General features: G+C 45.7%; 2 protein-coding genes across 4 annotated transcripts in view; one reads left to right on the top strand and one right to left on the bottom strand.

Annotated features, from left to right (window-relative positions):
* The window catches only part of LOC146812475 (chloride channel CLIC-like protein 1), a 1,578,371-nt gene extending 1,537,733 nt beyond the window's left edge, over positions 1–40,638 (top strand). For 2 of the 3 annotated variants that reach the window (XM_085619463.1, XM_085619466.1), the window contains one exon: positions 38,867–40,638. In XM_085619463.1, the coding sequence (XP_085475589.1) occupies positions 38,867–39,112 (246 nt within the window). In that variant the 3' untranslated portion in view covers positions 39,113–40,638. The remainder of the gene's footprint in view (positions 1–38,866) is intronic. The other variant, XM_085619464.1, reaches the window with a different exon arrangement.
* Positions 40,639–111,682: 71,044 nt separating this feature from the next.
* EDN3 (endothelin 3) lies at positions 111,683–541,491 on the bottom strand. Its single transcript, XM_085619462.1, has 5 exons — positions 541,228–541,491; positions 531,664–531,934; positions 179,595–179,765; positions 142,009–142,123; positions 111,683–112,405 (listed from the first exon to the last, which is right to left on the bottom strand). The coding sequence occupies exons 1-4, from the start codon at positions 541,277–541,279 to the stop codon at positions 142,027–142,029; spliced, it is 591 nt and encodes a 196-aa protein (XP_085475588.1). The 5' UTR covers positions 541,280–541,491; the 3' UTR covers positions 111,683–112,405; positions 142,009–142,026.
* Between the last annotated feature and the right edge of the window lie 35,225 nt (positions 541,492–576,716).

Genomic DNA, 576,716 nt, shown 5'->3' with positions numbered 1-576,716 from the left:
CTTCGAGTTAACGAAACAAAATCATTCGTATTCGTGGCAAGGGCGACACCGAAGAAACTACCTAAACTGTTCATAGATGGGAATAGGGTGGAGGTGGTGGACACCTTTTCCTATCTAGGGGTTTTATTTCACAGCAAGAACACCTGGACAAATATGGTAGCGAACAGAGTGCTTCAATTGGAAAAAAGTATCATGGCTATTTTTAGATTTATAAAAAAGCTAGGGTCCAAAACATTGGACACAATAAAAAGATGTATGTGGCTAAATCCATCTCTGTTACATATGGGGCAGATGTATGGGGAATGGTAGACATAACTCCCTTCCAACTCGCAGAGGACGGCTTCCTCAAAACGTTAGTAGCTGTTCCTTGAAGTTGTTCTAATTATAGCTGCCACACTGAACTGGACTTACCATATATCACTGACCATGTCGGCGTAGCGCCGATCCTGCTGTGGCACTCAGTATGAAAAAGGGAGAAGTCACCTTTACCCAGAATATTCTGAGAGATTGCCTAAAACTTGACCAAGTACACAAGATTACCTTGATATAATATATTAAGTGTACCCTGAAGTCTATTGGTCTACAGTAGGTAAATGAGAATCCTCCTAGTTGTGTGACTGTTTCCAGGACAAAACTAAAGGGGATCCTTTTAGCCAAGATGGGATGGGAAAGATTGGAGACTAACCGTAATAAACCCATGGTGAGTCTATATCGGATGGCCCCTAGTATAACCGATGTATTTTCCCATCTAAATCCTGTGACAAATCTACAACACCGATTCAGTCTAGTGAGGTTCCGATTCAATTATAGCCTGCTGATGTTAGGTTACCCCACTGACACCTACACGATAGAAGCCCTCCCCGCCTGCCCATCCGATGGTCAATCCCACCAAACTGACCTGTACTTTATATTTTTTTGTAAATTTTATAATGAGGAAAGGAGAAGATATATTCTTCCAATCATACACCGGCATAAATTCAGACCGTGTCGCCCAGCCTTGTATTTTTTACAAATGCTGACTGACCATATTAATGTTTAGCCTCATTTTTATGGTCCGCTTTAAAAAGCAGGAGACTCCAACCATAAGGCTGGAAAGTAGGAAAGTTAAAGGGATAAAGGGGATGAATCTCATTAACTTAATATAGAACTGATTTTGCAACTTTATATTACCCGTTTTCTCGCCCTAATTTTAGGTGCAAGTTTTATTAATGTTTTTTTACATACTGTGCCTTTTAATATACTGTATTTAAACTGTATTTAAAACACTTTTTATGCTATTTAAGTATAGCGAAATAAAGAACTATTGACTGACTGACAAAAATCCTCTAAGTGGAACAGGAGATATTCATTTTTAAGTAGAACTAGTGCTAAAAAGCGCAAAGCTTCAACAATAATCACTGTTCGGGGTGGACCAGGACCAAGCTCAATTTGAGGCTGACCACGATGGGGCACGGGTCTGATACAGTAACCAGGTTTGTCCTGGTGAAAGATTTTACTTTTAAGAATTAGTCCTTTAAGTCCCAAACCACCACAGGAGTAAACTTATAATGCCCATCTGGACCTTGAGAGAGACACTTAAAGACTCAAGGGCTGTCAGGCGGAGCCAACAGTTGCCACTAGTCAGCTGGGTACTTCCAGGAAAGGCTGCTTGTAGATTGTTGTACGTCTATAGCTTGAACATCAGGTCAGCGTTATGACCCTTGGAGTCCACTTCTTTTTCCTGGGCGCAGATGGGAGCAGGTCCAGTTCTTCAGCACTCCTTTACGGTCACATGCAGCAGGTCCAGTCCTCTTCTGATTGTCCGCAGGACCAAAATGTTTTCTGAAGTGGTTGCCTGTAGGTGCCACATTTTTGCCTGACACCAGGTAGTGAGTGGGAATGACTCTAAGGCACACCTTAACCAATGAAGTAAAAGTCTCAATGGCCAACCATACCTAATTTGGGCATTTTCAAGATGGCTAAAATGTTCAGCCACTGAAAACTTGGGCTCTGAGAGCTGGGGAGAGAGGGAGTTTGGAGAATACCATGGTCTTCCACATCTAACACTAAAATCCAGTTTGAGGTAACTCCTGTAGCCACGAAACACCCAGAGACAAAAGCAGAGTCCTTTAGCAACCATACAATGGATCCACAAGAATTGTCTTAGCATCCTGTTCACTCCCCTTTCAAGTTTGCCCCAAGTGTTATATGCACACCCAGCAGATCTGCCAAACAGGATTTGACACTGAAAGAGGATTTGACCCTTGACACAGTAGTATCAAAAAGGATGCCTACAGTCCTCATCCTGAATATTCTATGGAGTTTAGAGTAGTCATCTCTTCCCATTTTGCCTAGCCTATAGTTTGGTCCTGGGCAGCATTTCACACCTATTCTCACCTATTCAATGATAATTCCTTGCTGGGAGACACTGGAGAGACACTGCTAAATAGCTTCCAGGGACTTCAGGCAGGGAAAAGATAACTTTCTAAAGTTACTTTTTCGTTTATATTTATTAAACATTCAGACAGACTTCGTCATTGAATTGGATTTTGAATAGTTAAAAATAGTTGGTTCATTATTTTTCTAGCTGGTCTCAATTCTGAGATGCAGTATTAGTATTTTAATCTGTACTCTGGTTTTCTATATAGAACAGCTACGCCTGCCACAGTGAAAGTAGCTTTTTTGGTGCTGGTCACTGTAAGGGCATGTTAACATTACATTTCTAGAAGTTCGCCTTTTAAATACCATGTACCTACCCTTGTGGGCTGCAAGGCCTTCATAAGGGTGACTTATTAATATTTAAAAGGGACGTGTTTACACGTCAAAAGGTTTTTGTTTTTGTTTTGATAGCATGAATTGAAGTTTTTATACTGCTACAGTCAGGCTACAATGGTAGGCTTGAAGCCATCTTTTCACTTCCATTGTAGTGGGTTGCACAATAGTTGCTGCGCTTTTTTTTAAACCAGAAACAAACCACTCCACTTTTTTTAAACCAGGAAGAATTCCTTTTCGTGAGGATAAAGTTCCCAACGACCCAGTTATGCTCTTTTTAGCTCCATGGATATGTACTAAAAATTGGTAAACATTCACCAAATTCGCATCAATAACCGACTGACTGCCTTCTTAAAATACAAAGTAATTCATATTTATTAATGTACAAACATTATTAAAAATAATCAAGTGTACATGCCATATATCACATATTATGCACAAGTTAAAAACATATGTCAATGCACAGTGATCAAACAACATCTTTGCAGTTTCTTTTCCTCTAATACATCTCAAATTCATTCCAGGTCAATAACCCAGCAAAAAAATGTTTTGATCTCCCAAATCACATTGAAGAAACGGTTTCATATTTTGTTGCACACAAAAATTGAAATACATTACATTAAAACGTAATTTTAAAAAGATTTGTTTGTGATGTTACTTGAAATGGTTCACCCCACCTCCTTCAGGACAACTTAATATTAAAATTCATGCACTTATTCTGGGAGACCGATATGTAATCAGTCTAAGTAGAATAAAGCAATAATAATCATCAAACGTTGGTGCAAACCGTTAGTCAAACCGGGTAAAAATCACCCTTATTTTAGTGAGTTTTGTCATGCAAATTATTTATGAAATGGATTATTACTATAAATCTTTTGACCTTCTGATATCCCACTGGGTTGATCCCATATATGCATTAGGCCCACTCCCTATTTACCAATTACCTCATTTCTTCTGCTCAAAGATTCAGGATATTCAATAGTTTACTTAATGGAACCTCTTGTCGTTTAGTTCCTGTAATCATTCCAAGGTGTTAATGCTACAATCCCACACCCATTTCAAGTGTCTAGTCTAATTTTGAAATGTGTCCAACATTCATTGGGACTTATTCTTGAAATATGGCGGACATATTAATAATCATCCATTCTGGTCACTCAAAATGGTATATTGTTGCCTCCTCCCTGTAGGAATATATGTAGATGAAATCAATCTAATACTTGCTGTTAGAAATGGGGGTCTCTGGTTGGCAAGGGCTTGCACCTTTGTCCAAATAGGGACCCTTCTTCCTAGTCAGGATAAGGGAGTTACACTCCTAAAATAACCCCTGCTCACCCCCTTGGTAGCTTGGCACGAGCAGTCAGGCTTATCTTAGAGGCAGTGTGTAAAGCATTTGCACATAACCCACAGTAATACAGTGCAAGCACTACAAAAGGACACCACACCAGTTTAGAAAAATAGCCAATATTTTTATATACTTTAAGACAAGACCAAAAACAATAGAAATCCACAATACAGTACCTAAAAATCAACAGTTTTCAAAATAAGCTTTAAAAACAGTTCCTTGATGTCGATAGCTCCGTTCGGGGCTATCACGGTGCCGTGAGCAAACAAATCCAAACAGTTCTGGATGATCGCGCCATCGTGGGCCAGCTACGGTGTCTGGAAGACCCACAAACAGTACCTTTTAGAAATGCAGGACGCCGGTGACCTCTTCGTTGAGTTTCTGAAAACACGTCGTCCACAGGTGTCGGTTCAGGAGTCGTCGGAGCCCTTGAAGTCACACTGTTGCAGGTCTATCTCCTCTCTGTTGGGGTTAGGAGCGCTGGCGTCGGCAGGCGTCGGGTACTGCGGTGCAAAGTGCAGCAGTGCGGTGTTCAGTGCCCTCAGTTCACCGTGCGAGCAGCGGCTCGGTGGTGGCGTCAGATGGCATCGTCAGTGAGACCAGGGTCGCGGTGCGAGATGAAAGCGGTGCTCGTCACGGTGGTAGCAGGTCACGGTGCAAGCAGCATCGTCGTCGTTGCTAAAGCGCTGCCGTCGGCTGATGAACTAGAGTCGATGGCGCCGGTGTCGGTAGGCCAAGGCTGCGGTGCGGGATGAGAGCGGTGCGTCGTGTAACTTTACGAGCGGTGCCCTCGAACCACGGTGCAAGCTGCGCTGTCGATTTTGGCGTGGAGCGTCGTTGTCTGGGATACCAAGGCGTCGTCGTGAAGCTAGGCGGTGCGAGCAACGGCTCGGTGGTGGCGTCAGATGGCGTCGTCGGTGAGACCAGGGTCGCGGTGCGGCGGTACCCTCTGCAGTGCCAAGGCATAGGCGCGAAGCGAGGCTTTGTGGAGTGCGGTGCCCACAGTTCGCGTTGCGAGCAGCGGCTCGGTGGCACCAAGGTTGCGGTGTGGTGTTGCGGCAGTGCCCTCTGTGGTGCCGCCAGGACACGGAGTCGGCAGCGGCGTCGTAGACGTCGTTGAGTTGCTTTTCCTCTGTTGCAGCACAAAATACACAGTCCCCAGTGCTGCAGGCAGAAGAGCTTGAAGTCTTTGTTGTTCCTGAGACTCCTTGAACAGAGGGCAAGCTCTACCTCAAGCCCTTGGAGAAACTCAAAAAGCAGATTGCAGAAAGTTCAGTCCAGTCCTTTCACTGCCCAAGACAGAAGCAGCCACGGCAGGCCAACACAGCAAAGCACATCCAAAGTGGTAGGTCCTCCTCACAGCTTCTCCAGCTCTTCTTCTTGGCAGTCTTCTTGATCCAAATAAGTTCTAAAGTTCAGGGGTCTGGGCCCCAATATTTATATCCCAAAATCCTTTGATCTCTTAGGCAGAGAGTGTTGGTGCCCAGCCAGAACCAGTTCTGCCTTCTCTGTTGTGACGTCCTCACAGGAGGTGGAGACGGCATTGTCAGAGGCAGACCAGGCCCTTTGAGGTGTGAGGAAATCTCCTCCCCCTTCCCCAATTGCAGCCCAGGTCTATTCAGCCCTTTCCTGACCCACCTAGACTATCTGGAGCCACTCCTGCTCCTCAGCCTTCTGTCATCCAAAACCCAGACAGGCAATCCAGATTCCAGCAGAGGCACATGGGATGACTGAGCAAGAAAATTCCTACTTTCTAAAAGTGGTATTTTCAAACACAGAATGTAAAAATCACCTGATGCAACTAAAAGTTGCATCTTTAGATTCTGAGTTCAGGCATACTAAACTTTATTTTCCTACCTAGTTCCCAGGGCCAGCTATGTTTATAAGATGTTATAAACAAACTTCCCATTCTGTCCTATGGGGAACAGATAGCCTTGCATTAGTGAAAAACAAAATTGGCAGTAATTCACTATCAGGACATGCTACACACACCAGGGCATGTCCTACCTTTCACATACACTGCACCCTGCCCACAGGTGTACCTTGGGCCTACCTTAGGGGTAGCTGACATGTAAGAAAAGGGAAGGTTAGGGCCTGGCAAGTGGGTGCACTTGCCAAGTCGACATGGCAGTACCAGACTGCGCACAGGCTCTGCAATGGCAGGCCAGAGTCACATTTATGGGCTGTTTGGGTGGGTGGCACAATCCAGGGCTACAGCCCACCAACAGAATTTGATCTACAAGCCCTGGCACACGCAGTGCACTTTACTAGGGACTGACACATAAATCAAATAGGCCAATCATGGAAACACCAATTCATAACACAATTTACCACAGGAGCACTTGCACTTTACCACTGATCAGCAGTGAGAAAAGAGTGCAGAAACACTACGCCAGCATAACCGGGAGGGCAGATAGCAAAAATTCAGTGGATACACGGCAAAAGATGCCAAGTCTAACACTTTTCTGTCATTATTGTCAGAATTTTATATCCAGTTCTTGAATATATGATGCACTTACCTCGCTTCTTTCGTGGAGGGCACACCTTTGTTATATTATTTTCTCCTGTCCAACTTCCCGCCTCCTTATGTTTCATGATAAGGGGATAGCTTTTCCTTATAAACACCTGGTCCGTTAGTAGTCCAGTGTTTAACTACAGGCACAAAATTGTTAAGATTAGGTTTTATGACCATGCTAATAATGTTGGGTTTATCAGTTAATTTCCCTCTCTTTACTTTTGAATTGCAGGTTCGTATACAATATCCCAGGACACCAACCAATTCCATCTAGAGCTCTTGCCCCTCATGTCGAATAATGATCAATTATAATACTGACGCGTTGCCCGTCGCTTCCTTAATGGAATATTGTGTACAAATCAATAATTCAAAAGTAAAGAGAGGGAAATTAACTGATAAACCGCACGTTACTTACATGGTCATAAAACCTAATATTAAACTTTATATGCTGCCACAGAAACAAGTGTAGGCTGATGTCATTTTTGACTGCAGGAAGTTTGCTGTATGTATCACAAGAAATGAGTGGCCTAGTGGTCCTTATGAGATGACCATTATAAATCACAGCTACATCTAACACATTGGGATGGTTGGGGTGCAGTTTAGCGCTGTGAGGTGAAGAGACCAAGTTTTCATTTGTGGAGATCTAAGGGGTGGGGAGAAAATAATCTATTTGTTTTCATTGAGTTCAGTTTTAGCTGGTTGTGTGCCAGCCAGTCCTGCATCTTCCTCAGGGTGTCATCCAGTCTCCTGACTTCTTGAGTTGAAAGTTTGATGTAGAGCACAGTATCATCAGCATACATGTGGTATTGGATTTTTGATTAAAGATTTCAGTGAGTGGTTCCATGTATAGATTAAAGATTGTTGGTAAAATTGTGGATCCTAATGGAGAGTCTTTAAGAGCCTGGCCAACTATTGTTACTTTTGCTGTGCTGGCCAGAATCACTACTACCAAAGTCTTGTTCATTAAAAGTGTGTGCGGTATCGGAGGTATGTTTTTTGATAAACCGGCTACTTTTCTTTTCCTAAAATGAGCTTTTGAGTCTGTACATTTCTCTTCTTCCATCACACTAATTTTAACATTGGATGCGAACTCCTCACTGCCAACAGCTGGTGTGTAGGCTTCCGGTACCGGATTCGAAACCTCGGTGTCTATGCTGGAGCTGAAATGTAATTCAGTCGTGAAAGGCACCTGCGGTTCCTCAAGGAAGGCTTGCGTCAAGATGTGAATATGCTGGGGACAGAGTCGTGCATGGGACCACAAAGGTTCCAGCCTGGAGTCTAAGTCCGCTGGCGTCTCCGTCCGAGGTGTCAGATGTCCAACTCGCATTCACCTCCGCAGAACAGGCATCAGAAGACAGGTACGATACAGTCCTCAAAGACTGGTCTGAAGGATAAGAACCAAGAAGCACTTTGTTCTCGTTGGCAAGGTACACTGAGATGCTGTACCATGTGCTCACGGTAATGTCTTTCTAGGAGAGCCTTCGCAATCTCGCTGGCGGATGGTCTGTCCATTGTGCAGCAGGTTAGACGATAATCAGGATTCCAGCTACAGCGAGCAGTATCAGAGGTAGACCCCCGAAAATACTTCCAAATACGGAGTGTAAGAAGTTGGGAATAACTCCGAGGATAGTCTGGGAAGTGCTAAGGAATCCGGACCCTATGGTCTTAAAGAGGTGTATAATGCCACTTGTATCTGACATTAAAGATACGTCCCACCATTTCTACGAAATGTAGGGGGCAGTTTGTTCCTGTATCTCGGTTGAGGTCCTTGCAACTTGAAGTTCAAAGGTTTCTCGAGCGGAGGTCAGTGGCACCGTTTTCTGTAAAAGCATGGCTTTCATTCTGCTCAAAGCATAAAACTGTATCAACGAAACATTCAGTGAAGGCTATACTAGCGCCTCCCTGACTGTATTTGTCGGAGGAAACAATACTTGCATACAGGGCTGTACTCACTCCTTTCACTATATATATATATATATATATATATATATATATATATATATATATATATATATATATCTTTTTTTTATAATTTTATTAACCAAAGAACAAACATAAGTGAGCCATACATCATCAATAGTAATGCAAATAGTACTTGACAGCATCCATTGCCAGCTATCCTGTCACATTTCAGATTATGCATATAGATGCATGTAAATTCAGATGTCCCACAGTTCCATCTGCCCATCGCCACCCATTGTCCCCCGGCACAGCACAACTCTCCCGAACAATACCAAGTCAGTCTTTAGTCACTAAGATCTGATTCCGAGTCTTCCGGTGGTGGGGCACATATGTTTCCCCGAAAGGCGTTCCAGTTACCCCATACCCGTTTCCATTTACGTGGGCATCCCCTATTGATGCAGACTGCCTTTTCCGCCACCATGGTACTATCAAGGTCTAGGCACCATTGCTGACGGGTGGGGGCCTCCCGCGCCCCCCAGCGCTGTGCGATGTTCCGCTTGGCTAACGCGAATGTTAATGTCACCCATTCTTTCGCCGCGCAACCTAGATCTGTCGGCTATATCTACCATCTTGCTAAAAGGTCGAGTCCCTAATTTTGAAGAAAATTTTAAAATCCCTTGGATTGCCCTGCTCATTTTAGCTCTAGTGTTTAAAATATGTTGGGACCAGGAGTCGTTATCCGAAAATAAAATGCCAAGATAACAAAAGGAATTAACAGTATTAATTGGGGTACAGTCAATAAAAAAAGTTTTGCGGGGTTTTGGTTTGGGCACACAGATCATGGTAAATGTTTTTGATTTATAAATTAACATTTTCCTTTGTGTCATATATGCTGAAAACGCATCCATATATCTCTTAAGGCCTACCGGAGTTCTTGCTAAAAGTACAGGGTCGTCCGCAAGACTGGTATCGGACGACCTGCCACCCTGGGGGCATCTGCCTGTATTGTCTGTAGATAGTTATCTACCCCATTAATAAAAAGGGAGAATAAAATTGGTGCCAACACGCATCCTTGCCGTATCCCCCGCCCCACTTTACATTTAGGTGAACATTTTCCCTGAGGGCCAAAACAAACTTGGCTACTTAGGTTCTTGTACAGACGAGAGAGAAACCCAATAATCGCCCTTGGTGCTCCCATAGAGATCAGGGTTACCCATTGTAAATTATGATCGACCAGATCAAATGCACTACTTAAATCGGCAAAGCATAAATATAGGGTACCTGCCTTTTCCCTAGTATACTTCCCGATAAGTAGCTCTAGATTAGTGCATTGCTCAATGGTCCCGAGTCGTTTCCTGAACCCAAACTGCACCGGGGTTAGAACCGTGTACTCTAGTGCCCATTCTTCGAGTCTTAGCAACAAAATCCTGCTCATCACTTTCAAGGCAGTATCTAAGAGTGAGATGGGACGATAATTTCTAGGATCTGTTTCATCCCCTTTTTTAAATATGGGTATGATGATCGATTCTCCCCATGTCCGTGGGATTATACCAGTGGCAGCTGAATTAAACACTTGTGTTAGGATGGTTAGGATGGTTCCCCATAATACAGGGGCAGATTTGAACATGTTCACTGGGACACCATCCGGGCCTGGGGCCCGCCCCCCCGGCACTCGTCTGAATTGCCAGGAGGACTTTCTCATTAGTGATATTCAGATGGAGATGTCTTCCCTCTCCTAACTGCCACTCAGACCCTTCCATCGTCTCCCCATTGCTTTTAAAGATTGCTGAATAATGTGTCACCCAGTTATCTGAAGAAACAAAAGAACAGAATTCTGGGATATTATCACTCTTCAGAAAGGGAGCATTTACTGTGTCCCCAAAAAGTTTGTTATTCTTGGTTTTTGCCAAAATAGCCAAGTTTGTCCATGCCTCGGCCTTGAGTGTCTTTTTCCGGTCAGATATAGCTACTTTGTACTCGCACCATAGAGTTTTGATGGTTAATAAATCTCGTGGTGATTTAGACAAGGCATGCTTTAAGACTTGTAAGGCTATAGTACAAGTACCATCAAACCACCCCTTTTTTTGTTACATGAGGGCCCAGCAGGATTCTTTGTTAAAAGTGATTTGATGGATTTACGATGGAACAGAAATTCGCAGTCACTACTAGTGGGGTGATTTCATCCTGGAGATAGTATGTTATTTCCCTGAGATTAGAAACGACTATTTTTGTCATCATCGCGCATGGGTCAACACCCGTCCATTTAATTCTAACGCCATTTGTCCTAACCGGATTAATATGATTTACTAAGTCGAATAAATCATTCCTTTTGCCCCAGAAAAAGAAAGTTAGTTTAAGCAAGTTATGATTACTAAATAATGAGGCTACCACACTAAGGTTGCCGCACATGCAAATAGCAGGTGCAGAGACTAATACATGATCTATAATGGGGTATAGGTTTCTCCCTATATAAGTTGGAGCTAAATCCCCATTCGGACCACAGCCCCCCTAAGTAGTTGAAAATCATATTCAGTTATCATCTGATTTAGTGCTTGCCCATAGTCGTTGTTGCAAAAATGTTAATTTCCCTCTTCATCCTCATATATGTGACCACATGCCTTGTTGTTGAGTACTCCACATGCCCGTAAATTAAAATCTCCTGCCCACAGTAAAACATACTCCGTATTGATTGGAGATAAAAAAGACAGTTTCTAAGCCATGTCCAAGAGCTGATGCCACATTACCATGTGTAGAATCAAAAATTTACAATTATCAGGTCTCTTCCCCCCCCCCCCCCCTTTTTACCAAACCACAATATTTGTGCATGGGGGTCCACGGATGCAACCTTTTTAACATTAATGGAGATTTTATTGGAAATAAGTGTTTGGAACCCCCCCTTTTTGCTCGTCCAGCTTGTGATCTAATGGCTGCTAGGAAGTGTGAGGAATATCCTTCCACATGTACGGGACTTATGCACCAGGTTTCTTGTAGACATATGATGTCATAACTAGAGATAGTGTTAACCCAATCAATATTTGCAGGCTTGTTTGCTAATCCATTCACGTTCCAAGTTGCAAACTCAAACCCTTCTATATGGGACCGTTCTGCCGGTTAAGTAGTAGGTTACTAAGTTTATCATCGCTGATAGTCTTATCACACTTAGCTACTACCATCTCGCAGATAGAGGGTGCCTGCGTGGAAAGAGTACAAACTTTCAGGGATTGCTGCATTATCTGGTGAGCTATGGGATCTCTTATATAATACCCACTTTGGTGATCCTTAAAATCACCAGCATGGTTTGGATCAGAGCGAAGTCATTCGTTATCATCTAGTCTACTTATCGCTTCATATCTGTTGGGCATTGCAAATTCCGGCCCATGGGGCGGATACAAACTTTGGGTAGTCCTCACTATTTGAAAGTTCGGTACATCATTGGGGCATTGGTCTGAGCCCCCCAAATGACGGTAAAAAAGAAACAGAGGGAGTATGCTCACGTCTTGTGTATCCATCGGTAATGCCCCTGTCGTTTTGTGGATACCGCTGGCAGTTCTTGGGCACTTAAAATTAATTATAACGCCATCACCCCCAAGGTTTTTTTCCAGAGGCTCAATCCACCCCTCTCTCCTTGTGAGCAAGATTTCGTGTGCTCTACTATGGGAAAATGAATGTCTATTGCTAAGCCAATGAACCACCTTATTCTTCAGACATTCTGTGGTTTCCCTGACCGCTGGTTTTAAAGGGGGGACATTAACTAGGGCAGCCACATATGGGCAACTAGTAGGTGGCAAATTGATAGTAACTAGGTCTTGTGGGGCACACCAGTGTAAGTATTAGGGGGAGTGTTGATTAGAATCTCCTTTATGATGTACCCTGTCAGTCCTAGGAAATTTACAATTAGGATCTTGTGCATACTTGCTCGACATCACATCTAGTCTGGGGCAGGTTGAACCCTCGGTGTGTGGGGCCCAGCCACCTATGGCATTATTCAGATCATGGCCTATTGATGGGAGTCTCTCGGCCTGTTGTATTTGGCTCACCAAATTGGCTTTTTTCAATTCCTCCTCCACCCTACACAGCCTTTTTTAAGTGGGTTTAATAGGTTACTAATAACAGATGTTAATTTGTCCCAGAATGATGACCATATGTGGATGTCCATAGAATTATGTCCATAATACACCCCCCCCCCTTGTTAATAGTAGTTCATCTGGAGTTATCGGGTCAGCAAGAGTCTTTCTTTTCCGTTTGGCTGCTGGTTGGTTGGTCACATTCGGGGCTTTAACAGCTCTCTGTGGTGCTGATTCCGAGATGGTATGGGTTGATCCCTGCTCTAATTCAATAGGTGTTGGAGTCCGACAAATAGATTCACATGTATCTCCAGCATGCTGGACGTCTTGGTCGTTACCTAGGCCCAGATTTCCTTTCGCTGATGTTACACTTTGGGCACCCCCACTACCTCTAATCACCCCTGTTTGGCCAGATGCAGTAATGGACAAGCGCCCCTCCGCTATATCAATTTCTTTGGATAATGCCCTGACAGCACGGGTCAGGGAGCTGTCAATGGTGGTACGCTTAGAAATGCTGGGCAGCTCAATTGTTGGCTTTGTGCCCCCCACCTTTCTTCTGCCCATTTTACTAAATATGTATTCCACAAGTCAATATGCCCAAAAAAGTGTAAAGGCAGACTTACTCCGCTCCAGCCGTCGATATTACGCAGCTGGTGTCCTTTTGTCGACTATGATGTTCTACTTCGATCAGCAATGGCTTGAACCAAAAGGATGGGCCCAGCTCAGCCTCCTCCGGGCGCAGACTGTCCCGCCCTTGGCCCAAGCTTTGCCCAGACGCATCCAGGAGTATCCCGTGCTGCGGGAGCCCTCAGCTGATTTTGAAGCGCCTCTAGGTGTGAAATGCCATCAGACGCGGCAGCGAGCCGCTAAGGTTGCTGGGATTTGTAGTCCCGGTCCAGTCAGCAGTGGCACAAAAACACAAGTAAGACAGGCGACCACTTCCTCTCAAATGTTACTAAGCACTATTAAAGAAACTATTTTTAAATTACCCATTATTTTATGCGTAGGTCAACAGCTAGTGCTGTTCCATATTCATTTTTGTCAGACGTGGCCCTTTTTGGAGGGTCATCCCTGAACTTTTTGCCTTCCTCCTAGCCTTTTTTCTGACATGGTGTTGGTGGTTTGAGGACTCTGGCCACTATAACACTGCTGTCCAGTGTAAAGTGTGTGTGCTCTCTGTGTTACTTATGGTAAGATTGGTCTACACCTGTTTGGCATATTTAATTTACCTGTCAGTCGCTTGTTAAGTGGTATCTCATATACCCAGGGCTGGTAAATTAAATGCTACTGGTGGGCTTGCAGCGCTGATTGCACCACCCACCAAAGTAACCTTTCAAACCTATTTAAGGCCTCTGCCATTGCAGAGCCTGTGCGCGCAGTGTTACTGCAGCTGTGATGCGGCACCTAAAGTACATGCCATGTCTGTGACCCCTCTTTTACTGCATGTCAGTCACCCCTAAGGTAGGCCCTAGCTAGCCCTATGGGCAGGGTGCATTGTAGGTAAAAGGAAGTACATGTAAGTCTGTGACATGTCCTGGTAGTGACAAATCATTGGGGATTCCCTGATCAGTGTTTCAGTGGTAATTCCTGATATGAGAGGAGCTTCGTGGTCAAATTCGGTATATTTGGAATAGTGATAATAATGCTACGCAATGGTGTGCTCAGATTTATTATAACTATTTTAGAAATTCCACTTTTAGAAGTTGACATTTCTGTGTGCTAAGTGTCTGCCTGCCTGATGTGGACTGCATGTCTGGCTTTGGAGTGACAGGGGCTGGTGAGGTGTGTGTGGCTCCAAGAGGGGCAGGGTGAGTTAGCGCTAGTCTGAATGGGACATCTGCATTTGGAGTAGTGGGCGGAGTAGTCACCAGACCCTGAATAAGATTGTGCCTGCCCTAGTGAATGCTGGCTCTGCCCCCCTGTGGTGTGTCTGATGACGAGCCCCCACCTGACAAAGGGGAAGAGGAGCCTTGTCAACAAAGTGCTCCAAAAACCCCCAGAACCAGTTGGACTGGTTCCCCCAAGCCCTGTGCCAGCGCAGACAAAGAAGAAATGTAATATAAATATAGGGGCTGTCACCCCATGAAGGTTGTGCTGTTCTGGTAACTGGGGACTTGTTGCTGCTGCTGGGCTCCAGGAGGAACCGCCACGAGGGACTGCCTCCCTGCTGGAGGGCCCTGTGTGCTGGCCTGCCTGGGCCAAGCCTTTGCCCCCTGGACTTTGGACTCTAGCGCCTTGTGAGCGCTTTGCTTTTGTTCTGGAGAGCACTATCTTTTTGTGGCTGGGAGGAGCTGGTGTCGCAGCGCGATGCTGGGGTGCCTGCCGAGGGAGTCCCGAGTGTAGGGATTCCCCCCCCCCCCTTGTGCTGCTGGTCAGGCGGGAGCCTACCCCGCGTTTGCCTTTACTTTTGCGGGTATCCACCCCGCATTTATGCGTATTATTGAGCTGGAGCCCACACCGCGTTTTGCTGAGCAAAGCGGGTGCCCACCCCGCGTTTGTGCTTTTAGCGGAAGCCCACCCCGCAATTGTCTTTATTTTAAACAGGGGCCTACCCCGCATTGCCACCGAGATCTGAAAGAGATCACTGACGCTGCCTGAACCGGGAGCCAGGCTGGCTGGAAAAGAGGAAGTCCCGCCTGCCGCAGAAGGCCTAACGGAGCCTCTCAGACTCCACTCTGAAGTCCTGTGTCCCAGGAGAGGGACCGGGTGAAGGCAAGAGAAGTAGGAGGTGTCGGAGCCCCACGGGCCCTATTTGCTGCATGACCCGCTTTCCCCCACCTGGCAGAAGGGGAGGCAGGCCGCCGCGACCACAGCAGAGAGCGAAGCGGCATCATGAAAGAGCCCGGTGAGTGAGGCATGGTCGAGGCACATTGTTGGTGCCTGGAGCTGCGTTGAGGCTCCCTGGGGCACCAAGGTGCCAGTACTGATTTCCTTTTGGGGGTCAAGGGTTGATAGAGTCCCAGTGGGGCTCTCAGGGCACAGTAGTGCCAGTGCTTATTTCTCTTTTGGGCAAGTTGTATTTTGGAGTCCGAGTGGGGCCCACGAGGCACTAGTGGTGCCAGTGCCTGATCTTTCTTCACAGCTGCACCGCCAGTTAGCGGCAGCTGCAACGTTGGGAGCATTTTGTTTCCTTTGATGAGAAAGGAGTGAGATGCACTCCTGCCCTGCCCCAGCGCATAGCGCCCCTTTGCTGTTGCTGCTTTGGCAGCCCTAGGGTTAATAGAAGAGCCCTATCTACAAGCCCTGACATTTCTGGACAGAAGGCATTTGAGCCCCGGTGAAAGGCCAGTTGGCCTGGGGTCAGTTTCAGTGTGTAATGCCCCATGATCACTGCATCATGTGTTTTATTGCATACTGTTTTTGTGCTGCTGATTATGCCTGATCTAATGGGATTTATGCATCATGTGTTTATGTTGCTAAGGTGATATAATGCTGCGCACAGTATTTTACCAATAGTAACTGGTTGTGTTTTCTGAATTCATTATTATACCAGTAGTTACTGGTTGCGTTATTTACTACTTGTTACTAGGGCTTTCTAAAAGGTTCTGACAGTGGCCCGATTGGCCCTGCCAGGTGTAAATAATCCCCTGTAAATATTGCCTAGTGCCAGTTGTCACAGTGTACATTGTGTGATTAGGAGCTAATGTGTTTTGGATAATACAGAGGCTATTTTTTATATAATCTTGTGTGGAGTTTCTTTTGTGGTGTACCTAGTGTGCTGCTGCTGTGTGTGTGTGTGTGTTGCGCAAACGCTTTACACATTGCCTCTAGGATAAGCCTGGCTGCTCGTGCCAAGCTACCAAGGGGGTGAGCAGGGATTATCTTCAGCGTGTAACTCCCTTGCCCTGACTAGAGTGGTGGTTTCTGCCTGGCTTTGGTGCAAGCCCTAGCCAACCAGAAATCCCATTTCTAACAATTTTGTATTTGTTTTTAATAATTTGCCAATGAGGGTGTGACGTGTAGTAGTATCAATAGTCGCAAAGATCGTTCCCTATGGTATATACTCTTCTGCAAGTGGGAACATACCAAGTGGAACACAGTTAGTCTTCTGTGTTTATCCTGGGGCATTTAGTAAATGTAGACTGCTTCTAGTTGATTCATTATGCAAGTAATCCAAAATGTTTGCCTAGTACAGCATTAATATTCTGTGGAGTAATTGCCTGCACTGCAGTATGCACTTGTGCAAGGCCAGATACTATTGCCCTAGTCACTGTTGACTGTAAAACATACTGTTGAAGTTGCTTCTGAATGGCCGCCAGCGAATTAGTAAATGTCATGAATCTGGAGCAGGCATATTTGCTACCTCTCTATTTGGTGTATATCCAACTAATATCAGACTGTTAGCCGTTTCCTAACTTAAAGGATTCTTTTTAATATTCCTACCTACATGAGGCAATTGTCTATAAAATCATGCTTGGTGTTCAAAATAACCAAGGGAGATTTTTAAGTCATAATAAGGTTGATAATTATCAAGTATTGCAGCAGCTCTGTATGTATGAAAGCACCCAACGTTTGGATCTACAGGATAAAAGTCCACCCCGGAGTAAATTACTTTAGAGGAGTATGCAGCATGTGCGTTTACAACAAACATTACCACTCTCCTTGTGTTAGAGAAACTCCTAGTCAAGAGTTGTTGTATTAGTGGTGTCTTGAAGTGTACCACTATCAGAACAGGTTGTGCCGTTGTAAAACAGATTGAAAATGAGATTCATAACTGAAATTGAAATATGGAATATATTTGACTACTCAAACGACTGACAAACCCACAGCAGAGAAGCTAGATGAACTGAGGGAGGAAAGTAATATTACAAAAGGAAGTCTTCTCTATTAGTAATCATTGGTAAAATCTTATATATGTCATTCAAGATTAGTCAAAGATCAGCCCCCCGCAATAATCATCAACTGATAAATTTTCTGAAAGTTATCAGAAAACAGCCCGAGGTTTGGGATCCCTAGTCCCCCAGGCAGTGCACACTTAGTCAACATACTAACTAGTAAAGAGAACCTGGTGGACTGTAACCCATGAACTCCAAGAGCATTATCTGAAGATGGTACTCCCAGAAGCCATATAGCGATGAGACCTGTTTCAGTTTGGGGCCGGAGATGATTGTATCCAGTCAGACTGCCATTCCACTGTATTGCCTTTAGAGAGGTTCCCTAAGCACACATTTGGTAGGGGGGGGTCCACAGAGAGGTGGACTTTGGTGCAAGGATTTAGCTGTGAACCCTCCACCAATGTCTGTCTCTCAGCTCTCTATGCTGGGTGCTTCTGCAGTCCTAATATCCAGCCATTGATAACCATTAAGTGTGAGCCCCTATAATAAGAAGCTTATTGCGAACATGCCAAGGTCTCCACACTATTGAGATTGACAAAACCTCACCATTAATATCTATGATCACCGTTGCCTCATAAAGATGAGCAAAGCTTAACGTTGAGTTGTTTAGGAAAAAATGTGAGCAGTCTTAGGAAGCACTCTACCTTGGGGATGGCTGTTGTACCCAAGAGCGCGGATCCAGTATCTTAAGCCATCAGCCTCCCATTTGAACTCTGGGTCTTGGCGTATCTCCCCAGTGCAGTTCTCCACTGGGAAAATTTCAGTTTTTGCCCAGTTGACTTGTAGCCAAAAGGTTGCACCAAATTAATTGGAGAGCTGCATTGCTTTGAGGCCAGAAGACCAGGGAATCAACAGACAAATTAGAAGTTCCTCAGTATCTAGTGAGACCCTGTCCTTCACCTTCTCTGTCCAACGGAAACCCTGGAGATGTGCATCCACTCTCAATAGTATGGTCAGTGGCTCAATGGCTAGAACAAACAGAAAGAGCTGTGTTCCCCTATAAACCAAAAAAGGGAGTAGAGTGAGCACCATTCACCCTTAGTTTTACCATTGGTCTTGTATAAAATATACAGTTCTATGTTAAAACCTGCGTCTGAATCTCACCCCGCTCCAAACTCCAGAGGTAGTCCCAGCTAAAAAAAATCAAATTGTTTTTTAAAATCAGATGTTAGAAGGGCCCTGCAGACGAGATGAGGATGCAAAGGCAATATGTAGTCTATGGATATTATGGTGATTCAATCTGTCCGGCATCAAACTGTTCGCATCTTCATGCACTAGAAAATGTATACAATAGAGTCAGAGGTTATCCAACACCTTATCAAAGCGCTGGGCTTCTACAATGATCAACGAGATGTGGGTGGTAGGCGTATCACAACTCAGCTGATTTGCAGGCCTTCGATAGGACCATGATCACCGCCTCTCTAAGATCTAGTGGCAGAATCAAATTCTCTGCTGAAAACATGTCCAGAAGAGAGGGATCTAATTTGAAATACAGACGTTTGAACATCTCGGCCAGGTATCCATTTGGGTTTGGGGTCTTTCTCAATGCGATGGCCTTGTTTACCTTCTCTACAGAGATGGACAAGTCTGATCATTCACCATCTATACATGGCAGTGATATTGTGTAGATTATGCCTAGCATGGCTCCAATGCCCTGGGAAACCTTCTGACCATATAAAGTAGTGTAATAGACTGCCAATGCATTCACCCCTCAATTGTGGTATCTCTCAAAGGACTCATATACATTGTGTATTTCCCCCAAGGCTCAAGGGATCCTCTCACTGTATCAACCAAAAGAGCACCATCCCAGCTTTCTTGCCAGGTCCGTACACTGTGCTCTGTGAGGCAACCCAAAGAAGTCTTGGTATTGGTGGTGAAGTGATGCCGTAGAAAGATCTGTGCACCCTCCACTGCCAACATAAGACCAGGTGACTCGTGCTTGCATTTTTTAAGGTGCAATATATACTTCATGGGCACCAGAGTCCCTTCACCTGTTTCTTTATGCTACTTAAGCTGATGCTAGGATATTATGTGGCAGTTGGGCACCTGTATTGTATAAGCATTCAAAGAAGATCCCAAAAAGCGGGTCCACAGAGAAGTTTATTTCTTGGGTATTCATCTTTGAAGGGTTCAATGGCTCTTTATTAGATTACAGTGATTTATAGTTGATAGCAAAATAATTAATTAGTTTTTTATTTAATTGACCACAATCTTATAAATTTCACTGTGGATATAATTTCATATCTAAATTGGAGATTGTTATTAATTTAGCCATAGGCTATAAGATTAACCAAATTAATCCTTTTATAATTTATATATAGGTAGGAAAGCTGCTGAGACCTAAAGCATTCAGAACCATTTTAGTAGAGTACTGTTGTAGCCTTCAGCATTCTGTTGATGAGAAGTGCGATCCTAGCAAGATTGAAGATGTTCAGGCATTACAGCTCAAACATTTTTTCTACACTTTGGGGTCGGAGGAGTAAAATCTGTTCAAGCATGTGCCTTTGGGGAATAGCTCTGTGCGTGTGTGTCTGTCTGTCTGTCTATCAAAGGGGCATCGCTTACAGAACCATTTCATGGAATATATACGTTTTTTACACAGACCCATCAACATGTCTATATATTGTAACTCATTGTGCCTACTTGCTAAATTGCGTAATGGTAGTTAAATGTCCGGTGAATAATTTATTTTCTAGTGCTACATTCGTAGCTTCAGGTGCTCCTCATGTGATGCAAAAGCCCCAATTCGGATCAGACTGTCTCCATTGCTAAAGGCATTGACCGTTTGGTTGTTGGCATCAGCAAAGGTGATGAGCAACCCAGATCTGTGCAAATATACATTTAGACATAGGAGTGAATAATAAGGAAATACCTAACACGTACTTGTTTAATTTGTGGATCTTGGGAATACATGGCTAACGTTTGTCATTTCCTGCTTTGTCTACAAAAGTGCAGGGTCGGGGGAAAGAGAAGCAGAATTAATAGTAAGTTGTTGGTCGAAGTTGTGATTTTGATAGTTTAGTAGTACCATAGTCCATGTGTGAAAAAAGCGTTTGAAGCAGGTTGGGGTCACTGCACAATATCATTTCAAATAATATATATTTTTATGAACTGTAGATATTTCATGGCTCTAAGAGCATTCTTGATGGTTAATGTTTGCCAGCTGTATCATTGAAGGGGAGGCAAACAAGAGAAAGATGATGTTAGCAGTAGAAAAAGGCAACAATGTGATCGCAAAATAAGGGAGGATTTTGATTTTAAATTAGATTTCCAATTACTTACTACTACTTTTACTTGGGAGTCACTTCTGTTGTGCCTATCTACATTTTGAACCGACCTATTAATTGTCAACATTTATTAACTTTTTAAAATTTTGGTATCCCCATTTTAAGCAACAAAAATGTAGAATTCAAAAAAGAAAACGTGACTCAACACTTGCACTAAATCGTTATGTTAGTAGAGAAATATATTAAAAGGTGAAGTGTTCTTAAGAGGTTCCATGCCGTATTCTGGTCAGGATTTGAACGGAAAACCGTGAAGTAGCGCAGTTCCGTTCCTCACAAGGTGTTTACACTCCTCACTGAGATGGGAACTATCCGAAGGCACATTAAGTGTGTGTTCTGCGTTATTCAGTTTAGTCTCGTGACTCAGGAAAGCAGAGGTCACAAGTCTAGCCTTGTGCCTGCCGTCATAAATGCACTCAGGCCTACGGATTACGATCAAGTGGTTTCATTTGTGTGTGTATTATTTGAAGATCTTCCCCAATTTCACAGATAAAATGAAATAACTAAAGTCGGTTCTTATGAGAAAGGTGTGAAATGTGTATATGACCGTAGGAATCAAGAGCGTTAGAGGCTATGATGTTGAATAGCGTCTGTTTGCAGCAATTATAATCGCTCAATGCTGGTTGGCTAAGCATTGTCGTAATAGCACATAAGGGAAGTGAACCGATTTGTGCCAGGTGAAGTTCCCTAAAAGAATCCATTATGACATTCCATCTGACTGTGATTACTCTGTCATTGAATATTAGTTTCTGAAGCTTTCAAACACTTCAAGGGCTTCCTACGCTTTTCTCAGATCTGACCATACACCTTTGTTATCGTTAAGTGCACATTTATTCCAAATGTTTCCCACATTTATTCCACCTACATACAGCTAGCATGGTTAACCATTTAGGCCCTGACTAGGAGTAGGAGAATCAGGGCCGGCTTTAGCGCTCGTGGCGCCCGGTGCGAAAATCATTTTTTGCGCCCAAACACCCAATGACCGCCCCCTCGGTTCTATCAGTAAAACCAGGCATAAGTGCCCCTCATCTTTCCAATCAAGTGATTGCTAAACAAGCGCCCCTCTCCCATGAGGTCGGCGCCCCCTCCACAGGTCAGTGCCCAATGCGGCCACGCCAGTCGCACTGCCCTAAAGCCGGCCCTGAGGAGAATTTCACTGCGGGGGATGTCTGGGAGCAGTTCCACCACCCCTAGCAATAAGTGTCTCCATGGCTAGAATGATGGGAGCTGCAAACTCCGGACACCAGTTCAAGGTTCGGAGATACCAGAGCCTGTTCAAACCAGACGGGTTTGCAGACAGAATCACAGCTTAGCCCCGCTCAACCCCTATGGCAGCCCATGGAGCAGACAAGGCTTCCCCTCAGACCAGATGAATGCTGCCCAGAATCGCCTCCTCCATCACCCTCTTCCACCACCCTCTTCCACCTGCCCACCACCTGAACCTCCACCGGTCACCCACTGACACTACCTGCCTGCTCAGTGAAGGCAGAAAAATGACAGCGGTTTTCTCCCCAGATGGGTGTAATCCATATGGAAAAGGATTTGGTATCTCTTGGTCCATGTGGAGAAAATTAATAATCACTGTTCCTTGGAGCGTGGATACTGGCTGGAATCGTGGATTTCAGCCCCGCGGTATAACTGCACTAAAATCAGCACACTCATAATCAGGACCTTAATGTTTAATTTTCAAGCAGATGTATATTCACTGAGGTCTAGAAATTTTCAGGCGAATGTGCAGAAATGTCAGACAGTACGGAGTTCTAGTGCAAGGGTTGTAGCAGGCAGAAGGTTTTGGTCTTAGATGCTGTGCAAGGTGGTTTAGGTGTGCCCAGAAGATTTTGATAGATGGTTCTTACTTTCCAATTTGGATTGAACTGTGATAAGGTGTGAAAGGAGTGGCTAGGGCCCAGGTTATTTATTGATTGGTGAACTATAAAGGACCCTGTTTCTAGTGATGAGCCAGTCAATCTGGTGTCTGTGTGCTGAAATAGGGGTGTACCTAGATAGCGTGAATAAAGTCTGGTTAGCAAAGTTGAAAACCTTATCCAGAGCTGCTTAGGAGTCATTTGGGAGGCAGCTAAAAGACTGTTGAGTATAGCTGCTGAAGTCTAGTTATTTATCTAGTTATTTATTGATGATTGTTTAGTAGTGTTGAATGTATCGGTGAGCATATTATCTTGAGAATAATTAGCATCTCAAGGCCTAGTGCTGTGGTTGTGTTCGTGATGAAAGATTCGGCTGGAAAAGTATTGGGTGGGTTAGAGGTCAGAAGGTAAAAAAGAAAACTTCTGTTTTGAAGGGCTTAAGAATTAACACAAAGTGCTCCAATTAGTTTGTCTTGACACATCATTTGATTCTGCATTCCCACATGCTTCTAGTGGCACTTTATAAATGGTTCAACCCGTCATATAATGGCCGCTGCAAAATACTGTGTGAATAGTAATAAGGAATGCTTCTCTTCTGCTGTGTATTTTGACAGCAGAGTTGTCTACGATGCTGCCAAAATATGTACACGTGTGTTCAAATTAAATTAATCTTCTTGATGTGATGGCTACTGAGAGTTGCTTTTCCTTGGCATTAGGAAGGATGCCATCTCTACATGGGGCCATCACGCTACAAACTAGATTTTGCTTGCAAAGAGTAATGATCCAGTTAGAGATGGGTGGTAATGGAAATTCTTTAAATTGATGAAGCAGTTGCTAAATTCGGAGGACATGCAATCAGTGGAATTTCCTCCATCATGGAGCCCCTGTGGTGGAGGAGACTCTACCAGGAAATTCTCTTCCTGGCCTAGCATTTTCTCCAGAGAAGGGACGATTTTACATCACCACTCAACTCTAAATAGATATTAAAGGCAAGAGTTGCAGGAATAACTGAAATGCTTGTATCTGTTGATGACCAGAAGTGAAGACTTCCTTAGAAGTGCACTCACTTAATCAGAGCTCGCTCTAAGATGTTCCTTCTAGCTTCCCATCTAAGCCTCACCTGCTCAACCCTCGGGGCAATGTCCCTAATACAAAACCCCAAAAACATAGAACACGCCCTCCTACACACCTCTTCAGCCAGGTCTTCTTCAAGTAAAACTTGTATCCCATCCAGCGACGGTTATCTTGACCTTGGGTCCCAGGCACCTGCTCTGCCGAAAGTATCATCCTTAAATTCCGGTGTACTCCCATATTGGCTTCTCGTGCTATCTTAACTCCTAAAACAAAGGCCTAGTCTTTCTAACGAGCTAAGTGTCCTTGCACCTGCAACAAAAACATGAGAACGAGAAACCTTCCACTTCTCTAAGTTTTTCTAACATCCTGAAACTCAAAGCCTTACCAAAGGAAAATCATTTTGGCCTACATCATTTAGCTAACATAAGAAAATGAGCAAGCTTTCTCTTTAAACATATATGAGATCAGGCCTTTACACAGTTTAAACCTTACACTTCTAAAATCACATTACAAGCCTTAACTTAGTTACACTTTATATATGAATAAGCAAACTACATGTGCAGACTTTTTAATATGGTGCACGTTTAAACCTAATGCATCTCATTACATGAAACCCAATCATTATGCATTGACTAGAATACATTTGCAGTGAACTACGGCATTGTTCTTCATAAAAAACATGGTTACATGTCTGATCATACTATTATAAACAGATCTGAGTGATATATTACTAAGTCACACCTGAATACAATTTCGATTAATATGTGGGTGCGGACTAACAGTGAATATGATGCACCCCTATAATTTTCTGAATAACGTGGCGCTCTATCAGTTCCCCCCTTTGATGACAAATGTCATCACACCATTTCATAGCTCCCTTGGAGAAAGAACCAACCTAAACAGTACCTGTTGCCATCCTCCCCCGTTGGAGTCTCTCTCTATTCTTAAGGTTCTGATATTGACTGTCCTGCAGTCTGGCCATTCGCATTTCACTCGCTCTGAGAGCTCTCTCGACTCTGTTTCCTCTGTACCACCTATAAGCTCTGATGAATCCCAACAAGCAAACCACAACAATGATGAGGGGTTTTAGCACAAAACCAAGGAACCCTTTTCCCAAATTGGCGAACCAACTTCCCACGCGACCAAATCCTTTAGCGACCTTTTCCCACACTCCCTCGTTTGTCAGATCCTCTATCTCATGATGGATCGTGGTAATGTTGTCTATATATCTCTCCAGATCCTTGCTGTTGTCTGGAATATACGTACAACATTCCTGAACTTTCAATAATTTACAGACTCGGCCCTCTTTTGCTAATAACACATCTAAAGCAAGGCGGTTCTGCAAAACCATTGTCCTTATCGATAACATCTCTCCAGCTACAAGTATCAATGACTTTGCTGTATTCATTGACAACTCATCAAAAACAGTCGCCAATCTCCTGATCTTCACATGATTCAAGACCACACCCAAACTTGGTATCATTGCTCCAGAAATGTCTCAAACCACAATTCCTCCACTTGTAGCTCTCTTTGCTCTCGAATGCTGTCCAGTCTCCAAAAGCTCCAAATCTTCTGCTTGGTAAATTTTCGGAAAGATAATTCCCAAATAACATGTACCATACCAATTTGTAGGCAACCTGACATAGGCATTCTTTCCACACACATAATAAACAGTTGGAATCACTTGCACTGAGCCTTGCAGAAAGTTCTTAGCAGAATCTTCCATGGTGAAGACATGATCACACGTACTCTGGCCTACCGGAACCTTTTCATAATAGGTCTGATAACGTCTCACACACAACTTCCCTCTCTGTTCCTTGTCCAATGCTATGGGACTATAACTCCCTTTGGATCTGTGTAATCTTTCCTCATCAGTCCAATCTACTGGACTGTCTCCTGTATCTCGTGTTTGAGTTAGTTTTCTATATCTATCTTCTACTTGATCTATACATTTCTTCTCTACATCTGACAATGAACAGGTCAAATTATGCCGATGAGCATAAGCCGTATCCAGTTCCAAAGACGAAATAAAATACTTCCGGAGTCTGTCTTCTGACTTATAATAATCGTATTTATTTAAATGCTTGTAAGCTGGAACTTCAGGAAGCACTGCATCATAATTGGAAAATAAATACTCAAACTGACCTCTGTCATAGAAGATGCTAAGCAACAAGCTACAAGAAATTCCATACGTCAACGGAAGATGATGATATCTGATACCCTCATCCACTGAGGCAGGTAGCTGCATGCACACGTAACAATCTTTTGCATACATCGCATCCACATGTTCATATAGCAGCTTCGCATATGCATTGAGCTTAAAATCACTTCTAGACAAATCTATGTGAAATCTACGACTCTCTTCGATTGATATAGCTCTTTTAGCTCCTATAGTGACCTCCTTTTTGCTCGAAGTGGTAGGTGTAGGCATTCCCTGTACCCCCGCTTCTTGCTCATGTGAAACGATATAAGAGGCTACAACTATTACGATTATAGAGACTATCACTAACCCTATAAGTGTACCTACTACTAATTTAGATCTACGATGAGTATTTCCAGCTACCATGATCTCGCAAAGTTCTCAAAGTTCTTGGGTTCAGCAACAACAATTAAAGTCTCTCTTCTCCTCCGGATGTGGTTCGCTAACCAGTTCGAATGATACTTCAAGAGCTGGAAATCCCCTTGCAATTTTCAGTTCCTTATTTACACAGTCCACAAAAGACTTCCCTAGCCCAATTTCGTCGTTTTGACGGAAAGCCCCTAAGTTTATTCTTCTTCCACTCGGGCCTAAGTTATCTTCCTTTAGACTTTTATTTACAACAAAGTTCACTTTTAGTCCAAAATAAGATCAGCTCCCAGAATCTCTAAAACATGCTGCAAAAGTTCAAGACGAAGCCACACTAATTCCTGATGTGGAGGTACATAACCGAAGGTTGGAAAAACCAGCTTCTCCAGAATTAGTTAACGAATCTTGCTTAGACGTGGAGGATTCGGAATAGTGAGAATTAGAATTCCTTTGATCTCCACTCCCAGAACCAACAGCAACACATCCACTTTCACATTCGGGAATTCGCCCCGAGCTCACCACTCCTGGCATCAGTCACAGCGTATGTCCACTCTGGTGAGGCGTATCTTTGACACAGCACTCTTGTTCTTTGAGATCTTCTCAGACCACCTCGAGTGTGCTCTTCGTCACTCTGTTCAGATTCAGACGTTTCAGAAACTGGGGCAAGATCTCTTTCAGGTGCCAACCTCATGTTCAGCCGCTTCGGCTCTTGCTGCACTTCTGCTCTCCCTCTGGGTACCCTGTGCACTACTTCCTCCTTCGGCTGAATTTGACTCTACTCGACCCACAGCAATGCTTTCTCCATCCGAGTCAAATTCGGGGTTCTGATTGACACAACCCCGGTCAGCCAGATCCAATGCACAACCAACTGCGTCAGCAACCCTCACAGCTCGACTTGCCCTCTCAGATGGCCCTGCCACCTCAGCTGGACTTTCATTTACGAGAGGGGCTGTTTCTTCCAAGGGGACTGGAACTCTGCGGGTATGGGAGACATGCACCCAGTTCAGCAACCCTCCACACTTCACTGCCGTGTTCATGACCAGTATTACCTGGTACGGGCCACGCCAACGGACATCCAGGCAACTTTTTCTCACGTGTTTGCGAACAAGCACCCAATCTCCCGGGCACAGGCTGTGGCACAGGTCACTTGCGGCTGGAACAGTTGCTGCTTGTACCTGCTGAGACACAGAACGGACTAAGTCAGCCAGTCCCTTACAGTAGTTGAGAATTAAGTCATCAGTGATGCTAATTAGAGCAGTTGCTGGTAATCGCATTGCCCTCCCCATCAGGATCTCGTGAGGTGACAAACCCGTTCTCCTATCTGGAACACTACGAAGGCTCATGAGGACCAAAGGCAGTGCATCAGGCCATTTCAGAGATGTTGAAGAGCACACTTTTGCCATTCGTGCTTTCAAAGTTCCATTAACCTGTTCCACCATCCCAGAAGCCTCTGGTCGATAACTGCAATGTAACCTCTGAACCACATTCAGGGCAGCACAAAGTAATTTCACGATCTCACTGTGGAAGTGTGTCCCTCTATCTGATTCCAGAGAGGTCGGAAAACCGAACCTTGGGATGAGCTCCCTCAATAATAGCTTAGCTACGGTGAGTGTGTCACATCTACCTGTTGGGTAAGCCTCCACCCACCTTGAAAAGACACACACCACGACTAAGATGTACCTCAATCCATTACACTTTGGCATCTCAATGAAATCCAATTGCATTCTATTGAAAGGCCCTCCTGACCTCCCAATGTGACTCAAAGTTACGGCAGTCTTCTTTCCTGCATTCATCTTTTGACACGTAACACACCTCTGGCATACAGCTTCAGCAACTGCGCAAAACTTTGGATTGTACCATGTCTGTCTGAACACTCGCACCGTTGCATCTCTGCCAAGATGTACTGTACCGTGTATCAATCTTGCCATTGGACTCAGCAAACTTTCCGGCAACACAGCTCGACCATCACTCGAGACCCACACATCCACATCTCCTTTCTCACATCCTGATCTTATCCAGCCATCACATTCTTGGTCGGCAACCTCATCCTGCAGTCGTTTTAGTTCCTCCCAAGTGTCTGCCATGGCTAACATCATGCTGAGCTCGGTTCTTTCTTGGCTTTCTCCAGTATAACCTCCTCTAAATATGCATCCTTGTTCTGCACAAAAACGGGCAACCTCGTCTGCATAGTTATTACCCAATTAAACAAAATCAATCCCTCCACTGTGAGCAGAACATTTGACAACCGCAATTTCCTTGGGACACTGTAATGCTTCCAACAACTGTCTGACATATTCCCCATTTCTGATGGGCGAACCTGAAGATGTCATGAAACCTCTCTGTGACCACAGCTGTCCGAAGTCATGAACCACACCAAACCCGTACTGACTGTCAGTGTAAATCGTTATCCGAATCTGATCAGCAGCCAAACAGGCACGGGTCAAAGCAATGATTTCAGCTACTTGTGCAGAGTGTACTCCCTCTAAACAAGCAGCTTCAACAACTCCAGTGATGGTACATACAGCAAACGCTGCTCTTAATCGACCAACATTGTCCCTTAAGCATGAACCGTCCACAAATAAAGTTTCATCAGGGTCAGGGAGCGGTTCATCAACAATGTCTGGTCTCGGTTTGGTGCATAGTTCAGTCACATCGAGACAATCATGGTCCTCACAATCTTCACCATCTGCATTTGGAATTGGCATCAGGGTGGCGGGATTCAAAACAGAACACCTCTTCAACATCACATTTTCTGCGGCCAGTATAACTTGCTCATAACGTGTTAATCGGTTATTTGTGATGTGCTGCGTTTTGGTCCTTGTCATCAACAGTTCAACAGAATGTGGTTCATAGACTGTAAGTGGGTGTACCATGACAATACTCTCACATCTTTCAATACTGACACCTGTTGCAGCAACGGATTTGAGACATCCGGGCAACGCTGAAGCTACTGGATCTAATGTATCTGAAAAGTAGGCAACTGGTCTACGGACACCTCCATGATTCTGAGTCAAAACTGACAATGCACAACCTTCTCTCTCGCAACAGAACAACGAGAAAGCGTGTTGTAATCAGGCATTCCCAAAGCTGGAGCGCGACACATAGCCTCTCTCAGCCTTAAAAACGACATTTAACAGTCGTTGTCCCATGGTACCGGATCACTCACATCCTTGTGGGTCCGCCTCTGTAAAGGTTTTGCTTCAAAGGAGAAGTTGGGAATCCATTGGAGACAGTAGCCAACCATCCCCAAGAAAATTCTGACTTCTCTCTGTGTTGTAGGTACAGGCATGTTCATAATTGCCTCAATGCGATCTGGTGACACCTTCCTCTTGCCTTTCTTAATTCTGTGACCCAAATACTGCACTTCACTCAGACAATACTGCAATTTGTTTGGGGACACTTTGTGTCCATTCTCTGCCAAATGATTCAGTAAAGCAATGGTATCAATCCTGCAAGCATCCTCTGTTTCTGAGGCAACGAGCAAGTCATCGATGTATTGTACCAGAGCAGAGTGCTGTGGCTACACGAGACTCTCAAGATTATTCTTCAAGATCTGATTAAAGATCGAAGGACTGTGGGTGTACCCCTGGGGGATACGGCACCACGTTAACACACGATTTTCCACCCGGAAAGCAAAAAGAAATTGGCTTTCCTCATGGAGTGGAATCGAGAAGAATGCTTGACACAGATCAATCACTGTAAACCACTCAGCTTCGCCCAGAATCTGAAACAGTATCACAGATGGATTCGATACCACCGGACAGCATGGAACAACTATCGTGTTGACCTTTCGCAGGTCCTGCACAATCCTGAATTTCCCACTCGGTTTCTGTAGTCCCATGATAGGTGAATTACATGGGCTACCCATGATCTCTTTCAGAATTCCCTGCTTGATCATAGACTCGATCACAGGTTTGATCCCTGCAATAGTCTCGGTTGACAAATTGTACTGGGGCGTCATGGGGAATTCTATGTTCTGTTTGACCTGAATCTTCACTGGCTCCACACCTTTGATCAACTCAATCTCTTCTCCGGTGAAGTCCCACACCTCGGGTGACACAGAATCCCTCAAGTCAAGTGGAAGTTCCTCCACTGACAGTGCCGGGTAAATTTCGATGCACAAGTGTTGATTTGCAACTTTAAAGGTCGCATCATCATCCTTTGTCTGTACTTCAACTCCCTTCGGTGTGCAGTAGATGGTACAATTTAGTTTGCACAACAGATATTTTCCTAACAGGCAAACTGAACTTGAGTCACACACCACAAACCGGTGTCGAACTTGGAAAGTTCCTATTCGCACATCAATTGGCTCTGTCAATGGGCTAGTCATTTTCTTGTTTGCCAGTCCAACAACTTGGATTGATTGTCCCGAGAGGGGTAGGTTAGGGACTACTGCAGATCTCACAGTAGACCGGGTAGCACGAGTATCAACCAAAAAGGTGGTAGGATGACCTTCGTCTGCTTCTACAAATGGTCCCCTCTGGTCTACCTCCAAGGGTGCAGTCCTCCTCCCCTTGCAGGCACCGTCATGCCAACGGGTCTGGGCTGAACTCCTCATACCCTTCAAACAAGGGCATCTGTTGATAAGTCCGAGCTCCCTGCTGAACATATTGAACTCTAGGTGGCTGGGGAACTTGTACCAGTGGGCTGAAAGTCCCCCCTTTCATCGACCTTGGTCTAGTCACTGTAGGAACTGCTTCAGGTACAGGTACGTGAGCTATCTCTACTTCTTGCTGCACCTGATTAATTGGGTTCAAGGGACACTCGCGTTTCCAGTGCCCGATCCGGTGACAAAGATGACACGCAGTGGTCTTTTTCAATGTCGCCACATCCATTCCTGTCTTAGGGTCAACTGGCTTTGGTCTTCCCTGACCTTGGACATTCTGATTCCCTCCTTGGTTATTTCCTTGCCTCCTCCCTAACGTCCCTCCGCTAGGCTGAACTTGAGCCGTTTGCATCTGAACAAGCATCAGTTTGTCTTTCAATTTCCTGTGCTTCTAATCTAGCTCATCACTGCAGTATCTGGTATACCGCAGAATCTCATCCACCGGCTTGTTCTGCCAGCAAATCAGATGTTGCTGTATCATCAGACTAACTTCTGGTCTCAATCCCAGCACAAACTTCAAAACAAACTGTCCCATGTCTTTTGTATCTAAGGCATCTAATCCGCTGTACTGTTTGAAAGCCTGCAAGAGGCGTTCATAGTACTCGTGCACCGTCTCTTTTGGTTCCTGGACTGTCCGATCTATCTTGACCCAATCAATATCCTGAGGCGAAATTTTCGATTTTAGCCACGCAATCACTTGCTCAAACTTCTTCATGATTATGGGTGATGGACCATTCGAGATAGGATTTCTTTCGGGGTCTGAAGTCGGCCATTCAACAGCAATTTTACATGCAGACCATAAGTCCCCTGGAACCACAATGTTAAATAACGTGTTCAAATCAATCCACAACACTTTTGAGATCTTGACAAAGCGATCAACCTGCTTGCATCACTCTACAGGCTTCTCCCTCAACCGAGGGAAATCGTTAGTAAATGCGGCCAAATCACCCCTACTCCAAGGCACATGCATGTACCCTCCATTCTGTACCTCCCGTAAAGGGAAATTCCCTATGCCTATCGTCCCGCCACCTGGAGGCGGCGTCTCTTCTACCATCTTTTTGGAGCTCTTCTTCTTGGACCATCTTTCCTCCCATTTATCAAGCATGATCCATGCACGCATTGCTATAATCAAATCTTTGATATGGGTCCTTAACCCCATGACTCTTTTCACTTCCAGTTCTTGGTCACCATACTGCAACCTATGGTTTCCCTGCAATTACTTAGTTTTAGACAAGTCCACCTCATACTTCTTGGCCAACTCTGTCAGTTTCTCGTGTGCAGTTCTTGCCTTGCGAGTGATATCCTTTGCTACAAAGAGTAACTCATCTTGTTCATACATGTATATCCTTTCAAGAGGCAAATTTCCATTTATTATTTTGTCTACTTCTGTTTTCAATCTCACTACATCTAACATCCGCCCTTTCAGGGCGTCTTTCAATATTTCTCAACAGGCTGCACCATTCCGTTCGTCGTACTCGCAGCTCTTTTCTCGATGTCTATTCTCTTCTGTCATATTCCTAGAGACTGGTCGGTTTCCTGCATTACCTTGCTCCTCACTCTCTACGGTTCTCTCACACTGATTCCTTGCAGGCGGTACCCACATTCTCAAGTCTGATCTTGACTCGGCCAAAGACCTTGGTCTTATTGGTCTCGCATCCACCTGTCCCCTAGAGGAGTCTGCGGTGGCTGGCAATGGCGTACTCCATTCTATAGGTCTCGGAGTCTGCTCCATCTCGCTTGCTGTCCTGTTTCCCTCAACCACACTCCTTGATCCTGTAGCTGACTGTGCTAGACTACCAACTCTCTCTTGGTCTGGATCGTAGACTGAAACAATTGGTCCAATGGTAACCGGTACTTTTAAAGCATCCGGTAACCTCACACCTCTCCCAACCTCTGTGCTTGCTACGGACTGAATTTTCATGTTCTCCGTTCCTGTCGAGATCTTCCCTACAACTCTCACCTCTGACTGAGTCTGTAATCCACTAGTCCCTTCTGCTGGAGCCGATTTCCCTTCATAGGAATCTGGATTAAATGGAGGCGGTCTTTCGGACAACCACCTCTTTACCAAACTGTCATCCGTATCACTATCGTCCTCGTCTACACTCCTTGCCTTCGCACCATCTGTTTTTTCTAGTAGCGGGTACAATCTATCTCCCTCAATCGTTTCTACTCTCCACCTCTTTTCTAGCGCATCCCACCTCGCATCCTGGAATGCCCTGATTGACTTCTTCACTTTTCTTGACTTTTGTCTCTTTTCCTGTCAATACGCTGCTCTGATCCATGCATGTAACGCCTTGAACTGGGTTGGTCTCGGCAGAGGTCGCAACGAGGACATTACAGATTTCAACTGATACAACACCTCCAACCTGAAAGTACCATATCGTGGGAAAGTCAGTTCTCCCTCTCCATAAGTCATTTTATGCCAATTTTCAAGCCAAATTACAGTATGCAATCCCACATTCTTTGCCATATAATGCGCTGGAGTATCCTCGGGAGGGGCTTCTTCTCCCCCTCGAGTAACCACCTGTTCGTCACCTCTACATAATTCTCGGAAAACCTTAAAACATTTCATGATGAACAAGTTTTCGATCGCAAACAATGTTTTTGTTCACTTCCTGATGTCAATCCACCAATAGCAGCGCGACTCACACCAACCGACCTATCGCAGCGCGACACCTCCTAACATCACACTTCCTCCGCTCGCAGCAGTTCCCCTCCTTCACAATTCGCGTCTCACCCTTGCATTTCTCCATTCATACTCTGAAGTAATTGTCTGTCGACAAACGACCGGACAATCACTTCTCCGACTGCCTACGACAGTCTCTCGAAAATGTTGACCTCAACCCTGGCAACTGTCTGTCCGTGAAACGGTCAGACAATCACCTCAACTGATAGGCTTCAAATACTCAATATTCCACATACAACAACCCACGGCCAGCGTCGGTTACTCACACACTCACACATTCGCTCCCCCTATCCCGGTCTGGGTAATCGATGACGTCTCACGATTCCCTTACAATGGTCAACAAAATCTACCTTGGGTGTCTTCTACACCACATCTTCAGGCTGCGCGCTCTCACAGCCGAATCTCACAATCACTCAACTCTCATACTAACTCGGCAAGACATCACACAATCAAATCAACACCGCAATCTACAAAGTACATCACCCTGTTCATACTCATTCCTCCACGAACTGCTGCATTCCGCCGCACCGCTACTTTCCATCAATCTCCATCAACTGCCGTTGTCTGCCGCTCACCATCCGATGGGCCACCATCCCTCGAATTCTATGGACCTCTAGAATCTCTTATCTTGATCTAGATCTCCCCTCACTATCAGAGATAACCATCCTACTCTGCTACCAACTGATGACGCCGGTTTCTTATCTACCTTATCATCACAAAGAATCCTCTTAGGTCGCCAGGATCTTTTTATCTGCTAAATAGTGTAGAGGGAAGGAAATCAAATTTTAACATATAGCAATAATTTACTTTACTCTTTGAAAGGACCACTGACTCTGAATCTCAATTTTGGGAATTTATTATTACCAAGAATAACTGCACATACAACCACCTCAGTACAAGGTGAAGAAAATAAATGGGCACTAATACAAAAGAAATCCTATGCAGGAGCCTCATCCGACTCCGGATAAGAAGAATAATCAATTCCAATAACATCAGAAATACGAAAATTACGCCAGTCTCTACATTGGAAGTCATTAGCTTGAAGGAAAATCAGTTAGACTATCCCTACTCTATTTCTAAGGTGACATCCCTACTTAGTATTTTCCCTTTCAGGCAAGAGGATAAAAAGGTGTCAGAAGTGAAGACTTCCTTAGAAGTGCTCTCACTTAATCAAAGCTCGCTCTAAGATGCTCCTTCTAGCTTACCATCTAAGCCTCACCTGCTCAACCCTCGGGCAATGTCCCTAATACAAAACCCCCAAAACATAGAACACGCCCTCCGACACACCTCTTCAGCCAGGTCTTCTTCCAGTACTTTTCCAGTGAAACTTGTATCCCATCCAGCGACGGTTATCTTGACCTTGGGTCCCAGGCACCTGCTCTGCCGAAAGTATCATTCTTAAATTCCGGTGTACTCCCATATTGGCTTCTCGTGCTATCTTAACTCCTAAAACAGAGGCCTAGTCTCTCTAACAACCTAAGTGTCCTTGCACCTGCAAAAAAAACATGAGAACGAGAAACCTTCCACTTCTCTAAGATTTTCTAACATCCTGAAACTCAAAGCCTTACCAAGGGAAAATCATTTCGGCCTACAGCATTTAGCTAACATAAGAAAATGAACAGGCTTTCTCTTTAAACGTATATGCGTTCAGGCCTTTACACAGTTTAAACCTTACACTTCTAAAATCACATTACAAGCCTTAACTTAGTTACACTTTATATATGAATAAGCAAACTACATGTGCAGACTTTTTAATATGGTGCACGTTTAAACCTAATGCATCTCATTACATGAAACCCAATCATTATGCATTGACTAGAATACATTTGCAGTGAACTACGGCATTGTTCTTCATGAAAAGCATGGTTACATGTCTGATCTTACTATTATAAGCAGATCTGAGTGATATATTACTACGTCACACCTGAATAAAATTTCGATTAATATGTGGGTGCGGACTAACAGTGAATATGATGCACCCCTACAATTTTCTGAATAATGTGGCGCTCTATCACTGTCAAAAACTGAAGGCTGGCACAACTGTCGTTTACGGAAGTTCAAACTGAAAAAATATAAATGTGGAAGCGGAGGGCAGAAATTAGTGGCCACAAATACTTGGAAAGAATCTCACAACAGTTTCACACTTAGCACTGGGTTTATTCCTAGGACTTGTAACTGTTCCTTGTTTCTGCCAAGTCAGCTCTTTGAAGTGGTCATTGGGTGACAGTACTACAGTACACACAACGTAAGTATGAGAACTTTCAAAAATCACGAAATAAGTTAAGGCACCTGCTTGGATATAATATTTTCAAGATGCATCTCCAGGTAAGATTTATGAAGGACTTTAAGTAGTTCTCCAAGTTCACCAGTGACTAATGAAGACCAGTCTTCAGTGGGTGACATTCAGACGCTCTCATTGACTCTTCGGCCTTGATACAATAGGCTCAATCTACTATCTTCTAGAACTGAGGACATGTTAAATCAGCTTCCACTGGTTCATGATGAAGATACTTAACGTGTACGTTTAGCGTGTAGCTGGGACCCCTAAGTGTTTCCATGCATATGTTATAGAGAGATGAATTCCCAGCAGGTCAACTCGGCTTAATGTCATTCAGAGTATGACAAAATGAGGACCATTGTGTTGTGTAATAGTAATACATTTTCAACAGCACAGAGAAACCGTGCTGTGTGTGGTAAGAACTGTAGATCCATTTGTTGATGCTATAGTGTTAATTCAATATTTGTTTGGGTATTTGTTTTATACAAATAGCAGTGGCTATATTTAACATGGATGTCACTAGGCCTGGGCGGTAATTTCCGTTCCGCTCGTGGAATTTTGGTAATTTCGCGTTTCGCGGAGAACGCGGAATTGCCAAAAATTCCGCGGCTGCATGGGATTTTTGCTTGTTCGCGCTTTCAAAATGCGTGTTCGCAAGATATTTTCCCCCGAGCACGCAAACAGCATTCGCGAACAGGAAAAAAGCATCGCGAACGGACGGAACAAGCAATTCTGCGTGTTCGCAGAACTCTGTGTGCTCGCGGAGATTTTTTACCGTTTCAAAGAGCTTTGTGTAGCGCGACTACGAAAATTCCACCCACCCCTAGATGTCACCCTGTTAATTATTTTCTATGATCGCGGTCATCCCCAGGTTATTCCCAGTAGTTACAGATTTCTTTCAGTTTGGCCTACTCTGTCTGATTCCTTCAAACCAGTTATGATAGCATCAAACTATAGCGCTTAGCTTCATCATTGCCCTTTTTTAGTCCGTATCCTTTTCTCAAACGGTAAACCTAGACGTTGTAGTTGCAGTCAAGAGACTGTTAGCTGTACCTTGCAAGCATTGGTCTCACAAACCTCTTACTTGCAGACATTGAATGTGCTTCTGAAGACTACAAACTTATCCTGAAAATAAACATAACTTTGTGAACAGTGATCAGTAGAAAAAGGTAAAATATAACTATTCAGATCACCCTGCAGCATAAATGGCAAATTGGTCTTACATAGAGAAGTAGCTGCATTTTCGCCAAGGTACCCTGGGCACAGGGTAACTGGGAGTATAACGCTCATCGAACAAGAAATAAAATATATAAGACTTTAAAACCTTGTCTTTACCTTTGTAGCTACGAATTACAACATGAACAGATATGTATTTGCTTTAAATAATTTCTTCAAATCTGTAAGAAACAATAGTAGAGAGCATCCTAGCTGAGCAAAACAGGTGAAAACAGGATGCAGACTCCTCAGTCTATTAGGTCTCTCCTAAGACTGCACATGTGCTGTCTGTTGCGAGACATACCGTGCGGTTAGAGCTCGTCCATTACTTATTATTGGTTGGCTTTATTGGTGCTCTCATTTCCTTGCTTCTAATTTGTTACTGCGTGTGTGCTTCACTTGCTCTTCTTTGGTTTTTCCCCTCCTCTGACTTTCCATGGCTCGGTTTGAGGCTGCTACTTTCTTCTCATGTATGTCTCCCACTCCCCTGCGTTCACTTCCTATTTGCTTACCCCGTGTTACTTTATGCCCATTTGTTTTTCACCACACACCTCTCCGTTGATGAGACCTAATGACTTTGCCAATGCTTGTTTATTTTTGTCACTTTTTGCCAAATTCAGTAAAGTGAGTTTATGTTCAGTTATCTGGAAACCTACCTGAGAGTGTGAAAAGTTGTTAAAATGTATTGGGGTTTATGTTGCAACACTGATCATGGCATAAGCTGCAAAAGTCGATTTGATGATATTAAATGAAACATTAAAAAGTAGATTGGGGGTGCCAATGCTGTAGCAAGAGCTAAAAGGAATCCATGTTCTGAACTTACCAATTTGCACATCTAGACCGGTTGTCTGGCTGAAATGAGACACAGTTATACTCTGCTGGTAGTCTCTTATGTAGGTTCACATTTTGTCAATCCAATTATCTTATTCTAAAGCTCTAGATGTAGTGTAAGATGAACGTCAGCTATGTGGTGGTATAAGCAACTGCACAACCTTTTTTTCATAATATGAATCATGTTGTACATAATATGCAATTGTTAAGATGAGGTTTTATTGTTATTGAGCATCAAAGGTGCAGAAATACATTTTGAAATCGTCCCAAGGATTTATCTAGGATAAGTGACCTCAAAACCTCCATGGAAGTTACGCATTGCAAATATTTTAAAATGGAGCCATGTCCTGTGATGCTTCTTTGACCTTCAATATCTGGGGATAAATAGGAAGTAATTACATGCACTTTGAAGCCAATTCCGCACCCTTTATCCTGGCTCAGAGTGTGAGAACATAACGTGTATTAATTGCATCCCTAGAACAGAATGCCTACAATACATGTTGCTTCTTGTGTGATGTGCTGAAATGAACAAAAACTCAATTTGAATAAAATGTGTGCTCAGGTGGAAACTAAGTCAGAATTTGAGTTTTTCAGCTTTTGGTTGTCTATAGAATCAAATTTGGTTTACTCATCTTTGCTTTCATTAAATTGCGGACAAATATGAGCATCGTGTTGGAATATAAAAGATTGATGTAGTTAACTAATTTATGGAAGAGCAGAAAAGATGTATCATTGTTGAGGAGTATACTTCTGTGAATTGAAATGGGATAGACTGGATAACTTGAGTAAGAAATAGCAATGCCTTTCACCTCCTCACTGTAAACTATTACCTCTGGTCAAGTAACCCTAGTCTCCCCTACCGTATTGCCTTTTTGCTGTCCACTATAAAAACTGCTCTATGTATATAACATTCACTCTGTTGCTTTGTAGCTCAATTTGCACTATGTCCCATACATAAGAATGTCATCTGAAGGTGTTTCCTGTTAAACATTTTGATTACGCGACTGACCAAAGACAATCAATTCTTAATATGTTTTTTTTCTTCCTTACAGGCAGTTAGCTCTGCTGTTGGGCGGATAATCGTCCACCCACTGGAGCACATAAGCCAAACATTGGGAAGAAGCCTACGAAATATCATGAAGGAGGTGCCTGGACAGTGGCAGCCCATTGTTTTCCTCCTGATGCTGATCACCTGCATAACTTTCTTGACTACCATCTTCCACAGGGGCAGGCTCCCAGCAGCAGCTCCTACGAATGAAAAGAAAACTGTTGCCAAAACACCACGTAAACTAGGATAAACGGGAATCTTGATTCTACGTCCTCCAGACACTACTGCTACTCGGACTGTTCCGTTACGCAGTGATGCTATCATTGCACAGGACCTTTGGTGGGGGTGGAGGATGCTGTATTTTGCATGCTGCTTAACTATGAAATTGATTCAAACACAGTTTGCTAAGTACCACAGAAAGAAATGAGACTCTGGCCAGCCCATTGCAAGGTGAATACAGCATTGGAATGTTATCAGCGTTTACACAAGACATCTTCGGAACATCTGCTCAGTAGAATACATGGAGAGATTGTTACGTTGTTGGTAAGAGATACGAACGGAACCAAGAGTGACAAATAAACCTCCATCAGATTTTTAAAGACCATTTTTTTCCTTTGAGAAACGAGGCACCTTTCTAGGGTCTGGCGAAATTGTAGCAAATAGGAATCTGCATTAGTGAAACTTACCAAGATATGGTGTACCGGAATTCAGTTTTTGCATTTCGCTAATGGAATTTGTTCCAAAATCTTTTTAATGTTTGATGTTCCAGATATGTGAGGCTGTTCTTGACAGTGATTAGAAGAACTATTGCCTTAAAAATATGGTGGTGTCAAAACCACTCTCTGACCCTCCCCTCAACCATATATACAAATTTTAGTACAAAATAACTGAAGACTTTTTTAAAAAATCAGTCACTGGATTTTAATTAATATTTTATGGACAATATAAATTCAGTTTTCAAGATGCTTGACCATCTTAGATGAATTGTTATATTTGCACCTAATCCATCGACCCGTTTAAAAAGAATATTTTAGTGATGTGCTTGATCCGATTTACAACATTCATTAAAAAAATGTTTCACAATGAAGCTGTCATGGCAAATAACTTTGTCTGATAATCTAAATACAATAGCTGCCATATTTGATAAAACAAGCGTTAAAATGTGTTAAAATCTTATCGAGTTTGACCCTGCAATCCATTTTTAAAAGATGCAAACAAAAATCACACGTCTTCTCTTCAGTGTACCCCAGAGGCCACCATCATTTAAATATAAAATATTTGAACGAATCCATGGATTACTTACAGTCACAGAGAACTCGAAGAATAGTTCAAATACCAGGGTTTTGTTTTCATCACTGTGTGATGCAATTAAAAAGTGCAGTACATAGTTTCCAGCCTTTAAATAATATGTTGAACACGTTTGATGGAGGCACCCTATCTCCTACAATGAAAGAAGAATGTGCTGCTTAATCTCGTCGCTCCTACCACATGGTTGTCACTGAGCCTCAAGAGGCATGTCAAGCCTTAGTGCAACTGTTGAACCAAGCAGCCACTAAGAAAGGGAGAACGAGCTCCTACACAGGAAATAACACCCAACCAGTGTCTTTTCTCCATTGTTGCCATCCAACACATATCATTATATCACTATCTTATGCTACTTTATCAACCGAGCGCATTATTGGTGGTTGCCATATCCGTTTGTATAGGTATGAGAAGATATGTCATTAATTATGTTGAAAAGTGTACATACTTTTATTAAAATCAACCTAGATCGCCTGTTCCTTGCCTTCCTTGTGTTTACTGAGTCTGTTTGTATAGTGTTTTATGTGCATCCCAAGCCTTTAGTGCAGAAGTTCATTGAAAACCTACATCTTCATGGTAAGTGAAGTCTCGCAAATAAATATTGAGCGTTCCCCTTGCCTCGTCTATATCGAGGATCAAGGCAAATTTATGAGATACAAGTCATACATTTCACAAGTTGGTTACATTTATTTGATGGCTTCCAGACTTGCTTGAAAAAACGTTGGTACTTGTGTGTAGTGTTAAAGCTGTAGTGAAGTAACAGTTGAAGTACGAATGTTTACCGGGCGAGGGGGCAGGATATTGAGCTAGACATACTTTACATCAAGTGATATCGCACACGGTTTGCCACTTGTTGATCTCATGGAGCTTAACCCTTTTCCATTCTGAGCCCCTCTTCCACCTGATCCCCTCAAAAACCACATATTTGCCTGATAATGGCAGTGAAAATCACATTAAGTAAGAAATAGTTACTAATTTGTAGCCAATTGCAATACAGCATCCACAACATTGAATGATGTCTGTATGTTTGAATGATGAGGAAAAGAGCAGCCTGATGGGCTAACATAGTAAGAGTTAACAAACAAATAACCCTGCTCCTTTTAGGACTCAAGGGCATTAACTGCCCATGATGCCTTGTACTGGATGATGCCTCTCAGAGTCAGTTCTTTTTTGCGTGAATCGTGTGAACTACGAAACATTTTGGGTGGTTTTTATACTGTATGATTAAGAAATAAAGCCGGGGAGAATAAAGGGTTGTTCGTCACTTTTATGAAAATTCCCACGAAGCAGGACTACAATTAATCACTTCTTCTGCTTCCTACGATCATAATTGACAGTCGTAAATGCTAGAATAGACTAACAAGCTAAGCAATGCAACCCATGTGGCTGGTGGGCTTAAGGAATACGTTATAATCCACTAGAGAGAATGGCAGAACTGTGTATACTAAACAGTTTCTAACAATAGCTTGGCTTGTTCTAGAATCAGCTTTTGTATTGGAATAAACACAGTAGTGTTCCTTGGCCCAGTACAATATTAATAAATAAAAAGTGGGAAGATAAATAAAATTTGAGTGGCAGAAGATGCTAATTTATTATTCACTGCTCCTACCAAGGAGCACGCTATAATGCCGTAGGAGTTTTTTCAAGTGCATATTTTCTTGCCAGTGATGTCCCCTAGAAGAGGCAGGGGCACCACCAACCATTTTTTATGTAGTGGGAGCGGGAGGCAGTGCAGCAGGCCCCAGCAACATAAAAAAAGAAAAACACTAGCCTCCTGTGTCATTAAATTCATGACCTCGGGGCAGCTTGCCATATTTTTTAGAAGCTTTCCACACTGCAGCTGTATGTTCTTCAGTTGGAGTATGGAGACCCCTAGTGATTGGATATATGGTTGTAGTTTTTGCCTGAAAAATGTTAAAAGAAAGATTCATAGACATGTTAATATGTGTTTTTTGAAAAGGCTTTATTAAAATATTTTATACGTCACTTTTATTAATCATTGCAATGTGTGAATTTATGAAATATACGTTTGATTATAGTTATTGATGGCATTTTGACAAAGCTAATATATTTGACTTACTTAAAATAACACCCTTTGTATTGTTACACATAATCAGCTGTTTGCGCCAGCAAGTGGTTGGGTGCGCTGGCCGCAGGCCATGCCCTGATCCCAACTCCCACCTGTGTCATGCATGAGGTTGGCAGCCAAGCCCTGCACCCAACCCCCTGCAGTGCCCAGCCGAAAACCGTGTGCAGTGGAGGGTTGACTACAGGAGAAGGGGTGGGCGCAGGGCCCAGTCATAGGCCAGGTCCTGCGCCTAACTTCCCTTCTCACATGGCTGAAGGCCATGCAAAGCAGGCAGTTGGGCGACAGCAGGGGGTTGGATACAGAGCCTGGCCGCAGATTAGGCTCAGAGTCCAACCCCACAGTGTGCACAGTGATCAACATCTTAATTTATGTAAAAAGGGGGGCAATTCACAGAAAAAAGCAAAGGTTAAAATGATGCTATAGTTTACTTAGGAATGCTAATATTATTTTTGCATTAACAAAAGAAACCTTGGAAAGTTACTGAAAAAAGGTTAAAGTAATGTTATAATTAGCTAAAAAATGTCAGCTAAAACATACCTTTTTAAATGAACAAACCCACTGCAATTCACCAGTTCTAATTATCTCAAGTAACTATAACTTGTGCCCTAAAGCAGGGCTCTCCAAAGTCGTCCCTGAAGGGCCGGATCCATGCCAGATTTTTAAGATAACTACATTTATCTAAATGGGGATATGCTAAAAATCTGGCATGGAACTGACCTTCCAGGACCGACTTTGGAAAACCCTGCCATAAAGTAAGTAAAACTCCGACCCTCGCCATGCACTGCTAATTACCTTCAAAATGACACTACTTATTACATGTTCTAGAACAGCATTGATAACATTACTGTACGATCTGAAATAATATAATTAATGACAACACTGAGCATGGTGGGGGCATGAGTTATAATGACTTTAGGGCACAGTTATAGTTACTTGAGGTCACTATAACTTATGAGTGTGTGTGTGTATATATATATATATATATCTCCAAAACCACTTCTGGCGCTCCGAATCACTCTGCCAGAACACGACACTGCAGTCAAAGTTTCATATATCTTCCTTTATCTACTCATTACGGGCTATGACGCATTTCGGCAAAGTCCCCTACCTTGATCCCACACCGAGCCAAAATGCAAACTCCTTTTTTATCTCGAATGTTACCATCACGTGATAAAATAAACATAGACCAAATACTACATTTATAATTCTTTTTTTCACCAATTGTTAACTTTCAGTTACATAAGCAATGGCTTTTTTTTGCTTTTTTATATATTTTTCTATTATTGCCACTGAATTTTCCTCTTTTTTAAAATTGTTTTCTTTACTTTTACCATTGGCTTACTGATTCTTGTATGTGTGGAATAAACTTTACTGTACCACAGAATTCGATTTTTAGAATGCCGGGTTTTGCTGGCTTTTCCGCATGATGCATAAACTGGTGTCTATAACTGATTGCTTTTTTCCATACTACCGGCAAGGCGACAAGCCCAACAATTTTTGACACATTTAGGACGGAAAACAATCACTGTTTCATCTCATCAAGATCACTGATAAAAGTGCTAGTGCTAATGTGTTACGCTATCCATCTCGGAACAGCGAGAACCATTATTGTTCAATAAATAGTTAAGCAATAAAGTGCAAGTGCAAATATCGCGTATTTATCATTCTAAGGGTGCTAGTGCTAGGTCATATACTTCATGTCATATCTGTAACCTTTTTATTGAAATTGCCCTCTTCTTAATGTACGGTAGTCGGTATACATATTTTCTAAGTAAAATCCAGTGTCATGATTGCCGGTCCCGCTGCATGATATCGCGGGTACCGGCAGTGGAGTATAAAGCTCCTTCGATATCGCACTAGAATGCTTTGCGTTCTACTGCCGTTTCCCTCACTTCCGGGTTCTACATAGTGCTTCCGGTTCACCATCAGGAGTTCTGGAGTCCCCTACTCTCGCCGCATCAAGCCCGCGTCTCTCAGGCGTTTTCGATCACCGCAGAGGTTTCATGCCTCTTCTGCTCGCGGTGCGTTGGTTCTTCTGGTCCTTCAGGCAAGCACGAATCCCGCTGGAGGACATTTTGCATTCCTTGAAATACAACAAACAAAAAGAAGTAATTAAGAGGTCTGTGTGCTCTACTTCCTTTATTTTAAAAAGGTGATAAGAGAAAATACTTATCCAAGGGGAACCAGGTCCTTGGAGATCCGTTTTCTTTCTTGTTTTCCTAGCCCCTCTATGTTCCTGTAGGGAAAAGGAATGAAACAGTACCAGTAAAGTGGATATTCTGGTATACACATTTTGTACTTTAAGTATTGGGGCATTCAGAAGATTTTCAGTTCAAGAAGTCGGCATTAAGAGCAAATAGTCAGGTGGGTGTTAAATAGACATTCCATCACTAATCATTAATCCCTGATCATAAGGGTATCTTGTGTTAATCATTTATTTTTCTTCTGTTTAGACCACGACTGGTGCTCTCTGCTAATCAGTTATCTTCATTTAGCGGAAGAAGGGAACACTAGGTAGGGTTTCATTAAATGTATAAAGGTTGTAAACTGGATATAGCAGCACTATTGTACACCACAAGATATTGTCACTTACACAGTCTATTTCTTTTCGGGTAGGGCTGTTTCCTGGTTGCATGATCCGGTTCTTCAGTGCGATTCGTCGTGGGACGTATTTTTCTTTTCATCCCTACCTTCCTTTCTTCCCCCGGTTTTCTGTCGTACTTTGACCTGGTTGGGTATAGCAGTGACTTGGGGAAGTCAGGACCTCTCATCCTTGCATGACGTTCCTGCAGAAACATGAGTAACTTGACATCCAGACAGTACATTCCATCAATCCTGCTCAAGTTAAATCCTGGAAGAAAGTGCTAGTGCGTAGTGTAAATTACTGTTATAAAGTGTCAGTGCATTATCGCACAAAGTCCTCAATAATAGCAGCATCAAATACCATGTGTCAATAATTCATGGAAATTTGTGAAAAAATTAGCAGTCCAATTTCTGAATACAGTAAAGTGCATGTGCTCCTAGTGCAAGACTATTCCCTCACTAACTCTTTGCAAATGATAAAACATATACTGGCAAGTTTTCAATATTAAGAATCATGTAAAAAAGCTAAAAGTTATTTCCTTTATTCCCTTCCTTATCACCAGTTATCCCAAGGCGAATTATACCATTATGTCCTTTGTCAACTCCAAACTATATTTCCATTGTATTGGTACAAACCACTGTCTAATTAAAATATACAGATCTAAAAAAGCCATAAAAATGTGGACTACATCCTGAATCTATCCTTACAAATATTTGTGCTCTTTGGTTCTCTTGTGGGTTCTACTGTCGAAGAGGATGAGTTCTAATCATTGTTCATTTTTTTGTGTTTCTTAAACCAGATGGACATATAACTCTTCATCAGAGTTCAGACCGTTAGGTTTTGCAATCAAACATCAGAATGTAACAGGATTCCAGTTTTCTCAAGCTTGCCTCGCAGTTCCCACCCCGTCTCATTTTGGGAACTGAGTCCACTATAAAGTATCATAAGTCTTCAACTCTGCCTCCATGGGTATCATTAATGTGTCGGGTCACTGGATAGGATTGGTCCTTATTCTTAACTGCCCTTAGATGCTGGAGGAATTTAATGTGGGCCATATGGATAGTACTGCCCACATAGGTCAAGGGACACGTGCATTGTAGCACGTACGCCACATGGTCACTCTTGCAATTAAAAACACAGAGGGATCCTCCATGGTTTGTTCATTAATGGCAACTGAATTTCTTTCTTACTTACTCCATGTTTGCAGGCCTTGCACTTGAAACACTTATTAAATCCAGGGTTGGCCTTCAGCCAGTTTCCACTTTGTTACCACAGGGCTACTGTTTACCAGTTCCTGCCTCATTGATTTGGCTGTCATATAGGTGACTAAAGGATTGTGAGAAACCAGACTATTCAGAGTGGGATCCCCCCAACCAGGTACCTGTGCCTATTCATGCAGTCTCTCACTCTTGCATGATAGGCTTTGTACCTGGTTATCATTCTCGTGTCTTGTTTGGGGATATCATTGGTTTTCTTCTTTTTCTTCATTATCAAAAAGGATTTCTTGTCGTAATAATCTATCCACCTTCTCTACTGCTGGCCACCGCCGTGCACCATAGCGAAGGGCATGTCGGCTCAATAATGGAGTCAGCGTTCTGTGTTTCAATTCTACTTCCTTCTTCGCAGAATTTGCAAAGTCCGCAGATGACAAGGGAATGTTGCTCCGTGTCGCTTTATTTGAAAGTGCTCTCATACTCCCACTGGCGCGTTTTGGCTGCCGTGTAGCCTTGCTCAGAGAGGCACCATGTTTAGTCACATCATTTAAAGTGCACATTACTTCCTCTATCATAGAAAGAGACAACAGATTTAGTTGTGTGTTTGAGTACAAATTTGTACTTGTGTATCTAGAAACATCATCTCACATATTATGTACAAATACATTCCTATTAATGTTTGGATATCGCGTGCAGTATTTAGACTGGGATTATGATTAGCCAAACAGAGAGCGTGTTGTAGTGCACAGAGCGGTGCTAGATAGCAACATGTCAGCTTCTGAAGTTAAGTCTAAGATATTTAAGGAGCATGTATTCGGTGGAAGAAATGCCCAATAAAACACGAATGTTCCAGCCCAAAGTAAAGATATAATGACGAAATTAAGAAAGCTAGAAAAAAGTTAACTTTCTAAATGGTGGGAAAGTAAATAGCTGAAATGCTCTTTAGAAGTGAGGCGTGTGCCGAGAGGATTAAGGATCTTAATTGCCCCGACTTATGAGAACCCAGGGATGTTACGTGAATGGACGGATAATAACTGCAAATCGTCTCCGCACAAGTTGGGAATATTAATAAAATACGCTGATAACGACTGCTAGAAACTATTAGAGGAAATCAGTATTTTGATGGCAGAGATCATAAAGAACTCGGAGAACACAACTGTGGAAAACGTCATGACAGATATGAAAGATAGATTGAAAGAATCAGAAGAATCCATTGTATTGAGAAAAGCCCAAAAATCTAGAAGGGATAAGATTGATTACAAACGGGGTCAGATCTATACCTTCGCAAATAAATTTCAATGCAAAGCCAGGAGGTGGTGGAACCAGAACCCTACAGTGAAATGAGCTCCGAGGCGGACACCGATGTTGAAGAAGGTGCAGCAGGCTGATCACTGGCAGAAATCCCATCTGTAATCGATAAGTTGCCTTTTTTATGCCAGCACAGGCATCTCAATCTACACCCAAGAGAATGCCAACCATACCAAAAACATAAGAGGTTGAGGAAGAGGAGAAAAAGGCTGGATGAATTTGGAAAGGGAAAATCTGCAAACGGAGAAGCAACTGAAGGGGACGGGCAAATGAATATTGGCAGCAATACCATTGTAAATTTAGTTGACATACAGCTAAAACAAGAAGAGAGCCCTTTATTCCTAGGACTGTCTTTCTGCCCAGAGCTGAACATAAATTATGCACAATCGAGAGTAGATCTGTTCAAATGGATAAGATCTATGAAAAGTTATTTCTGATGCAAGCCAAACCAAAGGTTAATAAAATTAATATTGAGTACCAAGATAAATTAAAAGTAGCTGATGTAGAACTCATGAAAGAACTACAAGAGTTAGAGAATGAAAATATTGGCATCTATGCTCCAGTATCAGAGACTGACATTGTAGTACATCAAGAATTAGATGTGTTTGGTGATATACCAGCAGAGTTTAAACCACGCTCCAAATTTACACTGGCAATGCCAAAGGATGCCTTGGATATCTTAAATGAATTAGTGACCCAAGACTTGAAGAACGTGTACATTAACAGGGAGGAAAATGCAAAAATCAGTACTGATCTTCTGAAGAAATAATATGCATTAGTCAGCAAGTTTGGCATCGATATGGATTGCATCATTAGAAACTCTTGCAAGGGCGGTAATTTAATTATTTTGCCCAGGAATAAATATTTGAGTGAAGCATACAAATAATTGAACAATGTTTTGTGTTATTCTAGGATTACACATGACACCCTGAAAATTATTAGGATACAGTACAAGAGTGAACTGGCTAATTGGAGGGGTCAATGTTTATTAAGTCATGAAAAGTACTAGTTTCTTTTCATTGACAAACCTAGAACTCCTGTGTTCTATTTGATTCACAAAATTCACAAGGGCAGCACTAACCCTCCAGGGTGCCCCAAAATATCAGCATTAGGAAGTGCATTAGAAAATACCTCCAAATATGTTGATCATTTTTTTGAGAGATTTTGTGATGAATCTGCCCTCTTATTTGAAGATCACAAGTGCTTTAAAAAAAAAAAGATCTTTGACATCCCATGGGAAGAAGTCTATATTCTAAAGGCCATAGATATAGAAACACTATATGCTAGTATCCAACATGAGGACGGCTTAAAAGCAGTAGAGATTTTTAAGGGGTTTAGGCCATTAAACCTTTAGAAATACTAAAATGATTCTCACCATGATTAGATGTCTTGAAATTTTTCTGTTCAATAAACTGTTCCATCAGATCAGAGGGACTGCTATGAGCACTTGCTTCAACCCCAGCCATGCAAATTTGCTCATGGGCTGGTGGGAGTAGGAGGTGCTCCAAGCAGAATTCCGGCATGAATGGTTACCCAACATGAATGGTCACAATCTGTGGTTTTATGGTGTTGATTCATTGATTACATATTTGTGATTTGGAGGGGTGCAATAGAAAGTACTAGACGATTTGCAGAATAAATCAATGAAAATAACTTGAACTTACGTTTTACTAGTACAGTGAGTGATACTGAAGTTAATTTCCTGGACCTAACAGTAAATGTTGGGAGTGGGAGACTAGAGACTAAATTGTTCAGGAAGCCTCCTGCTGGTAACACTTTGTTGCACGCTACTAGTTTCCACCCATGGCACCTCGTGAAGAGTATTCCATATGGGTAAAGCTTACGAGTCAGGAGAAATGTTAGCGAAAAACAGGAAGATGACACGGTTCTAGCAGAAATGACGCAGCAATTTCAGGGAAGGGGGTATTCACAAATTAACATTGAAGAAGCCAAAAGGAAAGCCAAGGTAAAATGTAGAGAACAACTAATATTTGAGAGGAAAAGCAAGATACCCAAGAAATCTATGCAATTTAGATTGATTACTACTTTTAAAAAAGAAGAGGGAGCTAGAATTCCAAAAGTAATGGCAATTAATAAAAGGTGATCCTGTAATAGGTAAGGAAGCTCTGAGAAGGCCAGATGTAACCTTCAAAAGGGCAAAATCCATGAGAAACTCTTTAACCGAGAGTGCTCCCAAATGTAGTAGACAAAGGAATACCTGGCTCAGGAGTTTAAAAGGGTTTAAGAAGTGCAGTAAGTGCAAGGTCTGGCAGTTTGGGATCAACATGAGGCAATATGAATCGCCCCTATTAAAAAGTCAAAGAAAATAAGAGGTCTGTTTAATTGAAAAACCGATCATGTGAAATATGTACTACGTTGTCAATGCAAACTGCTGTATGCGCGAAGCACTGTACTTCCAGTACATAAGAGTTTTACAGCATGTTCGGGCAATCAATCACAGAGATAAGACCTACCCAGTTGCCTGCCATTTAGAAGAAAAACATGAGAGTAAAGCTAAAGGGTCAGAATATTTCAGTGAGCAATCCTGTACCAAAAAGTAATTTGGGGAGGGGGCAGGGAGAAACCTCTAAGACAATTAGAATGTAGACACATTATTGAATTGAATATAAAGACACCATGGGGGATTTTATTGTGAGGATCTCCACACACACATGTAAAATCCCCCCTCTAGTTCCTCCTATCTGGTTTAGCTGTAAAGAGGTATCTGAAAGTTCTGTGCATATTTTTATATGCACAGAGCACTTTGGTTTGCTCTGTTTATTTCAGGGGGATTGCGTAAAAAGAAAGTAGTCAACAACAGAATTATGCCCACTTGAGCTGAACGTAGTTTATATATTTTAATGCAGTAGCACTGTCAAGAGTCCTGTTTAAGGGTGTATTTGGTCACCAAATTGAAAATTTAACTCGTACATGTCTTTGAGGAGCGTAATATGGAACACCCGCTGCAGAGTCTAAGAAGGGATGTCCAACAATGGAAGGCTTTGCCCGTTTCAATGTTAGGGAAGGCAGCATTGTTTAAGATGATGGCGTTATTGCAATTCCTCTATATTTTGCAAAACGCCCCGTTTCCGGCTCCCCCTACTTATTTCCAAGCAGTTGAAGTACTCACTCGGATGCTCCTATGGGATGGGAGGCCCCCCAGGATATCATTAGGCAAGCTGTCTCAGAGCTGGTATGACAGGGGTATATCGCTTTCTGGTCTCCAACAATATCATTGTGCGGCACAGCCAGTGGTGGTGAACCGCCACTGCAAGACACTGCACAACTGGGCGTGCTGGCCAAACACCAAGGTTTCAGGAAATGGGATTTAATAGATATCTTCCAGGTCAAGAACTTGTGGGCAAATGGAGAGGTGAAATCCTTTGAAGACTTAAGCAGGGAACATCAATTGGCACCCACAGAGTCATACCTCTATCATCAACTTAGGCAGGCCCTAGGGGCAGTGATGCCGGAGGCTACACTGTTGGAAGATGGGTTGCTAGACAAATTCATGCATAAACACGCCATCTTCTTGACCGGTTGTAAAATTCTGAACAACTTCCCAGACTCCCTAGTTGCAGGAGGCGCAGGCGTCCCCTAGAGAAGTGGCCACACACTCTCGTTTTCAGTTGGTGCAGTTGAATATCCTACACCGAATTTACTATTCATGCTTGACCGTGGTCAAGATGGGGGAGGGCTGAGTTGATGGAGTGCCCCAGGGGGTATGGTCTGGTAGGTAAATGTTTCCATTTGTTGTGGGAGTGCCCAGTACTCCAGCCCTATTGGAGGGCATGGTAACATGTAGATGCATACTTGTAGAGGTGACATGGAGATTTCACCAAAATTGTGTTAATTAAATGTATGGGAGGCAACTGATATCTCAGCTGCTGATAAACTTTGGGTCACCCTTGGCTTCGCTGTAGCCAAGCGAAACATAGCAACATTGTGGAGAGCATCCTCAGCCCGACACTGCAGGGGTGGAAATCTGACATGGATTGGTGCAGGCAAGTGGAGAAGGTGGTCTATGAGGGAAGGGGGTGTCCACATAAATGGACAAGGGTATGGGGACGATGGAATGAGAAGATGGGGATGCTGTGCACACCTGTTGGGAGACTTGACCCGAGTGGTGTGGAGTAGCAGGGGCGATGCAGATGGCCTTGCTGAGTGGACTGGAAGGCGGTGGTTAATACCTGGGACAATAGACAATACTTGTAAACTCCCTTGATCATTGCTGTACCGTAATGCTTTGCATGCTGATGGTTGCTGTAATGTGCTTTTTCATTGCAATAAAAATAGTTAAAAAAAAGAAAATGTAACTCCCCCAGTAGGAAAACACTAATGATAGAAATTTATGATGTAACAACGCACACCATAAAATATGCCCACTAGGGCTTAATTGCAGTGCATATAAAATTGAAGAATGCCATGCACGTTGAATATAAAAACCGGGAAACAGACCATGTTTAATTTTAACTTAATTTTGTTTATTTATTTTATATATATATATATATATTTATAAACTATGAATTGGGTCTCAGCATTACTGTAAATGTATTCATACATCATATGTGTGACGATGTTTTTAGATGCATAACTAGATATTTGTATTCAAACCCACAACTAAATCTGTTGTCTCGTTCTAGGATAGTGGATGTAATGTGCACTTTAAATGAGGTGACTAAACTTGCTGCCTGTTCATGAACAAGGCTGCACAGCAGCCGAAACGCAGGAGCACAAGAGCACTTTAAAATAGAGCGACACCGAGCAACACTCCCTTGTCGTTGGCTGTCTTCCAGTATTGGAACTGTCTTAGATTCACATGCTTGAATCTTTCCTCGTTGTCGAAATGGAAGTCCCACAACACCTTATAATAGAAATACAATATTAAACATAGACTAGAAAGGCCCTATGACTTTCAGTTTAGTAACATCATAGTCATTTCTAAAAACCAAACTTAGGATTCAACCAATCAGATTGCCCTCTTGAAGACTCCTGTAAGAAGCTCCAGTCCCTCAGATTTTCTACTGCATGTCGTGCTAGGGAGTCTCCACTGAGCTCTGCACAGTTATACCTGTTCTTAACTATCCTAAACAATTCTAAAGCTTCTGATTTTCCTCCAAGGTATACAGATTATCCTTAAAACCAACTTGTCAGTATTTCTTGACTTTAATTCTGGCTTCATCATGTCAGATAAAGAAAAGAAGAGTCTTTTCAGGGCCTGTTCTAACTGTGAAAATAAAAGGCTTTAATCGGATGATCCTCATCAAGACTGTATATATTGCCTTTATCCAGCACATAAGACTAAAGAATATAAGGTGTGTCATCCATTTTCTACAAAGACTCTGAAGGACCGTGCAGGCGGCGGCTGATATGGCTCCAAAAAGTTAAGACCGGGAAGGATGATGACGACAGTGAGGACTCCTCAAGAAAATTGCAAAAGAGGGAGGGATCTCATTCTCACTCTTCTCAGGAGCAGCCTAAGAGCAGCCTTAAAAAGCCTCAGAAAGGACCACTGATGGGTCTTACAGAGGGTGCAGTCCTTCAAAGTCTCCTCAGGAGGGTGAAGTTTCTGCCAGGCGAAAGAAAGAAAAAACAACCTTCTGTCTCCTCAAAATTAACTGAAAAGACTAGGTATGAGCTGACTGTACCACCTCCTTAAGTCTCTCACTCCAAGAAACCGTCATCTGCACCATCGTCTGACAGAACATCGAGAATGGATGAAAATGTCGTTGTCAGTACCGTCGATGACGAAGATATACATGGCAGCGTCTATGACAGCGACCACAACACCAGCGCCCTGCTCGACAACCTCGCCAACCTGGGACTCAAGCAACTGGTGTCCACCCCCACCCACCTCGCCGGACACACACTCGACGCCGTCTTCTCATCCAGCACAGACATCGACTTCAGCCACGCCACAGAGCTTCATTGGACGGACCACAGCTGCGTCCACTTCACCTTCAAGAGAACGACGACCCACCAACACCAGCAACACACCGCCCGCAGAAGCTGGAACAAGATCACAGCAGACCAGCTCGCAACCTCCCTGAGCCAACACCCTCCGGCCAGCTCAGCGAACCCCAGCCAGGCCGCCGATAACATCACGAAGTGGATCAGCAACTGCGCGGACGAGCTCGCCCCGCTGAGGACCCCGCCCAACAGACCCGGCAGCAAGAAGGCCCCATGGTTCACCGACGAACTCAAGAGCTCCAAGAAGAACTGCCGAGCCCTCGAGAAAGTCTGGAAAAGGGACCCGACACCGGACAACAGGACCTCCTACAAACTGGCCACCCAGAAACACCACCAGCTGATCCGCGCCGCCAAAAGAACAGCATTCAAGGACCGGCTGGACAACAACGCACACAACAGCAAGGAACTCTTCAACATCGTGAAAGAGCTCTCCAACCCCAACGCAGGAAACAACGACATCACCCCATCACAAGACCTCTGCAACTCCCTCGCCTCATACTTCCACAACAAGATCACGGACATACACAGCAGTTTCAACAACCAACCAACGCACACCACGGCCGACCGGCCACCCCCCCCCACCACCACCCTCCACGCCTGGACCCCGATCAGCACAGAAGACACCATCCGCACGATGAACTCCATCCACTCCGGATCACCAACCGACCCCTGCCCTCACCACGTCTTCAACAAGGCCGACGCTGTCATCGCACCCCACCTGAGAGACATCATCAACACATCCTTCGACACCGCCATCTTCCCTGAAAGCTGGAAACACGCCGAACTCAGCGCTCTACTCAAGAAACCAACAGCGGACCCCACCGACCTCAAGAACTACCGCCCCATCTCGCTTCTCCCGTTTCCAGCCAAAGTCATCGAGAAGACCGTCAACAAGCAGATGGCCGCCTTCCTCGAGACGAACGGATCCCTCGACCCCTCACAGTCCGGCTTCCGAGCCAAACACAGCACCGAGACCGCCCTCATCGCCGCCACAGATGACATCCGAGCCCTGATGGACAACGGAGAAACAGCGGCCCTCATCCTCCTAGACCTCTCCGCGGCATTCGACACGGTCTGCCACCGCACCCTAATACGGCGCCTCAGCAACATCGGAATCCAGGACAAGGCGCTGGAATGGATCATCTCCTTCCTCAACGGAAGAACACAGCGAGTCCGCCTACCACCGTACAAGTCAGAGGCCTCCGAAGTCATCTGCGGCGTCCCCCAAGGATCATCCCTGAGCCCCACCCTCTTCAACGTCTACATGAGCCCCCTCGCGGCCATCGTACGCAAACACCACCTCAGCATCATCTCCTACGCCGACGACACACAGCTGATCCTCTCCCTGACCAACGACCCCGCCGCCGCCAGAGCCAACCTGCACGAAGGGATGAAAGAGGTAGCCGAGTGGATGACGACCAGCCGCCTGAAACTGAACTCGGACAAGACGGAAGTCCTCATCCTGGGCCCTTCACCCTCCGCCTGGGACGACTCCTGGTGGCCCCCCGCCCTGGGCACCGCACCCAAACCAACTGACCATGCACGAAACCTGGGCTTCATCCTGGACTCCTCCCTCTCCATGACCAGACAAGTCAACAGCGTCTCCTCGGCGTGCTTCAACATCCTACGCATGCTACGGAAGATCTTCTGGTGGATCCCCACAGAGACCAGGAAGACCGTCACCCAGGCCCTCGTCACCAGCCGACTGGACTACGGCAACGCCCTCTACGCCGGGACCACCGCCAAGCTCCAGAAGAGACTCCAGCGGATCCAAAACGCCTCAGCCAGACTCATCCTCGACATCCCACGATCCAGCCACATCTCCGGACATCTGAGAGGCCTTCACTGGCTCCCCGTCAACAAGAGAATCACATTCCGCCTCCTCACCCACGCACACAAAGCCCTACACGACCAAGGCCCGAGCTACCTCAACAGCCGAGTCAACTTCTACGCTCCCAAACGCCACCTCCGATCAGCTAACCACGCCCTCGCCGCTGTCCCCCGCATCCGAAGAGCGACTACAGGAGGAAGATCCTTCTCCTACCTGGCCGCCAAGACCTGGAACTCCCTCCCGTCCGACCTGCGCCTGACCCAAGACCACCTCTCCTTCAGGAAGAAGCTGAAGACCTGGCTGTTCGAGCAGTAGCGGCACCACCCCTCCCCAGCGCCTTGAGACCCTACGGGTATGTAGCGCGCTCTATAAGTGTCACTGATTGATTGATTGATTGATTGACAGCGACAACGACCACCGTCTCCACTCTAACTACGGCATCATCTTTCTTGATGACAGCATCCTTGTCAACGGCTCATGCGCCTAGACCATAGAGGCGGAAGATCACTCTGACCTCCTCGTCTACAACAGTGAAGACTGTTCATCCATCGACAACAGCCCCCGCCGACAACATCGTCGCTCCCGTTGATGGAACACGCTGCTCTCTCAATGTTGTTTCTGCAAACAATGCAAAAACAAGAACAAAATAAAACTGTACACCTGCACATACCTCTCGAAGTAAGATGTCACCATTGTTACCAGCCCAACTCTTGAGGAGAAAGAATATTATGCCCGTCAAGATCAATATCATCACCACTACCGAGAGGAAATGGTGTGTCTTCCTCATTAGTTACAGACCTGCAATTCATACTTTTAGAAAGCGTTTTCCACCAACTTCATCGACTACTGCACAAGCTTCTTCACCTGTAAAATCTCCATCTGGGCAACCATCTACTCCACAGCATAGATCATTGTTACTGCCTACTTCGGTAAGGCATACTCCTTGTAGGAGGCTGGCTTGGTATATTGTGCGCAGTTATTTTAGTGATGCACCTTGAATTAATACAGGCAACCCTTATGCTGATTTTAGTGGTCTTTGATAACCATAGAAAGCTCTAAAAGTGGTAGCTTTGGAGAGCAACCTTCAGGCTTATCTTAGTTAAGCAGCTTGTTTTACCAGTTTAATCATGCAGTGTAGGTTAAATATAAAAATGCTTCTATTTATTACCCACACTCATTAACACAATGGTATTTCTCAAAACTGGAGATATCAACACAATACACAAAAATACTTCAATTGTAATAAAGTTAGTAGCTCAAAATACAGTGGTCTCCAGGGGGAGAACAAACTATATATTAAGAAAGTGGAATACAAACTGCAAAGCAGGACTGGTCTTGGACCAGAAGACCCGGAGGAGCCAGGGACACAAGGAACCACCCAAGGTAAGTACCCAGGAACTCCACTATGTGCAGATTGGGAACACAGCTGTGTGCCCAATGGAAGTCAATGGAGAAGTTGTGGCTGCAGTCTTGCAGAAGAAGGATCCTTCCCAGAAGGCCCTGAAGAATTCTGTTGGAGGACAGAAGGTTGGAGAGCCAACCCAGCTGTGGATGGCCCGGAAACCAGGTTACCTACACTGGGAAAGCCAGGTGCATCGGGGTGAAGAGACGTCAGAAACCTGCGTAGACAATGGGAAACTTGGAAGAAAATGTCTCTGGAGAAGAAGGTGAAGAAGCCTGATGGAATCCAAGGGTGGATTCTGGAAGTGAAGAACCTGCAAGCAGAGGGGACAGAGTCTATGCCACTTAGGAGAGACCAGGAGGCACAGAAGAGCAATGCCCACCGATATCGGATGGTTCAGAAGAGTTGGCGTGACCTTGTCGTTGCAGCTGTAAGGACCATGTGACACTGAGGAAGACCAGGAGCCATGCACGAGCTGTCCCACATCAGATGTCAGTGACTAGGTAGTCGGTGTCCTCATCCTTTTTGTTCTCCACACCAGTTGCGGCTACCAAGGCTTGTTGGTTCTTCCGCCGGATACCAGCCACCTAGACACTGACATCTCATGCACGACTCCTGGTCTTCCTCAGCATTGTCTGGTCCTCACAGCTGCAGTGACAAGGTCACCGTCGTCTCATCGGAACCTCCTGACATCGGTGGGCATTGTCCTTCCATGCCTCCTGGTCACCTCCCAGTAGCATAGACTCCGTCCCCTCTGCTTGCTGGTTCTACACTTGAAGTCTCCCATTGTCGTCTACGGCAGGTTCCGACATCACTTTATCCCTATGCACCCGGATTCCCTGGTATAGGTAACCTGGTTCTTGGGGCATCCATGGGTAGGGTGGCTCTCCAACCTTCTGTCTTCCATGTGATTTCTTCAGGGTTCGCCGGGAATGGTCCTTCTTCTTTAAAACTGCAACGCAACTTCTCTATTGACTTCCATTGGGCATGCAGCTGTGTTTCCACTCTGCGTACAGCCTCCGTGGGGTTCCTAGGTACTTACCTTGGGTGGTTCCTTGTGTCCCCAGCTCCTTTGAGTCTTCTGGTCAACTCCTGTTCTCCTTTGCAGTTCGCATTCCACTTTCTTAATATTTGGTTTGGTCTTCCCCTGGAGACTAGTTTATATCTGTGCTACTTGCCTGATTATTGCAAAGTATTCTTGTGTATTGTGATGATATCTCCAGGTACAAGATATACCAATATGTTATTTTTATATAAACACTGTGTGGTTCTTTTTCATTTAACTTGCACCATTGATTAAAGTTGGTAAAAGAAGCTGCTTTACACTCCTTCAAGATGAGCCTAAAAGCTGCTCTCCACAGCTACCACTTTGAGTGATTTCTATGGTTACCAAAGACCACCATAAGGATTTTCTGAATTTTTGCAAGGTGCATCACTTGAGTTAGTGTGCACCATGTACTAAGTCAGCCTCCTACAAATATCCTCTCTCGAAGCAGAGCATTGCTAGGTGGATATTCAGCACAATTTACTTCTGCCATCAAGCAGCAGGCAAGCCGTTGCAGATATCAGTGCATGCCCACTCTACAAGATCGATATCTACTTTGACTGCGCTGTTTGCTGGTGTGTCACTGGAAGACATTTGCCGGACAGCTACCTCGAAAAATAGGCACACCTTTACAAAGTATTATCTTTGGGGTATATCTCCTACACTTGTTCTTTGGAAATCTGAAGGACTGGAGCTTCTCACAGGAGTGTTCTAGCGGGCAGGGCAATATGATTGGTTCCATCCGAAGTTTGGTCTCTTTTTAGAAAATGACTATAATATGGGCTTATCTAGTCTATGTTTAATATTGTATTGCTATTATAAAGTACCATGGCAGTCCCATCTGGATGATGGGGGTTGATTCAAGCATGTGAATCTATGAAAGATTCCAATACTGGAGGACTACAGTTACATGTAAGTAACTTGTTTTCTTACACTGACCAAAGATTAAAGTAACATTATAGTTAGCTAAATTTGTCGGTGACATTAACATTTTGAACTACAAAAACATAGAAAATCACCAGCTATAGCTAGCAGAGCTAACTATACCTTGTGCCTAGACATGAACTGCGTATGACCTCAAGTAAGACATCACTCATGACATGTTCTGTGACATAATTTATGACATAACTGATGACGTCTCAAACAACATTGACAACATCACTGAGGGTATCATCCACGTTTTTTTAGTGCACACTTTTCTTTAAAGGGGTATACCATTAGAGCTATGAAAGTATGTGTAAAATAGCTCAGAATAATTCTAAGCGTTTTTACTGCCATCATAAATACAACCCCCATATGTAAAGTAAGCTTGTGTTATTTGCAACATTGAACCTATACCATAGAGTTCATGGGTAGCCAAGTTAATGTTGATTATGAACCACAAATTAAAGTGTAACCTTTCCTGTACACAGTGTTCAGTCCTTATTCAACTGATCTGATAGACATATAGGTGCTGATTGCTTACCTCAGAATTTCCCAGCCTGGAGCCAGAAGACTTTTGCTCGAGCAATACCCTTGCATGCCGGTAGGTGGCATTGGTCATCTCCGCGTGATGGCATCATCCACGCTGGAAGTGATGTCCTATATAGGTGCCACCTCTGCGCGCTGATGTCCGTTCTTTTCTTTTCGCACCACCTAGCGCAGATCTGTGAAGAGAGCTACCCTCTGTCACTTTTTGACAGATTTATTTCAACGTTTGTCAAAATATTTTAGTGTGTAGCTTTTTTCTCAATGTCGGAGAAGACTTCTGGATTCAAACCGTGCGGAGCCTGTTAATCTGACATGTCAGTGACAGAGCCACACTTAATTTGTCGCTGGTGCCTGGAACGCGACCACGACTCTAAGTCGTACTCCGACTGCCGGGCCATGGCACAGAACGCTTGGAGGGAGCTGGTCCTAAAGCTGCTTGCGTCATGGCATTCGACTCCACACCGTTCACCCTGTAAATCTCGTTCCAGGTCAGGGGGAAGATCCAGGCACTGCTCCGGGAGTCCTAAGTGCTCGTCCTCCCCTCTGAGTAGACTGGTTGGTCAGGTAAAAGACATAAGAAACACAAGAAATCGAAGTATGCTCCAGCTCTCCCAATCCGTCGGCTGACTTGATGGAGGAGTCTCAACAATCTAGGCTTCGTTCTGCGGAACCTACACCTGGGTCAGCTTCCCTGCCTTTCCAGGAGCCAGAGCGACCCCCACCCAGCTTAAAGAATTCTATGATGCCATGTGCCTTAAATTTGGGTGACTTGACCCTCCCAGCGCCGGTCGTGCTCCTGCGACCTTTCCCAGCACGGCCCCTGATAGAACGCAAACTGCTCTGGCATTTGTAGGGCTGCATCATGATCAAGGGTAGTTCGTACCCTCATATAATCTTTTGTCGTGCTAACATTTGTGTCATTAGATCGTGTAATGTATTTACCTGTAAAGTGAAGTGATCGGTGTAGGAAAGTAGGATCTGCTTCTTATGGTTAGCCCCACTTTGCTGTTTTTGACTAGTCTGACTGGGACCCTGCTAATCAGGACCCCAGTCTATCTGCTTTCTCCCTAAATTGGTTTGTTCAGTACTGAGGTACACTCTAGATTGGATACTGGGGTACCCTTATCATTCCCTAGTATATGGTACCTAGGGCATAGGTACTCCAGAGGTCCCCTATGGACTGAAGCATGCATTATGCCACCCATGGGAGACCATGCAAAATGGAACTGCAGGCCTGCCATGGCAGCCTGTGTAAGTTGGTGCATGCACCACTTAGTAAAGATATAGGTTTACTATATCTAAGGGTCACTTCACTTAAAACCTATAAGTCACCCCGATAGCAGGGTGCTTGGTTCTAAGTGAGAGGGTGCCCCTGCATAACCAGGACACCCCTACAGACTACGGAGTCCATTCTCCCGGGTTGTCAGTGAAGCAGCCATATACTATATAGAGGGGCACCACGTAATTAAGCGATGACCATCTCGGAAACGGCTGCAACGAATCCTATCATGTTTGGTATCAAGAAAGTTGAAATCATACCTCCCACACTGTAAACGGTGTGGGAGGTATGATTCCAAGCACTGGAAGAGCCCTCCGTTAGGCTCTCAGTGGTCCCAATGCTAACCTTCTAGTCCCGGAAAGTACAAAATGGTTGCTGCTGACCAGAGACACATTTCTGCCCTCCTGCTGCTGAGCCAAGCTCGAGCAGAGGAAAGTGGAACAATAGGCATCCTGTCACAGGGAGGTGTGACCACCTCCCAGACAGGATTTAGTGTATTGGGACTGGATGGGTGCACTTGCTAGAGCCTGAAAGTCTGCATGAGGGCACATTTGGTGTCCCTGTGCATAGTCCAGTTCAAACCAGTTCTGGGAGCCGTTGGCTGCTGCTCTGGCACGAAACTGGACAAATGACATTGGAGTAACCTCCCCCCGTCCAGACCCTCCTCTTGGGAAGGTCTCCTGAATCTTCCCAACCCTTTCCTTAGGGTACTTAAGGGCTTACCTGGGTGTAGGTCCCTAGATTTGTTGTGGGATAAGATTCAGATCAGACGCCACTGCACTTCCAATGTCTGGGCACTCTGGACTTTGCTGGACTTCGTTTAGGCCTGACTTCGTCTTCCTTCCAGTCTGCTGCATCGTTTGTGCCTGTGCATCATACAGGAACCTCTAAGGCCTGTGAAGCATCAAAGACAACTGAAGTGATCTCCCTTGGAATGAACGAGTCACAGGCACCTTAACACTGCTGACCGGTCTGCTGATCCTAAGCTCCTGCGGACTCCAAAGGGTTCAACAACACAGGTGGGGAAAACCTACATCTCCCGAGGCCCGATCTGTCCTCTCACCGAGTTTGAGACCAGAATCCCTTGTGGGGGCTGCATTAACTGAACCCCTGTGCACCGCGTACTTTTGCAAGTGCAAATGCATATTGGCAACTTTGCAACAAGTACATTGGGCTCCAAGTAGCCCCAACCTCCGGCAACTTTTTCAACCAAGATCTTCAGCCACATCGGTCTTTTGGTGAGCTGCTCGAGGTCCTCTCGCAACTCCTGTGCCTCCGGCCTGTGGGTCCATTTGAGGATCACCTTTGTTTCTCTTGAGCTCCCCAAATTGCTTGGGGCCTGCCCTGATTTCCCTGCTTTTGGTGAGTCTCCTGGACATTGCTGGTCCCGACGTTGATCCTTCTTTGATTCCTGCATGGCTTGCCTTTGCCAAGACTTGTTGGTGCTCCCGCCGGACACCAACCCCTCAGCACTTGACATCCTTCGTGCGACAGCTCGTATCTGGGTCCTGGTCTTCCTCAGCGTCGCCTGCTCCACACAGCTGCAGAGTCAAGGTCTTCCTCATCCATCCTGAAGCACCTGACAACGGAGTGACATAGACTCTGTCCCCTCTACTTTCAGGTTATCTTATTCAGAAATTCACTTTTGGATTCCAAGGACACTTTCTCCTCTTCCAGCAGTGGCACTTTCCTGGAGTCCTCCATTGGGTTTCGACTGCGGTTTCCGACACCACTTCACACGTATGCACCCGGCTACCACGGTGTAGGTAACCTGGGTACTAGGGTATGCACGGGTGGGTTGGCTCTCCAACCTTTTAACTCCCAAGAGGTTTCTTCAGGGTCCGTTGAGAAGTGTAATCTTTAAAATCAAACAGCGACTTGCACATTGAATTGTACGGAGCACGCAGTTGTGTACTCACATTCCACAAGCTCTCCGTGGGGTCCCTATCTACCTACCTTGGGTGGTTCTGTGGGTCCCCAGCTATTCTACATCCTCTCGACATCGTCCTGACTCGAGTCGTGGTTCTTATACCTCTTACTTAGTATTTGGTTTGGTCACCCGCTGGGGCCACTGTGTATTTCGTTTTATTTACTTTGTTTCTTTGCTAAAGTATTGTGTGCATTGTGTTTATCTCCGTGTTGAAGATACTTGAACATTCTAGAGAGTATTATATAATGAAAACATATTTTTATAAATACTTGATGTGGTTCTTTTCACTTAGTCCAGGAGTGTAAAGCAGCTTGTTTTACCAGAATGCAATCTTATAGTATAGATTAAGCCTGAAGGCTGCTTTCCACATCTGCCACTTAGTGAGCTTTCTAATACCTCTTAAATCACAATAAGGGTTGTCTGGACTGGTGCAAGGTGCTCACTTACATTAGTGGACACCATATATCAGGCCACCCTCTCACAATCGGTATAAATGTGTACAACGTGGAGAAATCAACATTGCAACCAAGTACTATTTGATGAAAGCTTTAATGTGAAGAATTCTAGATGTGTCTAATGAGAGATAATTTGGTTGCTATGTAACGCATTAATTTAAATGTGCACAGTAACAATGATCACGTATATGTGTGCTTAATGAAATTACATGTTGTTTTTTATGTTGGCGAAATTCTGTAGGCCTGATGCGTATTCTCCCAGCTGCTCGCAACCTATATTTGCTAGTAGAATTCATGTGTATGGGGGAGGAGCCAAGATGGCGACCGGAGCAGACGCTTGAGCGCCCGGCTCCGTCGGTCCGTGGCCTCGGACTACTATCCTGATGCCCATCCTCGCCGATTCTCGAGGTGCACCGTGTGCGAAGACGCGCTGACCGCGCTGCTGTTTTCCCGGAGTCTCCACCCGCCCGGATGCCCGAGTTCTGGGTGCTTTTGTCCTCGGCATTGAAACCCTGCGCCCTTACGGCCCTTGCCGGCCTCCTGGAAGCTCCGCAGTTACCGGACCAGCTAGCGCTAACCTGAGCCCCGCGGCCCCGATCTCGCCTCGCACCATGGATCGTTTCCGGATGAGCCCGGGGAGAGACGGCCGGACACCTTCTGCACCCTGTGCCTGACGGGCTGGAGCTGTGGGGTGGGCCCCGGTGCGGTGGGTCTCCTGCCCCGCTCTGAGGACCGGGCTGCGGGGGGCTGCTGCCCCCTTTGCCCATTGCCTGGCCAGCGGCGAGGGGGACCGGCGAGAAGATAAGCGACTGTCGACCTTTCCTGTTGCGGCGTAGCCTTGAGGGGAATTGACCCCTTGCTACGACCCCCCCCCCCCTGGCCATTGCACCGTATAGCGGCAAAACATGGCGTTGAGTGCCTGCTCGCGGCTGGGGGGTGATACTTCGGTCTCACCCGCCGCCCACTTCGCCCTCCCTCTTCCGGACACCAGCTCTACAGTGCCGTCCCGGATTGCTGCCGATGTTGGGGCCCAGCTTCCGCTGACATGCGGCTCCGTTCTGGCTGTCCTGCGGGACTTTCAACTACAGATGTGCGCTGGCCTGCAGGCGCTGAGTGAGAGGTTTGACCCCATACTGTCGGCTGCGGGCCGTGAGCTCACTGTTTGTCATCCACAGGGCGTGGGTCTCCCGGTGCCCTTGTCCTCTTGCGGGGACGCAGCGGCGGGGTATGATTGTGCTACACTGGTGCCTTCGCCTAGCGCTCCCGGCACCCAGGGTCCACCGCTCTCCACCTCAACTGCGGATACTTTGTCCCCCTGGTCATGGCTTCCTGCTTCATTGTCCCCTGCATCACCGCGTCCGCGAGGCTATCCTGCTGAGCGCTACCTAACAGCTTCGAGGGACCGTCCGCGGTGGCCCACTGCTGCCTGTTTGTGGAACTCCTGTACCTTACTTGCCAGGTTTGGATTTTATGTGGTGCAACGAGGGACTTCAATCGGTGGTCGGCGGCCATTTCGTGATCCCACTTCACCATCCTTTCACAAGCGGCCATCTTGTCTTTGTCTGCTCGGGACACGGGGCCTTCACGCAGGAGCTGGTTTAATCCCAAGCCCGCGATCGGGCCAGGGCTAGACTGACTTCTATCGTTATGGTTTATGGACGGGCTGGCCTGGGTCTGGGACTGTATGTATGTTTTGCGCGCACTCATCGCGACTTGTATCCCTTGCTTAAACTGTGGTGCCATGGTATCTTTGCATGCCGTTTTTTGGCGTAGAGGGCTCTCAGTGTGTGGGGGCCATAACGGGCTGATGGTTCGGGGCGCTCTGGTGTCCAGTGGGCTCCTCCCCACCTTCTTTTCTGTTTTCTTCCCTTCTTTACTCTGTTCCTACTTTCTCTCTTCTCTATATTTCGGGTTCATTGGGCGACAGGCACTATGCTGGGGGGGGGGTAGGCCGTAGCCTCCGCATTGGTGTAGGGTGGGGGGGTAATACTCTGTTTTCAATTATTTCTATGGGCCTTTTTTCTTTTATGTCTCTGTGCTCTACTTTCTTCGATTCGGGGTCCGGGTGTGGGGTGGATCTAGTGGGGGCGGCTCTGGAGGGGCGCATACTTGCTCATGTGACTATCCTGATATATCCTTGCACCGCCTCACTGATTGAGATTTTACTTCCAGTGTGGTTCTTACTGATGTTGCTGCTCGCCCGTGTGGTGAAGCTATCTTGCGGACTCGAATCTACTTTGCTCTTATCCTTCATTGACTTTTTTCTCCGATAAAATTATCAAAAACTTAAAATTAACCTTCACCTCTCCTTCCCCGGGTTTCAAAGATATCTCCAGTATGTAACACATAACCTGTTGTAAATCCTGACCGTTGATGCACGGGGGCTGTAATGTGTGTATCAGTGCTCTACTGTATCGTGGCCGGCCTGACGGTTGTAGGCCCGTATTTGTTCTTTTAAGATGCACGAATAAAGGTTTTTAAAAAAAAAAAAAAAAAAAAAAAAAAGAATTCATGTGTATGCCGAACTTGTTAATACTCATTTTTCTGTTGCAGGTTGAGAAATGCAGCTTTGTTCCTTAGAATAATGTCTTTGTTTTGTTTTTGGAGCTAGGTTTAGGGAGGAGAACATACATTGAACAGCGATATTGATAATGTGGAATGGTGTTCTTTCTCACCAGAGAGAGCCTGGGAATCAAAGTCATCAAGCCAAGGCCTCGCAGCATTGCTGCTGGATGGAAAGTTCCCTACGAGGAGATGTCTTGTATGGATGGGGTGACATCGCAAGGCCTGATGGGACGGTCTGAATTGATTCTTCTATTGTGATTAGGGACAGAGTCAGAGTACTTCTGCCTTGCCTAGAGAGAGAGAGAGCACCTTAGAATGAGTTCTGCAGCTTCATGCTACCTGACACATTCAATGTGAATGGTCTTCTTAGGAACCCTTCACTTGCTGACACCTTTTTGGAACTTACCTAGGAAATGATAAGTAGAGATGCCACTTTAGTGATAGTGTAGGGACAGACTAATGCTTTTTACCTACGAACTTCCGATGAATGGACTCTGGATGTTGGTGCAGTTATATTTTGTGTCCTGATTCTAGTAATGGTTATTTTGTGTATGCTACATCGTCTTAACTTGACCAGTAGATTTGGCTTTGTATTAGTGACAATGTATTTCTCCACTCTCATTCTGAGGTGCTTGTATGTCCCGCTGTTCTTGGTTTTGTAATAAACTGACTAAACTTTGAATCGGGAGTTGTGATTCTTTGGAGTCATGGTTCATGGGAACTGTAATGTATAATTGGCTAATGAAGTTCTCCCCTCCACACTTACAAGCAGACAACAAAGTCTCATCGGCCAGGGGTTCCAGAGTAAGTCTAGAACATGGAACCCGGCCCCTTCAGTTGGTAGCAGTGTAGGATGGTTGCCTCTTGAAGTGAGGGTAGAATCTAGAAAGTCCTTTAAAAGGTTCAGACCCGTAGAGCCCCAGAAATTGCCCAATGATCGAGAACGATGGACTTTGGCGGAGACCGACTGAGATTGATGGTGCAGCCAGAACAGCATTGAATGAAGAAGTAAGTATTAATGGGGTGCGTCGTGTGCTAGATTGTGGTGATGATTTGATTGTGTGATGTCTTGTGGAGTTGGGATGATAGTCGAGTGAATGTGGTTTCAGGCCAGACGTGCTCAGTCCATGAGTTTTGTTTTGGTTTATCGGGCTCATGAGTAGCCTAAGACCCCAGGATATATTTGTAGTGTAGAAAATACAGATATGTTGTAATTGTCTGACCGTTGGTTTGTTGAGAAGTCGAGAAGCGCCATCAACAACTCGCCTGAGACAGGGAACTTTGTGAGAGTGGACTTGTTAGATTGCTTTGTAAAGATTTCAAAGGTGTTATGGATTGATTTGAATACGCTATTTGATATTGTGGTTCAGAGTGACTTGTGGTCCGCATGTAAAATTGCTGATGATTGGCCTTCTACCGAGCCAAATAGAGACCCCATAACTCATGGTCCTTCACCTTTGGTCATGAAGAAGTTTGAACAGGTAATAACATGACTACATTAAGATTGCCCTACAAGATATCGACTGCGTTAAGATAGTCCGAACCACCCAAGAGCCTAAGGAATCAGTGCATGATTACTATGAAAGGCTGTTACAAGCCTTCAAACAGTACAGTGAGTTGGATACTTTAGACCCGAAAGATATGGGACAGTTTGTGTCCAAGTTTGTGTTTGGATTGAGACCAGAGATTAGCGTCATGATTCAGCAACATCTAATCTGCTGGCGGAACAAGTCCGTGGACGACATTCTACGGTATGCCAGATATTATAGTGATGAGGTAGATTCTGAGCACAGGAAGATGAAGGACAAGCTAATGCTGGTCCAGATGAGGAACGCGAACAGAGTAGAACAGGAGCAGACGAAGGTAGGGACCTTAGGCCGGAATTGGGGAAATATTCAAGGAGGGACTCAGAATGCACCGAACAATGCAGGAAAGGGAAATGGGAAAGGAACAGATCCCAAGTCAGGGGTAGACATTGGTACACTGAAGAGAACCACTGCCTGTCATTACTGTCACAAAATCAGGCATTGGAAGCGCAAGTGTCGAGCAAATCAGTTTCAAGATGAGGAAAGTATACAGGTGCCTGATGTTATTAACACTGTGACAAGACCAAGCTCCGTAAATGGGGGAGGTCCGAATCAGCTAGTGCAGGTACCCCAACCTCCGGGAATTTCTCTGGGTAATTGATCGTATCATCAAATGCCCTTCATGGAGACTTTGGACATATCTGATCCACACCCGTTGCAATGACAGTGCCTGAGGTGGGAGGAAGACTGTACCCTTGGAGCAGTCTTAAAGGTAGACCAGCATGGACTTTATGTAGAGACAGATATAGATGGTCATCCCATTACGTTCTTGATTGATACTGGTGCTACCTTTTCCACTGTGAGATCTGCGTTAGTTCCAAACCTCTCGGGACAATCCATCCAAGTCATAGGAGTTGCTAATAGATACCTGTGAGTATAGGGACATTTCAGGATCAACACCAGTTTGTGGCGTGTGATTCGAGTACAGTCAGTTTGTTGGGACGTGATCTCTTGTGTAACCTGAACTGTACCATCTATGGCACACCCAACAAAGTGGAATTACAGACTAATGATGATGACATTGCATTCAAGTTGGCGAATCAGAATAATTGTGTAGATATGTATCCTGTGCTAACAGTGGATGACATGCCATACGATCTGAGATACACCATCCCCCCTGTGGTGTGGGATTTGACGGGAGAAGAGATAGGACTGATTCAAGGGGTTGAGGCAGTTCGTATACAGATCAAGCCAGATGCTAAATTCCCAGGAACGCCTCAGTACAACCTGACCCTGGAAACTGTGGCAAGAATTACACCAGTGATTGAGTCCATCATTGCGTAGGGCATCCTACAAGAGATCATGGGAAGTCCGGCAAATTCACCTATAATGGGGCTACAGAAAGCTAGTGGCAAATAGAGGATTGTTCAGGACTTGTGGAGGGTCAATGCGATTGTGATTCCATGTTGTCCTGTGGTACCAAATCCATTTGTGTTCCTATTTCAAATTCCTTGTGAGGCTGAATGGTTTACCGTGATTGATTTGTGTCAAGCTTTCTTCTCGATACCCTTACACGAGGAAAGCCACATTTTATTTACTTTCCGGTTGGAGAACCGTGTGTTAACGTGGTGTCATATTCCACAAGGGTATACTGAGAGTCCATCCATCTTTAATCAGATCTTGAAAAAGAATCTTGAGAGTTTGGTGCTGCCGAAAAGCTCAGTGCTTGTGCAGTACTTTGATGACCTCCTGATTGCTTCAGAGACCGAGGAAGCTTGCAGGGATAATACTATCGCTCTCTTAATTCATTTGGCAGAAAACGGACTCAGGGTGTCCCCAAGTAAACTTCAGTACTGTTTGCCGGAATTTCAGTATTTGGGTCATCTCATTGTGAAAGACAGAAGAAAGGTGTCACCAGATCTCATTGAGGCGATCCTGAAAATGAATCTGCCTACTACCCAGAAGGAAGTCATGATGTTTTTGGGAATGGTTGGGTACTGCCGACAGTGGATTCTCAACTTCTTGTTGAAAGCGAAGCCTTTGCAGAGATTGACACACAAGGATGTGAGTGTTCCGGTACAATGGGATAATGACTGCTTGGTGGCCTTCTTAGAGCTGAGATAGAGTCTGTGTCACGCCCCAGCTCTGGGAATGCCTGATTACAACAAAGCATTTTCGTTATTCTGCTGCAAGAGGGAGGGTTGCGCACTGTCTGTACTCACCCAGGTTCATGGGGGTGTCTGTAAACCAGTGGACTACTACTCAGCTACATTAGATCCTGTAGCTTCAACGTTGCCTGGATGTCTTAAATCCGTTGCTGCAACCAGTGTCAGCATTGAGAGGTGTGAAAGTATTGTGATGGATCACCCCGTACTGTTTATGTTCTGCACTCAGTTGAGCTCCTATTGACGAGAACCAAAACACAGCACTTGACTAATAACAGGCTCACCCGCTATGAGCAGATTTTGTTGGCCTCAGAGAACGTTACCCTGAAAAGATGCTCTTTATTAAATCCTGCTACTTTGATACCTCTTCCAAGTATTAAGGGAGACGATTGTGAGGACCATGACTGTCTGGATGTGACTGAACTGTACCAAACCGAGACCCGACATTGTCAATGAACAATTACCGGAATCTGACCAAGTCCTTTATGTTGATGGTTCATGCCTAAGAGACATTGAGGGTTACTTGAGAGCAGCTTTTGCTGTCTGTACAATTTCTGGAGTTGTAGAAGCTGCTTGTTTACAAGGAGTACACTCCGCACATGTAGCTGAAATCATTACCTTGACCCGTGCATGCCTTGTTTCTGATCAATTCCGAGTCACCATCTATACCGATAGCTAGTACGGTTTCGGTGTAGTTTATGACTTCGGACAGCTATGGTCACAGAGTGGGTTCTTAACATCATCAGGATCTCCTATCAGAAATGGGGATTATGTGAGACGACTGTTGGAAGCCTTACAGAGACCAAAGGAAGTGGCTGTGGAAAAATGCGCTGCACATTGGACGGGGGAAGATTTTGTCACTGTGGGTAACCAGTATGTGGACGGAGTCGCCCACTTTTGAGCTGTTCATGCTTGCATCTTTAATCGGGATTACTCAGGCGAGAGCACATAGAGAATCGAGCACAGGATGATGTTAGCCATAGCAGACACTTGGGATGAGGTCAAGCATCTGCAGGAAGAAGTGTCTGATGAAGAGGAAGCTGGTTGGATCAAAGCAGGTTGTGAAAAGAGAGAAGATGGCATTTGGGTTTCAACTGATGGGAGAGCAGTGTTGCCTGATTGTCTGTTGAGTCCTATGGCAAGACAGATACATGGAGCAGTTCACATTGGGAGATCTGCCATGATGCGAGTGTTCAGACATACATGGTTTAGCCTGAGATTTTGTGTGTTTGCAGAAGCAGTGTGTTAGGTACCAACAGATGAATCCTGGAAAGAAAACTGTAGCGGCATTGAGGCACATTGGAAGGTCGGGGAGTCCCTTTAATAGGATTCAGTTAAGTTTCATCAAGATGTCTAAGTGCAATGGGCTGAGATACATACAGGTTGTGGTGTGTGACTTTTCATGGTGGGTGGAAGCATACACGACTACGAGGTGCCTTACAGTAGCTAAGCTGTTACTTAAGGAGTTGATTCCACGGTTTGGGTTTCCAACTTCATTGGAATTGGACAGAGGAACTCACTTCCATAGTGAGATCATGAAGTTATTGTGTACTGCTTTGCAAGTTGATCAGAGACTACACTGTAGCTATAGGCCGTAGGCATCAGGCATCGTGAAGCAAGGCAATGGAACTTTAAATATGAGAATGGCAAAGGTGAGCTACTCTACTTCTCTGAGTTGGCCTGATGCATTGCCTTTGGTACTGATGAGTTTGCGCAGTATTCCACATAGGAGGACTGGATTATCCCCGCACGAAGTTTTGATTAGGAGGACGATGCACTTGTCTGCAGTGCCGTCTCCTGCATTGATAAACATCACAGATGATTTGATCCTTGATTATTGCAAAGGACTGGCTGACGTAGACCATTCTGTGTCTCACCACGTTAAAGCTGTGACTGCACCGACCCCGAAAGACCTCTGTCCTGACCTATTTCCAGCGGACTGGATCTTTGTCCCGAAACACTGTGTTGATTTCCTTGTTGGCGAGGTCTGTAGCAGGTGATCTTGGTAACGAACACAGCAGTGAAGTGCGGAGGATTGCCAAACTGGATTCATGCCTCCCAGATCCGCAGAGTTTTAGTACCCTCTGAAGAAACCGCTCCTCTCCCCATAGAAAATCCAGCTGTGGTTGCAAGACCACCATAGGGGGGACGCCAAGCTGTGGGGGTTCCTGACGAGGCTGGTCACCCATCAAGTCGAGCTGAGTGGGGTCACGCTACACAAAGCCCAAGTATTGACTCTGAGGGAGATGGTAACGTTGCAAGTGATATAGAGTCAGACTCAGCTGAAGAGACTGGGGTGGAAAGTGTTCGAGTGCTTTGAAAGAGAGCAGAAGTAGCAAGAGAATGGTGGCCTGTGAGTCAGAATTTGAGACTTGCACATGAAAGAGATCTTGCTCCTGTATCTGAAATGTCTGGATCAGAGCAAAGTGACGCAGAACAAGCCCAGGGGAGCTTGAGGAGATCAAGTGGAGTGAGAGTACCATGCCGAAGATAGGCTGTCCCGGAGTGGATTTACCTCATTACAGGTGCTGGGAACTGTGAGGTCCGGGAGACTAAGGTCCGGGCGAATGAGGCACGGAACATCAGTGTTGATAATAGAAATTGGACTATTGGTCCCTGGAGTAGGAGCTAATGGAGTTTTGACACTGACTGTGCCAGATCCACTGAGACTGAGAGGCTTGCGGAGCTTGATTCTGGAAAATCTTACGTCTCCATCTTTTGGATATCAGCCACCAGCTCACTCTTACAGCGTGTCATTGAAGAAATTGGCTCTGATCTTATAAGGGATGTAAATTAACTGTGATCTGTAAATAAGAAAGCTTTTCTTCAAAAGAAGATAACCTAGGCCTGAGTGGAAGAACAAAACATTTAGGGACCTTTCTGTGGAAGAAAAAAGAGGGCTTAGAAAGTCTTTGATATGTGTAAAAAGAATTGTGCAACAAACTGTGAAAACTGTTTACATGACTTCAAGGAACTGTGAATTAACTTTGTTGCCTAACAGGGAGAGGCAGAGAAAGAGTCTTTGCATTGATCCTCTTGCTGTCGCAACTCAAACTCAATTAAAAATGGAGTCTGGAACAAGAACCGTAGAAATATATGTGTGATAGGTACACTTATAGTAGGAGTGATCATAGTTATAGTGGTAGTCATTACGATGTCCATTAAAAGTTTACTCGAAACAGAAGTTGATGGGTTGGAAGTACATGAGACATCCACACCTACCACTTCTAGTACAAAAGAGGGTACATTAGAAGCTAACAGTGCTATGAATGATCAGGCTAGTCGCTTGTTGCATGTAGATTTGTCAAAAGGTGATTATACGTTCAATGCTTATGTGAAGCTGTTGAATGAGTACGTAAATGATAGATGTGAGTTTGCTATGTGTGTATGCAGTTACCTGCGTCAGTTGAGGAGGGTATTAGGTTCCATCATTTACCCTTGACGTATGGTATCACTTGTAGTTTATTGCTTAGCATGTTTTATGGTAAGGGTCATTATGAGTACTACTTCTCAAATTATGATGTGGTGCTTTCAGAGGTTCCAGTTTACAAGCACCTGAACAAGTATGATTATTACGAGCAAGAGGAGAGAATAGGGAAGTACTTAATACCTACTGTTACATTAGACATGGCTTCTGAACATAGATATAATTTGACATGTATGTTGACTGACATAGAAAATAAGTTTGTGGATCAGGTAGAAGATAGACATAGATCATTAGCAGTTAAACTTAACAGTAGGAAGGAATATTTTGAGTGGATCAAGGAGGAGTTAGCTCACAAGGCTAAAGGGAGTTATGGTCCAATAGCTTTAGGTTTACAACAATGAGGAAAGCTTTGTATCAGAAAAGTACAGACATACTATGACAAGATCTTTGGGGGACAGAGTGTGTGTGATCATAGTTTTACAATTTAAGCCACTGCAAAGAAGTTCTTGCAGGATGCAGTGCAAGTGATGCCAAATGTGTACTTTGTGTGCAGAAGGAATGCATATGTTTGACTGCCACTGAATTGGTATGGCACATGTTATGTAGCTTTTGTGTTTCCGAAGATATGCCATGTGGAGGATTTGAAGCCCTATGGCAGAGAAGTCACCACATAGTGAGAAACGTGGCACAAGTGCAGGAGAGATTGTAGATGTGTTTGGAGCAATGATACCGAGTTTGGGAGTGGTTTTGAATGATGTAAAGATTAGAAGGTTGTCAACTATAGTGGATAAGTTGTCTGCAAACACAGCTCAGTCACTGCTACTTGTGGATGGAGAGATGGTTTTGATAAGAGCTATGATGATGCAAAACCGTCTCACTTTAGATGTGTTATTAGCAAAAGAAGGCAGAGTCTGTAAAATGTTGTGGGTGCAACAGTGCTGTCCTTATATCCCAGATCATAGTAAGGATCTGAGGAAGTACATAAGTAACATTACTGAGATACACCATGAGATACATATATATATATATAGATATATTTGGCAACAGAGGGAATTATGGGATAACGTTGGTAAAGGATTTGGAAAGGTTGGATGTAGGTTTGCAAATCTTGGGAAAGGATTTCCTATTTACATCTTGAAGCCGATCATAATAGTTGTGGTTTGTGTCATCCTTTTGTTGGGGTCAATAAGAGCTTATAAGTGGCATAGATCGAGACAGGTTGAGAATTCTCTTAGACAGCGACAGAGGAGACTGCAGGACAGTCACTATGAGAATCTCAAGAACGTGGAAACGTTTTGACAGGGAAAACTGGCTACGACTTCTGTTTAGGTCGTTTTTTTCTCTAGGGAGTATGGGGAGTTTGATGACACTAGGCATCAGATGGGGGAATCTGATAGAGCGCAACATGCTCTGGCATTTGTTGGGGAGCATCATAATCCAGGGTAGTTCCTACCCGCGTATAATCTTTTATTGTGATAACATTTGTGTCATTAGGTAGTGTAATGTATTAACGTGTAAAGTGAAGTGATAGGTATAATTTCTTACAACGTGGAGAAATCAACATTGCAACCACGTACTATTTGATGAAAGCTTTAATGTGAAGAATTCTACATGTGACTGAGAGATAATTTGTTTGCTATGTAACGCATTGATTTCAATGTGCACAGTAATGATAATCATGTATATGTGTGCTTAATGAAATTACATGTTGTTTCTTATGTTGACTGAATTCTGTAGGCCTGATGTGTATTCCTCCCTGCTGCTCTCGAGCTATATTTGCTAGTAGAATTCCTGTGTATGCTGAACTTGTTCTTTCTCACGTTTTTGTTGCAGGTGGAGAAAAGCATCATTGATAGTTAGAATAATGTCTTTGTTTTAGGAGTTAGGCTTAGGGAGGAAAACATACATTGAACGGTGATGTTGATAATTTGGGATGGTGTTCTTTCTCACCGGAGAGAGCCTGGGAATCGAGGTCATTGAGCCAAGGCCTGGTAGCATTACTGCTGGATGGAAAGCTACTCACGAGGAGGTGTCTTATGTGGATGGGGTGATGTCACAAGGCCTGATGGTACAGTCGGAATAGATTCTTCTATTGGGGTTAGGGACAGAGTCCGAGGACTTCTGCCTTGCCTTGAGAGAGAAAGCATCTTAGAATGAGTTCTGTAGCTTCATGCTACCTGACCCATTTAATGTGAATGGTCTTCTTAGGAAGCCTTCCCTTGCTGACACCTTTTTGGAATTTACCTGGGAAATGCTAAGTAAGGATGCCACTTTAGTGATAGTGTAGGGACAGACCAATGCTTTTAATCTACGAACCTCCGATGAAGGGTACTCTGTATGTTGGCGCAGTTATATTTTGTATCCTGATTCTAGAATTGGTTATTTTGTGTATGCTGCAGCGTCTTAACTTCACCCATAGTTTTTGCTTTGTATTAGTTCCAATGTATTCCCACACCCTCATTTTGAGGTGCTTGTATGTCCAGCTGTTCTTGGCTTTGTGATAAACCAACTAAACTTTGAATCTGGAGTTGTGATTCATGGTTCATCAGAACTGTAATGTATAATTGGCTAGCTAACAAAGTTTTCTCCCCTCCACACTTACAAGCAGACAACAAAGTCCCATCGGTGAGGGGTTCGAGAGTAAGTCTAGAACAAGGAAACCAGCTCCTTCACCCCAATGCCGAGACTCCTGACTCCGCTTGGGCCAGCCCCATTCTTATCCCTGACGACCCAAAGCCAGATCGGCGCCAATCGACACCGATTACAGCACTGAAGGCACCCTTGGTTCCTAGGTTGGTGTCTCAGCCTTATTTTGAGGGGCTAGGAATGGAAGAAGATTAGAAGGGGTCGCTTGATCTTTACAAGAACAGCCTGAGCATGAAATATACTGGTATGAGGAAGTACGTGAGGCCAGTGGACCGGATACCTCTCCAGATTCTGGCCTGCTTTCTCCCCCTACCTTGGCTACGGAGGAGGGATCTCATATGCTATGGTGGTGAGACGGGCAGTTGAGGTCCTGGACCTTCAGCTCCCTTTGGTGGAAGTTAAGGCGAACATCTTAACAGAGATCCTGCAACTGGGTGTCTTCTCCTTGGAACTACTGAGCCTTTCAACAAAGCCTTGTCTGTTATCCTTCTGGGAACCTGGTCCAAGTCAGGCACAGGAGCTCCTGTGAGTATGACAGTCGCCCACCATTACCCTGCACTGGGCGACCCAAAATTTCTCACCAACCACCCTACCCCCGAGAGCTTGGTGGTCTAGGCCTCTACTCCACAAGGCGTGTTTCCTTCCGCTCTCCCGGACATGGAATCCAAGAGAGTGGATAATGGGGGCAAGAAGATTTTTTCTTTATCCATTCTTGCATTGTGGGCAGTGAACACTGCATGCCTATTGGGCCGTTAAGCCCACTCCGTATGGGAAACGGTTGTGTAAGTGCTGCCACAGGTCCCTGAGGAGACCCGGGCCATTCTCTCCCAAGCGTCATCAGATGGGAGAGATGCAGCAAAGTTCACCATTCATTGTGGGCTTGACACCACCGACTCGCTGGGCAGAGCAATGTCATCAACTTTGACTGTTCGACGCCATGCCTGGCTGAGAACTTGTTTTTTTCTGTGGATGTCTAGGCTTCCTTAATGGATATGCCCTTGAAGGCACCTGTCTCTTTGGAGATCTTGTCCCTAGAGTGCTTTAAGGACTCATGGGCTACGGCCAAGTCTTTCGGCCTTTCGGTGAACACCTGTCCCCCGTCTGCTTTTCACCCCTTTTGTGGCCATGAAAGGTGCTTTCTGCCGTGCCAGCCATATTCCAGCCTGAAGATCGCTCAGCAACCTCAGCGCTGCAGTGGGCACGGCCTCTTTCAATCCACTCCTCTCCCTGCAGCCTCTAAACCTTCCTAGTCCACATGCCAGATGGCACATACAAGCTCTGCAATGGGACCTGAAGTTCCAGTGGGTGCAGCATCATCGGAATCTCTCCGGCATGGTCCAGATCTCGGAGGAAACTGCACAGGATCTGCAGTGGTGGTTGACTAAGTGATAGCGGGTCAGAGGCAGGCCCCTCTCCCTACCCCAACCACATCACACAGTAGTGACAGGTGCCTCACTCCTGGATTGGGGCGGCCATCAGTAAGAGGTTGAGATCAGAGGACTCTGGTCTCTGGCGGAATCCGGACTCCAAATGAACTTGCTGGAGTTCCGAGCAATTCTCATTGAAAGCTTTTCTCCCTTCCATCAAGGGAAAGCTGGTTCAAGTGTTCACGGACAATGTCACCGCCATGTGGTACTGCAACAAACAGGTCGGGGTGGGCTCCTGGACCCTATGTCAAGAGTTCCTCTTCTCTGGACATTGCTAGAACAGCAGGCCATATCACTGGTGGTTCAACACTTGGCAGGTTCCCTGAACGCCAGGGCAGACAAACTCAGCCTTTGATGCCTAGCGGATCATGAATGGCATCTCCATCCGGAGCTCTGTTTGCCTCTGCCGAGAACGCACAATGTCAGCAGTTTTGCACGCTGGAGTTTCCAAGGAGGCACTTGCTCTGCGAAGCTCTGCGTCTCAACTGGAGCTCTTGCCTCCTGTACGCCAATACCATTCCAGTCCAGAGTAGTCACAAAGCTCAGGAGTGACCGGGCTCTAGTCATTCTTGTAGCTCCAGACTGGACACGGAGGGTCTGGTATCCCGAGCTTCTCCAACTGAGCGTCGATCCTCCCATCAGGCTGCCCCTTCACGAGGATCTTCTGTTGCAGCGCAGGGGAGGGTCCTCCACCCGAACCTGTCAACTCTAAACCTCCTTGAGTGGAGATAGAGTGGCGGCAGTTGACAGCAGTCAACCTTTCTCCAAAAGTCAGTGATGTAATTTTGGCAGCCAGACGTCACTCTACTAAGATCATGTATGTCTACCGGTGGCAGAAATGTATCAAAATATTGTACAGGAAAGGTCTATTGACCCTCTTTCTGCTTCCCTCTCTCAAGTCCTTCTCTTTATTTTGACCCTTGCCCAGCAGGGCTATCCTCTGGGCACTCTTAAAGGGTACCTTTCAGACTTGTCTGAATTCTTGAGGCTACCAAACCAACCCTCTTTATTTACATCCCCTATTGGACACAGATTTCTTAAGGGGCTTACACATATTTTCCAACCTGCCCCATTCATCATGACTCAGTGGGACATTAATTTGGTTCTCACCTTCCTGATGTGCACTCTGTACGAACCTCTGCACAACTTCGCCCTCCAGCTGCTTTTCAACAAAACCGCTTTTTAGTGGCAATTCCTTCTGCCAGGAGGGTGGGCGAACTGCAGGCTCTGTCATCCAAGCCTTGTTACCCGACAATCTTCCCTCATAAGTTGGTGCTTCACACTAGGGTCTTTTTCTTACCGAAAGTAGTAACACCATTCCACATGGGGCAGTCAGTCACTTTGCCCACTTTCTGTGCTCCTGCGTACCCCTCTAAAGAAAAGTAGCTACTCCACCATTCAGATCCAAAAAGAGCGTTGTCGTTCTACCTTGACTCCAATAAAGAGTTCCGGGTGGACGACCAACTCTGTGGGGTATCTTGGATCAAAGAAAGGTTGTGTGGTGCAGATGAGGACTATCTTGCGATGGGTCGTCCTCTGCATCAAAACTTGCTACGCTCCGATCAAGGAACATCCTTCTGAAGGCTTAAGAACTCGTTCCAGCAGAGCTAAGGCTCGGACCACAACTTTGCAACGTTGTTTTCCAGTCCTTGACATTTGTCAGGCAGCAACGTGGGCATCCCTGCACACATTTACCAAACCCTGCTGCCTGGACAGTCAAGTCTGAAGGGATGGCCTTTTTGGCTGCTCTGTCCTACAGGACTTCCTGGTCTAACCTTGTCTGCAGTCCCTCCTCCGGGGAGGGTATTTCTTGGGTATCTATTCTAAGGTAAGGAATCTGCGGCTAGATGTCTCTATTAGATGGACAAGTTGCTTACCTTCGGTAACGCCTTATCTGGTAGAGACATAAGTAAGTAACTCATCTTCAGGGAAAACAAAGTTTCCCCAGATACTCAAGCCCTGTTACATAACTAATGCCCTACTATGCATACTCTTTACCTGTATCAAACCCCTTACATTGACAAGTGGGTATGAGTAGAAAAGTGGGTACTGTTAACAATGTTAACTCTATTGAGAGAGTTACTCTGTACCACACTGTTTGCAGACCGTGAAAATCGCATGAGAAATACACCACATGGTATTACCAAGTATCTTCTAAGCACAATGTTCACTCTATGCAAAACTTGTCCAAAGAGCGACTATTCTCTTAAAATAACCAAGGTCGGAAGGTGCTAAAGATCATATTACCTGCCGCCTTCATACTGTGGTGAAATTTTACAGATCGTCCATCTTCTGAAGCAAAACAAGCACATGTACATAGTTTGGCACCTGGTGCACACAGTTTTCTATGTTATACAGAATTGCCTCATTATGTCAATTTCTACTTAATAACTCAAGGCTGCTTACAATACTTGGGTCCTGATTTAGAATCTTGGGGTACAGGTTACTCTGTCACAACGGTGATGGATTTTCCGTCCGGCAAAATAGAAATCCCATTATGTCCTATGGGATTTGTATTTCAGCGGACGGTATATCCACCACCACTGTGATGGAGTAACCAGCCCGTCAAGATCTAAAGCAGGCCCTAAGTATGTAATACGTAGAATCATTGCCCTGCTGGTAACTTTTTCTGCAGTACCAAAAAACTTTGTGTGCAACATAATTACAGAAGTCAACTGCCACCTGCACATAGAGTTACTCTTCATTACAAAGATTTATAATGTGTTCAATATCTTTACACACTTATGCTGCATTAAGATTAAACAATTACACCTATTTGCTGGACAACCGGCAAGGCAAAATTGAGTAGAAAAGTAATATGGTAGTTACCCTCCATCATGCAAACTATAAACAAAAAACTAGCATGCTCATTGGATGATGTCATCAGTGATGTAATAGAATATGCCATGCATATTAAGCAGTGCATGACGGGGCGTGGGTTATAGCTAGCTCTGCTAACTATAACTGGTGAATGTATGAGTTTTCTTTTGTCCAAAATGTTAATTTTGTCACTGACAAATTCCCCTAACTTAACATTACCTTAACCTTAGTATTTTTCAGTGAATTTCTAAGGTCTGTTAAAAAATAAAAGCAGATCTTTTTATCACACCCAACTACAGGGTTGTATTAACCTTTAGAACCCCGTGGCCCCAAACGGCTCCCTGCATACAACAGGAGCCGGCATTGCTCCCGCCCACAGGGAACCGCTCCTATTGCTGCTACCTCCGACCATGTCAAGAGTGATGTAATATGTGAGGTCATAAGCAGGGGGCGAGTTATACTTCGCTCACTAACTATAACGGATGAATATCACTGGTTTTGTACGAGTGAAACATGAGCCTAACTATAACGTTCCTGTAACCTTTGTTTTTTTGTGGATTTCTATTGTTTTTTAAATGTTAATTCCCAACTATAACGTCCCTGTAACCTTTGTTTTTTCCAGTGAATTTCTATGTTTTTTTTAAAGTAGTACTCGTGTTTGCAGAGTGGTGGAGAAAGGGGGAGGGCCTCTGACCAACTTTCAGGAATCCCGCTGTGTAGGATTTACAGGAGGCACCAGGAGGGCTTATTGGCCCCCAAGGTCCCTCAGGAGTAAAGTTGACCTAATCCCCCAACCAGTAGTGCCCCAGGATCTGCGTTTGCAGAGTGGTTGAGAACATGGGCTTGGACTCCGAAGACCTCTTAGCATCCCGCTGTGTGGGACTTACTGGAAGTAACAGAAGTCGTTCCTGGACTCCAAGGACCCTCAACATCCAAGAGGGCTTAACCCCCCAAACGACAGTGTGCCAGGAGGCGTGTTTGCAGAGTGGTGGTGAAGGGGTCGTGGCCTCCGCCGACTTGCCAAGCTTTTTTTCTCTTTTTTCCAATGTTGTTTAAGGGCGGGGGCCTGTATGACCCCCTTCCCTGGGCCATTCTTTTTTGTAAAAGCCACAGGGAGGTGGGGGTTCCCCAGGGTTGAGGTGGGGTACGCGTGGCCCCCCCATATTTTTTTTAAATTAAAGTCCCAGAGAGGTGGCATTCCTGGTGGTGCAGAGGGGTCCATGTGGCCCCCGCTTTCCTCAAGCCTGTGGGGGTCCAAGAGGCCTCTCCCATTTACAAAAATATAAGCCCCAGGAAGGTGGTGGTCAGCGGGGCATAATGAGCCCCAGAAGAGGGTCCCATGTCCCCCCTCCATTATTAAAACAATGATCCCGGGACCTGGCCCATCCTGGGGCTAATAATGTTAAATTTTTTTATTTTGAGCTGGATCCGGCTGAAAATTTTTCTTTTGGCCCTGGACCATCCCAGTGCGAACTACCCCCCCGCCCCCCCCACACAAAATGTCTAGTGGGTTAGGGTGCTTCTACCCTGCCCCCTTTTATTTTGTTCTTTTTTGTTCATTTTCTCTTTTCCTCTTTTAGCAGGGTGGGCGGCGCTCCTCTGCCGTTACGGAGGAACACCTTCTGAGTCTCGTTAATGAAAAGACTGAGAGGAGCTATTTGTATGGGAGTGAGTGTGGAAAGGAGGCAAAACTCTCATTTTCGTTTTGTTTTGTTCATTTTGTGTTTTTTTTTCTTGCAGGTGTCTACTTTGTAATATTCTTTCATCTAACTTGACGTTTATTGAGAACGTTGAATTGATATTCATGTTTAACTTACAAACACATGCCACCATTAATGGGTCACATGGCAAAGGTTGGATTTGCAATTCAGCCACATGGCTAGAATCTAATTTTAGTTGTTTTGTAGACGAATTGGATTGAATTACACCACTTATTTGGTAACAGAATGACAGTATATGCATGCAGAAAAGTGAGACATCGATATACAGCCACTTGGCATTGGAAATAATTTTTAGGTCGAGCTTTCGAGACCTCTTGTATATAGTCTAGTATATAATTATATGTGTATGTACTTTGTGGGCTCTGGAGATCAGCCCTAGGACTTGTCTACTTCCGCTTAGGGACTTTTTTTCTATTTAACTTCCTCTATTTAATTGTCTTGATAGAAAACTACCAGTAGAGGTCAGTAAAATACCAGAATTGCTTTCTGCTGAAGGACTTTCTTTTTTTATTTTTCTGGCAACTGCCTCTATTTAACTTTCTTGATAGAAAACGACCAGCAGAGGTCAGTTAAATACCAGAATCCCTTTAGCATTCCCTAGATTCCAGACCATAGAAATTGTCTTCCACAAGCACCCGTGGACAATAATCTTTTTCTCAAATCTTGTATTTTCAGTGATATGACCACCGACAGCCCTGATTTTATATTAAAAACAGAGCTTTGGACTCCATTTCATGCTGAAAGGCAATACTCTCTCCATGTGTTCCCATACCTGGAGTGTCACGCAGTTTGGTGCTTACTTTCCCTCCATGTTAAAGAACAGTAGATGTTGCAGCACCCAGGCTAATGTGCTGCATGGCTAAATAAATACATATAAGGTCCCAAAGGCGAGACCGATTGCATTGCAAATGTTTGTTTGACTATGGTGCAAGAAGAATTGTACTTTTTATGATTTGTAGTTATGTATTTGAAACTGTGAAAACAAAAGCGGTGAGAGCCATGAAAGCATGCATAATCCCCTTGCCATATGTTTTTAATGGATTGAGTATTTTTTTTATGTTTAACACTATGTATGTTTTTATGAGAGATTTAGCACAACCTTGTATACTGAGGCTGTGACAAAGACCCGTCTGGGTTGAGACGCGTTGCCATTAAACTTCATTGTAACTGACACACTATTTCGGACTGCTTTATCGTGTGCACATACAAGATTTACTTTTGTGTGTATATATATATATACATATATAAACCATTCCTCAGTCTCCTCCGTCCCCTGGCGGTGGCGTGTGCTCTGATGTGAGACCTGTACCATATGAACAAATGCTCCCATTAAGTTTAGACAGAAGGCACACACTTCCAGCAGATGATTATCAGCATAATATTCTTTTATTTGGCAAAAAACACTCAGCGTATTTCTGCAATTACATCGCCTTGATGAAGAGATAGTTGCATACAGAGAAAACTGAGATTATATGTGCTCAAACATAACCATACATCCACAAAGAACTGTGAAGAAAACAAGTTACTTACCTGTAACTTTGGTTCCCCAGTATTGGTAACTTTCATAGATTCTCATGCTTTGTATCATTCCCCGTCGTCGGAATGGGAGCCTCGGTAACAAAAATATATATATATATACACATATGTGTAACCATAGAAACAAAAGAGAAAAATAGGCCTAGGCCTCATCTCATTTTGTAGTATATCACCCTCTTTGTGTAAAAGAGCCCAAACTTTTGCCAGGGCCAATCAGCACAGCCTCACCCTCTGGAACCTTCCTGAGAGAGCTCAGAGCCTCAGATTTTCGTAGCCGTTGTGCCAACAGCCACTACCTTAGTAAACCTGCAGAGCTTTCCCAGGGGAGGTGGGTGGGCGCATGAGAATCTATGAAAGTTACCAATACTGGGGAACCAAAGTTACAGGTAAGTAACTTGTTTTCTTACCCCAGTATTGGAACTTTCATAGATTCTCATGCTTTGTATCAGAATAGCAAGCAGTAGATCACTACAAGCACATTTCGGTAATTACATGGCTTTACAAAATCATCTCAGTGTACATGATAAAACAACCATTACTGAAACCAAATGTGCTTACCAGGATGGAGGGATTGTAGGGAAAGCTCACCTCTCATTGAAAAAGATTCCGGAGGACTGCTTGACCAACAGCAGCGTCAGCTCGTCCCACCGATTCCAGGCAGTAGTGCTTCGTGAAGGTGTGTACACTGCTCCACGTTGCTGCCCTGCAGATGTCCTTAATCGCCACTCCAGCAAAGAGAGCCACTGAAGACGCCATCGCTCTCGTAGAATGCGCCCGGGCCCTTTTATCCAAAGGTTTGCCCGCAGCCTGATGACAGTACTGAATTGCACTGGAGATCCAGCGGGAAATGCCACTCTTGGCGAGCGGTAACCCCTTCCGTGGTGCACTGTAGGCGATAAATAGTTGAGTAGACTTTCTGAAAGAGCGTGTGCGCTCCAGATAGAATTTCAGGCATCTTTGGACATCCAAAGAATGTAATGTTCGTTCCGCTTGAGTGGAAGGACGCGGAAAAAAGGAGTTCAAAATTAAGGGTTCATTCAAATGAAACTCCGAAGGCACCTTCGGGATGAATTTTGGGTTGGTTCTCAAAATCATGACATCCCTCTTGAACTGTAGAAAAGGCTCCACTATAGAGAGAGCCTGGAGTTCACTAACTCTCCTAGCCGAAGTCAATGCTAGGAGAAGGGCTAGTTTCCAAGATAGGAACTTCAAGTCCGCTTTGTGAATCGGCTCAAAGGGCGCTTTCATCAGTTGAGCCAGTACCAGGTTAAGCTGCCAGATAGGCGGAGGTGGCCGGACCGGAGGATACATCCGAAATAACCCCTTAAGGAACTGCTTAACAATTCTTGCAGACCATAGAGATGGCCCCGATGTCTTCCGTCGAAAGCGGGATAAGGCAGCCAAATGCACCTTGATCGAAGAGTGCGCCAGACCTGATTTAGCCAGAGACAGGATGTAGGGCAGAATCTGATGTGGCAGGGATTTGTAAGGATGGAGTTTATTACTCTGGCACCAAAGGCAAAATCTCTTCCACTTTGCCCTGTAGGTCTTATTGGTGCTTGGTGCCCGTGCCTGAGATAGAACATCCCTGCATTCCTTAGACAGATTCAGATGGCGGAATTCTCTGTGTTCAGGAGCCACGCTGACAAGTGAAGTGACTCCGGATCCGGATGGAGGACTTGCCCCTGATTTCTCGATAACAGAGATGGAATCAGTGGCAAGCGAATCGGGCGATCTTGGGAGAGAAGTAGGAGTTCCGAGTACCAGAACTGCCGCGCCCATGCTGGAGCAATGAGGATCATTTTGCATGGTTCCGCCCTGACCTTCCTGAGAACTCGAGGAATGAGGGGAATCGGAGGAAAGGCGTAGCAAAATGCGCCGAACCAAGCAATCGAAAGGGCATTCCCCAGAGACCCTCGCTGGGGAACCTTGCTTGCGTAAAACCGGCACTTGGCGTTCTCCGGGGTCGCAAAGAGGTCTATGGTCGGAGTACCCCATTTCTTGAACACTGCCTCCAGTGTGGCCTGATCCAGCTCCCACTCGTGCGTCCCCTTCGTCTGCCGACTTAGAGCATCCGCTGTGATGTTGAGACACCCCGCCAGGTGCTCGGCTCGCAGAGTGATCCCGTGAGAGATGGCAAATTCCCAGATCACCTGAGCTTCTTTGGACAGCGTCCGCGATCTCGTTCCCCCTTGCTTGTTTATATAGTGCATGGCCGTAGTGTTGTCTGTCCGGACCAGCACTGCACGGTTCTGAAGTCTGGGAAGGAACGCCAGCAAGGCTAAGTGAATGGCCCTCAGCTCCAAAAGATTGATGTGGCGCAGTCTGTCTGCTGGACTCCAGTGACCGCTGACCTGAAGCTCCTGGAGGACAGCTCCCCACCCTTCTAGGGAAGCATCCGTGGTCACCACCATAGGAGAAGGAGGAATTTGGAACGTTAATCCTCCTGCGATGTTTTCCTTCACCAGCCACCATTCGCAGGCCGTGCGCATGGCAGGTGTTATCCATACTTTGTCGTTGAACGATCCTTCTGTCTGACGCCACTGTTTGTCCAGCTCCTCCTGTAGAGGGCGCATATGTAGCCTGCAATGCGGTATCAAAGGTATGCAGGATGAGATTGATCCGAGCAAGGACTTGTACTGTCGAACCGATACATGTCTCTTGTGCAGTATTAGACGAGCGGAAGTGGCCAGTTTGCCCTGATGCTCCTCTGACGGACGAGCCGTGCATCGTCTCGTGTCCAGAATTGCCCCAAGGAACTTCCTTGACCTGGAGGGTATCAGTTCCGACTTGGACACATTGAGCTGAAGACCCAAATGGGCGAACAATCTTATGCAAGTTGACACAGCCTGAGACGTTGCTCTGAACGACGGAGCCTTGATGAGCCAGTCGTCCAAGTACGGGAACACTTCCAAGGACTGCTTCCTCAGAAAAGCAGCGACTGGTGCCAGCATCTTCGTGAAAATGCGGGGTGCTGACCGAAGGCCAAATGGGAGCACCTTGAACTGGAAATGGCTCTTGCCTACTGTGAAGCGTAGATATTGCCTGTGAGCTGGGTGGATTGGAACATGAAAGTAAGCATCCTCTAAATCCAGGGACGCCAAAAAATCTCCCGGATTGAGTAGTCGTAGAATATCCTGGAGAGTGACCATCCTGAAAGAGAGCTTGATGAGATAGGTGTTGAGCTCCCTGAGGTCTAGTATAGGACGCCATGTATCCTCCGTCTTCCGAACCAGGAAGAACCTGGAATAAAACCCCTTGCCCCTTTGTGAAAGCGGCACGGGCTCTATCGCCCCCTTGATGAAAAGCTGGTGGGCTTCGAGATGTAATAGTCGGAGATGTTGCGCTGCACGGGCGTCTGGAGCTCTTGTTGGAGGAAGATCTTGGAACTCCAACGTATGGCCACTCTGAACTATATTCAAGACCCACCGGTCTGATGTTAAACGCACCCAGCTGTCCAGACAAAAAGATATCCTGCCCCCGACCGGTGTTTGTGGCAGGGGAGGAACAGTAGCCAGAGCCAGGAGGCCGCTATTGCCTCTTGGCGTTGTCTCGTCCCTGACGATTCTGACGTCCTCTCTGGGCCTGCCGAGAGAAAGACGCCGACTCTCCTTGGCGCTGGCTGGAATATTGACCTTTATAGGACTGTCCAGATTGAGTGGAATACTGTCGTTGGTTTCCTCTGTAGTTAGAAAACCCCCGACCACGTGCCCCTTTAAATGGCACTTTGCGGTAGGTCAAAGAGCCTAAGGACTTAGCTGTATCGGTGTCCTTTTTAATGCTTTGGAGGGCGTCATCCACATGCTTTCCAAAAAGCATCTCTCCGTCAAAGGGGAGGTCCAAGATCTTATTCTGGACCTCCTGGCGAAACCAGGTCGCTTTCAACCAGCCTTGACGGCGCAAGACGGCTGACCCTGCCAAAGCCCTGAAAGCAGTTGAGGCAATGTCCATCGCACAGTCGATGACTTCCGAAGAGCATCGTTCTCCCTCCATCAGCACCTGTCTGGCTTCGTCTTGACTAGTTTCTGGTAGCTGGTCCAGGAATGGTTCCATATCACACCACATCTGGCGGTCGTATCTACCCAGAATAGCCAGAGAATTAGCTGCACGCACCAACAAGCTGGCCATGGTGGAGAATCTTTTACCCACATTGTCCAGTCTTCTGCCTTCTTTATCTGGAGGCGTGGTTAATGGAGTGGACGGATTCTTTGACTTACTTTGAGCAGCCTGTGAAATAACGGAATCCGGCTTAGGTTGTCCTAGAAGACACGCAGGACTGCCCTCTGGTGCCTTGTATTTCTTCTCCAGCCGGGGAAGAACCGGAATGACGGTTGCTGGATTCTGCATTGTCTTCAGTCCCTCATCCCAGACATGTTCTATAATGGGAATTGATCTTACAGACTTCTTATATTGGGCTTTAAAGTCATATAGGAAGCAGTCGGACTGCTCCACCGTAAAGGGCAAACCAAACCTCTTGGATGCCCGTTCCATCAAATTATGGAAACCACTAATGTCCACCGGAGGCGATATATTTGTCTCTCGGCCTACAGCATCTGGATCCTGTGTATCATCAGGGTCCCCATCTGGATCCCCTGGATCTGTAAGAGGGATCACCTGTCCCTCGTCGTCTTCGTCCGTATCTCCATCGTCTGCGTCATCATCAGCAGGTTCCGTACCTGAAGGTTGGGGAACCACTAAAGGCAGCACTGGTGAAATGGACCGAGGTACCTCTCTTGGTAGAGGTGGCAAGTCCATTGGCATGTCACGTGGCACTTCCAATGGAGAAGGACGCACTGGAGTGCGATCCGGCAACGTCGGAAAACGAGATCTATAGTCTTGCAGCATCTGTTGCAAATCCGACACTAAAGCCACTGGCAAGGCAATTAGGTCCTGCCTTAGAGAGCGGGGGCGTAATCCCTGTTGGTGTCCCTCCTGCCCCTCTTGACCATAAAACTCCTCCGTATCTGTGTCCTGCTGTTTGACATTCAGGTCTGAAGGGCTGTATGCGTCCCCAAACTGCCCATCCTCCTCATCCTCCTCCGAGTCCTCGAGAAGCATGGATGGTGGCAAAGGCGTGACCCGCCTAGGGGAAGTCATGTCCGGTGTAATCACTAATCTTTGGGTTGAAAATTCCAAATTTTTCGTCGCCGACGGTCCCGTCGGCGATCTCGTCGACGGAGTCGGTGGCAACGGGATTACCAATGTCGACGAACTCGACGACGACATCGTCGACTGAAGGGCAACTGTCGTCGACGGAGCTGAAATCGTCGTCGACGATGAGGCCGTCGACAGTCCTGAAATCCTCGTCGACGGAGCAGACGTCGACGGGGCAGTCGTCGTCGGAGCAGTTGCCGCCGGAGCAGTCGTCGCCGGAGCAGTCGTCGACGGAGCAGTCGTCGACGGAGCTTTCTTCTTCGTCGACGGAGTATGTTTCATCGTCGGCGGAGCACCCGTCGACAGTCTCGTCGACGAACTTGTAGTCATCAACATCGACGAACTCGTCGTCGTCGTCGTCATCGTCGACGTGGTCTTCGTCGTCGACACCGCCGTCGAGGACGACGAAGTAGATATTGTCGACGGTCTCGTGGACGATCCCGTGGAAATAGGCTTAACTGAGGAGATCGTCGTCGACGTACCTGCTGCCGCCTGCGTCGACGGACGCGGTTTCTTCAGTGGCACTGACTGAGGAGTTTCTGCAGCCTGTTTCTTTGCAGGTTTCTCCTTCTGGGACGGAGGGGTAGCAACCCAGAAATGACCTCCCTGGTCTTTATCTTCTGCAGCCACGTCAGCAAGCGCCCCTCTCTGTCTCTCAAGGTCTTGGTCGAGAAGGTCCGACAGATTTTACAGTCTGTGGCCTTGTGTTCCGGGTACAGGCAGTATATGCAGTTCTCATGCCTGTCTTCCACAAACAGTCTCTTCTTCCCACAAGAGGCACAAGCTCTAAATAAAGCTTTCTTCTCCTTTTCTGACATTCTGTCTCAAAAGATGGCAATAAAGATATCCAAAAGTAACTCTGTGAAAAACTGAGCAGAGCTCAGTGGAGACTCCCTAGCACAACGTGCGGTAGAAAAATCTGAGGCTCTGAGCTCTCTCAGGAAGGTTCCAGAGGGTGAGGCTGTGCTGATTGGCCCTGGCAAAAGTTTGGGCTCTTTTACACAAAGAGGGTGATATACTACAAAATGAGATGAGGCCTAGGCCTATTTTTCTCTTTTGTTTCTATGGTTACACATATGTGTATATATATATATATATTTTTGTTACCGAGGCTCCCATTCCGACGACGGGGAATGATACAAAGCATGAGAATCTATGAAAGTTCCAATACTGGGGTAAATGTGCCATCCCAACAAAGCAGTGCCATCTTAAAGAATCTATGTTAAAGCAATATAAATATATCATAGCATTGTTTCCTGCACATGCATAATAAAATATAATGAAATAGACATTAATTTATCTTTTTGCTTAAGTGGGCAACTAAGTCAATTAAATGACTTGTTGAAGCTGACATGCTCATTGAGGCCGCGACGAAGACCTGTTTAGGTTGAAACGAGTAGCCGATTAAACCACTTGTTGAAGCTGGCAAGCCATGAAATAACTATAACTTGCGCCCTCACAATGCACTGCCATGTTCAATGACAGCATTGCTAAAATCACTGATGACATAATTTATAGAAACACTGCGCTTGGCGGGGGTGTTAATTATTGTAACTTCATGACGTGATTTATAATTACTTCATTTAACTATACCTGGTGAATTCCAGTGTTTTTCTTTGTTTAAAATGTTATAAGTCACAATTTGACATAACTATAACGTCCCATCAACATTTAGTGAGTATGATTGTGTGTGTGTATATGAAGATGTGTGTGTATATATATATATAACTACGATCCACCCTGGCAATCGAACTCTTGGCGGGTGCTTCCGTGGCGGGGGGTGCTACCGCCTTTGGTCCACAACTACTTCTTGACGCAGAGCACTCTCGGGGCAATCGCTTGATTTTCTCATGCAAATGCATTTCGGCATAGGCCTTCGTCAGTGCATAAAATCAAAATAAATGAGCACAGCTTTGCGTTATTTGAATCCTTCATCTGGCTTTTATTGGTGGAACTGTGAACCAATCACAAAACGGCAGCTTCGGCATCAAAAATATCTCTGAAAAAATGTCAAGGCATCAATATCCCACAATGCATTATGAATGTTCATTATTACTTATTTTGCCTTGCAATTTTTCTTTGTAATCTGCCGCTGTTCAAGTCACCACCTTTATACGTCCGTTGTGCCCATCTCCCTCGCCCGCTGCATGGTGTCGTTCACAGTCATCCCGTAGATGTCCCTCGTATGGCAGGGCACCATGGACTTGTATAGTCCAGAGCCTTTGTGGTTGCCGGGCTCCTGACAGCAGCGGTTCAGACTTGCCAATACACACAACTTCCTACGATCCACCCTGGCAGTCGAACTCTTGGCGGATGCTTCCGTGGCGGGGGATGCTACCGCCTTTGTTCCACAACAACTACTTCTTGACGCAGAGCACTCTCGGGGCAACCACTTGATTTTCTCATGCAAATGCATTTCGGCATCGGCCTTCGTCAGTGCATAAAATATATATATATATACTGAAAAAAACGAAGGTTAAAGAGACGTGATAGTTAGGTGACAATGTTAAACTGAAGAAAACACAGAAAATCAGCAATTAAAGTTAACTGTGCTAACCACCGCCATGCACTGCTTATAATCTCACATATTGCATCCCTCATGACATGGTCAGTAACATTATTGATGACATCACTGTTGAAATCTCAAAATACATAATTGATGACATCATCCAGTGACTGACAGTTGGCTAAACACTTCTGACAAGGAAAGGTATTTACTGAGGTTTTTCTACAATAAAAATATATAGGTTCTATTCTGCTAATTCCGGATAGTGTTACAACATATTTGGTGTCATAATTGAGCTTGCTTTTGTGGAGGGTGCGTCCTGTCTTTGAATACTTGTCCACAGAACAAATGCTGTACGTAGTAGGCGCTTTCCCATCTGACTGGGATTAACAGTATGTAGGTAGTGGTGTCTGTTTCACAAGTTGTCAAAAGCGCAAGACCTGTGTTGTAGGCTCATCTCAATATATGCGTCTAGCAGGTGTGGAGGGAGTAAACTCTCCATGGAGATCTGAGCACTGGGAAGAGACTGTGTGTAGTAGTGACTTGCTCACCTAATGGGCCTTAGGTGTGTCCTGGCAGTGAGCTGTGAATGAACAGATGGTACAGGTTTGAAGCCTGTAGATAATCGGAGTTTGGTCACATATTGTGGCTGGGGTGTCTTTAAAGAGTATACTCTGTAAAAAGAGTTGCTGAGAGTTAAGGCTGTGTACAATGGGAGTTTTGGTATATAAGAGGCTTGGGTGTCTGGAGATGGTGAAGTATGCATGATAAGTTGTGCACAAGGTGAAGAATGACAATACTAGGAGTTTGGCCATATAGTGAAACAACTGATTCTAAACATTTGTGATATAGTTAACCTCCTAATGGGAGTTGTGTGTATGGTGGGGTGTGCTCAGTTTGAAGATTTGTCCACAGAACAAACCCTTTGTTGAGTAGGAACTTCACCATCCAACTGAATATGACAGTATGGTAGTAGTGGGCGGTCACTCATATGTTGACCACAGAGTGACAGGTGTTCCTTATAGAGTCCTTGCCACATAATGGAGGTTTAATGTCTGAAGGAAGTAAGGTCTGTACAAAGCTGTGCACATGACAAAGAGCGGCCATACTAGGGCCTTGCTTACCTAGATTGTCTTCAGTGTATGGACAGAGTAGGGAGTTTAGGAAGAGATCTGTATAGATTTTTAAGCTAAACATATTAGGAGTTTAACCTCTAAATGGAGTGCTTAAAGGAGTTTTTCTTCATTAAGAGTTTCACACACAGTGAATGCTGTAAATAGTTGAAGTTTTCTCACCTAATGAATTTAGGCAGTCTAGGGGTTGAGTGCTGTACGTGAAAATGACTGGACATGTTGAAACATAAGAACGGTAGTAGTTTTGACAATTATTAGGATTCCTGGGAGTGGTTTACAGAATACAATTGAATATAAGCACTTTTGGTGGTTATAAGTTTGCTTTGCTGGATTGTAATTGTTCAGTTATTAAATTATTTAGAATACTGTAGAATTTTGTGGAGTAAATTGAACTGCACTGGGCTGGATGATGTCATTTGAGATGATATCAGCAATGTCATTGACCAAGTAATTGTCATGAGTGATGTGATATGTTAGGTCATAAGCAGTACATGGTAGTTGCACCAATTATAGTTAGCTTGGTTAGCTGTAACTGTCAAACATTTTTCCCAGTTTAAAATTGTCACCTAATTATAATGTCCCTTTAACTGTTTTTTTCAGTGGATATATATATATATATAAATATATATAATCTCATAGCATAATGTGTTTAACCAATTTATTAAAAGGCAGCCACATTCTGGGAAGATTTCTTGAAGAACTCAGTCTAGGACAAATTTAAGGTTTATCATTCCAGGTAAGTGAAGCTTCAAGGTTCATGTCCAGATCTTTAGAGGTATGTTACTGTTACTTTGCAAGCCGTACATTGGGAGTAATTACATCACATGAGAACAATCCCTAAAAAACTCCTTGCCACCCCTAAAACCTACTCAACACTAATTCCTAAGAACGTATACATATACATGTATATCCACACACACGTATATACACACTGAAACATGCATTTATGAACATATACATACATGCATAAAGTTACACATAGGTGATTTAAATCTTTGAAGAGAAACATACCTGCGCAGTAAATGTTAAATTTCCCATGATGTAATGACACACGTGTTGTATCTACGTGTGTCATTACATCATGGGAAATTTAACATTTACTGCGCAGGTATGTTTCTCTTCAAAGATTTAAATCACCTATGTGTAACTTTATGCATGTATGTATATGTTCATAAATGCATGTTTCAGTGTGTATATACGTGTGTGTGGATATACATGTATATGTATACGTTCTTAGGAATTAGTGTTGAGTAGGTTTTAGGGGTGGCAAGGAGTTTTTTAGGGTTATGGGGTGGGTAGTATTAGGGCTGTAAGGAGTTTTTATTGTTCAAGGATGGGTAGTTTTAGGGGTGGTAAGGAGTTTGTAGGGTTGTGTAGTCTTTAGGGATGGTAAGAGGTTTTTAGGGTTTAGGTAACTTTTAGAGGCAGTAAGGATTTTGTAGGGTTCCAGGATGGGTATTTTTGAGTATGGTAAGACACCTTAGAGTTCAAGTAAGTGGGTAGTTTTTAGGTGTGGAAAGGAGCCTTTAGGGTTCAGGGATGAGTACTTATAATGAATACATTATGTTGCATTAATTTAAAATTAAAATATTATTAAAATACTCATTTGTTTTTTTAGATCTAAAATTATTTAAAGATAAAATATTAATGACAATTTTTTTTTTAAAAGTTACATTAATTTACATATGCATGCTTATGTTCATACCCACACACACTGACCTTCAAAGGTATAAGGTGAAGACTACCTTGATGTAAATGTACTCTGGATGTACTTACTGATATATTTGACCATGAAGTAACGACTGATGTTCTCTTTTATGCATGTAGTGAATAAGGTCTTGCACTTCTGCCTCCTTGTTTGTTCAAGTAGTGCATTGTTGTCTGTCTGAATTAGAAGTCTGTACACTGTCAGACAGAGGGAGGCCATGCGGACCAAATGGACTGTTCTGTGTTCAAAGAAATTGATATTTGACCAATGATCCTTTCACAAAAAGAGCTCCTATATCAACTCCAACTTGGGGCATCTCTCACTACTGTTTGGTTGGAAGTTCATGCTAAAAAGATGCACTTTGCAACCGACTGGCACCCCTGCACCACCAGCAAAGCACCTTCTATTATGATTAGGAGATGGCCTTCGAAGTTTCTCTTTTCGAGACCACTGATCTTTTCGCCATTGCCGGAGGGGTCTCATGTGTAGGCTTGCATCATGAACAGTTGAAATGCAAGAGGCTATGGACCCACTAACGAGCAGATTTGGAGAAGTGAAGAAATGGCTGCCTTCAAAAGAAGATAACTTTTCTTCCAAACTATTTACACAATCTCCTCCAAAGTAAACCCTTCCAGTCCCCTTTTCTGAGAGACAGAAACATCTGATGCAGTGCTAGCGTACAGAATTTTGCTTTGTTATCCCACTTGTTGGCCTTCCGCATACCTAAGATTAGCTTGAATCCTCTCTTTGGGCTTTTTTCAGAAACAGAATAGATTTTCAGAAAATGCCTCTCTCCCTCGGTTAGGAAAGAACTGGTTCTGTCCCTGCCATGTGCTTTCCTCATTCATTATTTGCTACTTTTGTGCATTTATCATATTCTCTCTGCCACGTCTCTCATTCTTTGCTGCCTTTTGAGCCCTTCGCAACTCATTCTCTGTTGCTCTTCTGGACATCTTTCACTCTTTCTCATTCATTTGTTGAGCTCTTATATGCTTTTGTCTTTTATTCTTTAATGCTTCTCCCTTTTACACTCAATCCTTGCTGCTTTTTTGCCTCTTTTATAGTCTCTGCCCTTTTTATGAGTTTTTCCACTAACAAGTCGTCTCTTACATCCTCTTCTCCTTCCTTTTTCTAGCTCTTGTGCTCTCCTTCGCACACTTCTGTCTCTGTAGTGGCCATCTCACCTACTCTCCATTGCCGTGCTCCGTTTCTGCCACAAGTTTAGCCCTGCCCAAAGCTCCTCCCACTCTTAATGACAGCAGCAGTATGGACCAGCCATTAAGTGGACTTCACCTGACCGTGCCTTGTACCTGCACCCTTATCTATGTCCGATCCTCCAACCATGGTTAGTCCTTTCAGGCTCAGCGTGGGGCTCCTCACATCGACGTCTTCTCTCTTCTCGACCTTCCTCTGCTCTCTATCTTCTCCTGTTCTCTCTCCGTCTTCACCACTTACTCTGGCTCTGTACCCTATGACCTCCTTCGCCAGTTCGTGGGCTTTGTTTCTTTTCTTTCTCGTCTGTCGCTTTTTTGTTCATTACTTACCCTTCCCTTCCAGTATACTGTGCATCTTTCATTCCTTGATGCTTTTTTCTGCATTTCTCAGTCTTTCTATGCTGATTCTCAGTGCATTTCTAATGCTTTCTCGTTCATTCTTTGCATTTTTGGGGGCATTTCTCCTTCTTTCTCACTTTTCTGTGCTTTCCTCATTCTTTCTTACTCATTCTTTGCTGCTTTTTGAGCATTACTCACTCATTCGCTGCCACTTTTCTAGGCATCTATCACTCTTTCTCATTCAGTCTTTGCCGCTCCTTTTCTTTTGCCTTTCATTCTTAAATGCTTTTCTCTTTTTCACTCAATCCTTAATGCCTTTTAGCCTCTTTAAACTCCTTTTTTTAAAGTTTCTAACTTTCAAGTGCTATCTTCCCTACTCTTCTCCTTCCTTTTCCTGCTCTTTTGCTGTCCTCCGCACCCATCTCCCCGAGCTGACCTTTCCCATCTCATTTCACAGGCTTCCTTCCCACTGCTCACTTAACACCTCCCCCTCCTACTTAATGGTGGCCACATTGCCTACGCTCAGGCACCATACCACCGGCGTGCCAAAGGCAAGCCCCTCTGTGTCTCACCTGAACTTAGCACCCTTACCCTGGTCATCCTCCCACCCACTGTTGCTAATCCTACGCTTTCCTCCTAGCTCTGAACACACCTCCCAGTACTGCTGCAGAGCCTTGCCTGCTGATGCTAAAGTTTCCTGCTCCAACTGTCACTACCCTCATGGCACTCCAGACACTGCATACAACACCCACTCCCCCACCGTCACCTGACAGCCCATCTTACCCAACCCCTCCCTATCCTGCTCCTCCTGAACACTCGCTCCCTCACCAAATATGCAACCGAAATCTGGGACCTGTTACATGACCATACCATGAACCTTCTCTAATTCACCTTAACCTGGATATTACCATATGTTCTCCAAATATTTGCATGAAAACAGGCTGTGACGTGTAGACTGCACTAGATAGCAGCACAGTACCAGAGCCCAACAGTAAAACTTGAGACTATGACCATCAATGGTCCAGTGACCCATGTATTACAGCCACCACGGCACAACCAAATCCCCCAAAGATAGGTGACGCCAAACAAGCTAGGCCAGCAGGGATATGAAAAACACATGACCATATGTGTTTGGTTAGAGCTGACATTAATTGTGTCCTTATGTGTTAAAGCTCACTGATTCTTTATTTAATTTACACCAGCTCACTCAGTGTGACTTAGAATGGTCAACAGCATGGTAGTTGCAGTCATTTAATTCTACATCCCTTGCACTAGTCGCAATCCTCCGGATATAAAACTTAAGTCCTCCAGCAACATGTACAAAAAATGTACGGTCTGGAAAAACATGAACCGGCATAAAATAAACCAAGGAATATTGCAGAGACAGTACCCTTTTCTAATTTGGATCACTATCTGAAACAGTTGTATAATGCTGCATAGAGGTTGTGAGCTAGAATTGTTTGTTGAGAAAAAATGCCTTTTTCCACAAAGACCTGTTAGTCACACACACTTTTGTAATGGACACCAGACTCAGTCTTGTAGTATGTCTAGAGTAGAGTATAGCACACAGTAGTTTGGTGAATTATTGCTAAATGTATCCCACCATTTATTTTATGGTGTTTAATACAATGTTGTTAATTTGTTTTCCGTCATGTCAAACTACTAGCTTACTGTTAGACTGGTGGGTTTATGCCACTGTAAAGCCACGCTCTATGCATTTGCATGCCTAGTGAATGCAGAACAACGTGCTTCAGCGTCAGTCTATTTTTCCTGCTTATATATTAATACACATTAATGAAGTGCCACAGTAAAAACACACACACTGAGACCTGCTTAAAATTAATTGCTTGCTCCTCTGCCCTATCATTTCCAAGTGCCACAGGTTTTAGTTTACTTTTGCTAATTTTAAGTCTGTGACACACCTATTCTGAATTGCCTTCTTAAGCTTTAGATTTTATGTAAATTCTTAACCAAAATTAGTCAAGGAGAGGGCCACTTACAACTCCTGTTGGGCCCATCGGGCTTGGTGGCACTTTGAAAGCCTGAAACAACTTTTAAGCCCCATCACTTTAAAAAGTCAACAAAGACCACTGCTGAGGGCTCTAGCACTATGTAAGAAAATTAAAAATAAATCACATTGCACACATTTTGTAACAAAACATTTTAATAGATATACAGTGCCTTTTTCTGTTATTAAAAAAAATCACCAAAAGCAATATCTCAAGTGTTTTGTACAATAAATAATAATTCTAAATGTACAAAGATCATGCCTGCAGATAGGAAACAGATATAAGTACTGTGTATTGGAAGTGAAAGATATATATAACTATAATAATTTACTCATGAAATATATCTCTATATAATAAACATATTTTTGGTGGGAGTCTCCAGATTTCTCCATCAGTTTATTTGCTTTGAAATAAAAGTTAGTTAACTGTAAACTGTGGTTCTCCAGTATTGGTTTCTTTCATAGATTCCCTTAATGAATCAATCCTGTCAGGAGTCTCACAGTATTCTATTAAATAAGCAGTACAAAAAGCTAGTTAAGCTTTAATGGCTTAAAATGACCACTTTGTTAGCCTGTCCACATCATTAGAAAAGAACCAAACTTCAGCCAATCAATACACACAAAGGCCAACACCTCTTCCCTCAAGAGCACCTATACTTTAGATTTCTTAGCTCGGGAGTGCGTTTTAAGTCCTGGTTGAGGGGAGCCTGCATCGGGAAGGAGGCTGGGTCGCATGTGAATCTATGAAAGATACTAATACGGGGAATCATAGTATACGTGTAGGTAACTTGTTTTTTCTTCAGCATTGGATCTTTCATAGATTCACATGCTTGGATCAGTATGGTGAGCAGTAAATACGACCTGTGTATACACGTACGTATTGTGTAAAAGGAAAAAAAGATAAACACGTTTTGCATGAACAACAATATTGGCAGAGAATTGAGGGTAGTGGATGACAAAAGTATGTTTTTAATTAGCTCAATGTACAAGAAGAGAAGACCTAGAACCGCCTGTCCCACTGCAGCATCATATTAAATTGTTAAATCAAGGGAGTAGTGTCCAGTAAATGTGTGACTGTTGCTCTGTGTATCAAATCTGCGACAGACCGACACCCTTAAATAATGCAGTAGAAGTTGCTATGGTCCTTGTGGAATGAGACCATACAGTTTCTTGCAAGGGATGACCTGCTTTTAGGTAGCCGAAGACTATGGGCGCTGTAACCCATTGTGCTACTGTATATTCGGAGATGGCATACCCTTTTCTCAGAAGACTGTAAGCAATGATGCGGCATGGTTCTGGTTTTATTTTGCTTATTACTCTTGGTACCATTAGGATTGGTGGAAAACCATAGGTGAAAATTCTTATCCATGCTATGTGGGTAGGAATTTTCCTTTTGTGGGAACCTGCTTGCATGGAAACAGCACTTATGGTTCTTGTTGCACACAGATCCAAGTTTGGAGCTCCCCATTTCTGGAATATGGTCCTCAGTTGGTGACTGTCCAGTTCCCATTCATTACACTCCCTTGAAGTTCAGCACAGAGTGTTGGCCAATTGGTTGCCGGTATCTGAGATGTGTTCAACTTTCATTGTAATTCGGTGGTTGATTGTCCACGTACAAATCTTCTGTTCTTCTCTGGAAAGTAGGCCTTGTTCCTCCCTTTATGTAGTACAAGGTCTTTGTTGATATGCATCTGGGACTCTTGAAATGACCACTTTTTGTTGACTTCTAAGTCCTGGAGGTGAGCTCCCCAACCTTTGAGGGAGGCTTACCTGGTCATTATGAGCATGGGGTGGGGGTTGAATAAAGGGAAAGTTAATCATATTTCTTTTTTTTCACCAGTGTATTGTGACCTTTATTTTCTTTGTGAGCTTGAAAATGCCATCAAAAGAACCTTGGTCTTGAGACCTTTGTCTAACTCTTCCTGGAATTGTCTTATTCATACACTGCATTCAAAGGGATGCAGGATGACATCATCCTGAGGAAAGATTTAGAAATGCATACTGAAGTTTACTTAGTTCTTCATGGTTTGGGGGCAACAGCGGATATTCTTTTTCTCTCTCCTTTGTAGGAATATCATTTCCCTGTTCTGGGTTAAAAATTGCTCCCAGAAAGGCTATTCTTTGCAATTTTGAGAAGGATTTGATCTTGTTGAGGATTATTCCTGGGGTGCCGAAGAGTTGAAGACAAACCTTCGTAGAGTAGTTTGAATTTCAATAGGACTGTGCCTTTAAGAGTCAATCGTCCAGGTAAAGGAACATTTGGTGGCTCAGTCTTCTGATAAAAGCTGCTGCAGGGGCCATACATTTGGTGAAAATGTGGAGCAAATTTGAGGCCAACTGGGAATACTCTGAACTGGTAATGGTGACAGGCACTTAAGTACTTTATCTGGGCGGGGTGCATTAGGATGCAAAAGTGAGCATGTTGGCGGTCTCGGGATGTCATGTAATCTCTCGCAGCTGGAGGACCTTATGGAGAGGAAATGATTGCTTTATTAAGAATTTGTTTAGGTGTCATAAATCTTGTTTGTCTCGATTCAACTGATTTCTTTTCCTCATGAGGAAAAACTTTGAGTAGACACCTAAGTTTCGTTGGGAGTCGGGAATGATCTCTATTACTCCCTTCTGAAGTAATTCTTCTATCTCCTGTTGCACTTGTGGAAAGTGTTAAGTTTATCTCCTTTGAGGCAGGTTTGCAGTTGGCATGGTGACCAATTCAGTGGTGTGCCAATTGAGAACTAATTCGAGGACCAAATGCTCTGTTGTAACAGAGCTCCAATTTTTGTAAAAGTTGGAAATTCTTTCCCCTTTGAGAATGAAAGGAACTCGTGGATGGTGCCAAGATAATAACAGTGTCTAAAACAGGGCTGAGATCAGTGTTGGGTTGCCGTCTTTCTCCAAGGTGTCTGTCTGGAATAGACACATGGTGGTTGGTGGTTGTTTGTATTTTTGGTTATAGCCTTGAAAAACTGATAGTGTTGGGAGTGGTTAAGACTGGTACCCCTTTTATAAAGGACATTTACCTCTCCCTCTAGCTTTTTGAAAGCGCTGGGGTCTTCTTTACTGCAGGGCACCTAGGTATCTCGTCATGTCTGTATCTGCTTTGATGGACTATAAAGCCTCGTCATCAGGCTTCCCAAATAATGCCTACCATCATAGGCCAGGTCAATGCTCTTTCTCTGGATGGAAAGATGTTGCATTGAGCCGAACTTTCACTCCCAAGAATGCTACTGCTAGACTTCGGAATCCTGTGGAGACTATAACATCACTGCATCAATATTCTGGGAAGATGTTGTCCCTCTCTCCTGGAAATGGCCTTTGCCTCACTTCTCGTATCTTCAGGAAGGCATTCTAGGTTAGAGCTCAAGTCTGACCAGATCTGACTGTCATATCTTCCAAGGATGACTAGAGCACTGGAAGCTCCCACAGGAAGTACTGAAAGTAGAACTCATAGCTGAGCAACATTTCCCCAAGTTGTCCAATGTGCTTCCTACTTATCAGGAGGTGTAGAGTAAGGGATAGAAGGGTTCATTGGCCTTTTTGAGCTGCGAGCATAATTACAGAGTCTGGTTTTGGGTGACCTCTGAGGCAGGCTAGAGATCTTTCAGGGGCCTTGTTCTTTTTTATTAAGGTGGGGAATGAAAGCTGCAACTGTTGCTGGGTTTTTCATCATCTTCAAACCCTCAGCCCAGACATTACTGATGCTAGAGATAGATCGTAATTATTTCCTTGTTAGTTCCTTTAAGTCATATAGGAAAGGTTTAGCAGGTTTGATAGGCAAATCATTTTGATGCTCTCTCGAGTAGTGCGTGAAAAATGCCCATGCCATCTGCTAGTGGACTAGCTGTAGGAGGTCAGCAGAGCAGATGAGAGGGCGAAATAGTCCTATTCAGATCCAACATCGGCTGGTGGATCATCTGGAATTTCACCTTCCTCCTGGTCATCATCTGAGTACATTTCTTTGTGTGAGGGATTCAATAGGTCTTCTAGGTGTGGGCTCTACCACTGTAATAGATAATCTGAGACAGTTGTTCATGGGATGGTCCTTAGCGTACAAGGTTTTGATGGAAAAGTATGTGTCTGTATCACTGGCAATGTTGTTTGCTCTTTGAATCATTTGTAAATACTTCTAGCATTAACCACACATCTTTAACCAATGCTCTGTGCACCTGCATCTTAGATTCATCATGGTAATAACATTCTCTTTCTAAAGGGTAGAACTCAGTCTTCCTGGAAGGTTTCAATGTCACTCGTCTTCTGTGTGCCTGGTTGAGATGGAGGTTGTTCGGCAAAGGAATATTCGTCTTCCATGCATTATTTGTATATGCCATGTTCCAGATATTTGACATTAAGTTCTGTGGGGCTGTAAGCCGCTCCAGAGGAGCTGCAGTCATCTGCGAATTAAGAGTCTAGTAAGTGTGTAGGTAGAAAAGATGATAACTTACTTGGCGATGTGTGTTCCAGGAAAATCTGCATGGGTAGTCCCTTGTCTGAAATGAAAATGACCTTAGAAGGTCTCATCGATTAATCTGTCGTTGACTGTGTGTCATCTGGGTCATTGTTAAAACATGTTGGGCTGCTGGATTGCCTCTGATCTGTTGACGTTTTTTTCGTCAATAGTGCGTCTATCTACGGCACCTTGGTCTTTGGTTTGTCTCCAGAGAGTGCTGTCAGAAATGGAGTAGAAGGTACCAATTGTGCTCTCAGAAGGCATGAGGAGGTCTCTTTTTTCTTTTGACACTCTGAGGTGTAAGATGTAGAGGATTGAGATCTAGAAGGTGACACGTCAGCACTCTCGTACCTTTTTTTCTCCTGGTCACTAAAATGTTCTCCATGAGAGGGCCGTATAGGAGAATATTCTTCTAAATGCACTCTTTTATGGGCTTTCTTGGTCATCCTTATAGTTTCCTGCTCTTCTCCTGAAGATGGGATGTTGTTGCCTTGACCTTCTGAAGCCATAGAAGCAGCCTAGCTTCTCTGTCCTTAAATGTCTTTGCAGAAAACGTGTAACAAATCTTGCACTCCTTGGATTTAGATGCACAATGCACTTCTTGTGGGGATCTTCAGAGTGTAGGCTTAGCTTCCCACAGATGCCACAAGGCATGAAAAGACCTTTTTAGGAACATTTGCCATAATTCCTATCAGGAAAGTTAACCTAGCAGTGAAGGAGGGTGTTCTAGATTGACAAATGTTAAAATTGGAGGAAATGCTGAAAAAAGTCTTTCTGAACGGAAAAGTGAGCAGAGTTCAGGGGGATGCAATCTGAAGTAAGGTGGCCCGTGAGGGGGGGGAGAAGTGTTGGTTGTCCTAACGACAAGTACTTGGCGTGAGATACAAATGCAGGGGGACGTGTACCGAGTGTCCATGCAACAGATTTTGGGAGCATCTAATATATCTACATGGAATTAATAATTTTATTGGAAGTAGAATTGGCGGACAATTAATTGAGGAAGGATTTTGAAACTTATGAATCTGGAATATAGAGACTAATACATGAATGAGGATTCACATGCAGCATTGCCGGGACGGAAGTATAACCAGCATTAAGGTTTAAAACTTTCCTTCGATGAGAAGACAGCCCTAAAGAAGTTGTGGGGCACACCCAATACGACAAAACACGTGTTGGCTGGGCTCCAAGAAAGGAACAAAGGAAAAATAATTTCACATATGTTGATCAGAAATTTTGTGTTTGCTCAGGATTTGAACTGTTCACATGTAAACAGATCATTTTGGTCTCAATTAAGGAGGTTGGGTGATTCCTCTTTACTTTAGAGCACTACTGCATAGATATTGGTCGGTCCCGTGAGTAAAGCGCGCCAACGGAGGAACCCGGGAAATCATCACCCGTGTGTACATTCTCCTGGCTGACGTTTCGCTCTTTTCTCATAATGTGGGCAGGCTAACAAACTGATCACTTTAAGCCATTGGAGCGTAGCTAGATTTTTGTACTGCTTATTCAATATGATAAGTAGAGTCCTGCATAGATGGCTGGGATGATTCAAGCATGTGAATCTATGAAAGATCCAATACCGAAGAAACCTATTTCTTTGTCCATGAAACTTTGTTAAATCTGTCATTGCTTTACCCCAACATATGTTATCTGCTCGAATCGAACTTCAGTGTAACTAAAGCACAGTTTTAACTTATTTGTTCAAAGGGAAGGAAAACTATGTGGCAGATATAGTGCCAAACATCCATCCCATGCCATGCAGCTGCTCTGAGTGTCAGTCCCCTGGTCACAGCGAGGTACACTGTACAGTCCTACTTGACAGTGGCAGAAACAGACTTGTATTACTGAATCGGCTAGAAATTCACCAGACTTATGTGGTTGTCGCTGGAGTTCCTTCAGAGAAAAATGTGTTTTCTCATGTTGGGCAGAGGAGTATACCTAGTGCCTAAGCTGAGTCAGTGGTTGCTGGTGAGGCCCACCTGCACTCTTTTTTGGTGCCCAGGACTTATTTGAAATCAGTAGACTTTAACCCAGAACAAGCAAACAGATGAAAGGAGGAGGAAGATAATTATGGAAGAACAGTGAAAAAGAGAAAGCAGAGATGAAAAAGAACCTACAAGAGTGAGATAAAGGGGCAGGGAGAGTAGGTGAGTGCAAGAAAGGCATGAGTTTAAACAGTGACGCCTAGGGCTTCTGAAAACCAAAAATGGACCCCGGCACTTGTTCTTTTATAAATTAAGCACTGGAAATAGCTTCCTTGCCTATCAATGCTGAGGCAAAATAGGGAACACTCGCGGACCAGCATGTTAGTATTGATTTTTCTGTCAACGCAGACAGAGCATCTTCCTATTAAGGTCATTTTCAAGCACCTTGGCCCTTTAACCCCTTCAGCGCGGCGCGGATTTCCGCGCCACGCTGAAGGTTCTGAGCGCGGGCGGGGCCATGACGGAACGGTTCCATCATAAGCACAGCCCAACCGACGTGCATGACGGAACCGTTCCGTCATGCGCGTCGAAGGGGTTAACAAAGAACTCCTGACACTGGTGTGTCCACTTTGCTTATGGTAATACGCAGAATGAATGGCTTCTGAACAGGGTAGCAGAGGGTGTTTCGGGCCACAGCAATGCATTGTTGTGATCCCCAATTTAAATAGATAACTGCGAACAGGAGTTTAAGGTATGGATCTAAACTGACGTACTGAGAAGTCTGGAGCCACAACATCGGAAAGCTGTTGCTGGGTTTAGGGACAGGCCAAACAACACTGGAAAGTAGTTCCTTGAGTTTAGTGATTTGGGAGTTGAGCTATGGCTATCAACAATCAAATTCTATGTCAGGACCGGAGGCGAGGATTATGCTTTATCTTCCTTCGCTTTAATAACATATCTTCAAACAGCAGCCATTTTAAGATTGAACATCAGGAAAAACAAACACACTGTTCCTGAGTCCTTCCTTAATGGCCACAACATGGAACCACATATAGTCCTTCATCACTACCTGGACCCCCCCTTTCTCGGCTGCTCAGCAGCTAGCTCTCTTCCTGTTTTCTCTGGGGTTTTCCTCGGACACTTTTATGTGGTTTTTGTAAGGGTTAATGCTTTTGGTGTACTTTGCCATTGAGTAGAGGCGCCGTGTCTGGGCAGTATTGTATTTGTATCAGATCCCTGGTTGGGTCGTGGGACCGCTTTTGCGCTCCTCACACGACCGGACCCCTTATTATTATTGACTAGCACGGTGCTCTTATCGCCCGCTAGAGGGCACTGCTGTGGCATGTCTCACTGGCTATGCGCAGCGCGTCTCGCTTTCTCATTCACAGGAGACAAGAGCGCATTGCTGGAGTTTGCAAGCCGCCGAGCCTTGTCCTACTGTTCAGGGTTACGCCTGGTCAGTATTTTCCCCACATTTCCATTGTTTACACCCCTGCTGGGGGTCTATATTGCGAACCTCGCTCTCGCTGATGCCCTGCAGGGCCAGTCTAGCACAGGAAGCTTTCAGGTCTTCTGTGGCACAGCGAAGCACAGTAATTGCAAGGGCGTGCACTTGTTCCTGGGAGTGGTGCATCCCGATCATGAGCCTTTGGCCCACCCACATTTTCTGCACCTTCCCCAGCATCCAATATTGCACGCATAGAAGATGCAGAGGAAAAATAAAAGGTTACCTCTATTTACCTCAGTTAGTGACATCATTAGAGGGTTTTTAACCTGCAGAGGCATTAATAAATTAAAACATGGAGGGATCTGAGGCCACCTATGAGGAGGATGATTCCCTTGCCTACTTGCAGTGGGATGAAGATTTTTATGAGGCGGTTGACATCTTAATTTACAGGGTGATAAATGAGCTCATGAAGCCTATGGAGCAGCACCTCTCAGATAGCATCGCCCACGAGTGCGCCATAATGGCCAAGATCCAGGCCCCTGCCTCAGAGAAGCCCCCCTCCCCACCACAAGGATGCCCCAGGGGAAGGCACCCTAAAAGAAGAAATGTGAGGAAGATGTAGAGATGTGTTTGTGCACCTTTAGCAAGCCTTCTTGGCCAAGACCACCCCTCAAGAGGGCCCCCTAGCCCTAATACCCCTTACTAGCAGGACAGAGCTTTCCCGGGGACTTGGAGGATAAGGCTAGTTTCTTGAGGTCTTGGCCCCTGACCATATTTGCCCTCAAGGTGGTGATTCGGTTATGTTAGATCTGAATGACATCATCCCTCGAGATCAGCCACGTGGGCCCTAGGAGACAAAGTCGCTAAGTTTGTTGTGGGCGCCTCTTCAAACCACTGCAGAAGGAGGCCCGGAATTGCCTGAGGGCAGTGTCCACGGCCTATCCTACAGATAAAAGTGGCCCTCACCCCCGATATTAATTAAAAAATGGCCACCTTCTTAGCGAAGTACATGAAGAACCCTAAGAAATGGATAGATTGGTTGCGGCGCTCATGCCAGGAAAAGCTTTTAGACACCATAGGTCCTATGACCAAGAGCCTATACATGGCAGAAGAGGCCAAAGCGTCAGACTTCCTCATTTCCCTGGAGGTCATATCAAATTGGGCGCAGTCTGCAATAATTTTTATGGGCAATGCTAACTGCACCCTCTTGACAGAGCGGCGCCAATCTTTGCTTATCAAACTTGACCCCAAGCTGGGGTACCTTGCCTCCTCCGAGACATGGGCAGTGGGACAGGGGGGACTGTTTGGTGAACCCTTTGTTAAAGAATTTGGAAATTTTGTAGCAACTTTCACTGTGTTGGATAAAGTGCAGTCCAACAACAAGCGCATATTCACTCCACGGGATTTCCAGGGGGCAGTTAGAGGACGGGGCTGTCGACTGGGCATCCCACCGACCAAATCCCTCCCCAAGGACAATGATCCAGGCACGGCTAGTACCAGAATAACACGCAATTCAACAACTTCTACCCGACAAGAGGGCAACGCTTCCATGGTGAGGGTGGATACAGAAGACAGGCTGGTGGCACCAGCACAGTCTTTCCCTCCGCTCAGATCAAGGCGGGAGGGCGGTTGGTGGGGTTCCTCTTGACCTAGGCTTCTATCACCTCAGATGCTTAGGTGTTGCAGACTGTACAGGGTTTCCACATAGTTTTGCGGCCACCCTTCCCAGGTTAACCATCCAAGACCCATGTTTCTCGGCCCGAAACGCAGCACTTCTTGCCGAAGAAGTCTTGGCTCTCCACCACAAAGGCGCCGTCATTCAGGCCAGCATCTCAGTGGTTTTTTAAGCAACATCTTTCTAGTCAACAAGTCCAACGGACAGTAATCAACCTCCGAGACTTCAACGAGTGGCAGGTGTTCCACCACTTCAAGACAGAAGGTATCCATCTACTCAGGGACATCTTGCTTTTGTCAGACTGGATGGTGCGTCCGAACCTGAAGGACGCTTACCTGTCCATCCTGGTTTTTCCCACACACCACAGACTTCTCCAATTCCAGTGGCAGTCTCAGGTTTTTAAATTCATTACACTCCCATTTGGCCTCTCGTCCGCGCTTTGGTGTTTCACCAAGGTCCTCAAACCGGTGATAGTTCCTGAGAGCACATGGCATCCGGTTAATTGTTTACCTGGACGACATGTTGCTCATGCCTCATTGTCCTCAGAAACGCATTTCACAGCTCCAGATAGGGATAGACCTTTTGCAGGGCCTGGGCTTTGTGATCAATGAGAAGAAGTGGACTCCACGCTGGCATCCCTGAGCCTCCCCTCTCGAAAGATGGCAAAAATAAGGCACAACTCTGCCAGGCACTAACCAGGTCTTGCACGTTACTCCGACAGACTGCCCGCCTGGTAGGCCTCCACGCCTCAGGCAATCTTCCCGTGTCCGCTGCATTTATCGGCTCTACAGCTCCTGAAGGCGCATCATCTGAGGAGGGGGTGACATATGCCCAATTGGTGCCCCTGACAGATGAAGCCAGAGAGGAAATCGGATGGTGGCATGGAACCGAAAAGCGATCTTCAATTCCACTCCCTACCTGATCATCGAATCAGATACCAGCAGGTCTGGCTGGGGTGCCCGTTGTGGTGATTTCTCCACAGAAGGAAGCTGGTCGTTAGAAGAACATAGCTTACACATAAACTGTCTAGAGCTCTTGGCGGGATCATTTGCAGTCCAGTGTTGGACCAAAGATCAAAACCAGTCCTGCGTCTTGTTGAAGATGGACAGCATCTCCGCAGTCAGATATATCAATCACCTAGGGGGAAAGAGATCCCAGGTCCTGGCAAACAAGGTGAAGGATTTCTGGAGCATCACATCTTTGTCACGGCAGAGTTCCTTTTGGGCCAGACCATCCAAGTGATGTATTGGAACCAAAGACATCTTCAAAACTCAAAGCTGGATCTTCAGGTCTTCGGGTGGATTGCAGACTCCTGGGGCCCCCTCTCAGTCAATCTCTTCGCATCCAGTCTCGATCACCAGCTGCCCTGGTTCTTCAGTTGGAGGCCGGACCCTCAGGCTGTGACGATGGACGCGTTTCTCCAAGATTGGAGTCAGGAGTGGGGCTATGCTTTTCTCCCTACTCGATGATCACTCAGTCAACGGCACAGGTCTGCCGGTGAGTGGCAGAGGTAGTCCTCATAACCCTCGTTTGGAGGTCACAAGTATGGTTTCCGGTACTTCTGGAACTTTCTTGGGAATCTCCAATCCGAATCCCCCAGTTTCCACACATTCTGCTAAATCTAGAGCAGATGCCACATCGACTGGTATTAGAGGGTTCCCTCCAGTTGATGGCAAGACGGGTTACAGGCAACGCTGGACGCTCCCTGGCCTTTCACAACATGCTGAGTTCCTCCTGTCCAAGGCATGGGCAGACAGTACTACAAACGATACCATTCTTCCTGGAGGAGATGGGTTCGTTGGTGTTTGTGACGGAGTCTGGATTCCTTGGTCCCAGATATAGTGCAGGTCTTGAATTTTCTGTTCAGCCTGGTGGAGGATGAGCTAGCATACCATTTGATTAACGCAGTCAGGTTTTCCGTATCAGTGGGGCTTGCCCCTGGCGACAGGGCTCCAGTAGGAGAACATCCTGTTGTTTGCCGGATGCCTGGAGATATCCGCCTTTCCCTCCCTCCGGAACTGCATTACTTAGTACTGTGGGATGTGAAATTAGTCCTGAACCTTTTTCTGTCCTGCCAGCTGAACATATTTTTATCCAGAAAGGAACTTTCGGCTAACTTAGTGATGCTATGCCTCATTTCATGCAGACTGGTTTCAGATGCGTGAGCCTTGGATATTTCAGCCAGGGTATTTTCCTCGGAAGGGGTAGTCTTCACTGGAAGTAGACTACCAAGTCAAATGCTCGCACAATCTCCTACCCAGCATTCAATGACTACCCCAAATTGTGCGTTGTGCACTGCCTCATGGCATATGAGGAAATGACTCAACAGGCCCACCTTCTGGGCGAAAAGCAGCTTCTCACAGCATTGAGAAAACCATATAATGCAGAATACTCCCTTACATTAGCCAGATGGGTCCGTTGGTAGATGCAAGAAGCAGCTATAGATACCAAAGTGTTTGGAGCACACTCCACAAGGGGAGCAATAGCCTCCAAAGCATTCTGTCTGGGGGCGCGTCTGGAGGACTTAATTCTCAGACTCAAGCCTCAAGAGTTTTTCCTTTAAGCCAGTGGTGAAAGTGGCCCATTTGGTGGTGAGTAAGCTTTGAACTAGCATAATCCTCGCCTCAAGTCCTGACATAGAATGAAAATTTGCCTAACAAAGTGAAGGTAAGTTTCAATTCTATTAAGGTCATAGAGGAGAGGATTATCCCACCCGGTGATCATTAAGTTGCAGAACCTCGCCTTACTGTAGTTAGTACATTTGCTTGTCATTGGGGACATTTCAATTGAACATTCAGGTTGTTAATCTTTTGAAGTTACTCTGTCTTTTTACAAAACAAATGTTTGAGATGTGACCTGTTGAGACAAAATATGGTCAGAAATTATTACTGATGTAGCGTGTCTTTGCAGGAAACAGCAGATCGAAACAGGACTCGTGAAACTGAACTGATGGCGTGATTCACGTGAAGAGAGGTGGGGGGGCCCAGGCAGTGATGTAGGACTATATGGAGTTCCATGTTGTGGACATTAAAGAAGGACTCATGAACAGTTTATTTGTTTTCCCTGATGTTCATGGGAAAAGGAGTTTTTGAAAATCCTAAAATGGCTGCCGTTTTAAGATATATTATTAAAACGAAGGAAGGTAAAGCATAATCCTCGCCTCTGTGAAACTTACATTCTACTTGTATATTCCAAGAACACTTCAGTAGCCTATGATACACGACTTGCTGTTTGTGTGTATTCTTTGGGTTGCTGACCTTATCATGGCCAACTATGACAGTGAAATAAGAGTAAGACATTGTTTTCCACTTTAAATTTCACAAACATAGTGTAATGAGCACAGCTCATCTCGCCTTCTCTAACCCTTGTACTCAATTTCTCAAGTAGCGTTTTTGTGTTCCTTAAAATCTTAGTATTTGATATATGTAGCAGTCTTTAATTTCTAAAAGTACTTCGCTAGAATGCTGACTCGGGGTTGCAAAGTTTTAAATAATACAGGAAGGGAGATTTGGGCTGCAAAAAGAAGCTCTGCACATAGTTAAGAACACACGTAAATCCAAATCAATCTGAAAATTTGGCATATGTTTAAGCTGAATGATAAAACTGCTAATGCCCCCAAGTCATCGTTCCCACTTTTAATTTGTTTGGGAAAATTAGACAAGTAGGTTAATTTGATTTGCAGGAGTTTCTGAACTTTGAAATCGCCTTAACTTCACTAACAAGATCCACATTTTCAGACAAAAAAATATTCTCTGAATAGGTCAGTGTTTATGGGCAGAGGTCCAATTCACAAAGGAACAGGAAGACGGGGAAGCATTTGTGTTCTTTAATTTAACTGAATTGATGAAGAAGGTGTGCACAGATTATTTTTTGTTATCCTATTTAATTAGTTTGATTGCAGGAGTCCAGCTTTGACTCAGCATTCAATTACATTTTTCATTTTTAAAGGTTTATTACCAAACAAGTGATCCATGCTCATTCCTCTCTTACTGATACATATCCCATCACCTTTGAGCAAAAAAGGTTAACTGTGGTAGTCCTGGTTACTGAGAACAGCTTCTTGCCTCACAATAAGGCTTCAGAAGGCCGCCCGCCGACACCAGGAAAACACTCAAGCGCTAGTCACCAGCCGGTTGAACTACGGCAACGCACTCCACGCAGGGACCATCATTCAGCTCCTGAAGATACTCCAGACGATACAGAACTCCGTGGCCAGACTCATCCTAGACCTCCCCGGATGGACCCATATCCCCCCCCATCTCAGGAACCTCCACTTGCTCTCCATCCAGAAAATATGCTGATTCAAGATATTGACACATGCATACAAAGCCCTCTGTGACTAAGGACCAGCAGACATGAACCATCACCTGAACTTTCAGAAACCCTCCAGACACCTACACTCCACCTACCTCTCACACACTCCCCTCATCCTTGCTTCCGGAATTCAGAAAGGTACTCAAGACCAGGCTCTGTGACTGAGCCCAGCAAGAACCCAGCACCTAGATACTCTTGCAGGTGATTAGCTGCGCTCAACAAATCCGAACTGATTGACTGACGGAATAAGTACAGACACTTTAGCCAACCCATACTCACTATAAAGGGCATGAGGGCTCGCTGCTTGGGACCTAGCAACCCCACCAGCAAATTCCTGTCTATGAAAAAACGTGATGTTTTTAACCAACCCTCTAGAGCCTTTGTAATGCTAAGCCTGAGAACTCCCACCTACAGGGGGTTATTAATGAAAGAATTTTCCAGACTCAACACTTTTAACCATCTCCTGCGGTAACTTCCGAATATCCAATCTAAGCACGTTAGTATGTGATATTACTCCATCAAAAGAAGTACAGGAATAGAACAGGCAGTTAGGCTTGCCTCTGGTTGTCAACTGGGAGGTCTCCAGCGAGACTAAGCCACGACAATTGTGTCAGTAATTGCTAAGCAGGCCATCACCCTCCATGCACTTCACTTTATCATAAAGAAATTATTATATCTTGCACCATCTGTTAGCATGCTGTTCTATTTCCTGTGTATACTATCATAGAATTATTCCAATCTCTGGCAGAGGTGTAACACAAAGTGACCGGGGCTTCTTGCAGAATGTTTAAATGGGCAATTAAGAATCCCTTCACCATGACTGGCTACAGTTTGGCTAAGCGCCAACATACCAACTTCTATGTGTAGCCCAACCCACCCAAGCAGCTCTGGCTCCAGCACACTCTTTTATTTGCTTGCTCCACACTAAGCACTCGCTCCACCTTGCAGTCTTACCACAGGCCCATGCAACCCTTGCGGTACAAGTGGGCCCTCAGCCATCCAGAAGGACTCATTCAGCCTAAGACCAGTGAATATCTGTGAGATATGGGAGACTCGGGTGGGGTACCCTTGTCACATTCTGCAGGGAATCCACATCATTTTGGGTACGTTGCTGCCACAGGCATGCACTGCAGAGGTCCACGTTCTGTATCTCTGGCATGTCTGAGTGTTAGCGATAAGCCCTTGCCAGTCAAAGATTGTAATTTTTGAGCTAATGACCACCTTCGTACGTTTCCCAGTAACATTTTTTAAGACGTAGATTTATTGGGCCTTTTGACATCATTCCTTTTTAAGCTTCCACGAATACACCAAGTTCAATATGTTGGGCTTCTTGGAAAGCCTAGCTCTCTCATTGTTCTCAAGATGGCTCATTATGGAGGTATTCGATGTTCAGAGCCACCGCGGGCAAGCCTGATGGGACTCGGAGGTGCCTTGTAGAAAACGTGCAGTGCTCCTCTATTCTAATTGTTATTTAAGCATACTGAGATAAACAGGCTTTCAGAGGAGAGCTCTGGAGTGTATAGACTTATATCTTTGTTCAACTATATCAACCAACACTTGGAGGTCCAACAAACAAAATGGAGTCTAGTTGTTAGAAAAGCACAGATTCAGTTATTTGGCTTGCGACTATTTGGTGTTCGTCGCTGCAGAAAATTCTGGGCTCTTAATCATCCCATTGGTGCAGCAATGTTTCCCTTCTTTCCAAACCAACATGGAAAACGTCATTGTCCTGTTTGTATACAAATACTGCATGATATTTCAAGGTGAGGCCATCTTGATGGCATGCGACGTCCCTCCAACAGCTCCATCTGCCTTTCCGACAGGCTCTAGGCATGAGCAGGCTTAGCAGAGGCTGCATTGTTCATGGATACTACAGCTGGCTGATGCTTCGCTTTCTGTTTCTCTCTCTTGATGGTCTGTTTTACTCACTTCTTGGCTGCAACAACTTGAGTACCTCAAACCTAAAAGAAAAATAAAGTGTGTAAGTTTCCATCAACGAAAATGACAGTCACAAATGGGAAAATGCAAACGGGGGTTATGTTCTACGTAAAACATGAAAGTGGACCTTTGACATCTGGTTGCCTCTCTAGTGTGTGAAAAGTTACAGGAATCCTGGACAATCTTCCACTTAACGGAGGGACAATTCACAGAAGCTGGGCCTAGTTATTCTCACCCTGCTCCGCCTCACTCGACACGATCACCCACTACTGCGGATAAAACTCACTTGTTATCCTCTCTGCTGAGGCTAAACGGATCTTCCTTCTACTTCTCTGACTTCTCCTACCAGCCACCCCCACCCCCCGCCAGCCTCTCCAAAGCTTCATCCAGGATCCATTTTTCTTCACCCATATTACTATTGCCCCTTGTGTGCTAGTTTCCTCATTCAGCTTTCAATACTATTTTTTAAACTTTCAACATCCACATCTTTTTCTCTATTTTCCGTCCTTTCTTTTTTAGAGCAGCACACGTTCGCTGTTTGTTTATGTTATGAACCTCCGGTTTGGGCCGAGTCAGCCTAATTTCCGAGGGGAGGCCCGACGGTTTGTAACAGCAACTGACACGAGTGTAGTGGTGCTCTACAGTGCACAGTGCTCATTGGCTAGGAGTTATGACGTGCTGGTCAATATGCGGCAGACCTATGCAGAGGAGCGCCAACGACTAGTGCGCTAACCGGAGATTACCTTGAAACATGTTGGTATATCCAGGTGCAGCAATAATAATCGCTGGACGAAGCTACGTCTAATAGAGAATGCTCATACTGCAAACACCTCAGGATTATCCAACAGTTAAACCACGGTATACATTGCTGGTCTAAGGTGTACCATAATACAAGCAAACAACAACCTGCCTAGTTAAATGATCAGCGGAATATTTCACCACAATTTTAAAGCCCTAGAAAGTCGCAACAGAGCCGAGTGATTCAACACGTACAAAAACAAATCTCTGATCATTTTACATGAAAAGATAAACATCATTTTCATTCAAAATATTTGATATAGAACATTCAAAGTTAGCACAAAACGTAAATATAGCAATGTTTCTTAATAATTTGAGTATAAGAGACTCATGCTCAAACACAACAATTACAGAACTACTAAAGATACACACTCGCGAGTAAATAAATTAATTTAAAAAATGATGTTTATCTTTTTACGTAAAATTATGTGAGATTTGTTTTTTGTATGTGTTGAATCTCTCAGTTCTGTTGCGACTTTCTAGCGCTTTATTAATAATTCTGGCCATATATTCCGCTTATAATCATTTAACTAGGCAGTTTTTAGATCTCACCTAGCGTTGATGCGCACATGCGTAGCTCGCGTGGCGAGATTTATTGCAGATGAGTACTTTGTGAGAAGGGCTTGAAGCCCCGCCCCTTATTCCCATTTGCTTGCGTCACCGTTTATGTTAAACGGTGGCCTGCCATTGGAAATAAGGTTTCCAGGGTGCCTCCTTTTCGCTTTTTTGGGCAGCCCCTCTGGACTGGGTGGCCTGCATTATGGCTGTCGTGACGCAGTTTCTTATCAGTGGCTCCGTCACGCTGCCTTCATGCCTGGAGCACGCGCCAGTCCGGCTCTCTCGTTGGGTGTGTAGTGACGGATACCGCTGCCTTCACACCTGCAGTAAACCACAGGCAGTCGGCAGACAAATCACTCACAGAGTGGCAGCCCCATATCAGATGGTAGGTCGGCGTGGGGATTTGAAAGCAATGGCTTTGTTTGTACAATGGTTATTTACGTTTGTGTGGAGAAATGTGCTTCCTGCATCGTGCTCGGATGTTGTGACACTGTCTTCTTGTTCTTCTTGGATGCGTGAGTCACAATCCGTTTGGCTTGCAGCCTGTGCCACGGAAAAGCTCCGCATGCCATCTCATCGGCTCCCTCGTGCAGTCCCCTCCCATGCTCCCGCCTCTGCCTGTCCCTGGCATGGGATGGGCCGCAGCTGGGGCGCTTTGCAGAACAGACACAAACTTTTAACCCGGGACTTAGTTCGAGTTTTCTTCCCGTGCTTCTTGTATTGTGTTATGGGGTTTGGTACTGGCTGGGAGAATTGAGTATTGAAGTTTCACCGAGTGCAAATGCCACAACGGTTTGATTTTTAATGCTGCTTTTATAAAGCGATCTCAGTTTCTTGGCTGCGGGTGCACACACAAACCTTGTATTCCCACTGAGCCCTGGGCTGCATTGGGGTAGGGGCCGCCCCAGGAGTGCAGGGGCATGAAGCGAGGTCTGCAGAATAGACCCTATAAGACGCGCTTGAAGACGAGGGCTCCGTGCAAAGGGCAGTTCATCTGTAACCAATGTGTGATAAAAGGTCAGAGACTAGTGCTCACGTTTTCCTGTACATTTTTCATTGGATTTAAGAACGCTGTGCGACTGTCACCCAATCTTTCCTGTCGGAAATGGCGAATGCCGTTTTAACCTGAATGTCTCTGGGTCTGTTTAGAAGTTAATTGTATATTATTGCTTCATAGCGACCGTGAGTGGACAGCGCATGTGATAAACATTGGGCAACAACAACCCTTTTATGTCTTTCGGAGGAAACCAAAAGGCTTCGATTTATTGCGTCTTTTGTAGAGCTATTTAGTACCAGAAACGGCTTTGTAGTGCTTTCTTGTGCCTATGGTATGCTTGCACTTTGTGCTGAGGTCGCAGGGCTGTACACCTGAAGTAATGCACGTTTCTGTTATCTGGGCGGTTCTCAGCTGGAGTAGAAACTAGGAATATAGCACCTCTATGAACAGGGGAACCCCATCAAGTTGCTGGGAATTTGGGCAGAGCCCGGGTCTGTCAGACCTGGAATACCACGGGTGAATTCGGAGTTATCATTTGTCTATTGCATTCTGGGAGTTGTAGTGGTAGATGACAACCTTTGAAACGCATCGGTCGAGGGGAGACTATTACCTTGGTTTTGAAGGCAATGCCTGGGAGTGGACATTATGTCATCTGGTGTAACCCGCTGCCACCCTTGTGTGTTCTTGTTTTAGTTTTATGCCACCTTTAGGTTTGTTCTTGTGGGTGGTTTTTTAAAGTTGAATTTTTGCACCTGCCGCTTCGCTCCCACTTATGCGAAGTGTGTAGTCGTGACGGAGCTGCTGGCCATAGAAATTTGAGAATTGGCTGCTGTTGATGGCTTTCTCATTTAACCAAATGTGTGATTCTGATCAAATTATTTGACTGCCAGGTGTTTTGAATTGCCACTGAGGAGAAAAACGTGCAGGCGCTAGCTGGTACCCTCCCTTTGACTTTCGCCCCCTATCGGCACCCCTAAGGGCCTCAGAGCAGTGGTCTGATCCTCTACACCTCCTGTGTAAATGCTCCGGTTACAATAAAATGTTCGCCATAAAGCGCTCCACAGCTCTTAGCAGTTAGGTGTGCGCTACTCAAAGTTCTTAAAACCCCACAATTCAGTAGAATTATGCTCCCACCCCACAGACGCGCACACATACCTTGGTTCGCTACCGCCCTTATTTTGAGCCCCCAGTGCTTCAGACGCTGGCGGGGGTCACTGTACACTGGTTCCCTATGCCTCGGGTTAGAACACTATATGCTGGAATACAAAGGGGCAGCCTTGAACAGTGCAAACCCCCCACCTCCTTTTAAGGAACAGTCCCACCAGCCCGGGTGAGTGCAGGCGGAATGATCTGGGGCCGCAGAAGGTCGGGTCCGTTTATTTTCCATTAGAACGTCCACCTATTTGAGAGGTCGCTTCTGAGATTGTGTTCTAGTCTGGATGTGGTGGTGGTGTTTTGCACAATTAAAATTCAAATTCATCTGTAATAGTTAGACTTTTCCTTACACGGAGTACACTCTTTAAAAACATAGCAAGCCTCCATACTACTTGTTCATTATCCATCAGATGAAGTTTTAAAAAAACAGGGCGACATTGCCTTAACCCCTGGGTTTTTAAGAGTGGAATTAGCCACACTTACCTTGGCTCGGAATAAAATTTGCAGAAAAGGACAGAATGATTGGTAGACTGACATGATTGGTTGTCACAAGGACACAAGGGAAGCTGCCTCGACCAATCGTTCATTTTAGGCCAAGTCACCAGTCTATGAAACATATTAAGCCTAAATCTGGCCAATAACATTCTATCATAAGATAAAGGGACAAATGACAAGTATGGCTCCATGCCGAATGTACTTAATATAGATTGATGTTGGTTAACAGTGGGCTTCAAAAGTTCACTAGACAGTATGACCCCTTCCAGCATGTGAAGCCCCTCCTTTTTTAATTCCCTTGAAATCATCTGTAAGGAACTCTGGTTGGTAAAATATTCTGGATGCGATAAATCGTTCATAAAATCACAAACAAATCTAATCCATGATATCTTTAAGGCTCCGTCTAATTTAAGACAGTCATCTAAAATATCCCTGTTCCTTAGACCAGATACTATGCCACAACAGTATCGGTTCTATTTGAATTAAGTCAGAAATAAAAGAGAGACCCAATTCTTCATGTCAAACAAAGGATGAGGTACTAGGGGGGGGGACAGATAAGATAAATCTTAAAAAAGAATTCTCAACTTGTTGCAGCTGCATGGTATTTGCTAGGCCCCACACCCCGCCTCCGTACATTGCTGATGTAATGCACTTTGCGTTTGTAAATTTGTATCAACTCCCCAGGAGGTTTCCGACCCAATTTCTTAGAAAAGGTTACCAGGGCATTGGATGACCGGATAAACATCAATTTTTTTGCAGTTATTGTTTGAACCCATGATTCGTTTTGATTGAACAATACACCCAAATATGAAAATTTCTTAGTTGTAATTAGCTTCTGTCCATCTACAAAAATATCTTTCGCTCTCATTGTCCCTTGGCCACATCTCATTACGTATGTCTTAGAAATATTAATACTGAGGCCTAAATACTTCATAAAAACAGAAAATCCATTAAGGACCCTTTGGAGAGCAATTTGGGTTCTTGCCAACAAAACTGCATCATTCGCATAGAGGAATGCCGGGATCGGCCTGCAACTTGGGGGAGGTCATGTGTAGTTCTTACTAATGCTTCCCCTAACCCATTAGTAAATTAAAAAGAAAGGGGGCCAGCACACAACCCTTTCTCACCCCCCTTGTAATAGGAAAGGTAGCCGTACGTACCCCCTCATCCAAAGCGCACACTAGCTGACGCCCTGCTATAAAGGTTCCTTAGAAAAGCAATAATTTGGGGGTCTACTCTCAGATCCTCTAGGACCTCCCACAGTCTTGCGTGCTTCACAGAATCAAAGGCCGCGGTTAAGTCTACGAAAACCATATACAATCTGCCCTTTTTTGCCTTGGTATACTTTCCTATGAGCAAGGCCAGGTTTAGACACTGCTCCGTTGTTCCGAGCCCCTTGCGAAAGCCATATTGTAAGTCTGATAAAATATGGTTTTCTTCTGCCCAATCCTGCAGGCGCTCTAAAATCACATGGCCCACCACTTTCACCATGGAATATAAGGTGATTGGTCTATAGCAACCCGGGTTATGGCGGTGCCATTTTTTAATAATAGGAACTATTATTGACACGCCCCAAGTCTCGGGTAATTGAGTTTGGCAGCTGGCATTAATGACCTGTGTTATAATAGGCCCCCATAACGGAATATTCGATTTAAACCAGTCTACAGGGATGCCGTCAGGACCAGGTGCTTTTCCGATGTTACTCAAATGTAGAGCTCTATTCACTTTATCTAAAGTGAAATTTAAGTCGGCATTAGGATAATTACTCTCTAAATTATCGTCAGATACAGTACAGGAAATATCAATGCCATTATATACCTGTGAGAAATACCCAATTCATTCCTCCTCCGAGATAGCAATTGTTATTGACGGGCCATCCTGAGTGGTTAGGGATGGTGTCTTCACGGCCCTCCGGAAAGCTGCACTATCTTTCAATAAGGCTGCCGTATGTAGGGCTTCCCATGCTTCATCTCTCAAAGTATTCTTTCTTTCCTTTATTGCCTGTCTATATTCCATTCTTGCCAATCTAATATTACTCGTTATTCTAGGTTGCTTATGTAATTCAGATTTCAAATTAGAGTAGGCTTGGGTGCATCTTGAATTAAACCAGCCCGAGTCCTTATTTTTCTTAGGGTGTTGTGCTAATAATAATTTCCTAAGCGCGTTCGGTATTTCGATATAGGATGCTACAATACTTGCACTAGGGGCTATCTCAGACAGGCAGACCTCAATAGCTGATTTACAATTTATCACAAGAGATCTAGTTATTACTACGGGGTCCACTTTTGACCATTTTAGTGTAGAACCATTAGTTTTATCTAGTTTAATTTCGCCCGTGACCTCTCTATCCTTATTATTCCTGTTAGCCTTATTTGAGGGCAAAGTAACCGTCAGGAGTAGCGGAAAATGATCACTCAGGGGATTCTCCCCAACCTCAAAACAAAGTAGTCTAGAAGCATAATTGTATGAAACTAAAATGTAGTCAATTGTGGAAAAACCTCTTCACTTGTAGGTATAGGGCATTTTTACTGGGGGCTCCAGAAGCTCATTTCCAAAACCTAATTCATTAGTAGCTAAAAATTCATTGAACAACTCCCCCGCCGCCGAATGACAGAAATGGGTCGTATGGGTGTCTTCTTCATACACATGACCACATAATCTATAATCCTCAACGGGGCACATTGCACAGTTAAAATCGCCCATCATTATTATCATTACATCTGCTGATTTAACATTACAGATCGCATTTAAATCCCCAATCAAGCTTTTTAACACCTGGCAGAGTTCGACTGAAATAATATTATTATAAAAATTTACAAAAGCTCCACATAAATCAGTACTTAAAAACAATTTGATTATCTGATAAAAACTGTTCCCCAGAAATGACTGTATTTTACTGATTGCTAGTTTATTGGAAATATACATACACAGGCCACCCTTAAGCCTTCCCCCAAGGCCCTTCACGGCGGTGTATTAAAAGTTTTAAAACCATTAATATGGAATGAATCACAAGACCAGGTTTCCTGTAAGCCTCTTATGTCTCTATCTTGAATAAATTCATACCATGCTGGGTTATCTATTTTTGACGGCAACCCTGCAATATTCCATGAAATAATATCACAGGAGGGCACATCGCTACTCTGTAAATGTAAGGATGGTACAAGCCTACAATTATTAATGTCACCAGAGCAGGTCGGTTTTAGTATTACTGTCTCAATCACATTTCTCCTCAACCTTTTTAACTTTCTATCCTTTCTTTATCCTCCATCTTCTCCCTCGTTTCTACACCCTCCTTGCATCTTTCACTTCTTTCTTCGTTCTACCTTCTTCTTTCTGTTTCACTAGCTCTTTTCCTTACTTCTTTTCCTTCTCCTCTCTCCCTCTCACCCTTGTAAACCGTTTTGGATTTTCTCTCACCTCTCCCTAATATCCTCACTTATTTCCTCACTCTTTCCTGCTCGCTCGCTTAATGTAATCAAAAAATTCTCCCTTTCATCTCTAAATCAGCAAGAGGAGACATGGTCCAAGCTCTCATCATCTCACAGATGGTCTACTGTAATGCCTTTCGCGTAAGGGCACTGACACATCTTATTTACCATCTTTAGCTATTACAGAATGCTGCTGTAAGACTGGTTTGAGGTGAAGAAGACACACTCCCATATTTAACAAGCATTAAAAATGCAATAGGTCTTGCCTTTCATTAAATTAAAGCCATTTGCTTTGCTATACAATACCATTAGCAAAGTAAATGGCTTTAACTTAATCAAAGGCGAGACCTATTGCATTTTCAATGCTTGTTTTTGCTTGTATTAGGGTCTCTGTACCCCTGCCTTTGTATCCTTATGTCCAGGGGGCCTCTTTTTCTTTGAAGATGGTCTAAGGTATAAACTAGGAGTGTCATTGAGCAGAGCACATTTCATTCGGGATAGGAAGCATGTGTTTGCAGTGAGTACTAAGGACACAAGTGGTTATTACAAATAACGTGACAAAAGGGACATTGTTTAATGTGCATAGCTTAGATGTTTTCCATAAAATTTGCCATACTAAGCTGAATAATGAATATATTAAGTAGTCAAACGCTGCATTTAACATACCAGCTACCATCATGAGTTGACTGGAAACAGAAATGCATGTTTTAGCTTTTGTTGAAACATACAATGTTGAGATTTGTTATGTATACATATTGTTGAGTGATGTTTTATTTTCTTTGGATCACAGGAGTTTAAATATTAGCCCCCCGAAGGAGGGCTTGGGAGATATGAGCTTAAAATGCATTGGGGAGTTAGACCATTAGTAACGAGGACAAATCATTATTTTCTGGATTGTATCCCTGTAGCCATTGATTATTACTGCAAAGATCAAGAATATGATTTTAACCCCTTGTGTGCCCCGCCCTGTGCCGGGCGTTGAATTAGCGGGCGGGGTTCATGACGAGATAGTCTCGTCATGGGCACAGCGCAACCGCGGCCCATGACGAGACCATCTCGTCATGGGCACTCAAGGGGTTAAGAACCAACAAATAGTGGACAGTGTACAAATGCCATGATTGAGTAGTGCAACCAGAGAGTACACGTATCCTCGGTCGGAGAAAGTGCGCAGTGGACTCAGACACATATCTCAAACTGCCTAGCTGATGCTTGTTATCAGATGTCTCTCCATTCACTTATGCTAAACACATCATAAAGCACAATAATATTGTTTCCAGCCTACACAGTGCTAAACCCGCTGTTTTACCAAGTACTGACTGCTGGCCTTTTCTGACCCCACTCTGCCAGAAACCTCAGAGTACTACTCGACCCAGAATGTGTCTAGAAATCTCTTACGCAGCTAAAAACCTAATACATCCTATAGAAATTAGTAATATTGACAATTGTAAAAGTGAAATGGTCAGCTTAGCTCACAGTAAGACATGGTTATTACGTTTCTTTTGTGAACTCGTTTTAACTTACCCAAACAAAAACCCCTTCCCATTTAAGACATCAGAACAGACAGATGTGTACAACAAGCATTGGCAAAGCCAATAAGTCTCGCCTATGCAAAAGCTATTGGCGTTGCCAACATTTTTAATCCATGTTGTACATCAGCATTTCTGCTGTTCAGCATGGCTAAAAGTTAGTGGGGTAAAGGAAAGTGGAGTGTCATGAAGTGGAGTAGGGTGGAGTGTTATTGAGTGGCGTACAGATGAGTGGCATGGAGTGTCAGTGTGGAGTGGTGTAGAGAGTTGTGGAAGGAGTAGAGTGGAAGGGCGTAGAGTAGAGTTAAGTGGCATGGAGTAGAGTGTCAGAGTAGAGTACAGTGACGTGGAGTGGCACAAAAAGTCAAAGTGGTGTGGAGTGGCATTGAGTGTGTTGCGTAGAGTTGTAGAGTGACGTAAAGCAGAGAAGATTGTTGTAGAATTGAGTCGCATAGAGTGGAGTAGTGTAGGAGAGTGTTGTAGATTAGAGTGGAGTAGAGTATCGTAGAATAGAGTGGAGTAAAGTACGAAGGAGTGTCATAGAGGGAGATGCACAGAGCATCGTAGAGTGGATGAGTGTTGTAGAGTGGCATACAGTGGAGTAGAGTTTAATGAAGTGTTGTAGAGTGGAGTTGGGTAAAGTACAGTGGTGCAGAGTAGAATGGCATAGAGTGTATTGGTTGTGAGTAAAGTGGTTTAGAGTCCATAGGCGTAGATTGCAGTTGCTTAGGTTGCAATGCTGTAAAGTGCAGTGGCGTAGAGTGAAGTGTTGTAGTGTGGAGTGGTGCAGGGTAGAATGAAGAGATGTAGACTAGAGTGGCATAGAGTGGAGTGGTGTAGAGTGGTGTAGAGTGCAGTGGCATGGAGTGCAGAGTAGATTAGAATGGCATAAAGTAAAGTGAGGCAGAGTAGTATGGCACAGATTGTAATGGCGTAGAGTGAAGAGTTGAGTGGTGCAGAGTAGAGTGCAGTGGCGCAAAGTGAAATGGTTCAGGGTTGAATGGCATTTACTTCAGTTGCGGAGAGTGAAGTCTTGTAGAGTAGTGTCAGAGTGCAGTGGTGCATAGTAGAGTGCACTGGCATACAGTAGAGTGGTGCAGAGAGGCGTATAATGCAGTGGTGTAGAGTGCAGTGGTGCTTTGTAGATTACAGTGCGTAGAGTACATTAGAGTGGTGCAGAGTGGATTGCAGTGGCAGAGAATAGAGTGGCATAGACTTCAGTGGCACAGGGTGCAGTGTTGCTGAGTAGAGTTCAGAGTGCATTGGTGTAGAGTGGTGCAGAGTAAAATGACAGAGTGAAATGGTGTAGAGTGCAGTAGAGTGGCATGCAGTGTATTGGCTTTGAGTAAAGTGGTGTTGAGTGTAGTGGCGTATAGTGTAGCGGTGCAAATTAGAGGGCAGTGACGCTTGGTAGATTGCAGTGGCATAGTGTGGCGTAGAGTAAAGTGGTGTAGAGTCCATTGGCGTAGAGTGCTGTGATGTAGAGTGGTGCAGAGTAGATTGTTTCTGAGTAGAGTGAAGTGACGTGGAGTGTCGTAGAGTGCAGTGTAGATTAGTGTGGTTTAGAGGGGATTGGCGCAGAGGGCAGCTATCTATTGTAGAATAGTGTGGGGTAGAATGCATTGTCGTAGAGTGGTGTAGAGTAGAGGAGCAGCATGGAGTGGCATAGTGTGGAGTGGTGCAGAGTGCAGTGGCATGGAGTCGTGCCGAGAGAAGTGGGGTAAAGCATAGTATGCATAGTATGATAATGCACTGCCATTACAGACAACACATCTTCAATTGAAATTACCATTACTTACATTTGCACAGACATACAGTTTTTCTGATAAAAGTATACAGCGTACAAACAATAATGTGTGGAAATGTCATTATCTAGTGTATTGATTAGTATTGACAGTATTCATATATTTGTTTCCACCACACTTAGAATTACCAACAAATTTGCTTCATTTGTTCATTCCTTATTCTGATATAGTCTGAAATATCTGCACAGATTTACAGACATTTAAATTTTCTTTTGTGCTAGAAAAAAAATAACATTATACAACACACCCCGAGAAGCCAGCATGATTATCACATAAATCCTCTCTTTGAAGTCTGAGAAGGAAAAGTAAACCCCACACTCTCTGGGAGATGGAGCCTGACGTTTGACCTCTGTCTTTGAATGCACAGCAAATGTGACAAGAACAAGATTTAAAGGCCGGTTTACAGAAATTCAGTACTGGTGGAAGAATACAGTAAATATGGGTTGGGAAGGGAAGGGACAAACTGAAGCTGGACAGCCTAAAAGAAATAAAGGCAGCAAATAGAAAGCAAGTAAATGTGAGTCACAAACCACAAAGCCGATAGTAAGCAATGGGCAGAATGCATTCACAGGGAAGCTTTCAGAATGTCCCCAAGATGTGGTTAGTTAACCAGACTGCTGTGCTTTCTGGTAGGCTTCGACCTAAAACTCAGGGATTTAATTTAACTGCTGACATTAATCTTCAAGAATTTACATGGCACCAATTCAGCATGTCACCCAAACGCTGCACCTGCGCTCTTATGGCCCTAATCCACAAGCCACCCTCAGCGGACTGCATTTGTCTTCTCCGAAAAGGACCCCTTAGATTTTAAATTAAAAGGTGATTTTTGGGCAGCTGCACCACGCAGTCTTTCTTTCCTACAACGGATGTTTTCCCTCATTTCTTGTATTGACAGATGGTTTTGCAAAGCTACATCTTTCAGTGGCTTGTGCATAAACACATGTAGTCGACCGCATAGAATCTTAAACAATTTAGTGTTTTGGACGCTGTGTTTTCCAGTGAGTCCCATCTATGCTGCACACAAGAAGCCCCAAACAGAATCTTGTGTGAATAGAGTTTCCCGAACTAGCATAGTGCTCTAGCAGGTGTCCCCTCCAACAATGTCTCACTCCAGACAAAAGCTTTACATCTCACCATAAAGTTTACTGGAGAGTTCTCAGTTATGCACTCCTGCTCTAAACATGCATGTCTCCACCCCTTAAGCTGTAAACCCACCAAATGCCGCCCCGCCACCATCTATTCCGCATTCAATACTCCACATGTATGTTCTGTCATTCATCCACCCACTCATCATTTTGCCTCTTAACGTGTGAGTTTTCATTGTCAAGAGACTGACTCCTAAGAAGCAAAGTAGTTCCCTATTGCCCAAAATGCACCATATATTTTTAAAAAGCTCAACGTGTGAATGTTCATATTTTACATGGAATTAGCAATTCAGCCGATGCTTCTGGGAAGTACATATAGGAATCATCATTCCAAGAAACTGTTGTGCTTTTAATGCACATTTCAAGCAACCGTATAAAATCCAAAATGAAGACATATCTGCTCTTAGCTGGTGCACCTTATATCTTTGCATATATTTCCGGAGTCTGTGGCTTTTGTCATTTTTGCTGAAAAGGAGTGCTTTGCTTTATAAAGCCTGCATGCATTTTGGCAATCTCTCTGCATCCGCTGATGAAATTCTATAAGGAAACAGGCTTTTTGCAGGTCCCCCCCCAAACACTTTTTTCTCCACTGCTGATGTTTTGGACTCCAGTGCTTTCTCCCTAAATATGATGTATGTGAATTGGCAACCCGATTTGGTAAGGACTTTAACCCCCTTAGAAGTCCCTGGTAAGTGGTACCAGTGGTACCCAGGCATTGGAGTTAGAGGTCAGAAGAGCCTGAAGCACTGATTGTGGCACCCTGGGTGACTCAAGTAAAAAGACGACAGCGGCCCTGCCATTGCAGACTGCACAAACAGCGCAAACTGCTCAAATTCGAGTTGCTCTCATCATGAGTGTAGAAGTCACAGCACTATTTTTAATATATGCCAGTCACCCTTAGGATAGGCCTCCTGAGGCAGGGTGCATTATATTAAAGGTGCAGACTTATGAGTGCAAGCTTATATGTACCTATTGTAGCCTCCTTCCATTAAGGGCTACTATATTAAGGGGGCGGGTGGGTCATAGGATAACATGGGCTGGTACCTGGGCATTCCCAGGTTACCAGCTCCATTATGGTCCCACTTAAAAGTGGCATGTTTGGTATCAAACAACATCTCTTGTGTTGGAAAACAAGGCAGCATCTGTGAGGCCTGCACAAATAACATGACTACATTTGTCCTTCACTGGGAACCAAACACCCAATTGTAGCGCCTGACTCTCAGAGGGTAGCGTTGCAGAGCAGTCTGAGGCTTACTCAAGGGAGGTGGTGTGGGCTAATAATCACCATTTGCAGGTGCACAAAAATAAGACTCAATAATTGATTGTCCAGTCTGTACTTTGCTTTATAAAAGTAAGAGTACATTTATTAAACACACACACTACTCAATACTATGCACCAATTTACAAATATACATAAGCTGTTGGAATTACTTTGTGACATTGCATAACATCTCCACCCCTCCCGCAAAGGTGGGGGGGTCTAGTACCACCACTCCCATGTATGCACATCAACTTGCCCCCAATGCAGATAGTTGAACATAACCTGGAGCGAGGGCCCTGCACACTGGCACCATCCCAGTGGCGACCCACCCCATTACCTCAACAAGCATTAAAAAGGGGTAAACCTGCCTTGGTGACACATGACCCTGACTGAGCATCTCCTACTGACCATAAAGTATGCACCTCTATATCTTAAGGGCTAGCAGTCTGGGGACTTCACCTAAGCGCAGCAGCAAGAATCCATGTTTACGCACACTTTAGAATGACAGTACTCATCAACTTGGTTGATCATTTAAATGCATTGCAATTACAGCCCCTAAAGGCATCACAGATGAAATCACAGGATTGCGCATATACAGCCAGACACCCTAGCAGGACTGTCTGGCAACATAGCCCCACTTGGCTTATGACATCTCCTTACACATGTGACTTACAGTCCCTTCAAAAGAAGTACTCCTGGCAACTACACTTCTCCTGCAGTGCGCCTCTTCACTTTAAAATGATTCACAGGTAAAAGCATGGGATTACGTAAATACAGCCAGACCCCCTAGCAGGAAGGTCCAGCAACATAACTCCATTTAGCTTAACATCACCTTACACAGGTACTTCACTTAACACGTGTGACTTTCAGTCCACCTAAAAAGAAATAACCAATAGTAAATGCATTTCGGTGCAATTACACCACTTCACCTCCAGGGGATGCCCTTCTCCAGACATCCCCAACTCAGCCCTTCACTCCATGATGCACTTCATAGTACACCTCAGCTGTAGAACATAAGTTCCAGCCTAGAAGGTGTTAAAGGCTGGCTGAGCCCTTGAGGGGTTATTCTTTCAGATGCCCCGCGAAACTTATGGGTGGACTGTTCTTCTTTATGCCGGGGGAGGCTGCGGTGCTCCTGCAGCCCCCCTGCACCCCTTTTCACACATGAGGGTGACCCCCTCCTCTGGGGGCCACCAGGCACCAAAACGGCAGATTTCTTCGTGCTGGGGGGGGGAAAGACTGCTTCTCCAGCAGCTCTCCCCAGCACCGTTTCACAAGTGAGGGTGACCCCCCTCCTCTGGGGGCCACAAAGCACCAAAACTGCAGATTTCCAAATGCCTGGCGAGGCATTATGGGGCGCTTCATGCTCCTCTTTACCAGCCCCAGCCACTGGGAACACTCTTCTGGTGCTGTTAGGGTCCTGGGGGCAGTCAGGGGATCTCTCCTTCCAACTGCCCATTGCGCCAGGCTCCAGCACCTTCAGCCTCAGCAGACCACACCCCAGACAGAGCTTCTCTTCCTGTGCAAGCACTTTTTAAAAGTTGAGTAGGGGGCTGGCAGGAAGTCCCTGTTGGTCCTATCAAACAGCGACACATCACTTTCCTGCCCCTGCTCCCTCCTTCTTGTCCAGCCTCTGGGTTTGTTAAAAATGGCGGCGTCCAGTGTCTCTGGCCACATGGCCTCTGAAACCAAACTCCTTCCCTCCTTGGTGCAGCCTGGTGCCTGGCACCTAGTGATGGATGAGTCTGTAGCCCCACCCATCATCTCTTCATGGAGAGGAGGCCCTCGCTTGTGAAAGAAAGGTTATCAATCCATCCAGCTGAGGTCAGCCCTCAGCCTGGGTCTGGTCATGGCTGGCTCAGAGAAATATGACCGTTCTGGATGACCCAAAAGCAGTAAAAATATGACTTTGGACTCTGCAGAATACTTATTTTCACATTCGCTACATTGGACTTAAGTGCGTGTCTGGAATCTGTAGGCCTAACGGAAGTTAATCTAGCCATGGGCCCCACGTCCCCATAGGGGAATAATGAAGTGAAAACACAGTAAAACACACTGACTTTCCCTGGCATGTTTCTTTTCAGTGTATAAAGCCTATTCCATGTCACCACCCAATACTGCATAAGTCCTGCCACACCATTCACTTTGTAGCTGCTCCTGGACTGCGCACGCTAGAAATCTCCCCTGCGCAGCCCGTACACGTGTGCACACGCATGTACACATGTGTCTGCATGTAACCAGCCCGGTGTCCCTTACTACAGCTGCTGCGCAGTGGCCTGGTCAAGCCAGGGGAACACCAGTAAAATCCCCATGCAGTGTCTTACATCCCGAGATCACTGTGGGTGAGTCCCAACTTATGAGGCTCCCCCACAGTAAAAGCTCAACAATTAGGTGCTCAAAAGCCGAAAAATCCGGGCGGCCCATATGTCAGAACCACCTTATAACATCTTGTTTAACCTGTATTTTTCCCAAAGTCAGAATGAATGTGACCTGGACCCAAGTGGTTACCTTAGAGGTTGCCCACCTAGTGTGCCCTGGCTAACAGCCTGCAGCTGCTGCCACCATGACAGGAATCTGACCACCTGCCAGTAGTGGTGAACGTTCCCAAGAGTCAGAATCAAAGACCTGCTTGGGTGAGAGGTGTCACCTCCCAACCGGACAGGATGGCCAGTGCAGTGGCATATCAAACCTGTGAGTTTCAAAGCTCTAAGCGTCTCTCATCTGCAAATAGGAGTAGGCTTCCTCCAAGAGGAGGAAAAGCCAACCCCTTGCCCCAGGCACATTTGCAACCTGGGCAGACAGGGAAATTAGGTAGTGAGGAGGTGCACACACCCAGAAGGCTAGCCACACACCTAGAGTGGCCTACCAAATTTGTACAGCTAAAGAAGGGCTCTGCCGTTTTTGTAAGTGGCTGAATAAAGGCTTCTAGGTAGGAAAGGTGCCACGCTTCGCCAGAAGTGGTCACCTCAGGGGCGGATTAGCCGCTGGGGCTAGTCACACATTGACTACTAGCTCCCACACACCTAACATCCCTAAATCTAGGTTTTAAATGGCTACACCAGCGCCACAACCTCGTATGCGATCATCTTTCAACAAAGGACAAAGAAGAGACCAGAGTCTGTGATTTCAGGATCTGCACAAAGAAAAGGTTTTAAAGACTGCACCTGTGGCAACCACCCTGCCACTCCGTGACTGCGACTCACCCTGGACCAGAGACCCGTTCCAAAGGAAAGAGGAACCTCTCTGTAAGCCAAAAGCAACTCCAGAACCCCCTTGGACTAGAGGTACTAGTGGCCTGCAGGCAAGAAACTGCAATCCTGGATCCAAAGAATCACTGGTCACCGGGCCTGTGGAGTAAATACTGTAATGCATTGTGGGAAAAGTAGTCCTGACCTACAGCAAGTTCCAGGGGGCTACCTTCTTACCCCGGACTCCAGCACGTCAAAGCGACGAAAAGCTGAATTTGCTGTTGCCGACGCTTGTTCGTGGGTAGCCAGGCTATCACCACCTTTATCTGACTATGTGCATTGAACATTAAAGGAAACCTGTGACATTTTCATCCCGACACCCCATTGCCCGATGTTGAGAGGTTGCATGACCAGCACCGTCTAAGCGGCAAAGTCAGCACCAGGGCCCTATGAGCCAGGTAAAATGCAACGGACTGTCCGAGCTTGGTCATGGGACCCGCCTCACTCAGTTTCCACTGAACTCGAGCAGCAAGTCCCCATTGACCGCAAAGTTAATGTTTTGCTGGAGTGAAATGCATTAATTTATCTTTCCTATAAAATCCTATAACTCCGGTTTTACTCATCCAACCGAGTTTGTTTTGGTGTCTAAAATTATATAAAAATGTTCTTTATTTTTCATAAACTAGTGTTGGATTTCTTTTTAGTCATGTCAATTACTTATCCATGCTGGTACTCGAAAATGCTTAACACATGTTCCCCTAGTAAAGCCTGACTGCTCTGTGCCACACTACCAGGACTGAGGTATGGATTTATTAGTGTGAACCCAAAGACCTGCTTAGGTAACATGAGATTATTACATAGAGAAGCGAAGCGTAGCCAGCCTCACTGCATAATTACCCACTTTTCTACAAATGCCAATTACCATTCCACATTTTTCTGTAGCCAAAGTGTCTTATCTGTTGCTGGCAACATGTCACATGTTGTACATTGAATGATATTACGAGGCCTCCCTGTCTACAGTGTGGTTGTGAAGTGGATTCTGTTGGCAGAAGTTTAAATGTGATTGTCTCTGAGGGTATTAATTTGACACAGCAAAGATTGCTTAATGGGGAATATCTGCATATTAATCTTGATGTCGCCCACATTTTCCTTAAACACATCACAAAGCTATCTTTGGGGGAGTTTGCTTCTCCTCTTGGGAATCTTCCTATTCCTGGACAAAATAAAATGTTTTAGAACAGCCCATGACTGGCTACATTGGCCAATTTTCAGTTCTTTGTTCTTTTTAAAAAACACATTTTAGAAACGGAGTCAACTAGAAAAAAAACTAGAGACCTTAAAAAAACATTCATAAACCATTTTTAAAGTAAAGGGGAGATAAAATAGGGAGGATATTGCCCAATAGACGGTTCTCCTTCAAGGTACATGATGCCACAGTCAAGCATGGTGCCTCGTCCAGCATACTGGGATAACCAGGACAGTTACGAGGAACGTCAGTTTAATTTACCCAGATAAACTACCTTCCCCCGAGCTATTGGTCTCAGAAGATAGCCACAATGTTCTCTGGGGCGCCTGATACTTGCCCTAGGTGCTAACAGGCACAGACTGATTTCTACCTCATGGTGTCAGGATGTGCGTCATGTCAAGTGTTTTGGGCTTCCATTATGGAGCTTGTGCTGATATCTTGGGTAGGGAGGGCTACGTCAGTGGCGCTTGCCCCTTGATGTGCACGCTGTGTCAGATGCAGCAATCAAACCTGAAGCTAAATCGAATGATCTAACACCGTAGAGAGAGGGGGAAACAAATATGCTGCAAGCCGTGGGAAAATGTACGTACACAATGGGATTGGGACAGAATGTGGACTGTGAGTGGACACCTGGGTAGCTCCTGATGACTTTGCTATGCCTGCCCTCTTGCGTAATTAAGTGACAAATTGGAGGCAAGTACCTGTGAAATGATAGGGACATAAATGCAACGAGCTGAATATAGTGTTGACCGCTGCTGGACTTTAGGTTATGAATACTCAAGGCGGGTGGGGGACATACTAATAATATTGTTCAAATGCCCACTGTATTAAGTGATTATGAGTGATCCTAAGAGATGCTGGACGTGTTTCACAAGTAAATGAAATATGGCCTGAACTGCAAAAATGGTATATGAAGCAGTAAAATCAATAAAAAGCAATTAAAACAAGTTACACCATATCACTACTATCGCATCATGCCCTGTAGGTGGCAGTTGAGGCCGTTTTTAGGTCTCGCCTGACCCAGCGCCTGCAATGGTCTGCCGAGACTTATTGAGAGGGCTCCAAAAAGTGCTACCAGGCCAGCCTAGAGCTAGAGTGCCTGTGCGTGCGCGCCGCGCTTTACCGCGATTACTTTCACTTTTGTGGCCGCATGGCCGCTTTGATGTTTGATCGCGATCACTTTTACTTTCGCGGCCGCAGGGCCGCTTGGCCTAGCCAATAGGTCTTGCTTTTGGGACCTTATAAGTATTTAGTTATGCAACTGTTGCATGGCTAAACACTTATAAGGTCCCAAAGGCGAGACCTATTGGCTATGCCAATGCTTGTTTTTTTGGGCTCCTGCTGAGAGGTTCTTGGAGAATTGTGACCAACCTTTTAAAGTTTTTGTTTCTCTTTGGAAACATTTCTAAACCCTACAAAGACAACTTCGCTCAACTTCTATAGGGACTAACAGCACATTTCTTTGTTTTCTGACATTTCTGATATTTTTTACTTCCATCTATTTGTGTAGTGTGCTGAATGAGGGAAAAAAGGCCAGACGGTCCCTCATGGTGTCTGCATTGTCTACCTACCTTTTTCTCTCTCACCTTACGGACACCTGCGACTTCCGTAAGATGATGTCAGGCAGACCGCTGAGGGATAGAGAGTAGATGAGGGCTTAGATACCCTCACAGGTGACAGGCAACACACTATAGCCTTATAGCCCGCCATAGCGGGCTATACCGGCTATTAAAGGCCCGCTGCAGCATTAAAGGCCTGAGCCGAAGGCGAGGGACTTTAACAAGGCAACGTGACTTTAATAGCCGGTATAGCCCTGCTACGAAGGGCTATAAGACTATTAGAACATTCTGCCACTAGAGGGCAGAATGTTCTAACAAATTAAACAAAGGCTTCAGGGAGCGGAAGGGGATTTCAAGCCCCTCAGGCTCCCTGAAGCCTTTCTTCACAGCCAGAGCTGTGAACAAAGAAGCATTGGAATGTTGGAGCTCCGGGCTTATACCAGCCATTATAAGCCTAGAGCAACTCCATTGTTTTCAATGGAGCTTCCAACGTTACAATGTTATAATATAGTATAAACCCACTTTGCATTACACTACATTAGGCTGCAAGGGTTTCAGGAAGAACAGCATAGGTGTGAAATGTCATCCAGAAGATCTGAGGGACATGGAGGACTTCCCTCTATTTCCACACTTTCTACTATCCACATCAACACACTGCGAGGAAGATCCACAGAGAGCTTCGGCAAGAGGTAAAGAAAGAGATGGAACCGGTTGACTTCAAGGCCTATGACATCAAAGATAGGGTCAGTCACAACATGTTCGCCATTGAAGAGCAGTCCTAACATTATCCTTAGTCACGATAAAAAGAATTGGCTCAACTGCCACTTACTGGACATGACGGGATACTGGTGGTATGCTGTGCCTCAAAGGACAAGCACAGTGTGCCAAGCTTTTCCAGCTTAAGTCTATTAGGCCTATTTTTTCCCTTTTTTTCTTGCACTATTCCTTTATGATTTTTGAAAGTGTTTTTCAGATGACTTGGTTTGTTTCTAGTGACTTTGTGTCAATTGTGAAAATTGTTGCTTTTTTAAAGATAATTTGCCAATGTAGCCCATCATGGTTGTCAGACACTTTTGTTCAGGAAAAAATAGCTTTTTTCAAAATAAAAGCATATATTATTTTTATACACGCTTTGTAAAATGTGTTCCAGAATCCAGTACATGAGTGGGGAAATTCAGTGCTTATGACTATAATGAAGATTCCACTGGAGTAGAACTAGGAATGCTGGTAAGTAACAATTCCTTTCGCAGCACTGATTTAACCCAGTTTTAAAAGGTACCCTGGTCTTCTGTGTGAGCCATATGGCAGTTGCCATTGTTTTATGGCATGTACATGATGCTTTTGCTTAAACCTACTCTTAATTTTTCTGCATGCACCTGTTTTACTACTGCTCTTTCTTAGGAGTACACTTGCTGTTATTCTTCGTTCTACACTTCTACAGGCTCTTACTTACTGTGGTCTTATTCCTACTCTTAGACCTGCTAAAGCCTACCTCTACCCACCCATTCTCTTACTTGTACACATACTCTTGCCCTAAGCAACATACACCTACTCTTTTAACTACTATTACTCTTTTTCCTACTTGTGTCTACTCTACATCCTACCTAAGCCCACTCTTATTCTTTCCTTGAAATTGCATTTGTAATGCTCTTACTTCTGCGCGTACTTCTATTCCTCCCTCTACTTTCACCTAATTTTACACCTTAATACTCTTTTGCCTACTCCTCCTCTTATTCTTAATACTACACTTACTCCTCCTTAAGCCTCATCTTACTCCTTTGTATACCTACTCTAACTCCTTTTCTTCATAATATTCCTACTAATGCCCTTACGTATGCCTATATTTTCCTTTCTTAATCTTACTTAAGTGTACTCCCACTTAGATTCATCTAACCAGCTCCATGTATTCATCACCCACCTTCACTCAAGCACATAGCAACCTGCCTTCGTCAATTATTTCAGCCCTTAACCAAGTATTCACACACAATGGCATTCATCCAGCTATGGATTCGCCGACCCACCATCGTAGTCATTTACATCCATCTACCCCTACATTTAAGCTTGCTTACAACTACAAAGTCGTGAATTCACCTATGCTTCCTACCACCATTCACCTGTGTATGCAGGTGCCTGTATGAGCCCAATTACCACTGTACACACGCTTTTCTGTATTGTTTGTGGACTTGGATGTTATCTATTGGTACATTCAAACATATCACACAGTAACATGCGACCATCCCAACACAACAGTGAACCAGTGCATCTAAAACAAGCCAGACCTATTGGTTCTTCCAATTCTTGTTCACTGCAGGGTGCAGTTTTCTACTTTTCAGCGGTAGTGTTTTCCAGGCTGCCCTGACTATTGAAGCAAGCTGAGCCAACCACTAGTTATTAACTACACTTGGCAGTATACTTGGGGAAGCCTTCCACCAATGGCCTGGGGCTGTGTACTTATGTTCTGCTTCCAATTCCTCATGCTTTTTCCCCTCACTGTTCAAATCTCTCCCGCTACGATCATGCGTCAGTGAGAAAGAATTCTTTTGAAGAGCTTCTGGACTTCAAATGGATAAATTAAAATAACTTCAAATGCTAGCTTCAAACCCATATTTTGGCACATTCAGTTCGTTCGGCAAGTACATTTTGCCGCAGAAAGGTTGGGAAATCTATTGGCCCATTGACTCGGGTTGGATATTTAAGAACGGGGTAAAAAATAGAAAAGGTATGTGTTAATTGGAATGCAAGATGTGCACGCCGTTCGCAGAAAAAGCTGCCCTTTGAATGACCTAACATAACTGTGTGCAGATAGTTTGCACAAACTGAAAACTGGCCCGATTTAATATAGAAGATGTTCGAGAAAATGTTTTCTCAATAATCTTATCTAGAATACCAGGATTAGAGGGGCAGTAACGTGAGTATCAAAAACGAAGCATTAGTGGTCAGTGTCATAGAACAACATACACTCTTTCATTATTCATGACTCCGAACAACCAAATTGGAGTTGAGTAAATACGCAGACAGAGCAGTAAAATACAGTTGTTGATCAGAAGTGAGTCTGGAGCAGGGGTGGGTGATAAATTCCGCTCGGTTGGTTGAGTTTTGGCCACTCCCTGTTACACATGTAATTAGGCGTTCCGGCCTAATTGTGCCAACTGCTGCGTGGCTGAGTTTTTTTTCTTGCGTGCAGCTCGACAACGGTAAGATGGCGAGCAAGATTTAGCGTCCCATATCGTGATTTTTGGTTGCTAGGATGGCACTCGGCAAGATTTCCAATTTAGGTGGTCGCAACCGTTTGCGGTCAGAAGACTGCTGCATGAGTAGAAAATCGTCTCGAGCCGCAGCCAAATCGACTTTAGAAGCAGCGCTCTCTGGCGCACCACGTGGTGCTGTTCGCTCTGATTTTTCAGCGCAGAACAAGCTACTGGAGCTAAAAATCAGCACAACATGCGTAGTTCCAACAGTTAGTGGAACCCCGTGGAATCTCGTGGGGTTTTCATGTAACTCCGTGAGTTCCACCCACCCCTAGTCTGGAGTTGAACCCTTAATATAGTGCAAGAACTGGATTTACATGGGTTTTGGAGTGTTTTCTGAGGTGGGCAGTAAGGACAATTGTGAGTGCCATGGGGATATTTGCTCCAGAAATTGGTTCCATACACCAAGAAAGCATGTTCCTTTCTTTGGGGTACTTTCTGGATTTCAATTCTCCGCAGGACTTGGACATGAGTGTAGTGTGTCACAGAGATTGGCAGTTTCTGACAAGACTTTAGACTTTAATTTGACTGAATTATAGCTAAAACTCTGAGTTTTAAGTTGCATTAATGCTTGAAAAGGGAGCGAGTACAGCCCCCTCAGTGTTTGTGTACGATGATCAAACATACTTTGTCTTGCATGTAGTTACCCAGACGGTTCCATGGAACAAGACTTTGTGTGGGGACCAAAGTGGTGTCAAATAGTCTTCTCGAGCAGATGTGTATAGTAAACTATTATTTAGTGTCAAGATCCCCCTACGTGTGAGCATATGGTTTATAAATCCATGTTATTATGTATGATGGTTTAAATGGGGAGCCATAGGACAGCGTGAAACAAAAGGGTGTGTGTAACCAAACCTTCGCTGGGAGCCTTGACTGTACAAATCGCTACAGTTCCTACCGAAGAATATTTGGCGGTGCTTCTTTCAAGACAAAAAAATGTGGTTACATTATAAATGTTACATTGTCCTTTTTGGGTTCCGGAGTAGATTACTCCCAGCTGAAAAGCCCTTCAACACCTCATCAGGGGTAGTAAGCGCTATGTAAATGCAAACTCTTCCCTCTTCTATCCCTCCACTATCCTTTTTAATACAAATAAAAAACGTGCATGTTCATCGCTCAAATTAATTTCATATTCCCCAATACTAATTTCCCCACTAATCATGTTTGGGTTCCGAAGAAGCGTGCTACCTGCCGAAAAGCGCTTCAACATCTCATCAGGGGTAGCAAACGCTATATAAATGCAAACCCTTCCCTCTTCTATCCCTCCACTATCCTTTTCAATCTAAATAACAAACTACCATGTCCTCCGCTAAAATTGATTTCCTATTGCCCTGAACTAATTTATCACTAATCCTTTTTGGGTTCCGGAGTAGCGTGCTACTTGCTGAAAAAGCACTTTGACGCCTCGTTAGGGGTAGTAAGCGTGATATAAATGCAATTACAATTGGCAACTAAAAGAACATTAACAGTAAGGTTGCTTTTACTTTTTTTTTTAAATAAGGAAACAATTGTTTGAAGTTCTCTTTTAGGTGCAAAATCAATTGTAGTAATGCAGCATACCTCCAATAAGGAACCTGATCATTGTAGTTTCAGGGAGGTCTCAAAGTTCTAACCATGGATACATCATTAGCTAATATAAATTAAAAATTCAATATCTGTTACTATAAGAAATAGGTCTGCTTAGTGGCCCGATTTTTGGACATATGAGTTGAACTATGCAACAAGATCGGTTTCCTTTTGTCTTGATAGAAGTATGGCAGTTCTCCAGGATGCAGTGAAGATCTGATTTTCGACTGTACATTCATTGATGACATTTTTTTCATTTCATGAAACACAGAAGCAAAACTGGTAGCAAACATCACGGCTTGGAACAGGATTCAATTTACTCATACCACAAGTAATGCAAGTTTTGAGTTATGGGTTGAAAGTTGAAAAAGCCAATACAGGTTTAAAAACTAGAGCATACACAAAACCCACTGATCTGAACAATCTTTTACATTTCCGGAGTTTCTATCCACCCAAACTGCTTGAGAATCTCCCATATTCTCAAACGATGAGAGTCAAAAGGATTTTTTCAAACACAGAAACTTGAGTGTTGGCTATATCAGACATTCGACAAAGATACTTGAACCGTGGTTAACCAATGGCAACAGTGGCACAATCTGAAGAACAGATCAAACAGTGCGAACAAAAAGAACGATTGCGAATGAAAACTATACAAAAATCATGGTGTTTATATCCAAATTTTCCACTAAGTCTAGAATCATTAAAAAAATTATACTCTAACAGTAGGAATTATTACAGAATGAGCTAGACTTCCGAGGCCGATTTAAACACAGATCCTCATTTGCTTACACCAGAACAAGAAACATCAAAGAATTGTTATTATCGAAAACCAGGCCACAGACATGCGACTGTACCAAAAAATGCCACAATTGTATTCACCGCAATAATGTAATCACAGGCGAAAGCATCCCCCAGGACAGGGGAGTTAGTGGAGTTGAAACATTCAGCAAACTGCAAAACGGCCAAAGTCATATATTGCATATAAATGTACATGTGGAATGTCCAGCCGCTACCCTCATACAGCTAGCTAGTGGCAACTGGACTAGTGGGACTCCAGTAAACTATGCCAAGAAATCAGGCACCTGTGATCAGATCCCTGACTCCAATAGAGCAGTGTCCTCTATCAGGACGGGAGGGCACTTCTGTTGCTTTGGGTGGGGGTTATGGGGCTGAAAAAGAACCTTTGACTTCACATCATATGCTGAAACTATAGCCTAACAATCCAAAGATTGATATCATGGCTCTAGCGAATGAAAGCAACCCGGTACAACATGGTCAGTAATATGCAATACTAATCGTGTGTTTTCAGGTTAACTGTGTTTTTATAATGCTTGACATCTAGGCGATAGAATACTGTTCTGGGTCAGAAATATGGCCCAGAAGGTTGTAGAGACATCTGGTTTTCACTGTTTATCCTAGTTTTATGTGTAATATAATTCTCTTGTGTGTATTCTTTTATAAAAAGTAAAGCACTGACTGGACATTGATTTTATCAGCTGGTAATACTTTGTGCACTGTATTCTGAATGTCTAACCCCACCTCACCTCCTTGAGTAAGCCTTGGACTGCTCTGTCTCGCTACCCTGAGAGAGTCAAGTGCTGGAGAGGAGTACTTGGTTATCCAGTTTTGTGTCCACTAGAACTGAGGCCCCAGAACACCAGTGGGGAATACTCCAGTTGATGCGATTGGAGCGCAGTAACCCCTGCCTTTTGCCCAGGAGCCGGGTCTAACATTGGTGGCAAGCGGTGTTGGATCACTAGACTTCAGGCTCAGTGGACACTGAGGCCAGTTGTTAAGTCCATCAGATTCCCAAAAGCTATATGTAAAATAGCAGATAACATTGGAGAGGAATTGGAACTGCAGAACGTGACTGTGGAGCAATTAAAGCTGACAGTGGGTGGAAAATCTCAAGGTCTAAGGACAGGGAGCACTTGATTGGCCACATGACAAAATGCTTTGAGCAAGAGGTGGAGAACACTTATCACAAGCCTGCCAAGTCAGTCAGTGCAGGCCCTTGGCTTTCCCCTAGACATGCCTCTAGACTTTCACCTCCCCCTAGCTCAAGGACTAACTTTTCCCCTTTCCCAGGATTCGCCTCCTTAGGGTGGACTGAGCTAGCAGTGACCCTCAAACTTCAGCTGAAACTCGAGGAAGGTAAGGGTTTGTCAGAGGAGAAAGCAAGGTATTTTGAGAGGAAGAAACTAAGGATGGCGTGCCAGGCAGAAGAGGAGCAGCGAAGGGTCAGACATGAAGAGTGGGTTTGGAAGGAGAAGGAGAGGGTAAGGGAGAGGCATGAGAAGGAAATGGAAAGGAAGAGGCTGGAGAGGGAGAGGCAGGAGAAAGATAGGGAATTGGAGAAAGAGCGGATAGCCCTGGAGAAAGAGAAGCTCAAGTGAGCAAGCTCTGTGGATGGTGAGTCCACTTCAGAGTCCCAGGGAAAAGAAAACACCACCAAGGTACCAAAAGAATTGATACACATGTATGTCCCCGGCACTGATATTCTCAGTTGGATGCGTGCCTTTCATCTCGCATGTAAGGCTCAAGGTCTTAATGGTCAGTCTAAAGCAGCGACTTCACTTGAGTCGCCTCTCTCGGGAAGGGACTGAAGTCATTGAAAGGATGTCTCAGAATGACAGTCTGACATCTGAGTGCATGAAGGATGCTTTGATTAGGCGGTTTTGGTTGAAACCAGCCCAGTACTTGCTGAGATTCCATGAGAACAAGAAGGCCGAGGGGGTTCCTTTTGTGAATTGGGTCTGTGACATATTCCACTCTGACAGTATCTGTCTGACCTTCCTGAGCGGGATCCTGGGAAACTTGCAGTGATGGCAGATAAGTGGCTTGCCAACCAAGTGACCGGGGGGCAGGTGCAACCCAAGCCCAAGGGGGAGAAGAACTCCCAGCAGGCTGGCCCTAAACCAGAGGGGAAAGGCCAGAACAGTTCCCAAGGCTCTCAGTCAGGACAAGAGTCTAGGGGGAATGGGGCCTATCATCAGCACCAGGAGGGAAAAGGAAGGAAGGGTCCTTTCACTCCCAAATTGTTTAGATGCTTTTAGTGCCACAGAGAGGGGCACTTAAAGCCAGACTGCCTAGTAAAGGACGGGGTGCAAGTGGCACCTGTGATAGCAAGTGTGCTTTCAGTGGGGCCAGAAATGAGGGGAGGCTCAAGTGAGCTTAACTTAGTCACCAGGGACATCTGGGAACTTGACCCAGAAGCCCTTAAGCATATTCACCCTAACTCAACTGGGTATATGAGTGTGGCAAGTATCAATGGAAGGAAGGTTCCTGTATGAGGGATACTGGTGCCCACATGACTATGGTTGAACACAAATATCACAAACCTGAAGAGATCATCCCTGGTTCCAAGGATAATGGACTTGTAGCTAGTGGTGATGATATGGAGTACCTTCTTGCTAAGTGGAGGTAGAGGTGAATAGTAAGAATGCCATGGTCAACGTGGGGCTGCAAGAGAAGCAGGCTGCTGGGTGCTTTCTGAGGAATGATCTTGTTGAACTCGGGTTAGTACCAGGCCCTGTGTCCTATATGGCCTGGACTTTATCAGCTGTGCTCACAAAGGCACAGACTGTAAACCTGCTTCCTAGTGAAGTAGGGACCACTCTAGCAGAAGAGACACTAGAGGGGAACAGGCCAGAACAAGGACCAAAGGTAGATTCTTAGAAGACACCTGTCCTGGTGTCTGCCCCTCCTGCTCCAGTTGGAGAGGTGGGTGAACATCCAGAGTGTTGGAGTCTGGGTCCCTGCCAGAGCTGCAGGAGCTGCGAGTGGCAGGAGGACCGTCCCGTGAGGAGTGTTGTAAGGCCCAGGCTGATTGTCCTACACTTGTTGGTCTACGGAAAGCTGCTCAGGAACAGGACTCTACTGGAGTAGTCAGAAAGCACAAGTTGGCTTGGGAAGATGGACTCCTTTTCAGTGAGCCCACTGACCCAGAGCCAGGAGCCAGCAAAGGTTGGTGGTTCCTCAGGTGCACAGGAATTCCCTGCTGCATCTAGCCCATGAAGTACCCCAAGCTGGACACTTGGGCATTAAAAAGACAAAGGACAGGTTAGCACCTCTGTTTTACTGGCTAGGAGTTGGTCAGGATGTGTAGACATATTGCCAAACCTGTCTGGTCTGTCAGGCTAACGGAGTTGATCACCCAGGTGATAATAAGAATGGCATTGAGCATGACTGTTTTCAAAAGTTGTCCACAATGTAATGCACTAACAAAATAGGCCTTTGTGTGAACTGTGTTTGTGAGCTGCCTAGGCTCTCGTTGTGGTTGTTGTAGTTTGGTTGAGCAACGGGTTGATGCTCAATTCAATCCGACATACTGTAGAACCACATCGTGTAAGTGTATGTAAAGCATGAGCATTTATTACAGATTGGTGGAACTCCTTGTTATCATGGAGATAATCAGATGTAAGTTATTCATGTGATTTATGTACATGCACTACAGAAGGGATGTATTTAGACACTATAAGATGGCACGCATCAGTCGCTGGTATTCTTTATGGAAGACACCATGTCCATGTGGCTTTTAAGGTGTGAGCAAAGGGATGTACACTGCAAGCCGAATGGAGTGGTGGAGAAAGTACGATTACGGAAATACGCTGTGAAGAGTGGCGAGTGGCTGGTGTATCATGGATGGAAGTAGGAGAGCTGTGGGCCCGCAGTTTCGGGTGACTAACGGTATTACGGTATTATTTATGAAGGGAATATCTTTTTAAGAAGCACAGACTACCTGGGCTGTTTAAACCACTGAAACCATCAGCCAAGGTATGTTTTATCACCTCAAAAGTAATGAGGTGTTTAGATTATCAGTGTGACATCATTAATGGTGTTGTGTAATACTCAGGATTATATGACTGCTTCTATACTTAGAGGAGCGGATCGGTCTATCCACTTGTTGTAAGTATTAGAATGGAGCAAGGGACTGTGTGCACCGGGGGTGACGTGAACAGATGGTATGTACATGAGTACTAGTTGGAAACCTAGTGATATTGCTGGTGTTGGCTTATAAACGTGGGGTCATACGCACAACACGGTTCCATAACAGTGCTACACAACAGGGGTGTCACGGACATGGTTAGTGCATGCTGTTGCACATAAGTTTGAGCAGCATGATTCTCATAGAACAGAGTAAAGGCATGATTCTGGGACAGGGGGTGTCTATTGATGGTAGTATTTTGTTGATTCCCCTTAATATGAGTTTTGGTTTGAGATTTTAATTATTGCATTTTTATGTTTAGTGAACACAGAGACCCCTGCGGAAAGGGACGGTGTCCCGAAATGCATAGCGTGGCGAAAAAGTGGAACCCGCATAACAAGAATTGTTGAATTGTGAAATATGTGACAATATATTGACAATGTTCAAAAATATGTAAAGTGATTGACGAGTGTTGTGGTGATGTACATTTTTTGAACATTTGATGGTTGATTGAACAGAAATTTGAAAAAAACACAAGTGTATTGGTGGACATTGAGAAAATGGAATGTTAAATACTCTAGCTGTGCGCATGGGTTTCAGGTAAATGTTTACATGAAAATATTTGTTAATTCTTCAGTTCTGCCATACTTCAATATTGTATAAAAGTAGTGAGTGCCGCGTGAAATGTTTTTGCTTGCTTGTTTAAATGAATCAACCACTCTACCTTATTTTGCCATGGGGCCTATAAAATGCCCGACACTTGACCACTTCTGCTCGCTCGAGTCTGGGGTTGCTTGACTTGGCTGCTCATCTGTGTCCTTTCCTGTGAAACCTTTTTCCTGCAAAGAGAGAAGATCACTTTAGATTCTGTAAGGCAGAGGGTTGACTCTGATTGCATTCTCACAACTAGAACCACACTGGGCAGCCTCCTAACAGTAGCCAACCAATAGAATGTCCCTCCACTGGATGCTAGAAGTGGGAGATCCAACACATTCATGGAGCGATAAGAGCCATAAAAATATTTGGGATGAGCTGTAGGTTAACCAGTTTCTCCTGCAATTTCCCTACTGCAGGACGCAGGGAAATAGGTCTATCATTGATTAAGCAGAGTGGATCTGCGTTAGATTTTTTTTTTATATAGTGGGAGCACAAGAGCTTTTTTCCAAGCTGTAAGAACAACACCTTGATCCAGCGAGAGATTTAATAGTTTGTTAATCTGAACATTAACAGATGATCAGGCCTTGTCAATATATTAGGAGAACATGGGTCGGGGGAGTGGGGGGGAATCCTCACCTGGCCTTTGCAATGGTGGATTCTGAATCTGCTAGAGGGATCTTCTCGAAACCTTATAGCTAGATACCAATGCTCAGAGTCCAATCACCCAGGACTGACCTCCCTCGAGCACAACTCACCACAACACACAAACCACTACAATACATAAAATATGTATTGTGCCATATGACAAGAAAGTACAAATAATGCTGTGATGTAAGGAGCTTTAGTAAATTGATCTTCTCAAATTTACAAAATGTTTAATTCGAAGAGGCCTTTAAATGTATGGGTGATTGCAAGTAAAGGAATACAGCTTGGTTACAGAGGGTTTATTAGAGTATAAAATCTATACATCTCGAAATATACATTTAAAGGTTCAGAGACGCAGCTCTTAATAAAACGAAGAACTTATCGTGGGTGGGGGTCATTTAAGCTACAGACGATTGCTAAAGCTGTTATATTTTTTCCAGTTCTAATTGAACCAAGTTCATATATTTTACTAATTTTCTTATAAACAAGATCTTTGTGCTATTAAAACTGTAGAAAACTGCTTCATAGAAGGTTAGGTTTGTGTGCCCAATTGTTTTGGAGTGTCGAATGTTGGACAGCAACAAACTATGTGGGATATGCTTTCTTTATAATCGTTACAGAACCTGTTTGCTAGGTTGGTTCTCTTTTGTTTCCATACTTGCTTTATCTCTCCTTCATCACAGAGACCAAAGCATAATTGCAGATATTTGATCCTTAAAAGCTACGAAATAGAAGAAGTGAGGTGAATAGAAAAGTGGTTAGTTGCCTTTGACCAAGTAGGAATGGCCACGGGAAATGAATGCCCTAAGGTACCTAGCACAGGGCTTTAGGAGGATTTATTTCTTCAGGAATCATTTTAAACTAGAGCTTGAGATCTCTTGTTTCCATGGGTTGACCATTTCCAACTCTTTAAAAGAAAAATAGGTATTGTCATGTGCCATGGTGTTTTCGATCGGACTGCTAGATTGTCACATTCTTGACAGAGAATGCCTATGAAGGGTTTTGTATCTGCCCTTTTCATGTTGAACCAATACCTTAACACAGCACCATTTATCCGAGATGTTCAATTAGGTCAAATTCGATTAAAGTTTGTAGTGGGCTTGAAGAATGAAGGAGATTAAAGATTTATTTGAAAAGTTTGCTTTGTTCCAAATTTAACCATGTACTAGGCTTATCTAGAAAGTTTCTGTGTCATAGGTAAGAGACAGTATAGGTTTCACTTTTATTACATTTAGCAGGGGCATAATCAATGAACCATATAAGTTTTTATATAATTTCAATAGATGCAGGCTGACTCCAAGTGTATGAATCCACTGATTCCAGCGACTGCCCTCATACATTCTAGGTAGTAACCTTGCCTTTTTGTGAACCAAGGGATAGCATTTTAGTTTTTTCGTTGTTGATATCCAATTGATTTTGTTCCCAGTATTACAACAGACTTTTTAAAGTATGTTGTAAGTCAATTCATGTACAATCAAGGTATACCAAATCATCCACAAATTGTAAAATAATTGCTCAAAGGTCATTTAGCTTCTTTAAGTCTATGAGGTAAGCATGAAGTTAACTACTGGCCTGGTTGGCTTTATGAATTAGTAGACTTAGTGCTATAATATCATCTTGTGTGCTACAATTTGGTTGGAAGCCAGTCTGGAACCACAGGATTAGGTTTTTTTTTTCTGCCTACTTTTTCAGATCTTCTAGTAGGACTATTGCATAATATTTACTTTAAATATCCAATAAGGCAATTACTCTATAATTGGAGGGATCTTGTTTGCTGGCTTTATTTATGACTGGATAAAAATAGGCCCTTTGCCACATTGCAAGGAAGAGTCCATCGTTACAACAATTCTCTCCTAATTCAAGGTCACTAACAGGTCCAATATCAAGAAAATCTCACCTAATTGGATCCCACATTCTACGCAGCTTATGGGTGATTCTGAATCACTGCCTGCTCCAACCCCCATAGGGATACAAACTTCTACCACCAGGACACAGGGTCTGGGGCTGCTTTCTGAAGCCAAGTGCGTGAGATCATGAGCCTAGCAGATGTTATAGCAAAGAAGAAAGCCCTTCCCACATCATGCAAAATACAGGGGCGTGACCTGTAAGAATCTAACATTATCTCCAGAAGTTGATTAATAAAAGGAAGACTGTGTGCTAATATTGAGAGATTATGCCACAGGTTGCTAAAATATGCATTTGTAGGCCTTTGGGGCATTCCGCTGGAAGCAGTCCGACGTTGCCCTTAAACCACACAAACAATTTGTTTGGAGTGCAATCTAAATCGTACAGAATTTTAAAGGCATGGGTCTTAAGCCTAGATACATTCGGGTTCTCTGAGCAAGCTTACTGGTGTATTGAAGATCAACTATGGAAACATTACAATGCAAACTATGAGCCCACCTGACCGACAAGGCACCAAAGTTATTCATCACATTTTGCTGGCCCCAAAGAATGTGGTAGAAAATGTGAAGATATCCACCTCTGGATATGTTGACAATGATTTGTAGGACTGCATTATGACTCATGCTTATTTTGAGGGGGAGAGATGAGATGGAAATTCCCTTAGCTATAAATAGCAAAAAAAGCTTATTTTAGGATGTTGATTTTCACCCCTGATATCCGAAAAAGAGCACAAATTACCATCCCTGAAAAGTGGGCTAAGGGACCACAGATCTCCCCCACGCCAACACATAAAATAGGCATCTTGCAGTGGCCGTGGGAGGCAAAGATTATTTCCTTTGAGGTGAAGCAATGAAACCGTGGGTTTGGCATATTGACTGTATATCCTGCCACACACTATGATAAACTAAATGTTGAACCATGTGTGCTTAAAGTAGGCCGTGTCAATAAGCCTTTTGCGGGGGATTACCGGAAGATGTCAAATACTCTGGAAATAACCTGGCAAGTTTCCAGGTGCTTATCCTAATAACCTCAAAAAATCAAACATAAAAGCAGCTAAGAAATAGATCCCTAATGATGGAAGTGCAAACCCACCCTCATTACGTGGTGCACATCTGGGTTTCTTGTATTTGCCATATAAAATTTCTGCCAACTGCTCTCAACTCTTTTAAAAAAGCTATTCCAAAGGTACAGGAGAATAAACCTAAAAGGTAGAGGTATTGTGGCAAAATGATCATCTCGATTATGTTGCATCTACCAATTAAGCCTACATGCAATCTATCCCACTTTCTAAGCAAGGCGTAGGATTCCACAAACACTGCTTCATAACTTTCAGGGTCTCTATTCGCAATGATCTCGGTTTTGTCCAAAATCAATTTATACCCTGTAACGTGTCAAAGTACTAGCAGCATCCTCAGTTGCCCCCAATGCCCTTGCTGGGGAAGAGGCGAGGATTGCAATGTCATTGGCATATGCCAACCCCTGGGCTTCCCATGAATGCAGCAGCATACTTGGAATAGTAGGAGATAGTTTAAGAGCCTGGATATATGGATCAAAATACAAAGCAAACAAAGGAGACAGGGGGCAGCCTTGTCTAGTGCCCTGGTTGATGCAGATTAGTGCCGACAGCATCCCCATACATGTGATCCTTGCAGTTAAGAAGTAGAGTGTTTTGCTCCTGGAGAGAAAACCCGGGCCAACACTCATCGATCAGCTGTAACACCATTGCTGATTGAGAATGAAGTTATAGCTCAGACTTTGTTTACATATGTCCAACAATCTCTAGTATTCCTGGAAGTACAGGCCTTGTTCAAAACAATCCATTACTGTCCTCCCAAATGCATTCTTGTACTGCTGTCTGAGAACTCTTGAGTCTGTGCCCACAGCAGGGATGTTATTTGGTCGCTATATCTTTTTAGGCTTTATTTGTGAGCTTTTGCTTCTTATTCCATAGTTCCAGTGAATACCACTCATTTTTTGGTTTGGATACAGGCAGTAAATAATTATTGCCAAACTTTAGTAATTCAGTTATTAGCGGTATCATTAAATTGTCCCATAGTCTTGTTCTGTAAGGATCTTGGTTTCAAACCTTTATAGATATATAGGATGTAGGGTCTGGTACTTTCCTTGATTTCCACTTGATTAGGTCATAAACTGAATCAATATGTTGGCTTCTGTCTTGAAGTAGGTGTTAGGATATATCCCTGTTTTCTGAAGAAGTGAAATATACAGGCAACACTTGCTACCTGCATGTGATACGAGTCCATATTATTTTATATAATTTGCAGTTTACCCGCATGAATGTTCCCCTGCGATAAAACAACTAACTGCTGACAGCACTCATCCTTAATTCCGTGTTTAAATATGTTTCCTTTATGCTCGGCTCTTTACACTTCACCTATGTTACCACAGCCTTGGGATTTTGCAATCAAGAGTTGAAGCAAGTCATTGATGTAAATATCAGATTTCCTGTTGCATGACAGGAAAGACCGCTAATGTCTAAGCCCTACATAACTGCCATTACAATACAATTGTTTGGTTTTCAAGAATTGACAACACAGACTCCCAGGAATACTGGGAAGACACAGCATAGAGTTCATCTATAAACAGCAACATATTTAAACTTAATTACTTAATTGTTGAGATATATATATATACATACACTCACACACACATATACCATGTATCTCCAATCTTAAAGAAAACAAGCAGGCCACTCTGTAGTCGCAATCAGCTTGTTTATTTTCCCATGGTCAGTAAAGGAAAACCTAATTATTAAATATATATATATATATATATATCACGGTTCTCATAAAGTGCGGATAATAATCTGTTAGGGTTTCAAGGCGCTTGAAATCTCAAGACAATTCCCTTTCAAGCTAAGAGTACTGCATAAGTTAAGCAAAAAAGGAAGCCAGGAGCTCTGCGTAGTTCACAAGTTTAAATGGAAAGCATCTGCAACACCAAAGACAATCTGAATCTGCTCACCTCAAATGTCGGTTTCTCTAGCAAAGTTCTTAAGCATAGGATTAGCACAGTGCCATCGACACAGAGCTAGAAAATGGCAAAGCTGTTTGCCATTTTTACATCAAAGGCTTTAAACATAGGATTAGCAAATGCCATCCACACTGAGCTGAAATAGAACAAACGCCTTTTACTACTTCAGACACAGTATAACAGCTTTGAATTGGTAAAATACCATCCACGCCAACGTGGAATGAATAAAAGCAATCCCTGACAGGTGTTCCACTCTAGTTAGGGCTCATTAGAGAGGTATTGCTTTGACCACAGACAAAGGAGCACCCAGTATAATTCAAGACAATAGCCTTTCAGGCTTAGAGTGCTGCATAAATTATGCAAAAAAAGAGTAAGGAACTCTGAGTAGTACACAAGTTCAGGTGGAGAACACCTCCTTTATATGGAACAGCCTACAACACCACTGATACTCTGAATGTGCACACCTCAAATATCTGTTTCTCTAAATATATATTTATTTATTTATTTATTTTTTTTTTTTTCTTTTTTTTTTTCTAAATATATATTTATAGTGGAGTTAGAACACTGTTCCACAGAGTTCCAGGATATGGAATGACGCACTGACATATGCATGTATGTGCAGTATTGACATGCAAACTAGTTATAGAACAGTTTCTGGTTCCACCACTAGTGCAAAAGAACCTATGGGCTTAGAGGTCCAGACTCAACATGATGGTTACTTTGTCCTTACTACAGAAGCAAGAGAGTCATAAAACTCTCAAATATGTAGCAGGCTCAGGAGGAGAATAGTTGAGTGTCACAAACCTGGTAGGTGAACTCAAGTTACTCAACAAGCACTTTAACTCAGCATGCCGACAGAACCAGTACTCCTTCATTCCGCATTGACATGCCATGAGAATCATGAGGTTGCAGTTAAAAATGTCATCTTTACCAAACAGTTTCTACACAAATGGTCTGGGACTAATCTACCTCTACCTCTGGGGAACTACTTGGCCAATCTAACTTGCAAACTAAATGCAGATGAGCATGTGAGACGGGTTATAATTTGAAGCAGCAAGACCTACCTGTCAAGGCGTAAAGGTTCTATGAAGGTCAGTTTAAATAATGTGAATATAACTTAAAAGTTCACAACATGTAGTTGAAAGAATAAAGATTCCACAACCTTATTCAGCTAGAATACCAACTGAGCATCACAAGCGTTAATACGCAGTGGACTACTAGGACAAGACCCTTCCTAAAACTCTTTAAATTGTGTTCCACAAGTCCGTTCTCACCAGAGGCTTTAAAAAGCAGCCCTTAGTTTACCAAATAGTCTTGTTAAAATGACTTGGCTCTTACTTCCCGCCAACGGATCCATTCTCATGGGGACCCTCCAAATGTGGAAAAACATTTTAGAATATGCTTCCAGCACTGTCCCAGGCTTTTTCAAACAGCATTGTTTGGTTTTATTCATGCTGGCATAAAATGTATCTGACGAAAGAAACCAAAATACTGATGATTACACTAATAGAGGGTATGCTTAATAATAAAGTATTGCCCATTATTATTTTAATTAGTCATTCCCCACCTCACACCTCCACCCCCACCCCTCAAACAGGACAAACATGGATACATTGTTTATTGGGTACTTTTATGACAGACTTCTGTTGGACTTTATTTCACAGGAAATGGTCCATGTTTTAAATCATCAATTATATATTATTTACACCCAATGTTTCCCTAGGTCTATAACGCCAATTTCAAAGCCTATTCAAGAACCAATGGGCTACATCAGAAGTGACTATTGTTAGTGGAGACAGCTGTGTCTTGCCTACTTACAGTACTTACTAGAAACATTTGTAGATGCCAATTAAGAATCTTGTGGTTCTCTGTTACTGGATTTAAATGCTTGAACGCCCGGAGATTAGACTGGGAAATGTATTTTACCTTCCCTAGCCAACTTGGGTGTATGCTCTTAAATATCAATCGTTATTGGAGGGGCGAAAAGCCCTTAAGATGGCCATCACTCATCAAAGCTTATACTAAGTGCAGTTTTTCGGACTGGATTGGTAAGTCATGGCTGCTGGTGGGAGGCAGTTATGGATAGTAGGCATGAGAGGCGGAAGTTCTGCTACACATGAAGTCAGAAGGACATCCTTTTCTCCTACTCTCACCTCTGCCAAGTTCTGTGTGTGCACCCAGGCTAGTGGTGGTGATATCTCGCTGAGCCTAGCACAACATTCAGGTATTCAGGATCTTGGAAATCAGTAAGGGGGCGGGGGGCGGCAGTGGGAGAGCTGAACATGCGAAAGGTATCTACTGCATAGCGGAGCTAGATGCTGTAACTTGCCTGGGAGGAGTGGAATTGGAGTGGGCCTTTCAGCCATATACTATAAGTATCGTGGAACATATGGAAAGATGGCAACCATATGAGTGAAGCACTTACCCACCAATTGACGGCATGCTTTATCATGGGGACGACAACCCCTAGTGGGGAAACTCTTACACTGCTAATGTTGTGAAGTGGGTGATGCTGCTATATGGTGAAGTGATCCAAGCAGTTAAACATTTGAGAAAAGATGGGAAGAAGTGCAAGGGCGTGGGGGTAAAGGCTAATAGTAAAAGATACCTACTAGCTGACAACCACCATTGTTCATAATGGTTCATAAGATGAGAGCAGCACGGGGATTGGATGGGCATCTGTACCAGCGGCTGCTGGGACCAGAAAGAGGACAGAAGGTGCGATACATGAGGTGGCTGGGGGCTTCAGGTAAGTTCTTTTTTTAAATACAGTATTACTAACGCCACCCCCCCCCCACCACACTCACCTGCCCCGTGCTTTCCCCTCCTGCGTTCCCTCCACCCACCCCACCACTCTTTGTTTGTGGAGGCCGCCACTGCACAGAGTTTTGAGAGAAGTGTTCGGGAGCGCAGTAACCCCAGCAACAGGGATTATGAAGTAATCAAAACATCTACTAGACTAAAACCATACCTATACCTGGTTACGAATCGTTCGGAGCCTTCACTCCTTACCATGTTTAGAATGGGTTGCATTCCTCAGCAACAAAGCTTCCCTTTGAATCAATTTGTTTCAGCGTCCATTTGCATATGTCCTTGCGGCGAAGGTTTGCCACAGAGTTTGCTCCATTTTATCCTTTTTGGTAAGTTTTATAAGAGGTCTCTTATTGCCAATTATAAAGGATATGGGCAGTGCTTTAAGTGGGATAGAAAAGGTGGAGGGGCACAAAAGGGGTGTGGCCTGTGACAAAGGGGTTGTCCTAATAAACGGGAATTCAACCCTGCACAAATTCATAAACCATTTTTTCACAAAACCACAACTGAAAACCGTAAGCAACATTATATTTAAGTTTATACAGAAACATTATTCTGTGCCATTAGAAATATTAAGTCTGAAAAGGAAATTTTCTGAAACAATAATGGTATTTTTAGACAGCTGCCTCATTGTCTGGACTAGGTAATACAGAATTTCCATTTTCATGCTGCGTACAAACCCCTGATACTGTTTGGGTTAATTTTATTTATCAGCAAACAGAGCAGAAATGTTCACTTTCCATGAAAGTATTATGCAGAAGCAGGATTACCCACAGCTATCCTGCTGGTTTTGTTTTATCCTGAAAGTCTTGGCAGCTATGGACAAGTGAGAAAACAGTATTATTGGATGAGGTGCAAAAAACTCCACCACAAGGGACAAGCAGCAATGACAACAAGTACCCAGCGTGCAGGGCTCATTCAGAGAAAGAGCTGAGTGTGAGAGACTAGGAATGTCTATGCATGTATTTGGCATTAAGGGTAAATTTTTACACATGATCAAATCACTATATCAACATCCTACAGCTAGGTTAGCTTATGCAGGTTTACAGTCTGATATGTTTTCAATCTCACGGGGTACCCGTCAGGGCTGCCCTCTCTCACCTCTCTTATTTGCTTTATCAATAGAGCCATTTATATTAGCACTACAATCGCAAACTCGGATCATACCTTTTATACATAACTCAAATGAACTAAAAATTACGGCATATGCCGATGATATAGCTGTTTTTTCAACAGATGTTAAAACCGCACTAAATGAGGTGGTTAAAGAAGCGGAAAGGTATGGTTTGGTCTCTGGCTACAGACTTAATATCAACAAAACTCAAATAATAATGAATTACAAAGACGTAGGAATAACGACAGGGTTATGCAACACGGCTACCTACCTAGGGGTCAAGATAACCACTAGAATAGATAAAATAATAGAAATAAACTACGAGACTCTTCTTAAGGAGACTGCAACACTACTTAAAAAATGGCATAAGGTTCCTATAGGTATTGGGGGTCGTATAAACATAATCAAAATGAAAATACTACCTAAATTTATTTATTTATTCCGGTCTATTCCGCTAAGATTAAATGTGTCCTTTTTTAAACGATTAGATGGTATTTGCGGCAGTTTCATATGGGGTTATAAAAAAGCCCGCAGGGCTATTAGACTACTTAAACTCCCATATAATCAAGGAGGTCTGGAGTTTCCGGACTTCAAATTATACTTTTGGGCAGCTTTTATCAAACGACTGAGAAGTTTAATACACCCCGTAGGATGTAACGCACCCTTTTTCTTTAAGCTTATGCTCGGTAAGGAATACGAAATGTTTTTGTTCAGAATTAACGATCCAAACTATTTTAAGCGAGTCAGATTCAAGGTGGCACGCGATGTTGTCAATATATGGTTTGCAATTACTTCTAATTGTAACACATCATTTTATCACGATAAGCTGCCCATATGGGGCAACCCAGGTTTGCCAGAAATCTTTCAAGACATGGAGGGTAAACGATGGGCTAGCCTGGGCATAAAATACCTGGGCGATATATATGATCAAAATGGGTTTATGACTTTCGAAAAAATACAGATTATATATAAAATAACGTCAGGCATGCAATTTAAATACTTTCAAATTCGAGATTATCTTATCCGTAGAATGCAACTGACAAACATCTCAGGTTCGCTTATATGGGATTATATGCATAAAGATAACTTAAAATCAATAATTAGCACTGGCTACAAAATCTTATGTTCATTTAAGCCAGATGACTGTCACAGATTAGCTGAGCACTTGGGACGCAGTGTAGGGGCATCAGTGACAGCTAACACCATAACACGGGCTCTCTCTAGGCTTAATAACTCTGTATATTCTTCCAACCTTAGGATACAACAATTTAAAACAATCTGTCAATTATATTACACTCCAGAAAGAATATCAAAATGGTCCTCCCATGGCTCTCTTAGCGAACGCACAAAATGTCCAAAGTGCAATCTACAGTCTGCTGATCTAAAACATATGTTTTTTTTATGTCCTGCATTAGAGAGGTTTTGGTCAACGATAACCGATCTGATCTCTCAAAAACTAGGGAGTGTAATGACGATCTCAGCAACAGAGGTATTAACTGGAGCCCAGAACACTACAAGCAGATATGAAGATTTAATTTCAATACTACTGGCTAGCGCAAGGTTAACAATCGCCCGTGCATGGATCTTACCCACACCTCCATCGACCATTGAATGGTGGGGATTAGTTAAAGAAACATATGATATGGAACTAGCATTGGCAAAAACGAGAGGGATGAAGGCATTATGTAAAGTAAATAAGATATGGGGTGCACTATTCTGAAAATGTTTGCAAAAGGGGTCCCTCTTCTCTCCCCCCCCTTTTTTTTTTTTTTTTTTTTCTCTCTTCCCTCCCCCCCCTCTCCCCTGCAATGAGGGCTAATAGTTATATAGGTAGATATGAAGGATAATATATTTATAGAAATGATATAATTACCTGTTCCTATGCCTGTACTTATTTGCCTAAAACTTATTGAATTGTATAAAATGTATTAATCTTTCTTTTTCTTTCATGTTGGTAATAAAGAAATTTATTAAAAAAAAAAAAAAAAAGGAATGTCTATGCATGTGTGCTGACAAAGTCACTTAAGCAGGATGTTAGAGCAAAGAGTTTATCACAGTGAGCGTGCCATGGAGGAGAAATATAACATTCATCCTCTTAACAGAACTTTTCGTCAGTTGGAGTGAATCAGGGGCGCAACTAGACCCGGACTAACGGGGGGAGGTGACTAACACTCCCAGGCAGGGCTCGCCCTAGCACTGGTCGCACACGGTGCAACAGTCTTTTTGCAACCCCATTTCCTCCTTCTCCATAAATTCCCTCACTACCACTCACCAACAATGCACCTCATCTCCCTATAGCACCTTTCTGACAAAAATGTCATTTTTTTATAGCGCTAATCATAGTTTACTCACACTCAGCTCTGTGATCTGCATGGTACACATGCTTTGTAGCAGGCACTTTAACCCTCTGCACTGTGTGGGTGCCTGGAGTGCCCATGTGAGTGCACCGTGAGCGATGTGACAGTGTGAGAGTCGGGTAAGAGGAGAAACTGTAGGGTGAGTGAAGTAATCATATGAATTTGGGTGCGGTTGTAAGTGCAGAGTGGGACAAATGAATGCCTGCACAGTGATGGGCTTGTTTGAGTGAGATTTCAGATTGAGCAGTGAGGGGGAAAGGTGACTGAAGTGTCACAGTAGTGCAGGGTGAGTAATGTGCTTGTGTGACTGCAGGGTGAGGTACAGGGTGAACAGCACGAGTGCACTGTGAGTGCAGAGTGATCATTGTGAGTGCAGGGCAAGCAGGTGAAGGCCTGGTGTTAATGCATGGTGATCAGTGTGAGTGCATTGTGATCAGTGTGAGCGTGAAAGTGAAGGGCGAGAATGAGGAGTGAGTTGTCTGAATGCAGGGTGCATTCCCAGGCACTTGCAGTAACTTACTCTTCATCAAACAACTAATGGAAATTATCTCCTCCAATGACGACCACTCACTATCCCGAATCTATCTCTGTGACTTCAACCTTCATTGGTCTAAACCTAATGTCCAAGCGGTTATCTCTCTTAACGCTTTCCTGTCAGAGATGGACCTTATTCAATTCTGTGACTGGCCAACTCACAAAAAAGAGAAATTCTGGACCTCAGCCACCGATTGCAAAAATGCCTTGTCTCCCCAAGACGACTTGACTGATGTTCATGATCTCACGGACTTCTACAACTCTACTATCTCTGATATCATGGACTCAATAGCACCTCTACAACAAAAAAAATGCCGCTTCCAAATTCTCCAAACCATGGTTCAACGACAACCTAAACTCTGATCGCTGCAACTTAAGGGCAGCTGAACATCTATGGAGATCAAAACCATCCGCATATTATTTAAAAGCTCTTTGATCAGTTAGGAGCTCATACAATAAATAAAATCAAGATGACTAAGGCCGTCTACTTCAGAGCCTCTAATCGCCCCAAAAAACTTTTTGAAATGGTCAAACAGCAATCAGTGATAGCTCCCAATCACCTCGACTCAGTAGACAAGTCTCCTTCCTGCACTGATCTGGCTACTTTCTTTATGGAGAAAACTAAATCCATCAGTCTTGACCTTGAAGCGACATCACTTGAGAGTACGGTCCAGCCTGTCCTCTCTGCGAGTCAAATGTCTCTCAGTACTAGCACTAAGAAGAGGGCCACATAGAACTCCTTCTCACCCCTCAGTGAAGATGACATCTACAAAACCCTTCTTGCATTAACCCCTCTAATCACTTCAGCAACCCACTGCTACCAACTGTCTTCACAGAAATCAAAGTGTTGTGTATAGATTTAGATTCTGTATATAGGTTTCCCGATTTATGCCCTTATATAGGTACAATTCATATTGCCCTTCTATAGGCATAGAAAATCCAGCCCTTATTTAGGCATTGTCCATGCTAACCAAATACAGGCATGGTCTCCTACATCCTTCAATCCACGTCACAACGAGTTCTTGGAAAACCAGACTCTTAAGCCTTTAGGAATTTCCCTTGCTTGGATATTGATTTCTCCAAGAACTCATTTAGTATGCATGAACATCTATTCCTTAGGGGTTCATTCATGACGTTCCGATGCCCGACTTTTCCGTCAATACAGGTATTTCTAAACACGTTCAAGGTATAAATATACCTGCACTTGCCCTGGCAAACTACGGTTCCGGTACGGTCCAGTTCGACTGCCTACTTGTGGTTCGCCACAGCAAGTTCGGAAGGAGATATAGTTCCAGCATGATGCACTGACCAGATGCTGTCATCCTCCTCGCAAAGAATCCAGCTCCAGTGTTTCGGACTCCCTTTGCGGGGTGTTAAATATCGAGTCCCGGAAAGAGATTCCAACCTCACACATTCTAAGGTATGGAGCAGACTAGAACTTAGAGAAACTTTTGGCAACTCTTGGCAAAACTAAACTATAGCTAGCTATACTTTAGAAAACAGCACCTACTTCTTACCTCGTACTACACTTAGGTTAGGTACACTGGGGTAGAACAATTTGGAAGCATCAGACGAGTATTCACATTTGAGCCTGTGTTATTTATGTATGTATTTTATGAATATATGTCATAGCTACAAACCATGCTATTGCAGTATTATTTTATCTTACTGCTATCCCTGTACGTATTGTACTTCGCATCCTGTCTTACGATTGTAGCAGTTCATATCTCTTGCATGAGAAATAAGACTGTTCAATAAGAACAAGTTACTTACCTTCGGTAACGATGTATCTGTAAGAAACATTAGTTAGTTAGATTCCTCACCGTAGAATATCCCCAGTCGTCAGACTGGATCCGGAAGATTTTTCGTCAGCAATACCCCTTGCGCGTCGCTAGGCGTCGTCTGCCGCTCCGCGTCCGTCGTCGGCGTCGTGTGCCGGGATGACGTCGGAGTACTTAGACGCCGCCCTCGCGCGCTGACGTCAGTTCTTGTACATAGCCTTCCGCGCCAGGAACGCAGAGCCATGCAAAGACCGACACTGGTGCCAAAAATAAAATCTAGGGGCCTGAAAGGACAACCTTAACCCTAGATGTCAGTTCGCAGAACGGGGAGGATGGGTGGGTCGGTGAGGAATCTAACTAACTAATGTTTCTTACAGATACATCGTTACCGAAGGTAAGTAACTTGTTCATCTGAAAGAAACACGTTAGTTAGATTCCTCACCTTAGAATAGATACCCAAGCAATACCATCCCCGGTGGTGGGTCTGCGAACCAAGATCACACCAGAAAGTCCTGGAGGACAGAACGGCCAAAGAAGCCATCCCTCCGGACTTGGCTGTCAAGGCAATAATGCCTGGCAAACGTGTGTAGCGAAGCCCACGTCGCCGCCTGACAGATGTCCTGCAAAGGGACACCCCGTCCCAAAGCAGTAGTAGCCGCTGTGGCCTGAGTGGAGTGGGCGCGCAGCCCAACAGGAGGGTCCTTTTTAGCCAAAGAGTAACACATTTTGATGCACAAAACGACCCCCCGAGAGATGGTCCGTTTGTGCACAGCTTTCCCCTTCTTAGCACCCACGTATCCAACGAAAAGTTGGCCGTCCACCCGGAACTGCTTAGTGCGGTCCAAATAAAAGGAGAGCGCACGTTTTGGGTCCAGATGGTGGAGCCTCTCTTCCTCTTTGGAAGGATGCGGAGGCGGAAAGAAGGTGGGCAAGGTGACAGACTGCCCAAGATGAAATGGAGTCACCACTTTCGGAAGAAAGGAGGGACGAGGCCGAAGGACAACCTTGCCCGGATGAACAGACAGAAAGGGAGGCTTTGAAGATAAAGCCTGGAGCTCACTCACCCGTCTAGCTGAGGTGATGGCTACCAGAAAAGCAGTCTTAAGAGTCAGAAGACGAAGAGGACAATTGTGAAGAGGCTCGAAGGGAGCGCACATCAGGAATGTCAAGACAAGATTCAAGTCCCACTGAGGCATTACAAAAGGGACAGGAGGGAACGTGTGAGTAATGCCTTTTAGAAAGCGTGAAACTACAGGGGACTTGAAAAGAGAAGGCTGATCAGGAAGCCGTAAGAAGGCAGAGATGGCAGCAAGATAACCTTTCAGGGTGCCCAGGGCAGAGCCCTGCCGGGCCAAAGAAAGAAGAAAGAGGAGAACCTCAGAAAGAGGGGCGGAAAGGGGATCCACAGCCTTTGCTGTGCACCATGCCACATATTTGTTCCACCGGCAGGCGTATACCGTCTTTGTGGAGGGACGCCTGGCTGCCAGAATTATATCACAGACTTCAGGAGGCAAGTCAAATGGCATCAACTGCCGCCGCTCAATCTCCACGCATGGAGGTGGAGGCTGGACAGGTTCGGGTGGAGGACCGTCCCCTGCTGCTGCGACAGAAGATCCTCCCGAAGGGGCAGACGTATCGGAGGATCGGTCAACATACTGAGTAGCTCGGGATACCAGTACCTTCGTGCCCAATCCGGAGCCACCAAGATGACTTGGGCCCGGTCGTGCCTATCTTCTTCAGCACTCTGGGCAGAAGTGGTATAGGCGGAAAGGCGTACAACAGACCGCAACTCCACCCGTGACGAAAAGCGTCGCCGAGCGAGTGCCGCCTTGGAAATTCCAACGCGCAGAACTGCTGACATTGCGCGTTCTCTTCGGTGGCGAATAGATCTAACCAAGGCTCTCCCCACTGCTGAAAGAGACCTTGCGCCACTTCGGAGTGCAGTCGCCATTCGTGATCCATCATGCACCGGCGGCTGAGTTCGTCTGCTCTGGCGTTCAGAGAGCCCGCCAGATGTTGAACCACTAGGGTGACGCCCTGGTGTTCCAGCCACGTCCAGAGGCGCAGGGCCTCCTGACAAAGGGTCCACGACCCCACCCCGCCCTGTTTGTTGCAATACCACATGGCGGTGGTGTTGTCCGTGAACACCTGCACGACACTTCCCCTGACAGAGGGAAGGAAGGCTTTCAGTGCAAGCCGGATCGCTCTCAACTCCAACAGGTTGATGTGGAGGCGAGACTCCGCCGAAGACCAGAGGCCTCTGATCTCCGCCTCTCCCATATGGCCACCCCATCCCAGGAGGGACGCATCCGTCACTACGACATGCTCCGGTTGGGGAAGGGAGAGGCTTCTGCCCATGACCCAATCGCGGTCCGTGAGCCACCACTGCAACTGCTGTGCAGTGCCCTCCGAGATCAAGACATGGTCGGACAGGTTGCCGTGATGCTGGGCCCACTGAAACTTCAGGTCCCACTGCAGAGCCCGCATGCGCCGCCTGGCGTGATGCACTAGTAGGATGCAGGAGGCCATCAGCCCCAGAAGCCGCAACACTAGCCTGACCGAAACCCAGGATAGAGGCCGAAAGATGGGAATCAGGGCCTGTGTATCCCGGACCCGCTGTTCCGGTGGATAGACCCGGAACTGCGCCGAATCGAGAACCGCTCCGATGAAAAGGAGCTTCTGAGAGGGACTCAGGTGTGACTTCGGCACGTTGATGGAAAACCCCAGCAAATGCAGGAGATCCGCCGTAGTCTGGAGGTGGGAGACGACTGCGTGGGGCGAGCCCGCCTTCAACAACCAGTCGTCGAGATAGGGGAAGACTGGAACCCCTGATCTGCGCAGATGAGCTGCGACCACCGCCATCACTTTCGTGAACACCCGAGGGGCACTGGTGAGGCCGAAGGGGAGCACGGTAAACTGAAAGTGCTCTTGGCCCACCGTGAACCGCAGGTAATGCCGGTGGGCCGGCAGGACGGGGATGTGGAAGTATGCGTCCTGCAAGTCCAACGCTACCATCCAGTCTCCGGGGTCTAGGGCAGCTAGAACCTGAGCCAAAGTCAACATCTTGAACCTTTCCTTCCGGAGGAAGGCATTGACGTTCCGAAGGTCCAAGATAGGGCGTAGGCCCCCTTTGCCCTTCTTGGGAACCAGAAAGTAGTGGGAATAACAACCACGACCTACTTCTGGACTCGGAACGAGCTCGACGGCCCCCTTGGCCAAGAGGGCCGAAACTTCCTCGTGGAGAAGATTCAAATGATCCCCCGAGATACGGTGGTGCTGCGGTGGCATGGCTGGAGGGGTCGTCTCGAAGGGGAGGGAGTAGCCCCTTCGGACGATTTGCAGCACCCACCTGTCCGATGTGATGGACCGCCAGTGGAGCAGGTGATGGCGAACTCTGCCGCCCACTGGCGTGGAATGGGCCTGAAAGCTCGGACTAGGAAGGCTTTGAGGCGGATGCTGCCGGGGTGGATGTTGGCTGACCTCGTCGACCTCCAGAACCGCCTCGGCGGAAACCACGTCCGCGACCGCGCGCAGGTTGGTTCTGCGGCTGGTGGCTAGGCGCACGTGAGGAGGCACCCCTTCCTTGGCCACGAAAGGGGCGAAAAGCGGAAGATTGCGACCGCGGGGCCGAGAGGCCCAAGGACTTGGCCGTAGCCCGGGAGTCCTTAAAGCGGTTCAGCGCACTGTCTGCCTTCTCGCCAAACAGGCGAGTGCCATCAAACGGCATGTTCATGAGAGTGCTCTGGACATCGCCCGAAAATGACGTGGACCGCAGCCAGGCGTGACGTCTAAGCGCCACTGTGGTAGAAATGGCCCTACCCAGCGAGTCCGTGGTGTCAAGCCCACAACGTATAGCATGTCGCGCTGCATCCCTCCCATCGGCCAGAGCCTGGGTAAGTCGTGGCCGGACCTCCTCCGGACACAGGGGCAGCGCGTCCTCCACCGCATCCCACAGAGAGTGGGAATAACGGTCCAAGAGACAAGCGGTGTTCAAAGACCGCAGGCCCAAACTAAGGGAAGAGAACAGCTTCTTGCCAAACTGTTCTAGTCTCTTGGAATCCCGGTCCGGCGGGGCGGTCGGGAAAGAGGATTGGGAGGTGGAGGCCTGGATAACCAGGCTCTCAGGGGTAGGGTGTTGGGACAGGAAACTGGGGTCGCCCGGAGCAGGGCGGTGGCGCCTGGCGACGTTGCGATCCACAGGAGGAACTGTGGAGGGCTTGGACCAGGTGCCCTGCAGAACGTCAATGAGGGCCTCATTGAATTGCAGCAGAGGCTCAGTGGAGCTTGCTGCAGACTGAAGCACCTCAGTAAGGACGTTAGTCCTCACAGCCACGGCAGGCAGCTCGAGCCCAAGGGCTGCGGCCGCCTTGCGCAGCACCACAGAGAAAGCAGCGCCCTCCTCCGAAGCCACAGTCGGAGGAGAGACGAATCCAGTGTCTGGAGAGGTATCCAGGCCTCTGGCCTCCCCCAGTTCATCTGCCCAGTCCTGGGACAGTTGAGCCTGAACGGCCATAGGATCCTCAGATCCCTCCCAGTTGTCCCCATCATCCGACTCCTGGTATAGAGGAGAAAGTAACGGAGCCGGGCGGTAGACATAATGTGTCTCTAGCGGCGTCGATCTCGGCGTCCATCGATGCCGGACCGGCGCCGGGCCCGGAATGGGACTGAACCGGGGCTCGACGTCGAGCGGAGTCGACGTCGGCGTCGGGGGTGGTACCGGTGTCGACGCCGGTGGAGGAGGCGTGACGAGGTTGACCGGCGTCGACGGGGACTCGAGAACGGGTCCCTCGGGCGCTTGCGGCATCGAGGCCGGAGCCGTCAACGGCGCCGGGGCCGGAGCCACCGGCAGGCAAGGCAGCCCAGTCGGGTCCGCGGGCCCGAAGGCGCACCAGCGGGCGCCGACGGCAGAGCCAGGTTCCTCATGGCCGAGAGGAAGGCACTGACTTCCGCCGGCGTCGCGTTAGTCCCAGGGACCGGAGGGTATGGGGACGGGCGCGGCGCCTGCGGCTCCGCCGGAGCCGCGGGGGTGGAACCACCCTGACCCTCGGCCGAGTCGCGCGACCGGCGAGGGGAGTCCGAAGAGCGATGTCGCCTCTTGGACTTCTTGGAATGCTTCGACTTACCCGAAGACTTGGATCCCGACGACCGATTGTGATGTCGGCTGCGGCTCCGCGACCGATCCTTGGACCTCCTCCTGGACCGGGATCGAGAGGCGCGCGGAGCCGAGTGGCGAATCTCGAGAAGCTTACGGGACCGCTCCCGTCTAGCCTTCGAGGTCAGGGCCTTACAGTCCGAGCACGACTCCGCGTCGTGGTCGAGGCCCAAGCAGTACAGGCACCGGCGGTGATGGTCCGTAACCGACATCAATCGGCTACAGTCCGTATAGGCTTTAAACCCAGGCATCCTACCGGCACCGGTGTCGATTGACAGGATCAAAAAGGATCAAAAAGTTTGTCAAAAATTGACTAAAGGGGTAGCTCTCCCGGATCTGCGCTTACTGGCGCGGAAAAAAGAAGAACTGACGTCAGCGCGTGAGGGCGGCGTCTAAGTACTCCGACGACGTCATCCCGGCGCACGACGCCGACGACGGACGCGGAGCCGCAGACGACGCCTAGCGACGCGCAAGGGGTATTGCTGACGAAAAATCTTCCGGATCCAGTCTGACGACTGGGGATATTCTAAGGTGAGGAATCTAACTAACGTGTTTCTTTCAGATACCCCTTTTTATTGAAACGCCTGTCTCTCTATTTCTGTGCAACCCTGTAGAAACGAAGCATGCACGATTGACTGAGTGAAACTGTTATCTATTGTTTCCACGGTTCTGAGATTGTTCCAACTCTAAGGGAAACAAAGTTGTCATGTTTATGCGGTTGTCGGAAATTAATCCCTTCTTGTATATTCAAGAAGTTTCTAGTGATCTCTGAGTTAGCTGGCACACACAAGTAATTAAGTTTAATGTACTCGATAGAGACATACTGACCTCAGTCCTATGTCAAATCTATAGTGTATATTATTCCAATGCGCACAGCCTATCCGGGATATAGGAACTACACTACAAAGGTTGCCCTCATCCCCCTCTGGACTAAAATTGTCAACGCTTCTTTATCTCAAGGCAAGATCCCAGAATGTCTAAAAGCTGCTCAGGTATCACCCATTCAAAATAAAAAAAACTGATGCGGACAGATCTGATCTCAACAACTTCCGTCCCATCTCTAACTTCCCTACTGTGGCTAAGCTCTTAGAAAAATGCGTCCAATCGCAACCTTGCTCGCACATCAAGACTTTCAATTTCCTGGATCAATACCAATCTGGCTTTAGGGGTGGTCACAGTACTGATTCACATTATTGATTATATCTTAAACATGCTAGACCATAATGAATCCTGCCTCTTAATCCTCCTGGATCTTTCTTCTGTATTCGAAACGGTTAACTATGACAAGCTTTTAACTATTCTGGAACACAGGATGGGCCTCTACGGCTTGGTACTGCAATGGTTCTCTTCCTTCCTTCACAATAGATCCCAACGAGTTAAGGTGAACCATACCTTATCCTATCGTCTTCAGTTTCCATGGGGGTTCCGCAAGGTTCTGCCCTTTCTCCTATACTCTTTAATATTTTCATGGAACCACTAGCGTAAGTTCTATCATCCATGAACATTTTTTTTCATATGTATACGGATGACACGCAACTTTATCTGAAAATCAACTCTTCTGAAGATTTCATCTCACTCAACTCCTCCTTGACGATTATCCAAAACCCGCTAACTGAAATATATCTTGCTGAACACCACCAAAACAGAATTCCTTCTCATTTCCCCGCCTAAGCACATCCCCAAGATTGACCTCTGGATGAAACACCTCTCAACTTTCAACTGCTCCCTGGTTATCACAGACTCCGCTAAATCTCTTGGAATCACCCTAAACTCACACTTGAACATGAAGAAAAATATTAGTAAGATGTGCAAGGGTGCGAATCACCAAATAAGGATTCTTAGAAACCTAAAACCATCCCTCCCTCATGAGGACTTCAAGCAGGTGGTACAAGCACTTGTCCTACTGAGGCTAGACTATGGGAGTGCGACGTTCTGTGGCCACCCCATATATACCTTGGCCCCGCTCAGGGCTTCATTGAATGCCGCTGCCAGACTGATCAGTGACACAAAAAGAAATGAGCACATTTTCCCAGCCTTAAGATCTCTAAAGTGGTTACCCTACGAAGCAAAAATACATTTAAAGATTGCTTATTTGACGCACAAAGCCCTCCACTTCAAAACACCTGGATACTTGGCTCAAAAACTGGAATTATCAGGAGGTGGCAGACCTTCCAGAAGTGCAAATTCATTGCTATTGAAACCTCAGACCTTTTGCAAAAAGAAAACGAGACTCGGAGCCTTCTTGGGCGCGGCACCTAAGATCTGGAATTCTCTCACATCTGAAATTTGCAGAATCCCCTACACGGCGACGTTCAAACATGAAGTAAAAACAATCTGTAGTGAAGACAGGGTTCTGCTTGCACACATTGCTATGTTAGCATAAGCGTATTAGAAGTTTAAACGCCATTTTGCCACTTGGCCGCTTTTGCACACAACACTACATGTAACTGTTATTGTAAGTTAAACTGCTTGCTTTTCTTCGCATGAGAACAGTTTGTTTTTCACATCCCTAGACTTACTCCGCGTCCTCAGTCTGTACACTGTGTGCAGAAGTCTTCAAGGTCAAATAACAATGTATGCTGTTGATTCAGGTTGATCGGTCCAAGCTCTAGACACAACACGCACACAGCTTCAAATATCTGAAACTCGGGTGCCTTTAATATTGCATTGCATGCATGATGCTGGCACTTGGAGAAAACCTTTCCATCTACAGAGAGCGTTGCTGATCCTATGATGTGTTTCACCTCAGCTGATCTTGGAGGTATGGGGTTCCCCGTTCAAACCTAGAGACCTTCTATTATTATAAAACCTAGCTCCTAGCCAGGGGAGGGTGGTACAAACGGCGCTATAAGACCTGTTTCCACTATCATTATAACATGATTTCTCCCTTTGTGTTTTATGGAACTGTAGCAATGCTGATTGTTTTATCTCTAATCATTTGCCTGCTTATGTTAGCCACAATACTGCATCTTAGAGCACATAGTTAAAAATAAACATTTTAAAATTGTCCATGTCTGATTACTCACGTTGTGGACTGGTACGAGAATAAAAACAAAAGTGTTCTTGATTCCCACCATTCCTGAGAGTACCCTAAGTCGCTTTTTCTGGGTTGTCTAATCATTGGTAGCTTCGCTGTAGTACGGAGAACGAATGAAACACTGATGCTAGTCGGATAAGGGTTCTGGGTACTGAGGTGAATTTTTGGTACACCACAATTCACTGCGGTCCTGGTTTCCTGTGCGTAGTTTTGTGCATGAGCAGAATCCCCGCAACAAATCCTAATGAACAAGTTCCTGCCTTAATTGGATCATGGCTCGTCTGTTTGCGAAATGTCCTTTTTGTTTCCTTTCCTAACAATTGTAATGTTCTATGATTCTTTGTCTTACCTTATTACGTAACGTTCTGCCTTACCGTGTTAAGTTACTTTCTGCTAGCATCTGTGTACAATTTTATTAGCCCATCATGCTAGACTCTCTTACCCTTTCCTCAACGTTCCCCTACTTTGTTCCCTCCTCCATTACTGTGAAGCGCTCTGATACCCTTCGGGGTCTTGTTCGTGCTATACAAAACTTTAAAATACATAAATAAACTCAGCATGTTATTGACAGCGGCGTAGGGTTTCAGATATAAGTTGCACTATTGCTAATATAGCATCAATCAGAGATCGAGGGTGGGAGAAATAAATAATGTGCTGATTCTGCAACAAACTTCCAGTCTTATGATTAGGGTTGCCAGCTCATTATTTTGATGTCTCAGACGGTACAAAAATAAGCAGTCACCTAAAGCCATATTTCCAGCACTTATCTGTGCATACTTCAAACATAAATTGAAAGCACTTTTAATTGTGTTCTAGAGCTGCCTGAATGATCCATAACTGATAATTAAAGGGAACAAAGACAGGAAAGTCGCATTACAAATTAATACAACTTTTTTATTTATAACCCTATTTAGTGTCAAGAGGAAGTCTTTGCAGCCTCTTTAAGCATTCATGCCTGGCATTTTTCTTTTGGCAACTGTACTTTATATTCCTTTTCATGAAATGCATTCTCACACTGCCACAGTAAATGTAATACACAAATGTAAGGAATAGGTAGAGTGGGGGCCCAGGGGGGTACTGGAACCAGAAGAAAAAACACTAAGCCTTAGTAACCAGTTTACAAAGGTATGTAAATATGCAAATGATCTTTAAAGAACTGCGAAAAACCTGGGCACAATTTTATTAGCCCATCATGCTAGCTTCTCTTACCCTTTCCTCAACGTTCCCCTACTTTTTTCCCTCCTCCATTACTATGAAGCACTCTGATACCCTTCGGGGTCTTGTTCGCGTTATACAAAACTTTAAAATAAATAAATAAACTCAGCATGTTATTGACAGCGGCGGAGGGTTTCAGATATAAGTTGAACTATTGCTAATATAGCATCAATCAGAGATCGAGGGTGGAAGAAATAAATAATGTGCTGATTCTGCAACAAAGCCCTATGCGCCTGGAGTGAATGCTGTATCCCAGTACCGCAGAGAAGGAAGGGTTTTAAAAGAATGCTTTATTCTCCGTTTCAATACCTCTCCTTTAGTCTCATCAGCTGAAAATGTTCTATTCCGTGCATCTCCTCTTGCTGGACAGAGCTGTTGTGTATGATGATAATGCTCCATTAGGAATTCTAAATGAAATCCTTGGAAAATATGTACTTTTAATTCTTTTGGGCTTGGAAAATATCCAGAAGCTGCTAATGCTGGGCTGCAGAAGCCCGCGCTTCAGCTTTATCACCCAAGGTCAGCCCACCATGCCCAACCTTTTTGCCCCCTGTGGATTCCGTGGTGATCACTTACAGATCACTATCAGGTGATCATACCTTCCAGTCTTTTCGCATTTACATCAAACGCCGAAAATGGGGGATACCACTACGGGGGCCTGATTTTTTCGCACGGACGGGGAGGTCAAAAATAGAGGTTCTCATACAGACCCGTCTCAGCACCTGGTTTTTAGGTCTCGCCTTGCTATCGTGTAAGCGATCGCAAAGCGAGACTATTGTAAAGGGGCATTTCAAAGTGCTTCCCAAAAGCGGATTGCATGGCTAGCACGCGCACAATCACGCGCATCGTGCCGCCATGCAATCCGCTTTGGCATCGCACTTCAAAGGGTCCGCTCCCCCGCCTGGAATGCGCTCCCCCGCCAAGCGCGCGCGCCACGCTCCGCCGGGCTTGTCTTGTTTTCTGAGTCAAGTTGCCCCCCTAATAAAGATATGACGTGAAGGCTCTTTTAGTAATTCGGCCCTCTTGAAGCGGAGCAAACTCATGTTTGCTTATAATAGCACCGAGAGCTCGCACCGGTCATCGTTGGAATTTGAATACAGACAATGCACGTGCACGTCCCCTTATTTTGCTTCCCTCGGTGAAGGAAGGGAGGTCCCCCAAGAAGAGCTCCTTTCATTCATTACTGTCTGGTCAGGAAGCCGTCTGCTTTTGGCTCGCTATCTGTAAAACATGCCTGCCGCGCACTTTTTTTTCCTAAATCACTGGCGGTTACGGGAAGCTCCCTTGTTTATCCAGGGGTTCTCTAGGCGCCGACTAGCTCGTCTCATTTTACATTTTGTTGTGCGTGTTCATTTCTGTCACACGCCACGGTGCGCCTGGGAACAGCTCTGGACCTGCCAATTCAACAAATATTTTTCTTATCGTTTTTTTTCCAATGGCTTCGCGCCTTTGTAATTAATCTTGTAGGTTTTGGTGGGCAGGCTGTCTAGAGCTTGCCCGCGAGTGCACCGTCTTTCACATTTCTGTCGCACCGCTCCCTTGTAACAGAGCTGCGCCAGCGAGCTCGAGGCACTGACAACCTTCAGTGCAGCATCGGGGACTCACAACTTCCCCTTTCTCCTCAGAAATGCCTCTTCTATACCCTGTTTAAAAAAAAAACAACAACAAAAACTTACATTTTATCTGTTCATTGGTTTCAAAAACCCCTGCTGATGGCCTGCCATGTGTTTCTCTGTGCTTACCTTATTCCTCCGTAGCGCTGTTTTCCCTCCCCCCCGCCAATACGCTTTGTGTGACAGAGTAAGGCTGTCCTGCCCGAAGCTCTGATCCGACACTCTGCCTTCTGCCTCTAAACAGGCCGCTGTTGTTCTCGACACCAAACGTCCTCTTGATCATCGACTCACTTTACTTAATGCAAACCGCCTATTGTTTACGGTTGAGAATGTTTGTCATTCATTCAATGCCTATTTCACTGCTTAAAAATGATGTTCCAAATGTCTAGATCGCTCTATAGTTCTATTGGTTTAGTACAATTTATACTATTTTTGTTTTAAGACATAATGTCAAAACTTTATAAACGAGCATCTCAACACTTATTTTCTTTAAATGTCTACATTTTATACTAACCCATTTTACAACCCATGTTCATACCCCTACAAACTCTCTCTATCTGGTGTCGTCTTGTTAACTTGTATATGTTAAAGTGCTCTGCGTAGGGTCGGATGTACAGAATGTAAGCTAGTGACTATTGTCCTTGTGTTACTAACCACAATGTCAAGCATTGTGCCATCAGAGTTTCTAATATGTGTGAAAAGTTGTCTGCACATTTATAAGTCTGAGTTAGGGACTGTCTAGTCAAGGGTGACTCCATTAGTACAAAGGATGAGACATTTATTGTTTTACTAACACCTTTGGCCCAAATTTGTTGATTTTTTTTTAAGAAATGGTCCCTTTTTGATGACTGAATAAAGCTAGGTGAAACAAATGCCACCTCCAAGGTCCACAGCTGGAGTTTGGAAAGCTTTGTGGGGATACATATCCATCTCTAGCCCCCGCCACCACCACCACTAACCAGCAGCGGGCTCCGCCAGTGACAGCATCGCAGAAGGACTAGCAAACTCATTCCATGCAATACTCTGCTAAAGGCACATAGGAGCCCCCATCTGGCAGCTCCTGGGATAACATGTTGGCAAAGCCCGGGTGTGCAAAAACATCAAAGACACTACTCTGTGAGATGCGAGCTCTTTGGTATTGAAAGCATTTGCAATGCAATAGGTCTCGCATTTACACAACTTTAAGCTATTGGCAATGTAAATGACAATGCCTTTTATTTATGGTTTAAAAACGAAAACAAAAATAAAAGCCATTGTCATTTACAATGCCAATAGCTTAAACTCCCGTAAATGCGAGACCTATTGCATTGCAAATGCTTGTTTAAATTGCCAGAGCACCAACATGACCCGGCACACTTAAAGCCCCGAGTACGAGTTTTAGAAAGATCCAGCCTACCTTAATTTGTTTGTAACTGCTCTCATATTCGGTTGTGTGTAGCAGTTTGTCATTTTTAGGTCAAGCCTAGCAGTGCGCACACTGTATTCACTTCTATGGGCTTTGGCCACACCCTCGCTGCCAATTGGTTTAAGTGTGTGCCGTTCTGAAAAGCTTTCTGTATGGTTTATTGGCCTGATCTGTCCCTTTAGAATCACTGCAGTATGGGCTGCTAACCCCTGCTCATCCTCCACCTTAACTTATCCATGTGGTTCTACTCAAAGGGGGTTTTCTGCAGGCGACATTTTCTCAGCTTCAGTCGTACCATTGCAGCGTGACATCGAGTAACTGCTGCCACCCTCCTTGCTTCCCTCCAAAGACTATCCACGTCCGTTCCTCATAGTCCTTTACCACAGCAGCTTATCCATCATCCCTCAAGCGCCTTATTGGCTGCCTTACAAGGGGTTTGCCCCTGCCCCCCTCCGGAAACCAGCCTCACCCACCCCCAGCGCCACTGAAGCCAATCGCTCAGCCCCATTCGGGTTGGACCGAGCAGCAGGCCAGGCACTAGGCGGATGACTGTAGCCCCCCACCCTCCACAGTCATGAGCGCCCTGGCTCACCTCTGTAGCTGAATGAGTGGGAATTCGTTATTATTATTATTATTATTAGTGAGTTTTATAACGCGCCTGGTTACCCTTGGGCATCCCCGCGCTCATCCAGAAAGAAACGCCATGACATGAGGCACCGGTATTAAGCAGGAAACAGGTGAGTTTTTAACAACTTGCGGAAACGGAGGAAATTTGATTCCAAGCGTAAGTGCAGTGGAAGGGAATTCCACAGAATGGACACATTAATGGAAAACCTTCTACCCCCAGTTCTTGCTTTCTTAACTCTCATGACCTGCAGCAGATGTTGATGTTCTGAACGAAGGAACGAGAGGCCTTATAAGGTTGCACCATATCCCGAAGGATAGGAGGGCCTTTCCCCTGCAAGATTTTATGGGCCATGCAGAGTGCCTTAAATTTCACCCTCTCCCCAACGGGAAGCCAGTGCAGCGCCTTCAGCGCAGGACGAGCAGACTGACGCCTGGGGAGATCCATCAGGAGCCTGGTGGCCACGTTCTGCACTTGCTGTAATTTATTTAGGGTGGACTCTGGGGCCCCCAGAAACAGCGCATTACTGAAGTCCAGCCGGGAGATGATAAGTCCCTGAACAAGTAACCTCCTAGAAACCACTGGGAGGAGAGGTAAAATCTTACGGGCCGAACGGAGCAGACCAAAACACACGCCTGCGGTCTTTTTAGCGTGAGTCTTAAAGGTAAGGTCCTGCTCCAACCACACCCCCAGACTCTTGATCTCCTGTTTGGGGGTGGGAGCCGCTCCCAGGCAACTCGGCCAGCTACTCGGAGACAGGGTAGGAGGGGAATTCCCCAATATCATCAATTCCGTTTTGGAGCCGTTAAGCTTGAGTGCTGAGCTACACATCCACTTGAAGATCTTATCCAAGCAGGTATGCAGCTGATCGGGATGGTAAGATGACTGGGGGAGGCCTACCACCAGCTGAGTATCATCAGCATAGCTGATAATCTTGATACCCAGGGGCAGTATCTCATTCTCCAGGGGAGCCATATAAATGTTAAATAAGGTGGGGCTCAGCGATGAGCCCTGTGGCACACCACACTGGAGAGAAACCGATGAAGATTTCGTATGGCCTTCCCACACCTCAAACGTTCGGCCAGCCAAAAAGGAAGAGAACCACTTCAGGGCCAGCCCGGAGACCCCCACCCCCGACAGTCGTTGGAGAAGCACTTGATGATCCACAGTGTCAAATGCCGCACTGAGGTCAAGGAGGATCACTGCCACTGATCCCCCTGTGTCCAGAATGCTCCTGGCATTCTCCACGACTGCCAACAGGGCAGTATCGGTCCCCTGACCGGGACGAAAACCCGTTTGGGAGTCACCCAAAAGGGAGTTGGACTCCAGGAAGCCCGAGAGGCGCCGATTGACCAACTTCTCCGCTACCTTGCTAAAGCCGGGGAGCAGGGAGATAGGCCTGAAGCTGGCAAGGTCAGCGGGGTCCAAGTTAGGCTTCTTTAAGAGAGCCTTGACAACCGCTCCCTTCCAGCTCGGGGGCACTATTCCTTGGGCAAAGGATAAATTTATCAAATCCGTCACTGAACCACCGATGATAGAGGCCACCTGCTTAAGATATTTCATTGGTGCAGGATCTTTAGGCGAACCACTTTTCATGGTCGTCAAAACTGTGAGAACTTCTTCCTCAGTGACCGATCCAAAGGAGGCCAACTCCGCTGTCCGCGCCCTGGACGGAAGCTCCAACTTACCATCAGAGGAAGTCTCCTCGTCTAACCGAGGGAGTGATGAAAGGATGTTATCTATTTTAGTTTTAAAGAAGGAGGCAAGTTCGGAGCATTTCCCAAGAGGGTCAACATGGAGGACTGGAGGTTCGGGGGCTTTTAGAAGTTCCTTGATAACCCTAAATGATTCTTTTGAGGAGTTGGCCGCCGAGCCTATTCTCTCCTCAAAGAATACAGATTTAGCCACCCGAATGGCGGATTTATAAGTGCTTAGTGCCGCCCGGTATTCTCTCCGGATGGCTTCGCTCCAATCTTTCCTCCAAGATCGTTCCAATCTCTTGCAGCCCCTTCTCAAAGTTCTCAACTCTGATGTGTACCAGGGCGCCGATCCCACTCTCTTACCCATTGAGAGTTGTTTCTTCTTAGGGAGGAGAGCATCAAGCGAGTTGGTCAGCCATATATTTAGCCTCTCATCGGCGACTAACGGATTAGACCCAAGGGAAGGCCGGGACGCCTCCAAATGGGCCGCCCAGGTATCCACTGAGAGTCTCGACCAAGCTCTTTCCATCGTGTATACCCTGGGAGCCGATATGGCTGGAGCATCAAACTGCCACTGGGCAGGCACCATAAAATGATCCGTCCAAGGCAAAGCCAGCGCTGGAAAAGCCTTGAGGCAGACCGAGTTCGAAAATATGGGATCCAACAAGTGGCCCTCCCTATGTGTGGCACCGGAATTAGCCAAGTTAATCCCCAAGGCTTGAAGATCACTTTGTAGGTCAACTCCCAAGGAGTTGTAAGAATCATCAAAGTGGATGTTAAAATCACCCAGGGCGATAAAATTGCCAGTGGAAGAGGCAAGAAGCGCCGCTGATTCCAAAAAGGAATTAGAAAACTTTCCCATGGGCCCAGGGGGACGGTAAATCCGAAGGCCTGTCAGAGACGCCGTGGGTGACAGTCGAAGAGAGAACTGACAACTCTCGCAGTCACTAATCCCTCCGTCCTGCGCCTTACAGACTAACGAATCCCTATAAAGGATGGCAAGCCCTCCTCCCCTCCCCACAGGCCTATCCAGATGTGCCATTAGAAAGCCAGAAGGGAGAGCTCTGACTATATCCGGACCCGAACAGGAAGAGATCCAGGTCTCGGTTAGAAATAGCACATCCAACTTATGGTCCAATACAAGGGAATTAATTTCTGTGGCATGACTAGGTACAGACCGGCAATTCAGCAAAGCTATAGAAAGCACAGAATTATCAACGGACATACACCGACCCCCACTACATGTCCCACACGGCAGGAACGGTAGATCGCCCGCATTGACATACCTACAAGGTACGGGATTCGTGAGCCGCCAGGACATTAGTTCTTCACTCCTGTACCCAATACGAGTGTGGCCCGGTTCCCCATGAGCGGGGATAGCAGCCAGCCCTGAGCCCGTCTGGGCCCGGACGGGCACAGACGGGCTGAACTCTGGCGTAACTCCGGCGTCAGTCCGGCGTCCCCGCTGCGCGTGACCGCTGCGCGTAAGCATGGCTGCCTAAGTAGTCTCCAGCCGAGGTGGAGAGAGGACTTGCTGGCGCGCTGGGACCCACTCACCCAAGATGGCCGCCGCGAGTCAGGGGCGAAGGTTCCGCAAAACGCGGTGAGATACAACAATTAAGGTGCAGGTGTGATGGCAGAGGTGGGGGTATGCGTGGCCAGGCAAAGAGGACCAAAGAAAATTCTAAAGGTATTTCCTAATTAAAATCCCAAAACGAGTAATTAAAAACAGACGCTGCCGCAAAACAAGCGCTGCATGAATAACGTTCGCGCTGGATTAGTGCGCGCTGCCCAATCAGGCCTGCCTAAGTAGTCTCCAGCCGAGGTGGAGAGAGGACTTGCTGGCGCGCTGGGACCCACTCACCCAAGATGGCCGCCGCGAGTCAGGGGCGAAGGATCCGCAAAACGCGGTGAGATACAACAATTAAGGTGCAGGTGTGATGGCAGAGGTGGGGGTATGCGTGGCCAGGCAAAGAGGACCAAAGAAAATTCTAAAGGTATTTCCTAATTAAAATCCCAAAACGAGTAATTAAAAACAGACGCTGCCGCAAAACAAGCGCTGCATGAATAACGTTCGCGCTGGATTAGTGCGCGCTGCCCAATCAGGCCTGCCTAAGTAGTCTCCAGCCGAGGTGGAGAGAGGACTTGCTGGCGCGCTGGGACCCACTCACCCAAGATGGCCGCCGCGAGTCAGGGGCGAAGGATCCGCAAAACGCGGTGAGATACAACAATTAAGGTGCAGGTGTGATGGCAGAGGTGGGGGTATGCGTGAGATCAAAGAGGACCAAAGAAAATTCTAAAGGTATTTCCTAATTAAAATCCCAAAACGAGTAATTAAAAACAGACGCTGCCGCAAAACAAGCGCTGCATGAATAACGTTCGCGCTGGATTTCCCATTTCTTTGGTGGCTTTTGGCCAAGCAGCGCCGCACCTCTCCTGGGGCTGCCGCATCTCTTAGCAATCTTCACCAACATATGCTGGGGACTTAAGGCTGCACTCTCCAGGTCTCCTCAGTTCCTCCACCATGCAGCGCTGCTGCCACAGCCGGCCCAGATGAGGCCGCAGCAGCCAATGCCATCCTAGCCCCCACAGAGGCCTAAGGTGCTATGCAGTAGCCCAGGCTCAACTGCACCACATGGTGCTCGGTCGGGCCAGCAGCACCTCCTCAGGGACTCGTAGCCCCTACATTGATTGTCAGCCCTTGGTCATTGACATGGGACTGCAGGGGGAAGGACTCCAAAAGTCCGGCGTTTGGGCTTCAAGCTTGTGCAAACTATACTGTGTAATATCCCTCTAGACCTATATTTCTTTTACTTTTTGTGGGTTCACATAAAGAAAAAACACCGACTGTGTGTATTTATTTTATCTGTCATATTTATTTTTTTAAATTTATTTTTCGTTTTTTACTTACTTTTATACATTCTTCTCTTTTATACATAAAATTCTTCTCTTATTACAAAAAATCAAACTATACAGAATTAATCATTATTACTTTTTGTGTGCACAACGCTATTTCCAAAGTGCACACATATGTAAACAATTTTTACAAATCAACTAAGTCTCAACATTGATTTGAGAAATATCCCCACAACGATCACTCCTCTAACCATACTGCATACATGTCACTTTCATACAAAACATTCATACTCCACCCCAGAAAGGCACCAACGTATGTACAAAACTAGCCAGGCAGGGGCGAATAGCTCAGCCCTCTGTTGCGATGCACTGGGGTGTATCCCTCAAACTGGTCGACGCACATTTCGGTGGCTCAATCTTCTTTTGTTGCCACCTTCCTCAGGACCTGTTGTTACGTATTTTTTATCATGGGCAAGGATGGGGAGACTGTTTCTGTTCTATGTTGGTATTGGGGTAGCAATAGTCTTTTTCTGCGAGAATTTGTCGTATAGTTCCCTTCTTTAGTCTTGATTTGGCCAATGCTTAGTCGGTCTGGGTCTCCGTCTTAAAGTTCGGAGACGATGAGTCGTCACGTAGTTATTATTCGGAATCTTGTCTCGCGAGGCACAGTGGGGAAAACAACCCTCAAATGGTCTTTGTATGTCTAAATAGTCTTTACTTTTCCTGTTGGCTTTTCTTCAGAGTGTGTTCTTATTTCTTTTTTCTTTTCTTTGCAGGCTACAACATTTACCACTTTCTGCATGGGGGTTAATGGTTCCCTTCTCGTTAGGTGCTCTGCCGGTAGTGACGTGTATCCACTCGTCAAAGTTCCTGACGTGACCCAGCTTGTGCAACCAGCTCCATTTACAGCTGCTCGCGCATGTGATGTGGGGAGGTGGGCAAAATGTGAATCACTTCTTCAGTCCTGGGATAGGTTTGATCTTGTCTTCATGTTCTATGGAGCTGAAGTAGAACTGTAGGCACATATTTCTGACAATTCAGTCTTGAATTACAATAGTAGATTTGAGACAGGCTGATGAATTATTTTTAGGATGATGTAACTCTTTGGCAAATCAGCCATCATAGATGATGCAACGTTGTGAAAATAGACGAGTCTTACTGATTCTGAACATGTGATGAAACACGGCCTTCACTGAAAGCTCTTGACCTGGTTCACCATAATGTTACTGCAATGTACCAGCCAGGTGGCCTTCACACTGTTATTCCCTCAGTTAATGAGCTACGTTTCATCTGCATTACTTGTTTTCTGCACTACATTTGCCCCAAGGCAAAACCAATATTAGGAGCAACGGTGGATCACATGCCTCAAAATTAGAGAGGGCATGGAGAGGACTAAGTCAAGAAAGAAAGAAAACTTCACATAGATATAAGTCATTGCAACATTTTGTTCCTAAGAAGATCACCACCTTCTCAGGTCGTAAGAGTGGTCCTTGACTTTCCACCCGCCAACGCCTTTCAATTGTAGTAAATTATGTCAGGGGGGTGTTATGGCTCACACCTCAACAGTTATCAAGGTGAATAAAGATTTGATGTTCCCTTAATAAGGGGAAGAACAAAAGTCATTTGGACTTTCACCGCCAGTACTCTGGAAAACAGCAGTTCAAGCTATCATCCAGTAGACCATACAGGCCTACACGACATGTGCCACACACGGTGGTTATAGTGGTAGGGACGACATGGACTTCACAGGACTTTATGGATGTTAATTGCCATATTTTTATCTAAAACATACCTTTTCAGTTGGCTTGATTAATGTTTATTTTTATGTTAGTCGCACCTAGAATATTCACAATCATAAACTTCCAGGGAGCCCGCTTTGTAAAGCAGTAACGAGCTTGCGTGTGCCAGTCTATGATGTTGGCTTTAGATGAGCTGTCACCGCTAAAACTTTGCAGCCCATTGCAGCAGCCGCTGAAACTCTTGGGGTTTACCTAGTCCAGAGTAATGTTTTTACACCTCTGTCCTACTGCAGTAGCTCAGTGCCAGATTAATCCTTGTGGAGGAACCTAGGCAGTCGAAATTTCAGTTTTTAATTTTACCAACCAACAATTTTAATAAACAACTACATTACATTAATACAGTATTTTCTCTATAGAGTCTTTAATGTAAAATGTTCGTTTTTTTGAGGTGATTCATTTTTTTCTATCTTTTGGCAGTGGCACATGGCTCGTGGGTGGCAGGCAGAGGGGGTCGCGAATGCAGGAGGGAGTGCGCATAATAAAAAAATATATATACAACTTACCTTGGCGCCAGGTCCCGCATCTCTGCTTCTGCTCTCCTGGAACTCGAGGAACAGGAAGCAGGCCCCACTGACCAATCAGAACACTGCAATGCAGCGTTGTGATTGGTAAGCATCCAGGAGCTCTGACCAATTCCAATGCTGCAGTGCAGCGTTGTGATTGGCCTGAGTGTCCTAGTTGGACGCTCATCAAGGTAATGGGGCCTGGGCATGTTCTCCACGCAGGCTGTAATGCAGTCTGCATGAAGAACGGGGAAAGTGCGCATGACTGGTTTGGGCGGCCCGAGAGTGCGGACCAAAAAGTAATTGCGCACTTAGGAGTGAGCAAACCACTCCACCCCTTCCCTGCTCCGAGAGCAAAGCAGCCCTACTCATCCACCCGCAAAACTGAAAGTTATCATTTTAAGTTTCTGCTTCTCGCACTGCTTGAAAGCAGTCGGGCGATGCTCCTTCACCATAGCAGAGGAGCCGCCACTGTCTTTTGGAAACAATTTAAGAAAGCTTGATTGCACTTTTTTTCCAAGATCAAATCAATATCATTTTGATCTGTTGTCACAGGGCCCCTAAAAGGAGTGGGGCCCATAGGCCGGTGCCTACTTTGCCTATTTGGTATTCCGGAACTGCAGTAGCTGCAAAACCAGAACTCACTCGCAGAGCGCCTACGATTTTGGGTAGAAATGCATGGAAAATGATGGCAGTTCCGTTCAGTAAAGTATTCACCTTTATTAGAGACAGACTTTCTGTGGACTTCCAACACCCACAATCTGTGGCTGACTGGAAGAGGAAAAAAGAGCCTGTGCTGTTTCTCAGCTTCTGTTAATCCTGATGTGTTTTCACAAAGTTTGGTGAAAGCAAAGTCAATACAGAATCTTCCTCGCCACGGGTACATTTTGTGATGTTCTCCGACGATAAAAAGAAAAACAATATCTAAACACTGTAAAATATTCACTTTGCACAGAAAGAGATACTGGGAGTATAGGAGAAAACATAATGTGCGCCTTAACAGACCTGAGATTAGAGTCCTATAAAGCATCAACCCTTTGGGAATTCACTTAAAATATTGCATCTGCTTACTCCAGGAGCAGTTTACATGGCAAAGCCCTACTAATCACTTAGTTGACATAGTGTGTTTCACACACTTGTAGAACCCTGGTAGTAATTAAACAAAGCGCTGAAGGCCATTTAGGAACGGGCAGTATCTGTGCCTCTTGCTATAAGTGCATACACATGGTGGCCATTAACAAGTGCCCAGTGGCGCTTTCTTTCCCCTTATGTTTAATTTTCTATGGGAACCCTGTTTCTGCGCGAGTTGGCGAGGGGAGGCAGGATAAAAGTGAAAGTGACCTCATGAATAAGGAGTCCGAAATTCATGTTAGCTTTGACATAATATCCGACAGTGCCCGATGGGCTGGGTCTGCCACATTAGTGTTTGGGACTTTTTTTAACAGTTTGTGGGCCTGCTTTATGGCTAGGTGGGCTGATTTTTATTTTACTGTTGATTTCCCTAGTACCAGAGGCATTGCCTGCAACAAACACAAATCTATGCAATTTCTCCCATACGCTGCAAAATACCCTTAGAGCCTATCTTTACTAGGTAAAAACTGGGATAATTGGCAAATGTGGGCCACTTTTTTTTAGCTATCTGGTTCACTAATGTGGGCCACTTATTTTTGGTGCCCGGGCCTATTTTTTGCCCCTGACCAACCCGACCCAAGGTGATGCGAACGAGTTACCTTTATGTATCTGATGTGCCATGTAGGACTGTCCATGACCCCCTTTCACTGATCTATTTGAAGTAATACTGCCTTCTTGTGCATTCACTGTCCATTCCTCACTAGTTTCCACTCTCTGCTGCTCTCACTTTTGCCCCTATTCCCTTGTCTGGTGCTTCTAGTGACTCTTGCCTCCGAATGATTAGCGGAGTCTTTTGCGCAGTTCCTTGTCTGACTCTCACCCGTTCCTTTCCCGTCTGATCTGAGTATTAAAGCCCAGTGAGTTTGTGGTACACATTGAATTAACCTGGTTATCTTCCTGCCATTCATTGCCTTTTTGTAGCACATCTCTCTGTCTAAAGCTCTCCCTCTGTCTCTCCAACCACACAGCAAAGTCAAGTGAAACCAGGAATGACTGAATGGGGCTAACCTAAAAACCCTCTCTGGATACTGTGTATTACACTTGTCGTCATTATATAAGCTACGGCTGACAGCTAAACACTACCTTTACGTCAGACCTAAAAATAACTAGGCTTATTCAAAACAAGACCTGCATGGTCCATTCCCTTGAAATGCAGAATCTGAAAAACTCCAAGAGACATCTGTCCCCATGTTTTTATATCACCGGGGACCCCTCTTGAACCCCACATATAGTACTTATAAGCCACCAGTTAAGACGGACAGCAAGAAGGAGCAGGCATATGAGCAACCGTCTTGCGGGGCCTAGTCAGGTGTATGTGCAGGGCTAGTTCTATGGCAAAACAACATCAGATAATCAGCAAGCTGGCAAATATTACAGGAGTTTCAGTGGATCCAGTCGGTAGTGCATAAAAGCCCATTGATTTTCTTGTGAATCTTGCCAGCATGCTTGTTATTTGATGGCTTTATTTCCTCTTCTATGTTTCTCCCTCGTCTGGTACTCCTTCACCACCCTTTTGGTTGGATGACTGTACCCTTCCTCTTCCTGTATGTTTGTCCCTCCCCTCGTGCACTGCTTCACCACCCTTTTGATTGAATGACTTGTACCCTCCTTCCTCATCTACGTTTGTCTCTCGCTTGCTGCACAGCCTCTTCACCACCCTCTTGATTGGATGACTTGTACCCTCCTCTTCTACTTTTGTCCCTCACCTGGTGCACTGCTTCTTCCCCGCCCTTTTGATTAGATGACTTGTACCCTCCTCTTCTTCTATGTTTGTTCCTCCCCTCATGCACTGCTTCTTCACCGCCCTTTTTATTATTGGATGACTTGTACCCTCCTTCCTCATCTACGTTTGTCTCTCGCTTGCTGCACAGCCTCTTCACCACCCTCTTGATTGGATGACTTGTACCCTCCTCTTCTACGTTTGTCCTCTCCTCATGCACGGTTTCTCCCCCCCCCCCCCCCAACACCACTCACTACCAGCCCTACTCCATTGCTCTGCTGCTATTTAGTTTTTGGAGCGCCCAGCGCCTGTATTTTGCTACTCGGCTGCTTCGTTAACAAAATGCGCTTACAAGTATGTTTAAAGGAATTACTTTGTCTACCTCTCCAAGACTGGCGGGCATGCATCATCAGGCTGGGCGGCTGTAGCGTTATGACGGGTAAACCCACAAGGGTGATGACACACCATTGCCTTTCGGAGCAGTGCCCATAAAACAACATTTTATTTTATGAAACCCGGGGAAGGGAAACGTAAATGTAACGTTGTTAGAATAATTTTTCATGGAAAAGAAAGTCAGTCCATGAAATAACCTCCCAGCAAAGGTGAGGGAAAGGAAACAATAAATGAAATTCAAAAGCCTTGCATATAGAACAACAGAGAAACTGGCATACTGCATGGACGTGGCGAGCTGTTGTCAGGTTCTATGAAATATCGCATACCAATGCATCGATAGTGACTAAGAATGGAAGGACTTACCTTCTGCTGTCTCGGGCACTTGTGCAGAACCCTGTGCAGTGTTTGTCATCTCTGACTGAACAGGAGCACCTTGGTGGATGCCGGGACAGCGAGGGGCTCGGGTCCCTCTCAATGGATCGCTTGCCTCTGTAGCCGCCCCTGTAGCTGGACAGCCCGTAGGGCACTGTTCGCCTGTGGAAGAACAGACAAGGGTTCAGGACTGGAGACAGGTGGAAGGCCTTAGAATGCACTGCTGATGCTTATTACACAACTAGCAAACTCTGCTTTGGATTTAAGTTTTACAAGAAATCTTCATTTGCTACACTGTGATATTTTACAGGCCCTGTGAAATAAAAATACTATGGCCAGTCAAAATATCTTTACAGACACTGTATAGTCAGTGGCGGCTCCTCCACTAAGGCGGAGGAGCATCGCCCACTGAATAAAAATAAAATGATAATAACTATTGTTATTATCATTTTATTTTTCCTATATACTTTAGTGGCTCTCGGGGCAGGACGGGGCTGGCGGAGTAGGGGGAGGAGTGGTTTTCACTCCTGAAGTGCACACAACTGCTTGTTCTGCCCTCTCGGCCCATCCAAGTAGTCCTGCACCCTTTGCATGTCCCCCACCAGGCTGCATATTACACAGCCTGGTGAGGAACATGCCAACCCTCCCAGTTCCCGTCTGAGCGCCGATCCACGGCGGTCAGACCAATCACAACGCTACATTGCACCATTGTGATTGGCTATGGGAAGGCTGGGAGGGTGGGTGCTTCCTGCTGCTGGCCAGTAGTGCAGGAAGATGACAGAGGACAAAGGAGAGGCGGTGGCCATTTCAGGTAAGTATTTTTTATTTTTTTCCCCTACCCCACTACCCGGGCGCGGTAGCAGCCGCTACTGTGTATAGTCCGATTTTCTGCGCAGCTTGTGTGTACCTTAGAAGATAGGCACCAGTTCCTCTAGGCTGGGATGTGGTTTACGATGCAACTTAGGGGCAGTGATTCACTAACTGGATGTACACTTGAGTTAGCTCCAGAGCTGGAGAGCTTCCTGGGTAATTTGATAAACCATAATAGAGGAGCCTAACCCTCAGCTTATACATTTATTTGTTTAAAAAATGACCCCAAATAAATTTTCTTGACTTACTTGTCACAAACCTTCTGCATTTTAATATAGCTTATGGGCTTAAGGCACTTATGGAAGAGATGTTTGTGCACCCCACAATGTCCAAGGTATAATTGAGGTAAGATCACTTTGGGTGTTAATGCACTTGCTAAGGAGATCTGTGTGCAGTCTAGGCATTGGTTTAACTCATCATAAAACATCAGAGGGTTAATGTCCCTGCTGCAAAGTATAACGTAGCATGCAGTTCACAGATCTGAATATTATGTAGATAGTTTTGTTGGTTACTGCTTTTGTTACAGATATCCTTATGTTACCTGCAGATCATACTACAATTCTCATCACATAGTGCAATGAGTTATGAACCTGAATCAAGGAGCTGCATGTAAACTGCAACAACCTTATTGGTTTTCTTTCAATTAGCTAAGGTTGCTTCAAAAGGGTTCCTTAGGATAGTGATAAAGACGTATTAGTACAGACTACCCCAACCACTGCATTACTTAGAACCCACACGCGTCATAAAAATTAACTTCATTCTTCCACAACAAGCGCTCTTAACTTAATGCCCTACAGTATAGATGATAAAAGACTTGTATACCTTGTAAACCCAATTGCCTTATATAACATTTCCTGTATAACAACTACAGCCCCATCCCAACTTTGGCTAAAATATTTTTAAAAATTGAACACCTACAACTCTGCAATCACACTGATCAATTCCAACTCTTCGACCAGTATCAAACGGGATTCAGACTGGGTCACAGCACCGAAACCGCCTTGGTTCACATTGTAGATGATGCTTTCCGTTCTCTCGATCAGAACAAATCTTGTTTACTAATACTACTGAACCTGTCAGCGGGATTCAACACTGTCAATCGTGACACACTTCTGAACCTATCAGAGCTTAGGATAGGTCTCTCCAGCACGTGTTAAAATGGTTCTCCTCATTCCTTCACAACCTATCTCAGCAGGATCTAATTAACCACACTCTTTCCGATCAGTCACCAGTTCATCTAGGCGTCTCCCAAGGTTCCACTCTCTCCCCAACACTATTCAATCTATACATGGAACCCTTAACCAAAATCCTTAAACTCTCTCAAACCTCCTAAAATATGTATGCAGACGATACCCAACTGTACATGAGAGTCACCTCTCCCGATGACATCAGAAGCCATGACTAAAGCACAGCACTGGCTGACTCGCAACCACGTCAAACTTAACGCCCTTAAAACAGAATTCCTTCTGATCTCTCCACCCAGTATCAACCCTAGGATCAACGACTGGCTCCCGCAGCTTACTGCTATGAACTGCACCCGACACATCATCGACTCAGCTAAATCAGTAATCCTGGACAATGACCTCTCCATCCAAAAGGACATAAATGCCGCCACCAGAGGGGCTAACTATCAACTCCATGCTCTAAGAAAACTAAAACCATTTCTTTCCACTGAAAATCTCAACACGGCGGTTCAAGCTCTTGATCGGTGATTAACCTTTCCAACTATTGTGTATCAACTACAGAAATGTCGGTCCTGTCTAAAGGTTTGTATTATGTACCCACGGCCCCATTGAATAGCTTTATTACTAAAATAGAGCTGCATGGTTTCTTTAGGAAAATACGGCTACGGCACTTTTCATAAAACTCCCAATCCTACGAATGAAAGCAAAAGGCCAGCAACACCACTACGTACACCTTCCACATTTTCGCCACCCACGCATATGATGTCTAACAAAATCCTTGCATTTGAGCAAGTGGTGATGCGCAATGTATTGAAATTGTATAACAAAAAGAAGTATATAAAACATAACATCAGCAAAGAAGAAAGATTGAGCTTAGAAACACTAAACAGAATCAAGAAGTAGTGATCAAGCCAGCTGACAAAGGGGGTTCCATTGTCATTCAAAATAGAGAGAACTATGTTAGTGGAATACAGACACAGTTGCAAGTAGCTGAAAACTACAGAAGAATATCTGGTGACCCAACCAAGGAAGTCGTGAAACTTATACACCAACTAACCATGAGGGGGCTAGAGGAAGGATTTCTCGGTGAGCGAGTGTTTGGGTATCTCAATCAAAAAGATCCAGCATTCCAACTATCTATACACTCCCAAAGGTGCATAAAGATAGGGACAATCCTCCAGGAAGACCTATTGTGTCCGGTTGTGGCTCCGTCTCAGAGCCTCTTTTTCAATAGTTTGACATCTATTTACAACCATGGGCCCCCAAGACATAGAAGACTTCCCGTTTGATGATGAAAAACAACTATTGGTTACCCTTGACGTGGCCTCGTTATACACAAGTATTCCACAGACAGAAGCCTTGGAAATAGCCCATTAAGTTTTAGAATGCAGGGAAAGACCACACTGGGTACCGACAGAATTAATCATTGGTCTATTAGAAGTAGCTATGACCAAGAATTTCTTTACATTTCAAAAGAAGTTCTTTTACCAAACCAAGGGAGTAGCTATGGGGGCTGGGTTTGCCCCAGACATAGCGAATCTGTACATGGATCACTAGGAGGCCAAATACATCTACAATTCCGATAACTCTTTCATAGAGAATATCACTCTAGGGAAGAAGTATATCGATGATGTCCTCTTGATCTGGACAGGTAATTCTGATGTCCTAGAGGAATTTTGTGGGTGGCCTAATGGAGAATCAAGAGTTATACAGCTTACAATGGCATATAGTGAAGAACAGATACATTTTCTAGATCTCACAATAAAGAAATTGCGGCGTATCCAGAACTCCTCTGCCAGACTTATCCTGGACATCCCCTGCCGAAACCACATCTGCGGACACCAGGTGTTAGATAACTGCAGTCCACTACATACAAATCACTGGTCATTGCAGGTATCTCAGTAGGATAGTTATCCCCAGCTGGTGCATTGGGCAAGCACAGTTCGTCTCACTTAGATGGTTCCACCTGCTATCATAGGGAGTACTGTTGTTGCAGGGAGTCTGCTCAGGAACAGAACCATGTTTGGGATCATCGAACATTGGCATGTAGGGACTGAGTCACCATACCACCTCAGTACCTATGAGAACGAGTCCCATTAGCTATAGTGCCTCACTTGCTCTCCTAACCTTACCAGAGAAGCAAGTGAATTAGCGCCACAGAACACAATACTCCCGACCCTGTTGAGGATCACGGTAACAGGACACACCCTTTCGCTCTCTCACTGGCACTCGTCCACAATAAGATAACCATGAGACACGAAGTAAGTTTAGAATACTTTTTTATACTATTGTGCTCTGAAATGCAGTATACATGCCAGAATTAGAAAACAAATGCATATTAACAATACTGTTGGCACGGTTAAGAAACCGTATACCATGAAAAGCCCTGTAATCATATAGGAAAGAGGAACCTAAACACCCTCCCCTGCTACTGAAGCTAAATGATTATATATATAAAAGATCTCTGTGATTAGTGGTGGACCCCGTTCCTTAGCATATACAGCAGACGCGCTACTTCTCAGCACAAGCAGTGCTCTTGTCTCAGAACTCTCGTTCCATGTGTGTGTTTTTGGTTCCTGTGCTCATCTTTATGACAAGACGTGTGCAGATACACAACAGCTGCCTTTTTGTGTTATGTCTAGGTGCTAGTGTCTGGCCAAAAAGAATAACAAGGGATATTGTTGATTGACCTTGTCTATGATGTTCTGATCAAATCCCAGGAAAAGAACAAAACGCAAAAAGATATGCAGGTTCTGTGTGAAAGTACAATGTGGCACAAAAGCCAGCGTGTTTATATTGTAACCTGTGCAAAAGTAAATGAGGCCTATAACGTGCACAGTTAGACTAACATAGGAAGAACTACAATGGGCCATGGAGGAAACACACAACACTAACATTGTTTTGTATTACAGTGCAAGTGGTAAAAACTCACACTCCACCCAAAATTATACCACCATTTTACCAGTTTAATTTTGTGCGGTATGTGCCTGTGGCATTGGCAGATATCTCCAGGACCTGCCCCGTTATGGTTGATGAAAGGGGAGCACAAAGGATGTAGGAGATCACGTGTTCCACTTTTGCAGAGCAGAGCAATTTCCAGATACTACTTTGGGAAGGCCAGGCTGAGGGTATACTGCTATGAGCCTTTTCAAGAGAGACGTTTGTGTAATCCCTCCTTATGGCCTGTATGTCAACACCTCAGGCGTATCTGGCCAGGCAGTAAATACTATGCACTGAGGCTCCATATTTCAAGCACCAGAGCACACTCCAGTGATAGACTTTCCATTATTAGCTGCAGCCGCATCATTTCAGACGATTCACGAAATGAACGTCCATTCCCAAGAGATTTAATTTAATTTCCTAATTATTTAAACTATAAAACAAAGCTCAGAGTGATAGATGTTGATGGCTTCAAGCAAAAATTATTTCATCACTATCCTTGGTTCCTCTCACACTAAAAGCAACTGAACACAATGGAAAAAGTCAGTATGAACAGAAACCCCAGAATCTCACAAGGAATAGTAAAGTATTGCTTGTGGTATGGACCAGTTGAAAAGGAATGCTCAATAACTATTTTTGAATTGATCAACTAAATGTTATCTCTTAAAGCTAGTCCATTATCTTGTTTTTTTCACGCAGCTTCCAATCTGTTTTCTCTATTTCTTACTATGTTCTGAAACATGTACTAGCAATTTTCACTGGTTTGCAACTCTGCATTGAGTATTTATAATGGTGCTGTAATATTACTAAAACAGAACGCCTCTTAACCTCCGGCAAAGCTATGATTAATGTTGTATATAGTGCAGGCTCAAAATATATTATACCTGTGCAGAAGTGGCATTTCAACTACATTCACACATAGCAACACTCAAAGAGACCATGTACATATTTTCTCCTATTTAGGCAACCATTCCCTACATTTTGTGTTGCAGCGGTGGCTTTCAGACACTTTCAAGCCATTTGTCTGCTATTTGGTTCACATTCTAGACAGAAATGTATGTGTGTGAGGAATTTAAATTGTTTTTTAATGACTGAAAAATTACTACAAATCATCTTGCCTGGTGTTCGTGAGGAAAATCCAGCGTAAATGCATTCTTTTTATTGTGGGACAACACGGGCCTCCTCATCGAAACATTTTTTATTCAAGTTTGGAAACGTAAAAGATATATACTTTTAGGTAAATAGTGGTGTTTTGAACAGCAAGCAGATTACATCTGTAACCTTCCTACACAGTTAGGGCGCGGGCAAGGAGGGCTTTCACATGCAACACTAGTTCATACAATGGGTGCCTTATTACCATGTCACAGTGTTAAGCACCACATGGAATGGATGACAACTGTTTTCTTCAAGTCAACAATGGCACATTTGAAAAAGCTCCTACAACCCCCGAGTCTGTTTTCCATATGGATTAGGCGACTTTTTGCGTTAAATGGAGCAAATATTGCTTTCTACTGAGCTACACATAATAAGGCGCCATAAAGTGATTTCAAATCGAAGAGTGGTGTATACTAATGAGGATTTTATAAATACCAGTTAGAGACTACGCCGCCTTTATTATTATTTTTTTTTGTCCTTCCATCTATCTGGAGGAGAAGGATTTTCTGTTCCTTTTGGCAAAGACATCAGTAAAAAACAGACTATGGAGCCGACCTCCGTTGGCTACACCCATAGCAGTGTTACAGTCAAACCACGTTAATTGTTGATGCTTTCACAAACTAACTTAATAGAGTTACTGGGCTAAAACATAGTCATTTAAAAGTGTTTGGGGTCCTAACATGTTAAAATACATTTGTACACAAGGGTCCTTTACCTGTTACAAGGACCACTTGTTGCAACATAACCAACACATAACGTATAACTTTAATCCATTTATTACTAGATAGACAAGATGATGTTCCAGAACATATCATGAGTGATGTAATACGTGCGGTCATGTACAGTGCATGGCTGGGGCATAAATTATTGTTAGCTCTGCTAACTCTGACTGGTGAATTTCAGGTTTTTTTGGGGGGTTCTAAACGTTAATGTTGTCACTGACAAATTCACCTAACTATAATGTTACTTTCAACTTTGTTTTGTTCAGTGAATTTCTAAGATTTAAAAAAAAGAAGAAAAACAGATCTTTTTATCACACCTAACAATAACGTTACTTTAAACTTAGTTTTTTTAAGTAAATTTCATTTTTTTCCCCAATGTAAACTAATATTTTTTACCTTATATAAAGCCAAACCCCCATCGCGCTCGGCCTGGGTATTACATCCCACATGTCCTTTCTTTTATTTTTAAGGGGAGGGGAGGCCAAGTGCTGCCCTTCCAGACCAAATGCCACAAGGCCTTTTTTTTCTTAAACCGAAGGGGGGCACATGGACCCTTCCCAAGCCTTTTTTTTATTTATTTAAAGGGGACCGAGGGCCCCCCCAACTCCCCCCACCCAAGCCTTATTAGTCCCTGTGGACCCCATACCAGAATCAAGCGGAAGCAGTTGGAATACCCTAGTAAACACAGAAACAGAGAAAGCCTGTATTGATGAATTAAGAAGGCACGTTGTATTGCCACAAAATAAAATAAAAGCAGGTAATTTGGCAGAAGTATAGGTAGGGACTGAAAAATGATAATAGGTATAATCTGCACTCATGAGAAAGCCATAAGTGGAAGGGAGCTGGACTCAAAGCACTCAACGAAAAAAAAACATCTGTTGCAGCAATTCTCATTAAAGTGTAGATTTTAGGGAAGAATTGTTGACATAGTTCAGGTTTTCTGCGCAATACTACTTAGATATTGCTACCTTGTTTTCAGGCCTTCCTCTGCTAAACAGCTGAACTACAGACATACTTTATTTTCAAGCATTGCAATTAAGGGGTGGTAGCAATCTGAGGAAGTCTAACCCATCGTCCTTGTTTCTCCACCCTACCTTGCAGGTTTATAATTAGGGCTCCCGGTTTTATGGTATTTTTTTATTGTAACATTTCCGTCTGTATTTATCCATATTTATTTTTGGGCCATTTTATTTGTATTTATCCATACTTATTTTGTGTTTTGGGTATAAATGAAGTTGAAAAATTATACAGTTCCCTATTTATTTGACTGATAGACGCGTACTCATACTTTGATGTCTGTTGTGCTTTAGATATTTAAGCTGTCAAAATTTACATAACAATACATCCACTGGTAAATTCTAGCATTATAACAAATTTATGTTGACATATGCCGTTATTTAAATACATTTCATCCTGTTTTTAAATTTCTCATGCTGTCCATATGCTCAGCTGCTGACCTATAATTCATCAAATGCAAAAACAAAAATTGATGGACAGAATGCAGAACAATGTCATACATTCACCCCAGTACAGAGATCTGGGCCTAAATCCATCGTTTTTTTGCTCACCATGCCATTCCAGTTTGAACCCAGCCATATGCAAATCAGTCTTGACCCTGTGCCTCATGGGAACAGTCCAGCCCGAAATGCCAAGCCAGGTCCTCCCTGGACTGGAAACAAGCATCCTAGGACCGGTTTCGGGGTTTCACCCCTCTTCAGCCAGGATAGCAGCCAGGATACCTTGATTCCAGTGGCATGGAGAGCACGGGAACCACGTCTGGGCATACCCGTCCCACTCGGGGTGACAAATACAAAAACAACAATTGATGGACAGAATGCAGAACAATGTCATACATTCACCCCAGTACAGAGATCTAGGCCTAAATCCATAGTTTTTTTGCTCACGATGCCATTCCAGTTTGAACCAGCCAGTCTTGACCCTGCGCCTCATCGGAACAGTCCTGCCCGAACTGCCAAGCCATGTCTTCCCTGGACCGGAATCAAGCATCCTAGGACCGGTTTCGGGGTTTCACCCCTCTTCAGCCAGGATAGCTTGAGGTGAGTCCTGTGCTCTCCATGCCACTGGAATCAAGCTATCCGGGCTGAAGAGCGGTGAAACCCCGAAACCGGTCCTAGGATGCTTGATTCCGGTCCAGGAAAGACGTGGCTTGGCAGTTCGGGCTTGACTGTTCCCATGAGGCACAGGGTCAAGACTGATTTGCATATGGCCATGTCTGAACTGGGGTGGCGTGGTGAGCAAAATAACGATGGATTAAACCCAGATCTGTGACTGGGGGCTAATGTTTTGCCAATGTGCAACATTCTGTCCATCATCTTGTGTGTTTTCCTATAATTCATCAAAGACAGCATGGAGAGACACTTAAAAGGAGCAACATTTCTGTATTTATCCACTTTTAAAAATAAATGCAGGGAGGAGGAGCCTAGCGCGCAACCAAGATGGCCGCGTAGGTGCGAGGCTCCCGAGGACCTCCGCAACCTCCTACATTTATCCTGTATTCATCCTGCCTCGGTTGAGGGGACTGTGTTGGTGAGCCTGAGCTGAGGTGGTACCCGTTTCCCGTTCTCAAATCGGACTTCGGGTGCCGGAGTGAGCACCGATTGAAGTTTGCGGCCTTCTTCTCGCCGGACCCCGGATTTGCGCTGGGGGGTGACCCGGTGGCAAAGTGAACAACAACGGCGGGCTGGGCCTGGCGAGTCGCGTACCCCGCACTTTCGCTTTCACTTTCGCACCCCCTTGCCTTCTCTGCGAGTGAGATCGCGGAGCTCTTTGTGTTGGTGTGGCCTCGCTGGGGGACCCTGCCTGCCTGCCGGCTGTGACCCACCCCGCCGATCTGGGGTGGCCCCCCCGGAGCTCGTGGCCCTGATTGCCTGCCCTCTACGGCGTCGCTGGTGCGAGTGTGAGACCTGTGGCGATGGCCACGAAACAAGATGGAGATCGGTCAAAGACCAAGTCGACCCGGCGTGGCGCTGTACATCAGGCCAACATCATGGACCGCTATACCCTCCAGAAGGGATCTCCCGGCGGACCGCACAAGTCCTCTGAGGGCCCTTCTGATGCCCCGGACTTGCCCACGGATCTGACTCTGCAAGACGTCATGGGCGCCATTGCCGAGATGAAGGCCTCGGTGGGCCAGCGGTTCGACACCCTGGCACATAAGATCGACGCGGTCCTCGTGGATGTTGGCCTGGTGAGGGCTGATCTCTCCAAGACCAACGACCGGGTTGATTCTTTGGCCCAAACCGCATCGGGCCTCACGACTGAGGTGGCGGCCCTACAAACGGAGGTGCCCGACTTCGTCAGGCGAGTGCACTTATGGATCGGCGCCTTGAGGATTCCGAGAGTCGGGCCCGGAGGAACAACATCCGCATCATCGGGGTACCCGAGGGACGGGAGGAAGCGGCGGCGGATCTATTTGTAGAGGACCTGATCGCTACCCATCTCCAGCCTCGGGGACTGAGTAAATTGTTTGCCGTGGAGAGGGCCCACAGAGTTCCCGGGGGAAGGCCGAAGGTCGGAGCCCCTCCGCGACCTCTCATTGCCCGGATTTTTAACTTTCGGGACAGGGACGCGATCTTGCAAGCCTCCAGACTGCAAGGGCCGATTAAGCTGGAAAATATGGAGGTGAACTTTTACCCTGATTTTACCCAAGCGGTCCAAAAGCAGAGACTGAGCTTCCTGGGCGTCAAGCGCCGACTTCGGGACATGAACCTAAAATATGCCATGCTCTTCCCGGCCAAGCTGCGAGTGGAGGTGGAGGGTCGCACGCACTTTTTTGATCGTCCCGAAGCGGCCGGGGACTGGCTGGACACTCTGTCTGGGGATCGTGATCGGGATGGCGGGGGGGGAGGGCGGCGGGAGGAGACGGCCCACTGGATCGGGACTGAGGGGTTGATATTGGGCCTCACTCTGGACGACTATGATGCCACTTTCGACCAAGCTTCTGTCTTTGTTCTTTCCTCTCCCATGGAGGGTGTGTGGGGTCTAGAAGGGGTACTCTTTCCTCCTCCAGGGGGTCTAGCTAGTTTCATTATATAGGGGCGACAGGCACACTGCAAGTTGGGGGGGCTGTCCGGGCTCATGCAGGGGTGCAGGGAGGGGGGAGTTTTGTTGGGGCGGGTGGGTTGGGGTGGGGTGTTGTTCGTTTATACCACAAGGCAAATGTATCATTGTGTTATCTCTAAAGTGCTCTCTGGGGGACGAGTGATGGCTTCTGTTTATGATGGGGGGTAGGGGACTGAGTTTGTTGTCCTGGAATGTTAATGGACTGGGGGACAGGATAAAACGAGGTGTGGTCCTGCAGTTCTTGAAGCGAATTTCGCCCGATATAGTTTTTCTGCAGGAGACACACCTCATTGGCAACTCCTTTTGTGCTATGAATCGACGGGGCTACCGCCTTGTGGCCCATTCGGGCTTCACGTCTGGTTCAAGGGGTGTGGGCATTATGGTTAAGAACTCGCTCCCGTTGGAGATTGATGAGGTGCTCCATGACGACAGGGGACGTTACACGGTTTTGGTGGGCAGAATGGAGGGCAGAGTGGTCGTTTTTGTGTCAGTATATGTCCCGCCGGGGCTGCAGACGACCACCTTTGCGGACCTGGGGCGCCTCCTCCTTGGCCTTCCGGAGGGGATTCTAGTGGTGGGGGGGGATTTTAATGCTGTGGTTTCCGGAACTGTGGATCGTCACCCCCCTAGGGATCTCCCCCGGGCCCAGGCGTGGTTGTCTGGCCTCTTGGATACCTTGGAGCTGGTGGATTGTTGGCGTTTGAAACATCCCATGCAGCTACAGTACACCTTCCATTCCGGGGCTCATGGTAGTCTCTCACGGCTAGATTATGTCCTGGTTCCGGCGGCTCATGTGGGGAGGGTGGGGGAGGTGAGCCATTTGGCACGGGGTATCTCGGACCACTCCCCGCTCTTGTTGCGCTTTGATATTCTTCCTAGGGGAGAGGGTAGGGTGGTCCCGATTAATCCCTGGTACCTGCGTGACCCCACCATTCGCGCGGAGCTGGTTAAATCCCTTAAGCGCTACTTTGACGAGAATGTGGGGTCTGTGTCATCGGCGGTCTCACTGTGGGAGGCGTTCAAGACGGTACTCCGGGGAGAGGCCCTGTCCCTTATTTCCCACTCCCGGAAGCGCGAGCAGGAGGAGGTGACCCGTGTTGAAGCTGAGATAACCGAGTTGGAGGGTGATCTAGAATGTGGGGTGACGGATGATAAATTACATGTTCTCCGACTCAAGCAAGCGGCCTATAAGGCCCTCGTCACGGAGGCGGCCAGGGGCCTCAGTAGAGAGCAACAGGGGAGACTGTATGATGTGGGTGATAAGGCTGGTAAATTGATTGCGTGGCTGGACAAAAAGGAGAGAGCGAGTCGAGTTGTCCCTTTGATTGAGAATCAGAATGGTGTGTGTGTCACTGAACCGGAAGAAATTGTTTCCTGCTTTGCAGACTATTTCCGTGGGGTGTATTCCCCGGTGTCCTCCCGCTCTAAAGAGGATTCCCATGCCCTGCTCAGAGATATCGCGCTGCCTTCCCTTTCGGAGGAGGACAGAGTGTCGTTGGACGCCGCTCCAACTTCTGAAGAAATTGCCCTCGCCATACGCTCGGTCGCTTCCGCCAAGGCCATGGGTCCTAATGGTCTTCCCATCGAGTTGTATAAACTGCGACCGGATACGCTGGCGCCACATCTCCGTGCTATGTTCCTTGCGGCCCACTCGACGGGTTCCCTCCCGCTAGACCAGCGTCTGGCTACAATTGTGGTTATCCACAAGGAGGGGAGGCCGTGGGACCGGGTCACATCCTATCGGCCCATTTCGCTATTGAATGCGGAGCCCAAAATTCTTGCCAAAGTGTTGGCCAATCGGCTGGTCGGCGTAGTGTGTGACTTGATTCACCAGGATCAGTCCGGCTTCACCCCCCATCGCAACACAGCGCTTAACCTGCGGTGTTTGCATGGGGTGCTCGCACGTGTCCCGTTCATACGGGAGCCGGCCATCTTGGCGTCCTTGGACGCCACTATGGCGTTTGATACATTTGAATGGCCATATATTTGGGCGACGCTCGCGAAATTTGGGTTTGGCCCAGGGTTTATCAGTTGGGTTAAATTGTTGTACTCTGGCCCGCTGGCACAGGTGGTGGTGAACGGTAGAGTGTCGGCTCCGTTCGAGCTGGGCAGAGGCACGCGGCAGGGCTGCCCTTTTCGCGCTCGCCTTGGAGCCCCTGGCGGAGTGGCTGCGGTGGCATCCTTCTATCCGTGGTCTCCGCTGGACCCCCGAGTATGAGGACCGCGTATCCCTATACGCTGATGACATTCTCCTGTACCTGGCTTCCCCACGTAAATCACTGATAGTACTGGTTGATGTACTGCATTCATTTGGCCATAACTCCGGCCTTGTCATCAACTGGGCTAAATCGTGCGTGTATGTTCTCTCCGGGGAGGCTCCTATCCTTCCGCGGGGCTGCCCTATCCAGATCGCCCCGCGGGGATTTAGGTACCTGGGTGTCTTCCTTACCCTGGACGCGGAGGCCCGATATAGTCAGAACCTGCTTCCCCCCCTCCAGCGCCTGAAGGAGGATGTCGCGCGTTGGAGGCGCTTGCCGCTCTCGCCGCTCGGCCGGGCGGCATTGTTTAAGATGATGTCGCTGCCGCGTTTCCTGTACGCTCTGCAGAACACAATGGACATCGTCCCGGCGCGCTACTTCCGCGAGGTGGAGAGTTTGCAACGCCGCCTGTTCTGGGAAGGGAGACCGCGTATCGCCCTGGCGTAGCTGACGCTCCCGTGGTATGACGGGGGGATTGCCCTCCCGGATATCAAACGGTATTATTGGGCTTCCCAGCTGGCTGCGATTAATCACGGCCTGTACGGGCCCGCTCTAAACCCGGCCTTTGAAATGGATAAGATGTTACTGCCGGGTGGTGATTATAACCGAGCGCTTTACTCCAGCTCGCTCGACGCACGTCTGACGGGCCCCACGCGTGTCATGGTACGAGTGTGGCACGCGGCCAATGTAGCGATGGGGTGGAAAGATCGTTTGACCCGGGCGTCGCTACTATACGCATCTGAGCAGTTGGGCTCCCTGTGGACCTCGAAGGGCTTCGAGAAGTGGGACATGATAGGCATCAGCAGGGTGGGTGATCTCTGGACTAGGGGGGGGATTCAAAAGGTTCGAGATGCTGCAGACGGAATTCCAGTTGCAGGACAGGGAGTACTTTCGGTATATGCAGATCCGTCATGCGCTATGCTCCGTCTTCCCGGACGTTGCCTCCATCCCGGAGTATTCCCCTCTGGAGGATAGAGTGCTAGATGGACATGTACCGGAAAGCACGATTTCACTAATCTATAACAAACTTATCAATGACCGCGCAGGATTGCTAACTAGCCTTCGTGAGGCATGGGTTGCCGATGGATTGGAGCTGGACGACGAGGACTGGGTCTCTGCGGTGGCCTCCCCGAAAGAGGTGGCCATACCGGCCCGCCTTCGCTTCGTCCAGCTCAAGATACTCCATAGGGTCTACGTCACGGGGCCAAGGCTATTGCGTATGGGCTATGCTGTGGACGGGCTGTGTAAGCGTGGGTGTGGTTCTTTGGGGACCTTTCTTCATATTTTGTGGGAATGCACGGAGGTGGAGCGATTCTGGCGTGGTGTGCATGAGGTCCTGCGGGTGGTTACGCGTGTGTCGCTGCTGCCCGAAGCGAGGAGATGCCTTCTGAATGTGTGGGAACCACCCGACTACTCAGCGCCACAGACGTGGTGGGTGACTCAGGGATATATGGTGGCCAAACGCGACATTGCCCAACTGTGGGGTTCCCAGAGGTCGCCGACTGTCTCGGCCTGGAAGGACAACATGGACTGGTGCATGTTTCGGGAAAAGGTGGTGTATGTTGCGAGAGGTAAGCCTGGGACATGGGTGAAAGTATGGGGCCCCTGGAACGCCTACCGCGGGGGGATCTGTACCCCGCCGTTATTGCCCCCCGTCCCCTTAGCCGGTTTATCGCCCCGGTACCGGGCACTGAGTCCACCTAGTCCCTGTCCTGACCTTTTCCCCCCCCTTGATACTCCTATGGATTGGTAGGGTCCCCCTTCTAGGGGAGCACATGCTGCTGTTTCCGATTGTGGGTTGCCTTGTGGATTTGTTTTCTGTTGTTATTTATATTAAAAAGAAACCGTTATGTGGGGTCCGGATGGTGTGGCTATCAACGCTGCTAACTCCTGTGCATTTCCCTTTGCCGCAGCATGTGCGCTATTATTTGTATCATATGCTCCTTTGGTTTGCTAGCGGCCGGCCTGAAGGTTGTAGGCCCATCTTTGTATATTTTTTGAATTTTGTAATAAACGGTTTTAAAATTTTTTTTTTAAAAAATAAATAAATAAATAAATGCAGACAGAAAACAGATTATTTTCTGTCTGTATTTATCTGTGAAAACAGAAAGCCTTGTTTAGAACGTTTGACATCACAGTGTTAAGCAGCAGTGCCAAAAAGAATATACCATTAACCATCAAGAAACGTTATCACCTGTAGCATCACCCCTATGAACTCCCACCTCTTCAAACTGCAGAGTAGGCTGGGGTAAGAAGTCACCTCCCATAGCCCTGTTAACCTGCACTACCACCCCTCACCAGTAGGGCTGCCAGGAAGCATGTTCTTATTCAGCTGTTGATTTGAACTAGTTTCAGTTTGTAAGTCAAACTTTCTTCCAACTTTTTTCCACTTTCAAACTCTTCATAAACTGATTTTATGTTCCTTTTGACAAACACAGCAATTATTTTTTTCAATGCAAGAATTTGCCAAAAGAATCCTTACATGAATGTCCTACATGCGTAATATGTTTTTTTCCGCAATTCTGTAATTTCTGAAAAGGAGCGATGAGAGAGGAGCACTGGAATCCTTTGTTGCCCATTGGTACTTATTAAACAATAGTGGAAAGAGCATTTTAATGCATATTTAGTGGCAAGTCTTTATTATATATAGGTCTCCCGGTTTTATGGTATTTATTTTTTTGACATTTCCGCCTGTATTTATCCATATTTATTTTTTGTCATCTTTGTCTGTATTTATCCATATTTATTATGGGTTTTGTGAAAAAAAGAAAGCTGAAACTGGTATATTTCCACATTTATATAACCAATAAATATGCAGTAATGCTTCCATGTCTGCCAGGTTTCAGTGATATGAACACCCACAGAAGATAAATGAATGCACTTATATGAAAATATGCACATTTCAGTATCAGCCTTGTATGTAGGTATGTGCATAGCTATTGCTGTTTAAGCCTCCTTACTAAAATTCCTTACTTTTTTAACCCCCTTACCTATCAGTTATTGGCCTGGCAGTCATGGCAAAGTGTATTTAGAATCACTCAAAAAGCACCCAATTTCTGTTTTTCTCCACATTTAAAAATAAATACAGACAAGAGAATAAATGGTTTTCTGTCTGTATTTATTTCTAGAAATCAGTATAAAAAACAGAAAACAGGGAGCCTTAATTATATATGATAGGACGTAGGGAGATGGGTCCAAGGTTCTAAAACTGTTTTTTTATTAAGTTAAACAGTGAGATTTTAGTGATCCTGTCTTGTGATGAGACATGGTGCCGGTGATTATTCTAGAGGAAACATCTAAGATCTTTGTCAGCTCCAGAGTAGGTGCCATGACTCTATCTCAGTAATAGTGACAATATCATTGAGTCCAGCAGTGAAGTACTATAAGGAACTCAGTGACCAGGACAACCAACAACCATGCACCCTAGCAGAATAAAATGAACACAAAAGCCCTTTGGCATAGAAAGTCTTGCACATAATACTCCACGCAAATCTACAATAAGACCAATCTGCTCAAAGCGCAGTACAATCCATCATAAAAGAATACCCCAGTCTATTATGAACCTCCCCGACCCCTGCCCAACTTGACTCATCTCTAAACCATACAAAACACAACCAAATGCAATGTCAACAGACTCCAGCCAATCAGTGCACGAGAACTGTAAGAGGCACTCCGATTCCAAAAGAGCTCCAGGACTAGGAGAGAGGTAGTAAAAAAAAAAATCTACAAATGCAGGTAAAATAATGTATTAAACAGCATCAGGAATACTACATTTGTATCTCTAAGTACCTCACCATGGCCTGTGGTAACATGTGAGGTGGAAGTGGTGGTACTGCAGTGAGTAGCTGTAACGGCGGCATTGCCTTTTGTTAGTAATCAACTGCACAAAAACCACTTGCCTTCAGGCCCGCTACTCGGCCGGCCGCCGCCTCTCGGTCCTGGAAGCAGGAATAGGAAGCCCTCAGGCTCCTGACTCCCCTAGCCAGTCACAACGCTGCTATGCAGTGCTGTGATTGGTTGGAGTGCCGTGGATCGGCACTCAGGCAGAGAATGGGAGCCTGGGGCATGTTCTGCACCCAGGCTGTAATGCAGCCTAGGTGCAGAACATGCAAAGTGCGCATGATGGTTTGTCTGGCCCGAGAGGGCTGTTCAAAACTTCATTGCGCACCTTGAAGTGGGCAAACCACTCCTTCCCAGCCCTGCTCTGAAAGTCCAGCCCTGCCCCAAACCTGGAAAGGAAAACTAAAATAATAATAACTCTAGTTATCATTTTCGTTTTCCTTAACTACTGCTCACAGAGTAGTGGGGCGACGCTCCTCTGCCTTAGCGGAGGAGCTGCTGCTGGGTACTTTGTTAGCTACCTAGATTTGTGATTACTTAGGAGGGAATAACACACTTTTTTTTTTTACCAAACAAATGTTCCTTTAAAGTACGGAGAGTTGGCGGTTATGTCCTGAAAAGTAAGTGCACTGGGTTCCCTTTCCCTCTACACCAGGTACAGTGCAGGCTGCATTTCTGCGCCAGAAAAGTATTACATTGTGCAGAGTACTCTTATTTTCATAACTCGTCCTCTTTCCTATGTATTCCCTGTCTTACCTGCTTATCTCTGAATGATAAGGGCAAAAATGGAATGCGCTGAACGCCAGTGCGCAAGCCAGTCAATTAGCAAAAAATGTTTTTGTTTTAGGAACTTATTATTAAACTATATTTACGGGTCTACCTTTATACTCGACTACATTTTTACCCAAAGGTTTTCTTGTTTGTTGTTACTGCTAGCTGCTGGGCTGATGGAGCAGAAGAAAAAAAACAGACAGAGGCCTCACCACACTGCTCACTGTTCTTTTCTAAAAAGGACAGTGATTGAACTCTCAATATGTCAGAAGAATAAGTCCATTTTTTTCCCTTCGCACATAGTTTAGCACTTGCACTCATTACCAAAAAAGCCAAGAAAAAGTGAATACATTTGTGAGTGAAACAGCTACAAATGCCCATGCTCCGTAGGGATGGAAAGGAACCATTTCACACAAAAATCCGTTCTGCTACAGCACACTTAATCCTGCTGATTATCCGCCTGTATTTGTAAGGAGGGCGAGTAGCAGAGGAGAACTCCAGGAATCTACAACTGGCTTAGCTTTCCATGAATGCCTTTTCTCGGTTTTTGTGGACCTCGAAATAAAATCTCCTTGTAACATCCCAAACCGGCCATTAGGAGGAGGAGGAGGGGGGGGGGGGGGGGTTGTGTCTCCTTTCCAACACTTACTGTACCACTGGCATGGTTCCTTTACATGTCAGATTTCGAGTGCTGCTAAGTGTGTGAAAGTTATAATAGATGTTTGTAAATTAAATGGCCTAGTGCCAAGTAGTATCCATCCACGGCATCACAAATCAGGATTCTGTAAGAATTGTGATGCCGTGAATGGATACTATTACTCACTAGGCCATTTAATGAAAGATATTGTTAAAACTTTGGCCCTGAAGAAGCACCATGGTAGCCGTGATACACATGTTGGTCTTTCATGTGCTAAAAGAAATACATTTCCTCAAAACTGAATACAGCTTTGTGAGCATTCATTTTAGTTGCTTTGTACCAAAACACTAGTATGTGTATACCTAGCAGAGGTAGTATTGGTCATTGTGCATAGTGGGGTGGTGGTCGCTGTGCATGTCTGTCTATTTGTGTCTGTATATGGGTTTCTGCAAGAAGTGCTGCTACAGTGATCTATATTTGTGATCTGTGTCGCTGTACATGCACGCTGTATGCCTCTGCGCTGCCAGTACTTGTTTGAGCGAAGTAGCAATTTTGCAGAACTTTTGCTTTCAGTCCCAGCCTTCCTGCTATTTACTTTATTCTTAAATTGTAAATTGCATTTATATAGCACTTACTACCCCTGACAAGCGGTCGAAGTGCTTTTTCGGCGAGTAGCACGCAACTTCAGAACCCAAAAAGGATTACTGTTGAATTAGTATAGTGAAATATGAAATTAATTTGAGCAGTGGAGATGTTAGTCTGTTATTTGGATGGAAAAGGATAGTGGAGGGATAAAAGAGGGAAAGGTTTGCATTTATATAGCGCTTGCTACCCCTAATGAGGCGCTGAAGCGCTTTTCGGCAAGTAGCATGCTACTGCGGAACCCAAAATGGATTAGTGGTAAATTAAAACGAGAAATATGAAATTAATTTAAACGGTTGACATGTTAGTTTTTTATTTGGGTTGAAAAGGATAGTGGAGGGATAGAAGAGGGAAGGGTTTGCTTTATATAGCGCTTGCTACCCCTGATGAGGTGTTGAAGTGCTTTTTTTGTCGAGTAGCATGCTACTCCGGAACCCAAAAAGGATTAGTGGTGAATTAGTATAGTGAAATATGAGATTAATTTGAGTGCTGGGCATGTTAGTCTGTTATTAGGATTGAAAAAGATAGTGGAGGGATAGAAGAGGGAAGGGTTTGCATTTATATAGCGCTTACTAGCCCTGATGAGGTGTTGAAGCGCTTTTCAGCAAATAGCACGCTTCTACGGAACATACTGTGAATGGCAAGTCAAAAAGACTGAATCCAGCAAGCCTTCCATACTTATAAAGGAGGTAAGGAGAGTATCAATTAGCTAATAGTGATAACTGTTAATATATACACAACAGGCAGAAATGCAAAGCGAAACTCTAAATAGTAAAAGTTAATATTAAGAACTACTTTGCTTTCACAGTGATTCCAATTGAAGTGTTTGTCGAAAACTGTTGTGTCTTCTCTTTACTGCATCATATGCTTCCTCCTTAGCCGCTGAGAAATGTAGTTCTTGTGGAAAGCGCATTAAAAATTAATGTTACACTTGTCAATACCTTTAGGCAGAAGCAGGCTGGAGCTGTCAAAAGACTGGGTAAAGAAGTAAAACCGTCTTGACAAGTTGAGCAGCTTCCCAGTGAGTTATGTAACACACCTTGAAGCCTGCAATAATTTTTATGGATGCCAAATCCTGGAAAAGAGAGGTCAACACATGGCCTGCAGAAGGAACTGCAGTAGAGTGTCTGCATTAGAGATGAAAAGCCCTTAATGAAGGGCCTTGTTAAAAGAACAGCAATTTGTCAGCGGGAGGAATGCACGAAATGATTACTGGAGATCTGGATAATTTACTTCCCAACTGCAGAGGAGCGTCGCCCTAGTGCTATCTCCCAGTGCGAGAAGCAGAAACATAAAATGGTATTTTAAATATCATTTTATGTTTCTGCTTCTCACGCTGCGCTGCGAGAAGGCAGAAAGGTATGCCTGGTTGGGGGCGGGCTGGTTCGGGAGGGCCAATGTTGAGGGGCCTAACTGTTTGGTCGGCCCTACGGGGCCGACCAAACCAGTCATGCGCACTCTGCATTTTCTCTATACATACAGGCCCCGGGTTGGCGCGGTCCACACCAATCACAACGCTGCCATTGCAGCATTGTCATTGGCTTAGGGGAGGGGAGGGATGATGCCGCCTTCCTGTTCCAGGAAAGCAGCAGAAAACGTGGACGCAGGACCCGGTAAGGTAAGTTTTTGTTCCAAAATGTTTTAAATCCCCTCCTTCCCAAACCCCCGTGTGACCCAACCCCACCCATGAGTCACAACAGCAGCGACTGGCTTGTTGTAACTTCAGTGTGCGAAGTGAAAGCGCTGTCTTCCTCCTAAGTAGAAGATGAAATTTTCAATCAGACAGGGCAAATAACTGGGTCGATGCTCTTCAGTCCCAACATCTAATCTCTGACTGGATAGCGTGAATAACCTTGTTCTTCAGTCACAACCTCTAACCGGACGGAGTAAATCATTGCTTCTGATGATCCTCAGTCACAACCTCTAATCTCGGACCGGATAAAGTAAATGCCTGAATCCAGTGTTGTACAGTATCGACTTCCAATCTTTGACCGCATAGGGTGAATGACTGTATCTGATGGTCTTCATTTGCCACCACTAGTCGGATAGGGTAAATAACTGCATTCAATGTTCCTCAGCCACGACCTCTAATCTCCAGTTGGATAGTGTGAATAACTGTGTTTGATGTTCTTCAGTCACAATTCTAATCTCCAACCAGATTGGGTGAATAACTGTGTCTGATGTTCTTCAGTCGCAACCTCTAATCTCTGAACGGATAGGGTAAATAATGGTGTCTAATGTTCTTCAGTCACGACCTTTAATCTATCATTTGATAGAGAGAACATTCTTTGCCCAATGTTTGTCAGTTGCAACCTCTGAACTGGAGGAGATTGGGGGAGGGTTTATTTCAGTTAAAAGTAAGACCAAATAATTCAGTTCTCAGATTTTGATTGGGATTAGACGTCAAATTAGGATTAAGGGGATTCCACAGTCTGGGGCCTTGCATACCCAATGATCTGCCCGAGTGTTTCATCCTCTTTATCCTCATGTGGGTAGACACTAAATGAAGGTTTCTGGTTGGTGCTTAGAGTGGTGCCTGTTTCTGTGGATTCTTTGAGCCTTTGCCACAGTAGGCAGATGCATAGGTCCTTTAATTTGATATATACATCGCACTGAAGCCAGTGGAGTGTTTTTTTTTTCTCTCAATTCAAAAAGATTTTTATTGGCAGTTTCCAAATAAGGTGATACATACAATGCATACAAAATAGACCTACAGAATAAGCAGTGGGGGTAAAACAAAGGTTAAATGGTCAGCAGGATGGGTAACTAATCAAAACGACCTAGCGATGCAACTCAAGCTAAAACAAATAAAGCATGTGTAGAATCGAGCATGCGTAGTATCAGTGTAGTGCTCCTCAGATTGTGGAATCCGCAGGTGAATGTAGGGGAGGTAACCAGAAGGCCGATTTAGAGCGAGGTCGTGAGTATAGGTAATGAGTTCATGGTGGTTTGTGAGAGCTAAAGTATAGGTCGAGGGTGTCCCACATCCGTCGGTTAGGAGAGGGCCGCGGTGAGTTCTGGAGTGTGATATTGTCAGCCCCTCTTAGATTGGTAACCCAGTTTAGCCAGCAAGTGAAGGAGGCTTTGCGGGTGTCCTTCCAGTTGCTGAGAATAATCTTGACCGCTATCATTAGGAGTAGATCTAGGAGCGCCCTATCATTGTCGTTGAGAGAATCAGCTTTGAGGAAACCAAAAGCTAGAGTCGCTAGTTCCCGACTGGGTGAATATGAGAAGAGATTCGAAAGGAAGGTGAAGACCTTATCCCAAAAGGGCAGCACGCATACGCATTGGATCAATAAGTGTTCCAAGTCGCCAATTTTATCATTGCAATTCCAGCATACAGAATCCTCTCTTATTTTGTGTGAGTGAAGTCGTGCTGGTGTCCAGTATGCTCTGTGTAGCAACCAGAACTTCGTCTGCGAAAGTGCCGGACTAATCTTATATCTCATGGTTGATGCCCAGGTTTTGGACCATTCTAATTCCGAGATCGGGAAGGAAGCGTGTGATTCCCAGAAATGTGTGACCTTTTAATTGAGGGTGGAATGATGTGGGCGTATTAATTTATAGATCCAGGAAACCTGGTGGCCGAGCTTATTTAATTTTGAGAGGTAGTTCGGGAAGGAGGGGGGCGTGGGTGAGAGATTTGCTTTAGTAACGGCTGATTTTATTTTTTAAAAGTTATAGAATTCTAGTGGGTCAAGGTTGTGGCTGGCTTGAGTATCTTTGAAGGAGAGGGGGTATGCACCAGCAAACAGTTGTTGATGGAAGTAGATACCCTTTTCAATCTATAGGTCGTTATGTAATGGTTTCCCTTTATAGAGAATTTTGTGATTATGCCAGAGAGATTCTAGGTTAGACCGTCTAATACTAATGTCAAGGAGTTTATCAATCTTTAACAAAGCGGATTTTGTGTTCTTGAATCGGGGTTTTGAGCATGTGATCATGTTGAGGCTTGTGGTCAGGAGGGCCGCTGGTGTAAAATTCCTAAGGATCGATTTCTCAATGTCTAGCCAGACAGGAGTATATTCCTCGCGTGGAACCAACCAGTAGGAACCCTGCTTTGCTAGAAAGGCTGATATAGCTTGAAATCAGCTAGATTAACCTCTCCCAAGGACTTATCTAGTCGGAGTTTCTTCATGCTAATTCTTGCTTTTTTCATTTTCCATAAGAATTTGGAGAGTAAGATATCCAGTCTATGGTGGAAATCCTCAGATAGCAAGAGGGGTAGCATAGTAATTAGGTAGTTCACTAGTGGGGAGATCATCATCTTAATGGTCTCGATCCTGCCCCACCATGTTAAAAACCTTGGAGACCAACCGCCCAGGAGGGTTTTGATTTTCTAGAGAGTGGTGGTTTCATTGCGTTGGAGTGTCTCTAGTAGTGTACTGCTGAATTCGATCCAGAGATATTTAATGTAGCCTGGCTGCCAGGACAGGCCAGAGTCACCTAGCATGTCCTTAGTGCTATGAATATTTAGAGGTTTGACTTCGGACTTATCCCGGTTCAATTTATAACCGGAGTGGGTGGAGTATCTTTCTATGGTGGACATGAGAGCTTTGATGGATTGGTTCTCTGTAACAATAAGAATATCATCTGCATATGCGGCAAGTTTCACCCGTGTACCTCCGAAAGTCTACCCCCATAATTTCGTCGTTATGTTTGATGTCTGTAGAGGTTCTAGGGCCAAGAGGAAAAGTGCAGGCGAGAGACGGCAGCCCTGCCTGGTGCCCTGCTTTAGTCGAAATGAGTCCGATAGTGTGCCATTTACGGTAATCCGGGCAGTCAGGTTGGAGTAGAGAGCCAGTACCATGTTAATGTAGGACTCACCAAGGTTAAAAGATAATATACATTGTTTTAAGAAGGACCATGACACCCTGTCGAACACTTTTTCCGCGTCCAGGGTAATGGCGACAGAGGGGGAGGCCGTTATTTTAGCTTTCTCAAGAGTATGGCACAGTATTCTAGTGTTGTCGTTAGACATGCGGTATTTGAGAAATCCCACCTGAGAGCTACTGATCAGTTTTGGGAGGATTGCGTTGAGTCTGTTGGCAAGGATTTTTGCATAGATTTTGCAATCCAGGTTGATAAGTGATATCGGCCTATAGTTTTTTGTCAAGAGTGGGTCCTTCCCCTCTTTTGGAATGACAATGATAGTAGCTTCTCCAATTGAGTTGGATACAGAGCCCTCCTTGGCAATAAAATTAAATAGTTTTAGTAGGGTAGGGCGGAGAGATTTATCAAATTCCTTATAGAAAGCGGCCGAGAAGCCATCTGGACCCGGGGCTTTATTGTTTTTGAGGTATTTAATAGCGGTCAAGAGTTCTTTATCAGTGATGGGAGACCCTAGTGCAGAGCTGTCTGTCTCTGTTAGTTTAGGGAGGTTCACTGAATCTAGGTATGCAGAACAAGCCTCCGTATCTAATGTCTGTTTATTCTTATATAGGTCTTCATAGAAGGTCTGGAAAGTGCTCAGTATCCTGTTTTTTTTGGTGTGGGTATTATTACTTGAATCCTTAATCAACGATATGGTAAATTGTTTCTGCTTATGTTTCAGGTAAGATGCTAGCAGTTTCCCTGCTCTATTCCTCTCACATAGTTTGAGTGCCTTAAATTTATTAATCCACACACCGGCACGTTTGCTCACTATTTTGTTGTAATCGTATTTCTTCCTGACTAGTTGGTCAAGGGTGTCTTTGTTATCCGTATTTGCGGAATGAGATAATTCAAGTTATTTGATCTCTTTCTCTAATGCGTCAAGTTCTAAGTTGAATTTTTTGTTGATCTGTGCTTTGATGCTTATGATGACGCCCCTAACTGTTGCTTTTAGTGTGTCCCATAGAATGGGGGTGTTTGTATTAGGGAGGTCATTTAGTGTAATGTACTCTTTAATTGCGCATTCAATCTTTTGTTTATTCGCTGGGTCGGAAAGTATGTCGTCGTTAAAAAGCCAACGCTTCGGGGGTAAGATGTTGTGAGTACCTACTAGTGCTGTGCTGATGCAGGAATGGTTGGAAACTAATCTGGGGGCTATATCTGTTTCCTCCATGAGATGAGTGAATGAGCTTGAGAGCAGGATGTAGTCAATCCTAGAATAGGAATTATGTGGCGCTGAGTAGAATGTGTAGTCCCTCACATCTGGGTGCTGGAGTCGCCATGAATCTCTCAAGTTACATTTTGTACACATTCGTTTAAGGACCTCATGTGAACGGGTGGTTTGATATGTGCATTTGGATTGCCAGTCTATGAGAGGGTCTAACGGAAGATTGAAGTCCCCACCAACCACAATGAGGTCCTCCTGAGGAAGACTCTCAAGGGTATTTGAAACGGACTCCCAGAAATCGGGGTCGTCAGTGTTAGGCCCATATATGTTTACTACGTGTATGGGGTCGTCGCCTCTAAGTAGATGAGTGACTAAAAGTCTTCCGTTTGCGTCATGAGTAGGTGAGGTAGTAGTGATATTGGATTTTTTGGAAATGAGTGTGATCACTCCTCTTTTCCTGTGGACGGCCGGTGAGCAAAGAATATCAGAGATCCAGTTGTGTTTTATGAACCTTACGTCCTCTTCGGAGAACTTAGTTTCTTGGAGAAGGATGATATCCCCCTTAGATTTTGTTAGATACTCAAAGACTTTCCTGCGCTTTATCGGGTGGTTAAGTCCCTTGACGTTCAGAGAAACAATAGTAAGGTTTTCAGCCAGGGTTTTAGTCTGCGCCATTTGAAGGTCTGTTGTCGCTATAGGTGTGAATAATGTTGTGGTGTTTGTGTGTGTGGTCTTGTTGTCTTTGAGTGAGTATGATGGGGTAAACGCGGATAGCGGGTCAAGGTAGTAGACATAAGAGAGGCCTTCCACATGTTGAGATACACATGAGGCCAGCAATCAGTGTCGAGTAAGCATGATACTACATTAGAACGCAAGATAGTGCAGCGCACATGTGATACTACGTTAGATCGCAAGTCAATAAACAGACATAATTGGGATAAAAACAGAAAGAAAACAGGCAATTTTACAAATACCCCCTGTCCCCGCACCCCCTCACCTCCAGCCCTCCCTCCCCAAGTCCTCCCCTCCCACCCCCCCCTTCCTGAAAAACTTGAGCACAGGAGCTGCGACGGCAGTCAGTCTTAAGGCAACACAGAGAGACATAATGGAACCTTGTCTCAACAGGAGAAGTACACAGTGAGTTATGACATAACTACAGGAGATGATGTATAAGAGGAGATCACATTCCCAATGCATACTGGAATGGTAATTATGATACATGGACATCATTACGAGAGTGTATATATGAGGTTGTGAGCTGCGAGTAAAGCCATACAGCTATATAGTAGATCCACCTACTGTCACAACCGTAGGCTGTGTTAAGAACCCGTATCATGAGAATATTACACCTTTTAAGGGCAACAAGCATTGTGTAGTGTATTGGTGTACATGACTACATATATGACTGTGATGTAGCAACAATGTGGAGTCCTATTAGAACAGGAGCCGGAGCGTTCCAGTATGAATACAGAAGTGCAATGAACAGTAGAAATCAACATATCGAAGGAAGAAACAATGAACAGCAGAGATCATCATATCGAAGGAAGAAATGGATACCAGTGGAGCAAACGTGTCAAATGGTTACCGTTTAAAGGATATCAAGTTTTACGTTTGTTGGGGGATCCACCAGCTAGCTCCATCTCTTGGGCAGGAGATCCCTCCAGGTATTGGGCTAGGGCTTGGGGATCTGTAAAGACGTGTGTTTTTCCGTTCACTATGGTTTTAAACTTCGATGGACCTACAAAGGAGAATTGGATGTTCTTCGCCCTCAGCTTGTCTCTCAATTGTAAGAAGCCTTTTCTCATATCAACAGTTTCCTTAGAATAATCTTGCGTGAAGATAATGCGATGACCTTCCCAGGTGACGTGATGATTTTTCCTGGCAAATTGCAAAATGGCTTCTGCATGTTGATAACAGAGCGGTTTGCAAATCAGAGGACGAGATCCTTTTCTACCCGGGTTATTAAACGTCGGGATCCTGTGCGCTCTGTCTTGTTCCAAGCCATGGTGGAATTTTATCCCTGTGACTGTTGGCATCCATGCCTCAAGAAAAGCCATACACGAGCCCGCATCCGTCTCTGAGCCCTCCGGAATCCCAAAGATACGTACGTTCCCCCTTCTGTTTCGGTCATCCAATTCCGCGTTCTGCCTCTTGAGATCACTTGTGACAGCCTGGAGGTGTTTAATTTCCTTGGAGGCTTGGGAGGTTATATCTTCAACATCCTTTGTTCGGCTTCACCAATGCTTTTGTTCATGGAGCTCATGTTTGCACCACGGATTACTGTAAGCTCTAATTGCATAGAGTCTGTGTTGTTTTTCGTCGACTTCGTGAACGTGAACTTCCGCTAGTTTTTTTAGTATCATATCCATCGTGCTTTTCAAATCTGGTTTGGCCTTTATAGGAGAGTCCGATGTCGCTGGTTCCGGGCGTACCTTCTTATAGTTGGATCTACTTTCCTTATCTGCCATAGTTTGACACGGTTGAAGTAATAGAGGTGGCAACTTGTTGGGCGATCACTAATAGACTTGATTAATTTGCTTCCCCTTACCGGACATATACTCTGTTAGCGTGGGTTGCGCCAGGGGTCGTCACACCAGTGCGCAAAGATTGAGCGGGACCGAAAGGCAGAGTGCGATGCAGAGAGGTGTCCGCGTTCGGCGGGAGATTATGTTCTCAGCAGTATGGCTTTAAGAGGGAAGTAGGTAGCACTGGAGCCATTTGTAGTAGCCTTGGTAACATTGGTGAGCAACAGCACTGTAATCGCGTTACACAGGCTGTGGTGGAGACCACATTAATGACAGTACGGTTGCAAAGGCTGTAGAGCATGAAAGTTGTTATGGGCAAAGGCTGTAGAACATGAAAGTTGTTATGGGAACGTATCCTGCCTGGAGTGGAATGTAGTCGCAAGGAACAAAAATCAGCAGAAATCAGTATAAGAGCAAAAATCAGCAGAAAACAGTATAGGAGCTTAGTGCAGTTCTGTGAAAAGCGTAGCAGTTCTGTGAATAGCGTTGAATAACATTGCACATTTGCTACATCCTTGTTGCAGCATACAGGGAATGAACAAAGCTGGAAATGAACAAAGCTGGTAGGATTACAAACAAAGCTGGCAGGACAGCAAACTTCCGCGATTGGTGCTAAGTTTGGTGTTAGATGTTGTCTGTCGAGTTAACAACTAACGCGCCATTGTCTGCCGAGTGAACAGCTAATGCGCCATTTTGCCTATCTATCAAACTAGCTGTTGCGCGCCATATTAAAGTCAGGCATAACTTGATTGCGCAGCTCCTTTAAATTGATTGACCAGGTTTTAAGAGATCCTAGAGCCGGTATCCTCGGAGAAGATCCGCTTCTAAAGGCAGGGGTGCCGCAGGATCCAGGGATTTGCAGAAGATCGTGCTAGGGAAGTCTAAAGCGAGCAGACCGTAAGCTTGCGTGCCACTGTTGGGTCAGGCGGGACACTTCTGTGTAGCGTGTATGATGGATCAGAGCTGCTCTTGCTACACATGCCACTCAATCGCTGTACCCACCTTTAAGAGCAGCGGGCACTACATGAATGTTTTCTGGGCAGGTGAGCTTGAGTGTTGCCGTGGAGTTAATTTGCGTTCCGCTCCGTTACTTCAGGCGCCGCCATTTTGCGTGTTGAGTCAGGTGAAGGGCTCAGAACGCTCTCCTGATTATGGCACAACCACGTCACAAAAGATTGATTCTTCTGGCTCAACTGGCCCACGCATAGATCCGATAGTGGGAACTGGTGTTCTCACATAATCGCTTGATCTCCAGAATTGCACCGATCTCGCTTCTCTGTGCTCCGAGTGACGGGATTAGGCAGCCATTACCGCTGCCGTCCAAGCCACGCCCCTGTTAAGTGGAGTGGTTTTATGTGGTCTCACGTGTAGAGTTTTAAAGACATTCTGGCTGCCTGGTTCTGTTGCATTTGCAGCTTGGCATTCGGATTCTGAGGGAGATTAGTGTAATTTAAACTGCAGTCGTTCGGGTGTGCCATAACAAAGGATCTCGACACAGGGACATACCGTGTTTGGAATAAGGGTACTCTTTTACCCTTGACCACTGTGTTGACTTAGGAATTGAAGTAAAGTTATTTCAAAAGAATCCCCAGGTTCCTTTCTCTCAGAGATTGTTGGAGGGATACCCAAGCCTGGGGGGGGGGGGGGGGGGGGGGGGGGGGGGGGCAGTCGAAGGATCGTGAAATGGGCTCAGTTTCACCCATTACCAGTATTGATTTTTTCTCTTTCATTCAATGGGGCACATAATCTGAAGTTAAGGTAATGTTGATTTAATTTTCTGGTCTTATGTCTAACCAGAAGTGCTTTTGTGCATCTTCTGCACAAATATAAAAGTTTACCAGGTACAGTTCAGGTAACTATATCCGAGATTGCCCACAGGCGTAAAATTGAAGACAATCGAGGGGTGATCTTTGGGGAATGCCAGAAAAGCCAAGGCAACTGAATGGCTCGAATGACCCGAGGCTGATTTTCTGACTGTGCTTTGCAATAAAAGTGGGTTTCCATGAGGATATCATGTCCAGCTATGCATGTCCATTTTTAAAAACTTTCCAGCGGATGAACCCAATTGAAAGCCAGGCATAATCTGGTGTAATAGAGAAGGTTCAGCAGTAGTTCTAGTTTGGTAACATGAAGGTTGTCCGTTTCCCAGTGCTCTGATAAAGCTAGTTTGATTTATGTAGCTTTTACATTACAGACCTTACTTAGTGTAATGGGTGGTCCAACACAGTTGTCAAATGAAGTCAAAGGAAGCCTTTTAAATAAATAATTCCACATACTGATTTTTAAGCACTGTATAATTGTAAAGGAAAACTGCACTGTACCTTCCTACATGTGTCGAGAAATTTTCTATTGTGTAATTTAATATATATGCTCTCTAAGGCAGTCCTGTTGCCAGAGAACCCAGGCCCCTAGACTGATTATAGGGGCTGGAAGGTGGCATGAGAGGTTTTAGTCCATTATGTACCACATCTGCTATCAATGTAATGTTTCTTTAACTTACTTTTTAGGCTGAGACTACCGTCTGTTTGCAAAAGACATATTGTGGGCCTACCAGGAACATAGAGGGGCTTTCACACCGCTCACTGCTTACCATTGGTTGTCTTTACAGTCACTGTTATTTACGTGCTTTCTATTGGATGGCTTTTCTTGTTTGTCTGTCGTGTTTGACCCTCCCATGGAGCATAGACTCTTTACCATCTCTTTTTGATTTGCCGTTTTCGAAGCTTTCCATCTTCACTTTCAGGTAACTACTTTTTTCTTTTTGTTTAAGCTCTCTACAAAAGTGCATCTGTTTTCCAACTGTCTCCCTCATGTGCTTTTCTCACCCTCCTCATCCCTCTCTATCGCCTGTGTTCTCTCCCTCTGGTTGCTCCCCCCCCCCCCGTCTTTCCACTGTGTTGCCTCTCTTTTACAACCTGCTTATCTGTTTAATTTTTTCTTTAAAAAAATGCATTTGCACTTCATTTAAGAAGACAGCTTTCGCGCTACTTTAAATGTACACTACGTCGTGGATCAGTAAGTAGAAGAAAAAGCAGGTGTTCTTTTTATGTTGTTGAGCATTGCATATTTTTTATTTTTGTCATGAATGTTGGTGAATTGAAAAAACTGGGGGCGGACAATTGCATATTCAGAAGGATTTCGAAAATGAGTAACTGTTGAAGAAGCAAAGAGGAAACAAGATTTAAAGAGGGCGCCTAGAGCACAGGGAAGGAGAGGAGATAGAGAAGCTAGCTAGGGGTCCAAGAACAGGAAAGAGGTTGTATTCCTGCTGCAAGGCTTTCACGTTTTGCACATAGTTCCATTCAAATCAAACTGACAAGACTTGTTCTGCAAAACCACAAACTTCATAGTCTAGAGTCTAGACCGTCAAAATCCTGACCTTCCATAAATATTTTCCCACACAATTTAGACCTTATTTAATTTCTTAATGCAGCCAAACGCACGTGCCACATATTTAGGCCTACATTAATTAACCAGTACCTGCATTTTAGAACAAGTGAACAATAATGGAATTTGGTGCAGTTTTTTGTAGAGACAAGATAGTTACATTCTAGATTTTGGTAGCGTCTGTTGTGGGGTTTAATTTTTGTTACAATTTAAGTTTTCACATGCTGCTGTGGCAAACAACCTAAAATTGTCAAGAGAGTTTCCGGGCTTGCAGAGTGAAAAAAATTTGAAGGAATGAGGTCTGGACTGGGGAGGATCGCAGGTCCATTCCCAAATTTGTTTTCTTCCATCTGAGGAGTACCCTGGGTTTAGCGTTAAAAAACAGACAAGTTATGGATGGCCCATCACCAGTCACAACCTTAGGTGAGTTATCATCCTGATAGGAAGCCAAAGGAAGCTATTATTTTGATAAATGTTTACTGATGTGGTATGTAGTCTGGTGCAGTGTTTCAATGTGTCAGTATTATTTTTGGACCGCATGTGTTGGAAGCAGAGTGGTTTGTGCATGGTACACATTATTTGGACATCTTGTTTCTGTTGATGGAAAGGGATGGAGGAATGCAGTTAGTCATTCAAAACATTCCAGAACTTGTTTTGTTCAATGGGCATTGCACTGGCGCCTGAGAAGGGTGAGGGCTTTTTCATCCTGTGAGAAGTTGGCCTGGCATATGCTGGTCACTAGTTATAGTGGCCACCTTGCACCAGTCCAATTCAACTCTTATGGTAGATAGGTTTAAGACAACCTTTTAAAGAAAGCTATCCTAGTGGTAGCTTTGGAGAGCAGCCTTCAGGCTAAGTCTCAGAGGAATGTAAAGCAGCTTGTTTTACCTTATAATCTCTTGAATTACCAAATGAAAGGACACCACACAGGTATATATATCAAATATACATGTATTTATTTCTAGACACACTCTACTAATCTCTTTATGAGATTAGAAGCCAGGAACACATTCAAATATCAACGTTTCACAATAAGTTAAGCACAAATATGGCTGGGGCCCTAGGGGTGTACCAGACCATATACTAAAAAAGAGGCTTAGGAAAGTCGACTTGCAGAATGACAAGGCCTAGGGCCTGTAAAATCGCTGGGGCTTCACTACTGCAGTGAAAGCAAGTAAGTAACAGACCCACGGGAGACGCATGCAGTGTGTGAACACAGCCGCAGGTTCCCTATTGATTATAATGGAGCAAGTCGCGGTTTGATGTTTAAAGTTTTAGGGTACTTCGAGGAAGTCTACAAGCAAGCCACTTACAAGGTAAGTAATTCGAGGGCCAACACACACTAGGGCACCGGAGTGCACGAGTTACCTCACCCAGGGAAGCCGGGTGCATAGGTGTCTTTTGGTGTCGGGTCGCGTCACTGTTTTCTATGGAGACCAAAGAAGACTTGTTGCTTCCGGCGACTGAAGAAGTGTCCGGTGGAATCCAAGGCTGGATTCGAGATGCAGATGACCTGAAAATGGAGGGACAGTGTTCACAGTCACTTGTCAGTGACTCGGGGCCAGGAAGATGGATGCCCACGGAAGTCGGGTGATTTCAGGTGATCAAGGGTATTTTAACTCTTCGCGCACGAGGTCCAGGAAGGATCGACGATGACCAGCAGCTGGATTCGGAGTGTCCCACGATGTCTGCAGCTGACTGCGGTGTCGGCAACCGGATTGGAGCCAACATGCCTTGGCAACAGCAAGTCTCGTGTAGAGTGAAGAAAGTCAATGGTGCAGACCAGCAAGGTCTGAGGGACTCACCCAGTGAAGGTGAGTGAGGGCAGGCCTGGAGCAACCAGGGGAGCCCTTTGAGTCGATAAAGTCTTCGGGGGACCCGCAAGCCAACGGGCAAGGGATCGCGAAGGCTCCTCTTGAGGAAATGCTTCACAGGAGCCCACGGTCACTTGGGACGGGGTAGGCCTCTGATTTTCGCTGCGAAACCTGCTGGAGGCTTGGGCCACAGGTGGTCCAAAGCACAAGTTCGTAGAACGTCGTGAAGGGGTTGCACTCGACAATAGTGCACGGTTCCCAGGTATTGCGGTTCCTCGTCACTCGTGGGGTCCACTCGCCTCAGCTCTGCTGGGGACTCACAATGGCCGTCGAGAAGTCAGGAAATCCACTTCCTGGGCTGCAGGGACTTCGGACTCCGGCGGGAAAGTTTGCGACCCTTGATTAGAGTTTCTGGTGCCTGCCAAGCAAGGGAGTCACTCCTTGACTCCAAGGGAGATTCTTCTGTCTTCCAAAGGTAGTGGAACGTTGAAGGACCAGGATTCTTCTTTGTAGAGCGTCGTCCAGGGTTATCTACTTTGCAATGGCAAGGTTTGCTATCTTATACTGAAGATAGGGGAGGGACTAGCTCTAGGACCACTCCTCTGGGAGGGTCAGGGTAGGGGATGGTTACACCCACTTCCTTTGTCCAGTTTCGCGCCAGAGCAGGGACAGGTAGCCCCTGAACCGGTTTGAGCTGGCATATGCACAGAGGACTAACAAAAAAGACAGTTCAAAGAAGAGGGTCCAAGGGAATACATTTTAAAGACCACTAAGGGTTATTTCCCCAAATAACTATTACCAAACATAGAAATCCTAGGGTCTACACACGTGCCAACAGTGCCCGTGAACAAATAACACTACCTCCAAATTATTGCATGAACCAGTGGGGTAGTTATCTACCTGTTGGGTGATAGTTATTACTCAAAATTACATCTAAGGGCAGATCCCTTTTCAGGACGTTATCCCTCACTCACCAAAGGTGACATGCTTCATCATAGGCAGCAGGCTCTCCTGGACCAGTAGTACAGACGGATAGAGCGGTTCTCCCTTCCTGAGCGGTTGCCAGGTAGAGGTGAGGTCCTGTACCCAGCTTTGGCGGGTATCAGCACTTTCTGATAGTGATGGACCAATGACATTGCATTGGTCTCATATCCTTTTCAGTTTTCTTCACTTTATTATAAGCAGCATTTTTTTCCGCAAGGTCCTGACGAAAGTCTGATCCAGTTTGGGTCTTTTAGGGCTGAAACATGTTGACCATCTAACACCACACCATAGCGGTTTAAATCCATACCGCTGGTGCACTGCTTTTTTAACCCTGACAGTAGGCATATCTTTATTAAAGTATGGTTTTGATGCCTCCTAGCCAGTTTTAACTTTCACACTTTCCCACATTCTCACAATTCCCTTTTTTTGCGCTGCATCCTCACTCATACATCCTTGCTCATCATATGTGGATTTAGTAGATCCTCTATACCCTAATATAAAACATCCCTGAGCTCCTCCCTCTCAGTGAGGGGGTTGTAGCCCTCAAAGGAACTAGGGTTTTCCTTTGGGAGGAGAATCCCTATGATGAAGCATGTCACCTTTGGTGAGTGAGGGATAACGTCCTGAAAAGGGATCTGCCCTTAGATGTAATTTTGAGTATTAACTATCACCCAACAGGTTGATAACTACTCCACTGGTTCATGCAATAATTTGGAGGTAGTGTTATTTGTTCACCGGCACTGTTGGCATGTGTGTAGACCCTAGGATTTCTATGTTTGGTAATATGCACAGAGGAGCCTACTGCTCCCCCAGTGCAGGACTTCAAAGCACTCTAGAAGTACACCCACCCAGCCCCAATACACTAAATCCTGTCTGGAAGGTAGTGACACCTCCCTGTGACAGGATGCCTATTGTTGGGCCTCCTCCACTGCGAGTTTCAGTCAGCAGCAGGAGGGCAGCCCAGTGTCTGTGCTGGTGGCATCCATTTTGTGATGCCAGGGCTCTTTCAGATTTCTACCGTGTTACCACAGTAGGTACATGTTGTCCCCTCTAAAAGGGTGCAATTGTGGAAAAGTAGGTCTGTTATCTTGCCATTCACTCCGCCATTTTGTGCTATACCCTTCATGACTGACCTTCTCTCTCTTTCACGATCACTCTGGAGCTCCACTTTTGACCTTCCACATTCCTGCACGGACGCTCACACCCTGTTCGTGCTTTGACCTGCCACAAAATGACCAGCCCATGCTCAACCAGTCGGACAGGGAGTTTCCCAGATGTTTATCGTCCTCACCCTGCACACTATGCCCTGCATGTGTCCAACAGCTACCATCTGCGGACTTATCCGATTGAACTTTACTTGTCGTATAAACATGCTTTTCGCCTACACCCTGCAGGGGCCTCACCGCTACCATCTGTGGACTTATCAGATTAACCTTTGTTTGACATATAATCATGCCTTTTTCACCTATGCCCTGCAGGGGCCAAACAGCCACCACCTGCTGATTGTATCATAACTGACCATTGCTTGTCTGTAAATTATTGGTGTTTGTTATTGTTCACCTAGCACGCACAGGGTGGGGATGAAGGGTATATAAGGTGCAGAAGCAAAGCACTCAGGAGATTGCCTCCTCAGACAAGCTGCGGGTGTCTGTTGCCGATGCTCTCTCTCCATCTCATGAGATTGTAATAAATATCCTTTCTCTCGGCGCTCCAGTGTTGGTCTCAGTTTGTATCCCGGATCCGTGGATGAAGGGTGGACCCTGCACCTTTGGGTGGTCCCCCAAAAGACCCCCAAATCCACAATTGGCTCCCAAACGTGAGGCCCGATCAGCGACGCGGCTGCCCGGTCGAGGGGTCCCGACGAGGAAGTTGAACGGACGGTGGTGGGGCATGCCTACGCGAAAAAGACCCTTGTCCTCGTAGCCACCACCCGACCTTCACTACATCCAAAAAGACCCCCGCAAGTGGCTCCGGTCCTGACTCGGGCCCCCGATAGACTTGGACGATCTTTGCAGTAAAGAGATTGCATGGAGAACGAGACAAAGGATTCTGGTAGGGTCGCTGGTTTGCGACACCTTTTTGTTATTTGTTTGGTTAGCTGGTTTTCTTCGGTAAGAAGTCACTCTTTGCAAACAGTGATACTGGGCGGGTAATGTGGACTTTTTGTCCGAACTAGAAATTTGTAGAGACGTTTTTTAACATAGAAAAACATGCCCGCGTTTAGTAAATTTGAGCGATGGTTTGGTTGTTGTATATCTCGATCGAGGGTGTTGGTAGATAGTCAGCTGGCTCCCCCGGAAGGTACCTCAAGTAAGGATATGTACATAAAATACGGTATTTCTCCCATAATGTATAATTCATTATGGCATAAATACACGTCCAAGGATAAAGAGACTCAGTGGTAGGCCTGGGCGAAGCACTACGCTACGCTCGCGTAGTTTGCGAAGTTCGCGCTACTTCGCACTACGCGAACTGCACGTTGCACAGTGCGAACACGCGTAGCGTAGTGTTGCGTAGTGCTGCGGTCATTTTTTGCTTGCTCGCGGTCCTCAACGTCAAGTTGGCGACCGCGAGCAAGCAAAATGACATCCTGGCGAGACTTTTTCCTTGTTCGCGATCGCGAGCATGGAAAATAAACCTCCCCGGCGAGATTCCCAACGCGAGAAGGTCAGGTTTCTCATTGCGAGGGGTCACGTATGCTCGCGACCGCTCGCGATGAGAAACTACCAGTTCGCGTTGAGAAAGCTGCAGCTCGAGTAAAAATCTACTCGAGCAGCAGAAAACTACAGCTCGCACTGTGCAAGATGCCATTTTCAATGATTGCACAGTGCCGGTTGCTTGTCCGCACTGTGCAATCATTGAAAACAACATCTTGCACAGTGCGAACATGTTACTTCGCAGTTCGCGAAGTGCTACGCGTAGCTCGCGTAGTGCGAACTTCACTTTGCGTAGCTTCGCGAAGTGCTACTTCGCGAACTACGCCCACCCTTACTCAGTGGCCCATATATGGTTCTTTTGAATCTCACAAAATTGAGGCTGTAGAAATACAGCTCTTTAGACGAAGGTCACGACATGCTATGTTTGACGCCCTGGGCCAATGGAAAAAGGAGGGAGTTGAAAGAGAGAGAAGGGCTCAGGCGAGGCTACAGAAAGAGGCTCGAAAGAGCGATAAACAGACATTAATAGAATTACAGCAGGAAAAAGCTGCATCCAATCTTGCATGCACAGACAGAGAACACAGGTTAAATGTGTCTGGTCAGTATCCTGTGCATCATACACCACTAGCGCAAGCAGACCCCCATGAAGAGGAGCTTCTCCTCCATCCATTGCCACCACTGTACCTTGTATCTCCCCATCCTATCCCACGGCCGGCCGATGGAACTGTACCCTCTGAAAATGCACAACCCCTGCCTCCCGATCCCACTGCCTCTCCCGCTCAATCTGACCCCGAGACCACATCTTCTGCTCGATCCCACACACCCCGCATTACATCCGCACAGAAACAGGCCTTGGATGGTCTAGTTCGCACCTGCCTGGAGGATCTTTTCACCTCTAGCCAAGTCCGTGCTATCTATGAGGCCTATGCACCACCTCAAAAGGGCTACTTCTTACAAAAATTTGCTTATGAAGTATTCTCTCTTTATGAGACATGCCACAAAGTGACACCAGCAGACCATGTTAGAGGATTGTATCGTAAGTTGACAGAGGGGGGAGGAAGTGCTGAGGAAAGCAACAGTTTGTTAGCACTCACGCTACAAATGATGGAGGGTCTAAGGAGAGACCAGGAGGAAGAGGAAAAGCCACTAGTAATGGAGGGTGCGACTGAAGGTCGTATAGCACCATTAAGGGAAGCAGCTCCAGTTTTTGTCTCCGCTCGAGGGGCAGGTACTGCTGAGGGACTGGATAGTCCAGATGCCAAAAGTAGGACGTTATATAATTGGGTGTACACTCCGTGGCTTCGAGCTGACATCTTAGCTTTCAAAAAGGACTTGCCTGACCCCGGAAGAATCCTACAGGATTCTACGAAGGGCTGGACACGGTTATTACCACTTATACGATGACACTGACTGACATAGATCAGTTCTTTGGGTTAATTCTGCCCCCAGATATTTGGAGACCCATAAGGAAAGTTGACGATGAGGCCTTGTTCAAACATAAGTGGGAGGAATTGACGACAATGGATAGGGACAGAAAACCAGGTGAAAGGCCTGCAGAAGCTATTTTAGAGCTGCCAGGTAACATAGTAAAAAAATTTGAAGGCCACAATTCCAGCTAGGAAAGTAGATTGGACAGCCATCACTGCTTGTAAACAAAAATCTGAGGAAACTACATCTGACTACTTCTCCCGCCTCAGCCAGGTGTTTATTGACTATAGTGGACAGTACTCGACGACTGAGACAGGTCGACACTTACTAGTTCAGACTTTTGTTAAAGGATTGTCGCCACCCATCTCCACAAAGTTACAGAGTAGCGAAAGCACGTGGCCTGCTGCAACACCCACACAGATCTTGACTATGGCCCAATATTATGAACATCTGCAGAATAAGATAGAGGAGGAAAAAGATAAGAAAAGAAAAGAACTTAAAGAAAAAGTAATGCTTTCCCAAATAAGCATCAGCGGGGGAGGAAACGCTAGAGGGTCCACAGTATAATTATATGCCCGCAACTGCTGGAACACCCCCACCCCCACGTCAACTGTCCCAGGACCAATGCGCATATTGTAAGGAAACAGGCCACTGGCGCGCAGATTGTCCTCTTTTACAGTGAAATACAATGGGTCGGGGAAGGGGACTGAGTAGAGGTAGAGGAAGAGTCCCACCCTCCAACGGACAACGCCCCAATGTCTTCGATAATAGACATGCTTTTGCACATGATTTTTCTGGTGACCACTAGCCCAACAATGAATTTGCATGAGACAGCCAGGGACAGGGAAAGGAACCAGTGGAACTTCCACTTGATCAATCAGGGCCCTATGTCACAGCTTCAGTGGTTGGAACTCAGGGAAAATTCTTGGTCGACACAGGGGCCTCTAGAAGTGCCCTCTCACATAAGCTGATTCCTAGGGTGCCCCTGTCTGGCTTATCGGTCACATCTATAAGATTTGACGGCACGCCCTCCACCAACCCCCTTTCTACTGAGGTGGCCCTGGACATACAGGGGAACGCAGTGATGGCCTCTTTTCTGCTCTCCCCAAACTGCCCAGACAATTTGATGGGCATTGATCTCTTAAAGCATTTCAGAGCCACCATTCGCTGTTCTCATCAGAATGTCAGAGTCATACTGTTTGATAATGATTGCCCCCTTGGTTATGAATCCTGCCTTTATTGTCTCACTGATTCCGAACAGCAGAATTTGTCCCAGTTACCGGACACCCTGTGGGCCATCATGGACACCGACGTGGGGGAGATTGTGATAGATCCTGTCCACAACAGTAAAACAGAATGCACCTCTTCCTCGCCTCCCTCAGTATAAAATTTCTGCAGACGGCGAAAAGGCTCTCATGACTATAGTACAGGATATGATTGCAGCTGGGGTAGTTGAGGAAGTTCAGTCTAACATTTGCAATAGCCCCATCCTTCCAGTTTTGAAACGTTCATCCACTTCTGAGAAAATATACCGTTTTGTCATTGACCTCCGCGCAATTAACAAAATAGTGGTCCCACAATATCCTGTGGTCTCTGACATAACAACTATATTGACAATGATCCCCTCAACTGCTACTACCTTCACAGTAATAGATCTCAAAAATGCCTTTTTCTCCATACCAATGCATCCTGAGTCACGCTATCTTTTTGCTTTCACCATAAAAAACAGATCGTACAGATTCTGTCGGGCTCCTCAAGGGTATACCGAAAGCCCTAGCATCTACAGCCAGGCCCTTAAACAACAGCTCGACCAAATACAGTTACCACCCGGCGCTGTTCTCATCCAATATGTCGATGACATTCTGTTGGCTGCAGACACTCTGGCCCTGGCTCGCACTGCCTCGCTTACTACACTGCGCTTTTTGGCATCACAGGGCCATAAGGTATCCAAGAATAAGCTACAGTATTGTAGACAGCAGGTGACCTACCTCGGCCATCTGCTGTCTAAGGAGGGACGTACTCTCACACCTGACCGCATCCAAACAATACTACACCTTTCCTCTCCCACCACTCAAAGAGATGTTCGTGCACTAATTGATCTCACTTCCTTTTGTCGCCAATGGATACCGAATTTTTCCCTCATAGTTAAGCCACTCCTTGTTTTGCTTACAAAAGACACACCCACACCTCTTCCTTGGACACATGAACACTACCAAGCCTTTCAAGACTTTCGCCACGCTCTTTGCTCTGCACCAGTATTGGGCACACCTGATTACTCTAAACCCTTCTGCCTCTATACCCATGAGCGCTCAGGATGTGCTCTCTCAGTCCTGACACAAATTCACGGCACCAAACAACGCCCATGCGCTTACTTTTCGGCCACCCTAGACCCTGTGGCCCGAGGTCTGCCCTCTTGCGTTAGAGCGGTTGCAGCAGCAGCCGTCTCTATCCGACAAAGTGAAGGAATTGTGTTGGGAACTAGATTGACGGTATTAGTTCCACATGCAGTCTACATATTACTGAATCAGAAAAAGACACAACACCTCACTAGTGCACGACTAACAGGATACGAACTTACGCTGTTAGCACCCCATATCACGCTAAAGAGATGTGCGACCTTGAATCCTGCCACACTCCTGCCCACACCAGATCCTGACATCCCAGACATTCCACATGACTGCCTCTTTCGAACAGAAGAACAGACTAAGGAACGGGTAGACTTAAAAGACACCACTCTCACGGAACAGGATGGGCAATTGTGGGTGGACAGATCTTGTATTAAACTATCAAACGGTACCACATCTGCTGCCTATGCCATCACCACTACCAATACCATTGTTGAGACTGCACGCATACCTCAGAAATCGGCCCAGGCCGCAGAACTTCTAGCTCTCACCCGCGCTTGTATCCTTAGCCAGGATCTCGCTGTCACCATCTATACCGACAGCCAGTACGCCTTTGGAGTGGCCCACAGTTTTGGTATCCTTTGGAAGGAGAGAGGGTTCTTAACGTCACATGGTACGCCCATTCAGCATGGTGACTTAGTCACTGCATTGCTCCAAGCATTGACACTACCCAGAACATTAGCTATTGTTAAATGCAACGCACACAAGAAGGTCACAGACGAAATAGGATTAGGAAATGCCTTTGCTGATGAGATAGCCCGGGCTACAGCACAGGAAAGAATACATACCCCTATGTACATAGTAAAATCCCAAGCAGAGAAGTGGCATGATGTTAGACAACAGATCCGGGACATCCAGTTCACTGCCACCTCTGAAGAACTTCAAAATTGGGAGAAGGAGGGCATGCTTGAAGAAGAAAATTGTTGGCGATCCAAAGATGCAAAACTTTGGAAATTACCAAATGCTTATCTCCTCCCATTGTTGAACATGACTCGCTTGCCAGCACACACCAATGCTGCCACCATGACTAAAATATTACAGGAAGTGTGGGATAACCACCAACTCCGGTATACCGCCTGTAGGCTGGTCCAACAGTGTTTGGTTTGTCTCCGCTACAATGTAGGTAAAGGGACTCGGGTACCTCGGGCAGGATATGCCATCCCCACATCACCTTTTGAAGTGCTGCAAATGGATTATATCCAAATGGAACGATGCAACAACCTTAAATATGTTTTGGTGGTTGTTTGCGCGTTCAGCAAATAGGTGGAGGCTTACCCGGTTAGAGACAACACTGCCCTAACCACCGCCAAGATATTGCTGAAGGAATTCTTTCCCCGCTACGGCCTTTGCCGAGTCCTATGGAGTGACAGTGGGAGTCATTTCATTGGAGAAATAGTCAAGCATATACTATCAGGATTAGGGGTTCAACAAAAATTTCATGCAGTCTTCCACCCCCAATCAGCAGGCCTAGTGGAAAGATACAATGTCACGATCAAATCCAAACTAGCCAAAATAGTAGAAACTACAGGGCTAAAATGGCCAGATGCGCTACCACTGGCCCTTCTATCAATAAGATCTGTCCTGCATTCCCGCACCTCATTGACTCCGTATGAGGTGGTCTTTGGATGCCCAATGAACATCTGGGGCGCACCCCCTGCTACCACATTGTCCGATTCACCTTGTGAATTGTTGAGTGATTATTTGTCCGTACTTACACAAACTTTGTCTTCCATTAATCAGCAGGTCTAGGAAGCATTGCCTGATCGATCCACCGGGCCGGGACATGCCATCTGACCGGGCGACTTCGTTATGGTAAAAAACTTTGCTCGAAAGAAGACGCTGGAACCCTGGTGGAAAGGGCCCCTGCTAGTCCTTCTGACCACTAGAACGGCCTTGCGAGTGGAAAGCAAGAAATCCTGGATCCATGCTGTGCACTGCCGGAAGATCCCCAGCATCACTCAAACTGATCCTACCTTGTCCACCTACAAGGAAGTTCTATCGTGCGACCCCCCTGTGTGTGGTCTCCCAGAACCAGAACTGGAATTATTCAAAGATAACACCATGCCAACTAAAGAAAGATACAACCTACGCCCACGCACAGCCTCTGGAGCTCCAGCGACCGGACAGGGGAGGTGAGCCAAAAGTCGCAGGGCGGTGGTATTATCTGGAAGGGTGGATTGGTACTCCAGGTAGCGGGGTACTGAGAAGCCTAGCCAGGAGAAGCAACCACCAGCTACCGGCGACGCGTAGGGCTCACCTTTTCTCTCCAACAGCTGTACAGCCCAAAAGAAGACTGATTAGGACAAACAAAGAAACGATGGAACTTTCCAACAAGAAGATAGCACTATGTACCAAACTGCATAATAACAGGTCAATAGCTTTGACAACAGTTCTCCTCCTCACTATTATCTTTGGCATCCTCTTCTGGATTCTAGAGGAAGGGGCACCAGCCAAGGATACCATATTGCCCACTGATGCCATGCCTCCTGAACATTCCCATGTCTCCTTGTCCCCTTATCTCCAAAATAGGCAACAAGAGTTTTGGAACAACACCTTCATCCAAATGTTGAATCAACATAATGAGGTATTGAATAAAGCAAACTGTTGGGTCTGTGGTCTCCTGCCTCACTCCACGGAGAATAACATTCCCTTCCTCCCTTACTCTTACTCTATACACGCCTCTTGCGCTGCCTGGATGTCGCTCATCATGGGCGCCCATCGGTCCAGCGGCCTTGCCGACATCACTCTCCAACAATTGTAAGATGAGTTCTGGCAGAACAAAACGGGCAATGCTGTTTGTCCAAAGAACAATTCTACACGCATGTCTGAGGATGAGAAGGAGGAAATGCTGGTATTCGACTCTACCTGTAGAATAAGCTTCTCCAGCTTCAAAGCAAGGACACCGGCCAAGCGGACCCCACCGCTAGCTGTTGTTGCATTCCTGGACTAATGTGTATCAGAGGCTTAGGTATTGAGTACGTTGGGGACAGCTCTTGTGTTGTGACAACAACTCTGAATACGACATCTCCACCGCCCCTTGTTGCCTCCCCAAACACCTACTTCGTGTGTGGAATAAAGGCCTACACTTGGCTTCACGAGAACTGGGGAGGCACATGTTACATAGCTTTCCTCCTTCCCCCTGTCTACATTACTTCTCCTCTTCATCATCGCGCCCGCTGCAGCAACGATGTGGGTGAACAAACAGACACAACCTCTCAACAATTCCTGGATGCCATGAAGGGCATCCTTCCCTTCTGGGGACCAATGGCAAACAGCGGAGCCATTCGCCACCTCACCAGAGACGTGGAAGCCACCGTCAACATCACAGCTGGTATTTTGGCCAACAACACTGCGGAGCTCGAAGCGGTACGCCTCGTCACTCTACAAAATCGCATGGTCCTTGATGTCATCCTAGCTGACCGCGGAGGAGCATGTTGCATCATCGGCACCAGCTGTTGCGTGTATGTTCCGGATCATCTGTCTACGAGGCGATTTCCGCACTCCATCGAATAGCCTCTGACCTCCATCAAGATACAGACCCATGGTCCCTTGGTTCTTGGATATGGCAACTTCTGCTGACATGGGGATGGAAGGTTCTAATGATCATCCTGATACCTCTTGCCCTGGTTCTCTTATGTTGTCTTTGCCTTCAATGTGGTCCTCCACTCTGTGGCCTCTGCGCAAATGCTATCAAGTCAGTCCCCGTAAATGCACAGGTCAAGAACGATAAAATAAGGACTGAACGTGAGACACAGCTATTGATGAACATGGTAATTGAATTAAAAAAATTAAAAAAAACAATGGTTTCGCTTATGGCAAAAGGAGGGACTGTGGAAAAGTAGGTCTGTTATCTTGCCATTCACTCTGCCATTTTGTTCTATACCCTTCATGACTGACCTTCTCTCTCTTTCACGATCACTCTGGAGCTCCACTTTTGACCTCCCACATTCCTGCACGGACGCTCACACCCTGTTCGTGCTTTGACCTGCCACAAACTGACCAGCCCATGCTCAACCAGTCGGACAGGGGGTTTCCCAGATGTTTATCATCCTCACCCTGCACACTAACCCTGCAGGTGTCCAACAGCTACCATCTGCGGACTTATCCGATCGAACTTTACTTGTCGTATAAGCATGCTTTTCGCCTACACCCTGCAGGGGCCTCACCGCTACCATCTGTGGACTTATCAGATTAACCTTTGTTTGACACATAATCATGCCTTTTTCACCTATGCCCTGCAGGGGCCAAACAGCCACCATCTGCTGATTGTATCATAACTGACCATTGCTTGTCTGTAAATTATTGGTGTTTGTTATTGTTCACCTAGCACGCACAGGGTGGGGATGAAGGGTATATAAGGTGCAGAAGCAAAGCACTCAGGAGATTGCCTCCTCAGACAAGCTGCGGGTGTCTGTTGCCGATGCTCTCTCTCCATCTCATGAGATTGTAATAAATATCCTTTCTCTCGGCGCTCCAGTGTTGGTCTCAGTTTGTATACCGGACCCGTGGACGAAGGGTGGACCCTGCACCTTTGGGTGGTCCCCCAAAAGACCCCCAAATCCACACGATCATACTCCCAAACCAGTTACTGGTGTGGGGGTATGATTCCAAGTTGTTTGACACCAAACACGACATGTTTTGATGCAGTCATTCCAAAGTTAGCATTAACCGGGAGGTTATAATGCACTTAAGAGTATATGGTTTAACCGCATCCACAAACAGCCACAAGGAATAGACCCTGCCAGCTGCAGAGGGGCCCTGCTCAGGCAGAGGCACCCCCTCACATTGTAAACCAAGCACCCTGCCCTCAGGATTGATAGGGCCTGCCATAGGGGTGGCTGATAGGTTTATATGTGTGTGTATGGTGAGATATAGGAACCTATACCTCTGTGAGGAGTGCTAACACTACCTCACCCAGGCTGCAGTAGCAGGCCTGTGGTGTCAGATTTAGTCTGCTTCCCAGGGGTGGCATAATACATGCTTCAGCCCCTGGTAGGCCTGTGAAGTACCTATGCCCTTGGTACCTAGGGTACCATAAACTAGGGGCTCATAAGGCACCACAGTATCCAATCACTAGTGCATCTAGTATGCACTCAATGTTGGTTAGAGAGAACAGAGAGACTGAAGCCATGATTAGCAGGGACCCAGCCTGACTATAGCCAGAAACCAGTGTATACTTCAGAAAAAAAGTGGGGGCAACATAAGTGCAGATCCTACTCCCCTACACATCCCACTTTCCTTTTTGGAGATTGAAACTGACAGGGTTAAACATGAATTAAGGCTGCAATAGATAAGATGTCAACATCCCAGTAAGAGCTGAAATCTATCACCCCTTCCACTAATGATATACAGTCAAGCAGGTGAGTCCGGTTTCACTATAAAGTTAATTAACACTTCTGTTGAATCACAGAGCCAGGAGGGTCTCTGGCACAGTTCTCATTATAAACATACTGCCAAAGGCATTAAGCAAGACCTAAAGGTGTTGGCGGAGCAGAGCGGCCAAGATTGCCAGGTACATGCGCGATGTGCTGTGCCAGTCTAGGTTTTTTCTTTTGAATTTTGGTACTTGTAGTCAGTCGCGGCTCCTCCACTAAGGAGTGTCGACCCACTACTCTCAGAGAAGTGCAACAAGGAACAATAAGGTGATAATAACACATTGTTATTATCATTTTATTTTCTGTACTGAGCCAAGTTGGGGCGGGGCTGGGCTGGTTCACAGGAGGAGGACTGGTATGGGCACTACTAAGTGCGCATGATGGTTTGGCCAGCTAAATCGTCATCCGTACTAAGCATTTCTCCACCCGGCTGTGTTGCAGAAGACGTCGCTCTCAAATGAAGGTCTACAGCTTGATGCGGATTGCGAATAAGAATGAATGCTTGCAGATAACTTGGACCCTCCTGAGGCGCAGCCGGGAGTAGAAGGAGACAGAACTATTCACTGTTTTTAAAACTTAAAATACTGTATTTTTGTCACTTGGTTTTTAACTCACTCACCCCTCCTGGGACACATCCTCTGTGTGCAGGCACCCTTCCACGCTGAAAACGAGCGCTGGGAAGGGCGAAATCGCCGCATTTCCCGCCTAATTATCTCCCCTCGCCCTGATTGGGCACGCCCACTAGAGGCCACGCCCCCTTAGTCCTAGCTATAAAAACGCGCTGAACTACAAGCGAGTCAGATAACTTGGACCCTCCTGAGGCGCAGCCGGGAGTAGAAGGAGACAGAACTATTCACTGTTTTTAAAACTTAAAATACTGTATTTTTGCCACTTGGATTTTAACTCACTCACCCCTCCTCGGAACATCCTCTGTGTGCAGGCACCCTTCCACGCTGAAAACGAGCACTGGGAAGGGCGAAATCGCCGCATTTCCCGCCTAATTATCTCCCCTCGCCCTGATTGGGCACGCCCACTAGAGGCCAAGCCTTCACCTATCCCCTTCTTCAAAACATGTGAATGTACCGGAAGCGCAGCGGACGAGCGCAGTGGGCGCGACGATTGCGTGCCAAAGGCGCGCATAAGGCAGGCTCGTCTGTGCTCGTCCGTGCCGAGACCGGGCCTAGGGCCACCCCCCCTATATCTCCGACTATAAAACTCAGACATTACAACTCGGAAACTCTCATGGGATTAAGACCCACCGGCAGAGATTGCCTTCAGTCCCAGTTTCATGCAGAAAACATCCCACATTCCTGCCCCTCCTTCCAATCAACCCTTAAACCTAAGCCGGCTCCAGACCATTCACATGAGTACCGCATGTTCTTGCTCAACTGCAGATCCCTGCCCAAACACAGGGCAGAGTTCGCATTATTGCTGGAAGAACGTATGCCAGACATTGTCTTCCTAACAGAAACATGGCTGGCCACAGATTCGGACCCCGCGGTAATCACAGCCCTCCCTCCCGGCTTCCAAATCATTCGGCAGGACCGCCCTGAGGGCAGAGGAGGAGGTCTAGCTATTATCTATAAAGACCAATTCCTCTGTCGAGTAATTCCGGAGACCATCCCTGACTGCGAGAGCCTAGCCTTCTGCCTCGAACTCTCCCCTAACACCTGCTTCACAGGTACTCTAATTTACCGCCCTCCAGGCCCTCCCAAACAATTCCACAATCTTCTCGCCTCTATTGTGGCAGAACGCGTCAGCACTTCCTCGAACTTCACCCTGTTAGGGGATCTTAACTGCCACTTTGACTCCACAACCGATCACATAGCCACTATGATGATAAATGACCTAGCAGCGCTGCAGCTAACCCAAATCGTTAGGTCCTCCACTCACGTCAAAGGCCATTTGCTGGACCCTGTGTTCAGCAATTGCGCAGATCTTACATCTAGCCTACCAATCCCCCTTCCATGGAATGACCATTTACTAGTCCCCTTCACCTGGACCACACTCAAACCCCCAACCATTAAACCCACAGTACGAATAGCCAGAGCCTGGTCCCGCCTTCCAGTCGACAAATGGATGAGCAAACTCGCTAGCAACCCTCCTCTCCATAATAAGGATCCACGCCTAGCTGACCAGTCCTATGAAGACTGGATCACCCAATCCCTTGACAACATTCTCCCCAAAAGAAAAACCACTCTAAAACGTTCCCACAAATCGGCACCATGGTATTCAGAGGCCCTTAGGGCAAAGAAACGCCTATGCAGGAAAGCTGAAAGGAAATGGCGTCTGGACTTCTCTCCAATAGGAAAAACCCAATACCGAACGCTACTTAAAGAGTACAAAGAAGAAATCAAAGCCACTCAAGCGGCATATTTTTCTAACAAAATCATGTCAGCCAAATCAAAACCTAGGGAGATTTTCCTAATAGTAAAAAATCTCTCCAAGCTACCACCCAGCCTACCTGTAACCACATCCACAGAGCATTGCAACAATGTGGCAGCCTTTTTCCACCAAAAAATTGACAAAATCTACGCCTCCTTTCCCCCCCTGGCCACCTCCGTTCCAGCCTCGACTAACACAGTCTTGGCACACCCTACCTTACAGACTCCCACTACACTAGCTCACTTCCCCCCCTAGATCTGGCATCTCTGGAAACTGTAGCCCGGAAAGTCAAATCTGGCTCCCCCAACGACCCAGCCCCACCAGACATTATAATGTCGGCATCTCAGGTCACCCTACCCATCATAATGGACCTCCTGAATGCCTCTATCTCCTCCGGCACGGTCCCTCCTGGATGCAAACGGGCCATGGTTAAAGCACTGCTGAAGAAACCCAGTTTGGACCCATTAGACTTCAGCAACTATCGGCCAATCTCCCTGCTTCCCTGGCTGAGCAAGGTATTGGAGAAATACATCAACAGCCTTCTGGTCACCTTCCTAGAAACCAACCAACTGCTAGACCCCACCCAGACAGGCTTCCGACCCAAGCACGGAACCGAGACCGCCCTCCTCAAGGACACCGAGGAATCCAGAAAAATCTTGGACCAAGGAGGATCAGTGGCATGGATCCTCCTTGACCTCAGCGCGGCCTTTGACACGGTCAGCCATGACATCCTGCTGAACCGTCTGTCTAATGTTGGCGTCAAGCACCAGGCTTGGCTATGGTTCGAGTCTTTCCTGAAAGACAGATCCTTTCAGGTATTCGACGGTGAATCAGTATCTACCAGCAGACCTTTAAGGTGCGGGGTTCCACAAGGCTCCTCTTTAAGCCTGGCGCTATTTAACATTTATATGAGGCCACTGGCTGAGGTTGTTCGTCCGTATGGAGTTAAGATCATCTCCTATGCGGACGACACCCAGCTGGTGGTCTCACTGGCACATGAGGCCAACATTCCCATGAGCGGGGGACTCTGTAAATGCCTTGAGGAAGTAAAGAGCTGGATGTCTTCCTCATCACTCAAGCTAAACGGGGACAAGACGGAGCTGATGCTTCTAGGTCCCGCGAATCCTAGCTCCTTCAATTCCCTGTGGCCACCCTGTCTGGGCACCCCCCCAACACCCAAGGACAACATCAGGAGTCTTGGGGTGTGGCTCGATAAATCCCTGTCATTCGACACACAAGCTACCAAACTTTCCGCCACCTGTTTTGGCCTTCTTAAAATGCTCAAAAAAATTCTTCATCTTTTACCCATGGAGGTAAAACAAGTGGCCATCCAGGGTCTGATCCAGTCCCGCCTGGACTTCAATAACGTCCTATACCTCGCTGCACCAGACTACACACTGCGGAGACTTCAAACAGTACAGAACTGTGCAGCTCGGACACTGCTCCAGCTCCCACGCCGACAATCCGTCAGAGCTAGTCTGACCAGTCTACACTGGCTGCCAGTCCGCCAAAGAATCCACTTCAAAGCCTTGTGTATTGCCCACCTGGCTTTCTGGGACAAAGGCCCAATCATCACCCGCGACCTAATCTCTCACTACCATCCAAGCAGAAACCTACGGTCAAACCAGACTTTTCTGGCCACCGCACCCAGAATAAAAAGAGCCAGAGCAGGCGGTAGGACCTTCACCCATAACGCTTCCAAGCTATGGAACGCCCTTCCTCTTCATCTGAGAGACAATTCTAATCTTACCTCATTCCGGAAACAGCTCAAGACTCTTCTTTTCAACTCCCCACAATAATTCTGGTAACTATCTCCGCCTCTGCCTATACATCTGTCGGTCCCTCAGCGCTTGGACGCCCCCGGGCATCAATCGCGCTTAATAAATCCACATACAAATACAAATACAAATTTTAGCAAGGCAGGCAGAATGACAGCGTAAGCAGGGCTGGACTAGGCACAAAAAGCAGCCCTGGCAAAAAAATTCAACGAGCTTGATACTGAGGTATGCAGTGACTTGGAAGAAGTAAGAGCCTAGGTTGAGTAATGGCAGCCTATCTAGCTCTGAACGTAGTCCCCTAGCCACCAGCCTACTGGGGAAATGCTGTAGTGACGGAATGACAAGTCTGGTTTTGATGGCAAAGTAATATTTAAAATAGCAAGACATTAATTCCCGCTCACAGTAAGAGGCTATTTCAAACACAGTGAATGTAGTTGTTGCACTGTTAGATGTTGTCATGCAAGCCTACACTTCTCTTGAGGCTCTATATGCGCAAATTAACACTGCTTCCCTATTCTTTTTGGCGGCAGTTAGCAAAGTATAAGCAGGGCCACTGGAACAATGCATTAATAGATTACCAAAATTATGTGGCAGGGTTGACAAACATAGGGGGCAAGAAATGGCAAAGTATGAGGCATGGTGCTGTATATTCTATTACCATGTTAGCTCTCGAGTTTGTCATTTTAACAGGTTGCTACTGTTTGGGCAAAGTTTTCACCTCATTCGTATCAGTTTAACACCTGGATATAGCAATCTCAAAGGTGACAGGTAACCTTTGCATAGTGCCTTCTACAACTAGACAACACAGATGTCTTTTTTTATAAGATTCTTTTGCTCCGTGTGAGCAAGTGACTATTTTTTTTAATTAAATCTGCAAATTGTGCAGCATATGGTGGATGATGTTGCAAATTTGTATAATCCATAAACCTGTGTCATGGAATAGCATAATGCCAGTAGATCTGGGTAGAACATAAGCACTGTCTGTACATCATGTTTTTCATGTCCTGTCAAGAGAAGTTTGTGACTCAGGAAAGCAACGCCCCAGCTCACCCAATTCCAGCATTACAAGTACTATAAAAAAAGAATTCTACATTTGTAAAGCACAAACCTATCACTTCTAAGGGTATCCAGGCGCTGGGGGGCCACCAGGGATATTAAGTGAGCTATTGCCCAGAGTCGCATGATGCTGAGCTACCCCTGGCGCTGGGGATCGAACCGTGAGTCCCATGCTCAGCAGTCAATCACACTGGCCGCTGCGCCACACCTCTCCCTTGAAAAGTAGAGAGCGTACTCTTATCACCGCTTCTTGCCTTAAAGTAATCACAGTGCGATTTGGAGCTTGGTACACTTGTTATACTACTATACTGCTTTTTAAACTTTAAAGTAATGGGTTAAGTTTGGAGAAGGCGAGGGCTGACTAGACCGTGCCGCCATTATGGCAGTCACACCAGTCCCCGGCCACCAGAAGGGGGGAGGGAGGCTGCGTCAGCTAATTAGGCAGCACTCCCTCCCCCCTTTCCCGCAACGACCAATGGGCAAAGCGGCCTCTGTGAGCTGGAAGCACTTCAGTGCTTCCGGCTCAGAAACGTTCAGCTTGCGCCCAGGCCGATCGGTCTCATCCGGTCAGCCTGGGCGCCCTCTTTAAAAGGAGGTGGTGGGGAGCAGAACAGTCTCTTGTTCTTGCTCCCCACAGGCAGGGTTCACCGGGCCGGCGGCGGGCCCGTAATATTTTCTTTCTTTTTCTTGCAGGTTCCAAGCTTTGGTGGCAGAAGCTGCGGAGAAAGTGGATCGGCGGGAAGTGAGAGCCTGGCATCTCTTCTTGTGTCTTTTAGGGTCCTCTCTGGAGCAGGTCGGAGCGGAGTCGTCGCATACACCGTGGATTTTCGCAGCCAACTTTTCATGTGCTCCAGAGCGACGCGACCAGCACTTCGTTAAGATAGCTCGGTGAGGTAAACGCTCGCCGTTGGTACGTGTTTAGCTGCAGGGCATGAGTTCTACTCCTGGCGTGACAAACTCGTTTTTTAACGGCGGTGGAGTGAGCTTGATGGTCGCTCGGGAGCGCTAGCTGCCCTCCCCCCTCCTACCCAGTAGTGCGGTAAGCGGCAGTGCAGTGCAAGTGAGGCGGGGGGCTGTTTTTTAATAGCGGGCACGGCAAGCGGCAAGTGAGGCGGGGACTGTATTTTAATTGCGGGCGCGACGAACGGCAGCGCAGAACCACATGGCTTGGTTTCTAGGGAAAGCCGCGAAGATTCAAATTGAGGTCTTCCGGGTTCCAGCAACAGCCGTTCTATACCCGTGGGTGGCCCATTATAGTCTGGGGCAGATTAAGCACTGTTTTCCAGCGCGCCAAACGATAGGGGGCAGCACCTGGGGGCTCAGGCAAAGGGCGTGGACAAAGTTTTTTCCTCACATTGTGGTACAGCAATTTTGTGGCACTTCCAAAGTGGGCTCAGGGCAAAGATTGAGCACTGTGTCTGGCATAAGACAGGTTGTATGCATTAGGAGGGAGTCGACGTGTTCTTTAAAAGATAGCTCAAGCTGAAGGGCAGTATCACTCAGAAAGGTGCTGGGAGATATACTAAGCAGTGCTTAGTGTGAATAGATGTTTTTTTTTTTTGGGTGGCAGTGATTCATATAGTATATCAGCAGGGAAACACTGGTCTTCAGTGCACTGTTAGCTCAGTATAAATATAACGTGTAGGCAAAGGATAGTTCCTTTAGTACGGCAGGGCGGCATTTAGGAGTACTGTGTCCAGTGTGAGCGTTGCTGGTGGGCTGCCGCGGGGGTTTTTTAAAGTGCGTTTTAATTTATCCCCCTGCAAGGCGGGAGCACGTGGTAACAGACAGGTAGGGCGCAGCGAAACCGGCTTTATTTCTTGTTTCCACAGCACGCATCACGGGGAGTACGAGACAGGTGCTGGGAGAAAGAAGTTGCTGGTGGTCATTGGAGGGATTCGCTTGGGCGGAACCGGCTAGCCAACATCTCATCGCTTTTGGGAGCCACAGAGGGTTTGAGCGGGCAGCTCACCTGAGCCTACTGGGTTAGCTAGTAGATCGTGGCTCTGGTTGCGTGGGTGCAAAGGTTGGCTGGGGGCTGCTACTTCTTGGAGGTAAGGGGTGACACAGTCACCTATCTGCGGGGCTGCGGTTACGTGTGCAGGCATGTCCCGTATAATTGTACATCCTTCGTCATGCCCCCTCCGGTGCGGCGGAACGTGAAGCGATCGGGTACGGACGTATTGCTGGAGGCTTTAACCCCTTCGACGCTTATGACGGAACGGTTCCGTCATGCACGTCGGTTGGGCTGTGCTTATGACGGAACCGTTCCGTCATGGCCCCGCCCGCGCTCAGAACCTTCAGCACCGCGCGGGAATCCGCGCAGCGCTGAAGGGGTTAATGCAGCAAGTCCAGGTCATGGGGCAGACCCTCAACAGGTTACAGGATAAGGTGGAGGGTCCCGAGGTGCCGGAGGGGAGGGGTAGGCGGCCTATTGTCCCACCAAGACACTACTCCCCGCCATCGCCAAAGAGGTACAGGCGCAAGCCATGTGGGAGAGGGGCAGCGGTGCCACCGAGACGTGAGCCTGCACCCGTGCCAAGCCCTCAGGGTGAGGGGGACGCAGGTGACGCAGTCCCACCAGCAGACACGCTGGGCCCCTTGGGCGAAGGGTGCCCTAGTGGTGCAGTGCCTGTGGGACCCATTGTTGACCCCGCTCTTCCCCCGGGCGATGGGACTGGGGGAGCCATCCTTACAGAGCCAGACATAGACGCCAACTTGGCGGTAGTCCTGCCTTGGCTAGAGATGGTAGGGAACTGGTCTCACGCTGCAGGGGTGACAACTGGCGGGGGGGATGCCATTGAAAGGGCAAAGAAATTGATGGCTGAGCTAGGAAAGGGGAGGCCAAGTGAGGTGCCGGCAATACCGGCAGGTGGTGCAACACCCATTGCCACAGCACCGGTCCTCGGTGGCGAAAGGTGTCCGGGAGATAATCAGCGACGCAAAGAACACAGAAGCAGGCAAGACGGCTGATGCGGCAGCACCAGCAGGTACAAGGGCAACACTACCTCCACTAGGTTTGGGAGAAATGCGCTCCGGGAGGGAACAATTGGGGCGGCATCTTTCGAAAGAGACTAAGGAAAGGATCTGGAAGGGGGAATATGTTAGCATGTTTTCACTCTTGATTGATGAGGCAGACAGAGAAGAGGCAAAAAAGAACAAGGAATGGACACATTACAAAGAATGGTCCAATATAGTCCTGAAATACAGAGTAGAAGAGAATTTGGCCAATTGGATACAGGGTTTCACTATATTCATGGCTGTCATGTTAGGGCATTTCTCAGAGGTTGGCTCTGAGGTGGCATGTTATCAGAATAGGATCACAGTCGCCCATGCTACACAAGGGGGCGATGGGTGGAAAGAATATGACAAGGAATTTAGAAGGGCAAAAGCGCTGGATCCGACCCTAAGATGGAGCCAGACAGACATGTTTATTCATCTGAGACATTTGGTTCAAGGAACAGCCGATAATGGGTGGGGGCAGGTACCTGACGCAGTGCGGTCTCAGCCCTTTAAAACAGGCCCCACCAGTAACACGGGGGGGGGTTCACTGGGAAGCCTGGGAGCAATGGTAAAAAAGGCGTCTGTTTTGACTTTAACAAAAGGACCTGCAGTAGAGCACCAGGCACATGTAGGTTTAAGCATTCCTGTGGTTACTGTGGCAATGCATCCCATCCCGAGTCCAGGTGTCACAAAAAGTCCAGGGGCAAAGGGGGAAAGAAACAAGAATAGCAGCTTGCTACTAGGAAAGGCTAGTTCTCCTGTTAACATTAGCGCTATGATACCTTGGTTAGAGTCTTACAATTGCCCTGAGGCAGCCATGACGATCAGGGATGGGTTTGTGGAAGGTTTCAGGATACCAGCACAGGGTTACAACGGGGTGGCGCACCGCCGGAACCAGCTGTCAGTTAGGTCCAATGTAGACATAGCAACAGCTAAAATCCTTAAGGAAGTGAGCCTGGGTAGGGTGGCAGGGCCCTTTGAAGACGTCCCAATGAGGGATTTTGTGTGTTCCCCTCTAGGGGTGGTACCTTAAAAAGCGCCAGGCGAATTCAGACTGATTCACAATCTATCCGCACCAAGGGGCAGTTCAGTGAACGACGCCAACTCTGACACACTTTGTAGTGTGAAATATGCATCTTTCGACCAAGTGGTAGACATGTGTCCTGCGCCTACTTTGAGAAATGTAGCTCATTTTTGGAATGGGCATTCAGGAGGGTGTCAGGGCATCACTGGGTGCTACATTACCTAGATGATTTTTTGTTTCTGGGGGCGCCACAATCTGAGGAATGCAGGGCAGCTTTGTCAAAATTCTGTACATTTATGTAGGAGTTCGGTGTGCCCCTGGCGCCCGGTAAGCCAGTGGGCCCAAGCACAGCAATTGAATTCCTGGGGATTGAACTAGATTCTGTCCAAGGGGTCTCGAGGTTACCCGCTGACAAAGTCAAAGATTTCGGGGCGGCTTTGTAACACTGCCTCAGGAAGGAAAAGTTGCATTGCACCAGCTACAGCAGGTGGTAGGGCAATTGAATTTCGCACTACGCATAATCCCAATGGCGCGCCCTTTCTCTCGCTCTATCGCGCATGCAATGTCAGGCCTCAGGGAGAAGCATCACCAGACCAGGCTGTCCAGCGAAGTCAGGCAAGACATGTTGATTTGGGAAGCATTCTTGCGTGGCTTCAATGGGAGAGTGGTGTGGCCCAGCCCACCTAGGTCCAGGCCGGAGCTGGGCCTCATGACTGACGCTGCAGGTAGCGAGGGTTTCAGGGCCATCCTGGGGTACGAGTGGGTAGCACAGCGTTGGCCAGACTGGTGGAGGGAATCTGGATTCACCGCTAACATAAGTTTCTTAGAGCTTTTTCCAATTCTAGTGGCACTGACTGTGTGGGGGGAATGTTTAAAAAATCTGTGATATTCTGGTCCGACAACATGGCAGTAGTAGAATGCGTAAATAGCCAAACAGCTAAATGCAGCATGATGCTGCGTTTGTTGAAGGAGATTGTGTTGCAGTGCATGAAATTGAATGTCCTTTTTAAAGCTAACCACGTTCCAGGTATTCTGAACCACGCGGCTGACGCATTATCTCGTTTTAAAATGCAAGCATTCAGGTGACACATTCCAGAGGCAGCAGTGCACCCATCACCTTTCCCAGAACAGCTTTGGCAGCTTGGTGCCCCCGAGTATCGAACCTCATGGCAGCGAGCCTAGCACCCAAAACCAGGAGTGCCTACAAAGGGGCGTTTGGTTCTTTTTGCTTGTTCTTGGGGGAACAGTGGGAGCAGAAATGGCATGCTCATGAGTCAGTAGTTGAATATCTGGTGTTCATGAGGGAACAGGGGCGCACGGTAGCAGGGGCGAGAAGACATATCTAAGCCATATCATTTTTTGCAAAAATGAAAGGAAAGGGGGATCCCACAAAGAACTTCATAGTACGCCAGGCGCTGAATGGATGGCAACGCTTACAGGGGGGGCAGCCGGATTTCAGAAGGCCCATAGGTTTAGAAACCCTAGGGAAGCTAGTGGGGGCTCTGCCGCGGGTTTGCACTTCCCCAGGCGAAGTGATCTTGTTTCAAGCAGCATTCTGCCTTGCATTTTACAGCGCTTTTAGGGTAGGCGAGCTTGACACAAAGAATAAGGAAGATTGGCTGGGGGGCCTGCAACTGGGACACGTTAGCATAAAGAAGGATTCAGTCCTGATTTCCATCCGGAAATCAAAGACCGATCAAGAGGGTAAGGGAGAGAGCATAGTATTACACAGGGCAGGGAACACGCCATGCTGCCCCGTCTACAGGCTTGAGGCTTTTATGGCCCAACGGGCACGAGCTACGGGAGGGCCTCTCCTGATACATGGGGACGGGACACCACTCACAGTGTTCCAGTTCAAGAAAGTCATGCTCCTGGCATTGAAGAGTGCCGGGCTAGACCCTGCCGACTTCGGGACTCATTCATTCAGGATAGGAGCAGCCACCGAGGCAGCAGCAAGAGGGCTGGGGGACGAGCGTCTCAAAAGGATTGGTAGGTGGTCCTCTAACTGTTACAAGAGATATGTGCGGCTGCACATGCTCGAACACGGTGTGACTGTTCAACTTTTAGGTGCCCAATGTTTTTTTCCCCTTGTTCCCTGTTACTCAGGGAAAGGGGCTTTCAATGTCACTATCTGATAGGTGCTAGATGCAGTTGTGTGGAATTTGTGTGTTGCATGCCAACATGGCAAGGCACTTACCTTTGGCTCTCTTGTTTCATTGTCATTCGCAGTTTCCTCATCCTGTGACTCAGGAGAGAAGCCTGGGCTCGTTCGCACTCACAGGCCGGAAGAGCAAGCAGTAGAACGGCAGACGTGGAATTTCGGGCAAGCTACAACAATGGTGGCGCAAGTTCACTCTTCGCACCAGGAAGATCAACATGTTTGGATGATAGGGCACTCATATGTTCGCCGTTTGAAGAATTTCTTTTCAGGAGCTAACAAGACTAGGGCCGCGCAGCTAGGGATAAACGTATCCTTTATCGGTCAGGGTGGCTTGTGCATAGGTCAATTCAGGGATTTGGTGAACCAAGCTTTGAGAACAAGTACGGGACCACCGGCAATCTGGATCCTGCACCTGGGGGTAACAACTTGGCCCGATTAGGCAGGAGAGTACTAGTGGAGGATCTGCTCACAGAAGTTGGGTGGCTAGCGAAGCAGTGTCCCCAGTCGATAATAGCATGGTCACACATGATTCCCAGGTCACAATGGAGGGGGGCGAGTCAGTTTGAGCGTTGAATTATGCGGTAAAGCGGATCAACAACAATTTTGATAAGTTATTTAGGCCCCCTAGATCAGGGTCCATAGGACACAGATACATCAAGGGAGAACAGTTTTTTCTGCGGGACGGGGTGCACCTCTCACATAAAGGGAATCAGGCTTTTATGGAGGACATCCTAGCTTGGGTGGAGAGTGTAAGGCACAGTACATGACCTTCCTAGTGAGTGAGGGGGAGAGCAGGTAGTCGGGCAACTATGCTGGCCTGTGGCGGTAAGGTCATGATTGGTAAGCATAGTCTTCGGTCCTTAGCGGTCAGCACCATGTAACTCCAGTGGGTAGTGACAGCCAGCAGGTAGGCTGTCAGGTTGCGGGGGAGTCATGCTTCCCAGTGGGCCTGGGGCCACCCCCTAACGCTCATGCGCATCAAGGCGCTATTATGCAGAAGTCTGCAGCACCCCCCCCGCCCCCGTAATGGAGTGTAAGGCACAGGGCGTAGGGGGGGCCCAGGGGAAAGTATCCATCCGATAAGCTGTAACACCCTGCGCAACCTTATTAGTACACTGGGACCGGGGGAGCTGCCAGTCATTGACTTTGCCGTAGGCTCTAGATGGGACATGCAGAAAGTAAATTCATGCATTGATAGATTTACGGTAGACGTGTCTTGTGTATTAGACTGTGTTAAGGTTAGCCGTGGAATATCTGACTATCAACATGTATCTGTACTTTCTGCGTAAAGTTTCTGTATATAATGTTTTTAATTTGTTTGTGAAATAAATACGTCCGGGGGGAGGGGTTTACTCCCCCCTAATCCAAAAATCTAGAACCATTGGTGTGGTCTCCAAACTGTTATGATGGAGGGGAGGGGAATGCCATCCATAACCCCGGGGTCTGTAGTTAGAGTAGGGTACATGGGTAAGTACCAGACCATATGGAGAAGGCGAGGGCTGACTAGACCGTGCCGCCATTATGTCGGTCACACCAGTCCCCGGCCACCAGAAGGGGGGAGGGAGGCTGTGTCAGCTAATGACGCGGCACTCCCTCCCCCCTTTCCCGCAACGACCAATGGGCAAAGCGGCCACTGTGAGCCGAAAGCACTTCAGTGCTTCCGGCTCAGAAACGTTCAGCTTGTGCCCAGGCCGACCGGTCTCATCCGGTCAGCCTGGGCGCCCTCTTTATAAGGAGGTGGTGGGGAGCAGAACAGTCTCTTGTTCTTGCTCCCCACAGGCAGGGTTCACCGGGCTGGCGGCGGGCCCGTAATATCTTCTTTCTTTTCCCACCCACCATCCCCTAAGGCAAGTATTGTTGGAAGGTTGGTTTGTCAGTTGTGTCTTATGAATAATTGTTTTCGTCCCCTTTTTTTCAAATTCGTTTGCAGGGAACAAAGCGATTGTAGGTAATTGATTCTGTAGTAACGTATAAATATAGGCACGAGTTCGAATTTCTCTTTCAGTTAGATATTGTCGTATTTAGAGCGTCTCTGGTCAGGAGGTAAGGTCATGATTGGTAAGCATAGTCTCCGGTCCTTAGCGGTCAGCACCCTGTAACTCCAGGGGGTAGTGACAGCCAGTAGGTAGGCTGTTGGGGTGCAGGGGCCGGGGGAGTCATCCTTCCCAGTGGGCCTGGGGCCACCCCCGCACGCGCATCAAGGCGCCATTATGCAGAAGTCTGCAGCCCCCCCCCCGTAATGGAGTGTAAGGCACAGGGCCAAGGGGGGCCCAGGGGGAAAGTATCCATTCGATAAGCTGTAACCCCCTGCGCAACCTTATTAGTACACTGGGACCGGGGAAGCTGCTAGTCATTGACTTTGCCGTAGGCTCTAGATGGGACACGCAGAAAGTAAATGCATACATTGATAGATTTACGGTAGGAGTGTATTGTGTATTAGACTGTGTTAAGGTTAGCTGTGGAATATCTGACTATCAAAATGTATCTGTACTTTCTGCGTAAAGTTTCTGTATATAATGTTTTTAATTTGTTTGTGAAATAAATACGCCTGGGGGGGTTACTCCCCCCAATCCAAAAATCTAGAACCATTGGTGTGGTCTCCAAACTGTTATGATGGAGGGGAGGGGAATGCCATCCAAAACCCCGGGGTCTGTAGTTAGAGTAAGGGACATGGGTAAGTACCAGACCATAAAAGCCACCTTCGCAAACCAGCACTGTCAAAGCCAATAGGTCTGGCTTGCATTTTAGAGTCTGATTGAAAGCTTTAAAAACTCTTGCTGCAGTGATAAAAAAATATTGTATTCTCTATCTAATACATCCATGAGATATAAAAAAAAATGTAAAGTGTTGTGACTGAGGATACCTGTTCTATGTAATACGGTCCCTAATGCACCGCGGTGGAAGTACTCCATAGCACGCAGAATTCTTAATTCTGCAAACATTAAATACTCCTCCTGCAGGGAGCATAAAGCAGTTCAAAATCATGACTAGCAAATGAGTGCATCACAAGTGCATCCAGAGAAAGACGAACTCTAACGCAGGAGAGTTCAAATTCAGAATTCAGCACATCCAGCCACTCAGCTAGACACCAAGTCCGATCAATGAATGCCCTAGAGCGCAGTGAATTCGAAGGAGCACTGTCCTTCAACATCTGCATGGGTCATTTTCTTTGTACTCTACTTCTTGCCAGACACACTTCTGGAGCCAGCCGCAGCGCATGGACAAGAAGCTGTACGCATTCTGGCCGGTAACTCTGTGCATCTGGAGGCAGTTCATTTCACATTGTGCAGCAAAAATGTCTACTATACGTGTTTTCTATGTTGTGAACATTTACTTTTGTGAAACGCTCTGACTCAGATGCTCTGTATAGACAATCACCGATGTGAACATTTACTGTTCACTGATACCTTCGGGTCTAGCTAGCACTATATAAAACCCTCAAATAATAAATAAATAATGCACTCAGTGAATGAGATCTTAACAAAAAATTGCAAGTGAAGAATAAGGGAGCTCAAATGAAGTGCACTCAAAGAATGAGTTCCTATAAGTGCACCCGAAGAACATGAGTGTTCCACAATGCATTGCAAATGAGCGTCCCTTGGTGCTGAGCGCTCGCAGAATGCTTGCCCCGCAATACAATGCATTAGAAAAATTACTGCTCTAAAACAATATAGTGTCCTAGTAGAATGGGACCTCTAAAAGTAAGTTGCACTAAAAGAATGAATTCTGCAGAGTAGAGTTCACCAGAGGAATGACTGCCGTGCAAAGCAGTGCACTTGGAGAATAAGAGCTCCACCAAGAAGTCTATTCAAAGAATGAGTGCCCCATTGTGGTGTGCGTTAGAGGAGCGAGTACCCTAAGGGACAATTCACTCAAAGAATGACTGTCCAATAACGAAGAATCCTTGAAGAATGAGTTCCATATTAAACAAAATGAGAAAACCCACCGGAAAAAATGAGCATTCTACAGTGGAGAGCACTTGAATGAGCGTTCTGTAACAGAGTGCGCTCAAAGTATGAGGACTCAACAATGTAGTGCGAGCGAAGAACGAAATCCCTGCAATGCCAGGAACGCCAAGAATAAGAACACTACAAGGCAGTCCCCTATTGTGGTGTGCGTTTGGAGAATGAGTCCCCTACGCCTGGGACGGAAAAAGAGCCCCTGCATTGCTCTGGACCGCACTCTCTACGCATGTGCTTCCTTAGTATGGCCAGGCCATGGACCCTCATGTCCTCGGGTGCCCGGCAAATCCAGCCTATCCGTGTTGCCCTGCGACTGATTGGCACTAGCAGAACTCAGCAGTATATGGTCCAAATAACACGCAAAAAAAGTGACTGAGGATAGCCCCATCAAAGTCGCGGCTGGGGCGGCTCCTTCGTTATGGTGGAGTAGCATTGCCCCACTGCTGGAACCAGCAGATGCATGTAAAATAAAATGATAATAAAGCCATTATTAAAACTGCTTTATTATCCTTTTATTTTACGTTTTACTCCGGAGCCCCAGCCGAGTTTTGAGAGCGGGCCATCAGCAGCAGGAGGAGTGATGGGCACAGGGAACTGTAAGTGCGCATGTCGGTTTGGCCGGCCGCCTTAGGATATCTACTGACAAGCGCACTTTGATATCTCCAGCTGTTCAAAGATATCAGCAGGGCTCAAGAGCACCGGCTCCTAGACCCTGCTGCAGTGTGGAACCAGCCCGCTCTGCCCAATCCCGATGCTTCTTTAATGCTCGGTAATACCAGCATGAGAAAAGTATCTGGATTGGCGCAGGTGAGTCTGGGAGCCTGTGATAGCATCATCAGAGCTGAAGAGGCGGCGGGAGTCAGATTGCATAGAAGTTTTATTTTTTTGCCTCCTGCGCTGCCACTCCACTTTCCCCTGCTAGTGGCCGCCACTGAGTAGCGGCATACACAAGGATCCGAGCTATGGGCAGGCACCAAGCTGTTTGGGTGCTGGATTTAGTTTCTGGGACGAGGAAGATTCCCAAGCTGCAAAGTTCAGGAAGCGCAAGCAAAGCAACCTCACAGTCTTCTCTTTAACTGGTGCTGACACTGCCTTCGCTCACCTATGACTTGTGCTGGCATTGTGACGCACACTAGCTATGCCATGCCGAGGTCCTTGCTCACTGAATAATGGGGCCCACAGCTGGGGAGGAGCCCGGTCCCACTGAGACATCTGACACACATTGGTACAGTAACAACTCAACAACAAAAAGGTGACGTGCATCAAAAGGGAGCGAAGAAATAATGGCTTATATTGGTACACAAGGGTGGCTAGCTGAAACAGACTCCAAAATAGCCAGTCTCCATCTTAAGGACTTCTAAATCCCAAACGAACTCCCGCAGGGAGCCCCTGAAACTAAGAGGGTTGATAGTGGCACAAAAGTATCAAGTGAGGTTTTCCCATAGGAGTAGCCTAGGACACGCGGTAATCGGCGAAGAGTAATATTACTGCTGCCTTTTGATCTGTTACTTCAGAACCATTTATGTACAGTATTATGGCAAAGCCAAATATTCTGTTATTGTTCTATGTCAATTGGTATATCGATTTCGGAGTCGCTCACCACAGACCACCTCCCTGACTGCTCAACTTCACTCCCCAGAGGGTCAAGTGCTAAAGGTGTTTTCTTTGGTGCTCAGCTTTGGGCCAGTAGTAAGTCTCAGCCCCAGGACACCAGTTGTAACTGGCTTTGACTGACACAATCTTAGCCTAGTAAATATTGAAACCGGTCCCACGCCTTCAGTCTAGTGCAATCAAAGAATGAGTGTGCCACACTATAATGCAACTGAATACTGACATCCATGCAAGGTATCTGAAGAATGAGTGCACAACAGAGCAGTAAACTCGAAGAATGAGTGCACAACAGAGCAGTAAACTCGAAGAATGAGTGTCCAAGAAGGAATTTTCTAAAATGATGAGCAATCAATGAGTGACTTGGAACCCACCTGTCAAAAGAGAACCCTATAAAGTAGTGCACTCAAAGAATGAACATTACGGTCTGTATTGTGCACTCCGAGAATCAGTGTCCAACACATCAGCAGACACAAAGAAAGAGTGTTGAATAAAAGGATATGAGCTGAAAGGTGCAACCTGCACTGCGGTGACATCAACAAATAACTCCCTATCACGCAGTACATTCATCGAATACATTTCCAACCGTGAGTGCATTATACGAGTGAGTGTCATATAATGCAGTGGTCTAGGAGAGATGCAGGAATACACACTTGTGGCTTTTATCGGGGATCTTGGGAAAAGGGGCCAGGGATCAGTAATTAATTTGGGGGGAAAAAAGTGCCAGGGCCCTTGTCAGTAGGCCACTGCAGCTTGCATCGCCCATTGCGCCTTCTAGTGCTGCCAATAACAGCACTATCACTATTAGCCTTCATACTCATACAAGTGTGACGATTCAGACATTAAATATACATTAAAATGACTAATACTTGCCGCCCAAGTGCCAGGTATTAGTGATTTTTATGTATATTTAATTATTAAACAGCTGTTGTGCTCCTCAAAAATTAAGACAAACAGCGCCATCATCATATGGCAGGCTTTCATAAGAGCTGGTGTTGACAAAGTGCTGGTGCTGTGCACCAGAAACCACTGGAACAAATTAAGCACGGACAGGAAAAAAAATCTAGGTGTACAGACTAGGCACTGATACCAGTTGTGTTGCCTCAGCGCAGTCAGCTCGCTGAAAGCAGAGTTGAGTCCATCCATGTTCCGGTGTTGGTAGGGCATGTGCGTGCACTACGCGCAGTGTTACTGGAGCAAAGCGTCTGTACAGTGATGAGAACCTCTCATGGGCCATACCCTCCTACAAGGCACTTGAGGTAAGTACTATTTTTATGCTCACTTGTTGAGCCTATGGTATTGGGGGGCTCCTGCAATATTGGGGAGGCATTATTGGGGGCCATGGGAAATGACGTTTTGCTCAGGGCACGTGCTTCGTTGAAGGTGCAAAGGCGATGCACGCAGACATGCAAGTGCTGTGGCGGTGCATGGAGGGCAGTGATGGAACAAATGCCCCAGGGGATGTAGACAGCGGCCGGTATGATGCCCTGACTTGTGCCTAGGTATTACCTCACCGTGTGCACAGACTGCGCTGCCGGAGGGTGGATTGAGTTTCAGTTGAAAACAACACCTCATTTCTGCACAGGTTGTTTGTTGTATAATTTTTCAAAGTCATCAACCGATAAGTGCAGGTGCCTGGGGATTGTTATGGAAAATGGAAGAGCAGGCTGTGGGTGGGCTGGAATCAGAGTCATCTCCGATGTCACAGAGAGATGCGCCAAATCCATCTTTCTGAGATATATATATATATATATATTCACTGAAAAAAACATAGGTTTCACACACGTTATAGTTAGGAATTAGCATTTAAAAAACCTTGCAAATTCACTGAAAAAACCATAGGTTTCACACATGTTATAGTTAGCTGGACATTTTACTGATAAAAAACCAATGAAATTCCCCCGTTATAGTTAGTGCAGGCAACTATAACTCACGCGACCGCAATCCTCTGCTGATGACATATGTGTCTTTATGAAAAAAAAATATTTGCAATATATGTATAGCTAAAATGTAATGGAAGAAGACATGGGCAAATAAGTGTCTAAATACAGTATTAGCATCAGCAGAGGATTGCGGTCGCGTGAGTTATAGTTGCCTGCACTAACTATAACGGGGGAATTTCATTGGTTTTTTATCAGTAAAATGTCCAGCTAACTATAACATGTGTGAAACCTATGGTTTTTTCAGTGAATTTGCAAGGTTTTTGAAATGCTAATTCCTAACTATAACGTGTGTGAAACCTATGGTTTTTTCAGTGAATTTGTACGGTTTTTTAAATGCTAAGTTACTTTACGCCATTCGTGGCGTGCGCGCCCACTTAACGCAGTTCGTTCCGTGTGCGCACCGTGCGCTTCGCGCACCGTGCGCACACAGTGAGCACGCGGTGCGCTTCGTGCACCGCGCGCCCACTTTACGCAGTTAGTGCCGTGCACGCACGATGCGCTTCGCGCACCGTGCGCACATGGAGGACATATTATGCGCTTCATTGTGAAAGGTGATGTTTTAATTTTTGATGTGGTTTGATATGCCATGCACAAATGGTGCCCAACGGGCACCATTTGCAGACGGGGTGTGGTGAGTGTGGATAATTTTTTTTTTTTTAAAATTATTTTTACCGTACGCGTACGGTAAGCGTAATCGGCGATTTTTCGAAAAAAATTAAAATGGCATTTTTTGCCTTGGGGGTTCTTTGGGGACACCATCATCAAGGCTATGTGGTTGGGAGCACTGTAAAAAGCCCCTATACATGTTTTTGGCCTTTGCTTTTCCTCCCCCCCCTCAGAGTGCGAGAGAGAAAATGGCGGCCGCCGCTTCCTGGTTTCGACCGATTCGAATGTTTACTAAGATCTAACAGCCAATCAGAATCGCGCTCGCGCACGGCACCGTACGCGTACGGTAAGCTTACCGTAAGCGCACGGTAAGCGCACCGTAAGCTGCCACAGATATATATATTGATTTAAAGGCTATTTTCTCAGGATCTACTGAACAGATTTACACCAAACCTACAAAAGGCACTTAGTGTCTAAAGGTCCTATGGAAAAATGCATGGGAAAAACACGTTTTGGGCCCCCCTTTTTTCTCAGCCCCCGCTTGACGAATCCCCCCGAGACTTTCAGGGTAGGAGCGGAGCATAGCGCCCCACCTATTTTGAAAATTTCGCGAGGATTCGTCGACCGGCGCCAAAGTTATTCCAAATAGAATGTTGCGGATTTCCTATGGAAACAGGGTCCTAACTATAACTATCTACTGGCGACCGCCAGTAGATAATATATCAATGGCTTATGTCACCATCTTATGAAAGTTGTGCAAAACCAGTGACTACATTTAAAGAGCACTCAAAATTCGTGCCAATCATGCCGAGAGACTCTCTAGATCTATTCAATGAACAAGTGGTGGTGCAAGTGAAGAAGTTGTACATGGACACCAACAAGATAAAAAGAAAGGTCACCAACCAAGAAAGAAAATACAACCAACTGATAGAAAAATTGAAAAACGAAAAAGGAGTAGTGGTCAGGGATGCGGACAAGGGGGGCAACATAATGTTGTGGCCCCTTAAAGATTATAGGGAGGAAGCGGCTTTGCAGTTAAACAATACTGACTGTTATCGAAAGAGCTCCATGCAAAAATTCAGCACACAAGATAATTATTTTTTAAAAACCCTGGCATGGAAGAGTCTGGGCCTTTTGAACTTAGAGGAATACAAGTACTTGAAAAAGGAAACTTCAATGATTCCAGTAATTAATTTTATTTCTAAGATTCATAAATGTCTAAACAAACCGCCGGGTAGACCCATCATTTCGGCGTGTGATGGGCCACTGGAAAATATGTCTATCTATATTTATTCTTTTTTACAGGAACACGTTAAAAACCTTAAATTGTACGTGCAGGATACCAGTGATTTTTCAAGGAAAATTGAAACAATCAAATGGCAATCTGGCTACTAATTGACAGCATTAGATGTATCTGCACTTTATACATGTATCAAGAATCAAGATGGCATCAAGGCGGTAGAAAATTTCTTAGCCAATAGGCCTATGCAATTTTCTAAGCACAACAAAATGTTGATTGACATATATTATTTGGTCTTGAAAATAATTTATTCATGTCTAAAAATCAGATGTATCCGCAGATACAGGGGATGGCAATGGGGGCCAGCTTCTCTCCCAGCTACGCTATGGGCTGGTGGGAGGAGCTGGTCCTCATGAAGGAATATGAGCGCACCTATACCGAAAAGGCAATATCATGGCTGAGATTCATTGACGATTTATTTATTGAATGGAATGGCTCAGAGCAGAGTGCTAAGGATGTTATTTCACAAATTAACAACAACAATGTGAATTTAAATGTTACTTTTTCTATCAGTAGTGAAAGTATAACATTTTTGGATGGCCAAGTACATATAGCTAACAAACTGGCAACGTCTCTTTAACGTAAAAAAAAAAACAGCTGGTAATGCAGTATTGCATGCATCGAGTTCTCATCCTCCTCATCTTATACACAGCATCCCCTATGGGGAGATGCTGAGGATAAGACGAATCTGCAGCGAAGAAAATGACAGAGGACAAGCAAAGGGAATGTAAGAACAGATTCCTTCTGAGGGGTTATAAATCTGAAATTATAGATGCAGCAAATCAAAAATCAAAAGGTCGAGCCAGACAGGATCTACTCCAGTATAAACCAAAAGCCCAGTGTGTAAAAGATAAAAGACCTAAGGAACCAACACGACTAATACTATCATATTCAAGACAAGAAGGACAGATCAGGTCTATCATAAGACGCAATTGGCCCATTATATTGGGAGACCCAATAATTGGAGGCTTACTTTCCAAGAAGCCTACAATAACGTATAGAAAAACTGCATCAATGGGTAATGCTTTGGTCAGAAATAGCCCAGAGGATCAAGAATCAGGTTCATGGCTAACGGCTAGAAAGGGCTTTTATAAGTGTTCCAGCTGTAAAGCCTGCCAGTTTGGCATTAACAAGATCTCATTCCAAACGGCTTTTAGTGACCGTACCCTAATGATTAGCCAGCACTTGTCTTGCAAAACGGAATATGCAGTATATGCTTTAGTATGCAGCTGTAATTTGTATTACATAGGCAACACTAAATTGGCAGTGCACAAAAGGATATTACAACACACTAGAGCAATTGTGAATAAAGATCCTAGCTACCCTGTTGCCAAGCATTTTAAGGATACAAACAATACAGTCTGAAACACTTTAATTATTTTGTTTTAGACGCAGTACCGCCACACAAAAGAGGAGGCAACAGGTAGGCAAAGCTCAGATGCCTTGAGACTAGATATATACTTGAGTTGGACACGAATCAACCAGGGGGACTGAATACGAGTGAAGACATGTACACATACTTATAGATGCCCACATGGCAATAATGATTTTGTATAACAACATCTTAAATATGTATATAATTCCATTTCTATTCTTTTATGCATGTTTTTCTAATAATGGTTTTTAGTTACTAGGTTTTAGTCATATTTTATCTAATTTTATGCTGTTGAAATGATTTTATATAATATATTTACAATGTATATATTTATATCCTCATTTGTGGGAATCAACTGCGTATATTAGATAACAAACTTACATTAGTTTAACTTAAAATAGATTCTTGCTGCTAAACCATGATATATTTCATATTGCACATATATTTGGACTTTTTCGTAGACATGCACTTAGTGAGGTAACCCAGGCACTGGTCACTTTAATTTTAGAATAGCAGAGTTTTATATGAACAATGGGTACAATACCAGTCAATTTGGTACTTAAATTTGTTAAAGATTTTTTGTATTTATACAGATAATTCTTTAAAAAATTGGTTTTAATCATTGGGGAATGTGTATTGTTTTATCAATGGTTTTATCATGTATTTAAACTGGATAATACTGATGCAATTAAGCATATATTGCAACATAAATGATAGTATGTTTTCCATGTTCATTAATACTGCTATTGAGCACTGTCAATTTAAAAGGGGAGATCCTACCTCCTGGCTTTGTCATGTGATCAAGGCCGGTAACGGCCGAAACACGTCAAGGCGGTATGTTGTGTGCTGAATAAACACTGAATACGCACTGAATTGGGTCCACTCTCGTTTTTCTCCAAAGGAAGGAGTAGCAGACGAGCGTTCCTGAATATATATATATATATATATATATATATATTCCCTGACACCTGAGTGAATAAAAAAGGTTGAACAACGCTGATGTGTGGCGCCTCAATTTCAGGGCAGCGTCATATGGAATATTTTGCGGCCCGGCTCGGGTCGCGAGACGCCCCGCTGCGGAAGAGCGGCTCCCTAATGCTGTGTGCAATCAAAAGCAGCATCAGAGGGAACAGCGTGACCGAACTCTTGGGTAAAACTGGATGGGACACGGCGGTCTCCAGTACCAGCGAACCTACTAAAGGATTTTTATTTTCGAAAGGAGGTATTGAGGCAAACTACTATAGTTCAAAAACTACGATGACCACAATGCAAATTAGCCACGCCCACTGGAGCGGAAATGAATATCAAGCGCTGCAAACACGGCGCAAAACTCAGCAGCTTGCCTCCTGATTCAACCAGTGACCAAGGGCTATGAGAGCCTGAAACGCGTATGGTGTTTAACATTGCTGCCTGAAGATGCCGTTTTCCCTGACACGTGAGTGAATAAAAAAGGTTGAACAACGCTGATGTGTGGCGCCTCAATTTCAGGGCAGCGTCATATGGAATATATATATATAAAGCAGCAGAATACTTACCTTCTTGTGTGGGCTCTCCTCTCTCCAGGCAAACTTTTGGTGATGGATGTATTGCGGCTTTTGCCTGAGCCGCGAGGTGAGCCCAGCTGCAGGAGCAGCCCATGCTGCAGCGCCAATCGACGAGGCAGCTAAGGAGCAAGAGGTGCTCGTGGCGTTATGAACGGAGGTGTTGGAATAAGCGTAACCGGCTCCACAACCCACTTGGGAACACTTTCACTCATTGAGGATCCATCCGGCAACTCACTGCAGTTTACGAAGCACTACATAGACCATCAAGCCACACGTTGGTGGCCACGCCCACTGAGGCGAAGAGAACATTAAGGGTGCAATCAATGCCGGAGGTTTCTTGTGCATGTCCGGTTTCCTTTGATAAAGTGCTGCTGAAGCACGAAACGCGTCAGGATTGGACTTTACCGCGTGAAGCGGTTCGCTGTTCTTACACTGCTTTCTCCACACAATAAAGCAGCAGAATACTTACCTTCTTGTGTGGGCTCTCCTCTCTCCAGGCAAACTTTTGGTGATGGATGTATTGCGGCTTTTGCCTGAGCCGCGAGGTGAGCCCAGCTGCAGGAGCAGCCCATGCTGCAGCGCCAATCGACGAGGCAGCTAAGGAGCAAGAGGTGCTCGTGGCGTTATGAACGGAGGTGTTGGAATAAGCGTAACCGGCTCCACAACCCACTTGGGAACACTTTCACTCATTGAGGATCCATCCGGCAACTCACTGCAGTTTACGAAGCACTACATAGACCATCAAGCCACACGTTGGTGGCCACGCCCACTGAGGCGAAGAGAACATTAAGGGTGCAATCAATGCCGGAGGTTTCTTGTGCATGTCCGGTTTCCTTTGATAAAGTGCTGCTGAAGCACGAAACGCGTCAGGATTGGACTTTACCGCGTGAAGCGGTTCGCTGTTCTTACACTGCTTTCTCCACACAATAAAGCAGCAGAATACTTACCTTCTTGTGTGGGCTCTCCTCTCTCCAGGCAAACTTTTGGTGATGGATGTATTGCGGCTTTTGCCTGAGCCGCGAGGTGAGCCCAGCTGCAGGAGCAGCCCATGCTGCAGCGCCAATCGACGAGGCAGCTAAGGAGCAAGAGGTGCTCGTGGCGTTATGAACGGAGGTGTTGGAATAAGCGTAACCGGCTCCACAACCCACTTGGGAACACTTTCACTCATTGAGGATCCATCCGGCAACTCACTGCAGTTTACGAAGCACTACATAGACCATCAAGCCACACGTTGGTGGCCACGCCCACTGAGGCGAAGAGAACATTAAGGGTGCAATCAATGCCGGAGGTTTCTTGTGCATGTCCGGTTTCCTTTGATAAAGTGCTGCTGAAGCACGAAACGCGTCAGGATTGGACTTTACCGCGTGAAGCGGTTCGCTGTTCTTACACTGCTTTCTCCACACAATAAAGCAGCAGAATACTTACCTTCTTGTGTGGGCTCTCCTCTCTCCAGGCAAACTTTTGGTGATGGATGTATTGCGGCTTTTGCCTGAGCCGCGAGGTGAGCCCAGCTGCAGGAGCAGCCCATGCTGCAGCGCCAATCGACGAGGCAGCTAAGGAGCAAGAGGTGCTCGTGGCGTTATGAACGGAGGTGTTGGAATAAGCGTAACCGGCTCCACAACCCACTTGGGAACACTTTCACTCATTGAGGATCCATCCGGCAACTCACTGCAGTTTACGAAGCACTACATAGACCATCAAGCCACACGTTGGTGGCCACGCCCACTGAGGCGAAGAGAACATTAAGGGTGCAATCAATGCCGGAGGTTTCTTGTGCATGTCCGGTTTCCTTTGATAAAGTGCTGCTGAAGCACGAAACGCGTCAGGATTGGACTTTACCGCGTGAAGCGGTTCGCTGTTCTTACACTGCTTTCTCCACACAATAAAGCAGCAGAATACTTACCTTCTTGTGTGGGCTCTCCTCTCTCCAGGCAAACTTTTGGTGATGGATGTATTGCGGCTTTTGCCTGAGCCGCGAGGTGAGCCCAGCTGCAGGAGCAGCCCATGCTGCAGCGCCAATCGACGAGGCAGCTAAGGAGCAAGAGGTGCTCGTGGCGTTATGAACGGAGGTGTTGGAATAAGCGTAACCGGCTCCACAACCCACTTGGGAACACTTTCACTCATTGAGGATCCATCCGGCAACTCACTGCAGTTTACGAAGCACTACATAGACCATCAAGCCACACGTTGGTGGCCACGCCCACTGAGGCGAAGAGAACATTAAGGGTGCAATCAATGCCGGAGGTTTCTTGTGCATGTCCGGTTTCCTTTGATAAAGTGCTGCTGAAGCACGAAACGCGTCAGGATTGGACTTTACCGCGTGAAGCGGTTCGCTGTTCTTACACTGCTTTCTCCACACAATAAAGCAGCAGAATACTTACCTTCTTGTGTGGGCTCTCCTCTCTCCAGGCAAACTTTTGGTGATGGATGTATTGCGGCTTTTGCCTGAGCCGCGAGGTGAGCCCAGCTGCAGGAGCAGCCCATGCTGCAGCGCCAATCGACGAGGCAGCTAAGGAGCAAGAGGTGCTCGTGGCGTTATGAACGGAGGGGTTGGAATAAGCGTAACCGGCTCCACAACCCACTTGGGAACACTTTCACTCATTGAGGATCCATCCGGCAACTCACTGCAGTTTACGAAGCACTACATAGACCATCAAGCCACACGTTGGTGGCCACGCCCACTGAGGCGAAGAGAACATTAAGGGTGCAATCAATGCCGGAGGTTTCTTGTGCATGTCCGGTTTCCTTTGATAAAGTGCTGCTGAAGCACGAAACGCGTCAGGATTGGACTTTACCGCGTGAAGCGGTTCGCTGTTCTTACACTGCTTTCTCCACACAATAAAGCAGCAGAATACTTACCTTCTTGTGTGGGCTCTCCTCTCTCCAGGCAAACTTTTGGTGATGGATGTATTGCGGCTTTTGCCTGAGCCGCGAGGTGAGCCCAGCTGCAGGAGCAGCCCATGCTGCAGCGCCAATCGACGAGGCAGCTAAGGAGCAAGCGGTGCTCGTGGCGTTATGAACGGAGGTGTTGGAATAAGCGTAACCGGCTCCACAACCCACTTGGGAACACTTTCACTCATTGAGGATCCATCCGGCAACTCACTGCAGTTTACGAAGCACTACATAGACCATCAAGCCACACGTTGGTGGCCACGCCCACTGAGGCGAAGAGAACATTAAGGGTGCAATCAATGCCGGAGGTTTCTTGTGCATGTCCGGTTTCCTTTGATAAAGTGCTGCTGAAGCACGAAACGCGTCAGGATTGGACTTTACCGCGTGAAGCGGTTCGCTGTTCTTACACTGCTTTCTCCACACAATAAAGCAGCAGAATACTTACCTTCTTGTGTGGGCTCTCCTCTCTCCAGGCAAACTTTTGGTGATGGATATATATATATATATATATATATATTGAAAAGTTACCCCGCAATCTGTGGTGGTGCAAAACGACCACCAGCAATGCCCATCATTAATGTTTATTACTCCTTGATTACCATCACGGAATTCTGGGACTGGTAGTCCTAAGGAAGGGCTTATGGCTTGAAACGCGTAGCAGCAACAGATTGCAGAGGCTGTCATTTGGGGACCTGTGCTATCCTGGGTGTGCCTCCACCTTGCGGGGTAACTTTTCAAAACATATCAGTGACCGACCCCTGGTCACGGACGGCACCACCACAGATTGAGTGTGGGCTCGCCGCCGCCGGAGCACCGAGCGGCATTGCGAGACGGGAGTGCCTGGCTGAAATTGTATGTTCCCCACATGACTTTGTTTCCTCAAAAGGTGATTGTTTTATTGAAAAGGAATTATTATGGCACCCGATTTCGGGATGATTGTTTGTTCGGACTACCAGTCCCAGAATTCCGTGATGGTAATCAAGGAGTAATAAACATAAATGATGGGCATTGCTGGTGGTCGTTTTGCCATTTCATTTTCAACACAGCTGCCTAAGGAAGGGCTTATGGCTTGAAACGCGTAGCAGCAACAGATTGCAGAGGCTGTCATTTGGGGACCTGTGCTATCCTGGGTGTGCCTCCACCTTGCGGGGTAACTTTTCAAAACATATCAGTGACCGACCCCTGGTCACGGACGGCACCACCACAGATTGAGTGTGGGCTCGCCGCCGCCGGAGCACCGAGCGGCATTGCGAGACGGGAGTGCCTGGCTGAAATTGTATGTTCCCCACATGACTTTGTTTCCTCAAAAGGTGATTGTTTTATTGAAAAGGAATTATTATGGCACCCGATTTCGGGATGATTGTTTGTTCGGACTACCAGTCCCAGAATTCCGTGATGGTAATCAAGGAGTAATAAACATAAATGATGGGCATTGCTGGTGGTCGTTTTGCCATTTCATTTTCAACACAGCTGCCTAAGGAAGGGCTTATGGCTTGAAACGCGTAGCAGCAACAGATTGCAGAGGCTGTCATTTGGGGACCTGTGCTATCCTGGGTGTGCCTCCACCTTGCGGGGTAACTTTTCAAAACATATCAGTGACCGACCCCTGGTCACGGACGGCACCACCACAGATTGAGTGTGGGCTCGCCGCCGCCGGAGCACCGAGCGGCATTGCGAGACGGGAGTGCCTGGCTGAAATTGTATGTTCCCCACATGACTTTGTTTCCTCAAAAGGTGATTGTTTTATTGAAAAGGAATTATTATGGCACCCGATTTCGGGATGATTGTTTGTTCGGACTACCAGTCCCAGAATTCCGTGATGGTAATCAAGGAGTAATAAACATAAATGATGGGCATTGCTGGTGGTCGTTTTGCCATTTCATTTTCAACACAGCTGCCTAAGGAAGGGCTTATGGCTTGAAACGCGTAGCAGCAACAGATTGCAGAGGCTGTCATTTGGGGACCTGTGCTATCCTGGGTGTGCCTCCACCTTGCGGGGTAACTTTTCAAAACATATCAGTGACCGACCCCTGGTCACGGACGGCACCACCACAGATTGAGTGTGGGCTCGGCGCCGCCGGAGCACCGAGCAGCATTGCGAGACGGGAGTGCCTGGCTGAAATTGTATGTTCCCCACATGACTTTGTTTCCTCAAAAGGTGATTGTTTTATTGAAAAGGAATTATTATGGCACCCGATTTCGGGATGATTGTTTGTTCGGACTACCAGTCCCAGAATTCCGTGATGGTAATCAAGGAGTAATAAACATAAATGATGGGCATTGCTGGTGGTCGTTTTGCCATTTCATTTTCAACACAGCTGCCTAAGGAAGGGCTTATGGCTTGAAACGCGTAGCAGCAACAGATTGCAGAGGCTGTCATTTGGGGACCTGTGCTATCCTGGGTGTGCCTCCACCTTGCGGGGTAACTTTTCAAAACATATATATATATATATATATATATATATATATATATATATATATATATATATATATATAAATATATATATATAGATATATATATATATATATATATATATATATAGAGAGAGAGAGAGAGAGAGGTAGGTCACGGTTGAATTGGCTACATAATGAGAACATTTTAGCCTGTATAGTGAGTACAGAGTTCGAATTAAGGACATTCTTCCCTGACTTGTTCCATTTCTTCTCCTGTGCTTCTAGGTTTCTTTTGTGTTGTAAGTGTTTACAGGCTGGTAAAGTATCTTTCCAGCAGGTGTCTAATGAAATTAGAAAGACACCATTTAGGAAACATGCAAATGTGCCAAATGACCCACGCTATCCAACTGCAAAGGTATGGAAATGTGAGTAACCTGCCTAGACAACTATGCACCGATCCATTAAATAGAATGGTTTTGTGAGCAGTGTTCCCAGCCTGGAGACACCTACTACTGTTTGTTTGTGGTAGGCCATAAGTTCAGACGATAGTGTTGATGGAGAAATATTCTATTGCTTGGTATTTTGCACTTTTTAGGTGACTGAGCAGTACTTGGCAAGGGTGCATAATTTGCATCAATTCTTTGAATCCTTCACTTGTGATGCTTTTGATAATGTAGTTCACCTTATTTTTAACTCTGTGGTTGGTGGCACTGCCTAAAGTTGCTAGTGTCAGGCTCAGAGATGCCCCTATACCCTGCGTCCAGCACACAATTGTTATCAAGGTCAGCACAGGGGGGCTGGCATGGCTCCTCAGACACTCTTGGGGAAAAAAAACAATTCTCTTCGGTATATTGCGCCCAGATACTTTTGTTCATTTGAGTGCTTTGCACTTGGCAGTCGACACCGGCGACAGTTTAAAGAGGCCTCTGCCATATCAGACAGGAGTTTGCTACGATCTGTCCCTTCACTGTCATGCAGTAGCGGTCCGTGGAGGGAGTTTGGTAGGGCAGTGAGGCGGGGCGGGGAAATGTAAACACCGGAATATGGATGAACGGAGGTAAGTACACATTTAAATAAATAAAACGAATTTCGTTGCGCGCCCTTCATCGCATTTTGCCGAAAGTTAGCTTTCCTCTTCACAGATGACCCTTGCAAGTAGGCCTGGCAGTATGGGGAACGTGACCCTGTTCTAGTCTTGCGCATACACCTTTGGTTGGTCTGAAGGGACGATGAAGAGAAATACTGCCCACCTTCAGATGGCCACTCAAGGACTGGAGGAGCATGTTTCTTTATTTGGGAATATGTTGACCAATCATTGCAAATAAAGCCAACTTGCAACTGCCTTACCCCTTTTGGGGTACAAGAAGGGATTATGGGCCTAATTAAGATGGCTGTTGGACGAGCCATCCTTTCAGGCTGCCATCCTGTCGGGAACGGGACCGCCCGACTAGCTGTTGGTGGTCCCGCCATCGGCATTAGGATGTGACCGCCTTTGTATATTTTGTATTGCAGCGTGTGCTGCGGGCTGCAGTCCAAAATAAACACATTGCCCATATCCCTGCACCATGAGTCTCACGGTGGCAGTCCCACTGCCATAGTAATAAGGCCCTATGTTCCCAGAAAGGTTAACTGCCAGCGTGAGATATTAAAGCCTTTCCAGGTTGTCTTTATCTTTCTGTAATTGGTTCAGCGCCCGCTGTGCCGCAGTCAGAACAAAATAACTGTTTTACATTTGGTTTAGGATAAATTCATTGGATAATACTAAACATTGGTACTAATAGTGAATGATGGCTCTGGACGTGCCTAGGAAACATGATTGCAGGTGTTTTCAGGCATATCTCCTCACGAAGGTGATATAGCAGCAGATTAAAATACACGCATCAGTAAACTAGAACGAATATTAAAACCGTCCGAGAGCTTTCATATGCTGCAGAAGAACAGACACAATGGCCAGAGAGTTGCTACTAGTGTATTTCTACTACAAATTCTTTATAGATAGGGTGGATGGGCTGAGACTGTGTATACGGGGATGCAAAAATGAAAAATGTGTGCAAATACTAGTGCCTACAATAGTATAGTGTGGATTAATTGATTAATAAAAGCTAAAGATATGGCATTGACAATACATAAAATAATAAAATATACGGTTGATAATACAGCAAATGTATAGCGACGATAGGGCATAGATTTCACGACTATAAAGATCCTACGTATACTGACATTGTGTACTGACATAAAGAGGAAGTCGTATGAATGCTATAATTATATGGATGATGTACATCAGAGACTGTGAATGGACATGGTATATATGACAGATAGATAAGAGACACGATTGATTGATAAATGCAACAAATTATCCAATAAATTATAAGACTGGTCATGTAAATTAGATATGTTAAATGGAGATCCGCAGAGGAAGAATGCATACGTAGAATGGAAGTCTATGTGCTGAAACTTGACTTATTATGTGGTTAGGGAGCTGACACACCTCATCAATGAATGCTGTACAGAGAACTGATCAAAAGACACTATTGGGCAATACAATCAGTAGAATACTGAAGAATGACCAATGGGCGCATCCAATTAATCAATAAATGAGATTGTGATACAAAAGGGAAAAAGGAGACACCACATTGTGCTATCTATGACCTAGAGATGCAACCTGTGATACACGTACGCAAGATGTACACTATTGGTAAACGGTGCACAACATACATTTGCGTTGATGTGTTTTGAATTTATAAATTTTCCAAAACTGCTAGCCAGGGGAGGAGATTGGTGGGCTTCATGTTGGGCTGCCTCATCCTCTCCACCTGTAACCATTTCGTGAGTTTACAGCTAGTCCTTGCGTAGCTGAGGGATGCGGTTTTGGCTGTAGTGCTCTAGCGGATGATTGTCATGTTTGCTGTTGAACACTCGCTGACAGATTGCGGGTGATGATTAATGGCCGCCATACTTTGGAAGTTGCCTGCAGCTCAGCAAGCTCCATGGACTCTGCAGGGTCCTCTACTGCCAGCTGGGTTCCCCGGGGCCATCATTGAGGGCACATGCTTTAAATAGCTGGGAATCTTAAATATGGCTCTAGTAGCAGCACTTCAATGTAATGTGTCCATGCAGGGGGCAGAAGTGACTCAGTTTCTTGTGCTCACATGCCTACGCCTAGAAGAGATGTTACTGATACCATTCACATTTCTTGACTGACAGGTTGACACCGAGTGCGTGTACACTGAAAATAACGAGTTTCGCTCCTCTGCTTTCAGTCTTGGTATGTCCACCTTTAGGGGTTAAACATCTCATTGGAAAAGCGGTGTGTGGGCTGCTGATCAGGATTGGCTGCAGAAGGGGCCGGGAGCTCCAGGCATATACTCTAGGGTATATGTCTTTCACCTCGTCTGGCAAACAGCCACTTATCTCCTATGAGAAAAAGATAGACCGTAAATAACTATACAAAACTAACAAGGCAGGATCGGAAGTATGATTTCGCTCCAGTAGATGCCTTTGCAAGGATGTCTGCGTAGTTCCTAAATGGCAATAAAGTTCATTAAAAAAAAAATTATACAACACTAACAGACGAAACAAACATTGCCCTTTAAATAAGCCAGGCCTACAGAGATGTCTTTCTCTGACCAGGAGACTGAAAAGTTAATGGGGTTCGTAACGGACACAACGTATGCCATTTGCAAACATTTTAATTTCTCTGAAGGTTTTCTCTGTCAGTGAATATAAAAACAGCAGTGCTTAAAAAATTTTATTTTGGGAGGGAGAGTATCTGCACTTTCAAGAAAAACGTAATACTTTTAATTGGAGAGTACCAGCACTTCTCTGAAACAAGCAGGTATGTTTTCGATTTCAAGCACTAAATGACAGTCGTTTCCTTATTTTATTGTAGCTATTTCGAAACTCTTGAGCTGCCTGGTGGGTTAGGAAACTATATTTGGTCCCTACCATACCAATTTCCATGTCCATTATATTACAGCTTCCCTTACCCTCTTTACTGCAATGTGCCAGCTTCGCCTAACAACCAAAGGGCCTTAATGAGGATGTATCGGTGCAATCCTTATTTTCCATGGATCAGCTGGAAAGAGTCATCCTCTGGTATTCAGAGAGAAAATGAAACAAGCATTTGCAATGCAATAGGTCTCGCATTTACGAGACTTTGAGCTATTAGCACTGTAAATTTCAATAGCTTAAATTCTAGCAAATGTGAGACCTATTGAATTGAAAATATTGTTTGTTTCCAATCGCCCCATGCCGCGCTTGCACTAAGAGGCCACGCCCATTTCTTTAGACGAGCCATGTCTAAAGAAAGGGGCGTGTCCGCTATTAAGTGCTTTCGCAGCATGGGGAGCTTGGAATCAACCCACCCAAAAAATATTTGTAAAGCAATAGGTGTCGCACTTGTGAGAATTTAAGCTACTGTCATTTCCAATGCCAACAGCTCAGACGGAAATGCGAGACCTATGGCATTCCAAAGAAGTGGCTGCCATTGTCCCCGCTGCTTGAAAAGTGAAAGCGCGCATGGCGTTCTGGATGTTGCTGCAAGGCACATTGCGCCTGCAGTAGGACAAAACTGACTAAAGAAATAATGCTAACAGACTAAATAACACAGATGGTGTAACAACAGAAGTAAAAGTGCCAGTCCTCGTGGGAGGTTACAAATGAAGACAAGGCGGTACTAAGGAGGGACTAAAAAGTCAATTACCGAAGCAGAAGCCAGAATTTACAAAGGACAAAGACATAAGCCAATGAAAAATATAGGTGGGGAGTGGGTGCAGATTCAAGTGCAAACTCTAATACAGCATGCCTCGCAGAGCAGCGCATGCGCTGCCCAGGCTCGACCTAAAAACCTGGGCAATGCAGTCGCCCCTAATTGGAGGAGTTTTTAGACTTTCAAATAAAGCTGACTCTCAGATTGGCTCTTGCGTCATACCAGCAGACATAACTTTGAATACATTTGTTGGCCTTGGGAAAAATAATTTGTATTAAAGCATCCAAGTCTTCTGTTTTTACAGATTCTTACATATAGAGACAAAAACAACACGTGCCACTGTCCCTTTTTTAGGTCTCGCCTACGCAGCGTGCAAGCGCTGCTTTGGAGACCTTTTGGAATCACTCCAGGCTTTTCTTGAAACTTGTGCATGTTTTGCACTGTTTCCTATTAGTCCTCGTGCATATCTGGTGTTTCCCTTGCGGGAGTGAGCAGTGGCGCCATCTGTTTGCAATTATCGCGAAACAGATGGCGCCCCTGCTCGCTCCCGCAAGGGAAACGCTGTGCGTGTCTCACCCCGTCTGAAACCTCATCTCTGTGCCCTCTGCTCGCTCCCACGTCGCTTTAAGTTTCGCGGACGTGGTTGTCTTTCAGCGCTTTTTTTCACGATGTTACTTATTACCGGTTAGGCACAAGTATTCAGTGTTTGATTCACTTAGAATCATTTCTGTGAAAACCATCTTTCCTAGGTTGGTCGTGGGATGTGTGAGTCACACATGCGTTGTCTCTCGTGCTCCTTCACTCAAACATGCTTGCCTCTCTCTCTGTCAAAGCGCTTAGAAGCCACAGATATTTGGTGCATAGCCATGTATAAAAACAAAGTATTGTGTTCTCTCCTAAAGCCTGCATCCACTTCATTCATACTGCAAGTATTTAAATGTCTCCCTCATTGCTTCTCTCAGCATTTTCCCCTGCTGCAGAGAATCCCTATTCAGGCTCCGCCTTTTACCATGGATCCGTACCGTCCTCCTCGCTGTTAGACGAGCTTGCCTTTAAAAACGGTGCCTCTTCCAAGGGCCTGACCAGAGCCTTACCATCCGAATATGTGGTGCACAGCATGCGGGGAACATGAAAGATATCCGTGAAGAACCAGATAATAATTGTCATTTTTGGGGAATTGAAAGTGCTGAGAGAGTGGAAATTTGAAGCTGCTGAAAGAGCCATAGAAGGTGATCTAGATATGGCTGGGGTACTTGTTGATGCTGCAAATGACAGCGGTGGAATAAACGAAGCACCAATGATTCACCCCCTGTTGACAAACTGCAAGGGCCGCGGACACGTGCAGCATCATGCACGTAGACACACCGACGGCCACACACACATGCGACACTGATGTGCAAACAGGCACCATGTGCAGTGCTCGTGCACTGTGACACTTCTCTGCCGGCAGCCACACAATTCATGCACTCGCATTGGCATGGATGCATACACAAGTGACACTCGCACAGGCAGACTCTGGGAGACTCCTACACAACGACACGAGCGGCAGTATTAACGCACTCAGCATGTGTTGCCTACATAGAGTGCGCACCAAGGCACAACAGTTCTGCCCGCCATACTCTTAAGCAAGTACCACAACCGCAGGACTCTAACACCATCGATGTGAGTCTCACATTGCACAAGCCAACTTATGGCAGGGTTACAGGTACTCACTCCAGCGCGCGATGAATACATACGTGCCAGGCTCCCTCGAAACAGGCAGCAGTGTGAATGAAACCCCAGAGTAATGTGGAAACGCACTAGCTGTATAGCTAGCTCAGAACGTTGTGAGGGGCGGTATACCAAGGTGTGCTATACAAATCACATTTCATGCAAAATAGCAGCAATATTTATTTAATTATATATGTGGGTGCACGCTGCAGTGTTCTAAAAAGCCACATTTCACAGGCAGTGGGTTTTATTTCAAGGTTCCAGTATAGTATGGATTTTTTACACTGGGGGGACCTATATTGATTCCGATTTCCTTTCTGCAGCCATTTAATGTATAACACATTATAGTGCATTTAGATAATGATAGGCCCAGACCACTCTATAGAACTTCAACATAGCCCACAGTTTAATTATCAAGCTGTTCATGAAAGCTAAGCAAAACCTGACCGTTGTAATTACAATCAGGGCCTCTTGTTAGATGAACATAGCAGGAGCAGCTTCGACAATCTCTTAAGCATAATCCTTTTCAGGTGTGCAAGCAGCAGTCTATTGATGGAAGATGAACGTTCTAAGTGCAATTGGGGCACTTTGTTAGTAACAGATTTAAAATTCAGAATTCTACCAGCACGATGAAGATTTTTGAAAAGGCAAGGCCTCTTTTCTCGAAAATAGTGAGCTATTAATTACATAAATATGTTTCTCTCCTTTTTACAGCAGACAATCAAACAGTGTACTTAAGAATTTTACTTAGTTTACAATAAACGTTTCCCTGTTTGAGGACATGTAATATGTTCTTATATTTTCACCTCATGGCTTTGTTGACATTTACAATGTTTATAATGTCAACAGAAAGCTTTAATTAGGACTATGTAACACAGTTACCAGTTTTGAATGCTCTATTTTGAGGAGGCAATGATGGCACCACTCTTATGGAGCTACCTCTATCCCCACAGGAATGCATTTTCTTTAATCTTCCAAGAACTTTGGCACCATTTGGCGGCACTGCATGAACTTTCAAAACTCTTAAATCATCCATATCAACCCAATCCTGGAGAGTTTCCTGACAGACTGTAAATTGGGACAGAAGTGAGGGGGTCTCAAAGGTTAACAAGCATTGGCATAGCCAATAGGTCTCGAGATGGGACCTTATAAGTGTTTTGTTATACAGCACAATATCCTTCGTGCAACAATATCAACTGTTGTATGGCTAAACACTTATAAGGTCCCAAAGGTGTGACCTATTGGCTATGCCAATGCTGGTTTTAAATGGAAGAATTCCCAAAATAGGTCTTCCTTGGAATAATGCACAATACTGTCAATCATGGCTGCCAGGGCAATATCTGAAGATTGACAGCAATATGAGTTTAAACAAAAAGGAATGAGATTTCCATAAGTAACTCCAGAGGCGGTATTAGAAAAAGTTCCTGAGAAGGAGTGTGTGTGCCTGCTGTTTGTGCCTTCGTAATGCTTTGATATTAGAAAAGGGGCCATGGGCACTTGCGTGGTCCTTTCTATAATAAGGCCCACTGCCTGCGGGGGCGTGGCCTGGCGTTCGGCATGATGGCCGCACAGTAGTGTTGTTCTGACGGCCGCCGATTAAAATCCTGTAAATATCCTGCCTCCACCGGGCCACTCACTGCGATCTGTCGTCCGGAACTGCTGCGGGAGCTGAGGGCGATTCAGTGGTGGTTTGTCCCTTACATCGAGACTCCAGGAGAGGCGCTAATCGCACCGACGTACCCCGGACCCGGCAAAATGGCAGCTGCACGACTGGAATGACCGCACCTCATGAGCTCCCCAACAGCTTCAGTGAAGTGAGTCGTGCCATCTAATATTGGTCGGAGGGCTGTGGAAGAGGAGCTGTGTGCGGCGGCGGCTCAGGGCGAGAGTGGGGTGATCCTGGGAGCCTGTGCCGGGCGGCGAAGCGGGTGAGCAAGAAGCGCACACAGCGAGACCGGGAGACGGGGCCGGTCGCCCTGCCTGCGAGGCCCTTCCGGGCGAGAGGACGGTACTGGTGAGGCCCCCGCCCCCTGGGAGGGCCCCCGGTTCTCGGACTAAGGGCGAGAATCTGCCCAATATCCAGCGCAATGTACCAGGCTGCACGGTGGACAACAGTCACCGGGATAAATAAATAATTAACGGGGGGTGGGGCGGGGGGGGAGAGAAGGAAAAACGTGCAGGTCTGCCCAACAGCTGAGGAGACCAAGCTAGGTCTGTCCGGTGCCACGGCAGAATCTGGGGGCACGCTGCACTAGAACTCAAAGGGTTGGTTGCTCTCCAATCTACACGACCGCTTGAATTTGTGCCCCCCTGCTGATTTAAGGGCTGGACCAAAGGGAGGGGACACTAGGCCATATAACTGCAGTGGTCATTCTCAGAGACACTGGTTGCCGACCGTCACTGCTACACAAACGCTGCCCGCCGCGTGGGCTTCTTATTCTGCACTGCGTCTCCTGGGCCCTGCGTCTGCTCAACCTGTAGAGGCTGAGGATATTGGTCCCCTGAAGAGTTGGACACGGAGGGGCCTAGCGTAGTGGCGTCGCGCGCTGTTATCTGACAACGCAATCAATAGCCTTCAGGTGCGAGTGCATCCGCCGCCGCAAAACTTGCAGTATCGTGTTCCGCCTGCGCAGGGCTTCCCAGCGGGAGTGAACACGATGGGGAAACCGGAAAAAAACAGCCACGGCTCAGATTTGACTTGCGGAAAGGTGGTAAGTCCACTCACAATGCGGTGTCGGACTCTGAATTAGATGCGACATCTCAGGCCCCTACAGCACTCGCAAAAATCGCTGTCTGCCATCCAGGCTAGCTTACAGGCCATAGATGGCAAGATTGAAGCCCTCAATGGAAGAATGGGCCATTTTTCAGCCAAACTGGATAGGCAGGGGGTGCGACTTGGGGAAGCCGAGCAGCGCATCTCTGATGCTGAAGATGGACTACAGCAGGTTGTCACGAAAACATCCGATATCACCAAACTGCTAGCTGTTATCCAGGCGAAGAATGAAGATATTGAGGCGCGGTCTCGGCGCAACAACGTGCGCCTTTTGGGCCTTCCGGAATCCACCAATGTGGGGCGCTTCGAAGACTACATGGAGACGCTGTTGAGGGACGTATGTGGCACCGAGAACTTCTCAACCATGTTCGCTGTGGAGCGGTCTCATAGATCCCTGGCGGCCCGCCCCTCGCCTGGCGCTCCGCCGCGTCCAGTCATTGCCAGGCTGTTGAATTTTAGAAATCGTGACACTGTGCTGTGCATTACCCATACAAAAGGCACAATCAACTATCAGGGTAATGTCCTCTCATTCCATCCGGCCTTCACGGCGACAGTACAGGCGGCCCGGAAGGAATTCCAGAATGTGAAGAAACTACTAATGAAAGAACAGATTCCGTATGCGATGCTCTATCCGGCGCGGCTGCGAATAGGAGCGACAAGATCTTTGCCAATCCTAAGCAGGCCATGGACTATGCTAGATCCCTGCGTCGGAGGTGCAGTTCTCCGGCCCACACATCGGACGTTGACGACTGAGGAGTAAGGGGCTCTGAGCCCACTGAACGCATTTTGTATGTTTGTGTTTTTGTGTGTGCAAAGACAATGCCCTGGGTCGCGCTACATGTTGCTGTGGAAATGCTTACAGGATGTACTGCTGTCACATGAACTGTTCGAAGGGAGACACCCATCAGATCTTTAGTGTACTGCTGTGGCCATGTCTGTTAGTAGGATAATGTTGACAGAGGGGGCAGTATAGGGATCTCCAGTCATGTGGTGGATGGAGTGGGACTTACCTGATAGTGTGTTGCTGGGACTACAGATGTCTATATATACTTGTTGCCCGGCACTATATCTCTTGCCTGGATCCGGTGGATTGGCTACGGATAGGAGGGCAATATTGGTTATTGGCGGCCCCCTCCAACGTAGATCTGGGAGTGGACTTCGCCGCCGTGACCCCCAATGGGCATTCCCCACTTGACATGGTATAAGTTGTTGTAGTTGTGGGGTTGGTTTTTCCATGAGGGTCTTGTCTTTGGCAAATTGGGGTTGCTGAAGTGGGTGGGGGGAGGGTTGGAGGGGTTTGGGTTACTATATTGGAGGTACCTCGTTTGGGAGTGCAATGTTACCTGTACTGTGTGTAGATGCATGTACATGTTCCGTATAATATCACGCTCTATAAGTTGCTTTGCTTCAAACTACAGATGACAGGGGAAATGTATAAATGTATAACTTGGAATGTCCGGGGGTTAAACACCCCAAAGAAGATTAGACAAGTATTTGCACAACTAGATAGGCACGCTGTGAGACACACCTGAACAAATACACAGAGGACAAGGTGGCGTGCAGATGGGCAGCCTATTGGTTGGCCTCATCATATTCTACCTACTCAAGGGGTGTTCTTATTCTTATCAAAAAGGGGGTGCCGTTCTGGCCTACACACACCTGCGTTGATACGGAGGGCCGATGGGCAATGGTGTAGGGAAAGCTGGGAATGGCGCTGGTGACAGTGGTGAATATGTAAGGACCTGTTGTGGATGATACAGCGCCTTTTCTGCAAATGCTTCATATACTGCGCTCTTGGCCCGAGTCGGTGGTCCTTTGGGGAGGTGACTTGAATACCCATCTCAATCCTTTAGTAGATAATTCCAACCCAGCAGGTGCACGTACTCAGAAAGCGGCACAGTGTGTGAGGGACGCCATGGAAGAGATGGGGATGGTGGACATGTGGCGACTGCGTAATGAGGGAGTGCTAGAGGGCACACACGTAACTCCTGTGTTTAGCACCTGGTCGCGTTTAGACTACTGGCTGCTGAATGATGAGGCCAATGGATGGGTGAACAACGTTTACACGCTCCCGCGTACATTGTCTGATCATAACCCTGTTGTCCTTGATGTGCACATTCTCACTAACCCGCACTGCCCCTGTACGTGGCGGTTTAGGGCAGAGGCATTGTTAGATCCGATTTATAATGACACTGTTAGAAAGGCTATAGCACAATATTTTGACTTAAATGTGGGCTCTCTGGACAGTCAGGCGACTCTATGGAAGCCTTCAAGGTGACGATTAGAGGGGTGTGTATAAGTACAACTGCGGGGACTCTTAAGGACCTTAGAGGACAGTTGTCCAAGATAGAATGCTAGGGGAGCTTGAGAGCCAATACCAGCGAGTTCCGACTGCGACTATATTGGCGCAAATCCACGAGCAACTGGAAGAGTATAGGAAATTGGCGGATATGGAAGTGAGGTATCTATCTAAACGACATGTGGCCAGAGCTTACGGGGAGGGGGAGAGGCCGGGCAGGAATCTAACTGGTAAACTGCGCTCTAGAATTGACAATCCCCCAATCAACCACATTATGGACTGTAACGGTATGGCACACTACACTCCTCATGCTATAGTGGAACAATTCCGGAGATTCTATTCAGATATCTATGCCACACGTGGCGGCATGGATGATGCAGCGCTTAATGACTATTTAGAAGACACGGCCTGTGCATGGCTATCCAACACCCATAGAGTATCTAAGCCAGCCAATTGATGAGGCCGCTGTCAGAGAAGCTATTCTATCCCTATCCAACAATAAAGCTCTGGGGCCAGATGGCCTGACGGCGGAGTTTTACAAGGCCTATGCGGACCTCCTCATACCACACTTACTAGAGATGTATGCGGAAGCTCATGAATCAGGGATTCTCCCTCCTTCCTTGCGCCAGGCCCTTAAGAAAGATAAGTCTCCTGCACACTGTGACTCATACCGTCCACTCTCACTGATCAACTTGGATGCAAAAATCTTAGCAACAATTCTGGCCACTAGAATACAGCCTTTAATGCCACTATTGGTGCTCCCAGATCAATCTGGGTTTATTCCGGAACGTTCCACCTCCCACAACTTGCGCACCATCTTTGCCATGTTCCATGTGCTCAACCCAGATCTGTCAGCTGTTGCAGTTTTGTTGGACGCTGCAAAAGCGTTTGACTCTATAGAGTGGAAATATATGATGTATATTTTACACGAATGGGATTTCCCTTCATTTTGACTCGCTGGATACAGGTTCTCTACGTGGATGCCTCAGCGAGAGTTCGCGTGGGCGGCCTCACATCAGAACCATTTAAGATAAAGCGTGGCACCAGACAGGGCTGTCCCCCCTTCTCTTTGCCCTTGTATTAGAGCCATTAGCGTGTAAAATAAGGCAGAGGCATAGGGAAGCTGCCCTAAATTTTAATCATCGGCCGGTCGGGATTTCCCTATACGCGGACGATATGGTCCTGTTTGTGCGTGAACCCCAGTGTTATCTTTCCCAGATTATACGAGAATATATTAAATTCGGCCTCTTTTCAGGGTTACAAATAAACTGGGCAAAATCTGTTGTCATTCCTCTGACACTAGTTAAGGCCCTACCCCAGGTGGAGTACCCACTGGTATGGTCAGAAGAACCAGTCAAGTACCTTGGGGTATGGGTGCATCGAGACCCTGAGGTGGTGGTCACGGTGAATTATGGGCAGGCTTATACCACTTTAGTGCAGCAGGTTGATTGGTGGGCCCGCCTGCCGTTGTCCTTGGCAGATCGTATAGCTGTAATAAAGATGGTCATCCTCCCTATGTATCTGTATCTTTTTTGCAATACTCCAATCCCACTGACAAAACAATTTTTTAGAACGGTACAAACTCAATTATTGAGGCTAGTGTGGGGAAATAAGCAGCCTAGGATTAGCTGACATACTTTAACGCTGATTTATGAGGGAGGGGGGGGGGGGGGGGGGGTTCACCGCTCCAGACTTCTATGTGTATTACCTATGCGCACAGGCGCAGTATGCATATTACTGGTTTAAATCGCATGACTATATTCCACATGTGGCGGTTGAGGAAGGAGACGCTCACCCTGTGCCTTTGAGGAGTGTCATCACACATACTCATAGACAAACGCCCAGGAGGAGATCAACACAATAGACGCCACTGTCAAGGCCAGACAGGCGATTGGTAGGCGGGCGCACAAGCTCCCTTTGTATACGCCGGCACTACCTCTTGAGGGGCACGCGGCAATATCCGTGGCATGTGAACCTGGGCCTATAGCAGCTCTCAGGGAGGCTGGAATCACACATCAGTGATCTCTATACTGGGGGAAAGTACATCACGGAGGATGACTTACAATACATCAAAAATCCCACTCCACTATTTCAGTACACTTGCTTTAGATTGAAACGGGCGGTGAGGGACCATTATACTGCTTTTCCTGATGAGCCGCAACCACTTAGGGCCCTACAATCCCTGATAGTAGCCCCAACGAGGAAGAAGCTGATTACTAAATTATACAAAGCGGTTCAGGGGGACACAATCAGTGGACCAGACAGGAGTCTGGAGCGATGGAACGCAATACTTACTCCCCAGATCACTGATAGGGACTGGGAACAGATTTGTGCGCTGACTGGACGGCTGACCTCCAATAGTGACCTGAGAATCATTCACTTTAAGTTTTTGCATCAAGTGTACTATACTCCTGTTAAGTTACACAAAATGGGTCTTAGAGATTCCGACACTTGCAGGAGATGTAGCCAGGGTGGTGCGGACTTCTTTCATCTCGCATGGCAATGCGCGCCGGTATTCCAGTATTGGGAAACTGTTGTTGCTACCATACATACTATGACGGGACAGGTTTTGCAATGTACGCCGCTGGAGTGCCTTCTGGGCTATGTCCCCAAAATCAAAGCTGCGATGAGAAGGTTTGTGCGAGTGGCCCTCTTAATTGCAAGGAGGCGAGTGTTATTTACATGGGAAAGAAAATTGGTTCCAAAGGTTGATAGATGGATTAAAGACATGATATATTGTAGAGACCAGCTGGAATTATATGCTGAATTATTGCCGTCAACTTCTAGACCCACGATATCTGGACACCTCTGAGAGACTATTTATTGGCTCAAAATGTTGTAGATGCTGTGTAGGGTGGAATGGCAGTGGACGATTAATGGGGAACCACAACCTACCGGACTAGCAGTTTTATTTTTGTTGTGTAAAGAGCAAGGCAAGTCATGTACATGTGTGCTATATTCCAATCAAAAGAAGGTACCTACCACGTTATTTTTCTGTTTTTTAAATTGTTATGTTGTTCTTTAAAGCAAGGAATATTATTGCAGTGTATTTTTGGGCGGAGATTATGCTGTATGATGCTGCCAAAATGCTAATAAATGTTTTTAAAAAAGGTCCACTGCCTGCACAAAATTGTGCAAGCAAGATCCCAAGCAGATGTGTCCTCATGAATAAATGAAGAACCACTTTCCTATTGCACGAACACCATATTACAGGTGTGGTAGCAACAGTAGAGACGTTGTGCCACCTTATGTGTAGCGCAGTTGTGCACCACCTTCTATATTGTGCACAGTCAGTGGGCGCACCGAAGGGCACCCTGCTTGGGAGGGGAATCCTGGGGTCCCAGTGACTCCCCAGGCATCACCTACTAGCAGGCGCCACAACAGTTGACACCGGTCTGCACTAGCTTAATTTTGAGATACAAGAAACAAAGTTTGACACTCCTAGTGAACATTACTATGGATGTCCTTTGTTAACATTCCGTCCCATTGCAGATAATTGACATTAATTGAGCCTCTAACTGCCCGCCTGCTTTCCATCAATGTGCTTTTTGCACCACGGTCCCTTCACGCCTGCTCCGATACCTGTTATTAAATCTTTGGATGAATTTGGCTATAGCACCCAAATTACTCTTTGGACTTATGTGAGATCTTATTCCAGAAACACCTATTTCTTTTACCGGTAAAAGCTCTGAGAGGTCATTAAGTTTATTGTGTGTTACTCACCGTCATTAAATACCCCAAAATCTTACCTACTGCTACTTCTGGAATAGGCCTGCACTGCTCGACGGTGATATCCCTGGAGAGGGGGACACACACCAAAGAGACAACAAAAGTTATCACCACTGATATTGTTCAATGACCACTGACTGCACCACGACTTACGTGGGTAGGCAATGAACCCTGAGCACCAAGAAAGATGAAAATAAGCGCTTTATAATCTACCATATCAAAGACTACAGAGCAATTCCACAGCAAGAGCAAGCAAGCACCATCAATCACTCATTTAAAGGTAGCACTTGTTGACGTCAACCCAAAGACTGATCATTTTTAGATCTTGCAATCAAAAAGCTTTTTTGCAAAATGTCACCACCATGCATCAGAGCCTCTCTGGGGCCAGACGTGGCCTGTGCCATCATTTCTCTGCTACACAGCGCTTTGAAAACAGCTATGGGCAAAGCGCAACGAAAATGGGACAGGTATGTTACATCTGAGAACGACTAGGGAAAGGCAGGAGCTGGTGGAAGATACTTTTCTTTATCTGTTGTGGGAACAGCGAAAACCTCTCTTGCATATCATCACAGCTATCCTCTCTCCCATGATAAGGAGAGAATAACTGCTGAAAATAAAGGTGACAAATTAAACATTTGAACTCAAGTCCCTCTAAGTTTATCTGAATAAAATCAAAGTAACGTGATGTTCGTACTTGTTCCCTGTGAAGATAAATTCTCTGCATCCCTATTTTGCAAAAAATACCCTTGCATGTGGCACTATTTTTTTAATAAGAATAAGTTTTCGAATGTAGAATTGTTATGCATTGCTAGAATGTCGAAGGTTGCTGACTTGATTAACAAGCATTTACAATGCAATGGTCTCGGCATTGTTAAAGTTAGAGCTATTGGCATTGCTCATATGTTGTATGTAGTTAGAATTGTTTTATTAGCTGTGTAGTAGTTTAAAGCATAGCGTTGGTAGGAAAAGAGCAGTGTTTTAGATTTGGGAGGTGAATGAACAGAAAAATAGTATGTGTTAATTTTGTATAGTGAGGATTACAATATCATGGGGCAGACGAAAGGTGCGAGGGGACAGCAAATATATGCACATATCACAAATATACACTAAATAATGCAAAGCTATAATACAATACCATTAGCAAAGCAAATGGCTTTAACTTAATCAAAGACGAGACCTATTGCATGTTCAATGCTCTACTGTACGCCCCTGCGCTCTATACCATTTCACTCTGTCACTTTACTCTGCACAAGTCTATGCCACTGCACTCTACGCCTCTTTATTCTACTCTGCACCACTGCGCTCTACACCACTCCAGTCTAGGCCACTCCCCTCTACTCTGCGCCACTCTATCCCATCCTACTCTGCACCACTGCAGTCTAAGTATGCCACTACTCTATTCCACTGCACTCTACCGTGCACCACCCCACTCTGAAACAATCTACTCCATGCCACTGCACTCTACGCTACTTTATACCACTCGGTCACTCAACCTTTTGCTACTGCACTCTGAGCCAATTCACTCAACGCCACTTTACTCAAAGCCAGTGCCCTCTACGCCAACTACTCTGTACCACTGCACTCTATGCCACTACACTCTGCATTACTCCATGCCACTGTGATATATCTGCACTGCTGCACGCTACACCACTCTACTCTCTCTCTACACCTCTGCACTCTACCCACCAGCACTCCATTCTACCCTGAAACATTGCACTCTACACCACTTCACTGTACTCTGAAAGAATCCACTCTGCACCACTGCACTCCACGCTGCTGCAATCTACTCTGCACCACCCTACCCTACGCTATTGCACTCTTCCCCACTGAACCCTATGCTACTGCCTCAGAACCAAAGCACTCGATGCCAATCTAGTCTCCACCACTGTACTTTACGCCACTTAAATCTAGGCCACTCTACGATAGTCTGACGTTCTACTCCATTAAACACTACTCCACTCTGTCACGCTACTCCACACTGCAAAGCTCAATGCAACCCACGCTATGCCACTCTACTCCATACTACTCTACTCCATACTACTCCACGACACTGTGCCGCTCTGCTCCACTCTGACCCTACGCCCTTCCATTCTACGACTCTGTACTCCCTCCTTTTCACTTTACTCCACCGCACTCACATATACTCTTCACCACGCTACTCATTACACTCCACCCCACGCCACTCACATTTAACCTCGCTGAACAGCAGCCACGCAGGAGTGCAGCATGGCTGGAAGATATTGACAGCGCTAATAACTCTTCTGTAGGCGAGACCTGTTGGGTTTGCCAGTGCTTGTTCCTTTTCATGGTGGTAAGGTCAGCACTGTACAGTTGTTTGACTTCCTGGGTTAGAAATACCTCTTGGAGTCAGGAGCCCTGCGCCTCTTTTAGTGCCAGCATCAGTCACGGTGTCCCTGCTGCCGCACCGTGTGATCGCCGCCCGAGCCTGGGTTTCTGATTCAGTGACTTGAATTTTCTGTCATACAATATATATTAAGTACCCCTCTGTTTGGGGCTGGTGTGCAGTTCGATTGATTTGTGTTTTCTTCTTTATAAGGAATTGAAGGGTCTTCTTTGGAGTGGGTGGGTGAGCCCCCCCCCCCGCAGTGGAGAGAGGTTCTTATGATAAATGAACCCCTGGGCTGTGATATTCACCTGGCCCTGGGTGCCCAGCTGTGCTCACCCTCGTCATCTGCATGCCCTGGGCATGGAGGCCTTGGCACAAAGCTCTGCCAGGTGTTGGACGCCACCCCCTGGGTTGTGAGCCCAGGGTAGGAAGGTAGGTTTGGGAGCTGGGGTGGGTGGGGGGTGGGGGGGGGGTCAGTGGCTTGTAGTGCCAGCTGTTGAAGGCATGACAGGTGTGAGGCGGTCGGGTAGAACCCCTAGCGTGCCCTCTCCGAGGCTGGCATCTAAACCAGCCTGGCATTGTCTCACAGGCCACTGGGATACCAGCCTCTGACCCAGCACTACCGTTCTTTCAAAGGCACGGCTGCAACACGAGGGTCAGAAGCCAGGGTTGCATTCTCAGACATGAATGAAGGGTTGACTACTCACCCCAGAAGGAATGACTAAGTGTTCGTCCATGGATGAAGGACTGAATGAATACTTACCCAAGAAGGAATGAATGAGTGCTTGTCCATGGATGAAGGGTTGAATACTCACCCTAGAAGGAATGACCGAGTGCTCGTCTATGAATGAAGGGCTGAATGAATACTCACCTCAGAAGGAATGAGTGCTCGGCCATGGGTGAAGGGCTGAATGAATTCTCACCCAAGAAGGAAGGACTGAGTGCTCGTCCAAGGGTGAAGGGTTGAATATTCACCCCAGAAGGAAGAAATGAGTGCTCGTCCATGGGTGAAGGGCTGAATGAAAAATTACACCCAAGAAGGAAGGACTGAGTGCGCGTACATGAATGAAGGGCTGAATGAATACTCACCCCAGAAGAAAGGACTGAGTGCTCGTCCATGGATGATGGGCTGAATACTGGTCCGTGGGTGAAGCTTGCACATTCACCCCAGGCCACTGACATTGCTTTGCCCTGTGCCCCCCCCTTCCTGTGATCACTGTGGAGCCCCCCCTCCCTTCCTCCATAGATCCGGTTTAAAATGCTCCATTATTTCTTAAATGAAAAAGTGAAAATGTGTCTGGGAAGATTGGAATCGGCGGCGGCTCCCGGGGGAGCTGCAGATGGTAAGGTCTGAGGAAAGGGGGCTTCTAGGGGGGCTCCGGGCTGCATCAGATAACGCGTGTCATGCGGTGTGTGTTCGAGAGCAGACTTCTTAACGAGAGGTAGGCCTGGGGGGCTGAGGGGGGGATGCTGGTAGCATCAGTATGCAGCGCCAGGCCTCTATGGTGAGCACCAGACTGCAATGGCAAAGCATGCCACTGTGCTGCTGCTTTTTATAGTGCTTTATACCCCTGGCAAGGCAGCGAGGCACGTTAGCGGACTGCGCTGTGTGCGCCAGACCTGTATTGATTGCAACAATATACATACATGGCAAAGCGCTGCACTGCATTCTAGCCGAATTTATATAGCGCTTCATATCACGGTTTGATAGCCTAGGAGCTAGTCTAGAACGGTGTCTTCTGTTCGGTGGGTGTCTGTGCCATTTCACTTTCATGAAACATTTGCCTCTGCCAGGAATGGCCCTGTGTGAAATGCAGAGTGCCTTAAAGTCGCAGCACCTGGTTATAGTGTGCAGCGGAGTGCTTCAGGCGCTGGAGTTTGTACAGGGGCGAGGTGTTTATATGGGCACTGTGTCTTAGATCATTTGCCTTTTTTGGGGTAGGGAGAGCACCTCTGAGGAGCACGGGGCAAAGGGTTACTTATATATTTCTGTGATTTTATGTAGCGCAAACATGTCCCGAGGCGCTTTACAATAAAGCCAGAACACACCAATCACAAATACACAATATGGTGTGTAAAGCATCTTTCTAGACCGCCCCAGCCCAATCCCTGCCCCCCCCCTTTACAGTCTGTACCTCTGACGCTCCACCCCTAAAGGTGGTGTGCCCTCACTCTGTGCTTTTGATCCAGAAGTCTGGACTGAAGCCCCAGCCTGGGGAGTCTCGTTTTCAAGAAAGCAGAAGGACAGCCGTTTTCAGAGACGAGTCTTTTGGAGAGCTGGGACAGCCGGTAGCTGCTAAGGCTTAAACTCCCGTGGCTCGGAGGAGTGAAAAGGGATTGCGTGTTCTTTCATCCTGTCCGTGACGCGACGATACACGCACCGCTCAACCAGCCCACTATATTAACCTGTGTTCGCAGCTCTCCGGCGAACCACTCATAAAACAGCCTTTCATCCATACATTTTTATGTGCAAAAACTTTGGCGACACAGCGAACTGGCAGCTGGGATAGAACTTTGCCGCCTGAGATGCGTAGCTGTAGTCAACGGGGAGCCTCAAACAGCGGAAAGTCAAAGGGAACGGGGGTGTCAAAGCGACAACAATTGTCATTGTGAGCAGAGCCGCAGCAAAGTAGATTGCTAGTCACTCACTGCTCCCTGGGACAGCAAGTCCGGCTTAAAAGTTTTTATTAAAAGCACTATGATGCAGCCTGCACAGGCCACATCTTAGCACTTTTCTTTTTATAACTGGCGGGATACATAAACAAGTCTTACGTGCTGCCGCGGAGAGCGAGCCCAGCTGCCAGTCGTTGAGGGAATCGCCCTGAACACCACCGCCTTTCTCCGAGGTCAAGCAGAAATGCGTCGGAGAAACACAGCGGCGTTTTCGGATTCGGGGGCGTGTTTTCTTTTTCTCTCCTCTTGCCATTGGCTGGAGGAGAGAAAAACACGCCCAGCGAAAAGTATCGAAAAAAAACGCCCATGAATCCGAAAAGGACGGGGCTTGTTTTGCGAGACAAACCTCTTCTCCAATGACTGGCCAGCATTTAAGAGGCCAGCCAATGGAGAAGAGGAGAGAAGAGGGGCGGGTTCAAGCCCCTCTTCTCCAAGTCATTAAATCTCGGAGCGAGACTGCGCAAGCGCAGCCTTCGAGCCGAGACCTAAAAAGTGTCCTACTTCTGTGTACTACTCTGCTATACACTAGCAGAACAGAGTAATTACAACTACTCCACTTTAGGAACTGTAATAAGAAGTATACATTTGCTGTAGAGATTCTCTCTTACTTTCTCGCTTTTAAAACGAATGGTCAGCAATTTGCAGACTCTGGACAGGAAACTATATAACAGTACCAATAGCTGACGTGGCTACTGGGCTCACTATCCCTAATGTGAATGCTTACATCACACAAGTTATCCTGTTTTACAAGAAGTGCGAGATGCTACTACTCAAAACATTTCTATCTATTCCAGCGGGAATTAATTGCAAACAGATTTACCATGTATCAATACAAATCCTGATAGTATCGTTCTTGCTTAGTACAAGCTTTCAGTGTGCTAACCATTGAAAGCTACGGTCTACAGACAGTATCGACTATGGAACTTCGCTCTAACCAGGCTTCATTTAACCATGGCTCACCACCATCTTCAAGTACCAAATGGAGTCAAGGAGACAGCTTGCTGTTGCTCTAGTTCATCTGTCCTAACAACTGTAATTGGATCTATATTGCGCTTACTACCCCTGATGACGCATCGAAATGACACATACTACCCCAGAGCCTCTTAAAATGCAAGTCTACACTTAACACCGTCCTCCAGATTTAGCTGCATCAAATCAATTCAGCCAACCTCTGCATAAATATAATATAGGCACCATCTTGGGAACATTTGTCCAGGGCCGGCTCTAGGGCGGTGCGACCGGTGCCACCGCACCGGGTGCTGACTCTTCGAGGGGCGCCGTGTTTATAAGTATTTTATTGTTTTAAAACCAGCTGCTTCTGAATTTCTGGCCTCCACAATTTTCACACAAAAAATAAAAATGTCAAGATAACGCGGTGATTAACGTTCTTCCTGGCGAGAGAAGGAGTTCAGGCACGCGGAAGTTTAAACTAATTTTATGGTAGCACAGAGTGTTAATGTCCCTGCTGCAAAGAATGTGTACCATGAAGATCACAAAGTGCATATAGTTTAAATAGGGAAGTGATTTTGTCAGAGAGATCCTTTTGTTCCTATCAGTGCAGATGTTACAATCCTGACATGGAACAGTGAGCTAATAACTGCCAAAGAGCTGCATGCAAAGGGCAAGGTATAGATTAGAGAATTATGATGTTTTCATCCGTTTTTCATTATTCTAATGTTTCAAAAAGGGTTCATTCGGTAAAGAAAAAATCCTTATTATTAAATGTAACCCCCAACCATGTTCATAAAAAAAAAATCGGAGTCTGTGCGTCTCCAGACCAAGCACTCTTAAACTATACTGTCTACCAGTAAGGATGATATGCTACTCCTACACCTTGTATTATGTAACATTTCTTATACACTGATTTACACACTGATTGATTGTCGCAGTGTAGTGTTTGTGATGTAAAGTGCTCTGACACCCTACACTGGTATAGGTGGCGTTATTAAACACATCGGAAAGAGAGTGGTTATGGAGACTTGAGGGGGAACTGTTAAAGGGTAGTAGTGAGGGAGTCTGTGGGAAGTGCCCGTGGGGGGCGCCAGCAAACATTGTTGCACAGGGCGCCACCAGCGCTAAAGCCGGCCCTGCATTTGTCTGACAAGGCTATCGGTATATATCTATGCAAATGTGTAACGCTCACACTCATCTAGATCCCCATGCCTAAGAACTGACACAATCTATATGATCGGACCACCTCTAAGAACTACATCCACAACTGAAATCTCGAGATGCATGCAAACTCCGATTTTTATCCAATCACGGATAAGGTAGGAATGCAGTGCATGCAGCCAACTGGACAAGGCCAGAGCTTGTGGTAGATACATGCTAAACAAATAACAAGTAACAATACCAAATGGTGCCACTGGTTTTTCAATGATGTTACTCGCAGAAACAAGGAATACATGTCTGAATGCACAGTATGCTGCAGGTCCTTAGGTGCTGGTGGCTTATACAGCCTTAATGATCATTGAAAGTAACCCCTCCCTGAATTGCAGTGGATGTCTACTATTAAGAAATGGAGGGTGGTGTTGGAACATTTTGGAAAAGTTCTGCAGGCGAGACACTGCAAATATATAACTTAAAGAATTCAGAAAAATACCATGCCACGTATGCAGCGCTTTGGAGGTAGACAAGGGGCCTCATTCTGAACTCACAACGGTATGCTCATTCCAAAAAGTAATACGTTTCAGTGTATTAGGATAATATTTTACAAATTGTTCTGTCACATGCCAAAATAAGAATGGTTCTGTGACAAGTAGACCAGCAAAGCAATACGTCTCTTTTATTGTAAATTATAGCCTTTTTTTAAACTGACCATGACTCACTAAGGCATGTCTATGCATTCCAAAAATGATCAATTATCTGTTCAAAAATGATATATTTAAGTGACTATGCTTTTTTATGTAACCCCATCACTTTGTCATGCATGGCAGGTGCTGTTTGTTGGCAAAGTGAGAGAATTTGCAAAAACAGTTTTTACTTATTTGCTTTTGTAAACTGTTCAAAGTTTTGACAAAGCTAAAAAAAAATACACATGCCACGATCACTACCTCACCGAAAAAAAATTCCCCAGGCAGAACATCCAAAGGAGGGTTTGCAGGGAGATAGGTAACTGAATGTGATTAAAGGGTTAAAAGCTATCCATTTCGGATATGGCTTTCTCAGCTCTTGTATTAACTGTGGAATGTTTAGAGTAGGGATTCATAAACATTTGACTTCTGTGGACACCCATTTAATCATTATTGGTATCCAGGGACCCACAAGTAAGTCATTATTAGAAGCTGGGGATCCATGGCATAGCAATCTCTATGATTTGAACCTCAAAACAATACAAGAAACATGTATACATCAACCAAGTGAACAAATGTTGAAATATTTTAATTTATTCTCAATCAAATTTTAATATCAAAAATGTTATTGTGATGGTAATGTTCGAGCTTTTCTAAATTTGTTTTTTAATTCTTAAAGATGAAGAGATATGTTAACTCTAGCATATTGCGTTGCCTTTTTTGCTCCTAATACATGGTCTCTTTTGTTGGTGCTTCAATTGAGACCGCCCATTATCTATGCTATATTCTGTTTGTTCCACTTGTGCTGTTCCAATGAATCAAGCTAATGATACTAATTTAATTTTTAGCCTCCAATTCCAAATTCCTTTTCATTTATTGAATGTTTTAAACTTTTCAATGTTGCTTTTGTACATACATGTACTTTATTAATCTTAGTATTATTTAATTTTCTAAGCAGTCGTAGATCCCCTGCGTAGGCATCGCGGACAGGCCATAGTCAAGAACCACTGGTCCAGAGAGTTCACCTTTACAGTGTGTTTTATTAAAAAAGAAACATCTGCATTCCATGATCTGTGGCAATATTCTTCAAATTTGTTAACGCAAATCCTCCCCCAGTGTAAAAAAAAATTATAATTTGGGCCCCCCAGAATTTTTCACAATTATTGTATTAAATTGGGAAACTGTAAATATGTCTAGACTTATTTAAACATTGCAGTTAAGTTATGTTAACCCTTTTAAAAATGCAATCAAAAACATGATAGCCGGGAGGAGCCAAGATGGCGACCGGGATGGCAGCGTAGACTCCCGGCTCCGTGAACCTTCGCATCCCGCACGGATATCCTGCATGAGATCCTCAGCCTGCGCTACGCGCTCGTATTTGTGAATGAGAGTGGCAACCGACCGTGTGACTCCGAAGTTTCTGGCGGCGGTACCGCCGGAGAAATGTGCCTTTGAAATTTGCGGCCCGTGCAGCCCTGGAGCCAGGACCTCGAGTGGACGCCTTGGCCGGGTGGCAGTTCAACAACAGCGGCCTGTGGTGACTGGGTGGAGTCGGACCACCGGAGCGGTGCACACCTCGGCCTACATTTCGCCGTGGTCGTTCCTACCGCTAAGCGTAGCGGACCAAGTGCATGCCCGGGGTGGCAATTCTGAGATTCTCCGGTGATTGCCCCTGCCTTTGACGGTGAGCTGCCCGGACGCCGCCCGTAACTCGCCCTGATTCTTGCGGGCGCTGGTCCGTGGTGGGGACGACTGTTGCCCGTGACCACACAACGGATAATTTTTGCCTGCCCCCGGAACCCTGTTTCCAGCGACGTGGACCTTGAGGCGCTTGTCCCTGGGTCCCGGTCCCAATACGGGTCGGGCCTACCCGGCGGCCATCTTGTTATGATGAAGCCTACCATCCTGTCCACCGGGTTACAGCAGGATTGGGAGTGTGTGACTTTTGGGAATGTTGCGGAGCGATCGCAGAGAGCTGTGCTGGGGTACGGTGACCTCCCCGAGGCTCTCGGTGCCCTTCATTCCACCTTGGTTCATGGCATCGGGGTCTTGGGGAGTAAGCTCGATGGTGTGGCATCAGCGTCGGGACAGTTGCGGCCTGCCTGTCCTCAGGTACACAGGGACTTCCCACACTGCACACAGGAGGACAATGTCGCGGCCACCCCTGAGATTAGTGAACAGCTGGAAACTCCGGACAGTATGCTTCCGTGTGATCGGCTGGCTGTGGGTCTGATCTGTTCCGGAGGTATTGGACCTGAGTGGGAGGTGGTGGCCTTGTCCCGTGCACGGCCTCCGGCGACCCAGGGAAAATTCAAGCAACAGTTGTCTACTTTGGCTGATTCCGCCTTCCTGGACCTTGTGTGCAGTGCAGATCCTGGGGCAACACTGGGAAAGACGTCCCTCCATGATGCGGACTGTGTTGGTACTCGGAGACTTCCACCCCACCTGTGTGCGTCGCTTCCCGGTCGTTTTTGGACACTCCTTTACCTTGTAACATTGGACATGGCGCTGGGTCGAGGGGTATGCATGGGCAGATTTGCAAAGAGTGGTCAAGGATAAGGCTGATCCTTCAGGGGTGGTCATCTAGTAGACGGGCGGGCTCAGGGGTTGCGTGCTCTCATGGCATAGCTATTAGTATAATTGGTGCATAATGCTCCCCATCTTTCTTTGACATGGTCGATTTTGTGCTGCTTACTGTTTGCCTTGGGGAAAACTTACCGTGCGGGAGGGAGAAGCCGGGGGCATGTTTTGAAGGCCCTCCTCCAGTTTATTAATACTTTCTCTACCCCCCCGTCTGGTGGGGTTCTTTTCTTACTCCCTTTTCTCTGTTCTTCTATATTTCGGGTCTGGTTCCAGGGCGACAGGCACACTGCTGGGGGGGGGGGCCGTACTCATCTGCAGAGGTGCAGGGTGGGGGGTTGGGGAAGGGGATTCTTTAGTCTTTACCCTTTTTTTCCATGGCCTCCTTTTTCTTCTCTGATTTTTCTTTGTTTTTCTTTTCTGGAATCAGCGTGGTACAACTCCTTTGTTGTGAATCACTGCTTTTTCATGTGTGCCACAATTTCCGGGGTGTTTTCTGGGCTTTAGGGCATGGGACTGCAGGCGCAACGGGTCATGATACTTCTCTACATCCTGCACTTCCTGTTTTAGCGCCATTGACTCGATAGATTGCCGTTTATTGTTTACGTTTGTTATTCTGCCTGCCATTTTTCGCTGCTGGGAAATTGTTTGGCACCTGATCCTTTCGTCTTTCCCTATTATAAAATGAAAGCCTTCTTAATCCTGGTGTCCTACTTGCGCCATTCACTGGCCGAGAATATATTAGCATGGAGATTCTGCTCCCCGAGGTTCTGCCTGTGTCAACATTGGATCTCTGTTGCTTTGACTGCTTAGCGGCCGGCCCCGGGGGGTTGTAGGCCCATACTTGTTATTGGTTGAAATGCTAATAAAGGTTTTTCAAAAAAAAAAAAAACATGATAGCCAAACATACTATTCTGTTTAGCTAGGCCTTACTGACGTGTAAAAGTATTCACAGTGTGATTATCAGAAGCGGGAGGTTTGAAGAATATTTGGAAAACCTTCCCTTTTGGCACATACTCCCAGCCAGATATACATGATACACAATGTTAGTGAAAGTCCATTACAGAGTGGCTTACTGAAACATGTGTTTTTTAGCGTAAAACAAAGCACTGTGATCAGCCTGATGCTTCTTTTAGGCCTGGCAACCTCTCCCTCCCCCCCGACCCCCCCGGGATCAGTTAGGACCTCCTCGGCCCCGCCTCGCACCCATGCCAGCCGCTGCAGGTAAGAGCAGTGGGCCAGGCCAGATTTCGAGAGACGACCACAAGGGAAAATAAATTATTTATTTAATTTCTCCTCGTGGTCGTCTCTTGAAATTCCCTAATGCTCTTGCCTGCAGCAGCCGCGGCTGACCCATGCCCCCTTAGTTTGAAGACTCCTGATCTGTGATAATGTCATTTAAGCTCTTGCTGTTTAGTAATAAGCCTGGGCAAAGCACTACGCTACGCTCGCGTAGTTTGCGCTACTTCGCACTACACGAATTGCACGTAGAACAGTGCAAACACGCGTAGTGTAGCGTAGAGCAGCGGTCATTTTTTGCTTGCTCGTGGTCCTCAACGTCAAGTTGGCGACTGCGAGCAAGCAAAATGACATCCCGGCGAGACTTTTTCCTCGTTCGCGATCAGCAACATCAAGTTGCCGATCGCGAGCGTGGAAAATAAACCTCCCGGCGAGCTTCTCAACGCGAGGAGGTCAGGTTTCTCATTGCGAGTGGTCGCATATGCTCACGACCGCTCGCGATGAGAAACTACCAGTCCGCGTTGAGAAAGCTGCAGCTCGAGTAGAAATCTACTCGAGCGCCAGAAAACGACAGCTTGCACTGTGCAACATACAGTTTGCACTGATTGTCTAGTGCGGACAAGCATCCGGCACTGTGCAATCAGTGCGAACAGCATCTTGCACAGTGCACTACGCAGTTTGCGAAGCTACGAGTAGCTTGTGTAGTGCGAAGTGCACTTCGCGTAGCTACGCGTAGTGCTACTTCGCAAACTACGCCCAGGGTTATTTAGTAATTAGAAGGATATCAGACTGAAAGAAATCCAGCAAATAAGTACACTTTTTTGTTAATTTATTTCGGGTTTTTGTAAAGTGCTGCATGCTGCTGTTAAGTTTCCACTGGGTACTTGGGGAGAGGGGGTCAAGTGCTTTTAAAAATACCTTGGACTTGATAGTTCTCTGCCAAGTGGTATACAAGGTATTTATTGTAAGTGGGTTAAAGTGTTATTAGAAAGTAAAGCTTTAGACGTGGTAGGCCCTATTGGAACCCAACAGTCCCACAATGTAGCTGCTGATGAGTCAAACTTGGCCCAATGCAGTCTGCAACTTCATAAGGAATACGAAGACAATATATTTCTCATGTACATGTGTACTAAAAATTGTATGAAACACACCAAAGGTGATGGGAGGATGCTTGCAAAAAGTCTAACCACTAGCAATCGTTCAGGGTAGCATTCCAATCCATTGTTCTTTTGCCACCATGCCACCGCAGATTATACCCAGGCATATGCAAATCAGTCTTGAACCTGCTACAATAGGAACAGTCCAGCCAGAACTGCCAAGCCAGGTCCTCTCTGAACCAGAACACAAGCAACCCAAGACAAGTTACACCCCGATTTGGGCTTTACAGTCAGGTGTAGCTTGGTGCCAGTGGCACAGTGAGCAAGGGACCCACGTCTGGACATACCCTTGGCTACTTACGGCATTACATGAAATACACAAAAGGTGATGGGAGGATGCTTGCAATAAGTCTAACCACTGGCATTCGTTCAGGGTAGCATTCCAACCCATTGTTCTTTTACACACCATGCCATCTCAGATTAGACCCAGGTATTTGCAAATCAGTCCTAACCCTGCTCCAATGGGAACAGTCCAGCCCAAACTGCTAAGTCAGGTCCTCTCTGAACCAGAAGACAAGCAGCCCAAGATGTTTTGCCCTGATTTTTTTTTTTGCAAAAACAATTTTTATTGCTTCACACAGTTACAATTACCATCATTAAATAGCATCATGCCAGTGGTCATATCCAACGTTTAAGAGCCAAAACAGAATACAAACTAATCCACTGCCATCTAGTATTTCACTGTCCATCAGCATTCTCATATGCAAAAACACCCTCCCCCTCCCACATGTCAGTGTGCCATAATACCAGGTACCAGGATGATCCTCACTGTGTAAGTAGCCGGGTTAGTGGCTGCGGGCAACTCCCCACCCCCATAGTCAGGCTCAGAGCAGTAAGGAGAGGTGAAGCACTCCCGCCCTCCGGTGTGTTCTACCAAGCACCTCTCTACGACTGCGCTTCTGCAGGCTGCTCCAGTGCTCCCTCGTCCTCAGCCACATCCGTTCCCCACCCTTGGAGCTCCACCACTAGCGCTTCCCATGCCTGCGCCATGCCCAGCGCCTTTTCATCGTTGCCCCGCAGCGCTACCTGCAGCCGGAGTGTGCCCTCGCTACCCGCCCATTTGGTGAAAGTCGCTTTCCAGCTCTCGATTTCCAGTGCAGGGTGATTTCTCTTTTAGCCACAACCAGCCCTAAATCGCAAAACTTGCTCGTGGCTTTCGTGCGCGGAGTGTGGGGAAACCATAGCAGCAGACAAACTCCCATTTCCACCCCCAGGTCGCGCCCTGTCACTTGGGTCAAGCAATCGACAACCTCCTCCCAATAGCAATTTAATGCGCCACAGGACCAGAACATGTGTTTGAAGTCAGCCCCCTCCTCCCCACAGCAAGGGCACTGCGGCATGGGGCCCCCAAAATACTGAAATAATTTAGCTGGCGTCAAGTATGCCCTATGCAAGATGAAGTACTGCACTAGTTGAAACCGGGCATTACGTGTGCTCTTCCAGGCCCGTCTCTGCAGCTTGGGCCACGTCAGTGGTGGGATAGGTTTCCCGATATCCTTTTCCCATTTTTCCTTCAATGCGTTCAAAGGGGCTAGATGTTCCGTCGCCATTCTCTGGTATAGGCACGTAATGGCCTTAAGTGTGCCCGCCGCCATGACCACATATTGACATGTTTTGCCCTGATGGGGACTTTTTACTCAGGTGTAGTTTGGTTCCGCTGGCACCGGTCCTGGGTTGCTTGTGTTCCACTCTAACACGAGCCTGAATCCACTAGTTAGGGAGGCCGAAGTAAATATCTGTCTATTTCCAGGATGGGAAAAGTTTGGAATGCCTATAAATGCAATACTGGCGGAAAAACTGCAGTACTAAAATCATATAAGCCTGCAATAAATGATTTTGCAAAGTCCTGGCAGGTCTAAATGGAGGTACTGTGGGCCTTAGAAGTAAATTTAGAGCCAAAGATACCATCGTGAATTTTGCCTAGTTTTCCAAAATTTAAACGCAACTGCACAAGTTGAGCCAAATTTAGTCAGCCAGCCCTAGCCAAATAAATAGATTTGTCGTGTTAGTGTTTGCTGCATACATCAGTGTTCCTGAAAGTTCTATTATATATAAAAAAAAAAATTTCAGGTAACCTTTTCCCATATGATTCAACGCGACGTGAATCGGAAAGCAGGAACGGACACCTCTTCTCCTGTGCAATTTATTTTATTTTTCTATTTTGTGCTGTGCCCGCCATCTATATATCTATATATATACAGTTCATTGCTTTCTCATTTGGTCATTCATCCTTTTGATGGCAACTGAACGTTATTTACTTGTTTGCTTGTAATTTCTGATGTTAACACTGCTGAGGCTACATAATTGGACTAAAAGGTTGTGAAGAAAAATAAATAAATGGTTTTGTTCTCCTAACACATGTTATCGTTTTAAAAACAGTTAAGTAGCATCTCTTACTAAGCCGTGTCTGGCTCATCTCGGGCTCAGTGTATGGATGGCCCTTGAATGCAATACATAGTAACGTAAAAAAAAATTTTTTACAAACTTAAAATACGACATTTTACATTTCCATCCAGCATTATAACATTATATTTAGCAAAAAAAAACACATGATTGCGAAAAAACCCAGCCTGTAACACAGAAGAAATAAAAGGAGGGGCAGGCCGGTTGTGCTATACACAGTACAACAAATGGGTGAAAGCCAGGAAGGAGTGTGGCTAAACGTTTTTAAAAAATAAAGAAAAACTAGGAAAGGCATTGGTTGGATGGCTGAGACCTGAGATTTTTAAAAGTACAGGAAACCCTGTGGTGGCGGGAGGGAGGGGCCCTAAGAAAAACATGCCTCCAAGCAAACAACAAAATTGAGCGTAAGGAGTGAAACTGTTAAATATTTCATATCTTGATTAAGTATCTGCATGGCATGGACTGGTGCAGTTCATGCCGTGCAGGCACTGGGGTGCAGGCACAACATGTGCCCCCCTGCAAGCACCCCATTGCCCTGAGGCAAGATGGGGCCCTGTAGGGCCCCCTTCGTTTCCTATCCGCCACGGTTTTCATGAAGGAGGAATTGCCATGAAAACTGTGGTGCTGGGGAAACTAGTAATATGCGTGGCAGGACTGCGACGGACCCGCTAAGCATATTGCGGACTCAAGACCGCCACACCACATCTGGCAGTTGATGCAGTACAATGCCAGACCGACCACCCTAGTATCTGGTGTTTTAAAAGGCGCTTGTCCTCGACCCTCGGTCACTGTGGAAACTGGTGGTTGTGGGTAGGCCTGGGCGGTAAATTCCGTTCCGCTCGCAGAATTTGGGTAGTTTCGCGTTCCGCGGAGAACGCAAAATTGCTCAAAATTCTGCATTCCGCGACTTCGCGAAATTTTTTGCTTGTTTGCGTTCTCAAAATGCTTGTTCGCAAGATATTTCTCCCCGAGCACGCAAACAGCAATTGTGAACAGGAAAAAAGCATCGCAAACAAGCAATTCCGCTCGTTTGCGAAATTTCTGCGTGTTCGCGGCGATTTTTTACCGTTTTGCGGAGATTTGCGTAACGCGAGTACGCAAATTCCGCCCACCCCTAGTTGTGGGGAGAGAGGTGGAAAAGGAAACAAACAGAAAAATATGGAGGCAATTTTCCTTCAAAATTATTTCTTGTTTTAAGCTGGAGTCAATGACTATAAAGCCACAGCGCACTTGCTTCGTGAAGTGACATTTTTTCATATGCTCTGTAAAAAAGTCTCAATAAGGTCTGTCAAGCACGAGCTATCATAGTGAAGCAGCGCTTCCTAGTGTGACGATTCACAGGGACTATATCTGAGATCCGACCCACCCCATTAAATGTCGATTTTTTTTTTTTAATTTTATATAGCACACACATTAGCCAAAGGTGTTAGAGCGCTTTACAATAAAACAGGTTTTGTTATAGACAGGGCCACTGGAATTATGTGGCAAGAAAACCCAAATTATGCAGCATAATGCAGCAATAGTATTACTTCATTCTTTTTTACACTTGTTAACATGATTCGGACATAGGCTGACCTCATTAGTACCTGTTCAACGCCCAAATATAGCAATAAGCAACAGAAAGGTGACTTGTCAATCTTTGCAAAGTGACTTCTACTGCACAGGAACACATGGTCCTGCGTTTTTAGTAACTTTTGAACCGTTTGACTAGAAACTATTTTATTTGTTAAAATCGGCAGATTATGCAGTAGATGATAGAATATGCTGCAAAATCTGCCAAAATTATAACTATGCGAAAAAAACTGCAGCTGCGCATTCATATAAGTCCAGGGGTCCTGATTATGAGAGACACAGAGTTGCAAACAGTTGCCATTTATGATCATTACGAATAGCACAAGGTGGCGGGTTGAAACAGGGATATGTGCTTGTTTTGATCATTACCAATGCACGGAATTACAGATAGGATATCCACCATCTATCGACTGAGCAGCCTGTCCAACAAACTGTAAATATGCACTTTGCCCTTACTCTTGAGTTTCCAGAGTAAGTCATATTTACTCATGCTGTGATGGCAGGATAACCTGCCTCAACAAAATAAAGTCCTGTATCACCAACAGAGAATGCCACATGAATAAGAGGAAACCCTAGTGGGAAGGAAAAGTCCCTTGTATGGTGATGGACATGCAGCCCCTGCTCTGAGTCTCCCAGCTGCAGCAATATTGTTGTGTTTTAGTCATGTGCCAAGGCAGATCATGTGTGTGTTCTAGAACCCAGGCCTGCTTCATGGATTGTGGTCTTGTTGGACCTAGAGTGACGCCTAAAGCATTGCCCTCATACGTGGTAAAGGGCTACTGGCATTACGAAAGAGTTAAGTAGGACGAGCGCAGTGGTGTCAGCATACGGTATTTTACTAATGACGATCAGTAGTGTGAACAGGCTGTTTCACTGTGGTGGCAGCATACCGTATTTTACTAATGACGATCAGTAGTGTCAAAAAGCTGTGTCACTGTGGTGGCAGCATACCGTATTTTACTAATGACAATCAGTAGTGTGAACAGGCTGTGTCACTGGCCCACTCATGTAACCTTATGCTGCTGTGTGCTTAACTCCCCCATGGTCTACACATGGTGTTAACATGTAGCGCTGTGTAGGGCGTATGTGTGCGTGCTGTGATGTATGTATGTGAGTGGTACAATACATGGAGGCTTGTGGGTTCCACGTTGGAAGCCTGGGGCCTTAAGGAAGGCATGTGGAGGAGCCACACCAGATAGATTAGTGGATTGCCTGCGTCCCTGAGAGCTGAGTGGGACAAACACGAGAGGAAGGGAGAGCCAGGCTCTTTTGTGCACTTGAAAAGGGTTCTTTGATTCTGTAAAGGTCCCTGGCAAGTGGAGCTTGGCCACATCTCAAGAAGGAGATGCGGCTGATAAGGGAATCATAAAGAATAGGGCTGAGGGCCTTAGCAACTCTTTGATAGACATATATCAGTTGAGGCTGATATCCAGGTGTGGTCCTCTGGTCCCTTCTATAGCCTGTGTTGTGGGGCTATCTAGATTCGAGTCATTCCTTCTGTGATAAACTGCTTCCTGGAAAAACGACAGAATAGTAGAGTGGGGACTTCAAAGTGTACACCACCCACAACACGAACCTCAAATACTAAGAGACTAAATCACATCTGCGTCTGGAAACACATGATAAACAAGCATTTGCAATGCAACAGGTCTTGCATTTACGCAAGTTTGAGCTATTGGCATTGTAAACGCCAATTCCTTTTATTTATGTTTTGGTTTTTAAAACATAAATAAAAGGCATTGTCATTTACAATGCCAATAGCTTAAACTTGTATAAACGCGAGATCTATTGCATTGCAAATGCTTGTTTTTCTCAGGGAAAGTCTGGCTGGGAAGAGAGGGTGAACACAGATTTTAATTTTTACACAACTCAATAGTTTTCTTATATCGACCTAGAGAGGGTGAAAGGCTGAGTGGAGATCATCAGCCATATCTGAAGGCTTAGTGGATACATTAGGCCCAGCTAAGAGTCCCGAGACTGACCGGTTCCATTCAAACCTTCACCAGTATTACCAACGTGTGTTCAGCACAATTTCTCATCAACTCACATTCATCCATCTACCCATACACTCTCCTTCCTCCACTGAGCCATATACTTCCACCCACACTCACCCATTCTGCTGTTAACCCACTCACACTCATTCACACACTCAGTCATACATTGTCATCAAACTACCCTCCCACTCATTCACCTAATTCACATTGCCTTACCCATCACTGCTATATTTTCAGTTATTTAAATAGGTTACTGAAGGCAGCAGGTTGCATTTCAGTCAACTCAGTGTTTTAACAAGCTTTCATCTATCCACCTTATCATTCTCACAATCATCCACCCAGTTACTCACTCAACTACTCACTGAAGATCATTCCCCTACCTACCCACATTCAAAAATTATTTCACTTTCTCCCACCTTACATAATTCCCTTACTCACTCATATTCCCCCATCTACATCAAGCTACCCACTGTCATCCACTCAATTCATATAACCAGTCCTCACATTTACCTATCCACACAGTCAACCCCCACATTCAATGACTCACCCATTTACACTCATACACAAAACATCACTCATTGGTAACCAGCAATTTCATTAATTAAAAGCTACACTAAGTGGCATTGTTAGTGTTTGTTTTAATCTCCCTGCAGATTACATCTAGAGGTCTGCTGCTGCCACAACAATTAGCACATTTGCTATGCAAGGGAGATAAACAAACAATATGTAGTTGTAGTAAGTAGTTTTGTACTGAACCCATTTGTGCTGCAGAGGACACAGCACAGCAGTTAGAAAGGAATAGATTTGTTCTTTTTTTCTAACTTATTTATATAGTTTTATTTCAATCAGCTGCTCAGCTTACTTGAAAAGCTTAGCTTAGGTCACAAGCATCAGGATTTCTTTTTTATTTAGTGCAAACTCGACCCAAAGCTGTTCAACATTACACAAGCACATTTGTATTCGTTTTTTAGGCAGGGGTGACTAAGTGGTTTGCCCAGAATCACAGAATGTTAATTGAGCTGCCCTCAAGACTCTAACCTGCGCCCCTGTTCCAGAGTCATTAAACCACACCTTTACTTATATTTCCAAACGTTACAGTGGCACGTATAGAGATAAAAACGTGTTTCAAGCCTGTCTAACTTCACTAAACTAAGACGTCAAGAATGCAGGTCTGTTTCCTAAGGCAAAATGGCGGCCGGTCACTCGGCTGATTGAGCTGGCTGGACGCTCTCTCTTGGCTGATCCTCCCAATCTATGCTCTACGGCTCCTGGGGCTCTGAGGCTCTGAGAACTTGGTAGTAATACATCATCTACCTTACCTGGTCTAAAGGTATCAATCGCTGGATGTCTTGGCTATGTTGTGGGGATTACCGCTGCTACAGAAACGCCTGACGAGCAGACTGCTTTGCTTTCAGGTCTGCTCTTCTGTTCTTCGCACACATTGCTGCTTGCTCCCATTGCCTGGTTCTTCCAGCAACGTCATGCCTGCGAAAGCCCCCCAAGAGCTCCGTGGCGGCAGCGGCAGTCAACAGATTGGCTCGAACAATGGGACCCGCGAAACCGGCAGATGCGGGGGGTGAGTCCCCGATTCTTCAAGAAGGTGTGCTTTCCTCCACAGCGACTACCAGTGATGTGGCCCATATGCAGCCGGCGCCGCTGCAATTGGCCAAAACAAGACAGTCGATCTCCGCATTGTTTAAAGCTCAAACCGGCAAAGTTAAAACTTCTCAACTACCAGCCAAGAACAAACGCGGGCAATCGATACTCGTACTGCTGCCCATTAAATCTCTGGAATCCGCGTCCAGTGGGAAGGTAGGCGCTGCCTCATTTTCTGAGGGCTCAATTCTATCCAGTTTGGGGGTAACATCTGGTGATGAAGCAAGGACTGAGTGGGGAGAGAATGTCTCTAACGATAATAAAACTCCCAACAACAAAGAGCTGCCAGTGCCTATATCCCCACCTAATGGAATTCTGGGAGTTGTAGTCCCAAACTCATTGAATATCGGAGATGGGGTCCTGCGTTTACAAAACATGGCTGATTTATCCTCTCAAGTAAAACCTATTCCAGAAGCGGGAATGCAGTTTGCTGCTCAGACTCAGCTCAATGGAAGTTTAAGAGATCTAGAGGTCGGAGATAAATTCTATTCCCTTTCTGATCACTCAGCCTCATTGGAGGAGGAATGTTTTGACAAAGAATGGACAGATGACGATGATGATAGTGACTATGGTGATCATCAAATCAATGAAGTAACAAGGGCAGAGGCATCACCTAGCGGCTCTCGTACAGTTCGAAAAGCCGCTAGAGAGCAGGCGGCCCTCCTGTCGAGCGCTAATCCGGGCCCACTTGTCTGGGACTACTCCTTCTCATCTGGCTTACTGAGCAATTCTACTGATATGGGGCCAGGTAGGGCGGCCAATCCTCCCCAGCCACCCCCTGGCGAGGTGACACTCTCAATTATTTATCAAACAATTATGACTCACCGTGAAGAGACCCGTCAGGAGAGTCTACGGAATCAGGGAGCAAATCGGAGAATGCAAAACTCAATTCGTAGAGTGGCTAAAACATGCTCCGATATTGCATCTAGGATCTCTGAGGCTGAGGAAAGGATCTCTACATTAGAAGATGATCTTGCTACACAGAAGGGGATTACAGATCTCATTAAAACCCAGAGGGAAAATGTCGTCTGGAAGCTTACGGATCTTGAAAACAGAGCTAGGAGGAATAATCTTAGAATTTTGGGGGTTCCAGAGGGGTGTGAAGGATCGGATGCTAGGCAGTTTGTTGTTGAACTATTTGCCGAGGCTTTTCCTGATGTTACACAATGGGACTGGCGATCTGAAGCTCAGCGTGCTCATCGCTCTCCGTTTAAGCAAAGACAGCGGTCCGCTCAGACCTTGGAAAAGCCTCGTGCTATATTGGTTTGTCTGAATAATTTTCTAGCTAGGGAGAGGATCTATGATCTGGCCAGACCAGATAGAAAGAGGGTTGGGAAAGGTTGCAAATTTTTTGTTAGGCCAGATTTCTGTCCAGCAACCGTAGAGCGACGTTGGCAGCTCCGACAGCTAATAGCACCTTTTCAGCTGAAAGGGGCACAAGCATTCCTACTCTTTCTCTCTAAATTGAAAATCTTACATCAGGGCCAGACTAAATTTTTTGTCTCTGAAATTCAGGCTAAGGAATTTTTAAATACAATCTAGCCTCCTCCTGCCTCTGCCTGTGTTTTTTCCCCCATTCCTTTTGAGAATAGTTCTCTGCTCTGGGAGCTCTAGGAGCCTAGGTTCTTAAAGATAAGAGCCTGTGCCATTTTATAACGATATAAGGATACAATCTTTTTTTTCTTCTCCCATTGGGGGGCTTGTTGCTTGCTGATTGTATCTCTTTCTTTTTTTTCCCAGTGGCACATCCTCAAGTAACTATATGTTTTTTAGGATTGGGGGAGCTTACAGCCCAAAGCCAGGGAAGAGCGGGGGGTCAAGCCAGCTTCTCCCATCACAAGGACCAAGTCCTGCTGCCTAGTAAGGGGGCTGAGGGGTTCGTGGGTGTCAGGGTTGGGGTGGGGCTGCTGTAGGGAGGGTTGGGGGTGAGGGTGGTGGGGAGGGGGGTTGGCAGGGATGGGGGATCTTTAAATGCTTGATTGAGAATTTCAGTTGTGGCATGTATGGTTATCTTGTTATTATTTACTGTATTTTATCAGTCGCTTGGATTAAAATAGTAATTTTGCTTTGCTTTGCTGTAGAGTAGTTTTCCTCATGAATTTAAATGGGGGTGGGTAAACTAAGATTATGTTCTTGGAACATATGTGGCCTTAACAATCCTAAGAAAAAGGCTTTGTTTTCCAAAATTGTTCAGACTATGCAGATAGATATACTTTGTCTACAAGAGACGCATATACCTTGGGACAAACAGGAGTATTTGAACATTCCTGGCTATGATTTAATTGGATGCTCCCGTCAGACATCTATGATAGGGGGCGTAGCTATTCTGCTGAAACGAGGGGTCGGGATATGTAGGAAAACTAGCCAATCTAGCGCGGGCAGATGGGCAATAGCTGAATTGGTTATAAATAACTGATTATTAACCATATGCACTATCTATGGATCAAATCTGGACGATCCGGGGGTAATAAATTATTTAAATGTAGAATTAGCACAATGGCCGCATCCTATTTGTTTTTCTGGTGATTTAAATATTAATTTGTCTAGCGACTTTAATACAGCTGGTGTTCTAAAATATTCTGGTAGGAAACAGAGGGTGTTTAGGGCTCTTCAAGCTCTGATACAAGAACATTGTCTAACTGACCTCTAGTTCCGCCATAATAAGGACCAAGATGGGTACACATATTTTTCTGCTCCGCATAATAAAATGGTCCGCTTGGACTATTTTTTTTATCTCAGATCAGGTAGCAGAAGTCGCCTCCTCAAGAATCCTCTCCGACCACAATCCCCTGATTGTACAATGCCCCTTTTTGTGTCCGGTAAGGGTCCCTAGGGTCTGGACTTTTGAAAGGATATTATTGCTAGAACAGGATTATCGGGATCATATGAGGAAGTGGATAATTGAATTCTTAAACATTAATAGGGGGACTGCCTCTGATAGCATAGTGTGGGATACACTTAAGGCTGCAATTCGTGGTGAAACCAAGAGCTTTTCAGCTTTCAGGCGAAAAACTAATCAAGGACAAATTAAGGGGCGTATTGAGGCGCTTAGGGTCACAGAGGTTGAACTAACACGTATGATCAAGTTGGGGCTCGATATTAGTCAAAGCCAACAATCGGTCGCCATAATTAAGTCCAAACTCCTGGATTTTTTTGGGCAAGATTTAGCTGCTAAGTATTTACAATATCGCACAATGATTTATGAATATGGTGAAAACTCTGGTAAAATCTTAGCCAAACGGCTTCAGCAGAAGAGCCTTGCTAACCGAATTATCAGAATCCAAGACGATCAGGGACATGTTCATGATACACAGGAGGGTGTCATGGATGTCTTCCACAAGTTTTACACCATCCTCTATACAGAGGAGAGCTCCAGCTCTCTTAGTCTTCTTGATGTTGGGGATTTTTTTCAGGATATGGACACCCTCCAAGTTACAGCTCAGCAAAATGATGTTCTATCTGCCCCCATGGAGTGGGAGGAGGTTGAGCTAGCTATCAACTCACTTGCCAATGGCAAGGCTGCAGGCCCAGATGCCATCCCGCTGGAAGTGTATAGGATATTTTGTCAGGAGATTTCTCAGGACATCTTGTCAGTTTTTAGGGCAGCACAAGGGGGTATTATACCGGACTCCTGGCGTCAAACCACTATTGTTCTTTTTTAAAAAAAAGATAAGCCGGAGCTAAACCCCTCATCATTTCGACCGATCTCCTTGATAAATACAGACAGCAAAATATACTCTAAAATTTTATCAACCAGACTGGCGCTAGTAATTACTCCATTGGTTTCATTACGCCAGCATGGTTTTATTCCAGCTAGGGATACAGCTGACCATGTCCGACAGGTGATTGCATTGTTGGATTGGGCTCAAACTACAGAGTCCCCCCTCGGAGTGATCCTGTTGGATGCCGAAAAGGCATTTGACAGGGTCGCCTGGGGGTTTCTATGGGCAGTTCTCCGCTGGAAGGGCTTTAGTGCTAAGTTTATTCAGGCTATTCAATCATTATATATCTCTCCAGTAGCAAATCTGCGTATCTCTGGTGTGGTCTCAGCGCCTATCAATATTAGTAGGGGCACTAGGCAGTGGTGTCCTTGTTCGCCTTTGCTATTCGCTCTGTACATCGACCCCTTTCTTGGTAAGATTGAAGGTGCTTTGGATATCTTGCCGGTCAGGGTCAATGGTGCAGAGTTCAAGACGCTGGCCTACGCAGACGATATAGTGGTCCTAACCAGCAACGTTCTACTTGCCTTTCCTGCCTTAAAAACTTTAGCAGAACAGTTTGGCCATTTATCAAGCTATAAGCTTAATGTTCTAAAAACACAGGTCATTCAAACCCGGAATATGAGTCCCTCCCAAGCTCCCGTGGCTCCAGATGCAACATATTTAGGGGTTAAAATTACTGCCCAAGTTGATAATATTCCAGATTTAAATATCCTTCCGGTTATTGAATCAGTCAACCTCAAGCTGAGAAGACTGGATAATCTACACCTTTCTTTATATGGCCGATGTAATGTTCTGAAGATGATGGTCCTTCCAAAGTTTTTATATTTATTTCGTACCATTCCATTGGAGTTCTCACAGCAAAGCATGGCCAGGGCCGAAAGAATATGTACAGGATTTCTTTGGGGATACCGTCGCCCTCGTAGGGCAGCTAAATGGATGTGTCTTTCTAGGGATCGTGGGGGTTGGTCAGTCCCTAATCTTTTATTATATTACTGGTCAGCCATGCTTCAACATCTGTGGGTTCCACTGCTGGGCGACAGGGCGGACGTACCGATTTGCTGTAGACCTACCATTTACGAACTGGGTCTGGGTGAGACTGCTAAGGGTGTGCTTATGCGGATTTTGGAGCAGAGTTATTACAAAAAAACAAAATTTAAGGTTATTTGGGCTATGTTCTCAGTCTGGCGGAAAATTCGCCGCAAATGGTCAATCTTAAATATTAATTTGTATACCCCCTTCACAGCTGTTCGACTCCTGCCAGCTATTTTTCAAGATCAGGTTGTCTACAGGTGGCAGTCATCGGGGCTGGCAGCAATTGGTGACTTGGGCATCGATGGACAAATGGCCCCTTTTTCCTTTTTAAAGGGGAGGTACCATCTTCAAACCCATGACTTTTACAAATACCTGCAGATCAGGAGTTTTATAGATAAAAAACAACACCAAATAACAAATCTCTTTAAAAAAATCATCTTATTTGAATTGATTCAAAGAAGGGCTAGAATTGGGGCTCTCTATCAATATCTGATATCCAATCTCCTTGACGATTTGGTACTTCAGAATAGTAAGTGGGATGGTAAATTAGGCAAAGTCGGAGTGGATGTTAGTATGTCACTGCAGCTAGCAAGCTATGCTCTAATACCAGGGAGCGTCCGTACTCAAAGTTATATGGCACTATTCGATCTGTATTATACACCGGCAAAAATTGCAAAATGGGGAGGTTGCAAGGGTAATTCCTGTGCTAGATGTGGGTTCCAGGCTGCTAACGATATCCATATGTTCTATCTTTGTCCAAAGTTAGTGGGTTTCTTATCCGTTGTGGAGCATTTTATAAACTCTACGCTTGGAATTCCCCTTAATATCTCTCCAGAGATGGTGATGCTCTGATGTGATTCAGCTGAAAGGACAAGACATCTTTCAGCTTTTTTATTTATAACAATGTCTTTAATTCGGCTATGTATCACGTCACAATGGCTTAGTCTAGAAGCCCCAACTTTCTTTAATTGGAGATCCCGGATTCTAGCTCTTTATAATCTTGAATCTGCAGTCTATATTAGGCGTGGTAAAAGGAGCTCTGAGCTGGGCCATAAGATTTGGGCTCATGTTCAGGAGTGGCTTGAGTTATAGATCAATGTTCCTTTCTTTTTTTTTTTTTAGTTATATAATGAATGGGTGTATCCCCAGCTCTAAGTTTGGTTTATACTATGTTTTTATTGTATATGTCGTGGAAGATACAGTTTCTTCTTATTATTGAACATTTGGGTGATATCATATTTATGTTAACCATCTCTGTCACGACTTTTCCTTCTGTTTTTTTTAACTTTTATTATTGTCAAGCACTAAAATAATAAAAATATATTAAAAAAAAAAAAAAAAAATGCTGGTCTGTACATTTCACTCCTCGGACATATGTGTTGTCCTCAGTGAATCACATTCATACCTGTATGACAACTGTTCCAGGGCCTTTCGCGCTTCACAAGTGAAACTTTCCTCAGGATGCTGTGATGCGTGTACTGTCTGGCTGTGTGTTCCTTACGTTGTGTGACGCAGCTCCCATATTTATGTGCCTACGTTATTTATGGTGTTCTGGCAACTCGCAGTGCAGGATCCAGATGGATTTTCATAACTTCGGTGCTAAGTATGAACAGACTCATTCTGCCCGTAAACACAATGAGTCAAGCCTGACTTGATGCCGCAGACTGACGAAATAGCGTTGTCTGTGGCGTCTTGCCCATGCTTCCTAAACCCACCCTTTCACATCACGTCACTGGGTGGGGTGTGGTCAGTGAAGCTTCCGGGCTCCATCTCATCCAGGGGCGAGATATTGAAGAGTGGGGTAATGCTACTGAGTGGCTGCAAACTCGTACAGCCCGGGCTTGAAAGCCAAGGCCCGAGGCCGATTGGAATGGACGCTCTCAAAGAAGGTGGAGAAATTAAAGTGACGTCACGGCGCTGTGAGGAAAGACCAGGGCGGTGCGCGAGTAAGCCCCTCTACTGCTGAATCAGGCACATTTTCAAGAAGGGGCATGCCTAGCAAAAATACCTAGTAAGTAATATAACCTTCGTTTTCATTGTGTTCATTTACGTGACCTACAAGAAAGCTTTGCAAGGAAGGGGGCGCAGCCCCTGCGCCCTTATGTAGGAGCCACTGCTGGCCCCCAACACCAATAACACGTGCGCCTGCACCCTTCTCTAGCTCCTAGCCTCGGGTTCTGTGACTTCACAGCGCTGTAAGGACACCTCAGCCTCCCGTCGCATCACCCCCTTCCGCCGCGTCAACGGGAAGCTTCAGGCCTCACACCCGATGCGGGAGCCTTGATCCCGGATCTGGGAGTCCAGGCACGGACTCAACCCGCTCTCAAATGCATCACGGGGAACGGACGCAGGCAAGATGAAGCGGAAAGGTAAAGACAACACAGCGGTTTATGTGCTCTCGGATGCCAGGCTCGGCTAAGCCCTTGCTCTCCGCCGCCAGCCTCTGCAAACCTTAAATTGGCCTTTTCAGATGAGGTAGAGAACGGCTCCGTGCCTCCCTTAAATTGGATTTTCGACAGATTCGTTGACAAATAGCCGAGAGAGGCCAAGAAGAAGAAATACTTCGGAAGAAATATTTTACCCCAGTACATGTGGCACCAAATGAAACAGAAATTTCATTGCATTCGTCAATCAACCCCCACTGCTCCCCAGTCCGCTTTCACTTTCGTCCTTTACGAAAGCTTTCTTGTCTTTATGTGGCCATATGTTTGAAACACATGGCCCCATAAAGATAAGAAAAGCTTTTACCACAAACGTAAAGGAACCGAGCCAGTCCAACTGGGACGTCTCTAAAAGAGAAAAGCGTACATCACTAGATGCTCTTTTCAAATGGCTGGCCACCGTTTAGCATAAACGGTGACGCCAGCCAATGGACAGACACAGGGGGAAAGGAAAGAGTTTTTCCTTTCCCCCTGTGCCTGTTTCTAATGGGTGAGGCCCGCAATCGTGGAGCAGGAATCCATCCACTGGAGCACCAGGGATGTGTTTTTTGGGGCGGGGAATGTGTATCCATGTTTCGGCCCCCTTTGGGAGCCGATTTGGCCGATCAGCCTTCCTGGGGGGGCCGAAACCCACTAGGAACGAGGGACTTTTTAAAATTTGCACATTTTGGGAGCGACCCCTTGGGCAAGGGTCTCTCCCATGGAGGTGATATTTTTGTATCCATTTTTCGCCCCCGCAGGGCTGATTTGGCCATTTTTAGGCCAATCATCCCCCCGGGGGGGGTAGAAACCCACTAGGCACCAGGGAATTTATTTGTGTGCATTTTGGGAATGACCCCTCGGGCAATGGCCATTTCCATGGGGTGAGGGGGGTCTTTTTTTTTACCTCCATGTTTCGGCCCCCCTGGGGCTAGATTAGCTATTTTTCCTGCTGATCAGGGGTTGAAACCCACTAGATGCCAGGGATTCATTTTTAGTAAATATAGGGAGCGATCCCTTGGGCATGGATTGCTCCCCTTTTGGGGATGAATGTTTTGGTCATTTCTGCCCCACTTGGGGGCAGACTGGCTTTCTATTTTTAGGCCCAACTGCCTCTAGACTACCAAGAATTTTGTTTAATGTATGTATAGACATATGTTTTGGGGAGTGGCCCCTTGGGCAAGGGTCACCCCCTTTTGGGGATGACTGTTTTGGCCTTTTCTGCCCCCCTAGGGGGCAGATCGGCCATATGTTTTTAGGGCCAAAAGGGGGCAAAAGCTGCTAAACCACCAGGGATTTTATTGTTTATGGTGCACAATGTTTTGGGGAGTGACCCCTTTTGGGGGTGAATATTCTGGCTGTTTATGCTCCCATAGGCCTTGTATTTTTAAACCCATGTGCCCCCGGGGAAATTTTGTGTGTTCGGCTGATGGTCTGTGTGCCATTATATGTGATCGTAACATTTTGTTTTCTCCTTTTCATTTTAGGGCAAAGCTTTGTTTTAAATTGTGCTTGCCGTTTCTACACTTATAGAGCTGCAGTTTAGTTGCAAGTGTTTGGTGAGGAAACATTTTTTTTTATATTTTGCTTACTACAAATGTGACCTTCATGAATGTGTTTTTTGGGAAATTTTGTAATATTAGAAGCCCATTTCGCTTTTGTTTGAATGTCTGTGCCATTTTCCTTGTATTTGTGCACAATGTGTATTGTGTTGCTTTTTGTGTAATCTATGTTGTGTTTTCTTCTTAGTGGGATATTGGTGCTTGCTGTGTCTGTGCAGAGTAGGTGCTGGTGAGTCTAGCTGCCTCTGGCAAGTGAGTGGTATTGTTTAACAGTATATAGGTCTTTGCGTGCTTTGCATAGATAGACTTTGCCTGTCTACTGCTATATGCTTGTAGTTATTCTTTTAGTTTTATAAATCCACACTTTGTTTATTACTTTTTTATACACTTTGGGTACTGTTGACGTATTTGTCAAGTTACTTGTATAACTAAGGATTATGGCAGGCTGCAGGATGACCGCTCAGCAGGTTGTTGGGATGCTTTTCGAGTCTTCTTCTGACCAGGATTATGAGACGTACTCTGCATCTGAGGCAGAGGAGGGAGGGGAAGATTCAGGTAGGGAGTTTTCTCTCCACATGGAATCATCTGATGATGAAGCTACTCTCAGTGCGGATGAAGTGCCTGTTTTAGAGGAGGACACTGATGTGCCGATAGTGCAGCAAGAGGCATCTGGATTGCAGCCCGAGTCTGCGAGGCTTCCCATTGGAAGTGCTGGACTATGGGTTAAGCCAAACATGGTGCAGCCGGTGCTGCCTGTCTTTAGTGGTGTTGTAGAGTGTAGAGTGAATTGTGATTTTTTTTTTGCCCATACATTTCTTTCAGTTGTTTTTGGACGATGTATTTTTGGCTGAGATTGTTGAGCAGACTAATTTGTATACTGAACAGTATTTGAGGGACAACATCGCCAGGCTTAGGCCCCACTCTAGGGCTACCTGGTGGACTCCCACAAATCTGGATGAGCTAAAGAAGTTCTTGGGTTTCACTTTTTTGATGGGCCAGATTAGGAAGCTATCTCTGTCTTCATATTGGTCTACTAATCCCTTGATGGCAACAGCTATATTTCCTGAAACCATGAGTTGTAATCAGTATTTGCTTCTTCTTCGGATGTTGTTAATGCTTTTGCGTTGCCCTGTGATCACCCTGATTGCGACCATCTTTTTAAGGTTCGGCCTGTCCTTGATCACTAAGTTGATCGATTTTCAGAGATTTATGTGCCCTGGAAAGAAATAGCTGTGGACGAGTCTTTGGTCCTGTTCAAGGGTCGATTAGTTTTTAGGCAGTACATTCCTAGCAAGAGGGCACGCTATGGAATTAAGATGTATATGCTGTCTGAGAGTGGTACTGGATATGTCTATAATTTCAGGGTCTACACTGGTAGGGATTCCAGTATTGACCCCCCCGGTTGTCCGTCCACTTTTGGAGTTGCAGACAAAGGTCACCATCTATATGTAGATAACTTTTACACTGCTGTGCCATTGTTTAAGGAATTGTTCAAAGTGGACACTGTTGCTTGTGGCACAATCCGCTCTAACCGTAAAGGTTACCCAAAAGAGCTGGTTTGTAAAAAAAACTTGTGATGGGACAGTGCAGCGCCTTGCGTAGTGATGAGCTTCTAGCTCTGAAATTTTCTGGCAGGAGAGATGTCTATATGCTGACTATCATCCATGATGAAAGTACTTCACCTGTGACTGTTTGGGGTCAGGTTGCTGAAGTGCGCAAACCTGTGGCATTTTATACTACAATAAGCACATGGGTGGTGTAGATCGAGTAGATCAGAGGTTGGAACCTTACACTGCTGTTCGTAAGGCGTACGTTTGGTATAAGAAGTTGGCTATCCATTTAGCAAGCTACAGTGCCTTTGTTGTATTTAAGGATTGCTCTCTAGAGTCAAAGATGACATTTGTTCAGTTTCAGCAGTCTTTGATAGGCAGCCTTGTTTTAGTAGAACAGGCAGGAGTTCCTAGAGAAGCAGTGGTGGAGGATGTGGCTAGATTGAAAGATCGCCACTTTCCTGATCACCTTCCTCCCACAGCTAAAAAAGATTTTCCCGCTAAAAAATGTAGTGTGTGCGCGCCAAGAGGTGTGCGGAAGGAGAGTCGTATGTACTTCCCCTATTGCCCTTCTAATCCTGGGCTGTGTGCGCCCACATGTTTTAAATTGTACCACACACAATGGAGTTTTTGGTTACAACCGTGAGCATAAAAGTAAAGTGACAGGTCTGTATTGTTTTATATTTTTGTTCAGATTTCATGGTTGGCAAAAGTGTGATGTATTCAGTTAGAGCTGTTGTGCTTGTAGTTAAAGGTTTGTATCTATTTCCAATTGGTTTGTGGGGTTTTTGTTGCATAAAATATGTGATGGCGGTGTGTGTGAACTGGCGCTTGGCTGGCGGTGTGCGTCGACTGGCGCTTGGCTGGCGGTGTGCGTGGATTGGCACTTGGCTGGTGGTGTGCGTGGACTGGCGCTTGGCTGGCGGTGTGCGTGGAGTGGCGCTTGGCTGGCGGTGTGCGTGGACTGGTGCTTGGTTGGCGGTGTGCGTGGACTGGCGCTTGGCTGGCGGTGAGCGTGGACTGGCGTTTGGCTGGCGGTGTGCGTGGACTGGCGCTTGGCTGGCGGTGTGTGAGTAGTCACTGCTGCTCGTCAATACACACACTGCTCCGGAAATGCCACTCCACGCAATCCAACAGCTGGTGTGGTTGCGGTCTCAGGATGGGGGCGTGTGAAAGTGATGGGCCCCTGAATGGCACGGTCTGCTGATGCGAATGTTATAATGTGATGGGCACCCGGCATGAATGATTTGTATGCGGCACACGTATGAAAGGCGTATGAATGGCCTGTAAAGCAGTTGATGCCTTGTGTATGCGGCACACGTATGAATGGCCTGTAAAGCAGTTGATGCCTTGTGTATGCGGCACACGTATGAAAGGCGTATGAATGGCCTGTAAATCGGTTGGTGCCTTGTCGTGGCTTTACAGCTCACCAGCCGTTTGTCAATGATTGAGTTTCAATTATTAACAGTGCATTTCATTTTTGTGAAATCTCTTGTTAATACAATTATATATGTTGAACCACCACTCACCCTTGTGCCCAATCCAACCGGTATGTATGTGTGCTTGAGGAATAGATGGTTGTGCAGAAATATTTGTCTTTTCTTTCTTTCTTGAGCAGTGTGTACCTTGTCCCTTTTTGTGAATGTTGTAATGTGTTGGTTTCGTGCCTGCTGCTGTGAACGGTCTTGTGTGTATCACGTATGAAAGGTGTGTGGATGGCCTGTAAAGCGGTCGGGGCCTTGACGTGCTTTACAGCTAACGAGCTGCGAGTCACTGGTTCAGTTTTTTGTCCTTTCAATTACTGACAGTGCATTTCATTTTTGTGGAATCTCTTGTTAATAAAATTTTATATACTGAACCATCCATCGTCCTCATGCCAAATCCAACCAGTAGGTGTGTGTGCTTGAGAAATAGATGTCTGTGCAGTAATATTTATCTTTTGTGTCTGTCTGCCAAGGTGTACATTCCATCTAAGAAAAACCTACCAACGGTAGATATTGTCGTAAACTAAACACCCATGGGAGTACATGGTGATGTCTCTCTTGTGGATCCCAACAAATTATCTTACCCACAATGTCCTGCAAAACTCAAAATGTGACTCTCACATTTTCCTTGCATTATTGTGCCAAAATGTTCACGCTTCAGATAGAAACAACAAATTTCCTACCACCCAGCATTTCTCCAAGTATTCCAAAAGAAATGGTACCACACTTGTGTGGGTGGGCCAAGTACCCGCGGCAGGGAAGAGCCCAATACGTATTGCGGCAACATCAAAATTACCTATCACAAAACAACCTGGTTTTGCAAGGTGGGTCCCATGAGTTTTTGGGCACGGGCTCAGCATCCATCTAGGGAAACCTACCAAACCCACACATTTCTGAAAACTAGACACCTGGGGAGTCCAGCGAGGTATGGCTTGCGTGGGTCCCTCTATATTTCCCTACCCAGAATCCCCTGCAAACCTCAAATTTAGCTGAAAAAAAAAACAAATTCCTCAAATTTCCATGTGGGAAAGTTCTGGAATCTGCGTGGATCCAAAAATTTCCTAACACCCAGCGTTCCTCCAGGTCTCCCGATAACAATGGTGCCTCACTCGCTTGGGTGGGTCAAGTACCTGCGACAGGCAAGGGCTCAAAACCTATTGAGGCGCCATCAAAATTACCCAACACAAAACAACCTGGTTTTGCAAGGTGGTCCCATGAGTTTTTGGCCCTGGGCTTGGCGGCCATCTAGGGAAACCTACCAAACCCACACATTTCTGAAAACTAGACACCCGGAGGAGTCCAGCGAGGTAAGGCTTGCATGGATCCCCTAACGTTTCCCTACCCAGAATCCCCTGCAAACCTCAAATTTAGCTGAATAAATCACTTTTTTTCATACATTTTTGCATGGGATCACCGTGCCGACACAAATGTCCTACCACCCAGCGTTCCCCTTGTACTCCCGAGTAAAATGATACCTCACTTGTGTGGGTGGGGCAAAGGCCTGTGACTGGGAAGAGCCCAAAACATAGGGATTAAGGGTATAGCACCGAGAATTCTAAGCACTACATTTTTAGGAAAATCCATTTTTAGCCATATCTGCTTTGAACACCCGCACAAGTGAGGTATCATTTTACTCGGGAGACTGAGGGGAACGCTGTGGGGTAGGACATTTGTGCCAGCATGGTGATTCCACGCAAAAATGTATGAAAAAAAGTGATTTTTTCAGCTAAATTTTCAGCTAGGCCTACCCACACAAGCGAGGTACCATTTTTCTTGGAAGACTTTGGGGAATGTGGGGTGGGTGGAGTTTTGTGGATCCAGATTCCAGAACTTTCCACCACAGAAATGTGAGGAAAATGTGTTTTTTTGACAAATTGTGAGGTTTGCAAGGGATTCTGGGTAACAGAACCTGGTGAGAGCCAGACAAGTCACTCCATCCTGGATTCCCCTGGGTGTCTAGCGTTAAAGAATGTATAGGTGTGGTAGGTTTTCCTAGGTGCTGGCAGAGTTAGGGTGCAAAACCTACAGCTAAGCACTTTGCAAAAAAAGGGTCAGTTTTCACTGGGAAAATGTGGAGTGCTGACGTTGCGTTTTGGGCGGCCACTGCACCTATCCACACAAGTGAGGTATCATTTTTATCCGGATACTTAGGGGAACACAAAATTGTGGAGCAACTGTTATTACCTATTGACTTTCAATGAATTTCTGCCTTCCAAATGTAAGACAATGTGTAAAAAAGAAGTCACTTTGAAAAATGGCCTACAATTTACGTGCCGATATGGGTACCCACAATTTTGGAGATGTGCAAATAGCTACTGTTTCTAAACTCTATATTTTGTTACTATTTCAGAAATACATAGGTGACTTTCATACCGATTGTTCCCTGTTTATATTTTACAAATGAATTGCTATATACCCGGTACACAATAAAAAAACCATTGCAAGACGCTGCTCAATTATTGGCTCTGGGTGAACCTATAAGTCCTATATATCCTCACAACCAGAACGATCCAGCGGATGTAATGGTATATTAGTTTCAAACATCTGTCATACTTAGTAGAAGTTACAGGTGAAAATGTTGGCACTAATGGCTGTTTTCTGTAACTTATTTTTAATTTTTGTCTATTTTCAACTGTTAGTTTCTATATGAAAACCTTGAAGGATCTACACAAATGACTCCTTGCTAAATTTAAAATGTTGTCTTCTTTTCAGAAATGCATAGCTTTCCAGGATCCAACATTGCTTTCAGACCCATATTTACCACTAACTGGAAGGAGGTTGAAAGCACAAAAATAGCAAGAATAGGCTATGTCCCAGAAAAATGCCAAAACTGTGTAAAAATCTTTGCTTTTCTGACAAAAGTCTGCTCGCCCCTGAAAGCAGTTAAAATGATGATTTCAGCACCACAACCCCTTTGTTGATACCATTTGCAGGGGAAAAAAAACAGATGCTTTCATTTGTAGCCCTTTTTTCCCATTTAAAAAAAGCTGTATTTTGGCTAATTTCTGGGTCCCCTTCCAGGGGAATCCACAAACCCTGGGTACCTTTAGAATCCCTGTGATGTTGGAAGAAAATAACTCAAATTTTGCGTGGATACCTTAAGTGGTCATAAAGGTACAGGGGCCTAAGCGCGAACTACCTCAAATAGCCAAAATATGGCGTGGCACTGGGAAGAGGGGAAGGTAGGGTCGGGCCGGGCGGCGAAGGGGTTAATATTGCAAGTAACAAACTGTTTCAGAGGAAGCCGAACAGAGGGAATAAAATAAATATGGAATCCGAGAGGCCACTGAGGTGCAATGGCACTTGCTGTTAGGTTGCAAGCTTTGGTAAGTCAATAGAAAATAGTTGATGAAAGCTAACAGCCAGCATTATTGAAATCTTGCTAACGTTTTCATCCATATCTCTCATACGCACAAATTTGGCCCCACGTCATTCTGCCTGGAGGTGAATATAATAATGGTGCCCTGCGTGGTTCAGCATATTTCCATCGCCGAATTTTTATCAGAATCATCTGCAATGGATTATAAATAGTTCCTCAATGGTTGCCAAATATCCCTGGGTCTAGAAGTAATTGATAGCAGAGAGGCACGGGTACCCTAATTTTATAACATATACTCATTATGTCTTGTTAGTTAAGGTGGCTCACTGACATGTTACATAAACCTCAATGCATTTCACACGTTGGTTCTCTTTTTTCCGTTTTCCAGCGCAGCATTGGTAAACGACCACAGAGCAAAGCATCTATTGGCTGAACTCTAGAGGAATTGCATTAAGGAAGATGTTCAAGCACATGAATATAAATTTTAGTAATGCACATATATAGCAATCCTTGCCACATATGATCTACAGAGGCGTGAGACTGGGAGAGTCTTAGATGCTGGGTTTGGCTCCAATAAGACTTGTGATCATATAATAGGAGAGACAGTCATTTAGCCTGAGTCAAGTTCTCGCCTTACTATGTTGTCCTACCTGTATTGTTACATGTAGACTACTACTAATGTGTCTATAGACACAGCTCTGAAGAGGAAACCCTGACAGCAAGGGTGAGAATGGAAAATAGATCTTGGGAGGGAAAGTGATAAGGAACGAGAAAATCCTTAAGAAGGAGGAAGTGACAAAAAAAAATGTGAAACCACTACATTTTTAGTTAAAGACGGAGACCCATTTAAATACACATGGAGAGGAGTCCAAGATTAGAGGTGACCGAGTTCCACTGCCTTCTTTTCATTTACCTATCTTCTCCTAAAGTCCTTGCTGCTACGTTTATATGGTATGTTTCCACCCCTATTTTGAGATCTTTTATCTGTTTCTGGTAGCATGTCCGAGCCAAACAAAGAGTTTGCACGGGTGGAATGGCCTTTTGTTTAGCAGCTGTCAGGCTACCCTCCCACCTCAACATGCAACTTTCTCCAGATTCAGGAAATGGCTGAAAACCTGGCTATATGGGCTGCTACTTTGTGCCTAGGGTTGAGCACATACAAATACCACATACATACATAGTAGTATGTAGTAGTCTATGCCATTTCCCTAACAACACTGATGGAATCTTAGCTCCATGAAGCTGTAGCTCTCGAAATAAGAACATAACCCTGGCTACTTTCAGCAAACGCTTAGAAATCCACATACATGCGGCCAATCTGAGGTTTCATGGCTCTCAACCTGGAGCAGAGGGGGCAGATGTGGAAATCTTTCTGATAGAGATGAATGGAGGTGCAGTTTGCTCTGATATGGTAACCTCATCTCACAAGATCAGTGCCTGAAGTGTTCATGTAGATGCCTTGTTTCTTGTAAGCGTGAATATTAATGTTGCAGTGTTATATTCCGGCTTTCATTTGGGTGTTATTCGTGAAAGGCCAAAAAAACTAAATTCTTTAACAAAAAATAGACTGGAATGAGACTTTAGATAGAGGTGCATTTAAGGCGGACTCTTAAGACATCCCCAGGAAACAATGAGTTTTTGAATGGGTATAAAGCAATCCAAAAATTACTCAGGGATGCAATACAATCTGATAAACGACGCCATCTAGCCCAATTTTGGTGCAAACTTCTATGGTAGAGCAAAAGCTGTAACTCTAAAAGATTCTGGGCCCTAATCAACCGCCAAAACTTCAGCTCCTCTAGATCCGGGTCAGCAAACATCGCAGAAGCGGCCTGGTCTGCCTATTTGACTGACCATTTTAGGGCCTCAGAGGTCTCTGTGTCTACAGTTTTATCTGTTCCCAAACAACTGACACTCAACCCACAACTGATCAGGAGTAGCTCTATGGTCCGCTCAGATCTACGAAGTGAAGATCTACAAGTCACTCAAGAAATGGTCACCAAAGTTCTTTCAAAAGCAAGATCTGATGGCGCTCCGGGTCCAAACGGCCTACCACAGTCCCTGTTTAAAACAAACATTGATTTATGGTCGAGATATTTAACCAATCTTTTCAATTGTGCACTGACAAGTTCAACCATACCGGATTCATGGCGAGGGGCAATAATCCATCCGATTTACAAGTCCGGCTCTCCTGCTTCTCCAAATAATTATAGACTAATAGCTCTGTTAGATATTGAAGCCAAGTTTTTTGCAGGAACATTATTGGGGGAACTGAGACATTGGGTAGAGCAGAACAATCTGATTCCATTGAACCAAACTGGCTTCACCGCCACCTCTGGCACCATGACCAACTTACTGTCATTGTCTATTATTGTGAATAAAGCATTAGTCACATCCAGAATGGTTTTTTGTTGTTTTATAGATTTTAAAGCTGCATTTGATCGGGTACCAAGGGCCGCTCTATGGGGGAAGCTAAAAAAATGGGGGATCCCAGACAAGCTCCTGGATGCGATCATCCAACTCCATTCGGGCACGTGGGTACAAGTGAAGTTGGGGACCGGCACACATCTCTCTCGGAAAATTATGACAACTAGAGGAGTCAAACAGGGATGTGTGCTGGCCCCCCTTCTTTTCAATCTGTTCATAGCAGATTTGCCATCCTCCCTTGAAGAAATGAACAGTCACTCGCCCAAGATGGGAGGTGTACCGATAAGCAATCTTTTATATGCCGACGATTTGGTCCTTTTTAGTTTGACACGGGTAGGGCTGCAGAGGCTATTAAACAGACTGGAAGTCTACACAACCATGAACGGGCTGGAGGTCAATCTAAAGAAAACCCAAGTGGTCACTTTTGGTAGAAAACTACACCGTGGGGGCGGCTGGCTGTTCAACAACTATAGCCTCAGAATAGGAAACACTTATAAATATCTTGGGGTCACCTTTGACTCCAGGGGTAACTTTAACCAACAGCGTAAGGTCATCTCAGTAAAAGCCATGAACCTACAGGTAAATTTCTGCAAGCTCTCAAGAAATTTGTCTGGCCCAAGCCTGTCCCCATTACTGGACGTTATGAGAGCAAAAATAGGGCCTACATTGACTTATGGTGCTGAGATTTTTAGAGGGAAACTAAACTCCTCTTTTAACCAACATGTGACGAAACTCTACAAAAAAATCCTCCACTTGCCCAAATCAGCTTCTGCTGCACAGATCAGACTAGAATTCTGTCTATTAAACTATGAAATTTCAGCCACTGGAATGTATCTAAACCTGTGCCATAAATTGAGACAGGCAAAGCCAGGCTCATTGGAGTCCTTAATTTGGTTGGATATTTCCCAGACAAATCCACGCGGCTCTTACAGCCGCCTTTTTAAGGACTCGATCCAAGAAATGTCTGCAGGTGTATTATGGGACCTCAACCCTAGTAAATCAGCATTTAAAACTAGCATTAAGAACTGTATTCGAATGAGGTCCCTGATCATAGATAAAGCCCAATTTGCCAAACGCAGACATGTTTGGGCAACAATGTCTTCATATGGTCGGTTATCCCCCGCATCTTACTTATCTTGCACTTACTCCTTGCACCTAAAAATTAGCTTTATGGCTACCAGACTGGGCGATTGGCAATTTCTAAAAGATCTGCCCGTCTGGCGCCGTCTGTCAGAGGATGTAATCTGCAGGGGGTGCGGCATGTCTCCTGAAACCATGGAGCATATAGTTTGTCTTTGTCCATCTTTTATGTCACAACGTAGACGTAAACTGAAAACTGAGTGGAACAGGCTGGGAATCCGAACGTGCAGACAAGCAATTATTGCAGCATTAATGCCAGAAAACACAGGTTTAAATATTGCTTTTACAATTCTTTTACGACATGCCTACCGCTCTCTTAAGCAGTAATGGGTTGGTTTGTTTTTATGCTTTTTTAAGAGTTATTTCATTTTATTTTGTGATTTCTCAAATGCTGCTAACACTTTTTTATCTGACTGTTGCTTTGCACAATTGGCTGTCATTTTATGGTCCATGGACTGTATTTACGGTCTTTGTCAAATACTTGAATTTAAATGCACTTTAAACGTTATACTGGTCATTGCATTTTGCACACTAAGTCCTCATTCCATTGATATATCGGTGAAGTTTTTTATTGTAATTTGAAGTTTCTATCAACTACTGTTTTTATGCTAAGGTTCTGTTTTTAAAATGTATTGCTGTGTTTCTTTGAGGTGTTCTTTAAGGATATTTTTATATCTAAATAAAGTATATACTTACTTACTTATAGGTGCATTTAAGGCATGGTTAATGGTCCCGCTGATGTAATTAAGATTGTCCAATGACGTACATATAGAAACAAAGCATGTGATTTCTGGCTTTGCAGTTTTGTGGCTCGTTAGGTCACCGAAATCCCTGAATGAGTTTAATGTAAATTAGAACACCGGAACATTAGGAGCTCCATTGTAGACAATGAAGTGGCTGATAGCTAATAATGGCTTATAATGGCTGCTATAAGCCTTCTGCTGCAATATTCCAATGTCTGTCTCTGTGTTTCTCCTGTGTTAAATTTGGAACACATTATCCTCAGTGGGTGGAATGTTCTAATAGCCTTATAGCCCTTCTGCCTGCGGCTGTACTTGTTGTTAAAGCTGCTCTTCCTTGTTATAGGCTCATGCCTTCAGCCTAGGCCTAGAAGTCAGATTCGCGGCCCTCGGCAGAGGACTAAGAGCCGTGACAGACAGGATATTAGTTTTCATACTTGCAGTAAGGGAAGGCTATTCTGAAAATGTTATCCTTCCATCTAAAGTTGGCATGACTAGGAAAGACCTCACAATTACTAATAGTCTAATTTAAAAATGTGAGTTTCTTAAAGCTGGAAATCTTCTCCCGTTTGATTTCGTCTGTGTTTAGTGTAGATTTCCATTTTAACAGGATTCACAAAATATTGCAGGAGTACTCTTGTTAATCTATACCACAAACTCCAGTCATGAAGAATTCCACAATTGCATTTATTTCCTCGCTAGACAAAAAATATGTTCACTCCAATGAGCCCCTTTCCACTCCCCTCTTTATATCACTGGGTGATTGACATGAACATTTCACAATGGTAAATTTGTGTGCGTTTCCTGGTAGGAAATATACCTATCTGCAAGATATACACAAATCTTCATAAACATAAAAAGTTTGTGGAAGTTCACTTACTGTTGCAAGGTGTCCCCTGTCCCACCCCTAACCCCATATCTACAATGGTGAAAACTCTGCATACTGACAAATCTGTCAGTATCGTAAATGCACTTTTGATGATCAAATTCCCGAATTCTGATTGTCTGAAAGAGCATGTAGAATGTATCTCAAAATTGGTAGCTAATTTTTTTAATGGACCATTCTCGGTTCTAGGATTGTGCCGATTATTTAAACTATAATCTTCGTTACTTCGATTATCCTTCCTCGCCCCAGTACTTGGTAATGTAGTGTGTCCACCTTAAACCAGGGACCAGATGACCAGCAAAAATTTAAAACAAGATTCCTTCCACTCCTGCTTCATCCTCTGACTCAGGCCCCATCCCTTACAAGAGACCATCAAGAGGAGAAGATCCACAGTAATTTCTGAAATCCCCAAGTATCAGGATTCAAGGTGAAGACAATGCAGGAAGAGAGATAGAGCTGTCAGTACTAGGATTAGAAAGGGTAATAGGTGCAATTAAGATTACTGGTAAGTAATTAGTGCATTACTGCCTCAGCCCATCATTGTCCAAGTCCTTAGTAAATAGGTGTATGCCAGAGCTTTATTATTTACAACCTGGTCACGATGAAGCAAAAGTAACTTCTAAACTGCACAAGATGCCCCAGAAGAACGGGCACAATATCTCTCAAGGCAATGAATGCAGGAAACAAATGTTGCAGTAATCAAATCCTCAGGTGGAGACTACTGCGTGGCACTGGCCCGATACCATGGGGCAACCGATCAATTATAGGTAGACCAGTGCACCTGATCAGAGGCTTAACCCTGCCGAGAACAAACCAGGCACAGGAGAAGCAACCAATTTCCAACTGTGAAATAAAACTGAAAGGCCAGGAGAACCAGACCAGTAGTAGAAAACCTGAATGAAAGAGCCACAAGTGTCAAGAGGGAGCTAACTATCAACACGAGCAGCGGAAAGACATAATGAAAGAATCTAGGGCCATCAGCAAGGAGCTTAGAGAGAGGCACAAAAGAAGCCAATATTCAACCCCAGGATCAGATCCAGAAAAAAGAACAGCCTATTGCAAAGACAAAGACCCACCAAAAGTGCATTCTCTTTCATGAGAACTGAAACCAACAGTGCTGGGCCAGACTCTCAAACAACTGCCCATCCATCATTAAAGTGTCATCAGAAAGTCAACAAACCCCCCAGACAACGACAGAAAAAATGCACAGGACCCTATAGTGATATGTGTTACCAAAAACAACCAGAGGCAGAAGTCCAAGAACATCAACAGGCCATGTCAGAAAATCTCTTTTATATAGATGTGGAGTGTGCGATACGACACTGCCTAAGGAAAATAAGTCATGCCAGGGAATTCGTCACACAGCCCAGAAGCGGACTATCCCCACAAACTAAGCCAGTAATTCATGAAGCAACCAGCCGAGCCAACCAATTGCTAAGGAAGTGGGCAGAAGGCAGGAGCGAATAGCAGGACAGAGTCACTATCCATACTTCACCTCAGCTGCACTCTAGAAAATAAGGACCAGTTAACCCTCCAACACCTAACTGAGTAGAACGAGATCAATCCAAGGGGAAGGAAAGTCAATGAAACTAAATCAATGGAATAAATACAGCCAGAAAATTGACTCTTGACACATTATGGAGCATACAGCAAAGTCTAAGGCCAACCCTTAGCTCAATACAACAAATGAAAATCAATGAAGGGAGACACAGAAGGATGCTTGAACCATGACCTCTGTTAATCAAGGAAGCTAAAGCCAAGTACCAACAGCTCAATCGTCAATGCCAGTAGGGAGCAAAAAAATCAACCACGGCATTCAAAAACCAACCCTTTCAAAATCTAAGTTCAACAGCAGCCTACGGAAACCAAGACTTAATGTACGTTTCCACCCCAGTAGGAAGCACAAGAGGAAGTCGAAGAGGCCAAGGCCAAATCCCCAAGCATGGAAACCAGTACAGTCAAGGACCAACCCGAAAACTCCAAGCTCAGCAGCAAACACAAATGAAGCTAGAAGAACCAAGACCAAATCCAAAAGCTCCAAGCACAATAGGTAGCATCCACAGAATGCAGCGTGACCGTGACTTAATACCACTAATTCCACGCTCCGCAAGAAGGAAAAAGGAAGCCAGAACGACCAAGACCTAATCCACAAGCTGAAAACTCAGTAGGGAGTGCTCTTAGAAATCAGAGTAGCCGTGGCCTAATGACACACACTACATGCCGAGTCAGGGGTACAAGAGGAAGCCAAAACGACCAAGGTCTAAGACCTCAGGTACAAAGTCGACCAGAGAGGATAACTGGGACGGAGAGGACAAACCAAAGAAGTCCAGGCCCAACTCTGAGCCCAGTAGGAGCAGAAGAGGAAACCAGAGCGAACACTGAAAAACTCAGGAACATGGGTACAAGAGGAAGCGGAACTATCGACACCATTGACTCGGGCATCACTCAACCTTGCGAATGGTAAGAGCGGACCAAAGGAAGGACTTAAGCAACCCTTTAGAGCACGGACACAGGGGTCCCTCCTCCATCACAACTTAGAGGAGGGATCGCTCCATCTCCACACATAATTCCAATGCCTAATGGCCACATAGGCTAAAATTGAAGGACAACCTGAACCCAATAGGGCCATGATCTAAACCAAAAACTCCAGAAACACACGAGGATCTCCCAATACACATTTAGACGGAGAGATTCCCTATGGCCGACAACACTTGGGCTTTCTCCTCTGCTAGTGGTGAAAGTTAATTTGCTTGCCATTTATTTAGACAATAAGTTATCTGCGACACGTCAGATTTATCCTGTCATCTTTTTTTCTTACTTAAAATTATCAGGAAACTTTTAGTATACTTAAACATTTACTCAAGAAAGTGGTGTCTGCCTGTATAATTTTAAAACACGATTAGTGCAAATTATTGTAGATTGACCGTTTGATTCTACTTTTCCTGACTCTGCACACTTTCTGCTAACCAACCCTTGGCCTTCAATTTTAGGGGTCATGAAGTAATTGTTTACCAATTCAAAAATTGATTATGGTCCTTCCGAATTATTACAATTAGTGTCACCCTCACAGTAGCCCATTTTTCAATACATATGACTTTACTAAGGTAAAACTGCTGCATCGTTTGCTCACAAAGCTGGCGATATTTTGTTAATCAAGTTGGCAACATAGAATTTCAACAATTACCCTACAGTCAATTCAATTTCCTCGTGTAAGAAAAGAAAAAGAATTTCCAGCAGACGGGGGTCGAGGTTTTTTTGAGTCCGAAATGCTGCTACAAACATGACATCTCTAAATCACACTGCTGAGGTAATTGCTTCTGCCGAATAATTAAAGGCCGTAACTGGGCTGGTGTGGGAATGAAAGAAAAGGACTTTTTACACACGCCTGCACTGTGAATGCTCAGGCACGTCAAATAAAGCCCCCACCTTCCACACACAAACACACACGCTCCAACACACCCCATCACACACTTAAACTTCCCTTTCATAACCCCACGAAAACACATTCTGTCCCATTCAACTCTTACACACACTATACTTCTTTTCATTCTCAGTCATACCCACTTTCGCACACGTTTTTGGCTTATGAATGTTGTCTCACACATATTCTTTTACATGCTCTCTTTTTTATACATATCTGTTTCATACAGATGCACAAACCATTCTTACATCTACTACCCCCCCCCCCCCATCCCCCGCAGCTACAGGCCTCCTCCACGAGTGTGAACCCCACAGGCAGCAGTGCAGCCTGCCAGTCAAGAACCCTCATGGCGCATGGTGTTGTTGTTAGGTGGTTGGTTAATCCTTACAGATTTTTATGTGGTGTTCTCTCTCAGCAAAATTAAGTGGCTCCAAGAGAAATCTTCACAGGTACAGGCAGTGCTTAATTTGTAGTAAAAAAAAAAAAAAACATAAGTGCCAGCGCTCTAGTCAGGAGGCTGGCACCACACATTGCCACTGGCGGCGCTGCTTGGCAGCGCTGCCAATGAAAGTAACAACATAACTACTGATCGCCACACACTGCAAGTGTTATAATTCGGACAGTTTCAAGCCCCCAAAGTTTAAGAATGGGTTGGGCAGCAGGTAATAGGCATTTTAATTTTAATGTATATTGAATTAATAATTAACTGTTGTTGTGGTCATCTCTGAATTAGCTAGACAACACCGCCTTGAGGCTGACTGTCACGAGCTCCGGTGTTGACATTAATTGCTGGTGCTGAGCATCGGAAACCACCAGCTCAAATTCAGCGCTGGGTACGGAATAGTCCTGTTCTCAGCTCGGGTTAGCTTAGACAAGCTGCTACAACACTTTGTCACAAGGCTTTCGGTCACTCTGGCATTAAACAGCAGGCCAACACACTGTGGAGGGTTCCAAAGGGCATGGAAGTGACCATAGGGGTTGCCCTCGTCATCTCTAATGCACAATCTTGAGTTCACCAAGGATACTGGCATATAAAAACAACTCTTGGCAGTGAGAGAAGTCTCCAAGATGTTATAGGTTTGTGGACACATGACAGATGACATCATTGGGATGTGATTGGTGCTGGTTTCTGACCAGGTAACATGCTGGCCGTGCCTAGTCTGTGCATCTTTCCACCTTCTGCTAAAGTGTAGGCACCACCATGTCCTACAGTTATGTCTTTGTCAACATGGTTACTGTAAGGCTCTGAGATAAGGCGCGATCTCTCCGTTCATCTATTTTCGCTCTTTTTTGCTCCCTCTCCAGAGCTCTGAAGTTTCCCAGGTTCATGTGTAATTTGCTCCTTCAGTCAATGTGTCTCATTTGCACTTTATACTTGTAGTCCTGTTTATAGTAGTATAACATCAACACCACTGGTACCAGAATGCAAAGAAAAAACTAAGACTGGAAGACCTACTCGCGCATGGATCTGGGAAACTTGGTTGCTCTGCCTCTACCTCCACTTACACTTGCTGTAGGTAAGATGAACAATGGCCCATGCAGGAATGCCAGTGCAACATCAGACTCCTGAAAACCTAATACATGAGTACCCGCAAACCTTTTTCAGGAGGCCTGGGGGGGACACAAAGTACTGTTTGTGGCTTGTCCGAGGGCTGCATCGATGCCAGCAATGCGAGGGTCGGATGACGAAAGGTAGGCGTAGGGCGACGTGAAGCAGATGCATGGTGTGGACAACAAACCGAGTTTTCATTTGACTTCTGTCTGCCGCCAATGCTCTATTCTCAAACCATTAACTTCAAATGTAAAACGTGAGAGGGAAAGAGATACTCATCTGATGGCTAAATTTCAAAATGTGAAACCAGAAAATTTGGTATTAGTTCCACACATGATGAAATTGAGTGATCCTAGGCAATTGGTTAATTTCACTTTTATTTCACTCCTCCTATTTCTTCATTACCAAATATGAGAGCCCCTTAAAATATAGGAGTTCAAAATGTGTGCTGTACAAAACCTTATTTTCTGTTTTATTTAATAAACTATAATGTTGTTCCAATTATATAACAATCTGGGATAGACACAAGGTGCACCAGGCACGTCTTGCCTCTTGGTTCACTAATGACATTGTTGTCAGAATGGGGGGGGGCGGCATGAAAGTTTCCAAGATCATGTTTCAAAACTATCACTGCTAATTAATGCCTTTCAACGCAGTGGTGCAATATGATCTGCTAAGGTAAAACGCTCATGTTTGTTAATAAAATAAACTCGGCAAACTTCAAAAAAGTGGATCATGTTTTTACATGTTTAGTGCAAGATGTCTTTAAAGCTAATGGTGCTCCTAAAGATAAGTTGTCTAGGACACCTTTTTAGGTCTCGCCTAGGCAGCACGCAAGCGTTGCTTAGGAGTGACCTCTTGGAATCACTCAGGACTTTTTGGGAAACTCATGCATGTACTACACTGTTTCCAATTAGCACTCGTGCATGTACGGCGTTTACCTTACGGGAGCGAGCAGCTGCGCCATCTGTTTCCAACTATCGCGCCCGCGCTGGTTTACATTAGTCTGTCTCGCGGTCGCGTTAATTAGAAACAGATGGCACCGCAAAGTAGATACTGTACATCCACGAGTGCTTTCACTTTCTTGCTGGCTCTTTGCTTCGTCCTGCTAATGGCTCCTCCCTCCTCTCACCTCCCCTGTTCTCACTCCTGGGCTTGGAGGTGTCCGGACAGTGGAGGCCGAGACAAACCTTTTTCGCATTCTTGACTTTTTTACGGGGACTAGCAGGCAGACAAGGGAGCGGTCTGTCGGAAACCGTACTTTTCAAAGAAGAGAACATATATTTATTTTAAGCCTGTGTGACGGTGAACGCATATGATGGATTTCGGGTGACAGGCATTTTGTTTTTCGCATTGAAAGTCTCAATGTTTTTTAATTCACAACTAGCACTTCCGCATACTCAACGCCTGTGCCCTAAAGATACGTCTCAGTTCCAAGTTCTTGCTCTTGCATGGCTCATTTGTGTGTTTATCGGCTTTGTTCTTAGAATCACTATGGGACATTATGTCGTATGTTTTGCACCCAGATCTCTCCAGAAAGAGATTTAACCACCGCGGTGTCTTACAGGTGCGGATACCGCACTGGGTTCCATACCTTTATGGCAACTAGAGTTCTCATAAGTCTCCAAGACAACGTGGTGAATATTTTGTATTCTTTCAGGAAGAGCAGTGATTGTGCTCATTGCGGAGGGTGGGGGCAATGTGGGAAAAATATCTCTGATGTGTCATACTCAAGATGGAGCTCAGGGGGGTGGTTACCGATCCTTCGTTGTGAGGGCTTTTTATACTCCTGTGTACATATGCTCGCATTGGCCACTTTTAGAGACAGAAAAGCCAAACAAAACTAGCCTGGAATCGTCAGCGAGATCCATAACTTTTCATCGTTTAACAGTAACACTTCTAGCGGCTTTTGTGTCTAACGCTGCGCTCGCCGTATACTGTCTTTATGAATATTTTTTTTTTACGTTTACTGCTATACTGTGGGGTCCTTATTCCTGGATTCGAAACTGCTGTGAGTGTATGTATATTTGTAAGTATGTGGTATTTTTGTAGCGCCACCCTAGCCAAAGGCAGTGTAAAAAGCGCTATTGCATGTATTTAGATACTAAAGGTGGCTTAGGAAACAGATCACCTCCACGTTTAACCGAAGCGTTTTTGGCAAAGCCAATAGATCTCTCCATTCGCTTGTTTTTGCGGATCTTCTGGCTCTGCCCCTGCTTTTGCCAATGTTTTTCTGCATCAGCAGACAGGATAAATACTTGTCAGCCAATGCAGAGCAGTACCTTGCATTTGGCCCAAAATATTCTGGGATGGCCATCGAGTTGCACAAAGCTCCCTGAAGCCACAGTAAGGCAGCATGTTGGTGCTTTAAAAAACCAAAAGATCTGCATAAACTCGCCTGTCGAGCTCACCTTGCAGACTTCAGGGAGCCGTACACTGCTTTGTCAGGAAGGCAGGCAGATTTTCCGAGCAGATGGGGACAGAACAATGCGGACATTCAATCCGAAAGAGAGGGCGCGCAGGGTCCCAGGTAGTTCGGCCCTATAATGGAAGTCTGTGTGAGCAGCAAGCCTGGCGTTCCCCGAAAAGGAAGTATTGACTAGGCTCCAGAGACACACAGGAGACAGCCCTCCCCTTATATTTTGTCTAGTTGTAAAGGTCTTGTATAGTTTAATGTTAAATGGTTCATAGTCTAAGCACTGGGTTCTACCGTGGTAGGTATTTGATGTGGGAGAGGCAGGGATCATGCCATCCGATTGACGGCCTCCCTTCTGCATTGTGATTGCTCGCTGGAGGTCGAAGGCGATCTTTGCTGCAGTGTACCTGCTATTTCGCTCACCAAAATTTACAACAAGCATTGACAAATCCACCAGGCTTGGCATGTGCAAGCAGGTGCAAATTTTGTATTTATTTATATTTTATTGCGACTAAACGCCACAAAAATGCAAAGAAAAGAAAACCTGCTGCTGCCCGAACGTGGCATCCGTTGGCTTGTGATAAAACTTAGATTAAACAAGCATCGGCATAGCCAATAGGAATCGCCTTTGGGACCTTATAAGTATTTAGTTATGCAGCATCATATCATTGGTGCAACAACATCAACTGTTGCATGGCTAAACACTTATAAGGTCCCAAAGGCGTTTGGCTATGCCAATGCTTGTTTTCTTTAACATGGCTTTAATTAACGTGTAAAATAAAGTACGCCTGTTTGTTTCACGGCTTGTTTCAGTCAAGTGAGCAGCAGTTGAGTGCTGCTGTTGCCCTGGGGACGCAATTAAAGGTCAGCAGGGCCGCATGTGACCCCGGGCTTTACTTGTATCCCTGATCTAATACAAAGATAATTGTTCTGCTCAAGTTGCAACAAAAGTGTGTCAATCTCCTGGTTTTGCCTGGAGAAGACATCAAACCTTTGGCAGGTATGTAACAGGTACAAATTAACATTTAAACTTTGGCTGGACACAATTCTTTACCATAATAAAACTTGCCATTGGGAAAAAGCATGATAAAAATTCATTCTACGTGTCATCCCTCTGCCAATTTATTTTGGAGTTTGGAATATTCACTGACACTGGTTTGAAATAATACAAGTTTTATATTGGGCAAGGCATATATAGCCGACTATCCCCATGTTACTCTAGAAGTACACTTGGGCACATTACAGGCTAAATACAGATACAACAAGTAGCGGTCATTGTTCCTGTTGGTAGAATAGATTGTGTCTGTGACTAATGATTACAGCATTCCCACATTTAGGAAAGTGTTGGACTTGACTAGCTTTGAGCAGTAATGCAAATGCATGTGCTGCACCGATGGCTAAAGCAAGACTAGTTTCCTGCAGCCTACCAGAAACTTAAGGCGTTCTTAAACTTCCTTCTGCAACAGCCTGCACATTCCATCCTGGGTGAACCGAATCTAGCAATTGGAAGCGAAGGCCAGGGAAGCACAAGAACCTTTATGGGCCAGGCAGGGGCCTAGATCAGAGGGATGGGGGTGTTACACCCCTCTAAGAAATGTATCTTCTGCTGAATAATTGGGTATAGGTGCTTATGGTGTGGTTTGAGATGACTCTCCGATTTTGGGTATGGTGAGGTGTCTGTCAATTCAATTAAAAAAAGTCTTTATTGCGATTATTCATCTTAAAAGACAAAACAGTCAGTATATTAAAATTAGATGCAGCCACATATATACCATACCAAGACCCAACACTGGTTTACAAGTTTCTTAGCAAGGTTTTAAAAAAAAAAAACCTATATTTACATATTAAAACAGTTCCTAATACAAGATTAAATATATCCCACGCACAAGACTTTGAGCACATCGTAAAAAAACCCATAAAAATACATAATTCCACGTAGTTCGTTCGATACCCCAAGGGGAAATATCTTAGCTATTAGGGCCCCCCGTTTTTCATCCGCAACACCCATGCCCAACTCAGGAACTTAGCTACTCCTATAACTGCGATCTCATTGTAGCCAGATTTCAGCAGCCTCTTAGCGGCCATCGCAGAGCTAGTTCCTAAGGACCGACATGCTGGTTTTAGCCACAAGCTACGAGGATTGTGATAGACCGGACATACAAATAGGAGACTGTCAATATCTTCAGTATGATCCGGGCAAAATCGGCACTCATCACCAATTCCTGGTTGCCACTTACATGTAAACTTCCGGAGTGGCAATGACCCAACTCTGAATTGGTGGTAAAGCTTGCGGTCTAATGGCTTTGATATAAGGTCCCAATAGCTTTCCAAGCAGGGTTCATCTTTTAGATCTAAAAAGTCTCTGGACAGAGTTGGGCTAATGACAGAGGAGAACCTCCTTATTTTAATTAGCTCCCAATATGCTGCTCGATAGGATTCTTTTGAAGTAAATTCCACCGATTCAGGTCTCTCCCAAAGTTCCCCCATCCCCATGTCAATAAGGAGAGATTTTATGCCAATCAGCCATGGGATCCTATGCAGGCGATCCAATCCCCTTACTTCAGACAAAGCCCTAGCAAAGAGATGGAGCTCTGGAGTGATCCAGAGACGCCTCCAAAGGCCAACGGCCTATAGCGGGCAGTGTCCTCAATACTATGACAGCCTAAGTCAAACAGCAGTGCAGTACGGGGGTGTCGATTGGGGCAGGCCCACAACCGATCTCATAAATTTGTTCTGGGCTGTGGACAATTGGGTCAGGTTACAAAACCCCCAGATTTCAGCACCATATAAAATAGCGGGAATGATTTTAGTCGTGTAAATTTTGACCACTGGAGCTATTGGCTTAGTTAATGATAGCCTGTGTTCCTTGGTCAATGCTCCCGCTAATTGAGTATGTTTCAGTGCGAGGATCTTAACTTGGGGATCCCAGCTCAATTTATCGCTAAAAGTGACACCCAAATAGGTGAAGACTTTTGTCTGCTCCAGAGGTTTCCCGCCCATAAGGACTCGTACTTTAACGGGCTTGGACCCATGGAGCACCATATACTTAGTCTTCCCTACGTTAACCACAAGCTCATGTTCGCAGCAAAATTCCTCAAAACGAGACAGAGCTAACTGCAACCCCTGTCTCGTCTTGGATAATATCAGCGTGTCATCCGCGAACATGAGCAGGGGCACTTTTTGGCCGGCGAGCATCGGCGCGTCCATTGGTTGGTTAAAAAAATACTGCACTACCCCGTTGATAAATAAAGAAAACAGGGTTGGTGCCAGCACACACCCTTGCCGGACACTCTTTCCTACCTCAAATTTCTTTGTAACCTCGCCCGGTTTCCCCCAACGAACCTGAGCATATGTTGATTTGTGGAGTCTAACCACGAGGGAGACTAACTCTTTAGGCATCCCCAGTCTCAATAGGACCTCCCATAATTTTGCTCTTGGCACGAGGTCGAAAGCGGATTTTAGATCCACAAAAGCAGCAAAGAGCATCCCCCTACCCAAAAAGACCTCCTTCCAATATATTAGGACAAATCTAAAAGCCTGATCCAAAGTCCCCATATGACACCGGAACCCCGCCTGTAAAGAAGATAAAATGTCATTTTCAGACATCCAGCCCTGTATCCTACCCAATATTACACGTGCTGTTATCTTTTGAATAGCGTCAATTAAGCTGATGGGCCTATAATTGGCCGGAGCGGAACGATCACCCTTCATATAGATAGGGATGATTTCCGCTCCGGACCATGATGCAGGAATTGGGGCTCCACCAGCTATCGAGTTAATTAAATTTGTAATATAGGGGGTATCCATAAATCAAAATCCTGTTTGAATAAATCAGCTGGAATGCAGTCAGGCCCTGGTGCCTTACCACTTGGGATAGACTTAAGAACTGTCTCTACCTCTTTTGTGTTAAACAACAGGGGGATGTCAATTGGGATTTGTGGGACAACCCCTGACCTCTCTGAAACCAGTTGGAATTGTGTTTCGAAGAGGTGTCTGTCAGAATTCCCCTCAGATTTTTGCACGCACACAGACAAAAACGCATACACTCGCTACCTCTCTGTTTTGAAAGCCTAAAAAAATGTTGGTTATTTTACAAAAGAAGTCTGTTTTCTCTGTTGGAAAATCTGAATCTCACCCACACCAAATCTTACAGACCAAGCTACACCCCTGAGACCACCCGCTGCATAGTGATAGTGTTGTCTATGCATAAACTGCTTTCTGACTGGCTAACTCTATGCTGCAGTCAGCCACTCACAAGATGTGTGGTTCAGCCTCAGGTTGCAAAAAAAGGAAGTTTCTTGGAGCCGACGGCCTGAATATAAGTTATTGAGCACAACAGCACCAATGTCTTCTCTATGAGTACTGGTACTCTCCTTGTCCTAGCAGAAGTTCCGGAACTCAAAGGGAGAACACGAAAACATGCCAGTAGTCCATACTGGTGAGTACTGGTTAATTAAAACAAGCATTGAAAATGCAATAGGTCTCGCCTTTGATTAAGTTAAAGCCATTTGCTTTGCTAATGGTATTGTAGAGCAAGGCAAATGGCTTTAACTTAATAAAAGGCGAGACCTATTGCATTTTTAATGCTTGTTCATGACAGTTCCCACTCTGGAAACATGTTAAACACGACTTCTGCAAAGATCAAGAGTAAGTAAAGTAAGTTGGGGAGAGGATGTAGCCTTACGGCTAGAGCGGTGAACCTCGAAGCTGGGGAATGGGGCTCGAGTCTCGGAAAAGACGCTCAAAATCCTGTGATTCTGGGCAAATCACAATCTCCCCGCGCCTAACAAAAATGAATGTGTCGTTCTGTAACAAAACTGGTGCTCATGTAAAGCGCTCTGATACCCGATGTCTCGAGTCTAGTTCGCACTATATAAAACTAAAAAAAGTATGTTTACTGGGGGAAGGGAATGTTCTAACTTTGGAAAGTGTTATTCTACCATATAAATTCAATTCTTTGTAGAGAAAAAAAAAATGGGTTTTGAAAAAAGTGCAAAACACACTGTGAACCCCTTCTTCGCATAGGTCATTAGACTTGTGAAACGAGGCTAAGGGGCTATGCCTGGAAAGCTACCAATGCATGGATCTGTAAATAAGAGTAAATTAAAGACAATGCTGACTTAACCTGCTCAACTAGATTAGCTCATTTTGAAAGTGACTTGCATACATTGTAAGATGCTTGTATTGGGTTTGAGAATTTCTCATCGATATTAAAGCTCACACTGTCCTAATTTTTTAACACAGACCTTCATCAACAATGAACAATAAATGGGAAAGAGCAACCTCACAACCCACTGCCCCAACTTAAGTTAAGGACATCAGTGAACTTTGACATGAAGGAGGATTAGAATAAAATGTGCAAGTGCGTGACAGAAAGTCAGTTTAAAAAAAGCTTGTACTGTAGCATAATATAGTTTTTGCCACTGGACTATCCAGCGCAGTGGGCTATACAAGGGCAGTTCTATCCAATTGAAACCACTCGTGGATTCAACATGCCACAGTGAGCTTGTGAGGCTGCAAAGCTGCACTTGTCTTGATGCACCCCAATTAAAGCAGCACCTTTGTAACCAAGCCTCTACTCTCATAACAACTTGGCACTATCCGGAAATCTCACTTTTAGGTTGCCCTCTTAGGAACCAACGTTTAAAGAGCAATGACACCACTAGTGCGGCATGCAGCACTATACAAACCAAAATAATGCTGGTCATTGTGTTGTAAGCAACCGAAAGATGAGTCTGTTAATGTCTGAATAAGGGGCCTGCGGAGAATTCCGAGAGTGTCCTCCAAGATATCACCTGCTCACACGGTACATTCACAAGTGTTCACAATTGTGAGCAGAGGGATATTTTCGTGTTAATAATGTAACCTGCTGCAGTGTGGGCTCACAGACACCTGTCGTGATGCGAAAGCTGCCTTTATCTGCTGAAGAACCGCGTCGGCACCAAACATGGGATGACATGGGAAGTTGCCATGAATGTACAAGCCACTGATTCCGGGAAAGCGACTTCAGAAAACCAGACTACCATGCACGGCTGCTGGTATAAAAGGGTTTTATTTTTCACCATCTGCGTTCCCCAACTGTGTGCAACAGAGATTCGGTAAACAGCACACAGAGGGCTTGTGTGTAGGCGCGCTAATTGCTGCTCCGCATGCTTTCGGGTTGCATTCACTTCCAGTCGCATTTGATGTCTTTACGTTTCGTGTTATTCTTTTTAGTGAGAAAATCTCAGATAGATATCACGGAAACAAAACGCGAAACGCGGAAATAAACCCAGATGAATGCACATCACAGCTACAGGACACAGTGAACTGGCAGTGCAAGCCATATTATGTCCTTTCATTTGTATGATCTGCAAAAAATAAGCAGGTCAGTGGCATGCGTGATGACCTGCACTGATCTGCACTGCACAATCACTTGGGGGCAGTGGTCGAAGTGGGGAAAAAAAAGTAGGGGAACTGTGTGCGGAGAATCAGAGGGTGGGAATAACCTGAGGATTGGGTCAGTGGGCGGAGTTAGAGGTGTGGCCAGGATTGGCAAAACATCCCAATCTTTAGTATTTGTTCGGCATTTCACTGACCAGTTACAGCTTATTATGTTATGTAATTCAACCAATGGATACACATGATTATTTAACGATTAATATGAGTTATTGACATAAAATAAATTCACAAAGTGGGATATTTTTCTAATCATAGAATGTCCCAAATATGCTTAAAAGTGGAAGCACAAGCCATTTGTTTCTGAGCCATTGAGTTTCTGTCGTCAGCAGTATACAGAGACAATAAATTTTACGTGTGTAAATCACTGTATAGGAAATGTTACATAAGACAAAGGACTACAAGGTGTAGGAGTCACAAGACAACCATACTAGTAGGCAGTATAGTTTAATAGTGATTGATCTGGAGAAACACAAACTCAGAATTTAAAACTTAATACCATGATTGGGGGGATCGCTTTAATAATCATTATTGATTTCTATCCAAATGAACACTTTTTGCAACATTTGGATAATCAAAGACTTAGGGAAAAAACATAAAGCTCTAGTTTATACCTTGCAGTTTGTATGCAGCTCTTAGATGAAAGTTAATAGCTCACTGTTCTTTGTTAGGATTTTAACTTATAAACTGCAAGTAGCAAAATGATCTTACTGACAAAAGCAGTAACCCACTGACCTATTTACAATATGTGCACTTTGTGATGGGCATGGTACATTTTCTTTGCAGCAGGCAGATTAACCCTCTGTGCTATCTTTCCATTAGTCAAAACTTCCACTAGACAAAACTCCGATCTCGGTCTAGGAAGAAGTTTATGCACTGGTGTTATCATGTCATTTTTATTATTGCCGAAAATTGCTGTAGGCCAGGAAGGAGGCAGCAAGTGCTTTTAAAACCATAATTTACAATACCCCCAATCAAAGTCAGCACCCGTTGCAGTCACAACGGTCGCACTGCCCTGGAGTCAGCTCTTCTCAGGGGTCCTGTGACCTCAGTGACAGAGTCACTGTTGCTCTAGGGTCTGCTTCTTCGTAGGCCTGCCCGCAAGACTGGAAGTGAACTTCAGTATGGATTGTGGTGGGCTGGCCTTCAAGGTGAACCCACACTTGCAACTGCTAGGGTCCACCTGCTGGTGCTAAGACACCAGGGCTTTTCCGGTTTTGAGGGGCCTTCTAAGGTCTAGCATGGGAATGTGCTCCCTCAGGAGAGTGGTCTGGGGGACTGTTCATGAAGGCTGAACCTGGTTCCCTAGTTCTAAATTTGGCAGCTCTGCCCCCAGTGCTACATCCGCTCCCTCACTGAACACCATACTGCCCCACTGAGAGAAACTCACACTGCCTTCAGCTACAATCCAATTTGACCTGCTATAAACACCTGGATGCGACTCAATTCAAATTACGCACTAGGCAAGAGCAATATGCTACCTAAAGGAAAAAGTAAGAACATCCTGAAAAAAGTAAACACTCCTAGGGAATGAAAGATTCAATAAAGCATGTGAAATTTAAGCAGGAACAACATGGTGAACTTAACGCTTTTACAGTCATTATGCAGAAATCAACAAGTATTTTGCGTGAAAACTACAGGGCCCAGAAAGGCCCCATTTCAATGTCCACTGCTTATATGCTTACAAGAAGTAAGCAGTATGGTTTAAAAAGACCACATTCGTGAACACAAAGCCACCGTACACATTTTGTTTTCCAATCCACCCATCAACCAGGTAATGCAGTATCTCCAGGTTTGGCGCACTTCCCCACGGGGGAAAACAGCGCTTCACTGGCAAACTCGGTAAAGTGACGCTAATGTTTTTGGGGTTTGAATAAAACCAATCTGGCCACTTTAAGAACACTCCTTCTTGCTTTATTAATTGTTTTTTCATATTATGAACCTTTTATTTCCGAGGCTGCACTTTGGAATAGAATAATGTCAAAACGGCATTTCCAGCAAAAGTTGTTTTCTTTTTTGCATCCATTTCACAGGGGAACAAATGAACGACAGGAAGAAAGAGAGTGAGAACCATTTATTGAGTCATGGTTTTCTGTAAGTGAGGAGGAGTTAGACAGACAGAGAGGGAATAAGAAAGTGGGGTGGGGGTGGGGGTGCAGCTGCCAGCGGGAGAGCAGAAGCAGACACCTTCCTGCTCCACGGAGACCTTTTCCTTCCCTGCTCCCCGCCCGTCCCGAACAGCCACTAATGCTTTGCCTTCTCTGCAGGCCTTGGATATTTCTTACGTCCAGGGACGCATGTTCAAAATAAAAAAGTAGGGGAACGGAATTTATAGAATTAAAGAAGTAGGGGCACGCCGTGCCCTGCCGATCCCGCCCACTTCGACCACTGCTTGGGGGGAGAGACAGATGTTTCACCTTGAGCCACCCGCCACCCACCTCAACTCAACCTCGAAGAACTTGTTCTGGGCGACGTTTTCTTCTTCCGTTTTCTCTCAACTTTACTTTTTATGAACCTGAGCTTAATTGACCAATTGCTTCCTTGGGCAACTTCGGCCATTTCCAGAGCTAATATTTGTATGCCTTTCGCTGGATACTGTTGTGTGGGGTGGGCATCTCTGAGAGGACCCTCACAGTAAAAACGAAGTATTCTCTTGGGCAATACGTTCTCAAAAAAAGAATTGCTTGGATCGCCTACCGATTGCTGAGAAAAGCAATAATGACCTTCTCATATGGAGTTTATGGCACGTAGTTTATGGCATGGAGTTTATGGCACGGTAATGTCCCATTTGGTCCTCTCACCGCTCCGCGAGACATACATTATCTCTTGAATAAAATACGATAACAATGCTGACGGGTCGAATATTTTTCGGCATCCCTGAAAATGTAATGTTCTCTTGGGGTGGGCGGACTTCTTTGAAAAGATCTACTGTTCTGCTGGGAAGCTGCCTGTTAAAAAAATTCTTGCCCATGCCTCTGAGAGCGTAGGCGACATCCCCAGCCCTGCCAGCAGAGACAGCAACACCAAGGATGCTATTTAGGGAATTTCTCTCTCACGCCAGTTCACGCTGGTGACCTCAGCTGAACACAATTGGTCATGACACGACTGGGTTGAAGGAGCATCGAATCGACAACAAGCGCTGCACTCTCTTATAGGACGCCAGACGAAGAGATAACTTCCGGGTCATCTCCCTGCATCTTTCTTTATGACGTCTCTAACCTGGAGGGCGACACTTGATATCGGCTGCATCCTTTGACTTTGAATACCCCTCTGCAAGGGAGCAGGCCACGGGGAAGGGTTTCCATTCAAAATCACTCGCTTTCCCTCAAGTTGTATCAAATAACAATGAGCAGAGGAAATGGGACCCCATGGGACGAGGTCGCACCTCCAGAGGAGCCAGTCTGTTGTCTCTGTGCCCCCACTCACGCCCACCGAAAACAAAACGCATCTATTTATGCGCACGTCGTGTGTATTGAATAAAGTTTTTTGCATGTAGAAAGAGAGGTGGTGAGAGTGAGAAGAGAACTAGAAGAATACAAAGAGCAAGAGTGTGAGTGTAATAAGCTTCACAAAAGTATTTCAGAAATAAAAGCAAAATGTGCAGATCAATTATGCTGGAATGCCGGACCTAAAAAAAAACAAGCTCTCAGCTTTGGCAAAGGCAGCCGCGTGTTTATAATTGCATCGCGCTTTCACTTTAAGTGAAAGCGCAAGGCAAAAATAAACAAGCAGCTCTCTTTGCCAAAGGCGAATGATAACAAAAAAGTGCATAGCGGCTAATTAGGAGACACTGTCTCCTGCCGCCAGTAAGAGATCCAATCCCTCTGGGCGTGAATAAAAGGAGACAGGGCGGCAACAAGCAGCGATTGACATGCCTTTGGTGCAATTATTGCACTGTCTTTGGCATAATTTGTGACGCCAAATGACATGCACAAATCAAAACTGAAGGCGGAGCTGGGACACGGCTTCTGGAATCGTATCGATTCCAAGAAGCCTCGTATGACGAGAGCAGCGAATGCGCTGCTTACGTCAGGGCGAGACCTAATAACTGGCTAGGCCTCGTGAAGGGAGTGGTCTGAGTGAAGAGGGAGTGGAAGAATGCATATTGTTGAGTTTTTTCTAGGTTAGGAAGTGTCTGGGGAAAGGTGGATGTGAGAGGCGGCTGGCATGTACCAAGGGTGGTGAGGCAGGTGACACAAAAAAAAAATGAATAAAATACACTTGCCTTCTTGCGCGACGTCCTCCTCCTTCGGTCTTCTCTGAAGGCTACTCCAAAGCAAGACTCAGCCAACTCCCCTAAACAATCCTGGCGCTGCTCTTACCAGCATGAGAGCAGCATCAGGATTGAAGGGAGCGGTCTCACTCAGCGCTCTAAAGAGCACTGGAGCCCCGCGCTTTCTCTAACCCAGCTGTTTAAAACAGCTAGGTTAGAGAAGTTTAAAATGCGCATGTCTGGCTGCCTGTCGCAAGATGGCCGGCCATAGAGACATGCGCATTTTAAACTTTAGAGCACAGTTCCCTGCTTCCACTCGGCAGCACTGGCCCTGCTCCGTCCTGACACTCAGATCGGGACAGATTGGTTGCTGAAAAATAAAATGATAATAAATAAAATGTATTATCATTCTATTTTTCAGCTCTGGTCTGGGCCTTTTCTTAGTGAGGTGAGACTCCTTCGCTCATAGGAAGGACCTGCCCCTGGTAGATGCACCTCATTTAGTAAGGACTGGGATGACAATGGGTTGAGGAGGTAAAGCAGGGTTTATTTCCAAATCCATTTAAGTTAGCAGACTCTCTTACACATTAGCTGGTGCAATCAAGTATGCGAGACAGGACACATCTGTGTCTCGTTTTGTCATATCCCAAAAAAGATTTAAGTAGATAGTTTTGGAAGTATTGCAGTCCAGAACCAGAGCCAAAACAATAACACCATGCTCGTCAAGTTCCCTGTGGATAAAGCATCTGGTTTGTATATCGAGAGGCGTCTTGTTGTAGTGGCTAAGTTACAGTCTATATCTTAGGAGTATATAAACTCTATGGCATTGAGGGATGTTTAAAGTCCGTTCACCTAAGCAAACTACATGGTAGAGTTACTTCTACATCCAATGATGGTGTTAGGAATTTTCTAAGGAAAGTCATTAGTTATGGGAATGGGTGCAGTAGAGTGCAATGACAGTCTAGAAGTGGCAGCCTCCGGAATGTTAGGCCCGGCTAGGAAGAGCTTTGGCATCTACATGTAGCCTTGTGGTAAGGTTAGGTAATGTGACAGTGTCATTCAAGAAGAGTGCTGTTCCTAGGAGGAGGACTGTAGGTAGGAGTATGATAGGACCTTTAGGACAAATAATTTATTTTGGGATTAGACAGATGTCAAGGCATGGTTGCACAACATGATGCTAAAGAAATCAGTGGGCTCCCCCTTTACCAGCGCTTTCGCCCTTCACATCGGGGTGGAAAGAACAGGGGAAGGCATGTTAGGCAGAATACAAAGACACAGTTAAGAGGCCTTCAAATACCTTCAATTTTTTTCCTTTTGTGGTATATCCTCCCACTCTGAATTTAAAGGAAGAGATAGAGGTCCTGTAATGAATGTGCCATTTATGTGGATAAATAGCCTGATAATGACCATCGCCATCTCAGACTTATTTAGCATATTATAACATAATATAGTGATGTGTAGACCTGCCTAGTAAAAATAAGCTACGAAGTAGTGCTTGATTATGTCTCTTTCAGATTCTGACTTTATCTTGCTTAACGGCAGTGCTTGCTATTGGCTTTGGCCTGATCTTATGTCATCTTGCATACTAATTTTGCTCTCTTGCGTGAATAGAGGCTTATGCTTGAGTGACTCCATTTTCTGAGCTGTCGCCATTTTCTGAGCTTCACTAGGTGAGAAGAGCATGTTTTCCTTTTCACTTGTTTTTCGCACTTTACTGACCAGAAAGAACTGGATCTTGTCAGAGGAATGTGCTCGCTCTGCTCTGAAGCCATAACAGACGCCTGGCCATCTGAAGCTGTGGCCTTGGTGCGGAGTGGTACGGACTCTGATGGGAAAAGGGGGCGAGGCTCACCAGGAGCTTCGTCTTACGTCTCCACTTGTACTAAAGGAGGTGTCTGAAATCTGTTCGGTGGAAGTTCATCACAGGGCAGAGGTGCAGCTGTGGCGGTGGGGCGTATAGTGTCACTACTGTCTCCTGTTTCGGCCGAAGAACCGGACTCCCCTTTGGCGAAGTGGAAACGGGATGGACAGACAGTTGGTGAGGTGTTTCACTAATTTCTAGCTTGCCTACTGTTCTTGCTTACTATAACTTTATTTTAAGGTTCCATACATTTATATACATATATATATTTCTACATATATGTTTGTAATCATACTATTGATATGTTAGAGTCTGCTATGATGGGTGCATTTGGCTTACCATGTGGTGCTATTTACTAATAAATATATCCCAGATATACTAATTCGTCTTTTCCTTGTAGCAGGAAGTGTGGACTCTTCTTGGCCAAGTATTCTGTTGTAGAAGGATGGGTGAATTCCCTTCTAGCAGGTAATTGTGTTATAGGAAGTTTTTCTACTCCTGGCAAGTAATGTGCTAAGTATATCTCGCTCTAGAGAAGTGTTGTGTGTGTTACCTTGGTCTAGAGGAGACTCATGTGATATTGTTTTCTTGCCTTGCCTTTGGGGGAGTGTTGAAAGTTTGCCCACCTTATGAAGTGCTGTGTATATGTTATATTCCATAAGTTTGGAACGGATATTCTCTCCCTGGGAAAGTGACGGTACATACCTTGGTCCAGGAGAGATCTGAGACCTTTCATTACAGGTCCCCCGAAAAGCACTAGAGGAGCAACTGCTCTTCAAGAAGGCCTTTCCTTGGTTGAGTTACAGGTCTTGATCCCTTGATTAAACAGACATGGCAATGTTCAGGCATGACAACTGCTATATGATGGGTACATATTTGGCTTCAGGATTCCAGAACAGAGTACTGCCAGGGTACCAATGTGCAGGAACCAGCAGTCTTTGCAGTGTAACATGGATGAGGCCAAGTTGAAGATTCAGAAGGAGAGGAGTTGGGGCGGATAGCTGGTCGTTTTAGTGCAGTACTGCTGGACGATTTGTGAGTCTCCTCTAGGTGTTGTATCCAATAAGGAGTGGGACGAGTTTCACCTCATTCATATCCTTTCCACCGCACGGGGGAACTCTGTTAACAAGGCTACTGATTCGGCCATGTGCAATTTGCTTTGTGTAGCATGCTTTTCTTGGCCATGCTATCACCATGCACCAGGCCAGGGACATTGTTGGCTGGCTAAGGCTGATACTGAGTCAGGTTATAGCCAGTCCACCCATAAGATTTCCACCTGTTGGGGTTTCAGTTTGAGGGATTGTTTTACTTTGGCAAGTGCATGCCAATGGGCTGTTCGGAATCATGTCCTTACTTTGAGAATTTCAGCTAATTGTTGGAGTGGGTGTTTATGAAAGCTACATGTTCAACATGGTCCTGTGCTACCTTGATGATTTTTATATTCCTGGGACCCCAGTATCAGCTCATTGTGGGGAGTTGCTGGCAGGGCATGTTAAGTACCTGGCCAGTTCAAAGTGCAGTTGGCGTAACAAAAGACCTGTGTGCCAGTCATGACACTTACCTTTCTAGTAATTTAGGGATAGAGTAAGACTCAGCTGCAGGATGGAACAGGCTTCGCATGATAAAGTGGTTGCTTTTTAAGGAATTCAGTGTGTGTTTGGAGGGAAGCTACTGGTGCTAGGGTGGCAGCTGAATTTTGTACTGTGCATCATTCCCATGCTCCGTCCGTTTCAGGAGCTATTTCACAGGCAAGGTCGGGGCTAAGGCTAAAGCATCACCGGACAAGTTTAGCAGTGGAGGTAAAGAAAGATTTGAATATCTGAGCTGGCTTTTTAGAGGAATTCAGTGGATTAGTAGTCTGGCCCACTCCACCTGAATCCAGTCAAGAGTTGGGCTTATTCACTGATGCTGCTGAAAGTGTCGGTTTCAGAGAGATCATGGGCCAGGACGGTCTGTGCAGAGGTGGCCCTTTGGATTGTTTGAGACCGGCTTGATGACAAATGTGACCTTTGTTTAACTGTGCCCTATTTTGGTGGGACTGACAGTATGGCCTACTCATTTTTGTGAACACTCAGTGATAGTCTGGTCAGGCAACATGGCACTAGTGAAGTCTACAGACTAGCAGTGTGCCAGTTGCAGGTTGGTGCTTGGGGCGCTAAAAGAGATTAACTGCTTTGCTTAAGGAACAATGTAACATTTAAGTCTAAGCATGTATCAAGGGTGTTAAATAATGCTTCTGATGCACCATCATACTTTAAGCTAAAGGAATTCAGGCATTTCTACCCGGAGGATGCAGAAGTACCTACGCTTTTCCCCAACCAACGATGGAGGCTTGGTGCCGTCCTACCAGACCTTGTGGCAGCAAGCATAGCATCTACGTCCACAAAAGCATATGAGGGGGTGTTCCATCGTTATATGTGTTTTATGTGACAAGCAGTCAAGAGGAGTTGTTTTCTGAGGCATCTTGAGTGGCTTTGCTTGCCTTGCTAAAGCATGAGGGCAGATCAACTTTATATGCTAGGCGACACCATTTTGGCAATGTTCTTCTTTGCGAAATTGTCGGAGGATATGGATTTGGCTAACTCCTTTATCATTAAGAAGGCTATGAAAGGCTGGCAAAGGCTTGACGGGGTAAGGCCATATAGTAGGTGAACTCTTGATATTGTCAAGCTCAGCGCCATCATAGCTGGGCTTCTGCTGGTTTGCTATTTGTAATATCTCATTCTATTCAGAGCTGTTTTCAGCCCGGTCTTTTAGGAGGCCTTCAGAGTGGGGGAGCTAGTGGACAGACCCAAAGCTGACATCCACAGAGATCTGATATTGGAAGGGGTGACTTGCTTGGGGAGGGTGCTTGGGTGTTGCCTTATCCTTTTTTCTTTTTTAAGACTGATCGGATAGAATAGGGCGACATAATTTTCAATGTAGCCCCTGGGTCCAAGTGCTGATTTTTCTAGGCAACGAGGGATTGCGCAAGAGCACTATTCCTCCCTACTGACTGGGTTCCTCTTTTGAGGTTTCAGTTAACAAAAGTACTACTTGGGTGAGGTGGGCATCAACCCAATTCATTTAAGCTCTCATTCATTTCATATTGGCACAGACATGACAGCTGCTGGTCCTGGTTTTGATGAGCGGGTAGTGCAGAGAATTAGGAGGTCATCAACAGTATAGTGCCCAGACTCGGGTGCATACCCCATGGTTACATCTAAGGAGCAAGGTCCTTTCTCCCTGATTGGGTTCACCTGGGCCCTGGGTGTAAAACTATTTTTGCAAATACTTTATTTTAATTTTCTGGTATATTTATTGTAGCTTTGGGGGAGGCTAGATGGTAGAGGCACCATGACTATAGCGGGGTGAATTCATAGATGGCGGGAACACTTCTGACCGCCTTGGCATCTCACAAGGAATAAGGCACAGAGAATACCAGTTTTTCGTAGCCTTCTAAGGGGGCATTTGCAGCATTTCGTAAAAATCCTGTACTTTTGCTGGGGATTGGGACAGGCATTTCTGCGGCCCATACCAGCCTTCCATAATTACTCTTATGGTTGGAGGCCCTTTGGGGTGGTGGAAGATGTGTCCTCCGCAAGGGGGCCAAATTACGGCCGGATTATCCAGCCTAGTACTCCGATGGGTGCTGTTGCTACCCCAGAGGGATTGCTCAAAGGTGAAGGCCTTCTAGCAAAAGAGGGTGGAGTCCTGGTTCACATTAGGAGCAGACTTCTTTGGCTCCATGTTGGGTCGTATAGTGGACCCAGAAAGTTTGGGGTTGCGAGGGGCACCAGGTGGAATGGATAATGATGCACAAAGAGGGATTATGTTTTAGGTAACTCGATGTTTAGCTGATGATGTATTCTGGAAAAGGATTTGTATGTATTAATCCTTTAAATAAGTGTGCTCTATGATGTTATGAACTTGCTGATATGTTTATGTTAATAAATGCAGCCTGAAATGTGAATTTCTAATCAAAAACAACAAATTGCAGGGGATGCCCACGGAAACATTGTAAGGTATGGTCGCGGAGGGCGACATATCGTGGGATCGACTTACCCCCTCTACCTGAGGAGGACATCTGAGCGGGATCTGCCATCCTCTGTCAAGGGTCCCCCTAGTTCTTACTGCTTGCCTGTTCTACTATTTCACTGGACTGAGCTTTTCATACCTGCTGTATTCTGTGCTGTATCCCGACACTTGCCCACTGTCTGCATATTGTTTAAATTTTTATTTCACCTGCATGTTCCGCAGAGACTGTTTGTTTTTATGGAAATGGTTATTGATGTGCATATTGTCCGACTGCTTCAACGAGCTAATACAAGATCACTGCTTGTTGTTTTGCAAAATGACCAAATAAAACCTGTTAAAAAAAAAAAAACGAATCTCAGGCTTTCATTTGATGGGGGTGGGATCAAGAAGGGGTGGTAAGTATCTTGTGTCTGAGGTCATCAGTGTGTCCCATCCATATGCGTTTATTTCTCCAGTAAAATACCGACCTGCAACAAGCGTGCAGGCGAAATTTCCTTTCTCAAATTTTACAATTGTCAAAAAAGTTCACATTTTAAAAATGGCTTTAATTTAATTTGAGTTGGCTTGCTTTTTATTTCATTTATTCATATTCATTCTAAAGCAGCTTCCTCAGTCAAAAAAGTGTTTTGTGTTTGTTGATCGCTCTGTCTATCACTCTGGTTAATTATATACTCATCTAAACATTCCTGGAAGAAAGAAATGCCTAATAAATCAAGGCAATGTTATCTTAAAGTCAACCTTTTGGAAACCTCGTTAATGATGGCCTTCTCTCGAGTAGCTAATTCAAGCAACATTTTGGGTGAATTTACTGGACGTTCTCTTACTAAGGTCCACCAATATGTTATTAAGGGCTGGGCTGTACTATCGAAGACATTTTTCACACAAAGGCAGTTAGAAATCTCTGTGCCCTGTAAACATCTAGATTCTTTTCTCCACTGCTTGTTTTACATAACATCTTGTTTGAGGAGAATATATGATTTTCATCCATATTTCCATTATTTGACGAGGCACACTATTAAATATTTGTATTACAATAAAATAACTTAAAGATTGGGGTTTCATTCCTCACTCACTATGCAAATGAAGATGCCTTACGGACTTTCTTATTCCAGAGTGTCACAGTTTAGTTCGGAATATAGTTTCCCACTGATATGTCTACCTCTTTCCATAAATACTGTTCTGAACTTCAGTTACATTTATAAAGCATTTCGCACTCTCGTAGAAGCATATTCTGGTGTGCTAGTCTAAGGGAACGCTACGGATTGAATATTGCACAAGTCATCTGGCCCTGATGGGTAGTGTTTGATTTTGTGCTTAGAGAACAGTGCTGTATTCAATTCAAGTGTAGCTGCTGGGTTTTTGCATGAATTTAAAGCGAAAAGGACTAATAGGGAGGATGCATAAGCATTAGATGCTAGGGTATAGGTGGATTTGAAGAGCCCAATTCACAAAGGGGAACTTAGACCTGAAATCTACGTTTAGACCTGAAGTCTAAGGGCCCAATTCACAAAGGTAAACTTGGACTTCAGGTCTAAGTTTACCTTCGTCAATTGGGCCTAAAGGGTGTGCATGCAGTGTGAGAAGTGGTCTGTGTTATGCATGTAGGGCAGAGACAGCTCACATCATATTACATAAAGTCTGTAGCTGCGCCTAAACATTGGAGTTGGAGAAAAGTTAGAGAGCAGACATCGTCACTCATGGAGACATATCTCTGGAATGGCCTGTATTCTACAATTTGAAGCACAATGTATATGAGCATAGGATTTGCCTAGAAGAACAAGATGCTATCATTAAGGGGTGGAGTTTTACAGTAACTGTAGCATATGCCCTACATTGCTCTCATCCCAGAAAGGGCTTAGGAGAAACTCTTGAGAATAGTGCATACAACAACAAATACAAGTCAATTGTGCAAATGCATAATTTTTGTTTGATTTTCGCATACAGAATCTTGCACCCTTCTACCACCTGCCTTAAATTAAACACATGTTATACCCCATTCCAAGGCGTAGAACTGGAACTCAGTGATACAGTAAGACCACACTCTGTAAATACCACAGACAGCAGCAATAGTTTTTTTTTTTAACAACAAATTTTATTGAGTTTTGGATGTAACAACAAACAGCACCCTTCAGAGCTACATGTGCATGACAGCAGCAATAGTTACCTGGTATGGTATTACCACATGAAAAACTAGCAGAGCAGAATAAGTCTCTAAGGCTGCTACTTATTATATATTTAAAAGTGGCACAATACCTTTGCACTATCCAAGATAGTTTTCTCCTGCCAAATTTAGGCAGGTAAAACCTGATGAAATTTGTGCGAGGGAAAAAAACTAAAGATTCTTCTTTTTTTTCTGCTTGGTACAGGGAAAGCTTGCAGTATTTACCATGTTATGGACTGACAGGTAACGACACAGCAATGGAAACAGGTATTCATATTTCTCAGACAGAATTACCTCCTGTTAATTCATCCAAAATCTGAATGAGGACCTTTGTATTTCCAGGCCAGTGCTTTGCGGCACTCTATGTTAACTGTTTCATAATTCTGTTATAACTGGTGGCACGTGAGGGATTGGTGAGGGATGCTTCATCTCAGCACTTTAGGGTGAACGAGTCAGTGGTGTGCGGGCTTCTTTACTCTTTGGGAACATTGGGACTTGACCTTCTTGCATACGGAAAGCGGAGGGTACGCACTTGCACATCACATTATCTGCCTGGATATTCGTGTCAACAGCAATCTTTCTACACAAGGCAAGAAGGACCAGAGTCATGAAGGATAATTTTTACACTGTTTCTTACCTTGGGCCCTCTATGATGCCTTAATTCTCCACGTTGAAGGAGCACACATTATTTTATGGATCCTAAAACATTATGGTCACCAGTTCCATACTGTCCACGAAGATTTCCAAATCCAGGATGGCTTCTAGTAAACCTCCTCTGAAATCACTTCCTTGTCAGCCATGTATACAGAGGCCTATGTTGCCCGTAGATGTGTTGAAACACATTGAGTCCATGTTTTATTGTAGTCGTCTCTCCTTTTGCTACTAAGATCTTTCCCTCTCTATTTTCTGCAGTGTTCTCCTCCGGAGCTGCCCTGGTTTCTCCAGACTGGCTCTGCTCCAATGAGTCTTAAGTGGTTCAATGCCCAGCATTCACCTCCTTCTATCTAGCGCACCTTTAAGATTCTGTTTTCATATTTACTGCCTACTGGCTTATCTGCCATTGGGGTTTTTGACTCATTTGGCTGATTTTAGAAGCCACTTGTCTCCTTTCATGTGTTGAAGCTGGTCAGGGAGACAATAGACTGTTGGAAAAGGTCACCCTTGTTGCCTTGCCCTCCTCCCATCCTACCGCTGTCGGTGTTGCCTTGCTCCCCCTCCTTCCTGCTGTCAGTGTTGCCTTGCCTCCACCAGTCTTCCCTCGCACGTTGTCCCCCATCCACAATTTTAAAAAAATGCAAGGATGTGAGCTGTGCAGGCTGTATCATAGCCTTTTTTAACTTTCTTTAACAGTAAACATGGCTAAAACATTATGGTCCGTACAGCGATGGAAGCAGGGCGTGTTTCAACGAAGAAAGTAAAGTGAACGGCCAGGTCACTGTTCTGCCATGACAACTCTGTTACAGCAGTGACATACAAATGTAAAGAAAAACTTGTACAACTATGAACCATGGGCGGGTGTAGGCCTAGATAAATATTCTATTAGACACTGTATTTTATCCACACTGTGGTAAAAAGCAGCGTATATTGACAAACCACTGCAGTCTGATTACAAGAATAATTCAACAGCATTCTCTGGCATTCCCCTCCTGCATTGCCACTCCATCTATAATCGAGGTAGAATGTCTACTCTGCCTCTATGCAACCAGATTGTTTTTGTCCCTCGCACTCATGCAGCATGATTGCGTTATTCTGCTTGCTTGTAAACAACAAAATTCCCTTCTGTGTCAGGTATACTAAGATTAAAGTATTTCGAAATAGTATGCACTGAACCCTAGTATATACTTCCATATAACATATTGTAACTAGTCTCTTTAGGTAAGTATATTATATTTCATTTATACACCAAATATCAAAAAACCTGCTTTTGATTACAATTACAAATTAATAGTTAAAAATCATCATATTAATATGAATGATGGACAATATATTCAACCTAGCTTTATATGAAAATCAATACAGATCAATTTAATACATTCAAAAAGGAACAAACAAACACCATCAAAAACCCTATCTCAATACATTAACACAATTAATTTTGCTAAAAACAATTTGTAAACGCAGCGTTTCGATGTATCTTATATTTTCTTGTCACCTTCTTCAGGACTCAAATGGCATTCATAACTTTTTTGAATTCTTAAAAAAACAGACCATACATCCAAGTAATTACTAACAGGGAAGCTCAAGATGTGCAACCGTCTTAATTCTTGTTGCATCAATCAGAGGATATCATTTTTCAAAATGTGTCTTTGAAGGTCACTTAGGGGATTATCAGGTCGCGTCCAACCCCGTGGTAATATTTTATTGGATGTTGTCCACCCTCAAATCTTTGTTTATATTTCTGACTCTTATTCCAATTATAGAGTTGATTTGGGTATTGCGCTCCCGATCTTTATGTGCCACCCCAATTCGTGTGCACTATTCTCAAGGTTAGGTTTGAGGAACCCGTCTTTTTTTAATTTGATCAGGCCCACATTCCTCTTCCCTGTGTGATGTCGCATATCAGCCTGTCGGCGTTACGTCTTCAATCAAAATGATATCCTCGGATTGACGCAACAAGAATTAAAAGACAGCTGCACATCTTGAGCTTCCCTGTTAGTAATTACTTGGACATATGTATTGTCTGTTTTTTTTTAAGAATTCGAAAAAGTTATGAATGCCATATGAGTCCTGAAGGTGTCAACAAAACATAAGATACACCGAAACGCTGCGTCGACAAATTGTTTTTAACAAAATTATTAATTGTGTTAATGTATTGAGATATGGTTTTTGATTATGTTTGTTCCTTTTTAAATGTATAAAATTATCTGTATGGATTTTCATATAAAGCTATGTTGAATATATTGTCAATCAGTCATATTAATATGATGATTTTTAACTATTAATTTTGAATTGTAATCAAAAGCAGGTCTTTTGATATTTGGTGTATAAATAAAATACTTACCTGAACAGACTAGTTACAATATGTTATATTGAAGTTTATACAAGGGTTCAGTGCATACTATTTCGAAATACTTTAATCTTAGTATACCTGACACAGAAGGGAATTTTGTTGTTTACAAGTGTTAACTACTCTGTCCCTTTTAGTCGAAATTGGGGCAAACTCTCTTTTGTTTGGGATTATTCTGCTTGCTTACGTCTGCCATCCAACATGCTTCTCTTGATTCCTTCTACTGCAATTGTCTCATATCAGAATCATGCCAACATTGTATCTCTTATTAGGTGTGCATTTTGTCTTTACAGGCCAGTGCTTTGAAGAAATGTAACAAACCACCTTAGTGCATTTTTACCCGTATGGTGGTTGGACTTACTCTTTTACTTGTGAACTTCTTGGTCTTGGGTAGATTGATAAAACAAGTTTATTTCTCAAGTTACCTTGTGATGAGAGCCTAAACATGGACAGTCTTGTGACAAACTAAGCCAGGGGTCTGCTGGGTTGGCTCTAAGATCTAAAGCACCCCTGCCAAGTACCATGCAACAGGGTTTAGTCTAATGCATGTTAGTACTGATGTCCTTATCACCGCACTCAAATGCATTAGTCATGCATCATAGTGCCCCAAGAACCACTGCAATGCAAGCTCTATGATTTAACAGGTAAGGGTGCTGTGCTTCCTAAACAAGAACTGGATGCTCGATTCTCCTAAAACTGGATTTCTCTCTTGTTTTTATTGACTAGCTGGCTGTCAACAATCTGGTAGGGGCCATGCTGCACCACAAGCCAGGGAATTCATTTTCACTAAGCATTTCAATAAAGTCGATCTTAGAGTGCATGGACCACGTGGTTTCTTTCTATCAGCACAGCCCGTAATCATTAAAGCAATCTGGGGGTGGCGCCTTTCAATTGTTATTTTATGACAAAGGGCTGGCCCCACTGTGACTACAGTGTTGGTTTGGCCCTTGCATCCCCCAGAGCAGACACGGATGCATTGGGAGGCAGTTCGGTTTTTAGGTCTCGGCTCTAGATAGCACATGGGCTGTCTCGTAAGAGACATGTTGTATATACTTTGTGGGCTTCAGCCCGCCCATAGGCTTCCCATTTTCTGGCTACATAGTTGTTCTACTGATCTCTCTTCCCGTTTGTCCATGGCATGCATGTGTCAAGCCTCTTCCTGTGTTTAGCCCTCCCTGAGAATATGGATCAATTACTAATATCCATCCACTGCTCCCCATTAAGCAACTGATTTTGGAACTACTTTTTTCTTTCATTTGGACCACTTCACGCAAGCGCTGCTCATGTTTTCACTCACTCTGAGCTCTGCTGTAAATAGGGCTGTAAATCTTGTTCTTATCTCATCACAAATGCTGCGAGTCGATGTGCGAGCAGAACTGATCAGTGGGCATTGGAGTGAAAGAATTCTTTATGGCAATATTCATTTTGATTTATTGGGACAGAGAAAAGAAATTCCTTAGGCCATCTCACAATGGCTTTCAGGGCCGCTGTCCTTTGAGACCTAAATGGTATTTCAGTTTTTCTGTTCAATATCGGCATTAGTGCATGAGTTACTATGATTCTGTTAGGTCGATTCTTTATACCTGATCACTACTTTGAAGTTCAGTGGAGGCTGGGTCTTGTGCGCCATTAGCATATGCAAAGGAGAAGATGTCATTCAAGCCCCGAAAGACACGTATATGAGTCAAGCAAGACTGAAACATGGAAGAGAAATGTTTGGTTCATAGGTTAACCACATTAACATTATTACAGTCATACTTAGGCAGAATCATTCTAAAACAGTGTAAGACAACTTTCTGAAAGTTGTGCAATTACCTTTCAATGTATTTGACCATTGTCAATGAATTCGATCATACGGTCTCGCAGGGTGATGTATTTTTAAACTAGCGTATATTTTCCTTCCTAGACTTCAACCTTGGGTATTATTTCCAAACTGTATTTTCGTTTAGTTTAGCTAACATTATTCCTAACAGGGTTCCATTTATGGTTATTATTATAAATATTGTGGGCGAGTGGAAGTCAATCTAATTGTAACCAGTGCACGAGAAGTAGCCATGGTGGTGCAGAGCTGCTTGTTGGTCGTGGGGCGGAGGTTATTTTCTTGAAGACGGAGCAATAAAAATGCATGCAAGGAGGAGGGACAAAGAAACACGGAAACATGCAATTTTACAACATATAGTAAAGGATTGGACGGTCAAGCAAAATCAGTCAAATGTTAGTTTAAATTACTTCAGTTCACTTTTTTTGAAAAAATATTATGGCACATTTAAGGGAAAACAATAATAAACATGTGTATTATCTCAGCAGCACAGTTATTGATTGTCCTTTCAGTCACTATATGAACACTGACCGACATTTATAGCACTGTTCCCCATGCACCACCTTCACAAAGGGCTGCTCCCTCTCTCTCTCAGTTGAAAGTCAACTTAAATTATATAGAAATATTGGACTGAAAGGCTGTGGAACTTGTAGTGATACGGATACCTTTAAGTTGCATTCTCACTCAGTGGTTATTTTTTGTCTTGTGGAGGGCAAACTAGCCTCATGTGAGTTTAATATTGCCATATTCATGTGTTTTCCTACTTGTGGGCATTTTGAGGTGGCATTTTATGATACACGTCGTGATGGTTCTGTTTGTATTAGCTTTTTAATCAGATTAAGAGCATAAAGATGTTTTGTGTGTGAAAGCAATAGCTAGCCCGTCAAGTCCCCCCCCCTCCCCTTGTTAGGTCTCGGCTATGTAGAGAGCCACTCGGGCTCTCCACTACAATGTTGCGCTAACTCACGCATCCACGCACCCCTGGGGGCGGGCTCGCCCCGAGGGGATAAATAAAGGTGGGCGAGGCCGCACGTGGTCTCTATGGTGTAGCCCAGCAAACTATACTCGTGTGGTGTCCTTTACTCTTACCTCTGGGTAACTGCGATTCCAGGCCTGCACCTCCACATTGGCGACGAGGCCGGTCGTGCCCGTGTGTGCGACGCTGCTGCTGGACCGAGGGGGCCCACCTGCGCTGGTCACACCCCCCCCCTTCGCAGCACCCTCAGCCACCGTCTGCGGTGCCTACCCGCGTGGTGCGAGAGGCGGCCTGCCTCCGATCGGAACCTGCTGTCGGCGGTGCCCACCCGCATGCTGGAGCGCTCGCCGGTGCCGCTGGTGTCATCTCGTGGCTGGCCGGGTGAGTGACGGGCAACGCGCGCCTCACGCGCTCGACGATCTCCGACTCCGGCGAGGGGTCCTCAGCCGGCTGCCCGGTGTGCTGCCTGCCGGAATTTCGCCCACTAGCGCCGCCCGTGGCTGCTGGCTGCAAAGCTGAGCCTCCCTGGGGGAGGAAGCTCGTGTATTCGACGGCGAAGAGGCCCTGCTCGCGGCCAACAAGCCTTGGCTCCTCCACTGCCAGGCCTCCCATCAACCATTGGCACCTGCAACTCCAGGCTGAACAAAAAAAAAAAAAACAAGACAAACATCATCAATTCCAAAGACTATTACAGGAACCCAAGGGACTAGCTCCTATATAAAAACCATCACCCTGCCCCACGAACTATAACGTCAAGACGCAAGGGGGACACACACTTCTCCACGATTGCAACACAGGCTGCCCCACGCCCCAGCATGTCCACGCCGCCGGCAACCAGCGCAGGCACATCGCAAGGGGGTGGCCCTGCCGCGGCCGTGGTCAACGCTCCGCCGCCGCCTTCAGTGGTTTCACACACGGCGGTAGCGCCCTTACCCCCTTTCAGCGAAGCATCGGACCCGGCTACCGCGGCCCCACGCTGGAAAGCATGGGTAGGTCGCCTGAATCACTACTTCCGAGGGACCCGAGAGACGGACGGGGCGGTGAAGAGGTCGCTGCTGATCTACTATGGGGGGGCGGAAATCTACGACCTCTTCGAAACCCTCCCTAACACTGGGAACGACGACGACTACGACGCCGCGGTTGCGGCGCTAAACAAGCACTTTGACCCCCAATTGAACCCGGACTTCGAAAAATTCAAGTTCAGGAGGGCGTGTCAGATGGACGTTGAATCCGTGGACATGTTCTACGCGCGGCTGCGCCGGCTGGCCAGCACGTGCCCGTTCACCGACCAGAGGGCTGAGATACGGGATCAAATCATCCTGGGATGTCGCTCCAAGCTCCTCCGGAAGCTGATTCTTCGGCAGCCAGGGATCGCGCTCGACGACATCCTCTTCCTAGCCCGCTCCCACGAACTTTCTGATGCCCGGGCGGAAGAAATGGAAGCCGCCCTACACACTCCAGTCGTGGCAGGACCAGGGCCCAAGAGCGTACCCATCAAGGAGGAGAGGGTAGAGGCAATACAAAGGCAGCCACCTGCGTCTCGCACGACACCCAAGCCCGCGACAGCGGGCCCGTGTGGCTACTGTGGGGAGGACCACCCGGCGACGGCCGTCTGCGGAGCAAAGGGCCAGACGTGCTCTCGTTGCGGGAGAATGAACCACTACGCCAAGGTGTGCCGCGGCGGCCGCTTCCGGCAACAGTCCGCGAGGTCGAAGTTCAGACAACAACGGGTGCGTCAGATCGAACACGAGGAGCCTCTGCCGAGCGGCAGTCACCACCACCAGACACCCGACCCGGTGTATGAGGACGAAGACGACGAAGTCTTCGTAGTATCGTTCGTCAGCAGGACCAGCTCCCGGCGGAGGCCGCCGCCCATGTGCTCCGTCTCCGTGGGGTGTGCAGAGATCCAGGCCCTCATTGACACCGGGGCGTCCGTCAATGTCATGGACTCGGACCAGTATGACCGCCTATCCCCGAGGCCCCCGCTGGCGTCGTCAACGGCGCGCATCTACACATATGGAGGGACGGATCCCCTCCCGCTCCGTGGTGTCATCACCACCACCGTCACCAGTGGAGGATGCTCCACGCAGACGCAGTTCTATGTCACGGAGGGCAAGAAGGGAACGTTGCTCAGCTGCCACACCGCCGAGGACCTGGGCCTGGTCTTCTTTGCGAATCAAGTTCACGACGCCCACGCGGAGGACATACTTCAAGAGTTCCCAGCCCTCTTCACCGGCCTGGGCAAACTGAAGGGCAAACGATTCAAACTGCATATCGACCCCACCGTGAGGCCAGTAGCATTGAGACACCGGAGGGTACCGTTCAACCTGCGCCCGCAGGTGGAAGCAGAACTGAGGAAACTCGAGGAGTTGGACGTGATCGAGAAGGTGTCCGGCCCCACGCCCTGGGTATCCCCGCTGGTCGTGGCGCCCAAGCCCAAGCAGCCCGGAGCCATTCGGCTTTGTGTCGACATGCGGTTGCCCAACACCGCGGTGAAAAGGGAAAGACACATCACCCCCACGATGGACGACATAGTGGCAGATCTCAACGGGGCCAAGTGGTTCTCGAAGCTGGATCTTAATGCAGGATACCACCAGCTGGAACTGGATCCCAGCAGCCGCTACATAACGACCTTCTCAACACACGTTGGTCTTCGCAGGTACAAGAGGTTAAGTTTCGGCGTCTCATCCGCGGCGGAAGTATTCCAAAACGCGATTCGAGAGTCACTGTCGGGCCTGCAAGGGGTGATCAACCTCAGTGACGACATCCTGGTCTACTCCACCACCTTGGAGGAACACCATGCTCACCTGAGGGCCACGCTCCGCCGGCTTGAGGAGTGCGGGTTGACCCTGCACAAGGCCAAATGTTCATTCTATCAGGACCGGGTAGACTTCTTCGGGTACACCTTCACACGCAACGGACTGCTGGTGGATCCGAAGAAAGCAGAAGCCATCAGAACAGCACCCACCCCCCGGAGCCCGACAGAAGTTCGTAGCTTCTTCGGAATGGCGACCTACTGCGGGCGATTCATTCCACGACTGGCCGCGATGTCTGAACCACTGTGCGCCCTCACGTGCCAAGATCGCCCATGGGAATGGACCCCGGAGGCTCACAAAGCGTTCCAGGACATCAAGGAAGGGCTCCTCGATAAGACCATCATGGCCTACTTTCACCCGCGAAGGAAGACAGAACTGGTAGTGGACTCCAGCCCGGTGGGCCTGGGGGCCGTCCTCCTGCAGGAGCACAGTTCCGAGGTATGGAAACCGGTGGCATATGCCAGCAAGGCACTAACGGACACGGAAACAAGGTACGCTCAAATCGAGAGGGAGGCGCTGGCGATCAAATGGGCGTGCCAGCATTTCCATCTGTACCTCTGCGGACATGACTTCACCGTGGTCACCGACCACAAACCGCTACTCTCCCTGTTCGCGGGATCGGCAAGGCTCGCCCCGCCCAGAATCGAACGGTGGGCTGTCCAACTGCAAGGGTACCAGTTCAAAGTGGTGTACCGGCCAGGAGCCCACAACCCGGCAGACTACCTGTCCAGACATCCGAAGCCCATCCTCGAGGCAGGAGTGCCGGAAGACACATGCAGTACGGAGGCGTTTGTGAGAATGGTGTCCCAAGGGGCTTGTCCGAAAGCGATGACTCTGGAGGAAATCGGCATAGCGACAAGGGAAGACCCCACTCTTACCCGAGTCCGAAAGGCGCTGGACCGTGAGGGATGGACCCACTCCCTGGATGGGGCGAGAGCTCTCCGGCCGGAGGTCAGTCATGCTCGTCAGCAACTGTGGCACATCCGGAGTGAGCTCAGCGTGGGGGACAAAAACGTCATCCTGAGAGGGCGGCTGATCGTGATCCCAGAGAGCCTCCAGCAAAAGGTTCTGGCCCTTGCGCATGTGGGTCACCAGGGCTCAGCTAAGACCAAAGCACGACTCCGAGACAAGGTGTGGTTCCCCGCGATGGATACCAAGGTCGACGAGTTGGTCAGACAGTGCCATGCCTGCACCATCACCGGGGGAGATCCAGCACCCGCCCGGGTGATCACCGAGGAAGCGAGTACGATGCCATGGACACATCTCAGCATAGACTTTGGCCGCTTTCCGGATGGAAGGCAAATGATGGTCCTGATTGACTCTTTTTCAAAGTTCCCGATAGTGGAAGTCATTGCATCCACCGCATTCCCTCACGTCAAGAAAGCCCTGGATCGGGTGTTTGCAACGCTGGGACTGCCCGAAGAGGTTAAGTCAGACAACGGGCCCCCGTTCCAGGGGAGGGAATTTCAGGAATACCTGACGAGTCAAGCCATCCGGCACCGGAAAATCACACCTCTGCGGCCGCAAGCAAATGGCGAGGTGGAACGGATGATGAGGACACTTAACCGTGCTCTGCGGATCGCCGTGGAGGCCGGGGAGGACCCCGAGGCAGCCCTAAGTCAGTTCTTGGGAGTATATCGCCAGACCCCCCACAGCACCACGAAATGCGCGCCCGCGCACCACCTGTTCAAACGAGCACCGAGGGATAGCATCCCAACGGACCCTGGTTGGACCCCCGCGGAGCGAGATGGAGCAGCCATTCAGGCCAGGAGAGAGGTGACGAACCGGAAGGCGAGTGAAGCACGCCGTGCCCAGGACTCTGAGCTCAAGGTTGGAGACAGTGTGATCATCAAAGACCGACACCCCGGCTGGAAGTTTCGGACACCCTACGAACCGGAAAAATGGACAGTGACAGGGGTGCAGGGGACCATGATCACGGCACGTCGAGGCCAGCAGGCCATCACGAGGAATGTGTCCACTTTTAAGGCGGTGCCAGAAGCGGGCCCGGAAGCTGAAGATCCTGATCTGGCCCATGGCGAGGCCGTGGCCGGGGCCCCAACGTCCCCCATCCGGACGGCCTCCCCTCTGGCCGGTGGCCAAGCGTCTGAGTCAGGTGAGGAGGCCTGCCTGGGGTCTGGGGGTCAAGAGAGTGGGGCGGATGATTCTGGGACTCTGGTGCAGGACTGTGCACGCGAATCGTACGCCAGATGCCCACGGTACGGGCTGCGCCCCAACCCGGCACCTAGCCAGAGACTGAGAGACTATGTATAGACGTGTCCCAAAGTGTGGATCGTGCGTGGGCTGTACAGCTAAAACAAAGGAGGGATGTAGAGAGCCACTCGGGCTCTCCACTACAATGTTGCGCTAACTCACGCATCCACGCACCCCTGGGGGCGGGCTCGCCCCGAGGGGATAAATAAAGGTGGGCGAGGCCGCACGTGGTCTCTATGGTGTAGCCCAGCAAACTATACTCGTGTGGTGCCCTTTACTCTTACCTCTGGGTAACTGCGATTCCAGGCCTGCACCTCCACAGGCTAGACGGACACAAATGCAGGCATAGTTGTCACTCGATGTATAACTCCTAGTTTAGCTTAAACACATTAACATTTACAGCGACTATAGCTCTCGGATTGCTGAGATCTATTGGCTTTGTTCCTTGGTGCCGCCCAATCATCGGCGGAAGTCGCACTCACAAGTGTAATAAAAGGTGAGAGATTGCCCCCCCCCCCCCTCTCGCAGGCAACTTTAGGCATACACTTTACATTTCACAGGTAAAGAAAATGTGAGTTATAACCGTACCCTATTTCGTGACGTAAGTAGTGAGCATGTTTACAAGAATTTGGACACATCTGGCTTCTGCAGAGCCTTCTCCCTCCCAGCTAAAAAGTTTCGTCTTAAGGGGCAAAGCGGTGATTGATTGCTTGAAATTATTGCGGGGGCATGAGTGCTCAGGCACGTGACAGTCAGTTATCTTGGCTGTCTGCACGGTAGTCATTCTTAGTGCACCAGATATAAACATTTACAAAGTTAAATTGTCTGGGTTTCAGTTTCAAATAAAAAGACTGTGCTCAAACAGAAAGTCAGTTTTAAATTACCTGAAGAATTCCACAACTTTGCCTACACCCTGGAAAACCGGTTAGCGCAATGGGGATTAGATTCTGTATTATAGCGCTATGAGATTGCAGCCTGCTACTGAAAGAACTGTGAATATGCACATTGTTTTAAAACTCTAGTACACACAGCATAAGACGGGCTGTTCATTAGAAAGCAAGTATTAATCATCCGTTCAGGGGTTTGATAGCAGCTCCAAGATATTTTTGAGCTTCTCTTTGCTCAGAAGTGTGTACTTTCTGATATTTCTCCATTTCTGTGTACTTCCTTGCTTAGTTTTACTCATGAGAAAGTCACTCTAAGTGTCACACATTTGGCAGTTGAATGACACTCATAAGTGCACTAAAACCGGGTAAATATCAAACATAAGCAATCTGAATACTTGGCCGCTGTACCTCATTGTTATGTGTGATACCTACAGCGAGTAAACCACACTAGCCCCATTGTATAACCGGGGGAGGGAACTAGAGGCACAGGGCGCTAGGAGCTAGCCAGCCTCCAACACATTATGTTACACACAAATGGGGGTTCTCCTACAGGTAACCTTGGCTTTTTACCCAACTGCACTGTACTGCTGGGGTTTTGAGCCCAAAGTTACAATGTTAACATCAGAATTTCAAGTCCCAGAATACAATGTGATGCATGTTAAAATGTAAGAACTGGCTGAAAGTGAGACATTTGCCATGAGTCACTTGAAAGTCAATTGTGCACTGCCTGAAATTACATTAAAGTTTCTCAATTTGTGCCATGCTCCTGGGTATCACTCCCTGCTTAGGAGTGTGAGAGTTATCCAAATGGTAGCAGCCCCACTTTCATGGGGTGTCTCCCTGGGCACTGGTCAATGGCTAACTTAGCGTTTCACTTGATTATGAATAACGCAATGTGCTTTTCAATCAGTTGCTGAATATTCAAGATTGTTTTATTTTCACAATCACATCTTTGTATTCCAAAAAACTTCATTTCCCAGGATGCAATGTTTATGTATGCTTCAATGCAACATCTTATTTAGCGTTCCAATGCATTTCGGCGCATCGCCTTCATCAGGGAACATCTATAAAAATCAAAATTCATCTGTGTATAATACAAGGAAATTTTACCTGAATCACTATTGTTGTCGCGTCATGTTATTATCTTAAGAAAAATTTACAATGTTTTCTAGTTGTGCGATTTTGTAACAAATTATCCGTAATGAACGAAACTGAAATGTGTGATAATGACGTGCCTTTAATCAAAGTGTGTTAGTCTTTTTTTCTCATACACGGTGTGACTCTAACGTAAATAAACGTGTTGGTGATTACTAATGATGTTGTCTACCAGTTAGTGGTGTTAGCGCTAGGAGCGTGCATGGGTTTTTAGTGTGAAATTAACCTTTAATGCCCAACTGATTGATTGCCTAAAATCTTTATATACATCGATCCCTCATCAAGAAGGCATAGAGTCCGTTGAAAAGGCTCTATTGAATACTGAATATGAAGAAGGTATTAAGTTGTTTTTGATGGAACTTTTGGAATTCACTCTTCTACACTCTTACTTCAAGTGGCAGAACACATGGTATTTACAGAAGACCGGCACTTCGATGGGCAACTGTGCCGCGCCCACGTATGCCAATATTTTCATGAACGCCTATGAGGAAGAGCATATTCTAAACGTTCAACCTTGGAAGAATCAAATATTATTATACTGAGATTTATTGATGACATTTTTTTGATATGGAAAGGTTCCGAAAAAGAACTAGAGGACCAAATCCGCTTACTCAATCTAATAGACGACAGAATACAATTCACGCATGAGATAAATGAACAGACCATACATTTTTGGGATGTAAAAATCACTAAAACTCCCACAGGTTTTGAAACTAATCTTTACAGAAAAACTACAGACAGAAACAACACTTTGGCATATGACAGCTTCCATCCTCAACCCCTTAAACAACATTTACCATATTCTCAAGTATTGAGGGTTAAAAGGATCGTCTCAGACTCCACGAAAGACACAGAACAAGAAGAAGAAATGCTACAAAGATTCAGAACGAGAGGATATCCGGAACACATACTAACACAAGCTAAAGATCGTGTTAAAAATACAACCAGACAACAATTACTATCTATGCAACCCAAAACTAAGGCAGACAGAATAACATGCGTGAGCAAATATTCAACCATGAGTCAACATTTCAAGAGAATCATTAGAAAACACTGGACGTTGTTACAATTAGAACAAGATTTTAAAAACATTTTCATCCAGGAACCAATGTTCGCTTACACTCGTGGCAAAAACATAGGTGAACTAATTAAACACCCTCACACGGAGAAGTCTCAGGTTACACATAAAGGCACCATCCCGTGTTGGAACTGCAGCAACTGTAACAACATAATTAAGGGCACCTACATCACGCACCCCATGAAAGGTCACAAAATCAAATTGCATGTTACGACTACATGCGATACATCCAACATAATATACCTGTTGAAATGTCCTTGTGGGAAAGCCTACGTTGGTCAAACAGAACGGAAACTAAAAGTTCGGATGAATGAACATAAAAGTAACATTAGAACCAAACAAATGAAATCAATGGTAGCAAACCATTTCATTGAAGCACAGCATCACATCAGTCAACTAAAAGCTTGTGTACTTGAGATAGTAGAAAAACAAGAAGGGAAAGACAACCACATTTCATTACTTCAAAGAGAAAACTTTTGGATATACCATTTGAATACACTACAGCCTCACGGAATGAACGACAGAGTGGAATTTTCATGTTATCTTTAAACCACTTACAGTGTATAGACACTCGCATAAATTGTAGTAATTGGCTACAACACTAAGACATTAACCCATTTGTTTACTTTGGGTATCATATCGAACTGCCAGCGAGACATCGTTGTGTTAACATCATTACATTATACGTTGTGAATTCACACATACATATGAATGTATAGCCGTATGTATATGCTATTCAAATATCTATATATGAACTTTGAAAATAATTGTATTATAGTTGTGCTAATTATATGCTAATGTCGATACCTCATACACTTCAGCATTTTTTTCGCCCTTGAATTACTTTATTAACACATACAATGGGTCCCAACACATCAAGATCAGTCCTCTTTTCATATTTAGTTAAAACACGCAAGCACGCTATTCACGTTATAAACCACGCAACGGGTAGTCGGGGATTATCATCACACAGACGGCAGGTCCCGAGCAGAGAGGCACGTTATCATGCAGCACCGGTAAGATTCAGAAAGATTAGGCAATCAATCAGTTGGGCATTAAAGGTTAATTTCACACTAAAAACCCATGCACGCTCCTAGCGCTAACACCACTAACTGGTAGACAACATCATTAGTAACCACCAACACGTTTATTTACGTTAGAGTGACACCGTGTATGAGAAAAAAAGACTAACGCACTTTGATTAAAGGCACGTCATTATCACACATTTCACAAAATCGCACAACTAGAAAACATTGTAAATTTTTCTTAAGATAATAACATGATGCGACAACAATAGTGATTCAGGTAAAATTTCCTTGTATTATACACAGATGAATTTTGATTTTTATAGATGTTCCCTGATGAAGGCGATTCGCCGAAATGCACGGGAATGCTAAATAAGATGTTGCATTGAAGCATACATAAACATTGCATCCTGGGAAATGAAGTTTTTTTGGAATACAAAGATGTGATTGTGAAAATAAAACAATCTTGAATATTCAGCAACTGATTGAGAAGCACATTGCGTTATTCATAATCAAGTGAAAAGCTAAGTTAGCCATTGACCAATGCCCTAGGAGACACCCCATGAAAGTGGGGCTGCTACCATTTGGACATTTGCCATGAGGACACTTGGCAGCTACGGCCTACACAACAGCAGCATCACCGTAATGTAGTCAGGCAAACAGTGCAGAAGAGCAGTCATGAGCATGCATAAAGAATCAAGTTTCTAGTACCTTAGAACACAGGGAAACAAATTAATCTGGTGAAATGGTAAATGTTTTATAAGGTACTACGCTATTGGCTGGGTTGACCACCCCTATGACATCATAATATTCAGTAATGGGGAGGTGAATAACCCGTGTCCAGGAATTTGTTTATTATAAACATCAGAATATAGCACAATTACTTCTTTAATCAATTAATACTCCTTTTAACCAGAGACCTGACCAAGTGAATGTGAGCAGTAAAGAGATAGGAGAGAGGCTATTGTCATTTGAGTCTGAGTGAAAGTGCAATACACAGACTTTCAATGCCAATTGAAAGACACTACATACACTGCATTACTTCTCCTTTAAATTAAATATGTGCTTTATACCAATCACTGTAAAAAACAAAACCATGTTTTGTAAACACTAAAAAACACAGTTTATCTCTTTTGGGGGTTTGGCACCTCAATAAACACGGATAAGCTCCGATTTCAAAACGTTTGGAAAACAATGAGAAAATGTCACTGAAATCCACCAAATAATAAACGCTGAAAACAGCACAGCCTACCTTTACCTTACTGATCTATGTGTGACACCCTACAATAAGGTAGAAATGCCAATTACCTGTAACTACAATTCTCCATCATTTGTATCTTTCATGAATTCACACACTGCATCACCTTTCCTGCATTTCTTTCATCAAAAGTGTGTTAGCTTTCATGAGACAATTGTGATTGCTGTTGGAATCAATCTAATGATACTCTGTTTTGTTAGGGTCTTGCCTGTGTTAAGATTCCCAATAGATTTCGTACGACTCTCTGAAGGAATGAGTTCTTTCAGCATAACATTTGAGAGAGGGTAATGTTCTTACTGCTTCATTGGCATTAGCAAAGAAGGATTTAAGGACAACAGAATCATTTAGATGCAAATCGGATGGGCAATGTTGGTGTGAACATTGTATTTGTTGGTAAGATCACGCTCCGCTAGGCAAACTTCAAATAAAGTTATTTTATTGCGTGTGCCTGCTGTTCACCAATCCTTCTAGCTCATGTCAAGGCTAGGACAGTCACTTTAGAAGAAAACATTTTCAAATCTGCCTTAGGTTTTGGTTTCAAAGGGACTCTCCATTAGCATGGATAGAACTGTGTTTTATTCCCATTTAACTGGATGAAAACCTTAAAGAGGCCTTTTATTAATTCTATAATTAATCTAGAAGATGGTGGTTTGGAAATCAAGCTGCAGTGTCCAGATATCACAGCAAGACAAACTTTAACGTAGGTACGTCTGAGTCCATATTGAGTGAATTGTTACTGTTATGGAAGCAGTTGCTGAGGTTGGGAATAAATGAGGCATATGCATTTTGGAATGCACCAGTAGCAGCAACGTGTCCATTTGGGCTTGTAAATTTTGATTGTGGAGTATGCTCTCACGTGGCCAAGTATTCTGCAGTCATCAGGGATGTCTAAGGTGGAAAACTCATAGTGCTCGGGAACCAGGCTGTCCAGCAGAGAGAGGATGGAAATTAATGTAGAATGTGGCTATTGTGGCGGGCCAGAAGATGTGGATTCTTGCCCAAAGCTGTTGGAGCGGTGACAGACATCTGCGGGAGGTTTGTATACCGGTGCTCCCTGGGCCATGCTGTAGGTGTGAGGATGATGCAACAGCTCTTGACTCTTGTCCTCAAAACTAGGGTAAATTATGAAATGCGTAAGCAAACATTCCACTCCGGGTCATTGAAAACACACCTCCCCTCGCTCCTTGCTACTATTATCCAATGGCAAAGAACAGTTATTTCTTGTTATCCTTTGCTTTAAAGAGATTGAAGTTGATTTTTTCCTGTAAATGTAATCTTCTTTGCAATGTGCTCTGATCTAGATTCCACTTATGGCACTCCACAGCTGATCTGCTGAGTCGCCTGCAGGTCTTTGGACTTCAGAAAGGATTTGTGAGCAAGTTCCTCCTGGTGTAGAACATAGACATGGTGTTGTCCATTTGTATGAGATCTGATGATTGCTGCAGTTGTGGAAGGAAGTTGGGCTACTGTGTTTAGTGCTGCGCTCCAACACTTAGATATGTATTTTTGTTTTGTTTTGTGCCCACAATGGTCTAATAGAAAACTCTTGCTGGTGGGCGTTCTAACCTTTTGGAGGTACGTCTTCTGTCATTACATAACTGAATTTGCGGTATGAAAGATAGGCCCACAACAAGGTTTTTCTTGTTGGTCTGCCGTTGGAGATTTTTTGATTGATTTGTAGAGTTTATTTTGTCACTGGAGGAGTCTGACATTGCACTAATTACACATCTAACTGTTTTTGGATAGGCAAGAGGAAGTGGATGCCTCTGACTCAAATTGAGATCTCCCTTTCATCAAATAACCGTTCAAGAATGGAAAGACCTGTTGACCCTGACAACGTAGAAGTGAAGCCACCGAGCCATGCACACCATGTAAAGGATTAGGCGGATTTCAGGCCAAACAGTGGGACCTGAAATTGCTAATAGGATGAAAGTAAGCGCCCAGCAAATCCAGTGATGTCTTGTGTCCTTGTATCTGTAACAGTAAAGGATATTTTTTTAAGCATTGTTGGTCCAATATTGGTCACAAGTCTACTGACATTTTCCTCACAAGAAAGCACCTTGAATAAAAAAACGTTGTTTTGGTGCGATTTGGGTACAGGGGCGAAAGTCTCATTTTGCATGATTAGGAAGGTCTCTTTATGTAACTGTGGAAGGTGCTGATGGTGCTCAGGTTCGGGAAGGCTGGAAAAGGTGGCTTCTCAATGTACTTGAGGGTATGACACAACTGGAATCAATTCTACACACATCTTACAGAAGTGATGCATTCCCATTCCTGCAAGTGATCCTCCCTCCGACCAGTTGGGAGTAATAGTGGAGAAGTGTAGCTAGTGCCAAAGCTGAGTTAGGGTCTTGTGCTTGATAAGACGGTTGATAGAACTGAAATCCACGGGTCGGAAGTCCCCGAAAGAGCTGGGACTGGCCAACTTGGAGGAGACCCGATGACATTCCAGTCTCAAGATCGTCTTGTTATTGTAGAGTGCAGCTTCACTGTGGCATCCAAATAAAGATTCTTCATCATAAGGGAGGTGTTGTGTTCACCCCCAATACTGTTGGAGTCACACCTGATGAATCCCTTTAGCACATCAAAGGAAATGCACCCTTATTAGAGCTGCATTGCCGATGCCTTCATCAAAGGTGGTCCTATTGGTGATTTTTCAGACAAACCCGAGTCTGAAGCATGAGCCACCTCAGGATGCCTGGATGTCTTTGTCTACGTTTTTAGATACCTTCAGAGTGGGGTTCCATTGGGGATGAGTCGTTTTTAGGTAAAGCGGGGAGAGGAATTTCTTCCTTTCTACTGCCTGGCTTTCTCAGTTTTTTGTTCCTTTTTAGGTCTCGGCTAGCGATGGCTGCGCTTGCGCAGTCTCGCTCGCGAGAGATAATGACTTGGGAGAAGAGGGGCTTGAACCCGCCCCTCTTCTCCCCTGTTCTCCATTGGCTGGCCTAGTAAATGCTGGCCAGCCATTGGAGAAGAGGTCCCGTCACTCCAATCATGCCCCGTCCTTTTCGGATCGGGGGGCGTGTTTTTAGCGAAAAGTCTCAGGGAGGAGACAACAGCAAAACACGCCCCCGAATCCGAAAAGGACGCTCCCTTTCTCCGAGGCATTTCTGCTGTGCCTCGGAGAAAGGCGGTGGTGTCTTCCGGTGCCCTGTTCCTGTTTACTTGTTATCACCGCCTGCTGACTCCTGGCGCTGAACCTTGGCCACCTTTCCAAAGGCGCCACATTGCATCGCTGGGCCGTGTATGAGAGCGCCACACCTGGCACGCATTTCTGTGACACGGGGGCATGTTCGCCATAACAATATCGGAGGCCATCTCTGGCCCTAGGTTCACACAAGGCTCTTAGCTGTCATTCATCATGGTAGACTACGTCACTCGAGCATAGGCACTTGCTTTCCTCCCCCACCCCCCACCCCCACCCCCCCTCTCCAGATCAAGCCTCTCACCAGCGTTGTTCACTGCAGGCAGTCACTCGGTGCCACTCAGTACCGTCTTTCTCTCTCGCTGCAGCTAGCCACGCACACGAACAGTCCCTCATCATCTCTTTAAAAAAGACACAAAGTCATTCCTTGCCCACAGCCATTCTTTGCAGTCACTCACTACAGTTACAATTACGATGAACTCTAACACACTGCATCCTCCGTATTCGCAGTCGATACAATCACTGATAAGGCGCATTCGCACCTTGAGGGCAGTCACCGACCCCAGACACAGTCAACTGACAAATATAAAATGATTCCCTGCTGACACGCTTGGTCGGTCACTACAGACAGCCACTCACCACAGTCACTGTCTCGCTGTGGACACCTACTCACCTTAGACAACACCGCCCTCGGCGGTCTTTCATCCGGGGCAGTCTCATTCTATTTGTAGCTGTTGATCACACGCAGCCTTATCACTGCAGCACGTCATCACTGGCATTCCAACACCTCAGATTCAGCCACTGGCGACTGACTCTCGCAGGGGACGTAGAGCCACTCTCTACCTATATTGTTACCACAGACACTGTTACTCTCTGCAGACAGAATCATTCACTGATGATATTGGACTTCATTGCAGACTAAGTCACTTTCTGTAGAAACGTGCTTGAAGCAGAGACCGTCTCTGCAGCCACCCTCTCACTGCAAGGAGCAGAACACGTCAGAACAGTCACATCGCAGATAGCCATACACATTCCGGGCTAAAGCTTTACTGGCAGTGAATAAAAAACATTTAGATGCACACATCATTCACAAAATCTACTCGATAAACAAAACAATACATTAACTGTTTTAAAATTAAGACACACACTCACGAGACCCCGTTTCACAGAAACTGCAAAGAAACATTGGTTAACCCAGCATGTGTGCAGCCAGACAGCCATTCACCAAGAACACAGTTGCGTACCAAACACAGTCACCCACTTAATCTCACAGTCTCTCTCCCGAGATGGTCACTCGCTGAAGACAGTCACTCACCCGCTCTAGACAGCTACTCACCGCAAGCAGGCACTCGCAGCAGAGAGGGGTTCGCTGTAGATACGGTCACTCGGCAGACAGAATCACCCACCAGGCACTCTGTCGCTCACCACAGAGTGCAGCGAAGGTTGTCGGGTGGGGATCTCCCGCCTGTTCAAGAGAGGTCTCTGGCCATATTTTGCTGTTTTACATGTAAACTTACTGCTCCCGAAGACGAAGGAGGGGACAGGGAGGGACCAACGCGGGAAAGGGAGGGGTAGGGACAGAAAGCAGATAGCGAGACAGAAATGAAGGGCAAAACAGGGGAAGCGTGGAAAACGGGATGTAGGCAGGGAGAACTCCTACTTTCAAGAAGCATAGTCGAGCGTAGGGTTGTGAAAGTTGGAGACGGGAAGATTGATAAAATGAGGAAGAAAGTCAATATGATCTTTTACGGGAGGAATGAGAATACAAGCAGTGGGACACCCTCCTCCTCCCGCCCCTCAGTGAGTCTGCAATGAGCTCACGCACGTAACAAGCATTTACAATGCAATGGTCTCGGCATTGGTAAAGTTAGAGCTATTGGCATTGCTCATGACATTATTTTTGATTGTTTTTGTTTTTAAAACATTTAAAGAAACGGCATTGTTATTTACAATGTCAATAGCTTAATCACTCTCAAATGCGTGACCTATTGCATTTGCACCCACACACAGAGCCACCTACACACACACTGATTAAGCTATTGACATTGCAAACAACAATGCCGTTTCTCAACATGTTTTAAAAACAAAAACATAATCAAAAATAATGTCATGAGCAATGCCAATAGCTCTAACTTTAACAATGCCAAGACCGTTGCATTGTAAATGCTTGTTTGAGGTAGGTGGTGAACTGTGCCTTCTTTAAGCTTGTACAGGACCCTGCTTCCTCAGTACTGGAGGGTCTTTGCAGAGAATTTCCGGCAAATTTTGCAGTCCAGAGGGTTACGTTGCAATTATCATGCAGATCATCTGAATGTAGGTGCTTCTTCCAACAAAGCCCACATGGCCTGATGAGTCTGTTTAGGTGTTTCAAACATGATGATTCTGGATAGTCCTGGCTCAAAATATCCCATGGGGCAACAACTTTATCAGAAAGGCTGTCAATATTGTTGAGGTAATCCAGAAAGCCAAAGAAATATGATTTCTGATTAGTTGTGAGAAAGAGCAGAGCTCTGTAGAGACTTTATGCACGCACCACATGCAGTAGAAATCGGTGCTATGATGAACTCTGGAGAAAGTGGAGTTCACTTCGCATTCATCTCATTAACTGGAGTTTGGGTCATATCCAATGAAGTGGACAGCCCACTAATATATTGGTTATAACTTATTTATCTTATGCACTGTTTATTGGACCAGAGGCTCCCACCACGACAACTGCGAATGATTCAAGCATGTGAATCCCTTAGAGATCCAATGCTGGATACCCATGTTCCTGCTTATGTGATCCTTTTTCCTGAAGTCAGACATAGATTCAAAACTGTGACTTGCTAGTATGTAGTGTTTCAGGGTAAGGCCCTTTAGGAACTTGTTCCCAATCACTAGTGTTATAATACAAAATGATGGCGTGCCGTGAAAAGTTTCTTGAGTGGTCATTAAAATTTCACTTAGGCTTGCGGCCTCATGGGCCAATGTTATGTTGATGCTTGAGCCCCAGGACAACTAATGAGGAAGCACTCCTTGCACTGACCCAATATATTTCTTGGGCCTGAGCAGGGCACTTATCATCTTGTACAAAAGAGGACCATGACCGATTTCATTCAGTTAAGCAATAAGGCACTTCTGCCTGTAATGGAGGCTTGCACTGTCCCTCGTGGTCCACGACCATGCTTCGATGTACTTCCAAAGCCCCAATCCTACTACTGCCTTACAAACAACTTTACAGACCCCTACCCTCTTCCCATCAAGGCGAGCTCCTTGTACTCAGATGCTTCCAATAGGTCCTCTAGGACATCATACTGACCATAATATAGTTACTGCCTGATGTTATCGCATTTTATTGCCACTTGAGCTTTAACTAAGAGTTTTAGGAGACCTACTCTTAAAGCAGAATTTCAAGACCAAGCTTATTAATTTCAAAATAACAGAAATGAGCTCAGTGCCCGTATCTGCAGAAGTTAGCGATGTAAATAAATGCCCTAATGTAAGCCAAAAATAAATATTAATGTGATGACGATGCACTCCTCTGTAGCTCTACAGTTGTGAAGCTGACACGTGAATGTAAATGAGGTGGCAGTGCGGAGATGGGAGTGCATTAACATGGTGAGGTGAATACTGCAGTCATTATATAAGTCATTGTTGCTTTGAACACAACCATTCCACTGTCGTGGTGGTACTGATGGAAGAGGCTTATGTCCAGTCAGGGAAATCTTCAGGATTTTGGGAGCCTGGGGCCAAACGTATTGGGGGGGCTGTGTTCGAAACAGCTTTGAATGTATTACCTAATTTCAGCTCGTAAAATGCCCTCTTTGGACAGGTCACTGACAGTGCACAGGCACATCCACATTCTAAATGTATTTACATCTAATATTCAGGGATAGTGACGTATTTCAATATTGTAACACAGCAGCAGCTCAGTAACAATACTGCAAATAATCACTGTGACACCCTTCCATTTCTAATATGTAAGGTCCTGTTTTGATCTAAAAGAAACTTTTTTTATGGAGGATTCATAAAACATAAACACAACATTTCTCTGCAAACTGTCTGTAATAGACTCTCGCACATTCAAAATCAATTAAATTAAAATGGTATTTAAAACAATCTGTCTAAGGCTTTTGGGCAACAGTATATGCAGAACATAGCTGGCTATCGGGGGTGCTGAAAGGCTGTGCCCAGTCTCATTTATATAGTACATTGCCACTACTAGTGCGACCCTCAGCAGCATGCAGGTGAATTCATGGAAAGGGTGTTGACTGATGTGGCTTAGAAGTGGAGTGAAGGGTGTAGTTGGGGAGATTGCTGGCTTTGTATTCCAGTCATCTGTCAGAGTCACCCAAAGATGCGTGTGAAGGAACTTGTGTCGAAGGCTTTGTGGGGGCACTGGGCACAGACCAGCGGCAGCAGCGGGGAGACAGGCAGTGTGTGAGGGCAGGAGCGGACTACCGATCTGTACAATAAAACTGACGAGGCCAAAGACGTGCCCTGCTCCAATGGCAGCGCAGCTGGTCAGAGCTTTGGGGACGGTACGGGGGACATTATAGCACAGTACCAAGCCTCAGGCATCGATTCGTTGATTTTACAGATCTAATCGTCAGCCCCCCGTGTAGCGCTAAAGGGTTACCTCTTGTCTGCCTCTGTGCGCTATGAGCGGCTTCAGTCTGCGCCCCGTGAGGAGGCCCCGTGCTCGGATCACACCTGCAGGCGGTGCTCTCCGCAGTGGGGCAAGGGGCAGCCCTTTGTTACTGTGAACAGGGTCAGAGAAGGTCATCCGAGAAAGGGATTTTGGCAAAGGTAACGAGAAAACGGAGCCCGAGGGCCCACAGGTGCAGAGACCGCGCAGGATGTGTGTCTATGAAGGTAATGAGGAGGACAGATCCCGCAGGCCACCAACAAGCCCGCCTGTTGGTGCGGAAAGCCGGGTGGCTGGGCTTGTGCAGGTGAACACTTCCCCTCTACTGCCCCCTGCCTGACCTCCTGACACCTGCCTGACCCCTGTTATTCCAACGCTGGCTCACCAACCGCGGCAATGCTCCACCCGGAATGCGAGTGTCCTCCTCAATAGAACCCCAGCACTACGAGTGGTCGAAGTGAATAAAAAAAAAAACGTATGGAAACTGTGATGCTGAGCGCAAGGGGGCGGGGCGAGCGAGCATGTGGGCGTGGTTAAACAAACGACATATTCTGTAACATCTCGATCTTTCACCTTCCGGTTAACTTAAATGAAATACAAGTTATGTTAATCAGTGGGAAGACACTATCCTACTTATAAAACCTCGGTTAGTTAAGTCACTGCACCAGAGAGCCACAGAATTGAAACCTGGTTGGTGCAGTGGAGAAAAATGACTTGTGTATGTTTAGTGCTACAAGGTTCCACACAGTCTGTGACAGGAAGCACTATGAACATGTAAGTCATTATTTTAAACTTGTATTGCACACAGTATAAAATAGGGTGCTACAGAATACGCAAAAAGGTTTAAGATAAAAAAAAGTGCATCCAAAATATAATTTATTTACTGACTGTATAGCGTGCAGTTTTTTTTAATCAACTGTCTTTTAAAAACGTGCACTTCACAGCGTAACTGGTAGCTCCCTTACAGTACCCCCCAAAATGAATAAATGTGTGTCAACAGGAAGCAGTTTGTTTTGGTAACTGTCTTTAAAAAGCGCACACTTCACATCTTCGCTGGTAGCTCCCTTACAATAACCCCCAAAAAGAATAAATGTGTGTCAACAGAAAGCAATTTGTTTTGGTAACTCTTTTAACCCCTTCGCCGCGGCAGGAATTCCGCCGCGGCGCTGGGGGGGTTTGGGGGCAGTTGCGGTGGCGTTGTGTTCGTGACGGAACCACTCCGTCACGAGTCACGGGTGAGCTGTGCTCATGACGGAGTGGTTCTGTCACGTCTCCGCCCACTGCGCTAATCGCTCGCACAGGCGGGGAATTAGCGCCGCGTGGGCGGAGCGGCCGCCAACGGCCGCAGCATGACAGAACCACTCCGTCATGAGCACAGCGCACCCGTGGCTCATGACGTAGTGGTTCCGTCATGAGCGGGGAAGGGGTTAAAAGCTCACACTTCACATCTTCGCTGGTAGCTCCCTTGCAATACCTTTCAAAGACAATAAATGTGTCATCAAGAAGCTTCAAGTGATTCCATTAATTAAAGCCAATACCGTTGACCAGTTGTGCTCATTTACATTTCTTTCACGCAAGCAGGCACCTTGGCAAGAAGGCTTGTTTAGCTGTCTGCCCCTCCCTCGGTTTCATAGCACAGAAGACTCTCACTTCAGCTGAAGCATTTCAGCTGTCAGATTTAACCGTCCCAGGACGGTTGCGTTTTGACAAAAAGCAGGGGAACTGTTTTGCTAAAATTAAAAAAGTATAGGCACGTCATGCTACTAAGTTACCCCCACTTCGACCACTGCAAGTACAGATAAACAGTTGCACGCTTTGACAGCTGTACAGTGCTTGTGTGTTAGACCCTGTATGAGAGGGCACAGGGAAGACACAGGCTCCTCTGCCCCATCTCTGGTGGGTGAGGTCATTTGTCCCGAGGTCTGTCCTGCAATGGCTCCTCAAACTGGGCCATGTACAACCTTTTCTGCACTTGACTCTCAGGGTAGTGAGTGCAAACAGTCGGGAGGAAGTTTGAGATGCAAGAGCTTAGAACTCAACAGGCAACCAATAGACACAATTACACAATTGTAACTAACCACTACACAATTTAAATAATAAGTCATTAATATGTCATACAGGGTTGTCATAAGTTACACTTTAAGCATGAGGTGCTACACTTCCACTTCCTTCCGCAGTAACCGTCTTCCCACTCACTATGGTTGAGATCCCGCTAATACTGCACGCTGTATCAGGGAGTAGGCAAAGATTAGGCTCAGGTGCAGGTCACTCAAAAGTTCTCCGGAGGTAAGTGTGCGACTTAGTTCTATGTCATTAGCAGCTTTTGTATTAAAGCTTCTCAAGGAGGCGAGGCAGGTTAGCCCATCACTCTTAGTCTCTTGCTCGTCAGGTGCAGGTAAGCCACATGCTTACCTAGTGTTTATCAACAGCTGTCTGGCCTGTGCGCTCCTAAATCAGAAGTAGGTAGCTCAATTATACTCATGTCTCATCTCCCAATCTGGTTGTTTTCACAAAGGTATGACCCTACAGGTGTGCTGGGAAATAGCAAAGGTCAGCATAGCCAATGGGTGTTAGTCTCTGCGGAATTTCCTAATTAGGTTTGAGGAATGTGAGGTATGCAGACCTTTCTAGGCCGAAGAGTGTTCCCAGCCTCATCCGAGAGCCAGTTGTTATTTGGTTGAAACATTTTAGCTTAGAATGAGCTAGGTCAATGATATGTGTCCTTTTAGAAGGTTCTCAGATGCGCTTATGGAAGCCCCAGCACCGTCCTACCTTAGTATTGGCAATGATTGCATGCATGATCCATGCTTAATAAAATGTCCGCTACAAGCTGCTTCCTCCTCAATAACTACCATGCTGCAGCGATAAATGGTATCTCGGTCCAATAAGACCAATGTATTTCAGTTATTCAGTGCCTTTTACGGACATTGTTTGATATGTCAAAGGTGGCCACAGCCTCCACATTGGTTTAGATCAGATATTTTCCAACACCACTAATGCCATACACTGTGAATAAAGTTGATGCTTCAACTCACCAAATTCGGTTCACTAAGGTGCTAGAGGAGTTAAGAAAACTACACAAGCCTGGTAGTAGGAAAGAAGTTGCATGTAAAATGTTTAAAAGGGCATTAAAAATGATTTGCTTAGATTGAGGCCCAAACAATGGAAATGTCTGAAGGAAGCAGAGTGGGTAATGATCACTCCCATACTCTTAGCGGCAAAACAGGAAATTGCCGCTCACTGGAAAGACCGATGCCCCTCCGGATATGACAATATGGGCGGGACAGCTATGGATCCTGATAGCATTTGAGAGGTTGACATATGATATATGAAATTAACGGGAAAAAATTGAGGCGCTCTGGTAAACACAGATAAACTACTTACAAGGATAAACACTGAGCTTGAATTGTCTATCTACGATGAAAGCTTAAAATTTAATGTTAATCCGAGCATGAAACTTGAAGGGATTCTTGATAGCAATGAAATCTATGGCACTTACAGAATTAATAATGTGCACTCAGACGAAGGGGTCACTGTTCACGTCCAGGACGTAGATGGCAGTATTAGGGAGGGAGAAATGGAGACTTATCAGGATTCTTTTTTCTGTTAACCATGTATTTAACACATATGTGATGTCCAATTATCAGGAAAAAAAGCATATTAAAAAATTGATTTGCGGAGTAAGGCTGCCCTCATAACAACCTTGTTATGCTTCTATCCAATGGCTTGATAGCCCCAATCTCCAGCCTTTCTGCGAAAATGTCTCTTCCCTTATTTTCCTTCTTCACTGTACCTAGGATAGATTGAACGCTTGGCAACCATCAAAAACAAAATGTTTTGCCTAGGATTAATCCTCATAAAGTTATCATAATGAATACAAATCAAATACATCACCTTTATCTACCACCTTTGCCAGCAACCTGCAGGTAGGTTGCTACCTTTCAGAAACAAGCCTTTACCCAGTCTGCTCCACTCTTCTCAACTCTACAGTAGCCTACTGCTGTCCTATCTCAACCATTCATTGCTTTGTTATAATATTGATAATCCTTGCACAAAAGCACAGTGTGCATGAAGCTATTCCCATGCCACCCTGTCTTAACCACAGAAAGACACAGAGCCAGGTGTGTATGCTGTACAGACAAGCTGAAACTTAAGGTGAAATGTGGGATTGTGGGATCTAATGGTTACTGTTTCCTTTAAGGCCTCTGTAGCACAGTTTAAAAAAGAGGACAGCCATGGATAGCATTGTCTCATTCCACCAGGACAGAGTGCACCATGCACCATACCAGTAAACACACTATCCCACAGGTTTTTAATATCTTTATCTAGCCACTCTGGGTCAAAGTCACCATGCTGCAAGGAATGTTACCATTAACAATACATTTGCAGGGGCGTGGCCAAGCGGCGGAGAGAGATGGCCGCGTAAACCGAGAGCTCTGTCCTCGCTAACTCCCTCATTAATCCGACACCCAATCCCTGCTTTGTGAACCGGAAGGGGTGCGGACTACCCCCTGAGTGCTCCGGCATCGTTCGGAGGTCCGGGGTTGCACTTATGCCCCTCACTGCGGTGAGGCTTACATGCCCTTGAAAGCCGGCACCTGGGGTGCTGCCGGCGGCCGGTGGAGGGGTGCGAGCAGGCGGCCGGCTGACAACGCGACCTCGGGGCCTAAGGCGACCCTCATGACAAAAGATTGCCGCTTGCCGAAATTAACCGCGTACCCCTCCTGCCTCATGTGAGGGATATACACGATTTGAAGAGCCTCCTGCTGAGACCGGATGGCGAGTTGAACACCCGGTGACCGACGCAGAGGTTCTTTGCCCTGCGGTGCGGTGGTGGAGAGGTGAGGGGGTCCCAGGAGGTGGCAGTGAAGATCGGGGGCTGATTCTTGGTGCCGGCGAATTACCTGACTTCCCCCCCCACCGGGAGCGGTGCGATCGTGTGTTTGAGGTCGCCCCTCCCCCCGCCACTGCGCGGTAGGGACAGACCTGGAGGACAGGCGAGAGTGGCCCTCATGCAGCTGATCAATGGAAGGGACTGATCTAGTGCCCAGTTTGCTGCACATGGACTCCCTGGCCAGACCGTGTGGGACACCTCTCCTGGCTAACTCTTCGGGCGGGAGAAGAATAAAACCTACTTTTATCCTGTGAAGTGCCCTCCAGTCCATACAGCGCTTGGGAGCAGAGGAAGGAAGGAGGCCAGCCTGCCGTGGCCCTCAACTGAAAATGGCGACATCTGATAAGCCAAAGGCGACTGGTCTGAGGGGCCACAAGCCAGTCCAATCGAATAAACTGGACCGATACACGGTCCCCAAAGACTCGCCCCCGGATTCGCGTCCCGGGACTCGGCTGATGTCCGAAAATGGAGGTGAAAGCCAGGAATTGATGCTGAAGGATGTTATGGAGGCCATAGCTGGAATAAGAACCTCGCTGGAGCACAAAATGGATACGCTGTCAATTGAAGTGAATCTTATCCGGGCAGATCTGACCAAAGCAACTGAGAAGATCAAACAGGTCGAAATCACGACGGCGAGTCTTGTAGAAGATGTACCGCATATGCAGGAAAATGTACAGGACCAACGCGCATTCCGCAAACTTGCAGAGCATAAGCTGGATGACTACGAAGAGCGCCTTAGAAGGAACAACTTACGCATACTAGGGTTCCCTGAAAAGGCAGAGGGACAGATGCCAGACCTCTTCGTTGAAGAACTTATCCTAAAATACCTACAGCCTAAAGGACTCAGCAAATTCTTAGTTGTAGAAAGGGTGCACAGGGTACCGGGAGGTCGTCCGAGACCTGGGGCCCCTCCGCGTCCCCTGCTGGCGAGGGTTTTGAACTTTAGAGATAGAGATGTCATCCTACAAAACGCAAGAATGTCTGCCCCCCTCCGTTACGAAAACGCCGACATCACTTTCTTTCCAGATTTCACTCAGATGGTGCAGAGACAGAGAAGATCATTCCTGGCAGTGAAGAAACGACTTAGAGACCGGGGACTCATGTATGCCATGCTGTTTCCCGCAAAACTTAGAGTGAAAGCAGAAGGTCGAATTAGGTTTTTTGATCAACCAGACATGGCCTCGGAGTGGCTGGACAGCCAGATAGACCGTGGCGCTGGACAGCCCAACCGTGGGGACCACTCCGATGTCCGGCAAGATGACTAATATCAACATTGCGGACTAGGGCTCACACCAGTTAAGGGGCCGGATCATCATTGAGGCCCTGCATCCTCATAGGGCCGAAGGAACCTTTTCTTGGACTGGAGCCCATCCCGGCTGATCGAACAAGATGCCAGTAGGCAGTGACTTATTTGGGTTATACACAAATGTGATGTAAGGGGGAGGGCAACGGGACGGGTGCTATTCCCTATCTTTTTCTTCTTTTAGTTAACCAGTTGGGGCGACAGGCGCTCTGCAGGTTTAAATGGGCAGTTGGGCACCCACAATGCAGGGAAGCAGGGTGGGGGGTTGTTGGGTTGGGGGTTTGTTTAAGGTGGGGGAATATCGTTTGTTTGATTGGTTTCATTTTATTTCATCGACAGTACAGGCTGACGGAACTGTAAGAGACATAGCAAACTATTTAAGCTTTGATGTGTGCGCAGTGGGACAGGAATGTTAAGATCTCAAGTTGGAATGTTAATGGGCTGGGAGACAAGGTGAAGCGTAGCGTAGTACTCCAACATATTAAAAGGCATGCGCCCGATGTGGTCATGCTCCAAGAAACTCACCTAGTTCGTAACTCGTGCAAGGCTATGCATCGGTATGGCTACACCATGATTGCCCACGCTGGCTTTACATCTAGTTCACGCGGGGTGGGAATTATGTTTGAGAAGTCATTCCCTTTCACAGTTACAGCCACCTGGATCGACGATCAGGGACGCTACATTGGGGTCACGGGTATTTGGGAGGGTCAATCTATCACACTCATTTCAGTTTATGTTCCACCAGGTCTACAGGCCACCACGCTCAGAGACCTATCCTACTGGCGTTACCGGACGGTCTGCTGGTGCTAGGGGGCGATTTTAATTCAGTACTATCAGGCGAATTATATCGCCATCCCCCTTGCGTGTTTGGGCAGTCATCCCGTTGGTTGCCTGACTTCCTAGAAGCAATGGGACTGGTAGATGGTTGGAGAGCTTACAACCCAGACAAAATTTAGTACACATTCCACTCCGGCGTGCATGCTAGCCTCTCTAAACTTGACTATATCATAGTCCCTGGGTCACATATAGCGTATATTCACGAAATCAGACACTTGGCTAGGGGAATTTCTGACCACTCTCCTCTTTGGGTACACTTAGTGTTTAACCATACGCGGGTGGGCAGGGTCGCCCCTCTCAACCCATGGTATTTCTGTAACCCCAAAATTCGTAAAGAACTGCTCAAAGCCATGGAAAACTATTTTGGGTTTAATGAGGGAAAGGTGCCATCGCCTCAAACACTATGGGAGGCCTTTAAGACAGTAATCCGCGGTCAGGACCTGTCGCAGATCTCCGGGGATAAAAAAGACAAGCGTAAGGACATCTCAGATGCGGAAGCAGAAATCTACCGGTTAGAGCAAGATCTGACAGACAACGTCACACCCGAGGCGCTGCACACGCTTCGCCACAGACCGAACAGCTATAGAGAATTAGTAACTGAAAAAGCCAAAGCCCTTGGGAGAGACTGGCTGAGTAGACTCTACGAATTGGGTGACAAGGCGAGAAAACTGATTGCTTGGCTTAACAGAAAAGAATGGGCCAGTCGGCTGGTCCTTGATCTTCATAGAACAGGTATGCCCCCCATCACAGACCCGCAAGAGATAGTTAATCAATTTGCTGATCATTTCCAATCCGTTTACACCTCGATAGCACCATATGATGAAAGCGACGCGGCTGAGCTCCTCCGGGATATCTCTCTCCCTACTCTCTCAATAGAAGACCGTGAATTTCTCGAAAGCGCTCTGTCCGAAGACGAAATAGCACTTGCCATTCGCACGTTGCACTCAGGCAAGGCACTGGGTCCCAACGGTATCCCGATTGAACAATACAAATTGAGGCCAGATAAACTGGCCCCCTACCTGAAAGCTATGTACGTGGACAGTTTGGAGAAGGGACTGCTGCCGTTGGACCAGAGAATGGCCACTATTGTCACTATCTACAAGGAGGGTAAACCCAAGACAGAATGTGCGTCATACCATCCTATATCCCTTCTTAATGCTGAACCCAAAATTCTGGCTAACCCTCTGGCTAATCGACTGGTTAAAGTTATTGGGGGCCTGGTCCACCCGGACCAATCCGTGTTTATGCCGCACAGGAATATGGCACTGAATCTACGTAGGGTGCATGGTGTTCTGGGTAGAGTGTCTACCATACAAGAACAGGCAGTGATCATTTTATTAGACACCACTATGGCATTTGATACCCTAGAATGGTCGTATCTCTTTGCCACACTCACTAAGCTGGGATTTGTACTGAGATTTATACAATGGGTGCACCTCCTATATAGTGCACCCTTAGTGCAAGTAGTAGTAAACAACAAAAAATCGGATACCTTTCCACTAAGTCGGGGGACGCGACAAGGATGCCCACTCTCTCCCCTACTGTTCGCCCTGGCTCTTGAGCCTCTCGCGGCTTGGATCCGGAGGGACCCAGTCATCCACGGATTGCGCTGGTCCCTGGACTGGGAAGACCGAATTTCCCTCTATGCGGACGATATTCTGCTATATCTTGCCACCCCAAAGAAGTCTCTGATTGCAGTTTTTGACATTCTTAACATATTTGGTAGATACTCCTGTTTCAGTGTAAACTGGCTGATGTCCCTTCTCTATGTCCTCAGGGGTGACCCACCCCAAAAGCCGCGAGGTTGCCCCCTTCAAATTGCATTGGATGGGTTTCGATACCTGGGGATCTTCGTCTCCCTAGATCGGACGCTCCGCTACACCCGCAATCTCGTCCCACCGCTGCAAAGACTTAAAAGAGACATAATGAGCTGGAAGGCGCTTCCCCTCTCACTGTTGGGCAAAGCAGCTCTTTTTAAAATTATGTCCCTACCTCGATTCTTATACGCTTTGCAAAATTCGCTTGATCCAGTTTCCAGTGCATAGTTTAGGGAAATTGAGGGACTTCAACGAAATCTCCTATGGGACGGTAAACCGCGAATAGCTCTGCAGAAATTAACCCTTAACTGGTATGATGGTGGAATAAGCCTACCAGACATCAAAAATATTATTGGGCGGCACACCTCGCAGCTATAAATCACAGTACCTATGGTTGTGCAGACGACCCAGGGTACTCTATGGACAGGTGGCTCCTCCCTGGGGGAACCTTCAATCGGGTGCTGTATTCCAAGCCAGGCAGATATCTCCTCACAGGTCCTACTAAACACTCTACTGCTGTGTGGCACACTGCTAATAGGTCAATGGGTTGGGGGGTGAAGCTCACACTGGCCACCCCGTTGTGGGATTTCCAACGGCTGGGAGACTTGTGGAAATCGAAAGGATTCGACAAGTGGGAACTAATAGGGATTTTGCGCGTCCAAGAACTCTGGGATAAAAACGAGATCAAACCATTTGCCACACTGCAACACCAATATGAACTAGCAGATTCGGAGTGTTTTTGCTACATACAGGTGTGTCACGCACTTCGCTCACTCCTACCAGCGGGCTTCTCCTCCCTGACGCGTCTCCCCTAGACAGAATACTTGACGCCCATTTGCCAGAGAAGAACATTTCGCTAATATATATAAAGCTAATAAACAACACGGAAGACCCCCTCCTCGCGTTGCGAGAAAAATGGGTAAATGACAGTATGATAATTGACGACGAGGAATGGCAGGAAGCAGTGTCCTCCCCAAGAATAGTGGCAATCTCTGCGCGTCTGCGACTGATACAGCGTAAAATCCTACCCATAGTCTATGTGACAGGGCCCCAACTGATACATATGGGAGTGGCTGGAGGAGGAGAGTGTAGGAGGGGTTGCACCCAGTTGGGCACGTTCATACATATTATCTGGGACTGCACTTACATACAAGCCTACTGGGGAAAAATACATGAGTTAATGAGGTCCTTGCGGTTCCTCTCCGCCCGGAGGCGCGAAGATGCCTTCTTAACATTTGGGAACCCACAGATTTGAACAGTCACCAAACACTCTGGGTCACTTTGTGGCTTACAATAGCAAAAAGGAACATAGCGCAGCTTTGGGGAGCAGCTCAAGCACCCAAGCTCTCAGACTGGAAAAAAGACCTCGATTGGTGCATGTTCAGGGAGAGGACGGTCTATATTGCTCGAGGTTGCCCTCGAAAATGGTCCAAGATCTGGGACCCGTGGAATAATTTTAGGGAGAATCTGTGTGTACCGCCCCGTGGAGCTGACCCAGATATGGTCCCTTCCCCATAGCTTCCAATGGGTACTACTGTTGTTTCAATGAATGCTGTATGTCACCACTGTTACACTCTAGCCTAATCCTTCGTACTGTATGTAAATGTCAATGATTGTTAATAAAAAGAATTATTTAAAAAAAAACAATACATTTGCATTGTCCACAGATAAAACAGTTCTGGGCAGGTGTAAACGGACAGGTCCAAGATGTCACTGGGGTAAATATAGCCCTAAACCCTCAGTGGTGATTAGACCATTCTCAAATACATGTAGTTGTTTCTGTAATGTAGCATTGATGGAGGCAAAGATAGACACTGTCAGATTATCAGGCTGCGAAACGCTCTGTCCACCAGCAGAGTGGTCCAGGAACATGGACATGCCTATGCAAGCAGTAAATCAATGTATATCTATATAACCATAGGTTTCACACATGTTATAGTTAGCTGGACATTTCACTCGTAAAAAACCATTGAAATTCCCCCGTTATAGTTAGTTCAGCTAACAATAACTCGCGCGACCGCAATCCACTGCTGATGACGTCACATATTACATCACTCATGACATCATCCAGTGAATATGTGTCGTTCTGGAATTACTGAATAGGTTGTTCTAACTGGTATCTCTATAGTTTTCAAAACTTTAGTTTGTATTTTTCAATGTGTGTATCAAAGTTTATATTAGGATAAGAGGAGGTCTGCCACTCTTACACAAGGATGATGTCATCAGTGATGTCACTGACCATGTCATGAGTGATGTAATATGTGACGTCATCAGCAGTGGATTGCGGTCGCTGCAGGTGTTTAACCACTCTGCAGCTAAGGGGGCAGTTCCAAAATCCATGTCAGAAGCGAACATAGTAGTCATCTCAAAGGAGGGTAAAGACCAACTATTACCAAAAAACTACAGACCCATATCCCTCATTAACGTGGACTGTAAAATCTATGCTAAGATACTGGCAGTTAAACTCAACGCGGTTCTCCACAAACTAATAAGCAACTCACAGGTTGGTTTCCTACGCAACCGTATGTCTAACGATAACACCCGACTCCTGTGCCATATATTGGAACATGTGAACACTAAGCCAGACCCGGTAGTAGCCATCGCACTAGATACCAAGAAGGCCTTTGATAAAGTCTCCTGGACCTTACTAGAACACTGCATGCATTCCTTCAACTTGGGGGAGGGATTTATACAAATGGTTATGGCCCTGTATCGAGAACCCTCAGCACTTATCGTAGTCAATGGATCACTATCCGACCCCTTTACATTGCAACCGGGCACCAGACAAGGATGCCCACTGTCCCCCACTGAACCCCTTATCCAGGATATAAAATCAAACACTGACATAAAAGGGGTGGAAACTTTCATAACATGGTGGGGTAGAGTCGAGACTATAAAAATGATGATCACCCCAATGGTTAATTATTTGATCAGCATGCTCCCACTCCTCCTCACAGATGATTTACACCGGAACTCGATATTTAGATCTCCAAATTCCTCTGGCGCGGAAAGAAAGCACGGATAAGCATTTAGAAACTAAGATTGGACAAAACTCCGGGGGGGGGGGGTTGGGGGGGGTAAACCTAGCAGACTTCAGGCTATTACAATTAGCTTTCCTAGCAAAACAAGGCTCATACTGGATATCACCACTGTCTGGTTACACACCGGTATGGCTTCAGATAGAGAGGGCCATTCTGAACAACCTGAGCCCCCTGGTGCTACTAACAGCAAATAGATAGCCCCACACCGCCAAGCCTATCTTTAAAAACACAAGAATAGCGCTACTAAAGGTGGACAAGAAACTGGAGGTTAGCATAAAAGGGTCTAAAATGGAATCACTTTGGGCCAATAGTAAGATTCTCTACAAAGGGAAAAGCCTATCCTTCGGTACGTGGATTGAGAAAGGTATCTACTACCCCTACCAACTAGAGAACGGAACATATCCCATCACATTCAAAGACCTCAAATCAAGAGATCATCTAACTGACATTGAATTCTATAACTTTCTGAAAATCAGGACGGCCCTATCAAAAACTAAGCTATCCACCCCACAACCCTCAATCTTTCGAAATGTGTCAAACATTAATAAAGTAGGGCACCAAGTCTCGCAGCTCTACAAACTACTCCGCCCGATACCTCCAAACTCAATGATAAGACAGTCGCCTACTGGGATTAACAAAATAAAACGCCACTCACCAAACAAGAATGGGCCACACTATGGGCCTCTGCCTCACACAACACGATCTCCCTAGTGCTCGCACAGACAAAATTTTGGCTGCTTCACAAGGTTTTCTGGACCCCCGCACACTTATTCTCACTAGGCCTCAGGGAGGATGCACTATGCTGGAACTGTAACAAGGGGAAGGGAGACCTAAAACATCTTATCTTCCATTGCCCCAACACTCAAAGTATTCTGGGGAAAAATCTTTGTGTTCTTAAATGATTTGTTTGATTGTACACTAGCAAAAGAATTTTCCGCCCTCACCTCGGCATTTCTGAGCTCGGAATTGAGAACGGAACAAGATAAAGGCCTACTAGACCTATTAATGACAGCAGCAGTTAAAATGGTCCTAACCAACTGGAAGGACACAAGTAAGGCAACTTACAAAGGCTGGATCAACTGGATCACGCACCTCAGAGGAGCGGACAACATTGCGCTGCAGAACTCACCCTGGAAAACGACCCCCAGAGGAATGTGGAGATCCCTGGATATTTACCTAGACTCTTACGACCCTCCATGAAAAGGCTAGGCTGCGAACCACACCCTGGTGCTCCCCATGATCGTCATACCAAGACAATTGTATTTAACTGGTCACAAATGTTCGCGCCATGTCGGGCCTGCACGCGAGCCCAAATATCACCACAGAATGTCAGATGTAATTAAGAAGAATGTACCCTTCTCATAACCTGTTCCTATCTCTTTTTTCACCCCTTGCTTCCTGCTCGCTTCAGTCTGCCTTTCTCTCTTCTTCAATAAATAATGCCACGTGGGGTTAGCTATATAAACTGCGATGTACAAAGGGCAATTGTGTCATCCTATACTAACCATGTAACAACTGTTTGCAAATGTTTTTCTTGTATAACAATAATTTAAAGTGCTGGGGTGTACACACAGTGTGTATAAGGGTACATAAAAAGCAGTTTATATACGGAAAAGACAAAAGATCAATAAAGTTGGTGCGAAAGAGACCAAAGTATCTAACAACTCTACTGTAGACAAAACTCGTGTAACTGATCTAGTTGCTTAGAACTTCAACTGTGTTTCAATCCTACATACCTCATTGTGGAGCTCCGACACAGCATCCTTGGAACATGCTTTGTATGTATGTAATGGGCCTACCCTATACCCCATATCTGAGACTTGCTGCCACTCACCCTCAACTACATCCAGACGCTACTCGCTTCTGCAAGGATCACAAAACACCACTTTACAGAAAGTGCCCACCAAGAGTACCTAGGGGTTCCCCCTTCAAGCTGTCAAGGGGCTGAGTCTTATGGTGCTGAAACAGGCATTTGACTTGTTGTCTTTGTCCCTAAATAGATGCAATGCCTGAACTGCTGAGGCTTGCGTGAAACCCAACTGTAGAACAGATAAATCCACCGGCCTTCCATGACTGAGCTTCCGCATCAATATCTACGAATGAAACCGTGTCTGAGCCACTAAAGCCTGTGTCTGAACATTGCAGCAGGCTATTCTGTCGTCAGATTAGTTCCTCTGAAGTTTCTGACATTAATAGGCCAAACTAATGCTGCTCGGAAATTTGGAGAAGATTAGAAGCATCATGAGATAAATGAGGATCAGAGCTCGAGGGAGAGGCACAGGGGTGGGTTGCACGCGAAGATTTTCAGGCTGAGCTCAACTCATGTCCTTCCCACAAAATAATGAACTTCAAAATGTTTTTCTACAGAAGGACAGCTTCTGGGGATTCAATAATATTTATTCTGAGGTTTTGTACAGGATGAGCCAGAAGCTAAACAAAAAATGCGGTCTAAGTAAACACAGAAGCAAAAGTGTAGTACATTTTAGTTACTGCATACCGACTGACTGTCCAGGTTTCAAAGACTCTTGCATCAAAGCAACCATCAAGTTTAAAATAATATAGAATCTAATTACCGGGGTGCATAAACATTGTTTTGGTAAACTGAATGACGATTACATGCAGAGTTTGCCACGGGGTACAGAGCATACAAAATGTTAACTATAGCTGTTATTGTAAGCCATTTTTTTTAGGTTGAGCCTACTAGACAGTGCAATCTATTTGATTGCAACCAGATAACGTACACTGTCCAGTAAGCTCAACCTAACAAATCGTGTGCACTTGAAGCCTGCCCATTGCTTACTATTTGTTGCCATTATTATCACTCATTTGTTTGCTTCTCATTCGATTTTGTGGCCTTGTCCATCTTGGGTCTGTTCCTCCCATGGAGCACAACCTTTTTACTTGTATTCTTCCACTGCTCACTTTAAGGGAACTCTTTTTTTTCTTTTTGCTGAAGCTCCCCATGAGAGTGCATGTGTCTTTCAGCTGTCTCTCTCACGTGCTTCTCTCCCCCTGGCTCCCTGTTGCTCTCATGTCCGTGTGCTTTTCTCCTTACCCGTGCTGCTTTCTTTAATTTCATTTTGCATACACACTACATAAGTGCATGTATTGTACTGTCGTATTTGTATAACCTATTTGGCGTGCTTATGCACTTACTAACATACAGCATCATGTTGGGTGTTGGTTGGGAGTATGCTGAGTTTGTTTTAAACCTGTATGTGTTTTCCATCTGTTTACCTTGTGTGCTTCTCTCCCTCCTACTGTTCGGTGTTGCTCTCTTTGCCCACGTGCTTCTCTCCTTTCGCTCACGCTGCTCGCCCTTTCTCCTCTTTTTTTTCTACCCCTACCATGCGTCCATGCTGCTCTTTTTTAGCCCATATTGTCCTCTCCCAGTTGTACTTCACTGCCCTCCATAAACTACTTTTCCACTTCCTCCCCCACCTGCTCCTCCGTTACCCCCACCCCGCCACCCAATGTACTTGTTTCTTTTAATTAGTGCTTTTTTGAGCAAATAAGTTATTATTTTTTTATTTACCGATCAAAGTAATGTCCACCATCTTGGATCAGTAAATAAAAAAATTAAAGCTAAATTTCACATGCGGCATTCTGCTAGCACACACATCTTTGGCGCCAGACACAATTGGCAAACCTAACAGGTCCCAAATTCGAGACCCACAGGATTTGCCAATGTTTGATTGAATTCTGCACACAAAGCCCTGCACACCTTCAGTTACCTTTTGTTGACTGAGTGAGGTGTTCAAGATCACCACCCAAATGCCAGTGTGTGGTATATGCAGACCGGGAGTGTATGCAGTTTCAGGTAAGTTCTTAAGCAACTCTATTCGACACACATCTCCTATATATCTGAATGCTTTCCAAGTACTTTTCATTCTTAACAGTAATTCTTCGTGGCTACAAGACAGAGAACAGATGTTATGGATTGAAGGATTTGACAATTCATACAAGTGCTTCACCATTAACTGTGCCTTTTCAAAGGTTGTGTAATAAATACAGCATTGTGGTCCTTCATCAGGCAGTGTGCCAGCCAGTGTTTAATTTGTAAAAAACAAATAAGTGCACTCTACAAGGGGCAACTGCAGCCTGCGACACTTATTGCCTTTGCCAGCGCATTCAATAACAGTACCAACAACGCACACAACAGCAAGGAGCTCTTCAACATCGTGAAGGAACTCTCCAACACCAACGAGATCCCGCCGTCGCAAGCCCTGTGCGACTCCCCCGCCACCTTCTTCCACCGCAAGATCGCCGACATCCACGACTGCTTCAACACCCAGACAGCCCCAACAGACACCGACACACCGGACTCGCCGCCCACCATCGACCATGACCCCCTGACAGCATGGACCAACGTGAACATCGATGACACCATCAGACCATGAGCACAATCCACTCCAGCTCCCCGTCAGACCCATTCCCATACCACATCTTCAACAAAGCCAGCAGCTCCATCGCTCCCCACCTGCGCAACGTCATCAACCTTTTCTTTGAGACCACGACCTTCCCAGAGAGCTGGAAGCACGCAGAGATCAACGCACTACTAGAAAAAAACAAGGCGGACCCGAGGGACCTCAAGAAATTCCAGCCCATCTCCCTGCAACCGTTCCCAGCCAAGGTCATCAAGAAGATCGTCAACAGACAGCTCACCCGATACCTCGATGAAAACAGCACCCTGGACCCATCCAAGTCAGGGTTCCACAGCAACCACAGCACAGAGTCTGCCCTCATCACGGCCACCAACGACATCAGGACCCTGATGGACAACGGCAAGAACGCAGCCCTCATCCTGCTGGACCTCTCCGCCCGCCTTCGACACGGTCTGCCACCGTACCCTACGTGCACGCCTCCATGACGCAGGGATCCAAGACAAGGCCCTGGAATTGACCACCTCCTTCCTCTCCGGCAGCACCCAGAGAGTCCGCCTCCCCCCATTCCGATCCGAAGCCTCCGAGATCATCTGCGGCTTACCCCAGGGTTCTTCCCTCAGCCCGACACTGTTCAACATTTACATGGCCCCGTTCGCACGCATCGCCCGACAGCACGACCTCAACATAATCTCCTACGCCGACGACACTCAACTGATCCTCTCCCTCACCAAGGACCCCCTCACCGCCAAACCCAACCTCCACGAAGGAATGAAGGCCGTCGCCGACTGGATGAAGAGCAGCCGACTAAAGCTGAACACGGACAAGACGGAGGTCCTCATCCTCGGCTCCAACCCATCAGCCTGGGACGACTCCTGGTGGCCAACGGCACTGGGGGCTGGCCCGACACCCACCGACCACGCATGCAACCTGGGAGTCATCCTCGACTCAACGCTCTCCATGACCAAGCAAGTCAACGCCGTCTCCTCCTCCTGCTTCAACACCCACCGCATGCTCCGCAGGATCTACAGGTGGATCCCAACCGATACAAGAATAACAGTCACCCAGGCCCTCGTCAGCAGCAGACTCGACTATGGAAACTCCTTCTACGCGGGAGCCCCGGCCAAGCTCATCAAACGACTGCAATGCATTCAAAACGCCGCTGCACAGCTCATCCTCGACGTACCACGCCACAGCCACATCACCCCCCCCCCTGAGAAGCCTGCACTGGCTCCCCATCGACAGGAGAATCTCCTTCAAACTCCTCATCATCGCACACAAGGCACTGCACAAGACCGGCCCAGCCTACCTCAACAGACGACTCCTCTTCTACGTCCCTAACCGCCAGCTCCGCTTCGCCGACCTCTCCCTCGCCACCGTTCCGCGGATCCGAAGAACAACCACCGGCGGCAGATCCTTCTCCCACCTCGCCGCCAAGACCTGGAACACCCTCCCACTCAGCCTACGACAGACCCAAGACCTGCTGACCTTCAGGAGGCTACTCAAGACCTGGCTGTTCGACCCCCCCCCCCTTTTTTTCCCCCAGCGCCTTGAGACCCTCGCGGGTAAGTTGTGCGCTCTACAAATTCTATGATTGATTGAACATAACTACTAACCATCACACTGCTACAAATGTGACAGTTCAGACTATTCCATGCCCCAATGCTATAAGAATGGCTTGGGTGGCATGTATTAGTCATTTTTACGTTTGATTAATAAACAACTGTCCTTGTTCTGATCTCTAAATGAGATATACAGCGCCACCATGTGGCATACTGTCAAAGGTCCTGGTGGGCAATCAAGTGCTGGTGCCGAGCACCGGAAATAACCGGCTCAAATTAAGCCTGCCAGCCAACATTCAAAATGGCCAACCCTGTGGGAAACAGGATTGCTCTGCACTCAGAAAAGGAGTAGTTTAATAAAGTTGAAAAATAAAGTACACTGAAGTGCACCCTCATATTACTCTGTTGGGTGGGTGCGTGTAAAACGTGGTCTTGCCAGATATGGAGCCACCTGGGTTCAAGCTAAAACCTAACACAACAGGATTTTACCGCCACCTAGTACATGTCGATCATTCTAAAAGTACAGCTCCTTTTCTCTTTTTGCTTTGCTAAATAAAAATAGGAAATGTTGCTTGTTGAATTTACACCATGTTTTCCTCTTCACAATCTTTGTGGAATATAGGCCCTACTGACAGATGGGTTCATTTATAGTTGGGAAGACAGCCTGCCAGCCCCCAGGTCTTTGTAGACTCTGGCCTGATCCACTGGCAATTACATCCATGCAAACAGCTTACCAGATGTTAAGAAGGCTCAGCAGAAGATATTGCACTTACAGCAGAGACGGGACAGGACAAGGGAGTAGCCAGAAAATTAAAGCACCCCCCACTTTGAAATGTCAGCTCTGGTGGCAAAAAACAAACAAAGCAAGTGAGCTGACCCCTCCTTAGAAGAGCTCCCCTGTCTCTTTTATCCAAACATCTATTTGTTCATACTTTCACCCTTCTATCCACCCCCTGGGATCCACAATTTCACCTTTACATTCTTACATCCATTCATTATTTCATTCATTACTCAATCTTTCCCCATTCCATCAATCCATCCACTCTGTCATCCACCGATCCATCCATCCACTCTGCCATCCATCCATCATTCCATCCATCCATCCACTCTGCCAATAATTCATCTATCCATTCATCCTGCCATCCATCATCATCCTTCCATTTCCTCTTCCATTCATCCACGCTGTCATCCTTCCACTCATCTGTCCACCCTGCCATTCATTTGCTCATCCTTTCACCCACTCATCCATCCATCCCTTCATTCTACCATTGTTTCACCTGTCCATCCATCTATCCATTGATTCACTCATCCATCCAGCCTGACATCTGTCTATCCACCTATTTACTCATTTCACCCATTCATCCACCTACCCACACATTCATCTGCCTACTCTTCCCTCCATTCTTCCCTTTACCCTTCCTTCTATTCAATCCATCCTTCTTTCCCTTTTCTATTTACCATCTTTTGTTTGTCCTTGAACCTGCATACTCTCCTATTGACGCTGAATTCTTCCATTATGTTAATTATGAGATTTTGTCTGCTGAATTGCAGACAGAAGAGGGCCATGAAGTGCCCCACCTCCGCTGTAACTGCCAGAGCGGGGATTCACGGCGCCCCTGAGACACGAGCACATAGTGGGGTGGTATGCAACTGATAGGGAACTTTGAACGGAAACGGCAGTGGTCAAATAGCGCAGTCTGCATTTGGCTAAATATGGTAAACTTTGGCTCTTCTTCACGCACCAAGCTTACACAATTAGTTAATGGTAAGGGATGTACTCAAGCCTGATGAATTGCTCTTTCTGAGGAGTCTGTCTGAGGTTCCCAATCCAAGATGAATTTGAGTCTTTTCCTATGTTGTCAGTTCCTACTTGAATCATAAATTCAAGAGGCATTTGCTCCCTTATTTTTTGTTGTGTTCACCACCCACTTGCTACTATTTTTAGGTCTCGCCTACGAAGCGCGCATGCGCGGCATAGAAGGGGACCTTTTGGAATTGATCAGCATTTTGGCAAAAAGCGTGCACGTTTTGCATTGCTTTCTGTTGCAACGCGTGCACGTTTGACATTTCCCTTGCGGGAGCGAGCTTTGCACCATCTGTCTGTAATCATCTTGAAAACAGATGGTGCCCCTGCTCGCTCCCGCAAGGGAAACGCTGTGCGAGTCTCGCCTCAGTTTGAAACCCGAGCGCCCTTCTGCTGCAGCTGGGACACACGCGCAGCTCCCTATATATTGAGGGGGTGAAAGTAAACAACCGGCCATGCGTGCTACACCACGATGGTGGTGCGTGATCGGTGTATTGTTGTATCCTAAGAGCTTGTGCTTGACAAAAACAACTGTGCACCACACGTTGCTTCGGAGCTATGCTGTGGCTCAAATAACACCAAACAAAGGAAAACATTAAGCATTAGTTGTCGTTAGTGCAAGCATACAGAAAATAACTCATTTGCTTTATAGTTTTTTTATGTCTTTGCTTTTCTTTTTCTAAAAATGTTAATAACCAATAGAAAATAGAGACAACATCTTTGACGTGCTCGTTGTCCTCTGTTGTACCCCTAAATGGCAAAGGGGTTTTCCATCTGTTACGGATCAGTGCACAGCGTGTCGATGTGATAGTGGCCATATTTAGAGAATACACCTCTTTCTATGCAGATTGTTCACTTCTCCATGACGTATGCTCCATACGTCTCACTCTTACGTCATGTCAGGTGATCTGACCCTGGGCGCGTGACTCGAGTGTCAGTTGTCTGGTCCACGCGGTGTCGTTAACAGGTTAGCATAACCTCGGTGTTTTGACGCAACACCAGAAAGGTGCAACACAGAATTTCAAAAGGAATTTTCAATTATCAACCAATCAATCTCGGAGCAAGTGGACTGCAAAGTGCAGGAGAGAGCGCGCATTCAAAGGGCGGCTCAAAATCATTAAAGCTTTCTGTACGACACTCGGTCTTTCAGCATAAAATTCTGCACTGTAACCAGAATACGACTACAGCGTTTTTGAAGACTCTTTCTCGATTACACCTAAGCGAATGACCGGGCTTGCCGCATGGAGTTCACCCTCTACCTTGACCATGTGTGGTCGGGGTTAACCTCTGTGAGCTGTCAATCACTGGCGCGGTATTTATTTTTGAGTCAGGAGTTTATAGATTATTGTTCTGTATTGCTTTTCTTTATATGGATGTGCTCTGTGTTAGTGGTTTTTAGTTTGTTTATTTTCTGCACTATCGTCCCAATTAGAGTACCAAGTTTCTGTTTTCTTTTAGGCTAAATTATGATTCCATAGATGCTATTTACGTATTTTCTGTTACTTTTCCCTACATTGCCTACATTGAGTTACTGATTTCCATTTGCATGGGGTATTATATTGCTTTCTTCAGTGTGGATATACATTGGATGCGGGCCTTTCGGTTCGATGCAGTCTGATAGCGTTGATCTCTATATAAGTATACACTATGTTATTTGTTACTAGTTAGATATTTTCTGATATCACTGTTCTCTGTGCGTTACTGTACCCTCCATTGGTACAGTACAATACAAGCATTCATCCACCCACCCAGCCCGCCCGTATACATTTAAAAGGCGTTTGAGTTTATTTTGTTTCAAAGTAGTTGCATAAGTAGTTTTTTGTTACCAAATATAGGACCTTCTTGATCAAAAGGCACAGAGCTTCTCTAACCTCAAGGAAAACATAACCATGGCAGGTTTATTAATTCCCATCACTGATTGCTTTAATATGGAACTGTTTGCGGTATTCCGCTGTATAGAAGTTTATTTTTACTCGCATATCTTCAAAAACACCTGTGTTACATTTTGTTTTGCTTGGGTCATTTAGTTATTCATAATATCTTATTAATCATATATAAGGTAACACAAATGCTTATAACGCTTTTTATTATAACTTTGCAACATGCTACACAACAGCCACACTACTCCACAACATAGCATAAATACACTAGCAAAGCCAATAGCTCTAACTAAACACTTATAAGGTGCCAAAGGCAAGACCTATTGGCTATGCCAATGCTTGTTGTTCCTAATTTTGGCTCTTTGCAGATGAATTTCGGTTTGGATTTCTTACTTGGCTCTTTCCTTTTCTCTGAAGTTAGAGTTTGGTGACATATGTATAGGCTGCCTGGTTTTAGGTTTAAACCTATAACTGATAAAACCCCACCGAAAGGAAAATAGCCCTCATCAGTGTAAATATATAAACACTGAAAAAACACCTGCACAACCACAAACTAAATCTCATTCAAAGAAAGGAAAAGGAGAGTGAAAGAATACTTTTTTTTGTTCCTGAAGGGGCCAATACAATCAGGAAATATCAAAATCATATTTGATATTTTGGCTACATTTGATTCTTAACTGATATGTAAAATGGCTGGTTTCATAACAATCTTTCCCAATATGTGCCATCACATTTGCCCACAGAGAATGGGTAAAAACCCTTGATACATCAGCCCCCAGTTTATAGTGAGTCAGTATTGATAGTAGGTGAATTGCCAAAACCTCATGCATTAAACATTCAATGCAAGGTATAGTGACAAATATATGTGAAAAGAGTGCTATCACCAAGCATCTGGGATAGTGGTGAAAACATGACACCAGACTTTTGGAAAACATGGAATGGAGTGTCACTTGAAATGCTGATGCAAAAAGGTTCTTTCCAAGTTCAACAAAGATTGAAGTGATATTGTTTGAAGTGATTCCGCTACGTATATGAAAAAGTTGTGCGATGACCTGTCAAAATCGATACCTGAGCTGAAGTGCTTCCCTGTAAGAGATCCTTGCCACTTGTTAGATGGTATACTAAAAGCATCTTTACAATCTTCAGAGTTAATGAAGAATGCTATTGACTTTTTAGTCCATTTTGATGCACTGTTTTTTTTATGGGCAGGAACTAAAACACAAATATTTCTAATTTTGCATGTTGTGTGGCATCAAAGAGTCATCCCAACTGCGTCACTTAGTTGATGGTTCTCTTTCCAAGGGAAGGGGCTGTGAATGCTATATTATCCATGTGGCAACCATTTACAGAATTTTTGCTGAGTGATGATGCCAAAGGCAGGAAATTTGAGGATCTTTGATTCCATATTAAAATTGATGTGAAAAAAAAAATTCTACTGCATTCTTAGATTTTTACAGGAAAACATAACTGCTGTTGTGGACATAAAAAAACTAGAGTCTGAAAACACCCTTGTCTGCCAAGTGTTCAGCATAAATAGTGTAGATGTGAAACATCTCATTGAGAGTAGGCTGGGTGACACCTTTAGTGAATTTGGCACTGTAACATGTTCCATGTTAGAGTGCTTGCCACTTGGTATGCAAAGCAACGTTGAAGAGAAATTCAGGAACTGTTATTTTACAATGTATGAGAAATGGCTTGCAATGATACATAGATATGTCCCTTCGCCAACCATGGCATTTGAAGTCAATAAAACTTCACTGTGGTACTCTATACAAGTTCTAGATCCCTTCTTTAAAGGGAATCTTCTTCGTAGTTTCAAAAGTGCTGCTTCATTTTTGACTGTTTCAATAACTCTGAGGGCATAAGCTCCCAGTTCCAGGCAAATATTGCAGAACATGCCCAGAGAATCGAATCTTCAAGTGCACCAATATTAGCATGGAAAGGTATGTCAGTGGCCAGAGTTAGCAAATTGTGTACGGGCCGTTTTGGCGTTGCCCGTCTCAAGTGCCAATGTTGAGAGGGCCTTTTCGCAGAAAAAAGTTTACATGAGAAAGAAAGAGCGACTGAAGAAGTATTATTCGGTGTACTATAATAAGTTTGATTTGCAAAAATGTATTTGGACCTCGTATACACTGTACGAACACTGTCGATATGTCGATATGCACTGTCAGTGCAGAAAGCAAGAAATAATACAAGCAAAACATTCCATAAACACCGAAAAAACACTGTTTCTGTTCTTTTTAATGGCATGAAAATGTGTAACCACTGATAAACACTGTTTTTTTAAGGTATTAAAATCACTTAAAAACACTGAAAAAACCCCACCAGAATTTACCAAAAATAGAAACTAAAAACAGGAAAGCCTACATATGTACTTCTGCATCACTCTTTATCTTCAATCAAGAACAATAAGGTTGCCAAGGAGGTTTTTTTCTTTTTCATTATGGTTATTTCTTCCTAACCAGGACGCTTGTAATGGGACACTTGGCACCTTTCGAATGTAAATATGAGTGCGCTGTGGCACCATGTCTACAGGGAGTTGTTGCCCATTCTCCAGGTAATCATGAAGGAAACTTAACAGATCTTCTCAGCAACCAGAGATGACTGTGTGTCCTATTATGAGCTCCCTACTTTCTTGGTGTGTAAGTATACCTTCAATACAACTGCAGGTACATTGAAGGCAGAGACCTTTGCCAAGCAGGCTTCATGCTGTTTAGGCACCGATCAGCAAAGTGTTTTCTTGTTTTAAGACTAAAAGAAATGGCTTTGATGCTCCATGAGATTTCTCCCTGTGCGTTGTGGTCACTGACTGATTTCTATGCCTAGGATCAGCATCAGCCACATGGCGGTCCAGGGCATGGGCATGCAGTGTTGGGCCGATTGTCACTAGAACCTAGCAGCCCTATGGCAGACAAGGGTTTCCAAAGACAGATTTACACAAGGCTCTGGCAGTGGAAAACATGCCACCTCTAAATTAGCGGGGGAAACCGGACGTTCTGGCAGGGTGGTTGAACAGCCAATTTAAGGTGTTTCACCCTCTCCGTCAAAACTCGAAAGCACCCTCAGAATATTTAAAATACTCACGTACGAAAAATACACATAAAGCTATAAACGTTGGAAAATCAAGCCATACATGCCAGCGCCAAACTTTTATTCCCTGTTTCAAACCTAGTTCAAGGCCTAGTGAGCTCATACATGGACAGTGTCTACCCTCTCCTCATGAATCTCACCAAGGCTACTTCCGCACCTTTAAGGGGTGCCTTCCACAAACCGACTCGCTTAATCAAGCGTCGTAGAAAATATGCTCAGTTCACCCCATCCTTAGCAGAACCCCTCTGGTTCCCCCTCCCAGCCTACATCAACGTCAAGATCATCAACATCCAAAAGCCAGAGGATCTTGTAATAAACTCACATTTCTACTCTTCTTCATACCAGAATGTCCAACATTGGTAAAAATTAAAATACAGAAAGCATGCAAGCCCATTCTGTGTTCGCACCTATGCCAGTGAACACGCTTAGAACCACCCACCTGGGATCCAAGACTTGTCGTCAGTAATTGAAGCTTGAGGCCTTCGTCCTCAAATAATAACTGCATCTACCGATGTGACTCAAAGGCCCATTGATCCACGTACCATTTTTGAGCAGCACTACTCTTCCCCATACTTCAATACAAGGCCCCCACACCTATTTGTTTACATTCTAAAGAACTAGAAAGGCGGCAATGTAGCCACAGTTTCAATTACTCCAATGTCTGCTTTATGTCCTTGCACATCCTGACATTTTGGTCTGTTCTGTTCTCTAAAGCTCTCCACAGCCCTCTGGGACTAAGCACCTCCAATAAGATAAATAAAAATAGGATGAAAAGAAGCCCATCTGGGATGGCTATTATTACTTCTCTATTGTCTTTGAGGGATCTTTCTCAGCTGAATCCTCACTGTAAAAGCAAGTTGAGGAACCTCCCCATGAGGAGCACAGTTTTTCCATCCAAACAGACACTGATTGTAGGAAAGGGTTATCTGCTTACAAAGCAAGTTTTCAAAAACAAGCTTCACAAAAAACTGTTACATTTGAAGATGGGTTAATGTAATGCTATTGAATTACAATTGAGCAAACAGGCTTGGTTGCTTCTTCTTCAAGAGCAAAAGCTAAATGAAGGACGGAAGTAACACATAATATATTTTCCAGGCAGGATTCTGTGCAATTATGGAGCCTTGTGTTACAGTGGCTTGAGGCTCCTACAGTGATGTCATCTTTGTTCAGGGGATACCTGAATGCCTTTAAATATTCATGTATTTATAATAGTTATCTATATGTAGGAAAGTGGATTATTATGTAGTGAGGCTGGTTAGGCTTCACTATGCAATACTGTCACAATACCCCAAAATTGGTCCTTTGGATTCACACTAATACATCCCTAGCTCAGTCCTGGTAGTGTGGCACAGAGCAGTCACATTGGCGATAAGTAATTGACAAGACTCAAAAGCAATCCGACTCCAATTTATAAAGATGTACAGATTTTTATATAAATGTAGACACTAAAGCGAAGACGATCAGATGAGTATAACCGGAGTTATGGATTTTAGAAGGAAAAATAAATAAGTGGAAATCACTACTACAAAACATTAATGTTGCGGTGAATGGAGAAACTCACGATCAGTCACTTGCAGATTGAGTTCAGTGGAAGCCACTGGGCGTTAAGGTGATGCTGGACCGGGGACCAGGCAACAACAGTCAATTGAATTTTAGCCAACTTGTAGGGCCACGGTGCAGAGTTTTCCTGGCTGTCCCGGTGCTGAAGCGGGAGCCGCGAGGTGTTGGTTCTACCTCTCAGACAGTGTTGGTGAGGAAACGGATGCAAAAACTCAACAACTGGGCCACTGAGACGGCGGGTTCAAGATGCTGCAGGGTTCCTCGAAGTACAGCATCATACAATGTTAGTGGTAAGCAGACTGGCCACCAAGCCTTGACAGCGGCAAGCTCTGGTTGGAGTTATTTTGACATCCTGGAGTCCGTGGGAAAATGGTAGCCACCTGAAATTTGTTGGAGGTCAGGACTATATTTTCCACAGTGCACTAGACCATTTACTGGAGATCCCTTGGCAGGCCAGATGGCCAGTGATTCTTTGGTTCCAGGAATGTGTTTTAACTACAGGCTTCAGGAGACTAGTGCCTCTAGTCTAAGGGAGTTTGAGAGTTGCCTTTGGTTCTCAGAGGGGTTCCTCTTGCCTGGGGAACTGGTCTGTGGTCCAGCACCAGTCGCCGTCTTGCAGTTGCAGGGAGGTTGCCACAGGTGCAGAGTATTGTGCCTTTAATTCTGCAGGTCCTGAACTCACAGGCTCGGGTCTCTTGTATGTCCTTGGTTGCAAGTCGAATCAGTACTGAGGTTCTGGTGCCGGGGGGGGGGGGGGGGGGCATTAATCTCTAGACTTTAGATTTAGAAGTAGTTAATGGTCTACTAGCCCCAGCGGTTAATCCGCCCCTGTGGTGACCACATTCAGGGGGGGGGGGGGTGGGGTGGTGCTACCTTTTCTATCGAGAACCCTTTACTTTGCCACTTTAAAAATGGCAGACACCTTCCTTGGCTATACAAGCCATGTAGCCCATCCTAGGAGAGTGGCTAGGCTTCTGGAGGTGTACACCACCTGACCTAATTTTCCTGCCTGGGGCAGAGGGTTGGCTGTTTCCTCCTCCTCTGGGAGGCAGCCTGTATGCATAGCAGAGGCGGTGTAAGATTTGAAGCTCACCGTCTTGATGTGCCACTTCACTAGTTATCCTGTCAGGGAGGAAGGTGTTAACTCCTTCCCAGCCAGGCCTTTGCCTCTGGCTCCTGGGAGTTTTCACATCTCCTGACAGGGTGCCATATTCCTGTCTTGGCGGCAGCAGCTGTAGGCTGTCAGCCAGGGCACAGGTAAGGCTGGGGCAATCAGGTGGGCAACCCCTAAGGTAGCCGCCAGGGTGCATGTCACATTAAATCTGACTTCAGAAAAACGTCGGGCTTGATTAAACAAGTTGGTTGATGCCAAACATGACATATTTCAGTGGGACCATAATGGAACTGCCAACCTCAGGGTGCCCAGGTGCTAGCCCATGATAGCCTAAGGTCCCCTGAGCAAAATAGTAGCCTCTAATGAAAGGAGGCTACTGTAGGGAAATATAAGCTTGTGCTTAGTTGTCCACACATTTAATATAATGCATCCTACCTCCGGGCTAAGGAGGCCTACCTTAGGGGTGACTGACATAGATTAAAAATAGTGCTGTGACCTTGCCACTCATGGTGAGGGAACAGTTGACTTTAAGCAGTTTGCATTGCTCCTGCAGTCTGCAATGGCAGGCCTGATGTCATCTGTTTACTTGAGTCACTCAGGGTGGTACAATGAGTACTTCAGGCCCTGGTGACCCCTTTAACTCCCATGCCCTGGGTACCACTAGATGTATAAGGGGGTTAAAGTCATTGCCAACTGGGGTTACCAATTCACATACATCATTGTTAGGCAGAGAGCACTGGGACTGGGGCTTGGTTAGTAGGCTACAGTGCACTTGTAGAGTCAAAAATCATCAGCATTGGAGAAAAAAGTGTGGGGGCATCCATACAAAAAGTGCACTTTCCTACACCTATGTATTGTTTTTGTATAACAAACTCAACCCTTTTGGGTTTCAAAGCACTCTACAATTCAGTGTAATTCAAGAGTGAGCATCTATTAACTAACTTGACAGGTTTTTCTTAACATATGATGAGTAGGCACTGTTGGGTTAGGGCACAAATGTCCAAAAAGAAGTACAGAAAGACAAAATACTGCTAGCATGATATAGGAATTATATAACAATAAGTAGTGATTTTGATCAATCCTTTATACATAGGGGCAACTATCTAAAGTATGTGCTATCATAAAGTGTGTGCTATCCTATTATACAACGAATTAGAGCCAATAGTCACAATTCCTGGGTTGGTTAGAAGAGGAAATAAATAAATGGGTAAACACAGTATTTCCTGTTGTTGTATATCAATGAAAAGCATTGAAATGTACAAGTAGCAGAGAGCCCAGAGAGTGGAACAGGCTGGAAATTCTAGGTAGTTACTATAGGAATCATGACCATCAAGTCGATTATAACACAAATCAAAACCGTGAACAGTAACAGCAAGTTATAGCCATGCACACACAAGACATTTCAGATAGGATATATTTTAAAAAGCTGTGAGGGTTGCATAGTTAGAGCAAATAAACCTATTTATTTTATCTTGCCTAAAAGACAGTGAAAGACGTATTGTGAACTTACAGAGTACTTCGAGCCTGCCCACTGTTTACAAAATCTTTGGCGTTATTGTCACTCTTATGTGCTTGTTTCTTATTTATTGGCTTGCCTTCCTCATCTTGTGCTTGTCTGTCCCCCGGAACATAACCTACTTACAATTCTTTTGACTGACTTATGTATATCCTTCCACTGCTCACATTTAGGGAACTACTTTTTATTTATCATTCATCACTCCCCGAAAGTGCATGTATTTTTTAGCTACCTCCCTCTTCAGCTGCTTCCCTTCCTCAAATTCCCTCACCCACTCCCAGCGTTACGGAAAAAACACACAGCAAAATGGATATTTTTGCTGATGTACAGCTGAAGAAAATAATTTAAGGGTTGTTTTTGCTTTATCTCCTGCAATCCACATATTGCATGAAAGCACAAGCTTTGGCACACAAAGACTTTTATGGCACTGGGGGAAGGGCCATCTGCAGTATTCACTTAGCTGGCCTCTTCCGCAAAAATGACGCTTCTCCTGGAGGCCCATAATTCTGCTCCATGGGCTAATGCTGAAGACCAAATGGCTTACTCCTGCGGAAAGTAAACCAAGTCTGGCAAATTATTCACTTTAGGGTTTTCTTAGTGAAAAATATTTGAAAAATAAATCACATCATTTATCAAAATCGAAACATTGAATTCAATGTACAGATCTGAGATACCATAAGATAGGGGTTTGCTTTTGCTCCAGCATTTTTTTTTTGTAACAATACTTTACAGTTCAACATTGGCAGATCCAATAGTTCTGCACTCACATTAGATAGGTGAGACCTATTTCCTTTGCCAGCGCTTATTGGAACTACAAGAGGCAACATATGAGGTGCAGGCGACATGACGAAAGTGGACATCAGCAAGACGCAAAGGCACAAGATCAGGGTATGGGTCAAAGAGGTTACCAAATGAGCTATAAACCTATGTAACCTGGAAAGTCAGCCTGCTTTCAAATATCAATCTAGCATACACAGAAGGATTTCTGAAAAGAACTTCAATGTACCATAAAATCATGGAAAAGCTGGCCGTTAATGTAGTCATACAACCATGACTCTACTTAACCACCATTACATTCCTCCTAATATTACATGGTAATTATATACATAACATCATACATGACGAGGGCTTTAAGTGGGATGAAAAAACTGGGGGGTCTCTCAAAGGGGGATGGCCAGTGTAATTAAGGGCGTGGCTTAAAATCATGCAAGGTAAAAATCTGTGCTTAGCATAGTGTGCCATCCGACTTGTATTTTGCTGTTTCTGTCATTGCATCCAAATATATGATACAAGAAGTCAGGACTATTGGCTTTGTCAATGATTGTTAGTTGTATACGATAAATAAGCAGCAACTACGGTTTGTATATAATATTGAAAAAGCTTTGACTTAAAGCCCTGGTGACACAACGATGATGTTGCTGCTCCCGAGTTTCAAAACAGACCGCCTGCGCCAGGGCACAAAACAGAGCCCGATAGAGACTCGTTTTGAGACTCCCTTTAAAAAACTTCCGGTGCTCAGGACGGGTAAGACCCGGCCCACTTAAAGTCCTGTACATGACATTAGGCATGGCATCATCGGTGATGAATTATTGTTTTTTCTTCGTATAGCTGTTCCTAAGGCTAGGAGCAGTCCCAGGGAGAACGTATTGACTCAATGCCTGACATCCATGGGCTCAATTGACATTCCAACAAACATTCGAAAACATATCTGAAAACAACATTTAAAAAAACACATCCTTTCGAATTAATAAATGTATTTTAATCTTGTTATAGTATCTCAGTTCATCCGTCCAAAGTGTATGTAAATAAACTCTACATTTTGCAATTTCACAACTGTGCAATTTACATTCAGCGTCCCATCTGTGGTACTCATGGACTAGACAATTGTTCTTTAGGTTTAAACGGTGAACCTCATTGTTATACCCCAATTCGTTTCAGACCCAATTGCCCTTCTTCAGGGTTACATCCGTGAGGTGCAAATGCTTTATTAACCAACGTCCCCTTACCAACTCAAACCAAATCATCAGTGATGACCCAAATACACAAACCTATGAACATTTAGGAATCTACACTCAGTTGTGACTGGTATACATTTTTAATGTGGCAATGGACAAAGGTTGACTATGGAATGTTCAACAGCCTACAGAGGCATTGCGCACAGTAAGGCAAGCAGCCTCAGAAGTTAAACACTATTAACTGTGGTTTTACCATGCACGGTCTAGTCTCCGAAGGCTCTTTGTAACCACTGCCACAAATTCTGAGCTAAGTTCCCCTTGCTTATGTTATGGGATTTTCAACAGTGCACGTCCACAAAGAACTTGGCCCTTAGCACTTTATCTTGCAGATGCATTTGTCTGCAGCAGTGGGTTTACCCATGGAAGGTTATCGGTAGAGCTGTATGTGGACACACAATGCAGAACATACTAAGGCTGGTGTTGTTTTAAATGTGTGTCTTTGTCTGAAGTGGAGATCTGAGGTGTGGTTGGTCATTGCAACATCATGGCCAACCCTGTGAGAGAGTGAGGTGGGTTTTAGGATTATCTCTTTTGGGGTGCCTCGCAGTGGGTGTGCTAGCCATCTGACCCTCCACCTAGGCTTTTTAGAGCTCACGCTGTATTGGATACAACTACATTTTCACAAAGTGCCTGGGGCAACGGGTTGATAGCATTGATAACAATGTTTAAGTAAATTCTAAAGTTACGCTATTGTTTTTGGTGTTTTATGTAACCCAGAAGGAAGGGTTTTAACTTGTTGACTAGGTCAGTTGCAGTAGGTAGGTTTCTCTTTAGGAGTGATTTGTTAAGCACATACCTATCCAGGTAATCTACCTTGCCTCTGTTCCCTGTTCCATTGTCTCCCAGTATTGTTGTCTCTATGGTGTTGGTCTCCCTGCTCAAGAGTTTGAGTTTGTGTGATTCTTAACTCATTTGGAGTATTTGAATATACCAAAGCCGGTCTCTCTGCTTCCCGCGTGTAAGCCTTGGGCGTGGACTGCCTGGGTGCAGAATAAAGCACGGAAGGGCCATCAAGTCAAGACAAAGGCAAGGACGATGGTCTTACCTCCAGACATCCTCCTGGCTGTAGTTAGGCAAAGGCTGGGCCCTCAGCCAGATTCCCTCTGTGTTATCACTGTACTGTGATACACTCTCTATACTTAATTATTTCCCCTTCATTGAAATCTCCTATTTTTGTTTTTTTTCCCGCAGTGAAAGTCATCCTTTTCAGTCTTGCCAAAAATGTATCCTAGCCAATGTAAATACATCTGAAGAGGAGAGATCAGTTCCAAATCCCACCATATGTCTATCACCCAAAACAGGAAGCACAAGTGTAATGGCAGGAGCACTTTTTGTCTGTGTATGTGGCAGGACGTCTGTCCAGAACCTCTCAGCAAAGATTTAGACAGGGCAACTATCCCTTTAGGTTTGGGCCCCTCGTTAAAGTGGAGCTCAGAAACGGGGGTTGTTCCTTTGACAGCCTTTCTTCTGTAGCTTGTCTATTTTCGTACTTTTTGGCCACGCTGGTCTCGCACTCTTTCCCAGCCCAATACGATATTTTACTGTGTTTGCCCGTTTACTTTGCCAAATTTCTGTCATCCACAACTTCGATCACTACATTTTGACCCACTAAAACATCAACTCCCCTATAACTTTTTTGTGTGTATGTTTTGACAATTTATAAGACACAGGGTGGCCCAGTGAAGCAGCCGCAAATACTGCGCTGAGTGAAAAGGAAAGAGGAGGAGAGCCCCATATTTACAAAAATATGGCTCTTTCCTCCCCATTTCCTAGCTCCGTTGCTGAAATCAGCTGCCGTGTGCCACGGAGACACCTTTGCGCCATGGTGCAAGGGTGTCTTTGAGAGTGTAGCATAGGTTTTGTACTGGAAGGATAGTCTTCTAGTACAAAATACAATGCTTAGACTGACTTCAACCATTTTCCGACATTGTATGTGCGCTGTAAAGTGCAACACACATACAAAGTCAGGAAAGGAAGGAGAAATGAAGGCATCTCTCCTTCCATGCGCCTACTTCAAAAGGGCGCAATTTTCTGACGATAAACCATGTCTACTTTATTTAGTAAATAGGGTTTAGCTACAGAAACCTTGGGTGGTTGCATGGGAATGCCCATGCACCACCCATGGTACGCCCCCTTGGGGCTAAGTAATGTAAAGGACCGCTATGTGCTGCTTCGCATTACTTTCAGCTTTCAGTTTAGCGCTGGAAAGTAAATCGGAAAAACAAGATTTTGCGCTGATTTGCATCACTTTTGTGACGCAAACAGCATAAAATCTTAGTTAACTTCCCCTAGAGTATCACAAATTCCTCTAGGCACCCTCCAAGAAGATGAGTGAAGAGGAGAGTGTACGTGAGACAAAACATGAGATTTTAATTTGAAAAGCCCATAAAATGCCAGTAGGAAGAAGATAGCACAAGGACTTGGAGCCAAGTTTTTGCCACCAAGGCTGACATTAGCGCTGGTGGCACCCAGTACGACAATCATTTTTGACCCCCCATGACCTCCTCCTTGGATTTCCTCACTACCACCGGGCAAAAACGCCCCTCATCTTTGCATAGCCCCTCTCCCACATACATTTCATTTGTTTAAAGCACTGGTAAAGGCTGGTTTTACTAATAAGGATGTATATATGCACAAACGAACCCTCTTCAGCAACATTAAGAATAGATAATGAAAGGCTGGGAAAAAAACCATTTAAAATCGTAAGTTATTTGATGCAGCTTGCATGCAGCTCTTTGATGACAGTTCGTAACAGTCACTGTTCTATACTAGGCTTGTATCTTATGAACTGCGGTACGAAAGGGATCACTGTGACAAAAGCAGTATTCCACTCAGCTATCCACATAAAATACAGATCTGTGATCTGCACGGTACATGTTCTTTGCAGCAGGCACATTAACCCTACGTGATTCTTTATGGCGAGTCAAAATTGCCACTAGACCTAGCTCCCACCTTTCTCTCTAGCAGGAATATTAATTGCAAGAATTATCTTGACATTTTTATGGCTGCCTGAAAGCTGAAGGGCAAGGAACTCTGCAGCAAGTGTTTTTTAATTTGTAAGTTATTGTTAAACACAGCTTCCCCCCCTAAAGTCAGCCCCCCCCCCTCAGGTCAGCACCCAGTGCGGCTGCACCAGTCGTACAGCCCTAAAGCCGGCCCTGTTTGCCACTGTCTTAATTATTGATCAATTTGTACTGACCATAGCTTCAACTCTGTAACAAAGACTGCCCCTGTACTTTACCTGCTCGCTATAAATTGTTTTAAAAAGAATATGGATTTTTAAGTCATCCTTGCGTTCATCCAACCATTTAGTTATTTGAAATAAATAAATACATCAGTGTATTAAAAAAATTACCAGAGTACCAACATTTCATTAATTTCTATAAACTTTTGTTTTCATTTCTTTTATTACAATTTATTTTGAAAAAAAATAATTTATATTTAGTTAAGCCTAAATTATGTACCAACATAACTTCCAGCATTAAAATCTCACAGCACATTTGCTACTGGACAACCTTTTTAGGTCTCGCCTGACCCAGCGCATGCGCTGGTCTGGCGAGACTTATTGAGAGGGTTCCAAAAAGTGCTACCAGGCCAGCCTAGAGCTACAGTACATGTGCATGGGCGCGTGCGCCGTGTTTTACCGCGATTACCTTCACTTTAGCGGATTCACGGCCGCTTTGATGTTTGATCGTGATACCTTTCACTTTTGCGTTTGATCGCGATCGCGATCACTTTCGCGGCCGCACGGCCGCTTGGCATAGCCAATAGGTCCCGTTTTTGGAACCTTATAAGTGTTTAGTTATGCAACTGTTGCATGGCTAAACACTTATAAGGTCCCAAAGGCGAGACTTATTGGCTATGCCAATGCTTGTTTAACTTTCATTGTGACCATGAAGGTGCTGCAAATCTCTAATTTATACAGACTTCTTACTAACCAATTAAAAATGTATCATAAAAGTTGCAAAAAAGAAATTATCAAGGCGCATATAAATCGAAGCGAGAGTTTTGAGTAAAAGGGGCATACCTTCCAAAGTCACAAGTTGCAGTTTCAGAAAGCAGTCGCACGTAGTCATAAAAAACCTTCCTTTCTGGTGGCACTGACAACAAGCATTTGCAATACAAGAAGTCTAAGTCTCGCATTTACGCGAGTTTGAGCTATTGGCATTGTAAATAACAATGCATGCTATTTATGTTTTGGTTTTTGAAACATAAATAAGAGGCATTGTCATTTACAATGCCAATAGTTTAAACTTTCGCAAATGCGAGACCTATTGCATTCCAAATGCTTGAAGGCATTGCTGAGTTGCCCCCTTCTGCCTCCCTTGGCCCCTGAAAAGCTCCCCGATTACTACAAGTTAAATAAACATTCCGGTGGTCACAACTGCCATGAGAGATCCTCCTGCAGTAAGATAAACTCATTAAAGAAAATAGTGCTTACTAAAGGAGAAGTGCAATGTAACAACCTAAGTAAAAGGGCCAGTCTTCATGGGAGGTTACAAATGAAGACAAGGCGGTACTAAGGAGGGACTAACAAGCCTAATATTGAATCTGAAGCCAGCATTTAGGAAGAACAATGACACAAACCAATGAAAAATATGGGTGGAGAGTAGGCGGGGCTTCAAGTACATACTCCAATACAGCATGGCTCGCAGAGCAGCCCATGCACTACCCAGGCACGGCCTAAAAATGATATGTTTTATGTTCGCCTCATTCCGACCTGACTCCGATGAAAAGAAAACAAAAGGAAAAAAAACCCTTTGTAAAGCCAATATGTCTGATATTCACTGTCAGCCTATTGGCTTTAGTAATTCGTCTTTTGTTTTGTGAAAGCTGTTGTAAAACGTTATTGTTGAGTAAGCTGCCACATTCCTGTCACTCTAAAAAAACAGACTGCCTAAAAGCAAAAATATGTTTTTGGTCTACAAAAGTTCACATTGTTATGGTAGTCCCTGCCAAGGAAGGAAAACACTTTGAGTGTGGACATGCTGCTTGTGAAATAGTATAATGCTATCATTCACAGTGAATTTAGCCAATGTCTGCTGTGGGCGAACTCACTGCCCAATGATATATGATGTAGTGGACAGAAGAAAAATGTGAATGACACATTAGCAGACCAATGGATTAAGAGGGATGGCTTAAAGACTCTATACGTAAGTATATTGTAAAAAAAAAAATGTAGTAAAATTAAAAGGCCTTTGCTAAAATCAAACCTAATACAAGCCCTATTTTTATTCAGACATGCCTAGGTCTACCTGGCCCATGGCTTTTTTTATGAAATTTGTATTCAGTTGCAAAAACATGCTTTGTATTGCCTATGTGTACGATTTATGCAATACTGACGCAGTCAATAAATTCTGATTCATGACAGGTTCACGAGTTGAAACCTTAGACCAGTCAGCATTAATATGGGTTGAAATAAGATAGTGAAATAATACTGCCACAGAATATGCCACATTACGCCATCTCATTTGCCTTTTCTGGTCGAAATAACTTAGTCAACTAAAGAATAATATGGCCTCTCACTACCTCACAATTTCAAATGCAGTTGCACATGCGAATTCCTATGTTTCCTACAATTATGGAGTGGTATGAGCTATGATCAAACAGATTTTGGTTGCCAATTATTCCTATACTAGGTGACCGAGTGCAAGAACATTTGGCATGGAGCACAGTACCTGGAGAACATCGGTGGCACTTGGAGAAACTAGCTATGAATGAGTCTTCGGCACACCGGGCAAACCTGGTGAATGCAGCAGCGAGCAGGCTGGATCATTTGTGACATCCACCTTTGGGGTTGCAAGGAGACTGGACGGTGAGGCTGCTTGGATGTCCTGAAGAAGAGGATACGACCACTCCACACCAGACCGTGGAGACCCAGGGGCAAAGGCCTCAGAGACGCTGGTGAGAGCGGATCCCACCACGAGAGATGAGTCTACAGCCGCTCTTCCACAGGTCCCAGGAAGACAAAGATCTTGTGCTAAGTGGCAGGAGTAAACAACTACCCTTCAGGTGGAGCTAGGGACTTGAAGGTGGGACTCGTAGCGCTTCCTCCACACACCTAGAGGGTGGCATTGGAGAGACATGGTGAAGTACACCCAGTCCAGTGGAAGCCTGGTAAAGAGGGCCTCTGGGACATCCTGTGAGAGGGGAACACCTACGAGAGGGACATCCTGGTGAGAGGGATGTTTGCAACTACTCCACCATTCTGTAGAGAGAAGCACTGCAGCATTTGTGTGGATGCCACAACAACCAGGACTGATGAGTGATTCACCATCACTCCACCTGTACCGTCACAGAGAACAGTACAGAAACAGAGACTTTGGTGTCTACTTCCACATCTTGAGTTGAAGGAGGACCAGACCTGCAGGGCAACACTGAACTGTGCCAAGCAGAACTGGTGATCCTAGCTGCTGCCCTACCATTGTTCTGTTTCTGGAAGCAGCTAAACAGACTCAGTGTAAGTTCCTATTTATTGTTTTATTCTCTCTCACAGCTTGGACTCTGTTGTTTCATTTTTCAATAAAGTTGTGGAGTGAAGTAGATGACCTGCTGGTCACTGTTCTAGTTGTTCTGTTACCAGCCACTCCCAAAGGGCTGGCTACACCCCACCCCACATCCATTCAGCACAGGTGTCACAGGACATGCGACTCTGTTAACAAAAGGGGCCGGGCGCAAGTGCCCTGGGCCAGTTCTACCCACCATCTAGTGCGTCTGCGTCATTACCATTTATGCATGAGGGCCTAGGGCCCTATCTTATTACACTAACCACAGTTTGAGGCCCTGTTTGGTATACCTAGGCTTTGTAAGTTGTCAGTTGTTTGATGTTCATTGATAATGTGGTAGTCAGTGTACTTATTTATAATTGCTAAACTGAATTTCGCAAACGCACCGAATTCCCAACGTCCATGAAATCCGAGCCTTTCAATAAAGCAAGGACAGACAGAAGCCTTGGGATGCCACCCTGCGCTGGTGCCCAATTACACCAGAAGGTCCAAAAATTGGGGTGGAGCGCTCCAGCAGGCAAAATCTCATCTTGCCCACAGAGTTGATAATTTCTGAATTATTCGGTTTCCCTTCTGAAAAGTGTAAATGCTGCGCCATGTTTGGCGTCAGCAGAGCTGCAGTGCCTGGCTATTGAAAAGCATGTGAGTTTTAAAAGCCACTTTCAACGGCCTCGGTGTGCAACTTAGCAGAAGAGCAAAACTCAACCCAGTGAGCACCCTCAAACACAAAAATGTAAAGATAGTGAAGACAAGGTGAACTGTAGTCAGTGTTTGTGCTCTATTATTCTTCATTAAATGAGTCTCTTCCCACCTCGTTGCAATTCAGTCAGCAGTGTGCGCCTTACAGGAAGATGAGTGAATGTTGTATCCCATTATGATCAGTCTAACACCAAAAAGGTCTGTAACTACCCTTTTCCTGAGGTTACCTGATGATCCCTGCCATTCATCTACCCTAAATAAGGCTTTATGATGCAAATGAATATATGAATGTTGAAATACTGTACTTTATAATGAACTGCAATTCAATATCAAACTTTCTAACCATATTGATGCCTAATTCCCATTAGCACTTCAATAGAAAACAAGCATTGACAAAGCCAATAGGTATTGTCTGTGCGCAATCGATTGGATTATCATTCTTTGTTTGTGATGTATAACCTTTGTACAAAAGGATTATTATAATATATTAGATCATAATTTTATGATTGAATGATAACTTTTCTATAGTATGGTAGGGTATGGCCTGTAATTGTACAATATGATATGGTACGGTATGGCCTGTCATGGTATGGTATGGCATCATATGGCCTGCTATTGTATAGTCTTGTATGGTATGGCTTGTCATTGAACAGTATGGTGTGGCTTGTAATTGTATAGCATGATATGATAAGGCCTGTCACTGCACAGCATGATATGGTATGGTGTGGACGGTCATTTTATAGTATGGTCTGTTATGCTCTATTGTGTATAGTATGGTCTGGGATGGTGTGTCCTCGTATAGTTTAGTCTGGTGTGGCCTGTCATTGTATAGTAAGGTATGTTATGCTCTGTCATGTATAATATAATATAATATTTAAGGCCTGTCTTTGTATAGTATGGTATGGTTTGCCCTGTCATTGTATGGCATGATATGATATGATATGGTATGGTGTGGTATGGCCTGTCACTTTTTAGTATAGAATTGCTAGTTATGGTCTGTTATTGTATAATATGGTATGGTACAGTATAATATGGCCTGTCATGGTATGGCCTGTCATTGTATAGTATGTTATGGTATAGTGTGGCCTGTCATTGTGTAGTATGGTATAGCTTGTCATTGTATAGTATGGTATGATATGGTATAGTATAATAAGATGTGGTATGGTCTGGCATTGTACAGTGTGGTATGGTATGGTCTGTCATTATATACTTTAGTATAGCATGTCATGGCCTGTTATGGTCTGGTATAGTATTGTACGGCCTGGTATGGTATGGCCTGTCATTGTGTAATATGGGGAGTAATTGTATAGTATGGTAATCTTTGTTACAATGTACACAGCTAGAAGCTATTAATGTATTTGGAAATCGTTGTTAAAAGCGACACTAACAACCTTTGGCTTGCTGGTTTTGTTATACTGCACCAAAGAATAGATGCGGAGAGGATGAAAAGTAAAATAGAGTGAACACAGGAAAGGAAAGGTGAAAACAACAGCATGGAGCAAAACTAGTTGTGAGACAACCTAAAAACACATACAAAGTGCTGCATGTAGAAGAAAACAAGCATTCGTAATGCAATAGGTCTCGCATTTGCGAGAGTTTAAGCTATTGGCATTGTAAATGACTATGCCTTTTATTCATCTGTTTCTAAAACAAATACATAAATAATAAGCCTATAGCTTAAACTCTCGACCTGGGCGGGGTGGTGGGGGTGATCAAGTGGGAGGGGTGAGAGGGTGTTGGGCACGGGACGGGAGATCGGGGAGTACAGAGTACTAGCCAATGGCAGCCACACGCATTTATGTGCAAAATGTGCGCCTCCCCACTCCAGGCGTGCACCCGCTATTGGCTAGTACTCCGATAAAAAGAAAAGATAGCAGCCGCTATAGTTAAAGCAGACCGCCGTGGCAAAGTAAATAAAGGAAGGAACGCGGCCGCTATAGTGAAAGCGGACAGCTCTGGCGACCCAAATAAAGAAAGGAGCACGGCCACTAAAGTGAAAGCGGACCACGCCGGCAAAGTAATGAAAGAAAGGAGCGTGGCCGCTATAGGTAAGGCGGACCAAGCTGCCAAAAAATGTAAATGCTGATTAACCCCTTCAGTGCCCATGACGAGATAGTCTCGTCATGGAGCGCGGTTGCGCTGTGCCCATGACGAGACTATCTCGTCATGAACCCCGCCCGCTAATGAAACGCCCGGCACAGGGCGTGGAAAGGGCGGGGCACTGAAGAGGTTAAAAGGTGCAAGCTTGTTTTGTAAATATGACGTGGCCGCCATTATGCCATTACTAAACAAGCTGTTATTGTAAATATGATGCGTCCGCCATTACAAAACAAAAATAAAAGCGGGCGTCGTTCTGCCTTACAGGAAAGCATGTTGTGAGGTGGAATTGGAGAAATCATTAAAGAAAATAGTGCTCCCAAACTAAATAAAATATACTGTGTAACAACACAAGTAAAAGGTCCAATCCTCATGGAAGGTTACAAATGTAGACAAGGTGGTACTAAGGATGGACTACTAATCCTATTCATGAATGAAAAGCAACCCCTTAGAAAGGACAGTAACAGGAGTCAATTGAAAAGATGAGCAGAAATTGGGCGGAGCTTCAAGTTTATACCTGAATACAGTGCTGCCCAGGCATCACCTAAAAATAAGCCAAGACAGGAACCAGAAGCAGCCAAAGGATACTCCCAAAAATAGGAAGCAGTACTTGTTCTGTGCTCCAGTGACAGAGGAAACACACAAATAGCAAATGAAGCCAAAGTAAAGCACACGCACTGACCATACAAGAGCCAGCAAATAAGACTAACAATGAAGCAAACAAATGGTAACTAATGTGTAGTCTCTAAGCCCCCTGTATGTAAACAAAATGCCTTGCAAGCAACTGCCCACTTGCTGTCTCAGAAAGAAAGATATGATTTAGAAGTGGCTGAATGTCAGAATATCAGATGTCAAAAATATCATACTACAAGAACAACATATCAAAAGTATTGACAATTAAAATATTGTCGAGGTATGGGTATATGTGTAAATACAGAGTTTGTATTCTTCAATCCACATTTACATACCTTGACGATATACATCGTCAGTTTTGAAAGCAAAACATTCAAGTTCCAACCACGCCACACTGTTATCTTCTCAGAGCCATGTTTGTAACTTCACTGAGCGGCAGTGGAAGTCTGCACAAATAGTCTACCACTCTATTCTTAACTCCTGGGATGTACTAGATCTTTTCATTAAAACCATGAATCTCATTGCGGATCGCACAATCCTGGGGAGAAGTTGTAAACATCCCATCTGTGGGTAAAAGGAGAGGAGTTGGCCTAACGGCTAGGGCGGTCGACCTCGAATCTGGGAAACCTGATACGAGTCTCGGCAATGACACAGAACATCCTGTGGTTCTGGGCAAATCACTTAATCTCCCCGTGCCTATCAAAAATCAATGTGTCCTCATGTAACGCAACTGGTGCTATGTAAAGCGCTCTGATAGCCAAAACAGGGTCAAGTTCGCACTATATAAAACTGTGAAATGAAAAAAATTAAATGAAAAGTTTAGTCAATGGTTTGTGATTAAATCTGACTATCACTTCAGGACCCCCACAAACTGAACCCCACACATCAGCCTGGCTCTCCTTTTCAGGATAGAATACTTCTGTTGGAGTAAAAAGCCCTTGATGCGATCTGACTTGATCTTTAAGAATCTTTCCTGACAACATTCAAACCAAACAAATTTTGTTTGGTCCTTTAACTACTGTCTGAAGGTATAAGGTTTATCATATAAATTACAAACACATTTTGTATAAAATTCAACTAATCCTGAGATGGATTACAGTTCATCCTTGTTAGAAGGAGCAGGATCCTCCATGGATGCTTTTAGCAGCTGATCCTTTGGTTTGATTCCCTCCTTGCTGACTTCATGCCCTAAATAGTTCAAACTGTGGACAGTTAAATTGCATTTCACATACTCCGCAGTCAACCCATAAACGTTTAGAATATTTAAAAACCTCCTCAGTCGTACATCAAGTTTTTCTTTGTTCAGGATACTATCCTGAAAGAACATAATTACTCTGACGTCCTTAAACAATCTCTCCATCCACCATTGGAATACGACTGCTGCCAATCCATTTTAATCATCTTCAGAATTTAACCCGCAGCAGAAGAAAGAGGTAGAAAACAGAGGAAAAGAAAGTCAAGAAAATAACAAGAAAGGGAAAAAGCAAGGATGAAAATTAAACTGAGATAAAGGAATAGAAAATGTAGGGTGCTGTAGGAAAGAGGCACGGGGCGGAATCAAAACTAGGCAGCTTTAGTACTTCGCATCTGAGACATCTGTCATCACTAGTAAAGGGCATCAATGAAAATATTATACCCCTGCACTTATGTTTTTTACATTTACAAACGAATGCCTCTGCCCGCCTTAGATTTCCAAGAAGCTGAGAGGCCTTCCACCTGGGATACTGCATGTGGGTTCACCTCTGGCACCAGCTGGACCCTCCACTCTTATCTTGCCTCTAGCCCCGACTCCGCTGCCGCCGCCACAACCCACGCCGGCCCTGGGTACAATGACACCAACTTTGCTGCCTGAGGATGTGGTGATTGTCCTTTCCGATGCCGACTCGATGCCGATCCAAACTCGTCCAAAGTCACGCCAAAATCCATCCAAGGGGGTGATTCCCCTGCTTGACTTACAACAGCATAAACAACATTCTCTCTATTCCCTTTTCAGGACTGACTTTGATCATGTTTATGATCCAAGGTATGAGTTCACTCAGCCCCACTAATTTGATAACTGGTACGAGGACTTACAGGAGGCTAGTGACTTTGATACCTCTCTGGAGACAGGTATTTTTTCTCTCCATGGTCTAGCTACAGAAAACTCTGCCTCCTACCGCATAGTAATGTATAGTGGGGCCAAAGTACTTGACCTCCTCCTGCTCCCCACATTGGAGATTAAAACTAATGTCTTCACAGAAGTCCTCCAACCATGGCAAACATCTTCCGAGCCCCTTCTTCCCTTTTACGAGGTACCAGCAGATACTTTGCTAGGTGCAGATAACTTATTGGGTGCTTGGGCCAAACTGTGCTCTGGCCCCTCCCCAGACAATGGACAAATTACCAGGCACAATCGTCCTTACCCTGGAAACCCGTATTTTATTTTGCAGCACCCTTTGCCAGAAAGCCTAGTGGTGCAATCTTCCACCAGGTGCCATAATCCCAACACATTTCTCTGTACTCCCCCAGACTTGATATCTAAGCAGATGGAAACAATCAGCAAATATGTCTTTTCTTCTACCAGTTTGTCCCTCCGATCTGTTAATGGCAGCTGTTTGTTTGAATCCTACTCACAATTACACGCCCTTTGAGATTTGCTGGTTCAAGTCTTCCGTGGTGTGCCCAAAGATTTCATCCTGTACTCTTTCAGGCAATTCAAGATGCTCGTAATTCTGCTGAATTCACGATTCACTGTGACTTGGACACCACCGATTCAATTGGGTGATCCATAGGCACCAGCGTTGCTATTTGCCCCCATGCGTGGCTGCAATCCACTTGGTTCTCGGGCAACGTCCAGTCCTCCTTGATGGACAAGCCCTTTGATGGGACTTGCTTGTTTGGGGAGAAAGCGGATTCTGCTCTTGAGCGCTTTCAGGAGAGCAGGGCTACTGCTCGCTCTGTGGGCCTTTCCGTTTGCCTCACCAACCGTAACCTTATCACCGTTCCTTTCCTGGCTTTGGCCGAGGCATTTTTACTCACCTGCCCACCCTGACCCCATAGGGAACCCAGCAGTATTGCAGTAGAACCCTTGGTGCCCACCGCCCCATGGCCAAGGACAGCATGCTACTCAGCCTACTGCCCTCCCTACAGCCCCATCTGCCAAACCTCTTTAGCATGCCCTTGCAGGAAGACAGCCACCGGGTGGGAGGCAAAATCTAGGCAACCGATCAAGTCAGACAGGTGGGTCCGACAGATTGTTTCCAAGTGATATGCTGTACCATTTCTCTCTTCACTGTCGCACCTTCCACCATCTGACGGGGGACCATCTCTCCATTTTGTGGCAAGAAAAGCAAACTCTTTTAGCCAAAGTGACTGTCGAGATATTGCTGGTGCCAGAAGTAGGATGTGATTGTTATTCCAGCTACTTTCTAGTGCCCAAGAACTATGGAAGTCTTCGGCCTATTCTAGTCTGGTACCCAAGAAGTACAGAGGTCTTTGGCCTATTCTAGATCTGAGCTCTCTCAATGCCTTCTTCCAGCATTGAGAGGTGTTCTCAAAAGGGATGGCGGCCATGGCAGCACACCTTCGGAGTTGAGGGGTGCTAGTCTTCTCTTACCTCAATGACTGGCTGTTGGAGGTGGCTCGCCCCAGGCAGTCATCAACCACATCCAGACAATAGCAAATGCCTGTCATATTTGGAGTTGACTATCAACGTGCCAAAGTCACACCTGACTCCTCTCAGACACGCCCCTTCATCAGAGACATTCTAGACGTGGTTCGGTATTGTACCTTTTCCCCGGGAGAGAGAGGCCAGGACATTCAGGGTATGATCCCGATCTTCCAGACTCAGTCCTGGATTTCAGTGAGGTTGACTATGAGGCTGCTGGGACTACTGGTCTCTTGCATCCTGCTGGTTGAGCACGCCAGGTGACAAATGCCAGTTCTGCAGTGAGATCTGAAGTCCCAGCAGGACCAACATCACAGGGACCCCACTGACTACATTCAGATTTTGGAGGAGACTGCAAAACATCTGCAGTGGTGGTTACTGGACCATGATTGGTTCAGTGAACCTGCCCTCTTCCTTCCCCACACAGAGCTGGCAGTGGTGAGCGATGCAGCACTTCTGGGTTGGGGTGTCCACCTGGGAGAGGTGGAGATCAGAGGCCTCTGGTCTCCAGAGAAGTCCCGGCCCTACATCAACCCTCTTGAGCTGAGGGCCTTCCACTTGGCATTGAAAGCCTTCCTGCCATCCATTAATAGGAGGCTGGCAAAGGTACTCACAGACAACACTACTGCCATGTGGTACTACAACAAACGGGGTGTGGTCACAGACTCTGTTCCAGGAGGCCTTGCATCTCTGCAAATGGCTGGTCCACTATGGTATTTTGCTGGTGATCTGGCAGGGTCACTGAATGCCAGGGTGGATGAGCGCAGCCGTGGAAACCTAGCGGATCACGAATGACAGCTACACCCGGAGGAACCACAAGGTCTCTCGAATTGGGACAACCTTGGCTCAGTCTGCCACTGCCTAGAATGTACAATGTCAGCAGTTCTGAATGCTGGGAGTTTCCAAGGCGTCTTTCGCTTAGAGACAAGTTCCGCCTCGAGTGGAACTAGGGACTCCTGTATGCCTTACCGCCATTAACATTCCTGCTTCAAGCTCTCACGAAGATCAGGATCGACCAAGCCCAAGTCATCATCGTGGCTCCAAATTGTGCATAAAAAGTATGGTATCCAGAACTTCTGGGCTTGAATATCTGTCCTCCGATCAATCGGCCCCCAGGGAGGACCTGCTGTCATAGGATCACGGCAGGGTTTTGCACTGGAGCCTTCGCAATCTCCACCTTCATGTGTGGAGATAAAGCCGCAACAGCTGAACACCCTCGACTTTTCTCCGGAGGTGGTTCATGTCATCTTAGCTGACAGGTATCCCGCAATAAAAACTGTATACACCTATCGTTGGGGCAAATTTGTGGCTTTGTGTGGCACACGCCAGATTAACCCCCTCCAGGCCAAGTTATCAAACGTTCTTTAAATCATTCTGTCTCTTGTCCCGCAAGTCTTAGAGCAATCAGTTATAATGGGCTCAATCCATTAGTTGGTTCATTCATTTCTCACAGACGAGCCACCTGTTTGTCATGCTACTCTACTGGTCAGCTGCTAAAAGCTTAAAGCGTGATGTCCCACAGAGATCTTTCTTAATTCCCACATGTTTTAATTTGTATATAGCCCCAACCCCTTGCACATCATATTCAGGAGTATCAGCTAATCTTGATACTGAATGGAGTGGGTGTGAAGGCTAAAGCCAGTTTTCTCCAAGGGTTATTGACATAGATATTCTACTGTAGTAAGTTATTACAGCGGAATAGTGACACTGCAATGTAAGCAATGGCTGATTGGAATGCAGAGATCTGCTTGAAAGTGAATTCCGATATAATGGAGGTTGGGATCTCGTTCCGCGGTCCCTTCTATTGGACTACCAATTAGTGGCTGGTTGGTCGTTGTATCTGTCCTGTTCCTGTGCGACCTGCAGACACCACTGGGGCAATCTTGGATGATGATCTCACTTTCCTTCCACATATTAATAACATGAAAGCTTCCTGCTTCTCCTACCAGAAGATTTTAAGGAATTATACAAGACATGAAAGCAGTTCGATCGGATTACTCTAATGCAGTCTTTAAGGGCCTAGTGGCATTAGCACCGAAGAAACTTCACCTCATGCAAAATTGTGCTGCATGGCTAATATTAGGCTTATGGATACAAGCCCATTTAACAGGTCACTTAGGAGCATTGCATTGGCTTACTGTTGAAAAACGTACTATGTTCAGGAGTTTATGCACTGGATTTAAAGCACCTCATGATCTGGCCAGTGATTTTATCAAGCATCTTATTAGTCAAGTCTCACCAAAAAAGAGAACTAGGATCCTCTGCCACACACCTACTACTAGTACCAAGAATAAAAATAAAAGTCAGGACAAGGAGGAAGATCTTTCAGCTGGCAATTAACAGAAATGCTCTTCCTTCAGGTCGAAGAAGAGAAATCAATCTCTTCAAGTATGTAAAGCATTTGAAAACTTGGCTGATCTCTCTGTAACCCTTGATACATTTTCTCTGTCACTATCTCTTTCTAAATGCAGGGCTTAGATTTCAATGAGCAGTCCTGTGTTTAACAAATATAATACATAAAAAATAGAGAGTCCACATTTATTATACATTCTCTGGAACCAGAGGGTCTTTTTCTTTAGAGGACAGGAGTTTAAGTAAGTATTTATTAAAGGGCTTTGAGGGAGGATGATTCAGTAACCATGTTTTATTAAGAATAAAATACCTAAGACTCTATGTTAAAAAAAAAGATATTGCAAGTAACTGGCAATATCTTTTTTTAACGTAGTGAGTCAGAGTTCTGTTATCTTATTAAGGAACTAGTTAGGGTACTCCTCAGTGACTTATAATATATGTATAACACATAACGGAGGGTACATTCTCACTTGTCAACGAGACTGGACCAGTCTTGGTTCATTCCAGTACATATGTATGCACGTTAGTATTATATAACAAAGGCTACAAGTCCTTTTCGCTAATGGGGTACCATTCGCCATCCTATGCTGAGCCATGGGAATGAAATAGAAATTTTACATGAAAACAATAGCAACGGTTTCCTATGGCAATTGACGATGTAACATCCTACCTGGCTAAATGGTTGACTTTCATAGTAGACCCTGTCTGAACGGAACCAAAGTATTCAGATGCAGGGATGTCCGTGTCAATTGGATGTGGTCGGGAGTAATGAAGTCACATGCAGCGTTCAACTAATTTATAAAAGACTATTAGGAGACAGAGCTAAGGGAGGGAAACCTGTGTTCAAACTGGTCATGTAGTCTACTGGTAGCCACACCTCCAGGGTGGGCTTCCCTGCTCCCAACTACTGAGGAAGGGTTGTGCCATGTTGAAGGGGGCTATAATGGGGCACTCTTCAATAGCCAGATACCACACATCACAGGAACTTCATCACTAGAGTGTTGGGGACTCAGTAGCTCATTGGCTAATGACCGCATGGTCCCCTTGCGGGACTTTCCTGGGATAAGTAGGACATCCCTGGCATCCTGTCCTGTAGCACTAGCTGGATTTGGAAATAGAAGAAGAAGAAGACCACTTTGCACCCTTTGGAAGCGCACGAAGAGAGGCTGCGACGCCAGAGTGACTTTACCTGCTGCTCTTTGGGCTAGGGGAGTTTGGACCCTGTTCTGAGAACCTGGCTTAGGGAAAAGCTAATTCCCAGACCCCGGCCGAACCAGAGACTCCAAGGGTCAGTTGGCTGACCCCGCAGAATGTTACTGGGGACAATAAAGCTGAACAACCCTAAATCGCATCTCTGGTATCCATTGCAGACGTTTTGCCGCTACCGGATGACAGGCAATTCAAAGGACAATTAGGAGATAGCCAAAAGGTGCACCCATGTCTGCTGGACCCGTGAGTGTTGGTTGTGACCGCATTTGTCACCCAAGATGAACACCAGCTTCCACCAAAGATTTGCACTGTGACTGCTATGTGACTGCTATGTTGGCAGCCCTTTGAACCCTGCACAGAGGACTTTGTGAGCCCGCGATCCATAGGCAGACTCACTCACCTGTGGACCAGGGACTTGACCGGACTTCACCCTCACTGACTGCACAGCATTAGGAGCACCTCTGAGCAGCTTTGAGCCTGCATCCCTCAGCATTAGGACCACTCCACTGACATCTATGTTGGTTGCCCTGTAAAGTTTGGAACTTGGTTAAAAAATGCTCTGGTGGCCAGGTAATTGTCCAAAGTATCCTTTCTAGCCCCCAAGACTTTATCCCTGTTGGTTTAAGTCGCCTAATTCAGGCCGGAGTACTCACACAAACTTTTTCAAAAGTTTTCAAACTTTACATGTGCCAATGCTTGTTTGCGATTGCATTTAAAAGTTATAAAATGTTCTAAAATATGTATCTCCAGAACCCTCTGGTGGATTTTAATAATCAAGGTCTCTATAAATTCATTAATATACAGTTTATTTTTATATATTGTTGTATCTATTTATTGGTGTGTGATTTTCTCATTCTGTTGTTTGGGCTGTTAAATGATTCACACCAAGTTCCTTTGTCAAGCTTACTGCTCACAGCCACAGATGCCCAGGGTTGAGCTAAGGTTAAATAAACAATACTGACTGGTCCCAAGATGGTATCTGTGAGTGTACTCAACAACAAGGCCCCACACACAACCCTATCATATAGTACAGGGCCATATTCACAAGGATTTATCGCCGAGTCACTGGCACTTTACCGCAGCCAAAGTGGCGAAAAATTTACCTCCACATTCACAAGATGGTGCTAACAGCCCACAGCACCAGTTTACCCGCGATAGCAGCCACAAAAACATCGCCACAGAGGATCACCACAACTATCTCTAATGATATGCAGAGTGGGTGTTTCCGTGCCAAAAGCCGCAACAACATCACACCACAACATTCTCAACGACAGCCACATCGGCGATAAAAACACAAAACCGGTGATAAGGCGCGTTAGCACCAGGAAATCTACACCTGCTCTGACCTGGTGTAAAGTTGGACGGCAGCCAGCACCACAAAAGAGAGACCAGCCCAGGGCCACATCGGAAGTGCAACAGACACCATGGAGCCACTCATCATGCAGCCCAGACACCCAAGAGGGCCACAACACCCACCCACACCACCCCAGGACCCCAACCTATACCCGGAACACCCCCCCCGGACCACCACAGACGCAGCGCAAAGACAGCGGACCCCCAGGAAGCGTGCCAGCCGCACAGACCCAACATCTGACAATGCCACAGTCCACCACAAGTTGAAAGGGACAACCATCCTACGCATTCTGACCATCATCGCCTAACAGGACTACGGCACCAACACAGCGGACAACCAACATCCCACCCCACACAAAGATGCTGGCTTGGCTGCACCTGTTGGCCCCTGACACACACCAAACAACACCCACCAGATTCGGAGGAGTCTCACAGCCAGCCACACCCAAGTCTCCCACACCTGTCCTGGACATCACCATCACCCTGGTACCCCAGTCCCCATACGTCCAACACAATTCGCCAGCCAGCGACACGTGGCGCCATTGAACCTGAACTACGCAGGCCAGTGGGGCCATCTAACCTATGCCGTCGACACTCGGTGAATGGCCCGTGCTGACCACTGCCTCAGGCCTACTCCACGGTCAAGTAGGTCACAGATTTGGAACTGAACATCGATTATTCAAAGGCAGAATACATTTAATCGCACGCACGGAGAGGCGTAAGAGGATGACGCGTTGCAGTCCGGAGGGAACAGGATCATCGTTACAGAAGTGAGTGAACACTATCCAACACTTGCCTTGTGTCGCTAACTCTGTGCCTCACGAGCCAACGACACGTGGCTGTGCCCCACTGCTGACCGCTGCCTCCGGCCTACACTGCGGTCCAGTAGGTCACAGAGTCTTGATTTAGCAATGGTGGAGTTCATATCAGTGTACCAGCATCATCGCAGACTGCATCCCCTCTCAGCACCTGTGCCACTAAGTCTGTTCCCCGACAATCATGCACACTCTCTGGTCGAACTTTGGTGGCGTCTGAGTCTATGGACTAGGGGGCAGTTTTCATCCTCATGTAGCAGATACCGAATTGGTGGTGGCAACGAGGCGGTCGCATTCCACTCCTCCATTTGCTATTTTCTGATCAAATCAAACCTTTCAGCGAAATGCCCTGGAAGACACCTTCCAATATCCCCCGAAACCCTCCGCAACAAACACCTCGGACATTGATGGTGACCCGCTCAGGTCGCATGGCCCATCTGACTGCACCGCAAGACACCATCCTGTGGCTAGGTGCCTGTGCCGGCCACAGTGCATCCGGGGCCACTAACTCTGTGCTGGTTCAGGACCCCTTCTTCTGAGATATTGGATGGCCCCTGAAGCGTTGGCCTTGGGGTCATCAATGCCATTTCTCTGTGGCTCTGTGCTGTACGCAGCCTCCGGGCCCAACAGCGTCCCACCAGGGCTCACACACCAAATCGAGTCCTAACCGGCCCGGACGTGGCATCACCGCAGGAGGCATACGCCACCACCGCAAGGACCACCTCCAACAGCCATCTGCCACAGTCAACAAGGTGGTCCTGACAGACTTACGGAGTTGCTCAGAACTGTCGTGGATGCCATCATCGGCCTGATGCCCTGCTCAGCACTCCAGGTGCCAGTGACTCAGTGCACCGCAAGCCATTGTCTGTTACTGATTGAGTTTTGAGCTGTGGAGTGGTTGCACAGCTATGTCACCTTAAACAGTGTGGGGGCCCTGAGACGTTGATGGGGAAGATGATGCAGGTATGACACACCCCACTGCATCTGCATCAGGTATCTGTCGGAGGGACACAATCCATGACTTTTTCTTCACATGGGCGCGCTCATCTCTGGTGTCCCATCCCCAGTGCACTGCAACTCACGGACACTTCTGTTTGCATGTTGGCTGTCCTCTGGACTTTCTCCGGCTCCGTCCATGTTGCTCAGCAGTTTTTATATATGTGTTACCTGTTTACGTTGCACTGGTGTCTAATGTTCAAGTGGTTGTCAGCACCAGACATTCCGTGCGTGCTGGCTTACACTCACCCCACACACATCCAACACAGGCGTCACTGTACATGTGGCCCTGCCAATAAAGGGGGCGGGAGCACGTGGCCATAGCCAGTTCAACATGATATCTGCGTATGTCCCTGTGGTCTTGTAGTATGCATGAGGGCCCTGGGCCCTATGCCATACATTGTGCTGTGTACATCGGATGCAGACGTGTCAACACAGGCAGTAGGTTGGAGCTTGGACATGTAGCTTTGTCGTCACCCACTCAATTCGTAAGGGGAGCGGCCAGGGCCATCGTACGCAGAGCCAACATGGGTGTGTGACTGATATTTGAGCTCCCCTGCCCGTGGTTCTATACTGTGAATGTGCAACTGCATGTGTCTCTATGGCAGTGTGGGTCTCCTTAGTCGGGTGTTGGTGGCCCCTGAAGGGTTATAGACACCTACGTATGTGTCCTGGTTCGCATTCCATGGGTTCGGACCCCACCCACACCGGTTGGGCCACCTCCTTTTGGCGTGCAGGAACATGGCATTGGGGTCTGAAGTGTGGGTGGGTGAAGTATTGTGGGCCAGCTGTGCTCGCAGGTGCTTCCTGCTGTGTGGTCTGTTGCAGGCTCGGTGTTCTCCTCTGAGTAGCTTGGCTGTCTGGGTCCTGGTGGGGGGTTGCGTGGGATATCCATGTGCTGTTGTAGGGCGTCGGTTTCGACGGTGTGGTGGTCCTCTCCGGCATCACTGATGTGTTGTATTCTTTGCTCTGCTGAAGGTGTTGTGTGCCTCTCTGCGATGTGAAGGAGAGGTGCGTTTTTACTTTGCGTTGACATGTATGTTGGCGCATTGTGTAGGTGTGCATGCAGACCATATGGCAATGTATATTGTGACTGTTTGGGGGGTGCTGGATTCTTATGCGGGACAGTGTACATTTGGTCTACATGACAGATGTGATGTCGTACGTGTACATTTCCATTTACAGTTTCCGGGTCCGTCAGATGTAGTAGACATATTTCTGTGCATGTGCGGAGCCAGTTGTGTCCTCTGTTCTGCAGTGTTGGCTATGCGCGTTGTTTCTCGTTGTCGTCAATGTGGGTGTGCTGTTCGTGCTATGTGTGTGTGCTGCAGTGTGCCAGGGGTTCGGGCCCATGGACCTGGGTGATTGTGGGTGTGCAGTGTGCTACACCTCGTTGTGCATGTATGCCATTGTGCCCACTCCCCCCGTCCCCCCAGTCCCTGATGATGTTGTGTCAGGTCCTTTTGAGCTGTGTCTGTACTCCCTACTCCTTGTAGCGACTCCACACTGATGACTGTGGCCTGGGTTTCCTTCAGCTCCTCCGGTGGCGCTGGACTGCCACCTCCTGTCGCCGTTGCTGCCTTTCTGTTGGCAGCGGGTTTGTGCCTGGTCGCGTCATGCCGGCGCCGATTGGCCTCCTGGGTTGGCCTCCTCAGCACTCCGACTGCATTCCAGGTGGTCTGCTAGTGGGTCAGTTGCTGGTAGTGTTCTGTCGCCTCCGTGACGCTGGTCTTGTTTTCCTGCGGTCTGCACCCCATCTTCCTCTCCCTTTTCGGCCTTCCCCGACCCCCGTTGTTCCTTGCTGGTGATTTGTGGGGTTCGAGTTGGCCCCTGCGCTGTGTCAGTGTGCATCCATGTTGCTACGCACTTTGGATTGTTCTTGGTGTATTTTTTCTGTGGTTTTTATAGTACATTGTTCCACCAGACGCGTGGGATTTGCAGGCCTGTGGCTGGTTTTCGCTACTTTTTGTACCGCGGTTGGCATCATCGCATGTTTTTTTGCGTTCGCGTATCGCATTTATGAGGCGTGGTGTTGATTTTCACGCGGACAGGTTGCGCATTATCTGCTGACTATCGCATGGTACCGCCTTGTTGTGAATCCCACGTTGTCACGAGGTTATTTTCCCGCGATGGGCCGCAATATTGAAAGTTGCGTTACGCTATTCCTGTGGTAGTTATCACGCATTCTTGTGAATATACCCCTCAGAGCCTCACATACGTGCCTAGCGGTGGGATCCAGAACTTGTGTTTAGCTGTACCAGACATATAATAAGTTCATAACCACTGATAAAAGACTTTCAGGTCAATATACAGAAAAATGTTTCAAAAGGTTTACTAAAGTTCTGTTTGCACTAGGCACTGTTCTTTTAAAGAGCCAAATAAGTCAACAACCAGTTTTTCATAAAGTGAGCAATCGCTTTTGCAAAGGCTTTAAGATGGATAATAAGGCAATTGACTTGGTAAACCAGTCCACACTGAAAATCAACAATTTAAGAGGGATGTGCAGGAGAAGGAACATTGGATTTGGCATGACTGCTAAAAAGGAGGAATTGGAACAAGCCCTCAGAGAGTGGGAAGAAACCAGGAGGTCCCAAGACCAGTTGGCAGGAGAAGTCACAAATGATAGTGGTGATGAAGGTGACAATGGCTTTATTTCTTCCGAGAGTGAGGAGAACCACCAGAGTGAGGACTCCAGGTTCAGATGAATAAATGGCTCTGTATCTGGGTATGAGCTTCACTTCCACAGTGAGATCCCCAGAACTGCTTTCCCTTCTGGAGATTGAGGAGAAGAAGTTGGCACTCAAAGCAAAGAAACTTGCCCTACCTAGAAGAGGGTCAAGTTGGGGTTAACTAACAATGGTGGTAGCAACAAAGAACAGAGGTACTCACAGGTGGTGCCTATGATCCCAGGTTGCTTAAGGGTATTGCTCCCAAGTATACTGAGGGAGGGGGGCATGGACAAGTGGCTAGCATTCTATGAGAGAGCTCTTAGTATGAGGAGGGTGAGTGCACAACATTGGGGGGCCCTATTGTGGGAGTTACTACCAAAAGTAGGGAGAGACAGATTGCTTACACTAGAGAACGAGGTGGCAGAATCTTACGCCCACATGAGAGGCACTCATTGAGCTATTTGATCTTACCCCTAAACAGTACATACAAACGTTTAGAATCATACCAAAGGGGACAACACAAACGGTGGACTCCGACTGCACACCTCCACTCAGGGGACGGAGCAGGAAGAAGGCCTATCCCGAGCTGAAAAGGGAGAGACGATACGCAGTGGAGCGAACTGATCCCCAGACTGAGACGGACATGTCCTGTTTGCAGATAAGTGACCAGTGGGGGTTGGAGAACTCGGGGAGATTTCTGAACACTCTACCTAAAGAAGGGACAGAGATGTGTCAGTAGCGTAGGCCTCCGACACTAAACTGAGTAACACAATCATTCCTGTCAAGGCGAGGTAGAGAGCTGCCAGCCATCACCCATGAGTACTTTTGGGGGAAAAGAGGCACTCTGCCTAGTTGGGGAGTGGGTAGTTCTAATACACTGGCAGGGAAGGCAGTTTGCGGTGGGGGGGTTGGGGAGTTTTGATTGTTTGTGTTTACAAGGCACAGGTCAATTAAGGTCGTATTTCACATTTACCATGGACAGTCACCTTAAAGGAGAGGTAGCCGTAATCTGGGTTGCTATAGATGTGCACATCTGTTTTGGCAAGTATATGCGTGGGAGGAATCGCCTACAAGTAGCAGGTATCATGCCCCAGAGGGCCATGGAGTACTTAGGTCCGAGTGTACTGATATCTGATGACGGGGGTTAATATGGATACGTCACTTTCAGTGATAACGTGGAATGTGAATGGAATGGGGGACAAAATCAAGAGGGGTATAGGGCAGCAATACTTAAAACGACAGGCCCCCGATCTGGTGCTACTGCAGGAAACACACATGGTGGGTAATAAATGCAAAGCCCTTACACGATGGGGATATAAACTACTGGTACATGCGGACTTCACCTCTGGTTTCCGCGGCACGGGTATCCTGGTTAAAAAGAACATGGCACTTACAATGACGTGCACATGGGCAGATCCACGAGGCAGGTTTGCAGTGGCGGAGGCACAATGGGAAGGCAGGTTACATAATGTGGTCTCGGTGTACCTCCCCCCGGCACTGGGTAAAGAAGCTTTGGTAGACCTGGGAAGGATACTGGCCGACCTTCCCATGGGCACACTGATAATAGGTGGGGACTTTAACATGACTATGGACGATTGTAGGGATAGACATTCACCCCGGCTGGTGTCCTAAACGCATACATATATGGAAGAGTTCGCCACGGCCCTGGGTCTCGCTGATGTATGACGCACACTTCAGCCAGACGAAGTTCAGTATACCTACTACTCTAACGCTCACAAAAGTTCCTTCCGCATTGATTATTTCCTAATACATTCAGGGGCCATTGGAGAATTTCGTAACCCCCATGCACTGCTGAGAGGCATCTTAGACCACTCCCCAGTGAGAGTGGAACTCACACATTTTGAGCGCCAGCCGCGTGCTACATTGAGTCTCAGCCCCTGGTTACTGATGATCCCCGATATCAAAGAGGAACTACTTGAACAAACCAATAACTACTTTAAATAAAATGTAGGATCAGTGGATTCAGCGCAGATAGTGTGGGAAGCCTTTAAAGTGGTGGTGAAGGGTCAAGCCCTGGCCCTTAAGGTAGGATATACCAAAAAAAGGCAACAACACCTGACACCTGATCCACGTGGAGGGCGAACTGCAACAATTAGAAGACGAAAATAGTCATACCCCTCGGAGGAAGCCAGACACCGCTTGATGCTTAAGCAGGAGGAATATAAGATCCTGGTCAGGGAACAGATACAGGCCAAACTCCTCCACACTACACATAGATTGTACAAATTGGGAGACAGAGCAGGTAAACTATTAGCGTGGTTGGGGAAGAGGGAACAAGGTGAGCGGTGGGTGCCCCAGATGACTCTGAGGGACGGGTCGCATATCACACACCCAAAGGACATTGCAAAAGCATTTGCGGACCACCTGTAACAAATTTACACACCATCCACCCCATACACGACGGAAGACTCCCGCCAACTCCTCGCGGATAGTGACATACCGACACTATCTGATAGCGAAAGGGAAGCATTAGACGAAGATCTGACAGACCTCGAAATCCAACAGGCCATGTGTAAGATTCAATCAGGAAAGGTGGCGCCCCATCTGCGGGCCATGTTCGACGAGAGCTATGAGAAGGGACTCCTACCGGAGGACCAGCGACTAGCATCTATTGTCGTGATCAGAAAGACGGGGAAACCCTCTGACAAATGCTGCTACTACCGCCAAATTTCTCTGATTAATGCGGAAGTCCCCGGGGGCGGGGGCTGGGGCAGGAGGGTCTGCAGAGCTGTATAACATTTGGGAAATGTATGGATCACAGTGCACTGATCTCAATGTGTGGGTATTGAATTCAAAGTGGTGATTCATGTAATGTGCCGACATTTTGTTTCTTTTTGAAAAATAAAAATTGTTTAACCCAAAAAAATTAATGCGGAAGCACAGATCCTAGCGAAAGTCCAAGCCCTACGCCTGGTCACGGTCATATCATTGCTAGTTCACCCAGCTCAATCGGGCTTTATGCCAGGGAGAAATATGGCGCTCAACATCAGACGCCTCCACAATGTGCTAGTGCGCCGAGAGCTTATCTAAGAGGACGCAGTAGTCCTATCCCTGGATGCCTCGATGGCGTTCGATTCCATCGAATGGCCATACTTATTTGAAGTTTTGAAGCGTATGGGCTTCGGTCCAAAATTTATGGGCTGGGTAAGATTATTGTATACAGATATTCGGAGGCAGGTTCGAGGAAATAATAACTATACATCCCGAATTTTCTCATTGAAAAGGGGCACTAGACAGGGCTGCCCTCTCTCCCCCCTAATCTTCTCTCTGTTGCTGGAGCCACTGGCCTCCTGGGTCAGACGAGATGTCAAGGTGAGGGGATTGAAATGGGCGGAGGGACACGACGATCGAATATTGCTATATGCCGATGACATTTTACTCTATCTTGCCTCCCCCTACAGATCCCTCCATGGGGTATTAAATATATTCACAAACTTTGGGAAATACTCCGTTTATGCCGTAAATTGGAGCAAATCAATACTGTTCGTTCTCAAGGGCCAGGTTCCCCGACTCCCCACGGGCTGCATGGTGGAGGTCACCACAGAAGGCTTCCGTTATTTGGGGATTTTAATAACCCCGGACCCCCAACTCTTCTATGATCGCATCTTGCTGCCTCCCTGGCTCTGCTACGTGCTGATGTTAAACACTGGCGATCTCTGCCCCTGTTCCTGGTGGGTCAAGCGGCTCTTTTCAAGATGCTGGCCCTTCCTTGATTCCTGTATATCCTTCAAAATTGTTCCCACAGGGTCCCAGATTCATATTTCTCTGGGGTGGAGAGTGAAATCCGGATGCTGTTATGGGATGGTGGATCCCCTCGTATAGCCATGAACAAGCTGACCAAGGGGTGGTATGATGGGGGTTTCACCCTCCCAGACATTCGACTTTACTATTGGACATCGCAGCTTGTGGTGGTGAATCACTGGCTCTACCGATCCCCGGTGGACCTAGCTTACATGCTAGACAAGTACTAAATGGGACGAGCAGGATACCTGGAGGCATTGTACTCTAAGACTCGGAAAGGACAGTATTTCGGTCCCACAGCCCACACAGTGGCGATATGGCACCAGGCAAATTCTCGTTTAGGTTGGGCAAAGACCCTCACCAAAGCTACACCACTGTGGTTTACCCAAAGACTGGGACTTCTGGGTTACCATCCCGGGTTCGATAAATGGGACATCATTGGAATCTCAACTATAGGGGACTAGGTGAAGAAGGGCGCACTTCTCAAATTTGGAGACTTACAGAAGACATATGACTTGGCCCAAGGGGAGGTGTTTCGATACCTACAAATCAGACACGCCCTCACCACTGCCCTCCCTGACATGACGGACATCCCAGACTCATCCCCCCTGGAAGATAGGGTTCTCGACGGACCGTTGCTCACCAAGCGGACGCGCACACAGCTCTGCTCCTGCCTGTACTTTTGCTGCCGCCTGCTTCCGGAGGGACTACCAGTCCCAGGAACCCTTGCACCCCCAGGAGGGAGGTGCTGACTGTCAGCTGCGCGCTCAAAACGCGCCCAACACCACCGCGGCGCAGGACGCGCGCACAGCTCTGCTTCTGCCCGTACTTTTGCTGCCGCCTGCTTCCGGAGGGACTACCAGTCCCAGGAACCCTTGCACCCCCAGGAGGGAGGTGCTGACTGTCAGCTGCGCGCTCAAATGCGTCCAACACCACCGCGGCGCGGGACGCGCCCAGGCGGCGCCCGGGCGAAGCGCAGGCCAAGGGCGGGCCCGTCCTTGCCCGTCACCGACAGGAAGTGACAGGACAGGGCCACCCCACTGACATTTTGAATATTGAACATTTGGCATCTGTCTTAAGGTACCCTCCATATAGCACAATCTTTACTCATTGGTGTTTTAGCAGTCTTGCAAGTTAGTACAGCATAAGGGGGTTAAGGGTAAAAGGAAAGCTATTGATGCCCCAGGTGAAGGCCAAACAGGGAAAGGCAAGAAGCTGAAAAGACTAGGAAAGCGGTCGACGCTACAAAATAGTAGCCGAGCTATAGCCGTATTGATGATCTGGTGAATGAGTGTGAGGCGATATTAATAACCCCTACTCCCCCGGGTCTGGAAAATTGTATATCTGCAGAATCAGTTTTGAGGTCTAATGCCCAAAGTAGACAACTGATTCCCCATGTCCCAGATATGTTCAAGAAAAAAGAGATCTCTAAGGGCCCAATCTTGGGTGGTGAAGTAGAAGGCTTAAGAAATCCTCAAGCTATTGTCAAAAGTTCCGTTGTGTCCAGTACTATTCAAATGGAACCTACAATAGAATGCTCTAATAGATGTGCTGCATAGTCTTCTTTGGATGTAGATTGTTTGGATGTAACTAATTTACAAGAGCTTGTTAATAATATAAGCCATAAAGTTACTCCACTATCTACATGTAAGAATATGTGTTCAGATGCATTTTCCGGTCGGCTGAATAGCTTACAAGCTCAAACTACTAAGCTTCTAGAAGAAGTCACCATACTTAAAAATGCAGTTGGAAACCTAACAGAGTTAATGAAGAACCATTTGCAAAATACTCCTGCTGGTATATATAAACCTTTACTGAACCCGCTATCACAGGAGAATGTGTTAGTCAGCCTGGGAAACAGGGAACTACAAAAAAATAGTATTGTAACGAATCCTCTGACAAATAAAAAGGATAATACCAAACATAATTTAGCCAGGACCACCATTAAGCCCCCATTTCCCAATGGAGTGAAAGTGAACCAAGGTTTCCAATGACAGAGTGGGGGAATAAGTAGGGACAATTTCCGGCGAAGCACATCCATCCCTCTGGGCTGGAACTGATGCCCACAGCACTTGGGGTAGAATACCATCACGAATTGCGAGGAATCAAATATTTTTAACTAATGTTCCAAAGCTACCCCTCACTGCAGTAAAAGAAGATGCTCCCACCTTGACTCATAAATGGATTCACTGGCTTAGACAGGTGCGCAAACGCAGATCAGTCTTAAGGGAGGATATATTTTCGGCAAAAAGGTATATGTTAGAGGGTTCAAAATTTGATTATGTCTGTCTCACCTTGGTATCTGGAGATTTGGTGGACAATGTGGTGGCATTTGAAATCAGGACATCCAATCTGACACAGAAAAAATGAAGTATAATCCTCCAATCTTATTAACAGAGCAAAATCCAACTGTTGCTAGCCTATTAGCCAGCGAGGGATCGAGTCTGTCAACTATAGATTGAAGTCCAAAGAACTCAACCTCTCTCACATATCAACTGACAGCTCCATATATAGGCGCAATGGTAGGAAATTATCAATATAAATCGACCCGCCGTAATATGAACAGGCTGGTTAACGAAGCAATATCTAAGACAGAATGTAGTGGAGAGACTCAAACCTACTGTCATTCTTGTGCTAATTTTGCTAAAATAATGTATGCCAGGGTTAAAAGTTGTGCCCACTCCAACTACTGGCTCCTTTTTGCCATTGATCTCTGATCATATGAGACTCGTTGCATGGAATATAGCAGGTTTGCACTCCAAAACATTATCCTTGGACTGGCTAGATTATATAAATAAACATGATATCGGTGCTTTCCAAGAAACGTGGTCAATAAATCGCATTTTTCATGTAGGTTATATAAACTTTTTTAAACCAGCAAAAGGGGGGCAGACCATCTGGAGGTCTTACTATCTGGGTGAAACAGAGCATGAGATATAAGATTGAGGAAGTTTATATTGATTGCCCCGATATCATGGCCAATAAATGTTTATGCGAGAGGGCTTGCTGGAGGGAAGCAATCCACCACAGTTACAAAACTAGAACAATTCTTAGTCGAACAAAGAAGCGCAAGTAACATGGTGATTGTGGGAGATTTTAATACTACCTTCGAACCACTAGATTGGGAGGATGGCAACCTTGGTGAAGAAGAAGATGCCCAATGGAGCATGCCCTCACTGGAGTTGTCACGATAAAAAAGTGGACGGAGGCTGCATTACAACCAAAAGCACTTTCTTTGGAGAGAGGATTCAGGGCCACCAATGAAAGAATGCCTTCAGATAGGCAGGGTCTTCCAACATATAGTAATGGATTGAGAAGTAGCCGCATAGACTACATTCTCATTAACCTTGAACAATGGTCTACTCTCATAGATATGGAGGTTTGTGAGCGTACCGAAAGCGGCCACAATCCGCTTGTGCTGTCGATTCTGTCCCCGGGCCCCAAAAATGCTAGGCGAACACCACCCTAGAGTGAAACTGCGGACGTTCTATTGTGTAACAACCAGAGGCGGGTGAAATGGGACAGGATTGTAACAAATGCAGATTCTCTCACACAAATGAAAGCAGCAGTAGAGTACTTTAGTAGATTTTCATGCTATGTCCGCACATGAGAAATGTAACGATTCTATTATTAAAGCTCACGATGAATTGTTCACAAAAATTAATTCTTTTTTTTTAAACATATAAATTAAAGGATAAAAGACCAGTTAGACAGGATAGATGGTACAACAAAAACTGTAGAGAGGCTTATAGGCAGTTGTCCCTAGCTATTAAATTAAAAGAAATGGGGAGAATAAGAGCTGCTCGCACTTTCTATACAGTCACCCTAGCAACAGCTAAAAGGGATTGGGACGAGCAAAGATGGACAGAACTCGTACAGGCCAGCAAGAGGAAAAATATGCAGTCCTTCTGGAATTTGGTTAAATGGGGAAACGCAGGGTCAGAGCAAAAGCCATGTAATCATGTTGCTATGGCCACATGGGTCTCCTTTTTTGAGGACCAGTTCACTGCCAATGATGGTGATACTACCTCTTCTTTAATTCCTAAGGTAGATCAGCCTCTGTTATTTGTTCAAGAAGAGGTGGAGAACACCTTAAAGGCAGTCCCCAGGGGGAGGGCACCAGGATTAGATCATATCCCCGCAGATCTGTTTGTTCATGACAAAGAGAATTGGGTACAGTACATTCTCTGGCTATCCAATGCTATTGCAAATGGTGCCCCTATTCCGGAATCTTGGCGTGGTGCTGAAATCCTCCCAATTTATAAAAAAGGGGACGTTCCTGCCCCAGCAATTATAGGCCTATTAGCCTTATTGATTCTATACAAAAGATTACTGCAAGGCTAGTGTTGAGCAGGATACAGGATTGGATTGTAACCAAAGATATACGATCTCCCCTTCAGGCAGGCTTCCGTTCCAATACAAGCACCATTGACCACGTTTTCCGGTTCAGGGTTGGATAGAGCACTTAGGCGCTTTGAGGTATTTTTCCATGATCACAGTTTGGTGATCAATGTAGAGAAGACAAAATTCATGGTTCTGCATAAGCAGCATGCAGTTAAAGGGAGAGTAGCCATGAATGGGAAGTTGTTAGAGCAGTCAACTGGCTGGGATTTTATTAAAAGAATTCCATCTCTCCAATACCAAGCCTATAGGTCCAGCAATTAAGATTTACAACACCAGGATCAGGTCTTCTATCATGTACGGTGCAGAGCTCTGGGGTTTTAATGATCTATCTCCCTTAATATCAGCCCAGAATAAATTTGTGAGGGCTCTGACCGGTTTACCACAAAGTACCCCATTAACACCTCTGTTATCAGACCTGGGTTGCAATCTGCTGGTGGAGGAAGTATGATTTAGACCTGTGGCATTCTGGCGCCGAATATGGTCTACCACGGAGCTCAAACATTATGCAATGGCAGTGAAGGATGTAGTAGAGGCAGACAAATCAAGTAAGATTGTCTGGCTCCAAAGGATTAAAATAACGCAGATAGGTATAGGTATGGGTTATTTGTGGGAAGACCCAGTTGGTAATCAGTTTCCATCCAAAAATGAATTTAAGGAGGCATATTGGTCGATGGAAAAGGCAGAGCATATATACTCTACAAAGACTAACTCATTGACTGGTCTATTTTTAGAACATAAGACTGCTCCCGAATATGAAAATTACTGGGATTTTATAACTATACCCAGTGATAGGAGGTTATATTTTCAATTTAGGGTAGGCAGTCTTCCGGTTAATTTTTTTACTCGAAAATGGTCAACTGTGCATAGTAGTAAATGCATGCATTGTAAAGAGTATGATGAAATGGTACTACATATTTTATTTGTCTGCCCAATATATAAGATTCCTTGCAAAGTATGGCTAAAACAAATATGTTCCAAAATGGGAACAAGGTCGAGTGCTACAGCTCTGCGTATCCTTATGACCGACACCAATGAATTAATTGTTGTAGCTATTGCTAACTTTTTAAGTTGGTCGTGGAGAATCCGCGCAAACCTCTCAAAAAACACAGACCGCAGGGGTGAGAATTAATGCCGAGGATGATCTATTCCCTGTTAGTGATTTAGAATGACTAAGCTCAGGGAAGCCATTCTTTGATATATTATGAAGTTTGCGAAATGATAAAAAGGAATAGTTGATTTCTTATATACATATCGGCATACACATGATATTTGTATCTGTTGACCAATGTTTTTTTAGTGATGATTTAAAATGTACTGTTCTTTGTAATATTGTATAGTATTATCAATTTATGAATTGCTAATTTAATCATTGGAATTGTTGATGACAAAAAAAAGGGGGTAAAAATACATGTTTTTAAATTATTTTTGGTATTATGGTATTATGGTTACCGTATTGCACAGTAAATGGCTTTTAGGATTGATTTTATCAAAATAAAGCTTGAATTGATTGATTGAATTGATACCTACAAATCAGACACGCCCTCACCACAGCCCTCTCTGACAATGCGGACATCCCAGACTCATCCACCCTGGAGGATAGGCTTCTCGACGGACCGTTGCTCACCAAGGCTATATCGCTAACCTACAAGAAACTATGCAACAATCTACCCAATACATTCCGTAAACTTCGGGAAAGGTGGCAGGTAGACTTAGGGACCATTGACGAGAAGACTGGCAGGTGGCACTGATGTCCCCCCTGGAGACAGCCATATCCCTTCGTTACCAACTTATTCAACTGCAAATTTTACATAGATCTTATTTGACCAGAACAACCGTAGCGAAGATAGGCTCCAGGACGAGTACACTCTGCCTTCGAGGCTGCCAGCAGGCCGCAACTTTTTATCACATGATATGGGAATGCTAGGGGTGAGATCTCTGTAGGAGGGGGCCACGGGTCACATTCTGGAAGCCCTGGGGAAGGAACTCACCCTTACGCCTCGGCTGAGTCTCCTAAATATGTGGGAACAGACTGACCTAACAGACATCGACCTACAATTCACAATACTAGGTTACACTCTAGTTAAACGGGAGATAGCGAGGAGATGGGGGGTGGCGGACAGACAGAAAAAAAAGTGTTCAAAGCGAGAGGGTGTCCTAAGAAATGGGACAAAAAGTGGGGCAAGTGGAACGCCTATCAAGGTGACCTATGTGTTTCCCATTCAATAGAAATGGAACTGCAACGCACAGAAATGCGACATTTGAATGCACCCTGATTGTAATTGATGCCTTTCTCTGATGACTTCTATGTACTATGGAATATGCCAAATGTCGTTCATGTGATTTATTGTTGTCAAAACCAATAAAAACATTTTTTAAATTCTTTTTTAAAAAAGAACGTACTTTGGCGCTCCAATTGCAGTACCTTTCTATGGGTCAGATATGGGTCTTTGAAAGGCACCGCCGTGGGACCGCTGCCGCAGAATCACCCGGCCTGCATTCCAATTGGAATACAGCAGGCGGACAGACTACAGGTTTGACGGTCTTGGAACGGGGTGATGGCCTGGCAACCCGCTCCAAGACTGCCAAACTCGTAATCAGGCGCCAAGTCCTTAGAACTGGAGAAAATGTGACCTAGATCCTAACCTCAAGGAAACCATAAACTAAAGCTTAGTAAATCAGCAAGATCCTCAAAACACAGGCTAGATTGCTCATTAACAAAATAAAGAAACTTAGGGATTTATTTAGCTGTTTTCTGGGTGTTATGTGAAATACCCATCAAGAGAGAGCTCCATCAGGGGTTGCTGTACAAACAAACCATCCACATATCACATTATTCTGCAAGAGCATAGGTTAAAAAAAGAGGTAAGAGAATGTTTTTCACGAGGTGTAACACATGGGCCAATCAATTGCTAACAGTATTGGTCACTTAAGAATATTTGGGTATTGATTCCACAATCATAAAGACCTCTATGATGATGTTGATGCCAAGGTCACTAAAGTTGTTGAGTTAGGGGATCTCAGTATTTGAGTTGAGTATGTATGGGACATAATATCCAGTTGTGCATCAAATGTAATAGAAGCTCTAAATTATTGACAGTATATGCAAAGTTCACGTATAGCCACTATAATCAACTTGAATGGTTTCCAACATTCTGGATGAAGACTTGAATGGTTTCCAACATTCTGGATGGAGACAATGCATTGTCTCCATCCAGAATGTTGGAAACCATTCAAGTTGAAACCTTTTTTATACTCTGATGACAACCTTATTTAACTCACTCTCTGGCTGTTGTCAGCTCATCTCCTTATTAAAGGGCTTCAACCTCATACAGAATGTGGATAAGTGTGACGCATTTGTAGAGGTGATAGGATAGAATTAGGTCATGGGTACATCCTCTCTCAATTCCTTGACACCCTTAATAACCTGCTAAAATCTGTCTGTAACTTGACTGTACATTAATTTGTAAAGGGATACTGAAAACGTTTACCTAACCATAACTGGCAAATAACACAAGTTTTTGTCATGTAACCATAACTGCAATTTAACTGTGTGTTTTCCAGTGAATGTCTAAGATTTTCCTAACAAACTCACAGGTCTTATTACCATAACGTTGACCTGCAAAATCACCAACTTGTCTGTCACTGACGCATAGTCCTTATCTCTTCAAGAACAGTAAAAGTGTCAAGTCATTTTGATGTCAACATAAACAAACACCTGATGCAACATTAGTCTGGAGCAAGTACCTTGTTATCTCAATTTAAAGGTCAAACAAAGAACACTAGTCAAAATAGTGTAGTCTGAGTTGTTGTATCTTCACCTTTCACCTTATATGTATAAAGGAATGTGTCATAAACTAGCATCTTGATTCTTATTTGTTATAAAAAAAACATTCCAAAAGTGACATTGCAAATTCTATCTCGAATAAGATACAGTATATCAGGACTGCCACTTGACCATCTGTCAGGAGAGCTCCTCCGTTCTGTATTATCATGAGCAAGATACTGCCAGAGATGATCCTGCCTGCCACAGATGCTGCTGCCAAATCACACTTTCTACTGAAAGCTGATATTGATCATGAGCCTGGGCGGAGATGATGCTGTATGCATGTTTGCCTTTCGCAGGGAACACAGCCTTCTTGCCTCCTGATAATTACATGAATTTGCTGTAAAGAAGGGACTCTTCCTCCCTCAGAAAATCTAGATGCAAGTTATTCTACCCTCCATGCTCTCCTATAGTAGCGCATAGAGGTAGGTTTTAAGGTGTTTTTAGATAACAGTTTAACCATGTTTGAATTTGGTTTTTTAATCTAGTTGTTTGCAGGGTGCATTTGTGCTGTTTTATTCATATTCTGTGTGTTTTTTTAGATGTGTTGAGCAACAGGGTGCACCTGTTGAAATAAACGTGTTTTTTAGTTAAAGTGTCTTTTTCTTAGCGCATCTTGTGAGTGTATCATTGTGAAGAATGAAAAAAAAGGTTTGATTCTGATCACCATGGTGTCCCTGAGACTGTTAGTAACCCAAAAGCATTGAGCCCACTTCAACCATGTATTGGGTGGAGTTGGCGGGGCTACCAAAGCCTGTCTTTTACATTCACCATTGGTGCATTGAACTAGGCTCCCTCATGTCACCCATGGGTGGGAAAGCTAACCTTGTAGAGCTGAGTTCGAGACTCAGTTTTCGCAACAATAGTTTTCATTGAAAAGGGATTTTTTTGTTCTTAATAACTTTGGTACCATTAGAATCTAAACAAAACTGTCTAATAAATAGTCATTTACTTTGGGTTTGGTATGGAAGATTAACTCCATTATGCACAGGACCAAAAATTATGGGAGGGGATTAAAAGGTGACATTTCGCATTTTAATTCTCATAGGAATCTGTATTCTCAAATATAGACAAAAAATGGTATAAAAGTAGATTTCTTCCATCTGCCATTTTGGGCCTACAAACGCAAAATCATATTCAGGCACCCATTGCTCTTTAATTGCCTGGCCATAACTTCAGGAAACTGTGGGGACTTGGTCACTATCCAGATAAAGAATGAAAAGATCAATAAGTAGGCAGGGGGAGCATCTTCTTATCCCTAGCACAGGTGGAAAGTGCGCCCCAAATGTAACCCCTTATGAAAAATGTCCAAGGCTTAGTATGAGGCCTCTGCGCCATCCCTGGGGTCCTTGAATCCAGGACCTGCTACAAATTTCGGCCATGGGCAGTGAAGACTGCCCAGTCCTCAAATCCTTATGTTTTGCCCATATGTGCATGTGGTGCCATTTTATGACAAATATCACCATCATGGGGTTGAGGAATCAGGACAATGCCTTTAAGTATCTTAACTGCCTGAGAGATGCACATTTTGTGGTGCAGGTAAACTGGTTATGTTTCACTGGCTAATGGAAATCAGACACATGGGGAAAGTAGATTCCTGTTCTAGTCCACTGCACCCCATCTATGCTTTGGTCTCTATAAAAAGCAGCTCTTTAAACTCCAGAGAGCGAAGAATCCCAATTGATTCATCTGCGGTCTGCAACACTAAAATCATTATCACGCCATCCTTTTTTTTTTTTTTTGTTTTTTTTTTGTTGAAACCGTTTATTACAAAATTCAAAGAATATACAAAGATGGGCCTACAACCTTCAGGCCGGCCGCTAGCAAACAAGAGGAGCATAAGATACACACAGTAGAACGCAGGCAGCGGCAAAGGGAAACATACAGGAGTCAGCCGCGTTGAGGGCCACACCATACGGACCCCACATGACGGTTTCTTTTAAACATAAATAACAACAAACAAAATCCAACCACAAGGCAACCCACGATCGAAAACAGCAGCATGTGCTCCCCTAGAAGGGGGACCCTACCAAACCATAGGAGTATCAAGGGGGGGAGAAGGTCAGAACAGGGACTGGGTGGACTCAGTGCCCGGTACCGGAGAGCTAAACCGGCTAAGGGGACGGGGCAGGCGATGGATCGGGCAATAACGGCGGGGCGCAGATTCCACCACGGTAGGCGTTCCAGGGGCCCCACACTTTCACCCATGTCCCAGGCTTACCTCTCGCTACATACACCACCTTTTCCCGAAACATTACCAGTCCATATTTTCCTTCCAGGCCGAAACAGTCGGGGGCCTCTGGGAACCCCACAGTTGAGCAATATCGCGCTTGGCCACCATATATCCCAGAGTCACCCACCACGTCTGTGGCGCCGAATAGTCGGTTGGTTCCCACACGTTCAACAGGCATCTCCTCGCTTCGGGCAGCAGCGGCACACGCGTAACCACCCGCAGGACCTCATGCACACCACGCCAGAATCGCTCCACCTCTGGGCATTCCCACAAAATATGAAGAAAGGTCCCTAAAGAACCACACCCACGCTTACACAACCCGTCCACAGCATAGCCCATTCGCAATAGCCTTGGCCCCGTTATGTAGACCCTATGGAGTATCTTGAGCTGGACGAAGCGAAGGCGGGCCGGTATAGCCACCTCTTTCGGGGAGGCCACCGCAGAGACCCAGTCCTCGTCGTCCAGCTCCAATCCATCGGCAACCCAAGCCTCGCGAAGATCAAGCAGCAATCCCACGCGGTCATTGATCAGTTTTTTATAGATTAACGAGATCGTGCTTTCCGGAACATGTCCATCCAGCACTCTATCTTCCAGAGGGGAGTACTCCGGGATGGAGGCAACGTCCGGGAAGGCGGAGCATAGTGCATGACGGATCTGCATATACCGAAAGTACTCCCTGTCTTGCAACTGGAATTCCGTCTGCAGCATCCCGAACGTTTTGAATCCCCCCCTCGTCCAGAGATCCCCCACCCTGCTAATGCCTATCATGTCCCACTTCTCGAAGCCCTTCGAGGTCCACAGGGAGCCCAACTGCTCAGATGCGTACAGTGGTGACGCCCGGGTCAAACGATCCTTCCACCCCATCGCTACATTAGCCGCGTGCCACACTCTTACCATGACACGCGTGGGGCCCGTAAGACGTGCGTCGAGCGAGCTGGAGTAGAGCGCTCGATTATAGTCACCACCCGGCAGTAGCATCTTATCCATTTCAAAGGCCCGGTTTAGGGCGGGCCCGTATAGGCCGTGATTAATCGCAGCCAGCTGGGAGGCCCAATAATACCGTTTAATATCCGGGAGGGCAATCCCCCCGTCATACCACGGGAGCGTCAGCTTCGCCAGGGCGATACGCGGTCTCCCGTCCCAGAACAGGCGGCGTTGCAAGCTCTCCACCTCGCGGAAGTAGCGCGCCGGGACGAGGTCCATTGTATTCTGCAGAGCGTACAAGAAACGCGGCAGCGACATCATCTTAAACAATGCCGTCCGGCCGAGCGGCGAGAGCGGCAAACGCCGCCAACGCACGACATCCTCCTTCAGGCGCTGGAGGGGGGGCAGCAGGTTTCGATCATACCGGGCCTCCGCGTCTAGGGTGATGAAGATACCCAGGTACCTAAATCCCTGCGGGGCGATCTGGATAGGACAGCCCCGCGGAAGGATAGGAGCCTCCCCAGAGAGAACATACACGCACGATTTAGCCCAGTTGATGACGAGGCCGGAGTTACGACCAAATGAGTGCAATACATCAACCAGGACTATCAGTGATTTACGTGGGGAAGCCAGGTACAGGAGAATATCGTCAGCATATAGAGACACGCGGTCCTCATACTCGGGGGTCCAGCGGAGACCACGAATAGAAGGTTCCCACCTCAGCCACTCCGCCAGGGGCTCCAAGGCAAGCGCAAAAAGAAGCGGCGATAACGGGCAGCCCTGCCGCGTGCCCCTGCCCAACTCAAACGGAGCCGACACTCTACCGTTCACAACCACCTGCGCCAGTGGGCCAGAGTACAACAATTTAACCCAGCTGATAAACCCTGGGCCAAACCCAAATTTCGCGAGCGTCGCCCAAATATATGGCCATTCAAGTGTGTCAAACGCCATAGTGGCGTCCAAGGATGCCAAGATGGCCGGCTCCCGCATGAACGGGACACGTGCGAGCACCCCATGCAAACGCCGCAGGTTAAGCGCTGTGTTACGATGGGGGATAAAGCCGGACTGGTCCTGGTGGACCAAGTCACACACCACGCCGACCAGCCGATTGGCCAGAACCTTGGCGAGAATTTTGGGCTCCGCATTCAATAACGAAATGGGTCGATAGGATGTGACCCGGTCCCGAGGCCTCCCCTCCTTGTGGATAACCACGATGGTAGCCAGACGCTGGTCTAGCAGGAGGGAACCCACCGAGTGGGCCGCAAGGAACATAGCACGGAGATGCGGCGCCAGCGTATCCGGTCGCAGCTTATACAACTCGATGGGAAGACCATTAGGACCCATGGCCTTGCCGGAAGCGACCGAGCGTATGGCGAGGGCAATTTCTTCGGAGGTTGGAGCGGCGTCCAACAACACTCTGTCCTCCTCAGAAAGGGAAGGCAGCGCGATATCTCTGAGCAGGGCATGGGAATCCTCTTCAGAGCGGGAAGACACTGGAGAATATACCCCACGGAAATAGTCCGCGAAGCAGGAGACAATTTCCTCCGGTTCAGTGACACATACACTATTCATTTTCTCAATCAACGGGACAACACGACTCGCTCTCTCTTTTTTATCCAGCCACGCAATCAATTTACCAGCCTTATCACCCACATCATACAGTCTCCCCTGTTGCTCCCTACTGAGGCCCCTGGCCGCCTCCGTGACGAGGGCCTTATAGGCCGCTTGCTTGAGTTGGAGAACATGTAATTTATCCTCCGTCACCCCACGTTCTAGATCCCCCTCCAACTCGGTTATCTCAGCTTCAACACGGGTCACCTCCTCCCGCTCGCGCCTCCGGGAGTGGGAAATAAGGGACAGGGCTTCTCCTCGGAGTACTGTCTTAAACGCCTCCCACAATGAGACCGCCGAAGACACAGACCCCACATTCTCGTCAAAATAGCGCTTAAGGGATTTAATCAGTTCTGCGCGAATGGTGGGGTCACGCAGGTACCAGGGATTGATCGGGCCACTCTACCCTCTCCCCTCGGCAAAACATCAAAGTGCAACAAGAGCGGAGAGTGGTCCGAAATACCCCATGCCAAATGGCGCACTTCTCCCACCCTCCCTACATAAACCGCAGGGACCAGGACATAATCTAGCCTTGAGAGACTACCATGGGCCCCTGAATGGAAGGTGTACTGTAGCTGCGTGGGATGTTTTAGACGCCAACAATCCACCAGCCCCAGGGTATCCAAGAGGCCAGATAACCACTCTTGGGCCCGGGGGAGATCCCTAGGGGGGTGACGATCCACAGTTCCGGAAACAACAGCATTAAAATCCCCCCCCACCACTAGAATCCCCTCCGGAAGGCCAAGGAGGAGGTGCCCCAGGTCCGCAAAGGTGGTCGTCTGCAGCCCCGGTGGGACATATACTGACACAAAAACGATCGCTCTGCCCTCCAGTCTGCCCACCAAAACCGTGTAACGTCCCCTATCGTCATGGCGCACCTCATCAATCTCCAACGGGAGCGAGTTTTTAACCATAATGCCCACACCCCTTGAACCGGACGTGAAGCCCGCATGGGCCACAAGGCGGTAGCCCCGTCGATTCATAGCGCAAAAGGAATTGCCAATGAGGTGCGTCTCCTGCAGAAAAACTATATCGGGCGAAATTCGCTTCAAGAACTGCAGGACCACACCACGTTTTATCCTGTCCCCCAGTCCATTAACATTCCAGGACAACAAACTCAGTCCCCTACCCCCCATCATAAACAGAAGTCATCACTCGTCCCCCAGAGAGCACTGTAGAGATAACACAAAGATACGTTTGCCTTGTGGTGGAAACGAACAACACCCCACCCCAACCCACCCATACCAACAAAACTCCCCCCACCCTGCACCCCTGCATGAGCCCGGACAGCCCCCCCAACTTGCAGTGTGCCTGTCGCCCCTATAAAAGAAACTAGCTAGACCCCCTAGAGGAGGAACGAGTACCCCTTCTAGACCCCACACAACCTCCATGGGAGGGGAATGTACAAAGACAGACGCTCGATCGAAAGTAGCATCGTATTCGTCCTGAGTGAGGCCCAGTATTGACCCCTCAGTCCCGATCCAGTGGGCCGCCTCCTCCCGCCGCCCCCCCCCCCGCCATCTCGATCACGATCCCCAGACAGAGTGTCCAGCCAGTCCCCTGCCGCTTCGGGACGATCAAAAAAGTGCGTGCGACCATCCACCTCCACTCGCAGCTTGGCCGGGAAGAGCATGGCGTACTTTAAGTTCAGGTCCCGGAGTCGGCGTTTAACGCCGAGGAAGCTCAGTCTTTGCTTCTGGACCGCCTGGGTGAAATCAGGGTAAAAGTTCACCTCCATATTGTCCAACTTAACCGGCCCATGTAGTCTGGAAGCTTGCAGGATAGCGTCTCTGTCCCGAAAGTTAAAAATCCGGGCAATGAGAGGTTGCGGAGGGGCTCCGACCTTCGGCCTTCCCCCGGGAACCCTGTGGGCCCTCTCCACAGCAAAATATTTACTCAGAGATGGGTAGCAATCAGGTCCTCCACAAATAGATCCGCCGCCGCTTCCTCCCGTCCCTCGGGCACTCCGATGATGCGGACGTTATTCCTCCGGGCCCGACTCTCGGAATCCTCGAGGCGCCGATCCATAAGTGCGCTCGCCTGACTTAGCCAGCGTACCTCCAGTTGTAGTGCCGCCACCTCAATCGTAAGGCCCGATGCGGTGTGGGCCAAAGAGTCAACTCGATCGTTGGTCTTGGAAAGATCGGCCCTCACCAGGCCAACGTCTACAAGGACCGCATCGATCTTCTGTGCCAGGGTGTCGAACCGCTGGCCCACCGAGGCCTTCATCTCGGAAATGGCGCCCATGACGTCGTGGAGAGTCCGATCCGTGGGCAAGTCCGGGGCATCAGAGGGGCCCTCAGGGGACTTGTGCGGTCCGCCGGGAGATCCCCTCTGGAGGGTATAGCGGTCCATGCTGTTGGCCGGATGGACGGTGCCACGTCGGGTCGACTTGGTCTTTGACCGATCCCCATCTTGTTTCGTGGCCATCGCCGCTGGTCCCACAATCGAACCAGCAACGTCGTAGAGGGCAGGCAATCAGGGCCACGAGCTCCGGGGGGGCCACCCCAGATCGGCGGGGTGGGCCACAGCAGGCAGGCAGGCCGGGTCCCCCAGCGAGGCCACACCAACACAAAAGGCTCCGCGATCTCACTTGCAGAAACGGCGAGAAAGCGAAAGCGAAAGTGCGGGGTACGCGACTCGCCAGGCCAGGCCCGCCGTTGTTGTTCACTTTGCCACTGGGTCACCCCCCAACGCAAATCCGGGGTTCGGCGAGAAGAAGGCCGCAAACCTCAATCGGTGCTCACTCCGGCACCCGGGGTCCAATTCGAGAACGGAAAACGGGTTCCACCTCAGCTCAGGCTCACCAACACAGTCCCCTCAATCGAGGCAGGATGAATTCAGGATAAATGTAGGAGGTTGCGGAGGTCCTCGGGAGCCTCGCACCTACGCGGCCATCTTGGTTGCGCGCTAGGCTCCTCCTTTATCACGCCATCCTTGAATGGTCCATACTGGCTCATCTCCAAGAAAACCTACAGAGTTTTGGGCACAGGGATTGGCCCTAGGCTGTGCGTATTAAGGGCTGGCGCCAGTGGCCGTTGCTGAAGCGGAAAACTGTTGGATGTGGTATATGATATCAAAGATTACTAAAACATGTTAAAGTGAAATTATGGTTAGCTTTGGTTATAACACTTAAAAGAACATTTATAAATGCTTCTGAAATCCAATGAAAAAACACTGCTAAGGTACAATAATGATTACAAACTAAAACCAATAAGCCATTGAAATTTAGAAGTCATGGCTAAAATCTCAATTCATAACTCGCAGAAGAACCATGCAAACCATAACTTGATTATACTTATAACTTCACATTATTTCTACCAATACCTGAAAGCAAAATGCAAATGAATCACAACACACACTGGAACAAATAAATAATGCTACATTCATAGTCATCTCTTTCATGGTGTTAGGGGTAATGTGAGAGAAGTCAGCTGAATAGCATCAAAGAGGAAACCCTAGCAGGGTTCTAGGTCTAACCTAAATCTGGCTTCTGAGGAAGAAGAAAGTTGTAAGTATCAAATCATTTTAAAATTGAAAATAGAATATGCCCGAATGGCATTTCTTAAAGCAGTTGTAAGGGGAGCTCACCCAAACAAGCATTGGCATAGCCAATAGGTCTTGCTTTTGGGACCTTATAAGTATGCTTACTTTTGCTATAATTGCGGCACGCAAAGCGCGGGTGCTGCGATTATAGCAAAAGTAAAGAAATAGAAAAAACATCTATTTCTTTACTTTTGCTACAATCGCGGCACCCGTGCTTCACTTTTAACATTAAAAGTGAAGCGCGGGTAAAGCGATTATAACAAAAGTAAAGAAATAGATGTTTTTTTCTATTTCTTTACTTTTGCTACAATCGCGGCACCCGCGCTTCACTTTTAATGTTAAAAGTAAAGAGCGGGTGCCGCGATTATAGAAAAGTAAAGAAATAGAAAAACACATCTATTTCTTTATTTTTGTTAGAATCGCTGCACCCGCGCTTCACTTTTAATGTTAAAAGTAAAGAGCGGGTGCCGCTATTATAGAAAAGTAAAGAAATAGAAAAAAACATCTATTTCTTTACTTTTGTTAGAATCGCTGCACCCGCGCTTCACTTTTAATGTTAAAAGTAAAGAGCGGGTGCCGCTATTATAGAAAAGTAAAGAAATAGAAAAAAACATCTATTTCTTTACTTTTGTTAGAATCGCTGCACCCGCGCTTCACTTTTAATGTTAAGAGTAAAGCGCGGGTGCCCCGATTATAGCACAAGCATTGGCCGCGCGGAATACATAGATGGGGGCTGCAGCTGGAGAGAGAGGCAGAGGGAGTTGTGTGCGCGCGCTGCGCGCGAAAGCACTTAATGAGCCATGACGGCTTGAACGCTTAATGAGATAAGAAAGGCAAATGGCAGGCGCGCGCGTTCACGCACACATGCAAGCATGCTTTAGGCCACGAAAAGCTTGTGGGTAGCACTTTTTTTTTACCCCCTACTAAAAGTCGAGCAAGCAGCGCATGCGCTGCTCTAGGCTCGACCTAAAAAAGAAAGGAGTCTATTGGGGCGAAAACGTACCTGCTACTTAAAGCCTGTCATTGCAAACCCATCATTGTAGAAACCCGGTCAGTAGCTAAATATCTGAAGAGCACTAAAAACCATAAAATGAACTTAGAAACTTGCAAGAGACGAAAACAAAGCTTGAAAGGTTAAATGGCAACTACACTTTATAATTCACGAATCCACTCCGGTGTCCTAAACATCGGATGTTTCTGATGAGGGAAGAAACTGAAAGGATGCGAATGCTACAGAGAGCAGTAGTGTTACTGTACAAATACTGGTTTCCTTTAAATAATGAATTAATAGGGTACACCCACTTCACAGAGCGTGTCTTATCTATTGCTGAACTGACGTAGGTTTAACAGCGCGCTGGGAATAAGCACAGAGTCGATGTATTTAATGGTACACACCTTATGTAGGCATGATCAAAGTGGTCACCAGGTTTAATCATTCCAATTACATACAGATATCTAAACTACTTGTCCCTGGTGTTCGGTTATTCCAACACTAAGGACTGCACTTTTTATGAAATATTTTAGGTTGCGGACCCTCACCAAGACGGGACATGAGACTCCACCTCCTGTTTCACTTTAACAGTACTGATGATGACTATGAGGAGCACGTAGAAGCAGGCTCCTCCTCTCTAAATGCACAATCCCATACTTTTTTCTACTGGACATATATATATACTTAGATGCACATGTGTAAACAAGTAGGCCTGGTCTGAGAGACATTTTGCTCTTCCAGTTGTTTAGCCAGAGATTTTCTTGATTCCCTACCCTTGAATCACACTTGGTTAGACACAATATGTGCTATCAAAAGACAACTCCGAACAATAGCTGAGATCTTGTTGAAAATATTTTCTTTGACCCAGGCCAAGGAAGTATTTAACATTTTCAAACAACTGTTGGAGTCAAACAACCCATCTCAAAGCATTAGCATTGTGACCCTAGACTGCAACAATATTTAAACTAATCACAAAAAACACAAGTGCTCTCTTAGACCCTAATGAGATTCTACACCATTGGTGACTTTCAAATAGAAAAGAAGTTAATAAGGTTGGTCATAAAATCAAAAGCTCAATTCTGCTCTCGATTTTCAGCGACCTTTAGGAAGCAATACATTGCAAATGTATTGGTTGTCATAAATCTGCTGAAAACATATATCATAAATGAAATTCTTCCCATTCCACAGAAACATGCCATGATCACACAGCTGTTGAAGAAACCAATGGTAATCACGCACATCTTTGGGAATATCTGGTCAATCTATAATCTAGCAAACTCCAATACAATCTTGGAGAGAAAGCTGATTTACCAGTCGCAGAGTGCTTTGAAATTAAACTTCCTTCCTCACTCGTATCATCCTTTTGTAAGGTAATAAGGAATGCTTAACAGCTTCCTCCCTTTCATTACCACTGTTTAACATCTGGATGTGCCTGCTGGCACAGATGTCATGCAGTGTTAGGTACAAGAACAGGCATATGATACCCCAGTACTCTGTCCAGATGCCTTGGATAAAACTTTTAAATGATTAATACTGTATGAAGGTGCTTTTTCTGTGTAGACCCTAGTTCCGGGCAGAATTACACCCAAACCAATTCAATGGCTCTCAAGCATAGCACCACCTCTAATCAGTAAGACTCTAATACGCTGGGTTTATCTTCAACAATGTAACGTTTGCATTCCAGATCGACACTGGGTAAAAGGGAATAAATACATTTTCAGATACTCATGTTGCAAGAAGTCCACATTCTACTACAAAAAGAATACCAAGTCGAAACTGACAAGAGCCCTTACCACCTGGTACCTTGACTACTGCAGCGCTGCCTACACTAAAATACCCATATTTATTTGACATATTAGAGAGGATGCAGAATCAACTTGCCCAGAATGTACCTAATGGCAAGACCATATGAAATTTGCCTTATTATCATTCCACGACCGTTAGCAGCTTCCCTGCGCTTTGCAGGCGGTGGGCGGAAGAGGTTACATGAAAAATCAAAAGGTGTAATGTGTGGGTCGAAATGGATTCTTATGTTTTCTATTACAACCTAGGGCAACCTAGAAGGCAAGAGTATTTTTTGGGCGATCTGCTTACCGAAGCTTTAGTGAGAAAATCATTGTGGTCACAATGTTTAGTCTACCTGCCAAAAAAGGTTAAAATGTGATGTGGACTGGTCTTATGTGACAAGCAAACAAATGCACTGTGCCTACATTTGTAGCGACAAACATAGTTCCAACAAAGATACAGTTAACATCTTAGGCCTAACTATTTTACAATATTCTTTTTTTATATCTTTCCGAATAAGGATATTCAAATTGATCTCAAATCATTATACTTTTTATTCTGATATCCCCATGGTTTACATCGCAATTGTCTCTTTAAAATATAATGGAAATTTATATTCTTGGACGCTGTCGGCCCAAACTGACTATCATAATATATTTTGAGATATGCAGAAACCCCATATATGGAAGAGAAACAATAAGACAACAAGCATTGGCAAAGACAATTGGCTATGAGAGAGCTATTGGCTTTATCAATGTTTTGTTTTTTTGCAATGTTTGACTTAAGTGTGGAGCAGTGAGAAAAAAAAGTACTATGATGCAGCCAGCACCGGCTGTGCCATAGCCTTTTGTTTTGTTTATCGCAGGCTACGAGGTAAAACAGAAAACCGAGGGTGGGAGGAAGGGTCTGGCACCAAGAACACAGTGTGGCAAAAAACAACAGGGACACAGATAACAACAGAAGGGCGGAGAGTGGCTCGGGCAAGCAACAAAATGGACAACATCGGTATGAGGGATGGAGGCTCTGGGCTAGCAACACAGAGGTGGGAAAAGTACAGAAGGGCCCTTAGCTGAAAAGATACACTCTGGTAGAGAGACAAAACACAACAAATAAAGTAGAGCCTAAAAAACAGGCACTGGAAGGACACAAACAATGCGTCCATGCTTCAGGAAAGGAACAAAAAAAAAAAAAAGGAAAGGAGCCTTCGGCAGCTGACCATTAAAAGCAAGAAAATGAGAGTGACAATTAAGAGAACCAATGGTAAGTAATGGGCCGCCATCAAAGTCCACTGCATGCGCTGTCTATGAGACCTAAAAATGTGATTTTAAAGGAAAAAAACTGTAACAGACAACCGGATTTAGCTCAATTTGGAAAACGAGGAACAGACTGCCTGGGTCTCACTAATGTTAATAGGGTCTCCATGACTGCCTAATCTTTTGATCCCGACCCCACATTTGACAATGGATTCAATTCTCCTTAAAAAGCTCTGTCTCTGGAAATTATTATAATAATCCCTCAAATCCCATGTAGCGATACAGATGTAACAAAAAATGATAAACATAGAACGTTTTCTATTGGAGCCAGATGCTAAGATAAAGTAAAATGCAGATGGAGAGTGACAATTTGAGTGATTGAATTCGCGGAACACATTATAAATTTATGTACAAGTCGAATAATTTTCCACTACTTCATTGCACTGCACTATTACTTCCTAGTTGGGTGGACAAACTGCTTTACATCTGAAAAAAGTCAATTTTTTATTCTTTCTTAACTAATAGTGATGTATATGTTTATATTTAGGAGGTAGACTCTGATGGCAATATGTACTTTGCCCATTGCCCTTGCACTTTACTGCGTCTGAAGAATTCAAACATGCTTTTCTTCCCAGGTCCTATGCCTTCGATGAAAAGACACTTTTCTAGCATTTTATCGTCTTTGTAATTTAATTCTTCTTAACAAATTTATTGATAGATTGTCGTGCGCATGTTTTTACCGAATTGTTCTTATATTGCATGTTTTTCTTTCTTTTTTTAACATATTGTAAGGCTGTCAGCCTAAACAATAAGTAAAATACATACATAAGAGCAATTGAAGGAAGTGTAGCATGAGAGAGATCTGAGGGAAAGACGCTGAGGACAAAGGGTAGGATCTGTAAATAATTAGAGTAAACGAGGGACAGCAGGGCCAAAGTGGTTTTATCAGATATTATTTTATAGAGTTATCGTTCCTTGCCTACTCAGGTGCAAAGACCCCTTGGAGTACATAGCAATGACCAAGGTGACTCCATGTCATCGGCATACATGGTTTTCTTTTGGGGAATTTCATGTAAGAAAGAAAACAAGTTACTTACCTGTAACTTTGGTTCTCCAGTATTGGTAACTTTCATAGATTCCCATAGCTTGTATCATTCCCCGTCGTCGGAATGGGAGTATCGGTAAACAAAATAACATAGCATTAGGTACAAAAGAGAAAGAAAAAGGCCTAGGCCTCATTCCCTTTTGTAGCATATCCACCTCTTTTTGCAAAAGAGACCAAAGTAAAGCAACAGCCAATCAGATTAGCCTCACCCCATAGAACCCTCCTGAGAGAACGTCAGAGCCTCAGATTTTCGTAGCCGTTGTGTAACAGTATAACCAAAACTTGCTGAGGGCTGAGCTTTCCCAGGAGAGGAGGGTGGGTGCATGGGAATCTATAAAAGTTACCAATACTGGAGAACCAAAGTTACAGGTAAGTAACTTGTTTTCTTACTTCAGTATTGGAACTTTCATAGATTCCCATAGCTTGTATCAGAGTAGCTAGCAGTCAGAAGCACATTTTGCTCCCTTATTGACACCTCTTCCTCTATTCCCTTCCCTTTCATTTTTTTTTTCTTCAAAGTAAAATATCAATCAACAGTGCAATCACATAAGAAACACATAGCAAAATGTGCAAATAACAATAAGAAAGGAAGGAGGGAAGAAAGGAAAGCTCACCACTCAATGAAAGAGGTTCCTCAGGACTGCCTGGCCTACAGCTGTGTCTTCTTGTGCCAAGGTCTCCAGGCAGTTATTTCTTGTGAAGGTGTGCGTGCTGCTCCAAGTTGCAGCCCTGCAGATGTCTTTAATCTGGACTCCCGCAAAAAGAGCCATAGAGGAAGCCATGGACCTTGTTGAGTGTGCTCTAATTCTGCCCTCTAGAGGCTTGTCCGCTGCAGAATGACAGAACTGTATAGCACTGGCGATCCATTGAGCAATACCCTGCTTGGACAGGGGTAAGGCTTTGCGGGGAGCACTGAATGCAATGAACAATTGAGAAGATATCCAAAATTCTTTAGTACGGTCCAGATTCAATTTCATGCACCGCTGCACGTCCAGCGAATGAAGTGCCCTTTCTGCCAGCATAGAAGACTGAGGAAAGAAAGCCTTGAGAATCACCGGCTCATTTAAATGAAAGTCCGAAGGCACCTTTGGTATGAACTTTGGATTAGTCCTTAGAATCACGGTATTTCTTTCGAATTGGAGGAAAGGTTCCTGGATTGTGAGAGCTTGTAATTCTCCAATAAATCTTGCCGAAGTGAGCGCAAGAAGGTGCGCCAATTTCCATCAGAGGAGTTTCAAATCTGCTCGATGAACCGGTTCAAAGGGATGCTTCATCAGCTGGGTGAGAACCAAGTTCAAATGCCATGTGGAGGGTGGAGGTCTCACTGGAGGAAAGATTCAAAATAGGGCTTTGACAAATTGTTTGACAATTCTGGATGACCAGAGAGAAGGTCCAGATGCAGTGCGTCTGTAGCGAGAAACTGCAGCCAAGTGAACTTTTATGGATGAATGAGCCAGACCTGCCTTAGCCAAGGACAGGAAATAAGGAAGAACCTGGTGAGGTTGAGACGAGAAAGGGTCCACACCGTTCTGTTGGCACCAGATGCAAAATTGTTTCCATTTCAAACGGTAAGTCTTGTTAGTGGAAGGAGCTCTAGCCTGAGAGAGAACATCTCTTATCTCTTCCGAGAGATGAAGATCTAGGAATTCTCGCTGCTCAGAAGCCATGCTGACAGATGTAAGGAACGAGGGTCCGGATGCCAGATCTGGCCCTGGGACATTGTGAGAAGATCCGGGATCGCCCGTAGAGGACGTGGAGGGGCCAGAGAAAGGAGGTGAAGCTCCATAAACCAAAACTGCCTCAGCCAAGCTGGAGCTATTAGGATCATCTTGCATGGCTTAGTTTTGATCTTCCTGAGTATTCTCGGTATTAACGGAATGGGGGGAAAGGCGTATACAAATGCTCCTGACCAAGCTATCGAAAGCGCATTCTCCAGCGATCCGCGATGGTGTAGTTTGCTTGCGTAAAACAGGCATTTTCTGTTCACCGGGGTAGCAAAGAGATCTATTGAGGGTTTGCTCCACCGGTGGAAAATCTCCTCCAAGAACATCTGGTTTAGTTCCCATTCGTGGCTGACTGACGAAAGCCTGCTGAGCCTGTCCGCCTTTTCATTCAGCACTCCTGGTAGGTGTTCTGCCTTGAGCGATATTCTGTGTAGGATCGCCCACTCCCAAATTTTCTGGGCCTCCTGCGACAACGGAAGAGATCTGGTACCCCCTTCCTTGTTTATGTAGTGCATGGCCGTGGTGTTGTCCGTGCGGACGAGAACCATTGAACCCTGCAATCGTGGAAGAAATGCTTGCAGTGCCAGACGAATCACTCTGAGCTCCAGGAGGTTGATGTGAAGAAGGCAGTGCCGGGGCAACCAATGCCCGCTTACATGTAAGTCTTGAAACACCGCACCCCAGCCTTCCAGCGATGCATCTGTTGTTACAACTTGAGGAGCCGGATTGCTTACGAAGGATAGACCTTGGGATAAATTCTCTTGCTTTGTCCACTACAAGGCTGCTTTTTTCATTGCCGCAGTAATCACCACATTGTCGTCGAAGGAGCCGTGTACCTGCTGCCATTGCATGTCTAGTTGCTCCTGAAGAGATCACATCCGCAACCTGCAGTGGGGTATCAGAGGGATGCATGAAGAGATCACTCCTAGAAGGGATTTGTAACGGCGTACTGAAAGACACTTTCTTTTTCTCAACAGATGAGCCAAGGACCTCCGTTTTTCTTGCCTTTCGAAGGATGGAGAAGCCTTGTTGAGAGGCGTGTCCAGGATAGCCCCTAGGAATTGTGCTTTCTTGGACGGACAGAGAGACCACTTCTCCCTGTTGAGAGTCAGACCCAGATTGCTGAACAGAGTTGTACATGCCTCGACTGTCTCCTCCGCTGTCCGCCTGGACGGAGCCTTCAGCAACCAGTCGTCCAGGTAGGGGTAGATTTGAAAATGCTGTTTCCTTAGGAAAGCTGCCACCAGTGCCAGCACCTTGGTAAAGATCCTCGGGGCAGAGCGAAGTCCAAAGGGTAAAACTTTGAATTGGAAGTGGCTCTTGGCTACTGTGAATCGTAGAAACCTCCTGCGGGCTGGATGAATGGGTATGTCAAAATACGCATCTTCGAGATCGAGAGTAGCCATGAAATCTCCCGGGTTGAGGAGACGCAAGATATCCTGGAGAGAGACCATCCAAAAGGATTGACTGATGAGATAGGTGTTTAGCTCCCTGAGATCTAAAATGGGGCGCCATCTCTCCAGCGTCTTCTTGACCGGGAAAAACCTGGAGTAGAAACCTTCCCCCTTCTGAGACAGGGGAACCGGCTCCACTGCTCCCTTGAGGAGCATCTGATGAACTTCGAGCCGTAAGAGACGCAGATGTTTTGAAGGCATAGCGACATGGGGCTTGGAAGGTGGCATATGAATAAACTCCAGCGTATGGCCATTTTGAATGATGTTGAGCACCCAACGGTCTGATGTTATCCGTTTCCAGTTGTGGAGGTATTGAGACACCCTGCCTCCCACAGATGTTGACGGGGAGGTGGGTACAGCAGGCAGAGCCAGAACGCCGCTACTGCCTCTTGGAGGTGTCACGTCCCTGGCGATTTTGTTTTCCTCTAGTGTTGGACCTAGAGAAAGAAGCGGTCTTGCCTTGTCTTTGTTGATATATTGGTCGATAAGACTGAGACGTTGAACCATAAGAAGAGTACCATTGTTGTTGGTACGAACCTCTGTAGGATGTGGTACTCTTCCCCTTGGCCCCACGGAAAGGAACCTTCCAATAGCGAAGAGTTCCTAGAGATCTTGCCGTCTCCGTATCCTTTTTAATGTCCTGTAGGGCATCGTCGATATGCTTGCCAAATAATGCCTCACCATCACCGGAAGGTTCAGAATTTTGTTCTGGACCTCCAGCCGGAACCATGACGCTCGGAGCAACGAAGAACAGCTATGCCTGCCAGTGAACGGAAAGCTGTAATGGCAATATCCATGGCGCAGTCGATCACTTCCGCTGATGTAGCCTCTCCCTCTTGTAGAAACTTCTTGGCCTCCACCCTGGACTCCTGTGGGAGCTGGTCCAAATATGGTGAGAGGTCGCACCACATTTGGCGATCATATCTACCAAGGATCGCCAACGCATTCGCTGCCTGTACCAAAAGACTTGCCATAGAGGAAATCCTTTTCCCCGCATTATCAAGGCGCCTGCCTTCTTTATCGGGAGGAGTTGTCAGGGGGGGCAGAAGGATTGCGTGACTTTCTTTGTGCCGCCTGCGATATTACCGAATCCGGCTTCGGTTGAGCTATCAAGGACGCTGGACTATCCTCAGGAGCCTTGTACTTCTTCTCCAGGCGGGGCAAAACTGGTATGACAGTAGCCAGTCGATATGTGGCTAGAAGGTACCGTCGACGAGCCCGTCGACGGTGCAACTTTTTTCACCTGGGATTTTGAAGTCTTCGTCGACTGAGTCTTCTGCAGTGTCGTCGACGATCTGGAATCTTTCTCTGACTTCTCAGATGTTAGAGGAGAGGGCTTTTTAAAAGCTTCAGCAGACTCCACCACTGCTGCAGCTGAAGATAGTCCTTCCCTCTCCTTTGCACCATGGTGAGGAGATTTGCAAGGACTCCGGCTCTCAGACTCACGGGGGGTCTTTTTTGAGGCCTTACAGGACGTTCGGAGGATGGTGAAGGGGAAGCCCTACCCCTTTTCACTGACCTTCCAGATGAGGTGCCAGATGATGAGTCCTCACTGTCACTTGACAGAGTGTCCTTCCTCGACTTCAGCTTCTGGAGCCAAGTGAGGAGGCGACCCTCACGGTACAGGATGGTCTTTGTAGAGAAGGTGCGGCAGATCTTGCAGTCCGCTGCCTTGTGATCAGGGTATAGGCAATAAATGCAGTCCTTATGCCTGTCCTCCACATACAGTCGCTTCTTGCCACAGGTTGAACAAGCCTTGAAAGGGGCCTTCTTCTCCTTGTCAGACATTTCCAGATGAAATACCAAACAATTCTGAAGAAAAGGTAGTCAACTAGAGTTGAAGTAAGCAGAGCTCAAAGGAGACTCCCTTAGCACAACGTGCGGTAGAAAATCTGAGGCTCTGAGGTTCTCTCAGGAGGGTTCTATGGGGTGAGGCTAATCTGATTGGCTGTTGCTTTACTTTGGTCTCTTTAGCATAAAGAGGTGGATATGCTACAAAAGGGCATGAGGCCTAGGCCTTTTTCCTTTATCCTTTGTACCTACTGCTATGTTATTTTGTTTACCGAGACTCCCATTCCGACGACGGGCAATGATACAAGCTATGGGAATCTATGAAAGTTCCAATACTGGAGTAATCAGTGGATACTGAGTCTTGCAGTCTCAGTTCACCTTAAAAATACTAGTCGGGCTGATACACCTCTTAATGATGACTATCAAGTAAAGTCAAAAAGCTCTGTTTATTTAGACCATAGTCTTTAAACACAATAAAACCCAATATAATTATTACAACAGTATAAAATCATTATCAATTCCATTACAGATCTCCTATGAGAAAGAATTACGGCACACCTATCCTAGCTATGATAGCACAAGCATATAAATAATTAGTATAAACGGGACAGTTAGATCCATTAAAATTTATTAAAATTAATAAACCAACTTAAAAACGCTAAAACGCCTTTTCCATCAGGCTGAATCATTTCTGCTTTTGTTTTTACCTCCATCAGCCAAGGATTAATGCCGATCCTTACTCTTAACATTTCACATCTAAGCCAGTAATTCGGCAGTGTGTCCAGGTAAGGATACCAGGCATCATACAACCATGAGATTCTCATGCATTGGACTGATTTTTTAGTTCTCAGATGCTCCAGATCAGCTTTTCTGGACACTTCCTGCCCTTGGGCTCCGAGAGCGCTTTTCAAAAATTCTACTTGCAGTGATTGCTGAGATATTCTCACCTTTAAGGTCTCTCCTGCAGTGAGGACTTTCTTTCTGGTTTCCTTAGCCCATTTTAGATTGCTAGCTCCTCTCTGCGCCATTGTGAGACCTTCTGCACTATGCCTGGATCCTGACGTTTGCAAAACCTTACCAAGGACATTTGGATCTGTATGCTCCATGCTATTGTTCTTATCTCTCTTCTAATGGCCTGGATCATTGTTGAGCTCGGCAGTGACAATAAAGTTTTTAGGCTCTTCCCTTCTTCTAAGTCCCTCCCACATTTACCACTTAGGTAAAGCACTTCAGTTCCATACAATACTTGCGGGTGTATCAGTGTATCATTGCATCATAAGCCTAGGTCTGTGGGACATATCTCCATATTCTCTATTAAATGGTTTTCAGCCCACAGATTGATGTAAAGGCTTTTGCGTTCTGGGCTTCTAAGTGCATATTCCATTTTAGTGCACTATCGAACCAGACTCCCATATCTGTACTCATTTACAATCTCCAATTTCCTTGGGTCTAAAAACCAACTAAATCTCGTGTCTCTTTTCCCAAAACATACAATCTGTTTTTTCCATATTTACACTTAAAAACTTTGCCTCGCAATATTCTCTAAAAACATTTAATTTCCTTTGGAGCCCTAGCTCCGTCCGATCGAAAATCACCAGATCGTCTGCATACAATAGGCATGACACTTTATGCCCACTCATTCTGGGGCTGGCGCTTCTTTCAACTTCTAGGGCTACAGGTAGATCTGCTAGAAATACAGCAAAGAGCAATGGGGCCAGGACACAGCCCTGTCTAAGGCCACTCCCAATAGCTATTTTCGGATTCAAAGACCCTCTCGTACTCCTAATGACCTGTGTAGCTCTTTTACTATGGCCAGTATGCCTTTCGGTATACTATAATTTATCAGTGACTCCCAGAGCCATTTACGATCCACTGAGTCAAAGGCAGCGCGAAAGTCGACAAAGCAGCAATATAACTTCCCTTTTTCCTCTATCGACTTACGCGCCACTGCCCAAAGAGCAAAGCAGTGGTCAGTGGTGGAATGGCCTTCCTTAAAACCCCCCTGTTATACCTGTACGAATGAACATTGCTCCACCCAGTCCTTAAGCCTTCCTAGTATTATTTTTGTGAATATCTGTTCCCCGATATCCAACAAATTAATTAGTCTATAATTTTTAGGGGAGTTCATATCGCCTTTCTTGTGCACCGGTCTAATTACTACTCCCTTCCAATTTTTAGGGATTGTTCCAGAGTCCAAACTGATTAGAAACATATGCGAGAAAAATTCTGCCCACCAGTTCAGCTGGGACTTTAATATTAATGATGACTGGCAGAATCAAAATACAGGACTGGAAAAGTTGTGTCCAAGTGACATGTATCCATGTGGTAACCTTACTTGCACTTTTGCTTTGAGCCTACGCTAAAGCCCTTAGAAGGCGGGCTCTGACAGGCCTTTAGAAGCTTTTCAGCACAATTTCATGAGGAAACATATGGGTCCCAGCATGGTTTGCAGTGCTCTCGGAAGGCTCAGGAGAGTCTCCTAGCTTCATGTGAAGAAACTTTTTTTTAATAAAGTCAATTGCTGGCAGCTGAAACGAGGAAACAAAACGCAGCTGGGAATCCACAAAGAAAATCTTTGTGATGCGCGATTCACAAGATTAACACCAGAAACTTGAAGAGACAATGTCACACTACCACCAGAAACTTGAAAAAACAATGTCACACTACCACCAGAAACTTGAAAAAACAATATCACACTACCACCAGAAACTTGAAGAGACAATGTCACACTACCACCAGAAATTTGAAGCAACAATGTCACACTACCACCAGAAACTTGAAGAGACAATGTCACACTACCACAAAAATCTTGCAGAGACAACTTCACACTACCACCAGAAACTTGGAGACAATGTCACACTACCAACAGAAACCTGAAGAGACAACTTCACACTACCACCAGAAACTTGGAGACAATGTCACACTACCAACAGAAACCTGAAGAGACAATGCCACACTACCACCAGAAACTTGAAGACACAATGTCACACTAAATCGTATTGTGCGCTATACAAAAAACCCTGGTGTTTATTTTAATAGTCGGTAGTATTGCTCAATGTGTAATAACTGAGGCAGACAGTCTCCTTTGGTTTTCGAGCTTAGAAATAATGTCCAGTGGAATGGGCAGAGCAGCACTCATCATTGGTGCTGCAGGTGCAGCAGCACCAGAACCCACGGATGTGAGGATCCAACTAAACCCCTATTATGGGTGCTTTACTATCTCCTTTCTTGCATTAGGACCGAATGCACCCTTGCTGTGCCGGTGTTGTTTTCAGCATCAAAGAATGGCCCAAGAGTGGGGCTAATTGGAGGAGAGGAGACACCTTAGCATTAGACTTCAGGGAGATGGCAGAAAGGAGGATGGGAGGAGGACTTGAACAAGGAGCAGAGAAGGCTTCAACCATCGCAAGGCAGCAGGTCTCATTAGTGAAGCAAGCAAAGTGGCACTGTGGCCCAGGAGTGTGAAGGTCCCACTGCATCACAATTTAGACTGTTTTATACTTTACAATAAGACGTGGGGAGAGCAATAGTGATGAGGAGGGCCACACATGGGTGCTAATTTTTACTAAAAGGGACAGACAATCTGTCTCAAGAATGGAGTGATAGCCATATGTAGTGGGGAAGGGGTAAAAGAGGCAGAGGGGATAACCTAATATTCAGGGCCACAGCTATCATTAGTGCAGAAGGCGCATTTGCAAGAGCAAGAGGACCACAGTTAATTGGAGCAGTATTTTGTCTAGTTGTTTTTTATGTGTTTTCTCTTTTATATGGCTCACATTTAGTGTGGAGTAAGAGCTACTGAAAATGTGCTTCTGATATTAGCTCCAAAGAACCACCCCCTGTACTCTGCCTTACCCCGCCCAATTACCCAAAGCTTTCCATAAAGTTCTGGAGGGGGGCCGACTAGGGCCGGACTGGCAGTAGCCGGCACTTTGCGTTTTCTCTGTGGACTGGAGAGGGTGGGGGCTGGTTTTGGACCCGATGTAACAAAAGCGGGAGCGGTGCTTCTCACTACCACCCATCCCCGCTACCGGGGTAGGGCGAGCAGATTGCAAGGGTTGGTTGCTGCTACCAGTCCAGCCGTGGGCCCCACTTCAAAATATTTTCGGTATGGGGGCTCAGTGCAGAAAAGTTTGAGACATCTGTTTTAGAGTACAGGGAGTAGCGCTTGTCAAGTTGAGAGAGGAAGGGTTCATAGAAGGAATGAGTGATGAGAGGTGGAGGAAGAAGATGAGAAGTGAGAGTTGAGAGGCGGAGGAAGAAGAGAAGTGAGAGTTGAGAGGAGGAGGAAAAAGAAGAGAGGTGAGATTATAGTAGGGGTGGGTTAAGTGAGCATATGTGTAGTTTTTCGCGTATAGCACGTTTCTAACCACTCTCAATTTAGGTAGGTACGGAAACTGAGACCCAGGACAATAATATTAGAAAACTATTTTGGTAACGTGAGGAGACCAGGAATAGAATTTAGGTCATCTGTTCCTCGGCCGACAATTAAGCCAACAGGGCTGCAGCTTAAAAGTGCCTCACAGCGTGGCCATCCCCACACGTGGTATAAATTGCGGCTTAGGGAACCTTGCCTCCCATGTCCCTAGTGGATGTTAATAAGCTAATATTTCAGGCAAAGTCAAGTAAGTGTTAGCTAGCATAGTGGGCGAAAGAACACAAAAAAGAACCTGCAAGAATAACAATTAACTCATGGTCTCTATGACCTGATATATTTTCTGTAGTCATGGTTTTTATTAAATATGTCAATTGGGTGCTCAATTATGCATGTTTTTAGCCTGCTGCCTTGATAACAGCCTTTATGCCTGTACACTATTCACTCTGCATGGCTGCATTTTATTAATCCCAATGCGTTGTGTATATCTGTGTCTCTATAGAGTGACAAGGCTCTGATAGGAAAGTCAAAAGTAGCATAAATAGCTGTTATGTAAGTATTTAGGACTCTACACCTACCTCACACATGTGAAATAACACCACTGTCTTCTTTGAGTATCAGAGGCAGTTTTAGACGTTGGCAAAGTAGTTTTTAGTGAAGTGCTAACACTGTAACCTTTGACCACCACGACATCAGATAGTGCTTTGTAGCACTGAGGGCTGACAACTGTCCTCTAGCACTTGAAATTGAAGAGGAGATTGTCTTTAGTAATCCGTTTTAGCGGGTCGAGTTTCAAACCCGGAAGCCGGACGGGTGTCCTACATCAGTTTTCAGGTCTATGCCCACTCTGAGGCCCGTAGAGATAGCTGACACCGACCAATGGCGAGACCCTGTGCGTGAGCAAAATGTTACGCTAAGGCCCTCAAAACAGTTTGTAAAGATGTACCACTTAGTCACGTTAGGAGCACATTTCCTGCCTTTTTTGCTGTTTGAACTGTGCTAAAGCAGACCCTCACATTTAAGGTCCAATTCTTAAAAAATCGAGCGCCTTAATTCACCTTAGGTGTACAAATATTGTAAATTTGCATGAGCGAAATCCCTGCACCTATTGAGAGAGTGTCTAGATGTCACTTATTCCTAAACGTCCATTATTAAGTCAAACTTAGGCATGGGAAGACAACTTGGTCAATCAGGCCATTGTCAAGAAAGTTGAGTTTTTGCCCTCTGAGTAGGATGCGCTCCTGTGGAAATGATGCTAGTTTGGTGTAGAGGGATCTCCGTGTGAGCAAACCTGGATGGGTTGTGTTTGTGCGTTTTTTATGTGGTTAGACCAACGAAAGATGGACAATATCCAACAACTCGTAAATTTGTGGCAATGCAGCAAAGGTTTTCAGTTTCTCACCCTGAATCTGGTTGTAGATTTTCTCCTGTCAAGGGAAGGAGTAAATTTGCTTTCTGTGTCGAAGTAGGGAGAAAGCAAGTCTATATCTGAAGAGGAGTGTAGGCAAAAGGTTTTCCCCAGCTGAGAAACGAGTAATAAAGAAGTATAAACCAGTACAAATAAGGCATGTAAATGTGGAAAGAGGTATGCATATTACTGCACTTGTGAATCAATGACAGCAGTAGACTCCACAGGGTAGCGAATTAATTATTTAAAGAATGTAAATCCACATGAAATTTTAGAGTTAGCCTCCAGCGGTAAATTACCAGACTCTTTTTCTGTGGGCTATTGTGAAATGAACGCTGGGTTTGATGGAAGTTAAATGCTAGTGATGTGGTAGCCCACCATCTGCAGATGACATATTGTTTCCAGATGTTCTAAGTTTGGAAAACAATCCAGCTAAAACTACACACACAAATTGTAGTCTACATTGTTTAGCCGCTCTACCACCCGAGGAGATGTGGGACTGGCGAAAGTAAGGATGTGCTTGAAGAAATGTATCACTGTTCGGATCAGTACTGTTCAATGCATAAACAATACTAGCTAAAATAAATGTACTAAAATCCTCAGTGGCCTGTTCTAGATCGGACACACCATCGTCTGGAGCCAGTGTGGGAACCGGAATCTCTAAACCTATTGATTTAACCAGAGAACATTTACTCAACGAAGTGCAGCCTCAGAAATCCAGAACGACTTTTTATTTTTCACTGTTATATAAAGTGTAAACCTGGCTCGAAGGCATATGAACACCAGAATTCGTTATGCATTTATATTAGGCACAGGGGGAATTAAGTAATTTGCCCACAATCATAGGATTCTGAGGCTGTTATTCTAACTTTGTTACCCAGATCTAAAATCAGTAGCTCCAGCTGCTGCAGCGGCTCCTCCGGAGCATTGCCCTTTGGCTCAGAGCCAGCAGCTGAAAAATAAAATGCTATTTTATTATTGTTTTATTTTTTAGCTGCTGGCTGAGCCAAGTGTGTGCAGGGAGGGGCGGGCCGGGCATATGAGGGAGGAGGAATGGAGTGCACTTATAAGTGTGCATGTCAATTTGGCCCGCCGTCTTAGGTCGGCCAAACAGACATGTGCAGTACGGTTTCTCCAACCCAGCTGTATTCCCCAGCCGGGTAGAGAAATGGCACAGAGTCCCTGTGCCTGAGCAAGCGTTAAACCAGCCCGTTCAAGCTAATCCCTGCGCTGCTTTTATGCAGCATGAGCAGCGCGGGATTGGATGGTGTCCTAGGACCAGCTGGGAGCAGGAAGCAGAGGAGCACAGAGTCAGCATCAGGTACGTTTTTTAAAAATTATTAATTGCCCCACCCTCCCCGCCACGCTAACAGGCGACACCTCCTCCACGACAGGTAGAATATCCTCAGTGTGATAATATTATGAGTTGCTTTAGACAAGAGTATCAGAAGTGAGAGTAGCTAAAAAGTCTAGTTCAGGGTAATCAAATCCCACACCAAAGGGGAAGTGTAGGTGAGAGTCCGCTAGCAGGAAGATCCTCTTCACGACGCTAAATCTGAGCGCAAGCTTTTCGAAGGAGAAGTGCACGAATTGTTATAAAATTAGCAAGTACATACAATAGGATCTTGTATGGTTTCGGGGTGGAGGGCGACTTCACAGAACAACCTTTGAGAGAGGAAACTGGATGTTTCCTTATGGTGCTGACTGCATTGCTATGTGAAGACCATAGTTTTCTGCTTCTTTCTCAAGTCAGCTAAAGGAGTCAAGTATCAAGCATCCTCTGTGGTGGAATGGTGTCCCAGATTGGTGCGTATAGTTTGAGATTGTTTATCTTTTGTTGCTTTTCTTTTTGGTTTTCAAGTTCGGCAGTGACAAAGAACTTTGTTTCTCATTCAACTCCAGAGATGGTGACTTCTTTTGCCAGGGAGGTTGGATTGGTGTTTGTACTGTCTTGTAATTGATGCAGCAGATCTTGAATACTTGAAATATATTCCGCCTTCAAAGAAACCATAGACGAGGAGAGACGGGTAAAAACATTAAAAAAGTGTGGATGCTGTATTATGAGTGGATGGTGAGTCACCAATAGGCCATCATATGCAAATATATCAAAAATGTACCCAGCACTGGCAGTCGGGCAGTGTCTGGGTTCTACATTTAGTCTGCTACAGGGAGGAAAGCCGAAAGAGAGGGTTTGAGGTGTAATGTGTCTGGGTGTGAGTGCAATGGTAGTTTTTTAGCATTTGTGTGCAGGTAGCACTCAGCTGCTTGGGAATGGTCTTACGGAGAGGAGGACTGAGCGGCTTGAAGGAGCTGAACCTTTTCTCAGTTCTTAAGTGTTGCAGTCTAAAACTTATAGTAACTTGTGGGGGGTGCAGCTATGGGATTTTCCCACAGGCTACCAAAATTAATGACTCATGATCTTCTGATCCACAGTCAAAACCACTCCAATGCCTCTGATCCACGTGTTTTAAATACTGATCAGAGCTGTAAAATTCCTATGGTTCGCCCTACTCTAAGTGGGCTGTGATTTATTTAGGGTTAAGCAATCTCCAAGCCACAGTATGCTGTAATGTGTTGCTGTAGGAGATACTAGATCCAAAGGGCCTAGACCCCGAAAGAATCCCCCTTGTTGTTGATGGGGGAATTAGGTGCCTTCATGCCAACCAAGCAAAAAAAATGTATTCTCTTAGATCATTTGTTCATCTGTAATGGAATGTGGAATATCTTTTAGGATAGAGCCTTCAGCGTGCTGGGTTCCACGACTTCGCCTGTGTAGCATGTAGGAAGCAACCCCACTCTAAGAACTCCAGCACACATGACATGGAACAAATGTTGTTTCTTTGTTTCTAAGTAAAGACTTTCAACAACAGTAACACCCAGGCAAGTCAGGAAACCACAGGCAACTGACTCTACCTCAGAATTCCATAACCCACTAGAAATTCCAATAGAACATAATGATATATCACACAAAAAGAGATTACATCATTAAAATATTAATGAGAACATATCCCCAATACTACAGCCTGGCTGAGGGAACCGGTAAACCTATTCATTCCCAGCTCTAATAAATGCCATAATTTATGACATTTTCTGGGGTACCACTTTCTTTTGTAATCCTAACAAAGAAGGGTCACAAATTAGAGGTAGACCTAACAGTATCACGGTTGAGCTCAGGATCTGGGACAAAGGGGGTGGCAGGAAGTTGGACCTCTTCTGAGCCTACAGGGGGTAGAAGTGAAGCTCAGCGTATGGATGGGGAGAGGCCACACAGCCCACAGGATGGAACACCGCTTGTCACCACAGCATGCTGCAGTATGAGGCTTCAGTAAAAGGCAATGGATCTCCTTCAACTAAACAAAAGTTAACTTGTGTGCTGGAGCAGGCTCAACAGGCACAGTGACCACTTTGGAGTTTCGTGACATGTGCTTGGGTCATCCGGCCCCGTAGCTGTTGTCTGCAGAGACTAGTGTGGTTACAGGAGCTGCCAGAGCTAGAGTCACCCAGTTTGATTAAGCAGGGAAGATGAATTTGGGACTCTTGTCTAATTCGTCCACTGTCAATAACTCTCCCACATAAACCACATTTACTGCCTTTTGCATTCAGTGCACATTTATCCTGCTTTGCATGTCACCGTTTACAGCATGCGATGTAAGCCCTTTTCAAATGAATTACCCTGAATTGCCGCAACACTCATATCTGTGACAAGTGCAGTTTGCTATGTAGACCATATATTTTGGAACAGCTCAAACCCTCTATTCTTTTCCCAGGGTTCTGGCGCACTTTGATGGTCCATATCTTCCCCTCTTTCAGCCAGTGGACCCACAATTCACTTTCGAGAGGGTAAACATATTTACCTTCTTTATTTTTTTATTTATATAAAGAATATCACATTAAAGAACAGGTTTGCCCTTAACACATTATAAAACCACAGTAATAAATATCTGTAATGTGAGGTATGCTCCTCACAGGTTAGCTGTAGGACATATATTGGATATATGAGAGCAGCACCTCAAACTTGTTTATTTATTAGAGTTGTATATAGTGCATGCATGACCCAAGAGAGTATCAGAGTGGTTTACAAATGAACAGGTGACCAAAAAAGGTAAGTCAGTCAATAATAAACAGTAATAACAATCACAATGAGAGTGTCAGAGGCAGTAGAGCCCAGGTGGGGGTGGAGAACTACCAGCAGTCCAACCTAATGTTATAAAAATGATAAGGGTGAGAGAGAGAGCTAGGGCAGGCAATAATAAACAATAAAATCAATCACAAAAATAGTACAGGACGTAGCAGTACCCAGGCGGGGTAAAGAAATTCCTCTAGTTCAGTCGAGAAATAAACAGAACAGGCAAAGTGTCAAGACATAGATTACCAGAGTGGACAGTGTGTATTGTTGTGTTGGAGAGTCAAGATTCTAGGAGTTAGCACAAGAATGTGCTCATAAATAGCATTTTCACTTGTTCTTTGAAAGATGTAGATGAAGGGTTGACTTTGAATTTGGATGTAGGGAATTACAGATTCTCGGGGCAATGCCAGAGAAGGTTCGATTGTAGGTTTTCTTCTTCCTGAATTTCTGTGGTTTCAACAGTAATGACAAGGTGTTTATTGAGATTCTAGAGTAACCAGACAACTCCAGTTTTTGTACATTGTATTTCGGAGTGCTGGAGTGAATGGCTTTGTGCAACAAACAGGCATTTTTAGATGTAGCAAAGCCAGTTTAGAGATTTCAGATCAGGTGTGATGTGGTTATTGCGTTTGGATCCCGTAATGAGCCTTGACGTTCTTTCATGCTGGGAGTTAGGAAACTTTATCCTAACAGGCAGGGCAGGTCTCAAGAAATTAACTCAGTCATATATATGTTCATCTGTCATACACATTTGGTATTAGAAGCCTACACATTCCATAAACATGAAGCAGGCGTTCCAGTATTTCAGTTTGTGGGAAAATCTGACGTTAGAGCAGTGAAAAATAACGTGTGCTTTTCACAGTCACTACAATGCCACCGTGAACAAATGTTGCTTTAAAGACGGTGCTCTGGTGCCAGCACTGTTGCAGCACTCTGCTCTCTCATGTAGTGAGGTGGAGAGAAGAACCAGAGAATGGAGGGAGAGGCTGAGAGGACAACAGGTCTTTATTTTTAAAATATTGGGATGGATTGCAGGAGGTGTGTTGCCCATGAAGGTGTAGGGAAGTCTGGCAGGATTCTGAATATTGTGTTTTTTTTAAACTACTGGCATTGGGAGTATGTTATCAAGGGTGGCTGGTAGGAAACTGGGTGGGCAAAGTCTGGTAAGGATAAGGAGCCAGCTGAGGCTGATCCGTGCCCAGGCTATTGCGTGACTGGGTATCCGTGCTTACATGTCCTGCATGCATAAATGTTCTGAGGCATCATTGTGCGTGTTCAGGAGGTCACAAGATTTGCATTTCTTGGACTGTTTTGCAATGGTAGCCACAACCGAGTTGTTGTCTTATGTGTTTGTTTGATATCAGGTGTGGGAAGCCTCCAATCTTGACTCGTAGCAGAGTTTCTGTGACTGCTATTTACTGCCTATTGTATCTGCTTGAATACTTTATAATTTAACAGGGTGTTGTTAGATGTATCCTACGTGTATCTTTGCATTATGAATCTGTAATGTTTTAATATACAAAACTTGATTAAAGTTCAATTAAAAAACTGTTTGTTCTTTTGTGAAAGAGTAAACCAGACATGTTGGTGATTGAGCGATTGCTAATTATGGCCCCTGAGTTTCATATGCAAGGCAATGGATTTTCTTTTTCTTGTTAATTAGAAATGAAGGTGTGTAATATCTTGTGTCCCCATTCCCTGCATGTCTGATGAGGTGTCAGGTATACTGAAAGTAAATGAAGTAATAGGATGCTGGGTCTGTGGAGTGGAGTGGAGTGGAGTGGAAGCTAGGAGATAGGAGATAGGAGCGGCTGAAGAAAGCTTGGAGCCCTGACAGGACCTACCTGCTGTAACCTAAGGGACTAACATGAAATAAAGAATGTACCTCCAACATTAATGGCTCCAGATTCTTACATGAAGACCATGCACTCTAACCTCAACACACCCCTGTTCCCAAGCCCAACTAACAAGACCTTTGCCAGTGCACAATGAGTTCACTGTGGATGCAGGCCATAACCTTTGGCCACACCATGTCCCTAGGGAAGCATCTACAAACACAGATTATAACTTTCAACCACACCTTCATGCCAGTCTTGCTATCCGAATGCCTGCAGGGTGTGGTCTTTGGTCAAGCGCAGTGGTTAATTTGTAAACAAAGTAAGTGCTGGGGCTCTCGTCAGGAGGCAGCTTGCACCAGCCCATTTCTCCTGTTAGCACCGCCTAAAACAGAACTAAATACTAACCATGAAAGTGGGAAGAGGATGTGGCGTAATGGCCAAAGCTGCCTACTTCAGAGCTGGGAAACCAGGTTTGAGTCTCGGTTGGCTCAACATCCTGTGATTCTAGGCAAATCACTTAATCTCCCTGTGCCTACCAACAATGGATGTCTCCTTAATTGGTGCGCAAGAAAAATGCTGATGATGATTAAGTGCAGGTGCTGAGCACCGGAAACCACCAGCTCAAATTAAGCACTGGCCAAGCACATCAGGCTCCTGAAACAGGGCTTGGATTTCGGTCATGTTGTACACTCAGTCCCCTTGACTTAACTGCCTGCTTGGGTACTAAAGATGTTTAACTATTTCATTTTTTTTTTTTATGTTCATAAACCAGAAATGTTCTGTATCAGTAAATAATTTAATGCATGTATGTGTTTTGTGGATTCACAAACTCCTACTGAAAGCCAAGCAATATTACTTTTTCTGTGAGCATCTGCTGCTTGCGATCATTATTGTCTTGGTGCAAGAGTGTCTGTGTTGTTGGCATGATTGTTTTTCTGCAGGGTCACATTCCTGCACAAAAACAATAAAAAGGAAGTGTTTTCCTCGTTGTGTGTGTGCTGCAGAATGCAGCACACGTGGAAAGAGGAGGAAACTAGGAGAAATGAAAAAAATGTCTTCTCATTATGCCTGCTTTGGGAAGGCGTTACTTTTGGTGCTGTCCCAGATTTACGCTATGTTGTAACTTGTGAGCAGTGTCAAAAACCATGGGTGTTGCGTGGGAGCACCTGCAGCAACACCCATGGAACGCTCCTTCCACGCAGAGTAAGGTATTGCCTTACTCTATATTTACAATGCCATAAAAAGCCAACCAGGGTGGCTTTGCGTGGCATTCTAAATATGGACCGGCACACTGCGCCTCCAGAGCATCACAAAAGTGCAACAACTGAGACCACTGGAGTTGGGGCTGAAGGCAGTCAAGTTTTTCACAATGCCTATTAGTGGTTTAAAGAGGTGCCACTGTTTAGCCCACTCGAGCAAAATTAAAATAAATGCTTGTCACGCAAGCGGTAAACAGTCACTAAATCAATGTCATGCATTACATTAACATTTTAAAGATAAACGTTAAAGATAACTTTAAAACGTTATTGCAATACATGTTAGCGATTAAGTTACTGTTTATTCTATTTAAATATATAAATATATATATATATATATTTTCCGTCAGCTCACAGATCTTCACTTCCTGTAAGTACGAGCCACACGAATCCAGTTGATTTACAATCTTTTAATGTTTACGGGCAAACAAAAATGACGCGTTTCGAGCAAATGTGCTCTTGGTCACATATATATATATTCACGTACCTACTACCTGCATGTCCTCTGGTCCTGGTGTTCTCCAGTCATGCGGAAGCCCTAGGGCAAGCACCCTCACTAATTCAGATGCTGCTTTCATGCTGTCAATTAGCATGAGAGAAGCGCCAGGATTGGGTGGAGGGGGCTGGATCAGCACTCTTTCAGGCACTGGGTGCCTGTGCCTTTTCTCCACCCGTTTGTCTAAGATAGCTTGGGTTGGAAAGGTTTAAAGTGTGCATTTCAGGCTGGCCTTTGTAAGACGGACGACCAAAGTGACATGCACACTTTAAACTGCTGTCACCACTCCTCCCTGCTGCCAATCTTCAGCAAGGGCCCAGGCCTGCCCTCGCAGCTCAGGCTGCCAGATGAAAAAATTAAATGCTAATAAACACCGTTTATTACCATTTTATTTTTCACTTTTGCTGTACCTACAGTGGGGGCGGGGAGACTCATTTTCCCATATGGAACATCCGCAGCCGTTCAAGGATCAAACAAAGGTGACTCTATCTGTGTAAATATTTGTGCGGATTCATCAAGTGGTGCCACAGATATTAGCAAAACAAACGTGCTTTTCCTACTGTTTAACCAAGGCTGGTTCCGTCTCCATGAAGAATATAAATATAAATGTGAAGTAGGTACTGTTCCCCTCTGTTCAGGATGTTCACGATGGTTATCACCCTCCAGAATAATTGCTCACCATGCAATCATGGTATTATGGCCATGGTGAGAGCACATTATGAAAGGAAGGGCAATTAAAATTCAGCAGCAAAATATTAGCACCCATTACTTCTAATCCCAACACTAGCAAAATCACACATAGTCTACGTCTGCATCTAAAAGCATATATATAACGGCCACTGGAATTATGTGATTCCTCTGCCACAGTTTTTTCACAGTTATGGATTTGCTGCATTTGCCACATAAGCCATCAGCAGATTTTTACAAAAAATAGTTGTTTCTAGCTCAAACGGATCAAAAGTTACTCAAATGTGGCGACGTGTTTGTATGCGGTGGAAGGCCCTTCCCATACGATAATTGGTCATCTTTCATTTTCTTATTTCTGTATTTGTTTTTTGAACTGGTACTAATGAGATGAAACCTTTGCCAGACAGTATTACCATGTGTAAACATTACAAAATAATGAGGGAATACTATACAAAAAAGTGCTGCACTATGCAGCATAATTTGCCTGTATTGTTGCAAAATTTAGTCAACCCTGCCGCTTAATTTGATGCTCCCTTGCTGCATAATTCCAGTGGCTCTGCATATAGCTTCTTTTTGTACTAATCTGGCAATGGCAAAATGTACGTATTTTTTTCAGAAAATAAGTTACCTTTGAAATAATTACAGTTCTGCAGGAAGTCACATTTTGTGGGAAAATTTGTCAGTTGAAATCGAATAATGTGACGTTATCTAATAGCACTTTGTTTGGGACGAGAGTCCCAAATATTGCATCTGACTAGTGCAGACAGTCGAATAATGAGACATTTTCTTTGTGTTACCTTTAAATGATCTATGTCTACAGGTTAGTTCACTCGGAAGTCTGCTTAAAGTTTCATATCCCAAGTACTAAAACTGGACTGTAAACAACTAATGTTAGTGTCAGCATTCTAACCATTTTGATTGGCTGGATGAAACACAAAGCCAGTTAGAAACCGCAACAAGGTCATCAGTTCAGCCAAAAAACAAATGACACAATGCTGGACCAGATAGAATTTCCACTGACATTACAAAAAGTTGCTAGCCAAATGGAGCTGTTTCCGCTAATTACAGCACAATCCCGTCTATGAACATTTAATCGGTTTTCACCTAATTTATACAAATTATAATCACTGAATGTAACCGGAACAAGCCTGCTCCTTTTTGATACTATCCTTGCCCCTCGTATTTTACTATCCATCTTCTACGAACCAGTGTCTATGTTCCCTCTTTGCACAACCTATCTTACTTGTTCCATCCTCTCCTCCCCAAGTGCTCTCTGAGCTTCAGAGCGCATCAATGATATACAAATCTTTCATCCTCAAACTCACAGCTTCCACTATAATTCAGTTCCATCAGTAACATAATCCTCACTAGTCAGACTTTCGAAAAAGATTTTTTGGTAAGCATATTCTACAGGCCTTGAAAAATCATGGGAATGTTACTGGACCTGCAGGCCTAGTCACTTGAATGATCTACTCGACCGAACGGTGGTGTATTTGTCCCATAAACTGGTCTGACTGTGTCATCCTAGGCAAATATTTTGTTTTGCAGAGCCACCTTTTTTCTTCGTTGTCACATATAAGAGCACTTTTCAATGTGTGAGTTCAGCATTCCTGCTATGCAACAAAAAACAATGTGGTTTGATTTAATAGACTCAACGTTTGCTCTATGTGTAAAAATACACCCCACATATAGTGTACACAGGACTCTTGACTTGCCTCTTAGGGCCATATGTATGAAGCAGTTTTGCGATCGCATACCCTGCGAATCGCAAAAAAACGGTGTATGCGATCGCAAAACACAGCTTTGCTATGTAAGAGACACATTCTGTACGCAAAATTGCTAATCGCAAAATCTGCGATTAGCAAAATAGCGATTATAACTCCTTTGCGATTTATTTGCGAATTCGCAAAATGAGACTCAACAATAGCGAATCTCGCAATTGTTGAGCTCGCAAGTAGCGAATTCGCAAAACGGAATGCAAGAAAAAGATCGCTAATTGCGATTTGTCGAAATTCGCAATTTTGAGAATCGCAATTACCACCAAGTATGAGCAGGTGGTAACCAGGTGCAAACTATTTAAGGAGGCCCACAATGCAACAGATCATTTCAACAATGGCTGGGCTGTATGTGATAGCCAGGAAGCTGCGACTCAGAGTTGCTGCACAGAGAAGGAGACGCCAGGAAAGGATCTTTCGAGCGCGCATAACCCTGTTCCAGCAGACTGAGGAGGAGATCCATACAAACTACAGGCTGGCTGAAGAGAGCTTCCTGGATTAAATAGCGGAGCTCAAACCTATACTTGAACACTTGACACGCAGGACACAGACCATCCCCACCCATATCCAAGTCCTGTGCTCACTGCACCTCTTGGCATCAGGTAGCTTCCAGGTGGTGATAGTCACAGCAGGAGGGGTCTCACAGAGTGCATTGTCGCACATTTTCCACGCGTTCCTTGATGCCATGGTACAGAGGCTGCATCACCACATCCACTTCCCCAGCACACCACAGGCACTAGACCAGACCAAGCAGGAGTTCTATCAAATTGCACTGTTTCCCCACGTCATTGGATGCATAGATGGGACACATGTCGCCATATCCCCCCCTCCCAGAACGATTATGTGTTCAGGAGTCGCAAATCCTACCATTGCCTGAACATACAGGTGGTGTGTAATGCCAAGCACATTATCACCTACATCGTCGCAAAATACCCAGGCAGCACGCACAACGCTTTCATCTTCCGCCACAGTGGGATACACCGTCGACTCACAAGTGGGGAGTTTGGTGAGGGATACCTACTAGGTAATTGCATTTGTACAAAAGACAAACTAGTAAAGGACAGCATTGGCAGGACAGTGTTTAACCATATTCCTCCCACCCCACAGGTGACAGTGCATATGCGGTCCGTGAATTCATACTGAATCCTTACCTGAATCCTGTCAACGCTGGGGAGCGGAGGTACAACAGTGCCCACATAGCAACCAGATGTACCATTGAGCGGACCTTCGGAATTCTTAAGAGCAGATTCAGATGCCTACACAAGAGTGGAGGGGCACTACAATACAGACCCCAGACCTGTTGCAAGATAGTGGTAGCATGTGCCATGCTGCACAATATCGCCACCAGGAAAGACACACCAGTGGACCTCAGTGAATCGGATTCATTCTGATGATGAGGGGCCAGCGCCAGGACGCATGCCAGCCGGTGTAATTGGTGCAGCTACTTGGTGCCAGAGGCGGGATGAGATCACACAGAACTATTTCTAGGTAAGAAAATATGAAACAATGCTAACTATCAATTACGAGACTGTGTTTTATTTCCTTTACTACAGGATTAATATCGGCACACACCCTGTGTAGCACACAATGTATTATTCAATGCCCAGCACATGTTAGGAACACAGTGCGAATCAACAATCTGGACCAAGTGTCCGTGTACACTGGGTTGATGCACCCATCTCCTTGTCCAAGTCTGAGCACCTCAACTGCGGTGCTGTCGGTCCGTAGCCCCTGGCTGTGGGTGCACAGTGCCTTCCTCACCTGTCACCGAAGCCATTCTGTGACGCACACTATGGCGCCTATCCGGGGGGGGGGGGGGGGGGGGGCAGGGTGTAATGCTGCTCCTGCCAGATTGGGCGTCCTCGTCTGTCGGAGTGAGGACTCCTGGGCCAGTAGTGCGAGCTGGCCGCAGCTCATCCACAGCACATGTCACCTGTACCAGGGCCCTTGCCACGTCCTGGCTGTTGTGTGCCACCTCACGCTGCAAACTGATGCTGCGCCTTGACAGCACATTGGTTGCTGAGGAAAGGCGGTTGACCGCCCTGGTGTAGAGGTCTAGGCGCTGCAGCTCCCTGCGCCTAGCAGCACGATCCGCCCTCAGTTCAGCACAGAGTGCCTCCAGGGCACCCGTCATTCCCATGAAGCCAACCCTGATTTGCCTCTGTATTGACCATATATTTCTCGCCTGCAGGCGCTGGACTTCCAACATGTGCCCCTCCAGCCCTCTGAAGACTGTGTCCTCTCCTTGGACTGCTGCACTGGTGGATGCACGTGCCCTGCGTCTGGATGGTATTGGAGGAATTGGATCAGCACGTGCTCGATCACGGTGTTGTGGCTCTGGCTGTCCCGGGACTGTTTGGACATCGCTATTGCTGTCTTGGGCTTCCTCCTCCAGCGGGGGCAATGGTGGCACTGCAATCCGCCTGCTGCGTTTTGGAGGGATGACTGGGCTGCCCTCCTCCTCCATTCCCTTCTCCTCCTCTGGCCCTGTTGCCTCTGGGTTAGGGGAATCATCATCGCCTCCACTGACTGTTCCCTGTGTTTCTGATGGTGCTGTGGACCTAAATGCACACATTAATTTTCTGTCCTGACTTGCATCTGTCATGCATTAAAAATCACTGTTTGGAGTTACATGGGTCCTGTCTGCATTTTGCCTTTCATGATGCGCACATACTGTTTGGGACTGGCTGGGTGTCAATGCTCCACTGTTATGTGCATGTGACTACATATCCCATAATGCATTGCTGTGTGTGTTTGTGTACCTGCACTGGACTTTTAGTTTTGTTGTGCCCCTGGGTCTCTCCTGGGTGTGTGGGGTAAGTAGGGGGGTATCAGGGGTATGATGGCATGCTTCTTACCTTGTCTTGGTTCCGGGGGTCGGAGCTGTCAAGGTCTGCTACGCCCATTACACTCTCCGGAAGCAGGATCCCCTCAACCATTTCCTCGAGTTGTGTTGAGGCGGTGGCAGTAGAGGTCCCACCACCGGTCTTCTTGGCCTCCTCCAACCTTGCAGCGACCTTCATCTTTGAGCGCTGGCGCATGTCGTACCAGCGCTTCCTGAGGTCTTCCACGCTTCGGTGGGTGACGCCAATTGTGTTTATTTTACGCTGGATATCAGCCCAAAGCCTCCTCTTGCGTGTCTCAGGCACACGCTGGGACTTTTTTTCTGAAGAGGTGCTCGTGGCTAACGACCATTTCCTGAATCAGGACCTCCAGCTCACTTTCAGAGAACTTTTGTTTTCTTTTTCTGGGGGTCTCCCCCTGCTGCTGATTGTCCTTGCTGGCCATGTCTCCAAAGCTCTGCCATTGTTTGTAGCACTGCAGTGATCCCTCACCTCCACTCCTACTCTCTCACTGTGCTTCTGAGACTCAGGTGCAGCATGGGTAGTCACACTTCCTGGTTATGATGTCATCATGCTGTGCCGGAATTTCCGATTCTCTAATTTGCAAATTTCGCAAATTTGCGATTTTTTAGTATAAGGAATCGCTATTTAAAATTTCGCAATGGGAATTGCGATTTTTGGGAAATCGCTATTTTTGTGCGATTTTTTATTTACATACCGTTTTACGATTCTCAATTTGCGATTCCCGGAAAATCGCATTTTGGGAATTGCAAAAAGGGGGTTTGATACATGTGGCCCTTAGTTCACTAGTAGCATTGCCATTAGGGCAGGGGCAGGAATGTTTCTCAGTTCATCTTCAAAAACTCACTTTTAGGAAATATTACTAAAGCATGAGGTGGTAGTGCACTGTCATTTACAGACAACGCATTTTCCATTAAAGTGGCCAAAAACTTTCCCACTAACATGCAGTTAGTGCATAAAAAATAAGCTGTTGAAATTGGGTTTCAGCAAACATGTTTGCACATCACCAAGTAAAGCGTTCTAATTTGTTTTCATCCCATTACAATATTTTTTTCATCACAGAATTACATAAACAAGGACTTTCATAACTACTCAAATACATTTTGATATGTTCGTACTGTTCACGTTTTAGCTATTTAAATGTGTGTTAAAAAAATTACATCCTACAGCCTTTCATTTCACACTTTTTGTAGGGAATGTTTGTCAGATAGTTCACTTTACAAAATCTTTCAACTTTGCAGTCAGAGAAAGAAAAGTAATTGTAGACATTTGACATCTGCCTCTGAACACAGAACAAGTGTGACAGGATAAAATCAAGATGTAAAGGTACCTTTAACGTTCCTTCACTTTGTGAGTGAACAGAACACCTGATGTTTGTCAGCTGGGCAGAAGAGAGGAGGAAGCCCTAAATATAGCTCAACTTGATAAAATATGTCTCCAGTGAATTTTACTGAGGACTGCAATACCAAATACTTTTCCAAATAGCTATAGAGCTACAGTTTTCTGGCATTGTCAACCCTGATCCTCAGTGACATATGTAAATAAGAAGCAGGGAATTGCTGATTATTCATATATGTAACATAAAAATCAAGCCTAATTGAACGATAAATATGAGATGCAAAAAACTCTTTAGAGCGTGTATGCAGATGGCTTAGGGCCCAGAGAACTCATTTTATTGGATGATAACAGAGTGTGGAAGATCACCATACTAATTTAGCTGTAGATTCACATTAGTCGCGCTAACAAAAATAACAGAAACGGAACAGAGAGGAAACATCCATCTGCTGAATAGGGAGCTAAGTGTAAGAGATTAAAATTGCAAGGCCACCTGGTTGTGCACTGAACAGATTTGGAAAGAGGAGGAACCAACCCTGGATACATTTGCTTGCCTTACGGACATGTCTATGACTGAGACTATGTTTGTTCTGTAAAGTGCAGATACAAAAACTGCACATCAACTTCCCCTCCTCTCTCTATGGAGAATCACTGCAGAGATGGGTATAAAAAGACCAAAAAATTTGGGAGGGGCAGAAACAAAGACTGGTTGCCTGAGTGGAAATGCCAGAGCGCCATTTTCGAATACATACCAACAGCTTTTGAAGTATGCAGGAATAAGTACATGGATTGGCATAAATACTTAGGAAAAGTACTAATCGTTCAGCCAATAAAGTTACCCTGAGGCTGATAAAAATATATGTAGATGCTGGGTAGGGATTGTACTAATTTATTACAGCTAGAAAGAAGTTTGATGTAGATGATTTGGGTTTTTTCTAATGTTCATGTTATTCTATGTAATGGCTGCTGAGATTACCATAATATTTACCCTTCTTCAGATACATTCAATACATGTACTTATTATACATATTAAATAACTTTTTATTGTAAAGTATCAACAAGTTTGAGTGTCAACTATTTCAAGCGTCCAAGGGTTCATGCATCTACATATACCTCCTGCAAATAAGAGTTTCTCTGCTAGGGTTGTCTGACTCATAACAGTCTGCATCTGAATAAGCCTAACTCTTCATAGGGAAGAGTGAGAGACACCTGCCTGTTCTCATTTTTTTCTGAAGAGGGTGTAATACGCTTACCCCTCGTATTAAAGAGATCTAACCTGGTGTGTCCAACCACCCCAAAAATGGGGAGGTACATAACATTACATGGCTTGTGACCACTGCTGAAAGAGCTCTTGCACCACAGGTGGAGACGCCATTCGTGAACTCCATGCCACTGGAATCAAGCTATCCTGGTTGAAGAGGGGTGAAACCCCGAAACCAATCATAGGATGCTTGTTTCCAGTAAAGGGAGGACCTGGCTTGGCAGTTCGGGCTGGACTGTTCCCTTGAGGCACAGGGTCAAGACTGATTTGCATATGGCTGGGTTCAAACTGGGATGGCATGGTGAGCAAAAAAACGATGGATTTAGGCCCAGATCTCTGTACTGGGGTAAATGTATGACATTGTTCTGCATTCTGTCCAACAACTGTTGTTTTTGCATTTGTCACCCCTAGTGGGACGGGTATGCTCAGACGTGGGTCCCGTGCTCTCCATGCCACCGGAATCAAGCTATCCTGGCTGAAGACGGGTGAAACCCCAAAACCGGTCCTAGGATGCTTGTTTCCAGTCCAGGGAGGACCTGGCTTGGCAGTTCTGGATGGACTGTTCCCATGAGGCACAGGGTCAAGACTGATTTGCATATGGCTGGGTTCAAACTGGAATGGCATGGTGAGCAAAAAACGATGGATTTAGGCCCAGATCTCTGTACTGGGGTGAGTGTATGACAATGTTCTGCATTCTGTCCATCAACTGTTGTTTTTGCATTCGTAATCCGCAAGCCATCTTTGGTTGAGTTCATCCGCTCTGGCATTCAGAGAGCTCACCAGATGCTGTACCATCGGGGAAATGCCATGAATTTCCAGGAATGTACAGCGGCGCAGAGCCTCTTCACATAGGGTCTACAACCCCACCCCAACCTGTTGGTTGCAGTACCACATGGCGATGGTGTTGTCGGTAAACATTTGGAGCAACCTTCCTATGACTGAAGGATGAAAGGCTTTTAATGCCAAGCGAATCACCCAACACTTCAGCAGGTTAATGTGAATCTTGGACTCTGGCTGAGATCAGAGTCCTCTGATCTCCACCCCTCCCAGGTGGTCACCCAATCCCAGAGGTGATGCATCGGTCACTACAGTCAACTCTGGTTGGGGAAGGGAGAGGGATCTGCCACTGACCCAATCGGCGTTTGTTAGCCACCACTGCAGGTCCTTTGCAGTTCCTTCTGAGATCTGGACCATGTTGGAGAGATTTTCCTGATGCTGCGCCCACTGGGCCCACAGGTCCGACTGCGGGGTTCGCATATGCCAGCAGGCATGTGTTACCAGCAGTGCATGTGGCCCAACATCCTCAGAATGAGTCTCACCAAATTCAAAGAAAGAGGCTGAAACATCAGTATCATAGCCTGGATATCCTGAGCTCACCATCCGGGAGCCTAGGCCTGATACTGCACTATCTATCTCCAGAACAGCTCTAATGAAATGGAGCATCTAAGAGGCAGTCAGGTGTGACTTCTGCATGTTGATAGTAAACCCCAGTGAATGCAAGTGATTTGCTGTAGTCTGCAGGTGGGTGATGACTGTCTGGGCCAAGCCCGCCTTCAGCAATAAGTTGTCGAGGAAGGAGACAACAGAAATCCACAACCTCCGCAGAGGAGCGGCAACCACTGCCTTCACCTTGGTGAACACCAAGGGGCACTTAGAAAGCCGAAAGGTAGCACTGTAAACTGAAAGAGCTTGTGGCCTACCGTGAACCGTGGCAGGCAGTACGGGGAAATGGAAATAAGCGTCCTGCAAGTTCAGCACTACCATCCATTCTCCCGGATCTAGGGCTGACAAAACTTGAGCCACCGTGAGCATTTTTGAATTCCTCCTTCTTCAAGAAGAGGTTGCAAAGGCACAGATCTAGGATAGGACGAAGTCCTCCATCCTTCCTTGGCACCAAAAAGTAGTAGGAATAGCAACAACGACCTACTTCTGATGCAGGCACCCTCTCTATGGCTCCCTTTTCAAGAAGAGCCTGCACATCTTAATGGAGCAAGGAGAGATCGTCCTCCATCAGCCGATCGTAAGTGGGTGGCATGAATGGGGGAGGTCTCACAAAGGGGATTTGGACAATCTGTAGAATCCAACGGTCTGATGTTATTGACCACCAGTGGGGTCGGTGATAGCGTATCCTGCCTCCCACTGGGTGCCCATGGCGTTCTGATGGTAGACAAAAGACGCCTGGAGGCAGCGGCTGGCGGGGAGGGAGGTGTTAGGTGGACTGATCTGACCGCCTGTACCACATAGTCTCTGGGAGCAACGCCCTCGGCCACATCTGATGAAGAACTTTGTTGCAACTCTCACATCAGCAACTGCCGGAGAGAGTATGGCCCAGCCTCCTCCCGGACCATAGGCAGCACTTGCGCAACCGAACCCCAGAGTGTAAGGAAATAACAGCCCAACAGGCACGCAGTTTTCACTTACCGCAGTGCCAGGCTGGGGGAAGAGAACATTCTCTTGACATTGGTGTCCAGCTTCTTGGATTCCCTATCCAGTGAGGTGGTATGGAATGCGCCAGGGTGAATGCGGGATGAGGAGGCTTGGATCATCAAGCTCTCCGTGGTGGAGTGCTGGGCAAGGAAACAAGACCTCAGGAGTGGGGCGATGGTGGCGGGCAATCATCCTATTCACAAGAGCTCTGACCCCAGGGAATATTCTAAGGGAAGGAATCTGCGGCTAGAAGTCTCTAGCAGATTGGACTCTTAATGGATAAATAATAATTGAAATCAGCTGGCATCAATATATTTATTTATCAGCTTATTAAGCAACACATTAACCATTAACACAAACTGACAATTCCAAACAAATTGAAGTGAATGTAGACTGAAACGTACTAACCCAACACATGCATTACCAATAAGATGCATATAACACTCATCATTACACAAAACTGTTCCACAACCTAATGAATATCACATACAGCAGGAAACAAACACAGCTTTTTACGGAAGCACATGTGAATTCCAAATAACCCCGCTGATTAATTAACTAAATGCCGTATTATAACATTACAATTAGACAATTGCTAGTCAAGCATTGCTTCATCTTCCCATGACTTCAGGACACAGTCTTGAACAACACAATCTCATTTCTACCTGCAATATTTTTGCAGATATCCTTACTTCTCTTACTAACGTAACCAGGAGGACTTTGTTAGTCTTTCTTCAGCGTGCACAGACCAGTCCCAATCTAACGTTCATAATCTCCAGGTCTAAATTGCCAGCGTATCCACTCTTTCACCCAGGCCTGGATCCAAAACATTTGTGAGGCTTTCTCATCAGCAAGTTGCACTGTTGTGCCCCAAACACCACATTCTTTTTATGCAGCAGTGTCTGACTCGTGCTGTAGATTTGCCTACACAGACGAAGCAGCAACTCCAACTACATTCACTCTTGCAGGAAGCAAATACTCTCAGTCTTTACCCTCTTGACAGACACAGTCCATCACAATTCCATTGCACTCTCTCACTCAAACACTAAATGAATAACACCAAACACTGTACTGGGAATGGTGATTTTAAGGCATAGGTCACCAAAGCCACCTTGTGTATGCAAATGCAGGGGGGTACCCCCCGTGCGCCCCCCAACATCCTGGGGGCTCGCAACGGGCCCCCAACGTCAAACTCCACATGCCTCGTTGCCGCCACGGAATGGCTGCCTCCCGCATGCATCCTGATATGGATGGCGGTGTCTAGCAGACACCGCCACCATATTAAACCCTTTTCCGACCGGTCGACGAGTCGACCGGGCGGAAAACCGGCGGACGGTCTTCCCGTCTGCCGCGGTACCCCCGCCATACTAATATGGCAGGGGAAATGGGTGGCGGGCGCGGAAGGATGTAGGGCGGATCACCACCGCCATGCGGGCGGTGGCCATCCGCCCTACATCCTAATGGACCCTTTAGTATGCTATGTTTTTTCCTGTTGTGGAGGGGGAGAGATTTAGAGGTGTGGGTAGAAGTCACTGCAACTTTTAGTTTTCAGTGTTGATGTTTGATTTCATGTATATGTTTTTAAAAAAAACAATAAATATTTTTTTTTAATAATAATAACACTAAGACCTAACCTCAATTTGTTATGTGGTCCACATTCTTTTAAAATAAATTCTGTTTTGTTACTGTTCCTGAGAGTTTTTTAGGGTTGAGCTTGTGATAGCATGTGCTATCCCATGCGTATCACTTGAGATACGCTTTTGTATACATAAAAGGGCTTGGAGCACGCACATTCCTTACTATTTGTTAGCTTGCGTGGCACTCTTTACAGCCTCATAACTGGTTACTGCAAGCCTAACATAATTTCCAGTCTTCTCTGTGGAGCAGGGACCAAGAGCTGATTCATTCAACTTAACCAGTGCCTGTTGCTCCCAGCGTGATTGAGGTACTATTTTGTTCTTTAAAACTTCTAGTGCCCTGCACACTTTGTGTGTGGATGTTCTCCTTGCGAAAGGGCTATGTGAAAATGTGATGATCCCAGCGGTCTGGCTCTCTTCACAGGCTCATGTTTTTTTCTGGTATGTACTCTAATGATCTCAGTGCCAGTCTAACGGCCTCATTACGATGCAAGTGGTCGGACCGTCGACAGCCCTTTGGTCTGACCACTGTATCACAATACTGGCAGTCGCTGTGATATCAACGACTTTACGACCACCAAACCCAAATACGGCGGTCAGACCGCCTGCATGCTTGTTGGCAGTCTCCTCTCCGCTGCAATAGCATCCGGTGGTCCGACCGACCGGCATCAATAAGGAGGCCTTAAAAGTTCCTAACTCAATGGTGATTGGTTTAAAGACAACAAGTGACATAATCTCTTTAGGCTGACCATAATCTATGTAGGCGGGAACACTGAGCCCTGTACTGCTGCTGTGCCCAGTCAGGTTGAAGTTATCTAACTGGATAAACCTTGCTCTGCATGCATGTTTATTATTGCAGTAACCCGAAAACGGAAATGCCAGACACAACTTCTAGGGTCCCTACTCCAAAACTCTAGCTCTTGCTGTTGACTCGTGGAGGCTTTTGTCACAGCATCCATGTTATCTTATAAAGAATTTAAATTCTCTTGGCTTCAGAAGTAAAGGGTAACTTTCCAGCCCTCCAACTTGAAAAACGTCTTAAACCTTGGCGCTTCAAGAATGCATTCCGTGATTGCTAAAAGCAGATTTTCCCAGCCTCGCTTTGTCTACGCAAAACACACTTCACGCCCTCATAAGCCCATGTCCACTCCACTTAGATGAAACGGGACATCTACGTCACAGCATGCTGGAAGAATGTTTAAGTACATACATGGTGCTTCGATGACCTGTTCCGGTTTGGTGAACTTCACCTGTCTTTGCAGTTCAGGCGGGGTAAGGGGCACGGTCGTCGAAGCTGGGCCGCTGTTACTCAAGATAATACAAGCCTTGTTGACGGACCGCGCGCGAAGCGTGTTGACGTATGAGCGTCTGTAGCTGCGGGCCTCGCGCTGGAGTGAACTGACTCTCAATTCAAACTGCACATACCTCTTATAGATCAGTTTTTCCGCATTCCGCGGGAATTTCCGTAAAAGGGTATCTTGCAGATCAGGACCGAACGCCGGCCTCTAACCCGAGGGAAAACGCGACTGCGGTTTCACAGTGCGTTTTTTCCGCCGTTTTATATAGCGCAGCTCGGCCGAAGGTCATCGGAGAGCTTTATGTGAGCACCAAATGACATTACACAAGGTCCGATTCATTTTTTTAGGCACGGGGAGAATAAATGATTTTAACAGAATCACTACTGTTAAGCAACCCCGTGACTCAAATCTGGGTTCCCAGTTCCAAGGTCGTTAAGGCACATCTTCTGTGGCAGAACAGGTCCTAAATACAAGTCAAAACTGCCACCGCCATGAAGCAAACTGCATTTCGTGTTGTATGTTTCGTTTCAAACTTCACGAGCGAGTAGAGAGGAGTCCAAACCTACAGGAGATATTGTTCTAAAGTGATTTCTGATCTAACAATACATTGATGTACAATTATTGCAGATCCCAATAAATGTGTGAAAACCACCGGTGATCTGTCGATCAAACGGCAGGTAGGATGACGCAGTGAATTGAAATGCTTGCCGGCGAGCTATGTGGGGATGTGCAGCACTCGGTCTTCCGTCCAAAGGTAGGTCATTCGAATATCATTAAACTGCATAATTAAAACACCTGCTGGAATGCGTGCTTAGAAGTGGTGTATGAAGCACCGCATACACAGTTTATTTTTAAACAGTGTAATATACATCAATTATTAATGATTCCACATAATGAAATTACTTATAATAAGGCCAGTAGGAAATGAATCGTCAGTATAATGAAGAATGAGAGGGAATGTTTTGGGCCCGATGACTCTGAACGAGCCAGAAAACGCGCTGATGACAGTTTTTGTGTTTTATGTAGCTAGTTCAGCGGGTTACTTTTATTTGTTTTGTTTCTTGGAGTTCATAAGGTACAGTCCTTCTACTATCGGGCATTGAGCTATGACCTGGCGTCAAATTGGTGCATGCAGATTGCAAGAATAGGTTTAGAACATTATTGTTTTTTCTTTAATCTTTTGCTATTCTCAGATTGCTAATAAAGGTTCCTTTGAGTAGTATTACAATTGTATTACTATGACACCCCCAATCACTGTTACATTTCAAACCCTGAGTTTATGGGGTTGATTTAATAACATTTTGCATCTGGTTTGCATCATAAAAGTGATACAAATCTGGTATAAAATATGTTTTTTAGGCTTAACTTTCCAGCGCAAATCCTAAATTACATTGGAAAGTGGCCCTAAAATAACACAAAGTTGGACTATGTGCTACTTTGAGTCAAAGAGGCGTACCTTGGCTCGTACATCGACAATCCCATGCACCCATTCAACGTTAATCGCTGTCTACTAACTTTGGTAGAAAAGAATTTGCGCAAAAAAAAAATGAGGCCCCATTGAGGCAGATTTATTTTCTCGAAACCGTTCCAACTTTCTATGTGTATTACACCTTTCAGCACACATGCAAAGTGGTAAAGTACTATACTGTGCCAAAGCATAGAACTTTGGGGATGGAGGAAGGGTATCCTTCCAGTATAAAATCTTTGCTTAACATCACTATGGTGCATGGGGGTGTGCATTGGCACAAGGCAGCCTAAGGTACGTCCGCACTATAAGAGAGGTATGCACTCTCCTTTTCAAGCAACGCAAGGCAGCGAATTAAGTTACTACAGTGCCTGAAAACTTAGTAAATCTGCCCCTTTGGTTCTCCAGACCAAGCACTCAACATCTAATACCTACACAATGGATGACGTGACTCCTATCCCTTGTAATTCTCATCTTCAGTAACATTTCTTATACATTGATTTAAACACAGGTAGGGCTCATTGCCTCTGTAATCTGTCTGCGATGTAAAGCACCCTGAAACTTTACATTGGGATGAGAAGCACTGTAAAAATAAATAAATGTGAGAAAGGGGCAGAAGAGAGATGAAGGGCACCATTGGAAGGTGGCAGTGACAGAATCCGTGAAAAAGAAGGTCTTTACAGACGGGGATGCACTAACAAAGATTGCGCACCAGCGGTAAGGCCGGCTTTGGGTTTCATGACGAGACCTACCCCAGGGGCCTCTAGGGGAAACAAAACAACATTAAAGAAAATAGAAAAAAAGTTGAGTAATTAAATGAGATATAGAATCCAAAATACAGAGAATCAAGATTTACAAATAAAGAAAAGAGAGCGTAATCATCAGAAAACATGCATTGGCAATGCCAATCAGTCTGGAGTTGGCTTACAGCCTTTATCAGGGTTTGCTTTGTCACGGTATTTATAAAAGGTTGTGGGAGCTGCTGCCCCCCTTTCCTATTGGAAAAAGGCAAGAATAGCTTTTTGGACTAAAAAGGCACACACTACCATATCAGTCCCTGCACTAAAGCAAACTAGTTTGTGTGAATGTTCTCTTTGCGAAAGGGCAGAATGTCGCCAAACATTGTAAAGTTAGCCAAAGGCTGCAGTGGGCTCACCCAGTGACCCATGGTGTATGCAATAGTGGCCACAAGAAAATTGTAAATGACGCTTCAATAAACCAATGGATGAGCAGGGGTGTGGAATTTAATAAAATATCTACTTGTCCATGGGGCAGGTTCCTTCATCAATCTACTTGTCCTGTAACAAAATCCACTTGTCCCTTTTGTGCCATGTAATGCGGTGACAAATTATGGCAGCATTCTCACTATATAAGAGCTTTGAAATAGCCTCTCTGATTATGCCAGGGCACCTTCCATAGTAGTGTTTGAATACCTTATGGTGCAACATTTCCGCAGATCTACATACTCGGGCTGAAGGTAATGGCAAGCAAGAGTTCCACGGTTGGAATGCCCTTTTGAGTCTGTGTAAACTTGCATGTTTTAAGGGTTTTCACCAACTCTTCTCTAATCTGGGAGAAACCGAAAGCTGTGATCATGCCAAAACAAGTGACGCACTGACAAAACCAAAAGGCTGACCAACATTTTCAAACCTACTGGCTTTACCAGTGCTTGTTTATTTGTATGTTTCCCATAACTTTATTAAAACTGGTTACACTGATTTTCCATTATGACTATTTTTGGGAAATACTAGCGTACCTCGACACATTTTACTAAGTGATGCTGCAAACAAATAATACCTACATTTTTTCAGTAGTTTAGCCAAATGTTATTGCATTTTTTTTGTGAACATTTTATTTTGAAAGCAAAGAATAATCAATCTTGCTTTCAAGCTTCTGAAAATATTTGCATCTAATCAGAGAGCATTATACATAGCCTCATATTGCTAAACATTGAAAATGTGTGAACACTTTTGTACACACTAACCATTGTCAGTAGTGCAGTCTGAGCTTACAGCATTTACCAAGAGCACTCACCCTAATAATAAAGCCTTTGCATTAATGAACCATAAATACAAGTTTGAACAGCATTAACACATGGACACAAATATTACCTTAACTGCAGGAAATGCCTTTTTCCTGATCCATAATGTGGTCCTGTAAACTGGCAGCCAAAGGGTGTGTATACTGTAGGGGTTTGGGCCTACTTGTCCCAAGGACAAAATACACATGAAAACTTGTTTCTCTTGACCCCAAACAATATGTCCCGGGAGTCGGGCTATAGGAATTCCACATCCCTGATTGAGGAGCGTGTCTGAAAGGCCTTGTAAATAAATATATTACACACATTATACATATATTTTAGTAAAATCGAAAGGTTGTGGCTAACACCAGACCTAATAAAAACAAGCATTGGCATAGCCAATAGGTCTCGCCTTTGGGATCCTATAAGTGTTTAGCCATGTAGCACATTATCCTGGGTGGTTCAATTCAAGCTTAATTCCGGAATAGGTGTAAGGTTCTATCGGGCCAAAATTGGAACGTGTGGAGGCTCGCGGCATTGGGAGTAGTGTAGTTTAGCTTGCAGTGGTGTAGGGGCAACGAAGGAAAGCTTGCAGCAGTGAGGAACGTGTGGGAGCTCATGTCATTGTGAGCAGTGTCAGGTAGCATGCAGTGATGTACGGGCAGCTAACGGAAGCTTGCAGAAGTGATCCCTGTGAGCAAAAATACAAAATCATTTCCAAAAAGAAAATGAAAAATACAGATTCTAGGTAGAGTCCACCACACAGTCCCCCTTGTGTTCCTCTGATTAAGTGTTTTCCTCTTATTGTGTTTTGAAGACAGAGGTGAGCACAAAAGAGCTGCCTTCTCCCACCACGAAGCTCGATTGACACCTCATTGAGCTTAGTTCACGTGCAGACAAGCCTCTGCTCCTGCTATTGGGCTCGGGCGGCACATGAACGAGAACAAAGGCAGCAAGGAGCCAGTGCCGTAATTCACTTCAGGCCGCGCCAGGCTGTAGCAGCAGAGAGAAGAGTGAGGGAGGGTGTGAGCACCATGGGCAGGCTGACTCGGAGTGTTCTGACAGCATCCCCCAAAGAGTCATGCTGAAAAAGCATTTTTTATGTGTTTGGTCCTTTCGACCCAGCTGGGTCTATGACACTGGATATATGAAATAAAAAAAGATGGGAAATATTCAAGGGTAAAACTAAAAAAAGAGTGTTTCATATTCACTTCAACCTGTGAAGGTCTGTTTACGGATCCGTGAGGCCCATCGGCGGGGGATTTTGAGAAATTCTCCTGAAGGGGTGAACTCACAAACGTGCAGGCCACCAGCTTCTAAATATGTTACACTTCTGGGAATCCAGCAGTGTCGGCTGGCAACTGTTACTCAATCAACACACAGAATAAAGAGCTTTGCAAGGTGAGGGAACAGGACCCACAGCGACAAAACCACAGTCCATCTCCGGCTGTACATTTTGGGCCCGATTCACAGAACAAACTTAAGACTAAATCCTAAACTTACTACCATTCTGGTATTCACAGAATGCACCTACTACTTCTGGTATTCACAGAATGAACTTACTACTTTTGCTATTCACAGAATGAACTTAGAACTTTTGCTATTCACAGAATGCATTTACGACTACTAAACTTACGTCCGCACTCGGGCTGGAATTTCCGCCACCGGAGCGGAATGTCCGCACCCGGAGCGGAAAGTACGCTTACGGGCCGGAAAGTCCGCTTACGGGCCGGAAAGTCCGCATACGGGCCGGAAAGTCCGCATACGGGCCGGAAAGTCCGCATGGGGGCCGTAAATTCCGCTCTCGGGCCGGAAGTTCCGATTTGGGCAAGACTACATTAACTGTGGCCATTGATCATTTGAGCCAAGGGTAAACACCTGTCCAAGTCCCTACCATCCCCCATCGTGCATCAGCTGACACACTCCAGCCAATCCTAGGTCGGCAGCACGTATAACTGCAGAGCAGACACACACACAAACCCTTACAACATGTCACTGAATGTGTTTGTTGCACTGCCCCTTGCCATGCGGCAAAACCACTTGAGGAGGAGGAGGAGGAGGAGAGCAGAGAGGATCTTCAGGCAGAGGATCAACCTATTTGGAATTTCCAGCCAAGATGTAAGGGCCAGGTACAGTTTCCCTCCAGAAGTTATCTTGGATATGGTATGTGAGTGGGAGCAGGAACTTGACTCTGTGACCTGCTGCTCTCATGCAATCCCAGCATATCTCAAGATTCTCTCTGCGCACCATTTCTTTGCCACTGGCTCTTTCCAAAGGGTCTCCAGTGACCATGTGGGCATATCCCAGGCGAGTGCCTGCATCAGGTACTGAGATGCATCACTGCAAGAGCCCACAACCACATACAAATGCCACGTACACTGGCCCTGAGACAAAGGGCAGCACGAGATATCTATCTCATTGCACAATTCCCACGTGTGCTGGGTGCAATTGATTGTACCCATGTGGCCCTTCAGCCACCCCGCCACATTGCACACATCTTCTGCAACAGACACCGATGGCATTCCATCAACGTGCAAGCTGTATGTGATGCCAGGGGGAGGTTCATTAATGTGCATGCGGTGTTATCAGGCAGTACCCATGACAGCTTCATATTCCGCATGTCACCTCTTGCCCGGCGGATGGCTGCGGGCGAATTTGACAACATGTGGCTACTGGGTAAGTACCAAGCGTTAGAAATGAGGGAAATGTGTTTTGCAAATGTATGAATGCCCCCCAACATTACCCATTGTACAATAAGAATCATAAAGCTACATACATGGCCCAACAGATACTGCATGTAATACAGTACAGATCACGTCCTGTGCACGTCAAAGAGGGAAATGTAACCAACTGCCCTTTCCCCTCTCCTCAGGTGACGCTGAGTATGCACTCACCCCACATCTCCTCACCCCTTACAGGCGTGCAAACACTGTACCACAGCGTAGGTACAATCGGGCACACATACGGACTCGAGCCATCATAGAGCGCACTTTTGGTCTGTTGAAGTCGCGTTTCAGATGTCTCGACCGTACAGGGGGGGTGCTGCAGTACTCCCCAGAAGTCGTGTGCAAGATCATATTAGCCTGTTGTGTCTTGCACAACATTGCCTTAACGCATGGCTTACACATACCGCTGGAACCTCGGCTAGCTCTGAATCTGGGAAACCGGGCCATGGCACATAACCGAGGTCAGGGCATGCAAGTCCGTGAGCAGCTCGTTGCCACATTTTTCACATGAGCAACCTGTAGTGGAATGGACTAAATGTGGATTGCTGTCTGTTGCCAATGATGAAACTTGGATATACACGACTGTGTAAATAAATTCCTTCCTGAGACAACTTTGCAAGCCACACTAACTGCATGTTCATCACAGCTGGTGACAGTAGTCAAAAGGTTGAGAGTACTGCAGCTCATGTGCCCATGTCAGCGATCAGTGTAGTGGATGTCCCGAAAGAATCTATTGACGCTGATGGAAAATGATACATGTACTGAGAGACACAGCCGGACCTCATGAGGATGGGTCACTGAATCAGAAAAGGCCATAACCATAGCATTGGCGGGCCTGTGCCATCAACAGATGTGACCCACCCACAAAAGATGCGCCTACAACGTGAGTGATGTCATGGGTGAATCAGACACCATGGGGCAGATGAATACGCCCCGTGCACCACTTTTGCGCCCCCGTTGCGTCACTTTAGTGACGCAGCGGCGGCGCCGACCCAGCGCCATGCTGCGTGCTATTTACAACGTGACGCATCTAGGGAGATGCGTCACGTTGTCAAGCTTGCGCCACATGTGGGCGTACCTGCATGGGGGGGGGGCCTTCTGGCACAGGAATGCCTCCGAAAAGTGGCTGATTGAAATCCACAAGATTTCACTCAGACACTTTTCAGGCCATGCTGCGTCAAAGCCCTGCGCCTGCTTGAAGCAGGCTTAAGGATTGACGCAGCATGTCAGGGATAGGGGCACCCGAGCCGTGCTGGAGCTGTGTGGCGGTTGTGACGCAACTCCAGCAATGCGCCAACCTTACGCCGGCCAGATGCGTCACGCATCTGCTTGTCCTTGCGCCACGATGCACGGCATTGTGAATGCAGCGCTTCTGCGGTGGTGCAAGGGCAAACTTGCGTGTTGTATCTCCCATGGCGCATCCCTGCTGATCTGCAGGGATGTGCCAGGGAACATAAATCTGCCCCCATGTGTCTGTGATATATCCACACTTCTCCACCCCAATGTTACGTAACACATCACACAACTCTGCTACTGAGCACCCAATATGGACTACATGTACCATGATGCAAAGCATGAGAAAGTGAAACAGTGGTTTCATGTTGTGTCAGCCCCCCCGCCCATTAGTGCAGAAATGTCTTTAAATGGTCTCTTCCCCCTCTTGTTACATTTTAATAATTCACACCTGCACTGTCTTTTCTTTTTTATCCACAACAGAACAGCAGGATGGCAGTAGATTACATTCATGATTGTGGATGGATCTGGATGAATACAAAATGGCTGCCAACTATTTCCTGTGATGTATTTCCTGCCTCCCACTCCCTGTCAAACATATCCTGTATAAAAAAATGTGTTCCGGGTCATTTTCAGAGTTTACGGCACAAAAGCGGAAGTCCCGATTACGGAGCGTATAGCGCGTGTGCGGACCCTCCGCTCCGGAACCGGAAACTGTGCTCGCGGGCCGTAAACTCCGAAAATGACCCGGAACACATTATTTCATTCAGGAAATGTTTTACAGGAAGTTGGAGGCAGGAAATACATCACAGGAAATAGTTGGCAGCCATTTTGTGTTCATTCTGAGTCATCCTCACTCACAGATCAGATCCTCTGACAGCCTGCTGCTCTCATCATACTTATCCCCATAATGGCTGAGGGTTATGAAGAGAAGGCACCCCCTTTCACTGAAAGTGAGTTAGACATCTTGGCTGAGGGGGTGCTGGGCAAATATCCTCAGCTATATGGGGACCCTGAACACCAGCTGAGCAATGCAGCCCGGGCAAGGCTGTGGGCCAACATCGGGGAGCGCTGCAGTGCAGTGGGAGTCCACACCAGGAGTGCGAGGGCATGCCGCAAGCGCTGGGAGGACCTGAAACGGTGGTCCCGGCACAAGGCTGAGGAGATGGTGGGCCAGTCCTCCCAGCACCATGTGCATCGTCCTCGCCTATCCCCACTGTACAGGGGGGGTCCTGCGAGCAGCTTGGCCGACCCTCCATGCTCAGCTGGAGGAGCATGAGCAGCAGGGACATGGTAAGTGCATCATATGCTAAATGTGTCTGGGAGTATGATGTGAGTGAAACTGTGCTGTACCATTGTGAGTCCGATGCTTCCATTCACTGATTCTGTGTCCATGCAGCAGTCACCAAGCATAAAAAGGCACACTGCGGCATATGGACTGTACAGGGCAGAGTGCATTTTGGGAGTTGTAGTTTCGTCATGACAACTGGCTAAATGAATCTGATAGCTAGGGGTATACCCAACTATTACACCATCCATTACCTGGGTAAAGTGAACACAATATATGAAGAAACGTGGTATGGAGGAAAAGATATAACTATATTTGTGAACAAAGACACATTTCATGATCCTTTCACATGTGATTAAATTCACTTCTCATTTTCTTTGTATTTGTGCTGAGCATATACAAAAACATATATTTACCAAACATAACCTCTGCACATATAACACAAGTACGCTACTGTCCTAAACATTAATTTTCAATTGTGGGTCCCCCCTTCAATAGTGTGGACAACCCCAGAGGGCATATACATTGCATGAGAAGTATCAATGTCCCCATAAATTCTAAGGAAATGCAATGCTAAGGCTACGCGAGTTTGTTCAGGAGAGCACTATCTGCAGCATACGCTGCAGATAGTGCTCTCCTGAACAAACTCGCGTAGCGAGAGTTAGCACCGATAGATGCGGAAGAGCTATCAAGGAGAGGCTAGAGAAGCAAGCGTGTAATTACGACGAAAGAAATCTTGACTTTAGAACACGAACAGGGGGCCCAGCTGACTTTTCAATAAAGAGATGGAATAGGGCGTGGATCCCCTGCGTCCCACTCCTGGCTACTGTACAGTACTTACGCTTGGTATGCTGAGTAGAGGGACCAGCCTAAGATTGCTGCGGTTTTCCTTGTCCTGAAGAGGCCAAAAGGAATTGATTGGCTGAAACGCGACCGCGTCGACATTTTGGTTTTACAGAGGGACCCAAAAGAATTTGATTGTGTTGGGATTCAACAACCTTGCATTGCCTTAGAATTTATGGGGACATTGATACTTCTCATGCAATGTATATGCCCTCTGGGGTTGTCCACACTATTGAAGGGTGGACCCACAATTGAAAATTAATGTTTAGGACAGTAGCGTATTTTTGTTATATGTACAGAGGTTTTGTTTTGTAAATATATGTTTTTGTATATGCTCAGCACAAATACAAAGAAAATGAGAAGTGAATTTAATCACATGTGAATGGATAATTAAAAGTGTCCTTGTTCGAATATATTTTTATATCCTTTCCTCCATACCACGTATCTTTATAAACTGGCAAAATGAGCCATAATAGTGGATTAATACTGAAATCTGCTCCTCACGCACCACTACAATTGGCACTAGGAAATCATGTGTGCATTGGATGAGCAATGGTACAGACACTGTCCAGTGTGAGCATGGCAGGCCAAAGGGCATTGGATGCTATGACTTGCATTGCATTTGTAGAGTTTGGGTTCCATGTGACAAATCATCATGTGCCATGGAGTCAAGACAGACTTTGACATCCTTGCATCACTCCTAAGCGCTTCTAAATTTGCAAGGGGTGTCCACTGACAGACGTCTCACCCTCAGTGGGCTGTTTGACATTTCACATGTACAGGTAGCTGTCACAACAATCCCCCACTGTTCAGTGGTGTACTGCATTACCATATCAGTCACCAAAGCCAATATGTGCCACTGGATAGTCAGATCATGTGTGGGGACAGCCCAAGGCTAGACTCACAATGTAGCTACACAAATAGCCCAGAGCCTCAGTGGATGTGTGACCCCCATTTGCCACTTGTCTTGTCCCATACAATGACACAAAGCAGATGACACTTGTCCAGACCTTAAATAGCTGCGACTCCCTATGAATGGCCAAAATCCGAGAAATCAGGACTCTTCATGTTCTCCATTGGTGCACTGCTTTTGGAACCTGCACATGTAGCAGTGGCAGGACACACAGATCACCAGAATGCCAGGTTGAGGGTTGGCCAATACAGTTGTGTAAGCCACAAACATCCACGTGAGATGGCCATGTCAGACTAAATCCAGTAAATGACAGTGAACATACACGTAATGTCAGCTCATAGACGCTGACAACTATAGAGTGTGATCAGAGGAAAATAAGTCTGAACTTGGCTCCTCTATGTATGTGTCTCGTCCTGCATGACACAACCATAACATTAGGATTTTGCTTACATTTCTGCAGGCACAGCTGGCGAAACGGAAGGGCAGCAGGACCAGGTCCGGAGCAAGAGGCCACCAGTGCGGCGGCGGCTACACCCTCTTTCCACCAGCGAGGAAGAGGAGGAGTTCTTTTTTTTGAGGTCTTTATTTGGTGAACACACAATCACGTGGTTACATTGTCCTTGGTTCCTGTCACCGGCGATCGAGCTTGCGACGTCGCAATTTGGGGGGGGGGGGGGAGGACCGCTCGGAGTGCTCAGCTCTGGCTCGCCGCCTACGTGGAGGTGGGTACTGTCCAAGGGACTGTCTAGGGTCATCTACATGTGCTGGTGCAGATGGTGTGTGCACACTTGATGGTTGTGCCTGGACAAGGGCCGGTTGTGCAAGTGGTGGGAGTGCCTGTACAGGGTGTGGTGGTGGTTGTGCAGATGGTGGGAGTGCCTGTACAGGGGGTGGTGGTGGTTGTGCAGGTGGTGGGAGTGCCTGTACAGGGGTTGTTGGTGGTTGTGCAGGTGGGGGCAGTGCCTGTACAGGGGTTGGTGGTGGTTGTGCAGGTGGTGGCAGTGCCTGTACAGGGGTTGATGGTGGTTGTGCAGGTGGCGGGAGTGCCTGTACAGGTGTTGATGGTGGTTGTGCAGGTGGCGGGAGTGCCTGTACAGGGGTTGGTGGTGGTTGTGCAGGTGGCGGGAGTGCCTGTACAGGGGTTGGTGGTGGTTGTGCAGGTGGGGGGAGTGCCTGTACAGGGGTTGGTGGTGGTTGTGCAGGTGGCGGGAGTGCCTGTACAGGGGTTGGTGTTGGGAGTGCCAGTTCAGGCCGCTGGTGTGGATGTCTCCCTTTGCTCTGTTGCTGTGCAGTTGGTACAGGTGTGGGGATGTGCTGTCCTGTGGGCAGATATGATGGCTCCCCTCCCTGCGTTGACCGTGAAGGGAAAGTTTGGCTCACTATCAATATGCCCTCCATCATCTTCATGGCCAAGGCATGGTGTCTTGCACCCTCTTCCCTTTGGATGGATAGCATGTCTCGCATATTTCTGGACATGTCCTGCCAAGTCCTATCCATCCTATCCAACACTTGGCTCAGCCTCTCCACCACCTGAGGGAAGTGGACCATGTCCTGCAGGGAGTCCGACATGTCGGACAGGGTAGCCCCTATGGCACTAATGTCCTGCCTCACATCGCTCTGCTGTTGGTAGAAGTCCTGCTCCCACTGGCCATCACAGCCAGGTGCAGGCCCTCTCTGCAGCTGTCTGCCATGGATGGGACGAGCAGGTCCTACAGCAGGGGGGGGGGGTGGCAGGTGGGAGCCTGTGGGCAGGTGAATGGTGCCCAGGGGATTCCAGCAGCACAACAGGGCTGGTACTACCCCCAGATGGTGGAGAGGATGGCAGGGATACACTGTCTAGGGAAGAGCGGGTAGGGGAACCACCATGTTGGTCCTGGACGTGAGGACTGTGAGGGAGTGATGTCTGTGTTGTGATGCGTGGATGCTGTGGCTGGTTTGCTCGAGTCTGGGGACAGGCCATGCTATGCTTGGGAGGAGGCTGACGAACGTTGCTTGGCAGAGGATGTGATGCCCTGACCGATTTAGCCAATCTGGCACGATAGCGCGCATTGGCATCTTCATCGTCATCAGACATGTAGTCCTCATCATCCACCAAGTAGACGTCCTCAGGAAATTCATCCTCCTCCTCTTGAGCAGTGCTTGCAGCCGACATCACAGCTTGGAGGATCAGGGGATTCTCCCCTCTGATTCCCCGTCGGCCCGCACTGGTCATAGGCCTGTCATCCTCGTCCTCAGCATCCCCTGGAACAGAGGTTGCAACCGTATTAGGGATTGACCTGGTATAACATGTGGTGCAACACAAGGGTTTGTATTAACTGTACTTTGCATCAACAGATGAGGATCATGTGACCTGTGTAGGGTACCACCACAAATGACAGCTCACACCATAGCACTGAGGTGTTACACAGATACAGGCAAACTCACCAGCTCCAGCCACAACTCTCTGTCCCTTGGTGTTCCCCCCTAGTGTCACCTGCTGGACCTGTCTCCTCACGGCTTTTGTAGGCCTAGCTGTCCCTGAACCAGCAGCTGTAGAGGGAAGTGACAACATTCTCAATTATCTGCATCACCAATTGACAGACAGGCACATGGCACTCCTGATTTGTATTTCACTTTGTACACAACAACTGCTGATTACATGGAGAGGGGAATCAGGATCTATGTCATGGCTTTGGAGTCGAAGCCAGTGACACACCTCATGCCAGAATTACCTGAAGGACAGGTGCGCGATGGTTTCAACGCTGCAGCCAGGCTGTCATGCAGTCCCCGGGATGGTGCACGCTGCTGTGGTCTCCTGTCAGCAGCTGTGATAAGACACACAGGTCTATATTTTTCAACCACAGATGGTAGCTCTGAGCCAACATGTCATTCTCAATGACCATATGTGGGTAATCCAGAACAATGTGCAGCATGTTTAGCTCCTGAACTTTACATTTGAGCACCTGCTCACATGCAGCAGTTGCCAGCCGTTTCCTCCACACAGCAGTGACATCAATAAGATGACACATCAACAGACACACCTCATGCTAGAATTACCTGAAGGACGGGTGTGCGAGGGTTGAACTGCTGCAGCCAGGATGTCATGCAGTCCCCGGGACGGTGTCCGCTGCTGTGGTGTCATCCTGTCAGCAGCTGTGATGAGACATACAGGTCTATATTTTGCAACCACAGATGGTAGCTCTGAGCCAACATGTCATTCTCAATGACCATTTGTGTGTAATCCAGAACAATGTGCAGCATGTTTAGCACCTGAACTTTACATTTGGGCACCTGCTCACATGCAGCAGTTGCCAGCCGTTTCCTCCACACAGCAGTGACATCAATAAGATGACACATCAACAGACACACCTCATGCTAGAATTACCTGAAGGACGGGTGCGCGAGGGTTGAACTGCTGCAGCCAGGATGTCATGCAGTCCCCGGGACGGTGTCCGCTGCTGTGGTGTCATCCTGTCAGCAGCTGTGATGAGACATACAGGTCTATATTTTGCAACCACAGATGGTAGCTCTGAGCCAACATGTCAGTCTCAATGACCATTTGTGGGTAATCCAGATCAATGTGCAGCATGTTTAGCTCCTGAACTTTACATTTGGGCACCTGCTCACATGCAGCATTTGCCAGCCGTTTCTTCCACACAGCACTGACATCAATAAGATGACACATCAACAGACACACATGTATGAGAAGATTACTGATAGGAAGGGATAAATGACCCGGAATCCTCCCCATTACACTGCTTTCATCTTTGCCATTCAGACTTACATATTTCCAGAGTCTCATGTTGTTTGTTGTCAAGTCAGAAAGGGTTTCATGTGTGAGATTTGCAATAGTCAGGGACATGATGTTGCTCATTTGTGCTTCCCCACGCATGAAGTCACACATATTTGTAAGAGAGAACACAGATGTCTTATGTCCATCCTTTGAGTGTCCTCTCTTTGCGTACTCTATTTCCTAGATCATGGTACTACTTAGCTGACGATGATTGGTGTCTTGTACAGCAGACATCCAAACCTCATATGTCAAACACTCACCTATACATGTGAATACAGTAGGAGAGGAGGCAAGCAGAATGTAACATTTGGTTTATACTCACACATTGCGGATAGGCTGAGAGGCTTTGATGCCTTCTGCCTGCACTGGATTAGCGTGTTGCTCTTCAGCCTAGTCATTTAGCAGGTGTAACTGCATGAAGATTCACCTTAGCAGCCCCTACATTCATCTCAAAGGTACACTACTGGCATCAGTGTTGGCCTCAGCCATGCTATTTTCATCATGGTGTTTCCTATCATTGAATTGCAAGCCGGTTGTGTTTTGGTCACTTCATATGACTCATGGTACTATTGAATGTCCATTCTGCACTCACTTGGCATACATTTTGTGTCATCCTTTCATTAGCCACCAGGGTCTGATCTTGCATGGGTTCAAATGCCATATGTGAGCATATTGTGATGCAGGACAACAGTGTTGTAATACACATACAACATACGGCGGACGTGAAAGGCACATTTCATGAGCAGTCAGCCTGATATATTCTTGGGTTCCCCTCCCATGGCCCAGCACCGGAACAGTGTGTGGGCCCTGAACAGATGTCACAGCCAACCTTGTAGCAGAAGTCAGTGTGTGTCTTTGATTCTGGGAGGACCTCGTTGTACCTACAATGATAAGTGTGTTTTACTACTTTACATTCCTGCAGCCACATGCGATGCACTAGATTTCTGGCACAAAGGATGAGCACAAGCAGTTGTGGGTACCAGCGTTGCTGAAGTGTGTTATACTTAATATCATGATTGCTCCCACATAACTTCGAATGGACCCACTACCTGGATGCAACCAATATCACAATGACATGTCTACGGATCCTGATGTGAGGTCCACTATCGTGTTTTGTTGATGGGCAACACAAAAGCCAGACAATGTAAGTGGTACATGACCAGCTGTGTGGACTGGGAATTTGATCTATATTGGAAACCTTCAAAGTTGGACAGTGTATGCATTGTCAATACTAATGACCCTGGGATCTCACTTGTTCATCATTGCCATATTTCTGTCAATTAGATTGATTGATTACGTCTACAGACACCATTACAACATAGTGGGGACACCCTTTTGAGTAGTTGTGGCACTCGATAACAGGATTGGATTGCCAGGTCTGGGGCTGTTGCTGAAAAACATGTCATGTTCCGCAATTACGAAGGTTTGATGAGCCAAGACATGTAATATATTGTCTTCAGCTGTTCACAATTATAATTAGCTAAAGGTGGGTGTCCATTGACAACTCCAATAGTAATGCAGCTATTTGTTCATCTCTGGTTGACTTTCATATGTGGGCACTATATGTCCCTCGGTCACTCCTGACAATTTATGCATTTTGACCATCTCCTGGCCACTTTGACTTACCAGTCGGTGAGGGTGGTATGCCTGTCACTGTACGGTGGTGATTCCTCCCAGTTGATGCAGGGACCTCTGCTGCGGCAGTTGTCTGTGCTCTGGCTGAATGTGTCAATGGGTGAGAAGAGAGAAAACTAAACATATGGAATATGTGCTTGTGGAACATTTCTGTGATTTCCCCATTTCTTCTGCATGCTAACAGTGTTATGCAGTACTGCCGCAGACTGGGCAGGGAGGAGCAGTGGTGCATTGGGGACGTAATGGCGTGGCAGGGTGGGAAATGTACAACAGGATAGGTGTATGACTTTTTAGATCTGATGAATCTTTCACCTTCTGCTTTGTGCTTTAAGCTTGCACGGGGTGATTTACTTCTTTGATATTTTGTGGCATGTTTACCAGGCCCCTTGTAATACATTTACACTGCAGTTGCGTCACTTCTGTGACACAGCGGTGGGGTAATACAGGTGACACATTTAGACTTATTCACAATGTTATGCATCTATGGGGATGCCTCACGTTGTGCGGTCCTGCGCAACATTAAACATGCATCAGCTGTGATGTAGGCAGGGTGTGTGTTTATTTGGTTATGCCTCGTACAAGTGATGCATTGTAATCGACGGCATTTCACGTAGTCACTTTTCATAGGGTGGTGCCATGCAAACTTACACCAGCTTGAGGCACATGTAATGAGTGGCCCAGAACGTTAGGTGTAGGCGGTCCATGGACATTGTTGGAGTTGCGTCACACTTGCGACACTACTCCAGCAGAGCACCCCCCTAATGCCATCAGTTGCGACACCCATCTGTCTATCCCAGCGCCATAGTGCACCGCATTGTAAATGTGACGCATCCGCGGTTGCACAAGAGTTGGATTGCGTGTGGCATTGTTACTGGCGCATCTCTGCTGATATTTGTCAATTGCTACTTAGCGGGCTGGTGTATTACTGCAACTGGACAGTGCCCATGTTTTCTGAAGTGGGGGAGGGATTTGCCATTTCCATCGCTAAGGATTGTGGGACTTGTAGTGCTATATACAGAGGGTGACACAGGAGTCTCTGACTGACGGATTTTTTAATACACTTTGGACTACTTCCTTATTCACACTGACAGTGCAACACAGACAATCTTTTCATGCACTTTTTCTTTTCATCCCACTTACCTGGTACCACGTAGCGGACGTCACTGACAGGCAGCCCATGGACCAAGTGGGGGTGTATCGTTGTCAGGATATCCTCCTCCAGTGGGGTGAGGCGGATGCGTGGTCCAGAGTATGCGGCTGGGAGGATCAGTTGTAATTCAATCCGGGAGTATTTCTCCTTTACCCTCAGCCGCTCATCCTGCCATTTTTTTTTTTAGGTCCTGGACTGTGCGCCTCTCCTCCCCCAATGCTGTGACAGCAGTGGATAATTGCTGCCACAGGGCTGCCTTCTGTGTCCCACTGGTGCAGTAGGGTGGGAGTCCATAGAGGCGTTCGTGGTGCCTGACAATGAACTCCTCAAGCATGGTGGTCTCCTCTGCTGTGAAATTCCTCTTTGTTTTCAGGAGGTCCATTTTTCTCAGCCGGTGTCAGCTTGCAAAGACAAACTCTGTGTGGCCAAACCTGTTCCTTCACTGTGTGCTGCTTTTAAATGTTTTTTGCTGCTGGTCAATCAGTGTTAATTGGCTTCAGCTGGATCATGGTGGGGGATGGTAGGCACTAGCAACATGATGGCTAACTGGAGCTGTTGGCTGGGATTGGCTGGAGTGCGTCAGCTGATGCATGGTGGGGGATGGTAGGGACTTGGACAGGTGTTTACCCTTGGCTCAAATGATCAATGGCCACAGTTAATGTAGTCTGGTCCCAAATCTGACTTTCCAGCCCGAGAGCGGAATTTCCGGCCCGAGAGCGGAGTTTCCAGCCCTTATGCGGACTTTCCGGCCCGTAGGCGGACTATGCGGCCCGCGAGCGGACTTTCCGCTCCGGTGGCGGAAATTCTGGCCCGAGTGCGGATGTAAGTTTAGTGGTCGTAAATGGATTCTGTGAATAGCAAAAGTTCTAAGTTCATTCTGTGAATAGCAAAAGTAGTAAGTTCACTCTGTGAATACCAGTAGTAGTAGGTGCATTCTGTGAATACCAGAATGGTAGTAAGTTTAGGATTTAGTCTTAAGTTTGTTCTGTGAATCGGGCCCGTCATGTTTATTCAAAAACCCTCCCGTCACAAGAGGATAGTGGTAGAAATAAACAAGGTTAAGAAAAGGCAAGGGCTGGGTTTGTATCATTATGGTTGCTACACTCTGCATACATGAGCCCCGACCTCTGGTGCCTTGATACCTGAAGGAGCACTGACTGTCATGCAATCGGGAGTCATTCATTCCACAGCAGCCTAGATGTGCCTTTCTGGTGGAAGTCAGACAGACTGGGCGACACATCCATACTCGCTGCCACTCCCTAGATAGGGTTCCGCTAGCTTATGTAAACCCAGCCAGAGCGCTACTTGGTTCTCCATTGGACAGGCAGACCCCGAGAAAATACCATTAACTTCCCAAATCCAGGCCAGGGCTGCATTAGTAGGGGGCACCTTGCTGCAGCCTCTTTTCTAGCCTTAAAAATGCAGCACTCTTATTTCCTTGGCAACTTAGCTGTGTTAGGGATCTGCCACTCAGCACATCTGCATAGACCAGATAAAGCCGATCCTCTCTTACCACCATTTTAAACCAAGTATCTGAAGCCTGTCAAATCTGGCTTAATGCTCTATAAGTCCCATAAAAACACAGAAATCAAAACAGCAGAAACCCAATGCTTGGGGTGCCAATGCGTCCAGCTGCGCTTGTTCCCATGGAGTCCCTGTGATACGTGTGCAGCGCTCAGGTGCCAGTGTGCGCAGCAGGTCTGGGGGGGGGGCGGGGAGATGGATGTGGCTTGCTTACCACCATGCTGACTGGCTGTGGGGCGCAGGAGCTGCCGCTATGCTCTGGACTGCCTCCCTCGATATGCTCCGCTTGGCTCCGGCTCCAGCTCTGTCACGGACCGGCCCCCCGGCTGCCAAGGGCAGTGCGCTGCTAGCCTGCAGGAAGGGGCGCGTCCCGGGAGCAGGCGGGCTACAAGCGCAGGCGGCCTTCCTCCAAGGCACTGCCTCCAGTTCCTGCGTTTGGGAGAGCTGGAGTGTCGGTCACGGTGCTAGCCGGTGCTCCCAGCTCCTTTAGGGGAGGTGCGGAGCGCGGACAGGAAGACCGCTCCTCAGCTGATGGGGGTCGGGGCTGACATCTACTGCCTGGGGGGTCTGCAACGGTGGGCAGTTTACAAAAAGGCAGGACAGGTGTCACGGAGGGTGTTCTGGCCGCAACCACCTAGATTCAGCATTCTATTTGGATCTGAGCATAGATGTCATAGGAAGCGCTAACTGTGCATAGTAGGACCACGTAAAGAAAGCACTTAGGGCAGTAACCACTGGCTGACGTCACGCGAATACGCACATTTCTTTATCTTGAGGTATTCTGGTGATATTCGAGTAATGCTGGATGTCTCAGGAATTCTTTCTAGCAACCTTTGTGTTTTTTTAACTTTTCTTTTATTCACTATCACAGAGATGTCACTGTCACATTACATGCTGCCCCTTCTGCTCACAAAGTAAGGCAAGGTGGGCGGCGAAAGTGAAAGCGCCGCGATCACCAGGGCCAGCGCGACCATATGTATCCAATTAACGCGAATGCGAGAGCGGGTGCGATAATTGGAAACAGATAGGCTGCTGCTCGCCCCCGCGGACCCTAGGCAGAGAGAAGGCAGGCCATGCACCCGCCTTTGGCCAATTGCGTGCTGTCTGTCTTAGAAAGACGCACGCAAAGGGCAATAGGTGTGATTAAAAAAAAAAGCACACACACGAGCGTGTGTTTACAGTTGAAAAGCCCTTACTTAAAGTCTCGCAGAGCAGCGCAAGCGCGCTGGCTCAGGCGAGACCTAAAAAGGAGAATGATAAGGATAGATAAAAATTTGTCTGAGATTGAAAGAGCAGCGGAGAAGACAAGAGAAGGGAAAATAACTATCTAATGAAGAAAAGGAGCTCAACTGGTGTATTTTGAAACCCACCATTTAACCTCATTAAAAATTAATTTTTTTGCGGAGAGCTTGTGTCTATACTTATTATTAGTAGTAACCAATGTAAAAAACAATTTTTTAAAGTAAAAGCAAATCAAATTATATGCATATGGTATACTAGATAATAATTGTACAAAGGTGTGTCTGGGTCCAGTGTCCTGATTATGGCACTGTCTGGATGTGCCACAATGATATGTTGGGTGCTTGCCAGCTGCAGCCCGTGCAGGTAAGAACGGTGGGGCTGGGTGGGTGGATTTCGACAGATGACAAGGGAAAATGAATTATTTATTTAATTTTCCCTCGCAGTCGTCTGTTGAACCCCCCCCACCCCCCCCCACCCAAGAATGCAGTCACCACTCCCTTTCCAAAGTAATCAACGGGCGACTCCCAAGCACAGGCTAAATATCACCTGATCTCAAACCTCCCTTACCTTAGCAACATTGGGGAAAGAGAAGCCACCAGACTGCAAGAATATGTTGAACAGAATTTCACCTTGAATGATCAGCTACCTGGTGTCAGACCTTCTCAAGGTAAAGGACAAAGGCCAGCAACCAGTACTGATTCTTCTTGACGTCTCTACTCCATGCAATATGGCGGGTAATATCATTCTATTGATAAGTTTAAGGAATAGGTGTGTTTTTTGGGGCAGGGTCCACGAATGGATGCATTTACTGATTTAAAACCAGAATCAAAAAATTAGAATGTGTTCATCCCTACCATCTTCCTATAGAGTGCATAATGTAGTTCGGCAGAGGTATCCTCTCCCCCTTACTTTTCAACATTGACATGTTCCCTCATCACATCTCTTTAGAAATTAGGGTGATATTATTTTATGTAATGCGTATTTATTGTTGGTTTTTTAAAAAAAATCTTAGGAGTGTATGATACGCACTGTGCTCATTAATGTAATGTTTTGGAGAATTATTGCTATATGAGATACATACTGTACACTTGGTTTTGAGTTACACACAACATATGTATATGTATGATGTTGTTAAGGTTTTAAATTGGGTATTACATTGAATGTGTGAACAGTAGAAGATTACTGTATTTGTTTTGTATGAAAACAATAAAAAATTTATACATATATATAGACAAAGTGTTATATATTTTTTATGAAATATGAATATCGATGTACTGCAGTGTTTAGTGCATTCTTACTGGACTATTGGAATATAAATTTGGGTTCACGCATGAATAGGTTCTCACAAAAGGGAATCCCCTGTTTATGGTGTAACCCACCCCGTCCCTTTTTGCTTGTACGGGTGACTCTTTTTGTACTTGGACCCTCTTTGCATCTGCCTAAAGGCCAGTGTGGATAAACAAGTTAACATAGGACAGCACCATGGCCAATTTTGGTGGGGCAAATATTCTTCTGTTATATAGAAAGAACAAGTACTGAAGTCCTAACCTTAGGAGCCTGCACCATTCAACTTACCTGCTACAATCGCTCAGAAACTAGGGATCCCTTTCAATTAGGAGAACACAAATCAATGCACCTGTTGAAGGAACAAACTTCCAACTCTTCACGTCCTCTGGAAAATCCTCTCACTCTTCCAAATTATCCACAGTATGGCGCAAACTTGAGGTCTGGCTTATATAGATCTTTGCAAGGTAGTAAACACGAGCCTCCTCTTGTAATAAATACATCTCCAGATTCCAAAGAGTGCAAAGGCAGGCAGGCAATATGTAACTGCACTTAGGAAATGTGGCCACTTGTAAAAAAACATGGAAAGCTCTTAATTGTCACCTGCTGCCAAGGATCAAATTCAAAGCACAAGGTGTTATCTTCAAGTACAAAAACTCCAGAACACTAAACATTTCTAATTAGGCATTTAACTTAGCGATTTCTGGTGGGTCGTTGAAAGGCCAAGCGATAAATAAAGATGCCTTTAAATTCTTCAATTATCTTGTCACATTTGCTGTGCCTCAAAGACTGAGGTCAAATGTCAAGCTATTTCTTCTGCTGTTTAGTTTTTTTAACCTGAGGACTGATGTTTGCAAATTCCTCTCACTTTACACATAAAGAAAAGTAAAGTGAATTGTGTGACAATCTTGCCAGGGTAGATGAAGTGTTACAGAAATGGCTATAGGAAGTCATTTTTCGTAACACACAACAACATGTAAATACCTGTAACTGAACTGTACACATTCAACAGAAAAGAAAAAAAAGCACATTTTAAAAATAAATCCCGAAGTATTATGGAAACAAGATTTGAAAACGATAAGAACAAATCACAACTCATAAGTAATACATATTCACTGAAACCAGGCAGCATCACATTGTAATTTGTGTGCAATATAGCTTTATCAGTAAAACTGTATGTCTGAAAATTTGGTGACCATTTCAATAGAAAATGTGCAGTATGTAAATGCCAATGCACTACCACATGATGCTTTATTTACATTAAAAAATTGCCCGCCTCATGTCCGATACAGCTAGGTGGGTCGCAAAAGTTTGTAGTACTAAAAAAAAAAAGGGGTCGTGGTTCTAAAAAGTTTAGGAAACACTGATTTAACTAGTTCACGTTCCAACATGGGAGAGAACGTGGATTGCTGGACCAGGGCTCTCACCCTATGCATTGGGCTGGTCTCTGACTTTCTGGCATTAAGAATTTTCCTTTTGTATCTTTTCCAGCATTCTGAAAAGCCCTTGGTGAAGCGAAGCTCGACAAAATCCTTCTACTAACTAAAATACATAAATTAGACAACTTGCAATAAGTGTAAGTAATCCTGAGAGCCGACAAGGGAGAAAAAAACGACCTCTCCTGGACGGAGGGCCACTACCTGAATATGTATCAAGAGTTACACCTGTACCCATAATCACAACTGTAGTGATGTAGTGGCAAAGGTTGGAGCGAGGATAGTGACTAAAGCTGCAAGAAGGTATCACAGTGTTCCTGCCCCAAATCTGCCTTTTAATATCAACTATGTGCTGCTGGACAGGAGCAGGTAAGCCATGTACAGTGTGGATTACCAACCTTGTTTAGACTTGCAGCCCTACTGAGTTCACAGAAGAGCCCTGTTAAAGGAACCGGTGCACGGAGGTGTTTGGACTGAGGATTTTTGTTCCATTGCGGACAGCTGAAATCTGGCATTATCCAAAAGGCTGAGCAAGAAGGATTAGTTACCTGTAATCCTAGTTCTCTTCCAGGGGTATCCTCATCAAAGTCATAAGCACTAGGATATTCCCGCCCAATGCGCGGGACCCTGGAAACACAATCATATATGTGACAAACATATATGTATCTCCATATATATATACATTTATATTTATAATAAAAAAGCAAATGCAGCCTTTCATATCTAGAGCTCAATAATGCTCTAAGGACTCCCCTGTATACCATAAACAATACATTAAAAACCAGGGAAAAACAACAGCAAAGCATGTTTGAAAACTGTTTTAATGCTTAGCACTTAGCACAATCTCTCAGATAGGACTGAAAGCATCGACAGCTCACAGGCAGCATTGCAGAAAAACATAGCCTAGGAAGGCTGAAAAGCTACCTCATAACAACATAGAAATAAACTGGCACCGTGCCTTTAAGGCAGCCATGACCCCCAGCTTCCCATCATGCCTCAGGGGTGACAGTTAGATCAGTTGTTCTTTGCGGTGACTTACAAGCCATGACACAAAGAGTTGACAATTCCTTAAAAACAAGGTTCCTTTGCCCGGGGAGGCGGGAGGGTTGCTTATGACTTTGATGAGGATACCCCTGGAAGAGAACTAGGATTACAGGTAAGTTACTCATCCTTCTCTTCCAGGGGATCCTCATCAATAGTCATAAGCACTAGAATAGAATAGCGAGCCTCACCTCCTCCACCTGTGGGCAAAGGAAAAAATTATTAATAATCAAGCTCAGATAACTAAACTTGAAAACCCAGATATCTTATTATCTGAATAGATTCCTCAAGGAGCTATTTGCGAAAGATCAAACGGCAGACCAAGGCCAAGCACATCCAGTCCATAAGTACTCTTAATTTATATATTGGTGCAGTCTCTTCCCACACCCGCCGTCCAAGGGTGTCAAACAGGAGCCAAATTTGAAAGAAAAAGCGGAAGGTGCACTCGATCCAAAGTCAAAAAATGACGTAGTCGATTATTCCATGATTAAATCCTTTTATTCAGTAAATATTTTAAAACTGGCACACAGCCAACCGTTTCGTTCCCGAGTCTTTGCCAGGGGGAACTTCATCAGGGCTGTAACATTATAGACAAGACAAAACATCAATATAACGTAACGTATTCTTTAACCACTATTTATGTGTTTGTATACATATATGTTCATATTGTCACTTGTTATGTTACGTTATATTGATGTTTTGTCTTGTCTATAATGTTACAGCCCTGACGAAGTTCCCCCTGGAAAAGAATCGGGAACGAAACGCGTTGGCTGTTTGCCAGTTTTCAAAGATTTACTGAATAAAAGGATTTAATCATGGAATAATCGACTACGTCATTTTTTGACTTTGGATCGAGTGCACCTTCTGCTTTTTCTTTCAGATTCCTCAAGGAGGCTTGGCCTACTTGAGTATCCGTTCTGGAACCGGACTCAAGACAATAATGCCTTGTGAACGTGTGTACCGATCTCCAGGTTGCTGCCTTGCAAATCTCTGCCATTGGAACATCATGCAAGAAAGCAATTGTAGCCGCTTTCCCCCTAGTGGAGTGTGCTTTAGGCGACAACAATAAGGGTTTATTCGCTAACTGGTAAGCCAATTTTATGCAGGACACTATCCATCTCGAAATGGACCTTTTGGAAGCTGGAAAGCCTGTCCTCATGGAACCATAATTTAGAAACAATTGCTCTGATTTTCTTATGCCTTTCGTTCCCTCCAAATAGAACTTGAGCACTCTCTTAAGGTCTAAAGAGTGGAGCGATCTCTCCGCAGGAGTTGCAGGATTGGGAAAAAAGGATGGTGGGGAGATTGACTGGTTAACATGAAAATCAGATACAACTTTGGGAAGAAAAGCAGGGTGAGTCCTTAACACTACTCTGTTGTGGTGAAAGATAGTATATGGCTCTTTGGCAGGCATTGGATTTCACTTACTCTGCGCGCTGATGTTATCGCGACTAAGAAGAGCGGTCTTCCATGTCAAATGCTGCAACATGGCTTTATGGATGGGCTCAAAAGGAGGACCCATCAATCTAGCGAGGACTAGATTCAACTCCCAAGGAGGAGAAGGGGGCCGAACAGGGGGATACACTTTCTTCAACCCCTGTAGGAAATCCTTGACCACCTGTAGTTGAAAAAAGGAAGGCTGGTTTGGAAACTTTCTGTAGGCCGTAATGGCCGCTAAGTGTACCCTGATCGAGGAATACTTTAAACCTGACTTGGCCAAGTACAGGAGGTAAGGAAGAATTACCTCCTCCTGCCCTGTGGTAGGATTAAAATGATTACGAGTGCACCATAAGTAGAATATTTTCAACCTAAAGGAGTAGGACGCCCTTGTGGAAGGTCTCTTTGCCTCTTTTAGTATGTGCATACAGTCCTGCGGTAAATTTAAATGTCCATATTGCAGGACCTCAGGAGCCATGCTGCCAAGTTCAGTGAAGGAAGGTTGGGATGTAGAATCTTCCCGTCCATCTTGGTCAGCAGGTCTGATCTGTAAGGTTGTCTCCTGTGGGGGAGCACCGACAACTGTAACAGGTCTGGGTACCACCACTGACGAGGCCAGTCCGGAGCTATCAAGATCATCGACATGTTGGATCGGATGAGTTTGGATACCACATTCGGGATCAGAGACAGGGGAGGAAAGGCATGTGCAAATATTCCGGACCAATCCATCAACAGAGCATTCCCTCTCGTCCCTGGACGGTGGAACCTGGATGCGAAGGCGAGGCATTTTTTGTTTTGATCGTCAAACAAATCTATGGAAGGTTGCCCCCACTGATGGAAAATATCTGCCACAACCTCGTCGTTTAGCACCCAGTCTGGCTGATCTTCGAAGTGCCGACTAAATGCGTCCGCTCGCACGTTTCGCTCCCCTGGAAGATGCACCGCTGTGATGGAAAGGCCTCGGGCTAGAAGCCAGTGCCATATCGTTTGAGCTTCCAGGGAGAGCGGGCGATAGCGCGTACCACCCTGTTTATTGAAGTAATACATGGTGGTCGTGTTGTCTGTTTGGATCAGGATCGAGTTGGACGTGATTGAGGGCTGAAAAGCTTTCAGAGCTAGGTAAACTGCTCGCAGTTCCAACATGTTTATATGGTAGGATTGTTCCTTGATGGACCACCGTCCCTGCATCTGCAGGCAATCCATATGCGCTCCCCACCCTTGTAGAGATGCATCTGTTACTAAGGACTGTGGTGGAACTGGTTGATGGAAGGGGACTCCCACTACGAGGTTCTTTGGTCGAGTCCACCATACAATGGACGACTTTGCTGCTTGCGAAAGCACAATTCGGTCTTCCCAGTGACCCAATGCTTGGTCCCACTGGTCCTCTAGGTCCTGTTACAAGGGCCTCATTCTCAGCCTGGCGTTGGGAATGAGAAATATGCAAGAAGCCATCGATCCTAGCAGAGATGCCACTTGCAGGACCGATGGACGAGCTGCCTGGAGAAGACTTTTGCACTTCTGTTGCATTGAAGAAAGTCTCTCCTCCGAAGGAAACGCTCTTCCTAAGTTTGTATCCAGAGTGGAGCCCAAATAATGGATCGCCTGGGTAGGCCGGTGAACCGATTTCTCCACGTTCACATGCAGACCTAGCCTGCGGACTAAAGTTAGACATATTTGAAAATCGCTCCTTACTTGCTGAGGGGATGACCCTTTCAGGGGCCAATCGTCCAAGTACAGGTAAACGAACAGACCCCTTCTGTGTAGAGCCGCCGCCACCACTGCTATGCACTTGGTAAAGACCCGTGGGGCAGATTTAAGTCCGAAGGGCAACACCTTGAACTGGTAGTGTTTGCTGCCAACCATGAATCGCAGATATTTGTGATGACGGGGAATTATAGGTATGTGGAAGTACGCATCTTGGCGGTCCATTGAACACATCCAATCTCCTGTTTGCAGATGTGGACATATTTGATGAAGCGCCAACATGCGAAACTTCTCCTTCAAAATGACTTTGTTCAGCGATCGAAGGTCCAGGATAGGTCTGAATTTGTGCTCTTGATCTCTTTTTGGCACAAGAAAGTACCTGGAATAAACTCCCTTCCCCCGCTGAGAAGGAGGAACCTCTTCTATGGCCTTTTTTCACAGAAGGGTTACCACTTCCTGTGGCAGTAACTTTAGCTGGTGAGGACGAGATCTTTTCGGAGGGTTGTCCTTTGGAGACACACGAATACGTAGTGCGTATCCATTGCGTAGTATACTGAGCACCCAACAATCCTTTGTTATGTTGCACCACTCTCTCAGATGATGTGAAACACTTCCTCCCACTGGAGTGGGCAACGGCGCCAGAGGAAGCTCTTGCTCATTGCTTCCCTGCTGATCTAGCTGTGGTAGAGGACTGCTGCTGATGACCTCCTCTACCTCTGTTTGACTTACAAGCTGAGAGAATAATAGTTTGATGGGTGGAGCCAAGGCCCACTCATTTATGTCATCAGACAGCTACACTGCCAAGCCACACTTTTTTCATGTATTTGATTGCCATTTCATATATAAAATAGAACTGCAGTTAAAATTAAATTTCTTTCATTTGCCATACAGAGGTGTATTGGTTGCATGTGCATATTAACAAATGACCACATTTATATATTCATTATAATGTGTTTCTGCAGGTTGATTGGTACATATTTATGAAATGTTATGTTGTTACGCATCACATTGTCAGAAGATTGGTTTTCAGTAAAATATTTCAGTCATCTTGGCGGGCATTTTATCCATGATGGAGATAGCTAACTTTTTAAAAGTAACAGACAATATGCCGTAACAAAACTTCAACTCATCCCAAAGGCTTATACAGGTAAGTGGTAACCTCCTCGTGAATCAGAATGAAGTAAGATGTGGATCCTTTAATTTACCTGCAGAAACACCCCTGGAGTGGGATTGTGGTCAAGGACATCTATTACCTAAAGGTAAGTGGGTGTCCAAACTAGTGTGTATAAGAGAGGTTCTAATAGTCACAGAGAGTATCAACCCAGAGAACAGGTGATAGGTCACCCGACAGTGGGGGAACTCAACATGTAGTTTAAGAGGGCTGGATTTTATCTTTCTCTGCTTCAGACAATGTGGTGTGCAACTCGTCCCATTCTCCAGCAAGTAGGTATTTACGTAAACCTCAAGCCTTCTCTTTTCAAAGTGCTGTGCTCTCAATTGCCACAAATTTATGGACCGCTGTCAGCCAGTGTTTAACATGGATTTCCATGTCATTGTTATGGCCTGTTTTCCCGGTATCAATAGGTCAGCAAACTACGTCACTGCCCATCTTCATTTAGGGCATGAAGAGAAGCCTATGAGACACACCTCAGGGGTTGTCACCCGATCCAGCAGAGCTTGGACCTCATGCCAGAACTGACAAGCCACCAGTCGCAGCCGGCATGGCTCGCGGGTGGAGTGTTGGATGGGTGGATCATATTTTCTTTTTAAATTACAAATATAATAAACTTACCGGTGCGCCAGGTCCCATGTCTTCGCTGCTGCTCTTCGCCGGAGAAAAGCACAGCCAGCCCCACTAACCAATCGCAATGCTGCAATGCAGTGTTGTGATTGGTAGGCACCCAGGCTCCCCTGATCAATCACAACACTGCAATACAGTTATATGATTGGTTTTGAACGTCCTGATTATACGCTCAACCAGGGAATAGGCACCTGATCTTGTTCTCCATGCAGGAGAAAGGGGAAAGTGTGCATGACTGGTTTGGGCGGCCCGAGAGAGCAAACCGCTGCTCCCCTGCCCTGCTCTGTGAGCAGAGCAGCCCCGCCCACCCTCAAAGCAGCAGAACACGTCGCAAAGCATAAAATGATAATAACGTGAAGTTATTTTATGCTTCTTTACACTGCTTAACCGCTTCAGCGCGGCGCGGATTACCGTGCCGTGCTGAAGGTTCGTTGCGCGGGCGGGGCCGTGACGGAGCGGTTCCGTCATCCGCACAGCGCGACCGATGCGCATGACGGAACCGCTCCGTCATGCACATCGAAAGGGTTAAAAGCAGTGGGGGGCGACGCTCCTCCGCCATAACGGAGGAGCCGCCACTGCAAGCCACACAAAAAACAGAGCAGTCTGCAAAGTTTAACATGACATTTTTATCTTTTTTAGTGTCCTCTTTCAGAGTGTCTACGAAGTTAAATAACTATGTATGAAAGGAGTGTCCAATGGAGGTCCAACAAGGCTGGATCCAGGCCAGATATTCAAAATATCCACATAAGATGAGTATACATACAATGAATCGAAATTGAAATGCTTTGTATAATCAGTGGTTAGCCTGAAAACTTGACGTTATGTTTCGGTGCTGGAACCTTTGATCTAGACAACAGTTCTTAACCTTTTGACTTCTGTGGACCCCCATATAATCATTTCTGGAACCCAAGGACCCCCACTGAATCATCATTGAAATCTGGGTACCCTACCCGAGTCATTACTGGAAGCCGGGGACCACGACCTGAGCAATTTCGAGATTTGAACCGCAAAACAATACACAGAAGCAAACATTCATCAAACAAATACACAAACAATGAAATATTTTATTTAATTCAGGATTTTTTTGTTGTAATTTACAGAGGAAGTTTAGACCTTTTCTAAATTCAACAGCGGCCACCCATCGGCCATACTATATTCTGTTGATGCACTTGCACTTCTCCCACAAATCAATGTGCGGATACCAATGCAGTTTTTAGCCTTTCATTTCAAATTTCTTCACATTGACAGAACGTTTTAAATTTTTCAATTTACATTTTGATCATTTATAAGCTTTATTTGTATGCTAATATTATTTAATTTTATCAGCAGTCACAGACCCCTGAGTAGGCGTCACAGATCCCAGAGGGTCCCAAGACCATAGCTTAAGAACCGCTGATCGAGGTCATTAGCAGCAGTAATTCCTTGTGCTGTTGTTGTCGGTGTCACACATCGAGAGTGGTTGTTGCAGTTCACACTCATTACTTTAGGAAGTTTAAAAGCTCAAGAAGGATAGGCACTGATGATGTCTTTACTGTGTGACTCCTTGTCTGATTTCGGATTTGAGCTACTCAATATTGGTATTTTTCTTTGGGTCAGTTTTTAATAGTATTTAACCGTGTGTAGACCAGCCTGTTACCACATTGTACAGGGATGTTTCAAGGCACGGGCAAAGATGGTTTTGGCCCAGGGCCCAGCCTTTCAGGGGGCCCTGTTCCGCAGCCAGTCTTGTCCCTGATGTACCTGAATATTTCTTAAACAGATTGTTTTAAACACTGTTTTGCATTAATTTATTTTTAATGTGGGTGATGTGTGAGAGTCTATTACAGACATTTTGCAGAGAAATGTGTTTTCATATTACATGCTGGTCAGATGTGCGTTATTTCCCTTGGGAGTAACGTCCCCAACTTTGCACTCCTTAAGTATATTTCAATAAAGTTTCCTACAAAAACTTTTTTTTACTCCCAAGGGAAATAACACACATCTGACCATTATATTTACCCTCGTGCTCGGAAGGGTCACCAACTCTGCACCCATCATCCTGATAAACTTCGAATAAATTTGATTACAAGTATACACCAAGGAGTGCGAAGTTTCCCCATTCCAATTGGATCCACATATTCATAATACATGCAACATCCATTAAAAAGTTTGTTTTAGATCAAAACAGGACCTCACATATGAGAAATGGGAGGGTGTCACAGAGATTATTTGCAGTAGTATTAGTGAGCTGCTACTGTGTTACAGTATTGAAAACACATCACTATCCCCCAGTATTAGATGTAAACACATTTAGAATTTGGATAAGTGTGCCTGTGCACGGTCATAGACCTGGCCAAAGAGGGGGTGTGTGGCTAACCACCAATGTAGCTGGACGCGGACTGCGGAGCTCTGTACTAGGGATCCCCCATCACACATAATCCTGAGCCCCAGCACCGATGCACCCTTGTTGTAAGTGTGGAGGGGACACCCCAGAACAATTTCTCCGAGTGGTAAGGGGGTCCCGCTCAACAGGCTTAGCCGCGAACGACAAAGAACGGGATAGCCTCCAGACAACTACGACAAAATGGCGACTGCTGCCGACGCTAAAAACTATCTCCAGGAGCCCGCGCGCGGTGTAGCCACCAGGGCCGGAAGCCCGATGTGCAGTGCAGCGTAAGAGCAACCCAAGGGAACGACTTAGAGACCTGCCACCGAACTGTAAAGGGCCTGGAGAATCCGGCATTGCAGTACCAGCAACACCCTCCTGGAGAAGGAGTTGGCCCCATAGACACTGACACGATCCATGATTACTAGGAGAGCCGGAGATGCTGCAACGCAGAAGGTAGGACACAGGAGGGCCCGCTCCGAGCCTGTGTAACTGCCCACGAGTTAAGAATGAGCAGGTGGAACGCACTTGAGCCCTGAAGCTATCCCCGCAACATGTGAGCAAACGCAACGCCGAGGGAACTGCAGTAAAAGAGGCAGGCTGCAGGGCGGCCCATTGCGGAAAAGAGCTGCAGGCTGAAGATTAGAGCAAAATATCGGAGGCCAGGAGGACACCATCCCTGCCAACGAACACATAGAGAACCAGGGAGACCACTACCACGAAGGTAGGCCGTGCTGGGGCCTACAGCGAGGTTAAGCAAGACCCAGCGCTACTCTGGCCTAAGTGAGGAGATAGGAGCAGACAGTGAAGAGGCCTGTGGCGCTGCCAGGAGCCCAAGGAGCAGTGTTGAAGATGCGGTGCTGACGAGCACGAACCAAAGACCCACTGCCGGTCTCAGGGCAGGCTCCTGGTAGAGGAAGGGCCTTGCGGGCGTAGCCGCGGCTCACGGATACACGGAGGGCCTGGTAAGCCACAGCACCGAAGGTAGGCTGCAGGGGGGGCCATATCGGGACTGCAGCCCTGGCCAGAGTGGGAGCACTACAGACCCTGCAGATATCGCCAAGGGAACCTTGAACCAGGGAACCTGCAGGGCAAGGGGCAAGCTGCGAGGGCCCGATGAGGTAGCATGCTGCAGGCCTAACACAAAGAGCGGCTTGGCAAGAATTATCGTGGGCCACACAGCCGCTGTCCCGCCTGTGACCATAAGGAAGAACAGGAGAACCGCGAATGAGGAGGTAGTCGGCGGGAGACCCACCATGAGACTACTTTGACAGCAGGGTGTGGAGTGGAGCAGCCAGGAGCTAGCTGAGGACCAATACTGCACTGGCCCCGGAGAGCAGGAGGCGGGCAGACAAACGGGAGAATTGTGACATTACCTTGAGATGCCAAGCGGATCAGGAGGCCTCCAGCGTCGCAACCATTCACTGGTCACAGGCCCCCAGAACCTGCAAATTATAACCTACTGAGTGAGCTGAGCCGGCTCTGAGATCCCAGGGAGTAAATGTGAGGCGTAACACTGTGCGACCGTGAAGGTCAAGCAGCAACAGAGAACCACCGCTAGTCTTCATTCGACACCCAACATACGGAGAAGGGAGCTTGGCTGCGCAGAATGGGGAAGATACCAAAAAAGAGTTATCAAAATACCCATGACATGGGCAGGGGGAGCGCACGGACCTATGAGGAGGAAAACAGTACTGAAGTGGTTAAAGAAGTCACCCATGCACGCCCAACGCTAACAGACATCACGCAGGCTATCACAGCATCCCGTGAAGCACTAGAAGCTAACTTTGAAGCCTGCTAAAAGATGACCACAGCCGACTGGCAGAGAGTGACGAATACCGAAGGGATAATCTCTGACCTCTCCACAGAGGTGATGGAACTGTGAAAATCCCTTACAGGCATAGAATGTCAAAGTGTGGACTTTAGAAGTGAGAGCAGAAGACAGTGAAGGCAGGTCTCGCAGGAACAACATGCGTATAATAGGAATACCAGTGCGAGAAGAGGGTAGCGACATGGTGCAATTCCTGGAGGATTGGATAAAAAAAAAAGTGGACATGGAGGAGCTCTCCCCATTCTATGCATTAGAAAGGGCACACATGGTCCCGTCAGGACACCCTAGACCTGGCGCTCCTCCGCGTTCATAGTGGCTCGATTGCTCCACTTCCGGGACCGAGACTATATTCTAAAATAAGCCCACTAGAAAAGCAATCAACAAATAGGAAACAGCACAATCATAGTGTTCCCTGACTTCACCAGGGAAGTACAGAGGCAGAGAACCACATTCCTAGCAGTGAAAAAAAAGCTACGACATTCACAGATTCTATATGCAATGCTGTTTCCGGCCCGATTGAGAGTGATCACCCCATCTGGGGTGAAGTTTTTCCAGCCGCCACAGGAGGCTTGGGAATGGCTCGACTCTGGCCAGGGTCGCAGTTCGCACGGAAACTCCCCGGGGTCAGCTGCAAGGAAAAGATAGAGGCTCAGACAAAGCTAGGACACCGTCCTCAACAGAAGCAAGAGAAGAACGACACAAAGTCCTTACGGTGGTCGCAGAGCTCAGCCAAACGAGTTCCAGTCCCAGATCAACACAGAGCGACCAAGAAGAGGGGCGATCTGATTGCTCCCAGTTGTCCAGTGCCGCAGAAGACTTAGAGACGGACCTACTTAAAATAACGCCCAAGTCAGCCGATTAAATCATATGAACAAGAGACTGCTGAGAGGAATGGAACAATGGACGTAATAGATTATATCCTTTCGGCTCTAGTCTTGGAAAGGAGGGGCTGCAAATGGAGAAAATAGGTTGAAATAAGTAAGGTATGGGGCGGCAAATGCACCGGCAAGATGGGGGGGGGGACCGGAAGCCCCCAAGACCAGGTGGCTGACACCACTAAATACAGTAGAGATTTTCTTTTTTTAAAGTTTGGATGGGCGCTGGACTATTACCTGTCCTGAGGAAGAGGAGTTGGGTAGTTGATTTGTTTGGGGGTTTTCATTTAGGGGCCGGGTGGGTCTTGAGTAGGAAATCTGTTAGGAAATCTTTATTGCCAGTCCAATGGTACCTGCCATAGACCTAATGTGCATTTCGTGGAATGCACGAGGAATTCATGCCATAACAAAGCGCCACAAGATACATTCATACTTGATTCGGAGGGGAGCTCAAACTGAAATGCCGTCAGAGACACATATAAATGCAAAAGAAGGGGCTGCGCTACAGCGTTGATGGAGGGGACAAGTATACTATACGAATTACTCAGCGTTTGCTAGAGGAGCGTTAATATGGGTGAAAGCAGGGGTCCCCAGGCAGATAATAGACCCTGAAGGGCAGTATGTCGTGTTAATTGGCAAACTTGGCAGTAAGGACATGACGATTGAAGTTTGATCAATATTTTGGCCGTATATACTCCCATTCTTTGCTACCCTTTCTAGAACACTAGCACCTGCTTTGACTGGCTCGGTGATACTGGGTGGGGATTACAATTGCGTCGTGGACGTTGACCTGGATCGCTCCCATCCACCTCTGCAAGATTCACCTATACGTAGAACAGCCGAAGCACGTAGACACTGGCAATACCAATGGGGAGCTGATAGATTCCTGGAGGGCAAAACATCCGGGGACAGAGATTATTCTTTCTTCTCACATCTACATGAATTACATGTTAGGCTTGACGCCATGGTGCTGTGCTCCCCAGATGTACACAAATACATACAGGCTAGTGTATATCTGGCACAAACAATCTCATACCATAACCCAATATTGGTAGGTCTTATTTGGATCACGAAGTAGGCCTAGTATCCCTACCTGGCGCCTCAGGCCAGAGACATTGGAACATCAGTTATATCAAGCAGCTGTTAAGAAATACTTTGACGACAACGCAGGTACTGCTACGAACCTCATGGTAGAGTGGGGGGCCTTCAAAGTGGTACTCAGAGGCAGATGTATCTCTGAGATGGTAGGAGTGAGGGGGACCTTATCAAGAGACATTCAGCTAGCCGAACGACACCTCCGGGAGCTTGAGAAGGCAAGACCGGAGAATAGAGAAATACAGGAGGAATTGCTCGCAGCCAAAGAAACAGTAGCGGAGCATGTAGAAAGGCGCGCTGTTTCGACTAAAAACAGAATATGACATGAGCTCACACAGAGAGGGACAAATCTGGGGCACTACTTGCATGCTAGCCAATCCGGCCAAATGGGGATTGGTTATACTTGAACTGAGAGAGGAACAGTACCACCAACAAGACATCAACAGGGTATTCTTTGAATATTACACTGAGCTATATAAAAGTAGAGTGTCACCCATGGAAGTAGAAATAGACGCCTTTATAGGAAACGTGGAACTGCCAACAATTGTAGAGGAAGAAGCGGAGGCACTGGAGGGGGACATAGAACTGAGGTGAGACTTGCTATCAAATCTATAGCCAGGAACGAAACGCCTGGGACCGACGGATTCCCAGTAGAATTTTATTCCATGTATGCCGACCTCCTAGCCCCCGGTTAGTAGAGGTGTATAACAGAGCAAAGCAGGCTGGGAAACTGCCGGGATTCACGAGAGAGGCTCTAATTATCCCGTTACTAAAATCAGGGAAACAGGCATCTGATATAAAAGTATATAGACCGCTCTCCATGCTCATCCTGGATTATAAGATCCTGAGGAAAATTCTAGCCAAGCATCTCTTGCCACATATGTCAGACTTTATCCACCAAGATTGGGCTGGGTTCATATCATTCCGCAATAGAGCAATGAACGTACGGAGACTATTGCGAATATTAGAGGCAGACTCTTACTTTAAAGAGGAGGCGGCGGTCTTTGCAGTTGATATAGAAAAGGCCTTTGATAGCCTCGAATGACCATATTTGTTCCGGGTGATGCGGAGATTTGCTTTGGGGGCAGACTTTGTGGCATGGACAGCCTTACGCTACGCAAACTCTAGTGCTAGAGTCAAGACTGGGAGGCTAATATCAGAATGTTACAAGGTGGATAGGAGAACACAACAGGGGTGTCCTCTATCACCACTTCTATTTGCCCTAGCCATGGAGCCCATAGCTGCTAGAGCCAGGACCGGAGACTCTTACCAGGGCATGGCGGTATCAGGCCAAACTTAACATATAGCGCTATAAGCTGATGATTTACTGCTATTTCTCTGTAACTCGAGTGAAGATCTTGAGGGTGCAAGGGAACTACTGGCGGCCCTGGGGAGAGTGGCGTGAATTAAAGTGAATTGGATGAAATCATGCCTCTTCCCCACCACAGCAGGACGAGAGAGACCGCAGGCGGAGTACTATGGGAGGACAGATGCCTGCCTTACCTGGGAGTACAGGTCTACCATAGCCAAACAGACCTATTAGAAGGTAACGTGGGAAAGGCAAACAGAGGTGCAAAATCATGTTTTGACTTTTGTGGGACCCTACCCTTGTCAGTGGCGGGAAGAGTAGCACTACTGAAGATGGTAACGCTACCAAGGTTACTCCATTTCTTTGAGATTCTCCCGGTCTGGATCCCGGTAGGGATGTTTCAACACCTGCAAACACTGATTACATCATTTCTATGGGGGTGGGAAGAAGTAGGGTAGCACTGAACACTCTCACAAGACCAAAGGCAGCGGGTGGACTAGCATTGCCAGATTTTGAATACTACTATATATCTGCGCAATTGCAATGGCTCACAAAATGGATTTTTGGTCGAGTGCGGAGGATCGAACAGCTGGACATTGCATCTCCAAGCCTAAACCTCCTATCCCAGGTGGTGTTAAGCCTGCCCAAAAAGGAGAGAGATTGTACCACTGAACTAAACATGATTCGAAAATGCTGGATCAGAAGTTTGCAGAGATCCAAAACCAGACAACCATATGCCCCAGATATCCCACTACCCATTTGTAAGGAACTGCCACATGGGGGTGACGGGCGAGAGGATTGGATAACAGCAGGAGTGACCACTGTTGGAATGCTATATGAAGACGGCACCTTGCTGCCATTTAATTACTTTAGAGAAATGTATGATGTGCCCCAGGGACACTTTTTACTATACACTGCCCTCACCGCGGCGATAAAAAAGCAATGGGGAGGGGGCTCTCAGAGCCACCACTGTCTGAAGAGTGCCAATATGTAGTGTCCGCTTCTGGGACATACAAGGCAGTTACCTGCTTATATAGACGACTCCGCAATGCGTCAATCCCGGCTCTAAATGCTCTGCAGCAACGTGGAAAGAAGACCTAGGGGAGCCTATAGATGAGAAAACATGGGATGGCCTAGTGTACCTAGCAAGCAAGGTCACTAGAAATGGCAGGTTTCAACTAATTAACTTCTATGTCCTTCATAGAGCATAACTCACACCAGGACTCATCAACAGATACTTTAACACACAGACAGCTGTATACCCCCGATGCAGTGAGGAGGGAGCGGAATTCTTCAACATGTTCTGGAGATGTCCGAAACTAGAGAACTTTTGGAAGGCGATAGCCACAGTTCTGACAGAGGTGAGAGAGATGGAGTGGCCACAACACCAGGGTACTGCCTTTTACACTGGTTCCCCCACACTTCTAAGTGAGTCGGACGGTCGGACCTCGGGCGGGCAATGGCACGCAGCAGGTGAGCTCATGTGAGAGTGAGACTGACTGAGTCATCACATCGACTCGCCTATAGTCTCAACTCTCTGACTCCCCTTGTGGTGGTGGTGCAGGTCACTGTGAGCTGCGGCCCTGGGCAAATCTCTTAACAGAAGCAACAAGTAAAGTAAGATAAGATTATCTGTTTTTGGAGTTGACACAAGTTTTTCAAATGCCCTGTAAAACTTCAGAAATTATTGTTGAAGTAAAGAGAACACATTTCAGGTTCCACCCTTCTAGCGGCCTAGCAATCGTTTAGGTAATGTGAATAACACATTAATTGGCATAGTTTAATGTTGAACACTGCATCTGTGTAGCAACAGCCTGCGCACGCTGGTCAGTGAGTTCTGGTGGACTGGCCAACAAGACATAGTCTGTTTTGAACACCCGCAAGTGCCAAAATGGCGGAACCAGGTATCGGGTGAGTATTTACTCAGAGGCTGGGGGGCAGTTTTTTTTTCTGGAGGCGTTTTGTACCAGTGCGGCAGTTTTAAAATCACTGCAAAGTTCCTTGTATATTCAGCAGTTTTCAGGCATCAATAAAAGTGTCAAGTTAAGTCTTGTGATTTAATAAAGTACCTGCTGGAGAGAGAGGGGAGTTTGTCTAGTGGCAGTTTTCACTTATCTAAGATAGCGCAGAGGGTTAATATGTCTGCTGCAAAAAATGTGTGATATGTGGCACGCCCTCGGAGTCGGACTTGTGCCTGCTGCGTGGCATAGGTGCTGGATGTCACTAGTATCTAGAGTGAGTGACTGACTTTTACAAAAGTTTGGGAACAGACTCTCAGTCCTGACCTGGCCGTGAGTGACTTGCTTCACCTAATGGTCACTCTCTGACTGAGTCGGACGGTTGGACCAAGGGCGGGCTGCAGGGCATGTAGTGTGAGAGTGAGATTGACTGAGTCGTCACATTGACTCAACTGAATCTCGACTCTCCAACTCCCCTTGTGGTGGTGCCGGTCATTGTGACCCATGTGAGCTGAGGGGTCCGGGCAAACCACTAACAGAAGCAACAAGTAAAATAAGATAAGATTATTGAGATCTGTTTTTGGAGTTGACACAAGATTTCCAATGCCCTGCAAAACTTCAGAAATGATTGTTAAAGAGCAGGCATTTCAGGTTCAAGCCTTCTAGCAGTCCATCCATCATTCAGGTAATGTGAATAACACATTAACTGCCATTGTTTTATTTCGAACAATGCATCCATGTAGCAACAGCATGCGCACACCAGTCTGTGCTGGTGGACTAGCCAACTAGACACTGTCTGTTTTGAACGCCACCAAGCCCAGAATGGCCGTACCGGGCATTGAGCGATGGGCGGGCGTTTCCCCGGGAGACTGCAAGGGTGAGGGGCAGGTTTTCTAGCAGTGCAGCAGTTTTAAAAGCACTGCAACGTTTCTTATATATTCAGTCATTTTCAGGCAACGATAAAAGTGTCAGGTTAACTCTGGTGATGGACCCGCTGACGAGATGGGAGTTTTGTCTAGTGGTAGTTTTCACTTATCTAAGGTAGAGCAGAGCGTTAATATGCCTGCTGCAAAGAACGTGTACCATGCATACCAAAAAACAATATTTTATGTGGCTAGCTCAGTGGGTTACTGCTTTTGTCACAGAGATTCTGTTGTTACTTTGAAGTTCTTTTTTTGATAAACAAATTGTATTAATTTCACAAAAAGCACCAGCCAATCATCACGACACCATGATAACATAGGAATATATGCAATGTTCTGAACAACCCATATGACAAGGGCGTACAAATTCAAAATGATAGACAATTGAGTATCCCCGGCGAGGCTAAACCATACCCCCCAGCCACTTCCCCCAGACCCTTCGGTATTTCTTGGGACCGCCATGCGCCTCGTACATGGTATTTTCCTGCATGGCGCACCAGTCGACTCCAGCTCGCCATCGTACAACAGTGGGGGGTCACGGCATTTACAGGCAGTCGGTATGTCTCTTTTAGCCACCACCATTGCTGTGGTGTAAAACTATTTTTTGTTACTTTGCAGTTCTTAAGTTACATTTGTAATCTAGAACAGTGAGCTATGAACTGCCATCTAAGAGCTGCATGGTACAGGTTAGAAAGTTATGTTTGTTTCCCAGTCTTCCTATTCTGATGTTGCTAAGAAAGGTTTGTTTGGGTGGAAATAAATTATTACTTTAAAAGTCAACCCTAACCACTGTGTTATGCTCTGAATCCTCAGTTTGGGCTTCTCCAGACCAAGCACTCTTTAAAAGTGCCTACCGGTATGGTGACATGTGAATCCTAAACCTTGTAGTCTCCTATGCTTATGTTACATTTTCTATACACTGATTTACATACGTATGATTCATTGTCTCTGTATGTGCGTGTGATGGATTTTGAAAATGTGGAAAGTTTTGCCTTAGGAGTAGTGATTAATGGAGTCATTTTTAAATGCAGCCTGTAACATCTGCATGTGTAAAGAATGTATTCATGCCTTTGGGCAATCTGGCTGTTAGATAAGATGTTTGTTGCTGGTAATGTATTCTCCACACAAGATTTCCTATTAGGCATACACTATGTTATACTGGATTTAATTCTGGTCCGCTTTTGATACATAATATTTGTTGACAAGACTAAGCATGGTGGGACAGCACATACAAAGAAGGTGGGGCAGTGTCTGACAAAGGGTAGGGTGTTGAAAATGCACTGGAGAAAGTTTATTTTCACACATTTCGAATGATTGTATGATAATGCAGAAAGTGCAATAATGTATGTGATGCATGAAACCCAAAAGTAGTGATGCTCAAAGGCCTAATTCTGGAACGTTACGTTGGGTGCATGTTGACATCTTGCTAAATAATAGAGAGAAATGTACTTTCACTGAAAATGAACGTGTATCATGCAACAAAAGGGTGTACAGTTCTTTTGAATAAAATTGTATTTTTTAGCATTAATGGTTTAACAACTCCCAGAGTATATAAAACAAGCATTGGTATAGCCAATAGGTCTCGCCTTTGGGACCTTATAAGTGTTTAGCCATGCAACAGTTGCGTAACTAAATACTTATAAGGTCCCAAAAGCGAGACCTATTGGCTATGCAATGCAGCCGTGCGGCGGAGAAAGTGAAAGTGATCGCGATCACACATCAAAGCGGCCGTGCGGCCGAAAGTGAAAGTAATCGTGGTAAAACGCGGCGCGCGCGCCCGTGCACATGCACTGTAGCTCTAGGCTGGCCTGGTAGCACTTTTTGGAGCCCTCTCAATAAGTCTCGCCAGACCAGCGTATGCGCTGGGTCAGGCGAGACCTAAAAAATGTGCTTGTATTTTCAATTCTTAGGCTAGGATTCATTTAGTCTGTATTGGATAAAATAACAGTGCATTGAGAGGGTGGTAAGGAGGATCAACAGATGCGCTGCATCAACAAAGGAGAAATGTACAAGGGTGTATGTTTCTGCAGGGCCCTTTTGGCCCCCAAAGTCCCGTGCAGAGTAACCCACAGGTGTACGGGTAGTGAGTGCCTCAGTACGGCTAGAGGAGGCAGGACAATGAGACTGACAAGCTGGTATGCTGCCATTTTACTGCAAAAAGTCTTGAAAGCAGAACCGGAGTAGATTAGTCTACAAGTATACATTGGGAATGCTAGGTGGCCACTTGCGGTTCACATTTATCTAGCATGCACAGCGAGTGTACATCTGCAGGCAAGAATTAAGAGCAGGTTGTGCTTTGACTCCATAACGTAGGGCTGATTAATATCGTAGGTTTGGACCTTACAGCAAATGTTATCTTTGCATGTTGGCACCGACATATTGGGATTAACAAGGACTTCTAGTATAAATGCAAAGAGAAAAATAGAATTGGGTCTGCTTCCAACAAACTTGAGCCCGGCATGGCATGAAAAGTTGTGTAAGTATGAGAGGTAGTCCATTAAGATATATTAATATCAGAAAACCTGTTATTGCTTTATAATAAAAACAGTTTAAAAGCTAGAGCATACCATACCGCTTAATTCATCCTGAATATGAGGGAGTCCCCACCCTTAGGTTCTTCCTCCATTTCAAAACATGACAAATCACACTGAAAGACTTAATTGTTTCTGCCCTGAAAAAAGTACTTGACCCAGGTCAGAGTCAACACCACTTTGTATCTCCGTTGACTTCACTGATGGTGTGCCCCAAAATAAGGAAATTACACCATTGGACACTAAAAAGTAGAGGTATGCTACAGTAACCATTGGCAGTCGGCATGGTTGTGTATACAATAATATACAGCGTTAACAGAAAATGATATATGCAATAAAACAACTCTTGTATACTGTTTATTAACAAAATGTCTGTGCATGTGTGTGAAAGGCTCTCTGTGTTTCCTTATTGATATGTGCAATGTACCATGCCATGCCCTAACCGTTTTTTCTGTATTTTGACATTTTAGCAGCAGAAGAACAAAAGTTACTTACCTGTAAGCTTTGGTTCTCCAGTATTGGTGTCTTTCATAGATTCACATGCTTGAATATTCCCCGTCGTCGAAGTGGGAGTCACACGGTACATAACATAGCAATGTAGTAATAACATAAGCCTAATAGCCATAAAAGAAAGTAAAAACCATAGAGTTTTTATGGATAGACAACTTGTCATATCTATAAAATATTACTGTCATTATGTTTTAGTCCAAAATCCAGCCAATCAGGCGTCCGCACCCACTAGACCCTCTCCCCAGAGGCTCAGGCCCTCAGATTTTCATAGCACAAGTGTGACATAAAAGTCAAATACAGGATGTGAGCCTCTGAGGGGAGGTGGGTGGGTTGCATGTGAATCTATGAAAGACACCAATACTGGAGAACCACAGTTTACAGGTAAGTAACTTTTGTTCTTCTCCAGTATTGGGGTGTCTTTCATAAATTCACATGCTTGAATAAGAGTAGTGAGCAGTGATATCAGAATAATACAAGGTACATAAGAATCAAAGCAATAGCAATACCCAGTGAAAAAGACTATAGGCATATAAAATATAATATATACATAATAAATGTACCTTGTATACAGGAGGAGGGAAGCATCAGAGGCTCACCTTATTTAAAAAGATTACGAAGGACTGCCTGTCCCACAGCCGTGTCCGTGTTGTCTGCAGCATACAGACAGTAGTGTCTCGTAAAGGTGTGTCTGCTGGACCATGTTGCAGCTCTGCAGATGTATTAAGAGGCACCCCAGCAAATAGCGCAGCAGAAGAAGAAACCTTCCTGGTGGAAGGCGCTAGAATGTTTGATGTAAGTGGTTTTCCCCCTTGTTGATGGCAAAAGGCAATAGTAGAAGATATCCAGCGTGCTATGGTTTGTTTGGTGACCGGATGACCCTTTCGCATCCGTCCGTAAGCTACAAAGAGTTGGTCATTCTTACGAATAGTAGCTGTTCTCGGAAGGTAACATTTGAGACATCTCTTGACATCTAAAGAATGAAGCGTTTTCTCAGCGGGAGTTTGAGGATTTGGAAAAAATGTTTTTTAAACAACCGGCTCATTGAGGTGGAAATCCGATGGCACCTTGGAGATAAAAGCCGGATTGGTGCGGAGCAGGACAGAGTCTTTAGTAAATTGAAGAGAAGGTAGTTTAATAGTAAACGCCTGCAAGTCACTAACCCGGCGGGAGGAAGTAAGAGCCAGGAGTAGAGAAGCCTTCCAAGTAACATATTTGAGACTAACCTTGTGGATTGGCTCAAATGGTGGTTTCATGAGCTGTGCCAATACAATGTTTAGATGCCAAGGTGGAGGTGGCCGACGTATCGGAGGAAACATTCGAAAAAGACCCTTGAAAAATTGCTGAATTACTCTTGATGAGTAAAGTGAGTTAGAGCCATCTTGTCGGAATCGTGAGATTGCTGCTAGGAAAACCTTAAGGGTAGAGTATGAGAGGCCTGATTTCGCTAGGTGCAAAAAGAAAGGCAAAAGTTGTTCTGGCTTGGACTGTATAGGATGTAATTGAGCTTCATTGCACCATAGACAGAATCTTTTCCATTCGAGTTTATATGTTTTCACCGTTGAAGGTGCTCTAGCCTTAGCCAAGACTTCTCTGCAATCTAAAGGAATGTCCAAATTTACAAATTCATAGTGCTCAGGTTCCAAGCCGCTAAATGTAAAGATGCAGGATCGGGATGACATATTTGGCCGTGTTCCACGGTCAAAAGATTTGGAAGAGGGCGAAGAATGATCGGGTCGTACTGAGACAGGAGCAGTAGTTCCGTGAACCAGATTTGTCGAGGCCAGCGGGGGGCTATCAGAATAATGTGACAGGGTTCTTTCCTCATTTTCCGCTGAACCTTGGGGACTAGAGGTATTGGTGGAAAAGCGTAAGCATATATTTTTGACCAGTTCATCAAAAAGGCATTCCCGCATGACCTTGGTTGGGGAAGCCAACTTGCGTACAACAGGCATTTGCGGTTCAGATATGTTGCGTACAGATCCAGATTTGGGGGACCCCATAGTTGAAAAATGTGATCCAGAGTGGGTTGGTGTAATTCCCATTCGTGATTGGTCGTGGACGATCTGCTTAGGGAATCAGCAAGATTGTTCGACGCTCCCGGAACATGAACTCCTGTGAGGACGATGTGATGTTGAATCGCCCAATTCCAAATTTGTTGAGCCTGAAGGGACAACAAGACGGACCTTGTGCCTCCCTGTTTGTTAATGTAGTGCATGCACGTTGTGTTGTCCGTACGGATCAACACTGTGCTTCCTTGAATGATGGTTCGGAAAGCTTTCAGAGCCAGAAAAATGGCCAGTAACTCTAAAAGGTTGATGTGTCTTGTCTTTTGTTTTTCGGGCCACTTGCCTTTCACAGTCAGTCCTTGTAAGTGGGCGCCCCAACCCTCGAGAGATGCATCGGTCGTGAGGGTGAATAGTGGAGTGTTCGTCACAAACGGACGTCCTGAGGAGATATTTTCTTCCTGAGTCCACCATAAAAGAGCTCTTTTTAGTCGATGTGTGACTCTGACTAAATCGTTGAAAGTTCCTGAGACTTGAGCCCATTGTTTGTCCAATTCCTCCTGGACAGGTCTCATTTTCAGGCGGCAGTGAGGGACTAGAGGAATGCACAAGGACAACATCCCTGGGAAAGATATCAACTGTCGGACAGAAACGAACTCTTTTAGATGGATAGAAGTTGCGAGATTGCGAAGACGTTGACGTCTTTCGTGCGACACAAAAGCTTTCCCTTGCCTGGTATCTAGAATGGCTCCCAAGGACAGTCTGTTTTGAGCTGGGAGAAACTGAGATTTTCCCATGTTTAATGTGAGGCCCAGAGATTGGAAGAGGGACCTGCATAAAAGAGTTTGTTTGGATGCCAGTTCGAACGACTTTGCCTTCAGTAGGCAGTCGTCTAAGTATGGAAAGATTTGCACCCCTTGTAGATGAAGGTAAGCTGCCACCGGTGCAAGGACCTTTGTAAACACTCGGGGAGCGGAACGAAGGCCGAATGGCAGAACCTTGAATTGGAAATCCTTTCCGGCCACTCTGTATCTGAGAAATCTACTGTGCCTCAGCAGTATGGGAAGATGAAAATAATCATCTTGAAGATCTAAAGTTGTCATAAACTCTCCTTGGGATAGAGTACTTCTTGAAGGGACAACATGCGAAAACTTTGTGTCTTGATGTATTTGTTCAGAGGACGTAGATCCAAAATGGGACGCCATTCTCCCGACTTTTTCTGTATGAGGAAGAACCTTGAATAGAACCCCTTGCCCTTCTGTAGTTTTGGCACCACTTCGATCGCGCCCTTTCTTAATAACATTTTCAGCTGATTCAAGAGTTCTTTTAGGTGAGCAGGCGGGGGACCTCTTGGTGGAGTATTGGGAGGAATCTTTACGAATTCCAATGCGTGTCCCCTGCGCACAATATCTAGAACCCATTGATCGGTAGTAATTTATGACCATTTGGAGTAGAAGTGGGAGATTCGACCTCCAAGTTTTGAAAAAGCGGGAGGATTTTGCGACGTTGTGTGGTGAGAGTCATTGTTTCTTGGAGGAATCCTTTCCTCTATAAGAGGATTTTCCTCTGTATTGCCTGTAGGTGGAAGAATGCTGTTGCCTATATGACTGTTGATTCTGGGAGGAGGAGCGGTTTTGACTTTGTCTGTACTGATTCGAATTACCTCGAAAGGAAGGAGAGGAACCACGACCTCTTGCGCCTCAAAAAGGTTGCTTTTTGAATTGCAAAGACCCAAGAGCACGAGCAGTGTCAGTTTCCTTTTTAATTGTTTGAAGGGCATCGTCTATATGCTGGCCAAACAATGATTCACCGTCGTAAGGAATGTCCAGTATTTTTGTCTGTACCTCCTGACGGAAAGACGTGGCCCGTACCAGCCCCGACGCCTGAGGACTGCTGCACCAGCCAAAAGACGGAAGCCAGTAGAGGATACATCAATAGCGCAATCGATAATTTCCGAGGAAACTCTTTCCCCCTCTTGGAGAATTTTTAATGCCTCTGGCCTAGATGTTTCAGGGATAAGGTCAATAAGAGATGAAATGTCTAACCACATTTGGCGGTCGTAACGGCCCAATATCACTAAAGAATTGGCCGCACGTACTGTAGTTGTAGTTGAAAATTCCTTTCCTATACCATCCAGGTATCGACCTTCTCGATCTGGTGGTACAGACAAAGGAGACGATGGGTTTCTGGATCGACGCTGAGCTGCCTGAGTAATGATGGAATCAGGTTTTGTTTGCGAAATTAGACAAGCAGGAGAATTTGGAGGGGCTTTGAATTTTTTTATCTATCCTAGGAAGGATAGCTGGAATGGAGTTAGGAATTTGCATCAGCTTGAGGCCTTCTTGCCAGATAAAATCGATAATTGGAATGCAACGGACTAGTTTTTGAGGTTGATCCTTAAAATCATATAGGAAACAATCCTCCTCCCTGGTGGTCATAGGAAGGTGGACTCTTTTAGCTGCTCTTTCCATAAGCAAATGAAAACCACCAATGTCGACCGGTGGAGAATCCAAAAGGAGCTGGATCAGCAGAAGATGGCGTTTGTATTTGATAGTTGTCCTATTCAGAAAGAAGGGAACCATCATCCAGCTCACCTTCTTCTTTGTCACCGTCTCATCCTACTCGTCGAAAACGTCTTCCTCTATGATTTGAGGACCTGCAAGATGTTGAACTCTTGTCGCCGACGTAGGTGTGACCACTGTTTCCTTATTTGAAAAAGGCTGTGGAGGTATCTGCGGCGTTGGAGAAGTCTGCACAGAACGTGGAAAACGGCGGTTGTAATCATCCAACATATATTGAAGGTTGAAAATAAGACTTAACGGCAGTTGTGCCATAGGAAGTTCTGGAGCCGGGTGTGTGTCACAAGTAGAGAAATTGTCCTCTTGTAAGTCGTCATCATCATCATCAGATTCCTGACACTTTATTAGAAGTTCAGAGGGACTGCGAGCAGCCCGAAATCTATCATCCTCAGATTCCTCATCGTCAGATGAAAAAAGCACCTCCGGAGGCTGAGAAGGAGCTTTAATTGGCATTAGGGTATCCAAAGAGGAATGTCGTTGTTGAAGCAAAGAGCTTGAAGCCCTTAGTGGTATCAGATCTTGAGATGGAGTCGTAACCGTTGTTGCTGATGATGAAAGTCGTCGTTGAGCCACCGTCCACGACGAAGCCACCGTCAACGACGAAGCTACCGTCGACGACGAAGCTACCGTCGATGACGAAGCCACCGTCGACGACGAAGCCACCGTCGACGACGAGGCCACCGTCCACGACGAAGCCACCGTCGACGACGAAGCCACCGTCGACGATGTATGTTTTTTTCTATGTTTGCTTGCCATCGTCGACGAAGTTAAAGGCACTGTAGACTAAATACCAACGTCGACGGTGAAGACGCCGACGACAGGATCATAGCCGGCTTCATAGACATAGAGGTCGAAGTCGTCGACGTAGATGCGACAACGGCAGCTCTCGTCGACGGAGGAAGCGTTGATGAGCTCGTTGACGAGAGAGGCAGTTTTTGAGGTAAAAACTGCGCAGATGGAGTCTTTGACGCCTGAGAATCACATCTCGGGGGCGTAAAGGATTCAAATAGACTCCTGGGGGGGGGAATCACCCCTTTTGAAGTTGAAGGTTGGGTAGTGGGCTTATCAACATGATGTTTCTTCACCACTTTAGGTCTTGGAGAAACCTTCTGAGAGTCACTTGTTCTCTCCAAGGAGGGAGCAGTTTTGATTGAAGACACACTCTCCACATCTGAAAGAGGACTTTCTGAAGTCTTCAACTTCTGTAGCCACAGAAGGAGACGCCCTTCTCTGTCCTTTAAAGTTTTCTGAGAAAAGGTTCTACAAATTTTACAATCCTTTACCTGATGTTCAGGATATAAGCAATAAATACATTTCTTGTGAGGGTCTTCAGAATGAAGCCTCAGTTTACCACAACTTCCACAAGGTCTGAAGAGGGATTTCTTGGATGTAGACATCATAGAGGTAATCTTCTGAGGAGATATAAGAAGAAAAACTGAGCAAGCTCAGGGAGACTCCCTTCACACGACGTGCGGTAGAAAATCTGAGGGCCTGAGCCTCTGGGGAGAGGGTTCTAGAGGGTGCGAACGCCTGATTGGCTGGATTTTGGACTAAAACATAATGACAGTAATATGTTATAGATGTGACAAGTTGTCTATCCATAAAAACTCCATGGTTTTTACTTTCTTTTATGCCTATTAGGCTTATGTTATTACTACATTGCTATGTTATGTACTGTGGGACTCCCACTTCGACGACCGGGAATATTCAAGCATGTGAATCTATGAAAGACACCCCAATACTGGAGAATTGCTGAGTTCAGCTAGAAACAAAGGAACAAAGAAAAATACGTCTTTCTCTACTACAAAACTCGAAGATCCAAAACAAAAATCAATAATGGCGCCGGGTCCCTAGAAAGGAAGGGACACCACCAAACTTTTTGTTAATATTGAGGGGGGCTGCAGAAAGTTTTGTAGCCCCCAGCATCATTAGAAAAAAAAAACAGTAAGTCTTTTCGGTCACTGAAACCATGACCCTAGGAGAATGTACCATACCTTTTTTTATAGCATTTCTCAATCTAGGGCTTTTGCTCTACAGCTGGGAGTGCAGCTTCCTCTACAGGCTGATACTCATGGTTAGGTTTTGTGTGAGCTGAAGATGTATAAAAAATATTTAAGACTCTCTTATGGTTGTTTTATGATTATATTTTTATGATTATATTTTTGGGGCTGAAAAATGTTAAGAATAAATATAGAAGAAAAGATAAGAAAAGTCATAGTTATCTCAAGTAACTATAACTCATGCCCTAAGGTAACTAGAACTCAAACCCTGGCCATGAGCTCTTAGTTATTCCACATATTATATCACTAGTGACATGTTCCATGACATCACAGATAATATCACTGCAGCATTTGCAATGCCATTATTGATAATAAAACTGTGCTTGGTGGGGGTGGAGTTATAGTTACCTCAGGGCACGAGTTATAGTTGCTTGAGATAACAATGACTGGTGAATTTCAGTGGATTTGTATGTCCCTTTAACCTCTGTTTTTTTCAGTACTACATATAAAACATACACTCACCCATTTCGCCTCTACAGTGGGCAACTGCAATTCTAGTGAATCAGCTACCCCGCAAACTGCAGATGAAGCACTTTGTTCTTTTTGTGGCCCCTGTGCCGAGTGTAGCTCTGTTTCACAGTGCTTAATTTGAGACAGTGGTTTCCGGTGCCTGGCACCAGCACTTAATTGACAGCAACGGTACTTAACACAGTCTGCCACATGTTGGGCTGTTTGTCGGATTTAGAGTGAGCACAACAACAGTTATTTAGGAAGTCAATATGCAATAAAAATTACTATTACCTGCCGCCCATGCTAATCTTATAGCTTTGGGGGCCTGGAATAGTCTGAATTGTCACACTAGGAGGAGTGTGATGGTTAGTAACTGGTTTGGTACTGTCATTGGTAGTGCTAGCAGGGGCAATGGGTGGTGTAGGATGCAGTGGCCTCATGATGAGGGCCCTGGCACTTAATTTTTTACAAATTAAGCACTGCTGTTTCATGAGATCGTCTTGCCAACTGGCATTTTGTAAGTTTCCTTGCAATGAATCCTCAGTATATTGAGGGTGGAGCAGCCTGTCCTCTTCCTCATAATCATCAGTGTCTTGAAGGGCATTGGGTACTTTTTTGACTGGGTTTGAATCACAACAAAATGTAGCATGAATAATACCAGTGTCAGGGATGAGGTAATGAATTGGAATATGGCTGTATAATCACCACTTGCACTTTCATATCATGACATAGGCTTGATCTGTCCGATTTGGTTCAGGGTAGGACCTCAGCTTCGGGATCAGATCATCGGCTGGTGCTGAAGGAGTCATTGCTGGCGCTGATACGGAAGGAGCCAGTGAGGACCTACGGTGCAGTGGTGCAAGTCAGTGCCGGAGTTGGTAGGAACCTGGAAGTGGATCCTGCTGGGACAGATAGTGTCTGGGGCAGATTAGCCAGGGGAAGAACAAATAGAGACCCCTGCGGCTTTGTAGGGAACAAAGAAGCTCCTGAGATTTGCAGCATGGCCTCTTTGAAGGCCTCTAAACACTGTGAGATTGAAGATGGTCTGGGGAATTAAGGGTAAGCATGGACCAACTGCAGGATCGGTCCGTATTCAGGAGCCTTTGGAAGAGTGCAATTTTTACCTTGACACGCTTGTGCCATCCCACTAGACTTTGAGTGGCAGGATAGAGTCAATTACCGCTTGACTTTCTTGTGCTTGTGTTGAGACTTTGACTTCGATTTACTTGTAGACATCACACAGAAATTGTTTTTTTTGCAGGAGCAGCCTTGAGACTGGGGTGCAACTGGGCTCCTCAGCTTGGAATAGGGCTTATGCTTTGACCGCAACCGGGGGGGGGGGGTCGGATATTTATATAGCGCAAACTCGACCCGAAGGTATTGGAGCGCTTTACATGAGCACCGTATTTACATTACACATTCAGGCTCGGGGAGATTAAGTAATTTGCCCAGAATTACAGGATGTGGACGCGACCTCGAGGCTCGAACCCTAGTTTCCTGGACCAAAGTCGTCAGTTTAAGCCGACGGGCCACATCCTCTCCTCTATGCCTCCTGGTCCTGAATCATCTTGGGATTGCATGATAGCACACTTGTAGCACGGCTTATTCGTACCTGGACCCCAAGCACCACAGACATACATTGTGTGGCTTGGGGACTGATCATTGCTTACTACAGTATCAGCAAAGCTTGAATCCTGTAATTTCCGGTGGGGGCATTGTTTCCTAACACACCCTGTCAAGTTTTAGGAGTTGACAGAAGACTGAAGAATTTATCCTGGATCTGTGTTAAAGAGTGCAGAAAGAAAATATCTGATGCCAGTGTGCAAGGGTGGAGCTTAGATACAGCTCTTCAACATCACTTCTGCGGTAGTACAGAGTCCACCTTGGCTCTCAGTCAACAAATCTTGGTGAAAGCATATGAATACACAGGATCTATGTTCCCCTGAAATGTACTACAGGCATCTGTCCTGTCACCTCTTTTTTTCAATGACTACAAGGTGCTCACAAGTGTGAGTAAATGAACTTCACATCCTTCAGTTCTGGATGTTTGTCACAAAAGTAGGTCAGCATTTGCTTGGTGAAAGGATTTGGTTTCAAGTACAACATCTCTGAATGTATTTACAATATATACAGGAAGATAACCTGTGCCTAACCTGGTCGAAAACACAGGTCAGGATTGTAGGCGTCACAAAGGAATGATCTCTTCCCTTGGAATGGGAATCTGCTCTGGGCTTCCCTCATTCCCAATTCAAGAAGTGAAAATCACAGGCCTCACTTTGACACCTTTTTGGTACAAGTGAGAAAAATGGTTTCCATGCTGAGTCTAAACATGTTCTTTCTCTATGCATCTTATTCAATGTAATTTAAGGCAGCCTTTGGACTGGAGCAGGCAGGCAACTGCAATTCTTAAATAAACCCTCCCATAAAAAAATGATATATAGATATCTGCGGGTAAAACACCAAGTGGCCAGGCTGAGCCTCAGTCTGAAAAGGTGAGGCAACATTGAGCCAGTCATGGACACCCCTCAAAGGTTTCCGTGAGGCCCGAAGATTGTTTTTAAATCTTGTGCAGCAGGCACAAAGCCTCCTAGATCTGAGGCAGACTATCTATGGTGTCTTACATACCCCAGACAATCAACTGTCTACCATACACAAACTCCAAATCAGTCAATCAAATCTTAGAAGAAACATGGGAGCAGGTACCTGGGCCCAGATTTAACATTATGTCACGCAACGCACCACAGAAAGGCAACTTGCTCGTGACAGGGAGAGGGCAAGAATGCTCCATACCTCTCAAGATAAGGCACATTCCAGACCTCTCCCTGCGCTTGCGCACCTAGCTGCAATGCAGGCACACCTTGCCCAGTGGTGCAGGGGTGCCTGTGTTACAGGCAGGGTTGTTTTTGTTTAGGAAGGGACACTTTTCTGCACAAAAACAATCTTTGGAGGCTTTTTCCTCTTTCTATGTGTGATGCAGAATGAAAAAAGGAAACAACAAGGGGAAATAGAGTTATTTCTCCTCGTTACTTCTCTATCATGAAGGTGTAACATTCTGACACATTCCCAAGTCCACCAGTGTTGGTAAATCTGTAAATGCGTCAGAACACAATGTGTGGGAAAACTTACAATACACCTATTCCTGTCACAGTGTAACGCAAGGCAGCCACTTGCACTGCCCTGCGTTCCACTCTATTTACCAAGCCACGCAGGGCGCCTCTGGTGGCATGGTAAATCTCATTCTAGATTTTGAGTCTCCCTGCGTCGCCTTGATTGGTGCAAGAGCGACACAAAACCTAAATAAATCTGGCTTTTTGTGTACAAAGAGGCAAAAGACTTTAAAAAAAAACTTTGAGCCCCAAAACTAAGAATAAAACAAAACCATATTTGATTCTGGCAACTCCCGAAAACTGAACTGTTTAGGGATGCCTTCGAACTGGATGATACAGGTAAAGACCAGGCAAAAGGAAAAGCAGGAACAACGCTCTACCACCGATCCTAGACACCAACATGAAACCAAGCATCCTGCTTCACGAATCAACACCTGATAAAAGCCAGGAGTCACAACCAGCAAGAAGCAGACTTGGTCACTCTCCCGGGCATGACCTAGGAGGATTCACCATCAGGAATGATACATTTTACAGAGGTATTAAATAAAGCCATTAAGGAAGGCTCATTTGAGTACCTAACTCTGAATCAGGCTAGGCACTAACCGCCCCTTACACAGGGGTCCAACGACCCTCTCTCGCTGCTCTAACCTGATATTCTCAAAGCATGATACACAATCCTTGCAGACCGCCACTCTTGTCACATACAGCACAAACCAGTAAATATCTACAGCACCAACCGTGCGTTGAGACGGTCGCCTTCACAACACAAAAGACAATGAAGTGGGGTGCGCCCTTTTATTTATTTTTTATCTGCAGTTTTATACAGAGCGAACTCGACCCGAAGGTATCAGAGCGCTTTACATGCGCACCAGTTGCATTACACAAGGACACATTCATGTTTTTAAGCAGGGGGAGATTACGCTATTTGCCCTAAACCACAGGCTGTTTGAGCCTCCCGCCAGGCTCGAACCCGGTTCCTCAAGTTAAAGCCAGCCGCTCTGGCCGTTAAGCCACCCTTCTCCCCTTTTAGCACACTGCATGGACGTCCTCTGAGCACTTTTGTTGGTAGAAATATTTTGATTGGTGGTGCAGAAAAAACTCAGAAAGGTCAGCAAGGGCCCCAGACAAACGACTACAAAGCCTTTGAGGACTTCAAAGCACACCTTGCTCCAACCCCTCTTCCATCAATAAAAAATAAACCAGACTCATTTTACTGGCTCAACAAAAAAAGTGCCCAGATGTGGAGTAAATTAGATTGTGTGACCTCTGGTCTCCAGGAGCCCATCTTCTTTGCCCTGGTTTCAGTTTCTTTCTTTTGTTGGACCAACATATGTTTTTTTTTAAAAATAGGAAAAACGGAATTCTTCCTCGGAGTACCACGGTGGAAAGCAACCTTTCTTTTGCCAAATCTATTATTTTAGATCCCTACAGAGCTTCGAAACAAAAAACACTGTTGTCATTTACAATAATCCATTTGTGGAGTTTTACAATTAAACGGTGTACTAGGCACGATCTAGGAACAAAGAGAAGGTGCAGGGCACTACTGTCATACTATGCAGTGAGGCATTAAGGAGCATATCAACACGTATGACTGCTTCTTACCGGAACATGCCTGATGCATGAGGGGGTTCTAGGAGCACATCAAATACCCAAACTGATGCAAAAGCAGTCCTTCCTGCTGAAACCCACTTTATTCCTTTAGCAAGCAAGCATTTTTTGACAAGCACCAACTTTCCACTTTTGTATCCACTGTCATTTTCCACCTGCGTTGCTGATGTTTCTACACAGGGCTGCATTTTTGTAATTGTTTATCTCCTATCAGGTGCAGCCATCCCTTTTTATCTGTAGTATTTTATTTTTTCTACTTTTATGGATCTCTCTGCTAAACTCAATCGAGTTCTTTTCTTATTCCCATCCCCAAAAACTCCTAGCACCACTTTATTTGCATATTTTACTACAGATCCATCTCAAGGCCTCCTTCATTTCATTGACATCTACCCCATCGCCAAGAACAACCTCATCCAGATCAAAGGAACCATCATCCCATCCAGGCCTCACAACAGCTGTGTGAAGTGACCTACTGTCCATCCTTGCTAAAAGGATACACTGTACTGTTTTGCTTGTTTTTAACTCATCGTCCGCTTGTTCAGCCTGATGCCTACTGTATTATTACAACTGCTGGGCTTCACAGTCACTGTGTACTCACTCATTCTCCTTGTAAATGCAGTGGATGTAGTACTGGACCAGAGGAAAACTGAAAGGGCAATGAAAACCTACATCTCTATTTTATGCCTGATGCTGCTTTACATTGCTGGCGTGATTGAGACCGCCAGTCAAAATAATGTGGTAAATGAATGATGAGAAATGCACAGCTCTAGCACACGCAATACTTCAATAAATACAAATGCTATATAGTCAGTACCGTAGTGGGAAATGGAAACTTTTCGCAGTTCTTATCTTTCTCTTTTTTATTTTCGGCCCACTGGCCTCTTCTTTTGTTTCAATAGCAAGCCAACACGTGTTTCATCACATGAGGGAGTGTCTCACGACTTCTTCAGGGCTGCGTGCTTGAGAGTCTATGAACCCGAAGCAAATTGTGCACAGGTTCTAATTCCAACCCGGACGTCTCATATAGTGGTAAGACATAAAAGTATCCAAAATAACTGGGAGTTTTTCAAATGATTTGGGAATTGGTGGCTGTCAATATCACGTGGTCCTTGTAACCTCAATTGGCCATATGAATACACAGAGTAAAGCCAGCGAGTACACTGAAGATCTCGGTGGTATAAATCAACAATATGGCCTTCTTGAGTCCGAAGCCCCTGGCTGTTAATATGCGAACTTCCTTGTAACCTGAAATAAGAAGTGTGTTCATACACAAGTGTAAAGTACACAAGTACGCAGAAAATATGATGAGAAATACCACAATATTTTGTAAGTCATGAATCAATGAACTACAGTTTGATGAATTGCTATTGTCCATCTTGATTGCTATGAGGACCAAGAACTATTAGGAGACCACTATATGTCCTGATGAAAGCCCCAGAAATTAATTAGGAGCAAAACTAAATGTTGACTCTCTTTGGACTATCTTGTTTTAAATTGCCTTAATCTTTGTTGTGTTTTGATTTCTAATCTAAGTTTTATCAATGGTGGACGAACCCAACGATGTATGATACAATCACTATGAGACAGTGTTTGGGAACCCACTGGGTTAGTTAAAAGACCCCTCACACACCAACCTAGTTGGTGTCATGCTTCATCATTGGGGTCCCAACCGGGTGGCCGAATGCCCCCCGGTTGTGTTACGACGCCTGACTACAGCGGAGCTGGTGTGGTGCAAGAGTGTGATGTCATGAAGATTAAAAATATCTCTGAGAGTCCTTGCCGTGGAAATTTATTACTGGCGGCTCAGGATATAATAAAAACTGGGTATGTGATGCAACTACGTAAGAAATTATTATCTAATAGTGGTTAGTGTTGTAGGTCCGCATGTTTCAGCCCTCATGCAGATGTATGGAGCTTTCGTCAGGACCAGTGAGAGGAGTGAGTGGCAAAGTGAGAAGTGCCACGTGATAAGTGAAAAAATAAAAAGGTTTTATTACCTACACACTCGCTAAGGTGTGTGGACCTGGTGTCTGCGAACTTGCGGACACCGCAGCGAAAAAGACACTATGGCTGAGTTAAATCGCTGGTCAGGATACGGGAGGAGTACGCTCCTCACGCAAATTTTGATCGGAGAGCTGCACCCGCCTGGCACCTATTGGAGTCTCCCGTGGTCCCGGGACCACGGGAGACTCCGATCAAAATTTGCGTGAGGAGCGTACTCCTCCCGTATCCTGACCAGCAAATTAACTCAGCCATAGTGTCTTTTTCGCTGCGGTGTCCGCAAGTTCGCAGACACCAGGTCCACACACCTTAGCGAGTGTGTAGATAATCAAACCTTTTTATTTTTTCACTTATCACGTGGCACTTCTCACTTTGCCACTCACTCCTCTCACTGGTCCTGACGAAAGCTCCATACATCTGCATGTGGGCTGAAAAATGTAGACCTACAACACTAACAACTATTAGATAATAATTTCTTACGTAGTTGCATCACATACCCAGGTTTTATTATATCCTGAGCCGCCAGCAATAAATTTCCACGGCAAGGACTCTCAGAGATATTTTTAATCTTCACGACATCACACTCTTGCACCACACCAGCTCCGCTGTAGTCAGGCATCGTAACACAACCGGGGGGCATTCGGCCACCCGGTTGGGACCCCAATGATGAAGCATGACACCAACTAGGTTGGTGTGTGAGGGGTCTTTTAACTAACCCAGTGGGTTCCCAAACACTGTCTCACAGTGATCGTATCACACATCGTTGGGTTCGTCCACCATTGATAAAACTTACATTAGAACAGGGGATACGGACGCACCCCATCCTTCCCTAGCTCTCTCGTTGTTCTCTACATTGATTTCTAATCTAGCATGAAAAATGTATACGTGAAGCCTTGTAATGTCGTGAGCTAGTGTACTGTAATTCAGGTTTTTATATGATTGTATGTCTCCCTCATTGCCACGAAAACCAATTGTGAATAGATATATATAAAGATGTAATAAACATGTGTCTTTACACTCTAATGAACACCATAACACCATCTTTTTCTTTGGATTTATTTCTTTTTAGCATATGTAATTTGGTTAGTGTAATTGAGAATTGTTGTGTAAAGTGTTCCCTATATTTTTGTTGTAACCAGACACCACTGAAACAGCACTTCTGAATACAGGGATAAAGAACAGCACTTCTGATAAAGGGAGAAAGAACTAAAATCATGCCAAATGTTTTAACGAACAGGGAAATGAAAATGTAGCATACAGTAGTCATTTTACTGCTCCTTACTCGAAATAACCAGATTTTTGAGAGACGCATAGCTCCAGGGGAGGTGTTTCTATCCTGCCTTCCTTACGATTGAAACAAGTTCTTACAGAGTGAATTTCTCCAACTGTATCAGGAATGTGCTACAGATGCACATCTACTGTGGACATCAGATACTCAGTGGTTATACTTGTTATTCCTTTTCAGTAATTAAAATGGTGGTTTGGGGAGTAAAACCCAGACGGTTGCACCCTCTTAAAGGTATTTGCATAATTTAGCAAATTATTCGAAATTCATAACTTCAAGAATTTTATTCAAACTTCAAAATTGCCTTAAGCTGGAAATTCTGTTTAAGTATTTTGAAGTGTGCCATAATTCACCTGAGTGAAACCCCGACATCGGGAAGTAGAAACTCAGTAAAATGTCTGAAAGTGTGACTCAACACTACACAAGCTTCAGAGACTAACTAAAGGCAGGCGCATTCCAAATAGATTTTGAGCGCGTGTCTGGTTGCTCAAACACCATGAGCAGATCTCATTCGAGGGCGATGTGTTGTATGTTACAAAACCTAAAACCCATATTTCCTCTTGCATTTATTCATCTTGACTGCTCAGTTTCTTTCTACATCATCAACTAGCAGACTTATCTAGCCATTGCTGACATAAGACTCCTCGGCTGGCTAACTCAGAAGTGGGTTAGCAACTCGGTTACATAAGGAGAGGATGTGATCGACACTACATCCTGTGATTCTGGGCAAATCACTAAGGGCCTTATGTAGGTAAATTACATTTACCGATTCTTAAATACCGAATTTTACCGATTCGGTATTTATGAATCGGTAAATGTAATGTAGGTAAAAAAATACCGATTCGGTAAGTGTCGGTATTTTAGAGTCGGTATTTACCGATTCGGTAATGGCAACCTGTATCTCATTGATTCCTATGGGCCAGGAGGCCCATAGGAATCAATGGGAAGCCAGTTACCATTACCGAATCGGTAAAGACCGAATCGGTAATGGGGGGATCTCATTCAAGGGTGGCAGGGTGTCACATTGACACCCTGTTGCACCCCTGATTTCTGCATGTGTGCACATGTGGCACACATACATGCCCTGAGGGCATGTGTGTCTGCCACATTGCACACATCTAAGGGCCAAAAAATGCATTTACTCAGTCATTTGTCATTTACCACCAACTTACAGTTGGTGGTAAATAACGAATCCCCACACCCACCACACACTCCCCCTACATCTCATTTCTGTATTCGGTATTTACCGAATCGGTAAAATTACCGATTCGGTAAATTACCGAATACAGAAATGAGCCCCCTACATGTCAAAAGCCTAAATATCGGTCGGTAACGGTATAATTACCGAAAATCGGCCGTTACCGACCGGTATTAGGCTACGTACATATGGCCCTTAATCTCCCCGTGCCTAAAAAAAATGTAATGTGTCCGTCTGTAACGAAACTGGTGCTCATGTAAAGCGCTCTGATACCCGATTTCTCGGGTCTAGTCCGCGCTATATAAAACTCTCAAAACAATAACAAAGCCGGATACATCGCTGGTCATCTTTTAAAATGCAAATTATTTTGACATGTTCCTAGGTTATGAAACTTTGGTACAGCATAAAATGGAATTTACCGTATCGACTCACAAAATTATAGTTCTTGATGGTAATAAGGTTTAGGGCAGTTTGAACGCTGAGTTTAGTGAGACAAGAAAAACAACGTGTAAAATATCAGTAAAACACAACAGACAGTTCCAATAAAATGACCCAAACCAAAGAGAGCATATTGTCTGCAAGTGTGCATTACATTGACAAACCTAAAGCATACATGATGGACAAAGACTTAAATTACACTTACAGACATGGGAATTTTTATTCCTTGGGCCCGAGAGTGCAACTTCTTTTACACAAATCGTATTGGTTCCTGCACAATAGGACAGTAAATGTTGATTAGGCCAACACATTGTTTTACTGCCCAAGGGTGATGTTACAACAGTGTCTAAAGGAACCTTCAATGAAACGTAAGAACATACAAGCCTAAGAGACCTTACCATGACAGGGAACCTCAAGACTACCCAATCAAGAGGATTCTGAGTTATTTGACCAAATTATATTTAATTTGAGATCACTCTCTCTTGGGTGAAAAGTAATCCCCACATCCATTCACGAGACAATACGTGATCTGTCTCAACCCTGGTAAGGCTATGTGGCCACCACCAGCAGGCTCTCAGTGTGTTGCTTAATACGAAACAAGATGAATTTGATCTGGTGGTTAGCTCGGGGACGAGCTCTGAAGTTTGCGTCATTCCACATCTTCCTTCCCCTCATTCTAGATATACCTTAGCTCCTTCCCACCAGGGCAACATGTACAGCCATTCAGCTGCTGGAGATGGCGCTAAGATATCATTATCCAAGTAGACAGGTGGAAGGAGATTTAATGATCTCAAATTCTTTAAGGCGGCCAAGGTTGGAAATCCCACACCGAGTGGCGTTCTGCAACTTCACTTTATTATGATACTAGTTGATGTTCGACCCAGAGAGAGGGAGATGGAAAGCAATGAGACATAGACAACAGCTTTGTGGTTGGTAAAATAGGGAGATTCTAATGAGCCACCAGAGCCTAGCTAGATTGACCATTGTTCTACCTGGTGAAGAAAACACAAAAGAAGAGTCGGCCTGAGTCCCACGACTCTTGCCTCGTGGAGACACTCTGAAAGAGCATCTGCCTGAAAAAAGCAGACCTATTCTCAAAGAAATTAGCTAGGCAATTAGGCTCAGGACCAAAACTTAACAACTGCTGAGATTAAGGTTGCTGAGCTCTGCTTCTACTCAAAGCCATGGTATTCTAACCTGCATTCTCACAATAGACAGCAATAATCAAATGGCACAAAGACAATTCTGCTTGCAGCACACGTTGTACAAACTCCCACAATAAATAATTACATTCCATGATCATCAGAGGTGCAACTAGAGCCAAATTTCGGGGAGGGGGCTACTAAAAATTTCAGAGGGGGGTAATTCTTCCAGCAATAGGCAGAGTGGAGATGAAGGGGTGAAAAAACAACAATGCCTTGTTAACACGTAAAGGGTCATTTAAAGACCTGTGAAGTACTCGGGGGCAGCTTCGATAAGCTCAAAAACTGTGTGTGTGAGAGCCTGGGAAGGTGTCTCAGCCCGGGCTGACAAACACGACGGGGGGGGGGGGGGGGGGGCTGAAGCCCTTTGAGCCCAATGGGTGTTGCGCATCTGATGATCATACAGCCCCCATGTAGGTGTGATGGAAGGTGGAGCTACACCTCCTCCAAACCATGGGTGATAGTTCATACAGAGAAGGGGTGCTCAGACTCACTCTGGGGTGTTGATCCAGATGATGTCCAGGTGACAGTAATACACGCATTCCTTGTCCTTGTAGGTGTAACAAGTGCAGCGCTTGTCTCTTCGCTTGGGGGGCGCAGTCTCTGCAGGACCGAGGGGCACCCCCTCCTGCTGTGTGTCCTGGAACCCTTGGGAGGCAGGGGCTGGCACCAGCGCCTCCCCGTATGCCTCCCGCTCTTCCCTGCGCTGAGGGCTCAGTCTAGTCCCCCCTGGCCCTTGAGGTATAGACACTGCTCCTGAGAAGCCTGCAGGGGACACAGAAGACACATGTTACACACATGCACATGACACATGCATCTTAAACAACTAAACACACTCATTACGTTTATTAAAAATGCACTGTACATAAACACACACAAAATATATAAACTGAACAAACAGACGCAAGCACATTGAACATATACAGTCCTTGCACATGTACACACTCAAAACCTACATACAAGCGTGCGCTAAACACATTCTTTGAACATGCACCACACACACACTATGTATATAGATATCAAAGTACCACCAATCCTATTAAACATGTTTAAATATAAACTTGCTACAAACACTAATCATGCATCTATGAAACACACGTTATGTACACTGTAAACAAACACTGAACGCACACTAAATATACACACACTGAACACAGTACACATAACAAACATCCAGGCAATGTGAACGCATGTTGCACTTATACACACACTAAACTTGAACAGATTAAACAAACACCTTACACATGCACCTACTACAAAAATAGTCAATACACACCTTACACAGAAACTCAGACTATATGAAATACACACTTGTAATCCATAACATATTTAAACGCATCACACACTGAACATGCATACATTAAACATGCACCACTAATACACACAACATAGACACATTATACACTAAACTTTAATCACACACACTAAGCTAGTATTCAAAAAATGTTCCTACAGGAGGTGGCATGGTGGTAAAAAATAATGAATTGGGATTCTGCCCAAGTAATTACCAATGGCTGGGATTAATTCGGGAAACAGCGTTTACAACGCATGCTTTAGCTCGCATGCCATTACAACGCGGTCATTACAATGACTGCTTTGTTACAACGCAAACCATTACATCGCAAGTCGTTACAATGACTTGCTGTAGGGGGCAGAAGGTGTTGGATTTACAATCCAACACCTTACCTGCAATTGCACAAACTGGAGTAGGAATAGTAAATGATACTATTACTAAGTCCTGCGCGCCCCCTACAGCAAGTCATTGTAACGACTTGCGATGTAATGGTTTGCGTTGTAACAATGCGGTCTCAACGACCGCGTTGTAATGGCATGCGATCTAAAACAAGCGTTGTAAAGAGATATATTCAATGAATTCAAACATTCCACCCATCACTTTTTAGGTCTCGCCTGGCGCAGACATTCGCAGTCTCGCTGGCGAGATTTAATGATTTAGAGTAACTTCTGTAAAGGGCTTTAAGCCCCGCCCCTCTTTTCCATTGGCTGGCGTCACCGTTTATGCTAAACGGTGGCCAGCCATTGGAAAAGAGCTTCCAGTGACGTACACTTTTCTCTTTTAGAGCCGTCCCAGTTGGACTGGCTCGCTTTCCTTACTTTTGTGGTAAAAGGTTTCTTATCTTTATGGAGCCAAACACATGGCCCCATAAAGATAAGAAATCTTTTAGCAGGCGAGGCCTGGTTTTTTTCGCCGCCGCATGCACCTCTTCTGTCCCTCCCCTTTTGTGTAATGTATCGAAACACATAAAAGCAAAGCAAATGCGATTGTCTAGGTGCTGGCCATGGTGTTGTGGTGGTTCGTTGTTTTTCTCTCAATTCTGGCCAATTAGTTACAGTTGTTTTTGTAGACGTTCAGCTACTTTTCGTTGGGTGCCACCTATAAAACTGGAGGTGATTTGCTGCGGGGCTGGCCCCTTTACTGGAAATGGTTCGCTGAGTTGCGTCGCCAGTTGTTGGGTGTGGGGCTGTTGCGTTTACTCGGCTCAGCCTGGACGCCGTATTACTACTGCCCAGCGTTTCAGTCTCATCCTCAGCCTGATATAAAGTACCACGGTTATACTGTGGTATATGGGAGGGGCTGTTTGAGAAGATTCCTAGACTACAGCGCTGCGTCCGCTGTCCTGTGCCCGAAGGTGCTAGGACCCGGGGAGCCGCGTTGTCCACTCCCCTCCCCCGCCAGGGGGCTCAGGTGTCCCGGAGGAGGCTGCTGGCTCTCCTGGTAACAGCCTCCGCCGGGCTGCGTGACATGGTTTCGAGCTGAGGCACAGCTCTGCACCCCGACAAGCTCAGTCCGGCCCCGGGTGCCCCTCTGATGGGCACTGCCCTCTCTCCATGAGCCTGGCAGCCCTCACACACCTCACCATGAATGAACAGTACCACCGGGCGGCCCGGGACGGATACCTGGACCTGCTCAAGGAGGCCACATGCAAGGACCTCAACTCCCCAGACGAGGACGGCATGACGCCCACCCTGTGGGCCGCCTACCACGGCAACCTCGAGGCGCTACGGCTCATCGTAAGCCGAGGGTAAGTGAGGAAACGGGGTGAGAATGGTAGTGCCGGGTGGGAGGGAGGGTGAATGGGAACAGGGGTATGGGTCAGGAGGTCAGCTTGTGATGAAGGCGCGCGAGGGAGGTAGACACAGCAGGGTTGAGGGCTGTCACTGACTTGTTGATGGGCAGCATTGAGTGAGTGAAGAGGGCTCCGGTTGCCCCAGGCTTCTTTGAGGTCAGGACTGGAGGAGTCAAGACCAGCCCGATGTCCTGGCTCCACTTATTACAGCTTTCACGATGGTGTGTAGAGTACAATGGGGCTGGGTTGGAGTCAGTAAGCTAGTTTGGGGGAAGAGACTGTAACATCAGAGGTGCTCTGAAGGCGATGGTGCTAGGGTGTAGTAAGGGTGCTATCGGGTCACCGTAAAGTACACAAGGAAAGTCCTCGGATGACTCATAGAATAGCAATAATTGGGATTCAGTGGGCGCCTCACTCCCCTGGGCCCTGGCATTACTGCACCTGCTGCACTATTGATAAATGTATATGCCACTGGGTGAACAGATATTGAAGAGAAAATCAGGTGTTTCTGAAAGTCCTCTGAGGCATGCCGGGGCCCTGGAAGCTTGTGTGGCGTGTGCAAGATACATTGACAGGTCGGAATCTCTGAAGGAATGCAGGGCTGGGGCATAGTCATTGACACGTTAGGAGCATGGATAACTGATGGGCCTGTGGTGGAGTGAATCATATGATAGGCCGAAAGGATGGTAGGGCTAATGGCGGATCACCCCCGTGCCCCTCTGGTACTCGAGAAAGGCTCGGAAATTACATAAACCTTAGTATTTGCTGCCTACATAAGAAGTTGTGCCTACTCTATGAATAGACTCTTGGAGGTTGGGGAGAGGATGTGGGTAATGGCCAGAGCTACTGAACTTGGAGCTGGGGAACCACGTTTGAGTCTTGGCGTTGGCTCAACATCCTGTGATTCTGGGCAAATCACTTAATCTCTCCCTGCCTACCAAAAATGAATGTGTTCTTGTATAAGTAACTGGTGTCCATCTCAAGCGCCCCAATGCTTTCGGGTCGTGTTCGCACTATATAAAACTGCAAAAAAATACAAATATATCATAAAAATAGAAAATAAAAATTGATAAAGATGTCGGTCTGCACTCTGGTCCACTTAGATTTGACGTTTCTATTCGAAAACGTTGAAGCAGTACCTCCCATTGTTGTTTCCTAAATACTAAATTATCCCATGCAGACTCGCATACATGGGTTTCAATAGTTTAACGTTTATGTTAGAGCCATGTTAGTACAACATATTTTAAAATTGTACTTTTTGTTATAAAATTAGCACGTGTCACACCCATAATTCAATTACCACCCTACGAAAGTGAAATCTGCAAGTTCAAAATAGGATCTATCAATGTCGGCAGTCCATACGCCTCAGGGCGCAGGGGTGAGGTCTCTGTTCCGTTCTAGGAGGTTGATGTGTTGGTGGGAGTGAATGTGACGGGGCCATGGGCAGACGCCCTGTGTGATTCCTGGTGATGGTGGGGACCACCCGTCCATCGCTTTTTTCATGGTGGATATTTTAGTTTAGCACTACACGTAGACACAATGGATTTGTTTTCTAAATTCTTCTATAATACTTTTGGGGTTTTCAGTGTCTGCAGGATATACACTCGGTTAACTGAATCGCGCGAGTTGATTGGTAGATATTTTTAGACGGAACATGTTCGTGCTTCTGTAGTGTACCTTAAAGTTCGCATTCTGGCGTTCTTTAACTCACCCCTGTCTCAGCGCCTTCTGCTAAGGAAGGTAAGAATGGAGTCCATACCACGTGCTCACTCAGTCGTTGGCCTCTCTGTTCACTAACAGCACAGGTGCCAGAGTGGGTTTAACAGACAACCCTACTACTCAAGAGAACTGCGCCGGACCAACTCCATCCTCTTCGCTTCACACTCTGAGGATATGTACCGCACCGACCCGACCGACAAATGGCAGTCGTACACATATGTTTTAATTCAAGCGGCACACGTCGCCACCCTTCCCTGCAATAGAAAACAAGCATTGAAAATGCAATAGGTCTCGCCTTTGATTAAGTTAAAGCTGTTTGCTTTGCTAATGGTATTATATAGCAAAGCAAATGGCTTTAACTTAATAAAAGGCAAGACCTATTGCATTTTTAATACTTGTTTATTAAGTTCAGTGCGAAGGGTGTGTCCAGATGTGGTTCTTGTGCTCACTGTGCCACTGGAACCAAGCTGCACCGGACTGACGAGCCCCAGCTAGGGCGACCTCCGGACTTGGGTTTCTTGTTCTGTGTTGCAGCAAGGACCCAACTTGGTAGTTCAGACTGGACTTTTCCTATTGGTGCAGGACCAAGGCTGATTTGCATACGGCTAAGTCTATTCTGAAGTGGTATGGCAGGCAAAAACAAAAAAAAAGGATGGACTAGGATGCATCCCTGAGTAATTACCATTGGCTGACATTAATTCAAGCATTACACCCATTACTTTTTTATTTGTTACTTAGCACGCAAACACAGCATACAGGCACAAGTCCACACACAAGTGCTCACTCCAAAGTTACCCAAGGCATGCACAATTCATATGTGCAAAGAAATATTCAAAGATCTTAAACAAACGCTGTCTTCTTATTTCTTAAATCCACATATTGCCTTAAGAGAGGTAATTAGAAGAGGAAGGTGCAGGTTCACAAACTGCGGTGCAGCAATCATTTTTGGCGCCCCTCCCCCCATGACCTCCTCTTTGGGTTCCCTCACTACTACCAGGCAAAAGTGCCCCACCTCTCTGCATAGCCCCTCTCCTACATACATTTCATTTGTTTTAAAGCACTGTTAAAGGCTGGCTTTACTAATACGGATGTAAATATACACAAATGAACCCTTTTTAGCAACATTAGGAATAGATATTGAAAGACTGTGGGGCGGGAGGGAGACATAACGTCCTAACCTATTTGATGCAGTTTGCATGCAGCTCTTTGATTAGTTTTTAACAGTCACTGTTCTAAACTAGGGTTGTATCTTATGAACTGCGGTACCAAAGGGATCTCTGTGACAAAAGCAGTAATCCACTCAGCTGTCCACATAAAACACAGATCTGTGATCTGCACAGTACGTTCTCTGCAGCATGCTCGTTAACCCTCTGTGCTACTGTATGGCGAGTCAAGCTCCTACCTCTCCCTCTAGCAGGAACATTAATTGTAAGAGTTATCTTGACATTTTTATTGCTGCCTGAGAGCTGGACGCCAAAGGAACTCTGCACGTGTTTTTAAATTGTAAATTATGGCTAAACATATGCCCCCCCCCCCTCCCCATGTCAGCGCCTCCCCATTCCCAGGTGAGCGCCCAGTGCAGCTGCACCAGTTCCACCGCCCTCAAACCGGCGCTGGCTGTGACACACTCTTAAGCTAATCAGAATACGGTTGTTGCAACTTCTGAAGAACTGGCGCCCGTTAAAGGGTAAACAGCACATCCCGAAGCTGCAGGTGATTATCAGAACCTAAAATACAGGTTGCACACAGGGCTGTCAAGCACCAGGCACTACAAACGCGCACATCCCGTCAATCAGATTCATCAGACTTCTAAAGCACACCAACAACTATAGAAACGTCATCTGTACTACAAAACCAGGCGTTGCAGATGTTACAGTACATATAAGCTTTAAAGATGCAGAACCCGGACATATGGAACATGTGCGCTGCACATATATCACAGCCATATGAAGCACAAACGCACATCTAATTACAAATAAAATGCAACTAAACCACATCTAAACCTGAATGCCACACCATGTTTAACTCTCACGCAAACACCAAACAGAGTTACTGACAGGTTATGAGCATATTCGCCCTAGCCACTTAAATCAAAGACTTTGCTTCAGGCACCCCCTCACCGCTAGATGTTGCCACTAAACTGGTCTGAAATCACAAAGCACGTGAACCAGGAAATGGCTCCTGGTCTTAAATAGATTTTACAGCGCACTTCAGTGACCGGCTCAGTGTCAGCAGGTAGTGAAAGAGCGAATGAAACACCCAAGGGCAGATTTACTCAGATTGGGCCGTCGGGATTGCGTCACTTTTGTGGCACAGCCCCGATGCAAAATTATTTTTGTTATTTACTAAGCCATGCAAAGCCGCTTTAAGTGGTGTAGTAAATAAATAGGGGCGTATTTACAAGCCACGTGCACTGCTGGTACGTCCCTTTTTCCCATATTAAAAGTGACGCACCTGCGGCATAAGGGGTTGTAAATAAGCTGCATAGTGCCAGATTTTCAAAGCAGTCACGGAATGCAGGGCAGCAGCCAAAAATGCTGCGCTGTATGGCAGGGAGGGAGCAGGAGAGTGCCGTAACTACAGAAGTATGGCTCTCTCCTTCCCTCTCCCTAGCGCTGGTGCAGAATTTAGATACTGTGCGCCAGGCACACATCTTAGCACCATAGTGCTAGGATGTGTACATGAGTCTACCATGGGTTTTGTACTGGAAGGGTAGTCTTCTGGTACAAAATACTATGCTTAGACACACTTTAAATCTTTTCGTACTTTGTAGGTGTCCTGCACAGTGTAGCACGCATGCAAAGTCGGAAAAGAAGAGAGAAATAAAAGCATTTCCCCTTTTAACACCTCCTTTCAAATGGCATTAACTTTTGGGACTAAACTCGGGCTACTATTGTTTGTAGATCAAGTTTTGTATCAAAAGGCATGGGTGATTGCATGGAAACGGCCATGTACTAACCATGCAATGCCCCTTTGGTGCTTTAAGCTGCTTTGCGTTACTTTTAGCACTTTCCAGGCAAAACAAGTTTTGCACTGGACAGTAAATTAGGAAAAAAACATTTTGTGCTGGTTAGCGTCTCTTTTGCGATGCTAACCCAGGGCAAAATGTTTGTAAATCTACCCTAAAGTAACGCAAGGCAGAGTATTGTGCTGCCCTGCGTAAACTGTGCGTTGGGAAGGCGTTCCATGGGTGGAACATTAGCGTTCCCATGCATTCGCACATGGATTTTGGCGCATTACCAAATTTACAAAGACATGTAAAGCTGGGAATGCGACAAGATACTACGCCTTCCATAAGTGAGGCGTAACAAGGAGAGATAAATATTTATTTCTGCTCATTATTGCCTCTTTCCACGTGTTCTGCATTTTGTAGCACACATAGAAAGAGGAAACGCTGTTAAGGATTGTTTTTGTGCAGGAAGGTGTCCCTTCCTGCACAAAAACAATCGTGCCTGTAACAGAGACACAATTGCACAATGTTGTGCCTGTCTCGGCGCTAGGCAGCACACAGTGCACCAGCGATAGGAGGCGACAGAAACGCCCTGATTACTTACTGGTAATCTTCGTTACTCTGAGTTTTGGTCTTCCCTCATGCAGCCCCGAGCCCCCCCTCCCACAAAGACATAGCAGTTTATGATTTCCAGCTTGATGTTTGTCCTTTAGCATTTATGTAAAGACTGCATCCAGGAAGATGGATGAGGAGGTAATGCCCCACATCTTAGCCGAGATGGCCCATTTCTGCTGTCTCCCTTTCACGCAACGCAGCAGGGCAACTTTGCTTGCTGTCCTGAGGCGTTTGAATAATAAGTGAATCTGCCCCTGGTTTCCCTCCCCACACGCGAGACGCTCTCTTTCAGGCACATCAAATGTAAAGCCAGCTGTGCTCAGCCCTGTCGGAAGGACCGGCGTTGCACGCGGGACTGCTTTTCATTCAACTATTGCGTGTCGAGTGGTTCTCGACGCAGAGCGCTGACCATGCCTGGAACACCTGTCCTCAATCAAGGGGGAACTCCAAGTCACTGCCTACGGGGTGCATGTGGGGCCATTTTTATGCTACTTGGGCAGAGAATCACAGATTATATTGATCACGGTTGGACTCACTCATTTTCTGAAACCAAAGATGAAGCATGCTACCTGCCGAATAAAAGCGCCTAGGCACATCGTAAGAGGAGGAAGGCTATAAAAATGAAGTTGAAACCTCAGAGCAACCAATCTAAGCGCTGGTTTGCCACTTGCTGCAGACACACTTCGGGCACAGCAAGCGATTCTGACTTCGCTTAACGTATGGAACAGCCTGGTCAAGGAAGCCTCCTTGTTTCCCATCCCCATGTATAATGCCAAGATTGCAAATATGGAACCGAAAATAGAATGGCAAATGGAGGTCTGTATTATCTTAAACATGTGGAAGTCATGCCACTCCACTTAATCAATATGAACACATACATATGTTCCTAGCAAATGCAGATTTAGTATGCACACACACATGCATAGTGTATGTGTGTATGTATATGTATGTATATATATATATATATATATTACACATGTTAACACATTGTGCGATATCGAACTTTTAATACAGCCGGCTCGGATTGTTGCAGATCTGGGCTTGGCTCGCAACACCCGTCTCACCATCCGTCCACACGTTGCTTTTCACAATTACTATGAGCTATGTGGAAGCGTGGAAAAAATGAGTAAGGCTGTGACAAGCATTAGCGGTGGCCCCACAGTGAGTAATGTCAAGCCTCTCTATCGGGTTGCCATCTCTCTATATATATGAATGGAATAGAGGCACATTACTCAGTATGTATCTTTGTGGCAATGTGCAATATTTCTGTGTTACCGATTCGCTTGAACACGATAGTGCAACCGTGAACATCTGCAAAATATTATTTGGGCGTTCATGCAAAGCAGGAGACTGCCGAGTCTACCGCCCCACAAATAAGACACAGGTTAAACACGTGTGTGGAATTAAAAAAAATTTGTGTGAAAAATAAAGCGCGCGCTTCTAGTCGGGTGCTTTCCATGATTTTTCCAGCCGCCCACCCACGCCCTGGACAGTAGAGGGCGCCCTCCTCTTCGCGCACCCGGGCGTTTAGCAGCAGCCCGGCCAGACTCCACATTCGCCGCATCGTGGCCGGTGCATGGAAGGGCCCCGAGCGTCAGGGGCGCAGGCAGGAGCGCGGTAGCTAAACCCTGCACCCTGGTGAAACTCCTCATGCGTCCTGTTCTGCGCGCCAGTGCCGCCATCCTCACCTGCGTTGGAAGTGATTGTAAGTCCCAGGAGTAACAATAAACGCAGCTCCATGAACACAAAAGGGATAAAATGCCGGGAAATCCAAATGCAAAATCCAAGGAGAAACAATCCTGTGCTTGACCCCTCCACTCTGAGGTAACTACGGTTTATTCCGCGTTGGAGCGGAAAGGTCCGCCAGTCCTTCCCCGGGCGCTGCTGCCGCTTGCCGTAGAGGTCCTGCGAGGGAGACAACTTATGAGGCAAGAGTAAGGAGCCATCCCCACTTCTAGAGGCGCCCAGCGAGGGAGAGCCTATTAATGTCGGAGTACAAAGGTGCGCCCCCTGCAGGGGGAAAGTCGCGCCGCGCGACGCTTCACTCCGCCGAGGTGGGGGCGGTGGCTTTTTCTTACATAAACCCTCTTTTCCCACTCTTTTTTTTCTATCCGAGGGCAGACGCGATGTTGTTTGAACTTTTCAGGATCAGAAATAAATCAGTCACCCAAGAGATTCATATGTGCTGCACGAATGTACATTTATTTGGGCCACACGCAACCTGCGGCTTCAGTGGCAGTACATCTCTTTGCTTTAACTACGAGCACGAAAACTACAATTTGCATCACATTAAAAGAACGGAAATACAATTGATAGCACGCCAAAGTCACGAGTACATATGTATCATATCCATGGTGAGATGGTAAAGTCCCCTACATGGCGACGGACGTGCACCTCTGACCTGGGTGCCTCAGCTACAATGATATCTGGACCTTTAGTACCGATTTTTAGGTCTCGCCTAGCTATTGCGTTTACGCAATCGCTATGCGAGACTCTAGTAAGAGGGGCATTTCAAAGTGCTCCCAAAAGTGGATTGCATGGCGAGCACGCGCACAATCACATGCATCGTGCCACCATGCAATCCATTTGGGGAAGCGCTTCAGCCCACTGGCGCCCTCGGCATCATACTTCAAAGGGTCCGCTCCCCTGCCTGGAATGCGCTCCCCGCCAAGCGCGCGCGCCACGCTCCGCCGCGTCTCGCCGTGACAAATTTGCTTTCACTTTCGCGCGACGGGCGCTCGCTCGCGTCCGGAGCACTTTAGAAGCCGGGCTTGTCTTGTTTTCTTCGTAATACGCATTTGTTCTCTACCTGGCTCCCCTCCTTTTCCTAGGCCTCTGTCTCTCTTACGACCCCATTCCCTTTCGCTTATGTCTGTATTTACTGCTCTCTCTCTCTTCGCTTATGTCTGAATTTACTGCTCTTTGTCTCTCCCGCTCTCCCCATTCTATCCTGCTCTCTCGAAAGGGATTCAAATAAAGATTCCAGTACATTAGTGTTTACCACAGTACCGCGAAGCGCTATTTCTACACAGCTTCTAATCATGCATGCCATGTGCCTGGTGAGAAAAAGGACCTATTTGTTGGTACAGTTATGAGAGGTTTTCTTTTAATGCTTCCATTCAAAAGTCTTTGAAGCTCATCTAACAAGCATTTAAAATGCAACAGGTCTCGCATTTACGCGAGGAAGCTATTGGCATTGTAAATGACAATGCCTTTTATTTTATGTTTTAAAAACCAAAACATAAATAAAAGGCATTGTCATTTACAATGCCAATAGCTCAAACTCCCGTAAATGCGAGACCTATTGCCTTGCAAATGCTTGTTGGTCTTGGGAGAACGTGGATCATGCGTGTCTGCTGTAGCGTCTAGAGGGGCGAGGTAAGAGTGCAGCGCTGCAGCACTCACCCTTAATAAATGAGAAACATACACTGGATAACTGCATATCGACGTCGTGGTTTATGCCCTTGGGCCGCGCCTGGCTCGGGGTTGTGTGATGTGATACATCACTACACGCTCCCTCTCCGGCGTCGCACATCACTACAAGCTCCACCTCCGCCGTCGCACACCCACATACACAACCTGCCTCCACCGCTAATCTCATTGACATTACCCGGAACTCTGACTTCTTACCAAGAATTTTTCTCCCTCCTCACTTGGACAGTAGACCCTCTACTCCTCCTTTGAACTCCCTGAATGGAATATTAGTAATCCGGCTCCCCGCGTCCAACCTCTCCCCTCTCCTAATCCCACTGATTCCGTCCAATCCCTGGCCCCTGTTCACTCTCCTTCCAAAGACACAAGTCATTCTCGGCCCCCGCCTAAAACCTTTAGCTTTTTCAGCTCAATAGCACAGCAACTGAACAGAATGGAGCTGAAAATTAACTCCCTTGCTGCTGATTTCCTATACTTCCAAGAAGATCTTCTCAACAGGACCAAGCCGCCGTGCTCCCTCTCCCCAGGTAGATTTCCTCCCACCCCACTCAATACCATTCCCTTGGCCCCACAGTGCACCCCTCGTCCCTCCAGTCCGTCAACGAGTCAGGCACTTCGACCCAACCGGGATCGCCAACCCTTTTCGATACCGAAACCTGATGAGATCAACGACTCTTACCTCGCTTTGAGCCAGAAGTCAGCCCCTTTACCCCATCCCAGTTATTATCGGCACTAACAGAATCCCAACAAATGTCCACTCGCCTAGACCTCCTGCTCAATACTCCTCTATCCACCTTACTCCCCCATCATCGAGGCTCCCCGTCCTCTCTGCATGCTCCTCAACTGCAGATCAGCAGTACAACATGCCACAGACATTGCTGAAGCTCTACTCGCTGAAGAAATTGACATCGCTTTCCTCACTGAATACTTGCTCAATGTCCACTCCACCCCCATTCTTGACATTCTCACCCCTCCAGGGTACACGATCATCAGACAAGACAGACATATCAAAACTGGGGGAGGACTAGCCATCATTCACAAGGCAGGAATACAGATTACCAAACTTAAACCTGCAGAATACCTATTGTTTGCATACCTGGGTGTCGAACTCACTGTCAAGGGTGTAGTGGAGATGGAGTTCCAGGTACACACACTGCTATGTTAGCATAAGCGTCTTAGAAGTTAAAACGCCATCTTTTCTGCTTTTGCACATGACACTGCAGATAGATGTTTTTATATGAAAACTGCTTGCTTGCTTTTTCTTCACATGAGAACGGTCCGTTGTTCACATCCCTAGACGTGCACCGCGACCTTGGTCTGAACATTATGTGCAGAAACAGTCAGGGCCAACAAACAATGTATGCTTTTGAATTCAGGTTGATCGGCCCACGCTCTAGCCATAACACGCACACAGCTGCAAATATCTGAAACTCGAGCGCCTTTAATATTGCAGTTTGCATGCATGAGATAAACACTTTGGAGAAGACTTTTTCCAGACAGAGCAAAGCTGATCCTGTGATGTGATTCACCTAAGCTGATATTTATGGTATGGGGTTCCCCATTCAAACCTAGAGACCTTCTATTAGTTTAATAATACTAGCTTACTAGTGAAGGGAGGGTGATTGTATTCCACTATCATTTGTAACATGATTTCTCCCTTCATTTTCTATGGTATTGTAACAATGCTGATGGTTTTATTCTTAATCATTTGTCTGCTTATGTTAGCCAAAGTACTGCATCTTCGGACACGTAGTTTATAAAATAAACATTTTAAACTTTACTGTGTCTCTGATTACTCTTGTTGTGGACTGATATGAGAATAATAACGAACAGGTATTTCTAATTCCCACCATTCCTGAGAGTACTCTAAGTCGCTTGTTCTGGGTTGTCTAATCATTGTCCCTCACTCTTGTTTCCGGATAGCGGGAGTGACGGTTTTGACCTACCTAATAGTTACTCTATAGGTTCAATCAAGCTTGAAAATTAAAAAGGTTTTTGTATTTTAAACCCTTGTGCTACTATTATAATAGATTGTTTTCCTTTTCGGTGTCCTTATGGCTGCGGTTCCTATTGCAGCGCATATCCGCGCACCTCTCCGGCATCATTTGACGCTGTTCGGGGTGCCGGACGATGGGATGGCTGTTATCTTTGTGGTGAGTGCCGATGCATCATATCCCTAAGAGTTGTTTTACTCTTGGGTTACTATGCCGGCGGTGAATGCGGACGATAGTACGTTTCACTTCTATACTCCCACACAGGTCCCAGCGAATTATACGCCATATAGGACGCAGGAGATTCCTATTTCGGCTTGGCAGCATCGTATTTGGTTTAATGGCGCCCTCCCCCACACGGTTACACCGGTTCGTTTAGGCCCTTCATCCATTCCATGGGCCACTTGGCCGGTACTGGCCGAATTTACACCTCATCCTCGTTATTTACATGCTACGGTGGATGAGTTACGTGTACTCCATACAGCCCTGATTACAGTACATCGGGCTTTAGTGCAATACGTTTCACGCAATGTGCAGGTAGGGGCACCTGTTGTTGCGGGGCAACCAGCTGGTCCGGCCGGGATTGTTATTAGTCCCGTCATGGTTAATTCGGTAATGGGCAAGCTCCCCCAGAATAAGGACGATTTACCTTATTGGCTTACTGAGAAATTTGCCCAGCTGGAAGCAGTATTTCTGCACTCTACTCCTGTGGAGAAACACAGGATACTCACCATTAGTTTGCAGAAAGACTTAGTCCCAGAAGTGGCCGATTGTGAGAACTGGAGTAAGGTTTTTGCAGCGGTCTACTCGAAGTGGTTCCGCACCCCATCGATGGCCGTACTTCCTTCCGTGATCAAACGTGTTCAAGATCAACACGGACCGGAGGCGGCGGTCGAGTTGGGAATGAGGCTTGTTGGTGTGTTTGACGTGGTTGCCACTCTCATCCTTGGTAACCTCAAGGGGATGCGGTTCACTTTCAGGTGGCGAATGGTCTAGCCCTGCGGTTCACTTTCAGGTAGCGAATGGTCTAGCCCTCGTAGACGACGTCGATAAACCCCGAGAGTTGCCTACAATTATTGCGGAGGCGTATAGAACTATAGGCCGCAGTAGTTTAGGAATTAAGCCTACTATTCAAATCGCAGATGTTCAACAGCAAACTAAGGCGGGTTCGTCTTTCAAAGACGATCGTCCAGCTTTTCCTAAACAGAATTGGAGAACTAAGAAACAAGGAAACCAGCACCAGAAACAGGGGTCTCGTCCCGCATCACCGGTACAAGCGACTAGTGAACACACATATGATTTGCGCGATCGCACTAGAATTAGGTCACCTGATAGATTTCAGGTTACTGAACAACTTTCTCCTCTTTCTTCACAAGAAACATCGGCCTCGCAGTCCGGTGGCGGAGAACGTGGCAAAGGTCAGGGTGCCCAACAAGGACGTGAGCAACCCCGTCAGCCTGACGGTAAGGGCAAGCAGGATGAGTTTGCACGTCAACGTTCCCCGTTTCAGAAGAAGAAAGTTGCTGCACTAACAGCGAGGTATGCCACAGATAGTGAGAACGCAGCTTCGGAACCTGACATGGGCACTAACGCTGCTCGACAGTGCAGCGGAGGTTACAGTAGTGCGGCAAGCACTGCATCCATATCTGGAGGCGACAGCAACTGACACGTTCATTACTGTCGAAACTGCGGAAACTAGAGTGGCTCCCCCTGACAGACTACATGACATAGTCCTTTTAATTGAAGGTGACATACAACGTACAATACAAGGGATTTTTTGGGATAATCTGACCTCTACATATGACATTCCATTAGCAGAGGCGGACTGGCCTGCAGCTTTCATTTTGGCCGCTCCTAGAGGGGAGGAGGTAATCCTCCCGTCCTTCGTGCACACAGTGCCACAGGATCACGCACAAAAATTTGCAGAAGAGTGGGCCCAGGTGCTTGCTCCAGCTTTGTACCGTACTCAGGTTGGGTGGGATAAATTGTCGCCAAGCCATGAGATTCCTTTACGGTCTATGCCCCAGCCGCAACCCCAATATCCAATGCGCCGCGAAGCTAGATCTCATGTCGCAGAAATCCTTGAACAATTGGAATATCAAGGTGTTATTGAAACCTGTGTGTCACCAATGAAAAATCCTCTATTCACTGTAACTAAACCTGATGGGTCGTACCGCCTAGTTTTGGATTACCGGCATTTGAACTCTCATTTTCGGACTTGTGCTGTACAGAATACCCACAGTTCTGCCCTCGTTGATAGTCTCGTGAGAAAAAAGTTTAAGACCACACTTGACATATCTAATGGCTTTTTCAGCCATAATCTGTACTCTATTAGTAGTCAGTGGACAGTCTTTACTTCTGGTGGCAAACAAAAACAGTTTAAGAGATTAGCCATGGGCTATAAAAACAGCCCTGGCGTCTTTGCCGCTCGTGTAGTCTCTCTGTTAGAGAGCATTGACCCTGATGCGTTCTCGTATGTTGATGATATCTATCTCACAGACGACGATTTATGGCTGCATCTGTGTCGCGTTGACCGCATCATTGTTATGTTTGCGGACTTCGGTTACAAATTCAACTTTGCAAAGTCACACATTGCAGAGTATACAGTGTTGTTTTTGGGCTACGAGCTCAACAATGAAGGTCGAGGATTAGCTCCTCACTTCCTGGAGAAGTGCGCATGTCTGCGTGCTCCAACAACGCTGAAAAAGTTACAATCCCTTGCTGGGTTTTCTAAATTTCGGGCGTACTTATATTCCCGATTATGCCCAGCGTATCAAGTCACTATATGCCTTGGTACAACCTAATTTTTCCAAATCGGGCTGGCTGCCAGAACATTCAGCTATCTTGCAATCTTTGCAGGCTGACCTTCTTGCTTCGAAATACTTACTGACACGTGATAACCACACTAACCTGGTAATAAGAATTGTGCCTGGCGCAGTGAGTTTCACGTACTTAACGTTCAGTGAGGGCGACACAGTCCCCATTGCTTACAAATCACACCTGTACACTTCGGCTGAAATGCGCTTTTCCACGTTCGAAAAAGTTTTGACTGCGGTGCAGATGGCGATTCTTAAAGAGCGAGCACTGTCACAGGGGAAACGCATGTTGGTTGTCACACCGTATCCTGCTCTAGAGGCAGTGATGAAAGCCAGTGTACCTAATTCTAAAGCTTTGCATCCACGTTGGATACAATGGGCCACTTTCTTGACATCACCGGATGTCACCTATATCTTTGATGCCTCATTGCAGACTCAGGAGTACTTGCAGTATGAATCCGTTCACCCAGCTCCTCTGTCTTTGCGCCCGCTTGAAGATTACCATTGTATTATTTACACAGACGGTTCGGCGCAACCGGCGACGGGATCAAGGCATGCTTATTCAGCCGCCTGCGCAATTGTAGCTGGTACTTTCGTGAATGGTGAATTCAAGTCTGATGTCGTACATACGCAGTCATTGGGTGATTGTACCGCACAGTTGGCAGAGCTACGTGCTCTTGGGTTTGCACTGCAGTTTGCTGATCCACAGGTTTACAACTCTTATAGTGAGTGACTCGTTTTACTGTGTTCAGTCTTTTAATGACAATTTATTTTTTTGGTCTCAAAATGAATATCGTGATTCCAAGGGTAGCACAATTAAGCATAAAATGCTTTGGGTTCGGTGGCAGAACTTAAACAGAATCTGCCTCTCGCGAATGTGATTCACACTCTTGGGCACCAGCGAGTTGGTGTCCACGCTGTCGGGAACAGCTTAGCTGACGAAGCAGCGAAAACAGCAGTGGCAACATATCTAGTAGCAGCAGTTACAAGATCCAAAAGTTAGATTGATGATGACATCTTGGCAGCTATTGCTGCAACAGAGAAGGGCAGTAATTACCCTAGAGGTTTCCCTTCTCGGTACTCTTATCATTTAAGTCCTGATAAAGTTCCCTATGTGAGAATTAACGACGTTGGTGACAGATTGATTCCCAACGCGGACTGCAGACTTTCATTGATAACAGCGGCTCACGAAGGTATGGCCTCAGCCTATGCCGGCGTTTCAGTGACTGTTACTCTCTGACAACAACGTTACTGGTGGTGCGGATTGTATGAACAAACTCGTGCTTATGTTCTTAATTGTGACATTTGACGGCAGATTAAACCTTCGACTGCTGCGCGCCCACCACAAACACAGTTGTACATATCTAATAAACCACTTGGGTGTGTTTATTTAGATCACTGCGATCCTTTCTCCTCTGATACTGCGTATAAGTACATCTTAGTTGCAGTGGATTCGTGCACACGTTTCCTTTGGGTATGGCCACAAAGGAGTGCTGATGCTCGAACTGTCATCAGGGATTTGCGTGTCTTTGTGGGAATCTTTGCATGTGGAACCCTTCATTCTGACCAAGGTCCTGCGTTCGCCTCTAAGGCGTACAAAGAAGCCATGGGATCTTTGGGGGTCCAAGTCAAATTTTCGTCTCCATACCGGCCTGAGGGCAATAGTGTTGTGGAACGAATGAACCGTGACTTAAAGCAATCCTTGACAGCTAGGGTTTTAGGCACTTGCAGGAACTGGTTAGCCCATCTGTATAACGTACAACGTGCACTTAATAATCTCCCTAGAAGGTCTCTGGGTGGGCGGACCCCATACGAAATGCTCTTTGGCATAAAGATGTTTGTCCCGGACCTTGATAGTCTAGACATGGCGGCGTCAGCCGCACCCTTTGACGTAGATGATCACTGTGCTGTATTACAGAATCTACAAAAGACCAGAGACAGTCTTGCAAAGGAACACTTGCCCTCCACAACTGATGCTGCGCTTCAGATTCCGGTAGTCAGCTGGCTACCTTGAGTTGGTCCGTTAGAAGGTGGAGAACAAGAAGGAGTTCGGCCCCTCTTATCGTGCACCAGTACCAGTGCTTGGCGTGCAGGGTACAAGAACAGTCATTTTACCTCCACTTCCTGGTCGCAAGGATAACATGTACATCTCCATTGACAATGTCAAACTACAGCGAGTGGCCGATTCTTCTTAGTATGACTCCAGCGGTCTCTTATCCAGCGATGCCGAGAAATTCTGTTTTGGCTCCGGCAAATACCAACAGGCCTGACATTGCCATCGAGATGCATACAATTCCTAATCTTTTGTTGCCTCCACCGGCTGGTGGTCGAACTGAAGATACTGAGTATGCTTATCCCACAGATGTGTTGTTGCCTGGTTTACAATCAACTGCAGTTGACCAGTCACGTTTTTCATTTGACACTAACTCTATGACTTCCAATCCCCCATCGAAATTTTCTATTTTTGCTACTTGGTTTAAGAGACATTTTTTAATACCCCCCTGGACTTACATTTGGCTGTTGCTCATGAGTATTTTTTTGTTTATGTCCCTTGGATTTGTGATGGTATTTTTTCGTCTTATAAATGGACACTATCTCACCGAAAGATCTGCAATTAGACTAATTGATGGAACTTTGGCCCCCCACTCCTCATCGCACATCATGAAAAGGGACCAGACTTTTGTGAATATTACTGCTTGGCCTGTGTTGGATGGAATTGTGTGGGATGCTGTTAAATTTCAAATTCATGGTCCCACAGAGGTGATTAATGTCCCAAATGTACTTCATGTTTCTATGGGAGATGTTGTGAAACAAAACATCCGCTCTGATGATTGGGACGTCCAGGCCATAGACGCACTGTTTTCTGAGTTGAAATATTATGCTGCATTTGATGCTGAAGATTTGTATTTAGACACAGCTAATTATGGGGAGCTATTTTGCTACCAACACTATGGCAATCACTTCCTACATAAAGGCAATACATTTAGAAATGTTGTTAATTATACGCAATGGGAACATTGTCCCGCGCCAATTGAAGGCAGCTCTAAAACTTTAGTGAACAAATTTACATATTTTACGGATTTCAGTGTATCTGACCCTGAAGCATTTTATTTTAAATTAGCTGTGGAGCCAGCTTCTAAAGTTAGACTGACTTCGACTAAATTGTTATATTCCAAATCCTTTATGGATGAGTTAACTATAAGGGGTTATGAGCTGTGGAAAGATACCATTGATCTTAAATCACTTTGGGGTTCTAAAACATGGCAGGTACAAGGAACGGAGGCTCTGCATCGTGCTTGCCTCATCCCAAACCACATGTTATTTTTGAATTCTACCATTTTTCAAACCACCGGCTTTGGATTGGCTACTTCTAAATAGATTAATTCCCCTCTCTCCCTGATCTGGGTGCTTACCCAAAATGGGATAATCACACAGATCTGCTGTCCCTTGAGGCGTTGCAGTCATATATTACTAACACATCCTTCAACATTTCCAATTTAAATCGTGAAGGATGGTTGATATGGCAGAAGAGCTCAGATTCCTGTCAACATCGTTTTCTGGGTCTATACCCTGGATATACACAGTTTAGAGTGGACCCCCGCTTTGAATCTTCCCATTCGTTACTACCTATTCTGTAGGGAAGTTATGTCAGAACTGGCTGCAACATTTCACCTTGGCATCTGTTAAACTTCATTTATCAAAATTGCATGACAAAATAGATTTGAATGATTTTGTTAAGGGTCCTGTGGGTGGCAGGTCGAAAAGATGGGTATATGCTATTTATAACAAAGTTTGGAAATTATCGCAAATTGAAGCGGCCTCCAGATTGAGAGCTATTGCTCAAGCAAATTTGGAAAAAGTGCTAGCTGTCATCGATAATAGCATTAACACCCTTTCTTCCAGAATTTACACATTGGATAGTATTGTTTCATCTGTTGTGGATATTGTACAGGATGATATGTCTGTTTTATATCATGGTCAAAATCAATTGCGTTCTATAATGCAGTTTGCATGGACTTTGCAAACGTTGAAGGCTGGGAAAGTTTCCTGGGACTACATGAATACACCTTCTTTATTCCTGCCGTTTAATCTGACTGCAAAACAACAGTTCATGTCCATGAAAGATGCAACATACTCATTACTGCATATTGAAAAGTTGGAACCTTTGCCTTTCTCTGTGGCCGAATTGAACTCCGCTGTTTGGCTTTATCCACGGGTTAATCACCTTGCCATTTCCTTTGTTTCAGTTCAGTTCCTGTATGAAACATTATGCCCTAGGCAGAGATGAACCATTGGGTATTGCTTTTCTGCATGAAGTTTGGTCACTCCCATTTACATACAGATGCATGAGAGAAGGTAAAGAGGTTTATTTGAAAGGTGAGGAATGCACTTCCACACCTGATCACTCAGTAGTCTGTAGGCACATCCAATTGCATGGTGCATGCAACGTTCAGGCACCGAATTTAGCTTGCGTTCCAAAAGGGATTCCAGTGCCAGCTAATACGCCCACTTTTACATTATTAGCTAACGGTAGTTATTTGCTTATAAATAATGAGGCTTGCTGCGGGATGCTAGTGGGAATTCCCTACATTGTGACTGTCTCACAACGTGTAGTCTGCTGTAAAAATGTCCTTTTCCCGCCCCGCATGGGAGATTGGATGTATCCATCTGGCCTTCCATTCAAACCTTGAAAGCAGAGTTCAACAAGATGAGCAGAATAAGGGCTGTTTTGTCTCAAAAAGAAGTTGCTCTGACTTCCTCCCGTGAAACTTTTGTCCTTCACGTAGCAAACACCCGCACCGAGGTGCATGCGCTTTTAAATACTGACCTCCCCCTTCATTTCGGTGCTCTGATTCACACTATATTTAATGCCTCGTCAACAACTGGCTTGGCGCATTTTTTCAAAGTTGTGGGCTCCGGCCTCGTGACCTCTTTCCAAACATTCTTTGGTGTGATAACGGCATTTTTTGATTCTATTTTTTCCAGCATCTTTGGCGGGCTCCCGTTGATTCTCGCCCTCACGGCTGGTGTGCTCCTGTTGGTCTGCTTGCTGCGCAATGGCTGCACAATATGTGTCACACGACAGCCTGCCCCGGCTGCTCCATCTTCGTAACAGGATGCTTGAATATTATGGAACATTACCACTGGCCACTTTAAGCATAGCCTACGGATTGTCCTTCCGGTTTTCTTACTTTACTTGCGTGTAACCTATTTTTAATTGCCTAGATTGTCCCTTCAAATGGGCTCTGGATTTGTGCCTGTTGAACTCGGTGTCTCCTGCCCCGGATTATGATCGACTGATGAGTCCCTTAGTGGCTCATGAGTTGGACTGTTCTGGTATCAGGATTATGGCCTGTGGAGCGGCACATGGAGTCCTAGGTAATTGGGACATCTATACGGCAGCGTATGACTTCTTGGTGAAAAGTTACCTTGAAGAACACGCAAGTTGTCCTCTGATTGTGCTAGAGGCTCCAGTTATCGAGTGTGAGAAGTTGGCCTGGTATATGATGTTCACTAGTTAAAGTGACCACCTTGTACCATGCCAAGCAACCCTTATGGTGTGGTTGTAAGTCAACCCTTTCGGACCAGCTGCCCTAGTGGTAGCGTAGGCTAAGCAGTCTTTCAGGCTAAACTCGTTTAGGCATGTAAAGCAAGCTGTTTTACCATAAGGGTTGCTTGGCATGGTACAAGGTGGTCACTTTAACTAGTGAACATCATATACCAGGCCAACTTCTCACATTGGTGGCAGCGGTGGGATGCGGCGGCAAAGCAGACGTCGATTCGCTGGTTGGTGCTTGCGTTAGCAAGATGGTCACTCCCTGACCATAGGGGAGAATTCCTTCAGTCTTCTGTGCAGCAGAACGTCGAAGTTCCCGTCTTCTTCTTAGTGTTAAGTTGATTCCAGGATGTCTGAAGTCTTAGGACACAGCTCCTACCTTTAAGCGGATTCTAGGGGCCGGACTACCTGCTAGGTCCCTCCCTAAGGGTGGGACCAGGAAAGGGGGTGGTTACACCCCCAATCCTTTGTCCAGCTCGCCCCAGGTCCAGGGCTGGTGTGCCCCAGGACCGGTTTGAACTGGCATATGCACCGAGGCTCCTTGTGAGCCTCAGGCATGTCTGATTCTATTCAAGCCCTACCTGACCAATACACAAAATCCTGTCTGGGGTGGTGCTCGCACCTCCCCTGGCAGGAAACCCTTTGTCCACGTCTCCCAAGCTGGAAGGACTCCCAGCAGCAGGAGGGCAGACTTGTGTCTGTGGTGGCAGCGTCCATTTTGTGGAGCTGAGGCTATGTCTGATTTTACCTGGGTTGCAGGTTCTGTACATGTCGTGTTCCTCTAGAAGGGTGGAATGCTAACCCCGTCGCCAGAACTGGCGAGGGGTTAGTATTCCAATTCGTATGACACCTTACTCGACATGTTTTGATAAAGCCAAACCAAAGATAGCATTTAACCGCGAGGTTCATAATGCACTTAAGAGTATATGGTATGGCGAGATCTGGAAACGGTAGAAGGAAGTTGTTCCGACCACTGCAGACAGGCTCAGCTCATGCCAGAGCACCATCTCACATGAAACCAAGCACTCTGCCTTCAGGATTGTTAAGGCCTGCCATAGGAGTGACTTATAGGTTAACATGTGTCCCATTTAAGGTTAGGTATAGGTATACTACACCTAAGTAAGAGGTGGTTACACCAACTTACCCCAGCTGAGTGATCAGCCAGTTGTGTCAAATTGTTAGGCCAGGCCAGGGGTGGCACAATACATGCTTCAGCCCCTGGTAGGCCTTAGATACACCAATGCCCTGGGTACCTAGTGTACACTGGTACAGGGGCTCACAGGGTGATCCAGTTCCAATTGGTTATGCACCTAAAGTGCATAGTTTCAATTTACTAGAGAGAACAGCTGGCTGGGGGTCTGATTAGCAGGCCATCAGCCTCAATATGTCAAGAACCAGTGAAGCAAAAAGCAAAAATTTGGGGTGACCATAGGATAGCAGACCCTACTCTCCTACACAACTCCCCTCAAACGCAGGGACATTAAACTAGTCTTGACCAGTCTCGTCTTCATGTCCTAAGTGGAAGTACCTGGAGAGACCATCTGCATTCCCATGGTCTGTACCTGGTCGGTGCTCCACTGTAAAGTCCATCCCCTGAAGGGAAATGGACCACCTAAGCAGTTTGGGGTTTTCACCCTTCATCTGATTTAGCCATAAGAGGGGCTTATGGTCGGTCTGAATCTTGAAGTGAGTGCCAAACAAGTATGGCCTCAGCTTCTTCAGGGCCCACACCACAGCAAAGGCCTCTCAATAGCTGACCAATTCTTCTCTCTGGGGGTCAACCTTCTGCTAATAAAAGTAATGGGTTGGTCTTGACCATCTACATTAAGTTGTGACAGCACAGCTCCCACACCCAACTCAGAAGCATCTGTTTGGACAATAAACTCTTTGGTGTAGTCAGGACTTTTCAGGATAGGTGCAGAGCACATGGCCTTCTTCAGGTCATCAAATGCCTTTTGACCGCTTACTGTCCACTGAACCTTTTTGGGCATCTTTTTGGATGTCAGATCATTAAGGGGAGTCACAATGGACCCACAGTTCTTAACAAACTTCCTGTAGTACCCAGTCAAGCCCAAGAAAGCTCGGACTTGAGTCTGGGTGGTTGGAGGAGACCAGTCCTTGATGGATTGTATCTTACTCTCCAGTGGTTGAACTTGACCTCCACCTACAAGGTGGCCCAAGTACACAACCTTACTCTGCCCTATCTGGCACTTAGTAGCCTTGATAGTGAGGCCTGCCTTTTGCAGAGCCTCCAGTACCTTCTTCAGGTGGATCAGGTGATCCTCCCAGGTGGAGCTAAAGACAGCAATGTCATCAAGATATGCTGCGCAAAAGTCATCCAAGCCAGTAAGGACTTGATTCACCAACCTTTGGAAGGTGGCAGGTGCATTCTTCAGACCAAAGGGCATCACCAAAAATTGGTAGTGTCCTCCTGGGGTTGAAAATGCTGTTTTGGCCTTAGACTCCTCAGCTAACCTGATTTGCCAATAGCCAGCTGTCAAATCAAATGTGCTCAAAAACTTAGCAGAAGCCAGTTTATCTATGAGCTCATCTGCCCTTGGAATAGGATGTGCGTCTGTCCTAGTGACAGCATTGAGTCCTCTGTAATCCACACAGAACCTCATCTCTCTCTTGCCATCTTTGGTGTGAGGTTTGGGGACCAGAACCACTGGGCTAGTCCAGGGGCTCTCTGAGGGCTCAATGACACCCAGTTCCAGCATTTTGTGTACCTCAGCCTTTATACAGTCCCTGACATGGTCAGGTTGCCTGTAAAGTTTGTTCTTCACAGGAAGCCTGTCACCAGTGTCCACCACATGGGTACACCAATCAGTTTGACTAGGTATCAGTGAGAACATATGCTGAAATGATTGTAGAACTTGTCTACATTCAATCTGCTGATGCTCAGTGAGGTTGCCTCCAAGGGTCACTCCTTCAACTGAACCATCAGGTCTGGGAGAGGGTCACTCTCTTCCTCCTGTCCCTCATCTGTAGCCATGAGCAAGCCCATGTCTGCCCTGTCAACTTATGCTTTTAACCTGTTAACATGGAGTACCCTGTGGGGACTCCTGGGAGTGCCTAGGTCCACCAAGTAGGTAACCTTTACCTTCTTTTCCAGGATTGTATGGGGTCCAGACCATTTATCTTGGAGTGCTGCTGGAGCCACTGGCTCCAACACCCATACCTTCTGTCCTGGCTGAAACTCAACCAAGACAGCCTTTTGGTCATGCCAAGCTTTCTGTAAGGCCTGGCTTGTCTCAAGGTTTTTGGATGCCTTCTCCATGTACTCAGCCATCCTGGAGCGGAGACCAAGTACATAGTCCACTATGTCTTGCTTAGGCTTTTTGAGAGGTAACTCCCATCCTTCCCTCACCAGACATAGGGGGCCTCTTACAGGGTGCCCAAACAACAATTCAAAGGGGCTGTAGCCAACTCCTTTTTGTGGGACCTCCCTGTAAGCAAACAGAAGGCAGGGTAGAAGGATGTCCCATCTTCGCCTGAGCTTTTCAGGTAATCCTTTGATCATATCCTTTAGGGTCTTGTTGAATCTCTCAACAAGCCCATTGCATTGTGGGTGATAAGGGGTGGTGAACTTGTAGTTGACACCTCATTCCTTCCACATAGCTGTCAAGTATCCTAACATGAAGTTGGTACCTCTGTCAGAAACTACCTCCTTAGGAAACCCCACTCTGGAGAATACTCCCAGTAGGTCCCTGGCCACAACAGGAGCTGTTGTGGTCCTAAGGGGATTTGCCTCTGGATACCTGGTGGCATGATCCACTACCACCAGTATAAATCTGTGCCCAGATGCAGTGGGGGGATCCATGGGACCCACTATATCTATTCCCACTCTTTCAAAGGGGACCCCCACCACAGGTAGTGGTATTAGGGGGGCCTTTGTTGTGCCACCTGATTTGCCACTGGCTTGGCAGGTTACACAGGAGCGACAAAACTCCTTGGTATCTTCATTCATGTGAGGCCAGTGAAAGTGAGGGACAAGCCTGTCCCAAGTCTTGTTCTGGCCTAAGTGTCCTGCTAGAGGAATATCATGGGCCAAGGTAAGAAGCAAGCCCCTAAATTGCAGAGGTATAACCAACCTCCTGGTTGCACCAGGTTTTGGGTCTCTAGCCTCTGAATAAAGGAGCCCATCATCCCAATACACTTTATGGGTACCTTGAGCATTCCCAGCAGCCTCAGCAGCAGCCAGCTGTCTGAGGGGTTCAAGAGATGGACAGGATAACTGAGTCTGCCCCAAGTCAGCCCTGGAAGGTCCCCCTGTCCCCAGAAACTCAACCTGGTCAGGTTCAAGCTCTTCAGGGACAGTTCCTTCTGGGTTCTCGAGATCATCCTCCTGGGAAGACTGATCATCACTTGGAGGCAGGGGGGAAGGCACAGCCTTAACCCTCCTGTTCTTCTTCTTGGTAGGTGCTTGGTCCATTGTTCCAGGATCCAAGACCTGAGGTTCAGTAAGGCACTTTTTGGCCTGTGACCTGGTCACAGCAAGGACATGTGGTGATATACCTAACATCTCTGCATGTGTCCTGTACTCCACTTCTGACCATAGAGAACTCTCTAGGTCATTGCCCAACAAACATTCTACTGGGAGGTCTGCACTAACCACAACCCTTTTGAGGCCTGTTACCCCTCCCCATGAGAAGTTAACAATAGCCACACTATGGGAAGTAGTGGTATTGCTGGCATTGGTCACCAGGTAATTCTCACCTGGTATGTACTGTCCAGGATCCACAAAGCCTGGTGTCACCATAGTGACACTGGCACATGTGTCCCTGTAGGCTTGAGCCACTTTTGTATTTATCAATGGAGTCTGTCTGTACTTGCCCAGATTACTGGGGCTCACAGTCAGGGACAAATCCATGTCCCCATCACAGATCAAGACTGCCTGTGTAAGGGTTCTGTCTAAGTCAGAATCTCCTTCAGTTCCCATAGTGATTCCCACTACACCCTTTGTCTGGGGACCAACACTGCTAACAGTACTACTGGGAGCAGGTGCCTTAGGGGCAACAGTGTTGGGGGCTCCACCCTTCTTACAATCACTAGTCCAGTGAGTTGTATTCTTGCAAGATTTGCACCAGGATTTCTTTGGACCTTCTTTCTTCTTTCCTTTAGATTGTTGGGACCCACCCTCATTAGTACTAGTTTGGGGCCCTGTTGAAGACTTCTGGTCTTTGGATTTCTGATCACCACCCTTTTGGTCTGTTTTCTTCTGATCACCCCCTTGGCCCTGGTTCTGGTTCTTTTGCTTAACCCTGGTTCTGACCCATTTGTCTGCCTTCTTTCCCAATTCTTGGGGAGAGGTCAGATCCGAGTCAACCAAGTGTTGATGCAGTTGCTGGTTTTGACAATTATTTAAAATTTGTTCTCTCATCATCAAATTGTACAATCCTGTATAATCTGAAACCTTACTTCCCAGCAACCAACCCTCCAAAGCCTTAGTGGCACATTCAATGTATTCAGACCAGTCCTGAGTCTGTGTCTTCTGGGTATCTCTGAACATTAACCTGTACTGTTCAGTGGTTAAGCCTAACCCATCAACCAGGACACTCTTCAGGGCTCTGTAGTTTCTGACATCCTCCTCTCTAACAGTGAGGAGTCTATCTCTGCCTCTACCTTCAAAGGAGAGCCATAAGATTGCTGCCCACTGGTCTTCAGGAACCTGCTGCACTTTGTAGGCTCTCTCAAGAGCAGTCATCCACTTGTGGATATCATCCCCACTTTTGTAGGGGGGCACAACCTTGGACAGGTTCCTATTATCAAAGACCCTATCTTTGTCCCTCGGGACAATGCTGCCACCAGTGGGTATAGACCCACTCTCTCTAGGTTGCCAAGCCTTGCTCAGTTTCTCTTCCATCAGGGCCACTTCTAGCTCCTGTTTCCTGATCCTCAGCTGGGCTTCCTGCATTCTGGCCTCATGCTCCCTCCTCTGAGGGCTGGTCATCCTTCTTCTGGAATGACCCTGAGAGCCTCTAGAGGCATGAGAGGCATTAGAGTCACCTGAGTGATTCCTCTGTCTCCCAAACCCCTGGTTAAGTCCACTAGGGAGATTCAATGGGGGGAACCCATTGTCATTCCCAAACAGTCTTAAGTTAGCTGAGCCAAGTATAACACTTGGCACTGGGCTATTTCTCCCATCAGAATTACTACTACTATCAGACTCATCCCCCTTGTCATCCTTGTCCCTATGCTGATCCTCATCATCTGTAGTCTGATTCTCAACTAAGGGGCGACTGTTAGGAAGGGCTGCTTCAGTGGCATCTTCAGAAGGAGGGTCTCCTGTTCCAGTCCCTAAGGGGCCTAACTGGGAGGCTTTCTTGAGAGCTCTCTGATCTTCATCAGTTTGCAAGAGTTCTCTGAGTTCAGCAGAGGTAGGGTTCCTGGGCTGTTTAAGGCCCCTGATATTAGCCAACTGCCTGAGCTCATTCTGGTTTAGGGTAGCAAAGATGGATGGTGCCCTCTGGGGGTCACTCTCGACAGAGATGGGTACGTTGGACCCCTCTGCCCCAGCCATTGCTCTTAAGTGTGGGTGGATGTGTTGCAACTACCTACACTTGGGTTTTCCTACTAAACCTATCTAGTAGTTGTAGTCAGGGTGTGCTACTCCCTTTGCTCTAAAACAACTAAGTTCAGTAGAACTTAAGTATATAACTAACTTGTTTTATATGTACCTAAAGGTACCTGTATGATCTTTCAATTGGTAACAAAGAGATTACAGAGGTAAAACAACAGCAAGCTCAAATCCCAACCGCTGCTCACCAATGTGAGAAGTTGGCCTGGTATATGATGTTCACTAGTTAAAGTGACCACCTTGCACCATGCCAAGCAACCCTTATGGTGTGGTTGTAAGTCAACCCTTTCGGACCAGCTGCCCTAGTTGAGAATCAGACTACAGATGATGAGGATCAGCATAGGGACAAGGAGACCCTACTCTCCTATATCAAGGAACATGTATGTTCATTTACTTTGTTAGACTGGATGGCGGAAACTTTTACCAAACATTATAATGACTTCCTCTTGGAGGCTGTCGCTACTTAATGTGCTTACACGTTGATGGATTAACTTGGAAGTCGTCCCACTTCCGATATTTAAACTACACATTTTTCAATGTTTTTATTTTTTTTGACTCACCATTTAGGCTCTGCCGAACCTTTGCGAGATGTTCCATTTTTCTTTCCTCTTTCTCTTTCTTTTTCATTTTTTCCGCTGGTTTTTCGAACTTTCACTGCCATTTATATGGATTTACAATACATGCACTTGGTTCTGTCACTGTCGAACTTGAACTCTGCGTTCCTAAATTGTATCCCTATTTGTTCATGGTCCGATCAAGGGAGGGTGTAGTGGAGACGGAGGTCCAGGTACACACATTGCTATGTTAGCATAAGCGTCTTAGAAGTTAAAACGCCATCTTGCCACCTTTGCTGCTTTTGCACACAACACTGCAGATAGATGTTTTTATATGAAAACTGCTTGCTTGCTTTTTCTTCACATGAGAACGGTCCGTTGTTCACATCCCTAGACGTGCACCGCGACCTTGGTCTGAACATTATGTGCAGAAACAGTCAGGGCCAACAAACAATGCATGCTTTTGAATTCAGGTTGATCGACCCACGCTCTAGCCATAACACGCACACAGCTGCAAATATCTGAAACTCGAGCGCCTTTAATATTGCAGTTTGCATGCATGAGATACACACTTTGGAGAAGACTTTTTCCAGACAGAGAGCAAAGCTGATCCTGTGATGTGATTCACCTAAGCTGATATTTACGGTACGGGGTTCCCCATTCAAACCTAGAGACCTTCTATTAGTCTAATAATACTAGCTTACTAGTGAAGGAAGGGTGATTGTATTCCACTATCATTTGTAACATGATTTCTCCCTTCATTTTCTATGGTATTGTAACAATGCTGATGGTTTTATTCTTAATCATTTGTCTGCTTATGTTAGCCAAAGTACTGCATCTTCGGACACGTAGTTTATAAAATAAACATTTTATACTTTACTGTGTCTCTGATTACTCTTGTTGTGGACTGACATGAGAATAATAACGAACAGGTATTTCTAATTCCCACCATTCCTGAGAGTACTCTAAGTCGCTTGTTCTGGGTTGTCTAATCATTAGTAGCTTCGAGAGGATACGGAGAATGAATGAGACACTGATGCTAGTCGGATAGGGGTTCTGGGTACTGAGGTGAGTTTTTGGTACACCGCAATTCACAGAGGTCCTGGTTTCCTGCTCATAGTTCTGTGCATGAGCAGAATCCCTGCAACAAGGGCACCTCACCCATCAAATTCCACACCATCTACCATCCTCCTGGAGAGTGTACCCTTTTCCCCGAAGAACTAACAGACCTAATATCACGGTACTCCATGACAGACACTAAAGGCGTGTTCCTGGTTGACCTCAATATCCACTGGAAAGACCCAGAAGACTCCACTGCCCAGAACCTATCCAACCTACTTGAAATATATAACCTCAAACAACTCTGCAATAAACCAACTCACATCAAAGGTGCAACACTGGATGCGATCATTACCAACAATGATCTGGTCTCTCTGAGAGCGATTTCTCCCATTGACTGGTCCGACCACCACCTCATTCTGTTCAAGATTGATGCACTTGTCTTTCACCAACCTATTTATGATGACAAACCTAAACACTGGACCAGAAATATCAAAGAAGTCCCTTTATCCGAACTTGAATCCAGGATTCATGCCCATCTTCAACTCCAACCCTCATCACTGACGGCCGATGACCTCACTACACACTTTTACTCAAAAATGACAGAGGTTCTAGACCAAGTAGCTCCTCTCAAACTCAAACAATTGAGGCGAACCAAATCTAAACCCTGGTTTAACGTGGATCTGAATGAGGAAAGGCATCAACTCAGACAAAAGGACAGGTCTTGGCGACCTTACACCTAGCGCAACTTAGATCTGCTCGGCAAGCATACAAAAAGCACATTTTCAGTGAAAATGCGTCTTTCTGTAGAAGCCAACTAGATCTGGCGAAAAACAGACAGAGAGAACTCTTCAACATTGTCAAAAGCCAAACAAACTGCACTCCCGCTCAAGAAATCAAAGCCACCAATGAGCGTTGTGAAGAAATTGCCACCTTCTTCACTAATAAAGTCTCAAAAATTGATCAATCCTTCATCCAAACCTCTAACACTCCTTCCCTCTTAACCTGCCCCACTCTAACCACCCCTGGTCATTCAGAAAGAGTTCTTAACAAGGACAATCAGGCCTGCCTCCAGCTAAAAAACAATGCGCGTTGGTCCGACTTTGAGCTAATGTCGGAAAATGAGGTCTTCAGTATAATTTCTAACCTAAAACCTTCCTCCCACACTATGGACCCCATCCCATCCACAATCATAAAAGAACTCAACCACACCACTTCCCCTCTCTGGACAAAAATCATCAACGCCTCTCTCACCTCAGGCTGTGTCCCAGACTCCCTTCAACTTGAACAAATCACACCCATTCTCAAAAAAACAGGGGCCGACCCTAATTATCTCAACAACCTCAGACCTATCTCCAACCTTCCATTCCTTGCAAAAACATTCTCCACCAACTCAACAAACACATTGATGATTTCAACCTCCTCGACACCTTTCAATCAGGATTCAGGAAAGGCTGTAGCACGGAAACAGCTATGCTCAATGTCTCTGACGATATTCACAAGGCTTTAGATGAAGGTGTTGCCTGCCTACTCATCCTTATTGACCTATCTGCGGCATTCGACTCAGTGAATCATCCAGCGCTTCTGGAGACCTTGTTGAAGTGCTCCGGCATCAATGGCACAGTACTAAAATGGTTCACCTCCTTCCTTCAACACCGCTCGCAACAAATTAAAATCAACTCCTGTCTCTCGAAGCCAACAAAAGTCACACTTGGGGTCCTGCAAGGCTCGATCCTCTCCCTGGCCCTCTTCAATCTTTTCATGGCGCCCCTCACAATCATCTTGAAAAAAGCTGGAGTGAATTACCACCTTTACGCTGATGACACCCATATCTATTTCAAAATCAAGTCTCCCAGCGACATCCAACACCTCAATGCCACTCTAACCGAGATCCAAACTTGGTTCAACGCCAACCACTTAAAGCTCAACCCAGATAAAACAGAACTAATCCTATTCTCTCCACAAAGCAACCATCATCCAAGCCAAGAGTGGCTCAAGAATCTGGTCACCCTAAACTGCCCCATCGTCCTATCCGACTCAGTTAAGTCTCTAGGCATCACCCTTGACAAGAACTTATCTATGGAGGCCCACATCAAAAACTCTGCAAAAAGTGCTCTTTTCTCTCTAAAACACCTCAAGACATTGAAACCTTTTCTTCCCCATGATGACCTCAAGACAGTAGTCCAATCCCTAGTTCTCTCCAAAATCGACTATGGGAACGCCATCCTAACAGGGACTCCAAAAGCTCACCTAGCCCCTCTAAGGGCAGTGTTGAACATGGCCGCTCGACTCGTATCTGGAGTAAAAAGATTTGAACACATTACTCCAGCTCTCAACTCCCTCAACTGGCTTCCCAGGGAAGGGAGGTGTATTTACAAACTGGCCTGCATCACACACAAAACCCTTCACTCTCCGGCCCCTAACTACCTGAACAACAAACTGGTAAGAGCAGGTCAATCCAGAACGCTGAGAGGCTCCAACTCACTCCTTATTCCTCTGAAACTGAAAAAGAAAACCACACAATACCGATCGTTCTCTGGCAACGCTCTCAGGATGTGGAACGCTCTCCCTAGAGTCCTCAGATGCAACCCCTCCTTCTCCTGTTTCAAAAGGGACCTGAAAATCCATCTCCTTAACAAATACTTTCCTGACCAACGTCAACTAACCTAGACATCAATATCCGAGTTTACTCCTGTCTCTTGACATTCAAGGATAGTTGATGACCGGACTGTGTTAACCACCTTATCTTCCATGCTGTATTTCTTTTATCACTGGTTTGCTTCCTTACTGCCTGCCTACTATGTAATGCTATTTCCGTCAATTTTTTTTTTCCTGTTTTTTTCTCTACAGTATGTATGTAAAGCGCTCTGATACCTACGGGTCAAGCTAACGCTATATAAAACTTTTAAAATAAAATAAAATAAACATCATTGTAACGTAGGGGCCGGGTGGAACACTACATCCCTCCCAACTTTTAATAACAGAACAAATGGAGTATTCATTTCTTTAGGATATGGCAAACATAGTCCTTTCCTCTCTGCTGTGGGCAGGATTGGAGCAGGGTCCATACTTCTGGCTTTGACCACTTAGTTCCTAGCTTTTAAGTTGTACATTGCTCATGCCCAACGGACTCGTGGGAATTCGGATGCCTGTCTCTCTCAGGGCCCCATCGTCCGATCTGGTTCCTCTGATATCGTGTCCAGATGAGGGCTAGTGGTGCTGTGCCAATTTCGGGTGCTTCATTCATCTCCTCTTGGCTGTGATCCTGTTCATTCACCATCAATTTGATTCGCTTGAACCAAGGGACAGTTCTGGATATGGTGGACAGGCCTTGCTGGACGGTGACCATTGTTCCCTGGATGTTGATGACTTCCCACACCTCTTTTTCAAATTGGGTGCGGAACTTCCACCCCGGGTGTTAATCTCTCACGATCACCTTGTCTCCTATGACCAGATCCGAGACAAAAGCCTTGCAGGTTTGATTAACTCAGTCATTCGTGGTGCTCCAATTCTCCTAAATGGCCTGGGTGCCGGTAACTGCTATGGTCCAGCTTATTCCTGCTGGGATGATATCTCGAGTGTTTCTCCTCATCAGCAGGTCACTTAGGGCACACTTCATGGTGCAGTGGTTGCCGGTAGGCCCTTGGGAAGTGATGTAGGCAGCACTGTGCAGCCAACCCTTGCTCCAGTCTAATCCGTAACGCCCTATGCAAAATGCGAATGAAGCGCTCCATATCTCCATTATCCTGGGGCAATTGCGGGGTCACTTTTCAGTATTTGGTGTTCAGATTGTGGAGATATGATTGGAACTCTTGTCCCTGAAAGGGAGGACCATTGTCCTTCTTTATCTCATCCGGAATTCCCAGCAATGCGAATATCTTCTCCAGCGTAGGCTTAACATTCATAAAGGCTGTAGATGGCACAAATTGTACGTATGGGTATTTGGTATGGCTGTCCACCACCACCGCTGTGAGCCAGGTGTCAGAAAAACTGCCAAAGTTTATGCTGACGCATGACTATGGCATCAGGCAGACTTCCTCAGTTATTACCAAGGCAGACGGTGGATCTCCGCTCATGATAACACAGGAGTGGCATCCTCTGACTCTGTTATCCACCCAGCTGGCCTTGGTCTTCAAAATGCCCTGGTGACCCTGGTGTGCTAGCTCAGCGACTCTCGTTCTAGTCATCATGATCTGTCGTCCTCGGACGAGCAGACCTTTCTCACTCGTGCTGAATTTATCCCGGATCCTCTGGATTTGGCTTATAACCACTTGCTCATCACAGTTAATGCTCTAGCGCCATCTAGGAAGCTGTGCCACTGTGTCCTACTGAGCGCCAATTTTGCTATGGAGATGCTTGTGTCCCTTTCCATGGTTTCTTGGATGTCCGGGATGGAGAGTGCTCTTGGGCAGGCATCATATACTACCATTCCTACAAATTCCTCCGCACCTTCATCTTCCTCAGTGGTACCTGTGTTGGCGGGTGCCTGGAAAGATAGTTTGATGGATTGTTTATCCCTGGGCGATACACAACCTCAAACCTGTATGGTGGAAGCTGCACTGCCCACCACTCAATTAAAGGTGGTCCATTTCTGGAGGTGCCGGCAAAGAGGGGGGCAAGTGGCTTGTGGTCAGTCACAACCCAGAACCTCTGCCTGCAAAGGTACAGGTGAAAGTGTTGGCTTGCCCACCAGATTGCTAACGCCTCACGCTCAATTCGGGCATACCTGGTCTCTGTGACCCTGACTGACCAACTTGCGTAGGCGTTGGGAACCCACGATCCTTTGTGTTTTTCTTGCAGGAGTATGGCTCCAAAGCCAACGGGGCTCGCTTCCACCACCAGCTGTTTTACGCCTAAGGTTGAAGTATGCCATTGTTGCATCATTTAAGAGTGCCTCCTTTATCATTCGGAATGCTAGATTGGCTAGGGAGTCCCAATCTCACGGACTGTTGTGCTACGCTAAGGCTCGTACCTGCTCAGATAGAGTGGCAAGGTTTGGGATGAAACGCCCGCAGTAGTTGGCCATTTCTAGGAAGCTTCTCACCTCTGATGCGTTTTGTGGGACGGCTGAGGTTCTTGATGGCTTCGACCTTCTTCGCAGTCCCTCACTTGATAAGTGGTATCCGAAGAATTCAATGGCGTTGGTGTAGAATGAGCACATCTGCTTGTAGAGGGATAGCCAATAATCTGCTAACCACTTACGTGTCGCCCTCAGCCTCACATAGTGGTCTTCCAGTGTGTCGGAATAGATCAAGATGTTGTTGGTAATATTTAGCATGCCGACCAGTCCAGAGATGGTCTCTCGGATGACGGTCTGAAACACCTCTGCTGCTGATGAGATTCCGAAGTTGAGGCATCTGTATCTCCGTGAGTTGAGAAGGTAGTTATGTACCTGCTTGCTTCGTCGAGCTCGAGCTGGTGGTAGTCTGCATTGAGCTCCAGCTTCGAGAACCACCTGGCTCTATTGCGGGCTGCCACTGTGTCAGCGACTGTGGGGGTGATGTGCCGCTCAGTGTATGGCTTTGTTGGGGAGCTGCATATCGATGAATACTCATGGCTCCTAGTTGCTTGGGGGCTATCACAAGAGGCGAGACACACGGGGTGGGCCCAGTGACTTTCTCAATCACCCCTTGCAGTTTGAGTTGGTCCAACTCTTTCTCCACTAGCGGGCGCAGGTGGAACCGATCATGTGTTGTCTTTCCTTCCTCCTACACTGTTACATCTACCCCTTATCTCAGCAGTATAGGCACAGTTCCCCTGTATGTGTAGATCTGGGTTTTGGTAGGTGTCAGTTTCGGTCGTGGCTTGAGTTTATGGAATTGGGTTGAGTCCATGATGTTCAAGGATGCGCCCATGTCGATGAGAGTTGTAATCCAGTTTCCTTCAATTTCAACTGTGCACATTGGCAGGGGTTGCTTGTGTGGCTCTCTGCCAGCGAATGAGATTGTGAATACTTCGTCGTCGTCATCGGGGCGATTTGTGGCCGCTAGCAGATGCGCAGAATGTCAAGCTTCTTCCTCTTCGAGGGATAGCTGCTGTAGGTTTGGCCACCCTCAGTATCCTGCCCCTGTGTTTTACCCACTGCCACGGCACACCTTGGCAAAATGGTTCATGCACCCATATTTTGAACGTCTTTTCTTGTGCTGGGGGACACACTTGATGTCCGGCATGTCAATCGGCAGTTTCTGCACCATTTCTCAGGTTGCTTGGGTGTGGCAGTGTTGCGCAGCCAGGCAAGGCATCTTTGAATGCAGTTGACCTGCTTCTCTTTGATCTTTACCGCCCGGATTGCGCTCAACAGGGCTGCCACTCTTGCCAACACCACTTCCATGTCTTCAGCCCCACTGTCTTCCAGTTCGTAAGATTTAGCCAGTATCAGGATGTTATCTAGAGAGATACCTGGCTGTCATAATATGAGTTTTCTAAGGGCAGATGACCAGCAGCTTTGGATCAGTTGGGCTCTGATTTCATTTGGCTGGTTGATGTCAGTTCAGGTGCTTGCTAGCTTGAGTAGGCGTGCATAGAAGATGTCTTCAGATTCGTCGTCTGCTTGCTGGGCCTGTCTGACCCTATCGTAGTCAGGGTTGAGTTGGGGATCAACATGTCAGTTCAAGGCCACAACTGCAGCATCTAAGTTGTTGTCTCTTCCTGTGTTAGTGAGGTGTTTGAACAGGTTATACAGCTCTGTGCCGCAGACGTAGAGCATCACTGCCCCATCGGTTTCACACGTGGTGCGAAAGTAGCGCTGCAGGCATCCAATCCATTGGCACCAGTGTGGGGTAGCCGTGGCGGGGTCTACCAACTGGCTAAATGGTGGAATCCCCGTGACAAAAGCATGCACACACCATGCAGGGGCAGGAGGTGCGGCGTCTTATTGCGAGGCTGACGTTTTTTTTCTTCTATGTTTGTTCATGAGCCTGCGTTTTTGTGTGCCACTCACCTCTTCAACGTGGGTCCCTTCTGTTGTGAACTGGGCGGATGCTAGGGTTTTTATTTTCCTTCTTTTTGTTTTTCTCTCCATCCCTTTTTCTGATGTATGTATACTTTTCTTGTTAGTGCACTCTACCCTCTCAGGTTCACAACACTCCCAGGCCTTCCTACAGTTCAGATGATCGTCCCTGTTTTTTCTCCATATTATTAATTCTGTTTCTTTTTTTTTACATCTAATTGGCCAGCGTGTGCTGATTCACTTCCTCTTCTTTCAGCTGGAGCATGGACCAAGTACTGATTGCCTCAGCTTGATACAGTCCTTCTGCTGATTAAGCTGTGATTCAGGCACTACCTTTATTGTTTCTTCTTCCTTGGCATCTCTGTTGAACCTCCTGACATTTCTAGCTATATTTTGATGTGCCAAATGCACTTCAAAGAAGGATGTTTCTCCTTTGAAATGGATGTTTATTGTGATAACAGATGTTATCTGCCTCTGACTATATTTTCGGTAAAACAGGCACGAGTGCAATTGATTTCTTTTTAAGATAGAATTTTTTGCCAAATGTAATTTACATTTTTTTCACGCAAGGGTACGTTCATTGATTTGCTCAGAATCACAGAGGTAAGTGCTGAGACCTGACAAGCGTTGGCAACCCTAATAGGCCTTGCCTTTGAGACTGTAGCCTCGGTCATTGCATTTTGCTCATGCTGTACAGCATGGGCATTACCCACTTTGGCAATGAGTGTGACTGCTGTGCAGCATGGCTAAAAATAATAATAAGAAAAGACTATGATGCATCCAGCACTAATGTATTTTGAAAAACAAAAATGCGCATTAGCCCTGGCTGCATCATAGCGCTTTCTTAAATTAGTTTTTGCCACACTGCAAAGCATCTGCACTGCTGTACATCATGGCTACAAAACCTTGCCAAAGCCAAGAGCTGTCATCGCAGAGAATATTGGCTTTGCCTGTACTTGTTTACCTGTTTCACTGGAGTGTGCGCACCGTGGGAAGTATTCACTTTGAGAAGAGAGTTATTTCTGAAACCTCTGGAGACTCTACGAAGCTGCATTACACTTATCTACACTCTAAACAGCTAATTTTTTATATTGACTATAGACTGGCAACCATTAGAATATATACCCCTTCCTTGAAAAGAATAATTTATGTTTCAATCTGGAGGAATACTCGATTCTCCACCTTCATACAGTGGAGTTGGACATATAACAAGAATCACTGTTAATTTAGAAAACTTTCCCTCCCTGGAAGATATTTGTGGGATACTGACAGATCCCTTGCTGTGGGCTTCATCCTAAGGTGGAGGAGTCCCGCTCCAAAAACAATCCTATACAGCTTGGCTGTCCTCAATTTACTTGTCCTGAGGAAGACCCGCCGTGATGTGTACAAACTAACACATACACTAAGGCTCGAAACGTCAACAGTGTTATTGGTCCAGGTCTTTGATCAAGTATTCTGTAAATGAAATTAATGATGTGATAGGGTGCATCTTGAACCAGTAGATACAAAAAGGACGGACGTCTTTCTATTTTTGTTTTATGTACATTTTTTGTATTGTGTTATGTCAAGCACTTTTTGCAATTTATGTCACTTCTTCACCAAGTCACTTTGTGTTTTTCATGTCTGTGTTCATGACAGCCTCATATGAAAAAATTATGTATGATATTTGGATATATGATCGTGAATATTTGCAATAAGTAATGGTTATGTTATATGTTGTCTATTCCTTCATTGATTTGTATTTTGGAGTGTTAAACATTGGTCAAGTAGAGGACCAAATTCCTTTTTTTGGGTGGATTCTGTCCACTCAACTCTTTACACCATAGATTGATCTGCACAAATTGGTGATATATTCTAGACACCATTTTGATTACACAAAGCAATTGGCACACCCGACAGAACCCATCTTTCTTGTAGCAGCCCTGTCTCTAGGCATCATTAACAGAGAATTGGATAGCCTGGGACATTTACTTCTCCAGATAAAGGAGCATATGTCGCTCTGTAAGCGCATGATATCATCAGAGGGGATAGCTGTGGGTAGGGATTGGAAGAGGAAGAGAATTGTGAGGAGGACATTCATCTTTCTATCATAAATTGACCCAGCCATAAGATATGAAATGTCTTCCAGCGACGGAGGTCTTCCAAGATGGACCGCCGGTATTCTGGCCAGTTGGCATGTGTCCAAGAATGCAGTGTGAGGGTTAAGTTAAGGCCTACGTATCGTATTGAGTGTGATGCTCATTGGAAGGGGGATAGCCATTGAAGAGCAGGGAGGTCCTGTCAGGGTATTGTGAGTTCAATGTATAAGATTTGGTCATGTTGACTTTAAAGCCCTATAATGCCTTGAAGGTGGAGAGGCAGTGAACAACCGCGAGTAGGGATATAGCAGACTGTGTGACAGTAAGTAGCAGGTCATCCACAAGGAGACTGATTTTGTGGGGCTGACTTCTGAAAGGTATAGCCATCATGGCTGGAGTATCGTGGATGGTGATTGCTAAGGATTTGACTACCAAAGCAAAGATCGGAGCGATAACGGACACCCCTGGCAGGTGCCATAGTAAGAAGGATAAGGCTTGTGTGTTGTCTGTTAAGACGGCTAGAGGCAGTTGGACCTACATAGGATGCCGGGCCAAGTCCAAATTTGCCTAGAGCAGTGCAAAGGAAGGCCCAGCTCACCCTGTCAAAGGTCTTCTCTGAATCGAGCAAAAGAAGGCAGGCTGGAATATTGCGATGGTGGGACTTATCGACCAGATGTGCATTCCAGCATATATTGTCTGCACCCAGCTGGTTGCAAATGAATCCAACCTGGTCCGGGTCTATGAGGCCGGGGAGTTGCTGTTCCAACTTTTAGCTAAGATCTTCATAAAAATCTTGGCATCAGAGTTTAGGAGAGCTATAGGGTGGTATGATGAACATAGTGTATGGTCCTTGCCCGGTTTGGGAATATGGGTGATCTCAGCAATGGCCATAGTAGGTGTGAGGCCTGTGTGCTGATTGGGTGAATTAAATAATGTCAGCAGACGGTCTTGGAGGCTAGAGAGGAATATTCGGTAGACGATGATGGGAAGACCATCGGGGCCTGGAGTTTTACCGACGGGAAGCTCCCTGAGTGCCCAGTGGAACTCTGCAGACATGATGGGGCATCTAGGAGTTAAGTGTGATGAGGGTTCATTGTGGCCCAGTTGCAGTTGCTTAAGTAAGCGTCTATCAGGGTCTGAGGGATCTCGTCTCACATGTAAAGGGTTTGGTAGTAGCTGTAAAAAGCTTGTTGTTTGCCTAGGTGTATCCCCTGTCCAGATTTTGGAGATGTGTGTCTTAGAACATTGGTGGCGTAATTTACAAGCAAGTAGTGATCCAACCTTGCCCCCCCCAAATAGTATTTCTGTTTCGAAGCCTGGAGAGAGAGTTCTGATTGGTTGGTCTTCTGGGCTCGTAGCTGTAAGTGCAGATTTGCAAGCTAACGCTCGGTGCGTCTGTTGGGGGTGGCCTGGTCAAGTTGTTCAAGAGCTTTCATTTCTGCTGCAAGGCCCACCTCTTCTAGTTGGGATTCCCTTGCTCTGGCGATGGCAGTGGTCGATATTACTAGCCTTGAACCCATCCCAGAGCATCTGAGGCAGTGTGTCTGGGAAGGCGATAAGCTCAAAACAGTATACAATTGCCTTTTGTATCCCTGTCATGTCCATGGGTCTCCAAGGAGCTGTGAGGGGAAGAGCCAGCACGTTTGGTCTCACTGAGGGGCTGCACCACCGAACAAGACCAGTTCCACATGTGCATGGTCCAAGATTGAAATATCAGAGCTGCCCACTGTTTCGAGGTCATGGAGTAGAGAGTGTGTGAGGAAGACGTAATCAATGCAGGAGTAGGATATATGAACGTGGGAGTAGAAAGAGTAGTCCAGTGTGTCAGGGTGCATATAACGCCAAGCGTCTACCAACCCCAGCTCCATGAGCTCGCATTTAAATTGTGCAGAAATCGCACCTGTGCCCTGATAGAATGCTGTGCTGCAGTCTAACTCTGGGTCCCAATCAAGGTGGAAATTTACACCCTCAATGATGTTTCCCACAACATCCGCAAGCTGTTCCCTAAGTATGTAGTGTCCGTGCTTGGTTGTGGGTATAAAAGTTAAGCAGTATTAGAGGAAATGTGCCCTTTACAATGTTTAAGTTAAAAAATGCCCTTATCCTTGGAGGGGTGTAAAACCATGGAGTAAATGCCCGCTTTGCACATAAAGGCTACTGCCAGTGTTTTGGTATGAGTGTGGGCCCAAAAGCAATGGGGGTACTTCAGGTGGGATATACTGCAGCAGTACTCTCACAGGAGGTGCGTCTCCTGGAGGAAGATAACATCCGGCTCCTGTTGGAGGAGATATCGCCACACTTGCTTACGCTTGTTAGGTGAGTCCAGGCCCAAATGTTAAGTGAGAGTAGTTTAGTGTACTGTGCAGTTCCCATAGCTGAGGTAGGTGGACGTAGCTGCTAAGCAATTGGGCTTACCTGAACTAATACGCATCAGGACATAGGTAGGACGGCCTAGGAGGAGGGTCCTAACACCGCAAGAGGCAAGTGAGCGCTGTACATCGGCCTCTAGGAGCGTCTTATCACTGACTGTATGCGTTAGGGTGGCTGGGTGCATGGTGCTATATGGTTCAATATGTTAACATTGAGCCCAGACCGTGTAGCTGGTGGGGACCAGCTCCACAATAGACACAAAACAAGTAGAGGAACAAATAAAACAAACAACAATTAACCAAAAGGGCCCAATTATGCAATCTGTGCCTAACGGAGATAACAGCTGATGTGCTCTAATCCCGCTACAGGTGTCACCCTGGGTTACGAATTGAGGTGAGCGAGCCACAGGGAATGACCGCTTTCTAGACAGTATAAAGTGAGTTAAATGGAGTAGCGTAGGGGCGGACAAGATCTAATAGCAAGTGTTGTCCTCAAGATCCCCATGGTCTGCTTCAACTGGGGCCCAAGGCCCATGGATTGTCAATGATGAGTCACAACGGTGAATGTCTCCTCAGTATGAAGAGGTGATGGCCATCCAGTGCCGATGTCAGCCCAGCGTGGAGGTGGTTAGGGAAGATTCCTTCTTCAGGTGCAGGTGAGTGATAATGTCTTGCTTAGCCTCTCAGAGTGTATGTTCCTGTTTCAGCTTTTCGTAATGACGGGATCGTACTGTGCGCCAAGCCATGTGCCATCTTTCCCCAGCTGTTGTTTGGAGCGGGGATGATTCTCTGCTGGTTGCATCATTGGGGATGTCCAACATTTTCTTCACTTCAGCTAGAGAGCGTAGGGACCGCTGCTCCCCTTCCAGTGAAATGTAAGGGCAAACGGGTGTCCCTACTGGTAACGGATGTATAACTCCCTCAGTTTGTCAGTGACCGGCTTGAGAGATCTTGAAAGAGCTGGATGGTGTGGCCACGAAAAACCAAGCCTGCCTTCTCCCTGGATCTTCAAAGGATAGCTTCTTTTTCGGCGGGGATGTGGATTCTCGTGCAAATATACGGCACAGTGTCCGGGCGTCCCGGTGCCGGGGACACCCTCAATCAATTAGGGATTTGTAGAGCACACTACTCACCTGTGAGGGTCTCAAGGTGCTGGTGGTGGGTGTGGGCAGCTCCGTTAGGGTCATTGAAGAGCCAGGTCTTGAGGTCCTTCCTGAATTGGTGCATTGTAGGGCTCCATTGGAGATGAAAGGGGTAGTTCGTTCCAGGTCTTGGCTGCGAGGTAGGATCTTCCACCTGCTCTGGTCCTGTAGATGCGTGGGGCGGTGGCTAGGGAGAGGTTGGCTGAGTGGAGGTTTCTCTTGGGGGCGTGGAAGGAGATTCGGTCGTTGAGGTATTGGGGTCCGGTGTTGTAGAGGGCCTTGTAGGCATGCGTGAGCAGCTTGAAAGTTATTCTTCTTTCGACGGGTAGCCAATGGAGGACGCAGAGGTGTTGGGTGATGTGCGGTGGGATATCGAGGATTAGTGTGGCTGCGAAGTTCTGGATGTTCTGGAGCTTGCTGAGGAATTTTTTGTTGATTCCAGCAGAGGGCATTGCCATAGTCTAGTCTGCTGGTGATGAGTGCGTGAGTGATGGTTTTCCTGGAGTCGGGGGGGGGGGGGAATCCACTTGAATGTCTTGCGTAGTATGCTTAGAGTGTTGAAGCATGCGGAGGAGACGACGTTGATCTGGCGATTCAGGGTGAGTTCAGTATGATGCCGAGCTTGTGTGCATGGTCTGTTGGGGTGGGTGGATTTCCGAGGGCGGGGGGCCACAAGGTACCGTCCATGCAGCGGGGTTGGAGCAGAGGATGAGGACTTCTGTTTTCTCTTCTGTTCAGGGCTGCGGGGAGGCCTCCATATCGCCTTGGATCATCTATAGGAGCTCATCTGTGAAGGCCATGATGTTGTCATCTTCAGTGCTCCTGGGGACCCCTCAGATGAGGATGTTAGTGCGGCGACTTCTGTTTTCAAAATCTTCCTGTTTGGCTTGCAGTTCTACCTGTTGTTCTTGGAGCGTTGCCACCATACGCCATAGCATTTCTTGATCTTTTGCTCGGGAATCAGCCATTTGTTCCAAGTCGTCCACTTGTGTCCCTATTTCAGACATGTCACGACATATGTCCTGGAGGCAGGACTTGGAGTCTGCTTTAAGGGTTCCTATTTCCAAATGAATGTCCTTAAGGAATTGTCCATTTAGTCCTGGGAGATGGGCATGGGGGCTGACTCTGCTGACGGCTGCTGGTGGGGTGCTCTCCTTAGAGACCATATCGGTTGTCAAGGCTTTCTGCCTGAGAGAGAGATCACTGAGCTTTCCTTAGCGGGCTTTAGATGAGGCATTGTGCATTAGGTTGACAAAGGGGGTGTTTAGCTCCAGCAGTGTGAAGGGGTGGCTGTATACACCTCACTTTACCACATGCACTTCGCAAGGGCTACAGAAGGCAGTGCAGTTGGTTGCCTGGCCCAAGCAGTAGAGGCAAGCACTGAGCCCCATGCAAGTAGGTAGGAAAGAGTGGTGAGTCACAGGGATAGTCGTATGTTTAGCGGCAATGCACATGCTTTAGGCTCCTGGCCTCAGTTCAGAGTCTGGTTAGTCCCAGGGGGTCTCACCAGGTTTAGCCCTTCACACAAGCTCCAGCATCTTCGAGTAAGGTCTGGGGTGAGGCGAGCAGCACACACCCCTATTAGCCCTCCCCGGTCTCCCCCTGGCTCACCAATTGTAATGGGGGAGCCCGCAATGGCCCGGGTGAAGCTCTGTCCTCGTGTGCTGGGTAGGGGCGGGGTAGGGCTAATGGCACGGGTCCGGAGGTTGCCAGAACAGGAGCACCGTGGCTGCCTCCCGGTCATAGGCTATCGCCATCTTCCTCACCCTGAAGTTATACACCGTGGGGGGTCAACCTCACCAGGGGACCGGAGAGGGTCGAGGTAAGGCCAGCATCCTAATTGGACCTTATAGCAGCAGGCTAGATAGTAGCCCTAGGTTGTCCAGGGCTCCTAGCCACTGACAGGAGGACAGGCCAAGTGCTGTTTTAGTCTTATTAGACGCCAGTGTCACTCCCGACTCGGGCCTCTTCCCAGCCCCGATCCAGGGTGGCCCACGAACAAAGTCACTCACTGCGGGGGGGAGGGGTTCCACAGGTGCTCAGGCACCTGGTTCTGTGTCCACGGGACTGGGCCACAGAAAGCCCAGGCCAGGCGCCAAGAAGTCTGCGGGCCACGAGGCAGAGGGGGCATCTTATTTGGGGTGGCACCTGACCCCCCCCAGACATCCACATCCCCCCTGCTGGGTCAAATGGCACTGGATGGCAAGTTGCCGATGGAGCCCAGGGTAGGCACTGCACTAATGCTGAGTTTCCAAGATAGTGGGCTGGCAGGGTTCTGCTGAGCACCGGGCTCCGCAACCACTCCCAAAAGCCTTGCACTGCGTGTCTGCCGCCACGTTCAAGGGGCTCCCAAGCAGTTGCGCCAGTGAGGGGTAGTTATTGTGCAGAAATGCAGCATAGAAGGCCCAAGGGGATCCGGAGCTGAGACAGAGCACGTCGTCTCACTCCATTCCTGTCTTGTCCACGCCCCAAAGAGTCATGTTTTGTTTTGATCCTATTAAAATCTTCAACTTCATCACACTTCAAAATTACAAAAAAGTGTTTCATTTGTGCATTTCTAATACTTATTTATTTTGAAATATTTGTACAGTTCATTTAAAGGTTTTTAAATTTGGCTGTATTAGAAAAAACTGACATTCCACCGCCTTTT

The sequence above is a fragment of the Triturus cristatus genome, chromosome 7 (genome assembly GCF_964204655.1).
Source record: "Triturus cristatus chromosome 7, aTriCri1.1, whole genome shotgun sequence".
NCBI classification, from domain to species: Eukaryota; Metazoa; Chordata; class Amphibia; order Caudata; family Salamandridae; genus Triturus; species Triturus cristatus.
Note: the sequence above shows the minus strand (reverse complement) of the source record. Positions and strands in the feature narration are given on the sequence as shown.

Bases quoted from the DNA above. Each gene is read 5' to 3' on its own strand.
- EDN3 (XM_085619462.1), bottom strand. From the start codon at position 541,279: ATGGAGCTGCGTTTATTGTTACTCCTGGGACTTACAATCACTTCCAAC. The intron at 531,935-541,227 runs GTGAGGATGGCG...TGTCCCCTGCAG, and splicing joins TACAATCACTTCCAACGCAG to GCTTCTCAGGAGCAGTGTCT. The intron at 142,124-179,594 runs GTAAGTCCTTCC...CTCTCTTTGCAG, and splicing joins AGTGCCCGAGACAGCAGAAG to GAAAAAGGTTTCACAGGAAA.